The 524,566-nt window shown below is 43.1% G+C and overlaps 18 protein-coding genes and 3 long non-coding RNA genes across 76 annotated transcripts; 14 read left to right on the top strand and 7 right to left on the bottom strand.

The window, feature by feature from the left end:
* Positions 1-2,575: 2,575 nt before the first annotated feature.
* On the top strand, positions 2,576-27,863 carry si:dkeyp-72h1.1 (uncharacterized protein LOC799956 homolog). Of its 5 annotated transcripts, none has more exons than XM_010887571.5 (5): positions 2,576-3,045; positions 12,500-12,605; positions 14,191-14,353; positions 14,521-14,617; positions 27,454-27,863. In XM_010887571.5, the coding sequence occupies exons 2-4, from the start codon at positions 12,519-12,521 to the stop codon at positions 14,574-14,576; spliced, it is 306 nt and encodes a 101-aa protein (XP_010885873.1). In that variant the 5' UTR covers positions 2,576-3,045; positions 12,500-12,518; the 3' UTR covers positions 14,577-14,617; positions 27,454-27,863. The 5 variants fall into 5 exon arrangements, with proteins under 5 accessions (XP_010885873.1, XP_010885868.1, XP_010885871.1 ...); XM_010887566.5 differs by lacking the exon at positions 27,454-27,863 and adding an exon at positions 7,728-7,827 and having other exon boundaries at positions 14,521-17,940; XM_010887569.5 differs by lacking the exon at positions 27,454-27,863 and adding an exon at positions 17,382-17,940 and having other exon boundaries at positions 2,577-3,045.
* A 25,581-nt stretch (positions 27,864-53,444) lies between these two features.
* On the top strand, positions 53,445-66,297 carry tnfaip2a (tumor necrosis factor, alpha-induced protein 2a). Of its 3 annotated transcripts, XM_020042637.3 has the most exons (13): positions 53,446-53,593; positions 54,055-54,153; positions 54,256-54,435; positions 55,886-56,564; positions 57,820-57,934; positions 58,694-58,816; positions 59,466-59,560; positions 60,439-60,531; positions 60,795-60,918; positions 63,181-63,306; positions 63,404-63,559; positions 64,916-65,037; positions 65,826-66,297. In XM_020042637.3, exons 3-13 carry the CDS (start codon positions 54,300-54,302, stop codon positions 65,989-65,991), a joined length of 1,935 nt encoding a protein of 644 aa, XP_019898196.1. In that variant the 5' UTR covers positions 53,446-53,593; positions 54,055-54,153; positions 54,256-54,299; the 3' UTR covers positions 65,992-66,297. The 3 variants fall into 3 exon arrangements, with proteins under 3 accessions (XP_019898195.1, XP_019898196.1, XP_010885863.1); XM_020042636.3 differs by lacking the exon at positions 54,055-54,153 and having other exon boundaries at positions 53,445-53,593; positions 55,889-56,564; XM_010887561.4 differs by lacking the exon at positions 54,055-54,153.
* Positions 66,298-72,448: 6,151 nt separating this feature from the next.
* LOC105020471 (eukaryotic translation initiation factor 5) lies at positions 72,449-81,870 on the top strand. Of its 2 annotated transcripts, none has more exons than XM_010887557.4 (12): positions 72,449-72,549; positions 72,827-73,055; positions 73,897-74,176; positions 74,737-74,818; positions 75,276-75,448; positions 77,078-77,189; positions 77,676-77,791; positions 78,286-78,447; positions 79,046-79,207; positions 79,605-79,769; positions 79,943-80,083; positions 81,440-81,870. In XM_010887557.4, the coding sequence occupies exons 3-12, from the start codon at positions 74,105-74,107 to the stop codon at positions 81,536-81,538; spliced, it is 1,284 nt and encodes a 427-aa protein (XP_010885859.1). In that variant the 5' UTR covers positions 72,449-72,549; positions 72,827-73,055; positions 73,897-74,104; the 3' UTR covers positions 81,539-81,870. The 2 variants fall into 2 exon arrangements, with proteins under 2 accessions (XP_010885859.1, XP_010885860.1); XM_010887558.4 differs by having other exon boundaries at positions 72,827-73,018.
* A 3,007-nt stretch (positions 81,871-84,877) lies between these two features.
* On the top strand, positions 84,878-133,626 carry LOC105020469 (MAP/microtubule affinity-regulating kinase 3). 16 transcript variants are annotated; one of them, XR_004575199.1, is made up of 20 exons: positions 86,997-87,192; positions 91,984-92,175; positions 93,299-93,352; positions 107,902-107,950; positions 112,473-112,538; positions 112,641-112,711; positions 114,370-114,426; positions 115,544-115,780; positions 115,882-116,022; positions 117,198-117,297; positions 119,624-119,736; positions 120,326-120,479; positions 120,734-120,951; positions 123,372-123,475; positions 124,588-124,761; positions 125,483-125,755; positions 126,742-126,768; positions 127,448-127,525; positions 130,497-130,541; positions 131,921-131,992. XR_004575199.1 is itself a non-coding variant. In XM_034289974.1 (18 exons), exons 1-18 carry the CDS (start codon positions 85,730-85,732, stop codon positions 132,285-132,287), a joined length of 2,433 nt encoding a protein of 810 aa, XP_034145865.1. In that variant the 5' UTR covers positions 84,878-85,729; the 3' UTR covers positions 132,288-133,626. The 16 variants fall into 16 exon arrangements, 14 of the variants coding, with proteins under 14 accessions (XP_034145865.1, XP_034145862.1, XP_010885858.1 ...); XR_004575200.1 differs by lacking the exon at positions 126,742-126,768 and having other exon boundaries at positions 86,998-87,192; XM_034289974.1 differs by lacking the exons at positions 86,997-87,192; positions 126,742-126,768; positions 127,448-127,525 and adding an exon at positions 84,878-85,768 and having other exon boundaries at positions 115,882-116,001; positions 131,921-133,626.
* A 5,331-nt stretch (positions 133,627-138,957) lies between these two features.
* Positions 138,958-144,505, bottom strand: LOC105020468 (creatine kinase B-type). The gene is made up of 8 exons (XM_010887544.4): positions 144,387-144,505; positions 143,396-143,600; positions 142,037-142,191; positions 141,491-141,623; positions 140,751-140,922; positions 140,298-140,421; positions 139,860-140,049; positions 138,958-139,400 (listed from the first exon to the last, which is right to left on the bottom strand). The coding sequence occupies exons 2-8, from the start codon at positions 143,586-143,588 to the stop codon at positions 139,222-139,224; spliced, it is 1,146 nt and encodes a 381-aa protein (XP_010885846.1). The 5' UTR covers positions 143,589-143,600; positions 144,387-144,505; the 3' UTR covers positions 138,958-139,221.
* A 6,395-nt stretch (positions 144,506-150,900) lies between these two features.
* Positions 150,901-202,010, top strand: tmem179aa (transmembrane protein 179a, genome duplicate A). Of its 2 annotated transcripts, none has more exons than XM_020042975.2 (4): positions 150,901-151,030; positions 198,259-198,396; positions 199,165-199,243; positions 199,944-202,010. In XM_020042975.2, exons 1-4 carry the CDS (start codon positions 150,975-150,977, stop codon positions 200,127-200,129), a joined length of 459 nt encoding a protein of 152 aa, XP_019898534.1. In that variant the 5' UTR covers positions 150,901-150,974; the 3' UTR covers positions 200,130-202,010. The 2 variants fall into 2 exon arrangements, with proteins under 2 accessions (XP_019898534.1, XP_010885839.1); XM_010887537.3 differs by lacking the exon at positions 150,901-151,030 and adding an exon at positions 196,500-197,454 and having other exon boundaries at positions 199,944-202,005.
* Positions 172,267-178,078, top strand: LOC105020467. The gene is made up of 3 exons (XR_004575211.1): positions 172,267-173,105; positions 173,356-173,391; positions 176,122-178,078. It is a non-coding gene; the product is annotated as an uncharacterized LOC105020467 (long non-coding RNA).
* prph2lb (peripherin 2-like b) lies at positions 191,305-196,201 on the bottom strand. 5 transcript variants are annotated; one of them, XM_010887543.3, is made up of 4 exons: positions 195,855-196,201; positions 194,405-195,003; positions 192,784-193,030; positions 191,305-192,400 (listed from the first exon to the last, which is right to left on the bottom strand). In XM_010887543.3, exons 2-4 carry the CDS (start codon positions 194,980-194,982, stop codon positions 192,155-192,157), a joined length of 1,071 nt encoding a protein of 356 aa, XP_010885845.2. In that variant the 5' UTR covers positions 194,983-195,003; positions 195,855-196,201; the 3' UTR covers positions 191,305-192,154. The 5 variants fall into 5 exon arrangements, with proteins under 5 accessions (XP_010885845.2, XP_010885844.2, XP_010885843.2 ...); XM_010887542.3 differs by having other exon boundaries at positions 194,405-194,988; positions 195,839-196,201; XM_010887541.3 differs by having other exon boundaries at positions 195,839-196,201.
* Positions 202,011-203,424: 1,414 nt separating the features above from the next.
* On the bottom strand, positions 203,425-225,238 carry chd1 (chromodomain helicase DNA binding protein 1). Its single transcript, XM_013140296.4, has 37 exons — positions 224,892-225,238; positions 223,285-223,418; positions 222,100-222,283; positions 221,703-221,810; positions 220,288-220,340; positions 220,049-220,195; positions 219,141-219,427; positions 218,641-218,866; positions 218,347-218,447; positions 217,514-217,692; positions 215,984-216,108; positions 215,463-215,679; positions 215,215-215,304; positions 214,842-215,032; positions 214,472-214,660; positions 213,856-214,018; positions 213,568-213,720; positions 213,283-213,354; positions 213,000-213,149; positions 212,509-212,657; positions 212,093-212,189; positions 211,649-211,744; positions 211,259-211,435; positions 210,732-210,892; positions 210,547-210,588; positions 210,328-210,461; positions 209,955-210,093; positions 209,418-209,568; positions 209,066-209,188; positions 208,344-208,487; positions 207,705-207,983; positions 207,287-207,457; positions 206,699-206,877; positions 206,305-206,404; positions 206,116-206,167; positions 205,699-205,951; positions 203,425-205,080 (listed from the first exon to the last, which is right to left on the bottom strand). The coding sequence occupies exons 2-37, from the start codon at positions 223,335-223,337 to the stop codon at positions 204,750-204,752; spliced, it is 5,466 nt and encodes a 1,821-aa protein (XP_012995750.3). The 5' UTR covers positions 223,338-223,418; positions 224,892-225,238; the 3' UTR covers positions 203,425-204,749.
* On the top strand, positions 223,832-280,926 carry LOC105020483 (proline-rich protein 36). 4 transcript variants are annotated; one of them, XM_029116925.2, is made up of 4 exons: positions 223,832-224,009; positions 229,623-229,715; positions 278,092-280,602; positions 280,742-280,926. In XM_029116925.2, the coding sequence occupies exons 1-4, from the start codon at positions 224,007-224,009 to the stop codon at positions 280,799-280,801; spliced, it is 2,667 nt and encodes an 888-aa protein (XP_028972758.2). In that variant the 5' UTR covers positions 223,832-224,006; the 3' UTR covers positions 280,802-280,926. The 4 variants fall into 4 exon arrangements, with proteins under 4 accessions (XP_028972758.2, XP_028972761.2, XP_028972760.2 ...); XM_029116928.2 differs by lacking the exons at positions 223,832-224,009; positions 229,623-229,715 and adding exons at positions 274,424-274,657; positions 274,967-275,135 and having other exon boundaries at positions 278,059-280,602; XM_029116927.2 differs by lacking the exons at positions 223,832-224,009; positions 229,623-229,715 and adding exons at positions 274,424-274,657; positions 274,967-275,135.
* On the bottom strand, positions 230,463-234,488 carry LOC105020463 (transmembrane protein 217). 2 transcript variants are annotated; one of them, XM_020042691.2, is made up of 2 exons: positions 234,308-234,488; positions 230,463-231,466 (listed from the first exon to the last, which is right to left on the bottom strand). In XM_020042691.2, the coding sequence occupies exon 2, from the start codon at positions 231,158-231,160 to the stop codon at positions 230,606-230,608; it is 555 nt and encodes a 184-aa protein (XP_019898250.1). In that variant the 5' UTR covers positions 231,161-231,466; positions 234,308-234,488; the 3' UTR covers positions 230,463-230,605. The 2 variants fall into 2 exon arrangements, with proteins under 2 accessions (XP_019898250.1, XP_010885835.1); XM_010887533.4 differs by lacking the exon at positions 234,308-234,488 and adding an exon at positions 233,852-234,166.
* On the bottom strand, positions 234,694-248,592 carry st8sia4 (ST8 alpha-N-acetyl-neuraminide alpha-2,8-sialyltransferase 4). Its single transcript, XM_010887531.4, has 5 exons — positions 248,365-248,592; positions 245,658-245,783; positions 242,903-243,160; positions 240,627-240,920; positions 234,694-237,097 (listed from the first exon to the last, which is right to left on the bottom strand). Exons 1-5 carry the CDS (start codon positions 248,475-248,477, stop codon positions 236,818-236,820), a joined length of 1,071 nt encoding a protein of 356 aa, XP_010885833.1. The 5' UTR covers positions 248,478-248,592; the 3' UTR covers positions 234,694-236,817.
* Positions 280,927-281,727: 801 nt separating the features above from the next.
* On the top strand, positions 281,728-349,739 carry pam (peptidylglycine alpha-amidating monooxygenase). Of its 3 annotated transcripts, none has more exons than XM_010887530.4 (26): positions 281,728-281,845; positions 290,612-291,414; positions 292,591-292,714; positions 299,362-299,419; positions 304,539-304,626; positions 308,103-308,194; positions 308,537-308,620; positions 310,411-310,459; positions 314,175-314,242; positions 315,039-315,119; positions 315,363-315,439; positions 321,803-321,906; positions 323,138-323,337; positions 323,843-323,905; positions 331,305-331,610; positions 334,102-334,231; positions 336,262-336,378; positions 336,673-336,745; positions 337,535-337,745; positions 339,360-339,563; positions 340,215-340,336; positions 342,534-342,630; positions 343,814-343,867; positions 344,762-345,046; positions 345,449-345,508; positions 348,867-349,739. In XM_010887530.4, exons 2-26 carry the CDS (start codon positions 291,320-291,322, stop codon positions 349,055-349,057), a joined length of 3,033 nt encoding a protein of 1,010 aa, XP_010885832.2. In that variant the 5' UTR covers positions 281,728-281,845; positions 290,612-291,319; the 3' UTR covers positions 349,058-349,739. The 3 variants fall into 3 exon arrangements, with proteins under 3 accessions (XP_010885832.2, XP_012995715.2, XP_012995716.2); XM_013140261.3 differs by having other exon boundaries at positions 331,338-331,610; XM_013140262.3 differs by lacking the exon at positions 331,305-331,610 and having other exon boundaries at positions 281,729-281,845.
* On the top strand, positions 324,819-328,932 carry LOC117593793. The gene is made up of 2 exons (XR_004575246.1): positions 324,819-327,934; positions 327,965-328,932. It is a non-coding gene; the product is annotated as an uncharacterized LOC117593793 (long non-coding RNA).
* Positions 349,740-351,385: 1,646 nt separating the features above from the next.
* On the top strand, positions 351,386-388,990 carry ppip5k2 (diphosphoinositol pentakisphosphate kinase 2). Of its 19 annotated transcripts, XM_034290189.1 has the most exons (34): positions 351,515-351,590; positions 351,831-351,870; positions 354,049-354,690; positions 354,806-355,001; positions 356,103-356,193; positions 358,379-358,464; positions 363,290-363,444; positions 363,687-363,788; positions 364,411-364,572; positions 365,207-365,328; positions 365,647-365,748; positions 367,593-367,679; positions 367,800-367,875; positions 367,970-368,079; positions 368,175-368,260; positions 368,471-368,596; positions 369,105-369,226; positions 369,679-369,861; positions 370,254-370,395; positions 370,802-371,025; positions 371,322-371,449; positions 371,560-371,674; positions 371,769-371,876; positions 372,652-372,768; positions 373,152-373,319; positions 374,521-374,562; positions 374,727-374,900; positions 377,410-377,485; positions 380,613-380,732; positions 383,140-383,202; positions 383,884-383,904; positions 386,416-386,559; positions 386,931-387,026; positions 387,411-388,990. In XM_034290189.1, the coding sequence occupies exons 3-34, from the start codon at positions 354,514-354,516 to the stop codon at positions 387,767-387,769; spliced, it is 4,080 nt and encodes a 1,359-aa protein (XP_034146080.1). In that variant the 5' UTR covers positions 351,515-351,590; positions 351,831-351,870; positions 354,049-354,513; the 3' UTR covers positions 387,770-388,990. The 19 variants fall into 19 exon arrangements, with proteins under 19 accessions (XP_034146094.1, XP_034146095.1, XP_034146096.1 ...); XM_034290190.1 differs by lacking the exon at positions 351,831-351,870 and having other exon boundaries at positions 351,468-351,590; positions 368,175-368,248; XM_034290188.1 differs by lacking the exon at positions 351,831-351,870 and having other exon boundaries at positions 351,470-351,590.
* Positions 388,991-389,123: 133 nt separating this feature from the next.
* On the top strand, positions 389,124-396,804 carry macir (macrophage immunometabolism regulator). Of its 3 annotated transcripts, none has more exons than XM_010887504.5 (2): positions 389,124-389,383; positions 391,634-396,804. In XM_010887504.5, exon 2 carries the CDS (start codon positions 391,641-391,643, stop codon positions 392,310-392,312), a length of 672 nt encoding a protein of 223 aa, XP_010885806.1. In that variant the 5' UTR covers positions 389,124-389,383; positions 391,634-391,640; the 3' UTR covers positions 392,313-396,804. The 3 variants fall into 3 exon arrangements, with proteins under 3 accessions (XP_010885806.1, XP_010885807.1, XP_010885808.1); XM_010887505.5 differs by lacking the exon at positions 389,124-389,383 and adding an exon at positions 389,405-389,542; XM_010887506.5 differs by lacking the exon at positions 389,124-389,383 and adding an exon at positions 389,638-390,323.
* Positions 396,805-402,230: 5,426 nt separating this feature from the next.
* On the top strand, positions 402,231-404,081 carry LOC105020455 (lysozyme C II). Its single transcript, XM_010887508.5, has 4 exons — positions 402,231-402,440; positions 402,651-402,812; positions 403,625-403,703; positions 404,002-404,081. Exons 1-4 carry the CDS (start codon positions 402,314-402,316, stop codon positions 404,066-404,068), a joined length of 435 nt encoding a protein of 144 aa, XP_010885810.2. The 5' UTR covers positions 402,231-402,313; the 3' UTR covers positions 404,069-404,081.
* Positions 404,082-404,269: 188 nt separating this feature from the next.
* Positions 404,270-415,246, bottom strand: pdzph1 (PDZ and pleckstrin homology domains 1). The gene is made up of 13 exons (XM_013140260.4): positions 415,113-415,246; positions 413,585-413,683; positions 410,509-412,800; positions 410,229-410,351; positions 409,336-409,518; positions 408,820-408,921; positions 408,359-408,469; positions 407,996-408,174; positions 407,500-407,657; positions 406,397-406,439; positions 405,940-406,129; positions 405,514-405,649; positions 404,270-405,253 (listed from the first exon to the last, which is right to left on the bottom strand). The coding sequence occupies exons 2-13, from the start codon at positions 413,646-413,648 to the stop codon at positions 405,154-405,156; spliced, it is 3,681 nt and encodes a 1,226-aa protein (XP_012995714.1). The 5' UTR covers positions 413,649-413,683; positions 415,113-415,246; the 3' UTR covers positions 404,270-405,153.
* Positions 415,247-459,135: 43,889 nt separating this feature from the next.
* LOC105020453 (GTP-binding protein Di-Ras2) lies at positions 459,136-463,564 on the bottom strand. Of its 2 annotated transcripts, none has more exons than XM_010887502.4 (2): positions 463,336-463,564; positions 459,136-462,151 (listed from the first exon to the last, which is right to left on the bottom strand). In XM_010887502.4, the coding sequence occupies exon 2, from the start codon at positions 462,127-462,129 to the stop codon at positions 461,533-461,535; it is 597 nt and encodes a 198-aa protein (XP_010885804.1). In that variant the 5' UTR covers positions 462,130-462,151; positions 463,336-463,564; the 3' UTR covers positions 459,136-461,532. The 2 variants fall into 2 exon arrangements, with proteins under 2 accessions (XP_010885804.1, XP_010885803.1); XM_010887501.4 differs by having other exon boundaries at positions 463,340-463,562.
* Positions 463,565-468,828: 5,264 nt separating this feature from the next.
* Positions 468,829-500,134, top strand: syk (spleen tyrosine kinase). 2 transcript variants are annotated; one of them, XM_020042689.3, is made up of 15 exons: positions 468,829-468,924; positions 473,307-473,453; positions 482,505-482,975; positions 484,448-484,608; positions 486,147-486,285; positions 486,924-487,008; positions 487,452-487,480; positions 489,736-489,807; positions 492,003-492,084; positions 492,195-492,354; positions 494,460-494,669; positions 495,464-495,653; positions 498,059-498,199; positions 498,638-498,750; positions 499,469-500,134. In XM_020042689.3, exons 3-15 carry the CDS (start codon positions 482,574-482,576, stop codon positions 499,542-499,544), a joined length of 1,860 nt encoding a protein of 619 aa, XP_019898248.2. In that variant the 5' UTR covers positions 468,829-468,924; positions 473,307-473,453; positions 482,505-482,573; the 3' UTR covers positions 499,545-500,134. The 2 variants fall into 2 exon arrangements, with proteins under 2 accessions (XP_019898248.2, XP_010885802.2); XM_010887500.5 differs by lacking the exons at positions 468,829-468,924; positions 489,736-489,807 and having other exon boundaries at positions 473,192-473,453.
* An 11,756-nt stretch (positions 500,135-511,890) lies between these two features.
* On the top strand, positions 511,891-516,713 carry LOC109614989. The gene is made up of 3 exons (XR_002196003.2): positions 511,891-512,102; positions 512,402-512,520; positions 516,078-516,713. It is a non-coding gene; the product is annotated as an uncharacterized LOC109614989 (long non-coding RNA).
* Positions 516,714-524,566: the final 7,853 nt, after the last annotated feature.

Here is a 524,566-nt window from a genome sequence, read left to right on the forward strand (position 1 = left end):
TCTTCGTAGCAACAAGATCTTCTAATCTGATTTCAATATTCAGCATTTGTCGGGACACGAAGGTGGCTGAGTGACTTTTGGATCCATATATTCCATCCCTATGGCAAGAATCATGGTGTGATCCCCTTGTGAGCCCCATTTTTTCCCTTACTACACCCTATTTCCGTGTTTCTGCTCCAATGCCGTCATGAAAATAATTAATATGAAGTAAGTTTTACAATTCTGTTCCCCTATGAAATAAAAGCACATTTATGTTTGTCAAGAAACGTTGAGCGTTGACATTTGAGCTTGGTTAAACCTACGAAGGTTAAGGTGTGTGCTCAGAGAGAAAAAAAGAAAAAGAACCCTGCCTAGCACTAGGTTTGAACCTTTTATCCAAAGAGCTCAGGTTTCACACCGATCCACCCTCCCTGTCCACAGTGCCCGAGCACATTGTGAGTATTCTTGGTGGTGATAACACTCAGGATAACACACAGTGACAGGTACTTAGGGCATATCCTGACATAATCTGTGGTAAAATACACATATATTCAGCGGTGGAATCTGCCGAGCGGATTTAAATAGGTACACAGCGTCTATTGAAACCACGTGTGTAGATGTTTGCCATGGAACTCACATACACGAAAGTCCCAAAGCAAAACGTCCCTAGCTATCTCAAGATGACAGCATTAACGTCAAGTTGGTGGATATGAGCATCTGCTAAATTCTTAAAAGGTCAAATATTAATGAAAGTTTAACTTTATACATTTCTGTGTTGGGTTATTAGTTAAAACCAAATCAGAATCCTTAAGAATTCCAAAGTTGGGTCAAAAGGAGGCGTGAACTAATGACAAGCATTCCACGTTATTTTGGTGAGAGGGCTCTTGTGGTTCCATTCACCTGAAAACAGCTAATTTGGCTCCTGAACTGCTCTTTGTTTAGAAATGTACCCAAAGTAATCCACAGTGAAGAAAGTGCAAATCTCTAAGGGAAAGCTGGAAGTTGGTTGGAATTATTCCTGTTCCAATTATTAGATAACATAAAACTATTTTTTTTACCTGATGTTAACCTACTGGAAAAATGTGTGTGAAACACAAATGGGTGCTCTCTCCACTATTTGTTGTTTTTGCATTGCAGATATGCTATCTTTGGTGTATAAAGTTGCATCCTATCTCCAAACATTTGTTGGATTAGCTAAAACAATGAAAGAAATCATTGAGTCAAAGGAACACATACTTTCACCAACGCAATTCTGTTCCCAGCTTTCATCAAGAAAGAGCTATTGGAAAGGAGTCTTTCCGAACAGCCCATCACTAGTGTGACCTCACAAAGAGTCCCTAGGCAGCCAGCCTATTTACTACAAGTTGACATGTAAACTCAGACAAAAATATTGTATAAAATGTATGACCTTAAATGAAACCAAATTATCTGTCAGTATCACTACTGGTTCACCAATTTCCAAGAAAGATCTTTATTAATTTACTGTCTCAAATCAGCATATTGAGTCAGAGGTAAATCATAATTTGGGAAATAGCCAATCAAAAAAGGCATACAGTCATTTTACAGTCAACAAGAGATATTTAAACAGCCAGCTAGCCTAGCCCACTAGAACACAACTAACACTAGTCTTTCACCAGAAAGGAAATAAAGAGACTGCATTACAGATTTAAGAGGGTAAACCGGTTTGCCAGGCTCAATCTAATCCAGCAGCTATATGTTAATGTGTTTAAGGTGCACATGGCAAAAAATTTTCCCTAATCTCAATATGTGTATACATACATTTAAAAAGAAATCAGGGACAGGAGAGGGGCTTCAAGTAGCCTACACCGTTTACATACAATCTTATTTTAAGATCACTTTTGGCAGGGGGATAATGGTGAAAGAGTAATTCAGGAAAGGGGCTACATAATTTAGCAGTGCGGTGAGAGGTATAAACTTCTACAGATCCGAGTGGTGACATCCCCTGGTCCGATTTACAATGTTATTTTTGTTGAGTGTTTAGTCCGGTTTAGTTCCAACATCCTGGTCAGGAAGATGAACCCCACAGTTTCGGTGTTCCACCGGTCCAGATGCGTTCCTGTCGCCCTGTACTTTATGTGAATGGTGTAGACTGTCAGTACGCCAGATGTTGAAATGGGCGTTTATATCCGAATCGAAGGACTCTAGGCAACTAGTGGCTATTTTTACACTGATAAAAGTCTTTAACGATGATTAAAAAAAACATTTGCTGAAGAGGGAATGGTTTAAAAAGTGCACACTGTCTTCAGCTGGACGAACTAGCTTCTCCAGTGAGACAACAGCAAAGTAATTTTTAAAAATAAAACCCAGAATCGTTTGAAAGATGTATTAGCTATCAATATTATACATTAATGTACACATGCATTCTTTATTAAGTCGGATGACAGAAGCCGTGCACGCCTCATTTTCGTTATCAAGCCTCAAATGCTGTGCGCCTGCGACTTTCTAGTCCAGTACGATTGGTCTGATCACGATTCCGTGATTGGTGTCCAGTGACGATTAAATAGTGGCTTCGAAAATACGGATACACTCAGCTTCACAATCTTACGTAACATAAATGAAGCCAAAAGTCATGTTTAAACCAAAGGACTACACGCGTTTATTCCACTGCATAAATACAGGGAGAATAGGGATAATGCACTTCTGGTTTGTGCAATGGACAGAATTTTGTAAAAGGTTACTAAACCAATTGTATATAGTCTTATGATCCATCTCCTCTTTCTACAGTATATCCCCCTCCTCTCTCTTACCATCTCTCCCTCTTACAGAAGAGACAAGCTGTAATACCAACCCCACGCGCACACATCGTTCACGCAGACGCTCCTGTTCTCCAGTGACCTCAAGCAGAAGCTGTTGCGGCGGCTGCAAAGTAAAATCCGAACTTCGCGCTGAACACAGCAAGCAGCGAGCTCCTAGAGAAACAATCAAGCTATTGTTGTTGCGCCTGCATAAACTCGGCGAAGGGCGACGACAGCTCCAGACCTTATCGGAGTAGCATACATCTGGAATAAAACAGGACCATAACATAACATCAACGTTATTTCAAAGGTAAGAGCTGGTCGGTTTCTTCTCCTGAATGGTATGTTCAACCATGCGTATTTTCAGCAACATCCTCTAGCAGAATCACAAGTTTGAGGTGCGTGCCCTTTTAAGCACTTTAACACTGCTCGGCTGGAAGTATGAGTTCGAAAAGCCATTTACGGAAGCGAATATTTTAGGAGATACAAAAATGCGTGTAGAACACACGTTAAAAATCTTCTAGGCTAAAAAAATATGTTGAGAAAATAATGTATTTTCATTAAGATAAGATTGTTTTCATTTACATTGTTTTCTGTAATTCATAAGAAGTCAGCCATATGCAGATCCTTAAATAACCACATTCATACATTTAACGTACGACACATGTAAAGGCACATTGCACTATAGTTTGGAACACAGTTGTCCGTGGGCTTTGAATTTGTACAACCAAGCCGGCGATGAAACTGACTCGTGACCCTTCGGGCAATAGTTTTCCGTGATTATGTAATGTACCGTGCCATTACTTTAAAAGCTACGGTCTGTCGTAAGATTTATACGATTGAACGTGTTAATGACAGTTTCACAATAATTTTACGTAAAAAAAAAATAAGACAACTAATTTGCATGGATTTGAATTGCAGCCAACAATGAATTGGTCCGTCTTTGCTCGCACGCACCCTGCAGGCGAGTTGCAGTAGGCGCATACTGTACACCCAATTAGGCCTATTAACTTATCTGTCAATCAGATTCCAATGATATATTTTTAATTATACTCGTGAAAATAATTTCCGAAGTATAATTAGGACAAATGTGGAATTTGCACTTGGTTTTAGGCAATACTAAAATATCCCCCTCATGTAACCTTAATTTACAGTTTCTGCCATTCCTATTGAGACAAGAGACAAACTGTGGATAATATTATGTGCATTTGATAAGTCAGGCCCTGGGTCCTGTCCAGCATTCATTAAAGGCCACTCCGGTTTGTAATGCTGTGGACTGGGCTACATCTGTCATTTCCATACATTTGAATATGGTTTTCCCTATTCCCGGGAGCTGGTAAACTGGCCAGCCTCAATAATAATTCTGGAGAAAGTAATTTTTTTCACCTCTAGTTTACCTGCAGTTGTGTATTGTTGGAGCAAAGGAGAAATGAACTGCATCAAAAGCTTCCTCATACCAGAAATGTTTTAACTAGACGTTGCCTCTGTAAAATAATTTTAAAAAATCTATCAGGGGTAATCTGCAAAATCATGTTCACAGTGTCTGAAAGGCTGTGTCATTCACACATACACACTCTCTCACACAAAGACAAATGCACACACACACACACACACAAACAAAGCAAAAACATACATTTTACTGCAAGTAAAATGCTGGACATGTGTAACTGTATTTAGCAAATAGACAAAATTCTGATTTAAAAAAATAAGCTCACACGCACACATTGAAAATATAGAAGTTTTTTCTATTGCTCACATCTACATTATTAAACATTTAACTGTAAAAAGATTAGGTGACCCCCTAAAACCCCTGGCTATGAGTTTGCATAATACACACACACACAGGTTTTCTATACTTGCGTGGAGCAGAAACCCAGAAGTCCATGTCCCCTAATCCCTATCCTAACCCTAATGTTAACCTAACCCAAATAACATAACTATTGTCTCTAAACTTAATCTAGCCCCGACGCCTAACCCCAAACCTAACCCGTAACGCCTAAACCTAAACGTAATCCCCATTTTAACACTAGTCTCAATTGTACGTCTCAGCCGCAACCTAACCCCTAAGCAGGAAATGCAATATTTCTTAGTGAGGACCAGACAAAAAACCCCTTTGTGAACCGATGTGTCAGGTTTAACTATCTTTGTGGGGACACCGGTCACATGGTGCATATAGGCCTGAATCACACACACACACACACACAAAGGTTACTCCATCTGCCAAAACTTTGATGAAAGGGTCCCTCCGGCCTTCCTGATGATGACAGTAACACGGTGCGTTTCAAGCTAGGGTCTTTCATTTCTGTTTAAACGGCACAAAAAACACGTGTTGCGACCCTTTGATCTTCCACTCAAATTGTTTTTGTTTGTTCCACGCATGCGTCACGGACGGGGAGTGTGCGCGCTAAGGGCTCTGGTGCCAGTGAAGTGTGGTTGAATTATACTCTTATCACAACAATAAGAGCGCATAATAAGCACCATGGGCGGTCTACATTGCCAGGGCGAAAAACAAGTCTCTTTTTTGTCTTTTATTATGGAGGTGCTGTATGTATAATTAAAAGATCAGTCTGGCACAGATTTTCAAAGTGGGAGAAGCGATTGAATGAGCCAATTAGAGGCCAGGATCAGTATGGCTATGAGCCAGTTAGAAACCACAATGAGTTTAGAAATGGACCAGTTACAATCCAGGATGAGTTTGGAAATGGGCCAGTAAGAATCCAGGATGAGAATGGCCATGGGCAAATATAACACTGGGATGAGTATGACACGACAGCATATAGGGACAAGGCGGGTGTTTTGGCCCTCGTTCTAGGACTGGCTCTCCACTCACCAGTCAAGACATTTTCCCCCTCCGGATGAAAGCTTGATTGGCACGTGGTTGTCACATCTGGTCATCACAATTTTAAGTGGCACAGTTTTGATCCTTGGCAGAGATATTGGAGTTCACCGAATTGGAATGTTGGGCCAGCGTCACACTGGAATCTTGATAAAGGTGCGTCATAAGGGTAATTGAGTCATTCTGAGAGCGGTTCGTCCTGGAATAGCGAAGCTTTAGCTGCTTGAAGTGAGACTGGAGGGCCAGTAGGGGGGCTGTATACAGGCTTAACTAGCAGCTGTCCTGAGTAACGTGTGCTGTACATAAATGAGCAACCACTTGAATTGTGTTTCTCTCAGACTCCGTCGCTGTCAAGGGCTCTGCTGCGTCTCGAAACACACGTCAGAAACAGCGTCCTTAAGTTATAATACCACACACGCACACATTCATGCCCTCTTTTTAAATACACCAATAATTTCCATTAAAAAAAAGTATTGTTCTTTTTCTTACCTCCCCTGTAGATGCCTTCCTACCTCCCCAGCACTCTAGTAGAACCTCTTTGATCGCAGCTAACAATAATCTTTATTCATATATATATATATATTTATTTATTTATTTATATATATTTATTTATTTATATATTTATTTATTTATTTATTTATATATATATATATTTATTTATTTTTTGGGACCGAGCCAAACAGTAGGCACATCCTCACACTATTAACACCCACATGTATACTGGAGTGTGGCTCTTACTTTCATAAAAGGCATCTTGATTATTGACCGCCCACTATGTCTCCGTGGCAACAGCTGGGGGGGGGTATTAAAATCAGGAGATTAGTCACCCCAATGCCCCCCCAACCCCACACACACACACACCATCAGGACTAGTGATGGCTCATGGTTTGGGGAGGCTTGTTGGGAGGTCAGGCTGATGTCCAGAGTGGCTGATTAATTTCTTGTTTTCACGTTAGCCTGTTTGGGGCCAGGCTAGCTAACATGAGCACTGAGCATCGTCAGCTGTGCCAGGGCTGCCCCGCGCTCTCAAATGTTTGGCTGAGGAAATGCGCGGTCACGCCGGCGTCTCCTCAGGTTTCCTGTGTCAGGAATTGAGGCGTTCCCTGGGAGCTTTGGATGGGAGCATCTGATTATTAACAGGACTGTGGATGGATTGATTACCACTTCGGACATCAGTCTGGTCAGGGGTGGGGAAAGGTAAACGCACACTTTAGTTCCAGCCCGGCACACCTGATTGAGTTATTCGTGGGCTAAAATGGAAGATGGTAATTTCAATTTGGTGATTTTGATGTGCTTGATATGGATGTGTGTGAAGCTTTTCTATGCCACTTCTCCTGTCTACCTGGCACTCAACGTCATAGACCTACCAACCACTCATCTGATTGAAATGTCTACATTTTGTGTAATTCACCTGAAGAGCTGGATGATGCTTGTTGACACCATGTTCACAAGGATGAATATTTACAGTTGGAGACTTATTAGATGTTTGAATCTTTGAAAGGTCTAAAAAAAAGGGACTACACAATATGCTCTCTAGTTATTACATGTGCAGCTTTTTTTTAATAAGATATCTTTCCCTGCTCTCATGTGGGGTTCATCAACCAATGGTTGTTTGCCATGGCAGAGGCTGGGTCATTGACTGACAGATTGGTTTAGTGTATCATGACCTGGCTAGCTCAGGGCAGTCATTTTGGCCTGAGGGTCACACTGGGATTTCACAAAGGCAGTGTAGAGTATTTGGGACACAGGTTACTTCGTCAAAAGTTACTTGTGTTCTAGAAAATTGCCATCTGTGTGAAAACACAGAGATCCCTTCAAGCGCTTCAGAAAACGTGATGTGGCATACTAGTGATCTATCTACGGGAGGTTTGAGGAATGTAACTGTTTGTGGCCAAACCCTTCATCTCAGTATAACAGAAGTCCAGGGAATTTGCAAGAAAATATAGTAGAACCATGTTCTTACTCGAATTACTGTGTCATGCCTCTTCAGTTACTTAAACTTTAGTCTGATGATAACTCTTTTTTTTATGTGCCAACAGGTTCACTTCTTCCCTCTGCTGTGTTTCGAAATGATTATCTTTTTCTCTTGACTGGTCAGGTTCTTTAGAAAACAGGGAGTCAGTTGATCGGCTACCTGACATCTTCAATTGTCCTAGTGATTTGCAGTTCCAAGGCTCTTCTTTCTCATGACCTGGTGACCCGGAATTAATTCAACAGCAGGGGCAACACACTCCACGTACTAGACCAGCTGTCGAGGTCCGAACACATTCATGCACTAAGAATTTTTTTAAGATCGATAAATTGTTCATTAATTTTGATCACGTCGTGATGCAAATCTGACTAATAAGTAACTTTTCCCAATCACAAGTGACTTATTATCTATTACGAAACCTTAGCTAGCCTCTCCAAAATACTTCTGTTTCATATAAGCCTATGCCATCTGAATAGACATACTCAACAATCCTTGCTCAATCTCAAAGCAGGAGCCCTTTCCTAAACCGTTGAACGTTTCATCATAATCGTAATCATGTAGGCGAACATGCAGCAAAACATATTACTTTTGCGTACAGACAAGAGAAGCTCCAAAATGCGTAAAATACAAAACAAGTGAGTCAATAGAATACAGAAATACGTTTTTTTCTCATCAGTATTCATATGCATCCACCTGGAGAATCGCAAGAGGGGAAATCCAGTCTTCCGCATTTAGTGGATATAAAAAGTCTACACACCCGTTAAAATGCCAGGTTCTTGTGATGTAAAAGAATGAGACAAAGATAAATCATGTCAGAACTTTTCCCACCTATAATGTGACCTATAACGGGAACAATTCAATTAAAAAACAAACTGAAATCTTTGAGGGGAATTATAAAAAAAAAAAATTTACTCACAAAAACCTGGTTGCATAAGTGTGCACACCCTTAAACCAATACTTTGTTGAAGCACCTTTTGATTTTATTACAGCACTGTCTTTTTGGATAGGGGTCAATTAGCATGGCACATTGTGACGTGGCAATATTTGCCCACGCTTCTTTGCAAAAGCGCTCCAAATCTGTCAGATTGCGAGGACATCTCCTGTGCACAGACCTCTTCAGATCATCCCACAGATGTTCAATTGGATTCAGGTCTGGGTTCTGGTTGGGCCATTCCGAAACGTTAATCTTCTTCTGGTGAAGCCATGCTTTTGTGGATTTGGATGTGTGCTTTGGGTCATTGTCGTGCTGTAAGGTGAACTTTCTCTTCATCTTCAGCTTTCTAACACACCTGAAAGTTTTGTGCCAAAATTGCCTGGTATTTGGAACTGTTCATAATTTCCTCCACTCTGACAAAGGCCCTGGTTCCAGCTGAAAATAGCCCCAAAGCATGATGCTGCCACCACCATGGACTTGATGTTTGTTTTTGCAATCTTCTACCGGGCTTGGAAGTTTTTCTTTGTAAGAAAAGGCTTCCGTTTTGCCACCTTACCCCTTAGCCCATTCATATGAAGAATACAGGAGATTGTTGTCACATGTAGCACACAGTTAGTAATTCCTGCAGTTCTTTTAATGTTGCTGTTGGCCTCTTGGAAGCCTCTCTGACCAGTTTTCTTCTCGTATTTTCATACATTTTGGAGGGACCTCCAGTTCTTGGTAATGTCTCTGTTTTCTACGCTTGATGATGACTGTCTTCACTGTGTTCCATGGTATATCTAATGCTTTGGAAATTATTTTGTACCCTTCTCCAGCTGAACTTTATTTGTGATTAATCAGAGTCACTTTAAATGATGGCAGGTGTGTAATGACTTCAATTTAACATGAATTTGAATGTGATTGGTTAATTCTGAACACAGCCACATCCCCAGTTATGAGAAGTGTGCACACTTATGCAACCAGGTTATTGTAAGGTTTTTATTTTTCAATTTCCCCCTCGAAGATTTCAGTTTGTATTTAAATTGAATTGTATACATTTTAGGTCACATTAAAAGTGGGAAAGGTTCTGACATGATTTATCTTTGTCTCATTCTTTTACATCCCACACTGGGGTGTTTAGACATTTTTATCCACTGAACACATAAAACTGAAATGCACCATGACTAAACATTTCCTTGGCACATGATTATCTTACGCACAATAAATTGTAGGAACAATAAACAAAATAACTATATATTAATAAGAAATGCTTAATAAGCCTACTCTGCTAGATAAAGGAAAAATATCCAAACCATTTGAGGGATGATTGTGAGTAATGCCATGTTAAGTTACCCCTGAGCTAGCTGATAAGTAAGGTAGCCGAGATGTAATAAGATCTCTCAGGGATCAGCAATGTCTGAGCTGAGGAATGCATTTAAAAAAAACAAAAAAACATTTCAATCATGGATTAAATGCTTAAACACATGCATGAACAGACACATTAATACCATTGCTTCTTCTTTTTGGTTCCTGACTGAAACTGGAAGTCATAACAGAACAGTTTCCTTATTGTCATTAAAGCAAACCACTTCCTTTTTATGCTCAACTTGTCAAACCTGAATTCCTCATCTTCCCAGCAGTTGTTGCTCACTTGTTCCTGATGTCAGCCAAAGTAGGGTGAAGATCTACCGTAACAATGACCTTGGGTCAGTAATGCATTTCGTCCCTTTCCATTTTACTGAAATCATATTTGTTGTTACAAAACCAGGAGTGTGTAAAGAATGGTTAGGACGCAGAACATACAACACGACTCGATTCCAGTGAGAATGACTGATCTATAACTCACAGGTTGTCCAGAAAGCTACATATTGTGCATTTATTCTACATATTTTTAAGCTTAGGATTAGCGGAGGGGAAGCTGATCTGTACCTCGGGTAAAGTCAGACCTGGAGTGAGTCAGACATTATGCTCCAACTCACACTGTCATCTTCTCTATAAAAAGAATGCTAATTTGAATGAACATTTTTCTTGCCATAAGTAGAGCAGCGAAGACCATAGCCCAGACTCAGCTGAAAAAGATTAAGTCTAGTCTACATAATTTAAACACGAGGTTGGTTTTCAGGACACACCAAAAATAGAAATGGTGTTGTTTGGCTTGGGACTGGCTGCCCGTTAAGTATGCCTCCACCTGCTGATATAGAATGCTTCCAAAACCTCAGGTAATATTCTTGATGCTCTCTTTTATAAGAATAATTATATTTGCCTTTTAAGGTCACATTCTAGTCATTTCGCAGATGCTCTTATCCTGAGCAACTAACAGGAGCAGTTAGGGTTAAGTGCCTTGTTCAAGGATATGTCAGCTGATGTAGGATACATAATGCAGCAGACATTCTCTGAGGTAAATATGGTTTCCATAACCTTTTGCAAATGCTCTTGCCATTCGCTGACATTTCCTGTGAGAGCATTTTGCACGTGCTCAAGCTGAATCAGGCCCTGCAGCAATCATGGGCAAATCAGAGATGAAATTACAAGTGTACTTAATGTCGAAGGTACAGTATGCCCAATTTCCATTAATTGCGGGCCCTTAGGTCTTTGCTAGCATAGGCTCAGATCAACCCCCATGATGAGTTGGTAAGACAGCACAAGCTGTCTGGGAATAAAGACTGAAGTTAGGAGGGCTTGGATGCTACTAGGCCACAAACTCAGCACGGAATTCACGTTCTGCATTTAATCAATGAAACAAGCGTGAAAGTCTAATGAACAAATCCCTTGTATCGTTTAAGAGGAAATAGACATTTAATTTAGGAGGTCTTTTACATGTGTCAAGGCTCGATATCAGCACTTGTATGTGTGATATCATAAGGCATGCCTGTTAATTTTTTTGTGTAAATTGCATTAAAAATAATGTGTTGCATTATGGGTTTCCACTTCCCCCATTGATGCTGCAGCATTGCACACTTGCTGATTTTTACTCCCTCTGCTTTGGGACACATCAAAATGTCAGCGGTGCCAATCAATGTGTAAGTAGAAGGCAGAGGATTGGGAATAGGTCCATTTGGGATTTAGCAAAACTCATTACAGGTGTTCGTGTCCGCTGGTTTTTGGTAATACATTTTTTTTCTCTTCCTATTAACATGTAGACCATCAGGTGACTTAAATAAGTTCAAGGGAGGGCAAAATCCCACAAACACCTAGGAGTTCAAACACCACTGGACTAGATCTATGGATGTCTGGTTTGGAACAGGGCCAGACATACTGACTCGTTACTGTATCTATGGATGTCTGGTTTGGAACAGGGCCAGACATACTGACTCGTTACTGTATCTATGGATGTCTGGTTTGGAACAGGGCCAGACATACCGACTCGTTACTGTATCAGGGGATGTCTGGTTTGGAACAGGGCCAGACATACCGACTCGTTACTGTATCTATGGATGTCTGGTTTGGAACAGGGCCAGACATACCGACTCGTTACTGTATCTATGGATGTCTGGTTTGGAACAGGGCCAGACATACTGACTCGTTACTGTATCTATGGATGTCTGGTTTGGAACAGGGCCAGACATACTGACTCGTTACTGTATCTATGAATGTCTGGTTTGGAACAGGGCCAGACATACTGACTCGTTACTGTATCTATGGATGTCTGGTTTGGAACAGGGCCAGACATACTGACTCGTTACTGTATCTGTGGATGTCTGGTTTGGAACAGGGCCAGACATACCGACTCGTTACTGTATCTATGGATGTCTGGTTTGGAACAGGGCCAGACATACCGACTCGTTACTGTATCTATGGATGTCTGGTTTGGAACAGGGCCAGACATACCGACTCGTTACTGTATCTATGGATGTCTGGTTTGGAACAGGGCCAGACATACTGACTTGTTACTGTATCTATGGATGTCTGGTTTGGAACAGGGCCAGACATACTGACTTGTTACTGTATCTATGGATGTCTGGTTTGGAACAGGGCCAGACATACTGACTCGTTACTTTACTGAGAACATTTCATCCTTTCCCCTTCTTTTGGCTTGGCTGTAGAAGAGACCTGACTGACGAGATGACAGAAGTGTTGAACACCTGCGATTCGACGGTGGCGGACTTCGGCGTTGGAGGCGCCTCCGGAGACGAGGGTATATCCATTCAGGTGGGACTGAATCACAAAAAAACATGTAAAACAAAGGGACGCACTCCCAGATACACAAACAATATACAGTTTGAGGCAACAGCGCAACATATTTTACAAGAACATTTACACATTTAGGAACGGTTGCGGAGCACACTAGATATGCACGCACACCCACACAAATATCTCTTAGATATCTCTCTTCACTGTTCTCCTTCCCTGTAGACCTATGACAAGTGCAAATGTACCTCCATTGCTCTGAGCTGACAGCAGGGCTATTTTCTGACTGCACCTCAATCACAGCACACCCACCCCCCACCCCCTTGAGCCCATCAGATTTCTGCTCACTGTAAGAGAGTTTGGACCTACAAGGTCGTGTTTGTGCAAAGCGTAGCTCTGCAATATTGCACGTTAATCAGTATTTTGTTTTTTCATTAAGCCTTTTTTACATTTGCAGTCGTCACAAAGTGCTTATACTGATACCCTAACATCAAAGGTTTCACCAAACACCTACCTGTTTAGTTTGATGACCCTATCAAAATCCTTAGGCATTTTTTTAGGGGGCAACCATCATAAAAAATATTATTTTAAGAGGCAAGCGGACTCTCACTCTCTTGTTTGTATGGATGTTTCAAGGCTTTTATTGAGAGTGGCAATCATACAGGGACAGATGTAAAGGAGACGGAATGGTGGAGAAAGGTGGAGGCGGGTATTGAACCCTGGTCTCCGCTGAGAGCTGCAAATGTACATGTTGCCTGGAGAGTTCCCACGGCACCGCTCATCATCGCAGGTTCTGACCTAAACTTCATACAGAACCTTCTGGTCCCAGTGTCTTGTGAACCAATCAGTTCACAGCCCTCAAACACTGCTCACTGCTCTCCAAAGGACTCTGGAGTGAACAAAGTGTGCGTCACCAATTTGAGAAGGACGTGTGCATGTGGGGCCGTTTTGGACTGGGCTCCTCATCTAAAGCCAATGAAAGAACTAATGTAAAAGATGGCAGCCAATTCAAGGGGTAGGCTGTTCCTGTCTCAGCCAATCAGCTTTCACCTATGCAGATGCGGGAGTGTCCCCTTGCTGCCCCTGCCCCCCCTTCAGGGCAGTGGTGTTTTGGAAGTAACCCAGCAGAAATGACTCACGTCCCATTGTGGAGCTCTTCGGAGACCTGAGCTCCACCTTGTTACCTCAGGCTTCCATTTCAACGCAGAGCCCAATCAGGGAGTGACAAGAGTGGAAAACACGTGTGGCATTTGCATTGCTGATTGTCTAGCGACAAGTCTTGCGGTCTCGTTCTGAAATGCGCTCTGAAGGCCCTCGGGACAGACTGCTCGGGAAACCACACACTGTTGGATGCCAAGTTGTATGAAGACAAATCTGACCACAGATTCCACGATTCAGTCTGATCCTACTCAATGTCACGAACAGAATGTTCCTAACCAGTTTTGGGGGGGACCACCCCATTCAGTGTTTAATTCACATGCTCAACTCAGTATCCACTCAGTGTTTTAATTCATTGTTCAGTTTGGTTTCAATTTAATTCCATTCACCCCAAGATCACCTGGTTACCAAAGTTTGATCCCTGTGTTTTTGGTGATCTTGTTTCCAGATCTTTCCAGACTCCCACGAGCGGATCCCCAAGCTGTCCAAGCGGCTTCCGTCAATCGTGGTGGAGCCAACCGAGAGTGGCGAGGTGGAGAGTGGCGAGCTCCGCTGGCCCCCTGATGACCTCACCTCCCCTAATGACAACCCTGGACAGTCCCAGGCAGTAGGTGAGAACCAGTCAAACCCATTTAAAGAGAGAGGATTTGAGAACCAGGCGGCAATTTGTACTGCAAATTACCTTCATTGTTTCCAAGAGAAAACATAATATTAAAAAAACAGAACTTTTGAATTGTTTGAAGCCTGAAAGCTGTGTGTGTGTGTGTGTTGATGGCAGGCAAGGATCTTTCAGCAGAGGAAGAGCAAGTTGACAGAATAATGGGAGGAGTTTAAGACTGGCTCTTGCAGTGCTGGCGCCATTCCAGCCATTCACTGTGAGTGTCTCTATGAAGGACAGCAGCAAGGAGGAGGGTCTTCAGGCAGGGCCCCACCCTTAATCAACTACAGTAGAACCGCCGCCATGTCGGTAGACTTCCACACCACTTGGTGGGGTTGTGCCCTGTGCGATTGTCTTAAATACAGGGGTTGCAAAATATTGGTAACCTTCCCAAAATTGGTAAGCATTTGTGATCACAGGAAATCCGAAATCCTGAGGATTTGGGGGAAATGAGGGAATGTAAGGAAAGTTCCCGGAATTTTGCAACCCTACTTGAATAGCTCATACGTGCCAAACTCTAGTGGGTAGCTTGCTACTGTAGATTAATTTGTTGCTTGTTTTACTTTTTTAGGTTTCACAACAACATTTTTATGCACACACACCTTTCAGAGTTTGTTTATCTGTGATATCTAGATATAGTTAATAAACATTTCTGTAAATAAAATGTTAATGTATCAGGCTGCCTTAGACCAAAGTCTACAACACTGTTCTATGATCAATACAATATGTACACTGTAGATAGTGACTCTCTAATCTAGTTAACAGCCCTGTACACCTCCACCTGTTACAACAAGAAATCAAAGTAGGCTTTTTGCCACTGATCAACACAAAAAAAAGTAATTGAACAAGAAAATTTAGAAATTGTTGTAAATTATTGACAAATACAAAACAGAAAAGAATGCTTTGATTAGATAAGTATTCACCACCTGGTAATATTTGGTATAGGCACCTTTAGCAGCTATGACACCCTTGGATATATTTGGGTAAGTCTCTACCAGCTTTGCACATCTGGACACCCATTTTTCTTAGCAAAATTGTTCAAGTTGGATGGACATTTTTGGTGAAGAGCAACACTCTTTATACATATGTCCACTCTAGGACATTAATCTTTTTGTTTTTAAGCCACTACGGTGTATACATTTGAAATCATTGTCCTACCAGAAGATTAACCTTCTACCAGGTCTCTTGTAGATGTCAGCAGGTTTTCTTTCCACAGGTTCTCTTCTCTGTACTTTGCGGCATACATTTTGGCCTCTGTCATCACAAGTATTCCTGATACAGACATGCATCCCCACAGCATGATGCTGCCACCACCATTCTCCACGGAATTGTGTTCTCAGGATGGTGTGCGGTGTTAGGCTTGCGCCAAACAAAGCTCTTAGCGTAGAGGCCATAATATATTCTTCCACCTGGTCTCAGAGCCTCCCATATGCCTTCTGGCAAACTCTATCCAAGATTTGATGATGATTTGATGAGTTTTCTTTTTCAACAATGGCTTTTTTTTTTTACCATTCTCCAATGCAGGTCATTTTTGTGATGTACCCAGGCTGTTGTTGCAGTATGCACAGTGTCTCCCAGCTCAGCCGTGGAAGACAGTAACTCTTTTAGAGTTGCCATTGGCTCTTGGTGTCATCCCTGACTAGTTCCCATCTCGCCCAGATACTGTTTTTATCTTACCCCTAAATTGTGCTTTTAAAGAACTTCATTCTGGATATGCTTTGAATGTTCTTTGTCTTCACAATTTATTTTAATACCGTACTAAACAACTGTGGTACCTCCAAGAGACAGTTATTTTTAATTTGACTTCTAAAGACAACTGGTTGCACCACAGCTGATTTGTGTCACAGGAGAGGGGGTAAATATATTTCTGTTTAATATTTTGTAAGTAATTTAGAAATATTTGGCGTTTACATTTTTTACTTTGACTTTTGTGAATTTCAGTGGCAAAAACTCCCAATTAAATGCATTTAGATTTTGTGGTCACGTCCACGGGGGGTGAATACTTCTGAGAGCCACTGTATATAGATAAATCGTGAGTTTTGGAGGTGACAATAAGAATGCGGCTTACTGTATTGCTCTCAGTTATGTTTTGTGCTCAAATGCTTATTAGTATCTATACTGTATGTTAGCAGTAGTACCCTATTATAATGTAATTTTTTTCTTTCATAGAATAAGCTTTGAAGCATCATTATGGTTGATGACGCAGCACAAGCATTTTCAATGTAGGATTTTTTGAGAAGACAACTCTCCCCTCACCCGAAATGTTTTTATTTTTGCCCAATTTCATAGCGCACCTGTGGTTGTGATTCTTCATTATACTATTTTAGTTAGGAGTTTCAGATATTTTAGTTCAAGTGAAATAATTCACATCCTTCTACCCAAAAAAAACTTGTTAATGTCCTGGATGCTTTTGGAAAACTGTAACTTAACCGTTCCTCTGTAAATTAATTGCTTCATATGCATAACGTATATACTAAAGCACTTTAGAAATTCCCCAGAAGTGACCTGTTCCTTAATTGCTTTCTCATTCAAATGGAATATGTTCAAACCTTTTGAAACGGTTGTCATCAACAGTCTTGAATCACATGAGAATGTGCAGGATACTGACCAATGACAGCATGGTTGCTCAAGCACAAGTAAGTTCCGTCTGTGTAGCGGAACATCAAGCTAGGACCAAAAAGGCTCCGCTTATGCCAACTAACTACACCGTTATGAAACAAGGCAGTGGTCATTAGAAACACATCGAATGCCCAAAACCTGTAACAATACGTTTTTATTAGCTGTAGCTGGATGGTTGACATCATAAAAAAACATTTAATTTTGTGTTTTCCGTTTCATCATAAATAACAATAATAATAATAATAATACAGTTGTTCTCAAAAGTACTCACCTCCCTTGGACTTCTCCACATTTTACTATGTTACAGTGTGAAATCGCAAATTAATTTCATTAACCTTCTAATTAAATCTATTTGATTTCAGGTGGTTAAACGATGAAATGTCCACGGCTGGGTGAACACTTTCGAGAGCTACTGTGTAACTGTGGGTTTAGGAAAGTCATATTCAATGTTTGTGTGTAGCTGCTGCTGCACATAAAGTAACTGCGGTATACAGTAGATGCCTTCTTCCCCACTGCGTAGAGTAGCTATAATGCATCTTAACTGAACCGTGAAACAGTAATAACACTATTGTTACAAGTTGAAATAATAACAACATTGTAGTGTTTATATGACTCAGTGTGTACAATACAATAATCTATGTTGCCATTTCTATGTCATTGAGGTGACGATAATTGGTTTCTTATTGTAGAAAAATACGACTGTTGGTGTACAGAACGTGAACACGTCATTGGCCTCTGTACTCTATTAAAATACATGTTTGTTCATTACTTTTAATCTTGATTGAAACGTGTCATGAATCTAGTTTGGCCTATTTACGAAGTTAATCTGCTGTTGTGGACCTTAAGGCCAATGTCAATATATTCAATGTGGATATTGTACGTAGGACACCTAGCAATTTATAATAAATGCCTAAGAAAATACCTTTTGTTTCCTGCCTGTTGGTTGATTAAGTGTTTCTGCAAACGGACTTTGAGGCTACGTAATTCAAAATGGCAGAACTACACAGAGAATACGCTGGCGTGCGTCCAGCGAGGGCCAGCGTTGAGGTTCAGAAAGCACACAGTCCTCGGTGTCGTCGTGCAGAGTCTGTGACGGCTTGGGGTGTTGTTGCTGCCGGGGGCAGAGGCTGTCGTGCTCGTGTGTGATTCGGCTTGGACTCGCCGCACAGCAGCTGCCACTGTGCTCACATTATCTTCCTGCGACTGCCAGCTCTGCCCACTCGTGCGGAAAAAGCCTGGTCGTGCCCATAGCCCCCTCACGCTGGCACAGCGGCTTTCACCAGGCACTTAACAGCCCACCTTTATTGTCCACCTCCAGCTGGAGACGTAAGAGGTTGTTTTTTTCCCCCTTAGAAGTATTAGACAGCTAATATCTATTCTGCACCACAGCCTTTTCTGTGATAGCACAGGGTGCGCCGATGTGTTTCAAGATCCCGAAATCTCCCTCTAGGACCCCCCCATGCCACGCTGGGCCAACCTTTTTTACAACTGACCTCTTCATTCTGAGGGGTATTTTCGGGGCATCTGTGGGAAGAAGGCCAAGAGATATAATCCTCACTGACAGATAGGGATCCTCATATACTACAGAACAGATATTTCGGACCGCAGTGACGCCATTTTGGACCACGGTGACCCCATTTTGGACCACAGTGACACCATTTTGACCCGACATTGATTGAGTCATTCTCTTGCGAAAAATATGTCTCCCCTCCAGGTAGTGAATTCATTAGAGTCCTGGAGGAAGATGGACATGATGTTGAAGAGTCTGTATTTAAGTGGCTGTCTGGGGTAAACAGAAGTGTAGCAGTGCAGTGTGAGATTTGCTCCGGGCTAAACTCAAGCAACACCCAGCCAGTAACATCCAACTATTTGTCCAATTATAATTATTAACATACAAGAAGCATGAATCTCCTGTCCTCTGGAGCCAAAGGCATGAGACTTGCAACATCCACAAGAGATGTTGCCACAAAAGTAATATTGTTAACCCAGAGCAAAATTATTTCATAATTGGTCAGCTGCTTGATTTAGCGCTAATCCCATACAGGATTTTCCTCCCACTTTCCAAATTTCTTCATATCTAATTATCGCAACAACAAGGCGTCCGTGCGTTCTCCCCTTTCCCCACAGTGCTCTTCCAAACAGGAAGTCACGTAGGTCAACGCATGGGAAGACACGCCCACTCTCTTGATGACCTCATCTCGACAGACAGCCGAACCGACAGAGGGAGTCGATGCAGCTCAGTGAGACCACACAAACCCTGTGGACAACGACCGGGACCAAGAACCACTAGAACAAGGAGCAGAACTGAACCAAGGAGTGCCACCTGTTGACCCATAACACCAGATCCACAGCTGCTTCGTAGCCCACGCGTCCCATTCCATTGCCTCAGATTACTTGGTACCGGTTATGCTTCCTGATTGAAAGACTAACAGCCATGCACTTCTCCAAGGATCCATGATAGTTATGCCACCACACACACACACACACACCTTGTGTCCGGTCAGGTTGCCTCCAGCTTGTCACGGGCTTCAGCCGCGTCTCCTTTCCTGCCCCGTAAAGCCTCAGCATTTTACGCAAAAACACGTCTGTGATGTTAGCATTAAGCCTGATGTTTTTTTTTTTAACATTGCTGGTTGGTGGTAAAGCTCCACCATGTTGGCGTGTAGTGTAGTTATGTAAGAGTGGCTCTTGCTAGTGGCCTATTGCGGCTTGGCTGGGTGCCTTACAGCCAGAGAGAGTGGGTTTTCAGATGAGAAAAAAAAAAAACGCTTTCCTCTCCCTCCTCCTCCACCTACACTGATTCAACAAGGGCATTACGGTTCACGGTGGATTGCTGCAGGCCGGCAGTGCGTTCTGTGGGACATCAGTGCCGGCTCTAGCTTTTTGGGGGCCCTAAGCTAGATTTCAGTTGGGGCCCCCTCTCCCATATCAGTCGGGGGCTACCTAGCAGTCGGAGGCCCCCTAGCAGTCAGGGGCCCTAAGCAACCGCTTATAGTGCTTATGCCTGGAGCTGGCCCTGGACAGTATGATCTCACTCAGTCCAGTTGAGTCTAAATGGAGAATCAGCATTAAGACCTTAATAAGAGACTTAATGTGCACACTATCTTCCGTATCAGCGCACTCTTCCACCTAAAGTGAGTTATTGTTATTTATGCCCATGGCGTCACAAGGCCGACTGGGCAGGGGTCAGTTTGCACCGGCCATGTGGGACTCCCATCGTTGGCCGGCATGGCACACCCTGGGATATGAACTTGCGGGTGGAGCAGTGGGTCAGTGAACCCGAAAAGGTCACTGAATTGAATCCATGAAGCGACAAGATGAGCAGTCTGTTGTAGTTGTGACCCATTTAACCTGTCTTACAAATGACTACAATTTTAAATATTACTGTCTAAGTCTAGAGGAGAATTACCATTGCAAAAACCACAATAACAACATTGTAGAGTTTATATGTGCTTCCATATCGGGTCAGGCGATAAATGTCTGAATCATAGCATGTTTAAGCTAAACCAATGGGCTAACCGTTAGCAATACTACAGTGTTGAGACAATTCTTGGTGATTACACCTACTACTCGAAATGGGCAGCTTCGCATTTCACACTCTCAAATAAGGTTGGATATATTACAAGGGGAGGCAGCGGGTTACGAAAAACATGAATACGACAGGAAGGCAAAGCTAGTTCAATTACCTCACTGACAATACGTTACGTTTCACTTATATCTCAGTATCATTGAATTCCAGTGTCTGTTCGGCAATGAGTGAATTATAGAATAGACATTGAAATAGTACGCGGATACGAGGCCAGCCAGGTGTCATACATCACTCCATCCGTCAGAGAGCTGTTATAACAAACCGTGTGTTCCCTTCCAATCAGTTGTTCAGTAAGAATGGAGAAATCAGATCGCGGCACAAGCCAACCAAGCGGATATTGACGCAGGCGGCCCATGGCAGCCATCCCAGTGGAAACCAACTTGGTGCAACAGGGTACACAGTCACCCCGGGGTTTAATGCAAAAATAACGGAGGCCTCCTCTGGCCGACTGCTCGCCGCGAGCTTCGGCGGGAGTCGTGACATCCAGGCGATAAACACTCACCAGCGTGCAAGGTGAAGCCCAGATGGCAGCAGCGCAAATGTCTGCCACGGTCAAAACAAGGCGTCGTGTCGGCCACCTCTACACACTCCTCCTCTCTCATCTGGCCGCAGACCTGCTCGTAGTAGCAACCACACGTCTCGCGCCCACAAATACAGCTGCGTAGGTTGAGCTTGGCGGCTTTCCTCGCCTGTTGAAAGTGTGCCTCAATATTGCTATTGCATGTAGGAAATTCTAAAGCCAAAATTAAGACAAATTACTTGAATGCATTTTTAAGGACCCTCACACACATGATAGCTTTAGTTTACAAAACCTCAATTTAATTATAGGCACAGTGTTCTGTTTCACATAAAGTGATTAGTTACATAAATAATAACAGTCACACAACATATTTAATTTAATAATTACTTCACAAGTTTAATTTATTTGACTCCTTGACTTCAGAAGGTTGTAGCTCAGCTGCCACTGAATGTCATAAAGACAAGCTAAAGAAATAGTTTCAGGCTTAAATCATTTTGGGTTTACTGGTCGTTTTAAATTTAAGTTGGGAGCTCTTGCATAGGAATGTGTTCAGTCTTGTTCAGCATGGAAAATATGAATCTATCTGCATGGTCTCAGGTGTATTGGGGGAATAAGGAAGTCCCGAAGGAATAACCACCAGCTATATAAGGTAAGAAGGTACTCAGATTGTCTTATTACACCTTGGAAATTTTTCACACATACCACAATTTTGTTCAGGTCTCCATTTTAATGACACTGAGATTAACATGTGTAACTAAAGGTTAAATAGAGACATAATTAACATGTCTTCTCAGTGGCAGATCTGACTACGCTAGCTACACTGGAAATTGCACCACCAGTCTATGTGATAGTTCTCAAGCCTGATCTGGCAACCCTAATTCATCTGCTACAGTGGGGAGAACAAGTATTTGATACACTGCCGATTTTGCAGGTTTTCTTACTTACAAAGCATGTAGAGGTCTGTCATTTTTATCATAAGTACACTTCAACTGTGAGAGATGGAATCTAAAACAAAAGTCCAGAAAATCACATTGTATAATTTTAAATAATTTATTAGCATTTAATTGCATGACATAAGTATTTGATCACCTACCAACCAGTAAGAATTCCAGCTCTCACAGACCTATTTTTCTTTAAAAAGCCCTCCTGTTCTCCACTCATTACCTGTATTATCTGCACCTGTTTGAACTCCTTACCTGTATAAAAGACACCTGTCCACACACTCAATCAAACAGACTCCAACCTCTCCACAATGGCCAAGACCAGAGAGCTGTGTAAGAACATCAGGGATAAAATTGTAGACCTGCACAAGGCTGGGATGGGCTACAGGACAATAGGCAAGCAACTTGGTGAGAAGGCAACAACTGTTGGCGCAATTATTAGAAAAAGTTCAAGATGACGGTCAATCTCCCTAGGTCTGGAGCTCCATGCAAGATCTCACCTCGTGGGGCATCAATGATCATGAGGATGGTGAGGGATCAGCCCAGAACTACACGGCAGGACCTGGTCAATGACCTGAAGAGAGCTGGGACCACAGTCTCAAAGAAAACCATTAGTAACACACTTCGCCGTCATGGATTAAAATCCTGCAGCACACGCAAGGTCCCCCTGCTCAAGCCAGCGCATGTCCAGGCCCATCTGAAGTTTGCCAATGACCATCTGGATGATCCAGAGGAGGAATGGGAGAAGGTCATGTGGTCTGATGAGACAAAAATAGAGCTTTTTGGTCTAAACTCCACTCTCCGTGTTTGGAGGAAGAAGAAGAATGAGTACAACCCCAAGAACACCATCCCAACCTTGAAGCATGGAGGTGGAAACATCACTCTTTGGGGATGCTTTTCTGCAGTATGACTGCACCGTATTGAGGGGAGGATGGATGGGGCCATGTATTGTGAGATCTTGGCCAACAACCTCCTTCCCTCAGTAAGAGCATTGAAGATGGCTGGGCCATGGCTGGGTCTTCCAGCATGACAACGACCCGAAACACACAGCCAGGGCAACTAAGGAGTGGCTCCGTAAGAAGCATCTCAAGGTCCTGGAGTGGCCTAGCCAGTCTCCAGACCTGAACCCAATAGAAAATCTTTGGAGGGAGCTGAAAGTCCATATTGCCCAGCGACAGCCCAGAAACCTGAAGGATCTGGAGAAGGTCTGTATGGAGAAGTGGGCCAAAATTCCTGCTGCAGTGTGTGCAAACCTGGTCAAGAACTACAGGAAACGTATGATTTCTGTAATTGCAAACAAAGGTTTCTGTACCAAATATTAAGTTCTGCTCTTCTTATGGATCAAATACTTATGTCATGCAATAAAATGCAAATTAATTATTTAAAAATCAAACTGTGATTTTCTGGATTTTTGTTTTAGATTCTGTCACTTACAGTTGAAGAGTACCTATGATAAAAATTACAGACTTCTACATGCTTTGTAATTGGGAAAACCTGCAAAATCGGCAGTGTATCAAATACTTGTTCTCCCCACTGTAGGTGCGTGTCACAAATCCAACCCCGCCACACATACAATGCATTACTTTGGTCTGATTAAATGCAGTGAACTACAAAGGGCGGCATTTGGGAATGTCCCTACTTAACATGTGAGGTTGGGAAACGGGCTGAATACTTTACCTCAAGGCCCCTGTGATTGGTCCCTGTGATTGGTCTCGTGACTAAATCCCACCCTTCAGTCTTTGGCGGGGGACTCCCCTACGCGCCACTTTGAGACCATTTTCTTAGGCTAGTTTACAGGATTACAAATGCTGGGTGATGATGGTAAAATGGTCCTGAGAATCACACAGACTGAAGCAGTGAGGATGAGAGAGGGAGGGGGGGGGGGGGGAGAAAGGGAGAGAGACATTTGACCTGAAAAAATACCTGGGAATCTGCATGAACAGCAACCATGGGAAAATCCTTTACAGTCTTATGAACAGCAGACTCCAAGAACTCCCCAGTGGAAACAATATCATGAGCAAATATCAAATTGTCTTCTTACTAAAATCCCACATGAAAGGCTGTATACATGCTGCTCACGCTAACTGATAAACAAGAAAAACCAAAGTAAAATTCTTTTGAATAATATTTCTATAAGGGTCTGATGTCTAAATTAAAGAGATATTTCAGTTTTTAGCATGTTAGATTAATTTCCCACTTACTTTTAGGGTTGCGCTGTCATCTAGAGAGTTGACTTGAGCAACATTTCATTTCTGTGATATATTTGGCTGTCAGGTTGCAGGCATGTGCCATGTACTGATTGACTAAAAAGCAAAATATCCCTTAAATGAAAAGTGACATTAGGGAAACATATACAATGTTTTAAAATCTGGGCCAAGGATGACAACGATACAGTTTTAGCCCACTCTTTTCAACATTTACATGAATTGGCATGAATACCAGAAAAGTCTGCAGTCTGTTTGTTGCGATCTTGTGCCATCAACCTCAACTTCTTGAAACTAGTTCTACTCCATGTTTTATTGCAACCCTCTAATCTTAGACTTAATCTTGGATCTGGTACATGAAGTGGGTGCAAACATTGAAAATGCAGAAAGGAAAACCAGCAGGCTATGGACGTTGTAGGTTCCAGAGCAAACAAATAATTACACCTACCCTGGCTTATAAATACCCCCTATTCATCAAAGTCCACAGAAAAAAGAAAAAAAAAAGAATTTTGCACCCACTTAAACGAAATCCACTCTCAAACCTTCCATAACAAATCCCTCATCTACAGAGAAATAAATCGCTCTTGAGCCACTAGGTTTTAGGACAATGTTCACAAACCCAGACAAACCCAACAGAGCCCCTGGAGATAAATATATTGACACACAACCAAATAATGAGAAAAGAAAACAAATACTATGTGACACACTAGAAACAATCGACTTCAAAACAAAACAAAGTGGCAGAATACCAGACTACTGGATTATGTACAGACTCAGAGAGCATGGCCTTGCAATTGAGAGAAGGAGCCATAGGCAGTCCTGGCCTTTCAGAGAACAGGCTGCGCACACTGCCCACAAAATGGGGTGGAAACCGAGCTGCACGTGCCAACATCTTGACATATATTTCCCTCAGATCGTACAGACCCACAAAGACTTTGAAATCTAATTCTGATGACCTCCAGTATTTGTTAAAATGACCCCTTACCACGAGAAATGGGAATCCTGTGGAACACAAACAACATTGTGAACCCAACCAATATTAATCTCTTTATTTTCGCTTGTCATTCTTACCTACAACTATGTTCTCATGTTCACAACACTGCGCATATTGCTTATAACAATCTAAATAGCGTTAACCTTTGTAAACCGTTTTCGATTTTAGAATATTCTTGTATTTTCTCATGATTTTCACTTTTCCTGTTTATTATGTCTTTCTTTTTTCCACTTGCTTTGGCAATGTAAACAAATGTTTCCCAGGCTGGTAAACCCCTAAAAATAAACTGAATTTAAATTGATATAGAGAGAGAGGGGAATATGGAGACAACCAAAGGGAGGGAGAAGGGGAAATACTGTTGCATTCGCAGGCTGTTTATAAATGTTTTAAAATAGACTGCGGCTATACACTTTAAAGGTGCTGGAGTGTGAAATCACAATACGCCCTGTTTTTCTTTCCAATCCACTGCCTGTCTCTCCTGTCAGACTCTTCTAAAACTACCATAAAAGCCCAGTAGAAACAGGCCTGTCCATAACCAACCATACAGTGTCTTCTTGTGTATTGTTAGGGTTGTTGCACACAGAGGCAATTGTAGACCTTGTGATCACATGGCATTCAGATTCGATCGCGAGCACGCCTCACATGCTTTGTTTTGCTGTGCCTACCACATAACATTTAACCTAATTTATCTTCCATGAACACCGCAACAACTTCCTGGTTGGGAACTCTCTCGCCACATCAACCAATCGTAACCGTTATTGGTTTGAGAAACTGACTGAGAAATTGGTTGAGACCAGTGGTATGTACAGTCAATCTTGGATGGCTGACGATGTTGGGACATTGGGATGCCTTAATGCAATTGGTCATTGAGTGGCTTTAATGCTATTGGCCATTGAGATGCTGTAACGCAATTGGTCATTGAGATGCTTTCATTTTATATGCCATTGAGACGCTTTAATGCTATTGCTTTCTAAATCTTTTTTTTTTTACAATGGATGAGAAGCACCAAAATGGCTGCAATGTTTCTTCAATGCGGTGCACCATCTCTGTCATGTAGTGTGTTGTGTATATACATTATTAGATGAGACCCATTGTTTGGATTGAAAATAGCTATGGTAGTGTTGTTGATTAATGAATGCACTCTAACTGTAGTCAGGCCCGGTTCGAGGCAAAAGCAACAGAAGCGGTTGATTAGGGCCCCCGACTTCTAGGGACTAATAGAATTAGTTTAATTTATATAAAGTACTAGTACTTTCTAAGTGTGTCCCCCAATTTTCATGTGAATGAAAAGCTCTTTATTGATAAAGCGTGCCGTTGGTTTGAAATAACAGTATTCTTCTGCATTCACAGCATTTGGGCATTTTGAGAATGTTTGTATTTTTATTGAACAGATATTTGTTACGTAGCATTGCGTTTTGGCCTCCGCAACACTCGAAAGAAACAGCACGTTCCATTCATAATCAATGAGACCCAAAGAGCAGAACCCAACATGTGAGTTTGTCACAGGAGGTCTAAAGATAGATAATCAAAGGCAGTTTGAAGGGCAAGTCCAATGGGACTTGTATAAACATCACTGAGCAGTGGCCATTTTGGGTCAGCATGTGGGCGAGAGAAACAAAGCAGTTTCAACAGTGTTGGGTGCCACATGGCAACAAGTAAACACATACATGTACAGTCATTCATCCAAAATGTGTTGAAGATAAACCGGGAGAACCAAGAAACTCTTCTACTCGCAATTCTTACACGTGACACCAAAGATTAGCAAAAAATGAGCGCAGTCCCATAGCCAAGAAATGCCTATGCAGACACAAACAAGCGACCTTATTCTAGTTGCTTATTCACAGGTGCTTTATTCTAACCTCCCCACCCATTTACGCTATGAGCATATGTCCTTTCACACCTGTGCTGGAAGCTCCCCTCTTGCGGTGTGTGTGCAACCCGCTGGGACTAGAACACGCACACACAGAGTCAAAGTTCACCCAGGTCTCCTGCCAGGCTGCCAGCTGTCTCACAGAGGAAGTGGCTGATATTTGCAGTGGAAATGTCAGACCCGATGATTTCCAGCTGAGCACCGACCCAGAATGGCCAGAGTGTGCCGGTAGTTTATGGAGGGAGTTAGGGCCCACTGATGGCTTCACGTGTTTTTTTGGAAATTGATTAACTGATATCTTTTTGTCCCCTTTCAGACAGTAACTCGGTACAAGCTGTACCACCCAACACCAAAGCAGAAGGCCTAGAGTTGCATTGCTTGGCTGCAGATCCACTGATGTCCGGGAAGATATGTTTCCCTCTGTGATGGGAAGGGCATATTGGTTACGTAGCGGGCTAGTGTCAAATGAATAGCGATGGGGTATCACCTCGTCTGTTGATACAGCCAACCCAAGACGTATTGGCATTTTAATGAAATTGAGCGAAAGTGATTGCAGAAAATAAACAAAAAATGTGAGTCATATTTTAGGCACAAACGTAATACTGTAGAAATGTTTTGGAGAGAGAGAGAAAAAAAATTAAGAAAGAAATCGCACTACTTGTGTTTGTATCTTGTGTTTTGTTTTGTATCTGTTTGAGAAATGACAGCGTTTTAATAAAGATACGGCTCCCCCAATGGGTTCAGCCCAAAATATGACTCATCGTTTGCGTTCTGCATTTTTTCCATCCACTTTTGCTCGTTTTCATGAAAGTTGCCAACTCTTGAGTGACCGTCGGAGCCGTCACATTGTCCGTTTCTGAACTGGCACGAGCTGGACTGTCTGTCTCCAGTGGAAATGTCTGAGCACTAAAAACACTGGCAGCATCTGTAATCAATGTGCAAATGACCACATCCACCTCACTTAATTGCCCTCAAACTGCACAAGCCTCCCTGAAGTATTAATTTGGGTTATTTCGTGAACCTGGGTAACTTGATTTAGGTGACCGGAGCACTTCCAGGCTGAAGAGCTGGAATGAGCGCATGCATAGTAGCCAAAAGGTCACGAAAGCCATCTACCAGCCTCAGTGCACAGACCCAACGCAGTGATTCTACTGAAACAGACCCAACGCAGTGATTCTACTGAAACAGACCCAACGCAGTGATTCTACTGAAACAGACCCAACGCAGTGATTCTGCTGAAACCACTTTTAAACATGCCCTTAAGAAATGTCTTTACGAAACCGTGAGGCATCTGTAAAAATCAGCTGTCATTCTTAAGACCAGTTTTGTCCCAGTGTTTTAAAATAACTCTAAAAGTATTTGTGAGGTAATAACTCTAAAAGTATTCCAGCACACAGTGAATATGGGGCTAACTGTCAGCTTAAATGTGTGGATATTTCAGCCATTTTGGATCAGCCTTCCAGAAATGACACATTTGGTGCCCAGATTTAAGGAGAATGAAAGACATTTGGACAGTTGGCTTCACAGCTGTCTGTTATTAGGCAGTCTTGTTTATTCACAAATCTCACATCGACCATCTCGGGAGATTTTAACCCTGCAGGCCTCAAATAGGTTCTTCAAGCAAAAGCTTGGTTAAAGGTTCAACAATACCTGATCAAATCCTTGACCATGTTTAAAGGGGCATACCTCACAAAGCCCCCCAGAGGACTCTGAGCATGTGACACTGCATCTTATCCCTGTGTTCAGACCGAAACTTAAAATTGCAACGCAGTTATCCTGCATATCAAAAGCAGTTAACCCTAATTGCTTAGATCAGGGGAGGGCATACTTTTTGTCTCTCGGGGGCCACATCAGGCATGTGAAATTAAATGGAGGGCCACATTTGTTTGAAGGCCAGAAAAGGGCAATAATAAAAGAAAATATATAGTAGGGCCATTAGGATGTCTGAATAATTAAAATTCTGATTTAGATGTGTAAGAATTGGCTGGTGAGTTATGTTTTACTTCGCCTCAGAACAATTTTATGACCTACCGTGGGATGGAATCGGCCCGTGGGACTCAGTTGCCCACCCCTGTTCTGGATTGTTGCTGAAAATTAAAATTGGTTTTCATTCATACTTACCTAAAAAGTTAAAGGGCCAAAAAAAAAAAGATATGTCAACTTATGATCAGATGCAAATAAAACACTGAACACGAGCTGCAACAAAATTCACAGAAAATTGTCACACCAGGGCTTTGTTGAAAGCACGCTCGACCTCACACAACAAAACCCTGCATGAATTAGAAACACAATTAACGCGAATGCGTCTCCTTATTCTCGTCTCGTCTTTTGGCCCCTTTGTTTCCGCATGCCTTCGTGACAGCTCGTCCCTTAATGACACAAACCGGTGCTCCGCCTCGTCCAGCTCGGCACCGCAAATGTTTCAACACCGTCCGACCAATCTGTCTCGTTCACACAATAGTCCTCCCTTTGGATCTCCAGGTGCTAGAGAGGAGATGAGCCGGGAGGCTTTTATCACACACTAAAGGCCCATCAAAGCCCATGTGTGTCCAAGCGGCACACTATGCACTATAAAGTGGACAGCCTTTGATCGCTATGTAGACAGTAGGGTGCCATTTGGGACGCCCGCCCCCCCGTCTGTATGAGCGACATGCAATACGAAGCGTCAGCGCTCCCCCTCCTCCCACAAGCCTCAGACACCCGGGGGGGGGGCTAATTGGGGTTGGTAGCGGACGAAGACAGCGCGAATTGGGGAAGACAGCGGGGAGCGCCCTCCTAAAAATAAATGCCTCGCCCGTCCCGGTGCCAGAGAGAACGAGGGAGAAAGAGGAGGCAGGGGGTCCAGGTGTGACAGCACACACACACACACAGACTCAGACACGCATGTGTATGATGTGTCACGGCCGCTTACATGTGCAGCCAGTGATCCAGCGCGGGCACACACACACACACACACACACACACACACACACAGTGCCTATGAAAACGACCCGCTTAGCCAACCACATTGTAAGTGTGTTTAAGAGGATGTTGTCATGATCACCAAGTGACCGTCGGTTTGAGGCAGAAGAAATGTTTTACGCGTTTTGCTTCGCCTTCCAGACCGACTCAGTTCCCCAGTCTGTGTGGAAGGGAGGGCTGTTTTGCAGCACGTCAATAGATTAGCGTGGCTTTGGGATTTGGATATGTAATGTTTGTGTGTACTCGAGGTGTCTCATTTAGTGAGTGGGCAACGTATCCACACAGAGATACTGTAGTGGCTGAAAAGGAGAGGCAGTCCACTTCCATTAGCATTTCTGCATGCTCCAAAAATGCTAGCCAGGGTGCTGAATATTGAATACAAATAATACACATAAGTAAAATGCAATAGGTTGCTACAACATTACTAGCAGTGTTCTCACAGTAGCAGTAGGCTATATCAACTGCTTCAAGAGTAACTGAAAGTACTGTTAGCGCTTAGCACGTCGTACACAATTAGCTGAAATATCTCTTAACAACAGTGGATAACCATCCACTCAGCTAATCAGTGCCGTTAGCATTCCAGTGAAGTCCCAGCTACATCCTCACAAATTAATGTAGCACAGCCTGAAGAGACCTCATTATATCCACCATCGCCACGAATCGAAGCATCTCCTTGAATAACACTTGAGTATACCTAGACCATGCAGCATGACCAAACTTGTGCGGCTGAAGGAAAATGTCGACAACGTAGAGCGGCTTTATCTGCTGAGCATACGGACCAGGTTGGTCTGACACTACAGATGTCAACAATGCACTTGATGCATTTGACTCCAGCAACAATGTCTTGACCTTCCTTCTGAAGAGATGCAGATTTGGAAAAGACATGAATTGCCATCCGTATTGCCCCCCGCTGACTTACAGCTGACCTCTTCGGTGTACTATCAATCAATCAATCAATCAATCAAAATTTATTTATAAAGCGCTTTTTACAACAGCAGTTGTCACAAAGTGCTTTACAGAGACACCCGGCCTTAAACCCCAAGGAGCAAACAACAGCAGTGTTGAATTACTAAAATGTTATTGCTCAAGTAATACTAACATAGTGCATACTTATTACTATTTAAATAATACATATAATATTTACATAGTACTTAGTCTACTGCAGTATAACATAGGTGGTTCCAAAATACGACACTTTAAGTATACTGCTTTTTTTGTCTTGGGTTGTCCCAGAGATTAGGAAATTATCCAAAAAGAAGGGAAGTTGCACTGGTTTACCTTCAAGTAATAATCAGGACGTTCTTTAACAGAAAAATACAGGTTCTAAGAGAGAGTACCTTTGTTGTGGTAACATTTTACTGCGTTCATTTAAATTCTTCTCTCCTACTGTAGATTCATTTTACAATGTTAAAAAAAAAATCCTTAAAAACACCTAATTGTTATTTGCTGTGAATTTTTCCTTTACGATTTTAACAGCTTTTCTCAGGTACAAAGACTATTGTACTTAAACTCCAGTCAGGTTGATCTCGGTTGATTCTTTTTTCTTTGCAAAACACATTGCTTTCACACACCATGTCAAGGCAAATCATATTTTGTCCAACCAGTAAACATAACTCTACAAAGACATTCATGTTAAACTAAATTAAAACATCTGGTCACAACTGATGAAAACGACTCCCTTGATTGTGAAGCTCTTCTGCACAATTGATCAATCAGCAATCACTCCTTATTCATGCATACAAGTGATCACCTATGAGCGGTTAATTGCAAGAATGGACCAAGCAAGGGGAAGGGAAGAGGGTTTGAGTTGTGAGGTGGTGGAGTGGCTCAAACCCCAATTGAAAAGACATAGGTTTGTGCCACAATTTTCCCACCATGTTGCCAATGAGGAACATATCAGGACAGAGCCTGGGCAGGGGAACTTAACTCTGGTTGTTACAGAAGATGGATCTATAACCATGTTATTGAGAGAGATCATTGGATCAACAATTTTTTTTTATTCAAAGATTAACTTTACCACAAAACACGATACAACAGATATCCTAGTCTGCTGTTGTTATAGTGATGTAGTCGGTAGCTACAGTATTTAGACAGACAGCCAATTCTGCATTCCAGTCTTCCCCTTCATGATGTTACACAGCAAAGTTGCCTGAAGGTAAATGACCAAACTAGAGGGAAAACAAGCCATACTGCTAACAGGCCTATGTATCCACAAAACAAGGTACTGAGCTTTTTGATTATCATTTATAGATGCCGGTCTGCCCCACCTGTCGTTACGGAAATGACAACCTGCTGAGTCCACCTCCGGGAGGTCAGACATTAGCGACATCCGTCAGTTGATGAATATGCACAAACAGTCATACCCATTACAACCTCACCAGGGAACGAACGACGGGGGAGAGTTCCCAAACGACAGACGAGGTCGCTGATGTGAATCAGGCTCAGGTGAACTCTCACAACCAGTGTTTCCAGGCTCAGGTGAACTCTCACAACCAGTGTTTCCAGGCCCAGGTGAACTCCCTAGCCCGTTTACTACACAACAGAGGACATGAGACTGGATCGGTCAGAGCCAAAGCAGAGGGCAGAGAAAGGGTGAGAGGGGCGTGTTGGAGAAAGACGGAATGTGCGAAAATGGCAGGAAGAGCAATAATGTAGAACAGGAGGAAGTGCATGGAGCCAGATTCCGATGAATACTTTCCAAATGTCCTTCAGCCCACTGCACTCCCGCCACCAGCACACACACACACACACACACACCCACACACACAAAAGCATGCACATACACACAGGCTTGCACACTCTCACACACAAACACTGCATCCTGGTCCACACACACACATACACACACACACACACACAGAATTCTGTCACTAGCAATTGTTGAATAGGGTGGTGCAGGTTATACACACCCATTAAGCACTCACCTGTCTTGAAAAAGCACTTTGTTGTGCTGTTGAATGTCAAGAAACCTTTACACTTTTGGAGTGGACAGAAAGTCACTGATGTGGAGAGTATAAGACAAGCTCAGGGTCAAGGCACATCAGAAAAGAGAGAGAGATAGAGTAAGAGAGAGAGATAGCGAAGGTGTCTTTGTGATGATGACTGTAGTAGTGAAAGTTACATGAAAAGACTTCACATGATGTAATGAGTCACTAACGCTGAACCTGTAGGAAGGTCAGACATTAGCAGGTCTATAAAACTGTGATCTCCACCCATTTCATCTTTTAGCGGATTGGGGATATGTCACCACATGAATTTGCTGCCTGGTGCCCAAGTGCTCAGCGATTAACTTGAGTGTTGGTTATTTTTAGATAGAACAGGTACAAAGGAATAACAAACAGAACCAACATCAAATCAATTATATAGATCCACTTCTGTCTGTTTTTGAATGAGATCAACACTCTGTTCCCCTTGATAGAAAACTGGGGCAGTGTTGGACTGGATCAAAACCGCAATGTTTCATGGGTACATTTTGTTTGACTGATCCCCGAATTAGGAGTCGTTATCTATGATGGATACTCATTGATCAGTCTGCAACCACAAGCAGTGGGAACAAACAAAATGGGACGCTGATATAGCATCCAACTCTGAGATATGTTTATAAAGTAATATACATGAATCACTGTAACGGACGGAATCAACCCCGCAATTCATTTCAAGTCAATACTTTCCAGTTTCATGTATAAAAAGGAAACAACGCTCTTTCATGGTGTCCGAGGTGTGGCTAGGAGCTCCATGGGACGATGGGCTTCAGCCAGGCTTTACCCAGTGAGGAAGATGGCACGGTCAGCAGGTACTGACTGGCATTGTCAGTAGGTACTGCCTGGCACAGTCTAGTGCCTCCCTCAAGCAGGGTCGGACACCTGCATAAAGTAACGGAGGTCAACAGTCAATTGAGCATGTCGTCGCATGTTCGTCTGTGTGCGGATGCTTATGAGGTAAGGCATGACACGATCTTCAACTCCCTTCTTTTCTGAGATCCTCTGACGAGACAATGTTATTGTGAGAATGCAGGCCATCGTCTTGTTGATGTTGATTAGACCATATTACAAAACGTGCAAACACACAGTTGAAACACTTAACTGTGGTGATATTAATTTTAGTGCTTTTAATATTAAATGTTTTTATTTTTTGAGAACAGAAATCTATTGCTATGAACATTCTTCACAGTCATAAGTACTTGTGGATATCACAAAACTGAGGGAGGGGTGCGCACTGGCAAATAAAAGCAATAAATAAATGTGTTTTATAATCATACTGCAGGAAAAAAATCAGAGGCTTCAATAGCTGTTGCAAAAGTTTGACAAAACACATCCTGTTATGCAGGTATGTTTTAAATACAGATTAGGAACATAATTTGTGTTTTTGAAGCGTGTCCCATATTTTCCAAACAGCCAAATGTTTTCTCATCAGATTTTCTAGAGACTGGTAAACAAACAGTAAGGGAGAACCTGCTGTTGTCAAGTATTCCCATTGTACTTTATGTTAAACAGGGATTTCATAACCTGCTGATTGATCTTTCTGTTGGTTACCACAAAGAAAACGCATTGTGAAATCAAATCTGTTCCGCTCGAAAAGCTTATGAGGAGATAACAGGCATTATCAGAATTTATTATCACAAATTGGATTTTGATTATGCAGATTTGGGTGCCTTCTTAGACAATTTTGTAAAGACACAAAAAGAGCACAAAAAATACAGAAATACTAAGTAATGTAGCTTACATGCAAATCTTGAACATCCTGGGCTTTACCATGGCACTTCCTGCCACAGGACAATTCTAACAGAAATATCCATCATTACTCCAACCAAAGCCAGACTTGTATATGCTTATCTCTGAACATTAGACATTTGGTAACCCTCTCGTCCCTCCCCATCGAACTTAACTGTCTAAACGGTGAATTGTTTACCAGGAATGGGTTACCTGCCAAAACCCAAAATATCCCGTCCGCCAAAAAGACAGATTCATGCACGCATACAGAGGGGGAAAAAGAAGCCCGAGACACACAGCTAAAGCCTCCATAAGCTGCAGTGTCATTTTAACTAACATGGAGGAGCGGATGGGCCCTTTAGATGGGAGAAATAATAATGAGGACATTTACATTTGGACGTGGCTGGCTTTTAGATGAGGGTGCACGCACACGCACGCACGCACGCACGCACACACACACACACACACACAAACACGCAGGCTGATTGGGGGCTGCCCTCTGGTTACCAGGGTGATTATCTTCCTGTCTCCCTGCTCAGTGAGCGAGCTACGAGGGACAGGGATGGGCATATGAACAGAATTGATCCAAATTCTGTTTCAATTCCCACAGTACACTAATTCCTTACTCACATGTGGGCCTAAACCTCTAACTACACAAGGGCAGTCTACACTTAAGAAGGTTATATCAAAGACAATTAGAACTATGGATGTTGTTTAAAACAAACATATACATATATTCTCTCTTTTTTTCGGGGGGGGGGGGGGTTTATGGATAGTAATGTTATTGTAATTTTACCTCCGTTTTCCAACCATTCCAATTTCTTAATGCCAAATCCGGGATTATGGCCTAGCGTCATTGCAGCACTCCCAACAACCTCAGCACATCCCCCTTGATACCAAAGTGATAGCTCAGCCAGCATGTCGGAGGAGAGCGCATTCTTTGGCCAACAACCCGAACAACAACCCCCATCGAGCTTTCGGGGCCTAACCTGTCACAATAAAATGGTGAGGTAAGGAAACTCTATTTTATTGTTATAGAATCAGTGGGGAAATATTGAAAAGCAGTGGGCAGGGTTTGAACCCGGAACTGCAGCAGTATTTGGGCCAAGAAGGCAGCAGCTTACAACATCAGATCATCCTGGGCCCTGAAGACAGTACAGCAGTGACTGTCAATGAAAACGTGTTCCGTCTTATTCTTGCAAACATGTCAGAAATGGCTGCTGCTAAAAGAGAAAGTGCAAGCAAGAGCCTTCTTGGGATGGAACAACTCGCCACACTTTACGGCCGTGGCCGAGACGCAGAGAGAAGCTTCTGTAGAGGAAGCTACGGATCAGGGCCTACACAAAGTGAACAGGCTGTTCACATTTGAGGGTTCAAAAATTTATAGCAGTCAAAATCAAAAAACAATACCAGTCGATTATTTTCCAGTGTACAGTACTATCTAGCACTGAGTGGCTATGTGTGGCTGGGCTAGTTGCTTGTTTTGTTCTGAATAGACACAAAAAAAATTACAGGTTGTCATCTTCTGAATGTTTTGTAATCTTACCCTTCAGAGAAACTAAATCATTTTAAAAATGTGTTATTATTAGTATTTCATGTTTATAATAATTTCCATTTTGGTCAATTTTGTACCAAGCATATGCCACATTAACAATTTCTGTGATTTTCTAGACAGGATCAAAACATGTACCAATAAAGGCATACATAGATTTCAACTACCTGGAAAAAAATATTTTAACAACTTTGTTGATAGGAAGGAATAAATTCAAGCCTTGATTGGTAAATACAGTCCTTAGAGATTATACAAATGCCTTTGTTGTCAAAAACCGTGTATTTCCGGAGCACTCACGAGATTCGCTGTAATATAAAACTTTTCTGCAAGCCTATGTAATGCTCTGCAATTTAAGATTAGCTAATATCCAGATACTTTAGTTACTGTCGGAGCTAGTGTTCGTTGGTGGTAGCACCTAGAATCAATTCAAGTGTTCGGGAGGGTTTAAGTTTTGTCAGAGTGGTTAGCTCATCCCTTTGTACGATGCACAACTGCTAATCAACTGGTTTTCCTTCAGATTAGCGGTAAACGTTCCAGTCTTCATCTGCATGGAGGCTTTAGGTGGCATTGTGGTCTGTGGGTGAAATTGTCATTTTAAACCCTTTTTCTACAGGCTGGTACACATGAGCGCAGTGGTACCTGATGCCAGTGGGCTTGGAGGGTAACGTAGAGTCCTGACCAAATTAAGGGAAGTAAAAATGACCTTGGATCCACAGTGGAACTGCAAATAGTATTGCTTTGCCAAGCTGTGCTCTGGGAGCTTTGTGAACAACCTTTGTTTGATGCTAGATGTGCTGAAGGGGTCTGGATCAGGAGAAGGTGATATCTTCTCTAAATATATACTATTTTTTAGGTGGTGCCTATTCAGACTGTTCCCCACCATAGACGCATGGATGGGTCATGTAATGAACAGGCTATGTTGTGTCTTATGGTTGCTTCTGGAGGCTTTTTTCTTCGTTTTCAAACAAATAACTTTAATGGAGTGTTTCCAAAAAAACAAGATTGATTAAGGCACAAATAAGGATTCTTAAAAACTGTGTAATTTGTCTGTAGGATGCACTTCACCCATATTTTATGTCAGAATGTCCAGTAGAGGAAGATTCAAGCATTATATTTTTTCCTGATTTAATTTTGCCTGTTTCTTTTCATCAACAATGGACGTGTTGATATCTGGGACTTCATGGGAGCCAATACTCATTCTTTAGAGAATGTCGCCACCCTGTGGGTGTTCAGGAAAAAAAGACAAAACCGGCAAAAAGGTCTTGGTGATTTCATTCAAACCATCTTTGATTGCTAGTCATAGCAATATCAATAATATACATTTGATTCTTATAGGCCACATCTATGCATTTGCATGACCAGAAGACTAGCAGGTCAATAAACCCAAGTGGGCTGTGACCAGAGTCCTAAAACAGAATCCAAGTCCGCAGCATAACCAGGTGGACTAGGACTGGGACAGTCAAGTGGGGTGTGGGCTGGGACATGACTGGGACAGTCAGGTGGGGTGTGGACTGAGACAGGACTGGGACAGTCAGGTGGGGTGTGGACTGGGACATGACTGGAACAGTCAGGTGGAGTGTAGAATGGGACATGACTGGGACAGTCAGGTGGGGTTTGGACTGGGACAGGACTGGGACAATCAGGTGGGGTTTGGACTGGGACAGGACTGGGACAGTCAGGTGGGGTTTGGACTGGGACAGGACTGGGACAATCAGGTGGGGTTTGGACTGGGACAGGACTGGGACAGTCAGGTGGGGTTTGGACTGGGACAGGACTGGGACAATCAGGTGGGGTTTGGACTGGGACAGGACTGGGACAGTCAGGTGGGATTTGGACTGGGACAGGCCTGTGACAGTCAGGTGGGGTGTGGACTGGGACATGACTGGGACAGTCAGGTGGGGTGTGGACTGGGACATGACTGGGACAATCAGGTGGGGTTTGGACTGGGACAGGACTGGGACAGTCAGTTGGGGTTTGGACTGGGACAGGACTGGGACAGTCAGGTGAGTCTGTGTCTCTCAATTTTAACATTCCTCAGTAGTGAAGCATTGTGAGAAAAAAGCCCCGCCTCCAGCTGTTTGTTTAGAGATTCTAGGTACAGTAAGGAGGCCTGCATCTTGTGATCTTAGTGTACGTATGGTTTGAACAGATCCAGGGACACTGACAGGAATGACAGGGCCAGGGACAGAACTGAACGTTTAGGACCCAAACCACAGGCCAAAAAATAAATGAATAGTAATTATATTACTGTCCAAAAAACTGGTCACAAACGTTTTATAGTTAACTTTTTTAATTCATAACTAGGCCACATTCAAATGCCTTTGTTTTCAACACAGGCACTTAATTATGTCACATCTTTTCAATTCATAACCTACTCAGCCCCAATCAGCCATTACTTAACTGCTACACATATTTTGACGTTCTCTTTTAGATTTGTCCTTCCATTTCTGTGCTCCTAGTTCTGGTTGCATGATGGCAATGTTTTTGCCAGATAGCTACAGTAATGTAGTGCCAGATTTATTGGTTTTATTTGAAAAATGTTTTAAGCTGCACTATATTTTCTGTAAAAAAAATTATTAAAGCATTTGGCAATTACTCAGCCATCAGAAAGCGGTTCCACACCAATGCCCGATAGAGAATCACGAGAATAAAAATATGAAAAATTGGATTACGTGTTACACAATAAGCGCTAAGTCAGAGGTAGACGTTTTTTTCTGAGCTTGTTAACATTAGCTTAGGGTTCCTGTTAGCTAGCTACAGAGAGTTGGTCTAAGTCATCTTTCGCTTTGCCGTTTTTGTAGTGTTGTAGACAAGGGAGGAACTGACTGTCGTCCTGGTCTCTAGCTGCTATTATAGTTTCTTACAGTAAGCAAACGTCGCTCCTTATGGCATACTTAGACTATATATAATATCATTCAAGTAAAATGCGTGTTCACAAAATAAGCAAAGGAGCAAAGCCTGCCTCGCAGAACGCGATTAGCTGGAACGGGATTGGCTGGGAAGTAGCGGCGTGCTCCAAAAATGATAAAATGACATCCACCCGCACTCCTATCTAGTGCTGCTTTAACAATGTCATGTTGGCACCAAGACGGATGGGCACATGTCAACTTGAAAGGGCAGTAAGAGCAAAGGGACATCCGTCAAATGATGCAGCTTGCTTGACAAAGCCCTTGCTCGCGTTACTGTAACCTATTCATTATCAGAGATTGATCCTGTAAACTAGCTTATTACATACATCATCATCATAATGTATTCACATTATTCACGTTCATTGCATTTTACATGGATAGGAAATCATAAAGTAATCAGCCCTGCTAAATTACAGTTGTGTTCTTATTGGCTGGTAGTATTGTGAACTCAAGCTGTCAGTGTTATTCGTCTATAAGTCAGGCAGTTCTCCACGACTTGGTCAGAATCAGGTACTAAATCTTTCACTCATTTGAATTTAAACGTTTTTGTTTTATTTCCAAAACGCGTGTCAAACCTTGACGATGCTCTGACGTAAAGTCTCCTCCCTCGGGTGAAATGCTGTGTTTTTAGGGGGATCCGGAGGGGGTCGATGAACCGGCTGATAATGACCTGAAAATCAAGCTGTTGTGTTGGCTTAGTTTCTCCCCCAGATGTGCTCTCAAAAAGTAGCAAACTAGCTAGTAGGCCTACTTGTAGTAATCTACCCGTAATATATATATATATATATTTCTAGCGCAACACTATCCTGGGAAAAGTGTAAAAGAATAGTTTGTTTGCTCTGTTAATGTTATGCAATGATACGCTATTGAAATGGGAACTGCGAACGAACCACACTTTGTATAAGGTGTTTAAGACAGCTCCTATTATCCTGTTAGCTCCTATGCTAAGCATAGGAATAGGAATAACTGTATCTCCCGCTCCACTGCCGTGGGCACGTTGACGTACAAAAAAAAAACGTTTGTTCACTTGGTTTTAGTTCTACCACTGACATGCTAGGGTATTAAAACATTTATTCCAAATCAAACTACTTGCTACTTAGTTGCCAAGGCTATCTGGAGTAGTAAATATATTGTTTCCACTATTCACATTGCAGACTCTAGAGGGAGGAACTTATGAATCTGGCCACAAGGGGGCATCAGATGTCTGGCAATATTCACACGGCTTTCAGACTATATGGATTTTGAACACAATATTAGACACACAAATTATGACACACAATATCTGAATTGACCTACTGAATAATCTTGTTGTCAGAATTATATGATATTTGTATGAGTTTATTATGTGTTCATAATGGCATAATGCAATACACTACAGATATATTCATGACTAGCACATTCATCTCTTTCAAAATGCACTATTAAAGGAACATTTTGCTATGAAAGAGGAATTTAGCGATGCAAAGGGAATTATGCTATTAAAGGGGAATTACATTAAAAAAAAAATCCTGACCATAAATATTTTTTTTTTATTTCTATTTCACCATCAATTGTTTCTGTTCTTTATTTTACCATGTGAGCAACAACGTATCCCAACTTCCCATCCCATTCATATGAACTCTAAAAGTACACCAACGCAACGGGCCCGAATCCAGAAGAAGGGTTTAGAGGGGAGAAAGTGAGGGAGAAAACAAAAGCAGCAAACAAACCAGTGTGACAGGAAGGCAGCAACATTTCTTTTGCGGCCTCTTAGTGGCGGTTTGGGATGTACAGGCTCTGGAGGTCACTGTCTCATCTTTCTGTCTCCACTTGCGATGCACTGTGTGTTCTGACACCTTTCTATCAGTACCAGCGTTAACCTGTTCAGCAATTTGAGCTACAGTAGCTCATCTGTTCGATCAGACCACACGGGCCATCCTTCGCTCCCCGCATGTATCAGTGGGCCTTGGCTGCCCATGACTCAGTCGCAGGCACACCGCTTTTCCTTCCTTGGACCACTTTTGATGGGTTCTGACCAGTGCAGACCCACAAAGGCTGCAGTTTTGGAGATGCTCTGACCCAGTCGTCTTGCCATCACAATTTGGCCCTTGTCAAAGTCGCTCAGATCCTTGCACCTGCCCATTTTTCCTGCTTCTAACAGATCAACTTTGAGGACAGAATGTTCACTTGCTGCCTAATATATCCCACCCATTGACAGGTGCCAAGATGATGAGATTACCAGTGTTTTTCACTTCACCTGTCAGTGGTCATAATGTTATGGCTGATCGTGTATCAGTGTTATTCACTTCACCTGTCAGTGGTCATAATGTTATGGCTGATCGTGTATCAGTGTTATTCACTTCACCTGTCAGTGGTCATAATGTTATGGTTGATCGTGTATCAGTGTTATTCACTTCACCTGTCAGTGGTCATAATGTTATGGCTGATGGGTGTATCAGTGTTATTCACTTCACCTGTCAGTGGTCATAATGTTATGGCTGATCGTGTATCAGTGTTATTCACTTCACCTGTCAGTGGTCATAATGTTATGGCTGATCGGTGTACAGGTACTATTACACTTCTTATTTATAATATTTAATATTTCCACCCGTGTTATTCATATACCCCATTTCTACACTCTTTGGTATTGCTGCTAGTTTACATTGTTAAGGATATTTTTGCTTTATATTTTACTTAATTCTTACTGTGTAGATGCCGCATGACACATCACAAGAGTTTCACTGTTCAGAGCCACGCTATGTTATTCGATGCATTTGACAAATAAAAATACTTTGACACTGGTGTAGTCTAGAAGCTACCGTCCTTTTCTGTTGGGGAGCGTTGGTGTGACACAAATTTTGTCTTGAATCCACAGATTCAAGACAAAGCACAAAAACAACACAAGCGTTTTCAACTGCCCCAAGAGGGGCTAAGAAGGATGGATGAATCTATAGTTGGATTTATTATGGTGACCCTTTGTCCGTGTAGCAGGTCTGTAATTGTCTTGTTTTCCTTTCACGTGAGAGAAAAATTATCTTTGTACATTGTACAATGAACTTTGTTTTCAGCACATACTCTTCATTTGGGGCCCTGAATCAGCAAGCCGGAGACACTGCTGATACAGTGGAGACTAAGACAAAGAGGAATTGAAAACATTCAATCCGCTAACTAGATTGCCCAGTTCAGTTTTGAGCTTGGAATACAATCCATTTTCCTCAGATTCTTTATCAGCACTCTTTGTGGCCGAGCAGTGAACAGTTGTGCAGCACAAATCAAACAATTAATCACAATTGGATTTGAAATATACTCTAGTTAAATGCCAGAAATATTTAATTAAATGTCGTTGAAAAAAGGGTGGAGGTGCTATAACACTAACGCTAAAATATGAATGCATGAAGGCATTTGTAAGACACTTCAAATAATCTGCAGGATTATTTAACACAATTCTAGAAATAGATAACAGAGATTTGAGGTAAAATAACATGGGATACAATGCAAAACACACTAGCAACATGTTGCTGACCACCATAGTGGTTTGCTCTATTCTGGACCGAAATTTGCTCAGTCCTGAATAAATCTATATTAGTAAACAACATTGTAGAGGAGATTATTTTATGTTGTGAAAAGGCCTGGAAAGTCTTTGTACCATGTGAATTAGAAAGTAGAACAATGTATATGTATAATTGGGGAATCAGTATTATTTTTCTCATTTGTATTTTCAAAAGTATGGAAGTGCCCCTTAAAAAAATGAAACTACAGAGGTAAAAATTGTAATATATTCAAGAACAGAAACAAATTAAAAGACCATACCCCCACCGCAAACTTACCAAATTACATAATCAGGGAATCAGTCTTCTGTAATTCAAGAAATTCTTAAGTTTTCACTTCTTCCCCAGCTTGCTGTGAGCAGTTAACAACAAAAGCTACTTTGAACTTAAAAACTGATTTTGTTTGTATTTTATGACACTACTAGACTTTTTAAATCACAACTGATAGAAGACAGAAATGTACACATGAATATATGAATCATGCTTACAGAAAAAATACCTTAATTTGTTCTTGGTCAGAATACTATACGTTTGTGATAGTACGATAACCCAAATACAATGCATCCCATTGAATTGTGTGAATGTCCGTTATGACTGTATGATATTGTTTCTGCTGATCCAGATATGGGTATTCCTTCTTTAACTACTCTGTTAGTTTTTAATCAAGTAGATTCCATCAGGTTTAGTCTAGACCAAGCTATTTGTTTCTTTGCCAGTAACATTAGTAACAGTCAGGAATCTTGGTCAAGCATAAGAGGTCATTTCTGTGGATATATAACAACAGTGGTTGCTTTTCTTGTTTCTTGTTCCTGTTTCTTGGAAAATATATGCCTACTTTAATTTGATGCCTGAAAAACATTTAAAAAAAAAACTGTGACAGGGGCAACAAAAGACTGGAAAAGTTGTGTAACGCTAAAAGAAACACCCTGGTGGAACATCTCACAACTAATTAGGTTAATTGGCAACAAGTCAGTAACATGATTGGGTTTGAAAAGAGCATCCCAGAGAGGATGAGTCTTTCAGAAGTAAAGATGGAGAGAGGTTCACAACTCTGAAAGACAGGCAAATAGTGCAACAATTTAATGTAAAATTGCTAATGTAAAAGAGTCAGAGAATCCAAAGAAATCTCTGTATGCAAGGGACAAGGCAGAAAACCAATATCGGATGGCTGGGATCTTCGGGCCCTCAGACGGCACTGCATAAAAACAAACACGATTCTGTAGTGGAAATCACTGCATGGGCTCAGGAACACTTCTGAAAGCCATTGTCTGTGAATACAGTAAGTCGCTGCATCCACAAATGCAAGTCAAAACTCTATCATACAAAAAAGAAACCATATATAAGCAAGATCCAGAAAAGCTGCCGTCTTCTCTGGGCCCAAGCTAATTTAATATGGGCTGAGGCAAACTGTGCTGTGGGAATCACAGACACCTCATCCTCCGGGCTAAAGAGGCTTGTTATAAGCGCGCACTTTAAAAGCCAGCATCCGTGATGGTATGGGGCTACATTAGTGCACATGGCATGGGTGACTTGCACACGTGTGAAAGCACCATGAATGCTGGACAATATATACAGGTTTTGAAGCAACATATGTTGCCATCCAGATGACGTTTTCAGAGAAGGCTTTTTTCAGTAAGACAATGCTAAACCACATTCTGCATGTATTACATAGTAAAAACGTCCATGAGGAGATCAAGGAAATGTGGGGGAAGATCGGAACATGGAGGCAATCAAAGTAAACAAGGACTGTTCCATAGTCTAGTAGAGAGTTTTAATGAATTCTTCCCATTAGTTCCCATTCCCTCCATCAAAGTAAAATTATCATTCTGGGTTCTGGAAAACTACAGAGAATCCAGCCCAATTTTTGATCTTGGAATATGATCGAGGATCCAGACTTATTTGTAATTCTAGAAGGTGGTCAAGGATCCAGGCCAATTTATGATCTTGGAAGGTGATTGAGGATCCAGGCCGATTTGTGATCTTGGAAGGTGATCGAGGATCCAGTCCGATCTCTTACCCTAAACCAATATTGGATGTGCTCTGCCACATCTTTTCCAAATTAACTACTTGATGGGTCAAACTAGGTAATGTGGAAAAACTTTTGTTTGACTCATGGGTCAAATTAAAATCTGTTTTCTAGCCATACACACACACACCTACAGTAGATCTCAACACGAATACACATCCCATCCAACCCTCTGCAACAAAACACCCCAAATATAATTAATCTGTCAAGCCAGTCACAAAACACCAAGACCTCCCTTCAAGTACACATCCCCTCTGAGAGAAACCTTCTATCTTTAGTAGCCCGGGAAAAAGTCCCAAGTAAGTGAGTTTAATCTTCCTCTCCCCATTTCCTTATCAGTCTCCCTAAATAAACATTCACAGCTTCCGCTGGGTTTCGTTAATTTTGACTCCCCCGTTGCTTTGTAATGTGATCCATCTCCCAAGCACTTAAAAACTGAAACTTGCAACAGAAATGTCTGTGTGAAGCTAATTGTCTCAGGGTTTTCCCCCACCAAAAAGTGCATCATTATCATAGACCTTTGTGCAGAGAGATATTACGCAAGCTATTGTATGTTAGGGACATTTCCTCCATGCCGAGTCACTGCAAATCTGACTTATCTAGTTATAATTCAATACATGGGATTTATGTTACACTTTTCAAGGACCCAAAGTCCCTTCATAAAGTCACCTAGCATTACACAACACAAAAACACTGAAATCAGCTCATCAACTCAAGACAGCGAGCACGAAAAAAAAGAAACAGGCATGTTTAAGTCAGTCCAGATGTGCTGATTGACCCAGTGCCACTGGTGGTTGGAGGGATGGGAGTTCCAGAGCATGGGAGCAATAGGGAGGACAGGGTGATGGGCTGCCAGGTTGGAAGATGACGCCAAGGTTGAGCCTGTGTGTGTGGGGCGGCGTTAGTGTCAACAAGGGTGAGTGTGATGTTGAGAGCTTTAGTGAGGGTCATTTGGATGCCTATAAGAAGGCCTGGTAGTTTCAATTTCTCACTGTTGATTTCGAGGGTGTTAAGACACATCCATGTTTTTATCACAGAGGGGCAGGATTCAGTGTGTTTCACGATACGAAGCTGCAATTCTTTTCCCACACAGCCAATTAGGGGAGTCTGATTTGTTGGCAGGTATGCAGTTCTGCAAATTAGTATAGTCAACAGTCACTGATAGCCCGTCCCAATCCTCAAATCGACTTTCGAATGTAGCCTGTGTGTGCTTAGTTGTAGTTCTACTGGATGAACAAGGTTCCACCACCAGCGGCATCTTTTTACCAAAATATAAAATGCAAAACGTAGAGAGTGGAATGCTGTTATGTTCACAGTTTTGAGATGGTGCTTTTGTGCCAATTTGAATTTCGTCAATTCTAACTTTGGGCACTTTGGCTTAAAACATTTTTTAACCCTAACTCTATTCTTCAATTTAAACTCTATTCTCCCAGTATTATAATAATCTTTGATTTGTCTTGAAAGCTTTTTGAAAATGGCTGTGATCGTACTATTATTTAGAGACTGCTGTGGACAGTAATTATTTCCATCACATCACAAATTGTGACCCCATTTCCAAAACATTTGGGACGCTGCACAAAATGCTAATAAAAACAATGAAATTATGTGCAAATCATTTATCCCTATATTAAATAAAAAATATTATTAGGACAACACATCAAATCTTGAAACTGAGAAATGTTATTGTTTTTGAAAATAAAATTTAACACATTTCAAAAAGTTGGGACAGCGGCATGTTTACCACTGTATTACACCACCTCTTCTTTTAACAATACTCAGCATTTGAGAACTAAGGAGACCAATTGCTGTAGTTTTGAAAGTGGAATGTATTCCCATACTCGCCTGATATTGGATTGCAGCTGGTCAACATTTCGAGATCACCTTTGTTGTATTTTCTGTTTCATAATGTGCCAATCGGTGACAGGTCTAGACTGCAGGCAGGCCAGTTTAGCACCCGGACTCTTTGCTGTTGTAATACGTGCAGAATGTAGTTTGGAATTGTCCTGCTGAAATAAGCAAGGCCTTCCCTGAAAAATATGTACTCCGGATGGCAGCATATGTTGCTCTAAAATCTGTATATATTGTTCAGCATTAATGGTACCTTCATAGATGTGCAAGTCACCCATGCCATTTGCACTAATGCACCACCATACCATCAGGGATGCTGGCTTTTGAACTGTGGGCTGATAAGCCAGATGGTCCCTCTCCTCTTTAGCCCAGAGGACGCAGCGTCCATGATTCCCAAAAATAATTGCACATTTTGTCAGACCATTGGACAGTTTCCACTTCGCCTCAGTCCATCTTAAATGAGCTGAGGCATAGAGAGGGGAGCGGTGTTCTGGATCTTGTAGAGTTTTTACTTGCATTTGTGGATGCAGCAACGTACTGTGTTCACAGACAATGGTTTTCAGAAGTGTTCCTGAGCCCATGCAGTCATTTCTACTACAGAATCGTCTCTGTTTTTAATGCAGTTCCGCCTGAAGGCCCGAAGACCACAGTCATCCGATATTGGTTTTCGGCTTTGTCCCTTGTGTACAGAGATTTCAAGATTCTCAAAATCTTTTAATGGTATTATGTACCATATATGTTGAGATTCCCAAACCCTTTGCAATTTTACGTGGAGTAACATTATTCTTATATTGTTTCAATATTTCACAGAGTGGTAATCCCCTCCCCATCTTTACTTCTGAAAGACTCATCTCTGGGATGCTCTTTTTATACCCACTCATGTTACAGACCTGTTGCCAGAAACCTAATTATTATTGGTACTTTTTTAGCATTACAACTTTTCCAGTCTTTTGTTGCCCCTGTCCCAGCATTTTTAAACAGGTTGTTGGCATCAAACTTAAAGTTGGCATATGTTTTTCAGAAACAATAACATTTCTCAGTTTGAACATTTAATATGTTGCCTACAATAGTCTTTAACATTAACAATGTGTACCCTGTATTTCTGATTAAATTGATGTTATTTTAACGGACAACAAATGTGCTTTTCTTTCAAAACCAAGGACAAACTTTTGTATGGTAGTGTGTACAGTGGGGAGAACAAGTATTTGATACACTGCCGATTTTACAGGTTTTCCTACATACAAAGCATGTAGAGGTCTGTCATTTTTTATCATAGGTACACTTCAACTGTGAGAGACGGAATAAAAAACAAAAATCCAGAAAGTCACATTGTATGATTTTTAAATAATTAATTTGCATTTTATTGCATGACATAAGTATTTGATCACCTACCAACCAGTACGATTTCCGGCTCTCACAGACCTGTTCTCCACTCATTACCTGTATTAACTGCACCTGTTTGAACTCCGTATTGCCCAGCGACAGCCCCGAAACCTGAAGGATCTAGAGAAGGTCTGTATGGAGGAGTGGGCCAAAATCCCTGCTGCAGTGTGTCCAAACCTTGTGAAGAACTACAGGAAACTGTAATTGCAAACCAATTATTATGTTCTGCTTTTCTGATGTATCAAATACTTATGTCATGCAATAAAATGCAAATTAATTACTTAAAAATCTTACAATGTGATTTTCTGGACTTTTGTTTTTGATTTTCGTCACTCACAGTTGAAGAGTACCTATGATAGAAATGACAGACTTATCATTGCACCTGTCAGTAGGTGGGATTTATTAGGCAGCAAGTGAACATTCTGTCCTCAAAGTTGATGTGTTAGATGCAGGAAAAATGGGCAAGCGCCCAAATTTTTATGGCAAGACGACTGGTTCAGACCATCCCCAAAACTGCTAGGTACTGACCACTGCCCCCGGTCTGCAGTGGTCAGTACCTATCAAAAGTGGTCCAAGGAAGGAAAAGCAGTGAACCTGCTACTGGGTCATGGGTGGCCAAGGCTCATTGATTCACGTGGGGAGTGAAGGCTGGCCCGTGTGGTCCGATCCAACAGATGAGCTACTGTAGCTCAAACTGCTGAAAATGTTAATGCTGGTACTGATAGAAAAGTGTCAGAACACACAGCGCATCCAAATTCCCTAGATCTCAATCCAATCAAGGACATGTGGGATGTGCTGGACAAACAGGTCCGATCCATGGAGGCCCCACCTCGCAACTTGCAGGACATGAAGGATCTGCTGTTAACGTCTTGGTGCCAGATAACACAGCACACCTTGAGAGGTCTAGTGGAGTCCATGCCTCAACGGTTCAGGGCTGTTTTGGTGGCAAAAGGGGGATCTACGCAATATTAGGCAGGTGGTCATAATGTTATGGCTGATCCGTGTATAAGTGGGTGTGTATATAAAGCTCTGGAAAAAATTAAGAGATGTGATGGTAATTTTATCGATCAGAACTCTTTAAGAAAGAAGTACAGAGACGAAATTCTCTGGGCACAATTAACAGTTTTATTAATATTTGCAAATATGAGAGACGCGTCAAACGCTTACATTCATAATCATCCGAGGAGTCTCTGATTCAAAACATGCACAATCCGTATTTATTACATAGAAAAAGGGGTGTGGTAAGATGCTGCCATGTGTCCTGTCAATAAAACACATTCCCTTTGTTTTATCACACAAGTCAAATGCTGTCCTCCCCCACCTTATCCTTCCTACCATAATGTTTATTGTTGTGTTTACCTAAAGATCCCCCCAAGGACCACATTCCTGAGGATCAAAACACTGACACCCTTCTTTGTCTAGGCAGGAGGACATGGCCCAAATAACTAATAATTCTCTGATATTATACAGACGTGTGTCACAATCAAAGTAAAGATCTAAATACCAGCCAATGGAAAGACAGACATTTCTCAAATGCACCTTAGTCAAAAAGTTCCATAACAGAGACCACTGCAAAATTATCAGTTGCTCTGGTTTTACTATTCTTAGGTATGTGTTTGAGTAAAATGAACAGTTTTGTTTTATTCTATACACTACTGACAATATTACTCCCAACTTCCAAATAAAAATATTGTCATTTAGAGTATTTATTTGTAGAAATTAATATTAATATTAAGAGTCCAATAGGAATAATTAATAAATGCATGTGGGCTAAATCCAGAGTCTATTTAAATTTAGACTCGGTCAGAATTATGACCAGATGGATAAGGACAGGGAGAGCAATGGGCCCCCCAAACCAGGTACTCTGCAGGTGTGGACCAGGACCTCATGTCCTCCGAAAGTTTAAAAAGGGAGGAGACTGGGAAAATTCAGAAAATGCATTCCTCATATCAACAACAATTTATAGTGGAGAAGGAGAACTTAGTGAGGAAGGAGAACTGACCCAATCCCTCAGCACAGGAGCATAGCAGCAGAAGACCTAGGAACTGAGACAGGGGGGTCCGGCGACACTGTGGCTCTACCCGGGGGAGGCCCCGGAAAGGGCACAATAGGCAGGAAATCAATCCACCCACATTGCCAGGCATCAACCAAAGGGACACCCACCAACCGCAACCCTCCTGAATGAGGGCAGAGTATTGCCAGCAGAGTACAGCCCAATTGCACAAGTGCACAACCAAGAGACAACAAGCCAGTGACTTTTCCCCCGAAAGGCATTGGAGGGAGGGCATCCCAGTGGCGATGAGAGCCCACCTGGCAAGACAGCAAGGGTGGACAGTATCAAGCCTACTGGTCACCTTCATGCCCCCGGGCCAGGCTACACCTAATTGTAAACCGTGCTGTAGAGATTAGTTTTTAGTAGACACTTGAAAGTTTGCATTTCTAACCTTAATTGGCAGATCATTCCACAGTAGTGGAGCTCTATGAGAAAAGGCCCTGCCTCCGGCTGTTTGTTTAGAAATTCTAGGTACAATTAAAAGGCCTGCATCTTGCGATCGTAGGTTACGTGTAGGTATGTATGGCTGGATCATTTCAGCAAGGTAAGGAGGAGCAAGTCCATGTATTGATTTATAGGTTAAGAGTAAAACCTTAAAATCAGCCCTAACCCTAACAGGCAGCCAGTGTAAGGACGCTAGTACTGGAGTAATGTGTTCAACTTTTTTTGTTCTAGTTAGGATTCTAGCAGCCGTGTGCAGCACTAATTTAAGTTTATTTATTGATTTGTCAGGGTAACCGGAAAGAAGAGCATTGCAGTAATCTAGTCTAGAAATAACAAAAGCATGGATTAGTTTTTCTGCATCAGTTTTTGATAGAAAGTTTCAGATTTTTGCAATGTTTCAAAGATGAAAATAAGCAACACTTGAGACATATTTTATATGTTCTTCAAAGGAGAGGTCAGGGTCAAGGGTAACGCGAAGGTTTCTTAAAGTTTTTTGGGATTTATGTGTCCTTAACAAAGACAAATCTGCCCAATTCCAGCACTGCTAAAGCATCTCCAGATCATCACCAATCCTCCACCAAATTTCACAGTGGGTGCGAGACACTTTGGCTTGTAGGCCTCTCCAGGTCTCCATCTAACCATTAGATGATCAGGTGTTGGGAAATGCAGAAAATGTGACTTGTCAAAGAAGATTACCTTACTCCATTCCTCTATAGTCCAATCCTTATGGTCTTTTGCAAACTTCAGCCTGGCTCTTCTTTGCTTCTCATTGATGAAGGTCTTTTTTCTAGCTTTGCATGACTTCAGCCCCGCCACTAGGAACCTGTTTCAATTCACTCTAGCCGTGCACTTCACCCCAGCTGCTGTTTGCCATTATTTTTGTAGGTCACATGATGTCATCCTACGGTTGTTGAGTGACATTCGAATGAGTTGACGGTCGTTGTTTTCACCCTCTGCCAGTCTGTATATTCGTTGTCCTCAATGTCTGTTGCTTGACCTTGTTCTCATGAACCGCCATCTTTGAAATTTTCAGGATGGAAGCAACCTAACCCTCACTGTATCCCTCTGCCAGTTAAACCAAGATTTAAATCCTTATTTTCCTCACTCAAAGCTTTTCTTTTTAACTCTTTTGTCATGCTGAATAGTTATTTTTTAATTCAAATTACATTTGAGGTATAACTTTCACTGTTTTTGTCATCTAGCTAATCCTACTGCAAGAGGATAGTGATGACTACAGCAGTGGTTTTATTAGATGCTGATTTAAGAAAAATTAGGAGTGGTCTCTTAATTTTTTCCAGAGCTGTATATATACAGTGGATATAAAAAGTCTACACACTCCTGTTAAAATGCCAGGATTTTGTGATGAAAAGAATGAGACAAAGATGAATCATGAGATAAAGATAAATCATAAAAACTAATACTTTGCTGAACCACCTTTTGATTTTATTACAGCACTCAGTCTTTTTGGGTAGCAGTCTATTAACATGGCACATCTCGACGTGGCAATATTTTCCCAATCTTCTTTGCAAAATCGCTCCAAATATGACAGATTGGGAAGACATCTCCTGTGCAGAGCCCTCTTCAGATCACCCCACGGATGTTCAGTTGGATTCAAGTCCTGGCTCTGGCTGGGCCATTCCAAAACCTTAATCTTCTTCTGGTGAAGCCATGCTTTTGTGGATTTGGATGTGTGCTTTGGGTCGTTGTCATACCTTTTGGAATTATGGCCAAAAATGTCAACCTTGGTTTCATCAGACTATAACACATTTTCCCATGTGCTTTTGGGAGACTTGGTGTTTTGTCTTTGCAAACTTCTGCCGGGCTTGGATGTTTTTCTTTGTAAGAAAAGGCTTCCGTCTTGCCACCCTACCCCATATTCCATTCATATGAAGAATACGGGAGATTGTTGTCACATGTAACACACAGCCAGTACTCCTGCAGTTCCTTTAATGTTGCTGTAGGCCTCTTGGAATCTTCCCTGAGCATTTGTCTCCTGGTCTTTTCATCAATTTTGGAGGGACTTTCAGTTCTTGGTAATGTCTCTGTTGTGCCATATTTTCTCCACTTGATGAGGACTGTCTTCACTGTGTTCCATGGTATATCTACATTGTATATCCATGGTATATCTACAAATTATTTTGTACCCTTCTCCTGACTGATATCTTTCAACAATGAGATCCCTCTGATGCTTTGGAAGTACTCTGCAGACCATGGCTTTTGCAGAGATGCAACTAAAAAAATATCAGGAAAATCCTACGAGAACACCTGAATTTTATTTGTGATTAATCAGAGTCCCTTTAAATGATGGCAGAGTCCCTTTAACATGAGTTTGAAAGTGATTGATGAATTCTGAACACAGCCACATCCCCAGTTATAAGAGGGTGTGCACACCTATGCAACCAGGCTATTGTAAGGTTTTTATTTTTCATTTTTTTCCCCTCGAAGATTTCAGTTTGTTTTTAAATTTAATTGTTCATATTATAGGTCACATTAAAAGTGGAAAAGGTTCTGACATGATTTATCTTTGTCTCATTCTTTTACATCCCAAAAACCTGGCATCCCAAAAACTTGGGGTGTGTATACTTTATATCCACTGCAGTTCAAGACTATTTTCCCATTGAATGGTCTGCGGAGGAAAGGGCGAAATTAGGGGAAACGGAAACCGAAGGTGGTAGTAACGTTTCCGTGTAATACCCATGCAGGACCGGTTTTAGGCATAAGCGACATAAGCGATCCCTTAAGACCCCCGACAGCTAGGGGGGCCCCATATTGTTTGAGGCAACCAGGGGAGGGGGGCCAAAATCACATTGTGGTTATTGCCCCGAAAAGGATAGAGCCGGAACTGGATGGATGGGATCCCCCTGCCATGCGCATAAAAAGGGAGGGGATGATGCAGAGTGGGCAAGAGTGTAGTCTAGGTCTACAGTCGTGGGTAGGCGGTAGGCGGTGATATTGTGAAGTTGCTGCTTAACTGAAAAGTATTGCTCTTTTTTTTATCGTCTCTGTTTTCCACGTACTTCCCAAAAGATCAATGAATACTGCAGGTAAGATAGATGCGCATCCATAACACACATTTTTCGAAAATATGTCTATGCGCAGGTTACTGTACTAGTCTAATAAACATGATTTGCCTTGTTTTGATCATATCACGTTTGTATCACGTTTTCTGTCATTTTGCGAGAGCATTCGGAATTACTTTCAGATACGTCTTCTAAGTGAGAAAAACAGCAGGGAATATGAACATTTGTTGTCTTGTATATGTAAGGCGAACCTTTAGCCAAATGTGAGTGGGAGTGACATGGCATTCATCTATCTAGCCTTGTCCAAAATGTCGTGTCGTGATTATCTAACAATTTATTTTGTCGTAATAATACATAGCAACATCTTTTTTTTGTAGTAGCTGTCTATAGCCTCAGTAGGAACCGACAGTTGGTACATTTGGCACTATACGTAAACTTAATGTTTCGGCACATCTTTACTAATGATGTTCCTTAACGGTCCACAGGCTCCGGGCTTCGTTGCACAGGCTATTAGAACGCCTTTTCAGTGTGGCGGATTGTGACCCACTACTGACAGTAAAGGGATTGTCTCGTTTGACGCTTTGGTACATTTCAGTGACGTGACAAATTGAATATTGGCCTTAAAAAAAATCCTGACGCGATTGGTTTTGAGACGATAAAATACTGACCAACTGTTTTTTTCGCAGATGAAACGCAAGGTGCGCTTGGACAGGATCGACCTGAGGCAGAGATGCCCAAAGCGTCAGGAGGCCGGTCGAAAAATATTTTGCGTAAACTGGATAAATTCTGGAAAAAGTCGGTCTTTTTGGAACATTCAAAGAGCGCCCAAACCACCAATATACTGGAGAGCAATCCTCCTCCAACAGGTAAATGCAGATATTGGTCAGAAGTTGTAGGGGAGACCAGGGATGAAAGTAACACTTTTTGTTTGAGCATGTCAATATATACTTTATTTATAAAGCACATTTAAAACAACTGTCGTTGACCAAAGTGCTGTACTGGACAAAATAACAAAGTATACAAAATATATGAAATTTACAGGTACAAAATTAAATAGATTCAGATAAGACACAGACAAAATAGCAGCACAAACATTTAATGACAAATCAGCTAAGATTAAAAGCCAGAGTAAAAAGGTGCATCTTTAGCAATGACTTAAGTGTGCTGGGGATTGATGTAACAGTGAGAGGTAATTTGAGATAGGATCCACACTATCCAAATTATGCAAGAATGTCATTGAAGAATAAAGAATAAACAGTTTTGAATGAAGTGAATAATTTAATCTGACACATATTTCTTCTAAATCTTTAAATGTAGCACAAAAACAACTGATTTGTGGGTTTGTCTGAGTGTCTTTGTGTGTGTGTGGAATGTATTCCTGAATGTGTGTGTGTGTGGAATGTATTCCTGAATGTGTGTGTGTCACAAAAGGGTTTAATCACTGTCACAGTTCTGGCAAATGTAGATGGCTGCCATGAGGAGAAAATGTTGTTACAACTATCCCCACCCCAAACATCCATTACATAGCTGACTGTTTTAGCATGTGGGTTAGCATGAATGCCATGCATCAAATTAAACTACACTGCATGCACAGTTATTAGGCAAATCGTATTACTCAAGATTTACTTGATTGTTGAACAAACACAATGCTCTCAGTCAGTCCAAAATATAATTTAACCTCAAACCTGAATGTTTAACAAAGGATACATGAGTTTTGATCTTTCTCAGGGGAATACATAAGTGTGTAGAATTATTAGGCAACAATTAGTGTGCAGAATTATTAGACAACTAAATTACAAAAATAATTTCTCCAACTCACTTGTTTATTTTAGAGTAAGTGCAACCAATAAGTAACAAAATGAAAATTAAATAAAATGTCTGGCTTTTCAAAAATATTCATTGACCGATATAGCCACCCTTTTCAATAACTGCCATGAGCCTTCCATCCATGCAGTCTGTCAGTATCTTGATCTGTTCACGTTCAACTTTCGCTAAAGCAGCAAGCCTCCCAAATGTTGTTCAAAGGGGCATATTGTCTTTCCCGACTGTAAATCTCACGTTTGAGAAGGGTCCACCAGCAATAATGTAGTGTATGAAAAACTAGACTAGTACAAATGTACTTGTATTTTGTCAGATTAAACTTTCTAAACATTTAGCATTAGATCTTTTTCTCAGCTAGATATATTGTTTGGCACAATACTGTGTAATTACAGGATGTCACATACATACTGCATTACAATAATCTGAGTTTAGTTAAGAAACCAGCATCATTACTCGATAGCCTATGATTGTAATAAAACTTCACCTTCCTTTCAGAAGTGGTTTTCGACTTCCAGGAGTACCTGAAGCAAAATCTCTTGGTCGAGGCTTGCCAACAGTTGCTTTTACGAGAGGAAGAGCTCTTTGGCCGAGAAACTGTGGCGGAGGATGAGAGCGGAGGTGCTAGCAAAGAGGAAGCTAATGACTCGCTACAAATTGACAACGAAGCACTGTTGCTCCAGTTACGGATGGCAGTTGATGCAACCTTCAGTTCCACACTTGATGGAAAACACCTGAAAACGCTGAAGAGTGCGGTGGACGCCATAGTGCTGCAGGAGCAGCAGGACCGGTACTGGGAAAGTCTGCCCAAAGATCACAGAATGCTAGCCCCTGTGTGGCGGCCGAATGAGTGCTGGGTCAACCACACTGTCATACTCAAAGGACTGGTGGCATCCAGGATGAGGGAGGCAGCAGAGGACACCGTTAGCAGTGTCAACGACCTGTCAACACCCGTTAAAAGAGAGGTGTTTAGGATGGGCAAGTGTGTCAAGGAAGACATTCTCAAGGTTGCTGTGGACGTGAAGGGCTGCTACCCTGCAGAGTATAATGTGTGCAACTTGTACATGAGACTTTACCACCAGGAGTTTTCGGCAAGGTTAACGAAACTGGCCCACTCCGAGCTGGATCTGAAAGACTGTTCCTACATTATTTTCTGGGTTAATCATTTATATCCGAGGTAAGTGGGAAATGGGAGGGCCTTGGATTAAAGAAGAGCTTGTTTACAATTAATGGCACCGATTGTGTCATTAGTGGCTTTGCATTTAAGAAGTGTCTTTTTCGGCCTTGCCTTGTTGTCTGTAGCAGGTCGTCACACGCTCGTGGTGATTTGGCACCTGTGAGCTCAATTGAGGTAAAAAGCAGGAGATTGTGTTCCTTCCGCCTTGTAAGGATTCCAGTTTAGACTTCCAGGTTGAGCAAGCGGCGTGATTGACCCACATGTAAACATCTACTGAGTCTGCTGGGAGTTGCCTTGTTGAAGCAGGGCTTTAATGACATAATTGTATGCAATGAACCTTGGGCGGGAAAAACATTTGTTGATTGGCTCTATGACTTCCATTGGTTGTTGTTAAGTAGACGTGACTACAGTGTTGCCATCTTAGCAACTTTTCAGACCCCCTGAGCAACTTTTTTTCAAAAAAGCGACTAGCGACAAATCTAGCGACTTGTTGTGGTGTTATTGGAGACTTGTTCTTACTCTTCTCAACAAGCAGCACAGCTGTTCCTCCGAGCTGCAGTCAGAGCAGGAGATGTTAACTCCTCCGCGTCCAGACTGAAAATGAATCGCGCATGCGGGAAGCCCCCCGCTGGCTTAATCCATGACCATGATGATATCTCCCCTAGTGTGTCGCTCTAAATGTTTATTTTTTTTCTAGCCTTTTGATTTTGACTTAAATAGCGCTCCCTTTTTTATTTTTTATTAGTTTTTTTAGCTCAGGTGATTATTTCTTGTACATGGACAACATTTGTAAATACGCATGTATATTCTTTTCCCCAACGAGAGTTTTGTATGTTAAAAAAAAACAAAAAAAAATTCATGATGCTCATGGGATATTATGCTATTTTGGCGATGACGTCATTTACCGACTTTTAGGACAGCCAATAGCGACTTTCCTTACTGAGGAGCTGGCAACACTGCGTGACTAAAGTCAGCTAATTGCCTTTAAAAAATAAAAATTATAGAGTACAGTATATTCTGGTCCATTCACTTCTTATTTAGGTAAAAAAATGAATAAGAGGCTTATTGCTACAAAAAGAACTTTCCTTCACAAAGGGTTAAAATATCGTGTTGTATGCTTGAAAGCTGCATATTTGAACTCACAGAGTTCAAGTTAGTTTACATGATCCTCCTGTCTAATAGAGTTCTCCTGAGTCGTCTCGTATGTTTTCTGTCAAGACCTGACAAAATGTTATAGCAGTTTTGTTTCTTTCAGTGAAATCTTACAACACAGTGGCTTTGAGGGGCATGTCAACTGCACATCTTTGGGAACTCTTTTATCGGAGGAGGATCTCACCCGTTTGGAGGAGCAGTATTTACAGGCTGTTGAGGTAAATAGGATGCTAGAGACATGGAAATCGAATGAACTGACTGAATCCATTTGTATACTTGTATATGCAGACAATCCTTTAGCCTGGTACTGGTTTTATTACTGCTTAAAGGGTTTAACAATGACTAAACTCTTTGGCAAAAGACTGCAAAGAGATCTGGGACCAGACTTTTGTAGTGTTTAAAAAATGTGTGTGTGTGTGTGTATGAATGTGTATGTATGGATATACAGTATCTTAGTGGAAGAGTGGAAGAGTCCAGTGGCAACCTGTGAAGCTCTGGTGAACTCCATGCCCAAGAGGGTTAAGGCAGTGCTGGAAAATAATGTTGGACACACAAAATATTGACACGTTGGGCCCAATTTGGACATTTTCACTTAGGGGTGTACTCACTGTTGTTGCCAGCGGTTTAGACATTGATGGCTGTGTGTTGTGTTATTTTGAGGGGACAGCATATTTACACTGTTATACAAGCTGTACACTCACTACTTTACATTGTAGCAAAGTGTCATTTCTTCAGTGTTGTCACATGAAAAGATATAAACAAATATTTCCAGAAATCTGGGGGTGTACTCACTTTTGTGAGATGCATACATACTGTATACATATATGTGTGTGTGTGCATACATATGTGTGTGTGTGTGTGTGTGTCTGTCTGTATTTATGTGTATGTATAATTGTATAATGTTGTATACACTGTCTTTCAGAACCACACTGTCAGGTGTACTGGTTCATGTGTTGACCTTTGCTGTAAATTCTCAGGATAAAGTCAGGACGTGGGTGGCCAAGGCTCTGAGTAAGGAGGAAAATGGTTGGCTCAGTGGAAAGAGGCCAGAACTCATAGACGGTTACTATTGCTGTCCTTTGGCAATTGACGTCATACAGGTTGAGACCTATTTTATTGTTACTATTGCTACCACCACTAGACATACCACTGTTACTGACACTACAACTATCACTACTACTGTACTAATATTACTACTGTACTAATACTACTACTGTAATACTATTAATATTACTACTGTACTACTATTACTGCTACAACTGTATTACTACTATTTTACTACTAATGCTAGTGTATCACTATTACTACTGTACTACAATTACTACTACTATTAGATCTACTACTACTTTATTACTATTAATACTACAACTGTAATACTATTAATAGTAGTACAGTACTACTATTAGTACTAATACTGCTACTACTACTGTACTACTACTACTACTACTGCAACTATTAACACTACTACTAGTTCTACTACTAACTGCTACATTTCAACCATGTCAAATATTCACAGTGCAATGCATTTAAACGGATGTTGCACTGTAATAATTGTTTTCAGGCAGCAAAAAAAGTCTTATTTTCTTCCAGTCAGTTTAGGTAGTCCAGCCAAATGTATCCAACCCACACTAATGGTATCAATGGCCGCCGCAGATCCGGAAATATTGTATTGATTCGGGTCAATTTCTACACTGAACTAAGTACAGGCTAAGGTTTCATGATCGTATTGTATGCAATTCTGTTTACCAGGCTGTTTATGACGCAACAAGGGAGGCCAGGACCATTCTAAGTAGTGAGAGCAAAGCCCAAAGAATCCTAAGTCAGCTGGACGGCTTCTTGATAAGGTACTGGGCACATGTCTTAGTTCTGACCACATGGTTGTGTTCATTGTGCACCAAACGGAATAAAACCTTCAGAAACCAAGAGTCTAATAAGTAACAGTATTTTTACTTTATTTTAAACTTTTTTCTTTGCAAACAACATTCCTCTAATGTATTTTACTGAACACAACCTGCGGTAGACATTAAATGCATTTCTATTGTTCTTCATCGATATTATGTTGACGACAAAATTACGATTTGCATTAAACTGAATGGTGTAAAAAAAAAAAAGAATCATGAGAAAAAAAGTTTTTGATGAACATTCACTTTAATATTCAACATCATGCATAAAGTCACTGGATGGTTTCATTAGGTTCTGTTTTTAACACTGTGGTTTCAAATCCATTTCCCAGTTTTCGGAATTACACAATTCTGTGTGACCTTTTTTCCTGGGAAATGTTTCTAATAAAAAAAAATATATATTTACCTTATATACAGTAGAATAATTTTTTTAATGCATTTTATTTATAGATTTTTAAAAATGGGGGGGAAAATAAGTAGATATTATTTGCTTAAAGAGCAGTGGGCTAAATTCAAACCCACACCGCTGCTGTTCACATGCAGCTATTTATACTGCTGGTCAGCTATTTATACTGCTGGACCACCCTAGTCCAAAGATAAACTGTTTCTTAATGCAGACTGTCTCTGACCTTGACTTAAAGGCATGCACAGCAGTGTTATTCCAGCAAGCAGGGGCTGTCCAGGGAATGTCCAAGGAACAAGGGCACACATCCTGACATTCTGGGGACGTCCTTTGTTTTCTGGGATTATTTGACCTTGTAATTACATGAAGAATATTCCTTAAGATACACTGATGTTTTATTCTAAATTTAAATTTGCAGCTTCAAGAAATCTCTGAAAGAATATGTGAAAGCGAGACGGGAGAACACCCAGGATGCGATGAAGGCTAACCTTTTTAGCATCGAACAATTCGGGTAGGTTAATGACTGTTGGTGCCAAATCAACATTGTTTTGTGTTAATTTGCTTGAATTTTGAAGGGTAGTTTGAAATGAATTGACATATGCAACCCTTGGATAAGGCATTCATAAGCAGTACATAGGCATGATGCGTGTTTCTTATCTTTTTATTTTTAGACAATTTGGAAAATTACATATGAACTGCCAAAATTACTCTGACCCATTGCTTGAGTTCATAAATGCTGTATTGGTGGGATGATATTGGACTCTCCCTTTGCAGAGACTTCTTTATGAATGACCAGACAATCCCAGAAGAGGTGAAGGCAAGCTGCACATCCACCCTGGCCGACCTGAGGGACTGTGGTTACAGATACTTCACCGGTCCCATTCACGAGGAGCTCAGGGTAGGCTGCTGAGACACACAACATATAAACACAAGCATGGTTGTGGGGTAACGGATTAATGAGCGAATACACTGAAAAAAATTATAAATGCAACATAATAATATCTAAAACTTTCTCTATGTACACAAAAGGCCTATATGAAACGTCTTTGGAGATGGCTTATGGTAGAGAAATTAACATTCAATTCATGGGCAACAGCTCTGGTGGACATTCCTGCAGTCAGCATGCCAATTGCATGCTCCCTCAATACTTGGTACATCTGTGGCATTGTGCTGTGTGATGGAACTGCACATTTTAGAGTGGCCTTTTATTGTGGCCAGCCTAAGGCACACCTGTGCAATAATCATGCTGTCTAATCAGCATCTTTTTATGCCACACCTGTGAGGTGGATGGATTATCTCGGTAAAGGAGAAGTGATCACTAACACAGATTTGTGAACAATACTTGAGAGAAATAGACCTTTTCTGTAAATAGAGAGTCTTAGATCTTTGAGTTCAGCTCATGATAAATGGGGGCAAAAACAAAAGTGTTGCGTTTATAATTTTGCTCAGTGTATATTGTCATCAGATCAGAGTTGTACGAAACTGAGGTGATCCCTATGGGGTCGATTTCATGTCATAAATATTGAATAGAAAATAAAATGTATTGTGCAAATTGTTTTTTATAGTAATTTTAATAATGAGAAACTCATTTAAAAATGTAATCAAAGCTGATACTTAAAAGCAAGGACAGGAGACCAGGTAACAATTTGTTAAAAAGTACCTAAAAGAATAGTTCCACAGGAACTGTCTCACTTCATATTACAATTATTTCTCTGCTAACAATGTGTTCTGAATTATACCAGAACTATAAACACACTACTCGACACCCACCATATATTTTAAAACCCTGCCCTGACTTTTCCCACAAGAGAAACCATATATACTCAAAACCATATTAGCATTCATATAAAATCAACTTAGTCCTCAGATGGCACATCCAATAGTGACACCACTGATTACCCATCGCACTCTGCTCAGAGGAATTTAAGACACTTAAACATTATAGAAAGGTATAAATGAATCAATAACCATAAGTTTCTTAATAAAATGTGCATTAAGAATGCCTAAACTGTGACAATTTCAGTTTGGCATGTGTGAATGGCAATGTTTTCTACATACCAACTTGGTGACAATTATAAAGACAATAGTGTCATGTTCCTGCTTTTATTGTGTGTTGTTTTGTTCATCTGCACTTCCTGTTTTATTTTGACATCATTAGTCGCTCTTATCCCAGGTCACTCGTCTTCCTCCCATCGTTTGCTTTCCCGCCTGTTTGATTACTGTCCCCGCCCCTAATGTGTTTCACCTGTTTGTATTCAGCTTCCCCATTCATAAATACTCACCAGTCCCACTTCCCAGTGCCAGATTGTAGTTGTACTTATGTCACTCTCTCCAGTGTTTTCCTCCAGTGTTTTTGTCCCGTGTTACTAGACCTCTTGCTTCGGTTCTCGACTACGACTTTTTGCCTGCCGTTTTTGTAACTCTGCCTGCATTTTGTTCTTGGAACAATAAAGACTGTTACTTGTGACACCCCTCTGAGTCGTGCATTTGAGGCCGCCGTTGTACCCTGTCAAATAGTGGATAGGGTTTTTGTGTAAAAAATATTTAATGAAAAAGAAACGTGTGTGAAAACGGGTGAATATTGCTTATGGGTTAAGGAATTTAGCAAACAGTAGGACCAGTAATTGATTATGTAACTGCTGACAGTAGAAGCAGAATTCATTGAGGTGTGAGGAAATATCTTGTCCGCCAAAGAACGCTTCATCACACAAGACAATGACGCCAAACATACTGCTAAAGCAACTAGGGAATTATTCAGCTAGGGAATTTGGCCTGTAAATATCCAGGTTTAAAGATGCAGGAGAGTTTTTGGTGAAGGAGTCGTATTAAATCCCACCATGCAACAGTAAATGTAGACTGGCAGCTGGACCAGCCCAGTTTTCTCCCCAAAATTCACACCACGAATGTCTTTGTGTGTGTCTCTGTGTTCATGGTGATATATGTAAAATAGGGGGGGTGTAATACTACACTGATAAAAGCCATAGTGTTAAAAATAGCATATTGGGGGGTAATTGTACACTGTGATGAAAGCCATAGCACAAAAAATATCATATTAGGGGAGGGGTGACTCTGCACGAGCCACAAATGATATTCAGTCACCACTGGTATCAACTGTACCCAGGACAGATCTTGACCTCTGCACCACCTTCTGTCTCGTCAGGTTCATTACCGTCAGCTGTGGACACCGGGCTGGTTTACGGGGGGTCAGAGGTCATTGGATGACCTCATGGAGACCCTGGACAGATGCATTCAGCAACTGACGGGCCTCAATCCGATATGTAAGAAGGTAAGATTACAATCACACAGCAATATCACAGACAGTAATGTTACACACACACACACACACACAGTGACAGGTGCGCGACCGTCTACTTGTTTTGTAGAAACTGCTCGACTGGCTCCACACGGAGGTGACAGTGGAGTATGTGAGGAGGATGATGAAGAGGAAGATGAGGCTCAAGGACAAGGAGCAGCAGGAGGCAGCGGCTGACGTGTTGCAGGCTGACAGCAGGACGCTGGCAAACTACTTCAATGGAGAAGTGAGCACATGCGCAGACAAATGCGCACATGCATCATGTTGCATAGTGTATGGGGGGGATATCAACACGTTGATAAATTATGGATTAATGTAAATATCAGCATATTTTGTTGGGGAAACTGACTGTGCTAAAATTCGTAGCACTATAAAAATCTGCGTACTTGGGTGCTGGTAATTTAAGTCTGTGCTAAGATCTGTAGCACCACTAATATCAACACATCCGGGGTAACTCAATACTGTGCTTGAATGCACAGTACTAGCAACTGTTTACACCAGGGCTGCTCATCCCTCTCGTCCTGGAGACCTACCATTCGGTGGGTTTTCTCTCCAACACCAGTTGTAGCTAACCTGACTGAGCTTTTCAGCCAGCTCATTACTAGGATCAGGTGTGCAAAATTAGGGCTGGAGAGAAAATGTACAGGGTGGTAGCTCTCTAGGAACTGGACTGAGCGGCCCTTATCAATGGTATCTGCCGTTTTTGCAAGTAGGCTGTCTTGCAGTTATGGTGAATCAGTGCCTCTGCAGTGTTGGAAAGTGGTGTCATGGAAAGTGTTTTGAAATCAGCACCATCTGTGGAATGTTGATGGCAGAATCCAGAGTCCTTAAATCACCCGTTAAGTTGAAGCAGTGTACAGTGGCTTCTATTGTCTCCAGCACAAAGTGAACCTGTGTAATGATTATGATGTTTAAACAGCCTCTTGAAAAGCCTCACCTATCAGGTGTGTAGAAAAATGAGATAAATAATATTGCATACGTATTCCATATGGATTTCCTTTTTATCTTTCATATCGGCTCACGAAATGCGGTCCTAACACTTTCCATGTTTTGTTCATATTTTCGGTCAATGTACATCATTTGTTTGGATTCTGCTTTATTTTTAAACATTGATTGTCTGACATTATCCACGTTTCAGGAACATACTGAAACGTGGATACGTAAATTGTAGTACCTAAAATGCTTAGAAAAAACTCCAGGTCTTCACAAATGTTCTGCTGTTAATTAGGCTGCTATAGTATACACTTAGTTTTTTCCTGTAAATGTCCTAAAGCACAGGTGTCAAACCGGTTCCACGGAGGGCCGAGTGTCTGCAGGTTTTCGCTCTCACCTTGTACCTGATTGATTAATTAGTTCACTAATTGGTTAATTTCTACCCCCACCTGGTTGTTCAGGTCTGACCTGGGAACCAATTTAAAGGAAAACCCAAAGACCTGCAGACACATGGCCCTCCGTGGAACCGGTTTGACACCCCTGTCCTAAAGTATCTAACCAAAACAAAGCTCAGTATATTAAATGAAATGCATGAAGTTCATAAAGTTCACAATATGTTAAATGAAATGCATGACTTCCCTGTTCACAGGGGTCCAAAACAAGCTGGCTGAAGGATGTTCTTCCTAGATTGGCGGAGGTGGTCAGACTTCAGGACCCAGGAATTATCCATCTGGAGATCGTCACCCTGGCTAGAGACTACCCAGATATTAGGTAAAACCGACGGATATACAGGCTATCAGACAGGCAGGCAGGCTAACAAACAGGCTGGCAGGCAGGCTAACAAACAGGCTGGCAGGCAGGCATGAGATAACCATACAGTGCAGTGAAATAATGCTTCTTTGGCAGTAAAGTGAGAAAACATCTGGCTTACAGTGCGGTGAGATTAGATTTGCCCTGCAGTGAAGTGAGAGAACAACTGGCTTGCTGTACAGTGAGAACTGCTGCTTGCATTGCGATGCCTGACAAATGCGATTGCCGGAGTATTAAAAGATGGACTGGCCATCACTCACGCAGCACTGTGCAGCTTCTATTGCAGCTACTACAACTATGACTCTCACTGTTACTACTATCACAATTACTACTACTACTCCTCTTACTCCCACTTCTATTATCACTACTAAAACGACTACTCCTACTACTTCTACTACTATTACTACAACTGTGACTCTCACTACTACTAGTACTTCAACTGATGCTGGTATTATTACTACTATGACCTAAAATGTTATGAGTTGTAATTCCACTACTACCACTGTAGCACTGTACTAATGCCACTTCATCTAGTGGGCTTGTCCTGTAGTCGTGCTACAGTTACTACCATTATTAGTGCTCCTTTCCCAGGCAGTGTTGATGTAAATGTACTGTACTGTGTGTCCTATCTCCTGACTCAATCTTAGCACAGGACTGAGTCACCTGTAACTGCAGTATGTTCATTAACTGTGACAGACTATAGCCGGACTATTTGTTGATAAGACCTTCTGCCTTTCACCCTTTTTCAGTTGGAAACATATCACAGATCTGCTCTATCTGAAAGTCAACCTTTCCCGGGATGACATCCGCAGTATCAAAAAGGGTTTCCGGGAGAATCTGCCTGCCATCACCTCTTCCAACGCCAACCCAGCATTCTTCTCCAGGGTCCAAGCTGGCAAAACATGGCAAAATTAGTCTTAATTATGTTATTGTCAGGCTGTAAACTGTTTAAACCGATTACAACTAGCAGGTCTCTTTTACACTATATATCCAGGGGGAAAACACCCAGAATCGGTACATTGCTGTTACATTATAAAGATGTGCTTTGATGTTCATATAATGTTATGTTTGTTTTTTTCCATTCCCACATTAAAGGGAATGGAAAATGAAATCCAGTATAGGTCAAATATATATATACTCTGCTGTAGGTGAAATAATTTTTTGATGTGTCATACCGTGTTTGTGATTCACTCATGGATTTCAATAAAAAGAAAAATCTTTTGATAAGAAAAATATATTGATATTTCATATTGATACAAATCCTTCTGGATTCGGTGTATTCTGTGGTCCATAGACATGGTTGCATAATTTGAAAATCCCGTTTTGGATGGCTTACTGAATGCCTTTTATTTTAGTGAGACTGAGTATTAATTTCTTGGGCAATATGTTATTCAATTGTATTCCATGAAGTATGAAAGCAAATGTTCAATGTCAATATACATATGAGTCACTTTCAAAAGGATTGGCCCCCTATAAAGATAAACAAAGATGAGGCTGGTGACAACGGTCTCGTGGCCGTGCATCTTATTTGGGAAGCCGAGGAAAATCCGAGGGCTGGTCTAAATCCCCACTAAAACGCCTCCTGCATGCCAATAGGGCTTTTATTTTTTACTTACTGCTGTTTTTTTATCATACCAATTTCAAGATATCCAATTTGTGATTCAGGCCCCACTTTATCGCAGCAACTAAATGCTGATGCTGTTGTGGTTGTTATCACGCTGTTGTGGTTATCAAGCTGTTTGCTCATTCAGGAATTCCAAACAGGAATCTTTACGCGCCAGTACCTTGACTGAGCTCACAGGCGCTCAAAACATCACAAGGAGTCGGTAGTGCGCGATAAAGCAAGGCATCCACATCGTCATTTGTGCCTAGAACTGGCCCTGCCTGTGTGGCATACTCATGTTGGCCAAATCCTATTAGCCTGGGATGAAGCTCTGCACAAAATTACAAACTCGAGTCCATATGGATTTGAGGCTGGACCCTAATGGCTTCATCTAATACAAAGGCCCTCTTGTTAATGGTGTTTGCACACTGCCTCCACTATCTCTTCTGCCAGTCTATATTGCGGGTGGGGGGGGGCAACGATGACTGTTTCCTGTAAGTGACGTGTGTATAGTCGCAGGGGAATGAAATCCCGTCCGAGTCATAAAGTTATGTAAGACTTTTGCATGAAAAGTCTAATTGTATGAAACGATTACAGAATGTAGTGTTCCGTTGTAGCTGGGATAGCTTGTGTTAGCGTTGGCTCCAGCCTGACCACTATGAAACTACAGTCATTTTCTATATTCTTAGGATAGATTTGAATCCATGTGAATAGCCACTTTTTCTATTGAGATCAAACTTGGTTTAATGGCAATTATATATAACAAAACTGAACAAGTAAGCGAGCCAAATATCTTGCCCTGTTGCAATAAAGCAAACATATTCTTTTGGCAGGGCAGAGAGCTGAATCCACATGTTTTCAGTTTATTGCCAAGCTTTGTGAGTGCGCAACACTTTCTCATAGGAAGTGTAAAACCAATTCCATATTCAATTGAATTGTTGTCACGACAACTGAGGATAGTAAAACAGCAATGTAATGGAATTCAAACATTTAAACAGAGGGAGTGGAAAGCAAATTCACTTTTGAATTCCCTCAATCTGGTATAGGTATTTATGGCAGTGAGTAGGTGGTTTGCCTAAAATGTTCCTCTACAGAAACGACTGGCAGGAAAGTGACTTGCTGGATCAGCCTTTTGCAGATGTTTGTAATTTATCCCAGGTGTGTGGGTGTATGAGAAACTGTTTTTTTCTTCGGTTATACAACAGAAAAAGGACAAGTAAGAATCAGAACGGCATCGGACCCGCTTCAGATGACATCTCTCCTCCATTCTCTGCCGGGAATTGTCGAGATGAGGCACAAACTTAATCATAAACTAGAGATCAAGCAATTGTAGAGAATACGTGGCAAAAGTCAGAAAGGAGATCTAACACAAGCCCTGTACACAGTCAGTCACGAATGTGTTGCTGATTTAAAGTTGCTATCCTTCCAAGTGGTGGAGGGCTTTCTGCCATTGCCTCACAGTGAGGTTGCGCCATTGGTTCTGCTTTTTCGCGTCATAACTACGGTGGCTGGGAATTCCATGAAATAGGCCTGTTGGCTCAGCACTGTTCAGGTCGGGAGGAATGTTTGGATAGGGAGGCTTTGCCACGTTGCAATCCGTTTTTCTGGGTTTCTTTTTTCATGTATGGATATTTGTCTACATATGTTTGGTTTGTAGCATTCCCCGTCAGAGCTGCATCAGGTTCAATTTAAATCTCACGCTATTAAAAGTACTACTTCCTCTTGTCTGATAATTCAGGTATTATGGATCATTACTCCGTAAACTATGAGCTAGAAGAGGCACTAACCTTCCATCATGGTTGTCTGTCTGAATCTGAATTTACATTGTGTTCCTTACGTGTTTTCCTAGTTAGAAGATCATTCCTAGAAACATTACTCATGTTCGTTTCATATTTTACAGTTTGCTTCCCCCTAGTGAGGTAATTTAAAACATTACGGTTTTAAATTACCTCACATTACACAAAATAAAACATCATACTCAAAACCATATTATCTGTCATATAAACTAAACTTTGCCCTCAGATGCCACACAAAAAAGAGTCAAATACAATGACACTGGTGAATACCCATTGTATACTGCTGAGAGGAATTTAAATCACTATTATAAAAATATATTTATACTATAGATTTTCCAGAATTTCCTCTATGAATTTTACACTATTATATATTATAGACTGAAAATTCTCTAAAGAGTGTTCATGCCGTCATCCTCATTACTTGTTGGCTAATTATACCTGTTAGTATTAACACCTTGACAACTGTTTGTTGAAAGAGTTAGAATTGCAATGATTTGAGTTTGGCATAATGAAAAGGCAGTGGCTTCAACATGACAACATGGTGAAAATTGGGCTTTATAAAGAGAGTTGGCAAATGTGTGGGAAAACAGGTTAATAGTCCTTATGTTTGAGGTGGATTGTCTTCCTTCAGGATCTTTGAGAAATTATTTTGGGTATATTGTTTATATAACTAGTTCAATGTGTTAACGACTGTGAAAAACTGTTACATATTTATCTATTGTTGGTCTTTGTTCCATTCAACTCTACGGCTCAACTAGAGACTACTATCTCTAGTTCAGTCGCAGAATACTAGTTTGTCTACGTTGTCAGGTTCGCTACATTTTTAAAGATCTACTAAATAGCTCAAATATGTCTCATGCTGATGGTGCAACAGAGCTGGGCTCTAAGATTTGTGTGTGTCTCACCCCAGTTATGGCTCTGTTTCACATGCAACACTTCATGGGTCAGGACAGCACTTCCTTTGATTATCTCCCTTCATTTTACACTATCACATTGTCATTCTTGGATTTCAAGTAAAGAACTTTCACTGAGGTTAGAATGTAGATTCTGAGCTTTCATTTGTGGATATCTGTGTACATTTTGCTTTTACCAAGTAATAACACTTGTTTCCCTTTTCCCCTTATTTGGGAGAAAGCACAAATTGAGTGGTTAAAGTATACATTGGGGAGAACAAGTATTTGATACCCTGCCGAATTTGCAGGTTTTCCCACTTACAAAGCATGTAGAAGTCTGTAATTTCTATCATAGGTACTCTTCAACTGTGAGGGACGGAATCTAAAACAAAAATCCAGAAAATCACATTGTATGACTTTTAAGTAATTAATTAGCATTTTATAGCATGACATAAGTATTTGATACATCAGAAAAGCAGAACTTAATATTTGGTACAGAAACATTTGTTTGCAATTACAGAGATCATACAGTTTCCTGTAGTTCTTGACCAGGTTTGCGAAACCTTCAGGTTTCGGGGCTGTCGCTGGGCAATATGGACTTTCAGCTCCCTCCCAAGTTTTTCTATCGGGTTTGTTAGAAATCGGCAATTTAGTATAGTGGTCAAATAATGTAGAACCCGTATCAAATCGAGGGAGAAGTTTGCTCACGTTTATTGGAAAATTGCAGCACGGATGTCATTCGGTGAACGTTCCATTATCTTCTCACTATAATGTTGGTTACCAGCTAGCCTATACATTAAGGGCGTTTCTACATAGCAAAGATCAGGTTTCCAAGACAGTAACCCCCATGCCAAATGGTCAATGTGAACATTCCTGTGGTCATTAGGGCACAACCTACAGAGAGAATCAAAACAGAGATGTTTTTGTTGTTCTCATTATCTAGGCACATTCACTTCCAATGAAACATACATTCATATTATAATTGTTAATGCTCAGATTCCACAGGTTCAGGTCTCGAGGCTAGCTAGGCCACTCCAGGACCTTGAGATGCTTCTTACGGAGCCACTCCTTAGTTGTCCCTGGCTGTGTATTTGGGGTCGTTGTCATGCTGGAAAACCCAGCCACGACCCATCTTCAATGCTCTTACTGAGGGAAGGAGGTTGTTGGCCAAGATCTCGCGATACATGGCCTCATCCATCCTCCCATCAATACGGTGCAGTCATCCTGTCCCCTATGCAGAAAAGCATCCCCAAAGAATGATGTTTCCACCTCCATGCTTCACGGTTGGGATGGTGTTCTTGGGGTTGTACTCATCCTTCTTCCTCCAAACACGGCGAGTGGAGTTTAGACCAAAAAGCTCTTTTTGTCTCATTAGACCACATGACCTTCTCCCATTCCTCCTCTGGATCATCCAGATGGTCATTGGCAAACTTCAGACGGGCCTGGACATGCGCTGGCTTGAGCAGGGGGACCTTGTGTGCGCTGCAGGATTTTAATCCATGATGGCAAAGTGTGTTACTAATGGTTTTCTTTGAGACTGTGGTCCCAGCTCTCTTCAGGTCATTGACCAGGTCCTGCCATGTAGTTCTGGGCTGACCCCTCACCTTCCTCAAGATAATTGATGCCCCACGAGGTGAGATCTTGCATGGAGCCCTAGACCGAGGGAGATTGACCGTCACCTTGAACTTCTTCCATTTTCTAATAATTGCACCAACAGTTGTTGCCTTCTCACCAAGTTGCTTGCCTATTATCCTGTAGCCCATCCCAGCCTTGTGTAGGTCTCCAATTTTATCCCTGATGTCCTTACACAGCTCTCTGGTCTCTTGTTTTAGTTGAAGTGTACCTATGAAAAAAATTGCAGACCTCTACATGCTTTGTAAGTAAGAAAACCTGCAAAATGGGCAGTGTATCAAACACTTGTTCTCCCCACTGTATTTTGCATTTTGTCATGTCCTTTGCTAGCAATAACTGGATGAAGTCTGATTTATTTTATTGTTATTCATTCAGGGAGACACATTCAGAACAACATATTTCTAACAAGTGTGTCCTGAAGATACATTTTGATAAAGGAAAACAATATTCAAATAAAACACAAAAAATTTACATAGAACAGTATACTGGGGGGGGTGAAGTTCAGGCTAATGACTTCACCCAAGGCCCCCGGATCAGTGGAGCAAAACAGCCGTACAATATCAAATATCCGCCACCATATTTCACAGTAGGACTGGGGTTATTCTCTACACATCTTTCGACCCCAAACCCACCACAGAAGAGTTTCTGACCAGTACTACTATTCTGACTATGTGGTTACTGTACGGTTGTTGTAAACTTTAACATCATTCAAGTCAGTCAGTGAAGTTTGTGAAATTAAACCCCTGCCTACACATTAAGAGGCTTATAATATTTACAATGTTAGTTATCTTTTTATAGCTTTTTTTTAGGCATTTATTTCTCCTTTATTGGACAGAAAAGTGTTGAAAGGTAGAGAGGTTTTGCTGAAAGAGCGGTCAGGTGGGATTCAAACCCACTCTGCAGCAGTAAGGTGCTGTAGGCAGCAAACCCAGGTCAACTGCCTCCATTCTCTACCCCAAACAATAATTGAAGGTATTCCAGGGAGGCTGCCCTACTCTATTCAGATCAGCATTCCACATGCTTTAGTTAGCTGTGCCCAGTCCTCATGCCCTGCCAGCACTGTATTTGTTTTCACCACAGAGGTTGAAAACACATCTAGAGCTTTCCGACCCTATGCAGGCCTCTGTGTCCATGACAACTGGCCATTATACAAGCCACCACAAAGAGAAGAATTGCAGTTCGAAAGAAGTTCCTAATAAAGACATCACACCCGTGTTAGCTATAGTATAAATATTCAGGGCACATTATTAGCATTTTCTTAACATGTCTTCTCGAAATGAATTCATTTAGACAATTGTCATTGCCAGTGATGTAGCGATCCGGATGCAGTTTCCGTCACGCAGCTATTTTTCATTAATATTATCAATCATGGGTTCGCTGTCAACAATAATGATTGGCTGCTTCAGAAACAAATTAGAAGTTTTCGTTGGAGCAACGTCACCAAAATGGGCGGGAATAGTGGCGGAGCTCGCGTAGATTGACAAGGGATACTAGCTACATTGTATAGCTAGTGTGTGGCTTTACAAGCACCAGTGAGAACGTTCTGGAGGTGAGTCCAAGCAAGTTTGAAGATCAAGTTGGCAAAGGAGATGACCTATTTTATTAATTTATGTTATTATTCATGTTAATTTATCAGCGAACATTCTACTATTTGTTTTTAAACGTAACGCAGCAGATACATTTGTATTCATTTTAGCCATCGAAAATAACGTTAGCTTTTCTCTGGCTTCCATATGTCAGCTAGCACCGTCATTGGTAAAGCTAGCTAGCTTACTGCAAGCCGACACCTGTCACTTTGTACTGATTTGATTGTTTCTTTGTTTCAGATACCCCATTTTTGGGCGTCTCGAGTTTTCTCTGCGGGCTCTACCCCCCCACCGTAAGGTCGGACTACTCTTTCGGCACCGTTGCAGTGCCGCTCGGTCTCCACTTTATTGCAACCCTACTGCTCATCCACACCACTTTATTGCTTCTCTGGGCGACCAGCGGTGTGTTTATGTCTTTGTTTTGCGAAAACGGTGAGTACCCGGACGACAGCAGCGACGGATGGGAAAGGTATTTAAACCTGAATTATACTTAAATCCTTACTGTTTTGTGTCAGTCAGTATGTCGTTAACTGGAAACGTTTCTGTATGGGGAATCCGTCTCCTATGTTGGACCAAGATGGCGTCTTCCTCCCCTCGCACACTGCTCCAATGTATGACGCACTCTGCAGCACATTGCTCAATCGAGGCCTGGTGCGCGCTTCCCTTAACCCAATCTCACCTGTGTTACATGTGCGATGATTAAATGTAATGCTTTCGTTGAACTGTATTGGGCATGTTTAGTATTAATAGTGCAGTTAGCATGTTTAGTTTCCGTTAAAGCCTAATGCGCTGTGTGCTGTTTAATGCGTTGTTAGGATGCCGTGTTTGTAAAAGTTGGTTTATGCATTTCCCGCTGTATGTTGCGCATGTAGCAAACGGCATAGCTAACTATACCCCTCCGTCTGTTTGTATTTATATGTATTTATAACGCTCTTGTGATATTGTGATTTGTCAACCTATGCCAGATTCCTGTTTTGGCAGGGAAGGGTGGACAATTGTCCAATTGGAATATAAGGCCTTTTTTGGTTTTCTTAAAAACATTTTACGTTTTTAAAATGAACTGAAAATTCGTCCCAATATATGAAATATAAATGGCTATAACGAAATTGAAATACACGGGATGTCTTTGGGAGGCCTCATCCACAGATAAGAGTTGTGCTAGGGTGGGAAGCCCACAGGGGCCCAGGTGACTTGACCGGCGCCTGTCTCTCACGAGATAGCGGTGTCCATTTAAACGTCATACTAACTCATCCATTCTTTGCTGTAATGTCTTCCTTCGATCCAACAACCGTCTTCCCCTCTCTTTTCAGAGCTGTTGCGCAGCTGTTGGAACCTGTGTGGGGGGAGCTTAGCCTACAAGCGCGGAGCTTGCAGCCTCAGTGGCGAGACCTTTTTCATGTCCGAGCCCGAACCCTCTTCCAGTCGTTTATGTCCCCCCCTCTTTGCCAGACAGAGGATACCAAAAATTTGCAGTCCAAGATCTTCCTGTCCTACTGATAAAGCCAGAGGCCAGCCGCCATGTCAGTCAACGTCAACCGCAGTGTGTTGGACCAGTTCTACCGCTACAAGATGCCCCGTATAATCGCCAAGGTGGGTACGGGGCTTGTTGGGCTCAGGTCTGTCTGTTGGTTTCAGGTCTGGATGTGATTCTAGACTTCTGGTTAGGGAATGCTTGCATTGTATGGGATGTAGCTCTGGTTTGTTTGCCTGAAAGTTATTAGTTTGAGTCTATGATATACTGTTGACGCAGTTAACCGTAATTGCTCAGTGTTACTGAGAATGTGCTCTCAGTCAACTAACAGTTTATTTTTACACATTTTACTAATTGCTCCAGGATAATTAGTAATGACCACTCTTTCCCAATTCCTTGGGGCAAGTGGCATATGCAGAAGTATAACTTTCAATTGCCATATGGTAATTAGTGCAAGCTGAAATGCGCTACAGTTTCACTTGTTCTTTACAAGACACTGAAATCCATGTTTCTTACACTGACATTTGTTTACCCAAAATACACTTGTTCATACTGGCAGTCCGTCTTGATTTTTGGCGTTGTGGGTTTGGGTTTAGTGTTTATTCAGTGTCAGAATGTTACCAGTGTGACAGCGAGAATGATGGTCAATCTGTGTCGTTGTTGTTGTTTTCCCCTACAGGTGGAAGGCAAGGGGAATGGGATTAAGACTGTCATAGTCAACATGACTGACGTTGCGAAGTCTCTGAATAGGCCTCCCACGTGTGAGTACACCCGTACCTCTGCCACTTCAGTGCTAGCTTCATAAACACTGGTCTAATGCACTGGTTTGGCGCGCCTCACAAGGTTGTGCCATGGGCGATTTGGAGTAGTTGCCGTGTATTCGGGCCTGAATTTCTGGGTTCTCAGTCTTGTTCTGTCAGCCGATGTCATCGATTGTCTACATTTGGCTGCTTAACTCAAAATGGAGTGGAAAGAGTAAATCGAGGAGTTTCATGCCGCTTATCGCTTCTGTACATTTTCCATTGCAGCATAAAGCTAGGTCTGTTATAAATTTTGGGAGATGTACTGCATGCATTTAGGTAAAGTGTTTGGAAAATGAGAAGCCGTTCGCACTTAAGAGGGTAAACTCTCCCAAAACCTATGAGGTTATAAGACTTCTAGCTGACAATATTTGGAAAATGTGAGCTAATGTAAACTTTTTTATTTCCTTGGTTCCAGATCCCACCAAATTCTTTGGTTGTGAGTTGGGTGCCCAGACCCAGTTTGATGCCAAGAACGACCGCTTCATTGTCAATGGGTCCCATGAGGCAAACAAGTTGCAGGACATGCTGGATGGATTCATCCGGAAGTTTGTGCTGTGCCCCGAATGCGACAATCCCGAAACTGACCTGGTTAGTGGTCCGAAACTCTCACCCTTTCATTTTGTTTGATTCTGGAAAAAGTGAAACTGAAATTTCAACCCACTCCCTATGCTGTAGGCGGTCTTCACCATCACTCCAATTTTTTTGTTGCTTGTCGTTCGAGTCCTTGTTTATTTTTTTTATTTTTTACCAACTCCGGCCTCACTCCCTTTCGATAATAAATCCAGTGTTTTGCAGAAGTAGAATCACATGATGGCTTCCCTTTTGGCATTCAGCTTTGTTTTTCCTCTAACTGCCTGGTTGGCCGGGCTTGGCATCCCCAGGCCTGTACAGTCGGCGAGGCTTGAACCCAGTGGCCCGCCCCGACGTTTGCTCCGTGTTTTCGCTGACCGATGCAGAGTACTGTTCTCATGAGGTCAGCGTTGTTGCCGGTCCACGAACCCAGGGGTGGATTGTGTTTTGTGGCGCTACATATCCAGGCATTGCCTGAATCGCCTAGGGTCTTGGCTGCTTGAGAACAGCAGTGACTATTACAGTACCATATTGGCTGATATTGGTACAATGCACAGTGACACTGCGATATATTACTTTTTGGGGGCTGGGGGGGGATAACTGTATCCAGACTGATTTTTAGTTGGTAGCCGTTCTAATTTAATCATTGAATCTGTTTTCAGTGCTCGATTCGTCCCAGCGGCACTGTCACGACTAGAACGTCAGGATTTCTGAATAGAAAAGGGGTGGATTTGTTTGACCCCCCCCCCCCCCCACTTTCCCTGCACTGCAGAGTTTCAGGCAGCGCTCCTCAGATTGTCATGTGACCCCTCTCTGGGGCTGAGAATGCTGCAGTCAGGGAGTTCTTGTTTTTCCTCCTGCATCTCTTACACCTACGCTTAGGGTGCCTCAGGGGAAAGGTGTGCGTTCCCTTTGGCCCTGTCCAGGAGAGCACTGTAACACGTTAGTATATGAAAGAGCTCGAGTTTAGCGCGCACATCTATCTTCAGATGCTATTCTGAGGGGAACTAGAAAAGCCTCTGTCCATTTTCTTTCCTGGCTGGGTTTATTTATTGCTGTCTCAATTGCGTATGACATTGTACTATGGTGATAGTGAGGAACGGGGTCTATTCTAAGAACCGAAATGAACAGCTTGCATTATTTAGAGGATTTCTACACTAGGCCAAGGCCCCAAGCCCTAGGCCAGAGGATGTCGCCAACCGACGTATCATTGTGTGTGACGCAAAAGTGCAAGTCATTGTTTTCGGTTAACTGTTCGTCTTACCCAAACAGAAACACGTTTTCACTTGGTGTGATTTTGGTTGTTTTGAATCTCAATGTAAAATGTACTTGACATCCCTGGAAATGTTTTAATCTATTTGTGCGGGCGGCCTGTACAGAATCTGTTTCAACGGAGTTGCCATGCAACTATGTAGGAAATGTTTTTCATAGCTAACTGTAGATCAGGGGTATTTGATGTTTACCCTCCAAGGCCCATCATTAATTGCACCCAGCTGGTGTCCCAAGTCTGAATGAGTCCCTGATTAGAGGGTTGCAATGAAAAAAAATGGGACTGGCCTTGAAGTCTCGGGTTGAATACCCCTAGAGGCTTAAGCACAAAGGCTGTACTGGACATCATATTGTTTTGTTGTTTTTATTTGCTCTCAGCATATCAACGCCAAGAAACAAACCATTGGGAACTCCTGCAAGGCCTGCGGCTACAGAGGCATGCTGGACACACGTCACAAACTCTGCACATTCATCCTCAGGAACCCGCCAGGTGAGGGGCTAATGGGTAGCGCAGGTGGCTAAAATAGGTCCTTTTTTAATATACTGCAGAGTAGTTTTTGGCCCAAACGCATGGTATGGAGGCTAGAACATTATATCCATATCTCTCTGTCTTGCCGTCTAAAAAAAATAAAGACAATGTTTTTGAAACATTTAGACGTGATTAAAAGGTCGAATTGTATTCTAGGGAGAACTCGTAAAGAGATTTCTTACATTTTGTATGTGTTTGTGTGTATATATCTACAACCCCAGAGACACCTTTGCTTGGTTTTAATGTTATTAGAAACATTTACCTGTCCTGGTGGGTCACAAGATTAGCGGCGGTACGCGTCACAATACCTTCTCAAGGGTGGCATTTGCTCTCCTAGCCCTTCTCAAATGCATACTCTGGAGGGGGGGGGGGGGGTTAGTGAAATCAAGAGATTAGGAACGAACAACGTCAGGTATTAAATGTCCCCGTCTCGATGTGTGCAAACAGAGGACACCGGGTCTGCCAAGAAGAAAGAGAAGAAGAGTAAGAAGAAGGACAAGGAGAACGGCTCCAGTGACGGTGAAGCCGGCAACCACAATGACATCGACGCCCCCGACGCTGTGGTGAGTGCCGGGACGCCAGGACCGGAAGGACCGACTGTCATGCCAAGTGGTCGGACTAGAGGTGCCCTTGGCTTGACGCGCGTTGTCTTGTATTATAGATGACGTGGCGTGGGACTGTAGCACTGCTGGTCATACCTGCCCGGTCGTGTGGTCTATAAAAGGGGTGGGGGGAAGCGAGGGTTGGAACGCATTGGGAGGGAATTCAAACCCCACGTTCAGCTCTGACCCCACGAGGCCCCGAGCGTCCCGGTTGTCTGTTCTGTGTTATAATTAATGTCACCCACCTGGTTGTACCGAGTCTAAATCGGTCCCTGGCTCAAGGGAAAGTGTGGAGTCAGTGGACCTGACTTGGAGGAGTAGAGTGGAAAAAGAGAGGCGCTCTGCAGCCTTGTAGCGATAGCTCTGTGAAATGTTGTCTGTGTTATTGTTGTCATTGTTATGGGTCTGGCATTTGATATATAATATTTTTTTTAAAAAATCTTCCTCCTGTCAAGGATGGTGACGATGATGATGAGGACTGGGCGGAGGAAACTACTGAGGAGGCTCAGCAGCGCCGGATGGAGGAGATCAGCGCACACGCAAAGAATCTGACCCTCAGTGAGGAGCTGGAGAAGCCCCTGGAGGAGAGGGTCAATCTCTTCTATAATTTTGTCAAGGTCAGACTCGGGAACCTGCACCAAACTACTCTCTTACTGTTCTTTAGTACAGCGATTCAGACTCAGTCCTGGCAAACTACAGATTCCATTGTACTGATTCCTTCTCATCACAGTAAAGCCCTTTGAGGTGTTGTTACGGAGGAGGGGTTGGGGATTATGGGGGGTTGGGGATTAATGTGTAGCTAACTAATTTCCTTCAGTTAGTATGTTGAGAACTGTAATGGCGAACGTCCATGAGGTGTTGGTTGGTTCAGTGTCCAAACCGTTCTGGGTGTATCGTAACAGTTCTCTTACTCGTTTAATTGTCGACGCCTCTAAATCAGGCATGTCGTCCTCGTCAAGACTAAGTCCAGGTGTTTTGAATCAGTTGTGCCCGTTGAGGGTTAAAACAGAAGTCTGGAGGGGCCCAATAATAAACTGCCTAGCTTATCATTCGCTTAAATGGGCGGGGACTAAACAGAGCTACGAAGCACTGCTGCTGCCTATGGGGTGGTCTCTATTTTTCATTATGTCCTTTTTTTTATAGGCATGTCTGTTTGACAGATCTTTTTGACTGTCTCTGATCCCTTACTCGCCCCCCCCCCCCCCCCACACACAGCAAAAAAAGGAGGACGGTGCCATCGACTCCTCAGACAAGGAGATCCTGGCGGAAGCGGAGCGTCTGGACGTGAAGGACACGGCCCCGCTGATCCTGACCGAGCTGCTGATGGATGAGAACATCCGCGACCAGATCAAGAAGTACAAACGCCACTTCCTCAGAGTGAGTGTCCCTGGGCAACAACTGGGGTTTTGGTGTGTTCTGGCTCGTTGCTTCAGCTCGCTGGCTTTTGCTCTGTGTCAGTGACGTCACATTAGTCAACTCCAAAAAGCTCCATCGGTAATATTAGCTTGGTGTCGGTGCCTGATGCCTTTCGATGAACAATCGGCGTCCATTTCCGTATTGCTAACTTCTCCTGGAGCCAATGAACTTGGGGTGAAATCAATCACACACAGGGCAAGAAATCACACGGCACCAGATGATGGTGACATCCTTAGCCGCCATAACGCCTGTCATATTAACCGTTGATTAAAAAAGACAAATACGGCTCTGGTACCTGCTGCTAATTGGCCTAATCTCCGTCTGCACTGTCCTTTCAATGTGTGTCTCCCGCCTCCAGTTCACCCACAACAACAAAAAGGCTCAGAAGTACCTCCTGGGGGGCTTTGAGTGCCTGGTCAAGCTGCACCAGGCCCAGCTTCTCCCCCGTGTGCCCATCATCCTGAAAGACCTGTACGATGCAGACCTGCTGGAGGAGGACGTCATCCTGGCCTGGGCCGAGAAGGTATCTAGTTCCGCTCCTGCGGGTCGACTCTGAAGTCGTTTAGCGAGGATGCGCCTCATCCAGTGTGTTTGATGTAGTGTGGTCGGCAACCGACGCTAGAGATTTGTGCAGCGACCTGCGCCGCTTTTTACACGGCGTGCTGCTGAACATGGCCGCCCTGTGCCTCTACTCAGGTGTCCAAGAAGTATGTGTCCAAGGAGCTGGCCAAGGAGATCCACGCCAAGGCGGCCCCTTTCGTCAAGTGGCTGAAGGAGGCGGAGGAGGAGAGCGAGGGCAGCGGGGGGGAAGAGGAAGAAGATGAAGACAACGTGGAGGTAATAACACATTTTCTGCCTCTGATTTTACCTGAAGACATTCACTGTAGTGTATAGCAGAGTCTACTTGAGTCCTTTTTGACGGCCGATATGGCCGTTTAAAGTTTGAGAATTTCGGGCCATATAGAACTGCTACTGGACATGTTTTAAATGGTCCTATAGTAGCCCACATATAAACAGCAATAATACACACTCTATGATCCAACACGATTCTTTTATTTAAATTAGTCAGCAGAATGAACTCTTCACAATCTTTGCAAACTGAGCATATAGGCTGCAACTAGGGCTGTCGCAATTATTATATAAATGCCTGATCGAAATAATTTGAGCCAGATTGCAATTATTTTTAGACAGCGAAACTTTTGGGACAATATTTTGGTTCCAGAATCATGTTTCCAGTCTGAATAAGGGTTTTTGAGGCCAGTGTTAGAAACGTTTAACAGATACTGTGCGTGTATGTGCGTGTCAGAGAGTCTGACAGCTCTGCACCATAATGTAGCCTAATTTCGCAAAACATTATTTAATAGACAAATTTGAGTTGCCTATTTGGTGCATCAACTCAGATCAACGTGTAACATATATTCTGACTAATATTGTGAGTCAGATTTCGTCATTTCCAACCGTGTTTCCTAATTGGATAATGCGTATGAAAATGTATGCATAGAAATGTTGTCCCATTGCGTATTAAACATTGAAACACTTTCTGGGTATAGAAGGTTACTTCAAATCTCTAGGTTATTTCAAATGACTACGCTTTTCTGAGATCTTGCTGGTATCTATCGCACCATTGCTGTTTTGTTTTTTTTAAACCAACCCTGGGACGTCTGCTTCGTCTTCAACATTGTATGCTGGATTGGCTGCCGGAGTGTGCTGCTTTTGAATCTGGCGTCACGTTTAATCACATGACCAAACACTCAGTAATGTCTTACTGTAAGAGCGAGCGGAGGCTCGCTGTTTTCTTGGCAACAGGTCATGTAGGTCACATTATTAGGCTATTTAATATGCTATTAATATATTTATTCATTTGGCATATTTCCCGCCAGACATTTTGGCCGTTGATATTTTAATGTGGTGGACAGCTACACCTGATACCGGCAAACACCGGCATTTGCTGGCTAACGTAAACCCTAGTGTATTGATATTTGGTGTTAACGGCAATAGCAACTTGCAAGCTTTCAGCTCACTGTGACTCTATTCTGATATTTCTATCGCAGAAGTTGCATGGTGAGCTGAAATGTGCGCTGTCTGTTCTGTATGGTATATTTCTGTATCAGTGTTAATTTGCGAGAAATGGCTGGCACAAAATGTGTGCATTTCACCCAATTAACATTCCCTTTGCCATCCTCTTCTCTTCAGGTGGTCTACTCACCCTCTGCCCGCGAGCTGAAGGTGGAGACGGTGAAACCAGAGAAGCTTGCCGAAGACGAGGACGATCTTGACATTGACGCCATTTAGGACCTAAACAAGACGAGCCTCCACCGATCTGTTTTTGGAGTACACATTCTGTTGCGGTCGCTCTGATGTTCCTGACAAATACAGGCATGCCTTCATCCCTGCTTGATCCTACCTGACCCTCCGCCCCGCTGCTTCGGCTGGCTTCTGGCTTTGAGATGCATCTATTTACTTTGTTCCGGTTTTATCTTGCTGTAGATGGAGTGATGAGATGTGGCTGTTTGTATATGGGTGGAGTATTTTAAAACAACATTTTGATTATACTTGAGCTCTGAATGCACATGCTGCGTTTTTCTCCGTGTATTTTTTCCTCTCATTAAAGAATGTTTGCCACATGTTGATTGTATGATTTCTAATGGTAGTTGGGCCCAGTTGTTCTGGCACCGTTGCCCTTCAAATAATACAAGTGAAATAAAGAGTTGTGGAGACAGAACTCCAGTCAATTTCACCATGGAAGTTATTTGAGTGCACGGGTGGTGGAAATTGGTCAACAATTTGACAAAACCCAAGGAAATGTGAATGATTTCTACATGTGGACGGAAGTATATGTTGTCACAACCAAGGGATTAGGGTGAATGTCCCAATTAGGCAAGCTGAGAATGACATTTTAAAGGCCAGAGTGTAGGTTAAAAATATATCCACAAGATGGTGCTATTGACCTTGTGGATTGTTTCATTTCACTTATTCAGCCAGGTAAGTCAGGTGGGAACTAATTCTCGTTTTAAATTACAGCCTGCCTATAGGCATACAATTGACAACATGGAACCACAAATATTGCAAGAGAATATAGATACAAAGAATTTTTACAGGGAAATATTAAACTACGTTACATACATTCAGCAAGACACATAACTCAACCGGTGGTGCTGATCAGATGGCCACCATTAATCTTAATTTAAATGAACAGTCATTGTCACTTAGAATATTTTATATTTTCCTGTCAGTTGAAATTACTGCCAGTGGAAGTTTGGGTGGAAGTGTATTGGATGGTAATATACCAAAGTAGAACATCTCCCAGACTGCAGGTCACAACTGAAATCTCAAAGGTTGAGTGAGCTGAGGTAGATGGGGATTTACCTAATAGGGACTTGTAAATACGTTGGTACCCACTGAGTGGGGCATTTTGCATGTAAAGTCCAGTTAACCAGACATTAAAGGTAGCAGTGATGACTGTTGAAGGGGTCAGAGTGTAAAGGTCACAGTGATGTGTTGAAGGGGTTCTGGTGGCCATGCTGGTGGCCATGCATGGTTGTGTGGTAAATTACATTTGTTGAGGATATATTTTTTATTGGCCGGCCCGTACACTACGTTGCCACAGTCACTGATCGGCTTTTTACAAAGGTAGACTTCGGGTGGACGAAGGATGACAGTTATCGATTTAACTTGCCTGAGGTTTGACGATACTGAGTATGTATTGAGAGTGAGCATTCCATATCTCCTGTATACCAAGGTATTTTTAGATATTGGTGTTCTCTGATCTATTCATGGTGACAATGTTTTGGGGAGCAAGCAGGTTGAGGGGAATGTAACCGCGATCCCTGCTGCGGGGAGAGCATATGGTCGGGGTGGATTTACGAGGCGAGGTCGAAGTAAAGATAAAGGGCATACCAATAGTAATGTTCCCGCATCAAACTCTAGGGGGAGCTATTAGCCGTTTCTACTTGAATCCAGCAAACATCACAACACACGGCAATGTTGCATTAAGATGGTCGTTAAGCACAGATGTACCCACGTGTGACTAATCATCGTATGGACGGACATTCCAAAACCAATAACACTGATGTTACTTGTCAGGCTTAGTGAAATAAACCTTTAGCTGTCACGTGAAAAGATTTTACATACCTTGTGCTATAGACATATTTAATGGGTTAGGCTTACCCACACTAGAAATGTGTTTAGTAGCAGTATTGATTGGTAGACGTAGACTGTGGACACGAACAAGCTTTCTGAGATTGTCCATTATTAAGAACTTACTTTGAAAGGAGACACTTGAAGTGAAGTAATACATTATTTGTATTATCTTTTTTTTTATGTCAGGATAGGAGCAGGGAGATGTAGTAGGGGTGAGCAGAAATGCATCTGTCTCATGCAGGGGATGTATTGCGATTCCCACTGAGGAGGAAGCTTATGGTTCCAGAGGTGAGAGTTTCCAGTCACTTCCTGGATGGTGTGATGTGGAGCACCTCTGGCAGAGGCCGTTTTTGTTATGTTTTCTAAGCTGTGTAGTGTAACCAGTTGATTAATCAACAGCACCTCATCACAATATAAAAGGCTTTTTCGATATGCGACTGTGATTCATCCAGTTACGTTTTTACTACAGAGCAGGGTTGAATTGTTTTGCATTGGCAGATATGAAATATGTTGTACACAACATATGTGTGTAGATTTACATCGATTTATATTATAAGTACCTTTAAGCACACACATTTTAAAAGAAAATGTTTTGTCCTATAAAGGTAGACAGGACCTGAATGTTCTAGGCACCTAATCTGTTAAGACTAGTCATTGTGATTGATTTACAATGACGCAACATAAGTGTGTATTACTGTGAAAATGTTCCGGAAACTATGGGGTGTGTGTGTTTGTATGTGTGAATAACGACAGTATGGTTGTGTGTCTGATCACTCTGGGACCATACAAAGACACCTTTGTGCTTATGAGGTGAGATCAGAGTGACATGTGAGTGAACTCCCACGATTCTCTTTGCTGTTGCACCCTCCCTGCAACAATCAATGCAAAAATTCACGTTGTTGCCCCGGAGACCATCCCACAGCTGTTATCCTCACGTGAAAAGAAATAAAAACTTGGACTTCAAGGCAGTATCCAACTGGTTGAACAACAAATCAGTCTTGCTGTAGAATATTTTTTCTATTCTAGATCCTAGATCTTTTCCTAGCTCATATTCACTGTGCTTGTCCCACTGTTACACAGGCTGTTCCCCTTGACCTCTCTCTCCCCCGTCTCTGTTTATTTTTTCTCTGTCTGTCCATTTTCTCTCTGTTTCTCTGTGAATAGACCCTTTGACTGTGTCTGTGTGCTGTGGGCCACACAGGAAGTGCACTGCAAGAGGTGCGGCTCATCCTCCCTCGTGAGAAACACAAGACAGGATGCTGTAAATGTGTGCGTGCGTGTGTGTGTGAGAGAAACAGAGTGAGCAAGGGGCCTAGGTTCCCATAATGAAATAAAAATCTGAAACAAGCGTTCCATCTATATTGTAACGAAAGTCGTCACTCTCTTGCTTAAACACACTGAAACCCGAACGCAGAGTAATAGAGGCAGGGTTCCAGAATGAGTCAGTCTGTGCTTTCAGTCGTTATACTGACAGCGCGTATACGGGGCAGACTAAACTGGAGCAGCCTATGCCTGAAAACAATAAACAAGGTATACAATTCCTTGTGCAGCAGGTAGAATTCTTCTCTCCAGTAATCACCCTAGCAACACCAAACAGCGCTTTCCCAGCCGAAGCGCCAATAAGCTTTAAAGCCGTCTGTTTCCTCACTTCCTCTCAGCGCACAGGATTCTACAGTGCTGGGCACTCTCCAGCTAGTAAGCGGCCATCTTGGATATAGCAATCAACCAAGCCATCCTTACTTGCTTACTTTTGGGATGGGAGGACTTTAACCGAACTTAGGTCTTTCGGGGCGCCAGCGCCATTGGTAAGCGGGGCAGTGCAAGTTAGAAGCCGAAAATCAACAGGGACCAAAGCCGCAAAAACGGACTGCAAATTCTGAGACCGGTTTTAAGTGAACTCCCTCTCCCCTCCCCTTTTTCCTTGTCTGATCGTTCTGTGTATTTGTTGAGGGCCTGTGAACTATTGGAACACAGTTTATTGAGCTTTACAATCGATTATTTCCCTAACGGCGTATTGGAAAATTTTGCATCTCGGTGGCATGGTTTTTGTTGGACAACCGTTTGTGGGGTATTGTTTTTCGCCATTTGTCGCACCGGTCAATTGTGCGTTCAGTTGAGTAATGCGGTTTGACAATTTACTAGGCTACTTAATTCGTCTGTAGACGTCTTCCGGCGTATGTTTGCTGGAACTTGGCTTCGACGTTGCGTTAATGTGGTTGAACAGATCTGTTCATCAATAGCTCTTCTAGACCGGCTTTCCTGTTGGATTTAAGGTGTAGCAAAAGCAGAAAAGAGACTCAGAAAGAACAACTTCGGGGATCAAGCCATAAAACATCAACCAGAATGCCACTACCTACCGTGAATGAGCGTGACACTGAAAATGTAAGTAACCTTTGTTAAAAAGTTGACTTGTTACACTCAGCTGTCATTGTGCTGTCTTGCCCAACTTTTAAGAATTATGTTTGCTAATTCGGTGACATCAAAAGGCTACTGGTTTACAATGGCGTTATACCAAAAGGGATACGAAGTAACCATCCTTGAGCTGCAACATGCCTTCACAATTTATCCGACTGTCAAAGTGTGACGCAGAACGCGTAGACTATGTAGACCAAACTTCAGATTCACAGCCGGCTACATGATCGATTTCAGACTCTGATACATTTTCACCCGCGTTCTTCTCGTGACAGCCGGCGCTGATCAGTCGGGCCAGACAGCTCTGCATTACACTATATGCAGACTAGACCACCTCGACACGCGCAGTTCATGCAAGAAACACAGGTTGCGCAGCCAGTAACTTGTGCATTTTACGCGCCAAAACACTTGAGACTAGTACTTTGATCGTTTTGTTGCACTTCGTAATAAAGTTATTTTCATTCTTAATGTCAGCAGTTCAGTTATATCCGTTAATATTTAAACCTATGATCAGTATACTGGGCCTATAGGCCTAATGGAAATCTCGGGTGGCAGCACCATGACAGCTCTGTATTTGTAAGCATTGGAATTTAGGAGGCCTATTTATTTACGATGTTGCCTCATCTATGTGACATTTCTATGATTTTACGTTCAAAATCTGTAACGGAAGTATGATAAACTCGGAGGTTACCCCTGGAACAAAATGGAATCATTACAAAGATGCCTGAGTTGTCATTGGTTTTCAAGGCTGTGGGTGGTTTGAATTCTGATTGGCTGATTGCCTTGGTATATGAGACCATATACCACGGGTATGACAACTGTTTTTTACTGCTCTTATTGAGGTGATTAGTAGTTGATGCGCAATAAGGCATCTTGGGTTTTTCTATATTGGCCATATACTACACCACCTTGTGCCCTATTGCCTGCTTATAAACCGGGTGGTTTCAATCCTAAAAACGAATTGGCTGATAGGTGTGGTGTATGAGACTGTACACAGGTATGACACCACCGCACCTTTTAATGCTCTAATTGCATTGGTAACCGGTTTATAAAAACAATAAGACATCACAGGGGTTTGTGATGTATTGCCAATATACCATGGCTAAAGCGCTGCCTAAGACCAGCTCTAACTCCTTGTATAGTAGCCATATATGACACTCCTTGGTGCGTAGTCGCTTACATATACCGCACACTGTAATTAGGTTGAGCTCGTGCGCACGGGGTTGGAGTCGGTTGGCCGCGACGTTCTCACACGCCTCTGAGCATCACTGAGCAAAATTTGGATCAATTCGCTGCCACCAGCACAAAACTGAGCACCATGTTCCAGTTCCATTCAAATCACCAGTGCTAGGATGAAGGGCTCACACTCGGTGAAAAGGCACCAAACCACCGTTGTAAGTATCCGTTTTTGCAAGTGACCCGCTTTCCTTACCCCTCCGCTTACGAGAGACGTTATCTAGTTTAGCTGAGGCGAAAGCTACTTTGAGGTTGTAGAATTTGACCGAATGGCTGTTTCAGTAGAGCTAATTAAATATCTTTGGACTGACTTATTTTTATCACTAAGTATATGGTTCAGTGGTTGTTTGGGGAAGTTTGGATTTAGTGTGCAGTCCCGACAAAGCAACTTTTTTTGTGTTTTCAAGGAAAAACAGCCGTCTCATGCCTGTTAATTTTACTAGGGGTCATGACACTTGGGAACGTCGTCTTCTTGCTGGTGACTGTATGGTGGCCTTGACGACACCCCATAGGGTCAGTGTTCCTTTTCTCTAACTCTAGAGAGCAATGCTGGCTATTTTGAATTAAAAAAAAACTATTCTGTCACTTCTGACTATTTGAAATTCACTCACTCTCACTGCCTAATTAGGCCACGCACAGCCTGTTCCACTGTGTCTGGGGGAGCCTTTCATGATGGGGAGCCGTTGCTTGATGCCAGCAGCTTCATCCCTGACCGTCGACCGAGCCTTTAACGCTGGTTCTTACCATGGCCTGTTAGGCTGGCGTACTGTTTTGCTTCAGCGGCAGACATGAAATGAGTGTCATTGTCTGTGGTTTATTGTGAAAGGCACTCAATCGCCAGAGCTCTAACAGGACCGTGATGGGCTTTTTCGACACTATCAAAAAGCACCTGCATATTTATTGAGTTTCCTGCTGTGCTTAGCGTTTTATTTCGGGATTTGTTTAAGATGGGACAGAAATGCTATTGAGAAAGGGCAGTGGTTTTGATTCGAACCCACAGCCTGCTGCTGTTGCCGCGGGTGTAATGGTTGCAGAAGTCAGCTGCGCTTATTGCTGGACCACACCGGCCTCCTGTTGAACATGCTGGGCTCACATCGTTGTCTTGCTGATCCTCGACGAGAGATGTTTACATCACGAGAGAGAATAATTTCCATAGAGTTTGAATTTACGCCGACATGTTCGAGATATAACGCACAGGATTGTGGCCGCCAATCCCGGAAAAACTGAGCAATGTGCGCGTGCATTGCACACTTGCAAAACTCTGAGGGGGCAATGTGTTGCAGCTTGAAAGATGGCGTCTCAAGCTATTGATACCTGCAATTTTACACAACAGAATAATGTGGTGTCTCGAGTGCTCTTCGAAATTTTCTGAAAAAGTCCTTAGACATTACAGTATGTTACCCGGGCCTCAGACACAGAGCTCAGATGTAATGGTTGCTTAAAGCCAGCTCGCACTGGTTGTCCTGGATATTATTCACAGACACCGTTTGACCATCCCTGTTCACTGTTGACCAAGTTGAGATTGACTGATAGATCGATAAAGGTGCTTTGAACAACTGTACCTGTGTCAGTCAGTGATTTCATACAAACCCTGGATTGGCAATGCTGTGTGTCGGGCGTAGAGAGTTCGATGCCTACCAGTCTGCTATATGGCCACTCTAAGTGCAGTCTCTGCATGTATATTTGTGTGAGTATGTTTAAAGAGCTGCATGAGAAATTGGAGCCCTTCTCGTGCACAATAGTGACACTATCGGATCCAGGTCGGATCAAGTGACCGTGATATCTGATGTTCAGGGTCGTAGAGCATTGGAATGGACACAGCGTGTTTCTGGTGAAGTTGCAGGGGGAAGTCAAATCTCAATGTCATTACCAAAGTGACATTGTGTTGTTGGTAGGTATTTAAATAAAAAATACATCTCCAGTGAGTTGGCTACCCACATCAATCCCTGTAATACATTTTATAATGATACAAAGTATTATAATTAAGAGGTTTGATAGTAATTAATATTATATTTCAGTAATTATTATTTTTGTATTAATAATTAAACTGCTTTAAAAAAGCCATTGATTAATCCATGGTCTTGGCTGCTGTTGATTAATTCACCTCAGTCAATTAAAATAAATCTAACATTGGTGTTTCCCCTCATATATTTTTTTCTTTTTTGCCACGGAGCAAATTACAAATGTCATGTTGTGGAATCTGCCATTAAATGCTGTTGTTCAGTTCCTTATGAAGCCCAACAGCAGCTTCCTCGTGCTCTGCCTTCCACGTCTGAACTAGAATGCTTTGTTCAATACTCTGAAGGCAGCAGACTGTCAGGGAGCCTCAGGGTCTGGTTGAATAAGCCACAGTTCCTGACCACCCAAAGTAACCGGTTTTAAAGGTAGAGCCCGTAAACCCCGGCTAACAAAATGGATGACGTGCATTCGAGATTCTCCATGAATGCCTCCCAGTAAGTCTGTCAATGTACATTAGCCTTTTCTTTCTTCTCTTTACCTGGCAATGCAAATGAGATGATGTCATCAATCTGCTGTCTGAAAAAGGGGCGAAACTGCGGCTTTTAAATCTGTTTTCAAAGGCGGTCATGAGGCAGCGTGTTGCAAATGAACCTTTATCTTTTTATATTTACTCCTTTTTCTAAATGATGCACCTATTTAACAGGTTTGTAGTGGTTACACTTTATGACTGACAGTAGAGTGTTTGTGGGAGATGTGATTTTCTGTTGAATTGGAGTGTCCACTATAGTGTATGCTTTGCTTTCAACTTGTTTTTTTTATTTTAGCACACTGTATACCCTTGTATGTTGCAAATAAATATTTAAGTTTTGTTATGAAGTAACATAAATTAACAACACTTTCGTCTTTCAAATTCCGTCTCAGATCTCAGACAGTTGCACTGAATGACAAACTCAATCTGGCATTATTATACATTTTTGTATTGGCAAATCAAGGAGAATGTGTAATAACTGTGCTAGAAAAACAGTGTTTTGTTGATCAGATTATCGTTGGACACAACAAGCCATGTATTCAATTGCCAATGATGGGTACTTTGCCAGGCTCAGACATTGATGCTGAATGGATCCTTCGGCACTATCAACCCTATATAACCACTTTTGCAATTCGTGTCATCAGCTTTCTCTTCCCATTTGTCACGTGTCTCTAAGACAACACACACACACACGCGCACACACACCCCCACGCACACTTCATTTTCTGTAAAAGGCATATCATCAAGTCAATACCTTTTTTGCGGGGACAGACTTGTTTATTTGTAATGTTACACTTTGTCATTCTGTAGGGAGTTAGTGTGCAGTAGTTTATGATTCAGCTGTAAGTAGAGTTTTCAGTGACAATAGAAGCACCATAGTGAATCTCATTTGTCATTTGTTGCTTATCTTTGGATGGGGACCTTATCAGTTGATAGCAGTGGAAAGTCACACATTGCTGTCGGGTCAATAAATTGATTTATATCAACCTTATGTGAAGATAAGACTCATTGCAAGACACTAGCTTGATTAATTGCTTTAAAAATAGAATTGATTCCAAGACTCGTAAGGTGAGGTAGAGTATGTGGACATAAACATCTCTTATTCTTGCCACATGCTTTTTCTTTGTTCATCCTTACCAAGACATTCAGTCAGTTTAAACTTCAAACAATCCTTGTATGAGTCATTTTCGGAAGCTATTTTAAGTCTGTTCAAGGTCTGCGTTCCAAAATAAGTGTGTTTTGTTCTAGAGGACTTCTCACTGTCAAGTTGTCTCAAGTTCTTTGCGCAATCTTTAATGCTAATGACTTAAGTGTTGTTCAAACATGTAGCAATCTCAGCTCCAGGCAGAGCTTTATTGAAATTCATCTGCCATGGCTCGCAGTCATGTGGCTTGCTGAGAATTTGAAATAATTTGCTTGTCATTTAGTAAATTCGTACGCCCCTAAGTTCCTAACCTTCTCATACTGTAACTAGACTCTATGGGCCAGCAGCTGGAGTGTGCATTTTCCCCAAAACATCAGCTTGATGAACAATCCATTTGTTTAAACAAAATAAAAAATAACCTTATTGAGAGAGAAGTCAGATAAGTGTGAGAAAAGTAGTAAGGTGATATTGAACATTTGTCCTGATGTGGGAGTGGGGTCTGTTAGCCATAGTGTTCACACAAGCCCATGGGTGTGCATGTAGTGATTGTTTGAGTGTCTACTGACGTGTGTAGCTCTGATCAGTGCCCTCTAGTCCGGGGACATTGGTTCCCCCAGCCGGAGGGACATTGGTTCCCCCAGCCGGAGGGACATTGGTTCCCCCAGCCGGAGGGACATTGGTTCCCCCAGCCGGAGGGACATTGGTTCCCCCAGCCGGAGGGACATTGGTTCCCCCAGCCGGAGGGACATTGGTTCCCCCAGCCGGAGGGACATTGGTTCCCCCAGCCGGAGGGACATTGGTTCCCCCAGCCGGAGGGACATTGGTTCCCCCAGCCGGAGGGACATTGGTTCCCCCAGCCGGAGGGACATTGGTTCCCCCAGCCGGAGGGACATTGGTTCCCCCAGCCGGAGGGACATTGGTTCCCCCAGCCGGAGGGACGGTTTTGTACTTCATTTTGTGGGAAGTGTTTAAGAAGCGCTGCTCTTCCGTTGACCCATATGACACTGTCATTTTGGACAGTTGGTTCCCTTTTAATGTTGTCATGTTTGGTTCCCTTTTAATGTTGTCAATTATTGCTTTATTTTACTTGCCTAGTGTTTGCTTGTTTTGTTATGATACTGCTCGTAGCTGCACATGGTTGATGACGGAAGCAAGCTCTTACGTACGTATTCCTCAGGAACTGTACCTTTTTTCTAGCTTTTAATTTTCTCGCTCTGCGGTACCATACTGTGTGTACAATGCCGGCGTCCTCTCCAGTCTGTCCTCCGACGCACAACTTGAACAACTTCTGATGTTCTTCTCATGTCCTCCCCACAGCATACCTCTCACAATGACGGCCGCAACGAGGTCTCCTCGAGGCCTGGCCGCGCAGGCGCTCGCTGCCGGATCTCCATCGCCTCGTGCGCCGACGAGCAGCCGCACATCGGCAACTACCGGCTGCTCAAAACCATCGGCAAGGGCAACTTCGCGAAGGTCAAGCTGGCACGTCACATCCTCACAGGCAGAGAGGTGAGATGCCACCTTCGCTATGTCGTTGGTCAGGGAATATAGTGAGGTGAAGTGGCTTGAACTCTGCAGAGCAAGTTCACCAAGTTGTTGAGGAGTAAAGGACCAACGCACCTGTTCTAACGTTTGTCTGGGGGAAATGGTTGAATGATATACTTCATAAAATAAAGGAGAAAACAACTGAAATATCTGAATTATGGTGTGTTGCAACTCCAAGGCGTAGTCATTGCTTACATCACACAGCCTCTCGAATGCCTGATTGTGCGTTCAACATCTGATCTAACAAAGCCGATACTGGAAAAATCTGTAGTGATTTGTAGTGACGTTCCTTAGTTTTGTTTGTGTACCACTGACCTCTACCATATCTATGCTCTGCACTCCAGAAGTTCATAGAACCCTGGTTAGGGCAGTAATCCCTATTAGCGACAGGGACAGACGGTGTCAAAAGCAGCTTCTAAAGCTTCTGGCGTGTCTTAAGATGTATTTATTTCTATGAATTTGGCTGTGGATTTTGAGCGGTTGTACCTAGTACACACTATGACCCATTTGCTGAAAGGGATTAAGCTCAGAGATGCGTACAGGTTTTCTCTTTCCACCTACGACAAAAGCTGCGCACGATTCATTAGCAGAGAGTAATGAATTTGCCCAAAACAACTTAGGGAAATGATTTGGATCAAACCATTGTAGCCTTTACAAGGCTTCGTCATTTGAGCATGTTTTCCCTGATGGAGTTCAATGACCTTTTTGATTATTTTAAAATCACCCCAAAGCATTCCGCCTTCAGACTGAAATTTGCCATTACCTGATTAGATAAACCTTTTTGATTAATGCAACAATGTCAGATTCTCATGAGTTATCCAAAAATTTATTTTTTCTGATGGTGTCCTAGAATATAAATGTAGATTAATGAAATTGCTTGATGGTCTATGTTAAAAGTATCTATTCATTTCGAATATGACTCCACCCACACCCAACTATGTTTTTTCCATCATAGATATTAGTGACCACCTCTGCTTTATACAATCTAAAACCAAACCAATCCGAGCAACATGTTTTCTTGAGTGTTCGGGTCAGAGTGGTTTCAGCCAGAACTGAATGTTTTCCTTAATTTTTTTTTTCCTGAAAGGTTGCCATCAAAATCATCGACAAGACACAGCTGAATCCTACCAGTCTTCAAAAGGTAAAGGGGGAGACTTGTCTCCACTCACTGTTCAACAGCATGTCGATCTCCAGCGTTGTTTTCACATTAGTGAGTTCTCTGGCTGTGTAGGACTGACATAGAGTTAGAAGTTGGAAGTTTACATAGACTTAGGTTGAAGTCATTAAAACTCATTTTTCAACGACTCCACAGATTTCATGTTAACAGAGTATAGTTTTGGCAAGTTGGTTAGGACATCTACTTTGTGCTTGACACTAGTAACTTTTCCAACAATCGTTTACAGACAGATTATTTCACTTATAATTCACTATATCTCAATTCCAGCGTGTCATAAATGTACATGGACTATGTTGACTGTGTTGTTAAAACAGCTTGGAAAGTTCCAGAAAATAATGTCATTGCTTTAGAAGCTTCTGATAGGCTAATTGACATCATTTGAGTCAGTTGGATGTGTACTTGTAGATGTATTTCAAGGCCTACCTTCAAACTGAGTCCCTCTTTCTGAAATCCAACACTACTGTTATTTGCTCCTTGGGGTTTAAGGCCGGGTGTCTCTGTAAAGCACTGTGACCACTGCTGTTGTAAAAAGGGCTTTATAAATACATTTGATTTCCTTGACATCATGGGAAAATCAAAAGAAATCATCCAAGATCCTATCAAAAAATGGTAGACCTCCAAGTCTGGTTGGTCTATTGGCACAATTTTCAAACACCTGATGGTACCACGTTCATCTGTACAAACAATTGTATGCAAGTATTAACACAATGGGACCACACAGCCGTTGTACCGCTTAGGAAGGAGGCTCATTCTGCCCCCAGAGATGAATGTATTATGGTGCGAAAACGGCAAATCCTGGAAAAGAGCAAAATACCGTGTGAAGATGCTGGAGGAAGCAGTTACAAAATTATCTATATCCACAGTAAAACGAGTTCTATAGTGACATAACTTGAGTGGCCGCTCAGCAAGAAATAAGCCACTGCTCCAAAACGGCCATAAAAAAGCCAGAATGCAATTTGCAACTGAACATGGGGACAAAGATTGTACTTTTTGGCGAAATGTTCTTTGGTCTGATGAAACAAAAATGTAACCGTTTGGCCGTAATGACCATCGTTATATTTGGATGAAAAGGGGGGAGTCTTGTGAGCCGAAGAGCACCATCCCAACTGTTAAGCACAGGGGTGGCAGCATCATGATGTGGGGGTGCTTTGAAGCAGGAGGGACTAGTGCACTTCACAAAAAAGATGGCGTTGTTAGGGAGGAAAAGTATGTGGATGTATTGAAGCAACATCTCAAGACATCAGTCAGGAAGTTAAAGCTTGGTGGCAAATAGGTCTTTGAAATGGACAATGACCCCAAGCATACTTTCGAAGTTGTGGCAAAATGGCTTCAGGACAACAAAGTCAAGATATTGGAGTGGCCATCACAAAGCCCTGACCTCAATCCTATAGAAAAGTTGTGAAAAAGCATGTGCTTTTTTAATGAGAGTTAAGAGTATATTAACAAAAATACTAATATAAAGATATAATAAACCAACAATATACATGACACTAAACTAGCAGCAGCTTAAAAAAAAGAGTACTGTAAAATGGCAGCAATCAGGTTAGTTTTATTGATGTAGTAGCAATCTGGGTAGTATTTGAAAATTTAGATATGGAAAGTAAGGCAGTAATATACAGTACAGGCCAAAAGTTTGGACACACCTTCTCATTCAATGCGTTTCCTTTATTCTCATGACTATTTACATTGTAGATTCTCCCTGAAGGCATCAAAACTATGAATGAACATGTGGAATTATGTACTTAAAAGTACAGAAAAGTGTGAAATAACTGAAAACATTTCTTATAGTCTAGTTTCTTCAAAGTAGCCACCCTTTGCTCTGATTACTGTTTTGCACACTCTTGACATTCTCTTGATGAGCTTCAAGAAGTAGTCACCTGAAATGGTTTTCCAACAGTCTTGAAGGAGTTCCCAGAGATGCTTAGCACTTGTTGGCCCTTTTGCCTTCACTTTACGGTCTAGCTCACCCCAAACCATCTCGATTGGGTTCAGGTCCGGTGACTGTGGAGGCCAGGTCATCTGGCGTAGCACTCCATCACTCCTTCACCTTTTCTGTGTTGCACAAAGACACGGTGGTTGGAACCATAGATCTCAAATTTGGACTCATCAGACCAAAGCACAGATTTCCACTGGTCTAATGTCCATTCCTTGTGTTTCTTGGCCCAAACAAATCTCTTCTGCTTGTTGCCTCTCCTTAGCAGTGGTTTCCTAGCAGCTACTTGACCATGAAGGCCTGATTCGCACAGTCTCGTCTTAACAGTTGTTCTAGAGATGTCTGCTGCTAGAACTCTGTGTGGCCTTCAGCTGGTCTCTAATCTGAGCTGCTGTTAACCTGTGATTTCTGAGGCTAGTGACTCGGATGAACTTATCCTCAGCAGCAGAGGTGACTCGTGGTCTTCCTTTCCTGGGGCAGTCCTCATGTGAGCCAGTTTTATTGTAGCACTTGATGGTTTTTGCAACTGTACTTGGGGACACATTCAAAGTTTTCCCAATTTTCTGGACTGACTGACCTTTATTTGTTAAAGTAATGATGGCCACTCGTTTCTTTGTACTTAGCTGATTTGGTCCTTGCCATAATATGAATTCTAACAGTTGTCCGATAGGGCTGTCGGCTATGTATCAACCTGACTTGTGCACAACACAACTGAAGGTCCCAACCCCATTAATAAGGGAAAAAATTCCACTAATTAACCCTGACAAGGCACATCTGTGAAGTGTGAACCATTTCAGGTGACTACCTCATGAAGCTCATTGAGAGAACACCAAGGGTTTGCAGCGCTATCAAAAAAGCAAATGGTGGCTACTTTGAGGAATCTAAAATATTAGACATGTTTTCAGTTATTTCACACTTTTTTGTTAAGTACATAATTCCATATGTGTTCATTCATAGTTTTGATGCCTTCAGTGAGAATCTACAATGTAAATAGTCATGAAAATAAAGAAAACACATTGAATGAGAAGGTGTGTCCAAACTTTTGGCTTATACATATACTATACATAAGTGTAAACCAGCAGCAATTTGTAGTGTTTGAATATTATAGATACATGTTAGTGCAATAAGCTTATGAATGGTGGCAGAGCGCACTACAAGAATGTAGTGAATTTCAGAAGAAAATGTTACACGCAGTAAAAATGGAGCAAGATGATAAAACAATGATATACATAACTGTACATAGCAGCAATGAAAAGAGTACTGTAACTAGCCGCAATATTGGTAGTAGCATTGAATAGTATACAGTCGTGAAAAAATGTGAAACCACGATTAGACATTGACATATGAACATTTCTTAATGAATAACTGAATATTTAACGGTGTCCTTATTTTTATACATGACTGTAGGCATGGCAGTAATAAACCTATTTTTATTTTTTTTATTTTTAAGTAGCATCAATTTTGAAAAAGTAGGATGGTAGAAGCATTGAGTATTATAGATGCATATGAGTGTAATATACTTCTGAAACTGTTTTTGAGTCTGGAAGGTCGTGCCACGACGCTCCGGTAGCATCTGTCAGACTGCAGCAGTGTGAACAGACCATAGCCGGGGTGGCTGTGATTTTCCGTGCTTTCTTCAGGCATCGTGTATGGTAGATGCCTTGCACGGAGCGGAGATGGCAGCCAATGATGCTCTCTGCAGACTTCACCACCCTCTGGAGGGACTTGCAGTCCGTAGTGGAGCAGCTGCCTTACCAGGCACTAATGCAGCCAGTAATCTGTATTTTCAGGCTTATTATGCATTATTTGGACAGGAAACCTGTGAAAGGTAGAGGGGAGAAGTTTTGCTGAAAGACCAGTAGGACAGAACCTACAACTGCGGCAGTATACTTGCACTGGAGGAAGCAGCTTGGGACCCCCCCCCCCCTCCTTGGCCAACGCTGGCAAGCTTATCTATTGCTTGTTTTCTAAACAGTGCACAAGCCTCCCTCCCCAAGGCCCATTTTAGGTCTCTCTCTAAAAAAAGCTGTAATGATCCAATGGCATGACAATTGTCCAAAATGGTGTTACAGTTAGCTTGGACATTGACCTTTTCCCATTTAATGTGTTGCGGCAGAGTTACTCTCCAGTAATATCAGGTACGTCAAATATATTGTCCCAACCCAACTTGCTATAGTTGCCCCCCCCTAGGCGGTTCTTCATCTGGCTAACGGCCCTGTCCGCCCCCTTTCCTTGCAGCTATATGGATCAGACGGTCACGTTGGGGCCGTTGTGTGAGGCTGATGTTCAGCCCCCCCTCCCCCCACCCCTCTACACACCACCCCAACAGCCCCTATAATTAGCCAGCACTTGTTTTTCCAGGCCATCGATTCAGTTTGCTTTCCATTCGCTGGCCAATCGACAGGCCGTGGCTCTGACTGCAAATATGAGATGGGTGGAAGTGGTTCGGGAGGAAAGGGAGTGGGGAGGAGGGAGGGGGGGGCGAGGATGATGAGCGAGCAAGAGGGGAGGACCGGGGAGTGTCATGCTGCTCTCTGTTCTTTCAGTCCAACCCTACGGCGCTCTCTGGTTTCTCTCTCCACTCGGGTGCTAAGCACTTCTCCAGTCACCCCCTGTTTCTGGGTCGTCAGCCAAAACGAACAGGCCTCTGAGTGATGAAGTGGTCTTTAATACTTCCAACACAAAAGACCCCCCCCCCCCCACCGCCACCCCGAAACAGTAGCCAACAGTAACCAGAGAGCTTCTGTGTCCCACACACTGACCCACTCATTCGGATTGGACCGACTTCGACGTACAAAGGTAGCTCAGAGGGCGCCATGTTGTTCCCGTGGCGACGGGAGCCGCGGTAACGCAGGCTCTGTCCATTATGCACGAGTGCCTCCGGGAAACCATGCCGACTAGACAACTGCCCGGGGCAGGGGTAACCGTGGCGGACCACGGTCGATATCACATCCTGCTCTTCACCTTGGCTCTGAAGAGAGAAGGGGCGGGGGGGAATCAGGCATTTCCACCCAAGGTAACTCGAGCTAGCAACAGATTTAAGAAACCAAGTTGAAATAAGACCTTCAAGCACAATGGGGAATGGGGCAATCCTTTGTGGTTTTGATGTGACTATGATTTCACGGTGTTCATCTCACCAGGCTGACTGGCTTCTATCGCTGTCCCACACCTCCACTACCAACTGCAAGAACTCTCTCCCTCACAATATCATTCTGCTTCACACGCCTTGGGGGCACTTTGCCCGTTGTGTTATCACGTATCCATCCGTCCTGCTTGCTCCGAGGCTTTCAGTCCAGTACTCTGCCTGTCCTGAAGGCTGTTGTCTCCAGGAGGTTTCCCGGAACAGAGGTGTATTCCCCCCCCCCCCGAGGCTGAATGATGTCCAGGATCAATCATCTTTATACACTAAGTGCATTGACACACTCTGTGTTTTGGTGTTGACAGTGGTAGACTGCCTATCAAGACAAAATACACAATCTTGCCCACACATTGACTTGCAATACCAGACATGGGTGGTGAGCATGTAAGACAATGAGAGGATATGAGCTGTGAATATATAATAGACACAATAGGCATGTTGGGAAGTTTGACTCGGGGTTAGAACATGTTTTTGGTTTGTTTCATCTGTCAGAGGTAGGTTGGTTGGCAGGGTGTTTGCAGTTGTATCTGTGTGGCCCAATGACAAGGCTTCTTTTCCTCCAAAGGTTTCTTATTTCTTTTTTATTATTCTTCTTATTTTTTGCTTAGTCATAGCAACCATCAACTGACCTTTGAATTACTGGTCACTGCGACATTTTTACCTGTTAGAGTTCTTGTTGGAAGTTCTGCTCCGTCTGCTTGGCTTGATGTAGCATGGCTGATGAAGTGAAAATGAGAATTGGTTCCCAAATGACTTACCTGGTTGAGTAGCAGTAAAATAAAACGCAACAAAGATATTTATAAAACTTTACCAAACTGTGATTAAGTTAGACCTCAACTTGATTTGATGGATGTCTGTATCTAATGAATACACAATACAGTCTGCAGGAAATCCTGTCTCTGGTAAATTGCTTTGAACGTTAATCGGAAAAACCTCTAACGGGAACCATGAACAGACCTTTCTTCCCTGCGGTTAATTAATCTCATGCACACACACAGTTTTTGAACAGTTCCTCATTAAACTGAAAGGTTTTTTAACTTTAGAAATGTGGGTTGATTGGCCACAATGAACAACTCAGCCTGTCTGGATTCAGTGTGTCAGTAAAGCATCAAATGCCTCCCAAGAAAACCCCCCTTTAAAAGCAGCCCATCGTGGGATTCTACTCTAAAATACACCGGTGCATCTCCGCTCCAATCCCCCCCCCTCTGTTTTCCGTTACTCATGCTTGTCAGTGTTTCACAGACTCATACGTTGTGGCTGTGTTTCATTGGCACGAGTCTGACCCCCCCTGTCAGGAAGTTGGGCCTTGATAAAAGTTCTGGAGGATGAGTTAGTAGTACCCGTGGAAACCCCTCATGCTCTGGGCGAGATGCGGAGAGACGCCCCCTTTTACATGTCAGGTTGGAAGGAGAGGGGCGAATGTTGCTCAAAATCATGTTTTACCAGCTCTGGCCTATAACACCCGTTCATTCGTTGTCTGGTCTGATTTGATCTGCGCGTTCGTGCCATGCGCAGTTTGTAATTAGTATCATGGTGCTGAGCCAACTGACTATAATCTGGGGGGAGAATTGTAACCTTTCAGTGTTTACATCAGCATAGCACTTTCACATTTCAAGTGTTCTTACACCGCTGTTGACTGGACTGAAAAGCTTTTTTCCACAGTAAATCTGTTTCACCCCCTGCCAGTGGCGTGGCCCCAGTCTTCTAGCTTTTCATTGCGCCGCCGTCCAGCTAATTATTAGAGTCAAGTGTGGTAGACTGGGGGTCGGGGGACACACACCGTGTGAGTCGGTAGCTGTCTAGGAACAGGGTTAGCGACCGCCGTCCTGTTCGATTGGCGCTGGCGTCAGTACATTCTTGGCTAGAGAACGAGTCCGCTGTGGTCTGCCCAGGCTTTAGTGTGCTCATGTTAGGATGAGGTCATCGGTACGCGGTGGACACCGGCTGGTTAAATCAACTTTGCTGCGCGCCACTTCAGCGGTGGGGGGGGGGGGGGGGGGGGGGACGAAGATGCGCGCTGATGTTAAATCGTTGTTGAAAGCTGATTGGATTTGCTAAACCAATAATGAACATTATTCCTACGACGTGGGCAAAAAGACAAAGATGTTTGGTCCGACCGGGAGACTCCACCAGGCTGTGACTGCTGTTGACGTCAGCTAGAAGCGGCGCGGTAGCTCTTACTGTAAGTGCTGCATTTGGGTACTCTTCTGAGGGAGCGATTTGTGTCTGGGCTCGTCCAGCGTTCTTAAACCGTCCGAGGGAGCTCTTTGGCTTCACCCGTCAAACGTTCGGGAGGTGGTCGGTCACGGGGTTTGAACAATGAGCAGGCCAAAACAAAATGATACACCTTGGGTGCCATTATAGAAAAAGGAAAAACGCCCATACAGTCTCCCCGGCTTTGAATGCCTCCCATAATGTCCAAAAGGCTCTGGGAAGATTGAACATGTGTTTCTTGGTGCCCCCCCCCCACTGTTCCTCCGTGTCCTGATGAGGTGTTCTGGAGTCTGAGTCACCTGGCGTAGCGTGCCGGCGTGTGGGCCGAGGCTGCAGAATGCTCCCTCAGGCTGGAAAGGAAGATTTAGTCTGGGGGAGAAGCGATGGACAGGAAACGGGTTTTGAGGCACTCAAAATGTCACCAATTCTGTGGTGTTGTTTATTTTTTTTTTTTTCAGCTTTGAGAGACTGTAAAGGAAGTGACTCAGCGCAGAGGCATCGATTATGTTTGGCAAGGTTTTGTAAATATTTTTGTGTTTTATTTTACCGCTACTTAACCAGGTAAGTCATTTGGGAACCAATTCTCAATGACAACCTGGCTCAGTTGCAGGACGACGCAGGATGTAATAGAATAGAAATCTGACTAACACAATAAAGAAGGGCGTATATGTTATTAAACAGTCTCTAATTCTACATGTTCAGTAATTATTCCCTGTGCATTGTTAATAGCGATCCAACATGGCTGCCGTAGACTGTTGACTTGGCACGTGAATGCACACCAGTGCAGAAGCCACACGGTCCCAACTCTCTGAATGCCTCTCTCTGGATAGGCCTATCTGGGTCAGCTGATGTAGCGGCTTCAAGCAGATCAGTGTTGTGAGGAGTCGAGACTCTGCCCGTCCAGATGCTAACGTCCCCTCTGGGCATTGGTCCGCCGTTGGCCAGCTGAAGCTTGCGCTCTCCCCAACACCCACGTTGTCTGAGTAGAGCTGCACTCAGGCCGGACACTCCTGTCATCTCTCCAGCACTTTCGAGGCACGCTGCCACGATGTTACTGGAACATTTCCTTTCCTGTTTTCCTGTCTCCAGGACGGTGGGATTTGTTGGGGGTTTTTTTTTGGGGGGGGGGGATTTCTCTTTCCCCCAGTTGTTCTCCATAGGGCAACGTTGTGAACCGAACCCCTTCCCTCTGAGACGCCTCGCTCCGACACCTACACCCCCCCCGGTAATAACACAGTCTCATCGTCACGGCAGCTGTAAAGGTTGTGTCGCTACTCTGCACTGTAAATGGAAGTGTTTTTGTTTTGTTTTTGGCTTGGCTTGAGGCGCTGCCCGTGTGTTCTCTCCCTGTCGGGTGACGTTGAGAGGTTGGGCAGGGTTGCCAGTGGCTGTGTTGACCTAACCTTTGTCCCTCCGTGACCCCCCCACCCGACCGGCAACGCTCACACCCCCACCACCGAGCCACAACATCACCATCATACCCCCCTTCCTCTCCAGGCCCTGTTTGTGTCACCGAGGGCTGCAGGCATTCATCATCCGTAACCCAGGGCGACCTCGGAACAACTGGCTGGGCTTCCCATGAGCTGTCGGGAGTGAGGCCGTACCAGTGTCACTCGAGGGATAAATTTCTTCCCGGTTATTGCGCTTTTTCCCATTCAAGGGCCAAAGACCTTCTCTTTGGGGCCACCTCCCTGGCATGCAGAGAGGCATGCAACGTGCCGTACTGTTCAGAGGGTGTTCGGGTCGTGTGTGTGTCTGTTTTTAGGTCTAACTATACTCACAGGGACCAAAACCTTTTGCCGGTCCCCATGAGGCAAAAGTACATTTCCGGCTCAGGGTTTAGGTTTAGGGTCAAATTTACAATTCATTTTAGAGTTAGAAATATTTTTTTAATTTTTTTTTAAGGTCCAGGTGTTGTAGGTTAGGTTTAGGGTTATGGTTAGGCATTACATCTAGGTAAAGTTTAGGCAAAACATTTACTTTATTGAGGTTAAGGTTGGGTTAGGTTTAGGGCATGCAATTTCTATTTTCTGGTCCCCATGAGGATAGCCATACGTGTGTGTGTGTGTGTGTGTGTGTGTGTGTGTGTGTACACAAAACCGTCACTGCTGTGCACTTTGTTGTGTGTCTTGCTGGGTACTGTTTATTTCCTGCAGTGTCTCATGAGTGCAGGATATTGGGTCATGTGTGGGAGCAGACCTTGCTTTGGCTCCTCCTTCCAGAGGTTCTGCATGGTCCTACACACATGGTCTGCTTTGGACTGGTTTTTAAAGGCCCAGTGCAGTATGTCACCATTACTTTGTAAGCATTTGTTGTTTACAAAGTAAGTAAAACAAAAAACCAAAATAAATCTGGTTACAGATTGTGCCCCTGAAATAATTAACTTGTCAAGTTCGCTAAAAGTTCTCAGGTTCTTAATGTCTTGGTAAAAAAGCTTTTCTTTTATTATGTGAGAATGTGTACTGTAAAATCAACACCGGCGCACAGATGCAAACCGATATGAAGAACATCACCTGCCCTGCTCTACTGGGAGAGTGCGTGTGTGTGCGCGTGCGGTCAGTCTGCTGACCAAAAGCCTTATTGCCTCAGGGCCATAGGAGGCTGTTTTGATCTGCCTTAGGGGCTGCCAGGATGGAAATGAAGGCCCTGACTACTGTGAAGCTGCTCCCTTCCTGCCCGACACACCTCGACCAACTCTGAGAACAACTACATGCTGTCCCTGGAAGGGCGGAGTCCGGCTTACTTCCAAAACTGTCTAGCTTTCCTCTCCATCCGCGCCATCAAAGACACATCGGACTGGCTGTTAATTAGCCCCTCGTGGGGTTTAGACGGTGACTGTTGGACGTTAAGCGGGGCGCTGGAGCCAGTTGTGCAGTTGGTGGTTTGTCTTTACTCGTGTACTAGGCAGTCTAAACAGGAGTTAACGTTTTAACGCCACCACTCTGAGCGAGAAAGGGGGGAGGACGGAATTGTGTGTGTGTGTGGACCGCCGAGAATGTCAATGTTTTCCTGTGCCAAAAAAGCGGAGAGCCAGAACCATTAATTTGGCCAGCAGGGTATTGACTGCTGTGCGTGTGAATTTTTTTTTTATAAAACGTGCCTTGTTTTTCCGTGCATTTGCATCAGAGTCCGTCACTATGCATCTCCTGTTGTACGTACGTAGGTCCCTTTGTTCAGCGCTGGATTTTTACTCATCATCCATTAGCCTGTAGTTGAGAGGTCAGGGCCCCCCCCAGCCAAAGTCAGGCCCACTCCCAAACCAGGTCCTCAGCTGCTGAACATATTTGTTTTCCCCAGGAGATGAATGCGCCCCATTAAACAACTGGTAGCCTTCATAGGGACGGGACGTGATGACTGTGGTGTAGGGCAACACGATAAACGCAGTTATCATCACGATCGCGGTACAGACATGAGGTCTTTTTAGAAGTGTAATAAAAACACGAGAACGTAAGTGGGACGCGCATTGATCAGCGTCGTTGCGGCAGCGTGTGTCTCAAAACCTCACATTCTGTGACGACAGGCATTTGAAGTGTGTGTGTGTGTGTGTGTGTGTGTGTGTGTGTGTGTGTGTGTGTGTGTGCCCATCCATGGAATAGTGAATGATTCAGTCGTCACGTCGCTTACAGGAAGCTACTGCCACCACCCCCCAGGTGCACGTGTGCGAGCGCACACACCCACACTTGTTTGTTTTTCTATCCTTCAGGGACCAGAAAAACCCCTAGCCCCATCTCAACCCTGCTGTTAACCCCAGTGAACCCACGCCTAAACCTGAAACTAAGTCGTAAATAGCCTTTTAGTGGAGACCAGCCAGACGCACCTTGTTGGGGCCCAAATTGTCCGGGTCTTCTGTGTAAAACCAGGATTTCATACACACATAGACAGGCCCGCGAGCACAAACACACCTTTGTCTCTGTCTCTCTGTCTCTCTCTCAATTCAATTCAACTTTATTAGCATGACAGTTATTACAACCATATTGCCAAAGTTAGAAGTACAGTAAGAAGGAGTCTACACGGTAGCAGCCCCATTTAAAGTCACATCAAGAACAACAATAACCAGCAGTGTCAGAAATATTCAGCAATAACAAAATGCTCAGAGTGAACAGGTACAAATAAACGAATAACAGTCATATAAACACTAAGAGCAGAAATCACCGTCATCGTCCGAAAGACCTAGCAACAGCTAAAACGCTGAGGTGACCAGTAACAAAGTGAGAATACATAAACAATGAATAAAATGTAACAGTGCACATTTTCACATTTTCTCTGTCTCTCTCTGTCTCTCCCTCTGTCACGTGCATACTGACCATTCTTAGACCGAAGTTAGGTTAAGGGTTAGGATAACGGTTCTTTTGGAGTTTGAGAGGGGAACGTTTCCTCTCCCTGGATCCACGCCTCTGTCCCCAGGAGCCATCGAGCCATAAACACTTATCCCTCGGTCTGTTCTGGGAAAAGAGTCCTGACACTCCTCATTTAACCCCGCTCACACAGATGAGCCATATGTGAATACGACGAAAAGTACAACCTTGGAGGTGTGTGTGTGTGTGTGTGTGTGTGTGTGTGTGTGTGTGTGTGTACTTCACGGCTGGACTCACAGGTGAACACAGGACTTATCACAACTCATGTCAGTCTCTGCTGTGAATCTAACATCAAACTGAGTCTGTGTTGCTTCTCTCAGAGTGCAGTCTGAAATCCCAACGCTTGTGTTATCATGTTTGAAACCCAAAGACAGAAGCAGAGCGAGAGCGTGATTTTGGTTCTTAACTATATAACAGGGACAAAAATAGCCCAAAACTGTAGTTAAATCAGAAAAAGGTGAGCAATGGGGACTTTTATCCTGTGGACATTTTGATGTTTTAGGGCAAACCGTGGACTTTGGGTTGGAAATATCTGAAGGCATTACCAGTTTAACATAACTTTAACATAAATGTTAGGTTGTTGAGGTTAAGGTTAGGGTTCTGGGGTTAAGGTTAGGTTAGGGTTCTGGGGTTAAGGTTAGGTTAGGGTTCTGGGGTTAAGGTTAGGTTAGGGTTCTGGGGATAAGGTTAGGTTGTTGAGGTTAAGGTTAGGGCTCTGGGGTTAAGGTTAGGTTGTTGAGGTTAAGGTTAGGGTTCTGGGGTTAAGGTTAGGTTGTTGAGGTTAAGGTTAGGGTTCTGGGGTTAAGGTTAGGTTGTTGAGGTTAAGGTTAGGGTTCTGGGGATAAGGTTAGGTTGTTGAGGTTAAGGTTAGGGTTCTGGGGATAAGGTTAGGTTGTTGAGGTTAAGGTTAGGGTTCTGGGGTTAAGGTTAGGTTGTTGAGGTTAAGGTTAGGGAAGTTGGAGTTAAGTCAGCTAGATGGCCAGGTCAGAGGGTGTGTGTTTGTGCACCGTGTTTGGCTGCTTTCCACTCATCTGTGAGGGAGGGGGTGTGTGTGTGTGTGTGTGTGGGTGTGAGTAATTAAAGCTCCATGATTACTGTTGACAGTGGGCAGCCTGCCTTGAGCAGCCCTCTCCCTGCAGCATGCTGTCGCTCTCTGATTCCTGCTGACTCATCCCTCTCATCTCACCAGCCGCAACTGGCTTCCTGTCCCCATGTCATCTGAACGCAGTGCCATGCCGTTGCCTAACCAGCCCGTTGCTGCCCGTTGCCTAACCAGCCCGTTGCTGCCCGTTGCCTAACCAGCCCGTTGCTGCCCGTTGCCTAACCAGCCCGTTGCTGCCCGTTGCCTAACCAGCCCGTTGCTGTCCGTTGCCTAACCAGCCCGTTACTGTCCGTTGCCTAACCAGCCCGTTGCTGTCCGTTGCCTAACCAGCCCGTTGCTGCCCGTTGCATAACCAGCCCGTTGCTGCCCGTTGCCTAACCAGCCCGTTGCTGCCCGTTGCCTAACCAGCGCGTTACTGTCCGTTGCCTAACCAGCCCGTTACTGTCCGTTGCCTAACCAGCCCGTTACTGCCCGTTGCCAAACCTGCCCGTTACTGCCCGTTGCCAAACCTGCCCGTTGCCAAACCAGCCCGTTACTGCCCGTTGCCTAACCAGCCCGTTACTGCCCGTTGCCTAACCAGCCCCTCCTGTAGGGTTTAACTCCAACCCTGTTCCTGGAGATCTTCCCTCCTGTAGGTTCTCCAACACTGTACCAAAGCTTTATTTGAATGCCGAAGGGGACATGTTTTCACACCATTCACCAGTATGGACCAGCAACATGAAGCTAGAAAGACATTGGGTCCCAAGAAGTCAAAGGCCGGGCCACCGTCCTACATCGACCAGTTTTACAGCCTGTATTAGCGGAGCCGGCTGTGTGCTTATCATTGTGTGAATGCCTTTGTGTCTCCGGGAGTCAGTTTGTGTCAACACACACACACACACACACACACACACACACACACACACACACACACACAGGTATCACAATCAGAAATTCCCTAAGCAGAGTATCACCTGTGTGTGAATAAAGTGCTTAGTAATTTGAGACATTTACCTTCTGTGGGTCCTGCAGAAGTCTTAATGTTTCCATACAAAGACATTAAATGGCAATGGCAGTTAAGTGATTAGAATTGAAAGTTTGGTTCAAAGGTCATTGGGTTTACTCTACTGAACCCAAGCAGGCTGACTGGAGGGGGTGTGATGTGGAGGAATGGCTGGTCGGACAGATCGGGAGAAGGGGGAATTCCAAGGGTAGCCCCTGCATCTTGGCATAGTGGACCACTGCTGACAAGTGACCAATGGAATTGTCCACATCCCAGGGCACCGACGAGAGATTGGGTCAGAAGGTTGTCTGAGGGCCACAGGGGCCGAGACCGTCACAGTGGGCTAGAGGAGGAACAGGGATGTAAAAAGGAAGGGTGGGAGTGCAGGAAAAGTGGAAGAGGGAAAGAAAGGCAGAGGAAGTGTTTACCGAACTCCCCAGGAAGTCATAGTCTGGGAGAGTTGGGTGGATTTTTCTCTGTTGTTCTGGACTTTCATGTGGAAGTAACTTGTGGGAAGTGTGTGTGTGTGATTTTGTTTTTGTGGCATTGCTGAAGGGGTGGGAGACAGGACATTACCAGTAACAACGAGAAAAACAGTGTGTTTGTGTGTGTCGTGAGAATATGTAGAAGTCTGCATTAAATGTGCATATTTTTTGTTTTAATCTCCAAAATTGTCCAGTATATGATCACAACCATAGAATATATGTAGTTTTTTTTTTTAAATCTTAATGTCTTTAGTGGAGAGCTTTTTCTCACTTCTGCTAATTTCTGTTTCTCTTTATCTTCAGCTCTTCAGGGAAGTCAGAATAATGAAGATTCTGAACCATCCAAACATTGGTAAGTGTGGTTTTGACAGACTGACTCGTCTGTAAATCTTGATACATTTTCTCTACGTGTTGCCGAAAGGTCATTTCAGGTTATATGGTTTGAGGTATACTTTTTAATAAACATTGATAAGCAGAAATGAAGTATTAGCTAATCCGCCACCAAGAAGTGCTTGGGCTTTTTTAAGTTTCTCACTGAGACCAATGATGACCTGTAGCAAGCCAGCGAGCAACTCACTGTACAGTTCGACAAAACAATAATTTTATAGAAATGGCTACTGCCACCACTACTTAAATATATTCCCATGATTTTAAACCAGTTTTTGGATCCCACGAAAGGCAAATCAGTAGGCAGGATTGCAAATGCTGGTAATCAACTGCCTGCATGAAAGCACAATGGTTTCATTCACCCAGATATTCACAAGGTGTTCCAGTTTGTTAAACTATGCTAGGAGTGTCAACAAAGTGGAAATGCTCTATTCACTTTCAATGAGGAATTTCTTTTATGTATTGTCTCAATGGGCTCATTCCCAGTATAAAGAAAATGTCAGCTGCTGTCTTTTCCTCCTCTCTCGTCCCCTCATCCCGTGTCCCATGTTTTGGAATTCCTCTCTGGAGTGGAGACACTGTGACATTCCCATCCCCCAACTGTGTAATTAAACCCCCCCCCCCCCCTCCCTATTTTCCCAGACTGTTTTCAAAAATTCTCACACAAACAAACACAGCGACCTTTCTTCTGGGGGTGTGAAAGGGGGGAGTTGGGATGCCCGTCATCTAACAGGCCCCCACTTAGCTCTGCTCCCCGTCTTTGTTGAACTGATGTCATCTGCCACCACTAACATGTGCCCCCCCCCACCACTACATACATACATACATACATACATACAGTGGGGAGAACAAGTATTTGATACACTGCCGATTTTGCAGGTCTTACCACTTACAAAGCATGTAGAAGTCTGTAATTTTTATCATAGGTACTCCTCAACTGTGAGAGACGGAATCTAAAACAAAAATCCAGAAAATCACATTATAAGTAAGTCATTAATTAGCATTTTATTGCATGACATAAGTATTTGATACATCAGAAAAGCAGAACTTAATATTTTGTACAGAAACCTTTGTTTGCAATTATAGAGAATACGTTTCTTGTAGTTCTTGACCAGGTTTGCACACACTGCAGCAGGGATTTTGGCCCACTCCTCCATACAGACCTTCTCCAGATCCTTCAGGTTTCGGGGCTGTCGCTGGGCAATATGGACTTTCAGCTCCCTCCAAAGATTTTCTATTGGGTTCAGGTGTGGAGACTGGCTAGGCCACTCCAGGACCTTGAGATGCTTCTTACAGAGCCACTCCTTACGGAGCCAGTTGCCCTGGCTGTGTGTTTCAGGTCGTTGTCATGCTGGAAGACCCAGCCACGACCCATCTTCAATGCTCTTACTGAGGGAAGGAGGTTGTTGGCCAAGATCTTGTGATACATGACCCCATCCATCCTCCCCTCAATATGGTGCAGTCGTCCTGTCCCCTTTGTAGAAAAGCATCCCTAAAGAGTGATGTTTCCACCTCCTTGCTTCACGGTTGGGATGGTGTTCTTGGGGTTGTACTCATCCTTCTTCTTCCTCCAAACACGGCGAGTGGAGTTTAGACCAAAAAGCTCTATTTTTGTCTCATCAGACGACATGACCTTCTCCCATTCCTCCTTTGGATCATCCAGATGGTCATTGGCAAACTTTAGACGGGCCTGGACATGCGCTGGCTTGAGCAGAGGGACCTTGCGTGCGCTGCAGGATTTTAATCCATGACGGCGTAGTGTGTTACTAATGGTTTTCTTTGAGACTGTGGTCCCAGCTCTCTTCAGGTCATTGACCAGGTCCTGCCGTGTAGTTCTGGGCTGATCCTTCACCTTCCTCATGATCATTGATGCCCCACAAGGTGAGATCTTGCATGGAGCCCCAGACCGAGGGAGATTGACCGTCATCTTGAACTTCTTCCATTTTCTAATAATTGAGCCAACAGTTGTTGCCTTCTCACCAAGCTGCTTGCCTATTGTCCTGTAGCCCATCCCAGCCTTGTGCAGGTCTACAATTTTATCCCTGATGTCCTTACACAGCTCTCTGGTCTTGGCCGTTGTGGAGAGGTTGTAGTCTGTTTGATTGAGTGTGTGGACAGGTGTCTTTTATACAGCTAACGAGTTCAAACAGGTGCAGTTAATACAGGTAATGAGTGGAGAACAGGAGGGCTTCTTAAAGAAGTGAGAGCTGGAATTCTTACTGGTTGGTAGGTGATCAAATACTTATGTCATGCAATAAAATGCAAATTAATTACAATATACAATACAATGTGATTTTCTGGATTTTTGTTTTAGATTCCGTCTCTCACAGTTGAAGAGTACCTATGATAAAAATGACAGACTTCTAAATGCTTTGTAAGTAGGGAAACCTGCAAAATTGGCAGTATATAAAATATTTGTTTCCCCCACTGTACATACACTGTGTGATAGGCCTAGGACTATCTTAGTATTTTTTTTTTTTTATATATATTTCTCTGGGCAGTTAGTGTAAATAAAGACATTTGAAGGAACTGGGAAAGTTGAGACCAAAAACACAGAGGAACACCCAAACAGCTGTCTGCTCTTGATGATTGATGAGATTCATATCTTCTCGGAGCAGAAGGCAGAAGAAACTCTCACTGTGTTGGATCGGCCACCTCCGAGCTTTAAGCTCGTCGTTGTCAAAGACTCTCTGGGATCACTTGGACAGGGAAAAGAAGAGTTATGGGAAATCCTGCAAAAAGCTTGGAAGATTTTTCCAAGTGACCACTTACAAAATTAAACGAGTCCATCAAAGCAGATCGCTTGGGTTCTGCGCTCAAATGGAGGACACAATACTTACTGGTTGTAAAAACAATGTTCTTGTTACCACTTATTGTATTCATGTTTCATTGTGTTTTACTGCAAAGCTAATGTTTAAAAAAGTATATATAAACACTTACTGCTCAGAATAATGTTGAAAGTCTTAAAACCTTTCCACAATGCTGTAGATGCATTGAGACAACATGCATTTTTAAGCACGTGTGAAAGGATGTAAACTGATGAGTCTGTATTGGATTTTATCTTCCATGGAGCTCAGGTGTGTGTGTGTGTGTGTGTGTGTGTGTGTGTGTGTGTGTGTGTGTGTGTGTGTGTGTGTGTGTGTGTGTGTGTGTGTGTGTGTGTGTGTGTGTGTGTGTGTGTGTGTGTGTGTGTGTGTGTGTGTGTGTGTGTGTGTGTGTGTGTGTGTGTGTGTGTGTGTGTGTGTGTGTGTGTGTGTGTGTGTGTGTGTGTGTGTGTGTGTGTGTGTGTGTGTGTGTGTGTGTGTGTGTGTGTGTGTGTGTGTGTGTGTGTGTGTGTGTGTGTGTGTGTGTGTGTGTGTGTGTGTGTGTGTGTGTGTGTGTGTGTGTGTGTGTGTGTGTGTGTGTGTGTGTGTGTGTGTGTGAGAGTGTGTGTGTGTGAGAGTGTGTGTGTGTGAGAGTGTGTGTGTGTGAGAGTGTGTGTGAGAGTGTGTGTGAGAGTGTGTGTGAGAGTGTGTGTGAGAGAGTGTGTGAGTGTGTGAGTGAGTCAGGTCTAGGTGTATATTTGTCCCCACTAGGGAAGAATGTGATTTAAAGGGTTAGGTTTTGGTAAAATCTTAACGGTTAGTTTTAGGGAAAAACCAGGCATTACTCTTTAGGGTCAGACATTAGGGCTAGGTTAAGTTTGGGCTATTTGGGTTATGGAACATGTTTTCTTTTCTATTTGAATACTTTGAATATGCACTACTTTTAGTTGAAATACAGTTTTGTATGTGTGTCCACGTATCTTGATAAGACAATAGAACGGGGTCCCAGTCATCATGGCTTTGGGCCAGACGGACGGGCTTTGGGCCAGACGGACGGGCTTTGGGCCAGACGGACGGGCTTTGGGCCAGACGGACGGGCTTTGGGCCAGACGGACGGGCTTTGGGCCAGACGGACGGGCTTTGGGCCAGACGGACGGGCTTTGGGCCAGACGGACGGGCTTTGGGCCAGACGGACGGGCTTTGGGCCAGACGGACGGGCTTTGGGCCAGACGGACGGGCTTTGGGCCAGACGGACGGGCTGTGGTGGAGTAAACAGCGTCTGTCTGCTGGCACCAGCATTTGTTTGACAATCTGCAGTATTACTCATCTAGACGGTGTATTTGGTTTGCTGCAGAGTAGCGCCACAGACAGACAGTGAAATGGTGATTGAGAATTCAAGAAAGAGCTACTTATGTTTCTGTCCATGGTGCTTGTTCTCTGTGTTCTGAAATCAACACAAAGATAATAGTCACTTTTCACCAGGGTTGGATTTCTGCCCATGCACTCTTATGTGCTTCGAGTCTAAAAGTGTCCATCAGTGGACAGTCTACACAGGAATTCATTTCTAGTCTTAAACTAGGCCTTGTCCGTGTCTGGGAAACTGGACCTCACTGTAACAAATACATATTTTCCTCGTTCGTCCTCTCTTTTACTTCCTTTCTCTCTGTTTCTTTCTCTCCATAGTGAAACTGTTTGAGGTGATAGAGACCGAGAAGACACTCTACCTGATCATGGAGTATGCCAGTGGAGGTGAGTTAATTTGGTGATGACATACTACTGTAAATAGTTTATTGCAGAGTTCACGATCGTACTTCTAATATACGGAGCGTTGACCTCTCTGTCTCCTTCCAGGGGAGGTGTTCGACTACCTCGTAGCACACGGCAGGATGAAGGAGAAGGAGGCCAGGGCTAAATTTAGACAGGTACTGCAGTGGTCTGTATTCAGACCTGAAAACACACACACATACACACAAACACACACATATACACACACACACACACACACACACACACTTGTTTTTCAATCCATTTGCCTAAACTTAACCTAGACATGAACTATGAACTGGTAATGCCTAAATCTGAAAGTAACAACCATTTAAAACTATGCCCGGTTGTAGGTTTTTTTTCCTAAACCTCCTGATCCAGAAATCAAATCTTTCCTAGTGGGGACCTGTTTTCGTGTTGTTGTTTTTTTTGCTTTGTGGGGACGTCTGGATCACATAAACCATAACATGCCATATTCAAAGACCTTCCTTGCTGGGAGTCATACTGACGCTGTCACTCCTTCAGGCAAAGCACAGACCTTCAGGCAAGCCAACCTGGCAGGACTGAGTCCTAAACCCCAAGAACCTGGGAGATGTTATGCCTAGCCCTGACCTTCACACTAATAAATAAGCCAACGTAAATATCTAGCAAAAAGCCCCGACCTTTTAAAGTGATGTCAGGACGTTTTGGGAAATGTTGGTCCTTGACAATGCAGGGGGAAACACATGCGAATGACTATATATTCTGGGAAATGGAAAACACTGTTGCTCAGTAAGAGGGACTCTCCTGCACTGTATCACCAAACTGGCAAGATGATTCATCAGAACAGATTCTGGTGAAAGAAATATGTGATATTGTAGAAATGATATAGAATGCTGTTGAAGGTGACTGGCTACTTCTGTTAAAACCAGCCCCTGCTGACCTGAATTACATAAACCACCAGATATAACACACACACACACACAGCTGATAGCACAGTACACACTAAACACACACACACAGACAGACAGAGTGCGTGATTGTGTTCTAGCCCCAGGCACGTCCCTGTTGTACAATCAATGGTGTTCTGAGAAGAGGCTGATGCAGGTCAATGTTGCTAATTGTCCACACACATACATCCACGTGTGCGCACACACAGGCACTTACGCACACAGACACTTACACACACACACACACACACACACACACACACACACACACACATATACATGCATGCATACACATACACACACGTTTGTGTCTCTTAATATCATCAGTACTTATAGTGGAAAAAGGGGTGTGGTAAGATGCTGCCCATCTGTCTTGTTGTCACCAGAGGTTTTACCCAAAGGGTATCCTTCCTGCTATAATGTTTACTGTTGTGTTTACCTAAAGGGGCCAACTGACCTTACCCCCCCCCCACCCCCCAAGGACCACATTCCTAAGAAACAAAGGACTGGCACCCTCCTTGGTCCAGGCAGGAGAACCGATGGTCAAAGTACCTAGTGATGCGCTGATATTATACAGACGTGTGTCACAATCAAAGTAAAGATGTACATACCAGGCAATAGAAAGACAGACATTTCTCAAATGTACCTTAAATCAAAATATCCACAACAAGGTCCAAATATAGATGTATTTTTCATGTTTACTTTTCTTGTGAGGACTTCGGTCCATATTCTACCTGTGAAACAAGACACACAGCAGACATTTTTCTCGAGTGCAGCAGGTGCTGCGTGATGTCCCTTTCAGAGGAACTTGTCGACATCATATTATACCCTCCTACAGCGACGCGGCGACTCGTAATGGTGAGCCTCTCGTGTTTTTTCTTTTGCAGATTGTGTCTGCTGTGCAGTACTGTCATCAAAAACACATCGTACACAGAGACCTCAAGGTACTCAAAGCTGTGTGTGTACGTACATATGCGTGTGTGTGCGTGTGTGTGGGTGTGTGTGTGTCATTACACGCTCTATTTCCACATTCTGTTTCCACTATGAGTCTTCCTAATTTATGCATGAGCACGTGGGTGAGTGGGGGCTGGAGAGAAAGAAACACAGACTGTTATACGGGGGGTAGGGGGGGGGGGTGGAGAGGGAGAGGGAAGGCGTGCAGGAAGAGAGAGAGATGGGAGGGAGATGTTTAATAATTTTTTTTAAATAAAGGAGACATGTTATCAGACACATTGTGTCTGCGATGTCGGCTCTGAATCGTCCTGGATGAAGACGGACAGACAGAGGGTGGTGTCGGATGCCTCTATGCTTTATTTCTTTCTCCTCTTCCTTCTCCTTTTCTGTTCCCCTATCGCTCCTCCACCCTCTGTTTCTTTGCCCTATATAGTGGCACAAACCTGCTGTGTGTCTCTCCCCCCCCCCCCAATCTGAAATCTAACTATCAAGACTGGTTTGACACGGGCACTTCAACTCAGACACAGAAAAACAGACTGTAAAAAACAGCTTTTATCTCTCCTACACACTCTGCCTGCAGTTTGGGTATTACATGGTTGTCTCCCTTTTATAATTTCCCCTGAAAATTTCACGTCTTCCTCCATTTCATGTTTTCATTTGTTTGCCCTATTCTTATATTTTCTGAATAGCTGGTGACTATGCCAGCTTCAGTGTGAAAGTTGGCAGCCCTCTGCATGTGGTATTGAATATTGGGGCAGGGAGACTATAGCTGAACAGTGACATGTTCAGGGGGATGGATGTTGGCCTCCAGGGGGGATGGATGTTGGCCTCCAGGGGGGATGGATGTTGGCGCCCAGGGGGGATGGATGTTGGCGCCCAGGGGTAATGGATGTTGGCGTCCAGGGGGGATGTATGGACAGTGTTTGCTTCGTTATCCATCTGCAACGTTCAGGACTGTGGGTGAATGGTGTCCCTCAAGCACCAGTCTTTGGGGGGAAAAACGTGCCCACTCTTTCTCACAGCACTGAACACACACACACACACACACACGCGCACGCGCGCGCACACTCTCACTCACTCTCATCCCTGCGCCTCCATCCCAATCAGGCAGAGAACTTACTCCTGGACGCCGACATGAACATCAAGATCGCGGACTTCGGCTTCAGCAACGAGTTCACCATGGGCAACAAGCTGGACACGTTCTGCGGCTCCCCGCCCTACGCCGCCCCGGAGCTGTTCCAAGGGAAGAAGTACGACGGACCCGAGGTGGACGTCTGGAGCCTGGGGGTCATCCTGTACACGCTGGTCTCAGGGTCACTGCCCTTTGACGGCCAGAACCTCAAGGTGAGCGTGCGTGCGTGTGAACCAGTGTTAGTCATCCAGGTGTGCTGGTGGCAAGTTTGCAATCTGACCTCTGACCCTGTGCCCTTTGTGTCCCCCTGTAGGAGCTGAGGGAACGTGTTCTCAGGGGGAAATACAGGATCCCATTTTACATGTCCACCGACTGCGAGAACCTCCTCAAGCGCTTCCTGGTTCTGAACCCAGCCAAGCGTGGTACTCTAGAGGTGAGGGAGGAAGGCCCAAATGTAAATATGTCTTTTGTTTATTACATTTCTTAATGTCGCCGTCCACCGCTCTTCCTTCTGCACCTCCCCCCCCCCTCCCCCCGCGTCTGGATTCTGTCTGGGCCGATGCATGATGGGAATCATGGTTGAAGAGATTGAACAGCGCCGGCGTATGGTCACTTGCATGGGAACACACACACACACACACACTGCAGAGTAGATTTTCCAAAGCTGGACACGCATGCACTTATGCACCTCTACATGCCCTTTCCCCGTGTATTCCTCAGTCCTGTCACACGCTCCTCCTGCCTTGCCGAAGACGTCTTCATTTATTGAACAGCCAGCGGCGGCTTTCCCTTCGCGCCAGGCGTGTCTTTCACTCCCGACCACTTCCACCAAAAGCAGACGACAAGCTGTCAAAATGTAACTGCCTGTTTTTAGATAGGGCTAGCTGGAGTGGCTAAGTGTGTGCACTGACGTGCGTGCACGCACACACACACACACACACACACACCAACCCTTGTCTGACTGTAATATAACCTGCTGGGTAGCCTGCTAACCCGTGTCCCAGTCCAGCCTCTTTACATCCCCCTGCTCTACTTGTTTCTGTTTCGTGTCAGTGGACACGGGAAAAGCACGCGGGTGCAATCCATTAGCTTAATTCCAATGTACAGTATTCCCCCCATAAATTTACAATTCCATTTAAGTTCAGTTATAGGACTGATTGAAATGTAAATCGAAATGCTATTTTACCCCAGCAAACCCTAAACCCAGCCCCTGTTCATGAGCCTGTGACTGAATGGTCCGTTCTAACACTACGCAACCCCAGAACGCATTCAACTAACCCACTTCCTGGTCATGTCAAACGAGGCCAAGTGAAACGAGTTGGAGGAAGCAGAAAGAGACCGGTTGGCTGTTCTGCCTGATGCACCCCAGGGCTCCGCCTTCTGCCTCTGTCAGTCACCCCTCTGAACCCCTGGGTAGATCTGATTAGTTAGACGAGTAACACCTCCTGCTCCTGAGGGGTAAAATGTTCACATAGAGCTCCTGTGGGAGCCGACCTCTGCAGTCGTCTTGAGGGTGGAAGTGCACAGGATTTGGGTGTAGTCTGGTCTGGGACTGGGTCATGTTGGCTCGGACGGGCGAACCGGGCCCTGTGAAGCGGGGGGACTATGACGTGTCTTTGTCTCTTGCAGCAAATCATGAAGGACCGGTGGATAAACGCAGGCTGTGAGGAGGACGAACTGAAGCCCTTCGTGGAGCCAGAAACAGACATCACGGACCAGAAGAGAATAGGTACCCTGCCGGGCCCAGTTCCCTAACTGACCCATCAGTGTTTGCAGACCTGAACAGCCTGGATAGGGGGAAACGTTCTGGTGATGTTGCTCCTTATAGATGGATGCCTAGGGGGAAACGTTCTGGTGACGTTGCTCCTTATAGATGGATGCCTAGGGGGAAACGTTCTGGTGACGTTGCTCCTTATAGATGGATGCCTAGGGGGAAACGTTCTGGTGACGTTGCTCCTTATAGATGGATGCCTAGGGGGAAACGTTCTGGTGACGTTGCTCCTTATAGATGGATGCCTAGGGGGAAACGTTCTGGTGACGTTGCTCCTTATAGATGGATGCCTAGCGTGTCCCTCAAGGACATAGTCAGTGACTTTGCTCATGTAGGTTATTGTCAGGTCGTCTTGACAAGCACGACAGAAAAGCCTGGCGCCGCAGTCCGGTTGCACAAGTTTACATTGAACACTAAATGGAAATGTTGTATCGTGTAGTGAAAGCTTGTGGGACCAGGCTTCTGCGCCAGGCTACGAATAGGACACCTGAGATGGAAAATCCTTGTAAAACACACAGACACACGTCCTCTGTTCTCACACACTAATGCCAACCTATAAACTGCTGTGAGGGTTGACTGTGTAGTTCCCTCAAGGAGGAGCTCCTTGAGTCAGACGGCTTTCTTCCTGAGAGCTTCCCATGTCTGAAACACTACCTTCTTACATTCGTATCTGTGCCATCTATCGGTCTTTCACGCATTACCTCAGGCTGTGGCTCGTCTTAGTCAAGAGTGGGATCTGTGTCTGGGAATGATCACACTGCCGTACCCTCATTATATTAAGGAGGCTATGAGGTTCTCACAATCCGATATCTTTTGTCCTCCTAAAATATTGCTCACAGTGTCCGCTGCAGACGGACAAGAAATTGCATTTCTGTAAATAAATTGGCTCCTGGTTTCAAAGGCTGGGGCCCATTATGAAGAAGGTTTTGGTGCGGGGAAGGCCAACTAGCACAAACGTTATTGTCCCTGGCTGTGCATACATGCTTTAGTTGTTGTCTGAAGCGCATGAGGCGTGTGCTTGTAATGTCTCTGTACATTCGTTCAATCGTTTTTTTTGTTTCCATTGCTTTGTGTGCGTGTTAAGTCCTTCTTGTCTTCGTGTGTTGCGTTGCATGTGCCCATTGTGTTGTTGTTTAACAACTTGGACAAGGGACGGCAGTTGGCACATTCACACAGATATGTTTTTGTGCACTGTCCTTTTGGAAAAACTAAAAAACCTGTTAGACATTGACAGATTGTCATTCCGTTTATTCCTTTCAGGCTGGACATGCATACAGTACCACTTAAAAGTATACACGCGCTTACCTGCATGTGTTTGTCCAAACTAGTGACTGGTACGGTATATTTTGGTAGTTTTGTCGAGGGCGAACCCAGCCTCTTTGATCTGACGATATAATATTAATGGCGATATATTTATTTGTATATCTACATTAAATCTTGAATCCATCGTGATGTAAGTTTCATCCAACCCTAAAATGAACACACACACAATAACAGTCACACAAATGTCATGGCGTCATTGAATTGCATGTGTTTGCGTGTGCGCACACACATTTATATATATATACATGCACGCGCACACACACACACACACACACACACACACACACACACACACACACACAGAGAGACAGACAGACAGATCCAGGAGTCAATACTGTCAGGCCTAATTCTCCCCCGGCCCCGCCCTGCTGCCAGGCCCTGTGGTTGTCCGTCGATGCCAGCATTGATCTCCCTCAACGGGGTGTAACTGGGCCTGGCTGAAAGCCTAGGGATTAGCCCACTGAGCTGCTCGAATCCCCAAGTCCACAAGGTGAGAAATACCTTGAGCAGGGCACTTAACCCTAATTCCTCAACAAAAGAAATGGCGTTAAAATATATCTGATGACAGATGTCTCGCAATCTCTCGTGTACAGGGAGGTGGATGAGAAACATCAGTGTCAGAAAGGATGTTATGAAACCACAACAAGCCAACGCCTCTTTGTCCAGAAATGTCCTACTTAACCTGCAGTTTTCACTTTCAGAAATATACATTTTCTAATAATTATTGTTTTAGGTTTTGTTGTCTTCTCACCAAATACAAAATGGCTGCAGGTTGTGCCCCATCCTTTTTCTCCCAGTGTTCTTTTTTTGTCTCTGCTGGTAAAGTAGATAACGATGCATTTAGAATGAAGGCATCAGCCCTAATAATGACTATACCGTCACAGACTGCAGATTTATTGGCTGTTTCAGGCTGATACAGCTTGTCTTGCTTGTCTCACTTGTGTCTCACTCCCTTTCCCAGACATCATGGTGGGGATGGGCTACAGTCGGGAGGAGGTCACGGAGTCTTTAACAAGGATGAAGTATGATGAGATCACGGCCACGTACCTGCTACTAGGCAGGAAGTCCACAGAGGTGAAGACATTTGTCGCTAGCTTCTAGAGACACTCCAACCCTGCCTCGTTCTATACTCTTTCTTTTTATTAAAATGTGATTTTAAGCCTAACTTGAACCCCTAACATTTATCTCACTTTTAACCTTAAATACAATATTTATTTTAAGATATTTTGGCTAAACAATCCCTTTTAAGTTGGTAATAACAGTCGTGCTAGTGTGAGATTATTGCCGCTACAAAGCGCTGGCTATGTCATGTATAGATTTTCTTCCTAGCAATGCCCAACTTTCATCATGGTTAAGGTTTGGGATGTGTGTGACCGTTTGAACGAAACAGGTTTGAAACCAAATGACGTGCAACACCTGATAGTCTGTCAGGATGATACAGCACTCTCATTGTTGCTGTGAAGAATGTCACCATTTGTAATGTTACGTCAAAAACTGTGTGACCTGCAGTAAAACTAATTCTAATCTGCAGTAAAGCTAATTCTAATCTGCGGTTAAAAGCGTTCTATTTGCACTTAGTCTTCAACTACAAATCTTTTATCTGCAATAGAGCTCTCACCTTCACTAAAAGTAGTAGTAATCTGTGATTTAATTTCTCTCCCAGTTGGATGCCAGTGACTCTGTCTCAAGCAGTAATCTGTCTCTGGCCAAGGCGCGGCCCTCCAGCGAGCACAACAACAACGGCCACTCTCCAGCCCACCCCAAGGCCCAGCGGTCCGTCTCCGGCACCCAGAAACAGAGACGCTACAGCGACCAGGGTGAGAACAGTGGCGGGGGGCCGTGAAGGAAGGACAGGAAAGGAGACATGGGTTGCAACTCATTTCTAAAGGCTCAAACCTGGCACATTATTTGAATCCTAAACAGGCACATGACTTGAAAAGGAAGTATTGCCTTTGTGGGTACAGAATATCAGTTTGCGGCTAAAGAAGCCAGTCATACCCAGGGGTTTATGAGGACAAATGATATGTGACCCTCCCAAAGCTTCATGTTCACCATGCCTCCCTCCGTCCAGCCGGTCCATCCATTCCCTCGGTGGTCTACCCCAAGAGGAGCCAGACCACTTCGGCCGACAACGGTGACCACAAAGAGGACGCGGGTGCCCAGCCCCGGAGGTCTGGCTCGTCGGGGGGTCGCAGCGGCGGAGCGCCTGCCAGTCCCCTGTTGGGTAATGCCAATAACCCGAACAAGGCTGACATCCCCGATCGAAAGAAGGGCTCCACCACACCCACTGTGAGTGCCGTCAGACAGCAAACACTGTACACGCAGTGTACACTGTATATATGGATGCTGTACACGCAGTGTACACTGTATATATGGATGCTGTACACGCAGTGCACACTGTATATATGGATGCTGTACACGCAGTGCACACTGTATATATGGATGCTGTACACGCAGTGCACACTGTATATATGGATGCTGTACACGCAGTGTACACTGTATATATGGATGCTGTACACGCAGTGTACACTGTATATATGGATGCTGTACACGCAGTGCACACTGTATATATGGATGCTATACACGCAGTGTACACTGTATATATGGATGCTGTACACGCAGTGTACACTGATGTGCCAGAAAAACTGGTACACCGGTCTAATACTTGGTAGGCCTCCCACGGGAGAGCAGGACTACAGAAATATGGGGCATGTGGAAATATTCTGTAGGCAATGAACACCATACGTCCTGCAGAGCGGTCCATGATTCCGTTGTATTCCAGGGTGTAGGATTTGGCATCCCAGATGTGTTCGATAAGGTTGAGTTCTGGTGACTTAGGTGGGAATGGCAAGACCCCAAACTCAGATGAGTGTCCATCCAACCATATTTGGCATGTCTAGACTTTGAAAATCGCTTAAATCGTGAGAACTTGCCATTCTCATGGTGGAAACCGTTCTAGATGCTTCTACAGATCTATCGCTTTATATGTGCACTGGCAGACGTGACCAATGACATGTATAGGTGGCGCTGCTATGTATTTTGTATGTACCAGTTTTTCTGGCATTTCAGTGTACACTGTATACATCTACATACCCACAACTCAAGTTCAATACACTTTGTCTCGCTGTCTTCTTCACTCACAATGTTGGAAAAAAGAGCTTGAGATTGAAGATAGATTAAAGGCCATGTTTGAAATATCTCCTTATCCACACAGAGAGGGCAATTGCTGTCGTTCCCCACCATTCGTATAATTTTCATTTTATTAGCGGAAATCCAAGGATCGAAAAAGTGTGCTTCAACACACTTTTTCGGAAAAACGTGAGTTAAAAAAGAGTGCTAAATCAAAACAATTGTTATACCATCTAGTAAGTCAAAGAGAAAAATAAGCAAGTGCCGTAAATAAGACAAGAATGATGGATAACTTCTTAGCATTTCACATAACTTGTTTGACCTACACAAGAAAATCATCTGGCATGTTCATCAGAGTGTATATCTAACAGATGCAGCAAGTTCTACTTTATAAAAGGCTGACATTCGTACAAAATCCTGGCATTCGAAAGTGCAAATTGCTAATACATATTTGAAGCGTTTTGAAGGGGACATTGGTGGTGCCCATGTTGAGGTGAGCAATAACAAGAAAGTTACTTGTTGAGAAATGTCTCTCGGCTGTTGAGAAGATGTGTTTCTGTTATATAAGTGGTCAAATCCATTTGTTCTCAAGCACCAGGGGAACTAGGTTCTAACAGGCAATCATGTGAGACTATGCACTTTGAGATTATTCCTCTGTAATGAAATGCGCTTTACAAGTCACATCAAATACTGCCATGCGGGGCTGGTGGGTGGTAACATTAGAATTAAACTTAGTCTGTCATCTCAATGAAAAAATATGCTGGATTTTCATGGAAACATCCTAGCAATAATTGAGTAGGCAATCAAATTGTACATTTCACATTCAATTATGGAAATTCAATTATTATGATGTTAAAGGAATTTTCCGGCACAGTAAGGCCTGCAGATAGTTTCTTTAAAAGTTTGTCATTTGTAAATTTCAGGTTGAATAATTTGTTTACCCCTCCAAAACATTTCAAATATAGAAAATCATACAGAAATATAATTTCTTGTTGCCTCAGGATTGTTTTCCGGTCGTCTGAAATTGGTTCAAATTTAATATATGGCATCTATACCACAAAACTACTTTTTCTCAAACCAAATTTAGCCTACTTTCCCTGAAAGCATTCAGACAACCACTTTTTGGAACAAGAGAGATTGAGGGTTTACAGCATGTGACCTGGGCCTTACAATCAACAGATTGGTTGGGGAGGTGGCCATCTTGTTTTGCCTTTTTTCGGTGTCTGCTTTCCGCTCCATTAGTCTTCCACTGCTATGAGCTGGTCTGTTGTAGTGTGCAACCCCTCTTTGTTTCTTCATTTTTTTTTCTTTCCCTTGTCTCTCAATTTTCTTTTGTCCTCAAACAGAGTAAACTTTATTGGCCATAAACTTATTAGAGTGCACATTGCTAAAGCATGATGGGTTGACAACAAACTGGTGCTCTTAAATAAAACAAACTGGTTACAGCTCTCACTCTCTCTGACTCTCTCTCACTCTCTCGCTCTCTCTCACTCTCACTCACTCTCACTCACTCTCACTCACTCTCTCTCACTCTCTCTCACTCTCCCTCTCTCCTTCTTTACCTTCGTTTTGTACTCCAGTCCAGCGTCGCGTCATCGGGCATGACGAGGAGGAACACGTATGTTTGTAGTGAGAGGAACACCTCGGAACGCCACTCTGTAATCCAGAATGGAAAAGAAAACAGGTGAGGGCGCACACACACACACACACACACACACACACACACCAGCATGAAAATACATGAACACACTTAAAATAATTGATGTTTTTATCTGCAAATCCTGTTACACACTCAACGATTCAAACATTTCAAGGTTATCAACTGACCCTGATGGATTCAGAAAGCGCAGTGCACCTTCTCTCTCACACAGCCAGGCTGTCGAACCTTTAAAACGGAGTAGTTTCTCACACAGACACACTATTTGCGGAAACACTCTAGCCTGTGGCAGCTCCATAAACCCATATACAAAATGCATGCTAACTGTGTTCTAGTTAAAATCTTGGTCTGAAGTGGTGGTTGTTGTTCTGATGGAGGACTTCAAAGGCATAAGGCCCCATTCATCAATATACACTCAAACGCACAAACACACACAGAGACATTCTCAGAGACGCGCGCGCACACACACACTCAGACAGACATAGTTTATTCTGTAACAGTGAAATAGCCATGTCCCAAAACCGTCCAGTCTGGCATCATGAAGAGGGTACACTGGGATGTATAAATGTCTAGCTTAATAAAATCTAAATTGTACGTTTGCACAAAGCATTTTCCTATTCAAAAAGGATTCCTGTGTCCCCATTTAATTCTAAATCGGTAGTCTGTGCATAGCAGACCAAACAATTTGATATGTCACAAATCTTTTTATTGTTGTATGAAAATACATTGTTTAAAGATAGATATGCTCATTGACATCTGATAAGAACCTTGAGGACCTAGTCAAGTTTAAAATGCCCTGCAAAAGAAAATTAGGTCAAAATGTCTTTGGAAGGTTGGGGGTCCACTGTGTCTGACTTTCTACATGTGATTCCAGAGGTTTTAAGATCGACATGCATGTGTCCTGTGAACTCTGTCTTCTATTCGTTCCATTCTTTGAGGTTGGTCAGTGAATCGATGGGCTTCCACTACATTCCTGCTACTTTAAATTCATTCGAAAGAGCCTAGACAGAAATGGATATATTGTTTTTCTGTCATCTACCTTCTTGTAAAGTTTGACCCTTTATGCACTCAAAGCTTTATTAATACCCACTTATTTGGCCTTTCTCACCGCACTTCACCTTCTGTCCTCCGGGGGGCAGCATGGGTGAAATGTCGGCAGCGTGTGCAACTAGCCCCTCTGCTGACACCAAGGCCCTGACAGCCTCATCAGCTTCGGTCCGCCTGCGCCACCAGAAGGCAGCATTCCTGTCGGCTTCGGGCCACACCTGCCGCCAAACGTTGTCACCTAACGATGGCGACTTCTTCGGGCCTAAGTAAGGGGCTTCCCACCCTGGCTTCCAAGGGTTCAAGAAAAGGGGCCCTTCTCCTCCCATAGCCCTGTTTAGTCAATCTGCTTGTCTTTCTGACCTGGTTTGCCATCCCTCCCCATTTACCCGCACCTTATCTAATGCTTTGATAAATTAGTTTCTGACCTGACCCTTTGGCCCTCCAACTCTTCTCATCTGCATTTGCCCATTTCCAATTCCGTTAACTCCCCCCAACCCATTTCCACCAATGGCTGAGGACCTTTAGTAATGGTCAATTTGTGTCTTGACACAGATTGCCTACTTCTCTGGTTTCTTTTGCCACTAACTTACCACCGTGTCTGGTCTGAAGTAGCACTGACAAACAAACCAACCCTGATTTAGGAAAGATGGCTGCATTGAATGTCCTAAAGGTTTATGTTCAAGTTCCCTTTAACTTTTTAGTCAATTTTACAATCAAAACATTATTATTATGAACTACCTCATAAAGTCGTAACTAACAAAAACCATCCGCGTTGACAACTGCTTCTCCATCAGGTGAGACATTTGAAAAGGTATTGGTTCTCGTTCACACAACAGGGTGATTGGCATCCCATTAAGTGAAAGAGAATAACCTGCCACCCATTCTGCTCCGGCCTACTGTTTGACTAAGACACAAACAGACCGTGACCCAGGTTAGACCGCGTAGTCTCCGCCTTTAACTCCACCCACCCCCCCGTCTCCTTCATAGTACTACGTCATCGTCTGGCCAGCGGAACCCTGGTGGCGCCTCCACCCACAGCATCAGCAGCGGCGCCACGCCCCCGGACCGGGGGCGTTTCCCGCGAGGCACTGCCAGCCGGAGCACTTTCCACGGCAGCCAGCTGCGGGAGCGCCGCACCGCCACCTACAACGGCCCGCCGGCCTCGCCCACGCTCTCGCACGACGCCACGCCCCTCTCGCAGGCCCGCAGTCGCGGGTCCACAAACCTCTTCTCTAAGATCACCTCCAAGCTCACGCGCAGGTAAGCCAAAGCCCCAACCCTGTCCCCCAGATGATGAAGGGTAAGTCCAGGTCCCTTCGCGGTGTCTCTGAAATACACCGTCCGATTGGTCTCTTCGCGGTGTCTCTGAAATACACCGTCTGATTGGTTGTTTGGTCTGTCTGTTTTATTTTATTTTATTATTTTTTTTTTTTTTGATGGAATGTGTATACTCCGATCATTCCATAATTTATGTGTATGTGATATCACCTTTCACATGTTCATTGTGATAGTTTTGTCTCGATAAATGGGACATTTTTTTACCGTAAGTCACATGGTTTATGACTCACATGGCGGACTGAGTTGTTTTTCGTCCAGCCTCAGAGTGCCTTCCAGTGCCTCCGTCCATTGCTGTGTTTACACAGGCAACCCGATTCTGACCTTTTTCTGAACAATCAGATCTTCTGGAAACAAACCAGGATTGGGATGCCTGTGTAAAGCAAACGGGACCTGTGCTGCTTTGAAACAGTTTTTGTATTTGTGATCTCTCATTTCTCAATGTAATCCTACATGTACATTCATGCTGACCTCTTTTTACTTGCATGTAACCCTCAAGTATGCAAAGATGTAGCATCTATAAGATGAAGCATCTATATTCTGTGGTAATGTCCATGATCCTTTACCATATACATTTAGTTTTATTACAGAAGTAACCTAACATCCAAGAATTCTTGTTTGCATTATCCTTTTCACGTGATCTTTTCCCAGCTCCTGTTCAGGTTTTTGCTGGACCAGATCTGAACATTTTAACTAATAAATGACATTCTGTCCAAAGGAAGCCACCGCTCCCCATTGGTCTGCAATCTGCCAGTAACGGGCACTAACAGCCAGACACTGACGAGATCTCTAACCCCAAACATTGACTCCTGAATCTTCTGTGTGATATTATTTGGTTCTTTGAAGTCTATGGTATTCTCATTTCAGCTTTTGACTGGTTCTTATTGCATTTTTTTTTTCTTTCTTTATAGAAACATGTCTTTCAGGTTTAACAAAAGGTAGGAGGACCCCAACAGTTGTTGGTGTGCAATTAACAAAAAAAAAACACAAGACTAATTGGTCAACTGTGTAATTAACCTTTTAACAGTGTTAAAAAGAACTCAATATAACCGTCTGAAACAGACTGATTTCTTTGAATTCGGACTTCAACTAGCTCTACGATAGACTGTACTAATCACCCGTGCATGGCTGTCCACAAAGCAGGTCTGCTCACTAGTACTAATGTGCAATGCTGACCAACTTTCCTCAATGTTTTCAGGGGTTGGATTTGCTTAAGCATAGGATTGCATCATTTCTGTTGGTAAATGGTTTCGGTGGTAGACATTTGTGAGTTTCTCTGCAGCTACCGTGATGGTGTTTCTGCAAGAACTTGCGTATTTCCTTACAATGCAGTTTCAATTGTGTGAAGTTAGAACCAAACTTTGTGGATGGTTGATTAAGGGGTTCCCCAAGGTTCTGTTCTGAGCAAAATAAAATTTCATTTGAAAATAAAATGAGGTACTTAAATGCACTGAATCGTTTATTTACCTGATAATGGCAAACAAAACACTTTAGAAGTGTTTTATGGGTTTGATTGTACTTTTGTCCTTTGTTTTTGAAGGGAAGGGACTCACTGTATCTTTCATTTCAGAAATATTTTTCTTGGATAAGGTAACACTTCTTGGTTGTGTAATTTAGGGTACCCTACTGGGCTCTAAATGTGGCTGCCAATCGAGGTGATGATTGAAAGAGGGCTCGTTGCAGGACGGAGTACAGGTACCAAATACCCCCCACCCAGGTTTAGAGAATTCCTCCCCAGCATCCTCTCTGTCTTTGCATTAGTTCCCTAAAAGCTATCCTTGTCCAGCTTTGGAACCTGTCCCACAGTATTTTCTAAAAATGTTTTCCCTTTATTGGCTAGATAGCTGAACCTAGAACTGGTGAGACGTTGTTGGGTGTGTGATTTGCTGACTCACTGGTCTTGTTAAACTACAAACAGGTGGACCCGTACAGATGCTGTTTTTACCGGGTTCAGGTTTGGGTCCAGCACAAACCCACGTGTAGTAGTTTCAAAGGGAATTTTTTATTCCTTGGTGCAACAGAGGTTTTCTCTCAATGACCATTGATGTCCTTCAGATGTGGCATGACTGTTCAGACTTCTGGTTTAGCTGTTAAGCGTAGCCACTTGCAATGCTTTGTGGACTGTTAAGCGTAGCCACTTGCAATGCTTTGTGGACTGTTAAGCGTAGCCACTTGCAATGCTTTGCGGACTGTTAAGCGTAGCCACTTGCAATGCTTTGTGGACTGTTAAGCGTAGCCACTTGCAATGCTTTGTGGACTGTTAAGCGTAGCCACTTGCAATGCTTTGTGGACTGTTAAGCGTAGCCACTTGCAATGCTTTGTGGACTGTTAAGCGTAGCCACTTGCAATGCTATGTGGACTGTTAAGCGTAGCCATCTTAAAAGCTCTGTAGTTCACTGCTCTCTACTGTCTAAGTGTAGTACAATAATCTCTGCTTCACCAGTTCTAGTGTCTTCCTGGGAACTCCAGTCCATAAAGCCTCTCTAAGAATCCAACAACCCTGCCTCTGTCCCTAATTCTGTCTCTATCCTCATCTTGTTTCTCACAGACAACCAGGTCCAGTCTTTATCAGCATGACTCTGACTGAATCCACACAGATGGTTGTTTCTTGTGTGATTGAGTGTCTCCATGAGGATGTTAAAGGGACACTGTAGAATCCTGCCTCAAAACAATAACACAACTTGCCTTGTCTTCCCTTACCGAACGAGACCGGTATAGTGCCAGCTAGTCCAGGGTGGTTTAGGGTGGGAAGGACAGTACTGCGAGTGTCTAAAGTGATATATGGGCGATTACAAATCTTTGCAAACTGACAGATGGAGTGGTGAAGGTTTAAATGGGGAATATGTCAGTCAGTCGGATTTAATTAAAGAAGAAAAATAGTTGAAACATTAGCCTAAAACATTAACTGCAAAATAAATAGTAATGTTTGCTTATTTTTGTGGAAGCAGACAAATTAAAATAGTAGTAAATATGACCCCTAAGTGTGTGTGTGGGTCTATATACAGTGGTTTAAAATAGGATTTCTTAGCATTTTTGCATACGTTTTACACCAAATGTTGCCAGTTCAGTTTATCAGCATAAATGCTTCCTATTATTACTGATTAGTGTTTTAAAGCCCCATGGAGAAACAATATCACTTTGCCTAGGTGACGTTTTTGAACATGAACTTTGTTTCAGATCCTGCTTTTACCTTGAATGGACTTTGACTAGGCCTTTGTATATTGCTTGTTCCTCGCCGGGTAGACTTCTTGTGTTTTGGATGATTGTCATGTTACGTGTCCCAGCTGCACTTCAGCACACGGGTGACCTGACTTTCTACTGTAGAATTCTCTGATACGTATGGTCTCTTTAAAAATGGCCTGAAATTTCGGTCTGATGCAGCAGGACTCCGAACAACCCAAACCATAACACTGCCACCGCCATGCTTAACAGTTTGGCTCCTAATGAGGAAGGACGTGTTGTTTTTCCACAAGACATAACCGTGCCTCTGTATGCCAAAACATTTCACTTCTGACCCATTTCCATCGCATTGTTCCGAACCTCATGAGGATCACCCGTGTGTTTTTGGCAGCCGCATTATTCTTAGTAGTACCTTGCTACTCCGCCACAAATCAGAGTCTTTCACATGGAGTCATGCACATTGAGAGGTCTGCAGATTCCTGGACATTGTTCTTGAGTTCTTTGTGACTTCCAGGATGTTTTGACTGATTCAGTAGAACTCTAAAACCTTAGGTATGACTGTCAACACTTTTGAATCTGATGGGCACAAACAGAGTTTATTAAAGTCTTCAAGAATTTGTTGTAACGTTTTGTAACCTGTGGCGCGGACAACCTCGCTCAGATGGTCATGGCAGTATTACTCTAATTTATATTGGCCTGGACCGGCCCAAGTCAAGCCTGGTAGTTAACCAAAGAACTTATCATCTCTGGTCATTGTGATGGCATTTTCAAGAATTTACACAAATTACGCTTTAATGTCCTCTGACTCCTATATTCTACTGAATCCAGAAATGGATCAGACCAAGCTCAATGTGAAAACTGTGTAAAAATGCATAAAATTAGACTGGGATCAAATATTTGTGTATGGCCCTTTTCATTTATTTCTTTATATATCTCAATCAACTTGATTGAATGAATATTCTGTATAACTTAGTCATTTGTATGTATGGTGATCTGCATGTTATGTCTGCACACTCTCCAAAAGGACCCAAACCTTTCCATGTCCTCCCGGGTTACCAAAGAAAATGGATAATGAAACTGACTGAAACGGCATGCTAGCACTGAGGACAGGAAGTCCAACATTGACCCACGGGGTCCGATTGGTGCCTTTCTATGTCATCACACCTCACAGGGCGTCTCGGCTGTTCGCGTGTCTTACACTTCTACTGGTGGTGTAAAACGTGCGGCCGCCCGACCTGTCTTCATGGAATCGATGCGTTTTAACACCTCCTTCCTTGCAATACTGTCTTTTCCCCCACTATTCCACTCTCAAGTTTTCCTTCCTTAATGTCTCACAGTAGAGCAATTTTTCCCCCATCCCGTGACAGTATTTGTCTTCTGCAACATTCTTAACAGGAAGGTTAGATCTGATTTTTCTCTCATTCTCTCTCCCTCTCTTCCTCTCTCTGTGCTCTCTAATGCCCCCCCCCCCACCCCGGTATGCCAGAGGCCCGGCAGAGTTTGAGAGAATTGGGAGGTTGGAGGGCTCAAGGTGAGGGGGGATATTCAAACATCAGTGTCTTCTTCCGCCTCTACCTCTCACCCCTCAAACCTTTGTAGAGTCACCCCAGCCATCTGCTCAGCAACTCCGGATCTACTCCACCTGAGCCTGGGGATTTGGGCCTTTCTGGAGCTATTTCATCAGGAATGGACATTGGGGGTTTAGCCGTGCTAGTAGATTCAAATGTATACCAAACCGGGGTCAGAATTCTGTGCCATGTGGTATTTAGAAAGGAAACATTTCACTAGCCAGCAGACTAGATGGACACACTTTGTGTTGGCGTGGCTCGCCAGTTATAGGACCATAGACACTTAAACAGTACATTCAGACTTGCTCACAACCAGTACATATAAGAGTCTCTGTTTTTTGTCCTTCCTGTGCACAAGTGTCCCAAAGCTGTGGGCGAGAAAATGACAGAGGGTGTAGGGGATAATTAGACCTTCGAGCGGCCGTTTCCAAGCAAGTCTCCAGCAATGCTGTTTTCACGAGCTAAAGGAAATCCCATAAGGCATTGTGTTATTTTGGAATTTTCACACCAACCAACGGAGAGGCCAGCCCATTTACGTTTAAGTAATTTAGCAGATGCTCAAATCCAAAGCGACTTGCTGTAGCGACTGCATGCGCTTTGGGCTAGAACACGAATTGAATCGTCATGAGTCTGTGACTCTCAAAACCGATATTTGCCCCTGACAACTTGCTTTGAGGGCCCTTCATTATCACTCATTACTAATGCAGCTCAGGGGGCTAGCATGTCGGAGGCCTGCAGTGGGATCACTTAGGATCTGGCCACTATTGTCCCGAAGTTGGTTTTATTGTTCACCTCACCACTTCCTGGAATTCACCCTCTGTCTGTCTTTCCAAGTCGGCACTTGCGATTGGTTTTGGGGTTAAGTGACTTTTTTGACTCATGTTTTTTAGTGACATCTAGTGGACAAACTTGGTAACGGCATTATAACAATTGGAGTCGGTAGCCCTACCACGCACTGGTTTTGGTTGACAATAGTTGCAGCTTTAGTTATCTTCCGCTTGACCTGCATGCCGAACTGAAGTCTGCCGTATGTTACGTCCTTGACTAGATGTGACGTTGTTTTACGTCGGAGTCTGTTGCATGACTGCTTGTTGTAATAACGCGCGCTCCTGCATGAAAGTGTAAATGCGCCAACAGTGTTACAATGACTGTCACTCTTCTGTCAGTGTAGTTCCCCACTATAAAAGTGAGTTAACATGATGACAACTTACAGTTTAAAAGACGGTGATGTAGGTAAATGCAGTGTTGACAGGAATACTTTTGCTCACCCCCTTACTGCATTCTCCCACACTCACCCCCATCTCTGTAACTAACAGCTCTTTTTCTTTTCTTGCACCCCCAGTCGCAACGTTTCAGCTGATCAGAAGGACGAGCAGCAGCAGCCCCTGCAACACGCCAAAGACACCAAGCCGCGATCCCTCCGCTTTACCTGGAGCATGAAGACCACCTCGTCCATGGAGCCCCAAGACATGATGCGCGAGATCCGCAAGGTGCTGGATGCCAACAACTGCGACTATGAGCAGCGCGAGCGCTTCCTGCTTCTGTGCGTGCACGGCGACGGCCACGCGGAGAGCCTGGTCCAGTGGGAGATGGAGGTGTGCAAGCTGCCACGCCTCTCGCTGAACGGCGTGCGCTTCAAGCGGATCTCGGGCACCTCCATTGCCTTCAAGAACATTGCGTCCAAAATCGCCAACGAGCTTAAGTTGTAGGGCCTCCTAAAACGTATTGAGGAGCTGGTAAAATATTGTGAAAGCAAATGTAACGCGGGGGGGAAATGGCGTTTCCCAGTGGACTTGACGCAAGTCAAATCTGAACACGCTGTGTACAGTCGTCATGAAAACGAAGTAGCAGACTCAAACTGTTTTCCTCCAAGACACGTACGAAGTATGTATTGAAAACAGTGTATAACTTTAGGCAATAATTCCCTGTGTCTTTTTCGAGCGTTAGCATTATTGTTATTATGATTTAATATTATTATTGACGATGTGACAGGTGGTCTAGAGCTGTCAGGGACGTAAGTCCGACATTTTGTTTTTGTTTTGTCGCTGAATGCACTACTGCATGATTGCCTTTGTGGCTCTGGAAGAGGTCTCCGTAATGGGAGTTTAAACTCGGAGAGGGAGATAAGCAGATGATATACATTGACTGAACCCCTCCTTCCCCTGTTACAATGTAGTGAGAATTCCTCTTGCCAGGTGAATACGGCTGCCAGACGGGTTGGATAGCCATGCTAATTGCACAACAAGTGACGGTTTATCGTTATCATTGTCAAATACTGTTGACTTTGGCATTCGATTGCACTCTCCTCCCATCACTTAACCAGCCTCTACGGACACGCCCATTCATTTCATAATCTGAACCCATTGTTAATGAATGGCCTGCTGTGCGACCACCGTATAAATGCAATGTATGGACCCAGCTGTTCAGGTTTGCTGTATGGGGTCACTCACCCCAACCGAGGGCTGGAGGATGTCAGTGTGACGACGCACTTCGGCGGTCTCCCGCTTAAAAATAGGGGGTTGTTGCAATGTATCATGGGACTTTAAAAAGTCGTAAAAAATAAAAATAAAAAAGATTTAAGAGGAGTTGGGAAGATTTTCCTTCCTGGCCTGTATGAACAATTAGTTGTTATTCCTTTTTTGTTGTTGTTACATTTTGTTTTCTATGGATCTCTTGGATGGTATTGAAATGCCCCACTGCTATCTGGTCGCTCCCACCTGGGCCCAAAGGTCGAGTCCGATGCGGTTGGCCATTCCTGGGACGCAGAAGTTCGAATTTCAGCCGTGGCCTTCTACAGGCCGTCAGTATTCACTCCCCAAAACCATGGCACTGTATTGTTTTCTCTTTTTTCCCTTAAATGTAAATAATGTAGGCTACCTTGGTTTTTTGTTTTGCAACAGCTGTATATTGGTATACATCCCTTTTCTGTTGAACAGGCTAAAAGCCAGGAGCTGTGGAATTAATGTAAACTCACTGTCACCAGTTCATCGCTGGGGAAGGTTAACCAGGATGTTAACCAGTGTCTCCATTAAAACACCTTAAAAATGACCAGCCTGTGTGTCTGACTGAGTTTTTAGCAACTTCAAGAGTAATGGGATTGATTCAACAGGTAAGCTGTGACTTAATGACCCTTCTCAAAACATCTGAAGTTATTGGTGTTTCTTGACCAGAAGTGACCATACAAAGATTCTAAAACTCATTCCCCATATGTATAGATGTTTCTGTATTTGTGTTTAGGGTCAAATGTACGATTGGTTTTAGCATTAGAATTGACTTAAGGATAGGGAAAACATTTTCTTATCCCCACCAGAAAAACATTTCTGCACCCTTCACATTTCTGTAAATATTTGGTTATATCTTTTCATGTGACGACATGGAAGAAATGACACTTTGCTACAATGTAAAGTAGTGAGTGTACAGCTTGTATAACGATGTAAATTTGCTGTCCCCTCAAAATAACAACACACAGCCATTAATGTCTAAACCGCTGGCAACAAAAGTGAGTAAACCCCCTAAATGAAAATGTCCAAATTGGGCCCAAAGTGTCACTATTTTGTGTGGCCACCATTATTTTCCAGCACTGCCTTAACCCTCTTGGCCAGAGCTTCACAGGTTGCCACTAGAATGACGACATCACGGAGCTGTTGGATGTTAGAGACCTTGTGCTCCTCCACCTTCCATTTGAGGATGCCCCACAGATGCTCAATAGGATTTAGGTCTGGAGACATGCATGGCCAGTCCATCACCTTTACTCTCAGCTTTTTTAGCAAGGCAGTGTCGTCTTGGTGTGTTTGGGGTCGTTATCATGTTGGAATACTGCCCTGCAACCCAGTCTCCGAAGGGAGGGGATCATGCTCTGCTTCAGTATGTCACAGTACATGTTGGCATTCATGGTTCCCTCAATGAACTGTAGCTCCCCAGTGCCGGCAGCACTCATGCAGCCCCAGACCATGACACTCCCACCACCATGCTTGACTGTAGGCAAGACACACTTGTCTTTGTACTCCTCACCTGGTTGCCACCACAAACGCTTGACTCCATCTGAACCAAATAGGTTTATCTTTGTCTCATCAGACCACAGGACATGGTTCCAGTAATCCATGTCCTTAGTCTGCTTGTCTTAAGCAAACTGTTTGCAGGCTTTCTTGTGCATCATGTTTAGAAGAGGCTTCCTTCTGGGACGACAGCCATGCAGACCAATTTGATGCAGTGAGCAGCGTATGGTCTGAGCACTGACAGGCTGACCCCCCACCCCTTCAACATCTGCAGCAATGCTGGCAGCACTCATATGTCTATTTCCCAAAGACAACCTCTGGATATGACACTGAGCACGGGCACTCAATTTATTTGGTAGACAATGGCGAGGCCTGTTCTGAGTGGAACCTGTCCTGTTAAACTGCTGTATGGTCTTGGCCACCGTGCTGCAGCTCAGTTTCAGATCCTCAGAGTTCTTTGCCATGAGGTGCTGGTTCTTTGCCATGAGGTGCTCTTCTCTCTGGTTATCCAGACAAATTAATAAATAAACTTAAATTAGTGCTGCACACGGCTGCTAGAATCCTAACTAGAAAAAAAAAAAAAAAAAAACATTTGAACCCTAGCATCCTTACACTGGCTGCCTGTTAGGGTTAGGACTGATTTTAAGGTTTTACTGTTAACATATAAATCAATACATGGACTTGCACCTACTTACCTTGCTGAAATGATCCAGCCATACATACCTACATGTAACCTACGATCGCAAGATTGATTTCCTGCCTATTGGGCCCTGTCCGGGGCCTTCCCCGGGTAGGGCCACAGTGTCGCCGGACCCCCCCCCCCGTCTCAGTTCCAAGGTGTTACGTTGCTATATTATTGTGCTGGGGGATATGAGGAATGCACTTTCTAACTTTTCTCAGTCTCCTCCAGTTTTACATTTTAAGAGGAGATGAGGTCCTGGTCCACACCTGCGGAGTACCTGGTTTGGGGGGCCCGTTGCTGTCCCTTTCCTTGTCCACCTGGTCATACTTTTGACCTAGTCTAGAATCAAATAGACTCTGGATTTAGCCCCGAGAAATGTATATATTATTCCAATTGGACTCTTAATATCTCACCCGGCACAGCCAGAAGAGGACTGGTCACCCCTCTGAACCTTGGTCTTCTTTAGGTTTCTTCCTAAAATTCGGCCTTTTTAGGGAGTTTTTCCTAGCCACTGAAATCCAACACTACTGTTGTTTGCTCCTTGGGGTTTAAGGCCGGGTGTCTCTGGAAAGCACTTTGTGACAACTGCTGTTGTAAAAAGGGCTTTATAAACATTTAGACATTAATGGCTGTGTGTTGAGTTATTTTGAGGGGACAGCAAATTGTTATACTGTTATACAAGCTGTACACTCATTACTTTACACAAATTTGTTTACATTGCCATAAAGGTGGTATGAATTGCTTCATTTTTATTCTTATGAGACATGACTAACCCTGAAAAGGCCTTAAAGATACATGCCCTACTGCAAAGTGCTTGTATATACACTCACCTAAAGGATTATTAGGAACACCATATTAATACTGTGTTTGACCCCCTTTCGCCTTCAGAACTGCCTTAATTCTACGTGGCATTGATTCAACAAGGTGGTGAAAGCATTCTTTAGAAATGTTGGCCCATTTTGATAGGATAGCATCTTGCAGTTGATGGAGATTTGTGGGATGCACATCCAGGGCACGAAGCTCCCGTTCCACCACATCCCAAAGATGCTCTATTGGGTTGAGATCTGATGACTGTGGGGGCCATTTCAGTACAGTGAACTCATTGTCATGTTCAAGAAACCAATTTGAAATGATTCGAGCTTTGTGAAATGGTGCATTATCCTGCCATCAGAGGATGGGTACATGGTGGTCATAAAGGGATGGACATGGTCGGAAACAATGCTCAGGTAGGCCGTGGCATTTAAACGATGCCCAATTGGCACTAAGGGGCCTAAAGTGTGCCAAGAAAACATCCCCCACACCATTACACCACCACCAGCAGCCTGCACAGTGGTAACAAGGCATGATGGATCCATGTTCTCATTCTGTTCACGCCAAATTCTGACTCTACCATCTGAATGTCTCAACAGAAATCGAGACTCATCAGACCAGGCAACATTCTTCCAGTCTTCAACTGCTCAATTTTGGTGAGCTCGTGCAAATTGTAGCATCTTTTCCTATTTGTAGTGGAGATGAGTGGTACCCGGTGGGGTCTTCTGCTGTTGTAGCCCATCCGCCTCAAGGTTGTGCGTGTTGTGGCTTCACAAATGCTTTGCTGCATACCTCGGTTGTAACGAGTGGTTATTTCAGTCAAAGTTGCTCTTCTATCAGCTTGAATCAGTCGGCCCATTCTCCTCTGACCTCTAGCATCAACAAGGCATTTTCGCCCACAGGACTGCCGCATACAGGATGTTTTTCCCTTTTCACACCATTCTTTGTAAACCGTAGAAATGGTTGTGTGTGAAAATCCCAGTAATTGAGCAGATTGTGAAATCCTCAGAACGGCCCGTCTGGCACCAACAACCATGCCACGCTCAAAATTGTTTAAATCACCTTTCTTTCCCATTCTGACATTCAGTTTGGAGTTCAGGAGATTGTCTTGACCAGGACCACACCCCTAAATGCATTGAAGCAACTGCCATGTGATTGTTTGATTAGATAATTGCATTAATGAGAAATTGAACAGGTGTTCCTAATAATCCTTTAGCTGAGTGTAGGTGCGCTGTGGATCTACTTCACTCTACAGTCAGTGGCTTCAGGAAGTATTTGGAGCCTTTCACAATCTCCACATTTCCCATCGTTTTGCCAGGTTATTGAAAATGGAAAAATTTAAATATCTCACGTGCATATGTATTCAAACTCCTGCTTCAGTAATTTGTAGAAGTTCCTTTGGCAGTGATCACAGCGTCTTGGGTATACTTCTACCTTTACATTATTCATCCTTTCCTCAATCCTGACTAGTCTCCTACTGAGTAGCATCGTAGCACCACAGCATGATCCTCCCACCACAGCATGATCCTCCCACCACCATGCTTCACCATAGGGGTGGTGTTGGCCAGGTGATAAGCAGTACCTGGTTTTCACCCGACAATTTTTTATCAACTATAAACTGTCTTTAACAAAAAAAATCTGGAGAAAGTGATAGGGTCTGAATACTTTCTAAGCCGCCCTATTGATGTAGATCAATGCATTCCAGGAAAGCTCAGATAACTCAGGATGGTGCACATTTCAATGACTGGCCCGGTCGGATTGTTTACACAGTCGGCACTATTTAGCAATTTGGTAAAATATCTGATTTCATTGATCAGAAGACCAATTAGTGGCAAAGTATTGGATTTGAGACAGCTAGCACATTTGTTCTGAACAGGGATATTAGTGTTATGAATTCCTCTGAGCCAGTGTCACCTTTTCATGTGTCCACCAGATGGCGCAATGACAGGAGTGAATTTCCAGTCTTCCTAAAGACACTGGTGCAAAATACGGAATGGACGCCTCAGCTTTACCCTCCAGTTGCACGTTCAGGTTCGCCTCCACCATTTGCATGTGTCCTAAAGGTGGGGGAGGGGAAATAATCACAGGTGAAGGGGCTTATTGGACCCTCCATTGGCCCCTTTGAAATAAGTGCAATGGGACAGCTGGTGGAATCCCATCAGGCCCCGTGTCATTTTTGAGCTTGCAGTTTCACTTAAGAATGGACAGGTTGTCAAACATGTGCATTTGTTTACATCTGATTCCAGACAAATACTGTGTAAAAATTATTAAAATGTTTATTTCTTGAAGTTCTAAATCAGTTATGTTTTTTTTTTATTGAAAGTAGACCATAAATGTAATCATTCAAGTCCCACATTTGATGAAATTATTAAACCCTGTGCCACTCCGTGTATGGTCAGGCATTCATGTCAAATTTATTGAAGCTGAATATGTTGATATACACACCATTTGATTCCTGAGGTTTAGAAATGGTTAGGCTGGGCATTTGTGGTACAGAGCCAAAAATACCACATTGAAGTACCATGTCCTAGCGTGTGGCCAATCAACCACAGCTAAGAGTTGTACTAATCCATTATGCAGCAGTACAACTCTTAGCTGTGGTAGATTGGCCACTCAACACACCTGTGCCTTATTGCCTCAATAGTGTAGTTCACGTGGCAAAATCAGATTCTCCCCATTAGAGTCAGTCATGTAAAAAAATTATTCAAACAGTATGCTGCCACAAAACCCTACTCAATCAAGACATGGTTTGGAATTCCTGGGAGTGTTTACTTTAGCCTGGCTCAAGTGTCAAATATTTGTCATGACCATTCTATTGGCCAGGCAAGCTAAAATAAAAAATAAAAAAAGTGTACTTACATTTTCTCAAAACAAATCTCTTGAACAACAATCCATGGGCCAATGAGATTTTTATTTCAGGTGTTAAGATCCATCCTCAAACATTTTGCAACCCGACAGCATTTCAGATATAAAATCCGGCATCACACAGATGGAAGACTAACTTTAGTGCCACTAAATGTGTCGGCAGAGTGTATTTCCTTGATGAGGTTAAGATTATTGTTTTTGAGAAGAAAAAAAAAAAGGAGATATTGGTGAAGGGGTGGGAGAGAGAGCGAGAGATGGAGAGAGAAGAGGTCAAAGGGTTTTAGAGTGCGTTCACTTCTGGTCGGGCATAAGGTCGTCAAAGGACTGGCCCCCCTCCAGGCGCTTCTCCATGTCCACCAGAGTCTTGACGCCGTCGACAACCATCTGCACCAGCTCCACCTCGGAGAAGCCCAGACGATCCGCGTTGGAGATGTCGAAGACGCCACCCACAGCCGCGGTGTCCACGCCCCCTGGGTGGGTCACAAAACCAGACGTTCACTAACAAAGAAAACCAAGCACCGCGGTAGAGAACGAGTTGACCGGCTGGACTCCGACCCCATAGATCGGCAGGGTATGGATGACTTGGAACATCCAGACCGCCCTACAATGAAGTGCATTTCTACTGTTATCAGGTCCTGAGGGTCGGCTACTTCGCCAAAACCTGTTAAGCCGGAAGGAAATCCGACGGGAAGCGATCCCCTGGTTAGGGTCGGTAACACTGGTCCTAAATAGTAGAAACAGTTCGCTTCCCCTTCGTAGAAACTGCATCAGTCACAGCAGTCTTGAGAGTTGTACAGGGGCACGGTGGATGAACACGGTCAACTTGGGTGATGTAGGTGCTATCGACAGGGTTCACCGCGAGTCACCCGTCTGGTTTTGTGGAAACAAGTTTGTTGACCGATCTAGATGGGAATCGACGTTTGACGTACCTGTGCCTCGCTTCTGAAGCCTCAACCTCTTGAGGACCTCGCCAAACTTCTCGTTCTTGCTGAGGTTGGGTAGCTTGACGTGAACTCCGGCTCGCAGCCCGGTGCCCAGGTTGGAGGGGCAGGTGAGGACGTAGCCCAGGTGCTCGTTCCACATGAACTCGTGGCCCTTATCCTTGAACAGGCTCTCGATCTGCGGAGGACGGAGAGAGCAGAGTTCACGCGGCGGCGGCGGCGACGCGGCACCACTCAGGAAAGCAACCGTGATGTCGGACAAGCAAGTTGAAGGAATGCCGAGAAATTACCAACAAAGTTAAAGAACAGATAAATAAAATAGTGCTGCACAAAACAAAGTTGATTTCAGAGAGTGTTAGGAGTATCACTAAAAACATCCTTTCCTGAAGGGATGTGGGGCCTTTCACATCCTTCAGTCACACCCACCTTTGTGAGGCCTGTACAGAAGCGGTTGAAGACCTCCTTCATGTTGCCGCCCTTCTGCATGGAGATGACCCGCAGGTGATCCTCCTCATTCACCCAGACCAGGAAGGTCTTGCCATCGTTGTGCCTTTAGAAAACATGAGTTCATCACGGGTCAGAATGAGAAATCAGGCTTTACAATCTCCATCTGGTTTGCCAGTGTAGTGTGAAACGGTTCTTCGACCCTGGGTGAATTTAGCACCCGCCCACTAATGATTAGGGATGGAAGCTCATCCTAGATCTGTATCTAGAGGACATTTTACCCAGTGGGAAGAAGACCATTGTGTTGGTCAGTAAATACACACAACCCTGGAAGATGCTTTATCCTGCAGTCATGAATATACAAGGTAGTCACTCTGGACCAATGAAGACTACAGCTCCTGCAAGGCGACCTCGGGCCGGGTTCTGTAGACTCACCAGATGCCTCGGCCGTCGGGCCAGTCACGGCCCATGCCAGATGCCAGCAGCAGGGGAGACACGGGCTTGTCGAACAGGAAGTGGTCGTCAATAAGCTGTTGCTGCTCTTCATCGGTCATGTTTTTTAGGGCATAATACTGGCCATTGAGGTCCCCATCTAGTGAGGCGAGACCTGTGGAGAAACAGACACGGGTCAAATTGGATTGGACTTCATGAATGTTGTCTTTCAAAGCCCACTGCATAGTAGGTAGATGACGTCAGGTATACTTTTCCTCCACGGTTGTCATTCAGACAGACCTTGGAGAGTTTAGTATAATCCGTCGGAATTCCAGATGCATCACTGAGTCCGTTGCTAGGGTGACAGGCTAACATGGCATTTAAATGTCATACACACCATGAGCCGGTTGGTTTTTATAATGGTTGGGACACACTGGGGTTAGCAACTTTGACAGCCAGGAAGTTACCAGACCTTATGGTAAATGAATATTCCTGCATTAGACCAACACAGTTAGGTTTTCAAAAAACTATTTTAATATTCAAGTCTTAACTGATGCCAGTAACACACAATATGAAATTGTGGCATTATTTCAGAGCGAATTAAGCAACTTCTGCTCAGAACCATCAGGGGGCAGCATTATCCCACCACAGCAAGGTCAGGCAAGCAGAGACAATATACATGTGACAGCAGCGTCAGCCAGATTAGGGCCTCAGCACATTGAGGGGAGAGCTCAATTACGCACTTTCAATGGCCATGTTCTCGATGGCGCGTCGCTCCCCGCGGCTGCAGTGTGGGGGAAGACAGAAGCCGCGGATGCTCCTTCCAGTTCGCACTCTGGAGCTCAAGACGTAGTTCGGGTCAAGGTCATCCCCACCCTTCCAAAATAACAAGAGCAGCGTTAGCAATTAGCATGAAAGGCGACAGGCACACACATTTGGTATTGACTGTTCACGTCATGCGTGAGGTACAAGGAGGTTTGAAAATTATAGTCTTTGTGGCAGTTATAACCTAAAGGATACAATTAACTTAAACAAATAAACAAAAGGTCCATTTTGGACACACAAGGGTTAAATATTGTGGATAATGACAGAATTACATAAGTTCTCATCTTCAGATTTGATCTACAAACCACTGGTCATTGGTCAAAAGCTTAAAAACACTATGCTGCTGGATTTTTTGATTATCTGCCTGAATAGTCTAATGACCACTTTGACTCATGTCTGCCTACTTTTGGGAGTTTGCACACACACAAGCAGAGAAGTCGGTGTGTACACAAGTGTGTCTTTACCACAAGGTTGTCTGGGTTCAGGTCGGTCTTGTGTTTGTCTGTTGGCTTGTACCCTCCGTGGCGGTCTTCGATGACGGGGTCCAGCAGCTCCTTGAACACCTCGTACGTCTCCTCGTCGCCAGCCACGCAGCCCACTGTCATGATGAAGGGGTGGCCTGGAATACAACAGGGAAACGTGAAACCGGACGCTCAGACACGAAACGTCGTTGGCTGGCGCACACAGGTGCATCGATCCAGGTGAAGCGGACCAACGCATCGACATCGGTTTCGGAGTCGCGTACAAAATGGTGGTCAGTCGCGCCTCCTTGTCAGCGGTCACACGGCTTTCGGCTCAGTGGGTTTAGTCGACACGGCTGCAGTGGCTTCGGCCGCCCTCCAGAGAAAACGCATCAGAATAACACTGAAGCCATTAGGATTTATTACACTTCGCATTGACGGTCACGCTGTGGTAGGCTACATGTCAAAGGGTGCGGACGACTACAGCTGTGGATACTAGAGCAGAGCAGTTACGGCAAACTAGTTACTAGTTCTGGCAGAAGTCAATTTATTTTAGATAGGACGCAATCTGCAGAGCCTCATGAGTTAGACTTTTCAACAAGCGTATCATTGCCATAGTGGAGTTACATCAGCCTAGTGTGTGAGTGTGAGAGAGAGAGAGATAATCTAGTCTACACTGATGACAACAAATGTGAAATTCCGCAGCAGTGTTTGAGCCTGCGGCTTAACGTTTGCATTCCCATACTCATCTTGAGCCGGTTAGAGCTTAGTTACCGTACATTGCAATCACATTTGCTCAGTCATGGTAGGAAATGGACCTGACCTTGCTCAGCGGTCGTTGGGGATGCTGCGGTGATAACTCTATTGGTCAGGCGTCCCATGTACGTGTTACTTCCATTTGAGATAAATTACTAACAGTAGCTAATCCATTGATTCTTGAATATAGCCTACATTAATTTCCAATGAGTTCAGTTCAACGGCCGTATCCCACCGTAACAGAATTTGCGTGTTTTACTCCAGCGACAATTATGATAAACGTTAAAGCAAACTTAAAAGCAGGTGAAAACTGTATTTGAGATCACGGGTGGTCATCCATAGCTTTAGGAATTTCAGCAGTTAAGAGGGGCGAGGAAAGGCTGAAATCGATTTGATTGCCCCTTTTCCATGATTTTTTTTATTATTGTTTATGTAACATCGCCCTTGGCAACAATGTCACCCTAGGTTTTTATTTTTTCACATTAAATTAACATTGTTAACATCCAAGCTCCGGACAGGGCCATGAAAACCACTTGCCCTCCCCTTTTCGATACACTTCGCTCGGAAATATGGGGAGGCCAAAGTCGACAAGCAACTGCTATTTACCTGGGTTATCCACCCCAGTTTGAATAACATCATCCAAGGTAAATCCACTCGGAGTTTCCTTGTCCCGCAGGTTGGCGTACATCTCTGGAGTGAGCACCTTCGCCATGTGATTGTTGTGTTTGCTGAGGTCGGGGTATTCCTGCTCAGAAGTGTAGTTCATCTTCAGCTTGTTGTGGGTGTTACCGAAAGGCATGATTGCTTTTACCTGTGTATGAAACAAAATGTCAGTGGGCGAAATAGTCCCTATTGCCTACTGGTAAATAACATTTACGGTTTAATAAAATAAATAAAAAAGGCTCGTCCAACATCTTTACTGGACAACTGAGCATGACGTGACGCAGTGTTACGCTATTTAGGAACCGAATTAAAAACCCTGCCGTTTGTACACGCGCGTGTCCGTGCGCAACCCCTTCGTGAAAGGATGCACGCAACCTACACTCGGTTTCCTCATCTAGCATAACGGTGGGTTTCAATAAAATCCTTTCTTACAACAGCTGAAATGTGTGCATTCATACATGTAGTCTAAGCGTCTAGGCTACTGGTGCGAGTGTTAATAAAGTGCACCTTTGTTTGAAGAACCAGACCGAATGCATAATGCGCAGTTCAAGATTAGACCTTGCAGATTGGAGTAGCTACAAGGTCGTTGTCGATGTAAACTGCTAGCGGCAGTACGGAAAATAAATCCCTTAACTGTACTAGTTTTGTAATATTATACAGGATAGCATTTACCTGTCAGTTCGGATTAATCATTAAACGTTGGTGCAATATCAACTCAATGACGTCCCTGATTCCTAATGTAGACGAGTTTTCCGAGATGCTCTCGAAAAATAGCAAGGTCTTTGTTCGAGCTAAATTCCAAATGTTTTGCCATTGTCATAGTTAAAAGTAGTATTCCTTTCAAAGCATATTTTACAAAGAATTATATCAATGCCACATATGAACTAGTTATGCATTTTTGTATTTTTACAAGTAACAAAAAAATCTAACCTACCGTTGGATCTTTTTCTTTGGAAAATACGCAAAAATCCTTTCTTTTGAACAGGAACGAACACACCAACGCTAATACTGGTGTCCAGAAATAAGCGGCTTTGCTAGATTTTTATATGCTCAAGGAGCTCTCTTCTGATTGGATACTATTTGGAGTCCATTCATTCTATTGGAGAGGGAATAACGCATCTAGCGACAGCCCTGCAATTTAACAGCTGAGAAATCTCAGGTCCGGTGTTACTTTCTTTGACAGTGTTATTGATTGACAGCAGTTCTAGGACAGAATTTAACAGTACCAGTGGCCACATTCAAATTATCCGCTCATTGAGAGGATGTTGATATGACCTTGGTAAGCTTGAATGTCTTAACACTCAGAACAATCAGCTCTGCCTTGCTCAGGTAGCATGCTCAATATGATGAGTTTATCAAGCTCCTTTTGAGAAAATGTTCACAGGAATAAATAATATTCTGTTTACTCTTAAATACAAATTTCTCCTTTCAAAGGATTTGCCTTGGATGTGTCATATTGATATGAATCAGTATGACTTCGGTGTTGGGTCAAGGAGCTCAGATCATTTTATGTGTCTGGTGCTCCTGGTCTAGTGAACTGTGGCTGCTCATAGTGATTTGCAGTATCAGATCCTCAGTAGAGGGCACAAATAGATTTCTCATGCTAAACATGTATACCTATCCCTCTGTGTACCTCTTTGATAATTCACACTCTATATGACAGTGTTTCTATCTTTGATCATTCATACTCTGTAGTACAGTGTTTCTATCTTTGATAATTCATACTCTGTAGTACAGTGTTTCTATCTTTGATCATTCATACTCTGTAGTACAGTGTTTCTATCTTTGATCATTCATACTCTGTAGTACAGTGTTTCTATCTTTGATAATTCATACTCTATATGACAGTGTTTCTATCTTTGATCATTCATACTCTGTAGTACACTGTTTCTATCTTTGATCATTCATACTCTGTAGTACACTGTTTCTATCTTTGCAGTGAACCTTGTGAAACCCTATTGTGTTTCTTGACATTGATTATTATTAATACAACATTAGACATATTCTCTCCACATTTGGTAAATTGGTAGAGGCTTAGTGTCCCCATATGGTGACTGTGCATTTTTTCACTGCAGGCCTCTGAATTATTCATTCGAGGTGGAAGTGTGTGTGTGAAGCCTCATTTCTACTTCCAATTGATGGCGTCTACATGATCAACCCATCGTATTCGTTTGGTAAATTGCGGCCATTTTGGGAGGGTTTATGCCGCGACCGGGGATTTCGGCAGGTCAAGTACTTCATTTAGTCTCGTTGATTTCACAGACAGTTTGTGTACTGTGATTGGTCATAACACACACACACACACTCGACACCCGCCCTGTGTCCTTGACAAGACCCCCCCCCCCCATGTCCACAGTCTACAGACTGCTACCGCTGAATGGCTGTAGGTGTGCTGCAGCAGTTCCTAACCTGACTGCCCTCCCATGCAACATGCACACCTCCAACCAGCCCTTAGTACCGCCGTCCCAAACCAAACACGCCGTTGCACCACCAGACCAGGAAGTGCAGGCGGAGGATATCACCAGATCACTCTTCTGCAGTGTGCCGGCAGAGCATGACACATAACCGGGTCCACTGACCTAAGTGAGATTCTGTTAACCCGGTCCAGGGGTGGCCAGCAATGTTTCTGTAGTACCGAAGGATTTAAAAAGTTTATCCTAGCCGATCGCTGAATCGTTTCAGAGTTTGACTAAATTCAACACCCCTGAATCTCTAGTTAAAAAGCCTGTCAGTCCTGTTGCTCTGCTTCTGCACCAGTAGAACCATGGATCAATCCCTGGGTGCTTTGTTACATACACTTAGTGCTAGAATCGGGGGTAAGGTATGTCTCATAGTGGAGATGTAAGGTGAGACAATGTTTTCTGAGTGTTGGTATAATGAACGTGGTGTTGGCAGGTTTAATTAAAGACATGTTCCTCACGACATGAAGTCAGTCTTCCAAAGTTTCTGCAAACTGCTGTCTCGAACCAACCAAGGAATATTTTCAGAACACAAGCCTGGTTGTTCCTGGTGTATTTCGTACACCCCTTATCACCTCAGATCAATCATGACCATTTCCTGATCCAGCTTTCTCATCAGACGTATAAGAAAAACTAGGAAAACTAAGTAAGCACAATTTTATTATTTTTTCAGAGGTCACATGGGATGATCTTGGCGACGCACTCTGTGACTCTGCAGGCCCAGAGTTGCCTTTGGCTCCCTGTCTCTGACAGACACACTCATGGTCCTGAATATTCATGAGGAGGAAGGAGAACTGCACAGCAGGAGAGTGCAGCGAGGCATGGAGAACGGAGACAGGAGCCCAGCTGACATGCTGTGATATATAGGAAGACCAAAATGACTAGTGTCGCTGAAACGGGCAAAACGAAGCCCCCGTTCGAATGCTGAAGACGAGGAAGCATTCATGTTTCCCTGAGATTGATGGAGAGGATTTAGCACACCCCAAAATCACTTCAATCGTGTGTGTTGCACTGGCAGTTTAAATGGGGGCTGAAGAAATGGTGCAGAAAATGAGGATGCAATTCTGAAAACCAAAAACCTGCTGAAGCCTCCTTGTGAGGCTCTGTGGAGTATGGCGATTCATTTCTTTGCTAGACTAAGTAACCCTTTGCTGCAGTACCTCACTGAGTTGTCTGTCACTCCCATCAGCTCGTCAATGAAACACTGGCTTTGCGTTCCATCCTACATACAGAACAAGCCTGTAGCCATGTTTGTCGACTCAGCAACTTGCTAGAGTAACCTTGGCAGAATGGATGTTGCTGAGTGCATTTGGGATACACATTCTGGGTGGCAGTAAAATGGCAAGTTGCATTAGTGTCTCAAAACAGTTGGGAATTAAAAAAAGATCTGCTTTTTTCTTCTGGTTTGACACGTCTCTTTGGCCCAAGTAATGGACACGGTCAAAGGGAAAAGGTACCCGTTCCGACGTGATTTAATCCAGAGTTGCACAAACTTGGTCCCTGGGCCTGGGTGCATTTTTATAGTTTTGGCAAAATCATCAAGCCTGATTCATTATATTAGCTGTGTAATGCCTGGGAGAAATGTATAGCTAGTGCACAACTAGAAGGCCCCCGGAAACAAGCCTGTAATCTTACTGGCCCAGTACTCACCTGACACAGTGGGTGGTGTCCGACAAGGTCAGGTCTGAAGAAAGCTGTCATCACCTGTCACAACTGCCACAGTGCCTCAGACTCAGTGGAGAAAAAAAAGCTACACACTGCAGAAACTATTCAACGTCTTTGTGGCGCAGCGGCAACTTGGATTTTTACCATTAACCTTGGAACTGGCTCATGATTTAAAACTTTGCGTTGCACTAGCGTGAACTTCGTCAACAGGGATTCCAACTAGTTTCTTTCCCAAATGACGGTGTGTGGACTGATTGACTGGCACAGTTGTAATATATCTGACACAATTGCTTTGTCTGTGGATGAGGAACATCCTTTCTGTTTTATGTCTTACCTTCCTTTCTGAATGTAACATCCTGTCCTGTCCTCCTGAAGACATTTCAGTCTCCAGTGTTTGAAGAGATATTCACCATTATATTCACTATAATAGGAATTCTACAAGATTCTGAGGTGGGGAGGTCGAGACACTGTTCCATTTGTTTAGCTCTGTTACCTTTGCTTAGCTCTGTTACCTTTGCTTAGCTCTGTTACCTTTGCTTAGCTCTGTTACCTTTGCTTAGCTCTGTTACCTTTGCTTAGCTCTGTTACCTTTTCTTAGCTCTGTTACCTTTGCTTAGCTCTGTTACCTTTGCTTAGCTCTGTTACCTTAGCTTAGCTCTGTTACCTTTGCTTAGCTCTGTTACCTTTGCTTAGCTTGTCATGATTCTGAAGGTCATAAACCTTCGTTAAGGACACACCTACGTAGGTGGAAAAATGAGCTGGCCATCAGTTGATTTAAGGTCTTGATAGTCTCTACCCTCCTCTGTCAACACAGTAAAAACATTAGGGAAAAAATCACAACAAGCAGTCCACAGTCCTGTTCTCCAGCTCAATCCCATTGGCTCAGACAGTGATTTCAGCCAATGGTAATTATCTGTGCTAGTGGAGCTGCCCTTGTATAGGTTACACGCTCGGAAGAGGCAAGCTTAGGGGTTGGCAGCTGGCCAACACTGCTTTATTATTGATTCCGATCTCTCCCTTGCAGTGCTGCCTGACAGGGTTTTTAATTAGACATAGACTTACAAAGTCTTGCATGGGCAGGAGCCAGGGGCAAAAAGAAAGGCACTGGACAATAACACAACATTTCTGGCAAAGGATACCTGTCTAAGTTTGGTGAAGTCTTAGAAACGAATGGTCCGGTGTCTAGGACATAGGCCAAGTTTTCTTATGAACCTTTCATACTGAGCCCAGGACACCCCAGTCCTATGTTCCCTCAGTCCTTTTACCTTTAGTTTTATGTTCCGTATGTTTACCAAAATCTTTGGATTTGTAGGTGTTTCTTTGTTGGTGTTGCTATCAGAGTGGCAAGTCCGTTAGTTTGGCCTAAATGCCTTAGCTGGCTGAATGCCTTGGAAACGAGCACAGTTTTGATCCAAATTAAGGTAAAGGAGTTTGTAAATGGCAGGCCTGTTAATGACACCAACACTTTCTCTAGTGATGAGCTTGAAGGTAGAGTTCTCAGGACATATTGTGAGTGTGCATTTCTGTCAGTTTCAAGGCTCTCCCACCTGGGCACAACTCATTATGGGGCACGGCCTGTCACGGTCGTCCAGAAACGCTTGGTTTTTGCAATGATAATGCTTAATAAGGCAGAATTTATTATTATCATAATCATTATTAAACGACGCCCAGACTTTGATGAGAGGCACTTTCCGTTTCCCTTCCATCACGCTCGCCTGCATGCCTGTCAAAACCGCCGTCTATTGCATTTTTAACCAGCCACATGAATTTAGGTCACCAGGTTTTTTTTTTACAAAGGTGCAACAATCATGTCCTCTGCTAGGTAGAGGAACTGGTAGGACCCTCTTATATCTACTGTCAACGCTGGGGCACTTGTGTTTCAGTGTCGGGATGGTCCCATTTAGAAGGTTACACAATGCCCACTGTCTCTGCATTTACTTTAGCCCTTGGGTGTGAGTGTGCCTGCGTCCCATCTGGGGACAGGTGTTGTAAATGATCATGACCTGACCACGCTGCGGTTCAAGGACTGATTGTTAATTCATTGCATCGCTCTCAGTGGGTTTGCGTCCATCCCTGTCCCAAAGGTGCCCGGCGATGGATTTGTGTGGGCTAGCGGCTAGCTTTCTGCAGCAGTTGCTGTTGTTTGCGTGTGGCCTCGCCGGAGTGACCTTGGGCAACGTTTTCTGTGTCTCCGAGCCGAGAGACGTTGTGAGTCAGCGTTGCCGAGGAGCACGGCCATTCGAAAGGGGAAGCGGATTCTTACCCTACATCTCTGCTTTTCAACACCCACCACCCACCCCCACCACCCACGCTAACCACCACCCACGCCCACCACCCATCCCCCTCGGAATCTGCGGCGGCGGTGGTGCCGGTGATTTTAGGGTGTTAAATATGTCACCCCTGCCCCCTGCCCCCCCCCCCCCCGCCCCCGCATCCAATTAACATAAGGCAGAATAGTGGCTGAACTGAAACCTCTATGGCTCTGTTGAAGCTGCCTCTGTAGGCTTCAGTAGATCTGAGAGACTGTATTATGTATGCGATTACGTAATGCCTCCCTCACCACACGCTGTGATTAAGACAGACTTCTTTGCCTTGTGTTACACGAGTGCTGCTGCTAATACGCTAAATGGCGGACTCTCAGGTCTTGGCCCTTGGTCATTATGGACTACTTAGGTGTAGCTTTGCACTGGAACATCCTTCCTTTCTCACACAATGCCAAGATGGTTGCGGACAGTGGGGCCCTCCGAGGCAGAAGCGATAGTGCTGTCAAAACGCACAGATTTCCTATTGCGTAATTCCCCATTCTCACAAAAGCACACGCACTGGCCCGCTGCAGGGCTCTGTGGGGGCGGGGCGTGTAATGTAGGGGGTATTTGATTGGGGCACTATAATAGGGACGCGACCTGAGGTCCTTCCAATCAGGAGTTTCATCCAGATCGCGCACTGTGAAGTCAAGGCCAGTATCGGAATCGTGTCAGTCCGTCTGTGTGTTTGTGCACATTACGACCTTTGATATATAAATACTATGGAAATGTAAATAAAGCATTTATAGTGTTTAAGTCTGCGAGTAGTTACGCAATCTACTTGCATAATAACCCCTCTTGGTTTTTTGTTATTATGGAAGTATGCGGTGGTAAAATCTTTGCAAAGCTCGATTATGCAATATTTTATTTTCTATTTTCTTCCGACTGGGCCTTATTATCATGATGTTGGCAGAACGACCTTTTAATTTAAATGTGCGCCATAGCCAATCAGAGATCAGGGCAATATGCAAATTTGCCACCGGTCATGTCAATCATTAAACTGCCTTTTTACGGACAGCGGCATAAGCGCAAATACAGATAATTCACAAAAAACATTTTGTTTAACAATATTCACCTGAATGGTTAACTGCAAATATGTACCTGCGGGAGTCCAACATTTGGGAACAGATCCTGACCAAACACCTATTCAGGTAGGTTATCCCTCAGTAGCGCACATCAGCCTACGTACATAAGACCAACAACTAGCATGAGTGGTTAGCTAACATCGAGGAGAAAAGTAAATAAACCCTAGGCTTATTTCACTTTATCATCTGGCTGTCAGATTTCCCAAGCATAATAGCTACGCAATGCACATTATCTACAACAAACGGAACTTGCCACTGACCGCAGCGACCATTTCATCGTTTCCAATTTATTAGAGATTAATTAACATTACCGGAGAGAAATGCTAGCTGTGATGACATTAAATAGGTGTAGTATAAAGTAGCTAGAGAGTAAAGTGATCACCTTGAACTTTATAGATGTCTAGCTTACCAGTTCAAACAGAAATCGTACATAATATAACAGCTGGAGAAGGCAAAAAATGTATTTTATGCACAAACCCAAAACCTATTTATATAACAACCAAGCAAGTTATATTAACAATGTCTTGAACTGAATCAATCTATTCTGTCTACAATGCCTTACTCTGTAATAAAATGTTTAGTCAAATATAGCCTATCTTAATAAACTTGCTATTATAATAAATATAATATATATTGCAACTTTTGTGGTGTTTACCTACAGTACCATTCAAAAGTTTGGACATGCTAACCCATTCACTTTAATGGGGTGTGTCCAAACTTTTGTCTGGTACTGTATTTTATTGTCTTTTCCTTGTATCTGTAAAGGACTTAAAATGCAGTTCCAGTTTAGAGGCAGTGGTTTATTTAAAAGACAGACTTGATTATATACTCTAATTGAGTCAATATGCCGAGGATTATCAAACATTATAATGTAATTTTCCTGCTCCATTACAATGACAAGAAATGGCCTTGCCCTGAGTCTGATATCAGAGCCTCTATCTCTACAGTCACTTAATCCTCCTCTCTGTTGTTCAACAGTGAGTGAAGGCTATGCCGTCATTGTCTCGAAATCCGGCCTATTCTTTCCCATTTTATTTGTTGCAGATAGTGTAGATTTCAGGGCTTTTATCCGATCCTCAATGAGGTAAATGGGAGTGCAGACACCAAGACTTGAATGAACCTTTCAGCAGGACAGTAACCAACAACACGAGGCAAACTGCAATGGCGTTGCTAGCATGGATACACGGAAGGTCCCTGAGTGACCCAGTTACAGTGTAGGACTTAAATGCAAATCCGTGGGTAGACTTTAAAATGTACCCAAGATGTAATAGTTTATAATCAGAATATTGCAGATGTGCACTTTTTATTTCCGATTTGACAATAAAAAGTATTTTGTTGTGGCTGTTGAGAGAAAAGACAACAACACAGTGAAATGAATTTGAACTGGCTGAATACAACACTTTGTGGTAGAAAGTGGATGGTGGTTTGAACGGTTGACGGGCCTTTACCGTTTTTTCGTGTGTGCTTTTGTGACAAGCCTCAGCAGTTCCATGTTATGTCAGAGCGCTATGCAACTCCATACGGGCAGCGGGGCTGAAGAGACACGTTCTTTCTCCTCCGTCTCTGCCCCGCCCCCTCACTCCACCCCCTCACTCCTCACTGGGCATCATTAACATCAGTCCTTCTGTCACCTTTATCCGTCTGCTGCCCAGGTCCTGCAGGCCTCTAATGGCAGAGAAATAGATTTTTTTGCTCCCCCTGTCTTAATTTATTTTTGGCTCATGGTGAATTAAGCTCTTGCCCAATGTATGTGGCAGCATAGCCTGTTGGACTATGCTTGTCTGACTGGCTGGCTAGTTGCCTGACTGTGTGTGTGTTTGCTACACACTGCTATCAGGGCAGTTTAAGTTACAACTGTTCTTCCCTGCTTCATCATTATCCCCAGCCCCCCCCCCCAGCCCCCACACACACACCCACGATCAACACCCCCCCCACCCCCATTCATCGCTCCTGCATTTGCATATGAACTCCTAGCCACTGTATTAAATGAAACAGTGGCTTCATTGTCGCCATTTGAACCAAAAAAAAACACATCAGTGACGTAATGTCTTCCCTCTCCGCACCCCTCAGTGCCTCTCTGCCAGCCCACGTTGGGCAAGCTCTGCCAAGAGGGTTTGTCACAATCAGGTGCTGGCGAGAAAGAGAATATAGCTCTGAAATGACAAGTGCTGAATGGACGAGCGAAGAAATGTCTGTAATCGTAGGGTTTACTGGACAATCGAATAACAGTCTGCAGTAGGCAAGCCTCAGATAACCTCACTATCTCCCAGTCCTCGTAGAGTTGTGTGGCCTTGAATGTGGACATTTACCTAGAGACATTTACCTAGAGACATTTACCTAGAGAGTGCTCAAGTTAGAACCATGTCATTTTACCACCAGCTATGCACATTCACGGCGACACCTTACCTTACCCAGAATGACTTGGCACTTTTGGCTATAGGAATGTAGTCCATAACAGAATGCCCTTGGTTATTAAAATATGACCTTTTCTGTGGTTGAATGCCCACGCACGTCCTTGAATGCCCCACGCACGTCCTTGAATGCCCACGCACGTCCCACACACGCCCCTCATTAACCAGGCCTGACAGGTAGGCAGCAACAGCTTTGAACACATCAGCGAATATATATAACAGTATTTGACCTCATTGGAAAGGTTTATTTTCTGCTGCTGTTACAGTATGACCAGGATTTGGTATCAAACTCGGTCGTCCCCAGTGGCGTTCCGATCGTTAGACTCGCCATTGGCATCTGGGCGATTGAAAGAGAAATCTGAAAAAGGAATCAAATTTCGCTGGGAGCGAATTGGCAAAATTTCGAAGGCTTAGTGGAATGGTGATTTGAGGGAGATTGCGGCCCGAAACGGTCGTCTGCCGGATCGGCACTCTGAAGAACATGTGACCACCTGGTGCGTCTAGAAGGTCAGCCTGCCAAAGTGCATTCTGGGTAAAAGCAGTGCTGCTTAGTGGAATCATTTGTGCTTTCCCTTTCCCGGCCTTTCTGCCCACCATTCCCTGTGAATGTGAAATGGCAACGATTACGTGATTCAATTGGATTGTTTTAGGATTGTCTTTGATTAATGCCGCGGGATGATGAAATTGTGGCTTTACTTGTCTGTCAGCAAATTGGAGGGTATTATTCTAATTCAACTGTTTTGACCTGTGGCACTCATTTTTACTGATTCTTAGAGACATGTTGGGTCCAAGATCTTAGAGGTGGGGGCATGGTAGGTCTAAGTACCAGTCCAACACACACTTTAAAACCCCCTCCATATAATGAAAATCCCGTCTAACCCTGCGTATACCTCTAACCCAGCCTGCACTGTGGATAGGGACATGAAGACCTCGTCCATGAACTCCACCCTCATACTAGGAGGACCGAGCAGAGCAAACTTGATATTCTGCTACCAGAAGAGGGACTTTCCTGGGCTGTAATCGTTTTACACTCTGCTCTTTTCCCCCATTTTCTTGGTAACACACAATTTGTCTTGACAGTGAGCTGGTTGCACTAGGAAATAGCATTAGCTTCGTCACCAGAATGGGACATTCCAACATGATGAGCATGATCAGTAGCATGGGAGAAAACGGCTGACCCTCAACGTAGGGGGAAACTTCCTCACAAAGCGCATTTTCCCAGGCTCTGTCGTCCCCTCGCACTGCAAAAAATGTCTTTAGAAACTATATTTGAGGAGACATTTGCTTGAAATAAGTGAACTAATCAGCCTTTTGCCAGGTCGCCGTTGCAAATGAGAATCTGTTCTCAGTCGGCCTACTTAGTTAAATAAAGGTGAAATAAAATTAAAAAAGAATCTGCCAATGGAACAAGACAAATTACTTGATATTCAAGGAATTTTTTTATAAAACCAAGCGGTATTGACTAATACAACTTTAACTTGTTAAGAACAATTTACATTATTTTAAGGATGGTAAGATTTTTAACCTGAGAACAAGATAAACGAGACATTCTTTGCAGTGCCAGTGTCTTCATTGCTTTCTTGTCTGTAAGGAGGGTTTCTTGGCCATTTTTAGTGAAAGATAATTCTTTTGAGGAGCAGCAAAAAATATACACAAATGATCGGAATATGTGGGCGTTTGAAGCAAAACATTGGTTTTATATTACACATTGGCCATAGTCCAGCCCTCATTGTGCCCTCACATCAGACATGCGTGCGGCACATGTTGACCTGTGCCGACGTGGAGGTCAGAGCGGTTTCCATTTTGTAATCTTTTAAAGAGGTGGACGTTTCACAAGTGGAACCCAACGTTCCGTGTGTACCTTCCATCCAGCTGGTAACAGCATTTAGATGGTGTTTTTTAATTGCCTGATGCTGTTCCTGCCCAACATGAAGCCTTTGAGTTATAACTGCAATGTCCAAGCTCTTTATTAACGAACACACGTTGATCCTCCTTTGTCACAAGTCTATTTGGAAGACACCATCTGTCTGGTGTGATGAGAGGCTGGCTGATGCCCTGGCTGATGTGAGATGTGCTGTCTGGGGCTGGCTGATGCCCTGGCTGATGTGAGATGTGCTGTCAGGGGCTGGCTGATGCCCTGGCTGATGCCCTGGCTGATGCCCTGGCTGATGCCCTGGCTGATGTGAGATGTGCTGTCAGGGGCTGGCTGATGCCCTGGCTGATGCCCTGGCTGATGTGAGATGTGCTGTCAGGGGCTGGCTGATGTGAGATGTGCTGTCAGGGGCTGGCTGATGTGAGATGTGCTGTCAGGGGCTGGCGTGTGTTTAAAGGTGTGACTTCCCGCCCTCTTCTGTGGATGCTGTCAGGATCTCTCAGCATCTCTTCTGCAGCCCTGAGGTAATCCGTGTGTTGCACTCACTGGTGTGTGATGTTAAGGAATATCATTTTTTATACGTATCGGAATTATGTCGTCCAAGTGCAGGGTAAAAAAAGAAAACGATGTATGCACGTCAAACAAATCTGAAGGATCGATTAATTTGAAAGGGGCTGTTCATTGTTCTCTTCTAAATAACCTCAGCTGAAACACCTCTAGAGCCTCCCACCAGCCCCCTGGTTGTCCCTGCTGCATGTCAATGAGCTGTTCCAAACCCAGCATCCACTCTCCTCTTTGTCGAGGCCTTTTGTGTTTTTGCTTAGTCACTGCTCCTCTGTTCCTTAGGAACGCACTGTTCTTCACCACGGAAACAGTTACAGTCAGCTAAAACAAAAGCTAAACATTGTTGGAACGCCGTCGAAAAGCGGGGTTGATATGTTTTGCTGTTAATTACCAGAACAGCACGCCCGTACCCTCCGGATGTTTTGTTCGAAGGCGGTTATTGACCTGTCGCCATGGTGACCGATGCGCGCTGCCCCCCCCCACCACCACCCCCCCCCACCATCGCTTGAGGCCGGTTTAGACCAGTCTCCACCCAGTGGGGGGAGGGGGACGGTGGCCGTCAGATCAGTTCAGACCAGCTTTACCCGCCGGGGGCTGTGCTGCCGGGGCCTTTGCTACATGCTGCCCCCCCCGATCTCTAGTTTCAAGGTTACGGAGCACCGGACCAACTGCTGTGCAGTCATGAACGATGTCTCGCACCTCTGTGATGGGGGCACGGCTGTATTTCTGCCCTGTGTTATCGACGGGCTCCATGGAGGCTGAGGTATCTATGAGTGTCCTTCACCCTTCCTTGTTTCGTTTCTTCTGTCTCTCACATGTTCTGCGACGTACACATAAAAAAATGCTCTGAAATAATGAAATGCATGAAAAAGGCTTATCGTGCGTTGCACCCCTAGCATCTCTGTACCTTCTCTGTCCTGTCTGTCCTCCATGGCCTCTGATTTGCAGACTCGGAACACCAGGAACATCGGACGGGCCGTCAAAACGCCTGAACGCAGAGTCTGGGCATCCGTTCGTCATGGCAACGGGAAAACATCCATCAATGCCATTTTGTTCGGTTTTCAAAGCAAACGGAGAGCACAGAATAACCCTTCCTCCCCTGCCAGTCTGTCGCCCTTCCTCTCTGTGGCAACATGCACAGAATTATTTCAAAGCTACATTAAAAGAGTACTGCACTATTTTATGAAGTTATGTTTTAGCCATGAAAATATATTTTACAGTGCCTGGGCATTTGGTAACGGTGAGGAACTGCAACATTTTAGAGGGCATGCAACAGGATTACATGTTAGACGGCTGGAATTAAAGGAGAAATTCAGTGTTTTATTGCTTGATGTTAGGTGGTTGCTAACGCTTCAAGTATCATATTTCCCTAGAGAATCTGTAATCTATTTTTACATGTATTACCATGGACTTCGTCCATGTGGCAAGGCAGCGTGTGCAGCTAATTGTTTAAACGTTTATATCACATAGCTGGAGGTTTTTTGAGCTGGAGGTTTTAAAAATAATGAATGAAAATACTCACAATTATTTCCGTTCACTTCTTAGCCTGCTCTATCTTGTAGTAATGACTGTTGAAAGATAACTAAAGCACATGGATCAGTTTCTCGTGGCCCATAGGCTACTTTCCGGGTGAGGAACTACCCATCGTGAAGTTGTAAAATCGTGAAATTCCCCTTTAATGCCACTGAAGTAATGCCATAAATAGCTAGTTGCCTAACGTGTTATCTCAGTGCATGGACCCTAAAATGTTGCGGTGCCGGGCTATTACCGAAAGGGCCCGGTGTTGTAAAATTCATGACCTCGGCTCTTGGCGTTGGTCTGTCTTCATTATTAGTGAATGACGTGAGTACTGTGCCAGCGTGGGATGCCGGCAACGCAACACCGTGTGAGGCTGGAGGACTCTACCACAGAATGGTGATGAGATGGAATGGGTGGGGCCTGGGGGCTGTTGCACACTATTGGTCACAGTTGTTTGCTGTGAGGCAGCGTTAGGGAGGAGTGTTGTGTGGGCGAGGGGGTGGGGTGGGGGCGGGGTTGGTGAATATTTTCTTCCTTTCCATTTCTGTCTCATTCCCCCAGTTCTACCTATGGTATCTTTTCCTATCTCTATTTTTGTCTCTTCAATTCCCTTCATCTCTCTCTTTCAGTCTGTCTTTTTCCAAGCCTTCCCTCGCTCTAGGGTACTTCTCCCTGCCTGTCCTTCAAACAGTACATTGCCTCTTAATAGGCAGTACATTACCTCTTAATGTTCTCAGATCATTTGTCTCTCCCTCTCCTCTGTACTCCCCCATTACCCGTATCCTTGGTCGAGTCGTCATTCTGTCCACCTTTCTCTTCCTCTTCATCACCCCGGTCTCCAGCATTACTTGTTGTTTCTCTTCCCCTTTTCTCTGTTTATCCCTTTTACAACAGCCTCTACTTATTAGTTTCCCTGTTTCTCAATCTCTCTATCTATCTTGCTTCCTCTCACTTTTTCATTCTCTTCCTCTCTCGTTCTTTCACTTTCCCTCTTTCTCTCTCTTCCCCTCTCTCTCACTCTCTCTTTCTGTTTCTTTATTTCTCCATCTGTCTTTCTTTGGCCTTTAACGTAATTCTTATTGTAGCGCTTCAGGACACAGATGGCTTTTATTGTATCAGAGCAGATTAGGCAGCCCCGCGACAGACATTATGTGCTCTCAGGCCTGCTGTACTGTATGAATGATTTAGAGAGCTCAGATAAGGCTGTGGGAACGCTGTATTCACCCCCACCCCCCCGCTGTAGCCCAGCACCTTGCACTCTCTGACCCTGGCCACATCAGTGGAGCAGGCTAGTGGACTACAACGGGGGGGCGGGAGGGGGATTTTAAGAGGAGAGATGAGAAGGGTTATCGGATGGATGGAGTGTTAAAGGAGGGGCCAAACTCTGCAGTCGCTGCTGCAGTGCTGCAATCTCCCAGAGTGCACCTGGTCAGGTCGGCGCGTAGTCTTTGGGACTGTGCCTGGCTCTTTCCCCATCCTGTCCACCAGCCACTGACCGCCCTGTAGCGGTCAGCCCTTCAGCAGAGACATGTCTACCTACTCCCCATCTTTCTTGACGTATCTGAATCACTGAATCGGTCGGACGTCGCTGTAGCTTCTCAGCCCCTTTATCAACAGACAAGTGTGTCGAGCACCGCCTGCGCTGAGTCTTAGAAGGAGCATAGAGGACCACATCAGTAGATACTCCGCAAACACATCATTCTACGGTGACCCATCATTCAGGAGGGGCACGTGGCTGCTTCCGAGCATGGAAATTCTTCCCTGGAATCTCTCCCTGCGCCTGTGAAATGTGTGTGGAAATGTGTGGCCAGCCCAGAACCCAGACCTGCGGGGCGTTTCTATATCAGACAGGCTGTGATACGACCGGACCTGGCCCGGCCCTGTGTGTTCGTGTTAGACAGAACACGGTACGACCGGACAGTTCGTATGGAGGAAGTATAAGGGGAGCCGGCGGGGTCATCTTCCGTTCCGCTGTGACACTGCTTTGCCCTCTTGTGCTTGTCAGCCGACCACCTCGTGATTCTGATTGCACTGCACTGCTGTGTTCCCCTCTGACACGCAGGGAAAAGTGCTGCAGTTACTAACATCTTACAGCCCCTCTCTGTCAGCGTTCCCTACTGCGTTTTGTCCTGCTTAACCCATTCTACTCTCCTCCGTCCACCTCCTCAGCCTCCTCATCACTCTCTTTACCCTCCTCATCCCTCTCCCCAGATTTCTCATCCCTCTCTCCTGCTGTTCCCCGTCCAGCCTCTCTGCTTGCTCTGGCTGTCTCTCAGCTCTGTCACGTCGCGCACATTCCTCCCTGGTTCCTCTCCGTCTCCTTCCCAGTTTGCAGCTCTGTAACCCCGGAGACCAGTTTCACCACAGTGGATCGCACAGTTCTACATTCCTGTCTCCCTAATTGCTGTGACACACGTCTCACTGGGTGTCACCACATAAACCGTTTCAAGTATCCCAAAGAGCATGAGCTTTTAACGCCACTTCAAATGTTTGTAAAAAATGGTTTAGTCTACTACGTTTGTCCGCTGATGTGTGAGTTCATCTGGAGCTGCTTCGTAGGTGCCTCCGGTAACCATGGACGACGGGTCCTGTGACAGGGTCCAAGTTGAACTTGTTAAATGTGTCTGACACTGGCAGTCACAGTCTGTAGATATCTCACCGGAAGATAAATTGCGTATTGTTCTGAAATGCAACGCTTTGAATCAGCGTGTTGCAATGCAGTTGTCTACAGACTGATCGATTGACTAGCCCGGATGGTCATCACAGCACTGGAGTTCTCACTGCCTCCCCGGGCAACACTGCACGGCACAGGAGATATCATTTACCCATGAAGCATAGCAGCAAACGGGAGGGAGCGGAGTGAGATGCATATCTGTACGCTATCTCTCCCTGCCAACCGTGTAATCAGACGAATCTCAGCCTCCATCTCTCCTGTCTTCCGATAGGCTGCCTATCGATGGTCTTTGTCATTCTCACTCCGGTCACATATGCGTCGTCATAGAGATCTGACTAATCTGCATGCGGAATATGCTCAGATATTTCCGTACAACAACTCCATTTTGACATCTGCAGTATGTGTGTGTTCAAGTAATGTATGTGCTCATGTAAGGATTAAGAATGTGCGTGTATATAGGTATGGTCTACAGCAGGGGTATTCAAATCTTACCCTACGAGGGCTGGAGCCTGCTGGTTTTCTGTTCTACCTCATCATTAATTGCACTCAATTAGTCCCTGTTTAGCAGGTTGCAATTAAGAAAATGAAGTGGAACTGGCGTTGTTTAGCAGGTCTGGCTTTGAGTTTAGCAGGTCTGGCATTGAGTTTAGCGGGTCTACTGTATATACTGATCTGTTTTGGGGAGAGTGCAGGCTGATCCTAGACCTGTAAACTTAACTTGAAGCTTCAACATCTACAACGCTACCTAGGTAAGAAACATGAGTCATTACTTCTGACATTTGGGGTCAAATAAGATTAGGTGTTAGGACAAGCGACCCAGGCCACCAGGAGATGGATTAACTGTACTGTAATTGTTCTGTTTCCTCTTGGCTGTCGGCCGCGGACCTTGAAGAAGCGTGTCAGCCGCCCTTTTCTTTTCCCGCCACCCCCCGGTGTCTAAGTCGGGCTGGCAAATGGTCAGGCTGTGGTGGTCTGACCCTGCCATCCTAGAAGTCAACAACTAGGTAGCAGGCAAAGAAAAGACAACGTTCTGGTTAAAAATACACAGAAAAGGGCCTTTGGTTCTGTGGGTTGTCTGGGACCTTTGGGTCGGTGTGACGGTCTCTGTGTCCCAGCTGCTAAGTGGGGTCCAGTGGAGAACCGCTGGGTTCATAATGACTGAGTATATTCATAGGACTGATTGTTGAGCCACTGACAGGAGATGTTAACTCCTCCCCCATTCTGCATTATTGAAAAACCTTAGTACAATTGTTTCCCTTTAATTTCAGTAACAGTTTTTATTTAATTACATTCCTGCGTTGGAGCTACGGACCAAGCCTGCCGTTGTCTTTTGTGTAATCCTGGTCCAGTCTTCCAATTATGCCTCATTCAACAAAGCGTGAATACTCCTGCATCCACAGACATTACTCTTCTCGCGATGTGAACACACGTCGTCACAACAAAAACACCCCCTACCCCCGTCGCATGTAAACATCCAGAGCATCTACTTAGACATTATCCCAAATCAGGTCTCTTGAGGCTCTCCATTATCATCTCTGGTGCATTATCCCTCCACGAAGATAATCCTCTATTCATTGAGTGTGTGGTTGTCGGGCCTGGTGGACACCACTATGCATCAGCGTTCTGTGCGCCACGACCAGATTTCGTTTGTTTTGATTGGATTTCTGCTCATTAGTCTGAAGATTAAAAGCTAGTAGATTATAGCGGAGAGGTGTTGCTCACATAGAGGAGGGAAAGTGAAATGGTGGCCTAGTAATCATGAATCATGAGGCTTTTTTTTTTTAATACTTAGCTAATTACCTCTTCTCTGAACAGACTGGTGGGCTTTTGGTTTTAGTCCCAGCTTTTACTGTGATTTGGTCACAGTATTTATTGTTAAAAGGAGATAAACATTTGAGTCTGTGTGCAACATGAAACATGTTATATATACGGCAATCAGTTCGTTTACATGAATTTTGTAAATCGGTCTCTTAAACATCAGCAGATGTCATAACATGCTTACACGAATACCCAGCCTAAAACCCTAAAGAACAAGATAAGATGTCAACAAGACAATAACTACAAAGAGTGATGTCAGTGTTGAATTTCCTTTAGTGGGTGGAGCTTAGGATATGTTTGCTGTGGAGCTGCCAGTATTTACGATCGCGATGACAACATGCTGGTTGGATCTCCAGAACACGGTTCTAGTTTCATAGATCTACAATACAGAATGACACATGCAGACTTCAACAGTAAACAGGTGAATGGGAATATAATACTGTGTGAAAAGGCTTATTCATTCACGTCACACTTTTGTTTGTATGTTCATTAATATTCCCATAGCTTTCCGATGCAACATATTGCCGCAATACGAAGAAGATTGCATTCTTGCTGGATTGATGAATGTAGTCATGATGAAACAGAAACGGGGAAAAAGTGTCAGCTTCAGATATTCTATTGTCAGCTTCAGATAATCAATGTTTGGATGACCAGTGAGTCAGTAGAACACGAGATCCAACAGTATGCCAGGTAAGACGGTAAGGACAGACTGGCCCTATGCCTCTGGGCACATTGTGGCAGAGATACTGGGGGTCCGAAACAGGAGTTTGGTGACTCAGCCCACTCATGACCCACTGTCTCAGGGACAGGCCAATGGAGAAGCCAGTGACTCAGCCACTTCAGTAGTTATGGATTGAAATTTATCAATCCATCGCCTTGCTCTTTCACTCTTGGACCCAACTACGGTCTGGTAGTTAAACTGTATTATTTTTGGTCCATGCGTCCTGTCTAAGAACAGCTCTTAGACATGGTATATTCGCCATATACCACAATACTTGTGCCTTAAAGCTTATGTAAGCCCATCTACATTCAGCCTGCGGAAACCCGAGGCAAATATAAACAATCAAGGTGGTTAAACAACAGGGAGGAGACAGTAGCGATGGTGCTTTCCTTCTTCCATTGTTCTTCATGTTGTATTGGTAATATTGACATGCTTCTGACTGTAATGGTCATCCACTTCATGGCTTTGCCTCCATTAATTCTTGCCAGATAGTGTCTCTTTCCCTCAGGGCAGTTTTGGCAAGGTCACAGTGACACGGGCCCTTGGAATGCTGACTTGAGTGTGAGTTGTGATTTGCTGCCTCTAAATTAGCTAGTGGGTGTCTAACTGCTGAGGGGTGTGTGTGTTTGTGTGTGTGTGTGTTTGTGTGTGTGTGTGTGTGTGTGAGTGTGATGTGTGGTTGATTGGGCATGTGCATGTTTGTGTGTGTGCAATATCAACTTAACAGCCTTTTCGAACAAAGTGGTCCGACTAGAAATAATATGAGGAAAGACTGTATAACCAGTCTACAGTATTTGCGCCCCGCCATGTAGACTATAAGTGCTTTCCCGGGCATCTAGGTTGTCCTCACCTCAGTGGTGATGGCAGCCAAAGCGTTCCCAGGGCCACAAGGTAATTGATCTGTCAGTGGTGTAATGAGACTGTGTCCTGGGAGTGAGTGTGTTATACAGTACCTCTGCGACTGTTCCTCCCATTGTGTCACATTCTAACGAGTCCCCTTCCCTGTCCCATTTCCTAAAATTAGTGTCTGGCTGTGAGAATTAGACAATTGGTAATTGTTCTTTCCTGATGGCATCGGCGTACAGTAGAAAACTCACAACTTCTGTTCTTGTTCTTGGTGAGGTTGGTGTGAATAATCAGGGAGTAATTTACATAAAGTTATACAATATAGGTCAAATATAGATATAGGATTTTTAAGTGCATTGTGATTCTTTTAGTAATGGACAACACTATAGTAGCTGAATAAATTATTAAATTAAAGCTATTATGAGCTTGTTGGACGTTGGGGGGGGTGTGAGGCCCTGTTCACTAGATAGTTATGTAATCCTGGAACGCAGAGACCGACAGAGGGGGGAGGAGAGGGAGGGAGGAGTGGGGAGAGGACGGGGGATAGGGAGGAAAAATGAAAGGAGACTGATGGGTTCAGTTGTTTTCTCATTAAGGTGACCCTCTGAGTGGTTGCCATGGAGGCATGACAGCCCCTAATGTTGTCTCCCTGGCAACCTGGAGTCCTGGTCATTGTAACACACACACACACACACACACGTGTTCATTAGTGACTGTAGCAGGACAACGGAGGGTCTGACCAGCTACTCGGGGTCATTCCTCTAGTGAGTGTGTGTGTGTGTGACAGCAGGGATAAGCACTCACACACACTTCCTCACTTCATGGGCTCGTGGGCGGTCCCCTTGATCTGTAGCACGTCAAAACGGAGGTGAGGGATTGTGGGTCTGCCTTGTTATACACACAGCTCACAACCTCTGTTATCTCTCCTTATCTGCTTATCCAAATCCAGGCCCTGATGGGACCCCTGGACGGCGTGCCGATTCCCTGACCGTGTTGTTTCCCCGGTAACTAACACGGCGCTGTCCATCAAAACAAGTGTTGCCATTGCTGGTGACAGTAGAACTGTTTTGGTGACGCTTTGAGATGTTTTCAGTGGCTTTTTCAATAACACTGACACTCGTTCCCGGCAGTCGTTTTCTTTACCTCAGTAGCCACAGGGAGTACCGGGCAGAAACCCGCTTTACCCCCGACGGGGACTTGGGACGATTACCGTTTCAAGGGCAAATGTTGCGCCAAATATTGTTAGTCTTAATATAACTATTAACATAAGTTCTCTTCCGATGTGTTCTCCAAATCTTCCAGAAAATTACACTAAAAGACATAATCATCCTTTTTTTCGGGCAAGAGTAGCCTGTTATCTTTGAAATGTTTCTGTTGGTGTACACTAGAAAGGTCAGCCCCCTCCACCAGGAAGTCCTCATGTGTGCTTTGGACTGATGAACGTTCAGTACATCGACATTGTTTACGACCGCCTGCTAAAGGAATACAATGTGACGTACAGATGGATTTGTCATAATATAGCCCGGTTCACAACCGGATACCTTAGTAACTCAAACTGTATTACTGTATTGTATGGACATATGCCACCGGCTTAGCAATCTGGGTGCAGGGGGGTGTGGCAGCATCAGGGCCGGCGTTGGGTGGGTGGCCCGTGATTGGCCTCTATGATCATTTTTTTTGCATATTAATTTTATGTTGTGCTATTCTTTGTGAGCATCTCAGTCAGACGTGGGCCGTGAGGTTCTTCAATGCCAGGTTCAGCTTCACGTACGTGTATATACCGCATCGTAATATAATGTACAAAATACTTCTGACTTCTGTTTATTGGTTGTATTTGTGGTTGTACAGCAATGTCATAACTATGTTTGCGTCGTTGTCAAATACACATGGGACGTTTATCCGTCTTCGCCGACTTTGTTGCTCTTTATTGAGGACAAGTGTCCTGACTGCTTGTGGATTGTAAGGATTTCCCACCTATAGTAGCTATCATAAGATGAACGCTGACACATTTCGGTTCGCTCTATAGTCCAGCTTCCTTGGTTGTGTTTGTGTGTGTTCATTGTTTGACTCTCTCTTCTGTGCAGGCCAGACTATAATCCCTAAGCCTCTTTAGCACTTTGCTTGTGTGTGTGTGTGTGTGTGTGTGTGTGTGTGTGTGTGTGTGTGTGTTGGAAGAGATCCAGTATGTTCAGTGGGCACCTTGTTTTAGTACAAGGTGACATTGTAGTGTAGAGGCCTGCTGGGATGGTTATTGGGAACTCTTTGGGAAGTACTGTGCTAATAGACTACAGGGGAATATAATTGTTTCATGTCTTTATAAGCAGGATTTTGTAGGAAACATCCTATCTGGACTTTAAACATATACATAGAGTGGATATAAAAAGTCTACACACACCTGTTAAAATGGCAGTTTCTTGTGATGTAAAAGAATGAGACAAAGATAAATCATGTAAGAATGTTTTCCACCTTTAATGTGACCTATAACGTGAACAATTCAAATACAAACTGAAATCTTTGAGGGGGAAAATAACCTGGTTGCATAAGTGTGCACACCCTTAAAGTAATACTTTGTTGAAGCACCATTAGATTTTATTACAGCACTCAGTCTTTTTGGGTAAGAGTCTATTAGCATGGCAAATCTTGACTTGGCAATATTTGCCCATTCTTCTTTGCAAAAGCACTCCAAATCTGTCAGATCGCTAGGACATCTCCTGTGCACAGCCCTCTTCAGATCACCCCACAGATGTTCAATTGGATTCAGGTCTGGGCTCTGGCTGGCCCATTCCAAAACGTTAATCTTCTTCTGGTGAAGCCATGCTTTTGTGGATTTGGATGTGTGCTTTGGGTTGTTGTCGTGCTGAAAGGTGAACTTCATCTTTCTAACGGACGCCTGAAGGTTTTGTGGCAAAATTGGCTGGTATTTGGAACTGTTCATAATTCCATCCACCCTGTTCCAGTTTAAGAAAAACAGCCCCAAAGCATGATACAGCCACCACCATGCTCCATTGTGGGTATGGTGTTCTTTGGGCCAAACTTACCTTTTGGAATTCTGGCCAAAAAGTTCGACCTTGGTTTCATCAGACCATAACAAATATTCCCACTTGATGTTTGTTTTTGCAAACTTCAGCCGGGCTTAGATGGTTTTTTTTGTAAGAAAAGGCTTCTGTCTTGCCACCCTACCCCATAGCCCATTCATATGAAGAATATGGGAGATTGTTGTCACATGTAGCACACAGCCAGTACTTGCCAGAAATTCCTGCAGTTCCTTTAATGTTGCTGTAGGCCTCTTGGAAGCCTCCCTGATTATTTTTCTTCTCGTCTTTTCATCAATTTTGGAGGGACGTCTCTGCTGTTTCTCTGTTGTTCCATATTTTCTCTACTTGATGATGACTGTCTTCACTGTATTCCATGGTATATCTAATGCTTTGGAAATTATTTTGTACCCTTCTCCTGACTGATATCTTTCAACAATGAGATCCCTCTGATGCTTTGGAAGCTCTCTGCGGACCATGGCTCTGAGATGCAACTAAGAAAATGTCAGGAAAATCCCACTAGATCAGCTGAACTTTATTTGTGATTAATCAGAGTCACTTCTATTTAACATGATTTTGAATGTGATTGGTTAATTCTGGACACATCCAAATCCCCAGTTATAAGAGGGTGTGCACACTTATGCAACCAGTTTATTGTAAGGTTTTTATTTTTCATTTTTCCCCCTCGAAGATTTCAGTTTGTTTTTCAATTGGATTGTTCACATTATAGGTCACATTAAAAGACAGTATATAGTATGGTGTATATAACAATGTTTGACACTGTTTCAGTTTGCAGGTTGGATGTTTTAATGACCCTGGTAGCGACCTGATATTCATGGCCTGTACATTTGTATGATGTGTAATTTAATGCTGTGATATTCTTTTTCTTCTCCATTTCACTCTCACTCCCATCTGTATGTGTATGTATCTGTCAATCTGTCTCTCTCTTTGTATGTATGTATGTATCTGTCAATCTGTCTCTCTCTTTGTATGTATGTATGTATCTGTCAATCTGTCTATCTCGTTATATGTAGGTGTCTGTCAATCTGTCTATATCTCTGTTTGTCTCTTTCTCTCTATGATTGTCTTGTTCCTCTGCAGCTCTTACACTTCTGTTAACTGTCCGCAGAAACACAGAACTTTTTCACTTTTAAGATCTCCCTTTTAGAAGTGTTGGACCCACTCAGTTCCTCCACTAAGCGTGCTTGGACATGAGTTCAGACTCATGTTTAAATGGGTGTGGGGTCAAATGAAAGCGAAAATCTGGGCTATTTTTGTGGTGAACACAAAAAGCCAGTGGTGTCAAGGAGGTGTGAAGTGCTGTGTACAACATAAAGGTGAAGGCCAGTATATGGAGGTAAAGTTACTAGCCAAATGGAAATCTATGTTTGTTCCTGGGTCTTACCAGGTCGTATTAGGATAAATGTGTACCTGGACCTGTTAACCCTCAACGGGCGATTGTTTGGCTTTTTTTATACAGAAGGCATGACCTCTGTTCAGCTTCGGACCAATCTTACTCCTTCCAATTCCAGGTTGACTTGCTGGTAATGGCTTGGCAACACCACTCGTTAGGGAGAATTTAATGACGACACCCTTTCAAGGAATTCCTGAAATAGCCGGTCCCCTGTGGCTGTCGGTGGTTTGAGGTGGGATGAAGTGGGGGCGGGTGGAAAGATTAAAAGTGTGCCCGCCATGGGCGACTGCTTTGACAGCAGACCCGTCGTTGCGGCAACAATCCAAAACCTTACGCAATCGGTTTCCTCTACTCTCCACTTGTCTGCCTATGTGAGTTTGTATCAAGCTGTCTTTTCTGTCTCTCTGTCCATCTGTCTGTCTGACTGTCTCTCCCTTTCTTTGTCGGCATGCATTTCATAGCGAGTCTGCAAAATAAAGCAGAACCACTTCTGTATTTTTTGCTTGAGGTGTAACACTCATTCTGGTCGTGTTTTCATTGTACAAGTGAATGTCCATTAATATAAAAGTAAATATAAATAAATTGAGGTGATCTGTACATATAGAGGCAACACTTTGTAATGATAAACCCTTTAGAATCCTTTACAAGGTTGTCGTAGGTTGTCATAGAATTCCCTTGACATGGCCTGACATAGCACAGACTGCAGGCTCACAACTCTACAGTCTTTTGAGCTGTGAGGAAATGTCCCAAAGGGGAGACGACGGTGACCTTTACTGAACTTTGGGCGGTTTCATAGTTGTGACTCACAGTCGTCTGTAGTTGTAGGGGAAGTGAAACCGCAAGCCTTTACAACGGGTTGTGGATAAGACTGCTGAACCTAACATATCAGACGAGAGAGTGAGAGTGTGCTTGTGTATATTCGTGAATTTTGTTTTGAACATAATCACTTCCTGAAAGTCACGAATGTATTATAACCAATAGTCAATGTGTTCCCATTGATTCAATTAGTCGGCACACATGATTAACGTGCTTTCACTGCACTCCACACCTGAAAATCTAATTCGATCACTGCAAGGTCACCTCCAGGTCACGTCAAACCTTTAATGGCTTTGAGAGGCGCGGAGGTGCGGATTGCGGATTCATGCGGTGTGCGCGGTAAAAGCGCATTCTCCAAATGCGTCACACCTCGATTGTCGTGCCACTGCCAAAATCATATAACGTTTCCAGCTATACTCGTTCACTCTCCTACCCTGGTTGTATTTCTGTATTCATCAGAATATTCAGCGTCTCTCTCTTGTAATAGTCTCAATAACGGAAGATATATCATGCAGCAGATGCTTCTGTCTTAAGCAGCTTATAGTAATGTGTACATATAATGTCACTGAGCAGACGCTCTTCTAAAGAACCACTTCCAGTTGGTACTGAGGGCAGGACTTTAAAAAAATATGTTTTGGTCAAGGGACTGGATCATATGGCATTGGCATTGCAAGTGCCACATCATACCAACTGCGTCAAGCAGAACCTAGCATGGATAGTCTTCATTTATTGTCTTGCTTTTACTTTCTCTCTTTCACTCTTTCATATATTCGTAGTCTTATGTCTCTCTCTCTCTCTCTGTTTGAGAGCTGCACTTCACTCTACCCCCCATCATTGCTAAGCTGGATCCAGCTGGTTCATCTCTTGCAGTGAGGTTAAGCCACAAACACACACACACACACACACCCAGATACCCATACATACACTCTCCCCAGATCTTTTTCTGTCATCACCTTAATGTCTATCTTTTTCTGTGCACGTGTGCATGCGTGTGTGTGCGTGCGTGTGTGTATGTGTGTGTGTGTGTGATAGCAAAATGTTAGTTTTTTTCACACAGTTAGTGGGTGTAATTCAGTGCATCTTGCTTACTCACTCTCCTTGCGATCTCCCTACTTTCTCTCCTTCTCTTTCTCCTCTTACTCTCCTCTCTCCTCCTTTCTCTCTTCCTCTGCCTCCCAACACTCTCAAGTATGTAGGAGGGCCGGATGTTTCTGTTCTCTGCTGTTGAGACCTCTTCTGCCTGAGTGACTAACCGGCTTTGTCTCCATCTGTAACAGAATGCTCAAGCACAGATCTCGGATCAGTCGCAGCCACAACACGCAACACATTTTATTAGGGCTCAAGCTAAGGTTGACAGATTGTGTGTCAGTGCTGAAAACTGGTCTGCATCTTACTGACAAAAAGAGGACATCTGCTTCACGAGTTCTGCACATACACTCAGTCAGGAATCAGAGATGTATGACTCAAATGAGAGGATTGCATAATTATGGGCATTCAGGGTGGACAAGGTTTTCTTGTGACCGGATATAAAACAGCTTTTAATCTGTTATGTTGGATTAATCTTTTTTGGTTGGTACCCCTTCCATACTGTGAAATTAAAATTAATGTTAACTAGCTAGTTACTATCCCAGCAACAGCGGCTAGCTAGTTACTATCCCAGCAACAGTGGCTAGCTAGTTACTGTCCCAGCAACAGCGGCTAGCTAGTTACTATCCCAGCAACAGCGGCTAGCTAGTTACTATCCCAGCAACAGCGGCTAGCTAGTTACTATCCCAGCAACAGCGGCTAGCTAGTTACTATCCCAGCAACAGTGGCTAGCTAGTTACTGTCCCAGCAACAGCGGCTAGCTAGTTACTATCCCAGCAACAGCGGCTAGCTAGTTACTATCCCAGCAACAGCGGCTAGCTAGTTACTATCCCAGCAACAGCGGCTAGCTAGTTACTATCCCAGCAACAGCGGCTAGCTAGTTACTATCCCAGCAACAGCGGCTAGCTAGTTACTATCCCAGCAACAGCGGCTGGCTTGATACTATCCCAGCAGCAGCGGCTGGCTTGATACTATCCCAGCAGCAGCGGCTGGCTAGATACTATTCCAGCAACAGTGGCTAGCTATCTAGCTTTTGGTGGCACACTTTCTGTGCTGCACTAATTTGCAGAATCCCAATTAGTTTCCTATGAAGTTTGACTGGTTAGCTAGCTCTAATGACATTTGCCAGCTAGCTGATTCTGAAAAAATCCCACCCATTTTTGTGACTGTTAAAATTCAGAAATTCTTCTCATTGCCCCTTAGCTAAAAGTGTCATGGCTTCCTCATCAGACCACTACGGTTATCTCAATTTTGGCAAGGTCAAAGTGCTACTGTATCTGTGCAGGTGTTGCTCCTATTGCCACGTTCTGTTGGCGAAATACATTACCGTCAGAAATGTGAATAGAATAGTTGAGGTGCACATTATATACATTTAGTTTTATATATTCACCACTTCGTCCCAAGGTTTGGGATGCCCTGCCTTAGGATATGACACAGGTTGTAGGTCAGATGGAACTTAGCCAGAGTGTAAGTGGCTTGTCTTTATATGGGTCTGAAGGCACCTTAAGATGCACACAAAAAGACCCTTGATACTATCTGGACAGTGTCACCCATAAAGACACACACATTCACTTCCAATAGCTTTCTCTCACACACACACACACACACACACACACACACACACACACACACACACACACACACACACTTCTCTCTCTCAACTTCTCTACTACTTCTGCTCAGTATTCGTGTGTTAGTGACTCTTAATCTCTGGAAAACATGTCCCGGTGGAAAATAAACCGTTGATCAGATTAAAGTCGAAAAGCAATTGAGGAAAAGCTGTGTATCCCTGTTAGTACTGCGGCCTATCAACCCCTCATTACACAACCGTCTCTGGCCCCTGGTTTGGGATAGATATGCATCCACTAGCCCCTCACATAATACTCTCACTGGATAGGAATAGTCAAAAGCATTGATTTTACTAACAAAGTGGGGACCTGCATTAAAAAAAATAACATATGAACTTAACCCTAACCTTTATCCTTACGCTAACCCTTAAACCCGCCAATTTAACCCTGACCCCTAATTCAGAGACTAATTCTAACACTTAACTTGACCCCAAGTCGGATAAAGCTTAAGTTAAAACCGGCCAAAATGTCCTAACTTGCATGATTTCTCTTGAGGAACACAAACACTGGCAAACAAACTAATGATATGTCACACAGGGGCACTGAACAGTTAATCCTACAGTATGACGGCAGTGATGTGAAATCACAATTTCCATCTTCTTGGCACATTGTCAATGTAACCCCAATGCCCGGCCGCGAGGTCACCAACTGCCGCTAATCTCCTGACCTCTGGATGTGATGCACAGTGCCCTCCATAACCAGCATTCTTCTTTTGGCTCTAATAGTGGGACCAGGAATAAAAAGGTGTGGTTGTTTTCTAAACGCTGGAGCACACTCAAATAATGGCTGGGAATGTATACCGAAACCTCATGGAATTTGTCGGATCAAAAATACAAACTTTTGCATTGTAGAGCTAAATGAAGACTTGGATTACTGTTCCAATAGCCACGGAGTGCTCAGATTATACACAGTGCGGTTCTAGCTTGCATGTGTCTGTGATGCATGGTGCCAGGCATTGTGTTTTCATTCAGTAAATTAGTTTAATTCTTTTTTTTTTTTTTTTTTAGCCCAAGCGTCTGCTGTGTTTTTGTTCAATATTGCAACTTTTCATTACAGCGAGCGTTGCCGTGGAGAGGAATTACACTGTATTTTATCAGAGAGAGCAGTGTGTCATTGCCACCTCCCCATGGTTTATATTCCAGACACAAAGAACAGCTGTCTCTCTCTCTGTGCCCAAGGGACTCTGCTGACTGTCTGTATCAGTGCAGGACATGTCTGAGTGGGAATGGTGTGTGTGTGCGAGAAAGTTTGTGTGTGTGTGTGTGTGTGTGTGTGTGGACAGATGCTTGTGCAAAGGACAGTCACAAGATCCCTTTGAAGCTCTTGCTTAATATATATCAACAAAGAAACACTTATTTCTGAATTGGTCGTTAGTGCAGTTTCATTTAGCCGATCTCAGGTTTGTGGCTTTTATAAAAAGGTCCCCCGATTTGAGTTGGAATTCCTCTGTTTAGGCACGACAAAAGATAACTGTCTGGTTATTGGTTTTTCATCTTTCGCCCAAACAGATTTGGTTATCGGTTGTCCTCTGCCCCTCAACGCCCCCTTGAACCCCACCGCGCGAGGACTCCACGTTGGCCCGGCCGGAGGGGTTTGTGTGCTGGTGGCCTGTCAGCTCAGTCGTCCCCTGATTAACATCGATCAGCCCTGTAATGGCCGACCAGTCCCCAACTGTCCTGCTGAACTGATAGAACTATTGTTTCCGCAGTCTGAGGGAGGGGAAACTGACTCATTATCCCGGTGAGGGACCACGTCGGGGGGGGGTTTATCATCCTTCCCGGCCCATTACCTAACACACCCAATTCAACTAATTAAGTTGCCCTTTCCCTGTTCAAGGGTGGCTTAATGTGTGTGTGTGTCCACAACCTTGGTTAAGGACAGTCACAAGGTTGCTTTTAAGCTCTCACTTAATTTGCGGCAACTTGAAAACCCTTATTTCTAAAGTTGTTTGTGGTGTTATTTAATTTTCGAATGATTTGCCACTTTTCAGAAGAGTGATTTGATGTGGGTCCACAAGCATGACAAGGTAACGCAGTCTTTTTTATGTTTTTCCATCATTTTCACAACAGATGTGTCTAGAAGTATACTGCAGAAGTGAGTTTTCTGCTTTCCCTCTTTGGTCATTGTACTGTGCTCTCACGCTGTTGGAGATATACATGCACAGTCTCACTACTCTGTCAAATGTTTACCCGGCACAGCCAGAAGAGGACTGGTCACCCCTCCAAGCCTGGTTCCTCTCTAGGTTTCTTCCTAAATTTCGGCCCCTTTTTCCTAGCCACTGTGCTTCAACACTGTTGTTGCTTGCTCCTTGGGGTTTCAGGCTGGGTGTTTTGCAAAAGCACTGATGTAAAAAGGGCTTAAAATATAAATTTGATTGATTGATTGAACAGACAATCAGTCGATCATTGCCAGTGGTCAACAGCCAGTAAGCCAGTAATTCCCATCACTGTCATCAAAGGTCTGTCTGTTGTTTCCACCACTGTCATCAGCAGTCATTCCCATCACTGTCATCAAGAGACAGTCATTCCTACCCTATGTTATTTGGTCATATGGTCAGAAGGACAGTTTTGTGTCTAGCACATCCTGGTTGGTGTAAACAGACATTCTTACGTCCCTGAGGATAATTTTAACCTTTCGAGCAATGAATTGGCAGCGATTGGTTAAACTAGAAATAATTTGCAACAGTCCGATTATAGATTGAGGATCAACCGATACAATCTGCCAGAGACGAAGAAAACATGCTGTTTAAAGGGAGCGACGGAATTCATGGCGACGCGCACACAGATACACCCAGATACCACAGCGAGGCTGTGACATAATGTCTATCCAAGTTTGTGGGCGCGTCTCCTGTCAACCCTCTATAATCCCTGAGACAGTGGAGGTCTTGCCAGGGTTTTAGAGATCTGTGGTGACTACATGCCAATAGTAAGGCATTCCAAACAGGGATGAAGAGGAGACTGCAGGACACGGCTCAATCTTCTCAGTAGACTCTGATATCAGGTCGTTTTTCTTCATTAATGGTCATGGTTAGGTTTGCCGGAAGGGAATTTGCCTCATGGTGATTATAATTAGAGACGTGACCTGATGTGAGTCTGCATGACCAGTCGAATGCAGACGTGGGCGGTGTGCTCCGCAGTTCGCTGTTCAGGCACAAACAGCATTATTTCACAACATCCCCGATGGCAACAGCAACACGACGCATACTTTGTCGATCCGTGAAGGATACGGGATTGGTCAAAGACCGGGGAGGTGGATGTCAGAGTGGGAAATGCGTGGCCGCCGGCACGGTTTGATCCAGGATTGATGAGGGTCTGGAAAGGCTGATGCAGCACTCCGATGATTCAGGAAGACCGTAACATGGAATGATCTGCGAAGGCATTGAGAGGCCAACTGGGTTGAAGTGACATGATTGGTTATCGCATCAAGCGGCCAAATTCGTTCGTGGGTGGGTCCTGTGTGTGAAGTGGAGCTCAAGGACGAGGTTATCGCTCAACGGCCGTGTTAGAACCGACACATCGGGTTACTCTGTTGAAACATTTGTGGAAGAACTCTGAGGGTTTATTCTAAATCGAGCTGTGATAGGGTTTGAAAGATTTTAGTGTTAAAACACAATTCACTCCTGAGTGTCTGGGAGGGAGTGGAGCTCTGTTGGGAGCCAGGGTTGTGGGATCGAATCCCACATGGGGGTCAGAACGAATGCACACACACTACTGCAAGTCTGCTGAATTACATCTCTGTCTCATCTCATCTTCATCCGCTGATCCGGTATCGGGTCGCGGGGAGTGCTGAGTTACAGAAATGTAAAATGTAATTCAGTATGGTTAAAGAAGTAGGTAAGAGATATACTGACTGTGTGATTTTACATAGTCAGTACATAGAAGAACTTGGCTTTTGCACTGCGGTTTAACATCTATGTGACATTTTAGTCAGTCAGCAGATGCTCTAATTATGATCGGCACATCCAGACCTGGTTCTTACATCCATCTGGATAGTAACATCCAGACCTGGTTCTTACATCCACCTGCATAGTAACATCCAGACCCTGGTTCTTACATCCACCTGGATAGTAACATCCAGACCTGGTTCTTACATCCACCTGGATAGTAACATCCAGACCTGGTTCTTACATCCACCTGCATAGTAACATCCAGACCTGGTTCTTACATCGATTAATATTGGCGAATTGATGTAGTTTATGTATGATGCAACAATAATATGCTTGTGGACCACTACAAAAGATGATTAACACGGAAACCAAATAGAAGATGGAAGATTTAGCTGCATTTTGTCAAGAGTGCATTTTTAGAGACAGTTATGACTTTTTTTGCAGAAAGTAGTGAGTGGCTCCATAGCAGATATCGTTTCCCTAAACTCTTTTTAGTGGAATTATGCCAGGATCAAAGACAAACAAGGAGAACGAATTCATTCAGGTGGTATCTTGGCGACAGGCACTTTTCAGCGTGAGCTTGCTGATTGGTCTGACATCTCACAACCCTCCATCAGACAAACAATGCCTGCTGTTTTACACGCAATCATCAGTAAATCATGTCAGTACATCAATTTCCCTGTACACAGTCGCACAACAGGTAGAAGTCAAACGAGGCTTCTTTGCGGTCGATTGGCTTCCCAAATACAATTTGCAGTGGTGGACTGCACCCACGTTGCAATACAAGCGTCATCCCTGAATGAGTTCAATTACGTTAACAGAAAAGGCTTCCACTCAATTAACGTGCAAATCATATCGGATGCCCAAAAGATGCTGTTGAATGTGGTGGCGAGATGGCCGGGGGGGAACGCACAACTCATTCATTCTGCAGAACAGCAACGTTGGCCTTGGCTTACAGGAGGGAGCTGTTCAGGATGGCTGGCTCATTGGTATGTATTGCCCAGGCATCAAGTATTTGCCATTAGTGGATTCTATTTACCTATATGACTCTCCCCGTAGGAGACAGAGGTTATCCATTGAAACTGTGGCTGATGACTCCTTTGACCAATCCTGCGACGGCACAGGAGAGCGCCTATAATGCTGCACACCGTCGCATAAGGTCGATCGTGGAGCCCACAATTGGAACTCTGTTTCGTCATCTGCTGGGGGTGCTTTGCAGTATAAACCGGAAGAGGCTTGCAACATAGTCATGGCCTGTTGGGTTCGTACATCCATCTGGATAGTCACATCCTGACCTGGTCCCTACATCCATCTGGATAGTCACATCCTGACCTGGTCCGTACATCCATCTGGATAGTCATATCCAGACCTGGTTCGTACATCCATCTGGATGGTCACATCCAGACCTGGTTCATACATTCATCTGGATAGTCACCTCCAGACCTGGTTCGTACATCCATCTGGATAGTCACATCCTGACCTGGTTTGTACATCCATCTGGATAGTCATATCCTGACCTGGTTCGTACATCCATCTGGGTAGTCACATCCTGACCTGGTTCGTACATCCACCTGGGTAGTCACATCCAGACCTAGTATGTACATCCATCTGGATAGTCACATCCAAACCTGGTTCATACACCAATCTGGGTAGTCATGTCCAGACCTAGTTTGTACATCCATTTCAAAGTCAAAGTCTTTATTGGTATCATTCTAAACCTGTGTTGGATAATATGTTATTTTATTTCAAATAGGACTGTTATTTAGATGGCTTATTATGCTTTGCATGTGTATATTGGAGCCCTATGTATTTTTATTGTTTATGAACCTGTGATTTATTCATCACAATGCAGTCTATTGCAATGTTAATTCCCATTGATAGTGAGTCCTGTGTGGCCTTTGCCATAGCCAGGTTGTCATTTTGCCGACCAGTGGTACCCAGACTCTGGCCTCATGACATCCGAGTCATAATAAATTCTTGAGAGGCCAATGTGAGAACACCCAGCTTCACAAACACACACACACACACACACACACACACACACATGCACATACTTCCTCGTGATGACAGCAAGCCGATGAATGGGTGGGTCTTGAAGCACTTAAAACACCAGTGCTCAATAAATTAGAGATTCCATTCTCCAATGTATTGATAGCGGGGCAGTGGCTGTACTTTTTTCAATCAATCTTTTGTTGGAATTTATGAAGGACAATAAAAAAACAATTAAAGAAACAAAGAGACAGACAGACATTTGGACATAAAAAATCTATAGAATACAAAAGACGACTCCCAGCCTCACTTTTCAGAATTAGCATTGTGAGCACGACTCCTGGGCACTCAATTAATATTATAAACAAAGGCAATGAAGCATTGCTTACTGCCTCTGCTTTACACGTCCATCTACTCACACACACACACACACACGACACTCGCTGTCAGAATGACGCTGTGGAAATGGCCCCCATGTGTATGAGTTCTCGGCCCTTCGGTCGGCCAAGAGTAAATAATTTATTAATGTTGTGATTCTTACCAAACTTCATCATTTATTTTATTACGGGTATGTGGTTTGTTTTTCTAAACTTTATTTATACAGTCAACTTGTTTAACTTGACAACCTTATTTTTGCATTAAGAAAATGTTGAGGTTTCTGCAATAAATCCTCCGCCGACCTGAGGAATCTCAGTCAACTGAAGTGTATAAAAGACAATATGTCCGGTAGTTCATGCCGGTAATAAAACACAAAGCATGTTAGACTGCATCTAGAGGTCTTAGTACTGAGGCTTTGACATGCATATACACTCACCTAAAGGATTATTAGGAACACCTGTTCAATTTCTCATTAATGCAATTATCTAATCAACCAATCACATGGCAGCTGCTTCAATGCATTTAGGGGTGTGGTCCTGGTCAAGACAATCTCCTGAACTCCAACACGCACAACCTTGAGGCAGATGGACTACAACAGCAGAAGACCCCACCGGGTACCACTCATCTCCACTACAAATAGGAAAAAGAGGCTACAATTTGCACGAGCTCACCAAAATTGGACAGTTGAAGACTGGAAGAATGTTGCCTGGTCTGATGAGTCTCGATTTCTGTTGAGACATTCAGATGGTAGTCAGAATTTGGTGTAAACAGAATGAGAACATGGATCCATCATGCCTTGTTACCACTGTGCAGGCTTGTGGTGGTGGTGGTGTAATGGTGTGGGGGATGTTTTCTTGGCACACTTTAGGCCCCTTAGTGCCAATTGGGCATCGTTTAAATGCCACGGCCTACCTGAGCATTGTTTCCGACCATGTCCATCCCTTTATGACCACCATGTGGTCCTCTGATGGCTACTTCCAGCAGGATAATGCACCATGTCACAAAGCTTGAATCATTTCAAATTGGTTTCTTGAACATGAAAATGAGTTCACTGTACTGAAATGGCCCCCACAGTCACCAGATCTCAACCCAATAGAGCATCTTTGGGATGTGGTGGAACGGGAGCTTCGTGCCCTGGATGTGCATCCCACAAATCTCCATCAACTGCAAGATGCTATCCTTATCAATATGGGCCAACATTTCTAAAGAATGCTTTCAGCACCTTGTTGAATCAATGCCACGTAGAATTAAGGCAGTTCTGAAGGCGAAAGGGGGTCAAACACAGTATTAGTATGGTGTTCCTAATAATCCTTTAGGTGAGTGTATAACACATCACCATAATCTAGTACTGACAACCGCAAGCCTTTACAACATAAATATTAAAATGGTTGTTTCTCACAGGGTTGCCGATATCATTTATATAGAGAGTGAACAACAAGGGACACAAAATTGAATGCCGGGGGAACTACTTTATAAACTATTACACATTGTATTCAACCCTAACCATTACAATGCACTAGGCTCTATCAGTAAGGTTATTCTGAAACCATAAGCAGGTATCCTCCTCCAAGCCCACTGAGTTCAATTTCTTTATTGAAATGGAATGATCACTTAAATAAAAAGCCTTTGATAGGCCAAAAAACTGAGCCAGATTTTTCGTCCAGTGCTTATATGATTTACAACTAGGGCAGTAGCAGTACTAGTACAGTTCTCAGGTCTAATACCACACTGATATTTATACAGAAAGCAATTGTCAAAACCCAATTGGGTACGCACTTCAGCGAAGACTCCAGAAATCTGCAAGACAAGAGAATGTAGAGAGAGTAGGATAATTACCATGGTCACTAGTATCGCCACACTTATGCAGTGGTGTCACATGGGCAGTTTTCCACACTTTTTGAATAACTACAGAAATTAATGTTGGAGAAAAAATATGTGTTAGGGCTTCAGAGAAATCAGCTCAAGGCTGCTTTCTTGGCGGTGATGGATTGCAAAATATTTAGGACATCTTGTACAATGAATGGAGTCAGTAAGAAATATTGTTTATTAATCAATCAATCAAATTCATTTTTACAACAGCAGTTGTCACAAAGTGCTTTACAGAGACACCCGGCCTTAAACCCCAAAGAGCAAACAACAGTAGTGTTGAATTTCAGTGGCTAGGAAAAACTCCCTAAGAAGGTTGAATTTTAGGAAGAAACCTAGAGAGGACCCAGGCTCAGAGGGGTGACCAGTCCTCTTCTGGCTGTGCCGGGTGAGATATTAAGAGTCCAATTGGAATAATAAATTTCTCTGGGCTAAATCCAGAGTCTATTTGATTTTAGACTAGGTCAGAAGTATGACCAGGTGGACAAGGACAGGGACAGCAACGGGCCCCCCAAACCAGGTAATCCGCAGGTGTGGACCAGGACCTCATCTCCTCCTAAAATTTAAAACTGGAGGAGACTGAGAAAAGTTAGTAGTACATCCCTCATATCCCCCAGCACAATAATAATAATAATAATGTTAATGTTGGAGATGCCCTTCTCAAATGTTCAATAATAATTTACTCCTTTTTCTTTTGGGCCCTGGGTCCATAACAACCTTTAGGCAACAAGGACGAGGTACTGTTCTTCAGGGTTTTTTGCGTTTTCCCAAATTCCCCTTGCAATCGTATAGGGTGTTTACATTATATTTTGCCTTTGGAAATTGCTTTATATGTAATGAGCCAAGCCTTTTTTCCTGTACAGTCTTTAGGGTTAATTGAGTTGCCCACTGAATTTTGACATCTCTAACACGATAGGGCAGTTGTCACTAATACCTGGTGTTAAAATTTAATCTGGGACAAATGTTCAATGTATAGACACTCAATGTTGACTTTGCAGGCTGCTTTAAGTTATGTGGTGATTAGCTGTGGGAGATTTAGCACAACACTGAATACTATCTGAATCCTGTGTTTCACAGTCCAAGTTAAAATCTCCCGGGATAATTACTTTTTGTTTGACAGAAGGGGACAGAAGACAGAAGGTGAATTGGGTTTCACATGAAGCTCCACAACACAAAGCAAAACCAATCTTATCCGTCTCATTTTCTATACCAATATAAACACAAGCCTGGTTCCCAGAAAATAAAATTAATGTTTCCACTGAGCCATGACCTGCTCGATCACTCTTTTGTCAAGACAGATTTTAATACCAGTTCTTGACCTGTGCCTTTAGGGTCGTGAAGTGGCTTCAGCGTTGCCTCTGTTGCTGGTAAGTCCAGAGAGTTGGTGTGCCATTGATCCAATTTACAGCGTGTCTGGGATGAGAAACCTGAATGGTGCCCATTCAGCAGCTTATGCAACTCCTTTTGGAGGCTGAACACTCAGTCTGCTTACGGCAGCAAAGCCCCAAGCCGTGCCAAAGGGAATAGGTCCACTTCTAAGGAATTCGAAACGCCCGCACGCACAACACCGTGCTCGACCTTTTGAAGGTGATGCACCTCTGAGCCGATGTCCGCAGTCGTTACTGAACTTCAAATGTCCGTCAGGGTTAGGGCCTTCGTGACTGCAGTGTGATGTCATCCTGCCGATGTGGGCCCGACCCGACTACGCCCGACCGGCGTGCACGGCCATTTCACCGTGTCACTCCAAAGCGGTCGTCGATTGGTTTCACACCGCAGTGGCCAACGCTTCAGACTGCAGATCCAGGTGGAACCGGAGACATTCATAGGGTAGATTAGGGTCTTGTGTGGTTTATCCAACATAGGTCTCTGGGCTGTGTAATAAGACCTTGGACCCCATTTGCTCTCTTTTGAGAACTAACGTGCGTCTCGTGAGATGAGAAAAAAGCCAAGCAGTTTTTTGTTCCACGGCGGTTAAATTCATTTGCACAGCGTTATCTATTAACACATCAAACTTCTGTAGCTCTGCAGTGAGCTTGCCCAAAGTCCTGCACTGGCAACACTGGGCTAGCCCAAAGTCCTGCACTGGCAACACTGGGCTAGCCCAAAGACCTGCACTGGCATTACTGGGCTAGCCCAAAGACCCCTGAGCAACATTACTGCGTCAACTAAATACTTTGACCGTTCAGAACACCTCACGTCAAGACGCTAGTTTCACTGCAGAGTCATTACAAACACTTTATCTTTAAGTCCGGGTTGGGGAGGTCATCTATATGTCTTGTATTCTGTGGATCATGGCCAACCACCAGGGGTTAATCGTATTAGTGTAGAAAGGGCTCAACCGATTACTTTGCACGAAACCTGCATAGGTTCTCCTCTCACACGGCGATAATCTGAAACCCTGTGCAAACACTCATATGCTATCCTGCACACAGGCATGGTTGTTGTTGTGCCAAGCTGTCCAGTAGCACCGCTCGTCTCCATGGGGACGATGCCAATGCTTCTGGCTCATTAAGGATTCTTCCCAAAACATTTGGAGAGCAGAGTTGCGGGTGACATGCCCAGTAGGGGGGGGGCATGTGTGTGTGTGTGTTTTTTACATGTGTGTGTTTGTCTGTGTGTGGTATGTTTGAGGGAGGTTTTTGTTTTGATCTGGCCATGTGGACCTTTCCTTAGTAATAGTGAACCATTCTGGCAGAGTTCATGTCCACATCATCTTCATCATCATCTTCCAAAAACCCTCTGACTCTCGGGGAAGCCGTTTCCCTGGCAAACAGCCATTATGTTTACATGCATTTATATAAAGAATTAATGTGTGGGAACTGGGGGTGGGGGGTTTAGGCCAGGGATGAACCCATAGTCTAAGTGTCCTACTTCTTCCCATTAGCTTATTCACTCACGCACACGCACACACACACACACACACACACACACACACTAACCCCCCCCCATTCTCCCACCCGGTCGACGTGGCAACAAAGGAGCGAACCGGCTGTGAAGACTGAGTCCTTCTGTCAGTGGAGCCCCCACTAAATTTGTAGGGGAGCTGAATGAGGCCACTGTGTGTGAATGTTCAATCACTACAGTCAGATCCCACCCTCCTCTCCCCACCCAACCCATCCAAAAGGTCCACTAGCCACCAGGAACGGGACCAGAGGTGGCCAGCGGTCCTGTCTGTCTCTCTGTCTGTCTGTGTGATGTGTTTGTGTTGAGGTGTCTGAAATAGGGTGGGTTCTGGAGGGTGGGTGTTGTCTGTGAAGCCTTGTTAGGACACAGGAAGGAGGGAAGACTCCTTTCAACCAAAAACACAAAGCAATGTGTTCTATGTTTCACACACTTTTACTGAGACGCTCTCTGTTTGTGTGTGTGTGTGTGTGTGTGTGTGTTTGTGTGAGAGAGAGAGCGAGAGAGAGAGGACTGTAACCTATCTGCAATGTAGAGAGCAGACTGCACTTCTGTTGAGAACGGGGATCCTGTGACGGGGTGAGACAGGGTGGGCCCCCCCGTCCCGTCCCCCAAAAGCAGAAAAGCTAGACTAGCTTGACAGCTTAGCCGTCTGGTTCTGAAGGAGGAGTAGGCGACCAGACAGCGCACTCAAACCTCCCTGCGCACTCACTGCTCCCCCGGTGGCAACGTCTTGCTACTACGGCGCATCAATTCAGATTACGTCATACTCCACCCACCCCCCCGACCTCCGTCCCGCCACACTGATGCTGAAGTGTAGTTTTACATGGATACACACACACAGCACGTGAGCTTTCATTCGCAGGCGAGGTTATGCAAGAGGATTGTCTGTGTCCTTGAGCCTCTCGTGGAGGCCCGTTTCCCGATTGCATTGTGGGACGTTTTCCATCCGGGGCCGCTGGCGGTAACGGCTAGAAGTGGCGGAACGCCACCCGGTCTACCTGCCAAAGAACGGTGGGAGCGAGGGAGTTAATCACCCCGGAGACGGAACCGGCAGCGCAACCAAAGGCCAATTGGGGCAGGACTAATCCTCGTCGTCACGGCAACCGACCGGCTGCAGCCAGTCTACAGCTTCTAAAATCGACCTGCATTGAGAGCTTTTTGAGATTGCCCTTAGATTTCTTCTTGCTACTGTAGTATGAAAGGACACATCCATTTAGTACAGATTTGGGGATAATTTAGGATCAGTCTGTGGAATTGACAATACAGAGATATTGTCATAGAAATAGAATGAACAGGGAGGGAATGTGGCAGTACGGTTCTTTATGTTCTGTTTTGGTTTCTGTAATTTGCTCACCCTTAAAAATGTTTAAATGTCTGTATTATATGTGTAACTTCTTGTTTTTTAATTGTATAAAATTGCCACAGTTAGAGATTCTAAGTCCTTTCTATTCCTTCTATATCTATGGATATTGTTAGCTGATCCCAGGCTAGTCTTTAAGCTTCCTGTGGGGACCTAAGTTCAAGAGCAACAAGGTGACATGATGGAGTTAGGGTTTTTGTATAAGCCTTCCTTAGCCTACATTGAAGCGTTAGGCAATTCTGGAACTCCCGTTTTCAACAGAGTGACAAAGATAGAAAGAACTAAGTTAAGTTTGGTCTGCACAAGGTTTTTTGGCGGGTCACCTAAAGAAAAAAAGCTCTACTTCTAGGTTCCGGGATTATGGGGTTAACTTTAGGGTTAAGCATTAGGGCTGGTTTGAGTTTAGACATAAAGGTTAGGTTATTGAGATTAAAGTTAGGTTTAGGGATTATGCATTATTTGTTTTCTTCTCCCTGTAATGTGAATGTTGTCCTTTGCTGTCCAAACACAGGCCTCCATCCCCTGCAGCAAGACCCATCTTCCAGCTGTGTGCATCTGTGTCCAACACACACACACTCTAAATCCATTTAGAGTGCAGTATTTGGGATAAAGGTGATCTGTAGATGGTGATTCTGCAAAGCTGCAACTACATGATAAAACTGCCATGTTTGCAGAGTGTATTTACTCACAGTGGCACTGCATCCAATAAAACAGTACATTATCTTTATAGAGGTGTTCATGCAGGACCCAGTAGAACAGTACATTATCCTAATAGAGGTGTTTATACTGTACCCAATAGACTGTACATTATCCTAATAGAGGTGTTTATACTGTACCCAATAGACAGTACATTATCCTAATAGAGGTGTTTATACTGTACCCAATAGACAGTACATTATCCTAATAGAGGTGTTTATACAGGACCCAGTAGAACAGTTTCATTTTCCTCAAAAGGTTGTTTACACAGGACACTACAGAAAAACACATTATCCTAATATAGGTGTTTGTACAGAACCCAATAGAACTGTTGTGATTGGACTGATGATAGGATGTTAGACCTTCTTGAAATACCAAGCTTGGTTACTGTGTTTGGTTCATACATGTCTACAAACATGCAGTTCAGCAGAATTACACAAAGTTTTTACATAATGCACAATATCTGTGTGCATATTTTTTGTTTGTGTGTGTGTGTGTTGAATTTTTTTTAATGTTGTCATTCCTTGGTACAATAATACAATGCATTTGAGTCTCATCTCAACATTCCCCATCTCATACACCGCACCTTAACACGCCAACTCTCTCTGTAGTCACTGAGCACGCCATTTCAACCGCCTTCGATGCTGGCCCCAGAGGTGACGCATTTTTTCTTTATTTCTCAACTAGCTGGAGGCGAGAGGGCTCCACTGGAGTGAGTGGACGAGGAGAGCATATGAACAGCCTATTCAGCCGGTACTCACTAGGTAGTTGCAACGCTCAGGATGAGGAAGGCAGACGAACGGATAGGCCTATACATTTTGTTGTTGTTGTCAGCTCTCAAAGCGCCTGTCTTGTGGACATTTTCAAGGAAGCAAGGCGAGGTTACATGGGGGAAGTGCAGCAACAGAGGTTGGGATGTTACGTAAGGCCGAAGATTTATCTAATGCAATGCCATGAACAGCTGAGCTGTAAATATGAAGGGAGGGATTGAGCAGTGCAGATATGTGGATGGAGATGTTCTATCTCTCTCTCTCCTTATCTCTAAATTCTCCGTCTCTCCTTGTGCTAGCCACAGAGACGGAGGAGGCGCGGAGGGAGGTTCAATTATCTGGGACAGCCGTGTCCATGTGACCGTTGCCATGGCGTCGGCGGCGAGTGAGAATAGAGACCGACTAGGAGAGGGTGTGCGCGCTTTGCTGCGCTGTGATGTGTGCGCTCTCCTTACATTCTCTCTCCGGCTCGGACCCTTTCAACAGATTCTGGCCGCTGACAGTGATGGAGTTGGAATGATTTTACGCTAGTGTTCCTGGGAAGTCTAGCAGGGCACATGCAGCTGGGTTATTGGAATTAACATCACCGCCGGCAGTGCGACATGATTCCGTTAGCGGGACATCATTTAGATATTGGCCGGAAATTAAAGGACATGCGGCTGTTACGTAATAGTACAGTCGTATTTTATTTGCTCTTCTGTGCTATAATGACTTTCAAAAACAGCAGGTGAAATATAGCGTTACCTGTGTGATGGTAGTGATCGCGAGCTTTCAATCAATGAGGGATGTAGGCTAATTCAATTAGATATATTTGATATGAAATGACCGAGAAAGTAATCCTTTCAGCCACATACAGCGTCTATTATATATCAGTTATGATGCACAAACATACAAAGGACCAATGGCGTTTTTATATGTAAAAAATTGGTGGGGAAAAAACCATTTCAAAATATAGGATACATACCAGTGAAGCTACAAACCTCCCACTTGCTACTGATCAACAAACAGCATGGCTCCACAAAACACGTTTAAAGACAGAGCTGCTTGCTTCTACCAGGTGTTGTAGTACACATACTGGAGAGAGAGACCTTGTGTAAAATTACAGAAGTCACATTTACAAACCTAAATTAGGAATGCAACCAAGCTCAGAACCAATGTGCCTACAGGGCCATACGCAAACAGCAATGAGCTCAACACCACTGAAGGCCACAACGAAGTGGACAGACAACTTTTTAGGGATACAGATCCATTCTATGACAACAACCTTAATAGAAAAGCATGGACACACTGACACTCGTCACCATCGATATCAATTGATCCAACACAAAAATATGACCAATGCACGGACCAGCACCACAAATGCAGGATGATAAAATATGCTTTCACTCACCAAGGCTGAGGGCTCACTTGAAGAGAAAGGTGGCACGGCGGTTCTTCTTCTGGGCAAACTTTTCGATTACTTTGGGAATTAAGTCATGTAGCTGCTGAATCAGTTGGCTTTCAATGGACAACATGGCCAATGTGTTGAGTCGTGGCTGTCCCATGGTATTGCGAGTGAAGGTTTTTACCCTCTTCAAGGTGAAAAAGTAACTCTCTGACTTGGATGTCGTCATAGGTGTTATGATCATTTTCAGCAGAGTGATGGCCTCAGCAAAAGCCTCCTCTAGGTTGTTCTCATGGATGGATCTTAACAGAGACAGGGCCATCTTACCAGTGTGAAGCTCAGTGTGGCTGTACAGAGTGGTCAGCTCAGACTTCAACTTTTCCTTGTTTCCTAGAGGCCATACTTTCACCGCACAGTAGAGCTCAGATGTAGGGAATGACAGGACAAATTGTGGGAAGAGCGAGCTGTCAACCAGCTTGGCAGCGATCAGGTGGTCACTTTGTGAAAACCTCTGCTCCACCTGGGAGATGACTGTGTCTCATGCCTCCTTCATCACCGGCGCTGTGTTGGTTACTCGTCGGCCTGGCTCCTCTGTTCCATCCTGAATGGTGACAGCTCATTCATCAGTTTGCTTCAGCATATTCTGGACATTCTCCTTGAAACGGGTGAGCGCACTGCTAATCCCAGATGCATCGATGCTCCATTTTTTAAGAGTGTTGTATAAAACATAAACTTCTGGCATAAGGAAGAAAATAAATTCCACCAGCTGCAGAAAGGCTCTGTCCTGGAGTTTTTTTGACAGGCCATAAGCCTCACTTATGGAGGCCTCATCCCATCCTGGTTGTGTGCGTATGTCCTCCATACACAGGAGCAGCGCAGCGTGTTTTTCCCAAACTGCAGTGACAGTTCTACTTTTAAAGTTCCATCGTACAGCGGGTGGCCTTGGAATGAGTCTCTGTGCCTCAACACGTTTTGGAGCGCCAGAGAAAAAGGTGGCAAAAGCAGTTAAATCTGCAAAAAACACCTTCAGGATGCTCATCCTTGCTGAACAAAGTTACTGCAAGGTCAGGTTCAGCTGGTGAGCATAGCAGTGAACAAACTGGGCATGTGGGTATGTCTCTTTCATTAGCGTCTGTACCCCTCGGACGTTTCCACTCATTACAGCCGCTCCATCATAAGTCTGAGCGATCAGCTTTTCTCCCAGCTTCAGTGGTTCTAGCACACCCTTGATGCTATTAGAGAGGCAGAGTCCAGTTTTATGTTTGACTTCAACAAACTCCAAAAACCTCTCTGTCACTGTATTGTCAGGCAACATGTATCGCAACACAACCACCATTTGTGATTTACAGGAGACATCAGTTGTCTCATCTGCCTGTATGGAAACAAATGATGTCTCGTCCACTTGCTTGGCTATCTCCTCCCTGTACACTTCATACATACAGTCTAACAGTTCATTTTGTACAGTGCTAGATGTCCTTTTGAAGATGGAATGAGTGTCATTGTACCTCTGAAGTCTCGAATCGCCCTCATACACAGTCTCGAAAATGCATCTGAATATTCCAGGATTCAGGGAGTCCACCAACTCGTTGTGCCCCTGCAGTGCGGTTTCACATTTTCCACACAGCTGAATACATGTTATGATCCGACTGAGAACGTACCTGTTTTCCTCCACCAGTTTGTTATGCTGCTCAATGGAGCGCCTGTATGCACTGTCAACTTGGGCTGCGACATTCACCCTTCCAAGTAAGCCCAATTTCACAGCATTGTCCAGATGACTCCCGCTGCTCTCATGTTTTGCAATCCTCTCAGAAAGATGTTTAAAATCTTTGTAACCCGTCCTCGACCAAGTACCATCTCCACCAAATAGCAGACATGGAAAACAGAAGAGGGCCTTCTTTTGTATGCTAACCATTAGCCACTTTTTCTTCAAAAACCACTCCACGTTAAACCCACGGTTACTTTTACCAGCAGTTTGAGTGATGTCAATATCCCGTGGCTGATGGGCACCAAGTCGCTTTACTTCAAGCTTCTCCTCCAAATGAAGCTTTTTAAACCAGTGCTCGAGTATGAAATCCACTTTATTCATTTTCTCAAGTTATCTGGCATTTGTGAAGCTAATCTACATTGATCACACTAAAATTCTGAGCATGCATTTTAATATATTCACACGTATAATTTACATTGCATTGTGAGAGAGGGGCTATCCCCACGTTCACGCTCAGCCTCTGGCTACTGCAAACTCGAATCGGCAGAACGCAGTCTGAGGCAGCTAGGCAGGGACCAATGAACATGAAATAAAATCCTAAAACTAATGATATTAAATTATAGGAAGTAATCTTCGAGAAATAAAAATTATATTTTGTTGCAGTTCTTTCTGTTGACAACAGGTGGGGCTGTGCCACCTGCCCCTAATGACCTCCGCTCAGTCTGTCTCTCCCTCTCTGCTGTTCCTCCCTGTCTCACTCTAGGACTCAGCATTTTTGCACCTCCGCCTAATCTGTTTTGGGCCGCACAGCGCGGGGCTAATGTGACTTGACTTCCAGATCGACGTTTCAGCCCTGGTGTGACTTCCAGATCGATGATTCTCCCATTGCTGCCGTCAGGCCAACTGCCCCTGAGCGCAGCCAAGTTAACACGAGCGACTACCTCGTGGACCCAGCGAGACGAGCTGGAGCTTTTGCCGCAGCTAATTGGGTTCCTAATAAAATCCCAATACGACATCATCACTGAATGTGGACAGCCGGTCCCCATTGGTCGGAGGATAGATAAGAACTGTGTATATGTAAAACCTCAGTCATAGGGTTGGGGTTAGACAGCATGAAATATGTAATGTGAGAGGGCATTTATAACCTAATCGTAACTTTATCGATTACATTTATACCTAAACCTAACCTAGAACGTATGTCTTAACCTTATTGCCTAAAAGTAAGTCCAATTCTAACATTTACCCCAAAGGTTTGACCTTAAACCTAACCCAAGAGATAGAAATTTACTTTTTGTCCCAAGGGGTATTCACGTTTTACCGTCCCTGTGTGGTCCTAAAAAGATCTGTGAAACTACAAGAACACCTTTTTAAAAATGTTAGGCATATTTTTGTGAAGTTTTACATTAATCTTTTTACACATCATTAATCTGTCTGCAAATCACAGTTGTGGAAAGTTAAAATATTTGGCGCCATCTTCTGGCTGAAAAATAAAAAACCTGCCACATTGAGCTCCTGTTGGGATCAATGGATGTCACGCATGCTCAGGAGTTCCCTGTCAGAACCACTTTCATTTGTGGCCTTGGGCGGTGCAACGGCCTTAAGTTGCAGCCTCCGGGTGCACATGCACTGTCACAGCATGGGTTTGAATCCGCCGTAAAGCTCTTTCGACAACAAAATTCTCCCGTCTTTCCCCGTGATCCTGCAGCACGCAGGCCCAGCGACAGAGGCAAACCAGACAGTGATGGAAGGTCTCTACGACTGATGCGTAAATCTGCCTCCGGTATGACGTGCCAGCTGTAGCAAGTAGGTACATCACGTGGTGTGCCTTCTGGGAGAACTCGGTGGGGTCAGCGTTGCCAGATGGGGAGGTTTCCCGCACTATTGGGCTATTTTTGGCCATTGAGACCGACCGGAGTGGTGACACACACTTAATTAGCCTCAAAGATGCGTTGTTTGAAGTACAGCCGTTGGCGTAGACCGTAGAGTCGAGTGCAGAAAACATCTTGGCAGCGCTCCAGGGCTGAGGGGAATGAAGTCTGGAAGAGGCTGACCTTTCTTCGTGTTCTTTTGTGTTGGGTCTGGTTGATCAATTTAGTCGTATTTAAAGGATAAATCATATGCATTTAATCCGGAGAATCGTGTATGTTCGATTTCCAATGCAGAACGAATTTTACAGAATAGTTACAATGCAGTACATTAACATGTATTAAAGATAAACAATTCCTCCCCACATAAAATAGTCATTTCTGTAACTGCAATAGGCGGTCCACAGTGAAATATTTTCATTTGGCTGAACGCTGGCTATGTTGTAGTTACACAGCAATAACTGCATCCAAAATAACTACCCATAGCTTCGCGACTGCAATCGCTTTTTAAAGGTGTCATGACCGCATCACAACTTCATCTTTGTACCGATCAAAACAGCGGCCTCTGGTGGTGGGTCTGGTTTCCTGCTTCCATCGGGCCCATTGTGTATCAGGGCCATTTGTCAGGTCCGTAATCCGATGTTAGGTGAGACCTGATGATGGATTGCAGGTGACGTGCGGTGCAATCTCATTAATGAAGGGATTACAGCCTGTTTTTACTAAACAGAAATCAGGTATGGCCTCTACAGCAGCAGCACTCATACTTCTCCTAGGGACCCACTGCCTAAGGCACTAACTACTGTGGGCTTTTAAAGACCATGACTGTAAACCGCAGAGAAACTGGGTCCTTTGAGGTGATCAGGACAGGTGGTCCAGATTAGAAAACCACACTGTCCTGACCTACGAATAAATTGTCCCGAAGAATGACATCGGGAAGAAAGACTATCGTCAGTTAAAGAATGTAATAAATTCATCTAAAATCAAAGTAGAAATTGTATTTTAGTAATTTTCAGATCATGAAAATTAAAACAATATTTTTTGCAAGTCGACAAACCTGTTATCACATTTCTTACATGGTTTTCTATCAAGCTATGACAAGACTTGAAAAATAAAAATAGGACCAAATACTCTCAAGCTCTGTAAAAAAAACCTTGTGTTTTTATTAAGGCTGCCGATGTTATCGGCACAAGAGACAGTTGCATATGGTCACAGTCAGCCAACGAAAAAATTGCAACACTGTCATCAATGACCGACCAAATAAAGTCCAAGAGTTAAGGAAGTGAGGCTCAAGGAACACATTTGAAATACAAAATATTCTGGTAAATATAATTGCAAACGGTCTAACGTGTCCATCTTGCCTTCTTCAGAAGTGGACTCTATGCATAACTGTCTTTCAGCTACTTAAACCCTGGTCTTTCAGAACTATAGGAACCCTGGACTTTGAGATCTATAGGAACCCAGTTCTTTCATCTGTCTAAACCCTGGACTTTCAGAGTCCTGATCTTTCAGGTCTATATGGACTCTGGTCTTTCCTCTTCATCCCGTGCCTCTACAATAACCAACATTTGAATTAAAAAGTTACACACAGGAGATTGAGTTGAAGGCAGTTTCCATGAGTCTCTATTACCTTAATGCCAGTCACATTACTTTATGTCTATGAAGTTGCATTACTAGGTTGATACACTTGACTGACCCCAGTTCACTCCATTCAGCTCTCCTTCAGCTTAATAAGCATATAGTTTGGCACAATGACAAAGTTGCAGGCAGTGTGCATTCTTAAACTGACACCTCAAGTTCTTTTGTTTTCAGGTTTATATTACGCGGTGTCATGTGATCGAACAGGCCATTTTCAGGGCATGTTCTGCGTTTTTGGACTTTGCGGCGTCTTACTGCGCTCACGTCACAGTTCCTCTCAGTGGCTTTGATCCCTCAGTTCACAGGGATCATTAATCTTGAAACAGACTGGCTCCACGGTTCTGCGCCACGCTATCGAGCCACAGCGACCTGCCGGGAGGACACCTCTTGCAGAGCAGTGCTGGGCACGTCGATGTTCGGATCATCGTCCACCTGGTAGCACTTGCCAAGGTTCTTGATGATCTGGAAGTTGGAGCGGGCCGTCTCGGCAATGCTGTTCTCCAGTAGCCAACCGTCTGACTCCGAGTCTGGGTCGCCCTGCTGTAGAAGGTTCTCCATAGCGGTCTGAAGATAGCGCACGCCTGTCAGCACCCACAACTGTTGGCAGAGAGAAAAAAATTGTGAAATGGTGAAAACGGTGAGAAGGAAAAACGCTGCCCTAGTTCTGCCGACCATCTTGGACAGTTTCAAGTTGAAGGTCAGATTTCATTCCTATATAGAATGTAGGATCAATCTGATAAACAAGAAGGATTTATTTATAGACTTTTTTTTGTTCGTCTTTACCAAGCACCAAAGCAACCCCCCCCCCCCCCCCCCCCCCCCACACACACACACACACACTCTCACACACATAATAATTACTGTGGTAAACCATAAGCTAGTCCTACTGTCACAGCAGCAGCGAAACACGGGTCAAGTCCGGCGGCAGTCCTATTGTAACTACGGGTGTAAGATCGGCGTGTCGGTTAGCCGAAGCCAACCTCGAACAACCAGATGACGAGCACGGTGCAACCGATGGAGCGCATGATTTCGGTGTAGTGGTCCAGCAGGACCTGGCGGCAGCCTCGCATCCAAAGGTTCCGCTCCTCCGTCTTCCAGTCGTAGTTGTAGTGCGCCGAGTTGTTGGTGAGCTGGGTCTGGATGCAGGGCCGCGGGGAGTAGGTGTTGCAGCAGCTGAAAGGCACTCCGTCCATCAGGTACCTCCCCTCCACGTTACTCCTCAGGCGACTGCAGGGGTGAGGAGGGGTGGGGAGATGTTTAAGCCACTGACTGTCGTGTTGGGTTTCAGTCCGTCTTCCCACGGAATCAAATCCGGGAACGAATTCCCAAAATGAATGGGGTTGTTACCGAATGAGGGAAACTTGAGGTTCTGGCAACGTGTGGGTCAGACCGTGAAATTAGTCCCACCCGTTTGATGTTATGAAAGCATGTTTATTAAAAGGATGTTTTTGTTTTTGTGTAAATGTTTTTTTTTTTTTGGTATTTACTTTCTGTAATTAACTTTCTGTATTGTTTTTTTTTATAAATGTATTGGTATGGATTTGCAAGGCAAAAGTTATGTTTTCTTTTTTTTTGTTTATTTACAGGTTTAGTCGGCTTGATTAAATCTTACCACAAAAATGAAGTAAGCATTTGCTTATCAACCTATATCCTTCACCCACTGGCAACCTCTGAAAGACTGGAATACACAGTCACACAAACCGATACCAAGCAGAGTTGCTGCTGAGTACTTCAGACTATAAGTCCCAGCAGCCTCTGCAGGTGTGGAGCAGTTTTTCAGCATTAGAGGATGTACCTTCAGATCAGATTGCTGCTCAGTGACAATATTTTTCCTACCTTGTGGTCTTCTGCGAGAGACCAATGTTGTTGATATTCAGTGAAAAGTAAAATAAAACCCATACGTACAATTAGATATAATTGCTAATCTAAAAATACATACCAAATAATTGAAAGCGTTATTTATAAATCTTTCAAATACTTCCAACAAAAATAATTTAAAGTAATTATAAAATAGTTCAGAGGAAAGATTATTCTTAATCTATAAATAAATAGTTTTGTTGAAAAAACAAGTGTGTCACGGTTATTGGCACCCCTAGAAATTCTTATGAACATAATTTAATAAAAGTATCTTCCCACTGATTTTGCTCTGGTTGTGTGTGGAGGGCAGTCTGTTTGTATATTTACAATTATAGTGTCTTTAACACATCTCAATGTTAACATGATTCTTTTCAGTATCATTAATGAGTTAATCCCTCCTGATGATCGGTTTAAAGTTATGATCACATGACCTTAATCGGCCAGTCACCAACTGGGTCATCAGGAGGGATCGAGGGTGATCAGACAGGGAAGTAGGAAGCCCATCTAGTTGACTACAATGAGATGGTGAATTCCAGGAAAAACGTCGATGTCCACAATTAAGCATATTTTCTCACAGTTAAGTCCTCCCTCATGATTATAGGGTCTTTGGTTAAAATGGATGTGTTTGTACAGTCTGGAGGACCTCAGGGAGTTGAGAAACACAGGGCTGACTGTCACCTTAATGGCTAGCAGACTCTGGCCCTGTTAAGCGGCACACTCTGCACTGCATGCCTTCGAACTTACTCTTTCACTTTACTGTCGGTCATGTCCAGCCAGCGGTTGTTGATCCACTGCACGTGGAACCAATCACGGAAGCCGGCATTTCCGCAACACTGGAACTGGATCTGCAGCAGGTCCACGGTGCGTTTGAGGTAGCATCGTCCTGGCGTGCCTGTGTCCTTGTAATGGAGCATGGCGTTGCGGAGTCCCAGAAACAGGGACTCCTCCAGCTCGTTGCGCATGCCGTAGCACATGAGCGCGCCCACCAGGATGCAGAAGGTGAAGAAGAAGGTGCACACGATGTAGGGCAGCATCAGCAGCTTCCAGCGCAGGAACTTGGTGGTGTCAACACAGTCGTAGCAGATCTTCCCGCCCAGGAAGTTGATGGCGCAGGCCACGAGGCCCGTGGCGATGAGCATGTCGGGCACTGAGTGGACGTCCTCGAACATCAGCTCCTTCCGTTTGCGGATCTCCACCTTCAGGAAGAGGCCCAGGCTGAAGAGGATGATGCCGGTCAACACGGAGATCCAGTTGAGGACCCACAGCATCTGGGCTAGCTTTCCCCGCGCGGTCTTGGTGAACGTCACCTTTAAGACTGCCATTTCTTCCTGTTAAAGTCTTCCCTTAGCATCCAAAAAGGGTGTGTGTGTGTGTGTGTTCGTGGTTGTGGGGGGGTGGGTAATTGATGGGGGAAGAGGAATAGGGAAGAGAAATGGATGAGAAAAGCAGAAGGATGCAGAACTATTTCATGGAGGACATCTTAAGCAGCTTAGCCGAGGTATTTCTCTAGGTCCTGAAAGCAAGAACAGCAACACAAAAACAATCAGGGTTGTGATGATAGACCTGCTGTTGGTCAATAAACTACAATGTAACGCAACTGTTTTATTTTGACAGTAATAATTCACCTTTTGACCCCACACTCTTTGACCCCGTTGTTATCCAATAGGGGGTTGCCTTTACATACAATATATACCGTTTATATATATTAGAATACTACAGAAACGTGTGAGAGCTTTTAAATTGCTGCTAGTGTGCAGTGTCATGTATATTGTTGCTTTATTTTACTTTTATTTTATTATTTATTTTATTATTCTTTGCATATATACTCTTCTTCTTAATTCCCACTACGTGTCGGGTGCCATTTCATAAGAATGTCATTGTGCAGGACGACGCTGTGTTTTGGTGCATTACATAAACTAAGCTGAGCCAGGATCAGTGAGAAACCGTTATGCATTTCTGTCATGATCGTGGTCTTATACGAGGCTGAAATGTGTTCTGTTGTGGTGAGGCGGTGCTACCGCTGGTGTAGGATGGTCATGTTCCGCAGGTCAGTCCCCCACAAACGGAGATTAATGACAAATCCAAAGTGGAAAATTGCTAAACCATATAACGTCAGCCTCAGTATCTAGGCACGTCTACAGCTTTAAATATTTAAACTCGCGTTGACTTGGCTTTTACCTTAATGTTACCTTACTTGTGTTGCATCCACAATGTCCACCAGTGGCTTCGGAAACATCTTGCTGTATTTCCCTGCCTTTGATGTTCCCTGTTGCCAAATATCATCCACAGGGGGAAAGTACTGGGAGAGTAAAAGAGGACAAGATGGATCCCGTGGTTGAAGAGACGAGTTGCACCCGTTTCCGGACCCTGTCCTGCGCGACAGTTAATCACATTAGTAAGGCATTAGTAAGGCATTAGTAAGCCCTCTAATCTTAAAACTCCCAGTTTCCAACAACCTGGCCCAATCAGAATATATGCAGAATTTATCCACAGATAACTTTTTAATTTTCGCCTGTGTTTTTGCACTTTTTAGGGGCTTGAGTTCATGTGGATACTTCTAAAGTGCACATCAATATCTTAGGGATCCCCAATAGATCAGGCCAAACAATAGTTTGCAGTGGACTTTAGGTTTTGGGGGTTTAAACTTTTTGACTTCTGTCACCTGCAAATTTTAACCTGAGAGATTTGTGCCAACCGGGTGTAACCGTCTATGCCATGGTACGTTATTACAAAGGCCAATTATCTTAACCAGGATCTCATCTTTAAACTTAAAATGGGGAACATTTGGGAAGGGGGGCGGGGGGGGGGGTCTGTTTACCCACCCAACAATGACAAAGTAATCTCTGTGGGGTTTTTTTACAACACTGAGTATGCCTCTGGTAGAACAGAACTACTGAAAGTGTGTACAGTACACCCTCCCCTGTTCACAGATTAACAACGACTAGCAGGGTATTAGATGTAGGGTTCAATAAGGTCATGACCTCTACAACCAGCACCATGATTACATTTATTTATATGTTCAGACTCTGTGAGCGTTAGTAGGAGTCAGGTATAAAGTTTGGATTAAGATTTTGAATTGGAGTACATGTTTTTATCCCGACAACAATAGATTCCTAAAATGTGTGTGTGTGCGCGCGGGTGAGAATAAGAGAGATAAGGCTAAAGATTAGAAAATATCCAACTACTTTAGTTGCGGTCGGAGTTAGTTGAAACTTGGATGTATGATAATGAAAATCTTAAATAGTGCCTTTGCCCTGTTGTCTTTCTGTGACTCATTTTGATATTGCAGTAAATAAAGTACAAGGATTTTATGTCGGGAATATAATTTAATGTTTGGAGCTGAACCAAACGCAGCGAAAACCCATGTCCACGCATAATGAGCTGAATGTATGGTTCCTCTCGGTAGGACTGCAGCGCTCAAACCTGCGCTGCCGTGTGTGCCCTGCGCACGCGCAAAGTCTCAGCAATCCAGTGGAAGCGTAGGAAAAAACGATGGCTCTTGACAATTTTATTTTCGGTCAGTGTATACTTTATTTTTTAGCGTTCCTTTTCAGTTTCATCTCTGTCGTTCCGCTCTCCGAAAACGGAGATGACTTCCAGGGGAAATGCCTGTTGTTCGCGGAGGGTATGTGGCGGAATGAAAACCTGACAGTAGGCAAACAACGCTTCATGGTCGAAGAATGGGGACCAGAATCTTCCTGCCGCTTCATCACTTTCGTCGGCATCGTCTCCCTCATCATCTCTGCTGTTCAAGCGTGGCGCACTTTCTTCTACCTTTGCAAGGGGCACGACGAGTGAGTGGGCTAAATTCAAGGCAGCATTTAGGAAAATTGTCAGTAGTAGGCTTAACATGTCTACATCGTTCACCCAAGCCAAGTTGAGTGAAAATCGTGCCAGTATTAGGTGTGGCGTGGGTTAGACAAATTGAATTAATGTTTTTTCATATGTTGAGTACTAAATTGCGTGACGTGGAAAGGGATTACTCATTCCAGTGATTGGCAGCAGCAAGGTGTGTGGACCAAAGCATATGAGCTTCCTACCGGAAGGTTATATTGCCAATATAATCTACTTCATGATGTGTCGTCCCTAAGAACAGTTCTTAGCCGTGGTGTATCCGCTATAACCAGGCCCGGCGCGATAGCAAACGTGTTGGACGGGCATTTGATTTCCATGGGCGGTCACGTTTATTCTACTTAACAATGTAGAATGGAAACTTAAGCACGAGGGACGGAAAGCAAATGATGTCAGCATGCAAGGCTTACTCAGGCTGTAATAGCAAAATACAAATAGGAAAGCTTTTAGTAACTACAGTAGTTACGCATTCTTTGTAGCTTAGTGATCACATCACTTAATAAAGCTCATCTTCGATCGCATTTGCGGATGAAGGTAGGAGAGCTACATTCCCAAAAGTACCATTTTGGGAAGCATCTTACCCAAACTATTTAGGGGGGGGGGCAAAACATTCTCCGTGTCTGGCCATAACCTCCAGTGTCTTATTTCTTGATGAGTCAAAATGGTTATTAACAGTTGCGAGTTAGAGGTTCATTCTGCATTCACATATGTATGTTCAACTCAGAAAACTCAGCTCTACTCCGCAGCTCTTTCTTCCATGCCTTCCTGAACCTGCTGGTTAGTTTGGTGGCAGTGAGTCTGGTGTTTGTGGCCAGCACCATCACCAGTGTGGGCTTCAGCTCGTGGTGCGATGCCGTCACGGGGAACGGGGCCATGCCGAGCAGGTGAGGCCGTATTCCTTCTGTGACAGTGTGTAAAGTGCCTGTTGTTGTAAGCATTATGAATGGTCTAACTCAGTGTTTATCAACCCTGCTCCTGGATGCCCCCCTGCCCTGCATGTTTTAGATCTCTCCCTGCCCTAACACACCTAATGTAGCTCATCAAGGACTTGATAATGAGCTGATCATTTGAATCAGGTGTGACGGAGCAGGGAGAGATCTAAAACATGCAGGGCTGGGGGGCGTCCAGGAGCAGGGTTGAGAAACACTGGTCTAACTCATCAATATTTTAATGTGAGTGACGTTCAAATAACATTTGAGCAGTTATAGAAACACACAATGCGAAAGGTGACTGTTTAGGTTTATGAGTGTTTAAAAAATGTGCTTATGTTGTAATGCCCTTATTTAGTTACCATTTGAACTTACACCCTCAAACTAAGCATCGTCTTGCTCATTGATAGGATTGTGCTATTTTCACATATCCTTTCAAATATGCAAAAAACATGTATTAGAGTTAGCAGCTGGTTTGAACAATTGCTGATTACCTAGCAGATTCTCTACACTTTGTGTTTCCACTGAGCAGTTCTGTGTAATGTCTAGCCCAACTGTCAGACCACTTCTACTGAAGCCTGACTCTTTTTCAGGGTTTTACTGCTCTCATGACATTGATTAATATGTGGGTGATTACTTAGCCAAACACTCTAGATGCTAATATGCCAGTTTATATGATCGACAGCTCTCAGATCAGTTTTCTGATATTTTCTTTGTCTTCAGCTGTGAGGACCTGCAAGACACAGATCTAGAGCTGGGCGTGGACAACTCTTCTTTCTATGACCAGTTGGCAATTGCGCAGGTAAGCACCTGTGTAAAACCACCCTGTGATAAGTCTGCTATATTCCATACCTGTGGTTGGAATTTTTGTCAAGTTTTTCCACACAGTCAAGCAAAAACATGAACATGTGATTCTTTACATAGGTATCTGTACAGTATACAGGCATCGAAGTCAAACACTTAATACAGTCTCTTTTGCACTCTAAAAAAACAAATGTTGCAAGCTAGTCTTCTGTTGCTTCTAGTTTGGAAAATTGTTATTCCTGCAAGTATTCCCTAAATCTTTACTGTTCTAAAGAATAACAAACAGCATTTTCCATTTATCCTTGAAGGGATATTTTTTTGTTGGTATTTCTGAGTTTTGGTGAAAAAATAAGAACCCAAATTAAAAATCAAAAATAAATATACATGTAATACTGTTTTTCAGTGTAATGCCCCTTTAATGTGTTCATCTGGCAAACAAGGAATTTCCCAGCCTTGGGAACATTTGTAGCCTACTGCTATTTCAAAAAATAGAGTCAAATGACATGAGTACAGACAGCTATCAGAACCTGTGATGAACCTATCAGAAGTCTGCTATACACACATCTTGCTTCTCCTTTTCTGTCACCCTCTTTTATATCTCAATTGGTTCTGTCTTTCCCTCCCTCCCATCTCTTTTTCTCCCTCTTGTCCTTTCTCTTGCTTCCACTCTCATTCTCCCCCCCCCCCACCGCCTCCAGTTTGGTCTGTGGTCCACCTGGTTGACCTGGTTGTCCATCACAGTCATGGCCTTCCTCAAGGTCTATCGTAACCATCGGCAGAAGGAGCTTCTCGACAGCCTGGTCCATGAGAAGGAGCTGCTCCTGGGCCGAGGCTCTCCAGTCCGTCGGGGCTCCGAGGCCACGGAGCACAGCGGGATGATTTAGCCAGGCGCTAGCTAAATGCTCTGGGAGACCTGTGACATTACACTCCCGCCTACTGCCGTCTCCGTGGGCTGAATGTTAACTGGAGGTGTATCGCATTGTAGTCGTGTGTTACCTTGGTGCACATCTCCCACAGACGTCAACAGATACACTAAGACATGTTGTTATTATAAGTCTTCCTATTACCTAAGTGAAGTAGACCGCATTTAAAGAAAGGTACCACATCTTCCTCTGAAAAACAAACACCCTCTTAACCTTGTCCAGATAGCCCAACTCACATTACCCCCTCAGCACTCCAGAATTGACTCCCAATAACAGCCCTGTGACCCCAGAACAGTGGTCAGAATAACACCAAGTGAGATACCAGGCAGGCAGGGGATTAATTCTGCCAAATACATTTTTTGATTTGAGAAACATTTTGTTTGAACAGAGCAAAACAGGGAGGGACTTTCTGTTACATATATATTATAGGAGGTATATGTATGTTTGACCAAACCTTCGAAGCTCAAACATTTGGTTAGGTGGGATAAATACAACACTGCACTGAATTCCCTGTGTACTCTATTGTCTCACCATTGTCAGCTGAAACAGTCAAGTGGAATTCAAAAATATGTACGCTGTGTAATGAATAATTATGAATTATATTAGTGGTTCCCAACCAAGGGTTTGACGACCTCTGGGTGTAGATGGCCTGTAGAGGGGTAGTTATGAGATTCATTGGACTCTAGGCTGACTGGTGAAATGCATACGAGGGGGCATGGCTGATCTAAGTTGATGGTACAGTAACTAAAAAAAGATCAGGAGCCAATCCATTATTTTGTATCAGTGGTTGATAGATCTATGTATTCCATTTTTTGTTTTGTTTTACAAGGTGTGCACTTTAGAAAGTTCCTCGCTTTAGCACTGAGACGAAAGTTGTTACTGTAAACCGCTTCTCAGTAGTCTTTTATCCGTGTGCAACACATTCTGGGAATAGCTGGCTCACTTTTTGAGGTGTGTTGTCAGAAAGATCCTTTCAATATGGTTTGACTGCTGCAAGAGTCCAGTGGACGTTGTAAATAAAATCTCATTCAGGGAGTTCTAGGTCTTCCCCTGGCCACTGGATTGTACAGCAGGTTAGGTTAATTAGCCTGGCAGGTTAGGATAAATAACGTGGCAGTTTAGGATAATTAACGTGTTAGGATAATAAATGTTAGGTTAGGATAATTAACATGGAAGGTTAGATGAACACCCCAGTCACTCAAATAGGAGATATGCCAGAACACACACGCACTTGAAGAGAGCCCATCTCTCAAACTCAAGATTACATTTCAGCATCCAACCTGCGTCAAGGAGTTGCTGGACTGCAACGCTTCCAGGCCACCCTGTCTGATGTCACTCCCACTAACTTTGCCAATTTGTTTTTCCCTTCTGCTGGACTCCTGGGTCTGTAGGTGCACCACAGCTGGGGTACCTAGGTCAAAATGGGTGGACTGCTGTGCCACTTGGAGGCCCCCAGTGAGCATTAACCAGTGATATCTTTACATTTTTATATACTTCTTTCCCTTCATCCTTTGATAGTGTTGTTCCAGTTTCAATGTGCCATTTGGCAGTGCCATTTGGCAGTGCCATAGCTTTACACTCGTCTCTCAACCAAAAAATTTTAACGCTATAACATAGTTTTTTTTGTTGTTTGTTATATTCTGAAAAATAAATCCTAATATAATGATCTGAAAAGCAATCGACCACTTGGAGAAACTGTTTTGAATTTCTTTGTTTTACATTGGAATGTAGACAGTAGCTGTACTGTAGTGAAAGGTAAATCATATCTGCATGAATTGCTTGTATGACATCATTTATTGTCCTTATTTAAAATAAAACAGTTATATTAGAACAAGAATTACAGTAAGGGTCCTCTTTTATTAGTGAATCAACCCTCCAAACTATTTATGTAGCACATTAAAAAAAGGTAAACGTCAAAATAAAAACAGTAAATAAATAATGCTTTTATAAAATTAATATTAAGGCAGATTTTAAGAAAATCTTTAACCCTATTTAACTGCAGAAGTTACACTGTTACTGCAGCCCACAGACCAAAGTTCTCTGCTAGTGATGACAAAAATGCCTTGCTAGTGCTCTCCTCTGGCAGTTAACAGTCAATCAAATAATTTGCTGTATACAGTAAATGCGTGGATATCCGCCCCCTCGAGAAGATGTGAAGAAACCTCTTACCTGCTTAGCTTGTAAATAGCTCTACACGTTTAGAGGGAGTAATTACTTAAGGGCTATTAATAGGCTCAGGAGTTCCATTGTCTTTGGGTGAAAACCCCAAGCTCCTGCTTCTGTCAAAAAGTGAGGTCCAGGGCAGGCGGGAAAGATTTGCGTACATGAGAATCCAGTACCAGTGCAAGTGATGACTAAAATACATTTTATGACCGTGTGTGGACACCACAAATCTCAGACCACTGTTGGGTCATCTTGTCTGCATGGTGTCATGAACACAGCTTGGAACCTACCTCAAGTTACAACCTGTTAAAACTGTGGAAGTTAATCAGTGCTTAAAGTAGTAAAGTCAAATCAGAAAGCTAGTTAAGATTTGGCTATATGCAGAACAGGTCATACTGGTACCTGTTTCAGTGATTCTGGTCATACTGAAGTCGTACCCGTCTCAGTGGTTCTGGTTATTGTGCAGTCGTACCCTTCTCAGTGGTTCCGAGGCGTTCCCAGGCCAGTGTCGAAATATAATCTCTCCACCTAGTCCTGGGCCTACCCTGAGGTCTCCTCCCATAGACGTGCCTGGAACACCTCCCTAGGGAGACGTCCTGGGGGCATCCTTACCAGATGCCCGAACCACCTCAACTGTCTCCTTTCGATGCAAAGGAGCAGCGGCTCTACTCAGAGTTTCTTACCTTAAGGGAGAAGCCAGCCACCCTTCTGAGAAAACCCATTTCAGCCGCTTGTACTCGCGATCTTGTTCTTTCGGTCATGACCATAGGTGAGGTTAGGAACGAAAATTGACCGGTATATCAAGAGCTTTGCCTTCCGGCTCAGCTATCTTTTCGTCACAACAATGCGGAGAAATGAATGCAATACCGCCCCCACCGCTCCGATTCTCTGGCCAAAGTTAGTGTAGTGGGTGAATTATAAGCCTGACTCAAACAAACCATATATATATATCCGGGGGGAATATATACCCCCCCCCCCCCCCCCCAGTCGAGTCATGTTCTCATTAAAGCTAGCACCCCCTCATTCCCTGCTGTTGTCTTTAAACCAAAAGGAACTTCAGAGCTGCGACAGGAAGACCATGTAGACTCGAGTGGATTACAAGTGAGTACAGTGATTGAGTTTAATGACTTTATAAACAACTATATAAAACAATTATCTTAAAAATCCATGCATTTTTCAGTGTAAATTCATTTGAAATATAGAGGAAATCTATGTACAACAGTGTTGACGGTAACCGCATCGAACACTTGGGCTATTCACCGGAAATACACCTTGGCTGCATAGATGATTTTACATTATTGCCTACGTAAAAAAAAAAAAAAAAAAAACAATCTGTAAAAAGACTAGTTGATTTGAGATCTAACAGGTGCTTCTATTTCATAGAGCCCTCTCCTGATTTTCCACGGCGTGTAGTAAAACGCGAGATCTCTCCCTCATTGATTCTGACACGTTCACAACGTGGAATTATGTAAGAGGAACAAGTCCCCCCCCCCTCTACAGGAGTAATAGACAAATGGAATAATTCCCCCAGTTTACCAAAGTTACATTCTGAATAGCATTTATCGTTCAAAGTTAACTGCCGTATGAAAACTGACAAAAAAAGCCTGAGTTGATGGGGACAGGTAAGTCATAAGAAACCCCAAAAAGCCTGAGGGAAAAGTCCATTGATTTACTATTTTACAATAATTTACAGTAGTATTTCATCAGAAAGGGTCATTCTTAGTTTTCCACAAAAAAAAAAGTCCAGGTTATTTTACAGCAGAGACAGAAATTAAATAATTCAAGCATGACGAAAAGAGACAAGAACAGACGGGCGAGGTGGTCACAAGGAACACTGAAAATGAGGTACTTTGGAAGGTGAGCCCAAGTCCTTCAGACCGCTGTTTGACAAGACCCAAACATCCACGATTAGCACGATGACGAGACAGACACACGTTACTTCTTGATTTAACACTTCTTTTAAATAAGCATGAGAACCACAAGCGTGAGGAAAAGACAGACGGACACAGTCAATAGCATGATCCAGTGTTGTGGGTTGAGACGCTGGGCAGACCTCCACAGTGTCCGTCCGTTTCGGAGTAAGAAGAAAAAAAAAAAAAAAAGTGTCAGTTTTATAAAAATAATAAAAGAAACTATGGCACAGTGCACCTTTCGACTCTTAAATACAAAAATATGCAATTTGTCCGCCGCCCCAAAACCGCACGGCCACGCCCCCGTTGTCCCTGGGAGGTGTGGCCCACTGTTGTAGAATGGACGCCACGGGTCTGCTGAGCCCACAGATACACTGTGCGTAGTACAGCTTAGTTCTCTTCCACAGTCCCCCATAAGGCATTTCCTGTGTTTCAATGTGTCTATGGCTGATACCCTCACCGCCAGGCTAGGCTAGGCTAGCTCCCCGGCCCGGGCCCACGCCGGCTGTTATGTCTTGCGGCTGCTCCAGTTCTGCTCCGGCGTGCTCTTGTGGTCCGACGAGTACTCGAAGGGCGACCGGTGGCCCAGTGGCGAGCGGCCGTCGTAGGGCGAGCGCTGGTCGCGTGGCGAACGCGGCCCACTGGCCGACGCCCGGTGGTCCATCTGCCAGTCCGTGTGGTACCGGTAGGAGTCGCCTCGGGACGACGACCTCTGGTGGCTGGACGGGTAGTCGGCGCCGGAGCGGTGGTCCGAGTGGGAGCGCTCCTTGCTGTCTGCGCGTCCATCCCAGCTGGACCGGTGATCGTCCACCTTCCTGTGCTTGCTGTCACTGTAGTACCTGAGACACGGGGGGACGACGACCATGAGCACAACTGACCAGCACAGGAAACCAACACAAAGGTTCCAACCATTTTACATCCTTGTCTGATCCACAGCGGGACAAAAGCATTGTGCTCGAGTCCAGAACGACAAACGCCACAAAACGACTATAAAAAAAATACTGTGTTAAATAATTACATGGAACAGGCCCTTAACTGGTCTGTCTAATGGGAAGGACTGTGACTGGACATTAAAGGGGAAGTACTGAGTGTGTGGAAACTTTGTTGCCTCAATCTTTACCCATTTCCATGTTCACATTTTAAAAGCAATTCACCTCCCTCTCAGTGTAGTCACAAAACTAAAAATACACTTCGAGTTTCATTATTATATTTTTGTTGATACCAACAGAAAAGTATGTTTTTGGGGATGTTTCATCACACAGAAAAATACCAGCATGGTCACCTAATCATCCCCTGCTTCTAATGGTCTCATTTAGCACCTCCCCCCAAATCCCTTTAACATCTGAGGTACTGCTGAATGGGTCTACATCAATATCATTATTGTATTTCAGTAACTCCGGATAAGAGCGTAAACTTATATTATGTATAAACGATAATAAAGAAGCTGAAAGTGCAACCTGCTGTCCTGGTGGTCGGAGCGGTAGTAATCTCGATGGTCTTTGCCGTTGCTGAAGGCGGAGTACGGTCTTTTCCGGGAGTCCCCCCCGCCTTTCCTGCTGTAGGGGTCGGAGGTCGTGTGTCTGTCCCTGCTGTCCCGGTCTTTGCTGCTGCTGTGGTCGTGGAAGCGTGACGACGAGTGGAGCCTCTCGGAGCTGTAGCTGTCCCTGCTGCTGTCATCCAGGTGAGAGTTGTCCTTCGACCTCTCGACATCTGGGGCATCAGGGAGAATCAGTGGGGTTTAATTAATGGCACACCCAGGGGAAAAACCCAGCCGTTGTTTATGATGCTGAATATTAATTGGAATTAAACTTCACTTGAGACCGAGTCTACGATGGAGTAAATATCAAAGTAAATCACATGAGACGAGGGTTTACCTGCATGTTTAAAGCTGGGGGCATTTTGAGTGCTAGTGTTCTGCTCTGCTGCCTGTAAAAGAACGCATCATAAAACTATACCACTCAAACTGCATTTGAAAATAATCTATTTGTCTAGTGTTATTATTCAAGTATTTCCTATCCGCTGAGGAAGTAAAACAGTCAGTTTTTACCATTGGTCACACATACCTGGGCGTTCTCCTGCCTTTTCTTGATTGCGTGCTTATACAACTTATGCAATTTTCTTGCATCAAATTCGGTGAACTTTGAAACAAATATCCACAGGTTTCTAAAAAGGGAAAGGAAAAAAAACAGAGCCATTAAATCCTTTACACAGCAAGTCACACAAGGTGACGGTTTGTATTTGATAAAATGTTCCCTGCTCATAATCAGTCCCGTTTGGCCTGTCCACATCCCTCTGACATCAATGTCCAGCTTGTCCTGAACTACCTCACTGAACACTCGGTCTCTCCCCGAGGTTTTAAAAACCACGGCACAACAGCCCACGCCTACTCGGGGATCACCCCTCAGGCGGCGTGACGGCCATCACCGGGAGGGATTTCGGGTGTAACCGGGAACTTACTTCCTCCACTGCTTGATATGCTCCGGGTTGGAGTACTCCTTGAGACACTCCGTGATGTGGTCTCCGATCTTGATCAGGCACTGGCGCGTGTGCTCCAGCTGTTCCCGCTCCGACAGGCCCTTCTCCGGGCGGTCCAGCTGTTTCAGAGCTGCCTTCACCGGCCGCATCCTCTCCTTGCACTGGGGGGGGGGGGGGGAGGGGGGGGGGGGGGGGGGGTGAGTGAGTAAGTACAGGCCACTCTACAATCACTGTAAATATGCTTCATTTAGAGGGTATTTCTTGGCTTGTTCTGCTCTATCGCTGACGAGAGACTGGGGTAGGAGGGTGTGTGCGCGTGGAAAACAGCTGTGTGATGGTTGGTTGGATGGTTTCTAAACCCCACTACTGTTGTGTGTTCACCGGGGACGGCTCCATCCTACTGATTTGTGACAAAATGACAGGAAACAGGGCCGCGAGAAATAACAGCAAAATTGGACCTCAATTTGAATAAACAATTGTCTGACAGTTTGGATGTCACAGAACTGGGGCCCCACTGATTGGCTGGATGTAACGGGTCACTGGGTCAAGGACACGGACTGCGTAACTCACCACACTGAAGGTTTTCTGGTCGAGTTCCTCGGACTCCTCGGAGATGGGCACGTTATCTCCAGCGGCCGTGATGTGGACCGGCATGTCGGAGGCCTTCTTTGGCTTCTCCCGTAGCTCCGCCTTGTCTCGTACCTCCGCCTTCTCCCGTATCTCCGCCTTCAGTTCACTCGGCTGCAAGAAAACAAAAAAATAAGTTACAATGAATGAACGACGACTGTCAAGCTAAAAGGTGTGCTGCAAATAGACTCCTAAAAGCTCCCACATGCCTACCACAGTCTGACCTCCAATGCACAAAGTTGAAATATCACAGAACCAACTTTGACTCAAGGTTGTGAGGGGATGTGCAGTGGGAAACTGTAAAGGGCACCAGTGTGCATAGTGAGAAATAACAGTGTGCAGTATCGTAAAGGCAGCTGACCTTCTCCCCAGAGACATCCTCTACTTTGTGTACTGGCTCCAAAGGTTTCGTATCCTTCTTCTCCTTCACATCTCGGCTCTCCTCTTTCTTCTCCTTTTTAATATCCTTCTTGATCTCCCTTTCTTTGAGTTCCTCGTCCTCCTCGGTGGGCGAGGGCACCTCTGGCTCATGCGGCTCCTCCTCCTCCTCCTCTTCGTCTTCCTCCTCTTCTTCCTCCTCCTTCACCACGACACGCTCCCCTCTGCTCCTTCTGGGTGGCGGCTTCACCGGGACCACCTCCTTGGGAGGGATGAGAGGTTAGCACAGCCCCAGACCACCACCTTTAAAAATGTTTAAAATCTTTCTGAAGAAACCTTGTGGGTTTAATGTGCCATCCTTAGTACAACCATAGGCCTGGTTTATGTCCTAGACCAGTGGGTACCAAACTGGGGAGTGTGGGTTGGAGTAAAAAACACATTTGGGCAGCACTAAAGACTGATGCCGTGGGGGCATTTTCAGACTGGGCACACGCTGTGACTAGAACTGTGACCACGTTTCATTTAGCAAGATCACAGTTTCATTGTCAGTCAAGGTGAAACATGATGGTGCGACATGAAACGTAACGTGAATCGGTACCCAGGGGATCGGCGTTCCACAAACCTTCTCGTCCTCGATGTCGTCCCCCTCTTCTGAGGACTTATCCGAGGGGGGCTCAGAGGACGGACTCTTCACCACTTCATCCACCTTGGCCGGCTTCACCGCTTTGTTCTTCTTACTCCTCGGTTTCCTCTTGCGTGAATTGGCCTACAATAACAAACAAGAGCCATAATCAAATACAAATCTGTGGGCTCGGAAGTAGAACACAGTTTCGGTGTTCTTGATGCCCCAACTGATTTTTTTTTGTATTTGTATACAACAATCATCATTGAAGTAATTACATTTGGCAAAATGTGGATATCAGTTCAATCACCAGTCCATACAAGAATACAGGATGTCTCTTAAAGAAGAGTGGCTGCACCTCTATGGCCTACACTTCCCATGATTAACCGCGGCCTTCTAAGACACCCAAAAGACACACTGTTGTCATCAGAGGAGTTTGAAACCACACAGCCAACATGTCGTTCTTGTCGCCCACTAAAAGCCTGTCACTCATCACAGGCTCATATGAGGAACCAGTTCTCTACAGATACTAGTCAGATCACAGGAAAAAGACAAAACCTGTTGTCAAGGGCAATGTCACGATATGTAACTTGTCTGTATTGCAATGAAACTGTAGGCTATGAAATAAAACCTAACGCATGACTGAACCATCTGTTGAGACAGTCAGAGGTGAGAAGAACCAACAGGACGAGGGACCATGCAGGTCCGTCCCGGCTACTCACCGTCCCGGCCTGCCTCTGGGCCTCCTTCTTCGCCAGGTCTTTGCTCAGCAACTTGATGAGGTAGTCCGCCCTGGTCTGCAACTGCTTTGCCTGGGGCTTCTTGTCGGGGTCGTCTGGTAAGAGCTGGCTCAAACAACAACAGATGGGGGCTGTTAGCACAGCCGTCACAGCTGCCAGCGTCTGGTGCGCCGGGAGTTCATTTGTTACACTAGCCTGACAGCACTGAACTGAAACCACAAAACCAACGCGCCACAATTTCTGCCACACCAAATCGTCACGGTCTTATTTCGATACATTTGTTTCGGTACATTTGTTTCGGTACATTTGTGGGCCAGCCTTTCTTCAGACCCACCTTGTGTGTCAGATTGAGGTCGGGGTCCATCTTAATCATCTCCCAGCTGCCGTAACCGTATTCATAGATTCCTATGAGCAGACTGGAGTCATCCTCCTTCCCCCAGTCGATGTCGAAGTGCGCCGCTTTGGAGTGGCACGGAATCGTGTACCTACGGAACGCAACGTTGGGATTGAGTGGTGCGCGAAGTTGACCGGTCTCGTCTGACATTAAGTGGTCCTAAAACCAGGTGTGCCTCAAATCAAGGTAACAAAGGCAAGTAAAACAGGTTAAGATTGGATATGTACCGCTTGCAACATACTCAAATCAGAGATTTAAATGCTTATGATGTTTGTCTTTTACTGTCTGCACAAATGAGGTTCAAACCTGTTTTTGATTTTAGCAGAGTAAAAGTCTGATGGGAAAAGTATGAAAAACATAATGGTTTGGTTTTGTTCCAAATTAACAGTATGTCTCCCAATAATGATGCCACTAAAACAGGGTGACATTCATGACACAACGCAGTCAGGACTCAATAGAGCAGGCAGTGAGACAGACCTTTTCCTCTCCTCTGGGTCAGCAGGAATGGCTTTGTGCAGGGGGGCCAGCTCCTCCTCGTGGGAGATGACCAGCTTGGCGTTCACCTGGACGCCAGAGATCCTGAAGGTAGGACCTTTTACTTTCCCTCTTCTGCCCCCTGGTGGCGAGGCAGACAGGGTTAATACGGGTGACAAGGAGAACTACAACACAACCACCAATGGAACAGGAGAGAAGCTACCGGAAGCGCAGGCTTTTGATCCAGCACTGCGAGACCTCGTTCAGGTAATCAAGAATGTTTAACTGTTTGACTGTTTGTAGTTAAGCATTTTTCTGTGCACCAGGTAGCTTATCAGGACAGCGGATTACACATTGAATTAACTGGCAGGCATACCAGATGTCTTCTCCGGCCCACAGGGGTTCTCCCTGAGAGTCTTCAGGCAACCATTGTGAACTGTCTCTGCGAGGCGTTTCAGGTCAAACTCAGATTTATCCACCAGCTCAGCGTCGCGGGCGATAGCATCCAGCCTGAGAGACAAATCAGAATAGCGGTCAAAGTCAAATATCCAAAAAATCTATTTAAAAAAGGACATAAAACATCTCCTGTATTTACCTCTCTAGTGGTCCACCAAACTTTTTGTAGCTCTTGATGAATCTGGAGAAAAAAAAGAGGGACAATAATGGTGAAGTGCTTTCAAAGCGAAGGCTGTATGTTTGTCTGAGGGGGGTCTCTTCCACAGGATTGAAGAAATATAAAATACAACTGGAATAAGGGATGTTGCCACAAATAATGGATACCTTCGAATCTCAGCATCGCTGAAGCCCTTGATGTTCTCTCTTGGAATGGTCCGGGGCCGACCTCGTTTCTTGGGCCTCTTGCGACCCGAGGTGGAATCGCTGTCAGAGCCAGAGTACCTCCGGTTTCTACTTCGCCGGCTCTCGTTGCCGTTAAAGCTGATCTAGAAATGGAAAGGTGTGCAGAATTAGAGCCGAGGGTTTGAATGAGGTCACCGTTAAACCATCACATCAACCCCCCACATCTGACAGGAAGTGGACAAGACAATCCCAAGATAAATATGCTACCAGTCCACTGCCAAAGCCAAAACCGAAAGAATCTAATTCCTGTTTTAATACATTGAAAAACCTTATGATTGGATGGCACACACCTGTGTGAACAGGTCTGACTGGCATCTTGTTGTTACATGATGGTGTTTCTGTATAGGGCAACAGCACTGCTGGGCATAGGAATACACCCGCACGTTTCCCTGACCTCTCAAAACGGAAGGCGTGTGCGAGACGGTGAGTGAGGGCAACCTTTAGCTTACCTGTTTGGCACAGTTCCTCATGCGTGGCAGCAGGTAGATCTCCTCCAGCTCCTTTTGCCTCTCCTCCTCCTCCATCTGACGTCGCTGCGCCTCCGGGATGATTTCATCCCAGCCCCGGTGGTGGCGGCCTGAGTCCATAACGATCTCCTCCTCCTCCATCATGGAGAAGTTGGCCACCTGGCAGGGAGGGGTCAAAGGTTATCGTATTTGTATGATTGACGTTAATGAGGGGGCGTCCCCCCCCCCCCTCAGACCCAGATTAAGTCTAGTCCCAGGCTAAACATAGCACAGTAAATATCCATGGAAATGTATTTAGTAGAGGACTGTTCTTTTTATTTTCACTAGGGCCATTCTTCGGCTACTGTCAGGGCTCTATATCTGTGTACATACCTTGAATTGCGAGAGCAGCTCCTCCCCCACGGTGGAAGGTCCAGGGTCATTCTCCCTGGTCTCTGCCCTCTTCAGGATGTCATCAATGTCCATATCCTGCCAGAGGTGAAACAAACAGTGACTTATCATCCATCACCAGACGGAAAACCTGAACTTGACGCCAGCATCAGACACACAAAGACCATAAAGGGCCATATTGGAACTCCGGAGACAACTGCAAACTACAAAGAACCAACAATGGGTCAGGGAAGGTGAAGAGACCAGCATCACAACATTCAAAAGCAGAATGGCAAGCAGACCTCAGTTCTAGACATTGTAACCAAAGAAACAGACAGATGTCAACTTCATTACATACTTCTAGATTTTGTTCCATGTGATTATTGGTATGTTTCCAGGTCCTCCTTGGCCACAGAACAGAGTATGGCCGTATGGTGAGACAGTTACCTGGGGCTCTTGTTCCTCTCCCTCTGGCTCCTTGAACAGCTCCTCAGCACCAAACTTCAAAATGGCAGACAGCTCCTCCTTGTTGAATGGGGTGGCACTGCAAGGGATCAAAGTTCAGATTAAATACTCAGAATACCTTGCAGGTGTGTATGCCTGTCATCCAATAACTTAAAACAGACCATGTGTCTATTCATAAGAATTATAGTGTGTAGTTGAGGTTCTTAAAGCTAGTATTGCGGGGTATTTTTCCTCCTCTCCTCAAGACTTGGGAGCAGGACACAAGGTGAATGCGATTGACTAACACACACAATAGAGGACTGGCAATAATTTAGAGTATTTTGTTATTGGCTGTATACATTTAGGCAGACGTGTGTGTGTGTGTGTGTGTGTGTGTGTGTGTGTGTGTGTGTGTGTACCTGGAAGGAGCAGTGCCAGTGTGAAGGACCGTCTTGCCAGTGGTGTCCATCCTCTGAATGACCAGATGATCCAGGACCATCTTCTTCTTGGCCCTCTCAATGATCTCCTCCTCCACAGAGCTCTTAGTCACCAGGCGGTAGATATTCACCTAGGAGACACATTGAAATACGTGTGATTGTTACGTTCCCATCTCGGCTTTGTGGTGAAAGACTTAATTTCGTTATTCCTGACTGAAACATGAAGTGTGCCAGACAGCTCTTTTTAAATCACATACTGTACATACTTTCAGGCTGGGGCTTTTATAAAAGCACTTTGAGACAACCGCTGATGTAAAAAGGGCTTTATAAATACATTTGATTGATTGATACTGTAGCAATAGATATTTTTAAATCAATGAAATGTGTATTCCATATATAATGCTTTGTTAAAACCTCTTTCACATTGGCTAAAAATAACACCTGACATTGAACTTAACCGATTGGTTGCTTACCTGTCTCTTCTGGCCAATCCTGTGGGCTCTGGCCTGGGCCTGCAGGTCGTTCTGGGGGTTCCAGTCCGAGTCGAAGATAACCACTGTGTCGGCCGATGCCAGGTTGATGCCCAAACCGCCCGCCCGCGTAGACAACAGGAAACAGAAGTCCTGGGTGAGGAAGTGGGATGTAAAAACGATTTTCAATTGGCAGGAGAGAACTTCACCGGGTCAAATTGGGTGTCGGCGTTCAATTCAAGAAGTGAGAACAGATTAGTCCCCACCCTGCTGTAGGCATCATTACCTCAGAGCCCTCAGCATTGAAATGGTCCAAAGCCTGTTTCCTCATCTCCCCCTTAATGGAGCCGTCCAATCTCTAGAAACACAAGACACAGTAAGAGGCCTCGTCCCGGGGTAAAACGGAGCGAACCGGGACCGGGAATGTGTTGGGGGGGGGGGGGGGTATTGTAAAACTGACCCGGGATCAGAATCTAGGGCCATTTCAGCCGTCGATAGCTGAGGTCAAGATTGTGTTTAATGGGAGAATCTGACCCTAGACCTGCTCCGAGTGAGTCGGCAGGCTGCTGACCTGGAAGAGGAACTGGCGGCTCTTCAGATACTCGGCCAGGATGTCCAGCATCCGGACCATCTGGGAGAAGATGAGCACGCGGTGGCCTCGCTCCCTCAGGCGCAACAGCAACTTGTCCAGCAGCACCAGCTTTCCGCTGCTCCGGATGAGGTGCTGAGGGGGAAGACGGGGGGGGGGTTTGTAGTCGCATGTATGACTCAGGGATATCTGCCAGAACTCAATCACTCGTCTCGGTTCCACTCGCTATCAGGGAGCAACGTTGGGTCCCAGGTTTGCCCCCTCCCTTACCTGTAAGGCCTCCTGTTTGTTGTAGTACTCGGTGTCCTCGGGGGGCTTGATGAGGTAACAGTGGTTGCAGCACTTCTTCAGCTCCATCATGACATTCAGAAAGCCTGACGTACTTCCCTTGGTGCCTTTACTGAGAGCCTTGTAGTTCCTCGTCAGGATCCACCTGTTCACACACAGAGACACACCCACGCAGTTAGTAGATGGAGGAAATACGCTTACATGCCCACCATGATCTTCATCCACCTGTTCATGAGAAGAGAGAACGGGTTGTTCATGCGAGCGGTTCTCAGATGTAGTCCACGATGGAAAGTGTGTTACAGAGACACATCGCTCACTTCACGTGTCTTGAGGCGAGCAGACTGACTGGTTTACATAGGAAAAACATTGCTTCAACATCTAGCTACACCGCTAGGCCATCTTCCTCTGGAGCGTCAGCTCTGAGAGACAACAGCAGCACCCCACAGGGGCGCATCTAAGGAGTGCGTTGAGATCGAGCAAAAAAACTAATTCATGTTTACATTCAAAGTCATCTAGCTGACGCTCTTATCCAGAGGGATGTCAAGTAGCTAGTGTACCCCCCCCCCCGGAACAGGTAGAAGTACTTATTTGCTCTTACTTGTAGTACTGTTTCTGGATGGCACTCATCTCCACTCGGAGTATCTGCTCCACTTTAGCGGGTAGAGACTTCTCCACGTCCTTCTTGACTCGCCGCAGGAGAAACGGTTCCAGCTCCTTGTGCAGACTGGTGTAGCCGGAGTCCCTGCCCTTGCCATGTTCCTCCTCAAACAACTCCCACGAGTGGAACCTGAACACACGCACAGGAAGAGGACGGGTGAGCGTTGCCCACCGAGGAACCAACGCCCCAGAACAACCCGATGGGTCGGTCCACATTTCAAATGGGTCAGTGCCTCGATTGCGAGCCAGTCTCCTCACGAAAACATTTAGGACAGCTACCCTTCACAGGCTACCAGGCCCGGGTGACCTACTTGTCAGGCATGATGAAATGCAACAGGGACCAGAGCTCTTTCAGGGAGTTCTGGAGCGGCGTTCCTGTGATCAGCAGCCGGTGGTTGGACTTGAACTCCATCATGGTCTTGTAGAGCAGCGAATCGTCGTTCTTCAGTCGATGGGCCTCGTCCACGCCGATAAAAGCCCACGGCACATGACCCAGGAATGCCTGGGCAGCGGACACAAACAGTTAGTCTGCACCGTGTGGTGAAATTACGTTTGTCCTGAATAAAAGATGTCTGCATCACCAATCGGAAACAGCTCAGGCATTATCGCTTAGAAGATCTGCCAGCTGACCCAAGTCTTTCCACACGCCCAGCCGCTGTGGCACATCGCCCCCCCGCGACTCACCTTATCTTTCAGGAGAATTTCATACGTCGTTAGCAGGATGTTTAACTTGAGCCTTTTGGTCTGAACGTGCATCCACTCATGCGTACGGATCTACAAGCAAAAAAAAAAATAGAATCAAATGCAATGTCAAGAAAAGGCGTTTGCCAGTGATACACCAAACAGTGCAGTGACTTTCACCCACTTCCTGTCCAGTCAAGCATAAATGAAATGCATCCTTATGGCGACCATTGTCTACACCCACAGCCTACCATGCCCCGACTGCTGATATCGCCCAGGTAGACCACCACGTTCATGAGTGGGGCCCAAAGCTGGATCTCCCTCTGCCAGGAGACGAGCGTGGACAGGGGCACCACCAGCAGGAAGGGGCCGTAGAGCTGGTGTTCGTGGAACAGGTAGTTGAGGAAGGAGATGGTCTGGATGGTCTTCCCCAGGCCCATCTCGTCAGCCAGTATGCAGCTGTTGCCCCTGGGGAAAGACATGGAGTTCAGGGAGGCGATACAGACATATGTGACAGTGACTTGGCAGTTGTTATTGATGGTTAAAAACCTCCTTCCCGTTAAATCAAAGCATAGCGTGCCCGCAGCTCAACACATTGCGTTGCGAACAAAAGAACTTTGAAAAAAATTCACTCTTCGGGGCTTTAGTTTAGCCAATTCAGAAATGACACTGGTGATTAATTAGCTACAGCGTTTCACGCCGCTAATCGCAATCAATTATTTGACAGGCCCCACTCATGGAGAACCACAGAGGCTCCAGATTTTTTACATACTTGCACCAGGAGTGAGCCATCCAGTTCAAGCTGTCCAACTGGTAATCTCGGAGCTCCAGACCGTCTCCTCCTATGTAAGGCGGCTGTTTCTTCATGGGTATAAACCGCGGCCTCTGTTTCAGTACCTGGCCACAAGAGAGAGATAGAAAGTGAGAGAAAGCACAATTGAAAGTAGAGGTCTATTCTAAATGCACTGTGGTGTGACTGGTCTAACTTTACCCAGACTACAACCCAAATACAGAGGAGCCAGCAAACCAGCCAGCAAACCATGCCTCCCCTGGGATCAGATTTTTTTGTTTCTATAACAGGGGAGGGAAAAATGAAGTTCCACTAGTATGTAAATTAGGGAGCCAAAGGAACGTCAGTGACATAATTCAGGAGGCTACATTGATGAATCACCTCAGCGTCACGCTCTGTGGCAAGTGCAGACATGGGTTAAAATTCCTAGGAAAGAAATGAAACCTACACTCTACTTGTTGTGATTTTATACTGTGGACTTTGGTTCCCCTGCTCGGTCTCCCCCATTCTACCAGGATCCCATTGGGATTTACTGCAACAGTGTGGGAGAAATCTGGTTCAACGGTCTTGCTTAAGGACAGAACGGCAGATTTTTCACCCAGCCAGACTTTATATAAGCTACCTGCCTCCCCCATCATTCATTCATGGCAAAGGGATATAGAAGGTAATATCTATTCAGGAAATTTGAATAACTAGCCCACGCTGGCTGTTCAGGTGTTAAGCCCAGTGAATATCCAGTGTAGTCTGACTCTGTTGGTTGAGTGACATGCAAAATATACAACCCTAACACAATTACAAGCCTCTTAACCAAGGTCCCAGCCAGGCTTTCAGTTTTGAATAAGCAACCGGAATTAGACAACATTGCTGAGTCCTCCCTGAACAATTCAGATCTGCCAGAGAAAGACAGACCAAGATTGACCAAAGAGGAGTGACTAGGAGATTCAGTAGTGTTACTGTGCCCCTTTTCACCCCCCCCCCCAACACAAATCTTGCATCTCACAAATTCCATTTAAAGAGAAAGCCAGATGTCACTCATTTCAAATTGTGTCCTTAAAATTGTTTTAGGAAGACAAGGATGTGAGGAGTATGAAATTCACAAACAGCCTTAGGGTACATTGGAACAGGTCCTTCAATCGTTTTCCAATTAACATGACCTCTGACCTACGCCAGCCAAAACCCAGTTTTCCCCTAGTTACAAATCTAGGATCAATTTCCGCTTCTCTAACCCAAACTTTGAAGTGACAGCACTATCCCTCCCTTTCACCTAATTTGGTTAAGATGGCTTGGTGGTCTGGCTCTTTAATGGGAGCAGTGGTGCTCTGGGCTTGGGAAAGGGTGGTGAGTTGTGTTCGAGAGGGTCTATTCGTCAGGCATGTCTCTTCCCTTTTCTTTTTACTTGGGATATCGCATTGCAACGTGAACTAACTTGCTGGAGTACATCGTTAACCATAATTTAGCAAACTCAACTGACCCAAGATCCTGAAGCTGGGACAAATTCATCCAACTCCTTACCTTGCAGTCTCTGGAGGGAATTGTCTTGGACTGGTTTCTGCGCATGTAGTCGTCTATGCTCTTCTGGTACTTCCTGGCGATGAGGGCTCCGTCCTCCCAGCTGCACTCGGAGTACGGGAGTCCCTGCCACTTACAGAGGTAGTCCGGGTAACCGGCCGCCGACTTCTGATTTGAATGTCCTGGGTGACATGAGAACACGGGTTAAAATGGTGCAATGTTGGGTAGTGCTGTGGTCTGGTGGGAACTGCCCCTCCACCCACCATGGTAACCGCTACGTCTCCGTGCACCCATCTGGCTCCCCCGTTACTAGTGTTCAGTACCAGCATGTCTGTATCCCAGGGTTTCCCCATTGTCAATAAAAGCCTTAACATAACAAATGAGTAGAGCAATTGGGTGAGAACTGAAGAATGTTTTTTTGCAAACCCCCAGACTTTTAAAGGGATCCCTGAAGAACCTCTCTTCCGTACCCACAGAAGAAAAATATTCAAAATTGCTTTTCATTGTTCAGTAGTTAGTAGGTTCCTCTCAGGGACGGAATTTAAAAGTCCAACTATGCCAAAGCCGGGTGGCTGGTCACTTAAGATCAATGTGTTCATGTCACTGATAATAATAGAAATTGTTGCACTTCACTGAGATGCCTATAATGGGAAAGATAAAACCATCCTTTCTCTAGGCACAAATGGGGAAAGATTCAGGAAGTGCCATAGAGTCTTGTTTTTAATAATGACCAGTTACAATAGCCAATGAAGGAACACTGCATAGCTTTACAGGACTATGAACAAGCCACCAAACTTTAAACAAGAGAGAACGTGGTGAACAGCCGGACAACTAACCAATGATCCTTTCCACCAGCTGATACTGTGAATGCAGATCATCCATGAGCTCCTGTTGACAGTTGAAATATTCCACATCCTCGGGTGAAGATGATTTTATCCTGGAGAAGAAATCAAAAGAACACATGGTGAGAAACCACCCAGTCAAAACACAACCAGAACAAAACACCTCTTCCCTCTATTAGCCAAGACTGCCTCCTCATTGGAATGCCGTTTTGCCACTTGTTTACTGCACTTAAAAAATATATATTTATTAAGTTTCGCACATGCCGACAATTCTCAAACCAATCTCACCATTTCCGCTTGTCCGACTCCTTCTTCTTGAAGTTATCCAGTTTCTTCATGCCCTTGACGTTCTGCATCTTCAGCGTCTCCTCCGTCTCCCAGGTGTTGTGGATGTGGGACCAGCCTTTCCACTTGATCAGGTACTGCTGCTCGCCCGCCTCCTTGGCGGGGTTGAAGTTGACGTTGGGGTCCCCGTCTGCCTCAACCGCGTACACTGTGGTGGTTCCCCCCGTCGCTACAGGGGAGGTGAAAGAACCGCCGGGCCGGGGTTAGAGAAAACGGACACACGCACGCAGTACCGAGTTCACCGACAAAGTCCTTGTCCCTTCACCATTCCGTACAGCGTGTCAAGGTGCGCCCTTCCCGTTAATGTATTTCATGGACAGCAATCAACAAACAGTAATGCCTAGCAACACCAGACAACGCCTAGCAACAGCCTCGATTCATCACCCCAGCTAAACCGGCAACGGAACATTTGCAGTGATCGGATGATGACATTGGTCCCGTACCTCCTCTCCTCCCGATCCGCGTCTCCATCACCCTCTCCAGTGTCTCAAACTCGTCCTCCTCCGGCGGGGGAACGTCCTCCCCGCACACCTCCACGAGGTCGTCCGAGTCGGTCTTCTGCTCCTCGTCCTCCTTGTAGCTGACGTTCTGCGTAGCCTGCCGCCTGGGCCCCTGGTTCGACGAAGACGATTTCTTCTTCTTCTTGCCGTCGTAGTTGTCCTCTGAGGACGAGCCCGCTGAGGGTTTTTTCCGCTGCACGCTGCTCTTCTTCCCGTTTCTGGCGGTGGCCCTGACGGGAGACAGGTGGTTACGGGGGTTTTGGACCAACGCTTTTAGGCCGACATGTTTCATTGCTTTAACAAGGTTGCGCAGTTATATTTCCACTGTGTGAAGTTAGTTCTGACTTTATTCATCTGTAACCTAATAGAGGGCACTTTTCCAACCGAGTCGCGGGACCACAAATCAGTGAAACACTCCACACGTGCACTTCGATAACTATTCTGTCAACCTATGCACACAGGTTTTTAAAATCGCCGTGCTTTCATGCACAATGTCAACACCTAGAAAATATCCACCTACACCTAAAAGGTGTTTATAAATGTTGTGTAATTTATCCAAGTGGATTAGTGGTTGGATTGGGAAAGAGGTTTGCGATGGTCCTACATTGACCCCTCCATTTCAACAGTACACTGGCTGGAAGGTGCTTTCGCCAGTAATTGGACAAGCAGTTTGACATAGTATCTGTGTACCGTGCCTCAGGGGTCTATTGATGAATAGCCATATCCTTTTATGTGTAGGCAGATTCCATTCCCTCTAGACCACTGCCACAGAAAACGGATAAAAATAAGAAGTCTTAATGAAATGCTCATTACTGGCTTGCAACAGCATTTGGGGTGGGGGGGGGTCTTACTTGGTGGGAGGCTTTCTACTCTTGACTTTGTGACTGGGCTCATAGTCATCAGACTCTTCGCTGCGTTCCTGTTCCTGTGCCGACGAGTCCGACCCGGAACCACTCCCGGACCCCGACCCAGACCCTGAAGACGACCCGGAACCCGATCTAGGGGTGAATGCTGGGTAAGAAGATGCCGAGACACAGCACACCTATGACCTGCTTGACACTACTGAATGACGTCACCAAGGACAACTCACTTTCTTCTCTTTCCACTTGATGAGTCATCATCCGAATCGCTGCTGGAGGAATCCTAGAAATAAACCGAAAACTCATTATGAAACAGGTACCCAACATGCTGGTATACCTGGATCGGTTTCATGACCTGCATAAGTTCCCACAATGAAGGTGAACAGTGAAATTCACGAATGCTTAAGAATTGTATCTAGCACCAAGGCAAAGTCAGACATTAAGCCAAAGACGTACAAGTACATCAAGCAAGTACAGGTAATGTTTACTTGCAGAGGGTTATCAACTCAAACGAATTAAAAAACAAGTTTGTCATACGCACAACTTTTTCAGATTTAGTATGAATGCCTTGGTACAACTAGAACAAGATGCTAAACCTGAAATAAGTCTATAAAAACAAGAACTACTAATTTCAGAGCTTTCCTCGAAAGATTGTGTTTTATGGATTTGGGACAATTATGTTCTCAAAATCATGTGTTTGAAAAGCTATGCAATTATATTTAAGTACAAAACTACGCTTAAACCATTCCAAACTTGAGGAGTAGGAAACATCCAAAAACTTTTAATGAAAAAAAGGTTTACTGCATTATGTTTTCATGATGAACTGTATTATGGGAATGCTAACTTAAATGTGCTTCCTGAATTGACCTCAGCATCCATGTTCTTGGGGGAAATCGGACGAAAATAATTAGATTTTTTTTTTGATAACTCAAAGGGCTATGGGGAAACACTTAAGAACCCCCCCCCCCCCCCGTTTTTTTTATTATTTTTTTAAACTTCAAAATGCTTTATATTGTATTTGAAACATTTTGAATTGTCGTTCAATGACTGGATCAACCTGTTCCTAGAAATGTTGACACTGCCCAACAGCTAACTTTCCAGTCAGTCTGCTACTTGTGCACATGATAAACCACATAGAAAATCTACAGCTTCCGAATTTCAACTGGTTTTACAGAAATTATATACATTTCATAAAATATGGGACCCATCAACCAAACAGCATTAATTGTTTTAGGGGGCTAATATGAAAACCAATTGTAAATTGCACAATAGCAGTTCAAGTAAGCTGTAGCCTAAGTGGAAAGTGTTTTTGCAGATGCTCTTATCCAGGGCAAATTACAGTTAGCACATTCATCTTAACATAGCTAGGTGGGACAATCGCACAACCCATGACATGACCATTAATGCACACATACAAACAAAACCCATCAACGTTGGCAAGACAATTTTTCTGGCACAACACTTTGCTCTTCCCTTCGGGCAGCCACAAAGTACCTCGCACCTGCCCCAGGGTTCCCTATATTCGTCACGGACGAATCGTCAGTATCAGTCCCTATGGAGCGTAACAGCGTGCACAGGAAAGACGCTGTCTTTTGGGTTTTACGCGGTTGTTTTTAAAATCAGAACGACTGAGAACACCACCCACCGAACCACTGTTAGAAGAGCTCTGCTGCTGCTGCTGTTGCTGGAGTTGCTGTTTCCTGAGCATGGCTGACCTTTGCACTGCTAGGATACTGGGGTTGGACTTCCAAAACTAGAATATAGACAAAGGTAGAGTTAGCTGCAAGTCAAGGACAGTGGACGATGCAGTTATTGTTGGTCAGGACAAAATACAGAAGCCACCGTTGACCTGTACTGCACGCGTCAATGGCCGAGAGTACGGACTTGGGATCCATTGAGGCGTTGGGCTGGCAAAATGATATCCCAAAAAAACATAACGTGACCGAGAATGACCACACCGGATCAGCACTTTCAAAGGGGATGAAACCCGTAATGGCGTCTTGTCTACACGCCGGGGTGTTTCTGAATATCGGCAGTCCTACCTCGGCCCCATCAATATTGGCTTTGTTTTCCGGTTCGTTCTTCTTGGATTTCTCAGAGTCAGAATCGGACTGGCTGCCGGAGTCTGACCCGCTTCCCGAGCTGCTGCCGGAATTGCTGCTGCTGCTGCTGCTGCTCGAGCTGGAGCCCGACCCAGAACCAGACGCGGACTCATCGTCTGAGTTACTGCAGGCGATAAAAACACATTCTTAGACCTACATTCAGGTGACCAAACTGTGATTGAAGTGACTACACACATTTGCGGGGACGCACGTACCATTTACGTTTAGGTCCCAGAACCCAGTGTTTTTTTTTTCTGGACTCCCGAGTCCAGAAATGCACCCCACAACACAGGGCTCAAAGCAAATCCTAGAGCCATGTCTAAAGAGGTTTCATTTCAAATGACTTCATTTCAAATGACGTTCTCTCCTGGATGAGAGTGGCTCGCACTGTGTCGTAAAACAACAACCAAAAGCACATGTGGTGCCCCAGCCCATCAACAATCTAAGAAGGCCTAGGAACGCTAAATTGTATGTTTACAATGGAAAAGCAACAACATGAATATACAATTTCAATATGACATAATTGGGTGAAGGAGATTTGTAAATCAATGTATTTTACAAGCCTGCATGTTGACCAGATTCCAACATCCAAAACAGCACCAAGCTACAGTGGTATAGATACTACAACCGATTTCTCTTCATTATTCTGGCTTTAGTGACAATGTCAATAGTGCAACTTAACATCAGTGTGAGATATCACAGAAAACAACAAACAGACCCTTGTGTTGTTGTGAACCAACTGACATTTTTATTGTCTCTTCATTACAAAACAGTAGCCTGTACACTGAATGGATTGACTGAATCGGACAAACGTTATAGTATTGCTCTCAAAAAGCAACCACGACAACAAACAAATTACAGATAACTAATATTTTTGGATAACTTCCAGGAAAGACCTAAAAGTTCAAAATGCTCTGATTTTATACTCATATTAATGGCGCCTCACAACAGTGCATTTGCTTACAATATCCAGTAGGAAAATTGCTCAAAACTTGCAATCAACAATCATTGTTCAAAGTCCACACAGCCTCGGACATAATTTTGCTACATGTTTTGCTAAACGTATTGTGTGTACCAAAGAATACAATCTTAACCAATCAGGCAATCACAAAACCACCACATTACCTTGATTCTCCACTGCTGTTACTAACACTCTCTTCTTCACTTCGTCCAGCCATGTCGGTGTTCCGAAGTGTATGAGCGTCAAAAAATTGTAAAGATCCAAGACGGCCTGGTTTTAGGTGCTGGATGGAGTTCACCTGGGAAAAAACATGTACACTATCTCAAGTATTCTGTTTCAGTGAAGAGTTCTAAAACATACATTTATTTTGGTTTTATCCTAAAAAGTTGTATGAATGTCTTCAAAATAATGGATGGACTGGCTACACAGCTGCTTTCCATGTAAACTGCTACAAAAAAACGTTTTATTAACCTGGTAGCTTCGTGTTACAACGTTAGCTCTTGCTACACATCTTATTGATAAGAAATGCGTTTTATAGCTACATTTACTAGTTCAGTGAAGTTGCTTACAATGAACTATTGGGGAACATAGCCAACAGACAGATACATCCGCGTTTACATATACAACCCTGTCACGTTAGTTAGCGTGCTAGCTTTGAATGCCAAAAGGCAGCGGCAAGTTAGCAAGCCTGTGCTTTTCCGACTACACAGGCCTGTTGTGAGGCCTGCACAGCATGTGAGAGTTTGACGCGCACTGTCCTGGACAATGCTCCGCACTTCAGAGCTCTTTGGCAGGAGGCTGCGGGTAGATCGAACCAGAACCTAAATGTATTGTTTTCCGCCATACACCAACTAGCAGAGGGGTAAGGCAAGCCAGTCAACTAGTAATGGTAAGTCACATTGTTTGTGTACAGAAGACAAGTAGATTTATTTCTGAGATGTTTAGCATTTAATTAAGCCGTTACACAGTTTGTTGTTCGCGGCACATTACTGGAAGCTCACCGATGCTAGCTACATAGCATAACCGAATAATAAAGTAGCAGGCGGTCTGAGTGTCAGCTAGCTTGTTATATATACATACATCCATATTTTTGTAGTCCTCAAAAGTTGTTTGCTAGCCTTGCTAAATGCATAGAAAACCAACTGAAGACTAGCTACGTATATTGAATACCATGGCCCGAAAAACCAACTGTTGTAACATTAAGCCACGTGAAACAACATGTTTAGCTAGAAGTTACGGCAAAAAATGTTGTCAGTTATCCTCTGTTTTCATGTGTGACCCCCAGATTGAGAGCTTTCTGCTACAAGCTACAGTAACACATTTTAGCAAACACGGTTGCTAGATGACAAGTTAGCCTAGTTAGGTGTATTCTGTACCATACAGCAAGTCACGGGGACAGTGTCTGGTAGTTTTTTTTTTTTTTTACACAAAAACTTGTAGGCAACTGGGATTTTAATATAGTTTCCAACAGTGCCCTGGTCCATTCATATACTCCTATAACCTCATACACATTCACATACCCATCACGTTTTATAATTACTCTTTTCCCGCACTCCAAGCTAGCTACCTCGTTGCTAATAGCTAACGTTGGTAGCAAGAACGTTGTTTTCATCATCAGCCGCTTACTTCCCAAAATTTAGTTAGCTAGGGGACATGTTCCCTACTTTCTGTGAAGGTATAACTAAACCAAGCAACCACATACTCAGATGTATGAAATAAAACAAATACACAAAATTGGACTTTCTTCAGTTAGCTCCTTTTCAATTTTTACCTTGATAGCTACGGCGAACAGCCAGTCTGTTTATACCGTCCGACTTCAGTGGTCCTTTTCTTATTTTCTTTAGCTAGCTAGCTGGCTAGCTAGCTAGCAGCTAATGATAGCTAGCTAGCTCCCAGGGAGAGCAGCCCCAAACGATCTTACTGGAAATTGTGCCAAGTTTCTTGATTTTTTTCCTCCAGAAGCGAGCAATAACTTTCCCTTTTAATTTTCCGTTATGAATTCGAAGTAAAGTATTCTTTAATCGACTGCGATTGTAAATAGCCTTTCAGCCGAAGGTCCTACTACAGCCGGCCTCCGCCATGACGCCGTCGAGTTCACACTGTAGCGATGTCGAGTCGAGTGGTCGTCACTAGTTAACACAGCCACAAAGTAACAATCCCCGCCCATATACACAATTAATCTTCTAAAATCTGATTTTAAACCAATGAATAAACATAATAAACACATTAATATGTGTATACCCAAACCTAATATTAAAGTAAGATCAAAAAGTACATTTTGGTTTTATTTATTCATAAGCTATAGCCACATTTAACTTTGTGTCTATCTAGTGTAAACCGTCGGTAGGTCTGTGGAAACCCCGGGTAGTGACGTAACAACGATGTTTTGCGGTCTCCGTCTTAAAACTACTACAGACAAAAGGTGACAGTGGTATGCATGTAAAATGATTCAAGTTATACAACAAGTGGCTAAAAGTACATTTGAGAATGGTTGGGATTTGATCGAGCTTATGCACGTTTTTGATTTAATAAACCTGTTTGAATATTTTTCTATATTTCATAAATCAGCCATTTTCAGGATGCTGTAACAATTTCTGGAACTCCCAGGAAACTCATGCCTCCTGAATCTTAAACAAAGTGATGAACAAATATACTACCTTTCAGAAGTTTGGGGTCACTTAGGCATGTCCTTGTTTTCCCTGAAAACATACATGAAATTAGTTTGAGTGGGACATTTAGCAAAATTTAATAAGTAATATGATAATTGACAAAGTTAGAAATTCTTTTTAATTGAAATGACTGTCCTTCAAACTTTGCTTTTGACAAAGAATCCTCCATTCGCAGCAATTACAGCCGTATAGACCTTGGGGCATTCTAGTTGTCAATTTGTTGAGGTAATCTAAAGAGATTTCACCCCATGCTTCCTGAAGCACCTCCCACAAGTTGTATTGGCTTGATGGGCACTTCAAAGGTACCATACAGTAAAAAAATTAACAGACCATCACATTACCTCCACCATGCTTGACAGATGGCGTCAAGCATTCCTCCAGCATCTTTTCATTTGGTCTGCGTCTCACAAATGTTCTTCTTTCTGATCCGAACACCTCATTTAGATTTGTCTCACTTTTTTTTAATCTTCATCTGTCCAGTGTCTGTACTCTTTTGGCAATTTTAATATTTTATTTTTATTGGCCAGTCTGATATGTCTTTTTCTTTGCAAGTCTGCCTATAGAAGGCCAGCATCGTGGAGTTGTCTTTCCCTGCTGACATTGTGACTGGTGTTTTGCGGGTACTATTTAATGAAGCTGCCAGTTGAGGACTTGTGAGGCTCCTGTTTCCCAAACTAGACACTCTATTGTATTTGTCCTTTTGCTCAGTTGTGCACCAGGGCCTCCCACTCCTCTTTCTTTTCTGGTTCGAGCCAGTTTGCACTGTTCTGTGAAGGGAGTAGTACAAAACATTGAATGAGATCTTCAGTTTATTTTTTCTTGTATGGAATAGCCTTTATTTCTCAGAACAAGAATAGATTGACAAGTTTCAGAAGAAAGTTATTTGTTTCAGGATATTTTGAGCCTGTAATCAAACCCACAATTGCTGATGCTCCAGATACTCAACTAGTCTAAAGAAGGTCAGTATTATTGCTTCTTTAATCAGCACAACAATTTTCTAATGATCACATAGCCTTTTAAAATTATAACCTTGGATTAGCAAACACAACATGCCATTGCAACACAGGAGTGATGGTTGCTCATAATGGGCCTCTGTATGCCTACAGTAAGTAGATATTCCATTAAAAAAACTGCTACTAAAGTTTTCCAGCTACAATAGTTATTTCCAACATTAACAATGTCTACACTGTATTTCTGAACAATTTGCTGTTACTCTACTTCAAAAACAAGGACATTTCTAGTTACCCCAAACTTTTGAACGGTAGTGTTCAAAACATTGCATAATGCAAACACCAACATCATTGGAATTGTTGAGTATACATTTCTAAAAAAAAATTCGAATAGAAATTAGTTCAAATTTCTACCGGTTATGGTCTGGGACATCGAGCAGAATCACATGAGACAGGTGGTCAAAATGAAACTATGGTGGCAGTACAGCTACGGCTGGTGTGCTTTTACACAGAAAAGGCTCAGCCCAATGGTTGTCAAACATCATTTGGGTCTGGCGGTAATGAAAACGATAAAGGAAAACGAAAAGACGAACAAAGATGATCAGTTCAACTGTGGGCATATTATCTTGGGGCCTCCATCCGCTATTGTTATTCAGACGGCAGGTCACATGACATGACCTAGATTTCTTAGGCTTCCTCCGCTCCTCTTTGGTTTGGCTGTGGCGGCTTTTGTGCACTGCCATGTTGGGAGAATCTTACTTTAGGAAGTCAGTTTTGTTTAAATACATTTCATGTTCTAGTCATCAACATGGAGTCACAAAAAGCTCTGGTAGATTGGGGGATTAATAATACATTAATAACTTTAGAAATGACGGAACTGAAGCAGCAATCAACAGTAAAAATGGTAACAAAGCATTATCTTTGCAGCAATTTTGTAGAGGAATAAAACAATCTTAAGACACAGCTATGGATGCAAGAACTGACTATCCATGATATCACCAATATAGTGTTAACCATGTTTCAAGGTAATGACATGTCTGTGTACATTTTCTTTCTTTATAAACATTTGAGTAAAAAACCTAAACTGATCTCATTAGTCATTTATATGATGTATTATTCAAGGGTCAATGGGTATATGTCATACATGTTATAATAAAGAAGAAAAAAAGTTTTACAACTGCTAATTGCAGCTTAAAGTATCCAAATGTAAAGTCTACAAATTCACAAGATGTACTTTCATTGAACCATGGAGTTAATCCCGGGCCCACACAAGACAGCTTCATATTAAATTTCCCCAAGACATTAAGCTCTGTTTCAATGCTGCATGTTTGTAATGCAAATACAGTGGGGAGAACAAGTATTTGAAACACTGCCGATTTTGCAGATGTTCCAACTTACAAAGCATGTAGAGGTCTGTAATTTTTATCATAGGTACACTTCAACTGTGAGAGACGGAATCTAAAACTAAAATCCAGAAAATCACTTTGTATGTTTTTCTTTAAGAAGCCCTCCTGGCCTCCTGCTTAGACTGCTGCCCCCGCGACCCGGCCCCAGATAAGCGGAAGAAGATGGTATGGTAAGCCCTCCTGGTCTCCACTTATTACCTGTATTAATTGCACCTGTTTGAACTCGTTACCTGTATAGAAGACACCTGTCCACACACTCAATCAAACTGACTCCAACCTCTCCACAATGGCCAAGACCAGAGAGTTGTGTAAGGGCATCAGGGATAAAATTGTAGACCTGCACAAGGCTGGGATGGGCTACAGGACAATAGGCAAGCAGCTTGGTGAGAAGGCAACAACTGTTGGCGCAATTATTAGAAAATGGAAGAAGTTCAAGATGATGGTCAATCTCCCTCGGTCTGGGGCTCCATGCAAGATCTCACCTTGTGGGGCTTCAATGATCAGGGGGAAGGTGAGAGATCAGCCCAGAACTACACGGCAGGACCTGGTCAATGACCTGAACAAAACCATTACTAACACAATATGCCGTCATGGATTAAAATCCTGCAGCACACGCAAGGTCCCTCTGCTCAAGCCAGCGCATGTCCAGGCCCGTCTGAAGTTTGCCAATGACCATCTGGATGATCCAGAGTAAGAATGGGAGAAGGTCATGTGGTCTGATGAGACTTAACTCCACTCACCGTGTTTGGAGGAAGAAGAAGGATGAGTACAACCCCAAGAACACCATCCCAATCGTGAAGCATGGAGGTGGAAACATCATTTTTTGGGGATGCTTTTCTGCAAAGGGGACAGGACGACTGCACCGTATTGAGGGGAGGATGAATGGGGCCATGTATCGGGAGATCTTGACCAACAACCTCCTTCCCTCAGTAAGAGCATTGAAGATGGTTCGTGGCTGGGTCTTCCAGCATGACAACGACCCAAAACACACAGCCAGGGCAACTAAGGAGTGGCTCCGTAAGAAGCATCTCAAGGTTAAGATTAATTTCTGCTTTTCTGTTGTATCAAATACTTATGTCATGCAATAAAGTGCAAATTAATTACTTAAAAACCATACAGTGTGATTTTCTGGATTTTTGTTTTAGATTCCGTCACTCACAGTTGAAGAGTACCTATGATAAAAATAACAGACTTCTAAATGCTTTGTAAGTGGGAAAACCTGCAAAATCGGCAGGTTATCAAATACTTGTTCTCCCCACTGTAAATACACTGAAGCTAATTCTTTAATTAACAAATCAGTAGTCATTTCAAAGGGAAGTATGCAGATATTTTCTTTAATGTCTGAAACTGTCAGCTTTAGGCTACAGTACATCTATAGTGGCACTCTAATTGGTTTTCCATCTAAATTAGATTTACCTAACAAAAGGTATGTTTCAAAAAGTGTTGTAATATTACTGCATCCTCCACCCTCCAACAGCCACTGGACGCTGGGACCACAGGTCCTCTGAACACATTGAGAACAGTCAACCAACAGCCACCTGCCCAAACCATGGACCTTCAAAGACTCAGAGTGAGTGACATCAACAACTTGCTACCAACATGCATTCACAGCCAACTGGCTCGACATTTCACTTTAACATCCTAATATAGCTGTTTGGGTGTTTGGCAAATTTTGATTTATAAAGAAATAATCCTTTTTTTTTTTTTTTTTTACAATACTTCCAATTTAAAAAACAGTATAAAAATAGTAGGTCATTCTGTGGAAACCCTGGGTGGTGAAGTAAACAACAATGTTTTCACAAGTGACCATGGCCAGCACCTTCTGGGCTTAGCGGGGTTGGTAATACCAGCCCCGCTAAGCCCTTACCTTATTGCGCTCTAGCAACTCCTTGTGGTGGTGTGGATGCCTGTGAGCTCAATTGAGGTAGAAGGCCATCAAGTGAATTCCTTTCTGCACATAAGGATTTTGGTATAGACTTCTTAGTTGACCAAGCAGCAGGATTAAAACCAGTATTGCATTGGATTTGCTTCGGAAGACTCATATCTCAATGTATTGTCCCAAGTCTGCTGCAAGTGTCTGTGATGAAATAGGGCCTTAATCACCAGTTGGATAGCATTTACTTGGGGAGAAAAACGGGCTAAAGACTCTTCCAATTATTTTGACTGTTGGATCCTGGTGTAATTGAGTGAACAGTAAATATTATTATTGACATTAAATATGCATTTTGGCAATTAAAGATGACATTTGAGATATCTATCAAAGAAAGAAACACTTAAAAAAATGAATAATACAAGTATGTGTGTGAACTGTCCAAAACCTCTTTATTTTATCATCTGAAAAAAAAACCTGCGAGAAACCGAAGCAATCATATCCATCAGACTGCGGCATAAACCAGCATCTGGAAGCACTGAAAGTCATTTGGTCATGTTCACATACCAATGTCTGTTAGGTTCTCCATTTCAAACGCTGCTGTCAAAGGCTTTAAATTTTAGCTTCAGCCGTGCCGCCTCCTTTGGACTCCCACCTTTGCATCCTCCGGGCCTGTGCCTCTCCATCTGCAGCTCCAGTCCGTGTGTGATTACAAGGGCCAGCCAGAAGGGGTCTCCCACGATTCTGCACACGACTCCGTACCACTCCAGGGCGCTCAGCTCCAAGCCCGAAGCCTGCATCCGTGCATGGTGTAGGCAAGTGATTGCCAGCAGGGCCACGTCATACAGCGTCAGCCAGACCGCAAAGCCCAGGACGCCCACGTGCTGCTGTGCCCAAACCGCCCCGAGCATGCACAGAGCCAGCAGCAGGGTGATGCCACCCAGAGCGAGCAGGGAGCAGTAGTAATTGAAGCACACCTGGGGCTGAAGGGGCACTGTGCTGTGGGCGCTCTCCCTGGTCGTGCGCAGATGGCCGAACTCAAAGACCATTTGCATGACGCCCACAATCAAGAAATAAAAGCCTCCCACTATGGACCCCTGACGTGGGGTCATGCCACACAGGCCCGAGGACAGGTGCAGCTTCATGGGGACAGTCGCAGTCCACCGATCAATTAGGATAGGGTAGTGACGGCAGAAGAGAGCCGGGAGGCTTATGGGGGAACGCAACACCGGGGAGAGCAAAGGAGTTCTGGGGGGGGGGGTGACGGGAGAGACTGGCTTAAAAGCACAATGACACAGAAGAAACGAGTCAGTCGGAGGTTGTTATTCCCTCACAATGTCTCGTTGAAAGAGCTCATACATTTTCCAGCATTGATATTGAAAGCAAAGACGTCAGAGAGCGTTTGCAACACAATCTTCTGTACGCTCCTGGATGGGCTCCCACAACGGCTCCTGAAGGAAAGATTCAGAAGATTTAATTATTGTCAAAAAATGTATATTGGAGACTGGTATGACTGATCATTTACAGTGACACCTTTAGCAGTCAGCTAGGTAACTGATGTTGGGGTCCTCATTTGGTAGGGGAGGTCACTTACAACATCAGTGTTGTGGGTTCAATTCCCACTGATGCCAGTGTAGAAAAACTGAATAGAAATGTGTACACTCACTTCTTTAGGTCACATAAGAGCGTTTGTAATATGATGTAAATGAAGAAATAGTTTTAGGGAAATCTCATTACCCATATTTGCCTCAATTAAATTACCTGGTGAATTTATACGATTGTAGTAAAACACTTTGATGCTGTAGTTTGTCCATAGTCCTAACACATACAAATTATATCCCAGTTAATAGAAGTGTAAATTAAACTATAGGCCTAATATTTAGTACATAGAAACACAGTATATGTGGTCCATCACACAGGGATGTCAAAATAATTCCACACAGGGCCTTGTCTTCTATTTTAGTTTTTACCTTTTCACTGTGTCCAGTTAAGACCTACACAACCAGGTGTGGGGAGTTCCTAACTGATCATTGACCAATTAATGAATTACAAGGAGTGAAAATCTGTATACACTCTGTATACGCAAAGGTGCAGTGGTTTCTTAATTTCTTCCCGGAGCTGTATATTAAAGATAAAAGTCTTTACTGTACTTTGTGTAATTCGTTGAGAACAAAATGATGCAACAACGAAAACATAATCACCAACCAGTTGAGGGCTGGATTCAAACTCACACCGGAAATCAAAAGAAACAGTTGAAATCACAGGCTGTTCCAGCTTGTGTGAATGTCATCAGGGCAAGTCATAATGGGACTCAGTAGTGTGTCTGGCCCCCAACGGCTGGACATGCTCCTGATGAGACGGCAGATGATGTCCTGGGGGATCTCCTCCCAGACATAGTATGGGGTATCAGACCTGCACCAGGAGGAACCCAGGGCCCACTGCACCAGCGTTAGGTCTGACGATGGGTCTGAGGATTTAATCCCGGTACCTAACAGCAGTCAGGGTACCATTGGCTTGCACATGGAGGTCTTTGCGACCCTCCAGGGATATGCCTCCCCAGACCATAATGTTCAACACAGTGTCTCCAGACTCTTTCACGTCTGTCACGTGCTCAGTGTGTACCTTCTCTCATCTGTGAAGAGAATGGGGCGCCAATGGAGGACATGCCGATTTTGGTGTTCCCTGGCGAATACCAAGCGAGATGCATGGTGTTGCGCTGTGAGCACAAGTCCCACTAGAGGATGTCGGGCCCTCAGGCCACCCTCATGGAGTCTGTTTGTGACAGTTTGGTCAGAAACATGTACACCAGTAGCCTGCTGGAGGTCATTTTATAGGGCTCTGGCAATGCTCCTGTTCCTCCTTGCACAAAACAGCAGATACCTGTCCTGCTGCTGGGTTAATGCCCTTCTACGACCTTGTCCAGCTCTCCTTGTGTAACGGCCTGTCTCCTGGTATCTCCTCCATGCTCTTGAGACTGTACTGGGAGACACAGCAAACCTTCTTGCAACGGCTCCATCCTGGGGAAGCTGGACAACCTGTGCTACCTGAATGAGCTGCAGGTACTGCCTCATGCTATCAGTAGTGACAAGGACACTAGAAAAATGCAAAACTAAAGAATAATCACTCTGGAAGGAAGTTAATAAACTTGGTGTTTAATAAACTTGGTGTTATACTGTGATGACTACGTGTTTCCTTAACTTTTTTGAGCAAGGTACTTAACATTAGTACAAGGTAACAGGTAACGTTACCAACATTGGCTAATGTGTTAGTGTTGAGCAACACTAGATTGTTTGCAAATGCCAGATTCTAATCTAAAAAACCAAATATTTAAATGAATGAAGAATTAATCAATTAAAATGACCTGCAGATTCAATAAGGTACGAATAGATCTGGATATGATACCACTAGCCACTGCACTTTTAGGGTGTTTTTTCCAGAAATTCTCCAGCATGGTGAAGTGGGGGGCAGCAGTGAAGCCCCCAATTGTCCAATATATTTAAAAATCTAGATATCTAAGCAGTAGGAAGACTAGGCAAGTCATTCATGGACATCTTTTGATCAATACAATGTATAAGTAATTCATTTCGGGGAATAAAGTTTTTGAATCCTTTTCCCTGTTTTTCAGTGTAGACAAATGGTTAACCATGGGTTACCAAATGTGCGTCCCACATGGCCCTAGGAGTTTGTAAATGGGGTCAACCGTGGTCAGTCGCATCTACGTAACTAGCAAGGAACGACCTACTTTAGCTAGCTAGCTATACCGAAATGTACTGTAGTGACTATGCGGCAGTTAACGTTGACTTTATTTTATTTTTAATGGGTCTAGCTCCACTCACCTGCCGATGAGACTTGTTGAAAGTGTGTGCTCTTTGTCTTGGCGATTCCTAGCTATTTTCCACCAACGAAATGGGCTAGATCTAGTTACAACCAACCGTTTCACACATTGTGGTCAAAATCGGGATGTAAAACCAATTTGCAACGGTTGACCAGTTAAATTGGTTGGTGTCGCCGCGCGCTTAATGATTCCACCGCGAGGAATTCACACAGACCCAAGCAGACTGCAGCCAGCCAGGTTAACCAGACAACTGCGATTACTAATAAGTACTTGTGTTTGGGCAAGATGGTCCCGCGCCGGGTCAAAGGCAAAACAATCACTACAGACTGCTTTTTACCGTTGAGATATGCATGTTCTCCTTGGTATGTGAAACAGTATTTTCACTATTCTTCGATATATACATTTAAAAAAAAATCTGTTTTTTGATATGGTAATACAGGATACAATGGGTTAATACCTTAAAAGACAGTAAACATTCAAGTTATTTTTTCTTCAATTAGCTGAGTAAACTTCAAGTTGTAGTGAAGTGGCGAATGTAAAAGCTGGCCTTAAACTTGGCCTCTGGGGACACGCTGAAAACCGCTGTGTAACACTTCAGCTTCTCTCGTGCAGCTGGCCTCTGCATGCCAAGCGCCAGTGTACAAAGCATGTTTACTCCGCACCACCATAGCCCGCTTGGGCATTCACAGCACTGCCAGTGTAACTGAAGAAAGGGAGCTAAAAACGTACTCATGGCAAGGCAATGATCACAAAGACCTTTTTTCACTGGTATTCTAACATACTGTGGCTTAAGCCTTTGTGTGTTTCAACCCTATGAATAATTTACAGATCAAATTATTTACTCTATTTACCAAGTTTATTCACTTATTCTTAAATGCATTTTCACAAACATAGAAATCTGACATGTAAAAAAAGTTAAAACAATTAAAGCAAACGTTATCAAATGTTACCAAAAATGATAAATCTACCATGGCATTCAGCACCTGATTGTATTGACTCAAACTAGGTATCACATATGTATAAAACGTCACAATGTTAGAAATTACAGACTTATGCACAATTAAAAACAGACAAAGGTATAACAATGCCAAGGAGGCTACTCTTCCTATACCAAAAATAATAAATAAGGCATAATAATTGCAGTCATATCAAAGGATGACTTCATTCAATAAATTAAAGGCTATTGGCAGTATTGAAGAAGAATGTAAATGAACCATGTCTCCTTATGTTTAGCTTCTGATAAATGCATTAACATGAACTGTTCCCAATTCAATACCATGTATGTACATTGTTTTACATTCTAAGTAATTGTCATTGACAATAGAACATTTTTAAATGATCAGCCACATACCTAGTATAACACACCAAAGAGTAGGAGGGCTGATCTGGGATCCCTTTTGACTTTTAAAATCAGATCATTACATGGATTGACAGGGAGGACACAATCATTGATCAGCGGTCAGACTATGGGAGTATGAATACGGGCCCAGCCCGCAACTTCAATATACACTTCAACAGGCCACTAGATGTATACAATGTTTCAGTTGTTGGCAACTGGATTTTCCTAATATTGATAGTTGGGAAAATTTGTTTTGTACATTTTACTTGCCAGGAAAATAAAACAAAAACACAACGGCATACAGCGGTTTTTCAAGGCAAATCTTTTTCCTTTTTTTTTTTTTTTTACATTCTTTATCATTTTGCATGACATCAGTGTTGTGAGATACAGTGAATCCATTACATTCAAGCCTATTCAACAGCCTCATGTTGTCTAGAAAACATATACAGAACACAAGTTGAAGTTAGAAAAGGACAGCATGAACACACTAGTTCAAATAGATCACTTTTCTAAGAGACTGACTGCTGAGAAATTATGTGCCTACATCATACATTTCTGCCCATCAACTTGACTTGCAAAAGCTACGTAGGACAATGTATTCAAATGGATTTGGCTGTGTACACATTAAATGGGATGGCAAAGTTTCACTAAGAGAGGGTCGAGTCGGGCTCTGAAACAGCTATCGGAGCTCATGACGCATTGCAAAGAGGGCTCCCCACAGAAATGTAGGGACACGCCAGAATCTATCGTGTTACCCAAGACAAATGGTGGCAGACATTGCAGTCAAGTCATCAGTACTAATGAATAAACATTTGAAAAGCTGCAACTTAAGATAAGTCTCCATTCCCTTTCAACACAGGCTACGCATTTATAAAATGTGTGTTCTGGTAAGACTACATATTTCAAATGACATCTAGGCAAATATAAAAATAATTCTAAATCCTAAAAAATTCAACGGTGAAAAACAACATAATCTTTTCAAGAGATTAAATAAATTAGCATGGGATCTTTGGAATAGGCCCACATTATTCTGGACACAATTTGTTTTCTTCAAATATCCTAAATATAGTAGGCCGAGCATAACCAGTGTCCCCTGCTCTCACACGGAGACAAAACATGTGACGACAATCTGTCAGAACCAGCAGGTGGCAATCCCATCCTCTGACTCGCACACATCAGCTGTCATTTCCTGTCAATTTCTTGATTACTCCACATTTAAAATCAACACCCTACAGATTGAATGTTAACAGGCAACTCCCTGCTACAACCCTCCCATCTACGTTATTACTCCCAGTGTAGAAATCCATGGTGTTGTAATCAGCGTGGTCATTTCTGATGCGCCATACAAAAAAAAGTCAGTTTCCAGATATCCCAGCCGTGATCCTTACAACGCCAAAACCCGGCATTTACATGCTAGACGGAGTCATGTTTATCATTGCATTTCAATCACGTGTTTTGTACCTTTTTATATTTTGTACATAAAAAGGCTCCCTGTTACCTTCTTCTTTGGCAATTACTCCAAAGAGCTCATTGTCAACTGTCCTCCGTAATCCCTTCAGCTGTCAGTTCTGCGAACCCAAAAAGTGTGAGTTCATGCCAAGGAAATGGCCCCTCCATTGAGGAGCACTTCAAGGTGCGCACTTGGAAGTTGTCAACTTCAGAGCTCCTTTGCTGTGCAGCATTTTCAGAGTTTTGAACTCGAGTGGCATCCTATGAGGGCCGGCATTGGAGAAGTAGCTATACTTGAGCATGTCGTAGTAATGGTACTTCACCACATTCCCATTTGCGTCCCTGGGAAAAGGCCAGAATCCGTACAAGTGAATCTCATCACAGAAGCGTGTGGCTAAAGTGTACATCAAAAGTCCGGTGCTCGGCCGTTTGATATTGATCTTGTTCGTCAACCAGTACCTGGGAGGGAAAAAAAAGAACAAATTAATTACTAGACCCTGCTTGGATTTGACCAGATTCCATCACTAATACAAATGGCTACAAACACTTCACTACAAACACCTCACAGCTGTTGCCTCTGGTAATCCACAAAACAACAGCAGTGTGTCGGGTATTCCCTAATACACTCAAAACAGCCAAGTTCTCCATAATAGCCTAAATAATGCTGGCGGTAATGTTGTTTTGTGCTAGAATAACAGATCAGACCACTAATTTAAAACTATATTTATGCCAAAGGCTTATTATGTCTGCATCCACCGAGGCTTCCACACATCAATGGAAGGGAAATGTTGTAGAGACCCTCAGCAGCTGATGAATTAAAGAACAGCCAACAGTTTTCAATTCCCAAGACAGACATGTCGAGGAGAATGAGAATTTGGATTGAATGGGAAAATAGCACATTTTCTAGATGTCATGCTGTGGAAACCAATCCAAGTATTTTTTTTTTTTGTTGCTACGGACCAAAAAACCCAGACGTGCGCATGTCATTATTTTGCCTCAGCATTTGGTATTTCGGCAATTACACACTGCAATGTCCAGCAAATTCAGTATTAAGCCTAAAACCCAGTAAACACAGTCACTTTTGGTTGACATACATATTACAAATGCATATTATAGTTCTAAGCTAGAATAAGGATTTACGCCGCATAAGAAAATACATTTTCGAATAGCATATCTGCTATTCCATCCAGGAGTCTTCTTTGAGACATCTCTAAAAGCTTTGCACGTACGGATTGTGTTGTTTTCCATCATTCTTTCAAAAGAAATCTGTCTCTGTCCAGGTGTTCGAAATCATGGCTAGACAGCAATTATCAAGACTTGACACAGACTGTAAAATCGATTTAAGTCAAAACTTTAACTTCGTTACTCAAAAAACTTTTAATGTATTCTTTATAGGCACCTCCTGTTTCGATTGGGCATTGTGTTGTTTGTTAAAGCCTTTCTGAAATATGAATTATTCTCAGACTGTCTGGTATAACTGGCAAACTGTTGAAGGTTTTCCTCAAGGATTTTTGCCTGTGCTTATCGACATCCCGTTGCTTTTCATCTGCAATTCTCCCGTCTTTGCTGTTGTTAAACATACTGACACCATGATGCAGCCACCACCATGCTTGAAATAGGGAGACGTATCACCAGTGTGTTACTTTGGATGGGTCCAAAACGAAGATTTGCATTGAGACCAAAAAGTGTGCATTCCTTTGACATGTTAGCGGCATGTTAGCGGCTCATTGCATGTATGACGCAGGTTTGGGATTATTTCTATTCTGTATTTGTATGTACCTTTTTTCCGCCTTTTGGTTTGGATTCATTATGGTGGTAACTACACACGTCGTAGAGCCGTCCTCAGTCATTTCAAGCAACGATATTTGAACTGTTTGCCGTTTTAAAACAACCAATGACCATTACTGAGCAGGGTGTCTTTGTATCTTTATTGTGTGTGGATGATTCAAAACACCTTCCACAGCATTCTAATTATTAACTTGAAGGTGCCTAAAGACATACTGAATGTGTTTAGATTTTTTGTGTCACCCATCTACCAATCACTGCCCGTCTTTGTGAGAGTTTCAAATGAGCTCTCTGGACTTTATTGTTGAAGCTGTACCATACAACATCTGTAAAATCCCTCAGTCGAGTATGTATGGACGACAGAGGAAATGGTGGTGAATGCCTGTTATTTCACAAATAGTGAGGTTGTGAGACTTACAATGTGATTTGTTTAGCTAAATCTGTAATGCAACAGAATGTATACAGGTCACTGATTACGTGCTATCCATTGTAAATATATAGGGGAAGCACTTGATCCATCCAGATTAACCAAGGTCACTAATGTCTTATTAACGGTAACTATGAGGGCCAGTTCCGACCCAAACATTGTTTATCTTTGAACTACCGCCACCCTCTTTATTTGTCCATCAACTGCAGTGCCTCTACACGGACAATTGAGAAAAACATCACTTTGGGTCACAACAGGGAAAGGTGAGCTATCAAAGTCCTAGAGGCATCATTACTGATACACTTCTAAAATTAAAATGGACGTCTGCACACATCACAGACGGGGCCTTTAGATGAAAGCTTTTGTCATCATTCTGTTTTCCACAGACCTGTGAGTCATGTCACTACTTTAACCAGGCTACTGTATGTAGCAGAGAGGCGGGAGCGTAGAAATATGTATCAGAAAGAACATGGTGCTCGGCTGCTATGGCAACTCACACAAGGACATTGAATGTGACCAAAGAATTAGACCGAATAAACCGGTGCCCCGGGGTAACTCAACGTGCATAACGATCAACCCGCAAAAACAATTAGCCGGTCAACAGTTCATTGGGGCGATTTATACGCTGCTGTATTTTTTTGTGCCCGGGAAAAGGACAGCCTTCACAATGCCCCTCTCTTTAACTCCTACGGTGACGCTCAAGCTTGTTCGCGATGACACTCTTTCGAAATAAGATCTCAACCACTTTCTAGTTTCAAATCTCATTACTCTTCTCATTGCCCCCATCCTCCACCCGACCCCCCCCCCCCCCACACACACACACACACACGCACACACCTCCACCCCCCCACAGCTCGCAGAGTTCTAAATTGGAAAGTAATTGAATCCAATCACACTGGAGCTACCAATCTATCGACGTATGAAGACATAAGGGCACGGGTGGAATCGTCGCCTGCTCGGAAGGCATTTGGAGAGAGCTGCGTACTGCGGGAGATGTGATCGGTGGGCAGCCCAGGCTAATTTCCCCGGCTACGTGGAGCGGTGCCAACTAACATGATGCATCCCAGTTCTCCAGTCTCTAGCTTCACACCACATTTGACGCTGGATGATGCCAGTGGTTGGCTAGAAGTGCGCTCCAAACTGCACCCTCTTTTTCTTAAAGAACACAGAAAGTAGACACAGTAAGATACAGTAGGGTTTTTGCTGAGTGTCTGCTTACACCATTGGACCACTGGCTTTAAGGACACTCCTAGACCACAGAAACCAGTGACTAGGTGCATCCTATCACTTTCCTAGACCACAGAAATCAGTGACTGGGTGCATCCTATCACTTTCCTAGACCACAGAAACCAGTGACTGGGTGCATCACTTCAACTAGTGAACATTAAGCTGCCATAATGACAACCACATCTGTATCCGTATATTTTATTGACTTCATGACTGACTTGTAGAAATTGATTTTGTGTCCCATAGCAGAAAAAAAGCACATCATGCTAATGAACTTTCAATTTGGTGTGTGTGTGTGGCCTAATTCATAGACTGAGCTGTACGATGCCGCCCATTAGGCAATCATTTAATGGTCCAAAACAGACTCTACACAAGTGTGTGTGTGTGTGCGCATCCTGTATTACAGTGGTTTCCTCCTGCTGTCCTGGAGTACTGTACAGTGGAACAGAGCTTACAACGGAAGGGCGTGCTCTCAGAGAACCGCCACTGAGATTCGTCCAAAAAACATCTGCGTCCGTGGTATAGGACATGCCACGCGTCAAAACTCACCCTCTCACCGCGTGGATGAGTCTCAGCGACGGGTAAGCCGTCCTCACCCTCAGCTTCCTCTTGACAATGAGTTCGTTGACACTCTCCACGTGCCTCTCCCCTCCCTTCACCATGAAGGCCGGGATCCACAGCACGCTGTCGTTCAGCATGCGCAGCCGCTGGACAAACCTCTCCATGTCCGAGGCGTTCCTCAACCCGCCGTAGGCCCTCTGGATGACCGAGGGGTTCATGGTGGTGAAGTCGGACCGCAGCCCAACGTCCTCGGCGAACTGCGCCAGCGGCGCCAGGTTACAGCTGTGCCAACAGCAGGTAGAAAGAGAGAGAGCCATTAGAGAAAGGGTACGATCTCGAGCAGAGTTGCCCTTTCGCAATACCAATATGCCACTGCGAAGGAGGGGGAAGAGCAGACACTGTTTTAAGTCGAGCTGCTGCCCTTCAGAGTCTTTACTAGAGTGGAGACGATGCCTGTGTGTGCGCTCCATGGTTTTATTCCAGTCCTGTACCAACACACTAATCTCGATAATAGCGCACAGCAGTAAATGAAATGTTCCCTTAAATTCTACCGCAGTGATAATTCCATCACAGTGGACGGGTTTCAATTCCATCACAATGGACGGGTTTCGGTTAAGCAAGAACCACCTTATTGTCCCACGAGTTAGTGCAGTGTCCACTGTCGCAGCTCAGCAGTCCTGCAACGCTACAGTGCAGTGTCCACTGACGCAGCGTGCAGTGATTGGCGCTTGCGTGTACAAGACCCATGGGTGTAGACGTTGCGGGCGATGACTGGCTGGTACACCAATCCGATTACAGAATTGCCTATAGCAGCAGGTATATGTCACTGGTTAATGGAGGCCAAGTTTGAAGGATTGTCCCAACGGACGATCCGCGGATACGGACCGAAGTATCCGGGAATAGGATTACGTCAACTGTAAGAGCGAGGGGGAAACGTGAAAAATATTGTAGCGCCACATCGCCATCTGAGCCCTGCCAACAGTCTGGATGATGATGTGTTACACAGCCTGCGTCCCAAATGGCAACCTACTCATTACATCGAGTGGACTACTTGTGACCAGAGCACTACAGAGAACAGGGTGCCCTTTGGGACAAAGCCGTTCCATCTGAACTGGGCAGATGGCACCAAGGAAACATTGCTAGTGTGCGTTTTAATCCCATTTACTCCGACAACAGGTTTATTGATATTGTTGCGTGCGAGGCAGACTATTCAGAAGGGACGTCCTGTCTATCGCAACGGCAACAAGCTGAGACGCAGCTGACAGCTATGTGACAACAAGGATCTGCCAAAGTATTCTGTCAGCACAACGGCCGCGCCGCTTACAAATGCAACACCATGAAACATACCCTTATTTCACTTGGCCTGAAGTCATAGACTCTTTTAGTATGTCACCCCCTTTTTTTTTTTATCCTTTGCCCCCTCAATTCTCTATTCAATCCTCTGTGGAGAGTTACAGCGTGCTACTTCAGTAGAGTGTAAAGAGCAAAGTCAGTCAGTCTTTGACTGTGAGTAACATCACTAAGTCCTCTGTGAATCTGACAGCGGGTTCTCTCATTAGACCAAGGTAAACCATAGCATCTTTGCACACTGACGGCAGGCAATTCCTTAATAATCACATGGAAAAAGACATTAACGAATTGTGACACGCAAAAAAAATATTAACCTAACTGGTATAAATGTCCAGGTAATTTCCAGCCTTATCCATCTAGTATTTGTTTTTTTAAATAATGCATCTCTGCGCTAGAGGCAAACGCAGTGACTGATGAACTAAGCTCTAATGGTCTCATATTTTAAGAGAACACTTGACAGGAGAGTGATGCCATTTTTTCCCCCCAGATTCAATTTAACGTGGCCCTCGTGGGCACATAAAACCAAGAACTGCTCATTAAATGCTTACAGGAAATAATTTCACTGAGCTTCTGGCAAAGAGCCAGTCTCCTTGAGTGTTGACCGAATATCTGGCTTCTATCCATTAGATAATGACAGCTAATATTGCCATTACCTTGAGTGGTTCTATGAACATATACGTTTTGGGGGTGTTAACTAAGGACTAATGATAGCAGAAAGAAACTCCATTAAAACTATAACTATAAGTCTCCCAACATTCTCTCATAGAATTTCGGGGAATGATGATTCCTTTACTGCATTAAGTCCTAACCTTGGGGAAATAACACCATATAATTCATTATCATACATTTTTTTTTTGGGCACTGCTGCAAAAGCGGACTAATTAACAAGATGATTCAAGAAGCAACAGGAATACCGTATCACAAAGTCGTGGCTGTCAATTTCCCTGCCACATCCGCTGTTGAGAAGCACGCCGGAGTTGCCGACCACTGCGCACGTCCTGAAGCGCTTGTTTTTGAGCGGCGACACGTCCGGTAGCAGACTGTGCAGCGTGCGGGAGACATTCAGCGTTCGGCGTCGGTCGAGGACATAGTGGATGGTGTCTCCTGGTTTGAAGCTGCTCTTCACCACTGAAACATCTCTTTCAGCATCCAGGAAACGTAGGACGTCCTTCCTGTGTGAGTCAGAGGAGAGGAGCATTGTACTGTAGGTGTACTCAAGTTGAAACTCTTTATTTTGCTGTCTTATTTGCCAGGCATAGATTAGGCGAAGCTACTGACTGAATAATATTCATAACGGAGCATCTCTACGGAATGCCCTTTTCAGACCGAAACTAGGTTCATCCTGTGTCTCAGAAATTGACCCATTTTTCCCACTGAAAGGGAGTTTATTTATTTTCTGCCTCTTCCCAAGGCTTCTGGTATGTGTTGTCGTCAACTCTTTCACATGGCAATATCAATTGGCTTTGCTAGACTTAATTCTGTGGTGGTTGATGAGAAAATCATGAGGACCCTCTGTTTTGATTCACTACAGATCTCCTGTTGTGAGAGATTTACAGTACTGTGCAAAAGCCTTAAACACCTGAAAGTCAAGGCCTTTTATTTGGGTAGTAAGTGTTTTAATTTAACAAATATATAGATTTAATATATTTGTTTTTTTACTAATAAAGACATAGTATCCAAAAAGAAAATTGACTTTCAGGTGTCCCAGACTTTTGCACAGTACTGTAAACCAGTACAAAACATGACAGAGAAAAGTACAAGGATGGGAGGTAACTAGATTATATAAAGCAGCTAAAAATTTGAGTAATTTGTTCAAGTCAAACTGGCCAATATTTTCCACAGTGGGATTAAACAGCAATATCTTGATTAGATTTCTTACTACAACATACTGCGTGAAGGGACTAAGACTCGTGTAAATTAACCAACAAAAACCACTCCGCTAGATTAGCTTAAGTCATACAGTAAAAGACAGTTTTGCCGTTTGAGCAACTTTCCCGTCCCTTCGCCGTCTCAGAGGTCTCAACGCGCTTTTCAGCGTGCAGCCCTACTTAAGATGATTCCCTAGACACTGGGACAGAAGGGCTGGCTGCTATTCTTAGCCAAGGAAGGCGCATACTCCCCAACAAAAAAAAGAAGTGGTCTCACCACAGATTGAGGCACACACCGTACTGTATATGAGCTGCATGTCAAAAATCCTGTTGTGCAGCGCGGTCAGACAGACAACTGACTGCACCAGAGACAGACACTTGGTCTTTGTAATTGAACAGAGGGAACCCTGAGGGAAGTATCTCAGCTAGAAAGGGCTGCAACCTCCGCAACAACAACCTCCCCAAGTTTACTGTATAATACAAGTGTTGTAACAGTATACCAACCCGACGACCTTGGCTCACCTGCATGATGTTCTTGGAGAAATAGAAAATGCACTTCTACTCCTGTGGCGCAGACCTCCAGACAGGACTATTTGTGAGGAAGGAAAAATTGTCTCCTGTGTAGATTCTACGCCATTGAAGGCATTGAAGTTATAAGGTCGTCTTACTTCGGTGTCACTGACTAACTGTTGGTAGGGCTCACAGCGCTGTGCCGACAAACCCAACCCACTGATCCGGAATGCTGCGGTCCGCCCACGGTTCAGCCTTCCCGGTTTCTCCTATGTCACCCCCACAGCTCCTCCTCTCTCTCCACTGACTTCCCGTGGAAGTTCACAACCACCACAAGGCCATGGCGCTCGCTGGTACGCAAGGCTATGACCAGGGCTCTACATTCTGCCATCTCTGGGCCTCTGGCAATCACACCTCTGTGGGAAGGCAGCTTGCGATCTGCCCAATCAAAATTCTTCTTTGCCAACACCTCAGTGGTGGAACCATGGAACCCCCCCTGGGGGGTTAGGGTTAGAGTCGCCACCCATTTTCCGAAAACTTCAGAAACTCAACTTTTTCAAAGGACACCCCAAAGTTCCTAGTACAGTCTTCCTTCTGGCTCTGACTTTTGCCAGTAAGTAATTTACTGAGAAGCATGAACTTACTACTACAGAGTTGTGTGGTTGTTCCACCTAGCTTCTTACAACGGACCCACAAACTGTAAGTCGCTCTGACAAGCTACGTTCCCCAAGCGTTCTCCTGACATTCTGGTTGAGCGGGCAGCGTAATAAATCAGTTTGGGTCACGTCGCAATTGACAAAAATCCCACATTTGATTCCCCCCGAGTCCCCAGCGACCACGTACGAATCAGAAACTGGGGCTAAAGGGGTGAAATTGAGGGACTTTGGACAGAGGCCTGGCATTGGGGCTAAACTGTGGATTTACTGGAGGTGTAAAGCAAACCAGTGGTCAAGCGAAGCAATGAGCCCGATTTAATGTTGACCCAATGAGACATGCTCCTCAATGTCTGCAGAGGCTTCCTTCCTACGGTGTCCATGCATGACAAATGGCATCCTCTACATTACTACACCACTAGGTGCCAAAGGGGTCTGATCAGAGGTGTTGTACACTAGGGTACGATTTGGGAAAACTCCCATATCGCTTGCTGGATGCTGTTGTATAGTTGTGAGGTGAGTAATTCTCAGCACAACGTCAGTTGATCTGGGCCCCGGAGGCCTGGAGGAGGACTACTGTTGTGTAGGCTCAATCCTTTTCTAATCCAATTACAATAAATGGAAAAGCTGTGACTCACCTTATCATGAGAACCAGTGACGAATTGACCCGCCATCCTGCGACCGAGTGCTGGAGAAACAACGGCATACCCCTCCTGCTGATTTTCTCTGAACCATTGACCATGAGTCTCGAGGTGATGAGTTCACTGTCATTGAAATAAAGAGACGTGGAGAAAGAAAAACATATTGTCCAGGATCTGCATAACGGAGACAGTAACAATGGCATCCTTGCACTAGTATTTGAGACTTGAAGGCATACGAAACACACACACACACACATTCTTGCTTTTTGTTAATGCACAAATACTGGATACAAAAATAGCACCGTTTCATTCACACAGCAAGGATGTCCATGACCTTTGACAGAACTTCGCTAGCCTGTCTTTGTTTGATGTAGGCTTGCAATCTAAAGGCCACACACAGACAATGCACGCGACCAAATATTAGCATGGCAAGCCAGCACTGGAAGCTGACGCTGTTCTTACCATGACACAAAGGGCTGGCGACACACACACACAGACAACCAGTCAAGGTTCAGTTGCTTTAATGTGATATGATGACGAATGTCCTTTCTCATTGAGGGGATTGAACAGACAATAAAGAAGTAATTACACCGCTACGAGTGCCAAAAAAGGGAAGCGGGTGGTTCACTAGAAAAGAAGACTGGATGTGTTCTGAGCAATCAGCGTTCCAGCCTGAGATCCATACGGCTTTAATCTGTAATCTCTCTTGTTTGCTCTGAAAAAGACACCTTGAACACAAGTGTCAATTTGCCATTCTACTTCATCCATCAAACTTGACTGTACAGTCTATTGTCCCCCACTCTGGCTAAACCTACTCTTGGCAATCACAGGTGGGTTTTTTCACTGGTCTGTTAGTTAACATTACATCCTTTATATTTAGACATGTCTTCTACAGAGGAACTGACATCGGCTTTCAAAAGCCTTCGAAAAACAACTGTATTAATATATTTAACAAGTGCGTGTGTGTGAATAGGGTGAAGCACAATTTACAAGATTGCTATTGCTTTCCTGACAGCTACTCATTTCCACTTTCCCGGTCTACGCATGGTTCCCCAGTCAACAAAGCCCTGAGCCACAGACCTTCTCAGATTTAATCACAAAAAAGTCCCAATTGACAACGTGGCTCACTGCTTCTGCCTGGGTTGCCCTAGTCTACAACAAAAAAAAGCGAATTACCCTTCTGTCTTAAGTACTCGTTTGCATGCAATATAACCCACTGGAGTTACCACCTATATGTTTTAACTAAATGATTAAAATATTGTCTGCCTTCAAGGCCCAGTGCAGCCATTTCTATATCAATATAAAATTAAGTTAAAATGGCCAATTTCTTTTAAGCAAAAAATATATATAATTCTCTCATGTAGATTTTAGATAGGAACTAAACATGTACAGTTCATCCAAGACCAGGCTTGTTGTCAAAAAGTCAGTTGACACAAATGTGTTGTGTATTCCGTTTGGCACTTCCTTTTTTAAAGTACTGAGAAAAGAGACGAGAGAAACCACAGGTCTCATGCCTCAGTCTCTCTCACACACACACACACACACACACACACACACACACACACTCACACACTCACACACTCACACACACACACACCTTTCCTGTCAACAGCCCAGTACTGAGAACACAAAACATTCAATTACTTTTACATGGTCATCTATTCACTGTTGTTTGCAACCTAATTGTTAAAATGATTGCAACCTCAATACTCTTTAAATAAATCTTTGTCTTTAACTTTAACGAGTGAGAACAAATCCAAACATTTGCAATTTAGGCTTGTTCAAACAAGAAATCACATATTTCATGGAAAATGAAGCCTTCAGCTTTAACTGAGTGAAAATAAATGGGAAGGTCTTCAAGGTTGTTCATACCAGAAATCTTGAATTCTTGTTGTTCCTGGTAACTGGTTTTACTCATCAGTAGGATATTTAGGGACTCTGATTATATGTATTAGGTACAACAACCTACACAGCATGTCATCCATGACAAATGTATGATTTCACACCCACATGGTATTGAAACTCAAATGTCTAAGTCACCTTCACCTGTACTCAGGAGTGCAAAGTATGCCATCGCTTAACTAGCGATTAAGCACACACACTCATTATACATGTATAGATGGTAGATATAGGCAAACACTGTTTGATATAGTTTGGAGTCCACTATTCTCAACTAAGTGAATTCCTATAAGAACTATCTTTTTTGTATCCTGAGGTTTTGTCCCATTTTGTATGTCTGAAGGATCAGACGTAGACACCATGCCCCAAGCCTCACTGACTCTAGCTTTCCGAGAGAAATATGCAACATTTCTGAAGAATTTACTCACATGTCAAACCGTACATGATATTATGCAATTAAACAACTAAAAAATAATGAATTGCAGTGGCAATTACGACTAATTGTCGTTTTGACATTGTGTTCACCGGTTCAGTCCAAACAAAGGAGAATTAAGCGTCCGTCTCAATACTGTTGAAATGGGCTAGACCAAAAGCAGAGGGGTCCAACTGCAGACAGTGTGGAACAGACATACCTATCTATATACATTTAAACTAAGTCCAAAACACGAAATTTTATCTCGAGGATGATCTCAACGACTATTTCTACAAGAACACCTCTGTTACGCGCCTCGTGCTAATACCTGTTCCCGGTGGTGTTCAAGCTATTCTATTGGCCATATCAATGGCAAAAGAAAGGATATCGTACCCAGTGACTTGAGCTTCCTGATGTTCTTCACTTCTAGTTATTTCTTTCGTTTTGTAGAAGATCAGCAGGATGCTTATTGTGCAAATAGTCCAGCGTTTCCGTGAAGGGCGCATTTCGCAAAGAATGAGAAACGGAACCCTTTGCGATAGCTTCCCCGTTAAAATATTTTATTGGCCAGATTTGTCCCTCTTCCGAAGCCCGCTAGTCTCCTTCTGTTACGCGCATTACCATGACAAACTCAGCAGCTGCACGCCATGCCCATCCAATGAAGCTTCGCTATGTGATGGAAAGACAAGGGGACCAATCATTTCACTCTATTTTGCATATGAAACGATGTCGCGGTTGGTTAAATCAATTGTTATCGTGAAGGGCGTCAACTTTCGTTTTGAAGTTATGTTTAAAGATGAATAGCGCACTGAGAGCGGGCCAGGCGGAAAATGTAACAGATAGCCGAGACCAGTGTGCTAAACCAGTGGAAATAGAACACGCAGTCCTTGTTGCCTTTTCCAAAGACCAGGCCGGCCGGGCATGTGTGATCAGTCTCCAACTGACAGTTAAAAATCTTGTTTACAGTTTACCTTTAACCTGCACTGCACGTAATATAAAAACAAAAATAATTATATTTATTTATGCAACCGTTATTTTAATTAGATTCTAATTTTCAGTAAAGAACTGGCTAAAGGCATTTACTTACAAGACAGTGCATCAATTTAAGGGTCTTGTGCACAGACAGGATACACGAGGCTTACATCTTGCTGTTTCCTGTCAGATAGTACAAAAACACATAAAAAGTAGACAAAACAGATTAAAGAAAATCGATCGCTTATAATATCAGTACACACTCATGTTATTTATGATATTTCTGCCTATATAAGGTGCGAAAATGTCCCCAAACTGTGGTTAAATCAGAAAAGGATTAGAAATAGGGAAGTTTTTTTTCTCACCCATTTTGAAAAAGTATGTTTTTCTGTGTTAGGTTTAGGGCAAAAATGTCAATGCATAAATGTATTTCAGGGCAATCCTCTTTAGTGATAACTAAGTAAGTAAAAAGGGTGTGTGTGTGTGTACATGTCCAGATTTTCTCAACAGTAATAGTAAACCAGGGCAAATCATGACTAGAGAGGACATTTTCCAGGTCCTCACTTATATTCATTCCTTTCTTGTCTTGGGGTTAAGGTTAGGGTCTTAAACTGTGTTTAGTGGTAAAGTTAGGATTAGGTTAGGTTGGGAGTTGTGATCCCAAAACGTTTTCTCAAGTATAGTAAAACGAGCAAGTGTGTGTGTGTGTGTGTGTGTGTGCGCTCGAGTGTGAACGTGTGCTTACATGTGAAAGGCCTTAATGGAAGATATGTGCTTGAGAAATGAAACAAGGGTGATGTAAGAGTCAAGATAAAAAAGGAATAACAACCAAAACTGGATTTGAACTTTACGGGTTGGTTTTGCAGACATGGATTAGGCCAAGTCTGGGGCTAAAACAACAAGCTCAATAGAGTTGTCTAATGAAGTTCATTTTTTTGTTCTAGACTAGGCTTAATCCATGTCCCTAGAAGTTGCGTTTCTGGGGCTCGCTTTAACTCTGATAAATGATTATGCAAGGGAAGATAGTTAAGGTAGTTATGAAATGTAAGTTGGGGTTGTGAAACATTGTTTGTTTGCTCTTTTTACCTTCAAACATTCAAGAGATACTGTTGTAGGGTTAACTACAACTAATTATGCAAATTTTTCTCATCATATTTGATACTTTTTGATACTAAAGTTATACTGTTAGTATCCCATTAAAGTCAACTTAAGAAACCCCTTTGAAGAAATCCTATTCAGGTCAGTGGAAGTTTTAAAAGTGTAAGTTAAAATGTTATGAAGTATAAAAGTTATCAAAAAGTTCAGTTCAGCACACTATTCCAGACCATTCTGTACATTTTGAAGTTTGAAAGGCATGTCTAGATTAAAAGCTTTTTGCTTCCATATGGAGAAATCCCTGCCTCTCTGTGTGTTTTAAAGATGAAACATTTAAATCCTATCATGACAAAGGAATTAGGGAAATCTATCACTTATTCCAGAAGGATATTTTCTTTGTCTTCTAACCATGTCAGAGAGAAATTCCATATTCTGGTTACTTTAGCTTTTTTCAAATACGAAATACAGTTGAATTGAAAGAGGGCTCTCTTGTGGAAACCAAAACATAAAAAACAATGATTTAAACGATCATGGAAATACATCTAAATGTATCTCTACATTTAACAGGCTGTTGTTAGGTCATATGCCAGTAGACACATTTTGGGAGACTTAAATGGGAGATTGAGACCAATAGGTTGAAATAAGGAAAATTGGTTGTATACCACTTTTTTATTGTCAATACCGATTCCAAGAGCTGAACTTTGAGTATCTTCCAATACAGATCCGATACAGCCATTTTAATTTTGATTGAGTGCCATCATTATTTTACATTACTAAATTGTATGTCTTGCTGTTTTTTATTAAAAACGTTTCAAATATTTAATATTGTGTAATTAACACCGTTGTAACAACACAAAAAAAAATTCACACGTGACATACTGACAATTTTCCTTAAAGTTTAAACAGCCATTTTCCTATCAGTATTTGGTTAAACATTTCAAAATTCATTGTTAAGCTTGCCCACCAATCACAACTTGATCGAAGTGACACTAGATTAACTTTAGGACTAGATAGCCTATCTGGCTAATAAATTGAAGATGGCGCTAAAAGGAAAACATGTAGGCTTGGTCCTGTCCAAATCTAAATGGATTTCGAGATTAGAAATCACACAGTTAAAAGGTATTATCAATTAGCCTGCAGTTAGCTCACATCAGCTGGCGTTAACTAACTTAACTAGCTACATTGCTATACCTGGTGTTAACTACAATCTTAAGCTTCTCTACCATCAACCCCTTGAAATACTTGCTTGGCAAAGTCTGCAACTACCAGTTTTACTACTGTCTGTTTCAAGTGTAAAGTAATTCCAGACTGCATGCATCATTGTGGTTGTTGCGGGTTGTTGTTGAGTTCAATAGCCATAGGCAGCCGGTTTCCAGTCAGCTTATCTTCAAAAACAAATTAGTGGTGTTTACAGCACTTTGTCCAACAATCAGTTTTGTGTCATCGGCGCATTATATAGAGACGCTGTCGCCAATACACGATTCTGTGTTTTAGGCCAATATTGGATCCATGCGTCCCAGATTTACAAACGTTTTCATAATGCCAGTCACACACTGTCTGTGTTTACTCACTAGGAACACTTCATAAAAATAAAGCTGAAATGTATTTTGTCCGTTGGTGCACAAGGCAAAATGTACATTTTATCATGTTTTGGACGTGCGATTGTATTTTAAAATTATGTGAATCAGTGATCCACACTGTGGATCATGTATACAATTGCCTGTCCTTTTATCTCGCTGGCTTTGTCAGCTTGGTACAAATGAACTGGACCAGTAGAACAAGTATCAACAAAGATATATAGGAAATGTGTAACATCATTCTGGAAATCTGATAGCTCTCCTACTTTACCACATTTGCTAAATAAAATATATAGCTACATTCCTCTGAACAGGATCTATTACGACATCAGAGAGAGACTACACAACTTTCAAAACATCTGCCGTTCTAATATCCAATAAATGACCCAAAGAACTATTTAAGAATAAGGAGAGACAAGTTTTAAACAAGTGTTTAATTTTTTTTTTTATGTGTATGTGTCTTCTAAGAACAGAGCATGCTGACCTAGGTCGTCTTCTATCCATGGCAACCATGAACAGTCTAAAGCAAATTCAGGCCTAGTCTAAAAGAGTCCATTTATTATAGTTGATTTGCAGAATAATGGATAAATGAGGATATGGTAAAAAATTAAGAGACCACTGCATATTTTTCTTTCCTTTCCAAAAAGGAAAGAAAAGGAAGGTTTTGAGTGAGGAACAGAAGGGTTAAAATTAAGAACGATTCTGTTCTTCACTCAAAACCTTTCTTTTAAAAATGTTTTCGGATCTGCATGTATATGCAAACAATAAGGTTTGTGTGGTATATGGTCAATATACCACAGCTAAGATCTCTTCTAAGGCACAACGCTTTGTGCTAACTTCCAAAGGCCCTATGAACGTTGTCAAGATACATAGCAACATCAACTCCAATAATCAGGAGGTTTTAGGACAAAACCTTTCTGCCTCTTCCAGGACTCTAAAACTGGGGTGTCGTTGGATCTTCCAGCAGGACAATGATCCAAATCATGGCTCCATTCCACATTAAAATTGTTCACTGACCATGTAGTCAAGCTTTGGCAATAGCCATCACAGTCCTCTGACCTAAATCCCATTGAAATCCTGTGGGGCGAACTGACAAGGGGAGTCCACCAGTGAGGACCAAGGACTCTGAGGGATCTGGGGAGTCTCTGTATGGAGGAATGGTCTCAAATCCCTTCCTATGTGATATCCCATGTCATCCACCATTTCAGGAGAAGTCTAAGAGCTGGCAAAGAGAGACTGCATAGTGCCAATAATTGTGACACTAATAATATCATGTCACAATTGGTGCACAGTGCCAGTAATTATTTAAAAACATTCTCCCCTCAGTTAAAGCTTAGATTCATATGATTTTGCCCACATGGTTGCCGACCCTGCTAACGGCCGTGTTATGTGGCAACCGGTGAGTAGAACCCTTGTACAGTTCGACAGTGAGGTCCGTGAGGCTGTGGCGGAATTTCTCGCTATCCTGCCAAAGTGATGGCAATCGATTGTTGGATTGCACCGTTGTGGATTGAAGTGACTTCACTTCGGATCCAAAGTGATCGATTGCCGCGACTTTGGATTGAAATGATGGCAATCGATTGTCCTGCCAACCAGGGGTCGAAGCTCGTGGCTGACTGGCCTGGAAAGAACGTAGAGGAGATGGGTCTGATTTCTGTGTGGATTCATTTTGGAGCAAGGCACTGTGTCAGTGTCTTTTCACCCCATTGGGAGCACACCTTGGAGTAGGGAGGCATTTAGGATGTCAGCTGTGGGTCCGTTTAGCTCGTAAGATGGCTTTCTTAACCCGCCTGTCAGGTGTGACCCCTGAGCTAGTGTGGCTTTCTGTGTGTTTACTTGAACTAACCTCTCACACGCGTCCCACAGCTGGACAGTCGCAGCTGGTCTTGTTACAGGAAAGCTGCATTGGTTTGATCGGTTGGAGTTTGGAGAGGACCACAGAGGGTCGTGAGTTTGTATTTATTTGGTCATTCCTTCGGCATCAGTTGGGCTAGCCAGGGCATTGATCTCCATAGTTGTCCATGGATTGTTGGGGTCATGCAGTCTGTGTTTTCTTTACTAAGTATTTTGTTTACAATGTATTTTGTGTTTTATTGTTTTGTTGCTAAGTAAGTTTCTCAAAAGACAAGGAATTGTTTTCTGGCCGTTTGTGCGGCCAGTTTAATACAAAAGGAATAAGGGAAATAAAAACTAATGAGAACAGTGGACTGAGCATAATAATAGTAGACTGTGCATTAATAACTAAAAAGTATATGTAAGGTGCAAGATTTTGTCCAGTTGAGGGTTGTGAATGTGGGGAGGGGTTATAGATTTGTGCAGTTGAGTGTTGTGTGTTCAGTTGTGCTCATAAATTTTACCCTGGCAGAAATTGTGACATTTTTCATTGATTTGGAAAATATGACTGATCGTGACTGATCACTATCCTTATTTAAGGATAGTGATCATATGAAGCCATTTATTATCACATAGTTGTTTGGCTCCTTTTTAAATCATAATGAAAACAGAAATCACCCAAATGGCCCTGATGGAAGTTTGTTTGGATGTTTGGCCTTGTTACAGACACACAAGGTGACACACACAGGTGAAAATGGCAATTAAATGTCAATTTCCCACACCTGTGGCTTTTAAAATTGCAATCAGTGTCTGTGTATAAATAGTCAATGAGTTTGTTAGCTCTTACGTGGATACACTGAGCAGGCTAGATACTGAGCCATGGGGAGCAGAAAAGAACTGTCAAAAGACCTGCATAACAAGGTAATGGAACTTTATTAAGATGGAAAATGATACAAAAATATATCCAAAGCCTAAGAAGTGTCAAATTTGGGGATCTCTTGATACCAAGCCAAGGTCAGGTAGACCAAGAAAGATTTCAGCCAAAACTGCCAGAAGAAATGTTCGGGATACAAAGAAAAACCCACAGGTAACCTCAGGAGAAATACAGGCTGCTCTGGAAAAAGACAGTGTGGTAGTCAAGGGGCACAAAACAAAAATACTTGACACAAAAATGAGCTGCATGGTCGAGTTGCCAGAAAGAAGCCTTTACAGCATCAATGCCACAAAAAAGCCCTGTTACAATATGCCCAACAACACCTTGACATGCCTCTCAGCTTCTGGCACACTATTTTGGAGTGATGAGACCAAAAATAGAGCTTTATGGTTACAACAATAAACGCTATGCCTTGGGGTCAACAAGGCCTATAGTGAACAGAATACCCTCCCCACTGTGAAGCATGGTGGTGGCTCACTGATATTTTGGGGGGGGGGTGTGAGCTCTAAAGGCACAGTTGTGAAAATTGATGGCAAGATTAATGCAGCATGTTATCAGAAAATCCTGGCAGACAATTTGCCCGAAAGATGTGCATTGGACGCTCGTGGCATTTTGCCAACATGAATGGGCAGCTATACCACCTGCAAGAATTCAGGGGCCTCATAGACAGCTATTACAAAAGACTGCACGCTGTCATTGATGCTAAAGAGGACAATACACAGTTCATTTTTGACTGGGTTCAGTTAATCTTTTTCTTTGTTGACATATTTTGTTTTATGACCTTGCCATGTTTTGTTTTATGACCTCAATTCTGTAATGACCTACATTTGAATGTGAATCCCATAAGAAATAAAATACATGTGTTTCACCTGCTCACTCATGTTTTCTTTTCAAATGGTACATATATTATCAATTCTCCAAGGGTATGCAAACCTTTGAGCACAACTGTATGTAGGGAGTGGACTATAGTCAATTTGGTTCCAGGGGCATGTTCATGAGGCCTACTGCTGTAGGAAAGAAACTGTTCTTGTGGTTAGAGGTTTTGGTCCTGATAGACCTCAACCTTTTGCTAGAGGGGAGAGCTCTGAATAGACTTAACAAAATAGGAACATATAAATAATACAGATGTAAAATGAAAACAAAATTAAAATACCACCAACTGAAGACACATACAAGGTGAGGAAATTTAAAGAGAGCCAAGAGCAACAGCAGTGACAATCTATTAGTTATCTCCTCCTGCAGAAATACTTTTTGGATAGTAATAAAGAAACCATATAATATGCAAATCCTTCCCAACACACGTCCAATCTGTAAAGAGCCTCAGAGTAGGAGTGATGATCCGAAATCAGTTTAGCTTCTCATAATAAGATTAGACGTACACAGAGGGTCTGTTCCTGGATCAGAACTCCCACGTTGAGACGTTTTATGAATACAGTCTCAGGTGTAGCCTGGTAGCATGGAATGGAAACAATATAAAAATTATTTGGAAAAAATAATTGGCAAGGCATGGGGAGAACAAATAAACACCTGATGGTCTTGGGAAACAAGGAAGGACACAAGTGAAAACAGTTTTCACCAGAGCTTGATAGCTTCTAAAGTAAGTATTTTAATTGCTTCCGTGGACCTAATGTGTTGGCTGATTTTCTCTCTAACTAAGCTCTTTACTAATTAGAGGTGCAGAGAACAAATCTCATCTAAGTAATTAAAAAATGATTGGGTAAGATAGAAAATGGCCATTGTCTCTTCACGATGGGTTGGTCAACATCAGCTTTGGAATTAATTACAAGGAATCTAAATCAGCCACATTAATGAATTTCATGTATACAAAAATGAGTGGCATATGTTAAGTAAGTGCATGAGAAGACCGTGGCTTGTTATTTGCAGTCACATTTCTACAAAATATTCATTTGAAAGACATCATGTCAGGCAATATTTGAGATTCAAATTAATATTTACCAGACACATTTGTCAAGTTGATAAGCCCAGCAGTATATATAAAAAGAAAAACTCCAACACTGCTTTCTGATAGTAGTAAAGTGTTAGGAAAACAAAATTCCGGACTCCAGACCTGGGTGTAAATGCTATTGGAAATCATTACAAATTCATTAGTTGCGGTAAATTGAGATTGCCTGTAGCAATGTAACCAACAAAAAAAGTCCCACAAGAGCAAATTAAACTACGCTCCCTCTAATAGGATCTTCAGACAGTCCACCGCTATGCAAATGACACATAGGTGTACTTTAAAGCCTACCCCGACGCACAATTTCAACTTTGTAAATGTAAATCTCCGGTCTCAGGACAACTTCCTTCAACTCAACTGGCGCATGACACAAGCGATGCTGATACACTGCACAGTGCAGTGCAGATCTCTGACTCCGTGCACATCTGCACTGTCATAGCTGGCCACTTCATTCATTACCCTCTCCACAGCCGTCAACCAGTCTTTTTACTCCTGTCTAGTTCTCTTTAAATACCACAAGTGATGTATGCACAGTTGACTTGTGAGAACCACACATTAAATTGTAGAAATTAATATTGTGATCTAATATGTGTGGATACACTGTATTTTAACGTCTGTACACCATTAAATACAATTATTGATTTATCAAGGTGAAAGTAAATTGACATTTTAAAAGTTCAGTTAAAAAGTATTTATTACAAAAGGCAAATGATGTGGATCGCATCCAATATTTCCTAGACAATATGTCTATTTTTATTTATTTTTTAAATGTTGCATAGGATTTGAAGCGCAATTAGGACATTCCTCCCAAATCGTCTTAGAGTATATGGAAGTATATGGAAGTATATGGAAGTATATGGAAGTAGGGCTAACATACTCAGGTGGTAACATGAATTTGAAGGAAATCCTAACATGAGAGGTGTCCAAATTATGTATTTTTTTATGATAGAATGATTCTATCCTACATCTTTTTGTATTTCTAAATTGCCATTTGTAACCTTTCGAAACAACTTAAGGTATTATAAGAGAAATAGTCGGCATCACAATATCCAGCACCTCCTACCTCTGACCCTTAAGGCGGCCCTGCTGAAACCGGATGTGTCTAGGCCATTCAATCCAGGAGTGCTTGACCTTCACATTGAACCAACACGGATAGTACACTCCAATGATGAATTCGACAATTAATAGCAGATTCTTTAAGTTCTTCTTTGACACCCAGTCTGTCTGCTGTGGTGAACCGGCAGCTGTGGTTCACTGGTCCAATCTCCAGCAGAGCCAACTTGGCGGGAAGCACTCCATCCCTGACTGCACAGACGATCTTATAGCCAAAGCGTTGATCAGTTGAGAGATCTTGAATGACCATGTCTGGCAACTTGAAGGCCTTTCGGTGGAAGGCCAACAGAAATCTGGGTGAAGTTTGGATTAACATCCAAGTCTGTAGCAGAATCAATGAGCGTTCCTATTGGAACATATGTTGTTTGACAGAGTAGGGCCATCGAGGTCAATAACGACATGGCGCAGGGGTACCCCAAGTGCAGCTCCAGCTTCCTCTTCACTCCGGCATTCATACCAGTGTTGACATTTGTTGAGTCTCCTCCAATGGCCCCCAAGATCTTATTAAAACCCCTCTCTTTTATCCAGGCAAACAGGACCCTAGCAATCTGCTCTGCGTGTGACTACCTTACACTAGCAAGAGCAATGTTTGGTATCTCATAATCGTTTCTTTTGTACCTTCGCAACAGGCTCAGGTTCAGTTTCAGGGAAGAGCTCAACTTCAAGGACAAACTCATCTTTCGGCATTACTCTTCAATTCCATATCCTGGTCACCATCTGCCAAATATAACTCAACATCTTTCCTGGCTGCCTTCTCTGCTGCTGCAGCATTTTCCTCCTTGCCTCTTCTCCTTTTCTCTGCCTTCTTTTCAATCTGCTGCCTTTCCAATGTCCTCACCTGTCTCTTATGCTCTGGCAGATCAGGGCCCCCCATTTGGTGGGGTCCTTTACTTCCAACCTCTTTCTGTCCCTTGATGTAAGCAATATCTTTTAACAGGTATCTTTTTCTCTCTGCTGCAGAAACAATTAATGTGGGCTTGGATCCCACAGCCCCCCCCCCCTCACAACTGGTAATCTGACACTTGCATGTCAAAATATCAAATAAAATGTCTAACTTGACCATGAACATCTCTTTGGAATCGAGTTTCCTCTTCCAAAGAGAGAACTTCACTGCCTGATTCCAGACAACCTTGAGCTTGGACATGAGTAGCTTAAAAAGAGCATTAGCTTTGCTCCACTGACAAATCAGACCAGGGTAGATGTCCCTCACCAGCTGGTCCACAGGGAAGTTCCTGCTGTCATCTTCACTTTGCTCCCTCAAGTAGATACCATACCTCAGGATGGAACAGTTATTGCAGTTGCTATTTTCTGGCTGAATTGGGGCTTAACTTCTGGTGACTTTGAAGATGATCACATTGTAGTGTCTCGACAAAATGACTAGAAACAACATTGTGTGACTTATGTGAAATATCAACACATTTCCTGGATCCCCGTTTCCCATGAGACAATTTTACCATCTTTAAACCATTGGTCAGATTTTCAAAATGTAAAGGGCTGAATCAAGGCTGATGTAGGTTAGGGTAATCAGAATTATAAAAATGATTCAGATTTGTGGTCTACACACCAAAATACATAATTTGAACACCCCTCTCAATTGATTTACAAGAAATACAGATTATGGCCCACCCTAACATAGTAGAACAAGATCCGAGCATGTTGGCCAAGCAACAAAATCCCCCTTGACTAAAAACGGCAGTGATTGAAAAACACTTTCGAATGAACACTTTCAGATTGTGTGTCATCCTTCCCCTGCCATCGCCCTTTCTGATTGTCTAAACTGCCCTATAAGGCTTCCTTTCCTAGTTCTAATTCTGCAGGTTGCAGCTTGTTTCGGGAGTTTCACTTGTATTGCTCAGGTTATGTTCTCTCGTCTGTTGTTGAATCCACTTTCCTGTAAGCAGCTCAAAGGGATCTTTACGACTTGTAAATGGAATTGGTTTGAGTTGGATTCCCTAATTCCTGAAGTGGGATTATGCGTGCCTTGAATATCGGGCATATTTTAATGTCCTGTCAGGTTGGCCTTCCTTCAATGCTAGCACACCCTGTGTGAGCCTTTTGCTTCCCGGGATGAGTAGACGGATGATACACAGCCCTTGCGCCTGACTTTCTAGTGTCCTCACCCATCCGTCCAACCACAAACTCAGTGAGCCCACTGCTGTCGAGATGAACAAGAAGCCGATATGCTCGACTAACACACACCCTTCTCAAGGAGCCACAGCAGACACTCTGGGATGTTGACTGAAACTGAGTGTCTTTGCGAACTGTTTTTCTTAGAAATGTGAATGGTGTATTCAGTTGTAACAGCTGCTAGAAAAGTACCAGCTGTAAGTACCTCGAAAACAGCAGCTCTCAAAGGTGGTGTTAATTACCTATATGTGTGTGTGTGTGTTTGTGTGTGTGTTATTCAAACCCCTAACCTCGCATATTAATGATTTACAAATGGTTATGTTCTGTGTGATATTGTATTTTCAAATATTGAAATGCACACTTCATTTTTGCAAGGTAACATTTAGTATGGTAGCATTTTTATACTAGAAAGCATTCCCAAGAAATAAAATACAATATTTTGTTTGCATTGATAACCACCACACATGAATATTTGGTAGATCCACCTTTGGCTGAAATAGCAGCTTCAAGTCTTTTGGGGTAAGTATGCACTGATGGGATTCTGGCGCCAGATTTGCCCCAGCCTCATTTGAGCACCACTTGTGGACTATAATTTCCAAACAGTGCCACAGATTCTCAAAGGGATTGACATCAGGACTCTGACATGGCCATTGTTCTTGAGCTACTCCAGGGTTGCTTTGACCTTGTGTTTGGGATCGTTGTCCCACTGAATGGTATATTTCCTTTTGCGGACTGACCTACGATCATTCAAAGGTGGGGTTTCTGCCTAGGAAATAGGCCAACAACTTTAGTGGTTCTCAGCTGGAGGTCAATGAAAAGGTGACTGTCCTTGTTAGGGCACTCTCACCTAAATATAAAGAGATTACTGAAACAATGAACGGACAGAGAAGGAAGGAAAAAATCACTTAAAGAAAATAGCTTACAAACTTGGGTGGGGGGGGGCTGTTGAATGAAATGGAGGAGATAACAGAGACAACACGTTAAGGTGAGGGGACCAAGGACCGAGAAAATTTTGAAATGCATTCTTAGCAATAGTAGTAAGGCATGTCGACTCTCAGAGTAGGGAAGTGGATTGAAACGGGGGTGTTAGGTGCACAGACACAGACAGTTGCGTAATTCCCCAAAATGACCTTTGAGTCACTGGAATTAAAGAGATATAGTCTGCGAATAGATGGGCTCTGTTGAGAAATGTTCTCCAGCCAGTTCCACTTATTTAATGTCTTACTGAGATGACACGCCCAAATCAGCCATGATCAAGAGAACAATGATCGGCTAACCAATGGAATTACGTGAGCTTGTACAGGACTACATTGACTATCACTGCCTGGGGGGTTCTCAGAGCCTGGGATTGATAACAACCCACATCATGGAGACTGTTCTACAGTACAGCGGCACTTTCAACCGGGGGGAAAATACGCCATGAGAGACGGGAGACAGTTGTGGAGCACACTGTGTAGTCCATTTATAAAAGCAATAACAGACCCTTGTGTGGGGAATGGGAAAAGTGCTTTAGCGAAAGTGTTCACATTACAGTAAACCCAGCACCATTAGGGGAGCCTTTTAAAATAATCGACATCTCACCCGTGCCTCCGATGTGAAACCTGAGACGTGAGCGGGGCTGTTTTGATCTTCACGCACCACAGGACACGGTCAAGGGAAATCAGTCGCTGCGTCGGATTGGAAACGTCCACGGGGTGACCAACACACACGTCTGTTCTGTGACGCGAGTTCACCAAATTGTTTCTGGCAACTGTTGTGTTGTTAAAGTGACGCTGAGCCCTGATTTTGTTTGACGTTTTCCCAGCTGTTGGATCGCAGGGTGAAGTTTGATTATATCCCAAGCCAGCTGACATGGAAGATGAATATGAGCTGAGCGGATCAGTTGGTGAAAATCTAAACGTTTGTAGGACAGGATGTCATTCCTGACAAATGGAGAGGAGCAATAATGGCCTTAGGGAGATTTTCCTAGTCACTGAAATTCAACACTATTGTTGTTTGCTCCTTGGGGTTTAAGGCCAGGTATTTTGTAAAAGCACTTTGTGACAACTGCTGTTGTAAAAAGGGCTTTATAAATGAATTTGATTGATTGATAATGGCCCCACACATACAGTGGGGCAAAAAAGTATTTAGTCAGCCACCAATTGTGCAAGTTCTCCCACTTAAAAAGATGAGAGTATTACTGGCAGTGTGCGGTGTAATCCGAGCATTACTGGCAGTGTGCGGTGTAATCCGGTCATTACTGGCAGTGTGCGGTGTTATCCATCTGCCGTGGTGGCCTATTCTTCAACTCCAGCACTGGCAAAAAATCCCCTGGAAGTCCTTCTGCTACTGAGGGATATCCTACCAAAGACTGACACCCAGAAGTAAGAATGTCTGGAATGCCGATCAGCAGATTAGCGCATCTAAACGACAAGGTCTTTTCATTTTCAAGGATAACCACTGTGGTTCCATCTGTTCCCTGACGCGACCTCTAACTTAGGCAAAACCTTTTGGCAGTGTCTGGCACAACCAACGCCGGGATGTTAGAGCGCAAGCCTTTGTTCATCCGCTCATCAGATTAAAAAGCAACTTCCCCTGTAATGGACACCTAGCGGTGAGACATTGCTACGCAGTGCGGGCTTCTGCCTCAACTTTGTGGATTAGTGTCATTTCTAAGAATAGGAACCAGAAGACCAACATCAACGTTAACCATTCAAGAAGATCCTGTAACGTTATTCACCAGTGGTGGTCTGTTCCACCCCACATCTGGACTCCCCTGGTACCTACACCAGAATCCTGTTTGTGGACTTCAGTAATTCAGTTCCGCATTCAACACCATAATTCCAGCTTTGCTCCAATCAATCAATCAAGTTTACTTATGAAGCCCTTTTTACAACAGCAGTTGTCACGAAGTGCTTTACAGAGACACCCGGCCTTAAACCCCAAGGAGCAAACAACAGTAGTGTTGGATTTGAAGACAAGCTCTCCCAACTAGGAGTACCCGAGTCCACATGCAGGTGGATCACAACCTTCCAGTCCAACAGGGGGCAGCACGTGAGGCTGGGGAAGCACTTGTCTGACCCTCTGACCATCAGCACCGGCTCCCCTCAAGGCTGTGTCCTGTCCCCTCTACTCTTCTCCCTGTAAACCAACAGGTGCACCTCCAGTCACCACTCGGACAAGCTCCTGAAGTTTGCGGATGACACCACCCTCATTTGACTTATTTCTGATGGAGACTAATCCACCTACAGGTGGGAGATTGACCATCTGGTGTCCAGGTGCAGACAGAACAACTTGGAACTCAATGCCCTAAAGACAGTGGAGATGATAATGGACTACTGAAGAAGCCCAGTTGCCCTCCACCCCATTGCCCTGGGTGGCTCCCTAGTCAACTCTGTGGAGTCCTTTTGCTTTCTGGGCACCACCATCACCCAGGACGTCAAGTGGGAGCTGAACATCACCTCTCTTACAAGGAGAGCATAGCAGAGAATGCACTTCCTGCGGTAGCTGAAAAAGTTCAACCTGCCAAGGACTATGATGGTGCATTTCTACTCTGCCATCAGAGTCCATCCTGACCTCCTCCATCACAGTCTGGTGTGCTGCAGCCAGGGCCAAAGACAGGGGCAGGCTGCAGCACATCATTCGCTCTGCAGGGAGGGTGACTGGCTGCATTCTGACGTCTCTACGCAACCTTAATACCTTCAGGACGCTGAGGCAAGCAGCAATGATTGGGGCTCATCCCTCTCACCCTGGAAATGGACTATTCAGAGCTCTACCCTCTGGCAGAAGGTTGAGATCTATCAGAACCAAAACCTCTCTCCGCTCCCAACATACACACACAACCCTCAACTGGACAAAATCTGTATATACATTATATATTTCTTTGTCATTTATTAATGCTCAGTCTACTATTTTTATGCTTTTATGCTTATTTGTTTTTATTGCCCCTATATCTTTTGTATAAATTGTTGCACCAATGGCCAGAACTAATTCCTTGTTTGTTGTGAAACTTGTTTGGCAATAAAACTCTTTCTTTCTTCTCTTTCTTACTTCTCTATTGCATGCAGGCCAAACTGAGTCCATAGCAGTGCATTCCATTATGTGAACACATGACAATTTTGTACTCACATTCTTGCCTCAATCTGGACCCATCATCACTTCTCACAACAAGTCCTTTGCGAGATCTCATCTAAAATATGGTCCGTACTGCCATATGCTCCCACCCCCACAGTCTTCTGTTTGACTGCACCGTCCCTTTTTTTCAACTAAACTGGAACTTATTCACTAGAGGACTGAGCATTTCCTTTCCGGAACCATCTCAGCCATGGGTGGCCTGCATAACAGTTCATTATTAACATTGTTTTCCATTTACATCTTTCTTTGGCTTTGTCCGTTGTTGGTGGTGTTTTAGTGAGTACTGGCAACATTCATATTTAAATGTTGGTTGTACTCATAATTTTACATTGCTGTCACCTGTATAATGTTGTGGACTATAACATTTTCTACATCTTGGAAATGGATGTCCTGCGATAGGCTTCTTAACAAACTTTTTTTTAATTATCAATTTTGAGCTGTATGCATAACATGTTGCTGATATGGGCAGAATCTGTAAGTGAAACAACTAGCATAGCTCAGTTAGCAATGACAGTCAAAGTTTGAATGTGCGTGGTGTTGATTAAAGGTGGCACATATTGGTGCATACTTTACATCACAGTGTAGTATAGGCCTACAATTTTACAATTGTTTTGGGGGACCCCGTTTTGGCTTGACCTTTACCCCCAGTGGCCAAAAATCCTAGAAAACATCTTTAAGCTGTCTTGGCGGGGAACTGCCATACCTGAAGAGCCAGCAGAGTTGACTCTCTGGCTCAGAAGCGGAACAATAGACTATCAGTTACTGCTTACTTAGTCCACAAATGCTGCCCTATATTGGAATAAATCAGGCAAGCTCTGCAGGGAAAGGCAACCGGTTACTAGACTCAGTTCACTTACTAGCACAAGACTATTCATGTTACCCAGGGGAAAGGTAGCCAACGTCTGTTTTTTCATTCTCTCCTAATCAGACTAGTTGAGACTTGCGATACCAGATGAGGCCAAAAAACTGAAAGGTAGAAACAAAAAATGTTTTGACCCTCCAGGACTGAAGTTGACTTAGGGCTTTGTTCAGGACAAGGTAAAAAAAAAAAGAAGCTTCTGAGTCCTGCCTTGATTAGTTATCGATGAATTCTCACTTCATTTTGAGCCATATTTGCCCAAGGGCACACCTGAATGTTAGCAATGAATGTAAGCGAAGAAATAAATGGCTTAAAAATGTGTATTCTTCTCTTGACCTTTTATCTACCGTATTTTATTCTTTTCTCAAAAATCACTGGTCTTAAATTCAACCTTGAACAATTCAAACATACTAAGTTAGGCTCTCGCCAACCTATTCCAAGACCAGAGAAGCGTATATGAGAACCCTTGCTGGTACAAAGTAAAAACACACTCCCAGGAACCAGACCAGTCCAATTTTAAATTCACCATGCAGGCTTGAACAACACTGAAGCCACCCTGGCTGCATAGATAAACAAACAACAACATCAACAAAAACAACGACCGTAGGCAGTGAGAGGTCAAACCTTTCCAGATGTCTCTACCAGCCATGTAGGATTGTGTGTCTTGCATATCTCGCAAGAGGAGTTTACATAACCGAAGTGATTACCATGCAATGCCCCCCCCCACCCTCACTATAGACACACAGAAATGCTTCATTGTCTGGACTCTGGCTGATATCACATTATGGAAGTCAGTTGCTCTGGGCAATGGGTTTTCTGACACCCTGTTTATCTAATGTGATTTATTCTCCTCATTTGGTTCCATATGGGCAGTGTTGCAGCCGTTTCTTGCCCTTGTCTGGTAATGTCTTTTTTGACGGGTCTTGCAATATTAGTATGAATACGTATCGTCAATCTCGGGTGTCACAGGGTGGGACGTCACTATGTTGTGGTATTTTTTCTTTCAATTAAATGGTAATAGGTAAGAATATTATTCTTTCCACAATCACAATCACTTATCATTAGGTTTAGGGATGACATGACAGCAGAAAAACACATTTAAAATGCATTTATAATACTGTCCATTGAATCCTTTAGACTGTGGAAACTATTTGTTATTTCACCTCCATGTACCCTCAGATTTCTAAATGGTTATTTTTATTAATGTTTAATATGTTATTTCTACGTAGCTAAGAGGATGTGTTGTGGTCACACAAATAGAGCCAGCTCTTAGGTCCACTTGTGTAACAGGAAACCGTGCTGAACTGCATCACAAAAGAGACGACTTTCTGAACAGGAACAAAGTACATTGTTCTGTTCTAATCATGTACGACACAATAAAGGGGAAGCGCGCACATCCAGACCAACCAAAGACTCGATGAGTCGCCGCTAAGTCAGGTGCCCTGAAACGGAAAACCACTGCCTTCTGGAATGCTCGCTCTACATAGCTCCATCTAAACATTGTTCCTTCTTCGAGTCTCACTCTACGCTGACATATAGCCTTAACGCTTAGATCTTATTCCCCCTGTAATCAATCAAGGCCTCAGTCACTCCGAGTGCAACGCGAAAGCAGTGTATCCTGGGGTTTAGAGCATCAGTAATCAAAAGGTTGCCAGAATGAATGCCTGAGCCAGCCAGGCAAAAAAAGAAGAAAAAAAAGTTGGTTCTACCCCTGGGCAAGGTGTGTCCCAAATGGCAAACTATATACTACATAGCGCACTGCTTTTGGCCGGAACCAGATGCATGAAGTACAGGGTGATTTGGGACATGGTGAAAGGCACGTCAATGAGGCTTTTCACAATCCAAGCCATAGTCTATGTCCCACGGCTAGTTTATTTTCTCTCAAAATGCTAATGAGTGTTTACTGTATGTTTCCTCAAGATTAATAGCTGTATCGTTCCTGACAGAACTGAGAAGATGGTAGTCTCTTTGTCAGTGTGATTGTATATGTGTGGTACGACACGATCCACCATCTGGATAGTGTCTGTATTTCAGGGCTCTTTGGATTGGGCAGCTTTGTCTTTCTTAGTTTGCACATTAATAATATCATAGCTACATTTCAACATTTGCGGCCGTGTTTCGAAAACAAACTTTACACTTTTCAGAAGGTTTATAGTTAAGTAACTTTTTACTCATTTTATTCTAAAGTACCGAAGGGAATGTATGCATTATTTGTTAGGTTCTCTCTTGGCTATTTAAGGAGCTGTTGGTTGAATTCAGAGCCATGCTGTAGCAGCACATGCAGCTTTGATTCGTGCAATTTGCAATATATACTTGACCTATAACAACTCATAAATTTGCTATGATTTACGGCTACAATCAAGATTTTAAATGCCACTGGTAGACACAGGTCTCAATTGCATCTCTTTGTATATTATATTAAAATATGGCGATAAGAAAACTGAGCTGTGACTTTTGTCTGCCCAGGGGAAGGATAGCGATAAAGGGGTTAGTTAGTTAACATTGTACTCTTAGTCCAAACCTATTGTTTGGACTAAACCTATAAGCATATAACACATTGGTTTCGTATTCTTGACCAGATCGACTTAAGAATTCCCTCTTTGAATTTCGAAGGAAGTAACAGTGGATGCGTTTGGTTAGAAAAAAAAACAGGTAAAAGCTGCTCCGTGGCCTGTAAGATTTTAAACATGAACACAAGCTGCTGACTTCTGTATCTCTGGAAAAGAGCCTGATCAGCTCTTTAAGGAACTGTCAGTAGTGAAACTATAAATATTCTGTTAACGCATACCTAAATAATTTTGTTGACTCATCCTGTATTCCTATTCGTAGCAAAAGCATGAAGTATGGGGGGATGCACTTAAAAAAACCTTACTTCAAACTTGTATGTCAAATTGGCTGTTTCAAAAACACACGCTATTTTCTGATTGAGGATGTGGTCATCTTCTAGTGAAGGTGCTGAGCAATAAGTGGTCGGCATGTGATAATGTTTAAGAATAACAGCTCATTTTAACACAGAAAATCTGTGCTTCACCATAATTCATCACACGTTTCTGAAACAGAAACTATTTAACTCACAATGATAGTAATAATGGAAATCATAGAATCGTAGACATCTACCATTTGATTTGAAGGACAAACCATAGTACAAAACTGTATTACAAAAGATTATTTTCTATTTGTATTTTTTCTTTATTGTGTGTACAACTTTTAATGAAGTGCCAAAATGATTTGGCTAAAGAGGAACAAAACATTCATGCTACATTGACACTTTTCTCCTGGGGTAAGTTGCCATGTAACTCACAAAAAACTAAATGTCACCATTCTTTTTTTCCCAACACCTCCTCTGGCTGCCACTAGTCATAATCAACCACAAATGTCCTCAGTATCATCACACCTTCTCAGCCAATTATTAAAAATGTTTTCTTCTGAATCTAATTTTAAGGACAGCTGGGATTTAAAACATTGCCTTATTTAAATGATGATAGGTTTAGTTTTAACTGTATGAAATGGCGTATAAAGAAAATGTGAGTGGAGGAAAAAAAACAGGGCCAATTCTTAAAAACCCTAAGGCATTATATAGGGATAAGATTCCTTGGGGGGCAACTAACCCCATGGGGGGCATCTTACCCCAGTATCTGGAACAAATACATTACCCTAAGCATAGCCATCATCAACATACAAAAGAATCACTAACTTTCTATTTTTTGTTTCAGTAAATAGACATTGATCTGGGGGGGGGCATCTTACCCGATGTTACCCTAAAGGTTATAAAGCATTTATAAAGCTTTGCATGACAAAGTCAATAACAGAGACCGAGGCATGTGTGACAGAAAATCCTGGCCTGCCAATTAACAGGCTATGTGCATACACATTTAATATTCATTCAGTCTAATTTCACTTTTCAATTGTTTGTCATCTGGACCATGCCGGCTAGTAATAAATGTTTAAAGTGGAACGTCTTTCCACTGCTGAGTATCCATAATGCATTGATTCATGATTGATTCATGATAACAGCCAAATATCTCCAAACCTTTAATCAACCTAATCCAGACCCTGAGATTGCCAATTATTTCCCAGGTTGATTGAAATACTCATGTCAAATGTCTCTCACGCGCCTTGGAATCGGATTGGCTGATGTCCCTGCTCTGCGGATTATATTTTTATAAAGAGAAGAAGATGACAGCTCCAAAGCTTCTGAATGTCGTCCGCCCCTTTGAAGCTTCTCAGCCTCTCTGCTCACACTGTTACATTTAGCCCTTCTCTACCACAACAGGGAGGCCATGTTCATTCCAAGATCACGTGGAAGAGCACTCTCACAACTTAATTACTAAGACATTCTATTCACCGTAGGTTCTGTACGCTTCACCTGGTCTGTTGGTGGCTTTTTACAAAAGTTAGCTTTTTTTTAACATTGAATCAAGTTTGGAGGTGGCTTGTATTATGTTTCTGCATGGTTTAGTTTCAACGCTTTTTTGTCACAAACACACTGCGGCAGATGCTATTGTGGGTGGTGTCAGGTGGCTTGTATTTAGGCTTATAATCGATGCGTCTTGTAAAACGATACAATGTTGGTGACAAAATTAGTAAACCAAAACTAGGAATGTCGTGTCATCGGCTTGATGACGGTTGGAACAGTATCCGTATCTCAGCGGTTACGGAACGGTTCCTAGACCAGCCGCTCTGAGCAGTCTGGGAAGTCTGAAGTGAGTGCTACTGAGTGTCATTTAGCTAGGTCACCTTGGCGCGTTAGGGCGCCGGAAAAACGGTAGACATCTCGAAGCAGGCGTGGACAACCGACTGGGCAAGGCACGACAGACCCACACTCGCTGACCCTCTGAGGATTCCGTGAGGGTTGTTGTCCCTAGCTTGGGCCTAACGCCTGTGTCTGCTGAAGGCTTGGTAGAGAGAGCAGACGGCACAGCATGCATGCAGGCCATCCAGTAATGAACCCTCGGAGGTCCACAATCGATCACCACCGTGGCCTGTGAGTTATTCACCCTCGCTCCCTGGATCACGTGAGTGGTAGAAGGTAATGAAAACAGAAAGCCCTCTTTGGCTCCGGAAGACACACAGAGATGTATGATTGGGGCGAAGCGCGCCGGGATGTGAGACAGAAGGGGTAATGGAAAGGATGGTGAGGGTGGGGGGGGGGGGGAGTTGGGAGAGAGGAATATACTTGGTCCTTAAAGCAGGAACCTGCCTCTGTTTGTAGGGAGCTGAGGGATGCGGCTGTAGAGGCGGGACCACTTGGAAATGCATAAGGTAGATCCATGGATGCAAGGACTTGACAGTTTGTGATATCAAAGTTATACATAGTTTGATTATTGTGTTTGTTAAGAAACAATCAAGTGAAACAAGGTAATAATATCAGTCCTGATGGGTTACAACGGATAAAATAAACTCATTAGGCATTTATTCTTTATATAATTCTATGATTTGAAGATCCCACTGAACCTGTCAGAACAAGAGGAATCATTTTTATTTTGGTAAAATGTATTTTATAGCAGAAGAAAAAAATATTTAATTGCCAATGCGCTTTTTGAGGAAATCCTGTGTCTTAATTATTTAGAATAAATTATGTATATTAAGTGTTGGAGATGCAATTACCTAGTTAATCATTAACAGTCTGTTTTTCTCAGTCTGGCTGTAACCCAGCTGTCAAATGCAGAATTGGCTGCTGCTGACAACAAGTTGTTTTTCTCTAGCCTACTTCATTACAATTAAGTGTGCATAGCATTTTGACAGAATTTTTGGTGGATTAGCTGTTTCTTTCTGAAGATTATGCTACTTGTGTATTTGTTCCTTTTTTCTTCACAGAAACCAGCCAGGAAACGATCCATACTGAATTGGTCCATAAAGCCAGAGTTGGTGCTAAGATCATTCAATGCCTTCCTAGCCACCAGTACATATTTCTACAAGTACATACGATTCCATATAATTACAATCTCTGTTCAGGTATTATTCTGTCCAACATTTTATTGCTTACTATTTTATTAGTTAGGGCCCTTGCTTCAACATTATTGCATTTGGAGAAGTAATTTGTGTTTGACTGCAAGAGAAATGACACATTTTCTCTCTATTGTTCTAAGGATAACACATGGCTGAAGGCGACACTGCTGCTGTTAACTGATACCGTGGGATTAGAACTGTCCACATGATGAGTGGGATTAGAACTGTCCACATGATGACTGGGATTAGAACTGTCCACATGATGAGTGGGATTAGAACTGTCCACATGATGAGTGGGATTAGAACTGTCCACATGATGAGTGGGGTTAAGACTGTACACATGATGAGTGGGGTTAGAACTGTGCACGTGATGAGTGGGGTTAAGACTGTACAAGTGATGAGTGGGGTTAAGACTGTACAAGTGATGAGTGGGGTTAGAACTGTGCACGTGATGAGTGGGATTAGAACTGTGCACGTGATGAGTGGGATTAGAACTGTCCACATGATGACTGGGATTAGAACTGTCCACATGATGACTGGGATTAGAACTGTCCACATGATGACTGGGATTAGAACTGTCCACATGATGAGTGGGATTAGAACTGTCCACATGATGACTGGGATTAGAACTGTCCACATGATGAGTGGGATTCGAACTGTCCACATGATGAGTGGGATTCGAACTGTCCACATGATGACTGGGATTAGAACTGTCCACATGATGACTGGGATTAGAACTGTCCACATGATGAGTGGGATTAGAACTGTCCACATGATGAGTGGGATTAGAACTGTCCACATGATGAGTGGGATTAGAACTGTCCACATGATGACTGGGATTAGAACTGTCCACACGATGAGTGGGATTAGAACTGTCCACATGATGAGTGGGGTTAGAACTGTCCACATGATGAGTGGGATTAGAACTGTCCACATGATGAGTGGGGTTAGAACTGTCCACATGATGACTGGGATTTGAACTGTCCACATGATGAGTGGGGTTAAGACTGTACACATGATGAGTGGGGTTAGAACTGTGCACGTGATGAGTGGGGTTAGAACTGTCCACATGATGAGTGGGATTCGAACTGTCCACATGATGAGTGGGATTCGAACTGTCCACATGATGAGTGGGATTAGAACTGTCCACATGATGACTGGGATTAGAACTGTCCACATGATGAGTGGGATTAGAACTGTCCACATGATGAGTGGGATTAGAACTGTCCACATGATGAGTGGGATTAGAACTGTCCACATGATGAGTGGGATTAGAACTGTCCACACGATGAGTGGGATTAGAACTGTCCACATGATGAGTGGGGTTAGAACTGTCCACATGATGAGTGGGATTAGAACTGTCCACATGATGAGTGGGGTTAGAACTGTCCACATGATGACTGGGATTCGAACTGTCCACATGATGAGTGGGGTTAAGACTGTACACATGATGAGTGGGGTTAAGACTGTACACGTGATGAGTGGGGTTAGAACTGTGCACGTGATGAGTGGGGTTAGAACTGTCCACATGATGAGTGGGATTCGAACTGTCCACATGATGAGTGGGATTCGAACTGTCCACATGATGAGTGGGATTCGAACTGTCCACATGATGACTGGGATTCGAACTGTCCACATGATGAGTGGGATTAGAACTGTCCACATGATGAGTGGGGTTAGAACTGTGCATGTGATGAGTGCGGTTAGAACTGTGCACGTGATGAGTGGGGTTAAGACTGTACACGTGATGAGTGGGGTTAGAACTGTGCACGTGATGAGTGATGTGATGTCAGTGTACAACAAGGTGTGACAGAAGAGTGAGAAGATGAGAGTAGGGGGGAGACCCAAGTAGCAACTTGTAGTGACCTATTCCTTGCCTGAGCTGTGCTGTTAGCAGTGTACCAAACAAGATAATAAGGTGCTGTTTTGGACACGGGCTGTTAAACTGTCCTCAACAGGAAACTGTTCATTTGAAACAGAACCAGCAGTGAAACGTAAGTCAGAGCAGCTTTCACGTCCCTCTATCTTACATGTATCAAAATCTTATAGTGTGCCCTCTATAATTATTGGTACAGTGAAACGTTTGTCTTCTTTTCTCTGTTCTCCAAAGGTTTTGATTTGAAATCAGATGATTGCCTTGAGGTTAAAGTATAGGTTCTCCGCTTTTGAGGATATCTGGGTATTTTTTCTGGTGGAAATCCATGCAGAAATGAGAGTCTACACACCAATGTGTGAACCTTTATTCGTACGTGCATATATAAAGAAGTGGTTATTTACCATTGTAGATGGCTGCCTTGAGGGCAGACAAGTCACCTCAGCCTAATAAAGAGAGGAGGAATGCATCTGGGAGAATACATAACCCATTGTCCCCAGGCTGGTAGATGTCTCCTACAGCAACAGCATTCATTAACCTTACTCATCAGAGATAGGCTCCAGATAAGACAAAACAGGATTCACGCTTCTCTACATTTCCTGGGTAAAAAAACAGGTTAACACAGGAAACATAGCTTGTCAGGGCACCAATCAAATTGGGACAGATTAATATATTGTCCATATTAAACACTTACGTTTAGTAATTGCCCTTATATCCTTTGAATAACTGCACGAAGACTGACCCATTAAACCCACCAGTCTACGGCCAGTGTCATATCAGGTGATGCTCTTCTGTGCTTGCACTGCAGCTATCATCAGTGGTTGTTTTGTGTCTTCAGTCTCATCTTCAGCAAACGAAAAAAATTTTTTTGAGGTCATTGTCTTGTTGTGTGATGAGGTGCCATCCAACGGGTTTTAGAGGTATTTCGTTGCATAGGACACGGGACAGTTGTTTCTGTGCACTCCACAATTAATTCTGCTTGCTTTCGTCAGCGTAATTAAGTGGATGCCAATACATGGCCAAGGAGTAAGACCCCTAGCACCACATTGCACAGGTCACATGGCATTCTGAGACACTTTTTCTCCACATTTTTGTCTCGCTGTTACTGTGGTTACTGTGGAACCTGGTTAACCTGTGTCCCATCTTTTTACAATCGTTTTTTTTAACCACATAATGGCTTCATGTTCATCAATGGTAGACAAATGGAAACCCTGTAATCAAGGGTGGACATTGACAGCTCTTTTGCCTGTACAAATGCTGTCACAGAACACTTGTCAAGCCAAATGTCCCAGTTTCCAAGCCTGTTTAACTGGCATGGTACATTTGGCCAAGGGACTTAAGAAATCTCCAAATGATAGTAGGACCATTGCATAACAACTACAGCGTTGTCATTTCTAATTGGGTGAAACTAACATGTATACAAAAAATATTTTAAAACAATAGTTGCGAAAATAGAACCAAAAAAAGAAAAACAATTCTTCGTGTCCCAATACTTTCGGGGGCCGCTGTGTGTTACAGTTCTGCTGTATTACAGGTTAGGTTGGTTTGTGGACAGTGTGGTTGAGGTTAGTCATATTGTTCTGTACAGGTATGCTCGATGAATACCCAAAGCTCAGGCTTGAGCAAGTAAGCAGGGTTTAATGGTCGGACGTCAAAATTGTCGTTCACGGAGTACTCGTTGCATACTAATCCATGCACTCGACCTCCATCTTCTTACCTTGCTAAATTTGTCTCCACCTTAGCTCCATATTATATATTATGTAAACCATAAACACTGGTCAGAACGAGCCCGGACCTCAAGGCTGAGCGCTAGCTGACGGAAAGTGAAGTGGAATGGATAGTAGCCACTCATATACGTTTTAAACTGCTCTGCATTAGAACTAAATTATGCTTGGCTGCGCCGCTCTTTCCGCCACTTCAGATCCACTATGCTCACATAATCTAGCTCAGGCCTGTTTGACTAATTTATTATATCATCAACAAACATTGATTCTCTTTTATTAAAACTTGATGTGACGTCTGGTGCATAAAGCAAACGATTGTTGGCTGTGATTCTGTTATTAGTCTTGATTATGTAGATGACTGACTCGCTCGGTTAGGTCATTCTCTAGAACATTTGTGGCTCGTAGGGTGCGAACGTACATCAGGAAGCAGTGCGTTCACAGTTTTCATGCAAACCTCAAACCCTACATTTCTATTCCTGACCATATTCAAGAAACCTTCTGAAAGCTTATCTTTTTACCCGGGGAAATCTCCTGTTTGAAACCTATCACTTTAGATGGTAAAATCTCTCCAACCTTAACGTCTGTTGATTTCGGTGGGCATATTATGTTGATGACATTTTCGTAGCATTCAGAATTTCCCATGCATGCTAGGTTAGGAGTTTTTTTTTAAAGAGTAGATGCTTATTGCTTACCTAATATCTCAACCTGTAACACACTTGAAAACAGAAGTTAATCACTCAAACCAAATTACGCAATGTCTCAGAGTTTCAGAGATAAGACTTTTTTTTTTTAAATTATAGATTAGAAACACACTTGTTTTATCCCTATAGGCCACACTTGAATTACTCAATGTTTTTTATTCTCAGATGCGCCAACACAGACATATCTATCAGAGCGTGACATTGACATTGGGGACTCTGCCCAAGCAAACAACATGCCTGTCAGGTGAATCTTGATTGGAGAAACCATAGTGAGGTGGACCGCGTGTTGGCACAGCGTGGCCCGACGCTGAATTAGTCTGTTGAGTTCACCCTGGTGAGTTTTTGTTCAGATATTCTCAAAGTGGACCAACTGCCTTCTCAAGTAGATTAGTCAGTGAGATTTTTTTCCCAGTTTAACCGTAACCCAAATGTAGCCGTGACCACAACCCAAATTTGGGATTTAATGATAAAAAATAAATAAAACTCGAAATCGAAAATGTGCTTCCGTAAATATTCAGTTATGTGAAGATGAATACCTTATAAAACATCTTTAAGTTGAATGCATTAAGCTACTTTGTTTCTACAAAGACGAAATAGGGGAAATAAACAAATAATACAACACTCGTGTATTGTGGGACATTTGTGCAAAAGCTACTGCCATTGTGCACTGCTTTGATATACGTCAATAAATAATGGGTATACAGGGTGTGATCCACTTAGGCTTGTTTGGCCCAGATGTACACTAAGATAAAAAACATGAAAATCGGTCCCCATTAGGCAAAATGCGATGTCCTCAGGGAATTAAGGAAAACATACATAGAGCTACAGTTGGGCTTACTCTCAAGGATTAGGTATTAGGCATACCTGTTTAAGGTTAGCAGTTTTATGCGTTATATATAGGTTAATTTTAGGCATAAAAGTTAGGTTATTAATGTGTGTGTGCGTGTGTGCCTGCGTGTGTGCCCGCCACAAGATGGCGCTCTTGTTCCAAAGTCACACGCACTATGTCACAGGGTTTGCAAGATCACTTCGGTTGATAATGCAAAAATAGTATATTCGTATTTTCTTACGTTACCTTTTTCTGTCTGCTTGTATCATTCATCACCATGATGCAGTTAATCAACCACACCATTCTGAAGAATGGATTCAATTTGGCAGCAATGTCTGCAGGGCTTGCAACAGGGAAATGTATTTGCTTCTACCAAGGCTTGGGTTCACTAGGCTGTGATTGTAATTTATTTAGATAAAAGCAGAGTGAGAAGAAAATATTGCCAGAGCTTGTTATTCCACTGCTTTTGTCCAAACATGACTTCTCTCCTTTCATACTGTATTTAATTATAAATCTACGATAGCAACTTGAGTTGAATAAGTCAAATGTTCAGCCGTCTCTTAGATTTACCATGTATGTTGCTTCAGTGTTGGCTATGCAGTATAACCTTGACAGCTAGTCTTCTCATTGGAGGATATGTTTTCTGTAGCCTACTCCTCTGGTATTCACTTCATCCCTTGTGATTGGTTTATCTTCAAATTAAAATGTGCTCCTGTATAATAATTCATCAGCTTTCTGGAGTATAACGTACTTGTGATTTTTCAAAATCTCCCTGCCTCAGTCTCTCTGACTCTTTCGTCTGTGTACGTGCATGCGTGTTCAAACACTGTAGAGTTTCACACTTGGCAACGTCTCGGTTCTCACTCACCTGATCCGCATGTGGCAGGTGAAGCCTTATTGCTCAGTGGTTTGGGGGCGTCCAGCCCAATTGAGTTTCATTAACATTTGATTGCCTTGTCTTCTCTGTTTTGATAAAGTGATATCCAGTAGGACCGACTGTGTCTTCTTAGGACCAGAATAAGTAGGCTGCATTAAATATGATACATACAGCACAGAACTAGGAGGTTGTATTGTTTGGGCAAAGTTTATTGGTCATGTGCTCAGGATGTAGGGGGTCAATGGCACAGTACTATACTTAAAACCTCTTATTTATAAGTAAATATAAAAAAGCATACAAAAGAGACGGCAAGAACTAGCCGTGTATATTAATTCATATATTAAAGCAATTTTATGGAGTATTTTTGTTTAAGGTGGATTGGATCAAGGTTTGACTGACTAAAAGTTACTTAGGCTGTGAAATCAGTGGCTTTTTCTACATTGTATGTCATTTGTGTTGCTTTAATGTTCTTTGGGATTCATTATATGACATATAGAAACTACGAGTGCAGTAATAATAATACATCATTTAGTAAAGAATTGTAATGCAAGCCAATTTGATAACTCAATGCCGATATCTACTGTAATGGCTTATGGTCCATTTTTACTATGGATCAATATTTAGCGTACACAGATCCACCACAGTGCTGCTTGTATCAAGTTCCTGAGAGTATCCAGGATTGTCATTTTGCTTTTACTTCTTTTTGCCTGAAGCGTGAGTGGAATATAAGATAAGGCATTACAGAAATGCTGAGAAAGGGGCTTATAGTTTGAACATCTGGCTACGATATTTTGTAGCCAGTCTCAGTTGTAACAGAGATGGTATTTATCAGTTGACCTCCTGATATACTGCTGTTTATTTTTTTTTATACTTTAAGCTCTCTGAGATTCTATGATAATTGCTATACAATCTCCTTCTATTGTTACTACTAGACATACCAGTAAGATTACACACATGGGGGGAATCTGATTTGACCTCAGATGCTTTATGAATGCAGACCCAAAATGACTTATTGTAGATTGGGGTAGAGTTCTTTATAAATGGACAACTGCGTGTTAATATGCCACCTGCATACATGTTGCACACAGTATAATAAAGTGTTATACAAATGTAACAGCACAGCACAGCACAACGTTTAATTGGTTTTATGGAAAGGACTATCACTGGTTTATTTCTTGCAGACTGTGCCCTTTGGGGTGTTAACAAGGCTTCAAATTCTGTGACAAAATGGTATGCAAGATGGTGTGCAAATGAAATGTACCAGCTAAAGTTGTTTGCATTAATTTGGATCCATGACTTGATGACGTCACATACAATTTGGAATTAGAATTCTAACTCTCACCATTTAAGATCACGGGATGATGGGCCATTTGTGATGTCATAGACAAACATTCTATTACACATGACAAAAAAGAAAAATAGTCTCACAACTGAACTATCTTCCGAGCGTGTATTTACCTCTTACTTTCTCTATACGATTTTGCTGTTTCTTTAATTATGAAAATATTTTTTAAGGCGTTTTGGTTCTTTACCATGTTGTTGGTTATCAAGTTGGAGAATCCACTCATTTTCAATGTGTATCAGATCCCATACCATCCGGATTTCCTGGACGTCTTGATGCCACCCATGGTACCAAAACAATGGGCCAGCACACCACCCCTGCAGGGTAGGCCGCTTGCCAACCTGGGCAAGGCTGTTTCCTGGGTCGTGCTCCCAGAGACCACCAAAAAGACCCCTGCTAGACCATTGAGCTGCCAGAGGACCAGAGAGGCCCAGGAAATGTATCAGACTGGTGCCCCGGAACCTCTGCTGACCCCGGTTGATGCCCAGCAGAAACCTCGCTCACCGCCCAGTGTGTTCCAGGAACCTCTCGTACAACGCTTCCTTACCATGTTGACAGACATCAAGTATAAGATCCCATACCTTCTGGATTTCCTGGACTTCTTGATGCCGCCCATGGTACCGAAACAATGGGCCAGCACACCACCCCTGCAAGGTAGGCCCCTTACTAACCTGGGCAAGGCTGTTTCCTGGGTCGTGCTCCCAGAGACCACAGCCAAGACCCCTGCTAGACCACTGAACTGCCAGATGACCAGAGAGGCCCAGGAAATGTATCAGACTGGTGACCCGGGACCTCTGCTGACCCTGGTTGATGCCAAGCAGAAACCTCACTCCCCGCCCAGTGTGTTCCAGGAACCTCTCATACAACGCTTCCTTACAATGTTGACCGACATCAAGTATCAGATCCCATACCTTCCGGATTTCCTGGACTTCTTGATGCCGCCCATGGTACCGAAACAATGGGCCAGCACCCCACCCCTGCAGGGTAGGCCGCTTGCTAACCTGGGCAAGGCTGTTTGCTGGGTTGAGTTCCCAAAGACCACAGCCAAGACCCCTGCTAGACCACTGAACTGCCAGAAGACCAGAGAGGCCCAGGAAATGTATCAGACTGGTGACCCGGGACCTCTGCTAACCCTGGTTGATGCCAAGCAGAAACCTCACTCCCCGCCCAGTGTGTTCCAGGAACCTCTCATACAACGCTTCCTTACAATGTTGACCGACATCAAGTATCAGATCCCATACCTTCCGGATTTCCTGGACTTCTTGATGCCGCCCATGGTACCGAAACAATGGGCCAGCACCCCACCCCTGCAGGGTAGGCCGCTTGCTAACCTGGGCAAGGCTGTTTGCTGGGTTGAGTTCCCAAAGACCACAGCCAAGACCCCTGCTAGACCACTGAACTGCCAGAGGACCAGAGAGGCCCAGGAAACGTATGAAACCCCAGTTGTTGTCCATCAGGAACCTCTTCCACCCCCCACTGAGGTCAAGGACTCTCTTCCAACACCCAGTGTGGTCCATCAGGAACCTCTTCCACCCCCCACTGAGGTCAAGGACTCTCTTCCAACACCCAGTGTGGTCAATCAGGAACCTCTCCCACCCCCCACTGTGGTCAAGGACTCTCTCCCAATACTCAGTGTGGTCCATCAGGAATCTCTCCCACCCCCCACAGTGGTCATGGACTCTCTCCCAATACTCAGTGTGGTCCATCAGGAACCTCTCCCACCCCCCACTGTGGTCCAGGACTCTCTTTCAACACTCCAGCAGGAACCTGTCCCAACACCCAGTGTGGTCCATCCACAGACCAGACCACACTGGATGTGTCGAATGAATAACACCAGACAGGTGAGAACCAGGGTGGCGCTAATTTATCCCCAAGCTGGTACGCTGTCTCAGGCCCCACCAAGGAACTGGTACAACATTTGGTTCCAGGACCTCGGCATCCAGGAGGACATTATCTCCATGCTGAAAAGGTTTTCTAAAAGACTGATAGCCCTTACTACTGGAATAAAGCTCCACCACGGGAGGAACAGGGAGCCGTTGGTAGGAAATGAATCAATGATTCAAGATTGGTTTCCCACAGACATACTTACCAAAAAAGATTCAGAATTAGGATCCCTATTTGCTGACACCTTGGAAGCAGTTAATCTACCACAGCCAACCCAGGAACATCTGGCCCAGGAACCCCTGATCCAAGTGATCCAGGAATCCCTGATCCAGGAACCCCAGATCCAAGTGATCCAGGAACCCCTGATCCAACTGATCCAGGAACCCCTGATCCAACTGATCCAGGAACCCCTGATCCAACTGATCCAAGAACCCCTGATCCAACTGATCCATGAACCCCTGATCCAACTGATCCATGAACCCCTGATCCAGGAACCCTTAACCCAGGTGACCCAGGAACCCCTGACACAGGTGACTCATATACCTCTGGCCCAGGAACCAATGGACTGGGAACCATTGGCCCAAGAACCTCAAAAAATTGAACCTTTGACCCCGGATCCTCTGGCCCTGGAGCCTGCAGAAAAAGAACCACTGCCCCAGAATCCTCTGGACATGGAAACACTGACCCAGGAGCCTCTGACAATGGAACCACTGACCCAAGAAGCTCTGGACATGGGTCGACTGCCCCAGGAACCATGGGCATGGATGGAAGGCAGTGGATGGAAGGTTTCCTGGAGTTTCTTAGTCGGCACCTACCTGCTTTGGACCTTCTGTCGTCGTCGTAAGATCATCCTCAGAAGGCCTGTAAAGGTACGCTGCGGCAGTATGAATGAGCACAGACAGTCAAGGGAATTTTCTGAACTAGTAATAGGCTAGTAAATACACAATCATTACTATATTGGTAACATGGTCTAACTTCTCATTCAAATGTCTTGTTTCCTGTCCTTAGGCATCCATGAAAGCCCTCCAGCGTCGTAAGGCAAAGAGGAAATGCTGCAAAGCCTGTTAAAATATTGTTTTACTGTTGACATGATTAGAATGTCACTGGTTAGTATTAGACACATCAGTGACGGCAGCTGGCAGTCAGAGGTTTAGTAAATTACAAAATATTTACACTTGAATTATAATGTTTTCTTTATGATTATACAGTTTATTGTTGTTTTGAGAAATAAGTAAATATAAATAATTAAATTTTTTCATTTGTATTGTCCTCTTGTGCTGTATTTGTTGGTTTTCATCTTAAGCAGAGAATCAATGGCATAAAAGTGTTATACAATGTAATATGACGTTTTATACAATAACCAGTGAGATTTAAAATATACAGTACTTGAAACTATAAAGCACACACGGGGGGAATTCCAACTGAAAGCCTGTCACCCTGAAGACCTTCCTGACACAGTGTCCTTCCTCCGTGTATATGCCCTCTACTGTCACTCACGTTGCTTCTATTGCTAAGACGGGTCAACTCTCCCAGACAATCCAGACAACAGTGTTTTTTTTTTTTTACAAAACCTATTGGGATATGATTTACAATACATATTCTGTATCTGAAAGAAGGATATCTGAGAGACTATATAGTCAATCAGAATGGGATTTCCCACACGTTACTGAAAAATATAAATTAGAAAATCTGAATAAAGTCATTTTAATAGCTTACTGTGAATAGAAATTAGTGAACTAATTATATTCTTTTTTTTGCGTTTCATAGGCTAGACTTACTAATACATTTGGAGAGCGCAAAACAATGAGTAGGAAAAATGTATTTGATAAAAAGGGACGAGTAACAAATAAGGAACATAAATTACAGAAGCTTACTGAAAGATAAATAAATTACTGTGTCATTGGTATCCTGTTGTCATTTTGCCAGCCTGCAACTAATTGCTATACTTTCTCTAAAATCCCCTTTACAACAACGTTCAATTACTTCATATCGATCTATTTGTAACGATTGCCTTGGTCTACACAGTGCTGCTAGTGTTTTCCCGAGAAGTAGCTACGTGACAGATTAAAGACTGACCGATGTTTAGCAGAGGACTAAAATGTGCGTTTATAGGTAAGATATCCGTATAACCTTCATTTAAACAATGTAATGAGAGATTACACTTTCTATGTGTAATAGATGTGAAAAATGAATTAATTTTGATAGGATAAAAAATATATGTCGTCAGTTTCAGTGTCAGAAAAGTTTACGTTTACATTTTGTGGTTAGCTAAAGTTCGCAATGTAGCTAGCAAACTGTCTATAAACTGGACACTTTTAAACGTAAAGCATTTAGCTAAATAGCTAGCTAATCTTGATTGCTGTCTATCTAACATCTTGGAGGAGCTTAAAGAGATATTTATGTTCTATTCTAGTCGTGCGTTACTTACATTTGCCTGTTGAGTTTAAGTTACTATACTTGCTTATGACTGTACTGTACTGTACTGTAGCTAACAAAAACCCACACGTTTTCTGACTAATAATTCATATATAGTCCCCGTAATATATTAGCTTTTGTCTGGCTAGCCAACATTATTTTGGGTTAACCACCAAATGTGATCTAGGATCAACAATCAAGTTCGCTAGCTAGTTAGGGCTAGCTATACGGTCTTGATTGACTAAGTTTATTTGGCAATTACCTACTAATTTACGGAATTTACGGCATACAGGAAGCGCACACACGGATGTAAAATATCCATATAAACTTTAAATGAATGCATATTTCTGTAAATGACTCCCACCAAGTCCCCAGTTAACAATAAACGGTATCTATTTATCTGATTGAATATCGTAAATGCTAAAGCCTTGTTGACAATGATGATCTGGAAAGTCCAAGTTCTAAAGGAGTCTTCTCGGAGCTCCTGCTTGGGATCTTTGGGAAAATGTCCTAAAAAATATAAATATATTTAATATATATATTATTATATTTAATGTAACATTTTGATCCTAATTTTGTTATTATTAACATTGTGTTCATTTTATTTTTTATCTTAACCTTGAAAACTGAAGAACAAAATGATTACGTATATATTTAGGGAGATTTGTTATAAAATAACTTCCTAAAACATTATACTGCTTTAAAATTGTTGGATCACATGATTGGGGTTTACCAAACTGTAAAGTAATTTAGCTGCCACTTTTGTCAAGAGCAACTCAAAGTAGTGAGTATATATTTTCATGCTATACATCCTCTGTGGTACTCCAAACAACCAAGTGAGTTGTACAGGGCAACATATAATGTGGCTCCTTGGATTGCCTCTTGGTTTGGGTGGGGATCCCTGGACATGAAAAGGTAAAGTGTAGAGTATATGGACTGAACATTAATCTCTGTTTAGGCACTTTACAGCATTGTAACATTTAGGAGCACTTTGTGCTTATGCCTATGTAATACCAAAACAACGTGTAAAGATACGTAATAAACATATAACACAACACCATAATACATTAAGAAACATAATAAACATACAACACAAAACATACAACTTAAAGATACATAATAAACATACACTCACCTAAAGGATTGTTAGGAACACCATACTAATACTGTGTTGGACCCTCTTTCGCCTTCAGAACTGCCTTAATTCTATGTGGCATTGATCCAACAAGGTGCTGAAAGCATTCTTTAGAAATGTTGGCCCATACTGATAGGATAGCATCTTGCAGTTGATGGAGATTTGTGGGATGCACATCCAGGGCACGAAGCTTCCTTTCCACCACATCCCAAAGATGCTCTATTGGGATGAGATCTGGTGACTGTGGGGGCTATTTCAGTACAGTGAACTCATTGTTCATGTTCAAGAAACCAATTTGAAATGATTCGAGCTTTGAGATGAGTGGTACCCGGTGGGGTCTTCTGCTGTAGTAGCCCATCCGCCTCAAGGTTGTGCATGTTGTGGCTTCACAAATGCTTTGCTGCATACCTCGGTTGTAACGAGTGGCTATTTCAGTCAAAGTTACTCTTCTATCAGCTTGAATCAGTTGGCCCATTCTCCTCTGACCTCTAGCATCAACAAGGCATTTTCGCCCACAGGACTGCCGCATACTGGATGTTTTTCCCTTTTCACACCATTCTTTGTAAATCCTAGAAATGGTTGTGTGTGAAAATCCCAGTAACTGAGCAGATTGTGAAATACCGGCCCGCCTGGCACCAACAACCATGCCACGCTCAAAATTGCTTAAATCACCTTTCTTTCCCTTTCTGACATTCAGTTTGGAGTTCAGGAGATTGTCTTGACCAGGACCACACCCCTAAATGCATTGAAGCAACTGCCATGTGATTGGTTGATTAGATAATTGCATTAATGAGAAATTGAACAGGTGTTCCTAATAATCCTTTAGGTGAGTGTATAATACAACATTATAATATATTATTTTATTAAATGCTTTTTATTATTATTACTTTTGAACTCCAGAGGAACAGGGAACAGTCTCTTCATCTTGTACAAAACACTCAGTGACATTAGCAATGGGACATTAAGATTTGTTAGGGTCCTCAAAATCATTGACATTAACAGTGAACGTTGTTGCTACTGATATATAAACACCTGGGTAGCAAAGTCCCTGCCATTGACTGAAAAAGTCTTACCCTTAAAATGCTGAAATTTCACAAAGAAATCTAATAAATATTCTTAAATAAAAATATTTACAGCTCCTGAAAAAATTAAGAGGCCACTGCATCTTTTTCTTTCCTTTCCAAAAAAGTCGAAAAGGGAGATTTTGAGTGAGGAACTTGAGAGGAAATGGGCATCAGAAACGTATCTAGCAAACAGAAGGGTTAAAATTAAGAGACCCCTGCAAATTGAACACTTCTGTTCCTCACTCAAAACTTTGCTTTTCAACTTTTTTGGAAAGGAAAGTAAAAGATGCAGTGGTCTCTTTATTTTTTTCCGGAGCTGTGTGTATATATATATATATGTGTAAAAAAGAAAAATGCTCCAACATTTTATTGGTCACATTCATTTTGTATCAGATGTTGTGGGGGAGGGGTCACGCTGCCTGTTCTGCATCTTTTGGCTATGTAGGTTTTCTTTTTGAGGGACAGGCACCGGGGACCAATCACATCGTGTCCTACGTAGGAGATTTTTTTTTAACCCATTGTACTCAAACATGTCATAGGCTTTAGTTTGCCCACCCTTGGTTGGGAATAATAGGCTGTTGTGTTGTCTAATCAATAAATGATTCAATTGGTGTCTCAGAAAGATAAAGCTCAGTAGATGGGACCCACTGAGGTTTTGATTGAATATCTTTGCAGAATAATACACAGTCTCTTAGGCTGTCTGAATGCATGTATTTGGTTACACTGTTTATCTTTTGATCAATCCGATCAGCTCTTTTTTGCCAATAATTGGAGATAATTTTTTTTTGCTACCTCTGTGTAAATGCAGCCATTTTTGCCAGACACGGCCTGATTCTTTTGTACATTCAGTTAACATAGCACTTGTTCTGGTTTATTTTGATGGAGTACCTGGCTTATGTGTGGGCCTTATCAACCACATTGAAGTGGCATGCGTTTGTACATTAAATCTGTAACCCTGCGTCTTCATTTGGCTTCGTGCGTTCCTGTATTATCCCGTGGGTCAAGGTGTGCACGTGCATTCTTCTCTGCAAATGCCAGACAATTCCTCAGCACCCCCCACCTCTGTCGCTGTGATGAAAGGCATTCAATAGCTCTCCAGAAGAGATGTGTCACAACGGATGCCTCCATTTCAAATTTGACCAAGCTTTAGTGAGCATTCATTATTATGTTAATTGCACTGTTGCTTCTCTCTGTCTCTGTCTCTCTCTCTGTCATGGATATGCCATCATATTGGAATGTGACTATTTAATTAACAGAGAATGTTGACGCTGACACACACTAAATAGCCACTCTGAATGTAATGTAACAAAAAAAAGACTAGGCAGTGCAATTGTCCACCTCTCACAAAACCACCTAGCCTGTCTTACTGCCTAGTTTGTGTACGGCGCAACTCATGTCGTAGGCAGGTCCGAAAGTCGAGCGTCGGTTTTGGCGTCTAAAGGGTCGTGGTAGCTCTGACACTTTAAACACCTTTGGCTGTGACCGCGTGGAACTGGTCACCACTCTGTTGCCTGCGGTTGAGCGGTGATTTCAGCGGGCATGCCGAGCTCATTCTAAACCTCCCCCTCCCCTCTTAAAGACTCTGTCTCTCTCTCTCTCTCTCCTTCTGCCTCCCCCATCTAAGCTCCATCTCTCCGGGGCCCCCGCTCTCCCACTGGTAAATTGCACTGGGCAGTTGAAGATCAGAACTCCGTTTTGTTTCTCAGGCCTTTGTCACCGTCCTGCCAGGGGCCCCGCAAGCCAAACTGACAACCAGGTAAGGAGCTTAGCGCCACAACTGGAGCTAGGCGACGCCGCTGAGTGTCAGCAGCGCACCGGGAGAAATCCAAATGCTTTGAGAGCTCTTCTTCTTTTTGTCACAGTCCCATTACTCTTTGTTGTGGTTTCGAGCTGCTTGTATGGGACATTGAACCAGGGGGGAATACTTGGTCCGACCAGACAGGCAGGCGTGGGCAGTTCTGTGTTGTTTGCCTAACCTAGATGAAGCCCAGATAGGACAGGCGCCGGGGAGTTTCAGTCACTTACTGTCGTCGGTGAGTTGATTGTGCTCTCGCCAGGATTGCCGCGCGTTTGTTCTTCAAACAAAGTTCGGAGCAGAGCTCGTCAACGCGGTACGGCCGACCCAGCCGGACTCCGTGGTGGCTGATGGAGGTCAGCCGTTGCCAGGGTTCTGTGAATGACAGATGAAGAGGGAGCAGATCAATAGAACATAATCTTGTGATTCTGTCTCTGAATGGCTCTGTGGGTTTTTCCACCGGGCTGACGCTGAAGCCCAGTTGTTATGGGGAAATTCATAGGTCAAAGGTGGTACAAAAAGAAGCATGCTTTTGGAAGTAGCCAATATAGTGACCAGCTCTAAATGTTTTCATTAATATTTTTCAGTAGTTTACCGAAGTAAGCACTTTTCATGTTAGTACAATAAAACGGCTACAAAGAATATACTGCTTTCACTGATTTATTTTAGACTGTCTCCCAGAATGTAAAGCGGCTGTCTTATATTTTAGAATCCAGTGTTATTTTAGTCGATGTGAATTAAAGATATTGCATCTTTAGCACATTGCCCAGTGGCCCACTGACGTCCTCTGTAAGTGACAGGCTGCGTATGTACCCGATGTTATGACTGACCATGAGTCACGGGTGCCCAGCTCTCCATATTATGACAGATTGCTCGGCTCTTATCTTGTTTACATAATAGCCCTGCTGTAGTGAGATGGGAACGAATATTGCATGAATATTGTTGCTGTTGGCCAATGTTGCCTGTTCCAAATGGATGATACCATTGTTGGCTTGCCAGTGTATTCAGGTTAATCCCCGGATGGAATGGTGCATCTGAAAGCCAAACAGATTCTGTTTGAAAATGTGGGCTACTTTTGGCTGAATGCACAAGTTATTAATACGTTTAGCCATGCCAATTAATGAGATTTCATCTAAAATGGCAAATGAGAGTCTGATTGAGTGTTCACATTTAACCTGCTTGAATAACTCTTTAAACTGCATCGACTTTGACGACCACCTCACATCAATTGTGGAAGTGTCATTAGCCATATTATAATCTATATCCCTATTTTATGGGATAAAACTACATATTCTGCAGTCCTATACTGAAAAAAGCCTCTAGCGTCTCTGGTGTGTTCTGATCTTTTCCTCAGTCATTCTTTCAAATCATTCTCCAGAGCCAATCTTTCATTGCTGTATATTTCAGTCTGCTGGCCCAGATTGCTTAGGGAGAAGAGCAAAGCCATTGTGGATTCCTTTTATCTCAACACCTTGACAAATGTGAGATATGAACTAGTAATCCCTACTTCATATTCATTGGGCCTGAGGTCTCCGTTTGAGGTCTGGTCGCTGTCAGCTTTTTCTGTGGGTCTCAGATGCTCTCTGAAGTGTGAGGAGGGCAGTGGAGGCTGGTGTAGGGAGGAACAAGGAGGACGAGCTCATTTGACACTGTTGTTTTGCAGGTAAATCGTGTTTATTAAAACACAGCAATAAAAACATTTACTAGGAAGAAATAAAAAGAAAAAACATCAAGAACAATTGCATCTCTTAATCCAGACAGATCGCTGGATAGCTTACTGGACCATGAAATGAATGGTCACAGAATCGAATCCCTGGCCCACGCTGTGCCCTAGAGCAAGCCACTAAACAGCATTTTCTCCTGTGAGCCGCATTGCATAAGAGCATCTTCTGAAATCACTGAACTGTGGTTTATGTACATAATAGAATTAATCTCTCCAATTACTGTCTGTAATTGAACTGGTTGGCCTTCTTTCTCAGAGTCGATCCCATTCTGCATAGATCCACACAGCTCTGCGTTGTGGTCCGCGGTCTCTCAGGTCAAGGTGGGAGGGTAGGGAGGCATTTGGGGCAGACTTGTAGGGCTGTTTATGCTCTCCGGCTGACTTCAGAGTCCCAGAGTCCCCGGTAACATGGCCGCTATGTGACTTGGCAAAGCTTGCTGTCGTCTTGTGCCTGGCTGCTTTTCCCGAGTCGGCTGGCAGTGTGGTGCGGCTGTGGAATTTGGTCGGAATAATATCCTCTGGACGAAGCTCTCTACCGGGGCCAATGTATCATCTATGTTTGACATTATGGTCTGTGTTTGGCATTATGGTCATGTAGCTCATTGTCTGATCCTGAGCTACTTACATAAATTATTGATCGAATACATTGTACAATACTTGAAATATGTTTATTTTATTATTTTTCCAGGGAGGACAGGGGATGAATTGGCCAATTGGATGCAGGGATGAATGGGTTTCCGTAATGATATAGGCCACAGGAAAAGGTGGGGAACGTTTTGGGGAAATGGGGAGGGACTTTATGGGGAAGCTGGTGCTACCAATGCAGTGTATGTATAGGTGACAGTACTCACTGGGTTGATGAGAACTGCCCTTCCAAACAGATGGGACACCCTGGCGTGGTTGACTGTGTTGGAGAAATCCTGGAACAGACTGTTAGGACACGTTTTTAACGGCCCATCGGGGAGACATAGCCACTACTTCCCACTGCTCACCCACACCATTCCTAGCAGCATCTGGTCTCCCATCCAGGGACCGACCAGGATTTAACCTGCTTAGCTTCAAAGGCAAACCAGCAATGGGATGTGGGGTGCTAAGATCCTGTATGAGCTTAGAGAACTTAGTCCTCTAGGCTGTTGTGGTAAAAGACGATCTTGATAATTTACATGGTTTAATAAAGGCAAAATGAAATAATGTATTTTCCAGTCTAGAAGCCCAATTCATTAGACATTTGCATGGTCTTTATCTCATATATATTATGAATGTTGTCAATGCTTTAATAAGTTCAAATAAAGTATTGGATGATTATAATAAGTAGTAGACAGAAAGTTTAATAAAGATCGTATTGACCTCATCTTCCGAAGGCTAAGACGGTGGGTGTATCTCTCTCCCATTGATCTCAAACGAGGAAGATCAGTTAGATGGTTGTCAGTGTCACACAGCCATGGTGATCCAACTAGACACGTTACTTATAACAAATTCTGAATTACAAAAAATACTGTAGTATTGTATTCTATCGTATATCTTAGTACAGTTATATATGGAATAGACTGTATTAGTATAGTATTGTGTGTATTGGTATTGTATGGAATTATATATATATATATTAGTATACTATTATATAGTATTCCATTATGTATTGTATAGTATTGTGTATATTGGTATTGTTTGGTATTATGTATATATATTAGTATAGTATTCCATTATGTATTGTATAGTATTGTGTGTATAGGTATTGTATGGTATTATATATATATATATATTAGTATAGTATTCCATTATGTATTGAGGCGGCAGGTAGCCTAGCAGTTAGGACAGAGCAGTCACTGAAACATTGCTACCTTGCATCCCTGAGCTGACAAGAAGAAAAAATAGCTTTTCCTTAGGGGTCCTTGAGCAAGGCCGTTAACTCTGATTGGTCCCCTGGCACCCATTGTGGCAGCTTACTGCAGCTCTGTAATTCTGAGGGGATGGCTTGAAGTGTGGGAGCCAAATCTCCATTGGATCTTTTCTGCAAACCGAATCCATGTCCCTTTGTATTATAGTATTGTGTAGTTCATAGTATTGTGTAGTTTGTAGTGTTGTGTTCCTAAGTGTGATTAATAATAATATAGTAAATTGTGTTAGGCTAAAAGGGATGTGTTATACGGTTCTAGTATTGTTGTATACCGTATATTTTCTTTAATATATATATATTTTTATATATATGGATGTCTGTTCTGGCAAGTAACCAACACTGGATCTCCTTAAAAAGGGTGTGAATCCTCTTTGCTAGGGAAATCTCTGATTGGATTACTGCAGCTTTTCCCATCTCTCCCCCATACTCAACCCCTCCCCACCCTTTCATCTTTTTTCGAACGGGCCCCTGGACTAGAGTAAACAGTAGCTGCTCCGGTCCATGGAGTTCAGCCCGGTAACAGCACCGCGGAGTGTGTACACAGTCATCTATATTTAATGACATAGAGAGGCAAGGAGAGATGGGATTCATCCCCACCCTTTCAGTTCCTCCTCAACCCCCCCCCCCCCCCCCCCCCCGCGATCGCCATTAGTGTGAGGAGGCTCTAACACTAATGGCCATCAGGTCCCTGCTGCCACTTCTGAAAACGTGAGTGTAAAGATCTTGTTAGGGTTAGGAATTTCTGCTGGCAGGCAGGGCTCGGTCTGTGCCCGGTTACTCCTGTAGTCACCACCCCCAACACACACACACACTCCCTCCTCTTCCTGAGCACGCCCGCTTCTATTTTTACAGGTTGTGAATGGAGACAGACGCCGTGCCCTCCTCAGCCTGAGAGATGTGCTGTCCGGCACGTTGAAGGAGTGAGAGCCCAGCTGACACCCTCCTCCTCCCCTCTCGCCCTCCATCTACTCTGATTTACTCTTCCTTTCATCTCATCTCTCAATCCCCTTTGAAGCTCGGCAGAGCGACAGAGAGGGAAGCTCTGGACATCGGGCTCTCCTCGCATCCCCCTCGCATCCTGTAACTTTAGGCGCTGAGGAGAGCGGCAGAGGTGCCGCGTTACAACCACTTGTGCCGGACGGCGATAGCGGAGCAGAGCGGGGGGAGGGAACGTAAACAGAGCGGTCCCGACTCTGTGCGTTTCAGATCGCTGGGGAAAGGCAGGAGAAGAAAAACAAAGGAACACCTAGAGCCGGCGTGAGGCTCGTCGCATGGAGCCAGGAGAACAGGAGCTGTGCTGACCGCCTCCTCCCACGCATCCTTCAGTTCCACAGCGTGTGAACTGCCCACAGAAAGGAGCCATCCCATCGGGCTCAACCCTGGTCCAGGACCTGCTGCTGATTGTTTGGCCACTTCCTCGTTCTCGCTCTCTCTGTCGCGCGCGCTTGCGCTCAGCGTTATCGAGGCTCCGCCGACGCGGCTGTGACGCTTTGCTCGGTTCCCAGTCTTCTCCGGTGAACCGGGCTAGAAGCGGCAGTAGAGAGAGCTTGACAGTCAGAGATGGGAGTCCTTGTCTGCGGCGTGATGGTTCTGGCTCTCGTCTGGCAATGCCGTGGCCTGGACGGAGCCACAGAACCCTTGAACAGGTTTAAAAGGTAAGGGGGTCGGGACCGGGGGGCGCCTGGGGTTGTTGTTTTGAGTTGCAATTGAAACAGCACATTTGGTGTTCCGTGAGTTGTGCAATCAGATGTACAGATGCTGACCTCCAGACCTCTTCGCTCGCGATCCGGTAGTTTCAGTCACGTTGAAGTTGCTGTGCTTATTTAGGACACGACAAGTAGATTGGATAGGTTTCATGTAATTCCCTCTTAAAAAAATTTTTTATAAAATATTTTTGTAGCTTATCGTTTTTCATTATATGCACCTTGAAATCAAGCACGCTTATTTAATTTGCCGTTGTTGTCTATTTGTAGGTTTTGTCTTTTGTGTTTAAAAAAAATATTCTATGATATAGCATTTAAAACATGTTTGCGCTTGCATTGGGTAATTAGCCTTAAGTAGATAGAAGCTACAGATGCCATATCTTAATTTGATCTAGTTCAACACAGAAGGAAAGATTTTCCTGCAGACACGGGAAATCCGTTTTTTTTTCTATTGTAACTAATGGGAATATTCAGTGTATGGTAATGTAGTCTGCATTAGGTCTACATGGAAAGTACACACATCATATTGAAAAACGCCACAAGTTGTTTTCCTGCTACAGCAGGACGATCATTTTTTGATGCAGTATCTGTGCAAGGTGCTGGAATCCTGTTCTTTTTGAATGGCTGCATGACGACTTTGCTAATGTAAGAGGTGTTGACCAAGCAGAGGTGTTGACCCACAAGAAACTGCCTGTAGAGTTGATTATCATTCAATTCTGTGAATTGTAGAGTGGCATATATGCAATTCCATGTCACACGTTTGGTTGTATTCTTAATTAAACTTTCAGGATATTCTCAGAAATTCACCCTACTTGTCTGGAGCTTGTTTGTCCACTTCCCCCTTGGTTCTGATATATTTATTTGATTTTGAATGCGAGGAACTTAACCCACCATCCTGATGAGGACACAGTTATTGTCAGTAGCCTCCTCCGAGGTCATCTGGTCAGTTTTCACCAACGTATCTCTTCCTGTCGAAATATGAATTCAGTTCACTCTGAGCAGCGGAGGGAATTACATTTTAGTCATGTAGCGGACGCTCAGATCCAGAGCGACTTGAGTGCGCACACTGACCACCGACTCTTCTTCCCACTAACAGCCTCATTACTCCCTGTTGTCCTCATGCGGTAGGTTTCAGGAAAGTGCCTACTCAGCCCCAAACGACTGCAGCGCCCGGACGAGACAACCCATGGTCCAGTCCAAGTCGGGGAACTTCTCCCTGGACATCCGCATGCCAGGGGTGACCCCTTTAACGGTGAGTCTCTTCATCTCTGGTAGTCAAAACAAGCCCGGGGGGGTCGGGGGGGCAGTTCCATAACTGTTCCAGATCCCGCCCCACACACGGTCCCTCCCAAGTGTTTGCTCAATGGTTGGATGATTTTAAAACGAAGTACTTCCGTTTTCGAGGAGAAAAAAAAGCGCTTCTAGAGTATTGATTTTCATGAAAGTCAGGGCGTCGTTCTCCATTAGTCTGACAAGCATTACAGTCTCTCCTGTCAGACATAGATTTTATTGAGGACCAACAAATGAAGGGTAGACAATGAGCAAGGCATTAATATTCATAGACTTGACAGGCATCTACTCCTACGTGCAGAATGGCTCGTTGGCCATGGCCTTGCCTGTGTCTTATCAGGGAGGCATGTTGATGATTGGCGTCAGTGTGTTATTCCTCCCTTTAACACGGGAGTGTGCAGCATTTCCTCATGCTAGGGGTTGAGCTGAATCCGTCCTGCGGTGTTTGTGTGGCCATTATTGATCCTACAGTAATGTGGTCGTTAAAGTTGACTCACGGTTCGCGGACGAGAGCTAATTAGATCCTCAGCCACCACTGCATTGGGCGGAGAGGGGGAAAAGACACGGCTGAATCCTCTCTGTCTGTCTCTTTGATTACTCTTTTTTTCCCCCTCTCTCATTCATTGTTTCCTCATTCATTCTTCTTTTAATACTATCAAACAGGATTTGTGTTTTTCTCTGAAAACCAACGGGCCATGATGTAATGATCCCCGTTTCCAACCAACCTATTTTTACATTTTTGTCTTGGATTACCGTTTTTACGTAGCCATTGTTATATCCGGAAAGCGGTAAAATATACTGAACCCTGAGTCTGTTGTTGCAGTTGTTGTCATGGTAACCAGACATTGTATATTACTTGGTTGTATTTGACGTAAAGCAGCCTCTAGCTACGTTCCTTGACAGCTTTCATGTATTCCACTTCACAACATCTGGGTATGCTTGTAAGTCATTCCAAAATCCAATGGTTACAATTCTTACTGTTGTGGTAAACAGAAATATTTCCTCGCAACTCAGTGTTGTCCTTCTCAGACTGTGTTGTGCTACTAGCAGAATGAGCTAGCTATCCAGCTAGAAAACTGATATCAGCAACGTTTAAGCTAGCAACAAACCCGATCATTTACAGAAACTTGCTTTTAAATGCCCAGCTTGTTTAGATTGACATATCCAGGCTTCTACATAAAATGGTGTTTGTATTTTCTCACAATGACAAGGACAAGTTTAAAGTTTGGAAACAGGAGTACAGAATGTTCTTGACTTCATGCTAAAACCAGATTGTGCTTATCATCGCACAAAGTGCATGACAAAGCCTCTAGCTACAGAATTTCAGCTAGATTTCATAGTAAGCTGCAGGCAGGACTTTTTACTATTTTTAACCCTTTCTTTCACTCTGTTTATCTCTTGCTTTTTTTTTTTTTTATTAATTGGCATGGGAAACCTTTGTTGATATCACCAAAGCAAGGAGAACATTAAAAAAAAGTTATTTCTCTCCCCCTTCACACCCCAAAGACAAATCTGTGTTCAGCTAAGGAGAAACTCTTAGGGCGGGTTTCGCAGACACAGATTAACCCTAGATTTGGACTAAAAAAACAAGTGCAACGGAGAGCTCAGTTTGGGGTTGGGTTTTCAGTACAGGACTAGGCTCAAACTGTGTCTGCAAAACCAGCCGTGGGGGCGCAGTTTGAGGAGAATGTCACGGGGCTCCAGGCTTTGCGGGCTTTGCAGGCTTTTTAGGACTGTTTCAGCTGTTTTGGTTTTGTATGTGAGAGTTGATGGAGAAGTGGAGACGGGAGGAGGGAACGGGAGGGAGAGCTATTATTATTCTCAACGCAGGTCTGTATGAGTCATCCGCCAATGATTCATCCATGGCAAGTGCTGGCTGACAACTGTGAACGCTGAAGGGAGTTGACTGGTTTGTGGAGTGCAGGGCGGGTGAGTCTTCCACCTTAGTGGTCAGCTCGCGCTGTTGTGCCACTGATCGCCAGTGAGGTGCGCGTTTGAATGGCGCATCAGATGGCATTGGTTCTTCGCTCTCTTCGGAGCTTGCTTTGTCGGCCTCGTTATGACACAGGCCTTCTCACACTGGATGGGATTTGTACAAGAGAATTATTTTGGGATGTTTTTTTGCCCAAGTCTTTACGACAGATGCCTCGATAGCGCCTGTCAAGTCTTGCAGTTTTTTTTACAGATGTCATAATACTAGTGTGCCTTGGATAAATCCCTAGAGTTCTCCACAAGATGATCTGTAAACAAACAGAACGGAGCAGATGAATGAACACAGGCTTTTACTGATAAGCTTTTGGGACGATGAGTATCCTAGTCTGTAATTTGTTGTGGAGACCATATATACAGTGTTTATATTTGATACACTGCCGATTTTGCAGGTTTTCCTACTTACAAAGCATGTAGAGGTCTGTAATTTTTATCATAGGTACACTTCAACTGTGAGAGATGGAATCTATCACATTGTATGATTTTTAAATAATTAATTAGCATTTTATTGCAAGACATAAGTATTTGATCACCTACCAACCAGTAAGAATTCCGGCTCTCACAGACCTGTTAGTTTTTCTTTAAGAAGCCGTCCTGTTCTCCACTCATTACCTGTATTAACTGCACCTGTTTGAACTTGTTTCCTGTATAAAAGTCACCTGTCCACACTCTCAATCAAACAGACACCAACCTCTCCACAATGGCCAAGACCAGAGAGCTGTGTAAGGACATCAGGGATAAAATTGTAGACCTGCACAAGGCTGGGATGGGCTACAGGAAAATAGGCAAGCAGCTTGGTGAGAAGGCAACAACTGTTGGCGCAATTATTAGAAAATGGAAGAAGTTCACGATGATGGTCAATCTCCCTCGGTCTGGGGCTCCATGCAAGATCTCACCTTGTGGGGCATCAATGATCATGAGGAAGGTGAGGGATCAGCCCAGGACCTGGTCAATGACCTGAAGAGAGCTGGGACCACAATCTTAAAGAAAACCATTAGTAACACACTACGCCGTCATGGATTAAAATCCTGCAGCGCACAGAAGGTCCCCCTGCTCAAGCCAGCGCATGTCCAGGCCCATCTGAAGTTTGCCAATGACCATCTGGATGATCCAGAGGAGGAATGGGAGAAGGTCATGTGGTCTGATGAGACAAAAATAGAGCTTTTTGGTCTAAACTCCACTCGCCGTGTTTGGAGGAAGAAGAAGGATGACAACGACCCGAAACACACAGCCAGGGCAACTAAGGAGTGGCTCGTAAGAAGCATCTCAAGTTCCTGGAGTGGCCTAGCCAGTCTCCAGACCTGAACCCAATAGAAAATCTTTGGAGGGAGCTGAAAGTCCGTATTGCCCAACGACAGCCCCGAAACCTGAAGGATCTGGAGAAGGTCTGTATGGAGGAGTGGGCCAAAATCCCTGCTGCAGTGTGTGCAAACCTGGTCAAGAACTACAGGAAACATATAAGCTCTGTAATTGCAAACCAATTATTAAGTTCTGCTTTTCTGATGTATCAAATACTTATGTCATGCAATAAAATGCAAATTAATTACTTAAAAATCATACAATGTGATTTTCTGGATTTTTGCTTTAGATTCCGTCACTCACAGTTGAAGAGTACCTATGATAAAAATGACAGACTTCTACATGCTTTGTAAGTAGGAAAACCTGCAAAATTGGCAGTGTATCAAATACTTGTTCTCCCCAATGTATATACACATGAACTGTAAAAAGGAACAGTCTTATGCAAAGTTGAGCTTATTTGACCGAGAGTTGTGTCCCTGTGGCATCCCTACTGTTCTGGCGAAAGGCATATTTCAACAGTGTATTCAGTAACAAAATATTGCTCATTACATTGGTTGTCACTCAACTAATCAAGCCTAATATTGAAAAAACACTTTTAAAGTTCAGATAGCAACAATGTGTCTTCCTCGCGTTGGTCGTTGAGCACAGTCTGCAGGTAGACCGATGTCACTAGTGGGAGTGCGATGTCATTAGTGTTCAGTCGATTTCACTAGTGTTCAATCGATGTCACTGGTGGTAAACGGATGTCTCTTGTGGGAGACCGATGTCACTAGTGGTAAACGAGTTTTACGAGTTTAAGACATTCATTTCAGTTACGTGCTTAGTTCTATTCATTTGTCACTAAAGATCACGTGTTTAAGACAAAGTAGGAACAAAGTAATTTGAGCAAAAGGAGTTAGTGAACCGGTGATTGATAATGTTGAATTGATTCTCTGAATATTAGGTGCGACATTTGGTTTGGAGATCCTGTTTGAGGGATCTGTAGACTTGTGTCTTCTTTGATTGATTTGAGTAAGGGGCTAATGTGTGTCATTGAATTGGCCACATCCCTACCATCTAATACAGTTTAGTATGGCCTGTTAGTGTGACAAAGGTGCTTGTGTTGAACCGTGGTGAGCCATATCCCTTTCCCAGTTTCGTCACATCCAGTTGTATCTTCGGCACTGTCTGATTTCAACCCCCAACGGATTCAGAAGTTGAATAGTTGAAGATCGTGGCATACTCTTGTTATGAGCGTCCTTGCAGAGCCATAATGTTTTTCCTCCAACTGTGCTTTCCCAACCAGGAAGCCATGTGAGTCAATGCGCGTGAAAACATGCTCATTCACCCGGTGACCTCAGTTAGTTTTGCAGATCACCCCAGCCCCCTGAAGGAGTCGCTAGAGCACAGACATAAGGAAATCCCTGCCGACAAGTGACGATGCCTCCCGCTCCTGGGTATGGCTGGATCCAATCCACTCATCAGCTAGCAGCACAGTCAAGGCTAAACCTAAGCTGTGGTCGGCTTGGTGCTACAAAAGAGAGCTATGGCTATCCTATGCAGCTGGTTATCAAACATAGGCCTCGGCTCTGTTTGGTTCAGATAGGTCCACATCCAGTTGTCGTTCTGCCAATGTGTGTCTGGAGAATTATCAACTGATGGGACACCGTTTTGAAATAAGCCAGCTGGGCAAAGGACGAACTGCACGCTGACCTTTTACAATATCTCTTTAGTAAAATATGACCATTAGGGAGAGACATAAAATATGTCAGAGAGAGAGAGAGAGATAAGAGAAGAGTCAGAGAGGAAAATGGAGACAGAGGGAAATGGAGAGAGAAAGAGAGGGGGGAATAGAGGAATTCATTCCCCTGGAATTGATTTAATAAGATGACTATGTTGCTGCAGCAGGAGAGAAGCCTAAAGAAGGATAAATGACAGCCAAAAGCCATCAGCCATAACTAAGCAATTACTGCATTTCCCCTGGAAATGACTTCCTGTCACGTTTATTACAAATGTGTCACTTAAACTGCCTTTCCCAGGGACCGCTTCTGCCCTTTCATTCCTCCTCTCTCTACTCGACAAAGTCGTTGTTATTGAAGTTACGCCAACAAACGTCATGTGTAGGCTAGGCCGCTGGAGACCTAACGACCGAAGAGAAAAGGAAGGAGAAATGGGGGGGAGAGATGCTGTTTTCAGTCACCGCTGACATGCTTTCAGCTCAGCTGCAGATGAACCGGTCACTTCAGGGGATGGACACACAGTGTCTAGATGGAGAGCTATTGTCTACGCTCTCCGACGGAAATATAATTCCCTGTGTTACGCAAGGTCAGCGCCAGGGTGATTTAAGAGTTGTGTCCACTCGTATTAAACTGCTCGAGTGCAAGCGAGCGAGGAACCTCCTTTTTTTTCAGTTTCGGATATCTGCTCTGTAGTCCGCCCAATATCTGCTGGCTCCGAGGAGTCGGAGGACTCTAAGATTAGGGATTCATAACTAAACAATGTGTTGGATTAGATAAAAAAACAACTTGGTTCAGACGTTATTGGTTGCTTTTTATTTACAACAGCAGAATATGCTAAATATTCTTTCCATTCACACTTACAGTCCAGTGTGAAAATATATATTATAATAAAATATAATTACTGCATTAAAGTTATTTATTTTTTGTTAACACTTTTTGAAAGCACAATTAATTGAAAAGGTAATACTATTTTTCTTCTGTAATTAAACAAACCAGTGGTTCTCACACTGTTTCTTCTGTAATTAAACAGCAGTGGTTCTCACACTGTATCTTCTGTAATTAAACAAAGCAGTGGTTCTCACACTGTATCTTCTGTAATTAAACAAACCAGTGGTTCTCACACTGTGTCTTCTGTAATTAAACAAAGCAGTGGTTCTCACACTGTATCTTCTGTAATTAAACAAACCAGTGGTTCTCACACTGTGTCTTCTGTAATTAAACAAAGCAGTGGTTCTCACACTGTTTCTTCTGTAATTAAACAAAGCAGTGGTTCTCACACTGTTTCTTCTGTAATTAAACAAAGCAGTGGTTCTCACACTGTTTCTTCTGTAATTAAACAGCAGTGGTTCTCACACTGTATCTTCTGTAATTAAACAAAGCAGTGGTTCTCACACTGTTTCTTCTGTAATTAAACAAAGCAGTGGTTCTCACACTGTATCTTCTGTAATTAAACAAAGCAGTGGTTCTCACACTGTTTCTTCTGTAATTAAACAGCAGTGGTTCTCACACTGTTTCTTCTGTAATTAAACAGCAGTGGTTCTCACACTGTATCTTCTGTAATTAAACAGCAGTGGTTCTCACACTGTTTCTTCTGTGGTTTTAGTCGGACTCCTACTTGTGCATTGCAGTTCCTGTCCCGACCACCAGAGAGGCCTATATTGGTGAGTATTCTTGAAATATGTTTTACTAGGAGTGATAAAGTTGTCGACAAACCTGATCTACCTTTTTAGCCAAAACAGTATGAGCAATAGCAAAGTGAATAAGCCAAACAAGTATACCAGGAGATAGTGTTTGACCTGGAAACGAAAGGTTTGTGGATCAGATCCCGAAGCCGACATGGGAAATAAAATGTCTGCGCCAGGCACTTAACCCCTGTTGGTCCTCTGAGTCGCTCTGGATAAGTGTCTGCTAAATGACTGGAATGTCAATGAAACAGAGAAAAGACAATTGTGACCCCCCCCCCCACCCTCCCCCTTTCCTCCCTGACCTGACCTAGCTAAGCTACGCTTGCAAGTCCAATACGACTCTTATTCGGTCAAGATCTCGGCGGTCACAACGACTACACCATTGACAGAGCTCACCGAAAGTCCGTTCTCTAACCCTGTCCAGTATTTCGCAGGAGTTCTGTTTTCCCTCACCCATTGTTTGACACACACTCACGGGGACCACATTTCTATGATAGATTTCCACCCCCCGTTGCTACGGGCAACCGGCCTCTCATAAGCACCGATGTGTTTTCTCTTTACACAGAAGGCAGGGTGACGGAAATCCCATAACACCAGTGTGACCTTTAACCCCTATCGCTGTGTGTCGCGTATGTGAGCCTGAGCTCATGGGAATGCTGGCGGTTGGCCTCCATAGACACTATTTGTCCTTCTTAGTTCCCGATGAGATTACCTCCTTGCCGGGAAAACCACATTCCACCCCCTCATTCCCGTCACTGGTGTGGAACAATAAGGAGAGCTGCCTGCATACAGTCCTGTTAAATTATCTTGTGCAGAGCTTGCACAGATGTGTGCACAGGCATGCAGACACACACACATACACACACACACACACACTCACACAATTGGACATTGTTTTATTGCAGAGCCTGGGGAAACAATAATGGAGTCATTGTTGAGATTTTAACAGGGCAATGACAGTCTTGAGAGTTTTTTTTATGTGTTGTAGTGTCGTTTTGTAAGAGGGCTTTCCACAGGTGAGGGTGTGTATAATATCAGCATTACATCACAGTCCTCTAGACCAGGCGTGATTTATTGCAGCATTGTGGTTATGTGTGGGCAGGTGCCTGGACTAGACTGCCCGGGCTGATAGTGCTGCAGTATCGGCTCCATCTCTGTGGGCATTTCAGGGTGTCTGTCTGTCTGCTTAGTGTCTGTGTGGGTGTTTTTCACGAGGTCACTGTTAAAGGGAACAAAAATGTCCCCATAGTGTGTTTGAATCTGAAATTGAGTAATGGGGACATTTTCCTGTCCCCATTTTGAAAAAGTGTTTAGGGCAAATTTCAGGCAAAAGTTACACTTGGGGTTAGGGTTAGAATTAGGCTTAGGCATTATCAGTTAGTATAAGGCATTAATGCTAGGTTAAGTTTAGGAGTAAATGTTGAGGTTAAGGTTAGGGTGCTGTGGTTGACTCAGCACTACACCAAACACTCCACAGTCTTTGGTTGACTCAACACTGTACTGAAAACTCTACAGTCTTTGGTTGACTCAACTCTACACCGAACACTCCACAGTCCTCTGGTTGACTCAACATCACCTCCAAAATTCCACAGTCCTCTGGTTGACTCAACACTACCTCCAACATTCCACTGTCCTCTGGTTGACTCAACATCACCTCCGAAATTCCACAGTCCTCTGGTTGACTCAACACTACCTCCAACACTCCACAGTCCTCTGGTTGACTCAACACTACCTCCAACACTTCACTGTCCTCTGGTTGACTCAACACTACCTCCAACACTTCACTGTCCTCTGGTTGACTCAACACTACCTCCAACACTTCACTGTCCTCTGGTTGACTCAAAACTATCCCCAACAGTCCTCAGAGACCCGGGCCACATATATGTTACATTACTGGGCCTATGCTCACCTCTCCGCCAACAAAATGTCTGGCCTTGTCTTGTTGTATCTTTGTGAAATTGCGTCATTTTTTATAGTCTGATGAAACTCTTAACAAACAACAAACTAAAATAGGAAAGTGGTCAGACTGGGCCATGTTCTTAAAGGTACACTGTAGCAAAAGCATTTACCCACAGAAAATTGTAGTTTCTATTAGACTCGTTTAAGTTAGGTCCAGATACCATCTTGCTGTTTCTGAGTGTTTTCACACCTGCTGAATACAACCCTGAAATGTCTGAATATTTAAAGTCATGTTCGTATTTAAACATGGAAACTCATGCTAGTGTTTTAATTAGAAAAGTCATACTACTATTAAAATAACTGAAGTCATGCTACTGTTTGAATAAAATATGTTATGCAACAATATGAATAATGAAAGTAATGCTAGAATGGGCATTTATACTAAACCAAGGAGAGGTTTATAAGTAATAGTTTGCATGATCAGATGATCAGATATTATCCAAAAAAAGTATAACAAAAAAGTTTGTCCGATTGACTTGCACGTATCCATCAGTTCTCAGTGTGGAAAGATGATAATGAGTGCGTTGAAGGATACTGGAAGTCCCTGGCATAATGTCTCTAAACGACTTACAGGGGATTATTGTGGATAATACAGATGGTGGTTCTCTATTTATTTTCAGCGCCGATGATTCACTTCTTGCACAGTCCCCAACCGGCGCTATCGGAAACGTCTGTTTCTTCATGTCCATAAGCCTCTGTCGTGCGGACATGGTGTTTAGAGGATGCCTCATGCAAGTATTATTACATGTTTTGAAGTTGCCCGACGCAATCCCGAATTACCGAAAACATGAATTACTGAAAACACGAATTACGTATCGTGGAAACGGACGCACTGCCATTATGAGAACACTTGGTCTAGCCACATGGTCAGTGACAACATGAAGAGTTGTAAAGTTGCTCAGCGCAAACCCGGATTACTGAATGTGGACACAGTGAAAAGACTCGACTGAGCCGCAGTTTCTACGATGACATGCGATATTTTAAACCGTCTCGACACAAACATGAAGTACAGAATGTCGACACCGACACAGCCTTTGTGAGGGCACCGTGACATTCATGAAACGACGTGGCTTCGCTGGGGTGAGATCCCCGAGCCCTGTGGTCACCGAAATGTGCCCATCTAATTCCTATCCCCTCCGTTCAAAACACCGCAGCCTACAGATGACAATCTTGCTTCCCTCCAAAAAAGAACAGAGTTTGAGTAAATGCCAGCGCATCCGGAAGAGATTAACCCTGTGCTAAGTTGGCCCGCTGAGGCGAATAAAGCCAGTATTGATATTTTTTGCCTGTCTGTCTTTCTGTCTGCCTGTTACAACGTCAGTGCTGCAGATAACACAGATGTCTCCATTATGAAGAAATGGGACAGCCGGTATCCTAGAGGTTTAGAGTGTCGGACCAGTAACCGAAAGTTTGCCAAATCGAATCCTCGAGCCAGCGAGTTGAAAAGTATTTCCTTCTCCTCCCTGAGCAAGGCGGTCGACCCTAATTGCTCCCCGGGTCATTGCAGTAGATCGGAAACGTGTTCTCGTTCGACGTACCTGGGAAAATAAAGGTCCACTGTACTTATGCGGTGTGTATAACCTCTATCGTTTCTCGCAGTAGCCACTGGTCCTACTATAATGCCCTTTCGGTTTAGCAGTGATTAATTCCAGGGCATTAGTTCCTGATTATGTGTTGTAGTCTCCGTGGGTACAGGGACACGAGAGCAGCGGTAGAAGTTGTCAGAGAGTTTGCCTACTCAGGTGAGTAGGCCTAAATCAATTTCAGACTGAACGAGCAGTATCAATCAATCAGCTTCAGTCAAACGTATTTTGTAAAGCCCTTACATCAGCAGCTATCACAAAATGCTTGTACAGGTATAGCTAGAAGGTAAAAAGACGTTTCATGACGTTACCGACACGTTTTCAGAAGGAAAAAAAAAACACACCTTATTAAGACGTTGTCCTTTGTACCCATCCCAGTAGCATGGCTGGTATGGACAAACAAAAGCTGAAACCGTCAAACTGTTGCTGCGGCTCTCCTTGTAAACAGTACTCTCAATCTGACACATGGTGCTGATATGAAAATTCATAAAGGAGGGGGGGGGACCAAGAACACCCCCCCCCCCCACACACACACACACACACACACACAAACTACTCTCAGAAATCCCCATTCATTATTCAGGCCTGGGATTACACTGTGCCAAGCCAAGTTGCCAGTCTAATGGTTGTCCATCACTTTCATGCCAGGGGAGCATTGACTTCCTGTCAGACCTGAAGCGTTTGTCATGCGTCCACCGTTGCCAAGTCTGCAGAATCTGTCCTGCCTAATGAAGGAGACTGAAAGGTGTCACCTTTTAACATTTCAATGTCTGCTCAGGGCAAATACTGCGGCGTTCGTCCTCCAGTTTATACAAAACGAGATACGCCATGAGCTCTTTTGGTGTTCAGCCTTTCGGTCACACTGTTTGAGCTTGTTTACATATGTTTGCACTGCCATATGTGAAATTACTATGTACACACTTGCCAATGCGCTTGTTTCTCCTACAGGACTTTGTGTCAGTAGCTGGGGGGCATTGATTGTCCTGGATGGGGTGTGGGGGCAATCGTTGTTGTGTGGAACAGGTGTCAGACGATCGCTTTTGGTGACTTTCTTTGACAAAGCGAGACAGTTTAGTTTTGTCTCCTGTAACTGTGACCACAAATGAAGATGGTAAAAAATTTTACCAAGTCAAAATATCACAGATGAGATGAACATTTTTACCTTCAACTTCAAGGGCAGGAGGTTACCGTGGTAACGGAGCCAACTGCGCTTGTGGAGAATTTCTTGTGAGGCAGCTCACTAGCATAAATCTGACTACTGTGGTAATCTGACACGTTTGCTAGCAGATGCAATTTGAATTTAAACTAACAATGAAAACCCAGCGAGCATGATTGAAAGTATTATGTGCAAGAACCTTTTAATCAGTCATTATTATTAGGTGACTGGAGCAATATTCTGTCTCTCGAAACCATGGGGACAGCTTCTAAAATGTTCAGTCCAAGACAGCACCATTGGCCATGCCCAGTGCCTCCCTTTATGCTTTCTTTGCCACCACTGCTGAATAAAATCCTTGGGAAAACACTGACACATTTGTGTTATTCTTCCCCCTCAGTGGACTTTGAGCCTCATGCCAGTATGGAAACGGCCCACCACATGCTGCTGTACGGCTGCCGAACGCCAGTCTCCACCACTACCTATTGGTAAGTCAGCCAACACCGCAACGCAATTCATCTTAAATGTGAAATATTTTATTTATCTGTTGTTTTAGCAGGGGAGGTCATCTACGTGTCCCTGCAGTCCACAGATGTGGTTGCTACACATTGAAAAGTGTTTCCACTTCAACTCAATAAGAGATGGATAATTAGTTGACAAGTTGAATCAGCTGTGCTTGGCTGGGGGCTTCAGGAAAAATGTGCGCTTTTGGGGGTATTCGAGGACCGGAGTTGGGAACCACCAATTCTGATTACACAGTCGCTCTGGGTGTTAGTTAAATGACTCGGATCCATCCATTGTAGCTTAACTAAGGCCAAATGTATAGAGACATCTCACTTTTTACTTTGTCAGCCTGATGAGCTCAAACGCATTGGAAAAAGTATTTATTTTCTCAGTGAAGACTCCAGTGTTGGGTATTACAGGGCTAATCTGGCTGGACTAATTGCACTGTATTACTCCGGCACGACTATTGTCTTTTCTCAACACAGACAGAAAGAGAGAGAAGGGAGGAAGGAGAGGGGGGAGAAGAGAGGCAGGAGAACAGAGTTAGGAGAGAGAGGGGAGAAGAGAGGCAGAGAGCAAGCAACCGCCTCAGACGCTCGCTAATAAACTTGCCTGTTACCATAGCAACTGCTGCCACCTTGACAACAGGGATCCTGGGAAGCCCCTACGGCAAGGTGGAGGGGGGGCTCGGGTGGGTGCTGGGGGGGGGTCGCTCGTCGGGAGGTGCTGTTTATCTTCCCTACCTTTCAGAATGGACCCTTCAGACCATGTGATGAGGAATGCCGAGACAACACTTTGGCAACGTTAGGCGCAACGTCGAGGCTCAGCGTCGCATCTGCGGGGTTACGGCGCCTGACAGGGTCGGATAAGCAGTGACACAGCCTGTCAGAGTCGCAGTGCGAAAACACACAAAGGCATTTGCTGAGTACATTCGGGAGGCAAACCTGTTTTTCTTGTAAGAGTGAACTATGGCTATCATATTCCAACACATCTGTCGTTTGCACAGGCACTTTTTAAAATCTCCCGTATCGGAGGTTCGGGGCTTTATTTCGTTTAATCTATTTATTCATCCATTTTTTCCATAAAAAATTCATCTCTTCTTTCTTCCCCTATCCTGCGGGGGTGACTTTAAAATTCCACCCCCCCCCCCCGTTCCGAAAGCACATTTGGGATTCCGAGAGTGAAAAGCTGTTGAGATGTATTCTGTTCTGAAAGTGCCTGTGAAGCTGCTTCTGAAATCAAAAGGATGGAGGATCAGTGGGGGGCACGAAAATAGGCCAGACCGTGCCGGTGTCCTAAATCGCCCCCTTTTTCCCTTCATGGTGAACTACTTTTGATCGAATGTGGTCAGAGGTGTCCTATGTAGGGAATAGGGGGGATGTTTTAACACCATGTTCCTACGCAATGGGAACCATGTCAGCGCATCCACACAGTACCATGCTGAGCAGAAGAAATAAAATAAAACATCTACTGAAATGGAAAACTGCATTTCTTGCACCCGTCGTTGCTTCTCAGATGTAACCAGAATTCAGTAACGTGATCTGATCACTTTCATTAGATGACGCGAGGCAGGGGACAAATCTGCCACGCACTCTTTTGTGTGATACACGTTTTGACAGCATTGCTGCTTATTTTACTTACAAAAAGTAAATACAAAAAGTCTTTGAGTGAAATATTAATTCAAAAGTTAGGAAATTCCTTAAAAAAAAAGGTTTTAATGAGGAAAAAAATACAATACTCAACCGACATAAATTACTAACGTTTTAATTTGGTTTTATTGTTGTTTCTAGACCACAAGAAATGCAAACCTGTCATATATTCAAGGTTCAAAAAGGCTTCTGAATGTCCAGTTACCACTGTGACTTGTCATGTATGTGTTTTGTCCATGGTCAGAGTCCTGTCGTGTGAAACTGACTCACATCTGTCCTCTGCAGCACAAAAGCCACACTGGGCCAAAATTTCAATTAGCTAACAGCTAGACTTTTCAAGCTGTGAGCGTCTCCTTCTAAAGGAAGTTGTGTTTCCTTTACTAGGAAGGGCAGTGGTTGTTCTATCGTGAATGGCCACAACATGCTCAGTGTCATGAAATAGATTCAGGAAGTTAGTCTTTGTGTGCAGTTTATCCATTTGAAATGAATGAACGTGTCTTTCCAGCACTAGTCTCGTTATTAGGAGCAACAATGCACAGCAGCAGTACTGACCTGAAAGCTACAAGTCTTGGGTATAATATTATGGTCCTTTATCTGTGTGAAGGATCGAGGGGATTGGTTGTGTACGTGGATTGATGTGAATCCGTCTTCCTCTTAAATTAATGTTATTGAGCATGACAGCACCCCCCCCCTTCTTTGCAATGGTAAAAAAAAAAACTAAGTCAAACAATTCACTACACAAACCTTGTAATTATTTAATCCCTCTCTGAACAACACAGACATTGCAAAACTCTGCACCTGCCTGCGCAGAAAATAGCAAACATTCAATGTGTTTGTCCCTGTTAACATGCATTCAGTGGCTCTCAAATGTATTCATCCCCTTGGACTTTTGCATATTGGATTTAATTGGGAGTTATTGCCACTGATTAACAGAAAAAAAGTGTATTATGTCAAAATGAAAAATAAAATGTACATGTTCTACATTAATGACAAATACCAAGCAAGAAATAATTGACTGCATAACCATTCACACCCTTTAATCTATATTTGGCAGAGGCACCCTTGGCAGCAATTACAGCCATGAGTGTATTTGGAAGAGTCTTTACCAGCTTTTCAGAGACAGACGATTTTTTGCTAGTACTTCTTTGCAAAGTTGCTCAAGCTCCACTGGGTTGCTCTTTATCTTCCCAAGCTTTCCAGGGCCTGACGCAGAGAAGCATCCCCATAGCATGATGCTGCCACCACCATGCTTCAGAGTATGGATGGTGTTCTCAGGATGGGCGGTCTTAGGGTTGTGCCAAACATCAAACTTAATGTTGAGGCCAAAAAACTCTATTTTGGTGTTATCAGACAATATAATCTTCTTTTGCTTGGTCTTACTCTCCCACTCAGCTTCTGGTAAACTTTAGCCAACATTTGATGTGAGATTGTGTTTTTTATACAATAGGTTTATTTTTGCCTGTCTCCCATTAAGGCCACTTTAGTGAAGCCCCCAGGCTATTGTTGCAGTATGCACAGTGTCTCCAAGCTCAGCCGTGGAAGACTGTAACTCCTTTAGAGCCATAGGCCTTTTAGTCACCTCCCTGAATTTTATTGCCCTCCTTGCCCGGATAATCAGCTTCTGAGTTTTGCCTGTTCTAGACACATTCACAGTTGTTCCATATTTACTCAATTGTTTTCACAATGGACTGTACTGTGTTTTGGAAATGTTTTTATATCCTACCCCTGATTGGTGCTTTTGGAGAACATTATTTTGAATTTGGTTTGAATGTTCCTTTGTCTTCATGATTTGTTTTGATATGTTTTCTCAGGGACTGTGGGAGCGTCAAAGGGACGTGTGAGGACGAAGCCTCTATCATGTATGCCTGGGCCCGAAACGCCCCTCCCACAAAGTTACCTCCAGGTACACAGCGCCCCTCTTCCTGCTTTCATCTGTCTCCTCTTCATCCCCCCCCCCCCCCTTCCTCGCTTTCTTTCGCCTTCAGTCTTTCTTTCTTCTTCTCCCTCCTCTCCGTCACCACACCCACCATCTCCTCACATCTACATCTCTCAGTTTATTCTCCGGAGGGAACAGCTCCGTTGATTGGTAATGATTGGTAATCCTGCAGCTTTAGTCTGAGTTATTGTTATTAGTCTCCAGTGAGTTCTCTCCTTATCAGTTCATCTTCAACCCATCACAGACGATTTAATTGGCGGTGCCTTGCTGACTTTTTCGTTTTTTTTGTTGATTATCTTCTCTCCGCAGATGTTGGTTTTAAAGTCGGAGGGAAATCCAGGATCACTTACTTTGTACTGCAGATCCACTACGGGGATGTCCGTGCTTTCAGAGGTGAGGGATGATTGGTGATGAAACTTTTGTTAGGGTAACTTTCCCAAGATTCACAGTTGGTCTAGAAATCCCGGTAGGAATATTCATGAGGGGAAAAGGCAGCATTGACAACCGCTACCAACGCTAATTCTGGACGTTCATACTTTTGTGCAGGGTTTTGGTCCAGCCAGGCACTAACACATTTAATTAATTGATCTGTTTTGTGGCTCGGTTTTCACAAATGGCCTTAAGGCAATCCCCCAGTTGTCCACGGCCCAGTAAGGTTGACCGAGTGTTGAATGACAATAGGTATCCAGAATGTCCCCAGTGATTTTTCCACGGTGCAATATCTCATTATTCATAATGCAGACAAGTCATACAAGTTGGCGCCAGGTTGTTTGAATCAGCCGAGAGAGAAAGTATTTTGAACAAGTTTCAGTTGATTGTACATTAAAAGAATGTAGTCCCAAATGACATCCTGGCTGGAGCTCTACTTCTGACCGGGGTACATGGCATTATTTATGGTTCAAAAAACATAGTTAATCAAAGCTAATTGAAGAAAATAATTGACACAGTACACCTTTTAAACGCTGAGTGTAGAAAAGGCTTATATATAGGCGTTGTCTAGTAGTGGGTATATTTGGTACTTTGGCACCATACACAGGTTTGCAGGGCCTGAGAAAGCTAAAGCAGTTATCTAGGATCTGCTTTGTTTCACTGGTTGTTGGTAGCCTGGCTGTTCAGAGGAGGAGTTGCCGTCTCTGTGTAATTCGGTTCCTTCTTAAAGGTCGACCTTGGGCAGAAATATACACACGTACGTACGTCACACCATGTAAATGAATGCTTATTAACTGAAAAGATCATCTAAAAGATATGTGGTTAAGCAATTGGGGTTTCTAACGGCTTCTGTCCATAAATAATCCAGTGAAAGGGATGTGAACTGATACAGAAGCGGACTGGGCAGCAGGGTCAGTCTGCCCTTATTTTGGATGCTAGCAATGGGGAGTCATTCATCAATGTCATCCATAAACAGACAATGGCACGTCCTTGGTGAAGAAAGACGATGAGTTTGACCACTTTTCGTGCCCCAAGTTGGGGACGTTCAAACGTTAATTATAGTTGCGAATCGAAATGAAGTACTGTGTGTGAGTGCTGTGTGTTGCTGTGTGTGTATTTGTGTGTGTGTGTGTATGTCGGCTTGTTTGTCTTAATGCGTGCATGTACAAGATTACATCTGTTAGACTGCAGCACAGCATCTCGTTATTGCTGCGTGTTGATAGGCCTGTCCCTAGGGAGCCGGCACAATGCGTTGCATTGGAGCCAGGGCGTTTGCCAACGTCCGTAGATTGAACCGTTGCTGGCTCAAACATCCCCCTGGGTGGACATTGCTGGCACGTCTTGTGCGATTGAGAGTCGGTGAAGGGGAGCGGCGTCAGGCCGATGCCAAATGAGGCGTGCACGCAACATGACTCGCGAGGAGGAGCGGAGAACTAGACTCACGAGAAGTCCGGCGCTGCGCAAACGTTCACTACATTGCACGTACAGAATGGACATGATAGCTGCACTATTGTATGGCCCCTAGAAACGGAAGCCTTGTGCTTTCAAACTGGAACACCTGTGCGACCAAGTACTGTGTCTATTTGACGGCTAAATTAAGCTACTGAAACCACACCAATTAGTAATTTGTTAAGATTTTCGACTTGTCCTGGAGAAAAACACAGTCAGGTTTGATTGGGGTTTATTGAAGATGCATTTTGTACGATGCATTCCTTTATTCAGCGTTGTTGGTTAATTGCGCATTCTGTTTACAGATCACCATAGAGACTGCTCAGGACTTACTTTACATATGACTTCCAAACCGTAAGTATTTTGCTTGTTGTACGTTACCTGTGTTAAATTTGTATATATCCAGGATATACTGTGCAGTTATTTAAATTAATTACTGCAATTTGGAACCATCGTATGCCTGCAACACTTCAAACGTTTCCACATTGATGGTTGTGAATTTGAATAAGCCAGTTTGATTAGGTTCAGACATTCACATTAAATGTTACTCGAATGAATGAGCCAAATGGAAGCTGGGGTAATTAGGCGGTCATGATGACATAAGATCCAGGACTCCGAGGTTTAACATCCTTGCCCTTCGACCAGCGAGGCGTACACTTGTTTAATGTCTTGTCCGAAGAATGGCAGCCTACACAGGGCAATGTCCCCTTCACTTCCCCGAGGCCCTGCGAGTTGAACTGTCATTCCAGGGATCTAACAGGACCAACCCTGCTTAGAATCAGAGGCGAGCCAGCCATGGGAGGCATGCTTCTGGGCTGTTCTGAGGGGTGCTGGGCCCAAATGGCCTCTCTGTTCCTTGCATTGGTATTGGCCCGCCTCCCAAATGGCCCCCCTGTTCCTTGCATTGGTATTGGCGCGCCTCCCAAATGGCCCCCCTGTTCCTTGCATTGGTACTGGCCCTCCTCCCATATCGCCCCCCTGTTCCTTGCATTGGTACTGGCCCGCCTCCCAAATGGCCCCCCTGTTCCTTGCATTGGTACTGGCCCGCCTCCCAAATGGGCCCCCCTGTTCCTTGCATTGGTACTGGCCCGCCTCCCAAATGGCCCGCCTCCCAAATGGCTCCCTGTTCCTTGCATTGGTACTGGCCCGCCTCCCAAATGGCCCCCCTGTTCCTTGCATTGGTATTGGCGCGCCTCCCAAATGGCCCCCCTGTTCCTTGCATTGGTACTGGCCCTCCTCCCATATCGCCCCCCTGTTCCTTGCATTGGTACTGGCCCGCCTCCCAAATGGCCCCCCTGTTCCTTGCATTGGTACTGGCCCGCCTCCCAAATGGGCCCCCCTGTTCCTTGCATTGGTACTGGCCCGCCTCCCAAATGGCTCCCTGTTCCTTGCATTGGTACTGGCCCGCCTCCCAAATGGCCCCCCTGTTCCTTGCATTGGTACTGGCCCGCCTCCCAAATGGCCCCCCTGTTCCTTGCATTGGTACTGGCCCGCCTCCCAAATGGCCCCCCTGTTCCTTGCATTGGTACTGGCCCGCCTCCCAAATGGCCCCCCTGTTCCTTGCATTGGTACTGGCCCGCCTCCCAAATGGCCCCCCTGTTCCTTGCATTGGTACTGGCCCGCCTCCCAAATGGCCCCCCTGTTCCTTGCATTGGTACTGGCCCGCCTCCCAAATGGCCCCCCTGTTCCTTGCATTGGTACTGGCCCGCCTCCCAAATGGCCCCCCTGTTCCTTGCATTGGTACTGGCCCGCCTCCCAAATGGGCCCCCCTGTTCCTTGCATTGGTACTGGCCCGCCTCCCAAATGGCTCCCTGTTCCTTGCATTGGTACTGGCCCGCCTCCCAAATGGCCCCCCTGTTCCTTGCATTGGTACTGGCCCGCCTCCCAAATGGCCCCCCTGTTCCTTGCATTGGTACTGGCCCGCCTCCCAAATGGCCCCCCTGTTCCTTGCATTGGTACTGGCCCGCCTCCCAAATGGCCCCCCTGTTCCTTGCATTGGTACTGGCCCGCCTCCCAAATGGGCCCCCCTGTTCCTTGCATTGGTACTGGCCCGCCTCCCAAATGGCTCCCTGTTCCTTGCATTGGTACTGGCCCGCCTCCCAAATGGCCCCCCTGTTCCTTGCATTGGTACTGGCCCGCCTCCCAAATGGCCCCCCTGTTCCTTGCATTGGTACTGGCCCGCCTCCCAAATGGCCCCCCTGTTCCTTGCATTGGTACTGGCCCGCCTCCCAAATGGCCCCCCTGTTCCTTTGATGCTGCACACGGTTCTAACCACAAGGCTTTGGTACAAATATTATGCTCTGTACTGTGTCCTACACCAATATTGTCCCACTTGGTGAAGATGAACAAAAATGCTATATTGTCTATTAGTTTGACTCAAAATGTAAGAGAAGTCTAACCTTTAGTACAGGGAAAATCGTTTCTTGATCAAGAAATAAATATTGTTCTAAATAACATGCCACGATTTTTTCTATGTATTATTAACCAAATCTAATTGAAGTATCTTCAGATATACACTGCTCAACAAAATTAAGGGAAATTTTTTGAGCAGTGTATATTCAAGTTTGTCATTAAGAAGTGTTAAGTGGTCAAACATGACTTCCTGTTTCCCTGAGGTATAAATGTAAAGTGGTCAACCATGACTTCCTGTTTCACTAAGGTGTAATTATATGGTGACACACAAGCCCAACACCCTTATTCATCTATCCACATGGGGAAGGTCAGAGAACACGTAAATGAAATAACGCGATGAGTTGTTGTCCTTCATAAATTAGCAAGGCCTGCAAAATAATTAAATAAAATAGCTACCTCCCTGAAAATACCCATCTCCACTATCAGGGCATAAATTAAGACTTTAAATCAGCTGGAGCAGTGATGAATTTGTCTGGAAGGGGACCCAAATGTATTTTAGCCCTACCCACATTGAGGGGGGATGGTTTGAGAGAAAAAACATTGTCCAAGGATCACAGTTGGAGATTTGCAGAAGTTGGCTGCATCTTGAGTGTCCAAGTCTTCAGAACTGCAATTGGATACAACTCCATGCCAACAAGCTGTTTAGTCGTCTTGCCGGAATAAAGATTCAGATCTCATTGACGCATAAAAGTTAGTGGATGAACCTTGCTAAATGTCAAGGTAATTGATTTGATCCATTTTGAGACAAAAACATTTTGGCCACAAATACCAGAGATGGGTTTATAAAAAGAAGGATGTTCATGCAGAAAAAAAACCTACTCCCACTGCGCATTATGGTGGTGGATTTAAGTATTTGCGGGGCTGTTTTGCATAAACATATAAACACAAGTCCTATATTTAACCCAGGCTTGTGTTACACTCTTCATCTAAACTAAAACAACAAATAAAACAATAAAAAAAGATAAAGAAGAATGTGGCATTTGGAAAACCGTCTGTCAAATGACAATCCCTGACCGGAAATGAATGGCTGAAGCATTTCCAGGTATCACATAGAAGAGGAACATTTGTGAAAATAACGCTCCATTGATGTATAGTGTTTATGTGCTCTGTGCCTTTAAAGAGGAACTACACTGTTCTAATGGGTCATTGATTCAGGTTAAATGTATCGTAGCGTTCCACTGTTGTCCGAAGTGATGGAAGAAGATGTGTTTAATGGTGTCCACTCAAGTGCCCTTCCTGCTTTATCTCCATACTCCAGTTTCTCCCAATCGGCATACTGCTGGATGGGCACATTCTGTAACTGCTACATTTTTTCTCCATTCTGGCTCAAAGTAGGCTGAAACCTCTCTCATACACGTACATAGAGATCCTCAGTTGGTCTATATTATAAATACTGTTATGATTTTATAGTTTATTATATATTTTTTAAATTATTTTGGTTATTTAGCAGGTGCTCATATCACCACCTATAGTTTTTGCATTGGTTATCTGCTAACTAGGTGAGAAAATCCCCCCAGACCAGTAGTTATCAGTACACCTTACTCAATGAAGTAGCTATCAGGTAAGTATTTGATCAAAGCCAGTTCATTTTGCTGCTCTGTGTTTTCTTGTTATCAAAATGTGTTACGGTGCCATCATGAGTGACTTCTCTCCTCAGACAACCCTTCTTAGCTGGCATGTATCTGATGATGTCAATGACCACTGTCATTCCCCCAGGAAAGAAAGGTACTGTGTCTGTCTGTGTCTTTTCTCTCTACCTGCCTTCCTGCTTCCCTGTCTGCCTGCTTGCCTTTCTGCCTACCTATCTGTCTGCATGTATCTCCCTGTCTCTCTCTGTCTGCATGTCTCTCCCTGCCTCCCTGTCTCTCCCTGTCTCCCTGTCTCTCCCTGTCTCCCTGTCTCTGTCTGTCCATCTCCGCCTGTCTATCTGTCTGTGTGTATTTGTCATCACCATGTTCAGCCCGGTGCTTTTCCATTCCTCTCCCCATTACAGTTGTCAGATCGTACAGCAGCAACACTGCCTCCACAACATCTCTCATGTTGACTTGTTCTACTGGGCGACATGTATATTGTAGTAATTACAAGCCAGTAGGAAACAGCACAGTCATTTGCACAAATGTGTTTGTGTTTGTGTTGACATCAGTCCAGTAGGTGGTAACTGTGGGATGTCTGATATTTATAAATGTATTTTATCAGTGGTAATAGCATGTAATGTGTGAGAGCATCTTTTTTAGGATAACCTTTCTGGGGCAGATTTAGTAGCCATTTAGGAAAAACATTATCTAGTTGTTTGGGCTACATTTTGTAGGCTAAGTGCCCTGTTATGGTCCTGCTTGTTTCTAGTTGGATGTTCAATGGATGTTAAATTGACATTTAATGGACTTGAAATTGATGTTTTGCCATTTTTTTTCTTTTAGCTTCCCAAAAAATATGTGTACTTTGAGCAAGCTGATGCAGTTGTAGATTAGAGCATGCAGATTAACCATCTTAATTAGTGTTCATTTTAAAATGTCTTCCACAGTCACAAATGCAGATATTGCGTGTACATATGACTCCTATCCAATATACCCGTTTGCCTTCAGGACCCACACACACAAGCTTGGTAAGCAGCCCAGATTATATATTTATTGTACAAACATCACAAATTGTCATTAAAATGTCAGCACTGCTTCAGCAAAATCATATCTGCCCCCACCCCCAAAAAAACAGATGTAAAAAGATCAGATGTTGTTGTTGTCAAATGGACCAGAATTGTTCTGTATATGTATAAATATAGCCTTTGTTACCAGCAGACCTCATCTGAATTGATTACTATTATTTATTTAATTTGTCCCTCCTATCCCAGGTCTAGTTGTCAGCGGTTACAGGATTCGAGACGGGAAGTGGACCCTGATTGGACGGCAGACTCCTCAATTGCCACAGGTACTCACCTGGCGAGGCCAAATGCCTCTTTCACTGGTTGGAAGGGAAATTACTGGCAGATCCATGTTGTCTTAGACCTTTTACTGAAAACTACTGTGTCTCTGGAATTAGGAATCTGGAAGCTTCTATGCCTGTGTAGATCACATTGTGTGCATTTGTTTGTTGTCTATACTGTCTTCACGTGGTTACGTTGTTTATACCGTCTTCACATGGCTACGTTGTTGTCTATATAGTCTTCACGTGGTTACGTTGTTGTCTATACAGTCTTCACGTGGTTACGTTGTTGTCTATACAGTCTTCACGTGGTTACGTTGTTGTCTATACAGTCTTCACATGGCTACGTTGTTGTCTACGCAGTCTTCACATGGTTACGTTGTTGTCTATGCAGTCTTCACATGGTTACGTTGTTGTCTATACAGTCTTCACATGGTTACGTTGTTGTCTATACAGTCTTCACATGGCTACGTTGTTGTCTATACAGTCTTCACATGGTTACGTTGTTGTCTATGCAGTCTTCACATGGTTACGTTGTTGTCTATACAGTCTTCACATTGTACCTTGTTGTCTATACAGTCTTCACATGGTTACGTTGTTGTCTATGCAGTCTTCACATTGTACCTTGTTGTCTATACAGTCTTCACGTGGCTACGTTGTTGTCTATGCAGTCTTCAAGTGGCTACGTTGTTGTCTATGCAGTCTTCACGTGGTCATAGTGTGTACTAGGTTCGACTGCTCGAGACGGTTCTGTGAACACCCTGATATGCTGCGTGCTCTGCTGACTGGGGAAAACTGAAAACATTATTTCACGTGAATGCCTCAAACCGCCAATCTAGTCACAGAGACGCGCAGTCTGTTGAGAACAGGTTTAGTCACTTGAAATTTTGAGCGCAGCGTTAGTCATACCTGAATACATTGCCACAGCCGGGCTCCAGAAGTGCCAGCCGGCAGTGTGGAAGCTTGGGGCATGGCAACGGATCTGTGCCTCCTGTGATAGGGCTGTCACTGCTGCAGCTGTCTCCTCGCCAGATCCTCTGAGTGCAACCATTTCAAATGGGACTGCAGGACTCCCTGGAAAACTGTGACGAGATCGGTGACGAAGGGTGGCTTGTGTGTCTGTGTGGCTCTGTGTCTGTGTGTGTGTGTGTGGGTGTCTCTGTGTCTGTGTGTCTGTGTGTCTGTGTGTCTGTGTGTCTGTGTGTGTGTGTGTGTGTGTGTGTGTGTGTGTGTGGGTGGCTCTGTGTCTGTGTCTGTGTGTGTGTGTGTGTGTGGGTGTCTCTGTGTCTGTGTGTCTGTGTGTGGGTGTCTCTGTGTCTGTGTGTGTGTGTGGGATGGACTATCCTGACAGGATTAAATCTTTACTCTGTCTGTGATAGATCTAAGTCTAGGTCTGTGATAGATCTAAGTCTAGGATTGTGTTAGATTTAGGTCTAGGTCTGTGTTAGGTCTAGGTCTGTGATAGATCTAGGTTTGTGTTAGATCTAGGTCTAGGTCTGTGATAGATCTAGGTTTGTGTTAGATCTAGGTCTAGGTCTGTGATAGATCTAGGTTTGTGCTAGATCTAAGTCTAGGTCTGTGATAGATCTAGGTTTGTGTTAGATCAAAGTCTAGGTCTGTGATAGATCTAGGTCTGTGTTAGATCTAAGTCTAGGATTATGATAGATCTAGGATTGTGTTAGATCTAAGTCTAGGTCTGTGATAGATCTAAGTCTAGGTCTGTGATAGATCTAGGTTTGTGTTAGATCTAGGTCTAGGTCTGTGTTAGATCTAGGTCTAGGTCTGTGATAGATCTAAGTCTAGGTCTGTGATAGATCTAAGTCTAGGTCTGTGATAGATCTAGGTTTGTGTTAGATCTAGGTCTAGGTCTGTGTTAGATCTAGGTCTAGGTCTGTGATAGATCTAGGTTTGTGTTAGATCTAGGTCTGTGATAGATCTAGGTTTGTGTTAGATCTAGGTCTAGGTCTGATAGATCTAGGTTTGTGTTAGATCTAAGTCTAGGTCTGTGATAGATCTAGGTTTGTGTTAGATCTAGGTCTGTGATAGATCTAGGTTTGTGTTAGATCTAAGTCTAGGTCTGTGTTAGATCTAGGTCTGTGTTAGATCTAGGTCTGTGTTAGATCTAGGTTTGTGTTAGATCTAAGTCTAGGTCTGTGATAGATCTAAGTCTAGGTTTGATAGCTTGGTCTCTCTTCTCTTCATGCAGCCTTAGTCTGTGCTAATTAACGTTGGTTACCTCAGTCCTCACTCCTACGCAGTCGATGTGTTTGCGTTTGTGTGTGTCTGTGTGGTGTGTGTGTGTGGTGCGTGTGGTGTGTGTGTGTGTGTGTGTGTGTGGTGTGCGTGTGTGGTGTGTGTGTGGTGTGTGTGTGTGTTCACTCGAGGTCGTGATTGCATGAAGCAAGGGGTGTGTCTGAAGACAGTGAGAGCTGCGCATCCTCCTTTTCTGCATTTCTCCTTTCCTCTCCACCTATCTCCTTCCCTTTCTCTTGCTTCCTCCTTCCTTTTTTATGTCTAATTCCTTTTGTCGCTCTTTCTTCTTCTCTCTTTTCCTCTCCCTCTCTCCCTCGCTTTTTCTCCATCCTTTTCTCTCTCTCCCTCTTTTCTTCTTGACGTGTCTTCTAGCCACCTCAGAATATTTAAAAGACCTTTCGGACAACATCAGACTTTTTACATGTAACTTGTTATTCCATTAATGTTTATTTGTATGTATTTTCATTACATTTGTATGTATTCTCTTTGAATAAACACTTGCTCCCCAGATAAATAGCTTTAAAGAATTTTCAGAGATGGGCTAAGACGTTTGCAGAATACCGTAGTAATTCAATCATTTCGTTACACCTGCCACAACATCTGCTTATCAGTGTTTGCGGCCAATGAAGTTATGTGTGTTTGTGTAAGCTCAGCGCATACCACGCTGTCTCGAAGGCGCTTGTGACAGCTCACTGTTGCTTTAAGCGTAGGTTAAGAACATTAGACCGATTAGGAGCACAAAAAGGGCCTTTGTCCTGCACATTTGGCGCCGTCACTCCAACGGCAGCTTAACGAGCCCAAAGACGCTCCAGCCCGCTCCACAATGCTGAGGATCCCCCGTGGATTTGAAGGGCTCAGGTGTGACGGCAGCGTATCGATATCACTCCTCGAATAACGGAGCGCGGCTCTTTGTTGTCATTGGGTTGCTGTTGGGATGTTGTCGCGATGTTGGTCGTGGGTCTTCCAGCCGGGCTGGTAATGCCGGTACGGATGGACGAGCCCATCTGGTCCTAGGCTTTGGTTAGGACTCCCCTATGGACTTTGGTTTCAATTTGTGCCTACCCGCACTCTGGTTCTCGCTTGGCAGAGCAGGGCTTTGGCTCTTTCAGCGCCAGCTGTCCTCAGCCTCAAAACGGTGTGAGTGCGTGTGTGTGTGTGTGTGTGTGTGTGTGTGGGTGGTTGTGTTAGGGTGCGTTTATGTTTAAAAATAGAGTAAGTACAATGTAATAAAATTAAGCATCTCCAGTGACCTGAATGTCGAGAGGTTCCCTGTTTTGCCCCGGGCCTTTTTGATGATATGTATTGTGAACCTACGCCCAGACAGAGTGCCACCACAGAGCTCTGTCTCAGCCTCCGACAGTTTGACCCTCACACAGTGTGACACCGTCTCCATTTCCCCGTCTATTTTCGTGTCCATCCGGGCCCAGTCCCACTGCAACGCATTATCGCCGCGCGACTTGTGCAAACGGAGACGCGGAAGTGGAGATAAACACGGAGATTGAGTGCACCCTATTCCCTTTGGGCCCTACTAAAAGTAGTGGACTGTGTTAGGAATAGGGCACCATTTGGGACTCCGTTTAAAAATGGCTGTTTTTCCCATCCGTGGCCTGGAGCTGGACGTCCTCACTCCGACTGTGACGGTGTCCCCGATTCGGCCCCTTCCACCACATCACTCACACGTCCTAACGACCGTGTTCTCCCCGCGGCATGTACCCCCCCCCCCCGACCTCACCTGGCCACGGCGCTGTCACGGAGGCCTCGCAGGGAGGGCCAGGGAGACACGGGGGCAAAAACACGCGCGGTTGAAAGACGTGCCGGACCGGCGGTAACTCTGTGCCGGTGTGTGGTCCAATAGCCCTGGGTTTCTTCACTCGGCAGGGCCTGTTTGCCTGTATTGGCCCAGCGCAGAGACACCTGGAGGTTTGTCATTGTTTTGCCAAACTGCTGTCGGGCACCCTGACTATTTCTACAATTTATCTTAAAATACAAATGTTGACCTTGAACCCAAGCACAAATTCGGATTTAAAATGAAGATAAAATAAAATGGTTGAATAATTGTTCACAATATATGAAACCACTTAGAGTTTTTACATGATTCCACAATATTTTTTCTCTCCAAATTCAGTTGTCTCTTAGGTTACCATTCTTCCACGTTTTCTTCTGTTTTTGCTCTCAAAATCACACTTTAATATAGAAAAAAAAATACAATTAATATTTTGCTGGAGTGGGGTGAGGGTGTAGCAACCTGTTAATTCAGTGGCAGACCCACCAAGAGGCTGCTTTACTGCATAGTTTAGCAGTGTGCCTCTAGAGCACACGTGATATTAGTGTTTGCAAGGCACACTTCGGCTGGATTCATGAAAATAACAGTTATATCATTCTGCCAGGTAAGCATAGCCTGCCTGTTAGTTAACATTTATTCAAGGCGTTTTTAGGGAGAGCCTTTATCAACCACAAGAAATTTGCATAATTGCTAGCGGCTAAGCAAAGTAGTACACGCACAAACCGTGCACATGCGCGCGCACACACACACACACACACCTAGCACACACACAGACAAGCATTTTAGTTACCTTATCAGAGAATTCCGTGAAATATGAGTCACAGATCCATTCTGTTTGAGTCTTATGATAAATTCAGGCAAATAAATGTGCCTCTAAGTAGGACCCTCCAGTAAAGATACTAGCTCTTAGTCATTCAGTACATAAAACATGTGAGAACCACTGGAGACCTGATACCCTGCAGCCCATGGTTTAGAATATATCTAATGCTGTGTATTGATTAAAATACTGTATATATGGATTGTTGCATGTGGATTAGTAAATATTGATTGTCTTATATTTAATTTTAAAATTGTTTTACTGAGTAAGTATGTTAAGAACACATTATTATACACAGCAAGCAACTGGGAGCAATTGCTGTTAACCGCTCCTCTTGCTGGAGTCTAGAACGACACTGGACTCCCCACTTGTGTCCATTTTATTAGATTAGAGCCAGCAACCAGTTGCATATGGATTTGAAGATAGGATTTTTCATGCATGAATTAGGGCATATTGAGTGTTGCCTAATGGCTTATAATATATTTATTGTTGTTTATGGATTAGGATATATTTCTGTTTATGGATTGTTTTTATTTAGTTTAATTGTTTTTCATTATTTATTTATTTCCCTGACAAATGTTTTTCTATTCCATTGTTAAAAAATAAATCCATTATAATTTTAGCTTGATATTCCTGCACTGCTGATCTTTTGATGAGTACATTTTACGTCATCTACTACGCAGCGAAGACGTTTTTTTAGTGAGTAAATATTCAGTGGAATACAGGATGTAGATAAACCAAGAGCACAATTAGATGGCCGTGGCTGAACGTCGCTCTCGTGTAATGGAGTCGGTGTAATTGACTACTGTATCCCTGAAGCTGTTAATATTTCAGTTTCTGAAATATGCTGGGGTTTCTAGCTTGTGTTAAAATTACTTTCAACGCTTGGCTTCGGTTTTATACTGTGCAAAGCTTTGAACAGGCTTGTCTTCATCTTGTTTTGTGAACAGCTCTAGGGCTGTGTGGGTTCAAGTAGTATTCCCTCCGCTGTTCCCTCCCATTGTTTAGCCCCATGGGGGTATTTATAGCTCTGGGGCCGTGTCAGTGTACATGAGCCCTTTGCGGCTCCCAGCTCAATCCCTACTAGAAAATGACCAGAAATGTACCAAAAGATAATTAAAGTACAACCCCAAAAAAGTTGGGACGCTGTGGAAAATGTAAAGAAAAACAGAATGCAATGATGTTCAAATCATTTATAGACAACGGATCAAATGTTGAAACTGAGAAATGTTATTGTTTCTTGAAAGAGATGTGCCCGCTTTGAATTTGATGTCAGCAACACGTTTCAAAAAGACGGGTTGTGAAATAGTGCTTGACTTGCGAATACAAATAACTTTTAAAACATGTTCACGTGTCTATGGCCACATGAATTCCAACAAAACCAGAGCTTTTCTGTCATTTATCTCAACTGACTGGCCGCCCCGGTGTTTTAACGCATGCCAGTATACTCCACAGTGTTCTGTTGAATAAATTCTTTGGATTTTGTCTAATTATGCCCATCACTTCTGCCCCGTAGGCATTCTACCCCGCCACCAAGGGGATCGATGTGAAGTATGGAGACGCCCTCGCAGCTCGCTGTGTGTTTACCGGAGAGGGGATGACCTCAAAGACCTACATCGGGTGAGTTTCCTACCGCTCCCCTCGATTTAACAGCACCTTTTTTTTTTAATCAGCATTGTTCCTCCGTGTTACAAATGGACCTCCTGCCGCCGACAGAGGAGCTCTTAAGTAATTTAACGAGCGCCATTTTTCTTCTCCCCCCCCTGTAGAGGGAATGGGTTGTTGTTAGAGACCTATCACAGTACTGTATGGGCTGTTTGCATGGGAGATAGCCGCCTCTGTGTTTGCCCGTCTCCCAAGTCGTCTCCCGGAGTCTGCCAGCGTTGTTTGCACGGGGTCGGATTTCAAGCCATATATCACCGACCAGCCTGACAGGCGGCTGGGGCTTTCGCTTGTACTTCCCTCTGAGCCAGTTCTCTATCCTCTGTCTCCATTGCTCCTCTTCTGTCGTGTCTCCTCTGCCTTGGTCGCTGGCTGCCTGATCTAGCGTGTACGTCTGTCAGGAGTAGAGGGAGTGGGGAGACTGCGTGCGCTCCGAGGAGGGCGGAGGCATTGTCAAGCACAGAGAGACGGCCTGTTCCCACATTTCTCCTGGGAACCTGCATTTTTCATTATTTCTTGTTGGAGTGGCCCTTATTTTGTGTGTCTGACTTTGAGCGTGCGTGCGTGTGTGTGTGTGTGTGTTCTTGTGTGTGTGCGTGTGTGTGTGTGTGTGTGTGTGTGTGTGTGTGTGTGCGTGCGCACACGTGTCGACTTTCTTTGGTGGCTTGTCTGCCGCGTCATTCCTGTTGCCATGGCGAGGGATGGATGAGGGAGGGAGGGAGATAATGGACGTCTCTCCAGGAGCGTCTTGTTGCCCCTCCCTCTCCCACTGAGAAAGAAGGTGCGCACACCCTGAGTTACCTAATACAATATTAACAAATTGAACACTTGTGGAGGCTCCCTGCAGAGAGGATGTAGCAGGTGTGTTTTTGTTTCTCTTTGTGAACTCCTCTCCATGTTGACCTGTGTCATGTGATCCTCTGAGCCTTGGCAATTGGTGGATACCGCATTTTGTTCTGTTGAGCATGCGATAGCGGAGTGACAAAGACGTCCCGGACGTTTGATCTGTGTGTTTGTGTGTCTGTGTGTGTTTGTGTGTCTGTGTGTGTTTGTGTGTTGGTGTGTGTTTGTGTTTGTGTGTGTGTGTGTGTGTGTGTGTGTGTGTGCGTGTCTGTTTTCTTAATGCTTTTCTCGGCAAAGCTACCAGTGTTCCTCGTTGACGTGTCGCTGCCTTCCCGTCCTCCCGCAGGGGCACATCCGACGATGAGATGTGCAACTTCTACATCATGTATTACATGGAGAGCCGGCATGCCGCGCCCTTCCAGGAGTGCATGCAGGACGGCTCCAAGGAGCTGTTCCGGAACATCCCGCCAGAGGCCAACGTGCCCATCACGGTTCCCCCAGACCTGATGATGAACCATGTGATGCACTCCGCGGGAGACACGCCAGGTAGTCTGTCCATTCGGTCTTACGTTCTGGTCTTCCTGGTACTAACACCCCTCTATTCACCAGGTTTTGTCATGTCTTGAGAGTTCATCCCTAAAGTTTGTTTTCAGTCCCATGAATTAGTTTTTGTCTTCAGTTCCTTCTGCGTGGCGCAGCGTGCTAAGGCACTGCACGGCATTGCAGTTCCGTTGCGTCACTGTAGCCTTGGGTTTAAGTCCTGGCACCGCCACACTGAGGATGGGTTTGAACCCAAGCCAACGTAGTGTGTGTGAGTGGCGCCCGAACACTTGGTAATCCTGGGCCAATTAGTCTTCAAAGCTTCCAGAGTCAAAGCTGCCATTGTTCTTTTCAGCTGAAACATCGGCAAGGGCCACTTCTTTTAGATAGTTTATATCTCAAAAATATAAAACCAACTGACAGATTTCAGAGCCACCAGATGGTTTTAGGCGGCATGCTGAGGCGAGTGTTCATGACTAAACTGGGCCCCTCCTCTCTTCCCCTCTCAAAGAGCGTCAAGATGACACAGTGCTGGTGCAGCCCAAGCGGGAGGACGAAGAAGTGCTCGATCAGGGTGAGTTAGCACGGAGAATAAGAAATTCAAACTGCCTAATCACATTGTGCCTGTGTCACAAACTGAATCCTACCCCATTAGTAGCACACTACTTTGATCCGGGCTGATAAGGCTCCGATGGAAACGAGGCACTCTGAAGGGATTAGTGTGCCGTAAAAGACCGTTATCTTTCCCAGAGTGGCCGTAACACAGCAGATTCTGCGATGATGATTTCTACATCAACACCTCTGCGTTATTACAAAGCAAAAGTTGCGATTTCTGATACGCGTCTTCTTTTTCTCCTTTTCTTTCTGTTTGCCCCTAACGACAGTCTAACGCCTCCCTTTGAATGTCTGTCTTTGTGGACGTCCTAATATGCCTTTGAACAACTCACGATAATGATGATGATGACGACGATAGCACGGGTACTGATCCAGATACAGCACTGAGTCCCGTGTGACGAAATTAGTGGCGGCTGTGCAAAATAATGAGTTTGGGGGCAAAGGGAAGATGGCTAAGCCCTCATAAACCGTGCTGTATAATGTAGAACTGATGAAGTCCCTGGTCATTATCGTGCTCAAAGTGGCAACCGCCCAGACTCAGAGTCAGGACATAAGTCACGGATGTGTCGTTCTCTCTCTCTCTCTCTCTCTCTCTCTCTCTCTCTCTCTCTCTCTCTCTCTCTGACAGCGGCGTCTTTGTCTAGCGGTAGATGGAGAAGTTAAAGGCAGCCATGAGCGCACTCTGACTGGCAGCAGTGATTGGCTCGTTCAGGCCCCCTCGTTGCCATGGAAATGCTAACCTCATCTCACACCTGGCTGGTGGCTATTTCGGGCCACGGTCCGCCTGGCGGTCTTTGATTCCATTGTTCTGTCTGTTCCCCCTGGGGCTGCCGGGGGGGGTGGGGGTGGGGGGGTGGGGGCGACGCCTCGGGGAAGCACCTTGTAAACACGGCACATTTACGTAACGTGTCCGCCCGCTGACGTTCTCCCATCGTGACGTTTGGACCGCGGGTCACGGTTAACCTTCACAGAGAGAGCTGTGAAACGGTGGGCCCGGCGAGGACAATGTGTGCCGTATCTTAGGATTAGGTGAATGTCAGGGCGAGGAAATCTCCGAGGGTTTTCGTTTGATCTCCTCGCGCCTGGCCCTCTGTTTTTGTGCCTCCGAAGGGGCTCTCTGCTCACTAGGTAGTGTCCTTAATAGGGAATAAGGGGTCTGTTTAGGAAGCAGGGTGTGTGCGTGTGTTGATCGGGCGCCAAGACCGTCTCTGGTTGCTAGGCCTTTTTGCCGTGGCACCTCCTGCTGTGATTTCATTTCACCAAGGGTATGCTGGGACAGAACACCAGACACAATGCGTATTCAGTATTCACGAATCAGCATAACCAGACAAGCAAAGCGAGGCGGTGTAATATTGTACGCTCACACAGAGGGGCTTGTCTTTCATCTACCCAGGCAAGGACCAATAAAGTAGTTCCCCTGGGGTACCAAGATCCCAGCAGAAATTACGCCTAACCATCACTTGTTATGAACACACCTGTCAGACCCTGAATTCAAATGGGCTTGCTTTTTTTTGTTCAGCTTTTTTACTATAATTTTTTTTTTAATGTATTTTCAAGCGACCTGATCAAATAGCAGCAGGAATGGCTATACAGGACGAGACACGATACAGTCCGTGTGAGTGTACGCAAAGACGCGAGTGTGTGCAAAGCTGTTTCCAGATGTAAATACAGGTTTATGGGCGGTTTAAATCCTGAAAGCTGATTGGCTGAAAACCGTGTCATGTGAGAGAGTACACGAAGGATGTGACATCACCTAACGCTTTACGTCTGTTTGCGTTGGTGAGTCCAACTGTAATAGCAGTTGAGCATCCCGGGGGCTTGAGGTATATTGACAACATAACATGGACAAGTGCTTCATCTAGGCAGTCTGTTTAAGAACAGCTATTAGCCACGCTATATTAGCCATAAACCACACTGCCTCATTCTTTATTGCGTGAATATTATTGAGGGTGAGGATCGAATGGGGCGACCTTTTGCAAGCAACACGCGTGATAACCCTGTGCCTGTTTTCATCGTGCTGCTTTAGCCACATTTAGGTTGGGGGTTTTGGTATCGTGTTACAGTATTGTGAGAACTGTCGCGTCTGCCAGTTGGTTCATCCACATCTCGGGCTAACGCGCTAACGATCTATCATGGGACCAAACGAGCAAAGCAGACAATCTAACCGCCGAGCGGCGTGTTGTCAATTGGCGCCGGCTGACTGGCAGACAGTCCCATTATCATTAAGGGGCTCATGTGTCGGCTTTACCAGTTCCTTGGGAGCTAAGGATAGCAGGCTGCCTTGTCTGGGCTTGCCTCGATACTCTTATTAAATGAGTTGTGACTGAACGAAAGCCTTGCGCGGTGGTGGCCAATCGCCAGCTTGTCGGGTGTTTAAGACGCCAGATTGCCTCGCCGCCATCCTCCGAGACCCCGGCCTCCATTAGCGACAACGTGGCTTCTCTCATTCTTCCTCTCCGGCAGAACGCATCGTTTCCTGCCCACCAGCGAACCCCCCAGAGGGTGCTGTGCGCCTTCTGCTAGCCCATAATGACATAATGTCGTACACAGGGTTGCGCCACGAGTCCCGGCTGCAGGAAGTGAGACCTGGCAGGCTGTTATCAAGCCAGCTCTAAAACAGTGCCTTTTACATGGCCGCAGAGGCAACGTTTTGCACTTTTTGTCGTGATTAGCTGAGGAACAAAAGTATAAGCTAAATTAAAGCATATCTCTTGTGGTTTTACATACTAAGGCGTGGCCTTTCTTGTGCCCTGTCCTCGATTTCGCTGGGCTACGTAAATGTGTCCAGAAATAATTTTTGACACATTTTTGCTTTATACTTCGTTGATTAAGAAGAAACACAGGGAAAGATAGAGGATTGTGCTGAAATAGAAGTGGGAGTTTAACCCATGGAGAAATAGTAGTGGATGGGAGTTTAACCCATGGATAAATAGTTGTGGATGGGAGTTTAACCCATGGAGAAATAGTAGTGGATGGGAGTTTAACCCATGGATAAATAGTTGTGGATGGGAGTTTAACCCATGGAGAAATAGTTGTGGATGGGAGTTTAACCCATGGAGAAATAGTAGTGGATGGGAGTTTAACCCATGGAGAAATAGTAGTGGATGGGAGTTTAACCCATGGAGAAATCGTAGTGAATGGGAGTTTAACCCATGGAGAAATAGTAGTGGATGGGAGTTTAACCCATGGATAAATAGTTGTGGATGGGAGTTTAACCCATGGATAAATAGTTGTGGATGGGAGTTTAACCCATGGAGAAATCGTAGTGAATGGGAGTTTAACCCATGGAGAAATAGTAGTGGATGGGAGTTTAACCCATGGAGAAATAGTAGTGGATGGGAGTTTAACCCATGGAGCAGCTATACTGTGAGATGCCCCTCGGCCACCAGCAAATCATTTGTTTTAATAGGCATTCTCTCTTGTTATATCAGTCAAACTTCAACCCCAAATTACTTTCAGCCTTTTCATAACTGTGCACTCATTAATTACAGTTTCAACAGTATAGCTCATTTGCTTTGTCTTTGTATGCCTTGTTCTGATTTTCTAGAATAATTACTCTTCTCAACCTTAAATTATTGCCACCTCCAAAGAGCAAAATAAAAAAGCTCCAAAATAAAATAAACAACAGTTAATGAGCTACAATGTAATTTTCCAACAGATATTGCACTTCACTAATGATTTAAGGCTATCAGCCCAAATTTTACATTTCTCTGCTTGAACACGTATTTCCCAGAAAACATATGTGTCGGTTATTTGCCCCCTATTGTGTACTTATCGCCCCCCATTGCCCCCTACGGCCCCCTATCAACCCCATTACCTCTTACTGCCTCCCATCGCCCCCCATTGCCTCCTACTGCCTCCTATTGCCCCCCATTGCCTCTTACTGCCTCGTATCGCCCCCCCATTGCCTCCATCTTCCTCCTATTGCCCCCCAATTGCCTCTTACTGCCTCCTATCGCCCCCCATTGCCTGCCTATTGGCTGCCTAGGTCTGCCTAGGTCTGCCTAGGTCTGCCTAGGTCTGCCTAGGTCTGCCTAGGTCTGCCTAGGTCTGCGTGGCCGATGAGCTCTTTTCACTTCATCTGACCATATAACCTGTGCCCAAGCCAATTCGCAAACTCAAGGCATTTGCTTTTTTGGGTTGCTCTCAATAAAGGCTTGATTCCGGCAGCCCTTTCAAGTAGGCGTGTGGAGGGGCTTCTCATTGTAGATTTGGATCCTTGGTGACCCCAACATGCGACCAAGTTCTGAACATCTCCAGCTGTGGGCTTCGGGTTCTGCTTTGCCTCCCGCGTCATTGTGTGGAGAGAAGATGCACTTCCATGCTCCGCCAGGCTGGTTTAACACCACCACTGGTATTGGAACTTCTTCATTATTAATAAGTACCAATACCAGCCTCATTTGCCCTTTCGTCAAGGGTGCCAATCATTTTGAATTTAAGTATATGAAATCCACCGCCCTCTCGCAGATTTCAAAGGAGAAACTAAAAAGGAAATTGTAGCCAAGCTGTTCTTGTCAGCAGCTAGCCATGCCCCCCCTCAAATCTCACTGTATACTGTTAATTATTTACACGTTTAGACAAAATCCCAGGGAGGAATGAATGAATACTGTCTCAGCCAGTAGCTCAGACGTGACCTTGCCCGTACAAAGAAGAGGCACTCTTTTCATAAATAAACTGTATAGAGATTGACTCAGAGAAGAATATGAATGTAGCTAAAGTACACGAATAATGGCTGAGCTCGGATTTGCTCCGTATGTGAGAGGAAAAGCTGTTTTGAAAGTACTGGGTAGTGTTTGAACAGGCTGTGTGTAAACAGACTAAGCTATTCAGCTCTGCAGAAAATCCATGAATCAATGTGATACCCTAATCTACTTTGTTTCTTTTTGGTATGAGGGGGATCAAGTTTAGGGAATCTGTTTCAAATAGTGTATAGTACTTTTATCAGGATGGTAATAATATCCGAAAGCAGTACCGCGGCTTGAATAATAATTGTGAAAAAATATCGCCTTTTTTGGTGTATTAATCTGTTGTATTAAATGAGTTAGTCAGTGTCAGTGCTGTTATGCTGTGACATTCATTCTGTTACACATTGATGACATCAATGTCATTGTGAAAGCGCTGGGAAGAGGTGTCATGATGTCTTTCAACCAAGCACATAGTATCTAATGTTTATAAAAGAAATTATACTATTGTCTGTCTGTCTTTAGCACAAGATGCTTAAAATATCAACATTTGAGCAGGCTTTTCTATAGATACTTAATTTCGGGACCAGTTAATGGCAGCTGACCAGACAAACCCCACAAGGATATTGGGCCAGTTGTCTTATGGTCCAACTGGCCGTTTGCCCATTTCCGCCATGACAAATGGGTTAACCCTGTTGCCATGGCTACAGAGCGATGGATACCACGACAACCAGCGAGTGTGACAGCTTTATCCACAGATAGAGGGTGTCGGTCAACTGGTGACCCCGCCCCCTCTCCTCTGCTGAGGTTTTGGGCGATGCGCTCTGCCACAACGCTCACTGCCCTCACTCTGTCTGGTAAAACACAGGGGACCTGCAGTGCTCTGGAAATAGTTTTTGGATGGCAGATTAGTGTTATGGTAAGACCCAAGGGGGGGGGGGACGACGACAACACGTGCACGTTGAGCACATAGTCGTTCAACGACCCCCAACTCAGCCTGTGTTCCGGTACCATGGTTACAACGCTTGACACGGAACCCTGAGCATGCGCCGATGCCATGGGTGTGACTGTGTGTGACTGTGTGTGTGTGTCTGTGTGTGTGTGTGTGTGGTGGGGGGGCTTGTAGAGTTTACATAAACATAGACATAGTTATTTACCTCTCTCTCTCTGCCTGTCTTTCTACCTCTCTCTCTCTGCCTGTCTTTTTACCTCTCTCTCTCTCTCTGCTCTTCTCTCTATTGCTGCCTCTCTCGCTCCAATTCTGCCTTATCCCTATCAGTGTCTCTAAATCTCTCCCTCACGAATCATCTCCTACAACAACCACACCCACATACTCATACACTCAGTCATTATATTCCTTCCCTCTCTCTTCTCCCCCCCCCACCACCCTCCATCTCTCCCCATCTCTCTCTCTCTCTCTCCCCCGTCTCCCTCTCGTAGAATCTAAGTGTCTTGATATCGGGGCCTCTCCAGCTCTAGAGCGGGACAGTTTGATAAATGGTTGGCTATATTTGCCTTTGCCGTTATTAGGACACAAATCCTGTGGCTGTCATTCAGTGCTGCTGGTGTGTCTGTGTCTGCCTTCCTCTGATGGATGGGCTCAGTAACTAAGCGCTGCTACAGTTCATATATCACAATGGGTGGAGTTCAGCTGCTGTATGTGTGTGTGTGTGTGTGTGTGTATGTATGTGTGTGTTAGAGGCCTCCCTCAACCAATAAAAACAGAAACGGGCTTTCTGGGAGAATATCATTTGAGCTAGGCTTTTTCTGAAAGTCACTCTCTTAAACACCCATAGGATGAGTGATAACGAGAAAATAACTGCAGTGATTTCGTCTCTGAATCTTCTTCACGGTTGATCTTTTTCTTATCATCACCGGCCCAGTTGAATACGAAGCTTCCTTTTGAAATGCGGCGTCTGTGTTTTTGTGCCGCTATGCAGTGTTTGTGTGTGATAGAGAGTGTGGAGCCATTGTCTGCATGGGATTTGATTGGAGAGTGCTGTTCCTGCTTTCAGATGTGACCTTATCCCACTGTGAGATTGATTACGCCGCCATAGACACAGCTAGCTATCCCAGAATGCACCGTGCTCGGCATTAACAGGTTTCCCTGACACTGTCACTTTCCACCGCAGCGGCTAATGCTGCGACACTGCTCTCTGACACCGATTGGCTGGCTCGGGCTAGCGTGAATTTCCGTTCAACACGAAGAAGAGGATATCACAGAGTTGTTTTTTTAATTGTGTACCGCCCATGAGCTTGAATGTTTGTCATTTTTTTGTGACGCGCTGGTGCGAAAGCAAACCTTTTACACTAGCGAGAAGGGCTTGTAGCGATTTCTGTCCTGTACAGCTCGTTTGCAGAAAAGGACACCGCGTGCAAAGCCGCAGCATCCTGCTAGGCAACATGCTCCAAATGAACGTTGTGAATTTAGCATTTTGGACGTGGCCGGATATGCGCTCGGCCCACTGATCGACCGCATGCTGTATCACAACTCCCTTCTCCCTCCCTGCTAACACCTTTCCCAGCTGCGTGTAATGTCACACCCTCCGAACAAACGCCCCCACGGCTCCTCCCCTCCTGCCGCTATGCACCCGTATTCACTCTGCCCGTCTTTGCCCCTTTTCTTCTCCCCCCCCCCCACCCTCCTGTCTGTTTGTCTCCCGTCTGTCTGTGCAGGTGACTTCTTTTCCCTTCTGTCCAAACTCTTAGGCGAGAACGAGGGCGTAGTCCGTGTGCATAAGTACACGCCCGATGAGGTCCAGCGGGCGCAGGCCGAGCTGGTGGCTCAGATTGATAGCATAATGAGAAAGAAGGACCTGGGCTGGCCCAGTCTCAGGCTAGGCCTCCTGGACAAAGAGGACGTACTGGTGAGGGACAGAGTGCACAAGTTTCACCAGTTAGAGGCTACCCCCCGGCCCCCTGGGAGCAAGCTAAAGCCAGCTAGTGCCCCTGTGGAAGCTGACGATGATGATGAAGAAGAAGGTGGGTTTTCCCTGTGTGGGGGGGTGGGGGATGTCAAACGTGTATGGAACACGTCTTTTTTTGTTTTGGCATGTTCCAATTCTAAGGCATGCCCCCTTTGGTTCTTGACACGCACGCCCCCCCCCCACCCCATGCTATTGTTTATTTTGTTTGAAAATCTCCACGCCCTTCCATTTCATCGTGCTCATTAATAACCGGCTCGGGGGGCCAGCATGTAGTCCACACGCTGACGAAGCCAGGGGTGTCTCTGATCCGGGCGTGCCGTTTGCAGGCTCCTGAACGAGCCGGCTCTGATTGACAGACACCCGGCTCCTTCCAGACCGGTGTCCCGAGCACCGCTGATGTGCCCAATGCCCCGACTTGGGCTCCGTCCCCAAGGGTCCTTTGGACGAGTTGAATTGTTCAGGACTCCCGGTGGGCTGCTGTTCCCCCGTCCGGCACATCCGACGTCTCGCGTAGCGGCGCAGCAGCAGTCTTCGGGCTCCACGGCTGCACACCGTTGAGACCCTCCAGTCCAGTCCAATGCCAATTGAGTTAATTTGTACTCTGCACCCAGCAGCTGCTGACGGGTTAGAGCCCCTTGTTGTAGCGAGTTCAGTTCCATTTTCTGTGTCAAATATCAAATGACGGTTGCGGATTTGCCCCGGTTCTATTGATCCGCCGTGGAAACCCAATTAGCAATACGAACAGATGGAGGCGAAATGGATTTCATGCATCTGTTCTTGTTTTTTGGGTGCGGGGTGGGGGGCGTTTGGAGCGCCCTGTATTCATCCCGGCCAGGCTCTGTCCAACTTATGCTGTTCCTCTCCACATCATACCGTGAATTATTCATAGCGCGGACAGGCCTTGAGCATAGTATTTTCTGAGGGCTGGTACCCCAGTCTGGCCGCTGAATACAGAACCCGCCCAGGGGAAGCCAGCCAGTCAGCTCACAGCAGAGTTGAAGTCTGTGAATGTTGACTTAGTGTGCATCAGGTCGTTTGATATCTGAGGACGCAGCTGTTTGTTTCAGTGAAAGAACGCTGCACATGGCAGTTACATTTTAAAAAAACTGCTTGTGCTCTGCATCGGTCTCTGTTGGTTGACCATGATGCATCGCTGGTTGTTGTTGTTTTCTTTGCATCTGTTCAAAGCTCTGTAGGAGCTGAAGTCTTTCAAAACATTACCTAACCCTGCATGAGCACTCGACATAATAATTGTTTTGTAGTCATGAATTTTAAGTTAAGTAAAACAACAACTTGTTTATGTCGAACCTGTTTAAGCCTTTGGCTTATTGTCAGAAACTTTCAATTTACATTTTTGGCACATACTGTATTCACTCAACGCCCGGCCAACACTTCTCAATCATCCAACTGTTTTAATAAGCCAAAGAAAAGACTTGTGTTGGTTGATACAGACAGTTATTTGCTCCGTGGTGGTTTGTTTATTTTCAACTTTGACAGTTTGACTAAATTTACAGTACAGTTATGCCTTCTAGCTAAATTTTGTTCCAACTTCCAGGAGGTTCCATTCAGTCTCTCTCGCGATCATTGATGTTGTGTTGATGCCACATTGATGTTGCGTTGATGTTGTCTCGTTCCTGTCAGACGTTTACCCAGTGTGTCTGTGGATGTGTGCTACATGCTTACACTTCATTGTTCTGTAAATGAACAGGAATACATGCATTGTGACAGGCTATTGCACGTCGGTCCTATTAGCCCCGTAATGAAAAGTTAAACACGGTTTCATTTCATTAGCTGAACTGTTGCGGTAAAGAAATGAATCCAATGCCACCAGTGTTTTTGGTCGAGGCCCATTAGACATGCTTAGCGTAACGCTTTGCCTCATTATATATTTACATTGCTGTTTCCTGTTTTTGTTAACGTCAGCAGCCTAAAGACTACATGAGTAGCAACTCAATGTCTCAGTCTATTTCAGGGGGTTATGAGAGGGCCATAACATCTGCCTCTGGGCTGTCTGTCTGTGCCTCTGCCTCTGCCTTTAGTAAAGAGAGAAAGGAAAAGCGCGAGCAGCTGAACGTCAATAGATTTCAGGATAATAGCTCAATAGTAGCCAGTGAATGTGTTTGCTTGCATTTCCATTAGTCTCACGGCAACCTATTATTTGAGCTCAGTGGCGTAACGTCCTCCCCTGCCCTCTCAGGCATGAGCGTTTGCCATCTCTGACATTTGTGGTGAAAACCCAGAGGCGCAAAATGGTGGCTGACTCTATCTGCAGAAGTGTGTTTTGTTTTGTCATTTTTTTTTTTTAGAAGATCCAAGCTAGGACGACATCTGGTATTTCTCAAGGAAGATTTGGCAAACTGTGAAAGACCATGTTCAAATTGTTGCACTTTGAAGTGACCCCATGGCATTATAATACCCCTGACCACTTGTTATCAGCACCTCTGGGTGTTTACGAATGTTTGTCTCAATCAGCAGTCTTACGATGAATGCACTAACCATGATTTGTGTGTGCGTACGTGTGTTTGTGTGTGTATGTGTGTGTGTAGGGTACAATCTGGAGGAGGTGACGGATTGGCCGGAGACCCCACTCCAGCTGGGCCAGGTGTCCGGCCTGGCACTCGACTCCAGCGACAACCTGGTCATCTTCCACAGAGGAGACCACCGATGGGGGGTCAAGTATGTAGCTGTGATGATGCCTCTTGTACCGGTTTACCGGTTCAATGCCGTAACGTTTGTCCGAGAGAGCCCCGCCGGCTCTTTCAATTAGCCAAGAGGTCTCTTAAAGGCTGGGAACCTCTGTGACGAGAGCAAGAATGCCAGCAAAGAGATTAAACCTAGAGAAGAGCCAGGCTCTGACGGTGGCCAATCCTGTTTTGGTTGTGCTGGGTGGAGGGATCGGGGTGGAAGAGTTCTGACCTTTTGGGGGATCGCCGGGTCAAGCACACAGACCCCTGAGGCGTGAATGTAGATGCCAGTTGGCCTTTCATAGACAACGGTTCAGAAATCTCTTACCAGGTTATAGAGGAGGTATATCGCTCTGTGGAAAGTGTATAGTAAACGTCAGCAGGCTTTTCATAGCTGAATGCTCAGAATTTTAAGACAAGAAAAAGGTAACCCACTCATGTCCTAGTTAAACAGTACTTTATTTTTTTACACAAGAAGGGGATGCTTCTCTTTAAGGCTGTTCACCCACGACCCAATCCAGTGCATTGTTCAGTGGACGCTGTCGGGGGCGTGGTCAGCGGACCGGAGTGCGTAATTGGGGCGCCGCACTCCTCCTCTGCTCAGGGGTTCCAGCCTGTCGTTAGGCCGGGATTATATTCATGTCACCACCACGCTTCCAGGTCTCTGGTTCAGCTCAAACTGGCCCCCTATCTGGGCCAAGTGATGCCCTTTTTTTGTTTTTGTACTCGTCTCAGGCTGAGTTTGCAATTATGTCTTCTGCTAACACTGTAGAATGGGGACCACATAGCAGAGGCACTCATTCATGTGTGTGTAAGTAGTGAAATCTGCCTTTATTCTGTATTAGGCTTTTAGCGAGTTAATAATGTTGTGATGAATGCTGAGAGTTTTTATGAATATTTTAAGTGTTGACCTAAATTCATGATGGAAAAGAATCACACATAGGCACACACCCCCACACACACACACACACACACACACACACACACCCCCACACAAAGTTATCGAGTTTACAACAAGTGAATATAAATTAAAACTATCAACCCATGACTTAGACTGCTAAATACACATGTAAAAGGACTCAGTTAGCTTAATTATAGCCTTTCGTCTGAGCTTCCCTCATCCCTCGCCCAGCAGACATTGTGCTGACTACGCCCAAATCAGAGCCTAATTCAGCACCCCGGTACCAAGTCTCCAGCATCAACCGTTCGGCACTTATTCGTTTAAAGAAGGAAATGTTTTCATTTAAAGTACAAATCAAAATGTCTGACGGCACACTAAAATGTATTTTATGAGTAAAATATCCCTGTCACAGGCCGCTACTTTCCCAGTGCCATAAAATCGGTTTCATGAGCTGAATTCTGCAAGCTGGCGTAAACCACCAGGCGCTAACGGGCCAGAGCTAATTCTGCTCCTGTCCTTGCGTCAGTGCTCTCCATTGCCAGGCGCTGTGCACCACGAGGTGGGGGGGGGGGGGGATTAATGAGCTAGGTCATTAGATGTGAACGTATAGTCTCCCTCTGTATCAATCATTAGTCTGCACGACAGTATATTATCTACACTATATTATCTATTGCTCCCCCTGCCAGAGACTCGTTAGGCTCTTGTAGATGAAATTACGGTGTGTATATCTTTGTCAAAAGGTCAGAGTTCAGGGACAGGAACGAAGAGAGGGAAGAGATTCCCTGTGTTGTTCACTGTCAGACGCGGTCGGTTCTTTAGACACTTGAGACGTGATTTATTATATTTTCTGTTCTTTGGTCGACTGTGGATGAGGTTGTTATGAATAAGTAAAATAGTTTGTCAATATAAACTTAGTCCAGGTGTTCACAGGGAGGTCAATGCTTAAAGTTGGATACCTGAAATCAAGTACAAAAACGCTGGCGTTAGGACAGGACCGACACATTTGGGGCGCAGGGGGCCATTTACGTCCAGGATACGTCCAACATCTTTGTTGCCTCATACTTTCCTGTAGGTTTTTGTCAATAATTTGAACCAAGTCCCATTTCCCTTCCCCACTACAGCTCTTTTGACAACAACGCCAAGTACCAGCAGCAGTTGCTGGGTCCCATCCAGCAGTCCACCATCCTGGTTGTGGGTCCCACCAAAGGCAACGTGCTCAAGGCCTCAGGGCGAAACATGTAAGGAGTGCTAATGGCTGCTTTGTTACCACCTAGACTACAGTAATCGCTGTGTGAGCAGCGGCAATTAGATGTTTTTAGTCTTAACAGATGCCTTACGTAAGGAGCACAAAGACTGAGCCCCAAATGACTCCCTGTAACTATGCTGTGCACTTCTTTTGATCAAGTAGTGCGCTGCAAAGGGAACCGGAGGCTATTTGGGACTGGCGCTTATTCCGACTCCACTGAGGTGAAGTTGTTGTTGTCTTAATTCAGAGCAGTTAAGAAGTGTTTTCCCCCCTGTGCTTTTTTTAGGTTTTACTTGCCTCATGGAATCACCACAGATGAAGAGAATAATTACTGGGTTACAGATGTGGCGCTTCATCAGGTAAGAACCATTTAGTGTTCACATCCTGCCCAGCGAGTACCCCAGAGCCCTCCTTAAGGTGCATTTCACCCTGGACAAATTGAGATTTGTTTCACACATCGTTGGTCAGAAGGAGTGTGGGAATGAGATTTGTGTGCAGAGCTCTCTAGAGTATTAACACACTCCAATATGTCAGGACGAATATTGAAGTGTGAGCGACCTGCTAAATATATTAGTAGTAATATTTAGTATTGCCATCCTATTTCCTGATGGGCTGTTTGTTAGGGAGGCGGTATCTATGAAAGCTGGAACCTTCTGGTATTTTATGAACTGACGAAAACAGAGGAAGTCGGTTCTATGAGCAACATCCAAATAAGCTCATCTAGGTTGTTCTTGCCCAGCTGTTGTATATTTATCACACCAATGTATCATCCCTAATGCTAGTAATTAGCACATGAATCAGGCGAGATATGGTGAAACTCCCCTTTAATCAGATCGCCCGGTACTGGGGAGGCTTGGATAGATTCTGGAACGCTTGCCGATGTTTTGACAGTCAAGCGCTACGCCCAGTTCTGAAGCGGGGAGGAACAGTTGAAACTCCATCCTGCGAATTCGCCGCCCGTGCGTCATTGTGTTGAAACTCCCTTTCAATACCGTATGTGGCGTGTGAGAACTACGTACGTCTGTGTTGTACCGTTGGTTCTGTGTGGCTCCTCCACGTCCGTAGTCTGACAAATTAAAAGATATAGGGTGCCTTTTGGCCCCTTCGACCTTTCTAGCGTGTAACACAGGCTGGCCTCTTCCGTTTAGGTGTTCAAACTGAGCAGCGACGGCCGAAGCCAACCCCTGGTGGTGCTGGGAGAGGCTTTTGAACCGGGGAGTGACAAAGAGCACTTCTGCCAGCCCACCGACGTGGCTGTGGACTCTGTGACAGGGAACATCTACGTGTCGGATGGATACTGCAACGCCAGGATCCTCAAGTTCTCGCCCGAGGGGAAATACCTGTCTCACTGGGGAGCAGGTGTGTAGTGGATGCGTCAAACATGCACGCTCACACCTGTGTTTGTGTGTGTGTGTGTGTCTATATATATATGTATATATATATACACAGTCATGTGAAAAAGTAGATGAAGGTAACCCAATTTAACAAATGACACTGAAAGGTTATGAAGAATATATAGTTTATTCATGAAAAATCTACAGATATGCAATTTCATGGTGCAGAAAAAAGTATGTACACCCATAGCTTCAATAGCTGGTGTTGCCACCTCGGCTGAAATAACTCTGTGTAGCCGTTTCTTGTAACTGTCTATCAGTCTGTTACATCTACTAGAAGGAATTTTTGCCCACTCATTTATTTTTTACAGTACTGGTTAAGCTGTGTCGTGTTCGAGGGCATTCTTGCATGCACGGCCAGCTAGCGCACGCGCACACACACACACACACACACACACTCATACAGAAATTGAAAAGCATTCATTCACATGCATGCATGAACACACAGAGGAAGATTTACGGGCAGTTTGTTTGAAGCGAAGGACATCTCAGGCTCAGCTTGACAAAATGCGCTTGAATCCATATTGATTTACCTGTTATCTTATGCCAGTGTTTCCTGCTGATGTGGCTGCTTCGGACTCTCCCATGTCACCCTGGTACATTACATCATAACAGCAGCTTTACTCTAAATCATTTTATAGACCTCTACTCACTTCTGTCTAGTGGACGCAGGGGATATTCAGTATCAGGAATACCAAGAGAAATATCAAATGGACTTACTGTCAGTGCATTCCCATCTTGTCCTCATAATTCTCCTTCCCAGTACTGAATTGAAACTGTGTGCTTGTACTTTGGACGAAACACAATTTGTTCCTTGGACATGATGGTTGGGGGGGGGGTGGGGCTTCTGCTGAGTTTTTGCACACCCCACAAAAATGTATTCTAACACTAAGTAAATCTAATAGGTTGTCTCCTTGCAGCCCTGCTAAAAATCAGTTTCGATCCGCAGTTGTCTTTGAGTGGTTGTGGGTCATGTTTGCTGGACCTGAACAAGTGTTTAGTCTTTATTTTCCTAAGTCCTATGCAGGTTGCTGTCAATCTAGCCATGAAAACCTTTAACCTCCTAAGATCTGAGCTTTGATAATGTATGCATTTTTCATTTCTCTTGGCTATTTGGGATTAGTAGGACCTGATAACTATAATATCTACGCATTGGCGCAGACCACTGTCCTCTAATAAAGACAATAGGTTTAAGTTAAGCAGAATGAAGTGCATGGTGCAGGAAGACTAAAACAGTGTCCTCATATGTGGATACAGGCTCTCCGGAGGTTAACGGAGACTTCCTTTCCATCTCACAAGGTTGACTGAGGAAATGCAGTTGAATTGTCTGTCATATTTTTCTGACCGTGGCGTAATATTTCAAAAGCAAAGCTACATGCCTGCCTTTGACTGTGTGGCCACACTAAACCAAACACCCATAAATATCCAGAGTAAGATGGACTGATGACAGGAAACTGTAACTCACAAACAAGAAGATACTAACAGAATTTGTCAAATCTGAAGGAATCGATTTGCGCTTTCCATTGTACACCTTTTCTTAAACAATTTGCTGAAGTCTCCCCTGATAACCCCCCCTTAGGGTCGTCAGACAGAAGGAGACGTATTCCGTTCCGGATCCCACACAGCCTGGTATTTCTACCGGACAAGCGGGAGTTGTGCGTGGCCGACCGGGAGAATGGACGCATCCAGTGCTTCGTCGGCGAATCTGGCGAATACGTCAAAGAGATCAAGAAGCCGGAGTTTGGAGGGGAAGTGTTTGCCATCTCCTATTCTCCTGTACAAGGTGCGTCTGTTGTGGGCATTGAAATCGAGCAGGAAACATTCTGTAATCCCCGGTAGTTATCGGTATCTCTACAGTTATGGGTGGAGAATAGAAAGAAGAACATCGTGGTTATATCTGTGGTTTAATATCAATAGAACAAAGGGCGACATCTATGTTTATCATCCAAGGCCTGTGTCATATTCACATTTCCCTCAAAGACAAATCTCTATGCTGGAGAGCCGGACAGTGCAGAGCCTGTGGTGGTGACAGTCCCCATGGGAGACCAGGGTTCAAACTCCTTGTCCAACCTCCCTACTCTACTTCCCCTTGTTTTTCCTGCCATCGGAATAACGCGTCAATTGTAACATACGTATACATTTTAATCACAATCCACTCTTTGTTGGTGGCAGAGTGTAAAGGAAAATGAACAGGCAACATCTTCGGGACATTATCTAGTCACATCCCCCTATTAAAACCCACTTCATGTCCTCTGCAACGCGGTGAGGTTGTCCTCGAGCTAGCTAATTACACCAGTGCTCTTTGAAGTAAATGCCTTGGTGAGGCCGACTTTCATGTTGTATTGTGGTGCCTCATGTGCTTTACATGCAAGTCTTTTGTACACAAATCAATATTTATCTGCCTGCTCCTTAAACCTTGTGTGTGTGTCTCCAGGTGGTGTGATTTATGCCGTGAACGGTGAATCTGCATTCGGGCACTCAGCCCCTGTCAAAGGCTTTGTAATCAATTATTCAACCAAGGAGATCCTGGATGCCTTCGGCCCTGAAAACAAACAGGTTGGTTACAGGTGGAGGGTTGGGCTTTGTTTTATGATCTGCTCCGCTGCAAATACAGCTAACCAAACCAAAGTGTCTAGCCTACTGAAACCCAAACGACCTGACGCACAGCTGAATCAAACACGCTAACCAAACCAAAGTGTCTAGCCTACTGAAACCCAAACGATCTGACGCACAGCTGAATCAAACACGCCAACTAAACCAAAGTGTCTAGCCTACTGAAACCCAAACGATCTGACGCACAGCTGAATCAAACACGCTAACTAAACCAAAGTGTCTAGCCTACTGAAACCCAAACGACCTGACGCACAGCTGAATCAAACACAGCTAACCAAAGCGCCAAGCCACAGCGGATCAGACAGTATTAAAGGGAAGCTATGTGATCATCTTCCTGAAATCCATTTTCATCTGAAAAGTCCAAAAGAATGCTGTGTGTGTCTAGAAGAGTGAAATCGGTGTCAGCCCCACTGAAACCCAAACGACCTGATGAATCTCGTTTTGATTGGTATTGTGATAGCTGGGGAAAGGTCTAAGAGGGTGTGAGAACACTTAGATTACAACAACCGCTACTGGAGATTGGCAGTTTGACTTGGGTATATCTTGTGACTAGGCCTGTGAACGTGCTCATTCAGTTACTGTGCAACCATATGGGGATTCTGATTGGCTTTTTTATACAGTGCTATCATATATTCAAGGTCCTGTTTTACCATCTGATCTGTGGGGATTTGGCCTGGATTAAATGGGCAGAAATAGAATGAATAGAACAGACAAATCCCTGACTTGAATGGAGACTTCCTTCCTATGTCTTTTATTTCTAAGCATTAAATCCTATCCAAAATGGACTTTCTGACTTTCTGTCTAAAGTAGTTTTGTACAGTTATGTGCAATTAGAACATGTTTAAATCAGCCTTACAGCAGCCTGTATTTCTGTTCATGTTTTCTTAAGTTTTTTTCCTGGTATTTAGCTTTTAACAAACACATCCACTTCATAGCTAGTGTCTGTCAGTCGTACTGTAGACTTTGCTGTGGTCCCTAGCCTAGTGTCTCGTTAACTAGTATCGGGATAACAACCCCTGAGAAATACAATAAAGCCTTCAGTAACTAGGTTAACAAGGTCAGTCATTAACTTGTCTGCTACGTTGTTCTGTGTTAATGGAGTACGATAACCTGGCCAACTGAAGGAGCCCTCGGGACACAAGACGTGGAGAGATTTCTGTACCCGCCATTGCCAACTTGTTGTTGTTGTGTCATGTGATGTCGGGTAACATCACACATCAGTCATGGATTGGAAATATCCTAATCATGGCTAGTAAGCTCAGGGGCAAGCCAAGAAAATGGCCTAAGTATTGATCTCAGTTGATGGATGGTACATTACGTGTGTAGAACAGTCAATGAATCCCCCCCCCCCCCGCTGTACCTCAAATTAGATTTCACTGATGAGCTGATAAAGAAGGTCTTGCTGAATGTAGTGTAATTGTATGATTCATTTATTTGCATTGTGTGTAATGTTAGTTTATTTCATTGATATTTCTTTAGATTATTTATGTGGTTTTGCGGTCTGTTGTCTTGTCCCTTGCGATTGTAGGCCTTTTGGCCAGGTCGTCATTGAAAATGAGAATTGCTTCTCAACCAATTTACCTGGTTAAAATTAAGGTAAAATAAATACACGCAATGTAACTTTGTCTTTACAAAGCTGTGGTCTTAATTTGTATCAACTGATTGTTGGATCTTTAGTTCGCTGTACTTTCTTCTGTGACTGCTGGAGTCACTTAATGCAATTGGCTTGTCTCTTCTTTCCGGAGAGTTTGCTGTTTTTCCTCTCCTGTCAGCCAGCCTGGTCCACGTCTTCCTGATTCAGTGCAAATAAGATGTCGGCTGGGTATTTAACTAAGACGGTATTAGAACAGAGATCGGCTTTTCTGATCGGTTGGGCTTGTTTTCTTTGTGCCAAGGTGATCGGGGCTTTGCCGACTACCATCAGTCCATCTACAAGAATGACTTCAGTGAAAAACTTCAAAATAAGTTCTTACCTCTGGATCACATTACGTTTACCCGGGTAGAACTGAGTTTAAACTCCTAGACTCAAGACTTGAGCGTCCAGTGTTGCATAATCTAGACGATATTACATCAATCAATTCAGGGTAATTGTTTTTCAAGGGCTTTCGCTGACTACAGTATTTCTGCCCTTTGTTTCCAGAGGTTTGGAATGCCTCACGACATCGTGGTCACAGAGGATGGGCATGTCTTTGTTGGCGATGCAGCCTCCGACTCTGTACTGAAGTTCTCCTCTGACAGTAAGTTTACTTAAACAACTTTCTTTACAGATTATTCGGGAGGTCTCATTAAGAAAATTTAATTAGATTAACCTTTCAGCTATGAAATTAGTTGTGGTTGTTAAGGGACTTAAGGTATGAGTGAGTAAACCAATTTGTTTTGGGAAAAGCAATGGCCGCTATTGGAGTGCTATTGGAAAATAGTTATGCAACGTTAGCTAACACTTCATTAGGGTTCATTTAGGGTTGACGTATACAGTATAATATATCAGGATCCACATTCATACATATTCATGAACCTCAAGACAGTGTTAATGGATAATTGTGAATAATTGTGGTATCCTTGTATTGTGTCATTTGCATTTCATCCTCATTCCCAAACACGTTCACATTTGTCCATACTACTATAGAAGCATTTTTTCTGAAAACTTCACTAATCTTGTCATGTTTGCTGTAACCTCACAGAGACATGTCTTTTATGGTTGTAAAAGAATATTCTGCAGCTTGTGGCAAATCAGTGAGTGATCTCTGGGGAAAAAGATAAAAATTATCTGCTAACGCTCAAGTCGTTGTGCCGCAATCTTATGTAATGTTTCTGATATAATGGGACTATAAATTCCCTGATGTACTTAACACAAATGGGTTTTTCGACTCCTTGGAACATTACTGTTCAAAACGACTGAACATACTGAGAATCTTGGGTCTGCCATTCATGTGTTGGGCCAAATCACCTTGTTCAGTTCTGTCTCCAACAAAATTCACCATGCATAGAAAAAAGAAATGCATTTACATAAAAATGCAAATGAACTGAACCCAAGTGAAAACCAATTACAACCACATTCAAAGCAATGTACGTCGCACATTTACAGTACAATGTAAAACGCTCGCTTTTGTTTTGGCAAAAAATTGGGTTTCGGTGAAAGACTGTGTTTTGGTGAAAGAACTCGGCACCGTTCACAATCTGACAGTCTTACATAATAACACCCATGACAATGCAGCTCAGCATCACACTGTGAGCCTTTATAATCCTTCCAATTGGATTGAAATTGCTAGATTCCTTATAACGTACGTAAGATTGCCTGATCGTACGTCTTCACTGTCTTTAAATATGATTGAAATGGTCCAAATGCTTTATTTCATACTTTTTTTTAAAGCCTGTTGACTGATTTGCTCTGACACCACTGACTCACATTATTCTTTCCAGAAGCTGAACACCGCTCTGTTAAAAAAGATGGAATTGAAGTACAAGAAATTCAGGGTAAGTGCTTTTTCTAGATGTTTGTTGGATGTCCGAATTGGCTTTTACCAAAGATTTATGTACAGTATATTTAATTGTTTTTACACTGTGAGTGGATTTTTTTTTAATTACCTAAACAGCAGAAATGCAGGTACAAAACAAAAACAATATGAAATGCTTGATTACACATGTTTGCAGTACTTAAAGCTCTTCCATTGGCGAGTGGATATTTGTTTCACTTTAGTCACTGGCTTAGCTTTAAGTCAATTTGGCTTTGCTATACGTTGTTTAAACGCCGGCTCCAGCCTATATAAGATCCTATTACGAGTTGATTACAGAGCTAAGGGCTTATGTTCTCCTGAGACTTGGGGTTTTTCCTACTCAAGGTTTGCATTGCTTAATTTCATTTTGAGGAAATGGAGCAGTGTGTGGATTCTGCATGTTTGAAACTAGCAAGTGTAATTCCTCCCTTTGCAATACACTCTTCTGAAATCTCAAGCCTATTGAGGATGTATATGTTCCTTAATTAGAAGTACTTATTTGGAGTTAGGAGTATATACAAAAAGTGTATTATATTGACGTTGCAGACCAAAGAGATTGACATCTAAATTCAGAAAGCCATAATTTCACCATAAGTTAACAGTATTTCTCAGTCCCTCAGTCTTTAGTAAAACCAGTAAATCTAATAAATGAAGGAGTGCCTGACATCACATACATGTTAAACAACAGAGCAATTAGCCTGTCAAGATCACAGATCAGAATACATTTATTATGCTTCGCTAGCAATTCGCCCTGCGTTAAGTTAACGAAATGATCAAAAACAATGAAATATTGTGACTCTTCCGTTCTACCCCACGAACACCCGTGAGTAGACACGCCCATTCACGTTCGAACCCCGCCCCCTTCCTGTCTCAGAAACGGAGACGATTGTCCAGACGCGCATGAAACCCGTGCACAAGATCGAGGTTGCGGTGGCGCAGGCGCACATCCCTGTGGCGACCCTGCCGAAAGACGTCAAGCCCGTCCAGGACCAGCCCCGGCGCCCGCCGGAGGACGGCACGGAGAAGGCTAAGACCCAGGCCGAGCCCGGCGCTCAGGGCGTGTCACCGGCAGTGATAACCATCCTGCTGCTCATCCCCTTGGTGGTGGTCATCTCCATAGGGGTCTTCATCCGCTACAGGAAGAGCAGGATTTACGGAGGTATGGGATTGGTCGAGGCAGGGCCGCATCCATAGAAGTAGAACCCACAGAAAGGGCTTGGGCACCATCCAACCCCAACCCCCGGGCTTGTTGGTTTGAATGGAGGGGCCTGTCTAGTTGACTGTATTTCTATGGCCGGTAGGCTTGATATTAGGGAGAGATTCTGGATGCTTCTGCCTGGACCTGGAGTGTATAGAGTGAGATGGTACAGTACAGAATAAAAACCTTCCTTAGTGATGAACGTTTTTATTGATTCATCACGCACAAAAATGAACTGTGACAAAGTAACGAAGGGAATGTCAAAATGTGTGAAATGCTTCATCGGAAACAAAACAGGAGAAAAAAACGTTCAAATCAAAGAATTCTTGTTGATATTCAGCTCTTTTTTCATGTTTGTTTCAGATGGATGCGAGGTAAAACTGCAACCAAACTCGTCTGGAGGAATCTTGGGGAAACTTAGAGGTATGTGAGAATTCAGTCTTATTGATTCATCCTGTAGTGGGATATAAACTCAAGGTCTTCCACAATACAGAAAGAGCTACTGGCTTGAGATTGTGTAATTATTTAATCTCTTATAGGATTAACAAACATGTGTGCTTGTTTGTTGTGACATTGACTATGTAAGATGAACAAGGGTCAACCAGTGACTAAATTATATAGCGCCAGCTTTATGCTTGTGAATTTTTTTTTTACTATATAAATACCGGTTGGTTATAAAATTCACAGCCTTTTGGACAGTTCGTCCTACGCAGGTATGAGCTAGTTGTGTGACAACACACTACGGTAGAGGTTTGCCTGTTGTCGTGCAGATTTGGTCACTAAGACTTCAAAGTAAGGTCTCCAAATTTCTGGTAAATGTTACAGCATTAAATCGTTTTCAATTCAGCAATGTTTTCTTACAGTCTAGGTCTCCATTAAGTTTTCTGTATGGCTTGCAGGGACATTTGGCTTATCTGGGAGAGGATGAGAAGGCCTACAGCTGCCTAGTGTGAATTATTAACAGTCTGAACCTGTGGCCACATGAGGCTGTCCTTGTGCCTGCATGTCTGTTTGTTTTGGAAACTTGTTTCAGACTTTTATTGTGTCACAACCAGAAAGGAACATACAGCTCTGGAAAAAATTAAGCGACCACTGCACCTTTTTCTTTCCTTTCCAAAAAAGGTTGAATAGGAAAGTTTTGAGTGAGGAAGAGAAGCGTTCAATTTGCAGTGGTCTCTTAATTTTAACCCTTCTGTTCCTCACTCAAAACCTTCATTTTCAACTTTTTTGGAAAGGAAAGAAAAAGGTGCAGTGGTCTCTTAATTTTTTCCGGAGCTGAATACATAGTACCAGTATATGTATAAAAGAAAATCTATTTTATTGGTTGGTTGCCTTAATGAAAACTCCCGGTCAGACACCAACCATGATTAGTCAGTTACCTCACCCTATAAAACCCCCGTTTCACATCTGCTGTTAGACTATTAGTATGGTCCCGAGGGATAGGTCGTTTTAATGTTCGAGTTGTGGTCTCTTGGACGTCCCCGCGGCGGAGCTCACACAGACAGACAGAAACCGGCATTACTCACTGGCTGCATTCGTGGCTGTGGTCGTTCTCTCCTACTGTCGGAAACGGCAGAGTTACTGTATGTTGTCAAGTGGAGTAACCTAACGTGCCTTTCCAGTTTCTCCTTTCAACAAGTTTAATGTGCGTCGTAACTGACGGCAGATTCATTCCCATTAAAATCGGTGCGCGGACATGGTTGTTGGTGTAATTCATTACAGTAACCTACAGGACCCTGCTAGATAAATGAGAAGTTAGAAATAGGTTTGCCAATATAGGCGATTGTCGATCGGACAGTTAATAACAATGTACTAATTTAAAGAATGTATAGGTAGGAATTTTAAATATAAACCATTGCCTGCATTGCACATTCCCGTTTTAAAATAACAGTTTAATTCATCTTTATCGTGACGATTTAGTCAGTTGTGATGGATTATATTCTGAATTGCCCGGCTGTACCTCTGACCTTTATACTTGGCCCACCCCCCTAGTCACATCGTTTTACCAAGCTTTTTATCCGCACAAATGTGTCTTCCTCTTGTCTGCTTTTGTGTGAATGAACTAAAGTAAAAATATGCAAGGCCTTTCAGAGACTCCGTTTCCATTCGTACATTGGAATGGCACACACCCGGCAGATGAAAAATTGCCCACGCACAGTATGACTCAAGGTTAAGCTATCTTTGGCTAAGTGCAAACGGGCAGCCATCCAAGATTTGGAAAATGCAGAGCAGAGAGACACGATCCGGACCAGGGAATATCCAGAGGGCAGGACGAGACAGTGCAGATACGACCAATAAATGTAATTTATAGTGCTTCATGGCCTGCAGCTCCCCCCGTCAACGTCAATGGACTCCGGGTGCATCTCTGTCACCCTGCTCACTCCCTAGTGCACTTCTTTAGACTTGAGCTTCGCGGGCTGGTTGGAAATAGGGCAACATTTCAGTGTGCAATTTGGGGCACAGCCGGTGATAAGCAGATGGGTCACTGACTGCATGACTGTAGCGGGTCGTGAGCAGTGATGATGTAGCCGTCGGAGTGGTGTCTAGACTCTAGAGAGGCTATCTAGACGCTGCGGTGGATCCATTGCTCTCACACACAGGCAGGTGGCGTCCTAACCATTGCCGTTGAGGTGCGGATATCTGTCTCGCCGTGAAACACGGTTAGCGCCGACACGGCACGGCACGGGGAAGCGCGCGGTCTTATTTAACCCCACGACTGGTCCGTCGGCGTGACGGTGATGAATGAAATACAAACTGCCTTATTATGAAGCGGCGATAACGCTGATCCCGTTTCAACGTCGGTTCTTGAATGCTGATGAGCCTTTGTGGCGGTATCTGATTGGAATCCTCCTAGCGAAGTGGTGCGGTGCCCTGTGCGAGAGAATAGATGGAACATGAGAGACATCCACGATAGCTCTCAGAGGCAGCTACACACACCTAGATAAAGCCTATTACTGGATTAAAAGCTCTTTGAGTGCAACGTTTGACTGTTGAACATGCTTTTGTAAAGAGGCAATTTGCAATTGAAACAAGAATAACTGGGCCATTCCAGGACATTGAACTTCATTTTTGAAAGTCATTGCTTAGTTGCGTTGACTCTGTGCTTGAGATTGTTGCTGTGTTAAAAGTGGAAATTCTTCTTTAACTTTAGCTTTCTAGCAGAGGTCATCAGTTCTTTTTTGTGCAAACTGGTTTCCGCCTTGTTTTTTAAGGGCAAATCAGCATAATCTCTGTTGGTGTCAGTGGACGGCAGATTACTTTTGCACATGTTCTGGATTGCGAACACCGATACAACCCCTAATACAAACCCCTGATACAAACCCCTGATACAAACCCCTGATTAAGGGTTTGCAGATTTATGCAACCAAGTTATTGACAGTTTTTTTTTTCTGAGAAATCATTAATCAGTTTTTCACTTCAGTGTCTTACTAACAAGATCTGATTAAAGGTGGGGAAACACTGCTGACCTGATTTCTCCTGATTTCAGCCAAACAAAGCAGCATTATTAATAAGGATGTGCATAGACCTTTTAAGTAAGCCCATGAAGAATGTATACTTTGCATTGTTTAAAACGGAATCGGTTAATACCGTATGTATAATTCTGAAATGTGTCAGAAACAGATGCAGGGTAGCAATCAGAATCATGTCCAGTGGGTTAAATATATTTTGGTGTTAATGTACATTTCTTTCAATGAACAAGCCTTTTGGTCCCGAAGCAGTTTCAAAAGTTCCCCCGAAACGGGAAAAGTCAGACACGTTTTCTTTTCGTTTTCCTTGACAGGCAAAGCAGCTGGCGGTCTGAACCTGGGCAACTTCTTTGCCACCCACAAAGGCTACACCCGGCAAGGTTTTGACCGCCTCAGCACCGAGGGCAGCGACCAGGAGAAAGATGACGAGAACGACACCGACTCGGAGAACGAGGAATATTCGGCTCCGCCTCCCCCCGTCTGCCCCTCTTCCTCCTCCTCCTAGGGCCACCAGTCCCCGGAGCCGTCCCGCCAAACGCCCTTGACACCCCCACAGTCAGGATGTACTTAAATTGTATGTGTAACTATGTTTGTGTTGGCTGCCGTTTGTTCTTATTTATTTGTGCGACAAACCTTCTCGAGACAGCGTGCGCGGCTGACACTCCCTTTATTTATGAGTTAACAGGTCCAGAGATTTTAGGCCAGGGGAGCACTGACAGGTTGAAGAGCGAAGCTTTTTAGAGTATACTTTTAATGGGAGAATGCAAAGGCTAGTTTTATTTTTATAATCACTTATGGACATTAATATCTTCCATTTACAGTACTCATTCAACCAGATTGCATTGTTTTAATATTATGTTTTCAGGTGTTTTTGGTCCAGAAACTTTTCTGTACATTTGTGCCTTTTTAATTATGTGTTTTGCCTTTCTGCAGCACCTAGATAATTTACACACGTGCCACATAATGGAAAGAGCTGCTGCTACTGTCACCTGTACTTTGATTTTAATTGTATCGCATTAAAGTGAAATGATAAAAAAATATTATCATGTATCTAAAAGCTGTATTTCCTAAATTTTAAAATCAGATGTGAGCTGTGTCTGATATTTATTGTGACATACTGAGGTTTTATTGCAAGAATACTATTTTCAGTAACAATGTTATTTGTGTAATAAAGTGTTTGCAAAGCATAACATTTTCATGTCATTTATTCAGGCAGCCTTTTTTGCAAACAGTTTTCCTCGACTGCACACACAGGTATTTCGGAACTGTTGGTAACTATGGCATAAATACAATGGAAAATGCCTAAATAATGGTTTAGAATGTGTGATACATCAACATGTTGATTTCATGAGAACTGGAGTAGTTTTAAATACCAGTTTATCATATTACTGCACACAATTGTACATTTCTTTATCGATATTGAATCAGGTACAATACACTGGAAGATATAGGCAACTTTACAATTCTCTTTTTCCCACAACATTTTGGACATACAGAGATGATCATATTCTCTGGTTATTCCTTCCTAATTTTACAGGCCCCTGCATACTCTGTAAAAGTGACCAGATTCTAACATTATGCTCATATCACAGGTATTTGATAATCCTGTTAAAATGTACAAATAATATTGTATAGTTCTACATTTCATTTCTTTACATTTTGTCGGATAAATGTGAGCAATGTACTTGTCGTCTCTGCGCTCACACATTGCAGTTAGGGAGTCAAAGCTTTGGTGGGGTGACCAAAATCTTCTGCTTAAAAATCGGATGCTGTTTTCACATGAAACAAAATTGCTTGCTATTGTAAAACCTTTTAGAGAAGATTTATTTGCTTAAATTGTGAGAACCACTAGCTTAGAGTGCCTAGCGACTGATTCATCCTTTTGGGAAACATTTCCAAATGAAATTTGAATAATGGAATTTAATTTACCTTAATTTTGAATTATACTTTCTGGTAGGGCTTTAGAGGTTATGATAAATGGTTGGAGGGACGCCTAGTGGTGAGTAATAGAATACATCACAGGGTCGTTGGTTGCCTCGATCTAAAGCTTCTTTCTCCTAATTCCTATGCTCTGTCTGCCTTGATATTACAGAACAGAACCGGTGGAAAGTTGAGGGTTAGGGAATTCCACCTGACCTGATACAGGACGCTGTGATGAGAATTAAACGTCTGTGATGGGTATGGAGGTAAACGTCCGACAAGAGTTTTAGACTAGTACCTGCTGTATTCTGAATTCCAGTCTTCACAACTATTGTCGCTTTTCCACTGCATGGTACCAGCTCGACTCGTCTCGCCTTTTCTGCTTTTCCACTGGCCAAACGTTGGGATAGTACCTGGTACCAGATAATTTTTTAAGTACCTGCTTCGTTGAGGTTCCAACCATCATGGTATCGTATTCACGCCTTGTCCCTCAGCAATTCGCAATAGGTTCTGGAGAGTTGGAAATTACAGGCAGCCCTCTTCCTAGGTAATTGGTAATCTCCGGGAAGATTTTGCCATCGGATCGACAAAATGCTAAATAAACCTTCAATATTTTTCATATTTCAAAGGTTTTATTAATGTAGCGTACAGGAATTTAAACCAAAAATATACTTTTTATTTTATTAAATTTAGTAAAAAAATGTTTTACATGTGAGCCCCCCGCAACCCTTAAACTCCATAAACTGTTAAGGTTCAGAGCACGACTACCTTTGTTTTAAGACAAATACAAGACAAAATGTAAAGCCAGCATCCACCCAGAGGTCTTTGCATTGAGAGCAGTTAGGGCTTAAGTTCCTGGTTCCAGGGCACAACGTCAACAGTCCTCCGACTGTAGACTGTTAGTAGGAACGTTTACGCTTTCAGTTACTAGCAGACAGACCGGGACTGACAGGTTCCTAGTTTTTTCAAGTTTTCCATGAGGTTTTGAATGGGAGGAAGAGTCTTAAACCGCCCCTTAATGACGACATACGAATGACGCTTTCTGGTTGCTAGTGTTTTGAGATATTCCGTTAGCTTTAGCTAGCGCGAGATGAAAACTGCAAGACAATTGGAATAAGGTAAATAAGCACTTGGTTGTTATCATGTTAGACAATGTTAGCTAGTCACGAACTTGTAACCTTCTCCTTTGCACACACAAACAGCAAGGTGGGGTGTATTGAAGAAGGTGGCAAGCTAGCTATGTTAGCTGGCATTAGCTACATAAGCTGTGCTGTAGGAGCTTCGTGTTGTCAGAACAGAATCCCAAGCAGAGGCATTACGAATAAGCAAGACTAACGTTAGTTAATATTACTTTGAAGACACACGGAGTCGACATACGGGTGTTTCACGTTGTATCAGGTAAGAGGCATCCCAAATAAAGTCATAATCAAGCTTGCTTTGCCTAGTTTAATGAGGAAGCACGTGTACGTTGATTTACTAAAATCGAAATTGGGCATTTTGGGAGGAAGTACTAGCTAGCCTTGTTAGGCATGAAACTAGCTAGCTTTGGAGGTGATGTTGTTGCGTCTGCCGGTAGTGGCAGTAGAACGATGAGTCATTCAATCACTTTTTTATGATAAAGCTTTTTTTAATGGTACTGTAATTGACCTATCAACGCAAAATTGACTGCTACTAGTTTAACCATCATCGTAGCTGGATGTTTACGACTAAATGTTAAGAGGTCTGTCAAACAACTTCGGTGTGATGATGTTGAACTTTCCAAGGTCCTTTTTTTTAAGTAAATGTTGATTGTATTTCCATGTCAACATGAAGATACAAATACAGACTTGTTTTTGTCACGTTACATTTTTTCGGAGCTGGCCAAGGTGTATGAAAACACATCAACAAAAAACACTCCCAAGATACTAAGTGCTGGTCATCTGCTGAACTGTTAATACATCTTCCCAGAACCCCCTTGCATACCGTCCAGGCTCTAGGAAGAAAAATCTACCAGTAACTACAATCCAAACCTTCTGCCCAAGTCCCTCCAACAATGGGACCATGTCCTTGAATTTTAAGGTTGCCCTTGTTTTTGTTTTGGCACAATCAGCTGTCAGTAGTGAGCTCAGGGTAGCAACCTGGCCCTGCTGTATTGCTGGTGCTGTTGACAGATGTCTCCACGGCAGATGCTCCGTCTCCGAGGGCGACGGAAGGTTCTAGAGCAAATTTCACCTTATTCACCACTTCTGGGCAGAGCCCTATCAGACCGCAGTAGACCAGCGTGCCAAATGGGACGCCAGTGTCGTCGTGACCAGTTTATTTGTCCCGTTGATTATCGACAAACTGGCTGCAGGCGTCAGTAGGTGTCTGGAAAGTTTTACCGGGTGATCTTTACCAAGCAGCAGCCGTCGGTGAATACACATTGCCAGCTCAATATGGAGCATGTTTAAATTCCAACTGGATGTAGGCCATCTGAAATCAGGTTTACGTCTCAAGCCAGAAATGATCTTAAACTCAAAGAAACAGGCTCGCCTTCACATTTGTTGCGTCGCAGTGTGAGCTTGCGAGGTCGGCAGGGTTATAAAAGGCCAAGGGACTCTTATTCTATATCTCAGCTTTTTATCCTTTTCGGATAAGCTTAATCCAGGTGGCAAAAAGGGGCCCCAGGTGACTGGCTCGCCTTAGCGGTTAGGCATTAATGTGTCTAAGCATTGGCATTGGCTGCGTTCTGAGGTAAATCTGTCACTCCCGGTTGCACACATTCATAGGGATGTAGCTCTTTAGTTCTTAAAAAAAGCATTTATAGAAAGTGTGTGGTTTTCCCTGAACTGAAATCTTCTTGATGGCAGAATTTACTTTTGGGTCATTTGTACAGCTACAACAACTAGTTTTTCACTCCATAAATATTTTTTTTGAGGTGTGTGTGTGTGTGTGTATGTATGTCTATATGTATATGTGTGCGTGCATGTAAAAATAAAAGAATTGGGCTTTGGCTGACACAAACAGTATGATCCAGTATTATTTTGGCAGTGTTGCTGTTGACTGGTTCTGTTAAATAAAAGCTTTTAGTTTCCTCTCCCCCATCATTATGTCCCCCTCATTGTCCCCTCACTGATTTAGGTCTATTCAATTGTGGCTATTTGGCAGGCAATGACCTCCATTTTATTTTTACTTCAGTTGCATTCCGCCCTAGCTTTCCATTTCTCCCCGCTCTGACATGAGGATTACCCGGCTATATCCGATAAGTACCCAGTGAAAACATCCCAAGTCGCTCATCCTACAATGTTTAAAGGAGACTCTTAGAGCCTCACGCGTCACAGTCTGACCTTCGGCGTAATCCGCCGTCTTTGCGGCCCCCGTCAGGTCGTTTGCTTACGTGCGTGCGTCTGTGCGTTTGGGTGTACTCTATTAGTGTGCACAGTTTATTGAAGTGTCCCAATTGGCATCCATGGGACCCTTTGTGCCTGTTTCTTGGTGATCGTGGCCAGCCTCGTTTTGAGGAGACGATGTATCTCTAGATGTCCTACCACACAAAGACCTTTGGCCGTTAGATTTTGTTTACCGAAGTGTGTGTGTGTTTTTGTTTTTCATGGCCAGAAAGGTGACCACAACATGGTGGGCTGTGAGGACCAGGGCAGAGGGCAGCGTGGCCCCAGCTTGCCGGCGTTAGTCCTCTGATAGTGGACGGTCACCTGGGACCCGCCTACAGCGAATGAACATGCACCAGTGACAAACCCATTTCCTCCCATTAATCTTAAACCACCCCCAACCCGTCTCGGGGGGGAGGGGGGGACTAGTGGACCGGACAGGGAGGCCTTGGGGTAGAGGCGAGGCCGAGGTAACGGCGGGGGAGTGTTGTTGTTTAGAGGGCTGGGGGGTCGGTTGGGCTGAGAGGGGTGTGGCATCGGGGGGGCGGAGAACTCAGAGGGACTGGCAGGGTCGGTGGCGGGAGGCCCAGGGCCAGTCACGACCCGGACCGCGGCGGAGACAGACGGGCTGCTGCCTCACCGACCGTCCCTGAGCCAGAACCCCTGGGGTCGGCAGCCGCGGCACTGCCCGGCCATGTCTGTCGGAGGCCAGGGTCCGGACGGTGGCGAACACCCGCGCTTCTTCGTGGGCTGCGATGACAACGAAGGCGAGGAGCTGCTGGACCCGGGCCGGGTCATGGGCTACGACTGCCTCTATGAGAACGTGGAGGAAGAGGAGGAGGAGGATGATGACGACGAGATTTACGATTCAGTAAGTCCCCCCCCCTGTAGAAGTCCCTGGGGCGATTGAGACCCAAATCAGGACGTGGCGTCGCTATTGAAGGCTGAGTTCTAACACTAATTTCCTTTCCTTAACCCACCTCCAGCCTCCAGAGAGGCAGATTGTGGTGGGCATCTGTGCCATGTCTAAGAAGTCCAAGTCGAAGCCGATGAAGGAGATCCTGGAGCGCCTGTGTCTCTTCAAGTACATCACAGTGGTGACAATCGAGGAGGAGGTGATCCTGAACGAATCTGTGGACCTCTGGCCTCTGTGTGACTGTCTTATATCGTTCCACTCCAAAGGTCAGCGCCGGTTTACGCGCGCGCACACACACACACACACACACACACTCATACGGACCGTGCACACATGCTCAAAAGCACAAACTCTATTATGCACAAGCATATCATGCTCACGCCTCTGAGCGTATATAGGCATACAGATGCGTGTGAACGCGAAAACATGTGCACACACACTTTAATAAACACACATAATATACACACACATGGACAAACTCAAATACACTCTTAACGTCCCCACGCCCTTTTAAACACAGCCCTCTTTGTTTAGGTTGACACTGCTTTTCATTCATCGCGACGTTTCACCATATTTCCTCAGTTGCGGCATGGCTCCACCATTATTTGTAGAGGCAAGGGGTTCATGGTGTATTACATAATCTTAAAGGGGCCATATGTACATTTGTTACTGCACTACTAGCATAAATACTCGCAAAGACGTCCTGTAGACTTCTGCACTAGAAGTTCATGTTTTGGCACCTTATCAGTACATGGTGCTTCACCATAGGTTCACCATAGCCCTGGTAGTGCACAAGGGAATGACATGCTGTTCCGGATTCACATTACTCATTTTTCATAGGAGTTAAGCAGTCAAGCAGGTGTGTTTCTTCTCTTTCACCGAAGAGGGAGAAGGCAACGTATGCCTCTTGAGTTTACTCAGTCCCTGCTAGCCCAGATGTAAATGTGAGGAGTTCACAGGGAGATGCCTGTTTGTGAAGTGAAAAATAAGCAACGGTTTAGGGAATAAGCAAAGGCTTCCTACTCGCTCAGGAGGAACAATTTCCTATTGGGGTTCTTTTACGACCGTTGCAGAATACATTCTTAGTGGAACCACCAATGCTCTCAGGCCTGCATTTCAACATACTGATTGGTAATGGTATGGTATGGGTTTTGTAGATTGTCCTGAAGTACCGTATTTAAGTTGTCATTTCTGTCTTTCTATCTTGGCCTGTCCATCTCTTTATTATTTTGTTTGGGAATGTTTACCAGTTTGTCATATCCAAACGAGTAAACATCCAACCTCTGCCTCCTCAGTGAACCCCTTCAAAGCATTTTGGACACACCGACGCACTGCATTCATGGGTTTTTAATTTGTCACTATTCCAGGTTTTCCATTGGACAAAGCGGTGGCCTATGAGAAACTCCGGAACCCATTTGTCATCAACGATCTGAATCTCCAGTACTACATCCAGGACAGGTGATCAACCGTTGCTATGGTTATCATGACTGTGTGGTCAAAGGCATGTTTCGGACATTCGTGGGCTTCACCGCAATTAGGGACAGCACATCAGATCTATCACCTTGCCGCCTTGGGAATCGGATCTGGCAACCTTTTGGTTAGTGGTCAGATGCTCTGGGCTAACTAACGTCCCATGGTCCTTTCACACAGGTCCAGTCTGCAGCAACAATTTCTTTATTTATTAATTATAAATAAATAATACATTAGCTTCCTGGGTGTATATGCCTGAAAATAGGCTAATGCGTAGTTATTCTGAACTGGTCGAATTAGTTTTATTTAAATTACACTGACGTTGCTTGGAAATGAGATGGTTTTACTAAAGCATTACAGATGGGCGCACTAAAGGCCTCTGGACTGTATAACACAGTGGCTGAAGCTGGGTTAGTGGGGGCAGCCGCCTGGTTCCCATCCTTCCCCCCCACCGATACCTTGGTGAGGACTAAGCTGATCTAGATCCAGACCTCTGCTAGTATATATGAGTGAAATGTAGGACGTAATGTAACTGGTGCCCCGCCAGGGCTGGGGGTCCTGCTTCTGCTCCCATCTGCAGTGATTATACTCACTCAAACCCACACTCACTCTCTTTCTCGCTCACACTATTTCTCTCTTACACAAGAAATAGCTAGCCATGTTAACGTTAGCAGACTTTAAATTCGGCCCTGTTCCTTCCATTTCAGCGATGTGGTTGTTCTTCATCCGATGTCAGTCTGCCACAATCACAGTCATGATAAGGTTTTACAGATGTGCCAATAGAAAAATAAATGTTTAGGCACCAGTCCAAAAACAAACATTGAGAACTATTTTGAGGAGGAATGTCACCTAGGAATGTCACCTAGGAATGCTACACATGCGCACAAGGTTTATTTTGCAGCAATGGAAATACTGAAGGTTGCTGTCATTCTTTACATTGCTAATAAAGGCACGGTTGGAATATTGAGCAATGCTAAAATTCTTTTAACAAATGCTGAAGGTCATTTTCCTCTTGTGGGTGTCATACTGCATAATGTTTTATTACCATACATTGCTCATGATTTAATCACTGTATAATCAATTACCAAGTATAATTTGAGGACGCAAAAAGACAAACGTACATTGCAGTTTAAACAATTGTTGAATGACCTTTTTACTGTATTTTCTGTATGGTTTATTGTTGTAATACAGGGAGCCACTGTAAATGAGATCTCAGTCTCTCTTGCTTTTCTCTGTATAAATAATTTCTAAGTCAAAAATATTTTCTTGGCCTAAATTATTGAAAGGGATTTGATTGGAACTAAGCTAACTTGCTTAATCTTATAAAATAAAATGGCTGGGGAGGCTACTGGGGAAAAATGTCCTTAAACCAGTTTTGACTTCCCATCAGATCTGCTCCTGCATCTGATCTCTCTAGCACTGTCTCACACCCAGAGAAGCTTAGTTGAATCAGACCTCATTATGTCCCTTGGTTTGATGCAGGATTATCTTGGCCGAGATCCAACTGGAATCATATTCCCTTTTGCTCTACTTTTGATGCGGGGCCTGGTTAAAAATATTTTAGTGTGCAGAGAATTGGTGGTTTCAGCACCACTCTCTCTCTCTAAGCTACCGTTTCACTCTTTCTACACCGCATTGTTGCCAGAAAAACTGCCCGTTTGGCACTCTTAACATCCATTATGCAGCTGGTTTTATGGCAGTGTTTGTAATGCAGGGGGTCAAATTTTGCAGGGGGTTGCTGGGTTGCTTAGCTACCAGATTCTGTGAATACGGCGAAGGGGAAAAGGGTTACATTTTGGTTGCACTGCTCTGAACCCACCAGCTGATACAGTGTGACGCTAAATCAACTGAGATCATTCTTTAGGCTAATTACAGAGCCTGTACAGTTAAGAACTTGGGTGAATGGCGTCCAGAACGTTTTGTTGACTAGTCTATGGTTCGCTTTGACTTTCCATTGAATTGCATGTTTGGTTAATATAAAAAGCAGATACTGTGGTTGCCTTAGTACATTGCTCAATTATACATGGTTCAGAACATTCGTGGAGACTCAGCCCCATATCTGTTAAAAGGGGAAGATTAGCCGCAAGCTAATTGACTTGACACGGCTAATGAAATGAGTTGTTGGCTCCTTGTGTTATTTGTGTGCTTGGCTGATTGAGCTTTTCTCCTCCAGGAGGGAGGTGTACCGCATCCTTAAGAACGAGGGGATCTTGCTCCCACGCTACGCCGTTCTCAACAGAGACCCTGCAAGACCTGAGGGTGAGTAGGTCTGCCCAGGACATTTTGCGCTGTGGCCCGATTGCACTGTGGAAAAACGGAAGTCCAAATTGACCAATAGTCAAAGTCTGTGTAAATGATTGACTCATTCCCACTGTTGACTGGTTAGTCATCGGCCAATCACCCCTGATACTTTCGACCACCAAAGATGAAATCCCACCCCTTTGACTGCAGTTGAATGGTGGATGGCTTTAATGGTATTGTCTGTTGTGGGTGTGATGTCCTCTATCTGTCTCTGTGGTTGAAATCCTTTGTTAGCAGAAACAACCCGGGCCATTTGTTTGTAGTTCCATCTCAAATGAACCCGCCCACACCACCCTGTTCCCATCCAATAGGGAAGTTGCTGTTGCTGGACTGACTTATTCATGTCTCATCTGTTGCTGTTTGCAAATAAAGGTCATTCAGCCACTTTGTAGTTTCCTCCTCTGTAGATGATGAACCTTTAGCTCGATTGTAAGAGGTTAATCTTTTTGGCCTGGTGCCATATCACGTTGCACGGAAGCTATTATCTTGTCTCTGTTGAGTCTACGTCATTAACTCTCTCCCCTGAGCTGAATTTGGATCGGAGCATTTATCATTCAGCTGTCCAGTCAGTTTGCCTAATGGCAGCAATCTTTCCAGATATACTGGACGCCACATTGTTCTGTGAATGGCGGCTGCACAACGTTTGAATGGGCGCCAGGTCTTTTCATGTGTTGTTGGTGCAAAGGGTTGTGTATCGATTTAAAATCAAAATGTTCAGATGGGCGCACTGAGAGGCCTCTGGACTGTATGACACAGTGGCTGAAGCTGGGTTAGTGGGGGCAGCCGCCTGGTTCCCATCCTCCTCCCCCCCCCACCGATACCTTGGTGAGGACTAAGCTGTTCTAGATCCAAACCTCTGCTAGTATATATGAGTGAAATGTAGGACGTAATGTAACTGGTGCCCCGCCAGGGCTGGGAGTCCTGCTTCTGCTCTCTACTACAGTGATTAGTGATTTTTCTTAAATTATTATTATTATTCTCCAGGGCTATTTTCGGAGGTCCATAGCTCGGTCCCCTCTGGTTCAAAACGCTCCAAACTTTGCCTGATTGTAGTCACAGTACCCATACTCCTCATGGTGGGGCTGTAGCACTCATTCGAAAATGGAAAAAGTGAAGCTCAGATCTCATGAACTGAATGTCGTCGAGACACGCAACCAAGTTCCAGATATACCCCTTCTCATGCTGACCAAAAAAGTCAAAATAGGTCTTTCAAATTCACCCCTTGGATTTTCCTCCATTTTGAATTCTGTGAAAAACTTGCTAACGACATCTCCTCCGAGACCGCTGAACGGATTTGCATGCCGTTTGGTGTGACGTACCTTTGGACCATTATCTTTAAAAGTTGTATAAGGAAAGTTGATATCTCAAATAGTATGGCCGAAATCAGCGAATGAAATTGAGCTGGGCGGGTCTATGACTTTAGAACTCCATTAATCCCAAATGGAACATCAGACAGCTACCAAACAAAACATACTCGTAAATGTGTCTACCAGGAATTGAAAAAGTCCCACACAGAAATACCTCTTGGGGGCGCTATAAACATCACAGATGTTTCTCACGATTTTGCTGTTGATAAAAACACACTTAAATGACATTTCCTCTGAAACAGCTGAATGGATTTGGATGACAATTGGTGTAAAGGACGACTGGACCATTGTCTTTAAAAGTTGTATTGTTGTAAATGTTTCTGTTGGATTTTCAAAATATGCATCCGTGTGTGCTATTTCGGGTATTATAGATCACAAGCCGATGAGACTCTTCAGTTTGCCAGCTGGCCCTGTGGTGTAGTGGGAACATCCTGGTCCTTCAATATTGTGACCCCAGTTCGATTCCCTTCTCATCTCTCATCTCATCTTCATCCGCTTATCCGTATCGGGTCGCGGGGGCAGCAGCTCCAGCAGGGGACCCCAAACTTCCCTTTCCCGAGCCACATTTCCCTTCTCAGACATTCCAAATTCTGGATCTCATAAATGCTTTTCCACTTGGTGCCTTTCAGCCTTCACACAACAATACATTTCTGAAATACCATGATTTTAATTTATTTGCGAGAATTTGTATTACGTGACCTGTTTTATACTGTTATTGTTTTCCAAAGAAAGGAACCAGCCATGGAGTGATAGGAGTCATTGATTTCGTTATAAGTAGGATGTATAGCTATTAGCTAGCCATCTATAATAATCTTTGTACAACAGTACACTTTAGTTTCCGTTACAAACGTTTTGTTGCCCACTTTATCTCAGCAAAATTGTAATGGCTGGTGTAAAATATACATTTGGAGAGGATAGAGAGCTGCCAGTACCACCAGTAGCCCCTGTGGTGTAGTGGGGACATCCCTGTTCTTCAATATTCTGACCCTGGTTGGATTCCCCTTTGAGATGTTCCAAGTATTGTATTTCAGAAATGTATAGCCACTCTGTACTTTTCAGCCTTCACACAACAATATATATCCCTTCTGTAATACCATGATTCTCATATGTTTAGGAGAATTTCTGGTTTCAATGTCTTTTTGTTTTGTTTTGATTTCCTCTCCTTCGATTGGACATCCTGACTACTAGCGGCATTGGGCATTTTTAAATAGCAAAACATTTCTCTAGTGAGAGCATGCAGTAATATGCTTCCTGTGCCCGGCTTGGCCCCCTGAAACGCTGCTCGCAGCTTTAATCCCTCTTGGTTCTGTTCACACACACACACACACACACACACACACACACACACACTCTCTGCCCCACTCTCTCTCTCTCTCTGCCCCACTCTCTCTCTCTCTCTGCCCCACTCTCTCTCTCTCTCTGCCCCACTCTCTCTCTCTCTCTGCCCCACTCTCTCTCTCTCTCTGCCCCACTCTCTCTCTCTCTCTGCCCCACTCTCTCTCTCTCTCTGCCCCACTCTCTCTCTCTCTCTGCCCCACTCTCTCTCTCTCTCTCTGCCCCACTCTCTCTCTCTCTCTCTGCCCCACTCTCTCTCTCTCTCTCTGCCCCACTCTCTCTCTCTCTCTCTGCCCCACTCTCTCTCTCTCTCTCTGCCCCACTCTCTCTCTCTCTCTCTCTCTCTCTCTCTGCCCCACTCTCTCTCTCTCTCTCTCTCTCTCTCTCTGCCCCACTCTCTCTCTCTCTCTCTCTCTGCCCCACTCTCTCTCTCTCTCTCTCTCTCTGCCCCACTCTCTCTCTCTCTCTCTGCCCCACTCTCTCTCTCTCTCTCTCTCTCTCTGCCCCACTCTCTCTCTCTCTCTCTCTCTCTCTGCCCCACTCTCTCTCTCTCTCTCTCTCTCTGCCCCACTCTCTCTCTCTCTCTCTCTCTCTGCCCCACTCTCTCTCTCTCTCTCTCTCTCTGCCCCACTCTCTCTCTCTCTCTCTCTCTCTGCCCCACTCTCTCTCTCTCTCTCTCTCTCTGCCCCACTCTCTCTCTCTCTCTCTCTCTCTCTCTCTCTCTCTGCCCCACTCTCTCTCTCTCTCTCTCTCTCTCTCTCTCTCTCTGCCCCACTCTCTCTCTCTCTCTCTCTCTCTCTCTCTCTCTCTCTCTCTCTCTCTCTGCCCCACTCTCTCTCTCTCTCTCTGCCCCATTCTCTCTCTCACTCAACCCCCCCCCCCCCTCCACCCCCCACGAAAGTTTCTTGTCTGTATGGATTTCTTTTTTCTTCTCCTCTGTGTGTTTCTCATACGAGGGCTGCTTCTCTTGTATCCACTGTCATGGCAGCTCTCATCTGTTGCCATAACAGCAGTCTGCTGTGACCTCACTCTGACCCCAGGCTAGGATGCCCAGGGTGATAAATGGAATAGAACATTCCTTTTCTGCAAATGGAATATGCTAGAACTGCACTTGTGTATTTGTGTGAATAAACTTTGTGTTGAATAGATAGGCCAATTTGAAGGTGAAGGTTTTAGTTGGGACTTTGGCTGTTACTGATGAATGTGTTGACATGTTGGTCCCTCGTTATGCAGTGGTGTCTGCCCGCCGTGTTTGTCTGGGCTCCAGCACACATACGTGCGTAGCAGTTAGGATGATGACTTGTCATTCCTTAAGATGAATACAGACACTTTGTTTATAAATGACCCCCAAATGGGACATATGTTAGGGTTTTTGCTTTACTAATGTTTCAAATATTTGTGTATATATTTTAGTTTTTTCACAAAGGAGGCGATGGGTCTGGTGATTCTGTCTGATAAACGTTATCGGCATGATTCTACCCATTTCCCCTTTTAAATGTTGTTTGTCATATGATTGAATGTGTTGTATTTCCATCATTGTGTGTTAATTCAGAAAGCCCCCTTTGTGTTTCTTCTGTCTTCGGCGGCTACGTGGGATTTCAATTTCCTCTGGGCTGAATGTCACACAACATTTTATTATACTGGAAAGGCAATCCAGGATGGATCTGTTGTCCCTTGCGTGAGGAGATTAGATTTGCCCAGTCTGGTGGATATTGCCGATGAAACGATTAAAAAAGCACAAAGGTTTATTCTGTTGCACCAGTTTTTTTGCGGATTACTTGAAATCTGTTACTGATTAGATGCATGAAAAATGACCAGTGTGTTTTTTTGTTGTTGTTGTAGTCCCCCCGGCCCCCCCCCCCTTTGGATGAGTGACATGAGTTGTACTGTATCCATTTCCTGGGTATGCAGAATCAACAGGTTTAATTGGACTAATAAAAGACAGCGCCTGCCCCAGCCCTCTGCTGCGTTCAGTGACACGCGCTGGAAAAGGCAGTGGCTAAAAAAAACATAACTAAAGGGTCTGAATGGAGGCGGCGGTTTGCGGCCTAGGTGACCGATACGTGCCCCCCTCTGCCCAGAGTGCAGCCTTGTGGAGGGAGAGGACCACGTGGAGGTCAACGGGGAGGTCTTCCAGAAGCCCTTCGTGGAGAAGCCCGTGAGCGCCGAAGACCACAACGTCTACATCTACTACCCCACGTCAGCCGGGGGGGGCAGCCAGAGGCTCTTCCGGAAGGTTGGATGGCGCTGACCTGTGGGCCTCGGGCGCACGCACGCACGCAGAATCACAATCACACGATATACATGTACTGTCACAAGCGCACGCGAACATGGGCACACTCAGACACACACACTTTCCGTGTGTGTGTGTGTGTCCCCAGACCTCACAATGTATGTGTCTATGCATTCCTGAGCCTGTACAAAGACCCTGTACAGTCATGGCTGTCGATTGCATTTCTCTCCTTGTCCTCCGTCCAGATTGGAAGCAGAAGTAGTGTGTATTCGCCTGAGAGCAACGTGCGAAAGACTGGATCCTACATTTATGAGGAGTTCATGCCGACGGACGGGACAGACGTCAAGGTAGAACCCACTGTGGTCTCCCCGCTTTACAGTCCAGACTTCATTTAATGTCACCTTTTAGGGCTGAATTTAGACTTCATGTTTGCTTCTGAGGAAAACGTGATAGGATTTTAATTATTTTTACCTTGGTCAGATGGTCTGGGTCGCTCAAATGATGAGGGAGATGTGCCGGCATATTCACACCATGGAGTCAGCTGAAATGGCACAGCTCATTATTTCCGTCTCATATTTACCTCATGGGCTCTGTGGAAAGGGGATCTAAAACTTCTCATTGCAATTTGCTCTTTATTTACTCTCTGGAAACATCTGAAAGTTGGGGGCAGCAAGAAATGTCAGTTTCTGTTTACTTTGCAGAACCAGTCACTGGGTTTTATAGTCGCTCAGCCTATAGACAGTGTGGCCAGTAGATTCAATGTTTTACAGTGTCCATTGGCTTGGCTTTGACCACCACAGCCAGGCTGAGTGCCCCCCGACGGTGTCTGTGCCATTATAGTCATCAGTATACCAGTCATCAATACTCTCCGAAAACAATGGAAGTGGAACAGGAACTGATATCTTAGACCGGCCCTTTTTGTATGCCTCGGTAACCACGTGGTTTTCGGTACACCTGTGCGGACCATAGGTGTACACGGTGGGGCCAGACTACGCCCACGCCGAGGCTCGGAAATCCCCGGCGCTGGACGGCAAGGTGGAGCGGGACAGCGAGGGCAAAGAGGTGCGCTACCCTGTCATCCTCAACGCCCGCGAGAAGCTCATCGCCTGGAAAGTTTGTCTGGCTTTCAAGGTAACCGGGGGCGACGCCCTTCCTACCTTATGCTCTGATGAGTTTCCATGTACATTCAGTGTACATTAGCATATTCATAGGCATATTACACTCATACCTATGTTTGTAATATGTAATACTTCTGTCCATATTTTCCTTACATCCCATTCTATACTCTTTGGAATTGCTGCTAGTTAACATTATGTATATTTTTATATTTCTTAATGTTTAGATGTCATGTGCCATGTCACAAGAGTTTTCATTGGTCAGAGAATGGTGCTGTTATTCGGTGGGTTTGATCAATACAAGACTGACTTTGGACCCTCTGGTGAAATGTTTTTCAGATACGCGGCTAGGATTTAATTATTACAAAATAAAATAAATCTCTTATTTATGTTACTGTCTACTTAACGAGTGTGTGGGGCATATCAGTGTGTTGTTTTTGTCTCTGTATTTTATGTATTAATATTATAATCCAGGGCTCAACGGTTAAAGATCTGGGACTCCGCTTGATTCCACTGTTTAAATAAAAAACATAATACTGTTGTTAATCCCGATAGGTCTCAGTGCCTTGCCAGTAAACCACAAAACCACACTTTCAACATTAAATTGCTGTGCTGAGAACCTCCCCATTTTCACTCATTTCTCCTGACAGCAAACAGTTTGCGGTTTCGACTTGCTTCGTGCCAACGGCCAGTCTTACGTGTGTGACGTTAACGGCTTCAGCTTCGTGAAGAACTCCATGAAGTATTATGACGACTGTGCCAAAATACTTGGGTCAGAATCCACTTTTCTGTTTCATATTTTTGTGTCATTTGCGAAGGTGCTTTTAGATATTGCATTTTCCGAATGTTTGAATTGTCCAACCCCCCTGCTTTCAAGTTGAAAAAGTATTTGACACACGTTTTGACGTCTAATGGTTGATGATGACTTAAGTTGAAGTGGCTTCATCTGGAAACCCTGAGGAATGTTAATCAACTGAAACATGTTATTAACATTTATAATGCCAATATAACGTAATGTAACACTTAATAAGATGCCCTGTTAAGTAATTAACTAATTTGTTTTACCCTGAACCTCTGCTTCTGCCTGTAGGAACATCATCATGAGAGAGCTGGCTCCTCAGTTCTCCATCCCCTGGTCCATACCGCTGGAGGCAGAGGACATTCCCATCGTTCCCACCACCTCTGGGACCATGTGAGGACCTAACATTGTTTTTAATAATGCACTCTTTTTGCCGGACCGCGTAAGCGAAGCCGACCTAGAAGAGTGAATGTCTCTTACTGACTGACTACTCCTTGTAAAATAGCGTAGTGGTTTGAGCCACGAACTACGGAACGACAGGTCCCGCGTTCGACTCCCGTCTCAGTCAAAACACACCTGAGGATTTGTTCGGGACAGACAATAACTTCACTGGCTACAACCTTCAGTAGCTACGTAACAGCAAGCCTAAAATCAAACCTTTCTGGTGGATATTAGGATTTGTTCAGGATAGACACACACTTCGCTGCCTACATGATTCTCTCGTCTCCTCATTTGACGAAAAAGTTAGTTATCGTCACCTACAGTGGGGAGAACAAGTATTTGATACACTGCCGATTTTGCAGGTTTTCCTACTTACAAAGCATGTAGAAGTCTGTAATTGTTATCATAGGTACTCTTCAACTGTGAGAGACGGAATCTAAAACAAAAATCTAGAAAATCACATTGTATGGTTTTTAAATAATTAATTTGCATTTTATTGCATGACATAAGTATTTGATCACCTACCAACCAATAAGAATTCCAGCTCTCACAGACCTGTTAGTTTTTCTTTAAAAAGCCCTCCTGTTCTCCACTCATTACCTGTATTAACTACACCTGTTTGAACTCGTTTCCTGTATAAAAGACATCAGGGATAAAATTGTAGACCTGTACAAGGCTGGGATGGGCTACAGGAAAATAGGCAAGCAGCCTGGTGAGAAGGCAACAACTGTTGGCTCAATTATTAGAAAATGTAAGAAGTTCAAGATGACGGTCAATCTCCCTCGGTCTGGGGCTCCATGCAAGATCTCATCTTGTGGGGAATCAGTGATCATGAGGAAGATGAGGGATCAGCCCAGAACTAACTGATCAATGTCATTCACAAATGGGTAATTGGCTGTTTCAACGGCCAGTGGCAAAAGAGGATTTGTTCAGGATAGACACAACCTTTGCTGGGTACAACCTTCAGTAGCTGTGTTATAGGAAGCCTAAAATAAAAAAATTTACTCTTATATTGCGACTTTTTCTGGTGGATTATCAAATTCTGTTATTAGGATCTGTTCAGGATAGACAAAACCTACATGATTCTCTTGTCTTTTCAGTTATCGTCACCTATTTTGATAGTTATTGTATCGGTGTCATTCACGAACGGCTAATTAGCTGTTGAAACGGCCCGTGGCAAAAGCCCGCTTGTCTGCTTTATTCTGGTAATGTTCGTTCAGTGTCACATGGTTTTTATATGGTCTGTTTGTTAATAGGAAGCAGAAACATGGTTTACCTGCTTACCTTGAGGGAGGGGGGCGAGCTGCGTGTAGCGAATAGATGCATGCCGAGTGTGATTCGCCCATGCACGGATGCTTCTGGAAAGACAAGAGTTCTTATTGAAGGATGTGTGGGCTGCGTTCAAACCCGTGCTGTAGCAGTACATATGTTCACAGGAGCTGGAGACCTAGACTGTTGGACCACCGTTAGATTACTGTATTAGAGAAGTCTAAAGAGACACATTCTACAAAGGTCAGAGTAATTATGTATCCACAGCTACTCAGAATTGATAAAATATTAGCTGTAATTGCCTCGACAAATATAGCCATAATGAACCGTAAACTGGGGCTCTTTTTGGCCCCCAACTTCAGACATCCAGATGTTCCCTGCAAATCCATCACTGACATAAAAGCATACGTAGAAGGTCAAGCACCTCTCATGTTAGGACTAATGGATAGAAAATGGCTCAAGTCAATTCATTTGGTAAGTTGATCCAACCCACTTCACTTTACTGCATGATGATATTCTTCTCTCAGGATGGAGCTTCGGTGTGTCATCGCTGTGATTCGTCATGGCGACAGAACTCCCAAACAGAAAATGAAAATGGAGGTTCGACATCAGAGGTATGCGACATCACTTCACTCTGTCATTCTCTAGGGGTTACTGTTGTACTGCAAACAGTACTGTGTAAATGCTGCTTTAGTGTCGATAAATGGTATGTTTTCCCCACTATGTTCCCTCAGGTTTTTTGATCTGTTTGAGAAATGTGGAGGGTACAAAAACAAAAAACTCAAGTTGAAAAAGCCAAAGCAATTACAGGTGAATATTCTGTACTTACATCCTATGCACGTTTTAGCGTCATAACATATTGTACGGTACCAATATGCACGCGTCTCGTTAATTCCAATTCCAGGAAGTGCTAGATATCGCCAGACAGCTCCTGGTCGAAATCGGGCAGAACAACGACTCCGAAATCGAAGAATCCAAAGCGAAATTGGAGCAACTGAAAACTGTGCTCGAAATGTATGTTTTATTTTACATTCCATCCATGACACGCGTGTTAGAATGTGGTATTCAATTTAACAAACTGCTCTCGCAACAATGTTGTTCCACTTCAGGTACGGCCATTTCTCTGGAATCAACCGCAAAGTTCAGATGACGTATCTTCCCCATGGCTGTCCCAAAACATCCAGTGAGGAAGAAGGTGGCATTCTGTGCTCTTTAGCCTTTATATCAAATGCTCTGTTTTGTGTCTGCTGCCTGCCCGTCTCTCATTCCCTGTTGCCTGTCACTCTGCCTTGGTGCGTACTTGCGTGTGTGTGACAGACGCCCTGTCTACCGGTTTGTCTCGGTCTGTTGCTCGGCGATGTCTCCTGACTCGTTCTGCATGTGTCTGTCCATGTTGTGTCTGTAGACGTGCGGAGGGATGACCCGTCTCTGCTGCTGGTTTTGAAGTGGGGCGGGGAGCTGACTCCGGCAGGCCGGGTTCAGGCCGAGGAGTTGGGCAGGGCTTTCCGCTGCATGTACCCTGGAGGACAGGGTAAGAACCAATATCCAACACCACTCAGTCCTTGATATCCCAGCTATCCAGCACCACTCAGTCTTTAATATCCCTGCCATCCAGCACCACTCAGTCTTTAATATCCCAACTATCCAGCACCACACAGTCTTTAATATCCCAACTATCCAGCACCACACAGTCTTTAATATCCCAACTATCCAGCACCACTCAGTCTTTAATATCCTGGCTATCCAAAGCCTTTCAATTTTTAATATCCCAGCAATCAAACACCACTCAAACACTAACATTTTCAGTTTACAGCAGGAAACAAATCATTATGGAAACCAATCCTTGAGTGAACAGTTAAGCTGCTTTCGGGTTTTACAGACAAACTCTTGAACATTTGGTGGTTAATTTCTGGAATTAAATCTTGTAGAGCTCAGTAACAACTTGGGCTCGGTGTGGCCAAACATCTTACCCATGTTCATTGACTGTAAATGTGCGCTTGATCTGATTGGTTCACTGATGCTAATGTTGTGTTGCCCAGGCGACTACGCAGGGTTTCCCGGGTGCGGCTTGCTTCGTCTGCACAGCACGTACAGACACGACCTGAAGATCTACGCCTCAGATGAGGGACGTGTCCAGATGACTGCTGCTGCCTTTGCCAAGGTCTGACTGACTGTTCTGTGGCGTTTGCAGGCCTCACAAGAAGCCTAACGCCAAGATGAGTGAATGTGCACTGCCGCTGTTGGGAACCGGCTGTTTAGATCGAATGACTGGGAAAGAGCCGAATAGGATTATATTAGGAAGTGAAAGTCCTGCGTTGTCCGCCAAACGTATGTACGTTATCTCAGCATATATATCGGTACTGTACTTCTGACACTTTTAGGTTTTTGCATTTAAATATGCTTTATTTTTATGTTGTGATTTTAGTCAGCTTGTCAGTCAGTACTTTGCAAAATGCCACAAAAACCTTCCTTGTCATACATATAAAGAACCTGGCAATACTCCAAGACAGGATTTTTGCAAAACCCATGGGGTTCTGGGTAAGCGAGGAGGGTTTTGCAGCTCCATCCTGTCAACCCGTCAAATTTGAAATGGCTCTGGTGGCGTCCACGCAGGGTCTGCTGGCCCTGGAGGGGGAGCTGACGCCCATCCTGGTGCAGATGGTGAAGAGTGCCAACATGAACGGCCTGCTGGACAGCGACAGTGATTCGCTCAGCAGCTGTCAGCAGCGTGTCAAGGCCCGCCTCCACGAGATCCTGCAGAGGGACCGAGACTTCACCGCCGAAGACTACGAGAAGGTTGGGGCGTGGCCCCAGAGATAACCTCTTGTGTGTCTCTGTGGCTGCATTACATAAAATGTCAAATATAAAAATATGTATATATTTAATTTTTTTATTAATATAGAATAGCTAAGCTGTAAAACATGCGAACCATCAACTTGGTGAATAGTATAGGTGTTTGACATGAGGGGTTTCAGTGTGAGGGGAACTGTTTCTCTTGAATCATATGGTCTATGTACTGAAGGTATTAGGCCGATATGGATGAAGATGAACAAAAAATAAGTGAATACTATGAATATATGTATATTAGTACTGTGTACATTTATCTGTCAATGGGATTTCATTCAGCTCTGTACCCGAACGGCCTAATAATTCCACCCTTCATAACGTTTGTCCTCTGGCATCTGCAGCTGGCTCCCACCAGCAGCTCCTCCTTGATCAAGTCCATGCAGATGATCAAGAACCCGGTGAAGACCTGCGACAAGGTCTACGCCCTCATCCAGAGCCTCACTCTGCAGATCAGACAGAGGATGGAGGACCCCAAGTCAGCAGGTGAACACTCCCTTATAGGGCTGTCGCATTAACGACCCGTAAAACACTCCCTTATAGGGCTGTCACTTTAATGACCCGTAAAACACTCCCTTATAGGGCTGTCACTTTAATGACCCGTAAAACACTCCCTTATAGGGCTGTCGCATTAACGACCCGTAAAACACTCCCTTATAGGGCTGTCACTTTAATGACCCGTAAAACACTCCCTTATAGGGCTGTCGCTTTAACGACCCGTAAAACACTCCCTTATAGGGCTGTCGCTTTAACGACCCGTAAAACACTCCCTTATAGGGCTGTCACATTAATAGAATGATTTTCGGATATCGGAAGGAAAGATATATGACATTATGTCCAGGAATGCATTGTATATAAGTGTTAAGTGCATTTTGAAAACGTTACGCCCTAGACATTCAGCTGTACCACAGCGAGACCCTAGACCTGATGCTTCGCCGCTGGGCCAAGCTGGAGAAGGACTTCAGGATGAAGAATGGCCGCTACAACATCAGCAAGATCCCCGACATCTACGACTGCATAAAGTACGACGTGCAGCACAACAGCTCCCTCAACCTGTCCAACACCATGGAGATCTACCGTCTCTCCAAGGCTTTGGCCGACATCGTCATTCCGCAGGTCGGTTGGGCTTTGGGTCAATGGTTTATTGACGGTAGACAGCTGGGGCTTTTCACAAAGACCGGACAATGAAATACAGCAGCTGAGTGGCACCAGTGTCCTCACCATTACACAGGGAAGTGTAGGGATTGGGGCGTTTTGGCTGGCAGCTTTTTACTTGCACTAATTAGTTATGTCCTTAAGTCACTAGCCAACAGTAGATTATTCAGTTGAAGATCTATTCTTGTGTCCAGTGTTTTGTTGATATGGCCGTGTTATGAAGAAACATGGCGTCTTTTCCCACCCCGTCCCATCAGGAGTATGGAATATCCCAGCTGGAGAAGCTGGATATTGCCAAGGGCTACTGCACGCCACTCATTCGCAAGATACGCTCCGATCTGCAGAGGACACAAGACGACGACACGGTCAACAAACTGCATCCTGTGTAAGACACACACACAGTCTCTGTTTGACTGTCTTCATTTCACTACCACATGGAGTCACAGGGCTCGAGGGCTCAGAAGTCGGGTTAGAATTTTTCTTTTTGTTGTCCAGGTACTCCCGTGGAGTGATGTCTCCGGAGCGCCATGTACGGACCAGGCTTTATTTCACCAGTGAAAGCCACGTGCACTCCCTGCTGTCCATCCTGCGCTACGGGGCGTTCTGCGACGTAAGTGCTCCGTTACATTGGTACCGGTCTCCGGCGCCGTTCCCCTTCGAACCGCAGCTTTAATGTGCCTGGATCCCCTGTGTTCATCTCCAAGGAGACCAAAGACGACCAGTGGAAGAGAGCCATGGAGTACCTGAAGGTGGTCAGCGAGCTGAACTACATGACGCAGATCGTGATCATGCTCTACGAGGACCCTAACAAGGTATGTCTCAGCCCGCGTTGGCCTGGTGAATAACAAGGCAATAAATTTGCACGCCGCTTTAAAAGGTGAGGGGGGGGTCATTGAGTGGGGACCCGCTGTAAATCAGGGATGCCATTTAAAGCGGGAGATGAAATGTGTAAATGTGCGCCGAATGTGTATATCAATTCCATTTCACGATTTTGGCCTTTCCCCATCACAATAACTCATCAGCAGGTTTGGGAGTCTCAAGGTCGAGACGCCTCTTCCAAAAGCACATCTTGTCGATCTTTTCTTCTTCCTGTCACTCTGCTCACTGAACCAGGAAGGACTTATCATTTCCTATGTGCGTGGAGGAGAGCTTTCTCTGGCTCACAAATCCTAATTTCCGATTCATCACACAGCCACAATACGTGTGATCATGGGAGTGGAACCAGAGCCAGCACCGGGCCGGTTACAACTTTTCCTGTTTTGTCTTGGGAATACCCAACACTTCGTTCATCATTATTGACCCCATATCAACTGTCACGCATGGCGCGGTGCTTGTGGTGTGGGGCTATACGATAAACAAATGATGATTGAAATATTATATTGACATACAGTGGGGAGAACAAGTATTTGATGCACTGCCGATTTTGCAGGTTTTCCATCAAATACTTGTTCTCCCCATTGTATATCGGCAATATTCAAACTGCCACCTTCTCGGTACTGTTTGTACAGGTCACAGGTTGCTTGAACCTGACATTTTGTCTGAAGTGTTTCACCAGGCTGACACTAACCCCTGCTGTCTCGCCTCCAGGACCCTTCGTCTGAGGAGCGTTTCCACGTGGAGCTGCACTTCAGCCCGGGAGCCAAGGGCTGCGAGGACGACAAAAACCTGCCCTCGGGTTTCGGCTACAGACCTGCCTCCCGAGAGGTTAGGGGTTATGGTCTCTGAACAAACCGTTGTGTGTTGTGGGATACTCCTTTGTAGGAGTGCGTAGCCCTTTGTAGGGTGGCCGACTGTTGAGCTAGCTGTTTGACTGCTTATCCTGTCACCACACATCTGCTGGTTGAAGTGGGACCATAAACTGTACAGTTGATGTATTTCCTTTGGGGGGGGGGGGGTAAATTCATCTTGAATTGGCTAATTTCCTGTTATTTAACTTGTGTGTCTGTGTGCATGTTCCTGATTTAATCTGCACTTCCTGTTGTTCTCCAGGCATCGGACGTTGTTGTTTATTGGGGTGCAGAGGGGGCTGTAGCCCCTTCTTTGCCCAATTCTTTCCGTGACTGATTTTGCACCCATGTCATCTGCAGAACGAGGGGTCAAAGATCAAGTCCAAGGAAGACAGTGATGAGGAGGGCGCCAAGCGGGACGAGCCGGACCGAGCGGCCATGATGCTGTTCCGGCCCCTGGTGTCCGACCCCATCTACATAAACAGGAAATGCCCGCTGCCCCGCTCCAAGAAGATCGGCTCAGTGGAAGTAAGTGGCGCTTTCTGGTTTAGTTTGGAGCACACACGAGACATGGATGATAGTTTGTGTGCCTTAGAATGTAGATGCTAACTAGCTACAGTACGTACGTAGCGGCACTGTTGTAAAATGCCTGGGTGGTGGCACAGATTGTGTATGACTTTGCCTTCAGTGTCTGGGTAAGTACTGTGTTGTGTGTTCAGAGCAGAGCTATTCAAGAATGTTTATTGAAAAGGCCCCCATGATTTGTCACCGGGGCTGGTAATTACACTGGAAATGACTGTTCTTACTTGTTACTGTAATATAGCATTGCAGCTAGTGATTGAAGTCCTGCAGAAAGGGCCCTGGTGTGAATTTCCCCAAAGCTTCCTAACTTACATTGAACGTTAGGTCTCAATTGCCCAGCTGCGATTAAGTAGCGTAAAAAGAAATCTAAATTGAATGCAGAACATCCGTCAAAGGAGGCTCTTTCCTCTTTCACAAGCTGCTTGGGTGCATGTCATTGAGAGACATAAAGTACCGTGACGTTTACTGTGGCGCTTTCAGCAAATTTACCACAAATGCTGCCGGTTATTTGCAACTCGATGTCTGCATTTACAACTTCTTTGTATATAACACATTTTTCCTTTCAGCTAAGACTAGGATGTCTATGTTTAGTTTTAGTATTTGATTAGTTAAAAAAAATGTGTGATATTGAAATACAATTGCTGTATTCTTATGTATATGCAATATTGCCGTCTTCTGAGGGTAGCTTCTACTTTTTATGTTACATTTTTTTTTTTTTTTACTTACTTCACTTCAACACTACACCACTGAATGCTAAACTCTTAATGGATAGCTTTTGAGTAATAGAGTTGGCTACGTTTTGACCCCAAAGCACACTGCTTATAACGAACACTGGTTTGTTGCTTTTGCCTTGAATTTTCCTGCCCTACATACAAGTAGTTCAGTTTTTGCAACAGTAAATGGTGCTGGCGGATTAAGTTGATACATTTCTGCTGGTCACCAACAGTGGTCTCATATAGAACATTGTCTACACGTCGGAAAATACCCTGGGCAACATTTCAAAAAGCATTTAATAATTGCTGACAAGCTTCTCAACCAGTTGTCCCACGAACACAGGGTTGACCTGAATGTCGTTATGGGCAGTTCAACAATTGCGAGGGTATTGATTTTGTTTCCTTTGTTTCTTTTTGTTTTGCTTTCCTTTTAGTCCCCATTGCAGACAGACTATATCAAGAGCGCCGCCGGCAAAGTATGGACGATCCTCTTTAATACCAGAAAAAAAAAACAAAGGCGACTGTTGATTGGACATGTACATACATGCGCACACACACATGAGCTGGGACTGTTTCTTTTTTTTTGTAATGTTGCATGACTGTGCTGTTCTTTGCCCCCCCCCCCCTCTCTCACTTCCAGGAAGAGAGCCCCCTGAGTGTGTCTAGCCCCGAATCTATTGGTACCTGGCTACAATACACCTGTGGTGTTGGTACTGGGCGTCGAAGACGCAGATCAGGGGACCAAATAACTTCCTCCCCTGTCTCCCCCAAATCACTGGCTTTCACATCCAGTATTTTTGGCTCATGGCAACAGGTTTTTATACAAGTTTTAATTCATTATTCACCAACGGATGACCACCCCTCCTGTTCATGTACACTTGAAACGTTGTGGCAATCAGCAAGGACACCTAATCAGCAGATTAATGTAAAGATGCCGTTTCTACCACCGTTGAAATGATAGCTTTTGGGTGGGCTTGGTTCAGTGGAGATGTTAACTCCACACAAGCACTGTAGCTTGTGTTGTCTTCCGTTTGCAGTTGTATTAATGACTGGCTATGGGACACACCTTTGACAAAGTATTTTTGTTGTTATTTAATCTAGATTTTGTGTTTATATTGTTGCTCTGCTGCCTTGGTGGAATTCACAGTGGCCACAATGTCTCCACAGAGAGTGTACCGTTACAATTTCAAATGTTCTAAAGGTTTTAACGCTCGTAGCACCAATCGGCTGCAGAGATGCTGTCCCAGGTTTAAATTATGTTGGTGGTTTCCACTTTTTTGATATTATTTTTGTGTGCTGTTAGTTTATCATTTGTTATTTTGTACTTGCTCATTGACTTTCAGTTATGGCTATGTGACAAAAATCCCACTACGGAAGCTGTTATGCCAAATTTTACATAATTTCACTCCATTACTTGAATATATAGTTGGTGGGGAATATTTTACACAAAGTAATATGTAAATATGGTTTCAATATTTTTCTTGTTTGACAACAGGAAAGCCATAATTGAACCAGTCTATTGGCAGTTTTTGACTGTTTTCATCCGTCCGATAGAGGTGGTAAAAACTAAGCTTTATATTCATCTGCTGAAACAGATCTTAGCTGTCCTTTGCGATTTGCACGGTTTTACTGTTGAGTGAGAATTTGAACAGTTATCTGGATCACTGACGGTGGCAGGTGTAACTTACATTAAGTTTTTAGAAATCTGTCTGGGACGGGATGTCCGTCCTGACGTCGTCTGCTGCTTCTGTCTCCAAACACCTTGGCCCAGCACGGCTGCGATGCGACTTAACCACGTTTCTAATGGGTGTAACTGCTTCGCTGAAATGAAATGTAGAGCAGGCTATTTCAACTACATTTCTCGCCCTATTATTCAAATGGAAACGTCGGTGGCTTTGAATGTGAAATTGGCTGTTTTGTTTTTTATTTTGACACATTTTACCAATTCCTTTTAACACTCCATAATAAATATCGTGCCGTGGAAGTCATCCTACACTGGTGCTGTGTACCAGCAGAACAGGTCAAAGGTTGTGATTCCACTAAATCTCACAGGTATATGCCAAAATAAAATAAAACACTAGATCCGTAATAAAATGTGTTCGAGGCAGGTGTTTATGGGAATTCTCCTTGAATAATGACATCCCTCCAGTAGTTTCGAACCGGTGTGGCCCAGCGCTCTTAACGAGCCCCTAGGTGTTTTCTTTATTTCGGCACTTACCTGTAACAGTTATTTGCCGTTAGATGACCTGGCCGAGTTAAAGGTGCTCGTGGCTGTATGTATGACGGCACTTCACATGTCTTCATCCTCCTGCCGCCCAACATTTACCTCAGGCCGGTGAGATTTGGTGGAACAATAGCGTATAGCTTGTCTCCACTGTACATGTTTACCACTCGTCATTGTGGCCAGAAAAAAAGCAATGAACGGGGCGTGTACTTTTTTAACTCTGGACAAGAGCTTTGGGAGACTTTCCCGGGACGGCCCTTTCTCGGCGGTGTGGCGCTCGCACCTTTAACGAGGCACGGGGGCGCCTCGGCCACCCCGATGGGGCCGGACGGCTCATGTCGCCGAGAGAAGACAAGTACTGACACCTTGACAGCAGCAGTGGGTTTTTCTGTTTGGACCCTGGTTGGTTCTGATCACTGAGGGGCGACAAGGTCAGGGGACGGCCTGCCGGCCTTCCAGACCGGGGTGATCGAGGTCGCCCCTCCAGGTAAGCGCCCCCGGTGAGAGTGCCCCCTGGTGTCGTGACGGTGTTTGTGCGTCCGATATAGGACATCCACCTCATGACCTTTCAACTCCACCCAGGCTCGCATGCTGCTGTGGGGTTCGCCCCACGTGCAGCTCCTATGCAGAGAGGGGCGGAGGACCTGCTCATTTCAAGATTATCAGTTTTTTCCGTTCATGCACGGGGATCCCATCATGGGACGGGAGAATGAATCTCTTCCGTTTTTTTGTTTGTCTTTGTTTTGTCTTCCCTTTTGTTTTAAATGTGGGTGTCATGTTTGCCTGGGTCAAAGCCGTCTTGATCGTGGTAAAGCTGACTTCTCTGCCGACTGTTGCCATATCCGCCTTCAACCCCGCGCGTCTCCCCTACCTACTGTGACCTTTGGTGACGGCTGACCTCTCGCGTGGAATGGACTCCGTTGCCGTGGGGATGTTGCATGTTGCATCATCAGTGTCTTTGGTGTCTGCACTAACATTTTCCCACTGCTGCTTATTGACCATTGGCCCCAAACAGGCCTCACTTTTGGGGTGAGGTTGTGGATGATTTTTTTATTTTTTTTGTGAAATGTGGTGATGTACTATTTCTTGTCTCCGTCAGGTTCTGTCAGAGAATAACGCTCATTCGCAGAGACCAGGCAGGATGTACTCTGAACACAAACTGACCCCGGGAATAGGTGAGCCTCATGATCACTTTGATGAGAAGGATCCTGTTTATCATATCATATTATTAAGGAAAATGAAAACGAGGCCTTTGAATAATTAGATTTTTTTTTTTATCGTATTCCTTAAATTGGAACACTTACATTACATTGGAATGTCAGTGTAACAGCAAATGTATTGTTACTTTGCTAGGATTGCAGATTTGTTATGTCCTGTTCTTTCTGCTGCATTTTAAATCTTTGCTGTGTGTTGACTAAGCCACAGGCCTGCACAGGCTGCTCTTTTGACACTGAATGATCAGTTACTAAATTGTGATGTGAAGCTTGTTTGAACGAGTAACACTAAAACAAGCCCGTAAGCAAACTTCAGACAGATTTTTTGCCACACAACTAATACAGTGCTGTCTCAATTTCTCATACATGCTGGTAATGTCCTTTGTGACCTAAAATGTTGTAGCCACGGCAAATTCCATGCTAACTGTCGGGATTTGTTGATGACTACCATTTTAGAAATGGCTATCCTACACCTTCATTCATTTACTTCACTCATCTTCAGTCTTCATCTTTTTGTATCACTCTGTAGCACTTTCACATCGGAGTTATTTTTTCAGCAAGCACAAGGATTCCTGTTTTAATCATGTTTGGAATTATTTTGTATTCCTCTTAATTTGATCATTTTATTTGGTATTTTGGGGTTAGGAGTTTAACAAGAGGCAACAGGATAGCCTAGTGATTGGAACATATGAGTAGTAACCAGATGGTTAACTGACCCTGGCAGTTCTCTCTGATTTCTCCCAGGTCGTTTCTGAAAATAAGTCTTTAGCCGATAAAAACAAATGAATGTCTGGTTTTGTCCCAGGTTTTTTTGCTCACAATTAGATATACAATGACAGTTTTTAAGAAACTAAGTTACTTTATAGTAGCATAAAGGTTCGACACCTGTACGTAGTATTAAATTGTAATTACCTGGGCTGGATTTCCCGTAGAATTGGAACTCCGATTGTTGCTGTAATAAAACACAATCTAGCCACAACGCCTTTCCCAAAACACTAGGGATGCAACGGTACACGGTATGTTATCGAACTGCTCGGCACGCCCTCTATGGTTCAGTCTGCGCACGTCAACCGCAGAGTTAACGATATGCCATTTTCCAGAACTTGTTTATTGCGCTGCAGACTACACTCACTTTGTAGATTCAGATCCACAGAACCAGATGTCTAGCTTGTGAACAGGCAACTGCTTGGAGCCCCAGGCCATTAGGGGGCTCCTGATGGCTGACAAACTTTACAGCAATGTCTCAAAAGTGGTAATCACAGTAATCGCTTCTCCCCGCCCCCTTGAACAGCCAATGGACGATTTGCAATGAAATCTCATAGGAAACTTCCCTAAAGGGGCCCAATGAAGAGAGGGGAAATTAAAAACAAATATTCTCCAACGTGCCAATGGAGAGCGCTAGCAAGACAGAGGGAAGCAAATTTGAAGAGGCACCGCCGTGGAACAAAATTTGTGAGAAATATTTGTTAAATACCTGTTTTTCAGTGGCAGTTGACGAGACGATAACTGACTAAATAGAAACGAAAAATACTTTTCATTTTGGTTGACAAAATCAAGACTAAACCAAATTATCTTTGTGACTATAGTCAAATATAACTACCAGAGTTGGATAGGAGGATATTGGAAAGAGAGGTTCTCATTTGTATTTTCCATGATGTGCTTTAAAATTTAATCAAAAGACTTGTGAAAGTGCATCATCCCAGTATATACGCACAGGCAAAGAGCATGTGGTGCCTGGAGATGTGGGTGTACCTTAATTTGACTATCCAAACATTTTTGAATTTTCTGTTCTCCCCTCTTTCTTACATTTCAAACTGATATTTCCGTCCATGTCAATTAAACTGCTCGAACAATAACGCGTTTGCAATACGTGTTTTCCATTTTGGAAACGTCATGCTTCCATACTGTGCACAACTCTGCTTACGTTTTTTATAAATTGGCCTAATTATAGGCAATATCAACATTGTAAGAGAAAATTTGCCAATTATATTTTTCATTGGCCTTGATATGTTTAGATTCTTATATGTTAATGAGACAGAAATTGTGATTGGACAAAAATGTGACTAAAACATAAGGGCATTTTGTTGACTGAAATGTCTCACTGTTTTCATCACTTTGATAATAACTGGACATAATCATTATTCAAATGACACAGATGTGTCTGAAACTGAAAGATATTTTAGTCAAAATGGCTAAAAGTAGACTAAATCAAAGAAGGTTGCCAAAGTTAAGATAGGTTCAATACGATGACGAGGGTACCAAGACCGTAAACTGAGTAGTCTGCAAGCAATGCTTTGCCACTGTCGGCTATTGGAGTGGAAATTTTTTTTACGTGATGTAATTCATACCAAAACCATAACTAACCGCGATACAAACAGTGGGCCCACTGTCCCATTGCGTCCTTACAAAACAGTCTGCCCACAACGCCTTACCCAAAACACAACCTAGATATGTGTAAATGCTGCCTTTGAGGGAGTATTCTCTTTGACAGTTTTTACCGTCTCATTCAGATAAATGGGCATGGTGACAACTGACGACCTCTGGGGGAAACAATAATAAATGTCTGTTAAGTGTAAAATCGCGTTTTTCACATTGTTGAGCACTTTCACACACCAAAAGAAATGCATTTTCGTTTTTTTAGAGGAAGGAAAAATAATTGAGCGACACCCACAGCTGTCCTTCAAGTGGTCCTACAGTCGCTAAGTAATGACGGTTTTGGAAACAGCCCAGCGACGTAATGATGCTGCTCTTATGGTTTTTACGACCTAGCTGCTCCTTTGAAATCCGGCCCAGGTCTCTAATGCCAGCGCCAAAAGGTTTAGTTTTGACCCATTTTTTTTCAAGAAATAAAGGGACGTAGGAATCCCCCACCTCAAACCTCCCCCCCCCCCCCCTCCCCCCCCCCCCCCCCCCACCCACCCACCCACCACCATTCTTCATCCGGCGACATTACTGTCATTATGTGAACGCTGTTACGAGGCTGCACAAAGTCTATTTTGTGGCAAGAATTTTGTTGAACGCACGCTGCATGCATTCCAGTGGTGTGGAGCGAACAGTTGCTGTATGTATCTTCTCTAACTCCCATCAGGGTCCCATTGCGCTGGCCTGTTTAGCGCCATGGTGCTCGGGGGCTCCTCCAGTGCACCTAACCTACAGGATTATGCTCGTGCGCATCGTAAAAAGCTGACGTCGTCTGGCTTCTTAGATGGTATGTGCAAACACGCACACACACATCTTTAAGAAAAAGATGAACCTCAAGCTAATTTTCTGAAGGATTTTTAGACTTGTCCTACATATTTCAGTAGGAAATATATGAATGTGTCCTGGCTAGTCTTGTGTCCATACCCACAGTTGACCATCTTATGTTTCTGGACTGAAGCATTAATCACAATTCATCTGCTAGGAGAAATTGAAATAATGCACCAGATTTTTGTTGGATAATCTATTTATTTTTTTATTTAGACGTTCACAAAATAAAGAAATATGACAGGAAGTTGTGCACAATGCTGCAATCGATGCTTTGTCAACTTTTATAGGATCTTAATTAGTAATCTATGTTAATTTCAAAATAATTATTTGTCAACTTTGCTTGTCTCAGATATCAGATTCTTTACTAACAGATTCACTAGACATTGACATGGGATTTTGTGCTTTATATGGCGGTGTGAACAGTAACCATGATTTAACAATACAAAAATGACTAATGCAGAAAAATATTTATTCTGGACCGAATCCTAACGTGAGATCTGTGCACGTAATACATTTTTTACCAGGGTTTCAAAAAGAGCCCATATTAGCGGAAACTCTTGAAAACCTTCAAGGAAATTGTTATCAAGATTATTTCCCTTCGGTGGGCGTCAGATTATGACAGGTGTCCATCTTCGGCTGTATGTAACATATCAATGGGTAATAGAAGGGGTTCAGCATAGAACATTTTTCTAACCAAGCCTGTTTGCAAATGCAATCTGGAATTAGAGGATGGAATGATGTAAGGACTTTTATTTGTTTGTGTATCTGTAGCTAGTCTTACAATCTGTAGTGATAAAGTTGATCATGTCAGTCCGCTAATTTTTTGTCACACCTGGCGGGAACTCATCATTTTTGGGGACATATATGGACACAAGTACTGTATAGAATAGGTTGGTACTTGTTGTTATTATTGTAGGCTAACTGGCTAATAGCTTAGCCCTCTGGCTAAATGTGGGGCAAAGCAATAAAGTAATTTGCAGTTTGTAAGTTGCTGCCTCGTACTCTGCTAGCAATCATAATGCTATATTTGGAACGGGAAAGGTGTCATGTCTTCACTAATGTCAACATTTTGAAGTCTCCATTTAGCAATTCCTTGTAATCTGTCATATATTTTCGTATATTTTATAGTTGGACTTTAGTTCACTTCCTGAATTGACTTAATTGAATTTCAGTTTTCCAAAACCTTGATTTTCCCTTACACCTAACCCTGTACATTGTCATGTGGTTATCAGTATTGTAGTTTTTGTGTCACTAGTCTTGGTAGCAGATAATCCCTTTTGGATTTTTTTTTTTATTGTGCTTTTATTAAAACAGAACTGTAAGTTCAAAATACTCTTCCTGTTAAGTGCCTGTATTATTACTTAATGTTGGCACACCTGTGGAATCATATGTAGATAATATTCCTATTTGATTGCTCAACCCAGTTTCAAGGACGTTACTGAGAAATACATTGTTAAAGCACTTTGAAATGTTCTCTTCATTTACATGGCCATTTGACATCAAGACTCTTGTTCTGGCGCTGGTAGTGTTAACCATCTGAGTCATGAATAAATATCTAAATGTGAAATAATGGCTTCGAATAAAAGGCATTTTCTTAAAGACGCAGCCTGCGATTCTCGCCCACTGATTGTGAAAGTGGTGCTGTCGCGTCAAAAGGGTCTCTGAAAGCTCTGTACTCTGTGATGAATGTGCAGATTTAGGCCCTATATTATCAAAACCACATGCTTTTAAACTTGGAATTTCATGGCTAATTGAGGGGTGATTGTTATTGTACGTATAGGTTCTGCACATATAAACAACAAATTACACTTCAGGCTCGAAATGGTAGGTTGAGTTTTTTTTTTTTTTGTTTGTTTACTGCATCAAGTCCCAGAGTGCATATTTAATACAAAGAAAATGTTATTTAGAATTGATTAAACCAAAAAGACATCCTCACTCTGTCTCAGAATGTGTCCCTCTTATAATGTTATTTTTGTAAAGGAACTGACAGGAAAAATAATTGGTGGAAGGCAGCTGTTGAATGTATAGCGGCTAGTCTAGATTGGATTCTGATATATGCAATAAAGCCCGGGACCAGCACTGCTCTCCATTGGTCTTTTTAGAAATGTTTCCATTCTATACCGCAAATTCAAACCGAAGCACCAAATTTATTTTCATCAACAGTTAACCATAACAGTATTTATTCTCCAAACTTGCTCTGGCTGAGAGGATTCCAACAGTTAACTCACTACTAAAACAAGCACTTGTTTCACCACGTTTTTCGTTTCTGCATGCCTTTTTAATTCTTGACTTATTTGACCTTTACCTAACCGCTATTTCTGCTAGCTGTTGTACATTTCAGGTACCTGTTTTTCTCTTTTTCTCAGAGGCCATGCGTGGGTCTGCTGTAAAAAGATTTTCTATCTCATTTGCGCGACACCCAACCAATGGTATGTTTGCTTTTGTTAACTAGAAACATCCTTGACTCATCATTTTTTTATTTTGATCTGGATAGATTAGCATTTTCCCTACCCATGATATATACCCCTCAATTGAAAGCATATGGAATGTGATCATAAACATTGTCTACTCTACTGAATGCTCTTGTACCCCTCCAAAAGCCAGTTCTCCTGCTGAATAAATGTTCCATTGTATTATGCTGTAGTTTAGGTCCGCATGGAGCTAATTGTGACATACTCGTTTAGCTAGTCCTACCCTTTGCCTATATGTTCCTTTTTAAAGCGTGTGGTGCTGTTTAGATACTTGGTTTGGTTTGATAATGGCCTTAATTAGTATTATTTTTAATTATGGATTTTGTGTTGAGTAGGTGAGTGACTGTATCAAAAGAACGTTGGCAATATGAAATGTCCTTGGTATCTATTGCGTATACATTTGTGTTTTTAAAAAAAAATTTTTTTTTTTAGAGATTTTCTTTTTAAATCAAGGATTAAGTTTTTGTCTTACAGTTGGGAAACAAACCTATCAGCTTTCATTAATTAGTCATGAAACAAAACCATGATTTTGTAGTTGAAGTACATTTTTGCTCATAGACAACCTTCAGTGATTTGATAATTTTTTGGGTTATCATGTTTTTGTTTTGTGTTTTTAATCTGCTTTTCTAAATGGGTCAGTCTTTTCCAGTATGTTCTGTGGTAAGTTTTATTATTATGTTTAATTTACTCATTTATACATTTGTATGAAAATTGTTTCTTGTTTTAGATTTAGTTGTTACTTGTTTTCTTGTCCCATAGATTTCCTCTCTGTTGTATGTAGTTCAGCATCCTTTATCTTAGTCTTCTTAGTTTATACCCCCACAGTTCCTTTAAACAGTATTGTCCTTGTGTTCTCCTATCCTCAGACCCTTGGCTAGAGAACCCTTGGCTTGAGAGGTACTTTATGTAGCTGTGTGCTTCAGTCCTGTCCCCAGATAAACACTGTTGCTGTTGAAAATGTTACTTTCCTGTGGGAGGTGGTTCCTTTAATACAGCCTCTGAGACTGAGGCATATGAGACTGTAAAAAAAGGATGACATGTACAGTATTCCACTATAAATAAAAAGGTTTTAACAATAATTGAATTACTATTTGATGATTTATATACTGTGCCCTCCAGAACTATTGACACCCTAAATTAATATGAACAAAAAAGGCTGTGGATATGTTATTTATATGCTTGATCTTGCCCCCAAAAAACCATGTGAATCTAAACCTTTAAAAATCACAATTATGCCACAATTATCATCAACCCTAGAAAATCTCATGAACAAAATCTAATTGATGCATATTTTGTGATTAAGATTGAACTCTTTACCTGAGTCTTCAGGAACTCTTAAGTGGTGATCCATGACATCCTATTTCACTGGGGCATTAATATGTGGTGACACAGGCTAAACTTTCTTAGTCATCCATCAACATGGGAAAGGCCAGAGAACACTAGAGTTTCTGTATGAAAGGATAGTCTCAGATCACTTCCTGTGTTCTCCCTCCTCATCAAACATTACAGGAGACTTCGCTGTTATCTTGGCCCAAGGAGTACGGCACAAAGTACTAAACGTTGGGATGCCAATAATGGTTTAAAAATGACTTTTTATTTCTTTTAACAATTTTCACCCAAATAAAGGTTAGGTTCATTAGATATTTTTGCGTGTAAATTCAAGCTAATAATCAACACTTGACCTTGTTTCAGTCTTTTTTTTTTGCTCATCATTAACAAGGGTTCAAATAACTCTGCGGGGGGCACTCATTTAACTGTGTAGTGACTGTACAGGTTTTCCATTCATGGTGGTACTGCACTAACTGGGAGGTAGTCATTCAAATACTGTATATGGTTATTGTTCAAGTGAAGCCTTATTTTCTTTAAATATTTACAAATGTACAACTCTGGAAAGAATTAAGAGACCATTGCACCTTTTTCTTTCCTAAAAAGTTGAAAAAGAAGGTTTTGAGTGAGGACCAGAAGGGTTAAAATGAAGAGACTACTGCAAATTGAACGCCTCTGGTCCTCACACAAATCTATCCTTTTCAAATTTTTTGGAAAGGAAAGAAAAAGGCGCTGTGGTCTCTTCATTTTTTCCAGAGCTGTATTTTGTTCAGTGGATTTCCCCAACGACATGACATTTAGAACATTTGCTTGCCGTTACTGGTGATGATAAACATTTTGTCCTCATGTTATGTGAGTCAGAAAAACACTGTGCAAGGTTAATGAATCATTACCATATTTGGTGACACTGTTTCCTATGCAAGGGACTATACACTTGCTCATTGGTCTTACTTTCTAAATAAAATGTTATTTCAGTTACCTTTTTAGCTGTGAAGTATGGTTTGCTTTTATACTAAACCTATGTCAGCTGTTTGTCTTGAAAAGTACACACTATATAGTTAAGTACTTACATCATTATCTTACGTTATGTAATTAATTTCAAATTAAGTATCTAATCACTGACAGCTTGATTTTTTAATTACTCACCGTCTCAAAGCAATTTCCACTGGAGAATTTTAAAAAAAGCACTCAGAAGCCAAAACAAATTTAGGAGTTACTTGGTACAATAGATACACAATGGAAGCTGGTCCTATGTACTTAGTTGTATTGTAACTCTTATAATGTCGGAATTTGTTGGCATGTACTGCCTAACAGATGGTGGTACCTTATTCAGTTAAAATATCAGATTAAAAAACCACTGGATTTTCCCCTTCAACAGTATTGCGATTTTTGTTAGGCAAACCTCTAATCTAACCCCGGAGTTTCAAATTACCTTTGATTGAATCTAAAATGACCTAAGGCCATTTGAGCCCAAAGAAAAAAGGCTGTATGAGCCAAAAAAAAGGCCTTATGAACTCAGCCAGGGTAAGTAAACATGTGCTCTTTTATGTTTATTTCCATCCGGGCTGAGACGGTTGTGATTGAAATCGCTTTCGGTAAGGTGTGCGTTGTCATCCACCTGCGTTCATTCAGCCTTGATCGGGTCCGTTTCCGTGTTTTCTTTGATTTACTGTCACTTAGAGAGATAATGGAAGCATTGTGATTCTTGTCTGCCGATTTACTTATTGTTTACACCGCCCCAGCCTGCCGTGTTCAGTCTTGAGTCCCCCCATCGGAGGACATGCATTTCAATGGCTTGTGTTCTCTGTGTGTCGTCTGCTCATCAGGTTTTTTTTCTCCGTCTAGGTTTTGAGTTGTACTCCATGGTTCCTTCCATATGCCCGCTGGAGACACTGCATAACTCACTCTCACTGAAGCAGATCGACGACTTCCTGGCTTCTATTGCTGCATCTCACGAGTCGTTCTCTGATTTGTCGTCCTCTTCCCCAGGTACAAATCGATGATGATCAGTGGTCAAAGGTAGATTGTATTTGATAACACTTTATTTTGGGAGTCACAAATGTGTATCTGTGGATGCTCTACAGATTATCTACTGACCGTCAGTAACATTGGAACAGTCCACTAACCCATACCCTAACCTTTACCCTAAGCCTGTATCCCAGCCCTAAACCCTCTAAACCCAACCGAATACCTAACCGTAGCAAGCAGTTGGTTGTCAACAGACTGTTCAACGATTGTTGATAGTAATACTGTCTGTAGAACATCTACAGATGGAGATCGGGAATCTCAAAATGAAGTGAAACCCATTTTGGTGTTACTCAAATTTCTATGTATGTATTTGTATTTTGTATTTCTGACAGCTGCGAAGAAAACTCCTTTAAACACTTATACACCTGCAAAGATCTTGCCCTGCCCTTTCACTCAAGGCAAGAAGAATGTGGACAAGCCAACAACTGGTAAACAGTTTAGTGTTGGTAACCCATCACAAGTGGTTAATAATAGGTTTAACCCATTTGGGACTCTTTTTGTTTATTAACCTGAAGTATTTGCTCTTCCTGACCTTTATTTGAACTTTTTTTGTTTTAAATGTGTCATTTGGCTCACCAAATTAGAACTGAAATGTTGCATATATAATAATATCTTTAAGTATATCACTTGAAATTAAAACAATAGTTTTTTTTTTTTTTCCGCCACATTGAAATACTAGACAAATTATGCAAGTCCAGTAACTGCTGGGGATTGTACAGCTTAAGAGGAGTTGAACTCCATTCAGCCAGAGGCTGAACGATACTTGGCAATTAGCTGAAAATGCTCATTACTCTTCCTATTCTTCCTCACAGGGACCAGCTCACCGCCCACAAAAGACCGTCGGCTCGGCGCTGTCAACTCCTCCCCGGACACTGAAGCCGAGGATAAAAAGCCCTTCCGTCATCTGTCTTCGGGTTGCCAAGCAAGCCTGCAGCCTGCCTCTGAGGACGAAAAACCTGCCGCTGGACTCTCATCCATGCAGGAACGGGCAACTGGACACGACTCCGCCAACGAACCGGAATCCTCGGACATGGCACAATGCAAAATGGCCGGGCAGACGCTGCAGCACAACGCCCACGGTGGTGACACGTCACTGAAATTCCCCGCCACGGACTTGCCAAATAAGCCAAGAGTCACCAAAGAAGCCCATCCAAGAAACCCGGACTTGTAAAACGTACCCACACTAGCCTTCCAAAGAAATCCCTGAGCAGTAAAGTATCAACCCCACATTTTTACCCAGAATCCACCAAGTGGGGTGCCCAGACACCCGACGACGTGGACCTGCGACTGACTTCTGGAGGTGCTCTTAAAGAAATTGCCAAGTCATTGACCAACCACAAGGAAAAGGAACCAGAGTAAGACCTCATAAGAAATAAAAAAATAAAAAATAAAAAAACATTTCAGTTGTTACACAGTTAGGATTACTCTAGGTCAAGGCTGCAACCGAAAACACTTGTAAACCCAGTCAAGACTGGGGTGTTTGTGACGGATGTCATTAGTTACTGTTTTAGCTGAGCTTGCTCCGTGGTTATTCAGTGAAGCTACGTTGTCGGGGTGGGGCGGGTTCGGCACACTTCACTGAAAAACGGAATGTTTCTATCGTTCCACCTGTAGTTGTATGTCAGCTTCCCATTTTAATCGCCCATGCTAGTGTCTTGTGTGTATTCAAATTCAAGGCAGATTGATGTACGGTAGAGAATTTAAATGGTGAATGTTGCTTCCTGCATCTCTTTGAATTCCAGAATCGATATTCTGGCTCATCTTGAGCCTAAACAGCAGGGTCCATAATACAGTATGCTTTTAAAAGGGTTGGTTAAAATGAGCTTGTCTCCTGTATGGGATTTACAATGTTTTTCACTTATATTTTTAATGCTACTCTGAATGTTTGCAGATTTTTTTTAATTCCCCCCCCCCTTCATGATACTGGAATGGGACATGTCTGCCTTATGAATGCTGTAATGACTGGTTTCATCACGCCTTGTAATGAAACGTCATTGTTGTATACATTCTGGATAAATTCCCGGGTAAATTCTCTTCGGTTGTTTTAACTGCCACGAGTTCTTTATGATAAGCTATATTCTGTGTTGTTCAATGATTTTACTCTAATGAGGCAAGGTCGTCCGTGCTAACCATTGTTCTGTTTCTTTTTGTTTTGTAATGTGGGAATTATTGAGGTACTCCCTGTTAAGTTGTGATTATCGGATTTTCGGAAAATATTTGATAATACATATCACAGAAAATGTTGATGTTTTTGACAGCCATAATTATTTTGAATGGTATGTAAGTAAAAGAGACTGATAAACAGCCTTTTACTTGTGTTCCTGTAATCCATGATGGTAAAACCCCTCCCTCTAGGGAATATTAGAAACAATAAAAGACAATGATGTATGCACCCTTGTGAAGATATGTGAGGTTTGGATGAAAATGGCATGTAAACTTTATTCAATGTTTGGTTGGGCTTTTTGGATTGTTACATAAACCGATATTATAGGATTTCCACTAGATTTCTTTTACAGGGTTTTATTTTTAAGCACAGTCCAATAGAAAACGAATGAGAGTCCTATAGGATGAATGGCTGCAAGTCAACTGACTTGGAACCATTCATGCTTTCTTTGTACACCAGGTTCCCTTTACCGAACGTCGGTGCACTCTTCACGGGGGTCATGCACGGATTACTGTGTCACGTGATAACTGTCGGAAGCGTAGCAGCGATTTTCCGCAGGCTCAAACCATCCGCTTGATTTGGCTTAGAGGCGTGAACGTCGGGTGGCTAGCTGTTGAACAGGTTTGTTTCCATATTTCTCTTTTATCGATTGTGTTTGCAAAGATAGATGTGTAATGCGCCACATTTTAACGTTATGCTTTTAATGGAAAAACAAAGTAATATATAATGTTACTGTGGTGAACAGCTGACTCCTTATTTTCTGCCGAGAACAACACCAAGGTAATCTACATCTAGTTTACGATTACTTTTTCTATGTCATGCATACGGCTTTAAACGAACTCGATATTGATCGTGTTGATTTTATTAAATTGTGGGATTCGCTAATCGTTTCCATATTATTTTCCTCCCTGCCAGCAGGTGAAAACAGGATGAAACCAGCCTGTGTCGAATGGTTTTGTTGTTTGAAACCGGTTTTAATAAAGGCCTTGTCATTAGGCTATATGAAAGCTTTAATCATTTTATAATACTGCGTCAAATGATCTTAGACCAAGAAAGCCCCTCTAATCCGAATCTATTTCGTGTATTATATGTTAACAGCCTGTGCGATGTCAGGTGTTCGAGACGATTTTAAACGTTTACGTTTAAACAATTTGTTTAATCTCGGACTCATACATGAGCTATCCGCAGCCCTTTTCGACCTTGAATTTAGAAAAGCCGTAATTCATAAAAGAATGGTTATAACACTGGTAAGAAAAATGAAGATGCAGAGCGTGACGCATTATTGCATTATTGGGCTCGAGGTTTATTTTTAAGGCTGGGCCTGGTTTCGACTGATTGAATGAGGCGCATATCATTGTAGACGACCACGTGAAATTACAACTCTACTTGTCACCGTGCACCTGATTCAACTGTGTGTAAACAACAGACATATTGAAGCCTATCAGATGAAGCCTGGCGCGAATTGATTTGACTCAAAAACAGCTGTTAGTTAACTAGGAGTCTATTTAACAGTTATTTAATATTTGTTTAGCACAGGCCTTGAGTGTTAACACCCACCGTCGTAAGTAAACTGCTTTCATAACCGTTTTAAACTAGTTGTCCCTAGAAGAATAGAATAGCGCATGTATTGGTAGATGGCAATAATGGGGTACAGTGTGCATTTGATATTGAAAAGCAGGCAATTTATGAGTGTAGCTAGCAAACGTTCAGAGATCAGTGAAACGCCAGTTATGCACGTCATTTTAGTGTGCAAACGTGCACATGATACGAATAATTGTTAGTAGCTTAGTATTATGAGCCTTTTGACCCATCCGAACCTCACCCCGCACAAATAAACTGTAATGGGGTGTCACACCAGTGCATTGTAAATATAGGTGTTTGGTAATTGTTGGCCTTTTTTCCGTCTCCAAATAATAAATATCGAGCGCATAATCTGTTTATATTTAATATTCACAGGGGAAATTGCCCACACGACATCTAACATGTTTGCTTATTACTTGCGAGCATGCGTTTTGTCACTTTGATTCATGTACATTTTATATTACACGGCTACATGATTATGTAAGGGTCAGATTATCCTTTGGTGAAGCTTTAGAGAAGATACTACAGATTGTAACTGCAAGTTTTGTTAATGTTTGTTTTTGGACGTTAGGTGCTATAAAATAATTCCACATGGTAGTTTATGATCCAGAAATTAAGATGGGTTTCTTTCCCCCCCTCATATTACTATAAAATCCAGATCACCAGATATTGAGCTCTAAAGATTTCCAAGCATTTGCTATCTGTTTCTATTTTTAATCTCTGGCTGCTGTTGTTCCTCTACCACATATTTTGCAAACTCTGAGACACATTCACATCCAAGAATCTTTTGGTTTTGTCATGTGAATGTCATGGACTGAATGTGCAAAAACCGATATCACATTACCGCATGTTCATTTTAATCTAGTAGAAAGCACCGGATCAGCTTTAGGGTCACCGAAGACTTAAATCATCACCTGAAAGGTCTGAGTGTTAATGAAGGCAAGTGGTTGTGATATCCGCCCGAGGAATATGTAAGCAATGAATTGAAAGATCTCTGCGATGTGACTAATTCAGATTTGGGAGACTTTTACATGAGGTGAGAGGCTTGTTGTTTAGGTCAAACTGAGGTCCAGTTATTGTTGTGTTTACTCTAATAGCCAATAACCAGTAAGAATAACAAACACCTAAAAATTATCTGTTAAACTGCTGTTTGTCTGGGGACAGAGCTGCCGAGAAAGGTTTGAAATACTTTATATGAAAGATTAGTTACAGATTTGACAATTTCTCTCCATCCCTCTCTTTCTCCGTCTCTTGGTTTCCCTACCCCTTTGTTTGCGTCTCTCGTTCTAGTCGGGTCATGTCGGTGAAGATGGAAATGGATGTCAGTGGCGTGTCCAGGGCACCCATCTCTGTTCTACCTGCTGCCGCAGAAGTCAAAGCCACGCTGAAGCCCGAGACGGTGGACCGGCCCCGTTGTGCCAGCACGCCATGCTCCCCCATCCGAAACACCGTGTCGGGGTACCAGATCCTCCACATGGACTCCAACTACCTGGTCAGCTTCACCACCGGGGAGGAGCTGCTGAAACTAGCCCACAGGTGGTCCCCCAACGCAGAGAAGGGCCTGGTCACGACGCCAGCCCCGTCTGAGGGCACGCCCAGTTCCATCCCGAAGCCCGTGGACCTGGGCGTCCACCGGGCCTCGCGCTTCTACAAAGCCAGAAGCCGCTACTACCAGCCCTACGACATCCCGGCCGCCAACGGGCGCCGACGGAGGCGCATGCCCAGCTCTAGCGACCCCTACCTCAGGTCCCTGTCGCAGGGGGAGGGCGGGCCGGAGAGGGCCGTCTATCACGGCCCGCTGCCCCACTGCCTGCTCAAGGGGAAGCGGGTCCAGTCCAGGTCTCTGGACTACCTCAATCTGGACAAGATGAGTGCCAGGGAGCCGCCGGCCGACACTGAGGTGCTTCAGTACCAGCTGCAGCACCTGACGCTGCGGGGCGAGCGCGTGTTCACCAGGAACAAGACATGAAGTCGGCCGACCGAGCCGCCGCCGCCCGCCCGCCCGGTCCGTTCGTCGCGCTCCCGTGGGGTTCGGGTGGGTCCATCCAACCGCCGGTCTTCACCCCCTTACCCAGTTCTTAGGCGAGTTCTATAGGCGGACACTCGGTGGATGTTACTAATTTTGTCATTGTCGAGCGGGCGTGGCAAAATGAGGCACGCTCTAAATGTAAACCTTAAAAAAAACAAAAAAATATACCTACAAAATGTAAGTACACTGAAAACGGGGGTCGTTCTGATTTGACACTTTTGACGGTGGTAAGGGTTAGCAATAACTGGTATGTTTATTTATGGACAATGTTGTGTGTGCGCGTGTGTGTGTGTGTGTGTGTGTGTGCGTGTGTGTGCGTGCGTGCACCTTTCTACAAAAAAAAAAAAAAAAACGGTAAGGGATGTGTAACCAATGCCTCTTTTTCCTGCGTTTGACTGCACTGTTAGTCTTCTGGTGTCGTCACAGGTCCAGCATCCTCGAACCTCTACAGCACACCTTTTACTTTTCAGCCAACGCATCTGTGGTCATTTGCATTTGCAAAAGCAGTACTATATGTATGACACCGTATGGCTTTCAGTACTGTATGTTAGGGTACTGAATGCCTGTCATTACTATATTATAATACTGTGTGGCTGTCATAACTATATTGTGGTACTGTATGGCTTTCATCACTCTATTTAGGGTTTTGTATGGCTGTCATTACTATATTATGATACTGTATGGCTGTCATTACTAGATATATGATACTGTGTGGCTTTCATTACTATATGTAGGGTTTTGTATGGCTGTCCTTACTATATTATGATACTGTATGGCTTGCCGTACCATATGTAAGGTACTGTTTGGCTTTCAGTACTATATGTAGAGTGCTGAATGGCTTTTAGTGTAAGAACTGACTCCACTGTCCACATTTATTTGCTCCTGCCAAGCACCAGCCAAACGTGAGTTTTATGTAAAGCACTGACTGTTACACAATCAAAAGGTTATTTAAAACCGAGCCCTTTGAGAGGATTTGTGGGGGAGAGGCTTACCGTCAGAGTGCCTAAAGTGAGATTAGCTCCTTATATGCTGAATTAATCCCCTCCCTCCGTTTCTCCTGGTCAGACAGAATCCTCAGTGGGATGAGGGGCTGAATTATTCCAGGTTGTCTGCATCTAAAAGTTGTGTCCATCATTCAAAATCCAAAACATTCATTTTCACAAACGGTAGTGTTTTTGGCTCGGTTTCCTGGATACAGGTCAAGTTTATTCTATAGTCTAAATCTTTCACCGGGAATCTCCATTAAGTTGGCTTTGTATTTCGGCGTGTAGCTTAATCTGTGTCTGGGAACCTTACCCCGAAATCCTAGGTTAAAGGTCACCATTTTGTTTTCGCCACAACCTTATACAGCTGTGTAAAGAAACAAACATGAAACTCATTACTATAGCTATGGAAACCAAAGTAGGACTATTATGGGTGCCCTGGGAAAACTTGACCAAGTCATTTTTGTAATAAAATCTATTAGGGGGTTTCTTAGGACACTTGACAATCATTTTGAGGAGTAATCTTAGTGGAACACCTTACTTGAAGTAGCCCTGATCTAATGCCATCATAACAACATTGTTAGCATGATATACATGACAATACACAACAATAATCACATGACATTCATTGGGAACTATGTGTAGATATTCCATTTCATGCTTCGTAATACGGTTATGTCAGCCGTCACAAGCACCTCTACTCCGAAACCTTAAGGCTCAATGCCCTGGTAAAATGGGTTCACGCTAGTTTTCATCGTTCTCCTTCTGTTCCAGTTTAACCTCTGTGCATCCGAGGAAGAAAATAACCTCCCGAAAACACACAAGGAAGGTCTTGTAAAAACCAGGAACTGCGTCTGCAACGGTGTCTTGTTTGTGTTCTCTAACATACTCTGTCTAGCTTGGGTAAAAAGTAGCTTGCCAACAACGTTCTGTTGTAGATGGTTAATGGGAGTATCAGTCACCTTCAGTCACAATTACATTTTTCTTCTTTTTTTTTTGCCTGCAATTTATTTTATTTTTTTATTGCAGTTTTGCATTTTTGTTGTAAGTGATCTGAAGTCATGGGAAGACAATTACATTCCTTTTAAGTAACTATCCAGGTTTTCCAGATTTCTGTGAAAAATGAAAACTGTTTACTATATATGTGAATTTGTTTTCCTTCCGAAATGGGATTTTGTTACTTTGAAAAGCAGCATTTCTGTGTGGGAATTATGTGGATGTATCACAATAACAAAACGATCTGGGCATATACTGGTGTAAGTAGAGCGCTTATTGGCAGGCACATCTTTTCCTAGACTGCCGCTTGATCAGCACATCATTCTCTAGACTACTAATCCTGCTTCTGAGCATTTAAGAAACACTTTTGGAAGTGTCTTTTCCTATGTATGCTTTGGCCACAAATACTAGGATAGGATTTGGGTATGAATCCGTAATAATCATTTTGAAATTGGAGCAGCTGCTTAGAAAGAATTGCACATATTGAAGTTAAAATGATACATTTGAAATGAGATTTTTACTAGGCAATTACTGTAATATGAAAAAGATTTTTGTTGTTAATACAAAATTTTTACATTAAGAGGACACTAAAAAGCAACTGAACTCCACGTCATAATGTTATCGAACTACATATTTCAAATCACCTCTAAGGACGAAACCTGCATTTAGAAAAAGTGTCTGTAACTAAGCAATGATGATTCAGAACATAATCTTAAACCAGGTGAAAAATTGTTTAAAGATCTTCATCTTAAAAGAAATGTTAATACAACAAATGGAAACAAGCTTCTACTTTCTGAAACAAGTCAGTATTTTGTGTGGCCTGCCTTAGAATTGAAAACTATTTTAATTTGACAGACTGTTGTGTAATTTCTATTTTTGCATAGCACTCATCTTGTAATGCTTTTTGTTGCTGAGGTGGCGTCTTTTGCACATACTGTTAGTTCGATATTATTAATACCATTTGCGATTTGCCCATGCTGTGACTGATTTGTGGCTTTGGTGGCTTTATATTCTTGAATGTTAAAAATTTGGTTGATGTCAAATTTCTTTAGTGTCTTCATTCAACAGGATGAATTTAGTTCAGAAAAAACACCAAACTGACTCTTTCTCAATATTAAACTGACATTGGGTGTGACTTTAATGATGTAGCAATTGGGTTGGCTCCACAAAAACTGTATCATTGACACTGGTGGTTGTCTATCGTAGCTAGTTTATTTGCTAAGTTAGCCACAGTAGCTAGCCAGAGCACATTATTTTTAACAAACTAGTTTTAGTATACCTACAGAATATGGGCTTGGTACATTTTTGATCAATCATTCCTATCTACACAAAAAGGATATTCAAAACAAATTTAATCAGAATGCAAATAGCCTTTATACTTTCCTGTCTCACTTCGTACACCAGTAACCAAATCAACGAGGCAACCAAGCCAACATTCTTGTCAGTCCAAAAGGCCCTGATCAGAGAGAATATGAACATGGTGTTGCTGAGATATAATATGTATCACAACTGTATCACTATACATGTAACCACCTAACCCTTACTGAACTTCTGTGAGATTCAAAAAGCCCTCATGTTTCAAAATATCCATGTATTTTAATGTGACTAAATAATACACCCAGTGTCTCATGAAGAAAACCTGCCAGTTGGTGGTCTTACTGTAAATGGATAAATGTGTTAAATTAGGACTCGGCTTCATCTTCAGCCTAGGTTTAGCATATTTCCCTACTATTATCTGCCCTGAGAGGGAGAATATGAGTTTTCTTTTTTGCTTTGTTGCCCAAAGTCAACCTTTAACATAGCCAGTGTTTGTTTCACATCAAAGTAAAAATTCAGTTTTACTTCAACTTCACTTCAACACATTTCAGTAGGCCCTACCGTTCAAGACTAAACATGATACAATATGACTGGATGTGCATTCCTATTAAGAGCTATTACATTGTGTGCAAATGATTAAAAGACAGGCGCCACTTTAAGTTATGCTATCGTTTCAACGTTATTGAAACTCTCCTTGACACTAATTAACTTTATTCCTGGACTAAGATGCACTGATATACTGGAGTATCTTCACTGAACCTGATTTTTAGTTCAGAAATATTCCCTAATCTGTGACTGGGAATTTAGCGTCTAAATTAAAGCATTGTCAATGTGGGTTAAAATGTTACATTTCCCTGCAGAACTTGCACCACAAGTCATAATGCATTTAGAGACTCATTGTGAGTTCTACACATAGGCTTATATGTGGAACATTGTATTTTTATTTGTAGAGTAGGTTTATTGGTACTTATTTAGACTTTCTGATCAATATTTTTTTCACTAAATGTACATACTGTAGTTTTGCTGCTTTGAAGCATTTTAGTTTTTCTAATGTGTGTCTGTTTCTGCCCTGACTGACTGTCTTAAGTTTTATCTTTTCACTTGACATTGTTATTAAAACACTACTATGCTATGAAGTTAGTTTCTTTGTATTTTTTTTTTAGAATCAGTTCTCAGGGGTATTTAGGTCTGTATTACTGTTAGAAAGAATAGTATGTGTTGTGTCTTTTATGTCCTACACTTATTTCATGTGACAGAGTAAAAGATTGAGTTTATGTTTTTGAGCAGGCCTAATAGAAAATGTAATTACATTTAATTAATTTAGCAGACATTCTAATCCAGAGCCACCTATTGTTATTACATTCATCTTAAGATGGCTAGATGGGCTAATGACCAGTCATAGGAAGTACATTGAACTACATTTTATTATTATTTGCAAAGTCACTTGTATTATTTGATACAAGCCTATTACTTTAAGCCTGAAAACATTTGGTCTGATATGACTACTGAGAAGCGCTTTGCTGAATTAAATTATTCATTGCCCCTGTATTTTTAGAGATTCTCCTCAGGCGTAATAGTGTAGATTAATCTGTTATTAGTTAAATATTAATTTAATTCAGCTGTGATGAAACAGTACTTATAGTGTATGTGTTGAAAGACTTCATGATTGTGTCAAACCAAGCAGTATATTTGGGTTAATACTGATGGTATCACGTTTTCTCTCTAGATAGGGCTACGGTTGATTGACAAGAGTGCAGTCAAATGCTATGTTACCGTGGTTTCTCCATGTTTCCACAAGAGGGAGCCATTTGCTTGATTGAGCTTTTATTATGGCCCAATAGGCTAGTTCCACAGCTGTAAATCTGGCTCATCCAGCAAATGAGAAATTATTTGAATGATTTCAAGTGCAACTTGAACCCAGGTGTAGGGTTACCACACAGCCACATCTGAAACAACGGCCAGCTGATTTCTGTCCTGTGATGAAGTACACTTCCCCCTAGAAAATCCACTTATTGGCTATGATTAGACGTAGTTGTGCAAGGCCTCATGAGTTCAGAATAACACATGGTGTTCCTTTTGATTTGGCAACACAAACGTTTAGGTTTTTAGGGCCATATTCTCAAATTATTGTGCGCTTTTGTCCACATAGACCTTTGGTCAAGAGCGGTACCAGTTAGGGAAAGGATGTGATCTGTGATGCAGTCAGTACAACCCTAATCCAATAGGTAAATGAGGGTTGGGTTGTCTCTCCTTTAATAAACACTGTACTGTATTCTGTTTCATAAAATAAGATAGGTGGCCACTGTGATTGAAACAATGTCTTATTATTTTTGTTTTATTATTGCACAGTATATTTTACAAATCCCCAGTATGTGTAAATATCCCAGCTCAGTGGTTTGCGCCTTAATATCTAACAGATTTGCAACAAACAAAAAAAGTTTTTCATTTATCTAGTGCTCTATTTAACTAAATACTTCATCTTAAATTATATTGATGTTGCTTTCTCAAAGGTGAACCTGTAAGTAAGCATTTAGTTACACTGCATTACTACAGGGCATGTGACTTGATCACATTACTAGTTAACTAATTAAAAAAATGTTAAAACAAAGGATATGCGTTCCAACGACCGGCGTAAACTTTCAACTGAAATGCCATTTGAGAGCAGCTCACAAATACACAGGTCTGTTTTTCTAGCCTTGTGTGGGACTACTTGCCATTCTGATTAGGATCATACACACACACACATCTTACATTTTTGGTGGTTTTTAAAAGGAACCCTGCTCTACTGTCTGCAGACTGATCATTCAAGTACATTTTCATGTTTAAAGGAACAAATCAAGGACCAAAACCGTCACCTGATGAGATTGATTGGAAGGATTAACTCACTGTAGCCCCTTTATAATTACATAATTTTACAGTTGGTCAAGTGATCATTAAAATGCCAGAGTTGTGAGGAGTTAACAAGATTGACCTGATGGTGAAGTCTTCGCCCTAATAAATAAGATAATCAGTAATTAGAATGTGTTCAAAAAAACTAAGCCATAAATGAATGTGGCACACTTTGGATTCCGACTGTTGACCAACGCTGTTCTAAATCCAGGCATCAGTCATTCATTAATATTTTGACATAAATGTAAATGTTTGAATTAGCCCGACCAAGGAAATTCAGGTTGCTTTGAATAGCCGAAATGACAGATGCATTTTATTTGTTAACCTTCATCTTTGACCTATAAAACCATTTGCATAACGGTGCATTTATAAAACATTTCTGCCAGGTTTCTGTTCCAGTATTCTGCCGGTACGTGCTTGTTCTTTCTTGATCTCTTCCATTAAAACTGTAATCTTATACAGCAATATAAAAAAACAAAAGGTTATGCTTATCGACACCATAGAAAGCCAAGTCCTTAATGTTTACTTTGCTTCAGCTGACGCCCCTCTGCTATGTGCACGATAAGAATGAATCACATCAGCCATGCTGGTTTTCCTTACATAATGTACTTACTGTACATAAGAAAAACAAAAAAATTTGCCTTAGGTTATGTACAGTGGATATAAAAAGTCTACACACCCCTGTTAAAATGCCAGGTTCTTGTGATGTAAAAGAATGAGACAAAGATAAATCATGTCAGAAATGTTTCCACCTTTAATGTGACCTATAATGTGAGCAATTCAATTGAAAAACAAACTGAAATCTTTGAGGGGTGAAAAATACAAAATAAAAACTCACAATAACCTGGTTGCATAAGTGTGCACAACCTTAAACTAATACTTTGTTGAAGCACCTTTTGATTTTATTACAGCACTCAGTCTTTTTGGGTAGGAGTCTATTAGCATGGCAAATCTTGACGTGGCAATATTTGCCCACTCTTCTTTGCAAAAGCTCTCCAAATCTGTCAGATTGCAAGGACATCTCCTGGGCACAGCCCTCTTCAGATCACCCCACAGATGTTCAATTGGATTCAGGTCTGGGCTCTGGTTGGGCCATTCCAAAACATTAATCTTCTTCTTGTGAAGCCATGCTTTTGTGGATTTGGATGTGTGCTCTGGGTCATTGTCATGCTGAAAGGTGAACTTCCTCTTCATCTTTTTAACGGACACCTGAAAGTTTTGTGGCAAAAATGCCTGGTATTTGGAACTGGTCATAATTCCCTCCCCCCTTCAAAGGCCCTGGTTCCAGCTGAAGAAAAACAGCCCCAAAGCTTGATGCTACCACCCCCATGCTTCATTGTGGGTATGGTGTTCTTTCGGTGATGTGCAGTGTTGTTTTAGCGCCAAACATACCTTTTGGAATTATGGCCAAAAAGTTCAACCTTGGTTTCATCAGATCATAACACATTTTCCTATGTTTGTTTTTGAAAACTTCAGCTGGGCTTGGATGTTTTTCCTTGTAAGAAAAGGCTTCCGTCTTGCCACCCTACCCCATAGCCCATTCATATGAAGAATACGGGAGATTGTTGTCACATGTAGCACACAGCCTGTACTTGCCAGAAATTCCTGCAGTTCCTTTAATGTTGCTGTAGGCCTCTCGGAAGCCTCCCTGACCAGTTTTCTTCTCGTCTTTTCATCAATTTTGGAGGGACGTCTCTGTTGTGTCTCTTGTGCCATATTTTCTCCACTTGATAATGACTGTCTTCACTGTGTTCCATGGTATATCTAATGCTTTGGAAATCCTTTTGTACCATTCTCCTGATATCTTTCAACAATGAGATCCTTCTGATGCTTTGGAACCTCTCTGCGGACGATGGCTTTTGCTCTGAGATACAACTAAAAAAATGTCAGGAAAATCCTACTAGAACAGCTGAACTTTATTTGTGATTAATCATAGTCACTTTAAATGATGGCACGTGTGTAATGACCTCGATTTAACATGAGTCTGAATGTGATTGGTTAATTCTGAACACAGCCACATCCCCAGTTATAAGAGGGTGTGCACACTTATGCAACCAGGTTATTGTAAGGTTTTTATTTTTCATTTTTTCCCCCTAGAAAGATTTCAGTTTGTTTATCAATTGAATTGTTCACATTATAGGTCACATTAAAAGTGGAAAATGTTCTGACATGATTTATCTTTTGTCTCATTCTTATACATCACAAAAACCTCTAACAGGGGTGTGTAGACTTCTTATATCCACCGTATGAGCATTTCCAACCCTGGTGTAGTGGGCACAGTAAATTGTACTGCTCTCCATTCAATGTCACACATTAGCTAGCCATTATTGCGGAACGTGAAAGGGATCAGTCACATTGCTGAATATGGTACAGGCAGGTGTATGTGTGTGTGGTCAAGAAGAAGACCTCCAAGCCAACTCATATCTGCTGTCTCCTATCCTAACCTAGGTGGCCTTAGAATTTGATAGACACATTCCTAACTGCCTATCTGAATTATGTTTGCTGTGAATTGGGTTTAGATGTTACTACCAAATGTTGAATTTTCTATTATCCCGATCTGAAAGGTGACATACTAAAGAATAAGATAGCAATTCTTCTCCGGGAACATGGTCCTTTAAAACTTGAGGCATCCTTGGCATTGTGTTGTGTGACCAAACTGCACATTTTAAAGTGGCCTTTTATTATCCCCAGTCTATCCCAGCAACAAAGGAACCTGTGTAATGATCATACTGTATAATCTGCTTCTTGAAATGCCACACCTTTCAGGTAAACGGACTGTCTTGGCAAATGAGAAATGCTCAATAACAAGGAGGACAGCAAATTTGCAGAGAAAATTTTTATTATTAATGCATACGGGGCATTTGTGCTCATGAATCATGGGACCAAGACTTCACGTGTTGCGTGAATTTTGTTTATTGAATTTTAAATATATAGGTCACTCAAATGAATTACACAAATGTACCTGTAGGTTTCCTATGGACTTGGAAACCTTTTTGTTTTTTATGGAAAGACAGCAATCCATTCTCTTGTTAGACATTCCTATCAATATACAGCTCTGGAAAAAATTAAGAGACCACCGCACCTTTTTCTTTCCTTTCCAAAAAAGTGGAAAAGGAAAGTTTTGACTGAGGAACAGAAGTGTTCAATTTGCAGTGGTCTCTTAATTTTAACCCTTCTGCTCCTCACTCAAAAACCTTCCTTTTGGACTTTTTTGGAAAGGAAAGAAAAAGATGCAGTGGTGTTAATTTTTTTTCCAGAGCTGTATATGTGACAATTGTAGGTGTATTTAGCATGAAATTAATGTATGTATTCATTTGCTAATTTACTGTAGTTTTCAAAGATAAATGCTCCCGTTAATAATGTCATAAATAGATAGAGATGTTTTAGTTGGAATAATTCAGTGGGGCCAGACTGGAAATCTAGACAGGACGTGCCCCAGGATCTTTAGTAACCAGTCAGGACACCCATTTAACATTCTATAAAATAAAAAACAGTGATAAGCATTTACATAACCAAATTCTGTTACGCAAAATAAACTTTCCTAACAAATGATCGAAACTCCTACATTTCACAACCTCTGCTATTTGCAGAAGTTGTTTAACTTCTATTTGTCGGGTAAGTTCTGCCATCCAGCTCCACCTCATTCTGAGCCATTATAAGGAACGTTAAGGAGGACATGATCACACTTCTCACAAACGCGTTCAGTCAGAGACGTACTATTCTTCCAAATCATAACACTCTAGCGGTCGGTCCAGGATGAGAGCTGTTCTTGTTCTCCTGCTCGTGGCTGTGGCTAGTGCAAAGGTGTACGACAGATGTGACCTGGCTAGAAGGCTGAAGGCGGCAGGAATGGATGGCTACTATGGAAACAGTTTGCCTAATTGTGGGTGATATTCTACATTTTAGTCATTTAGCAGACGCTCTTATTCAGCGCAACTTACGTATTAGACCCAATTATGGTATTTGTATCGGTGTCGTTCTGTGTGTGTGTTTATAGGTTTCTGTGCTCCAACGTTTTGTTACCATTTAGCTATCTAACAGCACTTTTTTTGGAATGTTGACGTCAATCCCATGTTACCCTCCTTCCTCCAAGGGGTCTGTCTTGCCAAATGGGAGTCGAGCTATAACACCCAGGCCACAAACCGAAACACTGACGGCTCCACCGATTATGGCATCTTCCAGATCAACAGCCGCTGGTGGTGTGATGACGGGCGCACTCCAAGAGCAAAGAACGGCTGTGGTATCCGCTGCAGTCGTAAGTTGATAACGGCAGCCTGGCAGCATTTGCACAGACAGCAGAACTTATTGGTTATTCCATCCGAAGGTTTTCAGAATTGACCTGATTGACCAAAAGACTGATTAAAAAAAAAACCTGACTTGGCAAACCACTGCATTTACACAAGAACCCCAAATATTTGACCAATCAGAAAAGAGCTAACCTGAAAGCTCTGGTGTGATTGGTCTAAAGACATATTAGTGGAAAAATATGTATTATTGATAGGCATTCAGAGTGTTTTTGGTGGCTTCGTTCACTTGAAAGAGACAGATTTTTTGCTCCCTAACGGCTCTTCGTTTAAAATTCATCAAAATAACAACAAAATGATGAAGAAAGTGCACATCTGAAATACGATTGTGGTGATACAATCGTCACTAAATTGTTTGTTACATTATCTGAACATTATCGCTCTCTGAGTTTAGAAACGAAGGAGCCAAATGAACAGCTCCTTTCGCCAATGCGATTCGGTTTCCAACATTTACCAAAAAGAGCTGTTCGTTCGTGAACGAGACCTTACTAAAAAAGCGTGAGTCTTGACTTGATCACGTGGCAACTTTTTGTACATTGTTTTTGATTTCAATACATAGTTTGTGAGTTGTCAAGTAAGTGAAATAATGCTGATCGCGAAATCACGTAACTAAAATTTCAATAACAAACACTGGGGGCTTTTAGTAAATAAGGGCTGAATGGTTTCATGCTTGTCTGTTTAATTCAATTTTTTAAACTTTCAATTTCTCCTGTTTCCTGGACAGGACTGACTAAATATGTTACTTCCTCTTTAATTTTGACAGAGCTGCTAACCGATGATCTGACAGTGGCGATCAATTGTGCCAAGCGTGTAGTGCGAGACCCAAATGGAATCGGAGCATGGTAAAAAATTTGAGCAGTGCTTCATTTTATTTCACATTCATCCAAATATTACAGTATAAAACTATGTTAATGTGGTATAACCAACTGACTTGCCTTTTGGAAGTTAAATTGTTGTCCATTGCAGTGATATAAAGCATTACGACCCGGACTTAAGGCCTTGCAGTTAACCCTTTTTAGAGTTGATAGTAGTTTTGATAATAAAAATTTACATTTTGTCAATTCTACATTGTTCTGTTGTTGTAAGTCCCTCTTCTGATTTGTAATTCGTACACTACAGCAAGTTTTGTGTACATTTCAGGGTGGCTTGGAGGAATCGCTGCAAGAACCGTGACCTGCAGTCCTATGTGGCCGGCTGTGGGGTCTAAGCCCGGGCTGAAACAGCGGCACACTCCCCCAACCACTTTGAGGCTGACCAAACTATTTGGACGGAGGCATTCTGTCTCACCTGTCAACATCTGCAGCTAACACCATTGCACTTTACACGCATTGATACATTTAAATAGGTTAGTTCACTAATAATACACACTTGTGTAAAATGTTTCATCTTAGCATATCATTTATTCCACTTCAAATCATAACAGCTTAGCCTGCTTGACCATCATATAACATTTAAATGTTTTGTTTCTTGCTATTGTATCGCAGTATCAGATAATAAAAGTGTTCTGAGGTGAAAGTTTGTCATATCATTTATTTGCTTATTGTTCAGCCAATCTCATCATACCTGAAATAGCTGAGTGCGGAAAGACTAGGAAAGCTACCAGTATCTAGATACTGGAGCCCGTATCAACAATTAAAACCCTACAGACAACTATTATTACATTTATTTTTACAAAGAGTAAAAAATGCTTAATGCCAGATACATTAAATGACCAAATACAAATTATTTAAAGCATAAAAATAGCAGCAGTTTTACAAAAAAAGTTACTTAATGTCAATTGATCTGTGCAAATATTTCTAATTGTTCCAGTGTAAACTGCACTACTCCAGTCTACTCAGAATATTATTTCAGACAAAACTATGTAAGTACAAACATGACAGTTCAGTTTGTGTGCCCAAAGGGCAATCACTTACAAACCCAGTAAACGCTACTGAAGCGAACATGCTGTAATTGCTTTGAACATCCAGTCCTCAAGACTGAGACTGGTCCCAGATCTGTCTGTATTCTTGCACACAGATTATGTAATCTGGCTAGCATAAACCTGTGCTTAAGTACAGTACACACATTTTGCATAAAATTTGCTTCAACGGAATGTCAAACGGACAGTATTGAGGCAGTTCACAATAATTCAGTGCATTTCTCCATGAAAATATGCCTTTCCATGTCAGCATCATTTTCCATCATAACATGATGTGAGGGAAGTCATCCATTAACATGCTTGTGGTTAAACCAAACCATAAACTATTGCAGTACAATTGCATTAAGTTTTGTTGTGATGTGTCTCCCTCAAGCTCACATTCTGGTCTCCTCTGGTGGTCGATTCATATAGTCCTGAATGGCCTGATGGTATGGAAGCCATTTGTTCGAGGACGTTTTTAAAGCCGAGATCCACCTGTGAACGGGAGCAACACAATTAAGGTAATTACAGCGGGTATTTCGAAGCATATGGTTATGCCTTGTGTGACGTTCAAAACCTGCGCCCGGTAGGCTATTCTTTGATAAACAAGTACAATGACTGTATAGCATACAACCCGGGGTAAAATTTATCAACTCAAAGTCTTCCAAGTGCACAGGATACAACCTGTTTAAACAGCGCAGTGAAATGCTTAAAATGTTGACATGTTAAATGAGTAAAATGTATCAAAGTCGGACCTTTTGTTTTCGGCTGGGTTTTCAGCACAAAGGTAGAAGGTTTTGAATTCATTAGACGGAGGTTTCAGTTCAATGGTGGATTTCTTGGATCCCAAGGGCTGGTCTCTTATCGTGTATCCATGCAAGTAAATCCCACCTGTAGGGAGTCATAAATGCATTACTGTATCTAGCAGAGTGGTGCAAAAATAATGCAGTAAAAGTATGCATGTTTGATTAGGCTAATTTTGATACTGCCAAAATGACAGGACATACAGACATAAAAACAACTCACTGGACAATTACCATTCATTGTACAACATACTTCATGGTTTAAAAAGCAGTAGGCCTATATTTGCAATCCATGCGCCTGCTTAGAGCATTGGACCACGGAAGTCGGCGCGCGGGTAAAATGTAACATTCCAAGTGAGCCATGCCTTCACAACCTACCGAGGGCGTGAGTTGAGCGGATGCCGGCGTAAAAGTACAGACAGCCATCCTTCAGAATGCAATAATGCTGCACCCATGCATCCTTATTGTTCCTGTCAATCTGGTGAAGCAGACCCAGACACTCCGGGTTCTTCACAGCCAGCGGGGGAAGGCTGGCGTTGTGCCGAGTCACATCCACCCACACGTGATTCTGCCACAGAGAGGTCAGGCATGGGATTAGACCGGGTATAGTCAATGGCCTAAAATAAAGCGGGTAAATCTAGGAAGTTGAAAATATCTAATTCATTTAAATTTGCTGATGAAAACGCCACCTTGATAGTTAGCTTACATAGGTGCATGATGACGTAAGCACTGTAGTGACAATATATTTTTTATGTATATTTAAATGTACTGATCTTGTAAGCATTACTGGATGTACTGCTAATTCTGTGTTGTTTGGTTTGACAATAATCGTTACCTGTGTAATTGGATGAACAGCTCTTTCCATTGCGTCCAACCATCTTAAACATAGAGAAGAGGTACACAAATCACAAGTAAGGTCAAAAAGACCTTTTACATGACCAAAAAAAATCACATTATTTTTAAGTATAGAGTGGAACTATTATGTTGTGAGAAGGTTTTGGGGGGTGGTTGAGTGGAGAGAGTGAGTGAGTCCTGGTGAGGTGCGACGGATCGGATGTCTTAGTTTTTGCTGTTTATTAGTGTTTTTGCTGTTGAGATTGATAAATAATATAAAGAACGGCTTACAACCCTGTGGATATTGGACTGAGCTAATAAAGTGTTTCATCCATTTTCCAGAGACTGAAAAGGTGGCTAACGTGGAGCCAGCTTGCTAACGAGCGTGATGCCAATTTTCGTCAGAAAGATTTGGCGTTACATCCGCCAGGTTAAAAATGTTTTTTTAGTCTTACTGTCATATTTTTGTTTTCGACATTTGGTTATGTTGGATTTTTTTGCTATAGATTCTCTTTCCAAAACAACTGTAAGAGGGGTGGGGTAGAATTCAGTTAGTTTCCCATGCTTCACGCAAGTTCGGCGTGATCATATTTTGCGCATGTAAGAGACACAATTTATTTCGGTATTGTAACTCATGAAGCGCTCCTACGTGCATTTAGTTTGTATTGTTTACAAGGTGTTTATAGAATATTGGGTACACACTGATGGTTTGTTGTTTAATGTTCACTTAAAACGAAGGCTATTTCAGGTTGCCTGTGTACAATGTGGTACTACAATATTTCCTGCTATCTAACATATGCTATTTTATATTCAATGTGACATAACAAGGAATGTGAAGTGTGATTGGACCATACACAGCTGATATTGACCATATCAGCTGTGTATGGTCAATAACCAGCATTGTAACTTCTGCTGCTTGTACAGAACCGAAAGGGAAAAGAAGCATATAGACAAATGGCACATAGTTTGGATCTAGTACCTACAGATTCCCTTTTATTGACAGTAGAAGTTCTAGTATACCCTCTATCTGAAATCAGTGGTGGAATGCACAAAACAACAAACAATTCCAAACACTGTAAACAAGGAGGACTGTCTCATGGATACCTTTTCATCTCCAGGTTAGATGTAGCAGAGAAGTGGTACGCTCGGTTTGCCAACAGAGGGCAGCACTTGAACACGAATGGTTTCCCCAGGGAAGGGTCCCCTTTTACCTCCGCCCCCTCTAGTTTAAAAGATGACAGAGCTCGCTTTCTCCCCTCGTCCTGGAACATAAACATACTCAGTGTCAAAATGGAGGATGCCCGTTGAATGATGTTCACCTGGACCCTCCTGCCCAGTTATCACCTGGTGCTAACATGTGCCTTTTATTCTGATACTGTCCAGATTCTGTTTGTTCTTCGGTTTGCAGATGATTAAAGAAGAAATTTGGATTTTTAGGTCATCTGAGATTTTCCAAGTGTGAAGAGCACAGATCCAGACAAAATCAGGACAATAGATAGTATAAATTGGATATCTGTTATCCACTTAAAGAGCAGACCACCATAGTTGCTGTTGGACCTACAGAAAAAATTGTTTTCTATAACTTCCTGCTTGTGCTCACTTTTTTATGTCTGTAGTAGTACAGATAACTGTCATGTCTGAGCACGAACCACCTTCTTCTCCAGCCCTTGATCAGGCCCTTCTGGGTGCGTTTATGGAGGTAGCCCCGGCAGGTCAGTCTAGGGGTGTTGGGGCTCCGGGCAATGTCTGATCCAATGGTCAAGGTCAGGAGGTCTGGGCCTGTCAAACATGAAATAATAACAGATTCATTCTTAGTCATGTGCAAACGAAATCCCCTGAAAAACATGAAGGCAAAGTGTTGTTAGAACATGCTGTCCTTTGAGTAATTTTTTAATAGGCTGCTGATGACAATTTACTGCAAATCTTAATTGCATTAAAGATGTACAACTATAGTCTTATGAACCTTGTCTAGCCAAGTCAGCTGCCTCCGAGTGGGGGATACTGGTGACATCGATCCCATTGACAGCTATGACAAAATCTCCCACCAACAGCCCCGCCTCCTCGGCTGCTCCATCTGAAACCAGAGTGGAGAGCCACGGGCAAAGGTCAAAGTTCAGTTGAAATGAACAGTCTAAAACAAAATCTGATGGATAACTGTGAACCTTCTACTGATACACGTTTTAAGGGTTTATGTGAGTAACAGCTTGTTGCATGCTGATGTTGCTAGTCGTATGGTTCGATTTCAATAGGAAAAAGTGTTTGCGAGGGAGGGGGAAAGTAAGAGTTGACAGGAGAAAGCTACCACACATTTTCCAACCCTCAGGCCAAAGATCACATTCGGCGGCCTAGATTATGGACTGAATTCCAATATTGTAAGCATGATATGTTACACGTAGGACAAACACAATACAGAAATGGACTTACTTGTGTCGACCTCTGTTACCACAATAGGTTTGGAGAACTGTATTCTGAACCCCCAGGGATAGTCTCCCATTCCTTTCCATATCTTGACCGTCCTCTCGCGAACTGCAGAGAAGAGAACCGATTCAGTGACAATAGTTCAGCAGGTGCTGTGTGTTCTTAGGTTTGATAATGACGTGAAGAACATTAGCTTTAGATACGTGGCAGTAACCGTGGTAGGACAGGTAGTGGTAATAGTATCTGTAATAGCAACAGTAGCCATTCTAATACTAGTAGAAATAGTACTTTAAGATGCCCTGGTTTATGACCTGATCACAATCCAAACCCAATGCATCTGTTAAGATCAGGAAGAACATGTGGGCACTATCAGGACAAAGAATGCATTTAAATGGCAGACGGTAGCTGTGACTGTCTCAAACCAACATTTTCTGGGTCAACATGTGGCCCAGAGTCAATACTTTACAGAGCATAAGATAAATCTGTCACTGTGATTGTAAGAAAGGCAGAAAGGTGTCTTACTTGTGACAGTTCGTGTTTGACTTCCAGTTCTGGGTTGGAGGCCGGGTGGGACTGGCGCAGCAGTTGGGCTGATGTCGTCTCCACTGTAAATCCACGACGCCGAGTGGAACGTTTCTGTGTAGAAACCCTTATCCCCAAGGTCCTTTGCTGCCATATCCATGGAACGACTGTCTTCTGATATTCCTACAAAGTGATGTAGAATAACATAAAATTACATTACCAGTTTTCAAGGACCAGTTTTGTATTGATTATATTTAATGGGTAATCCAAAAGGGGAAAGGTGATAGCATCTCCCATAAATAACCACAACAACAACGTTTTTGTTCATGGTGTTCTTTTTTATTTTATTTTTTTTAAACTGGACACATTTCAAATGTCATCTTTGTCAAAACTTGTTTTTTTTTGAGGGGGGGGGGGTGTGTTTGGCACCTTCTTCTGTGAGCCTCCCGTCAGCAGGTGCAATCTGAAAAACACAACAATAGTAAAGGATCTGGATTTGTTGTGTTTTTTCATACCACATTGCACCTGTTGACGAAAGTAAAAACTCAGACAATGTTTAAATATCTGAAAAGGAGATTCATGAACTGAAAACCTTCTTGGTTCTTTTTGGTTTTTATTGGGAGCTACTATCACCTGCAATATATCGAACTACAATTGCTATACCTAGGTTGGTACACTATTGCTAAAATGGCTCATCACGCTGCTCTATCCAACCTTTTATTATATTAAATTTCTCGCTTTTTACATCTAGTTGTGTCGTGCCTGGTATTGGACCAACAAAAAAGCTACATCCCTGCCAACCAAAATGTGTCATCTGTTGTGTCCCTTAAATGTCTTCAGGACGTCCCTGTTTGCTGGTATATGTGTGTTTCGTTCTAGATTAGGGTCCATACCTGACTCCTCATTGATGCTGCTGTTTATGGAGCTTCCTCCTGCAGAGCTCCACTGTTTGCTGTCCTTGAAAAGATTACGTCTTCTGGCCCAGGGCTCTGGGCCGCTGTCTACCTCCAATGAGGCTGCCAAAGACAACAACAGAGACCGGAGAATCACGTGAGAACACCTCCTGACACCTACGTCCTCCAAACCAAATGGTGGAAAATGTCGGTCCCTCTGAAAATGGGTATTTGGAATCGATCTATGACAAGTGAGAATGTTTTGATTTGAGCTACTCACATTTGGACACGCTTTTTTTTTCTGTAGAATCTATCTGATACAACTTCGGCTTCTGTTTGTTTACTGTCTCCTGATCGGGGGATTCTTGAGATAGGCTGGGTGCCTCTGAAGTTGCCATGCCTGAATCTTCAGCCTTATTTTCTTCTAAGTTAGGTTCTTTATCCTCTTCGATCTGTGAAAGAGCAGGGCTAGAGATACTACCTCTTACAGTGAATGACCTGTGACTGGTGAGTATGACTTCCTCTGTAGACTCATTTGGGATCTCCGGATCCATCTCCTCCATTTCCTGTGTGGAGGAAACAGACGGAGCCTCGGAGATGACATTGAAGGCTTCCCACTGAGCACTATTCAGAGCTGAGCTCTCTGCTGTTTTGGAATCGTTCTGCAGGAACCTTTGCTCAGTATCTCCAATTTGTAAGGTCATGACAGAGCCCCTTCTTTGTCTGGGTTGAAGGTGATCATTAACGGCACTCTGTTGCCATGACGTTTTGGTTACCACACCCATGTTCCCCCCGTTTGAAAATGTTCTGGAGGGACTGCTTTCAGGTATGTGCTCCTCGGAGCATGTTCGCGATGGGGGGATGACTTGAATGAGCAGGTCTCTCTGATTGAACTCTTTCATGGTGGGATGTGTGCTGTGGTCCTCAGCCTCCCCCATTTCTTCATCAAAGCCACTCTCTGCCACCTCGATCTGTTTATCTCCAAAATGTATATCTGCAAATGGATTATCTCCAAAGCTCATATCAGGTTCTCTTGGGTATTCATATAGTGGATGCTTTAGCTCTGGAAATAATGTATATTTCTTGGAGGTCTCCTCGGCTGTGGGTAAATAGACTGTATTGATCATTTGTCGTTGAGGCTCAACATGTCTGTTTGCATTGCTGGAGCTGGGTCTGCAGTTGCTACTGGATAATTTACAATTCTCCACATTAATGGAATAAAGTCTCTCGACTTCTTGGGAGTCTGCTGGACATTTACTCAGTTTCTGTGCTTGCAGTGAAAGGGATTCCTTTATGTAAGAGGAGATGGTGTCCGATGAAAACGACTCCCTTCCAACCCAAGACGGCATGCCTTCCTGAATCCGACTTGGTTCTTCTTCTACCCCAGGGAAAGTCCGGCGTCTCTTGGTTGGCTTCTGTAGATAACTGGACGATGAGCAAGGTTTACGCTCTACAGTGGATATGCTGTTGTTACGCATCTGGGTCTTCATCTCGTGGTTTTGGATGAATTCTTTGGTGTAGCTGGACCAGCTCACGGATGAGGATGGTCTCATGAACATGGGTTCGTAGTTGTCCGATTCCGACATTTGATCAAAAAAAGACTCCAGGTGGCCACCGTCATCACCGTCGGTCGAGTAGGGGCAGCCTGAGTCTTTATGGTGTCTCATGGAGGGGGGCGGACTGATCAGCCCCTGCTGTCTGTCCGTATTTCCAGAGACGTCGATCTGACAGGATGCTATGTCTTTTGCAAGGTCCTCCAGGTTGTCATACCTACAGTCTGAAAACTCTTGAGGTGGCGGAATGTCCCAGAGTGCATCAGTGCTTCGCCAGAATTCGGACAAATGGTTTAGGCTTGAGGACTCGCCTGCTGTCGTCAGGTCGGTGTCGTTGAGTGGTGAGCCGTATAATGTGTATTGTTCGTCGCAGCAGCTTTTGCGGCAGGCAGATTTCCCCCAACACCTTGAGGCAGTGCTATGTCTTGCGGGAACCGATGTGTCCCGGCTGCTTTTTGGAACACTAAGTTCATAGCTGTGCAGCTGGTTTTGACTGTGCACTGTTAAGTTCACATTTGGTTTTAGAGTCCACGACTGTAGAAACGAGTCGTTATCTGGACTGAGTCCCTTGTCACACTGACTCTGGGCGCAGGACTCTGCCGTTGCCCCCTCTTGACTTTGGAATACGTACACTGTCTCAGTACCCGAGTGGTCAGATGGTAGAATTTCTTGAATTTCAAATTTCACATTCGAGCCAATGTGACAGTGGCGAAAAATTATTTTCGAAGAAGATTGTTGCAAATCGTCAATTATCACCGAAGTTGTGAATTTCACCTGTCTGTCTTTGTCCTCTTGTTTTGTAATGCTAGATGTCCTGTTGTTTTGGGAGGACCTCCGCTGACTGTCTCGCTTGAGCTTTTTCTCTTTGCTTGGAATCTCACTGGATTGTTCCTCTTCCTCATCGGATGCTGACAAAATATTTTCTTTGTGTAATGACTCAATTTCTCCTTTCTCAGTTATGTCATCCACCACACTGTTACTTTTGTTTTGTTTTCGAAAAACGTATGGAGATACACCCTCTGTAAGGAAAACAAAATGAATACACCTTAACAAAGACAACGTGTTGATTTAGGCCACTGTATTGGCACAGGAACAAATCTCCAGAAAGATATCTCACTTTTACTTATCATGAGACTGAATTTAAACACCCAGTGTAGTGAAGATTGTGGTGTTCTTTTCCCCTGTATTTTTAATCTAGCTTATAGGCTTTGTTGTAGGTAATCCATCCTCATGTATACTTCAGAAATGTTTCTGTGACGCAGTCCTCTCAAGCTAAACACGGCTAATTGTTACCTTACCACAAAACTGTGGTACAGTTGGTACCTTTTGGGTATTAGCTCTGAACGTAAAAGACAACCGTGGTCACCTAATGATTCGCCCTGTTTATTTCTGGCACTGGCATTTGTCCGTTGCCCTGACCTTGTCCACGTCACTATTTTGCTTACCTTTTTTGAATGCTCTGTATGATTAAAAGGCACATTGTGATCTGATGTGATCAGATCTTATCAGTCAAAATGGACGGACTTAGGAAAATATCAGAGGATACCATGTTATTAACAGGCATGATGGGGGCTCTTGTGGCCACAATAGGTTCCAAGTGTGACTTTGTTTGGGTACTGATTAGGGCAAAAAACTGATATTTACACCGGGTATAAACTAGGCTTCAGTAAAGGTGTGGGTGCATGGGTCGGGAATGACACAGGCAGCCATGAGGGGATTAGACCCAGCCAGGCGTGACTCAGGCAGCCATGACAGGATTAACCCTATTTCTCTAAAGGATCCGCCCCAATAACAGCCACCTACGTTTACTGCTGGTGGAGCTCTTCCTTCGCCTACTGTTCCTCCTCCTGCTCCCGCGACGACTCATTCTTCCTTAGGCCTCAGCAACCAACCCCCAAATCACTGGAACAGACCAAAAAACTTAATTGGATGTTTTAAAAACATATAATAAGTCAGTCGGTTTGATTCCTTAATGCTGATTGGCAGCTGTGGTATATATGTATATGCCTTATTGCTACAATAAAGTAGGATATCACATCACTTTTTACTGGTTTATTTGTGTTGGTTACTGGTTTATTAGAAATAAGGCATCTTGGGGGTTTGTGGTATATTGCTAATGTACCATGGCTAAGCACTGTGTCCAGGCGAGAATAGCTTTCAGCCATGGTATGTTGACCATATACCACACCTAATTGGGCCTTATTCAGTAGAAAACAGAGATGAGGACATTGTACAGGATACTTATTGTAAGGAATTTAAGGATGGCCCAGCGTATAGTACGTTCAAAGAATGTTAACCCACATCTCATCCATCATTACGCCAGAATATATAAACAGATCGTCACATCGTGTTGGTTGAATTAGTGTTTCAATGAGTGCTCTCAGAAAACCCTGGAGCATCTACGTCATTGGTGAAGCTGATTCAGCAGAACCACTTCCATCCCAAAACATTATTCATTTGTCATGGCGAACAGGCAAGTGTGGCAGCGTTTCTTTCGTTTTTTTACAGTGGTTGCGCCAAGCTTACCACCACAGGCAAGATTTGAACACCATAGCCAGAACAGGTGGCAGTGAGGCACCGCCGGCAGGTTTTTACTGGTCTCATCGACCTCTAGAAGGGTCCTGGCGCTGCCTGGGTCCCTGTAGTGCTGACTTTGGTCATTGGGTGAATGAGCGTGCCCTCACGAACCTTGACCCGCAATACGTTCTGGTTGGAAAAGCAGCGTGGGGAAAAAAGCTTCATGGATCGGCACACACCAGGAAGATGTGGCGCAGTTTTCAGTGCTCTCAAATCCTTAGGGAGCATTTGCTATGAGTCGGGGCCATATGGATGCAATTAGATAAGCTAATTGAGAACGTAAAATATATTTGTAATGATAAAAAAAAATAATAATTGACTGTAGATATATTACAGTAGGTGTGAAATCCTACTTTCCTATGAAGGCTTAATGTCCACTCTCTCAAAGTACCTCCTTTATCCCTGATTATGCTTAGGTCCACAAGAACAGATTTATTTAACCACTGAATGAGCCCAGAATAGTCAAATAATTCCAGTTGATGCAGAGAGTTGAGGTGCCATAAATTAGTTAATATGAAAGTTGTATACAATTTTCAGACAAAGCCAGAATTGTAATTAATTCTGTCTTATTTAATAGGTAATTCAACACCACGAATTATCTGGATGGATACAAACGACTGTACGCATGTTGTACTTACCAGGCGACGGCTTCACATTAGCCATAATGTTTTCCGAAACGCCTTGCATAATTCATCATCAAATGGTAAGAAACAAATTCCCTGTAGAGTACAAGCAATTAAATGTGATAACTTACCCATGAATTAATACATCCAGAGAGGGGTGTGTGGGTTCCTTATTGAATTGTCGGTCAAGTTGAGGAGTGGCAGTCGCAGACGCTTTTCACAAAGAGCACACCTGGCCCGTGCCCCTGTGACTGCTCCAATTCTTATTGTTTCTATTCTAGCAGACTAAAGCAGCTTACTATGCGTAATCTCATGAACCACTTGTGTGAAGCTAGTCTGTTCGGTGGCCTATCTTTACCCATCGCGTCTTCGGTTAAAAGGGGATCACACGTAGAGGTGCAAACCTTTTCGTTTAATCTAAACAGGGCCGGACTTGTCACTCCGATGGTAGTGATGCATGTGAGAACCACCCAGTCTCTGGGTCCAGGGTCTCTTTCGGGGAAATGCTGTTGAACTGTAGGTTGGCTGAAGGTCAATCTAGACTAGGCAAAACTAAAAGGGTCCAAAATTTGAATTTTGTCAATACATTATTTTGAAAGTATCCAACAAGTTGGGCTTGAAGAAGCGGTTTTGGTAGAAATGCAATAGTTGAGCAAGTGGTGTGAAAATAAGCAGAATAGATGGCAGGATTTGCTTAGGTCACTTGATACACTCTTTTGATTGACATTTAAGAGCTATAAAACCCCTTTCTGTAAGCCATTCATAGAGAATGTAAGAAAGCCATTCACAGAGGATGTTTGAGAGTGGAACCCTACACACTGAATTCCAAATGTAATTGGACAGAGACAGTTATTTTTTGGGAGGATCTGTATTCCAGTTCTGCATCTGAATCCAATGTAAAGAAAACGTCACTTTTGGAGAATACTGATTTTCAGTTAGGTATCTGGCTGTTGATCATACTGAAGGCCTCAAACCTTTTCTATAAAGCCATTGTTATCCAAGACTGTTGTTATTACTTCCATCCACCAGATGGCGACATGCCAGTGGCTTAGCCAACTGGCAAAACTACACACACACACACAAATACACCCACACACGGTTACTTAGCTATCTGAATGGAGACACCAAAGTAGATTTTCTGTATAAAACCTATTTTTACAAATACTAACCCTAAACCAATCCTAAAATGTACCCTAACAATAACTATGGTTTCGGGTAAGGAGTTAGGGTAAGGTTAAACTTAACCTTAACCTTACCCTAACTCCTTACCCGAAACCAAACCTGTAGTGTCTAACTTTAAACCTAAACCCTAATTCTAACCTTAATGCCAAAAATTACAGACCTCTACATGCTTTGTAAGTAGGAAAACCTCCAAAATCGGCAGTGTATCAAATACTTGTTCTCCCCACTGTATTATTATTTTTTTTTTTTAATGAGTGAAGGATGCTTGTTAAGTCATGTTTACACCCAGCATTACCATGTGATTATCCAATAAAGAGGATGCGATCAACAACTGTCTGAATGTAACTGTAGCCTCAATACCTGGTAACAAAACAAGTCTCTGATCTGCCTATTGTGCCTGCATTATGCCCACATCCCCTGGTCTCTTATTCCAACCTGCACTCTATACCACCACACAGTTAAACATTCTGAGATAATCTTCCACCCTAAATAAAAGTAGTAAACATATTACCAGAGTGGCTGGATGCATTTTTACACAATGCATTGGATACTGAGTATACATTGATATAATACAACCTCCTATGGTTGGCCTTTCGTAGCCATTGTATTTTAGTTTTTAGAAAGGAAAGCTTCAAAAGCAATATATGCCTGTGAAAATAAAATGTTCAGCTTGAACTGAAAAAAGTCAACCAATGTTTTAAGACATCTGGAGACTGAGGCGTACTGGTATACTGCAAAAGACGCTTTGTCAGAAATAACAATGAAAACACAATGACAAATTTGAACATGCTTGATATTCTGAAAACAAGAATATTTGTCGTTGTGTCTGAATAAGACTATTTACCTTGTTTTGAGTATATATTTTTTGCAGTATTTAAATCCAATACTTAACTTGCAAATTCCCCAAGGCAATGTTTATTGTACTTCATCATTCCTGCACTGTATGAAATTATTTGACCCCTAAGTTTGACCTTCATTGATTCCCATTTTTGACCCATTTGATTGGCCTTCATTGATTCCAATACTGTCATACTTGACATAATCCAAAAAAGATATGAGATTTATTGAAAGCAACAAAAGCTTATTTTGAGAGCAATAGTAAGTTAAGCCGGCAAGGGCAAAAAATAATCAGAGTTTGGGTAAATGTTTGATAACTTTCTTCCAACATTGTGATTACATTATTTTAGTCTGTGCAGATGGGACCTGAGTCAGAGTGCATGCATACAAAGAAATACTGTTACCAAACGCTTTGTTGTGGTAACAGACAACGCTCCTGGATGCTTGTGCTTGTGTGTGTGTGTGTGTGTGTGTGTGTTTGTGTAGGTACTTGGGTTACTTTAAATATGTTTTCAGTTCCAAAAGAATGCACAACATTTAAATTGGTTATCTTTTTAAAGGGGAAAAATATGGCCTTTGAACTCAAGCTTGGATCCCTTTTTGAATTGGCTGGTATTGAAATACAACTGCCACCAACCGCATGGTGTGTACTTGAGCGCAAATGGGCATTTGTGGCAATGGCAGCAGCAGTAGTGGGAGAACCTTAATTATCCCCAGTGGGCCGTACATTTCCAGCACGTAGATATGAAAACAGGAAACACGTGACATATGCACAAAATAAACAAAACAAACAGCACAGTGCTTACGGCCATTGAGTTCCTGGGACATAACACTGGAACGTCGGCAATGCGCGCGTGTGCGCGCGTTTGCCACGTGCGCACACGCTTAAATCCATCAACATGCACGTGCGCGCAGCGTAAGTAGAAAAGGACCCGGTTTGCTCCCGCGTGCGGATGATTCCTCGTCCAGTGTAGCCCTGTGTGTTTGTCTCAACCAGACCCACGGTGAATGGGCTTCCAGGACCTAATGGCTGACCTACATAAATAAGGAAGCTGCCAACCAACCAGTCTGAGCGGGGGGGAGGGGGTGGAGACTGCATCACCTGGGACTTTCAGCAGAAGAAGAGGGTCGAGGGGGGGTGGGGCGGGGGTTGGTCTGCGTCAGACGGGAACGGCCCTTAGGAACAGGCTGGGTCTTTCAGAGGCAGAGAGAGAAACATTGGAGGAGTGAGACGCATGGCTGCTTCTGAAATCGCATCCAGTGGTGTCCGTGAACGCGGAGCATCTGGTCGCATGCCGCTAACACAAAAAAGAAAGTGTACGTTTTAAATACTTTATTTGGTTCCACAAATCACGCTGTGGTCGACTAGGATATAAACGGTGGTCCTTAAAAGTTCATGAATATCTAAGCACTTCTGGATTCCGGAAGCCCATATTCTCCGTACGATGGCGATGTGCAATATTGTGACTGCAAATCAAGAACTAGGGCCTGAAATTAAAGTTGTGGAAAATTAGATTACAGTTGTATTTTTGGGGAATGTTAGTGCTTCGTTAAACAGAGACCGTGGGGTACAATAGAGGCCAGTATTTTTTCCTGAAAGAACAGTGGGCTGGATTTTCACCCCAGTGCGGCAGTATGTGTGAAACAGAGCTAACACCTCTGAACCATGCTAGGCCACTCAATTCTGTTTGATATTTAGAATATAATGCATTCTGTAAAGGTTACACTCAAAATGTGTGATAAAATCCAAACTGTACTTGAGGTGGAATAGAACATTCTTAATCAAGGAATAGGCTACCGTTTTGGCACCCCTAAGAGTATTTATGAACCAAAGTTATTAGAAGTATCTTCCCGATGATAAGTTCATCTGAGCCATTATTAGCTCATTAGGGATCATCCCTTACTTTTTGATTCATAAATATGATTTCCTAATGCAGCTAATGACTCACCTGTGGAATGTCAGAGAACACACATTAAATGAAAGAAAAGACTGGTGATAATAAATTACACAATGACTGTGAAAGAAAAGCTACATGTCAATAAATAATTAAATACCCATCCCTAGTATAAGGGCAATATTTAAGAAGTTTTAATCAACTGAGAATGTGATAAACCTTCCTGGAAAGGAACCAAAATGTACTTTGCCCCACACGCAGTGAGGAGGAAGGTTTTAAAAAGGAGTAGAATGTTGATGAGAAACTTTTCAGCAGTGAGACTTGCACCAGTTGGAATTGGTAGGTGTGTACAAACATTTGACTGGTACTGTACATATATATAGCAAGACATGTTGTCGCTAGTCTTGAGAAGGGCAGGGGAAGGGCAGTTGGGCTGTGTCACATGGTTGATGCGTCAGTTGTTGGCTCAGACCTAACTAGCTATGATGTGTTACTGACAACCCCAGCCGAGAGCTAATTACAACAAGTCATGTGAATTTATGTTTACTTGGATGGATGGGCGAGAAGTAACTTGGATTACCGATCGGCATCTCGATGTCACAGTCACGACATTTAGATGAATTTGCTAGAGTTAGCATTCTAAATGACAAAGTGCCAGTGCTGAAGCGAGAACTGGGATACTGCATACACATCCTGAAAATCCAGTTGATGCTAGGCAGTAAATGGAACATTTGAATAGTGGCCAGGACACCGGTACACCGTTCGATCTTTGCTGTGGTTTACCATGAAGAAAACAACCATAACCTAGAGGACACTAACCCAAGCAGGTTTCACAAGGCACACCACAAATTGGTCACATATACAAACTCTGCCGGGTCCCACATGGTGAAAAGGAAAACGGAAAAGTGTGAAGGCCAACGACACAGACGCGACCTTGGGCGGGAGGATTTCTAGGAGAGAATTCTAATGTCCACTGACTAATGGTTCACGCGGAGCCAATCCCAGCCAAGACCTGGCCTGCTGTACCACGTAGCCACGTAGCCACCACAGATCGACACAGCCAAAAGGAGGACTATAAACCAGAAGGTACAGGCCGGAAGCACACCTTTCCTGTTCCCCCACCCCCATGCGGACACGGTAAAAGGCTGTCGCCCGCCATGTGTAAAATCTACCACTGCCTGTCTGTGGGGGAAGAAGGAAGTAGTGTGATAATGCTCCCGACACGCGCTGGCTGAGTGGACGTTTTACCTGGGAAATCGGCGACACGCAGTGGTTGGATTGTGCGTTCGGGGTGTGCGCGTGTCGTGAGAGTGCACGGAACCCGTGTGTGTTGTACGGATGTGCTCGACTGAAAGGGGGATGCCCCCCCGGGCACCGAGTCCCGCCTGCTGAGTAACGCTGTCCCCCTGCAGAACAGCCAAGGAAGAAGCTAACATAAAGGAGAGTAGGCGGCATGGCGGAGACGGTTTTAAAGCATTTCTGCTGAATATGTGGACACCCCCGCCAGGGAGACCCATGCGTGTGTCATGTCTCTATATACATTTGTATTTTTTCACACTCAAGTAATTCTGACAGTAAAAATGTTTCTGGCTGTGTTCCCAGAAAAGACTGTGCTACATCAGTGCTTTAACATAGTTTTCGGGGTGGGGGGGGGAAACTAACAATTGCTTCTGGACACTGTCCCGTGTCTTTCTAGACAAGTTGCTATTTAAAGTCCACTTGAAATTAGCTACATCACTTCTCGACGCGACCATCTCAAAGTGACCAGTCCCACGGGTGACACCAATTGGCATGACAACTGTTATATTGCGCTGTCTGATCCTAAGGGGCCACCTGACTATCTGTTGATGAACAATACAAGTTCAATACAGCACAATGCAACAGTAAAGCTCATCCCTTACTAAAGGTGCTGGGTTCCCCATGGGCCAATATAGATATGTCTCTCAGTTGATTACTATAGAGCCTACCGCTAATATTTTTGTTAAAGCAGGATTTCTACCACAGTTTCAAAAAATGTGAGCCAGTATTTTCTGAGATGTATGTACGTATGTAACAGGTTATAAATGTATGATTTTCACAGCCAGAAGAGTACTGGCGGCCCCTCAGTCTGGTTCCTCTCTAGGTTTCTTCCTAAGTTTCGTGGTTGCTTGTTCTTTGAGGTATCCTGCTGGTATCTGTAAAAGGACTTTGTGACAATTGCAGATGTTAGAAGGGTTGATTGGATGAAAAGATATATAGCCCCCACTCTGATGTAACTGTGGGAGACAACAGACACGGAATGCCCCACCCACTCAACCCGGTCAGAACTATACCACCTGCTGAAACGTGCCTTTTGTTAAGGACTAAGTCCTTTATCTTTCCATGGAGAAATATTTCCGTGCCTGTCATTCATAGGCTGATAAATCGCTTTTGGGGACTCAATTATGTTCACCTGCAGTGAACCACTGCACCATATTTCTTCCGCGATGGAGAGGGCAAAGGGACAGTTTGCCGGCACCAGCTTTGCATCATTTCTCTACGGGGGTCCCTAGATGTCAGAGCAGGGGTGGCTGGATGAAGGTAGAGAGGCATCAGACGACAGACGTCACACTTCCTGCACACAGGTCATGTGATCTCTTATCACTGCGGGATTTGCAGTAAATTCCCATCTGTCTTCATCAAGAGGCCTCTGCAAACACACTGAAGAGAGATGTGAGAGGAGGTAAGGAGAGGAAAGCAAGGGAGAGGTGAGACAGAGGAGAAAAAAGAGGCTTGATGAAAGGATGGAGAGGAAAGAGAGAGGGGAAAGACAGAAAAGGAGAAAGGGGAGAGAGGGAGAGAGAGAGGATAATGGAAAGGAGGGGGGGCAGCCAAGTGGACAGAGTGAAGAGATAGAAGAGGGGAAATGAGAGAGGACAGGGGAGCAGCTGCTTAGCTTTTGCTTAGATTGGGAAAGAGTTGGAAATGGGAGGTAATTGGGAAACTGTTATGAGGAGATGCAGATCATGACTGCACAATGAATTGCATTTACATTTAGATATGTATTGTAAGTATTTACTTACCGTATTCTTTAGTTGAGTATAGTGAATTTACAAAATGGATATTGGGCATTTTATTTAACTATAGGTGTGTACATCAGATTAAGCAGCGCTGTGTATTGTTAATATTCCAATATAGAAAAAACATATAATTATGTGACAAATGCTTCCAAAAAATATATTTAAACACTATTCTTTATTCCACATTGGTGTGGTAATATAGATGTCAGTGAATGCCAAGTGTATCCTTAAAGAGCAATCTGCAGTTCACACAACATCACATCTACCCTGCTACTATTTCTGTAAACAGGAATTGGGCAGATGATATACGCTGAGTTGCAAGGACTGACTTCAATCTTTTTGTCAGGTCGTTATTGTAAAATGTAATGTTTTCTTTACTTACCCTACCTAGTTAATGAGACATAGAAACCCAATTTACTACGAAATGTTACATTAGAATTCCCAGAATGTATCGTATGTTAATAGTTTGCAAAAACCTATGATATGTTGCCTCCATTATTGCTCGGATGGCTTCAGGAGATTATTGCATTTGTTAGAGACAAGGATGGAACGATGTTACAAATTTTGTGTGGTAAATTACTGTTTGTTGAAAACAAGCTTTTCAGTCGACTGCTACTCTGTAAGCAGCAACTCTGGTACTATCGTTATTTAATAGGCAAGTTGACAACAGTCAACAGTCTGGGGGGAGTAGGAGCCATAGAGGTTAACTGTCTTGCTCAGTGAAAGAAAAACATAGCTTTTACGGTAGTGGGATTAGAACCGGGGTTCATGACTTTACAGCACAGTGTTGATGGACCACATTGGGGCGTTGCATTGAGAGACAGGGTCTCTGTATTCTTGAAGGTAGTTCTCTAAATCAGATGTTGCCTAGATAGTGCCAAAGAGCCAGCAATATTTGTCACTGTCATCATGGTGGTACCACAGGGCTAGAAAAAGAGATGGTACAAGATAAACAGTACATCCGCACTTAACAAGCTGCAGCATCAAATTACAGAAGACAGAGAAAAGCAAAATGCTCATAGTTTGGAAGGAAGCATGGCTGTGTGGCTGCACAACTTGGGAATACTTTGCAAAGCTATGCTAATTGTTAGCAAAGCTGTTAGCCAAAACTAGAATAGGATACAGCTAGACCGGTTTAAAAAAATATTTAAAGCAAATTGACTGTCGTTTTTAACTTTTGAGCTTGCTGCTAGGGGACAAAACAAGAAAGAATATTATGTATTTAGGACTCCTGGAATTTGGACGGTATGATTGATGAAAGACCACTTGAAGTGCAAGCAAGTTGGACTGTCCATTGTAATGCAAGGTAATTGCTGACTCTATTATTAATGCTAAATCTATTTTAAAGTCAATTGTTTAGAGCAGGGGTGTCCAAACTATTCCACGGAGGGCCGTGTGTCTGCAGGTTTTCGCTCTCTCCTTGTACTTGATTGACTAATTAGGTTACTAATTGGTTAGTTTCTACCCTCACCTGGTTGTTTAGGTGTGAACTGGGAACCAATTTATAAGAAAAACCAAAAACCTGCAGACACACGGCCCTCCGTGGAATGGTTTGGACACCCCTGGTTTAGAGTCACGTGTGTTTGCTGTACTGGAGTCAAAATGCAAGAACTGTAGTTACTCCCCTGTTTCTCATTTGACCACATGTTTTAGCTATAGTATATTACCTGATTCAGTGGTCAGTGGAAGTATTTTAGCTATATCCATGATGTGAACATAAAGATATTCATGAGTTAACAGGCTATGTAAAATTAATGATGAAAATCTAGACAAATAGTGTAATAATTACTCATCTATAATATTTAATCTAAATTATAATTTGTTTGTGACATGATGGATTATTTTTAAATGTCTAGGCAACCAATGCTTAGTTTTGTCATTTGGTCTTGGAAATCAATTGCACTGCAGTCCTTTGATTGGATAGCGGTCCTTGAAATGGATAACAGTCCTTGGATTGTATAACAGTCCTTGGATTGGATAGCAGAGCAGTCCTTTATATCATCCAGAGATGATAAAAAAACGGCTTACCAAGGTTGAATAGCTTGCATTTAACAGGCACTATCTTGCATAGGATGTGAATTACTTCTTCAGCGGCAAACGTCAGTCCACCACTGGCAATAGGTACCTCTGGCGTTGGGAGTGGAGAAGGGGGGAAATGACAAGTGTGTCGGCTATCTGGTTTTGTCATCTAGTGTCGTCATGTTTAGTTATACCCGGTTGCGCAAAAAGTGGGTATGCACTATATGCGGCGCATAGGGGCGCCGCACAATGGGGAGCGCCAAAGTGGTGGTTAAACAAATTTGAAATAATAAATGTTATATACATGTATATAAAAGTTATATAAGTTATTATATATATATATATATATAAAAAGTTATATATATTTTAGAGGACTAACAGGCTATGCACCGGTGCCCTCATAAGATTCCATCATAGAATTTATTTAGACATAGAAGGGTAATATCGCGAGTGGGCGGGGGCGCCGTGAGCATTGAGTGAGCAGCAGTAACGTTAGTGAGTTGTCGTTGAAATTTGAATTTTAAAAATATGGATGAACCAAAAAAGCTGTCGGGGGCTAAAAATAGAAAAAGAAAGAGGGAAAATGAGATGGCCTGTCAAGGGATGCGACAGCAGCTAAATAAGTGGATGGTGAAAGGCAACAGGTAGGATTTAAAATGTGACGTCTATGCTTGCAAATACAATATTCATGTTAACAGACTAGCTAGCGTTTGCCAACCCTGGGAATGTAGCAGCCAGAATATGTAGCTAGCTTAGAATATACAAAACCGAGGTTGCTGAGCTGAAAACTGAAAAATATAAGGTAGCATGTACAATAAATGACAATAATCTGGAAAACGACTATAATATCTCATGCATGGAATCATGCATAGATTTGCTACCAAACTTGGAGGCTTGCAAATATAAATGTTGACTGGCAAGTGTTTGCCAACTTAATGCAAAATAATGTTGCTGCTGATATCTACATTTAGATTTTGGTTAAACCCTATTGTATCAATGCCATGCATGACATATCTCAATTGTATTCAAGTAAATGACTAGTAGCTGGAAAACATTTCTTATGCAATAAGGCTGGTTTATCATGGAAACAAATACATATTTATTTTACAATTAGCTTCATGTTAGCTCAGCTGTGCTGTCAGATATAGGCTACTTTACAGGCTTTAACCTTATCTGTTGGGTGACATGGAAGCTGTAATTAGGGTCACATCTCTCTCTCTTTAAAGATCTTTTCAATTGAAAACAGTGTGGCACGAACCATTTCATTCGATGCAATACTAGATAAATGGGCAAGTGAAAAGGCACGCCATGTTACAATTTAGTAGAAACTAAAGAGCGCTTATGCGCTTTTGAATGTTTGGTAGCAACATTGTTACTATATTGGGCATCGAGAACCGGTGACTGGAAGTTCTAACTGTTTATTCTGTATGTAACTTTATTCTGTTTGTACGTTTTTATTATTTGTTAACATTGTTAATAATATGTATATATTTGTGTGCATATACCACACTTTTTTATTTGGGGTGGTGGGGGGGGGGGGGGGGGGGGGCGCCAAAATTGTTTCTGCATACCCCCCAACTCTGGGTAGTTGCGCCCCTGGTTAGACCAACCCGCTAGCTTATATTTAACATTTAAAGGTGCCCTATGCAGCATTTTCCATTTAAAATATCCAATGATAACCCTGACTTATCATTAGTTAATGTAAATAAACAGTCTCTGGCAGTGTCAGGAATGAAACTACCCCCACCGCCATGGTTGCAAGTAAAACATAGGTCGTTCGTAGGCGTGTGAGGTGAAGGCCAATGACAAGCTTTGTTTGGGTTCATGTCGGCCTACACCGATCGCTCCAGAAACGAAAATATACGGAAGCAACGCGAGGATCAGACAAAGCACGGAGTAAAACGAGGGTGAATTTTACATTTATTAGAGATGAGATGTGAAGTTTGTATGAACAGTGATGCTGAGTTGGCTACTTTTCTATTTGACATGGAAGGTTACATTAGATAACTAATTTAGCTAGTTGGCTAGGTAGTCAAGGAAAGCTAAGTGACAGTAACTAGATTGACGATGACAGAGAAACAATGATTCAACATAGAAATTAATTTTTTTGTTTATTTTATTTGTATGAGTGCATATACGTTTTAGGAAGGTTTCTCCAAATTGGTCAAGATGATAAGCTAACGTTCGTTAGCTAATTTGTGTCCGAACAGACACTCTTTGATTCCATTTGCTGCTGGAAAATAGTGTTACAACCTGGTGTTCTTTGCAAAAGATGAAGAAAAACGTGCATGTATTGTGGGATGTTTGACAAAACCTAATACATAAGCAACTATTGCTCGGAAGGACCAATGACATGGCCTTATAGCTAGATTTTGCCTTGAGAAAACTCTTTAAAACGCGCATATGATTGTTCCAGCTAGCACGATTAGTTTTTTTTCCCGCTAGATAGCCATCAACTAGTCTCTGAATTATGGCGATGCATCTAACGCAATAGAAAGCCCAGATGACGTTTTGATTGGTTTAGCTGTTTACTATGTTTATTCTGTGTTCCGTGGTTATGGTCCCATCAACTACGACCTCATCTAAAACGAATCTGTGTGCATCGACTGTTGCAGATTACACTGCTTCAGACTGGTCAGTATGCGCTTAGTAATGCCATGTAATAGTTAGTAATGGTTCTATGACTCCTATTGGAGTTCGTTCCCAATCGGTGGCGTAACTTGGATAGGACACTTACCCGACGAACAACGCTAAATCCCTACGGTGAGGGGAAAAAAGTATTTGATCTCCTGCTGTTTTTGTCCGTTTGCCCACTGACAAAGAAATTATCAGTCTATAAATAAATAAATGGTAGGTTCATTTGAACAGTGAAAGACAGAATAACCAAAAAAAAAAAACTAGAAAAATCCATGTCAGAAATGTTATAAATTGATTTGCATTTTAATGAAATCCTAAGTGCCAGCGGTTTAGACGTTAATGGCTGTGTTTTGTGTTATTTTGAGGAAATGTACTCTGTTATACAAGCTGAACATTCATTACTTTACATTGTAGTAAAGTGTAATTTCTTTAGTGTTATATACACACGCACGCACAAACACACGTTTTGGAAAGGATTCTTTATTTTTTTCCAGAGCTGTATATGTCTGCTTTAAGTAAAATATAATATAGTTCTACTATATTTTCTGGGTTGTAGGAAACAGACAACCCGTTTCTATTTATTGGGTTTAATGTCAGTTGTCGGGCAGGAAAGTCAGTAGCCTGGGTGTGACTGAGACAAACCGCAAACTATCTGCCACTCCATCTATCACAGACAAGAAGTGACAGCATGTTACCTAGACAATTAGTGATCTGTGTCACAATACTCTTGTTCAAAACAACCTGTGTTGTGAAAGGCTGATAATTAGTCACATGCCATTTTGAAACCATCTGGAGATGTTTTCCCTTACCAAGGACATTTTGTCTGTCATTGATTTTATCGATAAATCTGCCAACCATTAGATTATACATTTTGAAGCAAATGCAGTTGAGACATCCAGCACATTGAAATGGGAGGACTATGAAGAAAGTCTGCACTAATCTCTTAATAGTTAATTCACCATGGTACAGAATACAGAAATTAAAGCTGGTTGTCTGTGCTTTAAAACAGAACCAGAAATCAAAAGTGCCGCTGTCTAAATACAAGGTGCTGAGAGAGCATCTGTTCATTGATCTACAAATCAGGTGTTTCATGTGGCACCATATTTCCTTCATATAATTCACTACTTGTGACCAGAGACCTCTGTGGTAAATTACATAAGAATAATTACACAGTCATGTTATGTCATTTTCTGTAGGGTGGTATCACGTCTTCTATGCGCAGTATTATGGTGTATAGTGCCTACTGTACACTTTCTAGGCTAACATGTTTATAGGAGGGACCTCAGTCAATAAAAGTGACACACTCTTGTAAAGGCAACAGATTTCTTTCTACATTATAGTCTCAACTCTACAACTTTTGTCTCGTGAAGTTCTCAGAAGATGGAAAAAAATAATAATAACCCCCTCAAAAAAATTGCTTCATTTACAGTTTTTTTTAATGATGATTTTTTTTAATAGGTCTGAATTACCAACATATTGCAAATTAATTTGGCGGTAATTAAAAAAATGTCACTTATATGCAAATATAATTAAAAAAGTAATAGCTCATGGAGTGAAACATTCCACAATTCACACATGGAAGATTGACAGTGTAAAACCAGTGAGTTCAAAATCTGTATAAAATCTGTATTAAACAAAATTATTATTAGAACTGGTTATCAGATATCCCCATACTGTGTAAATATTCCTATTCCACCAAACTCGTCCCCGAGTGATCGGCTAATCTGACGAAGGACCGAGTGAGTGCTGCTTTCTGCTTCGCTTCTCTGATAAACTGAGGCAGACGGCACACAATGTTCTCTGCTGGGTGGGCTGTGTGGGCTGTGTAAAGAAAGCAGCTTATCTATGTTGTGGTGAGTGCACTCCATTGACTGACAGAGGGCCCTACGTGTCTTACAGCACTCGTAGGTGCCAATTAGGACACTGGTGTGACTTTAAGGGACCTTCAGTGTGTGGATGGGAGAGGTGTGGGAAGGTTAGTTAATGTCCTGGGCTGAAGGACCAACGGTGCGGTCCAAATTTCCATTCATTGCGTCTCGTTGTTGTGGTACAGTAGGGAGCGATTATGCTCCCTACTATGTTTTGGTAGCATGTGTTTGTGATGAACAAGAAACTTTTGCAATGCGTTTTGTCATAGTTGAGGTTGTGGCTGTAGAATGATAGCATGTTACATTCTGCAATTTATGTGCAGTGCCACGTACATTCAAGGAGGCTCGAATGCATCCATCACACACCCCACCCATACACACAAACAATCACACACCCCGCCAACACACACAAACAATCACACACCCCCGCAGACACACTCTTTAAATGCTTCGCTTGAGCCCACAAATCAAATTCACGTTTGAAAAAGGACTTGAGGCATTGTCGCAGCCTCAGCATGTTGGGACACCCAGGTGTACCGATGACACCTTCTTCGCCACGTCGCAAGGAAACCCACGGACACATAGCAGTTCCTCACTGGCTGTTTGGCCCTTGACTTAGGTGTTGGTGCCATTTCAAGGCCACGTACTGTGAAGCCTGTGATCATGGCCCGGACCCCCAAAATACCAGGGCTTTACATACGTGGCGATAGCCAAGGCTGTTCACATGAGGGGCTTGTATTTAAGCAGCTTGAACCATGTAAAGGTTGAATACGTTTCTATAATGAAAACCTCCCGTGTCTCTCCCCACAAAAACGGCATTCAGAAGATTGGAGAACACATCATCATCGGCATCGAAACAGCTTCCCCTTTCACAACGATATCTGCGGATGTGTGTGGCTGGTGAGAGTTTCTCACCTCTCCACTAATCATATTGAGAAACCGGTCATGTCTGGAAATGAAAAGGTTGTTGTATTGTGAGAGCGGCAAATGTTTCCAACTAGGGGCAATAAACTTAATTACATGTTGCTTTGTGTAGGAGACAGAGAGGTGTCTGTTGGAGACATCCAAGTTCCCCCAACACACACACACTTACAATAACACACACACATTCACAATTACTCAAACACACACAATGTCACACACATTATCAGATAATGGATGTCACCAATGGATGTCTAATTAAGTACTGTCTCTCTAATCTCAGGTAAAGTGGGAGCACACTTCGTCGTCATGACCATTAAGTATGGAACAGCTATGTTTGCACATGATAGACACAATGATTGATGGCCCTATTAATGCCTTATTTTTAACAAGCAGGAAGGAGGGAGACCGGTGGCCATGACAACAAGGCGTGAGAGAGGGAGGGGGGGGGGGGGGGGGCACAAAAATCTAGAGCAAAAAAATAATTTCTTTATCATACTGTTGATAAGCAATGTTTGTTGGGCTCAGATAATTGTGTCCATATTTGTTTCTTTTGTGTATCTATAATTACATATATTTCCCCGTGAAATATATATCACCCGTGGCAGTGATATACTGTAGCCTATATCACTGCCAATATTATACTTACGTAGTGATACAGGAAAACCACAATGAACATGCACTTCTTGGCGAAGTGCTAAAGCCCCTGGAGCAGTAGAGCAGCATCACCAGCGTCACGGTGTGTTGATAATCGGCTGAGTACCTTCCTGGCTTGGGGTAATGCAGGGGCTGCCTTGCCTCGTTGCCCTCTAGTGACTCCCTGTGGTAAAAAAAGAAAAGAAAACGAATGCAGGATCGCAGGAATCAGTGGGCGGACGTCGGTGGGCTAACGTCATGCTAACGCCAGACGTTAGCATGTCACCCGTGACAAGGTTCCATCGCCCCAGGCTTCATCATTTCCTGTGGGCGGAGTAGTACAGAAAATCGAGGTGTTTTAATACCCTGCCTCTAAGTCACGTGATTTGTCAGTTGACCAATGAAATGTCTGCGTGTTTGTTGGACTGGTTTACTCGTCTGCGGTTTCCATTCCGGCCTTTTATTCAGGCGCAGGGTGTTGTGCTTTTCATTTATAGTCTACTTTCTCAAATGTGTGAAAAGTGTAGTAACAGTGTGGACTATGGTGTGTCTGTGGGGTGAAACAATCTGGGTGTAGATTGTCTATGTACTGTATATATGGTTTATTTTGGCACTGAGTATATTGTCTTGTCACAGGCTTGAATAAATCACGGTTGTACTTATCAGAACACCCTATTTGTCAATATAACCCACACAAACTTTATAAAACCCCTTCACTGGAAATAACCAAAAATGGGGACGCAGTTTTTCTCTGTTCACCTGCTTCCTAGAGGTCAAAGTGTCAACTGTAGGAACCCCTCTCTGGTTGTGGAGGACCTACAAACACCTTTGAACCTCCGGTCAGCTCCGGAGGTTCACCGGACTCAGGCCACTGGTAGAAATCTCAGAGAGAGGAAGTGTAGTGGGATCACTGACAACCTCTCCAACGGTGGGCTGGCTGTGGCACATGTAGCCGCGCCGGCTCTGAAAGCACCGGGGACTCCACTGTCTCAGTGTGGAGCAGCATCTTCAGTCTTCCTCACAGCTGCCACCTCTCCAGGGGAAACGCCGACACGTCCTCACCGGATCAAAACCCCTCCCTTAGGAGGTGGCCAGTCCCAAGCGGACACCTGAAAAGGCTGAAGTGCCCTAACCAGGGAGACACAGCTTTTTCTCTGGATCGTCTGGTTTTCTGTTTCACCTTTTGGATGATGAGAGACGTTTACAACAAAGTCATTTGGTAGCTGCTCTTATCCAGAGCGACTGATGGTACTGAGTTACATATGTTCAGTTTTTCCTTCAGTCTTGTTTTGCCCCCCCCCCCCCCCCCCCCCCACATGGGAAATTAATCCACAACGATGGCATTGCATGCAACACGCTCTGTCCACTGAGCTACACACTGTTATGGGCCTTGGACTGACCAGGATTACAGAACGTTTGGCAGGTAGTCTTGTGTCAGAGTGTGTTCCTGCCCAGCTGCTCTTCTCATCTCAGTGTATTATTGGAAAATGTGCAACAAACAAATAACAACCCTATCTGACTTGGGTCTCCAAAAACAGCTGGACTAAAATCCATAATTGTCTTGTGTGGGGGCCATTTTGGCAGGGCAAGCAATTACATTTTAGTATCGGCAGCCCCACAAATTTAAATCAACCCCCCCCCCCTCGGTTCTCTTGAATAACTGTTTTGTTGGTGTATAGACATTTGGCTTATTTCCCATTTGCCCATGGCAGCGTACAGAGGTGTGGCTGAACCCAGATCCATAGCCGAATGCTCCTTGTGTCCGATCAATAACGGTAATGACATGTAATTGGATGAAAGACAGAGAGCTCGCGGCTTCGTGTTCCCCTCCGTCTCTCGCACACGCTTGCGCACGTGCGAACAACCGTGCAGCGACACGTGTCGGCTGTAGGGGGCACATTTTGATCTCCTCCGAAGCGTCTGCATCAAGCCATTCTGTTTTTCCCCCTGAGGTCATCGCCAGTGGACGATGATGCAAAGGAATCCGTGTTGACAACATTGGCCCCCACACTGTTAGTGATGCTTGATGCTTCAAAGCCTACAGTATATTTAACTTGACCTACACTTGCAGTTACACACACCTACAGTATGGCTGAAATTATTTTCTATCCAAACATTTCTAATAAAGTAAACTGTAAAAGCAGCGTGTCTGAGTATGAATTGTGTGGGTGTATACTGGCCTTAAAAGTGATTTGTGTGAGAACACCACTGACTCATGCAAGTTAACAACATAATATCTTTGCATTAAAATTAGATTTTCACAGAGCATGTACACTTTCCAAATGCCCTTATCACTTCCAGGAATGTTTAGGTAGCAGTGGCTAAAGTCGGCTGAGTTATTTTTAATGGCTTTGTAAAGTGTTAATGCTAATCGAATTAAGTGAAACTGGCCTTTAATTCTTTCAATCTTTCGTAATGTTGCAAGCAACTCCCAAATATGCCATCTGTTTTGTCCTTGTTCTGTGAATACTTGGCATCATTATAGCTTGACTCACACATCGGCACTCAGCCCTTGTAAACAAACCCACTGGATGAACTCATCCAGTAGAGAGGAAATGGCTGCGTACATCCATTCCAACCTCACACAAAATGGATATCAGGCGTACGGAATGGCCTGGGAACATCACCTGTTAAAGAAAATGTCTTGAAAATCAGTGTTCCAACAGACGGACCGTGCCCTGTATCAAATTATAGCCCCCCCCCCCCCCCCCCCAAACGCTAGCATAGTTCCACAACAGTGACAACGAGGTGGCTTCTCGGGTGTGTGCATCGGATCAGATCTAGGCCAAGGGAGCGCAGGCGGCTGTGTCGGGAGACGCGACGGTAAGACCACATGCACGTTTGCCGTTGTCATTACCGTTAGGGTCAGCTGGGCGATGGAGCGGACGTGTCCGGAGTTACGGTGATGAGGTACTGTGACTGAAGGTGAGGTAGAATTGAAATTATAGCCTTTTCGGTCTTTGTAAACATCGTGCGTGCATGCGTGCGTGCGTGGGTGTATGCGTGCGGTGGCGGTTATAATCGCTGTACAAGTTGTGCTTTGATACAGACACTGCAACGCCCCTCGCGTTTGCTAATTCTCCGCTAGGGAGCGAGAGGTCTGACTCAGAAAGTGCGTGGCACATCCGCGGGTGGGCAAGAGGAGTCAGTCAAGCTTCCTGTGGGGCTGTGCATGTGCATGCGTGTCTGTTGGAGTTGGCTTTGAGACGCTTCACTGAGCTCTCCACATCGACTGCTGTGCCGGTCTCTCTCTCTCTCTCCCTCCCTCCCTCCCTCCCTCTCTCCTTCCCTTCAATTTCTCTTCGCACAGCAACTAATATAGAAAGCCGCTCGCACAAGGGGCTTTTGCTTCCTGTTTTTAAATCAGGCCACAATACAAGCTAAATTATGTATGGTGTTTTAAAGGAAAGGTCCATACGCTTTTCTGTTTGAGGCATGTGTCGGTTGAGAATTGCAGATAGCTTTATAAGCAGACCCAGCTTATTTTTTTTTAATGTTTTTTTTAACTTATGTGTTGGAACCACTCATGTTTATGCAGATAATGTTGTTGTTTTGGCACTGAAGGTTCGGCCTGAGATCTTTCAAACGTTGTCTATGTTTCATCTCATTCAGACACACTTTTTCCAATTTATTTTGGTGAATTTGAAGTGTAACAATAAATATAATTATCATAATTATGTTCAGGCCCTCCCAAAAAATTGTCGTGCTTCTGAATGTAGTTGTGTGCCCCTGCCATGCATCTTACATTCGGCTCTTATGTGTCAGAAACTATTCAAATGTATCAGAAATTATTTAAAGTATCGTTGCAAGTAAGGTATTAAAGGAAAAAGGATTAGGTGACTTCCAAATCGCTAAAGAATGAAAAAGAGGAAAATGACAGCAGGTCATCTCTGTGAAGAATTTGGGGGTGTTCAGAAGTTAAAGCAAATGGTCTCTGAAATTGAAAAAAAATAACTGCCATATACATAATGGTGCACAAGGATTATTAACTTGCTAATAACAGGAAGCGGGAAACAGATCGCTGTTACGTTTATTGCCTGGAAGTTGTTTTATGACGCTGTGCGAGTAAACTACTAACATCCGACTGCTCTTTGTTATGGATGAAACGGCCAACTGAGACGTGGAGGTTAAGCCAAGAGTCCGAGAGCTGTCAATTAGTGAGCAAGGCAAGCCAGTTAAAAGGGGAGTGCAGAAACATGGCTGGGTGGTGAAATAACAGCGTTTTGACAGGTGCAAGAGGGATCAAGCAGAAGCAGACTCAAAGAAAAAGTCAGCAATATTGTTGCTTGACATTTACGTTTTAAGTCGTTTGTGGCAGACTGGCCACACTGCTAGATGAATGCTTACCTCCGTACACTTCAGTAAGAATGAAGTTGGAGTGGTGCCTTGGTTGATTGCTATGGGGGGGGGGGGGCTAGTTCCGAAACAAAGACAATGGGGATTGAACCGTTTATGTCTCTATCAGCAATGATCTGGGACTGTTAGAGGACTTTAAACCATTAACATTTCTAGGCTTATCTGACCGGCGCTCTGCGGGAGTGCTGTCGGAGCATGAGAATACCTTGGTGCATGTCATCAATTTTGTATTACAATTGTAATGAGTTTTGAGTGAAGAGTTATCGCATTCTTTTATGGTTGCCAGACTGAAATAGCTTGGGTGGTTTTGGTGTAATGATGTAGTATATTGGTTTTAGTGGTGAATGCAGTTACCATCGACTCTGGAGGTTACGGTAACTACAGTAGCTATGGTATGTTATTGTTAAACATCAGCTTTTTTTTTGGGGGGGGGGGGGCACCAGCAACAGTGATACAAGGATTTACAAGACAGCATGTTAGAACATTTTGAAATGTCTGTTCTTCCAACGCAAATTGATGTTCTGAGTGCGTGGGATTTTTATCCTTCCAAACCATTTGAGAACTAAATTGCCTACAAAGTACACTACTCAAATGCTGCTATTGTTAACCCAAGAAAGGTCATTGTGAGAAAACAATGAAGAAAATAGGAACAATTTGACTCTTCTTTCCTCTTGACACTTAATGAACCAGCTGATACATACTGAAGAGGGGAAAGCAGCAGCAGAGTATATTGATATAATTAATAGAAATTAAAAGCCAGAAGATGCACCAACTCCCAGGTTGCGATCTGAATCAATCCCCTTTCCCTTTGTTAAAAGTGGACGTGCATGGGAACAGCCATGGCACTTCTTTCTCCCCCCTCCACGGCTCCTTATTTGTGCTTCTCCACTCTCCTCCCATGCCCCCCCCCCCCCAGGGCCCTCTTTCGCCAAGTTAACATAGCCTCTCCCAAGTATTTCATTCATCTTTTGTGAAATATTACACGAGAGCCTTTCATGTCACCGACAACACCATCTCCAGAGCCCCATCGAGCCGCTGCTGGATTTATGAATCCACCGCCTGTGGTTTCTCTGTCCGCCTGTGACACCCAACTTGCCACAAAATTAAATCAAAGGTAATAGCCGGTCGCAAACGAGTTGGGAGCAGACCTGAAGTAGTGCTTCAGTTTCTGGTTGGCGGGCAGTTTTCTCTCGCTCCGCTGGCTGACTATAGAAACTAGAGGGCACAAATCGAGAACAGGCGTGTATCTCCTCTTGACCGTGGATATTTGACGTTTCAATTATATATTCTTCTGTTGTGTATTTGAAGAAGGTGGCGGAAGGATTGCCTTCTCGCCATGTAGATTAAGACTTTGTGAAACAGGCATTGTGTCAAAGAAATATTTGAGTTTATTTCTTATTTCGGGTTGTGTCTGAAGGCCCATGGTCTTATAATTCACAATAAGAAATTGTTTACATCTGCGACAGCCTGGAGTTTGCCTAAATAGCCATGTCAAAATGTATTAATTGAAACAGCGTGACCACTGTAGTAAAAACTGCAGTGCAGGCGGAAACTGACTGACTTACTAACTTTTCATAATGAAGCATTCGGAGTAATCAAAGTGGTCGTACACAGTACAAAAAAGGCAGAGCCACCTGAGACGCTATAAATGGTGAGTGTTAAGCGGTCTCCACAAAAATGGCAACACAACTAGATAGATTGTAGGCTGTGACAGCAGGAGACTTCAGACAGCATCTAGATCAACAAATCTACCAGCTGGACTTTGGTCGGGGTCAGCTAGGAGTTGTCAGGCCAGGTAGTCCTGAGGCTTGGTCCTAGGGCTCACTTCCTCTTGACGTGAGTGGCATCGCCTGTTGTGGCATAAATACTCATAACTGAGGCAGCGGTGTTGTGGGAGACTATGGAATATATTGCCCGGACAGCCCCACCAACTCTGCCAAGCATAGCATCAGATTACCAAAGGGACATCAACAGCCCACTAACTACCCTGAGACAGGGCACGCCTGTTTGTCTCTCACCTCACAAGCCTGGTGATGGAGCTAAACTGGGTTGAAAGAGGCTGTCGATGACTCGACCCACTCACATTTAAGTAGGGCAAGAAGCTTGGCGTGACATGATGCTCTCTCAGCGTGGAAGAGTTGGAGTGAACCAGTGACTCAGCTCAGTTTATTAGGAAAGGGGCAGAGTTTCCTAGTGGAGGGGGGGCCTGCCAAGTAAAGACAGCAAGGGGGGTTTGTCAGTCCCTCCCCTTGTCATTCATTTGCAGTCATACTTAACAGTTAAGATATGAAGGTTGAGACTGAGGAGTTTGTAGTCTACAAAAACATTAAATAGCTACTTGGTTTCATTTGTTTGCATTTTGAAAGCATTGCAGTCAAGTGTATCCTGTACTCCGGGCATGGCTCATGCAAGTGACTAAACCAGACACATAAACCTGGGAACGGACCATACAACAACCTCTAAAGTAAGTGGAAAATTGGGTCTATCGCTCAAACCACATCTGCCGAGATAAAACATGTTGAACAATTATAAGGACCTACCAGGTCAGGGTGTGACCGATGCCTCGGTAGAAGTCTACAACTCGAATCCTACGACTTCAATCCCAATTTCAAAATTGCAGTTTAACACTGTGTCATGTGTAATTTTACAAACTAGCTGACCCCACTATTAGTTGTACATTTGTTTTTGTTTTTTTGCTCGGGTCCACATTTTGTCTCTTGTGCCATCTGTTGTGTTCACATTAGTCTCCATATCGTCAACATTCAACTCTTATGCAGGGTGCCATCAAATTCTTCCTCACCTCCCGGAACACTGTTGATCAATGATTGTAATTGATTTGCCAGAGGGTACACCCTCCTTATCCGCACAGTTTCCCCAAGGTGAAAGAGGCCTCTGGTTAGAAAGGCAGCCGTCTGACACGGGCCCTGCCCTTCAGGATGGTAGCTGAGGCAGCGTTCCAATGTCCACGCCGGTGTCCCGTTCTTGGAATGCGCACTCCATTCTATCTATCCTGTATGTTGATGTGGATATTGGGACAAAGCCAATTCAGTGGTCATCATCCCTGGTCTTGGACAGCTGCCGAGTATGTGCAGGCTTTCGTTCTTGCCTAGCACCGAAGCCCTGGCTGGCTTCCACAAAACTGCTACTCATCTGCTTTGATTACTGCTGGCCTAAAGAAAACCTGGCACAGCCCGTTTTCTGGTATGTGCCTGTGAAATTAGATTTAATGTCTTGGTACTTTTAGGTTCCTGTCCATGATGTGTACTTGTACATTATGATGACTCATACTATAAAATGGTCTGATGTAGCCTTATTGCTCATTCCAAGCCTTATCTAAGCTTTACTTAGTTCCAAGGCAATTCTTTTTCATGTGCTTTGTTGGAAAGGTTACTTGTTTTAATTGCACGTATATTCAAATATACTATCCTCAGAAAAAATCCCAAGTGCATTTAATAATGTGTCCTGATTTTGAAGACTTTAAATACCAACAACCCAATTACTAAGTGTGTGCGTGTGAATGTATTTGTGTGCACAAGGTCAGTTTACTTTGTGTGTATTAGCCAGCCTGAGAGATGATTGGACCAATGGCCCATTATAAACATAATAAAAGGCTAACATTTACTCGGCATCTACAGTGCAAATAACCAAAAGAGGAAAATAATAAAAACAGCCCCTCCCCTTGGATTGTAATTGCCGTGCGTGCTCACATTACATAAGGCATTTGCTCAATGGAGTGACGTCAGAGCACAGGTCATTGCCGAGCTGCTCTGTGCTTTGTTCCCAGCTCGTTCTTTCCACCTGCCTACATGGGGCTGAGCAGTTGAAACCAGTTTCCCATTTTCTGTATATGTTCAGGACAGCCCTGGATTGTGTTTATTGGGCACCAAACCAATTTAAATGGACCCTAAATGGGAAGGAACCCCCTTTTTCTTTTTCCTTTGCAAAGCCTTTTATTTATAAATGTATAAAATATTGCAGTTAGCTAAATTGGAACAATTTAAAATGCATTTCATGTATTACAATCCAACTTTACGTGGTGTTCAATTAGCATTTCAGTTCGATTATGTTCACTGAGACACTTTTGTGTACTTGTTTTGCACTAGATATGTTCCCTCTCTCACTCCACTGACTGGCAGCTTGGGAAAGGCAGGCATTTGTGAAAGCTCCTACTCAGACAGTCCTACAATAGTTTTAGTTTTTTTAAATGCCCTGAATGGTGGCGAGACACACGTTGTGTCCCAAATGGCGTCCACATCACGTAGTGCACTTCATTTGCCAATGACCCTGTTTGGGAAATACGGTGCCGTTCGTAACTCGGCCACTTCGCAGATCAACGTACGTAAGCCGCGATACGTTGCCACACTGCGTCAAGGAAGGCTGCTCGTCCCATGAGTCTTCACCGCGGCTGTGTACGCGCGGTCCGGTCTCGCCGGTGTTTCCGCACGAGGGCGTCTTGCGTCCGCTTGTTTACAGAGACGGGTCGGTCGTTGCGGTCTGTTGTTACTGTGTGTTAGCTGGAGCTCTGAGCCTGCAGTTTAACGTGACAGTTGGCCTTTGTTTGTCTGAGTCCTGGGGCTTTGGGTTATTGACAGGACAGTTGTGATCTCACACGGTGGACCAGGTGTACTGTATCCCGTTCTATTGGACGGATAATAGAACTGGCTGTTTATTGTCCATTGGTTAGGGTGGAAACATGGCTTGTGCCTTTCCCAACACCCACCAGGTGCCCACACACCCACTGTACTGTAGAGGAACAAGCTATTGAGACCCTTGTCCACCGTAATTCTATTCCTTGACCAAAATGTCTCTGTGTTCCGAAGACAGACACCGGTTGCTGATATATGATCGCGGGTGGGGATGTTTGGATGCCCATGTAGCTGGGATTAATAATATCTACAAGCAACCCGTTGAGAGATGCAATTCCATTTCCTCTTTCACCAATTAATCGAAACAGCATCTGAAACCAGATGTGGCTCTTGTTTAGGAATATGTAAATCACCTTAGTTTTGAGATATCGCCGAAGACCCGTCCATTTCTCCTCACAGACCTTTCTTTGTCCCTATTTGGAGTCCTGTTGCCGAAGAGTGATGGTTGAACGGGTGTCTCAAATGAATCCTAGCAGCACCTCAGTCCAATTGATCAGGTCACTGTCAACTCCACTTAGCCTGACAGAGCAGGCGTCAAATAAACCGCCTGGAACTAGATCTCCCCTAATACTGGATGTGACAACAAACATTTTTACCATCAGAGTAGTTTCCCTTCTGCACTTTTCCACCAGTCTTCATCCACAGGGCAACTTTCATATGATCTGATTAACCCGGAGTGGAGTTCTGAAAGATCTCATCAGAACCGCCACCTATCAATTCCATTTTCCCTCAAGGAGATGAAGTTCATGTTCTCATGGAGCCGTTTAGTGACCAGGATTTTTTTTGATGGCTTTCTTGTGAGGGGAGAGTTGCGTTCACGGGCATTGTGGTGTTTTCTAGGGCCAGAATCGGAGAACGACATCACATTGTGAGGTCCATGGATAAAAAACAGTTTGGATCTAGGTTAAGACCAGATGAAAACTGCGTAATAACTCGCCATAGATTCTACATATCACATTACCTAAAAATATGTTTTTTAAAAACTTAGTTTGTGTCTAGTGACGAGCCAGAAGCGCCAAACCAAAAACAACGTGTGTATGAGCGGTCTGTGAACTTTTTATTGATGAACTTCATCGGAGTGCTAACTTTATCAGTGTACATTTCACACTCTGCCCGACTGAGTACAGTCATAGCATCCACGCTGATTACATTGTGCTCACACTTCCTGTGTGAAAAGCTCCGGAGGACGAGTCTTTAAATGGATCCACAGCTGTAGGCATGGGCTGGCAGGAATGACGACATTGTCCATATAATCTGATCTATTGTGATTTATAAAGCAAAATCCACTATCCACTATCCTACTGCGAGGATTACAAATCTATCCAATAGCCTGCCTGCATTACCAGATGGGTGGGATTTGCCCTTCTGTGACTATTCTATTGGCTTCAGTATTTCAAGCTCAATCAATCACAGTTGATGTATTCCCGGCCTTCACGGCTGGTAAGTGTATTTGGTTCTGCTGGTATACTCTGAGATGAATTATTTTCTCAGAAGTGCAATCGCAGAAATCAGAGTGCAGTCTCTGACTGGATCACGGACCCCAGCTTGATTGCATTTGGATCACACCAGAGTTGTAGATGCATACCTCAGAGCTGAATTCCTTCAGCTGCTGCAGTGTGTCTTGGGTTGTTTTCATGGGTTTAGTTCATCTGCCTTATTAACCCGACTTAAAACACCAAATATTTCCTTGGTCTAAATCATAGACAAGTACTTTTTAAATAGCTTCAAGTAATCAAGTAGTCAAAATCCAAAACCGTTTGTCTTTCAAATGGCATTCTTCCCAGTTATGTTCTGCAGGTCTAACGGTTGGCAACAGACCAGGTGTTTGTTAGAAATGATCCCATGCATAATGTTCTTATACAAATAATATATCTTATTTGGCATCATTTGGAATGTGTGAAAGCCGAGTCAGTAAAAGCATTTTGGCTATTAGGGGTGATACTGTGGAGACTGGCCGCAAGCTGCTCAAAAGAGATTGTGTTCAATTTCCGCTGCCAAATTGCTCAGCGGGATTAAAGATATGAAATTAACTGGAAATTTGAACTAATGCTATACCTCAACTCATAGCGAACAGCATTACATAGATTTCCATTGTAGCCATGATGTACTCTGATGCTCTCATAGGATCTGCCTTCCAAATGGGACCCTAATCTGCCTATAGTGCACTACTTTTGATGAGAGCCTTAAGACCCCTGATTAAAAGCAGTACACTAGGTAGGGAATATGGGGCTACTGGGACCGTCTAGGATCTGTGAGTGTTAGTCACGAAATGTATGAAGGTTTTAGAGAAAATAATTTTTCTCTTCACTGTGGGGTGTCTGTCTGCTCCACTTCAGTGTTTGGTTCAAACCCAGAAGTCTAATGTTTCCACAGGACTCTGCAATTTGGAAGTCATGATTTATGATTTAGGACGACGTTGGCAGTGTGAGTGGACCAGAAAATGTATCCAATTGAAATTCCCTTTAGGTGGGAGGACGTTTCTCTGTAATCGCTTCTCTATGACTATGGATTTTGTTGAAATGGTCAAGGGTCGTGTCGCTTAAGCGGATGAAAGCTTTCTCCTGGTGTGTACAGGTGACTGCAATTTAATGTCTGAACCCTGTGACACATATATAATGAGTACAAAACAGTGTTATTAGCCTTCGGAAATACTTGTAAGCAATGTGTGAGAAAGAAAAAAAATCACTCTCTAACTTGTCTGTCATAATTGCAGTATGTTCATTGTCCAAAGTCGTATCTTTGAGAGGATGGTCAAAATATTAAATAATCCAGTCAAGCATTTGCATGGATACTGACCAGACTGGTCTACAACAAGTAGACCAATAAACATGTAAACACAAGGCGTATCCTACTGAAATATACATTACATCCGGGTCTAATGAGATTTTTTTTTTTTAAAACCATTGGATTAGGAACCCCCACCCTTAGCTTTAAGTGAGGTGAAATTGTTTACAAAAAATAAAGATTTAGAGCATTCTCAAAAACTCTATCATGACAGTTGGCACCCCCGCATATGCATACTTTGTGTACCTTAACTGTTCCTATTGATTTATATTAATTAAAAAATATACAATATACATGATAGGATATATTCGATTCACTTCAAACAGAACGTGTGTTTCTGCTAATACATCGCCCTGATACTTCCTTTGTTTACCCATCAGTTTTGTTCACAAGCACTGTCTACTCTCGAATGTAACGCTGCAATTCTAACAATGGAAAGGGATCACATTACGCACTAATTGCAATAAGCTAACTAGCTAACTAATGAGGCAGTATCCCTCGCCAAGGGGAATATAGGGTTTACCTCCGGTGGCGTATAGAGTAAGAGCTTATCCGTCGCCAAGGCAATCATAGTAAGCAATCTCCCTTTAGGGGAAGTGAGAACGTAATCCCCTAGGTGATATAACCTGTGTGGTGTCCGGTGTCAACCGCAGTGTGTATTACCTTCAGTTGAATTAATGCATTTCCCGTTTCAGAATTGCATAGTGTTCAAATTTGCACGTCTTCTTCACAGGAGACACCATCAGCGAGAGAATGTTTTGCCAACTGTTCTTGAACTCTATGGGATCGGAGCAAATTATTGATTAGTTCACATTACTCTCTGATATGGAAATAATGCTAATGCTATGTTTGTAGATATTTCTAAGTCCCAAAAAATCCAAAGTATTATGTAGCCGATAACAACTTACAAGTAACCGTAGTCAGTAACGGATTCCCTTTTTCAGAAAACCCTGTTTTAGCGTGCACACAAACACACACACACACACACACACACACACACACACACACACACACACACACACACACACACACCTGACAGAGGCCACATGGCAGACGTTCGCTGCCATCTGTGCATCCGTTTCTACCCTGTGAGCGTCTGTGGGAACAGGCTATTATATTATGAGCTGTGGTGTGACGAAGCTGGTCGGTTTTCCATTTGTTTTGAGAGAATAATGTGATTTTCAGACAGTTTATTGAGCTTGCTGTTATTGCGGAGGCTTTTTGATTAATAGACAACAGACAAAACATTTGCGGCCTTTTAGGAGGCACAGCGTGTATCTGCTAGTAAACTAGTGTTTTTGTGGCATGCATTACAGTACATTGTGCCGTTTAATCTGATATACCAGATCAGATGAATGATGAAACTCACTGTGATATTAATGTATGTTACCAAGACACAGGTCATCCGTAACATGAATAAATTATGAAAAGATGAAGAACAGTCAATAGCTTTCGTTTGAAAATGTAAACGGTCACTCCCTTCTTTTTCTTATCCGTCTTTCTTGCTGAGGTAATCCCATCGGTTCATTTTCCTTGGAAATTAGGTTTGACTCTTGTTCTTTTAAAGTAATATTTCCTTATGTTTCATTGATTTTGCCACATTCTCCAAGGAGAAAAATGTTTATATTGCTTTCCAGGTAACCCCCTCACTCCCCAACACACACACACACATACACACGCCCTCAAAACACCTCTCTCCCGATCCCTCTGCAACTTTAACAGATTTGGAGGACATTTCAACATAGATTCTGTTTTGTTTTTCTACCATCTGATTGGTCTATAATGTAGTTTTGCTTTTCAATCCCCTGCAACGTTCTTAATTTCCTCTCATAACTCATTACAAGGACTCGTTAATGTATCACTTCCACAATAGGACAACTCAAGGGCTTACAAAGCAGGTAATTTGTGTTATGTGGCAAATATTGCAAAATATTAGCAATAACAATTCCATTCACCTTCATTATTTTATATCCATAAGATAAAGAAAACATTTAATCAGGGTGAACTCATTCAGAACATATTTTGTTTTGCATGTGTTCCCTGTTTACATAATACATGTTTTGCACATAAAACGTAATTTGAAGTATAATAATGAAATAGTGAAACAATGGTTGAGTAATAATTTGTAATGACATAAGGGATACGAATATACTGAATTAGTAAAATAGAGAAGTACAGTGTTGCTACGATACGACAGCTAAAAATCATCAAAGGAATTGGGACCAATCATTTTCAAATCCTGCGGGTTTCGTCGTCTATTTTTTGCATGTAATTACTGGCTAAACCCACTGACACCACCAGAAGCTAGGTGACTCTACCTGGCCTCTACTACAGCCATCTCCCGTTGTTGTTTTTGAGCCGCTTTGCCTTGAGGTACATATTTGGCAAGTTAAATAAATGTTCAAAAGGATTTAAATGTGGAGATCGACTTGGCCGGTCAAGAACGTTCTTCTTTTTTTGGCTCCAAAAACACAAATCCAATGGGTTTTACCGGCTTTGGCTTGTTATTTAGCGTACAAGATGTAGTCTTCTGAATCCATTCGTGTGCTGCTGCCAGCATTTAAATCACCGGTGGGGACTGGTAAACCATTTCCAGCAGCAACTATGCATGCCCAAGCCATAACACCTACTTAACCATAGTTTACAGATTTCTCTCCGTCTCCTACTTCTACCCATTGGCCATTCGTGATCACCAGCTTTAAGGTCAGGCGTCACTGTAAATAGGAATGACTGATGTTAAAGCTTCAGGTTTTTTACTGCATTGGTCTCAAAGTAAATGTCCATGTTTTTATGGTACACTGTTCCATTCAGGGCCACATAATTACAGGAGGGCTGGCAGATGGGAATGTTACTTAAGGCTTCAGAGATGGTTCTTATGCGCTACTTTCGTTGCCATGAAAGGTTGTCTCCTGTATGCACACTGTGTGTTTTCGTTTTTTATGAAAAAAATGGGGGAGAACAAGTATTTGATACACTGACCGATTTTGCAGGTTTTCCTACTTACAAAGCATGTAGAGGTCTGTAATTTTTATCATAGGTACACTCTAAGCGACGGAATCTAAAACAAAAATCCAGAAAATCACATTGTATGATTTTTAAATAATTAATTAGCATTTTATTGCCTGACAATTATTTGATCACCTACCAACCAGTAACAATTCCGGCTTTCACAGACCTGTTAGTTTTTCTTTAAGAAGCCCTCCTGTTCTCCACTCATTACCTGTATTAACTGCACCTGTTTGAACTGGTTACCTGTATAAAAGACACACACTCAATCAAACAGACTCCAACCTCTCCACAATGGCTAAGACCAGAGAGCTGCACGTTGCTGTCTAGCTTCTGTAGTTCTGCTGGTGAGGTCTTCTGCGGATGGTGGTGAATTACACACACCTCATGTAGAGTGTTCCTGATCTGTCCGATTCTTTGGTCATCCAGTGCCATCAGGTTCTTCTTTTATCTACCACTCAGTTTGCGATTGCTGATCTCACCAATGCTTTCTCGCCTATTTCATTATTTTCCCAAAATGTTTTTGATTAATCCTAAGGCTCTGTTTCTTATCATGTCCTTTGGATCTTTCAGATTTATCTTCCTTGATTTATATAGACACTTGTTTAGTTCTTATGTTGACAGACACTAATAGCAGACTGAACACGGAGCCTATAATCAAGCGAATGCACAGGTGACTGAACATAGCTGTCAAGCCAATTGTCCCAATACATTTGGTGCCCTAAAATACAGGGACATTTTGCATACTGTCTTATTATTTCTAAATGGTGAAAACAATATGTACACAAACCCACCCTGAAATTGGAGAATGTTTTGGGGTATAAACCCAAAAGAAAAATAAATGCTTTGCAGTCACCCTTTTGACCCTTTTGACTAAGTGAGGTTTAGCTCTATAGCTACGAATATATTCCAGCGGTATATTCATCCAGTGTATTATTCAAAATAACACCAGCCAGAGATGCCTCTGTTGGGTCTTTTAGAATTGGCCAGGTGGGCTTTGTTATCAGCTGTGTCAAAGGGGTTTTATTTCCATGGTCCTAAAGATCTTGGGCCGTCTCCAGAAAGTCCCAATGATCCACCAACGGAATGATAACAGAGCTACCGTTTACTTTTACCTAGATGTAACAGCAGGCTTGGAAAGCTGCTCATCCAATCCTCATTCAGGGTACAAACAACCTGTTTTTATATAACAAAACAGAAACAGAACAGAAATAGAATCAGTGTAATAGAACACTGTCTCATTTAATTATGTATTATGGGATGGTGATTTCAATTGGCGGGGCTAATCACACTGTTTGTGGCTATGACTCATTTAGAAGGCTGTTTTCCAGTTTGGTTGAACCGATTTTCCTCAAAGACTTTGACCTTCACAATGCAAACGGTAGCCTTATTTGTCACAGCATGTGGAAGTAATTCCTGTTTCGCATGTGGATAACAATAGTATATTTGAAAGTTTTTTGCTATGCCTGAAAAAGTACTCAGACATGCATGAAATCCATCTGCCCAATGGGTAAAGACTGTATACTTGTCCACAGTTCAGTGGTTAACAGTTTGTTTGTTGCCAGAGCCCGTTCTAGTCCTTCAGGAACCGTGGGCAAGGTTTGGGAGGAGCCCACGTCACAGCAAAACGTTTAATTCCTCCTCATCTTGATGATGGAGATTTCTGTTTTGCCACTGAACACATGCATTGTGGCATAGAAACTTATTTTAAGCATGTTTCTGCAATTATCAAAATCATGTTTGCCGAGCTGAAGAAAGCATTTAGGCAACTCTGTTCATTTTGCCATAGAGCTCATGAAAACATTCATCGTCTTAAAACAGTCCTGCCACATTTGGCCATGAAGTGGAGAGGGACTTTGATGTTTTCGAGCAACTTTCCTGCAATTCTACAATGTATACCATGTAATAAACGTGTGTGGGTGAGATGAAGGTAAGCTGGGTTAAATAAAGGGGACACAGGTTGCCTAGGGTGGCCCAGCGTTAAGCTGCAGTTACCAGAGCACAGACACTGTTGCAGCATGGTTTTCAGTCCAGTCCATCCTCTAGTTGTATGATTATTTTGGGTTTCCAAGTTATTAATGCGAGAAATTGCGGTGGAAATCCCCTTATGTGTGAATTAACGACAGGAAGAATTTGGTTGCAGTCTTTGCCTGTTGATGAGTGTTTCACAGTGTTTGCCTATTGATACAGTGTTTCACCTGATTTTTTTCTGGCAATAATTACTCTGATGGGAATTATGAATATATCTGCAAATTGTGGTTTATAGCACAAGAAAAATCTACCATCAGTGGTTTTGAAGTATTTCCGATGTTTGGCCTAATACCTCTACTGTTTTAACCAAGCGCAGCAATGGCAGTAGCAATATACGCACAGCAAAGTAGGGAGTGGAGCATTGGCAGATTAATTTACCGCATAGATAGAAAAAAATATTCTCAGCTAAATCGGTTTGAGGAATTCCAGTTTTCTTCACGTTTGGTAGTTTACAATGGTAACCTCTTTTCAGGTATGAAAGCTGAAGGATGGGGCAGTAACGTCAGGGGAAAAACAATTTTTTTTTAATCTACCTGACACAGTTTCTGGTGAACCAAAAAGTTAGTTTTAAGGCCCTGGACCTAATGATTGATGCTTTGCTGCAGTTTGACTAGAAATGTATCTCCCTCTGATCTATAAGAATCTGTTTATGTAGTACCAAAACTAAAGTGGGCAAGTTTTCTTTGGGGCCCCATAGTGGCTTTGGGCCCAAAGCTGGCTGCTTCTTTGGCTTACAGCGTGTAAAAACCAATTTATTTGAACTGAACCAAGAAAAGTGGGAAGCGGCCTGCACTGCTCTGTCTGTTGGGCTGTCACTGGACTGTCTGAGCGCTCTTTAAGTCATGCCTATGACAGAGAACATTATGACCTGACATAGAATATTATGACCTGACATAAAATATTATGACCTGACATACAGTTCCGTAAAAGTCGTGGCATTTACGCAGTGAAAGCAGTAGTACCATATTTTAAAACACACCGCCATTACACTTTAATGATGTTAAATACGTTGTCATGGCGTCTGTGGAATAACATGGTGAGCCACTCCCCAGCAGTCGTTTTGTCATCGAACCGCATTGGCAGCTAAACATGATGTTGAGCCCACCCACCAATCACAACATCAATGTGAACAGCGAGAGTAGCTGCGGGGTCCAGGGGACGTCCTCAGCTAAGCCTCCAGCAGGTGACCTGACATTTCCGTGGTTTTGTTTCTGCGTCCCACACAGCTCCCTGTGACCTACAGAGTCAACTACTTGGGACCTTGTCAAAGGTAGGGCACTATATAGGGTTAGGGTGCCATTAGACACGCACCCTTGGGCTTTACACGTACAAATGACGTGTTGTCCTGATTGCAACCCTGAGTTGGCAAATACTCTGCGCCGGGAGACCCGTGATAACCAAATCTGTGGGGCACTCTGACAGGGACCTCTCGGTTTGGTTGCGTTGATTGACAACTCCGTATGAGGAGCAGGGTCTCTCGATCACCTCTTATACAAATGTTTGTGAACAAACACCAATCTAAAATCCCATGCCATTAAGCCTGCTGCCATGGCCAAAAATAGCACCACACTTCTCATGAACACTGTCTTTTAACAGTCTGTCACTTTTCTCTTTGGATGGCTATAAATAAACCTTAAAGAGGCAGTCGGTAATTCAATGTGTCTTACCAGAGCATTTATAAACAGTAGATGCTTGCTTGAAAACTACATAGCTGAAAAAACACTATAGATGTTTTAAAATGCGGTTATAACTGTCATTTCTTTTCTTAGGGTTTAGTTCTATCAATTTGAGTGTGGTTACATTTCTCCATCCCAGTTGTTTACCAAGAAACTAGCAGTGTGGTCGTTTGGTTGTTGTTTGAAACCCAGATACCCCCCTGTAAAGATGAACCTAGGAAGAGACAGTGGTAAATATGCATGGTGCATTGTCCTTCTTCCTTATACAGCACTGGAGCTGAAAAAGGAAAGCGACTGTAATTACTTGCAAGTTCACAATGGATATTCTTTAATGAGGAAAGAATAAAGTGGTCATAATTAGATTCCTATCCCCTTCGCCTCTGCAGGCATGAGGCTTTTATTATGTCAGAGCTAACTTGGCCAGGGCTCACTCTGTAAACGAGATGAAAATCTCAACGTGAGTCCTCGGGATAAATAAAGGATGAATGGAGAAAAAAAATTAAACACATACATTACCTTTCCTTTCCTTTAGCAGCTAGCTGAAAAGTCATGGTGTGGCAGAATAGTTACAGCCTTGGGCCCGTAACAGAAAGTTTGCCAGGTCGAGTCTCTTAGCTGCCAAGATGAAACGAATCGGTTCATGTGCCCTTGGGCAAGGCACTTAACCCTATTGCTCGTGGCAATGAGCGTCTAATAAATTAAATGTATTCGTGGTTTGACCTAAGAGTCGGAAATGCCGCTGAGATTTCCAGGTCATTCGACCAGTACAGATCTTCTTACTGTAGTGGTGTGGATCTGATTTGATATTACAGATATAGCATATCAAAGCATAATACCAAGATGTCTAACCACCCTTTATCCATTCGTTTCTATGAAAACTCCACCGTCAGTATTTGTATTATTTATTTCTTACTCCCTTCCCCGTACCTCCCCTTCTGACTGGGGAAACTGAAATTGGTCTGCCACTGATGCTTCCAGTTACCTACTGTTTAACAGTGTTGTACCTGTAGTTGAAGAACTTGTCCTCCTTGCACATGTGTTGCTGTTGTTTGTTTTTTTTACAATCACCCTGAATCTGTTCCAACCATCTGAAGTCCACAGATCAAAACATCTCCCAGTAGACCAACCTTGTGTCACTTCCATGTGTAATACATCTCTCCATTCTGCCACAGTGTCTCGCAGGGGATTTCGATCTTTGCAACACTTCGGCCGTAATTGCTCCGAAAATAAACACCTCACCCGAGAGTACAATGATATTTACAGTTGACGGACTGTGGTCCCACAAATCCACCAACAATGCATTTTGCAGATCTAACAGCACCCTGTTATTATAATTTAGGATGGATGTGTCAGTCGTGGTATTTTTAGTTTCTTTATATACCTGAAGACAAGTTCCTGTCCTGTACTGAATTTTAATGCTGCATTTCCATCAAACCTTTTCACCTTAAGTGAAACATATGTTTCATGATTATTTTCCCAGGCCTTTCGCACCACTCCTGGTCTTTCATTAATGGCAGGCCAACAAAATTCCTTTCAGTCTAACGCCAGGAATCCACTTGTCTTTAAAAAATAAATCCTACATAATAACTCCTCTTACATTGGCACAGCTATTACAAGCACAGTGCTAACACTGACTCTCCCAGGATAGCTTTTGATTGCCCAATCCACTTTATTACTGCCCGCCATTGTAGAATCCACTTTATTTTTTTTTATTGTGCTCTCAAAACCAAACCAAGGCATATAGACACCTCAAATAGGCATTTGTGACAAATGCTAAAGGAGGCAGTTGACATTGTTTGACAGGGCACCCATGAGAGGAAAACATAAAAGAGGGCCCAGATTCTGCTCTATTCAAGTGATGCAGCTTAGCCCAGGTGGATGAAATAGGATTCTTCTGTAGCAGTGTTGTCACTGTTCACTAATCCCAATATTAAACACCTGGTTGATTATACATCAATATATCCAGTGACAGGATATGCTAACTAGCCCAGAGTAGCTAGCTAATGGTGTAACAGGGTTGCTTTGAAAAGTAGGTATGATCGTTTTGTACAGCATTTTGATTTCACTAAGTACTTAGGTGTATCTAATGCTACTGAGTTAGGGTTTGTCACACATAGCTATCGTAAATTGTATGCACTGTAAGTCATTCTGGATAATAACATCTGCTAAATGACATTGTGAATGTAATTTGGCTACGCAAAATAACAAATTGAACACTGAGAAACAAAGGGGTTACAAAGATTATGTAGACTGTCACACCTTTTGGTTACTGTAGATCCTTACATCAAAAACAGATTTTCCTCTTGTCACCAACATTTTGCTGTGCAACCTGAAAATGTAATTTTGGTTCAATTCTACACCTAGACAAATATAGGAGTTGAGATTTATCCTAATGTTTTTCATTGTGCATCTACGATATGCGTGTAGAGCCCTGCTGTGTCAAAAAAGTAAGAAAGAATATTTTGTCATAAAAATGTGATAATCAGTTTGAAACAAAATATGCCCTGTATGACTATGTATTTCCATTACAGTATTAATACACATGATAGCCTACATTAGAAGAAGAAATATGTGTACTCGCAGTCATGGATGTTATTGCTAATTATTACTTTAATTATTTTGAAACAGAACAAGCCATACTCACCGGAGTACGGAGTGTGTAGTGAAACCAAACAGACCATTTTAGACGAGAAACCCAAGTCTGCCATTACAGCCAAACTTTGAATTAATTCAGCTTCACACTGAGAGCTAGGCGTCGTTCGCCCTCTGAACAGGCGTCTAATGAAAATGGTCATGTTATGAAAGACAATCCGGCACCAGATGTGTGGCACTTCCTCTTTGTTCGCCAGGGCCCGAGTGCAGTCGAGGCTAGCAGCATGGGTCACGGTGTAGCTGGTCGTCTCCGTCCTGCAGCCCCCGCCAACGACACTCGGCACCTACCCCAGCTAATCCTGTGCTGCACTTCCATCCCTATGGCAACCCCCCCCCCCCTCCTCCCATCTCTCACATGCTCTCACAGGAGCGCCAGGAGTTCTTGGATGCACCATCATCATTTCATCCACTCAGGGGGATGGAAAGAGAGGGAGAGACGGACAGAGAGAGCGAGAGAGTAGGGGGAGAGAGAGGGGGAAGGAAGCATAATGGGTAGGAGCGGAGAGCATGGTGAAGTGCCGGGTAATAAACATCATGAAGGTATCATGTTTTATGGGCACGGCGTTGGAGTGTAGAGGTGAGTCATGGGTGTAATGTGTGGAGAGTTCATTTCAAAAGGAGAAATGTATGCACAGGACATGTAACCAGCAGTATATCTGTCCCATTTACTGCCGCTGTTTGAACGGGCCGTTCATGTTTTTGCTTTCAGAAAGGTAGGCCTATAGTAGGCCTGTAGTAACCTACATGTAGGGCTAAATCACTGATCAGAGCCGTATGATTCACAGGGCCCATGGCTTAATTATATTAATTACATACTGTTTGTCTGTATGTGAGGTGGCCCGGGATTCCTAGCAACAACCCTGTCACTGAGTGACATAATCTGATGCTTTCACTTTTATTTTCGATCCTGGTGAGAAGAAAGTGTGAAACTGTTTGATCTCAATATCTATTATACAGGATGTCACTCTTGACATGTCACCCTGGTCTGCTGAATAACTCAAAATGACAGTGGCACTCCGTTATCAGATGCTGGCCTAAGCTGCACGGTAGAACATCCGTCCAACAATCGTAAAAAGAAAACAAAACACCCGGCAATATAGCTTTCATACTTGCTTTAGAATAATTAAAAGGAAAATACCACCTAGTCGTCAGAGTTGCCGTGGTGATGACAGAGTGATGCATGCTAACAGGCGGCGAGGAGCTTTGTTCTGATCAGAGCGAGAGATAAAACTGTCGTTCTGACGCCGACCAGTGCCACGCATGCAGGCCAGCGATGAGTTTATTTGCGGAGGAGGAACTGTGCATGTGTGCTGTTCCAGCCTCAAGGCCAAAGCCCAGAACCCGTCGTACTGTAGCTGGCCAATCTATAAATATCCCACTGTAGCAGAGGACTTTCTTTTTGTATTTTCTTAATATCCCGTGCAGTTCATACAGAGAGTTCTCCTGCGTTAAATATATAAAAGGGCAAAACATACTAAGCAAAGAAAGAAATACATTGATAAAAGAAATTAAGAAAGAGAAAATCCAAGCCCCACAGCAGATCCTTGGCTCAGGTTTTGTCAAATTGTATGAATCTTATTAATCTTAATCTTATGACAGTCAAGCACCCTTGCAGTTGGACAGTTTAATAACTTTAAACATACCTATTTTTGTTCTCATAAAGAAAAACGTGCTTCTTGTTATACGGCCTGTAACAGTCCCATTTCTGGAATTGAGAGTGGGTTATTTATCATATTAATACATTGGTCAATGTTTGTCTGCTCATTTGGATCTGCAGTCCGAGCTTTTCGTGTTATTGTCGACATTCAAAGCACTGGACTTGCAGTAATAGGCTTTACACATGCCGTGGCAACACTTTGGAATTAGGTGCCATTTGTAAAAGGGTCTATAAAGGGACGCTACTAATGTCTCCTAAAGCATTTGAAAATATATTATAAATCATTTCTAAAATGCTATGGCACATCCGTCAAAATGCTTTCATATAGCTGGGCAATGTTTGCTGAATAGTAAGTCGTTGTTTCTCCACCTTTTATAATTGCATTTGCAAATGCTTACAAGATGAAAACTTGCAGTAAGTACCTCATTTTCAACGGTTGCAAAGTTAAACAATGTTTTTCTTTGTACTTTTCCCCTTTAAGGGGAGGATGTGTTCACGCTGTCCCAAATGTGGAAGTAAATGGTTTTCCAACCAATGGCCAACACTTGTGATGTTTTGCCGAAATGTACAACCCTGACATTTGATTGTATAATTTCGTACATATCACAGTTTAACAGATATTTCATAACTTCACACACAACTTACAGAAGTGTTGTATACATTTTTAACTGTTGAAAGGTTCCATGGAAGACCAATATAGTTATTAATGAGTTATAAATATTTATAACAGCCAAAAGTATACCATATTTTGATATCTAATATTGATCTGGATAATGTATGGCATCCATACAATATCTGCCCTTATGGAACGGCAGAATCTCAAGCTGACTCCTCCCGTCAAACCTAACCTTTGGTGTCAGCTTTAGAAATAGAGACCATTAAAATCTGAGATAATGGAGCCTCTATTCCAGTCTAGCAGGACATATTGATCATTCAGGAACTGGCCACGTTGTATGAGAGAGGCTAAAAAATATTTTGGATATGCTGAGGGAGTCCTTGGGGGAACTTGAGCAGCATGTATGCTTGTGCAGTATCACATGTATAATGTCAGTTGGGAGATTAATCAGGGGAATTTATTTACTAGCCATATTTTTATTAGCACATTGCCTGAACTGCGTGAGGCATACACACCAGTGACTTCATGTTTACGTAGTCCGTCCCTGAGAGATTAGCATGTACGCACAGATTGCTTCGTGTTAAGGTAGGATCTGACAGACGTCAGCCAGCCTACTGTTTTGTGTGACTCAATTAAGCCTCTCACGCAGAATCATGACACATCCACAGAAAGAATATGATTTTCTCCTTAAACTCAAAAAGCCAATCAATATGCCACCCACGGAACGCCTCCCATTTAAATGCAAATTCAGATGGTTGAAAGGTGAAAGGCAACGTCAGACAGTTGAAGGGTTACAGCGTGTTTATGTTTCTTCCGTATTAACGTGAATTAATTGTTTAGTGTATTCAAACTGTATTCAAATGCAACGTTTACCAAGTAAATAAAACAAAATGTTTAGTTTTTCAGTTCGTCAGCAGCTGACGAGGGGCGTCCCTCGCCGGCTCTATTTCTCTGTTTTAGAGTCAGTCCTAAAACCAGAATGGGATGGGATCTGTTAGAAAAATACCTCTTTGCTTCGCGGATGGAATTACAGAGGTCCACTTGGCCGCAGTAACACGGCTCTCTGCTACTCTGTATGCTTAGTGTAACTTCAAGCTGCCTCACATCGCAGAAATGACTGTGAGAGCGTCTGACTGTCTGACAGGGCCAACCCGCCAATCCCACAAGCGAGAGGTTCCCTTGAAGTTATTGCTCCGCTTTTCGGCTGAGAGAATATAGAACGAGAGACCGGGAAAGAATATAAATTCCGGGACCATCTGCCGACTAGATGCATGGCTAGCTTTTATCTATTAACTTTTCAGTCTACCTCTCTAGGGCTCGAAGAAGAGCAATAACATATTAAATATTGAGTCTGTCTAGCCGCCGGTGAAGCTGTTAGCTTTTTTTGCGTGGGACCAGTGACCACCATCGCCGGCTGACCCCCTTAATGCCACCGAAATTATCCAATGTTTTCCTCCTACTTTGACACACTGGCGTCCATGGTAATTCCTAATCTCCATCTGGTTTTGGCCTTGTACTTGGGCTCACTGTCTGCCTTGAAAGCCTCTAATCTGGCCAGCTAGCGCACAGCGTGGGCAGGATTCAGAAATGATATTTAGGCATGTCGGCCTCTGACGGGGATGTCAGAGCTTGCAGCTGATCCTCTGTGGACAACATATGGCTGTTTGGCCATCTGATCCGATTCCAGTCGTGTCACAGGGCAATTGATGACGTGCTCTCTGTGAGCTCAGGGATATTTATTGTGGTCAATATGTAATTATTGTTCTTTATTTCATGTTTGCATTGTACACTGGGTAATATGTGGCTGACGTTATTGTTCATAATGTTGATGGTAGCCATGTTTAACAACATTGCTATGGTCCTTTGTGTGCAGATGTGTTTTCAGAAAATGTGGCATCATTGAGCTTTTCATGTGACATGAGTAAAAGACCTCAACCTCAGAAAGGAAATGGCTCTTGCTTGTTAGACCCAACATCAAAGGTAATGATAATATTGTCATAGCAAAAGTCCTTCACTGAGTAAAGCCTGTGGGGGGGGGTACATTTTGACCGAAGAATATCTGTGTTTTGGTGTCCCCCTAAGAGAACAAGAAAACAAAGCTCCCCTTCACACACAATCACTGGAGGTCGATACATCCATTCTTATGATACATCCACACCAACACCGTCATCTAGTTACGCAACCGGCGAAACAGTCTCTGCCGCCTTGCCCTTGCAATTATTCAAATCAGATAATACAGTGTGAATAAAGGCAGAAAAAAGAATGTTCATAAAATGCTCCCTCATTGCTTTGACGTACCTGAGTGGTCAAACAAGCATCTGGAGATGGACACAGGATGCCCACGTTTGACTGACCCTAACGCGCAGTTCTTCAGGTGTGGATGATTCAAAGACGGAATGTGAACTGTTTGCAATCCGGTCCGGCTGGTGTGAACAGACAATATCAGCTCATCTGAAGAAGAAAAAGCACATGAGAGGCGTGCATGAATGTGTCTGCTGGCTGAGCGATTCGTTTGAACGTTCACATATGTCCGACGACACTAGCTTCTCTAGCCCTGCACACATACACCTGTCTATTCCTACCAATCCTATCTTATGTTGTTTTAGACTTAACCCCTACCATCATCTTTATATAAACAACTTTGTTATCCTTATGGCTAACATTAAGCCTAAATTTGGACCAAAAAACACATTTTGGTGGTGGAGTCTGATTTATTGAATATCAGATAGTGGCTATGGAAGCTACTATGGCTAGGCTAGGGATTAGTATAAAAAAAAAAAAAAGTGGATGCAGTAAATGATCATGTATGACAGTGAGACAGCAGTGAGTCCCTGTGCTCCTGAATTGATCTGAAAAACTGGGATGTTAAAGCGGTGCGTTCTGTTTCATTAGAGCACGTTCAGATAGTATAACATCTTATGCAGAATATCCTGCATTTTGCAACATCCTATTCGAAAGGTAACTTTTTCATATCAGGTATTTTTTTATTAGATAGGAACGTTTTGACCGAAAGAGTGGTGGGCTGGATTCAGATCGATGTTTGGTATGATTGGGAGTAAATGGTATTAGCACAAAAATGTGGCCGTCATAGTGAATAATGAACTCAATCGTAAAACACAGCTGCTCTGTCTACAGGCATTAATAACGCATCCTGACTACTGACCATGTTTTCTAGTTATGCAGCCGTCCCACGAGTTTGTTTTCAAACGTTTGCATTGTTAAACTTGGTATGTGAGCATTTGGACGTGTGAAAACGAGAGAAATCACCCAAATGGACATGATGAAAAGTTTACATACCCTTGAATGTTTGGCCTTCTTACAGACGCACCAGGTGACACACGACAATGACCCTAAACACAAGGCCACATTGACCCTCTAGTGGTTACAGCAGTAAAAGGTGAAGGTTCTGGAGTGGCCATCACAGTCTCCTGACCTTAATACCACCTGCAAGAATTCAGGGCCTTATGGAAAACTATTACAAAAGACAGCACGCTGTCATTGATACTAAAGGGGGCAATACACACTATGAAGAACAAAGGGTATGCAGACTTTTGAACAGGGTTCAGTTAATTTTCTTTGTTGTTGTCATGTTTTGTTTTATGATTGTGCCATTCTGTTACAGACTGACCTACAGTTGAATGTGAATCCCATAAGAAATAAAAGATGTGTTTTGCCTGCTCCCTCATGTTTTCTTTACAAATGGTACATATATTACCAATTCTCCAAGGGTATGCAAACTTTTGAGCACAACTGTAGTTAACCTATTTCAAATATTAATGCAATCCCACCTTGCATTTTCATTTTCCACTTTTACCTGCATTACTTCAGTCAATATTAACATTTAATTAGCCAACACTAACTGGTCAATATCATTATTAGTGATTGCAAAGAATTCAGCTACATTTTCAGTTATCATTTCTATTTTGTCATGAGCATCTGACCAGGAAATCTAATTGCTTTCAATACAATCTGCAAAATCCTACTTGCACTAGCCCTGCAGTTGCCATTGTACACAATACATCTATGATTACAGCCTACATATTAAACGTTAAACAGAGCCCCACCTTCAGAAAACGACTGACAGGGCCATAGAACATGAAAATGCAATTGCATTGCAATGACAATGTCATTAATTTAGGAGAACAGCCTTTGAGCATGGAAATTCAATTGCAAAGGGGGGCGCTGTTTCTCATTTTTCACATTTGAATTAACATTTGAATTTTCCGCAACGCGGGCCATTACTTAAATGAAAATGAAATGCCAAATGGCTTTTCATTAACATTTTAATATTGACAGCGAATGGGCATACCAGTACGTGATTGATTTATAATTTTCTTTGTGCCTGAAATAATTTGAAATAAGTTTACTACATTTATTCTATTGGTCGATGGAATTACTAGGAATTCAACATTTTAGACTTTTAGCAGATGCATTTATCCAGAGTGACTCACAGTAGTGAGAGGACTGCATATTCTACTAAAAGAAATCCCCTTGCTTACCATGAGAATCGAACCAACAAACCTGGTATTTCAAGTACTATGCTCTATCTAATGAGCTACAGGACCAACCATTTCCCAAACATGACGAGGGGGCTGAACTAGAGTATTACCAGGCTAGAATAGCATTAGTAACGCATGGCATTAGCATTTACTAGTCATGAAGTGGTCATTAAGTAATACATATCCAAGACTTGCCATAACCCACTGAAAGGGTTAGCATAGTGTTAGCATAGTATTACCATTTCCTCATCACAAAGTGGCCCATTCTGCTCGCCAAGTGGCCACCACAATACAGGCGTAAGCTCTTGGTGCTGGCAGGTGCTCCATTATGTCCTCAAAGGCACTTCACTGACATAATGAGTCTCAATCTTTGCTTCGCACACACATGCATGCATGCACACACACACACACACAAGCAACCCAAACCAGAAACCATGCTGATTACAGTAGCCATTATTGCTGCCTGCTCACTGTAGTATTTCTTTCTTCTCCTCCTTTTTCCAGGGCTAAATACAGTACAGTAATTAACTGCTTCTTTCAATTGGGCACTTGTATGAAAATGGTTATTGGTCACATAACCACTGGTAACATGGTTTGTGAGGACAGTTGGGGGCTTGTGTGTGGAAACCTACGTAGCTCTGGGGCCATATTTATAAACCATTGTTGTTAAATGCATTTGAGCTTCTGTCATGACAAATAAACATTTTTGGACAGGGAACCTGCTCTTTTACACAGCTACACCTACTCTATTTTTTTTGTTCTCTTTTTAATTCTCATCACGTTGTACGGACTGTGTCAGACAAGGAGCTGAAGAATGTTTGCACTAACAGTAGAAAACTGCGTCCATGGGATTTAGTGCAGTGGTTAAACATTCTAATAGCGTAGCGTTCAAAATGACACTAAACCTCTAATACATTTCTAAGAAAAAACAGAGGGCTTAATAAAACGACACCGTATTAAATGCATAATTACCTTTATTCTTGTGAATTTATATATATATACAATTAAATATAAACACGTAGGCACACATGAGGTCTATACAGCCATTGGATTAAAACAATGTATTCAATACTTCTGGCTTTGAAATCGACTAAAAATATGCTTTAATTCTTGTAGCACTGACTTTTAAGCACTTTCCTAGTCCAGGTTACACTTGATCACTGATGATGTATACTTTGATGAACCACTTAATTTACTTAAGGAAGGGCTTAGAACCGTGATCCTATAGTCACACTGGATTAGCCTATTTGCATAAACGTATCTAGCTTGATTTAACAGTATCAACTTGTCAACATTACATGCCTGTGATGTAATTGTATACAATCAATATCTTACAGTTTCTCTACTCGCTCTGTATACAAAGATTGCCAATGTAGCAATACAAGCTAACTATGAAGCAGGAACACATTGCTTATACAGTAGTAACAAGAAATGCCATACTGAAAATATATACACCCGTGCTATTTCCTTCATTTCAATTGTCTGCAAAGGTTTTAACAATTAATGTAAGATACATATTTTTGTGATTCTCCAAAATAACATGAATATAACGGATGTACTGAATGCTCAGTGTGTATTGCTAAAAATACATTTGGGATTTGGTTTTAGATCTTTTTTATTGTACTTTTTGCCTATTTTACATGACATGCCGTAAAAAAAAAAGGCAGTCAGATTGCTGATAAACTGCAGTAGGAATTGATTGCGTGTGCAGTTCAACTGACGTTTTTCTGCAATCACTGCGTCCAAAGTGGCATAGGTGACCAGAGTGGCATTCTCTGTGGGGGGAACAATTAGGGTACGTGGAAAAGTTTTTTTTCCCAACGGGTTTACTCAAATTCTGTCTTCATCATGAGCCACTGATAGTACAACAACTCAACATCATTGTGTGTTTGGTCTGTTTGCCATGTTTTGACATTATCCACAACTTTAATCTTACAAAGGTAACAAATCTTGTTGACACAAAGACATTTGCACTTCATGCTCACTAGGAGAAATCAAATTAGAGGATCCATGTTTATTTTGAAATATTAAATTGATGTTTGGCTTCCTAGAAGGTATGGTAATAAATATTGAATATGACATAATTCAGATCCTCCATAAAACCCATTTTGAATACAGGCATACATTTTTGTATATAATGTATGATAGTTTATAAAGTAATATATTGTAGTACTATATAGATATATATAGTTATAAATATGGTGGAGACAATAAAATAAATGAATGACAATCTAATATTTCCAGAGGAAGTGACCTCACAAATCATTCTGTTTATCTTTGTGATACTCCTTTGAAGCTCATCTCCAGATGCCATTGGCCCTGACAAAGGTCTGAGAAAACATCTTAAAAGATAACAAACAATGTGCATGAACTCGACTGCAACTAAATCTAAAACCTATGAAAACCAGTAATCATTACAAAGGTCTTGTATTTATTATACAATCTTAAAGGGTTGTATTGCAACTTTTCATTGTAGTGTTTTGTTGCTCGCTTGGTCAGATAGGCAATAACACCAAATATTGGTAAAATAAATCTAAATTGGTTGACATAAATGTATTACTTACATAATTAAACCATATACTTTCATCAACCAATTTATAGAGACCCATATCATGTCACAATTATGAGTCTGTGTATCGTATCTCTCCAGGATCCTGGGAATACATTGGCCCTAATTTTTTAGTAGAGGATCAAACTCCAAGGACACCTATAATATAAATAGAAAATAGAAGCTTCACAAAAAATCACTAAACTATAAAAATATAAATAAAAAAACAACTGAGTGCGACATTTGTATTTTATGTTTAAGTACCATTCAGACAGCCTGCCAATTTAACCGACGTGTCACGTCCACTCCTGAGAGTATTGCTCCTGTGTACCACCCATGCCGCGATGGAACATGACTGTTAGCATTCCAAAATGTCCCTTTCCAGATCTGAGTGAATCTAAACAATTTTGCGATTCTTGGTAATATCCATTAAATCTGTACGTAAGTTTTACAGACGCAGAAATGTTTACGTTTCTATAATGGCATATATGAGAAACATGCATCCCTCCCGCTGCCTCTCTTTAGCTCGACTCTGTACACCTCTGGGGGGTTTTGTGTAGGTTAGGGGAACGTAGCCAAGCAAGCAATGCTTCTAATTTGTGTTGAGATCTTGAACGGCTGCAATTCTGTAATTGGTTCAATGACAGAATCCCATCAATTGCAGGCTAAGAATTAGTATGATTTCAAGTGTCTCATTGTGTATGTGGCTGAAAAGGAGAAATCTTCCACTAACTGTAAGTCTCTCCAGATAAGAGCACCTGCTTAATGACTATAACGTGAAATGCAAATCGTCCTCAGGGGATCCTTCTCTGCACTCTTTGTTTGTCTGTTTAATGTGACGATGAGTCAGGCTGAATAAATCCCGGTTTAGGTGTTCCCGTGTTCCAGTCATTCAGTTGGGAGTAAACTCCCAGGGATGCTAGCTAGTCCGGAGGAGTGAGACATGGTCGGATCACCGGGAAGTGTTCCAAAACACTCCAAAACGTGTTCATCCCTCGCTCCTTGCCAGTCGCCCCCACCCCCACCCCAGTACTTCTTACATACACCTCACATGACCACGCACTTTCCCTTGAGCTTCTCTGCGCGTTTCTGCTGCTTTGATTTGCCGTCGATCTGAAGGCTGACAGTCCTGCGTTTCTCCAGGTTGAGCAGCTCCTGGAAGAGCTCCTTGACGTTGTGGTTGGTCTTGGCCGACGTCTCCATGAAGGCGCACTTCCACTTCTTGGACGTGGCCTCGCCGTCCGGCGTCTCCACCTCGCGCGCGGACGTCTCGTCGCACTTGTTGCCCACCAGCATGACGGGGCACGTCTCCACGTCGCCCTTGATCTGGCACACCTGCTCGTAGATGGGCTTGAGCTCCTCCAGGGACTGGCGGCTGGTGATGGAGTAGACCAGGACGAAGGCGTGGCCCTTGGAGATGGACAGGCGCTGCATGGCGGGGAACTGGTGGCTGCCCGTGGTGTCGGTGATCTGCAGGGTGCAGATGCTCTTGTCGCAGCTGATCACCTGGCGGTAGGTGTCTTCCACGGTGGGGATGTAGCTCTCACGGAAGGTCCCCTTGACGAAGCGGAGCACCAGCGAGCTCTTCCCCACACCACCTGCACCAAACACCACCACGCGATAGTCGTTGCTTTGCTCTGGCATGATGGTGGTTTGTCCGGGGGATCTGTGTGGGAGTAGTAGGGGAAGTGACAGGCAGCCCTTTTGTTAAAAGTAATTAAATAGAAAATGTTACAGGAACTCTCTTGATTGATGAAAACCAATGTGCATTAAATACAGTGGTTGGTAATACCCATGGATCACTAATTCCTTTTTCTTGATTAAAAAAGTGATTCATGAGGATGCCCCTGAATTGGATTACGTTATGCACCAGAGGTAGACAAGCCACCAAGCAAGCTAAAAATAAAGGCACAACAACATCGCAGCAAAAGATACAAATCGATAGTGTTTTGATTTTTTTTTTTTGCATATATATTTTTAGACACTCTACTCATCCCACTGAAGACATTCGATCCAGGAAGGCTTTAGAGTGTCATTAAGGACCTCTGATAATAGATGCAGTCAGACACGTGCAGACATGCGGTTGTATACATTTTTTCCCAGTATGCGCAAAGCAGGTGTTCGTTATGAGCCCATCTCTTCCACCCATACCACAACGGTTTTAAAACCCCAGCAAAAACGATCGCGCGTCATATGCTAACTCAGCATTCTTATTGGATCAACGAGAGGGAAGTCAATGACTATGCAAGACCGCCACGGAATGAAAAACTAAAAACATTACCCCCGTAATAGTCTTAAAAGCTTTTTGTTGAATGTGTTTCGATGCAGTACATTAGACTAAGGTGTTTGTCGCGTCAATAATTGTACTATCAGCGAATCCAGTTATTAGGCCACAAGATGAGAAGGTCAAGAATTGTCAGTGACATAGCATCTTGAATTATTGACCATACTAGTGCATAAGGTAAGTATTATTGCGTTGCTTTTTATATCTTAAGTAACTAAAGACAATGCGTCAGCTTTTACCTGATCATTTTATTCTACATGGCTTTTTTTTTTTTAAACTACTTGGTTGGAGTATGCTTTTTCTAATTTAATACTTCACGCTTTCAATTGAGAAGCCTATCAGGAGTCGCCGACGTGCGAAATATGCAGGCTGGATGCAGGAGATGCGGTCAACTAACCCAACGCGTTGTTGAAACAATCAGCTCTCACTTTCCATATTGCAGATTTTTAACTGTTTTTATTTATTAAAATATTATTAGATAAAGAGAAGGAGAACTATATATAGCTTAATTACATGCGGGTGTCAATGCGGGTATAGAGATTCCATAATAAATATGTACAACATACTCACGTATCGACACAAAAGATGAAAAGGTGGAACTTTAGACTGTTGGTCTCATGTTGTATCGAAGGGATTGAATTATCAGATTGTGCACATGTCTTCCCGTCCGCATTGAGGTCTGCAATGCCTCTAAAAATCCATCTGTGTGTTGACGCGGGTATTTAAAGGCGCAGCTTGCAGGAGAGGTGAAATGCGTCGCTGTAGCTTCTCAGCTCGTGACGTACGGTGGAACCTCGCGGCTTGCTACTCCCCCTGCTGCCACTGACAAACAACTTTCAAGAAACCCTCGCGACGTGGGCGGCCTTGTGACTCATGGCATGAATTCATAGCGCATCCACCTCAATCCATACGGAATATAGGCCTACATTTGAAAAAGCATTGTGGGCCCCAGAAAACTGAACTGCGATCTATCGGGATCAATTAATTTTGGAGATGGTTTATTTATATGATAATTATGCGATTGATGAAAGCATCCACACGTTTAGCTGCTGTTCAACCCCGACTAGTTGGTCTATGTAAATACCTGGATTGTATATAAACAGTCTGTGTATATCTACTCAGGCCCGGCGCCACGAGGGGGCAAAAGGAGGCTTAGTCCCCTCAGTTGAATTTTCTGCCCACCCAGTTTGTTTTAAATACTCCCTAGAAAAATATCCAAAAAATGATTAGCCCCCTCGCCATTATTTTCTATCCCCTTAGTAACTTCATCCTGGCGCTGGGTCTGTATGTACTACTGTTCAAAGGTTTGGGGTCGCTAAGAAATTTCCTTGTTTTTGAAAGAAAAGCAATTTTTTGTCCATTAAAATAACATCAGATTGATCAGAAATACATGGCAGACATTATCAATGTTTTTAATGACTGTTGTAGCTGGAAGTATTGATTTACTGGATTTTCTGCATACAGAGACCTATTATCGGCAACTATCAGTCCTGTGTTCCAATACCACGTTGTGCTTGCTAATCCATGTTTATCATTTTTAAAGGAAAATCGATAATTAGAAAACCCTTTTGCAATTATGTTATCACAGTTGTCATCACAGCTGTGTGTAATCAACTGTGCTGATTTAAAGAAGCAATAAAACCGGCCTCCTTTAGACTAGTTGGGTATCTGGAGCATCAGCAATTGTGGGTTCGATTACAGACTCAAATGGCCGGAAACAAAGAACTTTCTACTGAACCATGTCATTCTATTATTGCTGTGAGAAATTTAATTGGAGAAATTGCCAAAATACTGAAGATATCATACCATGCTGTGTACTACTCCCTTCACAGAACAGCCCAAACTGTCTCTAACCGGAATAGAACGAGTAGCCCTGGTGCACAACTGAGAAAGAGGACGAATACATTAGAGAATTTAGTTTGAAAAACGGGCGCCTCACAGATCCTCAACTGGCAGCTTCATTAAATATTACTCACAATACACCAGTCACAATGTCAGCAGTGAAAGACAACTCAGTGATGCTGGCCTTCTATAGGCAGAGATGCAAAGAAATTTTTTTATCTCAGACTGGTCCATAAAAAGAAAAGGTTAAGGTGGGCAATAAGAATACAGACACTGGACAGAGGATGATTGGAAAATGTGTTATGGACAGACAAATCTAAGTTTCAGGTGTTCAGACCAAAAAGAAAAAAATTTGTGTGACACAGACCAAATGAAAAGATGCTGGAGGAGTGCTTGATGCCATCAGCGTGATGGTCTGGGGGTGGTTTGGTTGTGGTTAAGTGGGAGATTTGTACAGGGTAAAAGGGATATTGAAGAAGGAAACATTTTGCAACGCCATGCCATACCCTGTGGACGGTGCTTGATTGGAGCCATTCTCCTCCCACAACAGGACAATGACCCAAAACACATCTCCAAACTATGCAAGAACAATTTAGGGGAAGAGGCAGTCAGCTGGTATTCTGTCTATAAAGGAGTGGGCAGCACAGCCACTGGATCTCAACTCAATTGAGTTGTCGTGGGAGCAGCTTGACCGAATGGTACCTAAGAAGTGCCAGTCTAGCCAATCCATCTTGTGGGAGGTGCTTCAGGAGGCATCGGTGAAATCTCTTCAGATTGGCTAGATAACAAACTGACAACTAGAATGCCAAATGTCTGCAAGGCTGTACTTGCTGCGAGTAGAGGATTCTTTGATGAAACTAAAGTTTGAAGGACACAATTATTATTTCAATTAAAAACCATTATTTCTTACCTTGTCAATTATAATTTTTTTCATTCATTTTTCTATACTACATACACAAACCCCAATCTCATTTATTAACCAGGATAAATACCTTTTGTGTTTTAGGAAGGTTATGTAAGCATGTAAACATCACTAGAGTGGTGTTAGTAGTTTTTTACTGCCATTTATTTGGCCTGGAATAAAAGAACAACCTTGCCATTAAGGACCACTTCAATTCAGATTTTATCGATTAATTCATGCTTGGATTCCTTTTCTAACGGCCATTTCACAAATACAATATAAGCTCTATTGTAAAAGTGCATTCTCAAAAAAATTGGCAAATAGACTGTATGGGTAGAATATGAATATAGAATATACACTCACCTAAAGGATTATTAGGAACACCTGTTCAATTTCTCATTAATGCAATTATATAATCAACCAATCACATGGCAGTTGCTTCAATGCATTTAGGGGTGTGGTCCTGGTAAAGACAATCTCCTGAAGTCCAAACTGAATGTCAGAATGGGAAAGAAAGGTGATTTAAGCAATTTTGAGCATGGCATGGTTGTTGGTGCCAGACGGGCCGGTCTGAGTATTTCACAATCTGCTCAGTTACTGGGATTTTCACGCACAACCATTTCTAGGGTTTACAAAGAATGGTGTGAAAAGGGAAAAACATCCAGTATGCGGCAGTCCTGTGTTGGCGAAAATGCCTTGTTGATGCTAGAGGTCAGAGGAGAATGGGCCGACTGATTTAAGCTGATAGAAGAGCATCTTTGACTGAAATAACCACTCGTTACAACCGAGGTATGCAGCAAAGCATTTGTGAAGCCACAACACGCACAACCTTGAGGCAGATGGGCTACAACAGCAGAAGACCCCACCAGGTACCACTCATCTCCACTACAAATAGGAAAAAGTGGCTACAATTTGCACAAGCTCACCAAAATTGGACAGTTGAAGACTGGAAGAATGTTGCCTGGTCTGATGAGTCTCGATTTCTGTTGAGACATTCAGATGGTAGAGTCAGAATTTGGCGTAAACAGAATGAGAACATCAATCATGCCTTGTTACCACTGTGCAGGCTGGTGGTGGTGGTGTAATGGTGTGGGGGATGTTTTCTTGGTACACTTTAGGCCCCTTCGTTTAAATGCCATGGCCTACCTGAGCATTATTTCTGACCATGTCCATCCATTTATGACCACCATGTACCCATCCTCTGATGGCTACTTCCAGCAGGATAATGCACCATGTCACAAAGCTCGAATAATTTCAAATTGGTTTCTTGAACATGATAATGAGTTCACTGTACTGAAATGGCCCCCACAGTCACCAGATCTCAACCCAATAGAGCATCTTTGGGATGTGGTGGAACGGGAGCTTCGTGCCCTGGATGTGCATCCCACAAATCTCCATCAACTGCAAGATGCTATCCTATCAATATGGGCCAACATTTCTAAAGAATGCTTTCAGCACCTTGTTGAATCAATGTCACGTAAAATTAAGGCAGTTCTGAAAGCGAAAGGGGGTCAAACACAGTATTAGTGTGGTGTTCCTAATAATCCTTTAGGTGAGTGTATATTGACAGTATTACAAATACAAAACTATTGTGTAATAATTATCTGGTTGTATTCACAAAGAACAAAATATAATAATATTACATTCCATATTAAAAGTGATAGACCATTTTTAATTTAGCATTATGTTTATGGCTGCAAAACGTAAGAAACCTTTTTTTGTTCTGTGCCCTAATGAATATGGAAAGTGACCCAGCCTATGCTGGATTATTTCTTGTGTGAGTCTGTCCCCTGTTGGTTAAACGGGGAACAACCTCACTTGTGACTGGGGCTTTATGTATATAAACAAAACTTTTAAAACGGAAATAATATTCCAGTAAACACAGCATTTCGCTGAGATGTGCATACTGCCCCTCTTATATGAGTAAAAGCTGATACTGAATGAAGTTGTGACCTTAAAAGATAATATTTTATAATATGTCAAATGGATTAACATGATATTAACACCCTATTCTGCATGAATGAACCAATCTGTAAATAAACCTCTGTAGTGTCTCTATATCGTTAACTATTGATAGATGGTCAGATTTATTTTCTGTCCTGCTGGTGGTGAAGATTACATTTTAGGAGCAGTAATCTTACCCTAGATGTGGATTGGTGCAGAATTGTGCTTTGTGCACCTGCCAAGTGACATCACTTCCTGAAATAAAATGTAAAAAAAGAACTTGGCCAGTACTCTCCTAAAATAACTTTCAATAGGTTTTGGGTGTGATGAAAGTGCATGAAATGATCCTGTCAATGCAATCTCAGACAACATGAAACAATGATTTCCACTCTATACCTTAAAAAGAAAAACATCTGTGGTAAATCTCACCATGCCAGGTTGAAATGTCAAAAGGTTATGTAACACTTTGACAAGTTCCTGTGCTCTGTATGTTCAGATGTTTCTGTTATGCTTTACACCTACCATGTAGCTCGCTACACAAATTTGCTTTTAGATTCAGTGGGGAGAACAAGTATTTGATACACTGCCAATTTTGCAGGTTTTCCCACTTAGAAAGCATGTAGAGGTCTGTAATTTATATCATAGGTAAACTTCTACTGTGAGAGACTGAATCTAAAACAAAAATCCTGAAAATCACATTGTATGATTTTTAAATAATTAATTGGAATTTTATTGCATGACATAAGTATTTGATACATCAGAAGAGCAGAACTTAATATTTGGTACAGAAACCTTTGTTTGCAATTACAGAAATCATACGTTTCCTGTAGTTCTTGACCAGGTTTGCACACACTGCAGCAGGGATTTTGTTTTAAAAATCAAACAATGTGATTTTCTGGATTTTTTTTTAAGATTCCGTCACTCAAAGCTGAAGAGTACCTATGATAAAAAGTACAGAGTTCTACATGCTTTGTAAGTGGGAAAACCTGCAAAATCAGCAGTGTATCAAATACTTGTTCTCCCCACTGTACCTGGAGTAAAGTATTTTCTCCGTATTTTCACAAACCTGAAGAAGACACGTTGATGCCGAAACATTAGCATTTGTGTTTATAAATCGCTTGAAGCTGAAACAGTCTGGAACTTTCTTTGTTTCCTACATTTCATTTTCCGATCTTCAGCACCTCAGCCAACTTCAAGGGGGTGCGCCAGTTATCTAATACTGTATTCCCCATATAAAACAGCAGTGAAACTGCATTCTAACTACAGTCATACTATAATGTAGTTTAACTGCTGCATATTGAAGTCATAGTACAGTCCTTCTTTGTGCGGGGCTCCACAAACATGGGTCTAATTGTGTTCCTTTTCTCCATAGACGTGGCCAGAAACCTCCTATAAGCACCTGCCAAGTCAATTAAGCCAATGCCTGGGCAACGTGTGTTTCTCCTGGTCTTTCTATTTGCCATCAAGGGTGAGTTGTTTTTGTAGGTCCAACAAACAATTCATACATTTGGTTGGAAGGGTTACCAATTAACATATCACTGGTCCGAAACTTGATCACAAGCTTTTTTTTAAGATTTATATTTAGCGTTATGGGTCGATTTTTACATCTTGTTTCTCTTGTCAAATTTCAGATAAAATATTTAAACTAAATAGGTAGAAGTGGGTATATACACTCACCTAAAGGATTATTAGGAACACCATACTAATACTGTGTTTGACCCCTTTTCGCCTTCAGAACTGCCTTAATTCTACGTGGCATTGATTCAACAAGGTGCTGAAAGCATTCTTTAGAAATGTTGGCCCATTTTGATAGGATAGCATCTTGCAGTTGATGGAGATTTGTGGGATGCACATCCAGGGCACGAAGCTCCCGTTCCACCACATCCCAAAGATGCTCTATTGGGTTGAGATCTGGTGACTGTGGGGGCCATTTCAGTACAGTGAACTCATTGTCATGTTCAAGAAACCAATTTGAAATTATTCGAGCTTTGTGACATGGTGCATTATCCTGCTGGAAGTAGCCATCAGAGGATGGGTACATGGTGGTCATAAATGGATGGACATGGTCAGAAATAATGCTCAGGTAGGCCGTGGCATTTAAATGATGCCCAATTGGCACTAAGGGGCCTAAAGTGTGCCAAGAAAACATCCCCCACACCATTACACCACCACCACCAGCCTGCACAGTGGTAACAAGGCATGATTGATGTTCTCATTCTGTTTATGCCAAATTCTGACTCTACCATCTGAATGTCTCAACAGAAATCGAGACTCATCAGACCAGGCAACATTCTTCCAGTCTTCAACTGTCCAATTTTGGTGAGCTCGTGCAAATTGTAGCCTCTTTTTCCTATTTGTAGTGGAGATGAGTGGTACCCGGTGGGGTCTTCTGCTGTTGTAGCCCATCTGCCTCAAGGTTGTGCGTGTTGTGGCTTCACAAATGCTTTGCTGAATACCTCGGTTGTAACAAGTGGTTATTTCAGTCAAAGTTGCTCTTTTATCAGCTTGAATCAGTCGGCCCATTCTCCTCTGACCTCTAGCATCAACAAGGCATTTTCGCCAACACAGGACTGCCGCATACTGGATGTTTTTCCCTTTTCACACCATTCTTTGTAAACCCTAGAAATGGTTGTGCGTGAAAATTCCAGTAACTGAGCAGATTGTGAAATGCTCATACCGGCCCGTCTGGCACCAACAACCATGCCACGCTCATAATTGCTTAAATCACCTTTCTTTCCCATTCTGACATTCAGTTTGGAGTTCAGGAGATTGTCTAGACCAGGACCACACCCCTAAATGCATTGAAGCAACTGCCATGTGATTGGTTGATTAGATAATTGCATTAATGAGAAATTGAACAGGTGTTCCTAATAATCCTTTAGGTGAGTGTACAGTACAGGCCAAAAGTTTAGACACACCTTCTCATTGAATGTTTCCTTTTTTTCCCATGACTGTTTACATTGTAGATTCTCACTGAAGGCATCAAAACTATGAATGAACACATGTGGAATTACGTACTTAACAAAAAAGTGTGAAATAAATGAAAACGTCATATAATCTAGTTTCTTCAAAGTAGCCACCCTTTGCTCTGATTACTGCTTTGCACACTCTTGGCATTCTCTTGATGAGCTTCAAGAGATAGTCACCTGAAATGGTTTTCCAACAGTCTTGAAGGAGTTCCCAGAGATGCTTAGCACTTGTTGGCCCTTTTGCCTTCACTCTGCGGTCCAGCTCACCCCAAACCATCTCGATTGGGTTCAGGTCCGGTGACTGTGGAGGCCAGGTCATCTGGCGCAGCACTCCATCACTCTCCTTCTTGGTCAAATAGCCCTTACACAGCCTGGAGGTGTGTTTGGGGTCTTTATCCTGTTGAAAAATAAATGATGGTCCAACTAAACGCAAACCGGATGGGATGGCATGTCAGGAGGCTCCAGGATGCTGTGGTAGCCATGCTGGTTCAGTATGCCTTCAATTTTGAATAAATCCCCAACAGTGTCACCAGCAAAGCCCCCCCCCACACCATCACACCTCCTCCTCCATGCTTCACGGTGGGAACCAGGCATGTAGAATCCCTCTATTCACCTTTTCTGCGTCGCACAAAGACACGGCGGTTGGAACCAAAGATCTCAAATTTGGACTCATCAGACCAAAGCACATATTTCCACTTGTCTAATGTCCATTCCTTGTGTTTCTTGGCCCAAACAAATCTCTTCTGCTTGTTGCCTCTCCTTAGCAGTGGTTTCCTAGAAGCTACTTGACCACGAAGGCCTGATTTGCGCAGTCTCCTCTTAACAGTTGTTCTAGAGATGTCTGCTGCTAGAACTCTGTGTGGCATTCAGCTGGTCTCTAATCTGAGCTGCTGTTAACCTGCTGGTGACTCGGATGAACTTATCCTCAGCAGCAGAGGTGACTCTTGGTCTTCCTTTCCTGGGGCAGTCCTCATGTGAGCCAGTTTTGTTGTAGCGCTTGATGGTTTTTGCGACTGCACTTGGGGACACATTCAAAGTTTTCGCAATTTTCCGGACTGACTGACCTTCATTTGTTAAAGTAATAATGGCCTCTCGTTTCTCTTTACTTAGCTGATTGGTTCTTGCCATAATATGAATTATAACAGTTGTCCAATAGGGCTGTTGGCTGTGTATCAACATGACTTCTGCACAACCCAACTGATGGTCCCAACCCCATTAATAAAGGAAAAAATTCCACTAATTAACCCTGACAAGGCACACCTGTGAAGTGAAAACCATTTCAGGTGACTACCTCATGAAGCTCATTGAGAGAACACCAAGGGTTTGCAGCGCTATCAAAAAAGCAAATGGTGGCTACTTTGAGGAATCTAAAATATTAGACATGTTTTCAGTTATTTCACACTTTTTTGTTAAGTACATAATTCCAAGTGTTCATTCATAGTTTTGATGCCTTCAGTGAGAATCTACAATGTAAATAGTCAGGAAAATAAAGAAAACGCATTGAATGAGAAGGTGTGTCCAAACTTTTGCCCTTTACTATATATAATTTAGAATCAGAAATGAAGTCATAGATTTGATGGCCAACCATTTATTGACCATTAGATATAAACATTTCCCCTATAAGTTGGTGATCAGAATGACTGTACTTACTGGTGTTTACTTTTTCTTGAGGGGTTGAGTGGATCTTAACCATGCCGGGAAAATGTAAGCCATAATCATTTTTACTTAGATTTTTACATTTATGCAAATGTTTCTTTTGGGGAACTATATGTGTTGTAATTTTACTTTATTTTCATAAAAATAACTCATCACTATGTTAGCATCCTGTTGCCATCATGAGCTGTAGCCACCTGTTACGAATGACAATTTATTTTACTGTAAAACTCTAATATGTAAATCCCTCATATGCTTTACAAAGAGGTGGTTGTGTTTAGTTGTTGTTGAAGTGTCTTTTGTAATCTGCTCAACTTTAGTCTGCCGAAATGTTTTGAGGGTATTCATTGGGCATTGCATCGAAGACAAAAGTCCCAGCTGTAACTTCCTGAGCTTTGCATTCAGTGTGACCTGATTGTCCTACTTGATTGGTTACACACATGCACACACACACCCACACACACACACAGTTACACACACCCACTGGCACTAGAGCATACAGGCACAACAGCTGAAGCTATATTCTGACTATTATAATTTTTACTTGGGACTATTAAAGAGGCATAATTTACCTTTTATAAATGATGTTTACATGAAAAAAATAACATTTAATTACATTTTAATAAATGTACTGAATTCCACTGCAAAATATTTTGAATGAGTTGTAAATCATAACAAGTGTAGAGCATACATTTCAGCATACATGTTCAATGTTTTAGTTTACATACAGGGTATTCTCAATAAGCAGACCTTGTTTTATCTGATTTGTCTTTTAAAAAACTTTGTACATCAACCTGTAAAAATGCTATGTCACAATATATAAACCACATATCTCCTGTAATGGTGGAAGCTACAGAACTCCATTTAGACCTCATACTGTGGTGTGTATTCTGAAGAGAAAGGGTGCATTTAATTTAACACTTTCACCTCACTTTACTCAGGATTTGCACATGTTATTAAACAAAGTCAAGGGAGATCAGTCAGTCATGACAGTGTTTCGGAAAAAGAAAAAAGTAACAACATCAATACAGTCAAGGAAGTTGAGCAAGCCAAAAATAAAGAGGAACCTTAAAAAACACTCCCACTTCCTAATATACAGTTGGCCTAAAAAAACAAAAAAATATATTTCAATGTAAAAGGCTGTCATACAAATGTAGAATAGTAGCAAACTGACTTTTAACTATACAATTGACTACAACTGTGCATTGTGGTATTTTGACGTTTGCAGGCCCTCAGAAGAAACTTTTCCTGGTGTTGCAACATTTGAAGTGACCTGCTCAACATCCTGCTCAGCCCCGCTGCCAGTTGAACATGGTTGCCTCAGCGAAGGGCCACAGACTGCAGTAGAGGCAGTGGTGCAGAAGTTTCTTCCAAGGTAAATCCGCATTCGCTACAGCTAATATTGTACATATGGAATGGAACTTTGGGGTTGTTCAGATCGATATGGTTCTTGGGGTCAGAGGTTGTAGATGTTGTGAGGATGGTCAGTTTCTTGGGCTAAAGTAGAACAGGCTGGAGAGAGGGTGAAATTTAAGGGCTTGCCTTGGAGTAGTCTAACCTTATGTATTAGCACAGTAGCCACATTTCTCAAGGTTTATTTAACTCAGTCATTTTAATTTTGAGTTTAATTTGAGTTCCTCCAGTGCAAAGTTAATTGGGTGTGTTTGCTGCTCTATTTTGACAGACTGACAACCAACACAATTCCACAATTTTCTAGTCTTGATTAGAATTTTGAAAAATATTTATGGAAGGAATTATAACAATGACGGCAGATAATAATAATAATAATTATTATTATTATAATAATAATAGGATTGTTTACAAAGGTATTGATGCTGGTAATTTATTTTATCAAAAATATTTGGGGGAACTTATAAACAATTTGCCTGGGCGGTTTAGTGAGTTTTTCTGACCTACGGCAAATGTTTGAAATGGAAGTGGCAAATCTAACATACAGAAAGGATGTCAAAACCCCAGACAACTTTGAAGGCATAGTTTGGCCTAAAATGTATACATTTCCTTATCTTGAAGACACCGTTTGACCAAAGAAAGACTGCAGTCTTGTTTTTAGTTTTTTTGTACTTACCACTCCCACCAACTGCTACTGTTAACAACTTCTTACTAAATGACATTGTAAGTCAATTTCTCTTGGTTTGCAGGGTTTAAATGTCACGCCCAATACTTACTAGACTGCTTCCAGTAATGGAAACAAAAATCTGCATTTTAAATGTTGGTTATGTGTCCCTCTTTAATCTCTAGACACCAGTTGTGAACCGAAGTGGCTTTTCACCATGACCATTGGGGCACTAATGTAATTAATACTGTCTTATGTGGGTACCTCCATATATATGTTTATCTGGATTTACCAAGCCTTGTAGGTGGTTTGATTTGATGTTTCGCCGATGAAAGGAATTTGATAACATATTTTGTTTCACAGACTCTTTGCTAGTATTTGTTGTATTACATAAGATATTCTTTTCAAACAATTCTGACTTTTGATGTATATTGGCAGACGATTGAGCTTTTGAAGAACAAAACCCTTGACTCATGATGTCGCTGATAGAATCTTTTATATTTTTATTAAACGACTTGCTTATTTCCTTTTGGTTACTTTTTCTTTTTACTTATTTGGAGGTCTACGAATGTACTAATGCAACCTGTTTGAAAATTATTTTTTATTTATTTTGCAATACAAGTTTCACGGTATGATTTTATTTTCTGCTAGATGGTAAAATTCTGAAATCCACTAAAATACCATCCTTAATAGTTCACAAATTCACAGTTAGCCTTAATATCCTTTAGATTTTAATGACGGCTATCCTATTTGAATTGCTTTAAATACAAAACATTGTTTATTGTGCAACACAGTGAGTCCTTCAGCAAAATAAGTAGTTTCTCCTGAGGTAATTAAATGAGATACATATTCCTTCTGCTTAAAATGTGTTTACCCTCTAAACAATGCACTTTGACGGGCTCCTCCTGAACAAAGACATGCAAAAAATCTATTCACGTAATTTCTATTTTCATTTACATCATAATTGATTCAATATGGTTCAAACTTAATTCCAGTGTTTGCACAGTACCTCCTTTTGCAATGTTTAAATTAACTCACAGATTGGTCTCTGGTAACGTATGACAACCTACAACTACTACCATGTCAACCAACCATACAGGTTTGGTTTCACTAAAGTTGAAGTGTGCAGGGATGGCAGGAGTAATTGCCGGTGGCGGCTTTGACAGACTTTCAGAAGTAATTGTTATGCAGTGTTATGGTATCACGTCATTACACTCTGAAATGGCCGCAAGTCAGCAATTATGGCGTGTTGCTTCACCTTCACAGCTGATTGAAAAGAACAGGGTGCTTGTATTGATTCTATTCCACTCACGCAGTGTGTGTACTGTATGTGAGGGCAGGGCTGGATTATGGACCGGGCAAATGGGGACTGGACCCAGGGGCCTCTCACCATTAGGGGCTTACAAGGCACCCCGATTGCCAATAGTGGTCAGAGGCCCCTGGGACAATCTACTGTGATTGCAAAATGTAGATAAACCAATAGCACTTGAATATGTGGGCCCTTCAGCTCATCAAGTGCCCCCTGACTACCAGGGCTCCACCTGAATCCATACCAGGGCCTTTCCACAACCCATACCAGGGCCCCCCGGCTCCACCTGAATCCATACCAGGGCCTTTCCACAACCTATACCAGGGCCCCCCAGCTCCACCTCAACCCATACCAGGACCACATGGCTCCAGCTCAACCCATACCAAGACCCCCTGGCTCCACCTCAACCCATACCAGGGCCTTTCCACAACCCATACCAGGGCCCCCTGGCTCCACCTCAACCCATACCAGGATCCCCTGGCTCCACCTCAACCCATACCAGGATCCCCTGGCTCCACCTCAACCCATACCAGGACCTCCTGGCTCCACCTCAACCCATACCAGTGCCCCCGGCTGCACCTCAACCCATACCAGGGCCCTTCCACAACCCATACCAGGGACCCCCAGCTCCACCTCAACTCTTACCAAGGCGTCTAACTAACAGTGTGTTAAATATTTGATCTACTTAATATTATGTATTTAATATAATATATAGTATATTTATATTAGATACTGTATGTGAGACAATAATAATAAAATATAATATATATTGATTATTATAAGTAGTGTTTAGAGCTGTGTTGTAGTTGTAATAGTTATGTTATAATTATTCTCAGCCTCACATCGGATAAAACAAAATCTTCACTAAATGACTTAATGTAAATGTAGTTATTAATATTTTACTTGATATTAATTTGATATAAAAGCATTTTATATAATTTTCACAACATTTAGGTTATACCAATGCTTCAGATTAGTAAGATTTTTTTATTTCAAGAAATAATTATGTATTTCTGTTAAACCAATGAAAGCAATCTGATATGTATGTAGCATAGCTTCACTAAGTGATACAGTATTCAGTAAGTAAACAGTATCTCTTTCATGGATTATAGATGAAAAACCCTGTAACAGCAGTGCTTTGAAAAAAAAGCCAGAAAAGGAAGCAAGAGAGGTGATTTTACGGGGAAAAGTTGTTTTCCGTATCCAACGTGAAGAACTACGAGGATTAAGCGTGTTCACACTGTGGGAGGGGCGGGTTCCAAAGACACTCAGGGCCCTCATAGATAGTATGCTGTATACAGCTCGGGAAAAAATGAAAGAGACCACTGCACCTTTTTCTTTCCTTTCCAAAAAGGAACAGAAGCGTTCAATTTTTGCAGTGGTCTCTTAATTTTAACCCTTGTGTTCCTCACTCAGATCCTTCCTTTTCAACTTTTTTGGAAAGGAAAGAAAAAGGTGTAATCGTCTCTTAATTTTGTGTGTGTGTGTGTATATATATATATATATATATGACTTTCTATAAAAAGAGTCAAAAGGTGTATATATGACTGCACCCTAATCCCCCTTCCCCCCAATTTTTATTTTTGATATTACAAATATTTCAGGGGTTGAACACTGCCCTGTAGGTACCTTGAAGGGGAGGACTTAATGAACATTTTTATTGAACAAATCTACAGCACAATCCTTGATTCATAGTACCTGTAGGTGCTCATTGTAAGAAAATAATTTGTAATCCAATATTTCTGTATTATTGGGTGATGGTCATCTAAAACCGTTTACTGGGAAAATGCAAGGAAAATAAGTGGAAAATATTGTGCCACATCTGAGTACCACACCAATGGCTTTTTTGTATGCAAACTATTGCCCTGCTTTCTGCTGGGATCTTTTGTAGTACTGACTTTTTGATCTATTTCTGACACAGCCCATTCGTATTCATCTACCTTTCTCTTCTTTTTTTTACACATTGAGGTTTTTCTCAGTAAAAGGCTAGTTTTACCTTCGTGTCCCCCTGTCTGCTACAGGCGGGCTGCTAGTTTGAGGCTACAACAGGATGTCTTTCTTCCATTGTCTTAGTTCATGCTGTTTGTAGAAGCCGGGCAATACGTAGTCTACACTAGTTTAAGAATTGACAATAAAAAATTCTGTCAATTATTATTTTGTTACTGTTGTTATTTCCGTGCTTTGTTTCAATCTGTTTATTCTTCTTATTTATTCATCCAAATTATCTTCCAATGAATGACACACATCAGCTTGCGGATGCCTGAACCGCCTGTGGGAGTTGCTGCGACTTGATGAAACAAGGACTGCTCTGCCTCCTCCCGTAGGCCAACGTGCCCATGAGATTCCCGGTCACACTCTGCTATTGAGCCCAGTGTCTAGTGGCACCTCAGCATTAAGATGTAGTGCCTTTGACTGCTAAGCTGGTGGTATCCTACTTCTGTGGTTTAGTTGGTGTAGGGATGATTTGTCAGCATTTTACAAGGTGACTTCCACAAAATGATTTTGTTTGTGTCTGCATTACGGGATCAGAGTGAAAGTGAACTTACTGGAGGCATCATGGCTGACCATCAGTTCCAATGAAATACCGTAGTGTACTATAAATGTAGTTGGCCCTGTCTCCAAGCAACGACTCACAATGGATTTGTTAGATTTGAGAAGAAGCGCCGAGCCTCTTAGCTGTCCACACCAACCTGTTCTGCTTTCTTTAGAACTGCCTGTCAAACTATATACTGGCATTAAGTAGAAAACACAAGTTGCCCTTTAAACATGTTGTAGGACAATCTTCCAGTATTCATGTCATTTACTAAATTACCCGTTGTCAGCGCAGTGTGTATTTTGTTATTGCTAACGTAGCGGGTATGAAATGGCTAGTCAGTTAGCGCAGTGGCCATTGCTGGTGGCATTTCTACTGGATCCAAACCTTTCAGTAGGCTAAATCATTATACCACAATAATTTACTGAATGTAGATTTACACTGATTGTTTTATGAGGGTAATCAGATCGAAAATAATATGTTAACTCGCCGTCTTTGAATGTATTATGTGCTTCAATGTGTTTAGTTAATTTGTAGTTCAGGCTATTAATTGTGGTGTTGTTTATATTCTGGTGGAATATTCTCTCAGGACAAATTTGGCGCAAAACGAAACCTAGTTCCAGAACCCTGATATTCAGTTTGCTTTTGCTTAGATGGGTGATCATTGTCCTTCCGGAAGAGGCAACCATATTTTGCTTTTGGTGCCAGGTAGGCTGTATAGCAGCAAGGATGTTTAAAGGGAAAACACTTGCAAAGAGATTGGACCTTTCTGGGGCCACACCCTAAGATTTACAACCCTACACTCGCCAAGAGTTGGACCTGTCAGTGCAAAGATCAGCAGCCAGGTTGCCATACCTCAAGTAATAAGACAGGAGCCAGTCTGGTATATGGCCAGTGTGGTACAGTCTCTTATAAACCAGGTGATTTGAATTCTGAATGCAGATTGGCCCTTTAGCCATGGTGCTTGAGACTAACTTTTTACTGCTCTAATTGTGTTGTTAACCGGTTTATACGAGGGATACGGCTCTCTGCGGGTTTGATATATTACCAATAAAAACGGTGTCTAGGCACTCCGCTACGTGTCGTGCACAAGAAAAGCTCTTGGGCTTGGCGTATTGGCCATATACCACGCGCCCTTGTGCCTCATTGCTAACGTACGCCACTACATTCATTTGAATGTTTGAACTAACAAGTCTATAATGGGAGATGAGCGGAGGTGCGTATTGCTCCGCAGCAGCGAGCCACCGACAACAGCAAGGGGGAAATGGTGCTTCCCTGACGATGGTTGCTCCTCACCCAGAACATGCTGATTCGTCAGTGGTGGTTTTCTAGAAACTGTAGCTGTGTTTGTGATAAGTGTGAGGTGGTCTGCGTGTGTGCCGTACATGTATGGGTGTTTATATAACACATCGACGAGCATGCGCGTGCGTGTGTGCACGTATAACTTTGTATCCTTATTTTATTTTAGAACCATTTACTTCACTTATTGTTTATTTGTTGTTGCAATGCCGTAACAGAATGCTAAGGAAGTGTTCCATTTAACGGTCCATTATCCTGTATGCTGTTCACATGACAAATTAAACTACTAAATTGACACATTTCATTGACAGTGTAATTTCCAATGAACACTAATTGACAACTCAACCTGTTCACTTTAACAGACAACTCAACTAAAATGAACAAAACTAAACTTTGAACTACTGGAGTACACAAATAAAGGAGGCATGCCTTATTTCATAGGGTGAATACAAAATTAATTAAAGGGCCAATATGTAAGATGTTTACTGTACTACTAGCATGAAAACAAATTTCAAGTTAATGTTTCAAATAATGTTTTTCTACTAAATGTATCCTAATCCCTAAACCACCATGGACTAGCTAGCAATATACCAGTCAGTACTCTCCTTCCCACATTAAAACACCTTGGACAAACTAATACAACACAAATATACAGACTAGACGACTCTCATCTAGGCCCCAATCAGCTAAAGCTTCTCTCATCCCTGTTGGGATGTTCTCACTTGTATGATTCTCTGGGAAAAATCCAGTTTGCAAACAGCGACTTTTCAGGTGGAAGTCCTCATTAATAAAGTGTACGGTCAGACTTGTCCAGCTGGACCACAAGTCTGTTGTTGCTGTATAATATTCCACTTGTGACAGCTCTGTTTCAACTTGTGTCTTGGATTTCACGTACAGCTCTGGGATGGCAACTTGAGAAAAATAGTTGCGTGATGTCATTACATACCGCTTGTCAAGCAAACGGATAATGTTTTTAAAACCCTCTTTGGTAACCGTGTTAATTGGTACCATGTCTTTGGCGACGTCAAATGTTTTTGAATCTGATTGTTCTCTGCCGTTTGGAATATTTCTTGTATGGTGTTTTTGCTTAGGACGGCATTGAGATGCTTTGCACTTGTCATAGGAAGATTTGTGGTGCCGCCTTAAATGATCAAACAAATTGGTCGTGTTGCCTCGTGTTGTGGCTACAATTGCATTTTTTGCCTGTTCCTCGCTCATCATTTCGTCACGCGCAAGCAGAGCCTGCATGTCAACCATTATTATTATAATTAACTGTGTATCCAATAATCCAATAAATGACGATATATCAGACAGATATAATGCTAGTTATCCATTTGAATTTTTTTTTTATTGTAGACTGATATATGTTTACCTTACTAAATCGCACGTTCTGCGATGTGACTATTGCAGATGCGTATATCGCAATGTCAATGATGAAATGATATATTGTGCAGCTCTACCGGTCGGTACTATCCTTCCAAACCAAAACTAACTAGTACTAAACCAGTCAGTACTATCCCCCCACCGTAAACCACCCTGGGCTAACTAATACTATACCAGTCAGTACTATCCTTCTCACCTTAAACTACCCTGGACTAACTAGTACTATACCAGTCAGTACTATCCTTCTAACCTTAAACCACCCTGGAGCTAGTACTACACCGGTCACGTTCGGTACAGGAAGAAAACGAGGAGACAAGTCGTGTTTTGGTTTAGAGGCACACCGTGCCCCTTTAATCTGATATACCTTTAGTATTGGCATCCATAATAGGCATTTACTGTATATCTATATTTGCAATATTCCCAACCAGTCTCTCTCATGCCGTTTTTCTAAACAAAGCAAGAGACATTTAAAGGCTCATCCTAGATTGTCCCATCAAGTTGGAATGTATGGAAATCAGCTGCAGTTCCCACCATATATAAATTACATCTACACATGACAAAATACTTAAAAAATGTGTAGCTGATTTGCAGTTGTGTTTACATCAAGTTCTCCAATCCCACTTTATCGGCATTAACAGCTTAATCTTGTGGTGTGCATTGCATGTAAATGAATTATTATGCATGCATGTCAAATCAATTATTCGATTTTGATAAGGGCAGCTCTAGCTTCCGTGGAGAGGGGATGTGCTATCTGGATTTCCTACCGCGTGAACGATGCTCGCTGAACTCTACTCAGAAACACAGTGAAGTGTTACAGGCGAGTTCAACACTGCATATCTGATGCATTTGCCTTCGGTGTGTTGTGTCTTTTGGTCTGAGAACTACTGTCAATCATTAATTTCACAGTATCACTGCAGAAAAATTCATGTGGAGTTGGAAATGTATAGAATAAATTATACAACATTTAACATGTATGGAATTGTTTGCCCGTTGTTGGTTAAAAACAAGGAACTAAATCAGGCGAGCCTAGTTCTGCTGGCCCATGATAAGAAGGGATGAATGTTGTTGCCTTGACTGGATTCCTTGTCAACTAATTAAACAGCGGGTGTTGTTGCATGTTATACATGTGTAGAGATGTGGTGTCTGTTTACTTCTTGCATGGTCAAACCAATTAGTAAAAACTCCACGGTTCTCGAAACTAGTTCCCTACATTACCTATTAACATCTAAACCAAAAACATGTACAACAGGATCGCAACACCACATTCAACACATTTAATTAGACAATACCTATAATGAAAACAATGACTCCAGTCACTCCATGGCTGGTTCGTTTCTTTAGAAAACCACTATGCTATGTAAATCAAATATGTTCCTTGTCAGTGCAGTTCATCCATCACAATATAACAGTAAACAATTTTAATTGGGCTTACTATAATGTAGCTACTGAAGATTGTATCCAGTGAAGTTTCAGTCCATCCTGAACACATCCTAATGCCTACTTTGTTTGGTCCGTGGCGAGGATTGAACCCCGGTCGATCACGTGGCAGTCCACATCTGTAATCTCTACAGTATTTGGGTGGTCACTCACCCACTCAGTAAGAGACATTCGGTCTTCTTGGCCGGCTGTGCTAACGCGGTCCGGCAAAAAGAGGTGTTTTTTATTTCTTAAAAACAAAATACAATTACAGTTTTTACCTAATACCAACTATTGTACTGCATCTGTCATCCATTTAAAGCAAGCCTTACTAAATGAGGTTGCATAGAAGAAGTAGCTGATGTTCAGTGTATCTATATCTTGATATTTTTGAATCCATGTCTTCTCATAGGTCTCCATTGAGAGTCATAGCTGAGCTTCGGTCCAGGATCTACGGTGCAGCCGAGAACCGGGTTCCAAAATGTCTGACAGAGTAAACTCCTTGCCCTTCTTCTACGGCAACATCACCCGAGAGGACGCGGAGGACTACCTCCGTCAGGGGGGCATGAGCGACGGCCTGTACCTGCTACGGCAGAGCCGCAGCTACTTGGGGGGCTACGCCCTGTCGGTGTCCTTCCGGCGGGAGTGCTACCATTACACCATTGAGAGGGAGCTCAATGAAATGTACGCCATTGCCGGCGGGAAAAGCCACCGGACCCCGGTGGACGTGATCGACTACCACTCGCAGGAGTCCGATGGCCTGGTGTGTCTGCTGAAGAAGCCCTGCAACAGACCCAAAGGCATGCAACCGAAGGTGGGGCCTTTCGAGGACCTCAAGGAGAAGATGATCAAAGAGTACGTGCAACAGACCTGGAACCTGCAGGTGAGTGGACCCTGGGGGTTTATGCGGTGTGATGGCAATTTCTAAAGTCCAAACTATTTACCAAAATGGTAGGTAAGACAGAGGAAAACTCAAATGCACAATAAACAGTTTTATTCTTGCAAGGAGAGAATACACAGGTTACAAAGTAACAGTGAATAATCTCTAAATCAGTATAGGAAATGCATCACATGTCCTGGGCTTGACATAAGGGACATGGTGTCTTCCCTCATGTGGTTAACTTTCTCAACCCTGATAGGTAGATGATTAACCCTAAAATTACTGTGACCAATCAAGAATGCCCCCTAGGACCAAACCCAGATCCCCTCTCCCACACTCCTCTATGCATTTAAACATTGGGACTCAGTCCTTTACTCAGAATATAATTCATCAAGTTACAGAAATTTCCCTAACAGCGGACAGGCGGGTCGGTTTGCCTGATTGGCTGTTTCGCTAACTGAAGGGATTGTGGGTGCCAGTGGTGGTACTCTACAACGACTTCAGTGACCTTTCTTGGGGCTTATTTACATTACGAGCCATTTTCCGAAAAACATGACAAAGAAGACTCAAGACAGCAGTTTATTTGGTAATGTTAACTTGCTGATATCGATTGCTTGAGATGCCACCTTCCGAGGTAGCGGTCGCCACATATTTGATCGAGCCCCGCTGGAGGTTTACAAGTGTGAAGGCAATTGTGTTGGAACTGCATCAGGATCCTGGGCAGTGCGCACGCATAATGTTTGATTTTCCCCTGATTAAAGGCCACAGTCCTGTGTAGTATTTCAGATATACCAGTACAAATTCAAACGCTATGGAAATTACTAAGCAAACTGAGATAAATATGTCTAGCATTTAATTCTTTCTCTTGTTATGTAAATCAGCCCTTAAGTGAAATTAGCTCATTTCTAATAGCACTTTCAGGTGTTTTACTGGGGTAGAAATGTACATTTAATAACTCCAACCAAGACCATTATTTATTTATTTTACAAATAACTAATTATACAACTGTACATTTTAGTGCAACATTTTTGTCAGACATCCCCTGAGGGACTGTGTATTACACTGCATATGGAGTAGGTTACTCATGTGGTGAGACCATGTTCTGTCAGAGCTAAGCTATGTAGTTTCAGTATCAACACCTAGTCTGAACAACTGTCTTCAGTCATTGACCAATGTTAGAACTATGCAAACCTCATACGGTTTAATGGGTTTGCTTGAATAATTCACAGCACTGTCTAATTCCCCACTTTGAAACTGACTTAATCGGTCAAGTTAGAAGAACAACTAGCTCACATTGCTCATTGTGACTCATGGCCCTGTTTAGCTTGTCAAAAACTAAGCTAAGAACAGCATACAAATTCAAAATGTTTTACACCAACACTCAGTCACTTTGCTGTAACTACAATATCCCCATTCCTTGCAGCAGCTGTTAAGTGGTCAGAGAGAGTTCAGAGGTCATTGTGTCTTGTTCACAGGGGGCGGCTCTGGAGCAAGCAATCATTAGCCAGAGACCTCAGCTGGAGAAGCTGATAGCCACCACAGCCCATGAAAAGATGCCCTGGTTCCATCACACCATCACGCGCGAGGACTCCGAAACACGCCTCCAGATGGGATCGCGTATAAATGGCAAATTTCTGTAAGCAAGTCAAAAGAAATATGTAAAGGAAATCTCTAAATGAGTGGGTGTTGGCGCTGCATCGTTAATGCAAGTCTCCACAAACACAGGAAGATCGTCTTTACATTTCTGTCATTCATCTCTAGAAAAAAGGTCTGTGCCATGGATTTGTGGACTCTAAGTTCACTTCTTTGTATGGTGCTTATTGTTAAAAAGCAGACCAGATATTTTCTTCCTATAACTTTGTCTCATTCTCTTATAACAGAAACGTGTGAGGACCGCACAAAAATATACAGTGTTAGAAATCGGCGGTTACGTATAGTGGTAAAATAATGTAGAATCTGTATCAAATCGAGGGAGAAGTTCGCTCAAGTTTATTGGAGAATTGCAGCACAGATGTCATTCGGTGAACGTTCCATTATCTTCTCACTGTAATGTTGGTTACAAGCTGATATATACACTGAAGGCGTTTCTAACTAGCAAAGACCATGTTTTTAGAAGTCAACCCCCAATGCCATATGGCCATCGTAAACATTCCTCTGGTCACAACCTACAGAGAGATAATCTAAACAAAGATGTTTCTGTTATTGTGACACATGCACTTCCAATGTAACGTACATTCATGTTGTAATTGTTAATGCCCAGATTACACAACAGCATACAGGTTTTTTTGTCAACGGGTTGAGTTTCAGCACATTTTATAATATGCAAATATTTTCCAAGCTAATTCTGACATGTGCATGCCACATGTTTTCTTGTAACAAACATAGTAACATAACACACTAGAGGAGTGTATTTACTTCATTGAAGATGCCAGAGGAAGTATCAAGTCTTTAGTCTAGACTATGCATTGTAAAATACTGTATGCTTGAGGTGCAGTGTGCTGGCAATGGACTAAGCTGTTCAGTGAGAAGCAGGCTGTGGTTTCCATCGTGACAGTTTACAGAGGACTTCCTGGACTGACCAAGGAACTGGAGGAGTGAGAGAAAGAGGGAGGGGTGTAAGAAGAGAAGCACGGGTGTAAAAAGAGGAGGGGCATATGAGGGGGGGGAAGGGGTTTAAAAAGGGGCGGGCTTTGACTGCTGCGCTTTCTCTCATAAGAACATTCTAGATGAGCCTTTTTGCTGTATGATCTCAAATGCACTTCTCAGTAGTACAGCGGTGTTACCCCAGGATGAAGTAATTGTATAATCTATCAGAGTTCCTTAATTCAGCATATAGATTTTTTTTCACATTTATTTTGGGGCCTTTTAATTGAGTCATATTCAATTCCTTAACTCCTTCCTGTATTATGTGGTTCCTTTTCATGAAAGTAACCACCACACCATAGCAGTGGTGTGAAGTAACGAAATAAAAAGTACTTAGTTACCTAGTAGAAATACGGAACTACAGTTGATGAGTATCTGTACTACCCTTTCCTCCCAAATGAAACCCATGTACATCTCTCTCTATGCATATTTCTGGACATCCAAAAAAGGAGTTCCTCTTCCCCTTTGGCCCTGTGTCCCAGGCTGAGTATGTTACCTCCTTCAGTCTTTCTTCCACGTGTCTCTTCCCAGGATACGACAGCGGGACCTCCATGGCTCCTACGCGCTGTGTCTCCTCCATGGGGGCCAGGTCATGCACTATCGCATCGACAAGGACAAGGCCGGCAAACTCTCCATTCCTGACGGGAAGAAGTTTGACACCCTGTGGCAGGTAACGTCGCGGTCTGTATTTTTTTGCGAAACGGAGAGCATCAGGTTTCTGTTGATTAATTAATTAATTGTACAGTCTGTAGGTTACCCATTGATTCTTAAGGTGTGTAATGTAGAAACGGATCATGAGCTTAGTTTAACGGTTGTACACTGTCAGAAAGCAAAATATATGCTTGTTTTATTATGCTTCTAGACAAAGTAAATGTGTGTATGTGGGGGGGGGGGGGGAGCCTTTATAAAGTTCTTTAGAAATTGGGCTGTAGTTGTCATGGTTACTGGAGCCTTTGCCCTTTTTGGGTGGTACAACATGAGCAGCTTTCCATACCTCAGGAGAAAATCCAGAGATTAGAGTTAGGTTACATTATCAAACGCTAAGCCAGCAATAAACCGAGCCCCAGTTTGTCAGCGCTAGTGGACTTCCTTGTGTCTGTAGCTAGCAAGACCTGTCGGAGGTCACTCTCGGTTTACTTGGAAAAACAGAAACCTAGAACATACTTAACGATTCATTCATGTAATGTACAATGTTTTTTGGGGGACCCCAAAGTATTAATTGAACACCGTTTTGTGTTAACCTGGTCATACACCTGATTTCCATGACCCACGAGAGGGACGTCCACTGACATCTGCTTTCCCCTCCAGCTGGTGGAGCACTACTCCTACAAACCAGATGGGCTTCTACGTGTGCTGACTGAATCATGCCCTCGACCTGAGGGTGAAAACCGCGGTACACATCCCTCCTCAATTAATGGGCAGACAGACAGATAAATAGACAGACAGACAGATAAATAGACAGACAGACCTGAGGTCAGGCCGACCAGGCCCACAGAAAGAGAGCGAGACAGCGGGGGTCAAGCAGATAGATTGGCTGACAGTTAATAAGTGAAAATAGGTATGGACATAGTGGATAGTTAAATAAATAGATGAATATGTGGATGTAATAACAGAAGAGCAACAGCTATAGCGGCTGTAGCCTAATTTGAGGCAATATATCACAGGAAGTAAAATCCAGCGTCAAAATCAAATATTTATTATGTGGGTTGTAATCAATTATCATTTTGTAGGATTGGATTAATTTCAGACCTAACGAGATTGAGTTGGGCGTACTGTATTTACCTGTGGACTGTGTATGTGTTGTGAAAGTAAGCATTTCTTCTTTTTATTGTTTAGGCGGAATTGGACTACATGTTCCGAACAATGTGAGTGCTCTTTCACTTAAGTTATGTGTGCTATTCTTTTCTTCTGTGTGTGTGTGTGTGTGTGTGCGCGCACGCGTGCACGTGTGACTGTAACAAATCATGATCAACCCATTTGGTATCAGTAGACCCATTAGATGTTGTCATGTAGTTTACAGAAACAAACAACATCCTCCAAGAAGCATTGTCTTTTAGAATGTGTTTCCAAAACACAAACACTGTGTTATTTGGCGTAGCAAAGGATGGCACCACCATTTTGAAAGAAATAACCTGATATATGGTCTCCTATGCCATGGCTATCAGCCAATGAGCATAAATAAATAGATGCACTGGGTTTAAATCTGATCTGAATGCTCATTTGCTCATCTCTCCCTGTTGTATGCTGACCAGCCATTTAAAACCACCCGGTTTATAACAGACTATATGCCGTGGGTGTGCCATGCTGTTGTGTTGGCACAGGTTTATTATAGCAGTAGGGCAGGTGCGGGTTTGTGGTGTTTCTGTTATACTTGTGCTTCTAGGCAAGTTGTGCCTAAGAAAAGCCCTTAGCTCTGGCACATTGACCAGACATGACACTAGATTTTTTACATTTCTCACCATCATTACTTCCTCTATCTGTGAGCGTTTTATTTATCTGTTTGGAGTTTTTCGGGGTCTACAGGTGACGTGTTTTAACTGAAACCAGTTTTACATAGCAGGAAAATAACCCTGCAGCAGGATGAGATGTGAATTGTCAATGCTGAACGACAGAAACCGTTTCAAAAGTACCAAATTGCCAGCAAATTGTTGGATTGGAAAATTAGATTGACACCCATTCTATTGTAAGACGAAGGTCACTTTCAAACGTTCTTTTTTTAAGGGCCGCGTGTTCTTGGAGGAGCAGGGTCTTTTCAATGGATTGATCATCTGTCTGCGGTCACTCTTTAGTCAGTAGTTTATAATGAATGTACTTTTCTTTGTAATTGTTATTACATTTTGCAGTAGTTCAAATTAAATCATTTAAATGGGGGAATGTGTTTTTTAAGTGTCTTTAAACCTTGAATACAGTACAAGTCATCGACTGCAGGGTGATCCAATTAAGATACGGTATCTGTATGGATGAATTATACCACAGGGGATTTCCACTTCACTTCTCAAACATAATAGCAAGTTCAGTTCCCATTTAATCATTTGCACAAATGCACACCATTACATGTTAGTAAAGTACACCTTAAAGGGAATGTTCCCAGATGAACAACTTGACCTTAGATGATTTGCCCATGTTATCCCAACTGTTTTAATTTTATTGAAAAATAAATTAGCAGTAATGCTGGCATCCATCCATCAAGTAATGCTTCAATAGTGATGCTTGCCATCTAACATCAAGTTAGAAAACAATGAACTTCCCCTTTAAACTATCTTCTGATATTTATATTTGTTTCACTGCAAACTGTAGATCTTGTTTGATGGTAGAAATTTGTTCAACTGCCCTTCTTTAAATTCTACTCCCAAAAATAGCATTTTGTTTCCCAGCTGATAATATATTGTTGCTATCTTTGCAGTCTAAGCCATGGAAATTCCCCAGTAGGAAATATATCTTGGTAAATAGTCATTCAGGACTTTGCTTTGCATGACAACTCCTGCATTTTCATAAAAAAATGCAGGACGGGTTTGCTTTCACATGTTGAACACTGTATAAATAGTTTCAGTAGTAGGTTAGTTTAGTTCATTTTAAAAAACTAAAAAGCTGTTTCTCTGTGTAAGGACGTTGTCGGTGTGATTATTGGTAAAAAAAAATCATTGAAAATTGTCATGTGACTCCTTATTGGCCAGGTCATCGTTGTTTAGAGAGAGATTTTTCAGATGAGGTGAGGCGACACGACTAGTATTTCATTCAATAATTAAATGTTTGCCATCATTGCATGTGTAGGACCAGTTAACAACACAATTTCATGTTAAAAGTGAGATTTTTACTTAGCAGTTACTTTAGATACAGTTTCTATGGCTTTTCCCCACAATCCAGCTTCCCCATAGTGTTGATTGAATTATATTGCTGTCTTGAATGATGAAGTATTACAATGAATGCATGGACAATGAAAACTAATAAAATAATAATATTGATTTTGTAGAGCTTCTGATGAGAAAAAGTATTTCAGCTTAACACCTTCAGTTCAGCTTGGGAACTTCAAAACCCCCCCCCCCCCCCCCACACACACACACAGATTTTTAACAACCATTTCCACTAATAACATGACACTCTCTGAAACTGTGGTTTCTAGCTATTGGAGGCGGCAGGTGGAATGTTCTCCAGACTCAAATCCTACACCCTGCCAATACCTGGTCGAAAAAAGGTGCACTAACACACCTCCTCCCTCTTCTAACCCTCACAGTGGTACAGTTGGACCTGTGCATCCCCCATCCATTAACCCTCCAAAGTGTGATTTTGCTAGTGTGATTTTGCTAGTGTGGAATTGCTACCTACTAACAAAACTCTTGAACTTACCTGCACCCTTTCATCCTTTCCTCCACACATATCCCCACCAGGCATGTGAAGTTGTGGGTAGACAACCTCAGAAATGTAATTTTATGCTGGCGTACTGAATTAAACAGACAGAACACATGTCCCCATAGAAGGCAAGTCGAAACTACTTACACATCACAGTGTTGCCCACACGCAAAACGGCATGAGGAAAAGAGCACATTTCAGAGTTTTAATAATCCGCAGCTGTCAGATGTAAATAGTGTTTGTGCGTAAGTGCAAAGTCACCTCGGTGTGATTTGTGTCAATTTGGAGAGTATTTCTGTGTTAGGTGATTTTGAAAAACGTCAATAATAGCACATCAACAAAAAATAATACCATATTTGAAAACATCATTATGTATTTAAGGCAAAATTAATAACATTTAAAAGTGAGTAAAACATGCAAATTGATTCGTAGAATTACATTTGGTGGATGTAAGAACTACAAAATCTTCCGATGTCCTAAGCTTTACTTTCTTCAAGTTCAGTTTTAACATTGAATCATTACAGACTGGACTCTTAACTGAGTTTAAATGCTCACATCCATAAAAGACAAGGTAGGATAAATGCTATTTGTGTATCAGTTTGGCATTGCACAAGTTAATTTGTTTTGACTTCACAGCATTTTGGAGAAAAAACTAAAAGATATGTTAGAACTTTAACACCACCTATAGGCCACTCTGGGTAATTACAAGAAGACCGTGATTTTGCAATCCACAGACAATTGTTATACATAAACAATATTATGTATTGCAGAACATTACTGTTGTTGTCAACAGAGAGAGTAGGATTGGGTTTTATTTAAACCCCAGACCACTAAGTATGTAAGCAAGTTAATTTGACCATTAGAAGAAGAGCTACTCCACAAATACTGCAGTGATGGGATGCTACAATTCAGCCCTGAGATGTGAGGAAGTTACCCGGGTTCAATTTAACACGTTGACTGCACTGATAAGGTATTACATTTACAGATGTAGGTCTCCTGCTTTATAACTATGATTACATGTCTGTACATACGTGAGTTAGGCCAATGAATGCTTCCTAAGCTAGGCATGCCGTGCCTTAAAGCAGGGGTAAGAGGCAAATGGTGAGTGATTCATGTTTGAATGCAGCTCACATCTATTGCAGGTTAACTGATGATTTGTATGGGCTGCAATACTGGCTTCTGGTTACATTTGTTTCCTACCCCTCCTTTAAATGTATTTTTGAGTTCCTGACATCTGCCGTTGGTTTTCCTTTTAACCTTCTGTGTGAGTCATTCATTCCATTTATTTGTTTGTTTTTGATGCAGAATTTATTCTCCTTCATGTCTACCCTGGTATTGCAGTGATGTGAGACACAAATCAATACAAAAAATATATAATTTAAGGCTATTCAGTTCAGGTGTCGATACGAAGACGTTTTGGATGCTTTTGTAAATACTGTAATATGATATGCTGCACCTTAAGAATACTTAAGAATACTAAAAAAGTCTTAGACTTTTCTCCAAGTTCACAGCATATTACAAAAAAAGAATGTTGCTAATCCAAAACATACCTTATTTAGTGTAAATTTTACTCTATTTTGGGCCACTAAAAATAAAACAAGGGATGTTTCTGTTTTGACCAGCAGTCTCCAATGACATGCTTAGGATAATTGAAACAAAGACATCTACAGTAGCATCTGTACATTTGGAGAAAACTATGTACTTCCTGCACGACCAAACAAGGTATTCAGAGTATTCCGAAGGTGATGAACTAAATTCTAATATCCACGTGAGGCTCCCTTTTGGAAGGGCCACGCCAAAAATAAAACGCCGGCTTATTTGAATCACCAAACTAAGGGTACAATGAAGGAGACAACGATTGGTGTTCTGCTTGATGTTCCAGGGGCAGTCGTGCTTGTGTGTCTCATCAATCAATGAACCGATCAATTCAACTATTTGAGGTTACATTCCGACAGTGCTGTGCTTGTAATCGCAAGAGCGGTTTTGTGTACCATCAGTATCATTCTAACTTTAAACCATCTCTCCCCGATCCGGCGGTAGATCCGAAGTGTCTCCGTCAACAAAACCACAGAAATCCAAAACCCTTATGAAACCAGAGGACCAAATAGCCTGGTCAGCAGAGGTCAGTGACATTTTGAACGGTCTTCCGTGCGCCACTGTAGCCCACAACTACACGGTACTGGATGTCATCACGCTGTCTGTCTGTCTGTCTGTCTGTGCCGTCTAACGCAGAGTCCATGCCGATGGACACGGAGGTGTATGAGAGTCCGTACGCTGATCCAGACGAGTTGAGGACCTCCACTGTAGACCGTTCACAGCTCTTCCTGGAAGACGGAGAGTTGGGCTCTGGGAATTTCGGAACTGTCATGAAGGGCATCTACAAAATGAGGAAGTATGTCATTCACTCTTCACAATGCAAAAAAATTTATAAAAAGATGTTCTTGGATGTTTTTGGAAAAACAATGAGTGGATCAGTTAACGGTTCCGGTCACTGATTGGTTGATTAGTTGATCATCATGAGTTCTACCTCTGCTGGGTCTCTTGTTTGTCAGGATGTTTTTCACCTTTTCCGGTTTCATTGTTAGGCAGGATGCCTTTCACGGTTCCTTGCTCAGAAGATATTTAAGATTTTAAAGTGAAATGCTTCAGTGGGAATGACACTAGCTGACAGAGCTAACTTGCTTTGCTAACAATGTCAGTGACATGTATTAGCCATTACCTCAAAGAGTTTGAGCACAGTGAAAGGAAAAGAGGAACAGGATCAAGAAAAGGAATGTGGGGAGAGATTACTTAAACAGAAAATTGGAACAGCAGTGATTACAGTTGGAACACAGGGAGAGAGAACAATTTGCTGCTGTCTGGGATTAAACTGCCTGCAAATGGCTTTGATGGTTTCATAGTATGGCTTTGATAGCTTGGGCGTGCTTGTGAGACACAGTAGGTGGCAAGATGATGTGTAGAAAATCTTCTACATTACATTGCTATAAGTATGTTGTTCATTGGTCTTTCTGTCTGGCAGTTTGTGCCAATGTAATATTTCCTGTCACCATTCTTCCTGCACCAGACCAGTGACATTATACAAAAGTAGGTGGAAAACAGAAAAGTGGTTCAGACATTTGATTTAGAGAGAACTGGAAGCACTTTGGATCAAGGTGGGCCATCCTACACTCTCAATAAAGTTTGACATCAGTCAGAACATCTGGCTTGTACTGCTTTTCAAAGAAAAGGAGGTGGACATATATTCCACTCAGTTTGACCGTCTTGCCACATCCCTAAAACGTCTTCCTGCTTCTCTGAAGTGTTCTCATGGGAAAAACTCAGTATACAGCATTTTTTCTTGTGATCAGTTCAGATTATACAACTGTTAAGGGTGCTATCTGTCAGTTTTATGAGTTGGTCCCAGAGGCATAAATAGTTCTGTAAACTGTAAATAAAACGTCAAATTTGGAAGGGGGCAAAAATGTTTTTGTTTGGTGGTTCAAAAGCTCAAGGAACTTAATAGGTTAAAGACTGAAATCCCACTTAAAACATAAAAATATTATTGATACAGTGCCCAAAACTAAAGACAGACAAAAACAGGTTCATATTAGTTTTTTCGTTACGTTTGAGAGAAAAGCCACATGGTATGTTAAATGAAAACAGAAACACATACCCTAAAATTAAAACTGGAGATGGGTGGAAGAGCTCAGGAACAAATGTATCTGATTCAGAATTAAGATGTTTATGTAAACTGCTTTTCCAATAAAAAATTATCTAATTAAAAAAATACAGGAGATGAAGGAATTCATCCAATTGAAGGAAAACTCTAGACCCCAAAACACATAAAAATGGCTATGCAGATCAGGTTTTCAACAGCTTCACAATGCTTTCTTCTGTTCAAAAGCTAGTTACAGCCTGTGTCTACATTTTACACTGAGTGTCATATTTTGGGGTTATCACGTTTAAAAAAAAAAAAACACAGACAATGCTTCTTGAACACAGACAATGCTTATTTTGCTACAATGACTGCTAGACTGCAAGCATTACGTCATGTATGGAAATATCCAACCATATAGGTTGTTTGAGACACAGTACAGCAATAAAAAAATAAGGCAACGACAGGAGCAATGTCGTGGAAACTCTGAGTGGTGTATCTCAACCTTTTCCTTCAGGTTACACCTTGACAAGATCTTGAGATTGGCTCATAATGGTGGTATGGTGTCTGTTTTCATTTTGGTTGCCAGCGACTCCGGTTCTTTTTTCCTTGAGCACCAATATTTCTGGCTGTTCGTTTTAGTCTCCACCTTTTTGATCAAGCACCAATGTTTGATTGTTGTTAGGGAACCTAAAGTCCACTCAAAATACAACCCCATAGGATTGAAGGTGTTTTTCGAAGAACATCAACATCATCGCGCATAACACACTCATAACACACTCATAACACACTCATAACACACTCATAACACACTCATGAGTACACACCGAGCAGTGAGGTCTCCCTCGTCTCTCACCCCGCAGGACGGAGAAGCCGGTGGCGGTGAAGATCCTGAAGAACGACGACAACAACCCAGCGGTGAAGGAGGAGATGATGCGTGAGGCCAACGTCATGCAACAGCTGGACAACCCCTACATCGTCCGCATGATCGGCATCTGCGAGGCTGAGAGCCTCATGCTGGTCATGGAACTGGCCGAACTCGGGCCGCTCCACAAGTACCTCCAGAAGCACAGGTACGTTCCAGATCCTGCTCAGTCGGTCAGTCTCTCTGACAGAGGCTTCTGTCAGTTCTATTGTGAGGCCAAATCCCAAATGCACATCAGAGGTTGTAAACCGTTTATTGATAGCTGAATCCATCCATTCAACACGCACACAATGGCCATAGAGCTGGTGTAGATATGTCACAGTGGGACACAGGACAGTTCAGCATTTGTGTCTGTATACTTAGAATTTTGCTTTAGCCTCCTAGTCTAGCAGCCGGGAATACCAATATGGATACTTAAGCATCCTGTAATTTTCACATCACAGCTTCCTATCATCTTTGTCTTTCCTAAAAGGACTGTTAGCGTTATTGATGAGAAGACTAAGTGGAGCATGTGATATATTTAGGTCCTAATTAGTTAATTCCTTCTCTGGCCCTTACAACACAGAAGCATAATTTAGGCAGTTCAACTCTGAAAAAAAGATCTAATGTTACAACATCCAATTTGATTTGTCAGAAAATCTAGTAGTAGAAACAAGATCAGAATTGGACCTGTGTAAACAAAGCCTTAGAGGATGTAAAGTACATGTAAAGGTGACAACCTTTAGTGCTGAGGATCTCCTGGGTTTTGTGATTTCCTTTCAATTTGTGTCCAAATAAGACTTACACACCCAGGTTAGAGTTTGTACAGCTAAGTGACCTAAATCGGAAGGAGCAAAAACCTGCAAGGACAAAAGTCCTGAAAAAATGGACTTTGGACAAAGTAAGCTACAAGATAAAGCACTGTTTAGTGTTTAACCCAGAGCCGTCGTTCCCCCACCATAGGCAGATCTCTATGAAGAACGTCACAGAGCTGGTGCATCAGGTTGCCATGGGGATGAAGTACCTGGAAGAGCATAATTTTGTTCACAGGGACCTGGCGGCCAGAAACGTCCTGCTGGTCACTCAGCACTATGCCAAGATTAGTGACTTCGGCCTGTCCAAGGCTCTCACAGAGGAGGAAAATTATTATAAGGTACGTGATTTCAGCTGTTATCATCGTTGTGCACAGCCACCCCACCGACCCACCGTTTGAATCTGAGTTCGGCCAACTGTCAGTTCCTCATATTATGATGTCCGTCCATGATTCACTTCTGTATTTCCTGTTGGAAAAAAATTATTCAATATGAAAGGAGTTTCAAACTACTTGTCACAAACATAAGAATCATTCAAATTAGGCAATTCACAAGTAAATACAGTGGATATAGAAAGGAATCACCCCCCTTTAAAATAATCACATTTTGTTGCTTTGCAGCCTGAAATGAAAACGGACAAAAAATATTTTTGTTTCATTCAGCTGTATTTACAACTTATAACATCCAAGTGAAAGATACAATACCAACTTGTCAGAAAAAAAAAATTACAAATTAAAAAACAGAATCACTGAGTTGGAAAAAGAATCACCCCCCTCCTAAAGATGACTTGTAAACCCAACCAGGTGTAGTTAATCACCTTCTCAATAGCATACAAAGCCAATTGACTTTCAACTGTGATCAGCTGTGGTCATTTTGATTAGCTCAGCATGAAACAAGCTTTTCCTGAAGCATTTCAGTCCTTGGTAGTGCAACTGACGAAAACAATCTACTATGGGTGGCAAGGCATTGTCAAAAGATCTCCGGGATAAAGTTGTGGACAGGCACAAGTCAGGAGATGGAAAAAAAATTCTAAGGCTTTATCAGTGCCTAGAAGCACAGTGAAGTCTATTATTAAGAAGTGGAAGGTATTTGGTACAACACAGACCCTCCCTGGGTCAGGACGTCGCTCCAAACTGGATGAAAGAGCCAGGAGGAAACTGGTCAGAGAGGCTACCAAGAGGCCTACAGCAACTCTGAAGCAGTTGCAGGAATTCATGACAAAGAGTGGTCATTGTGTGCATGTGACAACAATATCACAAATTCTTCACAAATGTGGCTTGTATGGGAGGGTTGCAAGAAAAAAGCCAATCCTCAAGAAAGGCCACATGCAGTCACGACTGAGCTTTGCCAAAACGCACCTTGAAAATTCTAAGGCCACGTGGAAAAAGGTGTTATGGTCAGATGAGACTAAAATTGAGTTATTTGGCCTCAACGCCAAATGATATGTCTGGCGAAAATCCAATACAGCTCACCATCCAAATAACACCATTCCTACAGTAAAGCATGGAGGTGGTAATATCATGTTATGGGGTTGTTTCTCTGCAGCAGGGACTGGAGCACTTGTCAGGATAGAAGGAAAAATGGATGGGGCAAAATACTGTCAAATTCTTGAGGAAAATCTGCTGTTCTCTGCCAGAAAGTTGTCAATGGGAGGAAGATTTACCTTCCAACATGGCAATGACCCAAAGCACACAGCGGTTGAAGGAGAAAAAGGTGAATGTCCTTGCATGGCCTAGTCAGAGCCCGGACATAAACCCCATTGAAAATCTGTGGAATGACTTGAAGACAGCAGTCCACAAACGGTCACCATCAAATTTAACTGAACTTGAGCAGTTCTGCAAAGAAGAGTGGTCAAATATTGCAACGTATAGATGTGCAAAGTTAGTAGAGACATATCCCAACAGACTAAAGGCTGTAATTAAAGCAAAAGGTGGTTCAACAAAATACTGACACAAGGGGGTGATCCTTTTTCCAACTCAGTGATTGTTTTTAAATAAAAAATAAAGAAATCTGACATGTTGTTGTTATATCTTTCACTTGGATATTATAAGTTGCACTGAGTAAATACACCCGAATGAAACAAAACTGTGTCTCTCTTCATTTCAGGCTGCAAAGGAACAAAATGTGATTATTTTAAAGGGGGGTGATTCTTTTCTGTACCCACTGTATTTAAGAAGAAAACATATGTACATTCTATGAAAAGACATGCCAGAATAGCTGTCAGAGAGCTGTTCCCAATCGGGAGTCTTGATTCACAAGACACAATGTTAGAATATTGCTATCCATCAGTGAATCCAAACCAAATAGACCCCACATCATCAATTCCTTTTGTATTTTCTAGCAAATATATGCTTTACTGGACAGAGACAGTATCGAGTAAGTAGAAAAAGCAGTGGGCCGGACCCAAACCCATGGTGGTGCATTCCGTTTGTACCATAGGACCCGGCATAGACTGCTGGACCAACCTGGGCTACAAATGTGACCAAAACCAACGATATACTGTATATTGTGCAGAGTCTGTTCAAAATCATTCAAAACTGTCAGCAGAATGCTTCGCCTACCCGGTATCACCTCCAGGGTGTGAAAACACACATAATGAAAACATCTTTGTTGTAATTCTTTCAATAAATTTTTTTACACTTTGAAAAATGTTTAGTGGGTAGATGATGTTTGGAAAAAAATATGTCGGCGAAAATGCGACAACTGTGTGAGGTGATGGCATGTTTGTACTCACCCTGTTATCCAGGCGAAAGGTCATGGAAAGTGGCCAGTGAAATGGTACGCCCCCGAGTGCATGAACTATTTCAAGTTCTCCTGTAAGAGTGACGTGTGGAGCTTCGGGGTCCTGATGTGGGAGGCGTATTCACTAGGAATGAAGCCATACAAGGTACAGTACCTCTGTCAAACAGCAACGAAATGCTCCTTGGCCGTTTGTTTGGCGCTGCATTTAAATCCTTTTACGAAAAGACTATTCTGAGAATTATGTTTCGACAATCGTCAAGCCTCAGATTATCTGAATGGGACAGGTGCAGTCTGCGAGACTAGGATGGGAAGATACAGGTGTTTAGGTGAATTAGGATCTATCCTCAGTGACAAATGCATGAATTCTGGTCTATCTGATTAAAGTCGGACTTTGCAACCTCCCTTCCATTGTGCAAAATTGCTGCTTGTGTCCCTATTGGTGCCCTGTTCCATACATTAGTGCGCTGCTTTAAACTAAAACTCTGGTCAGAAGTAGTTCACTACATGGGGAATAAAGTGCCATTTGGGATTCAGCTTTTTGTCACCAGGCGGTGTGTTGTCACGTCAACCCCTCTGTCCACAGGGCATGAAAGGAAACGAGGTCATCCAAATGATTGAGAGCGGCGAACGTATGAACAGCCCTGTCAACTGTCCCCCTGAGATGTATGACCTCATGAAGAAATGCTGGACCTACAAGTGAGTGGGTCATTCTTGGTGCTGCAACTCTTAGCAGGTTTTCAGGAAATAGGGTTCAAAGGATATCGTGTTCTAGGTCAGCTTGTCCACAGTGGGGAAAAGCAACACAAGCCTGTCGGAACCCTCGTTACCAATTCAATGCAGTAGGACAGTAGAGAAAGGGAGCTACTGATTTGATTGTGAGGGAGAAATTAAAATGAAAGTAAAAAGGACTGGGTACTAAATACTGACTGTAATGCTGACTGTATGCATTGTATAACTGATTACAATACTTATCTGTCATAGGTAGTCAAACTGTATATAGTGACCATATTTAAAATATGCAAATTATTTTACCACTCACAGACATTTTGGCCTACTAAAAGACATTGTATGATTTTATATCCAAATTGCTGGAATACAGATCTACAAGAAAACTAGAAAAATTTCACTATCCAAATACTTTTGGAGATCACCGTAATAACTATTGGAACATTGATATTGTCTGTATTAATATATTTACATTTGTTTAAAGATAAATGGCATTATAGTTTGGTAGTGGGACATTCCTGCACAGTCTGGGACATTTGGTCACCCTTATGCCTCATTTCCACAGTTGACTCCAGTAATTGAATTTTGTTGATGACTGTCCATTTACAGTAATACTGTATCCAAAGATGTCTGTATCCATGTGACTCTGATGTAGTGTATTTACCGTTTTCTTTTTAATCTCCTATAGGCCGGATGAAAGGCCTGGGTTTTTAGTCGTTGAGTCGAGGCTTAGAGACTTCTACTATGACATATCATCGCAGTGAAATCATCCCAGTCAGCTGCCTTTGGAGAGAAGTGGAGGAAGGAGTTTCACTTGGGACCTCAGGGCTGGTGTTTTTCCTCTGCAAAAGTTACTTTACCGGATAGGATTTAAATGCATTTGGTTCAGTCCACGTTTTTGTTTTAATCGTATCTGAAAGGTGAGATCCAAGAACTGTTTATCACTTCTGTAAAGCCGGCTCATGGAGATTCCTATCAGGTGCTAGTGTTGCGTTCTTGGCACCAGTGGCTTTTTGGAAGTAACTCTCATTTTAAAAGTGTTATACAGATACAGTATACCTTGATTATAAACAGTATTTGAAGAGAGAACACATGGTACATTGAACACAAATGAGTATTAAACCTAACTAAACAAATTGTTGTAAATTGGGCTTAATTTAATTGATTTATTTTTAATTGACTGGAATTTGTCACAACTTTTGTTAACTTCACTTAATTGACATTTTGTGATGCTTTTATTCCATGATTCTGCTCAAATTATGTATCAAAATGCTTTTTCCTCATCGTGTTATAGTAAATGCTGTATCTGATGTAAATTATTGTGTTCTGGTATACATTAAATGATGACTTAATTTCTACACAAAGTTAATCAGTTAAATTATTTTGAACAATCACACTGTTTGTATTCATGGACAAAGCCTAAAACATTGAACTGACTGAACCAAAAATATAAATTACTCTGATCTGTAAATCAATGCATGTACCTATGCTTGGCGATTGAATAGTCAATCAGAACTTACAATGCCCTCATTAAAGGGGAGCAACGAAAAACATCTCTCGAAGTTAATAAATCGCATTGTAAGAAATAATTGTTGGACGGTCTCTCAAACAGGTAGCTCTCACTCGAACTACAGCGTGAGAGGTTCTATCACAGCGAAAACACAAAATTGGGAAACCGCTATCACTACAAAACATAAACATATTGGGTCGGTTACGCATTGACGATTAGGCCTAGTCCAGCACTAAAAAAATCTGGTTCAATAAAAAACGACATTTAGGTTGTTGTTTTAGTCTTAGACTACGTTTAATATGTCTGTGAAACCGGCCTATTATGTTAGAAATGTAAGTCGCAGGTCTTACAATTTAGCTTTTGACATTTCCGCCAAAGTGGAACACTGCCGCGTGTGCTTACTGCGCATGCGTGATTTAGTTCACGGTCATGCACCTAGGACCAGATGTGTTCAATATGTGGTCAGTTCACTAGCATAGTTGGACCGCCCTACCCGATCTAGCAACAAGTCTGAGTAAACACACTTCTTTGAACACCCTAAAATAATCATGGAATGTCACGTGACTTGTGGCGTTAGGTTGTTGCCACAACGTCATCAAACCGATAGTTTCACGCAGTAATCTCCGTGTGGCAAAAGGAATATATAATTTAAAATGCCTCAATTATAAAATCCGAAGGATATGCTACAGCGCCAAACAGGTAGGCTTGGACTTATTTTGCTAATATTGAGTTGGACAGGTATAAAACGCTAATTTAACTTACCTTTACCTATGTTATTCTCAATTAGCCAAAGTTACTTATCTTATAGCTTCTTGTAGCTTTCTGTATTGACCACTAAGTATGTAAGAAGGCGATAAATAACAAAAACGTTCACATAGTTCAACACGTGTGCAACATATATTTTGCAGCTTTAGTTAATTATGGTAAGATTCAGATTATAATACAGCATTCATTGTTGTGGAAGCTATTTATGATATGAATGAACGAAAAAAAATGTTTTCTGCTGTGTGGAAGTGCCACCTGTGTTTAGTTGACCTATAAAGACCTAATGACACCCGCTCCAATTAGATCTGTCATGAACGGGACTGCTGTACGCATGCGTAGTTCACGTATAATGATTTAATGACAAACCTTCCAATTAGATCTATTGTGAACGGGACTACTGTACGCATGCGTAATAAACACAGGACCTGTCACTTTGGCACTGTAAGTAAAGTCAAGGTAGCAAATGAGCCACCTGTATTGGGATTTCCTGTATCAGAGCATTCCCTTTAAGCAGGTAATCGTTACTTATGAGAGCAGGGGCCGCTTGCGCCAGCTGGATGTGCATAGCCTACTACGTCCGATGCAGCATGCGCTCTTCGCAGGACTTCAGGAGTATAATTGTTATCGAACTAGCAGGGTGTAAGCCTTTACTGAGTTACTGTAGATTTTACGCCTAGTAGTTTGCGGGCGTAGCGCACCCTAGGGTGCCGACCAGTACAAATTAGCACAACCAGTGGAGTTATAGGGGCTTGGAACAACCATCCAGATATGTACAGTACGGAGTACTTTCATGGTAGCCGGCGTGATCTGTATGCAGTATCCCGAGCAAGACTGATTGCAGTAAGAATATGTACAAACTGCATTTATGAACACGGCGCCATTTGGAAGCCAAATGAGCTAGCAATTTCCGGTAAATGGAGCCGGATCACCAGAATGACTAGGAATGCCCATCACTACTGAAACGTTAATTTTTCTTTTCATTTCTGTCTTAACTGCGCCTGATACGTTCTGATTTTCTCTCGTCTTGGCGCATTGCAGTCTATTTGGTGTAACGTGTACATTTGGTGTAACGTGTACATTTAATTAGAATTATTGGACGTAGCTACTTCCAACTTAGCAGTTAAGACAAACTTTTTACGTTCAGGTTTTGCAGTCGGTGATTCCTCGCCGAGCACAGTGTTACGTCTCACCTAGAGCAATGTGCATGATCCATGTTTCATGCGCGTTCTCAGTACTGTATTAGTATCTAGGTACTTTATATATTGATGGCACCAACAGGAAAACTACTGTTTTGCATGAACATTTTACAAGTAGTAAAAGGCGTAGATTTACTATTGAAATTATACAATAATTAATAATTAAAAATTAATTCAAATGGTTTAAAGTGTGATCCTTACAACATAGTTGAACGATTTCTTATGCTAGCACATGCTTTAGCTGAGTAACTCAACTGCAGTTAACTTGAATAATGTGACCAATATCAATCAGAATGATTATGAACAGATTCAACTTCTGATCTTATTAAAGAAGTGTGAGCAAGGACCTATAACGTTGTCCCTGTGTGTATGTACATATGACATTGTAAAACTGCCACACTTGACCCGTCTGTGAGAGAGAAAATATGTATTTATTCGACCTAAGTCAGGGTTGTGAGCATTTAGATAGCATTGGATCACATGCTTTGAAAAATCTCATAAATCCACCCAGATTTTAGTCAAATTTGTTTGAGTAACAGTAACACATTTATTTTAACTTGCTGCATAGTTTAGCCATTTTATCATAGATGAGGAAAAAATATGTCTTTAGTTGTGTATTTAGAAATATCTTTGGTGGTAAAAACCTGCACATTACCTTGCATCAAGCAATGATGGCCCCTGAGCCCGACGAAATGCTGTATTTTTATGAAGACCCTACCTCAATGTGTATTCTTGGGAGTGTGATGTTCAGTGCGCGTCCTCGGCAGCAGCAGTACAGTTTCAATGTGAAATAAGAAAAAAAAACAAACATTGAAATTAGTGACATTTGTTTCGCCTCAAACTTTCAGAGCGTGGCAAAAGCACGCAGTCGAATCAATCTCCTCAAATGCCACCACATGCATTTAGGATCTTTAGTGGCCACAGAGTCAGTACAAGCTCCCCTGCTTACCGTCTGGTCCGAACAATGGCACGTTATGCAGGGCAATGTCCCCTACATAATGTTTACCTCCCACACCACTTCAAACAGCATCTGATCTCCCATCCTGGGACCGACCCTGCTTAGCTTCAGAGGCCAGCCGTCTGTGGGATTCATAGTGCTACGCTTCAAAGGTGGTGCAATGAGATTGTCTTAGTGTGGGCTTGGATTCATGCAGCACATTGCTATGTGTAATATATACAAGGGGGAAAATCCGATTATTTTGTGAGAGCGGCTCCTCTAAGACTTTGAATTCGGGCTATTTGAGAAAGTTTAAATCCTAAGCAACCTGCCTACACATTGTTTGAAGTAGAATAGACCAACATAGCCACTGTAGTAGGTCAGAGATGTTTATGTAAAACCTTGTCAGATTATGGGTGGATTCTCCGCTGTGGTGCTCATGTTCATTGCCGTTGTTTGTTGCTTACAGACCAATCCATGTACCCTCATTTAAAATAATGAAATATAGTACTATATTAAAAAACATTTAGATAAACGCTTTGGCTGATTTGAGAGGGTTCATTTGGATTGTTTTGCATCAGTAAGCTTAGAGAACCAGTGTACAAAAGGAAATAATAAATGCCCCTTATGGATATGACAAACTAATAAGAATTTTATTTTAGCCTTATTGAATTATAGAATAGCAAAACAGGTACTCCTCCGACGTAACCTAAATACGAAGCACTAATATGCTATGTGATTGGCTTGGACCAGATACAGCTACGTTTGGTGTTACAAAATGATCTTTTACACTAGATGGCAGTATTGATTCATTGTAATGTAGACTAGACTGGCCCACGCTTAATCTGCCACTTCTCGTCAAAGATGATGCAGTTCTTAAAATGTTCACAGCTAAGCTCAACAATTTCCGTTATTTATTTTTGGACGAAACAGTTTAGGCAACGTTTGACATGCTTTCCGCTGAATGGCACATTAAAAAACAGAGATTACATCAAAGTTCTTATCTGATTTTTTTTTTTTTTTTTATGAATTTATTAAGTTAAATTTACAACAATTAATTCAGTGATATTCATAGACAAAACCTGTCCAAAAAGTATTATCTGGGTTAGGGTCTCACCAATTTTATTTGTTGTCTTTAGGGTCAATATGTCCAGTCATGCAACACGAGAAACACAATAGAACAAAAAAAATCTCTCACAAGATGTAATGTTCAATGTTTTATTTTAATAACGTGCCATTAAATCGTCCTATCCAAGTATTATCAGCCTGGCAGTTGTCTTTCCCTGAGAGTGAGAGACCGCTGAACAGGCAGGCAGACAGACAAACACAAAGACACACAAACACAGTAGTCAGCCAACCCAGAGAGAGAGAGAGAAGTGGGGGTGGTGGCCAGACAGATCAACGCAGAGTAGATTGAAGGAGTTGAGCCTACAGCTAGGACAGAACCCACAACAAGCTCCAACAGGCATCCGGCCGCTGATCTTTTCTCTCGAACTCTGTAAGTCCCTGGTTCCCCTGCAACCTCCCTGTCACCTCAACCCTCATCTTGAGTCTGCCCTGATCCCCTCCGCCGTGCTCTGACAAGTGATGGTGCCTCTCACTCTCGCCTCACATCTTTCAGGTTTGGTTTTTGACGACCGGTCCAAGTATCAGATATGAAACCAAAAGACACGATTTCTGGTGAGGACAGGGTTTCCTTGTGACGGGCCAAGACGGGGAGATATGTTGTGATTATGCGAGTCCAGGGTTGTCCGGAACAAGATTGCGGTGGTTTGGTTGGCATCGGAGACAATCCACTAGATGAAAGCTAGGCCAGACAGATTACGCAACCCACATTATAAATGATTAGCGAAAAGGCCAAAATGGTTGCATAACTAAGTTATGGGGTGTATCTCCATATTGTAACATGGCTTCCTCTTTTGACTCCTTGAAGGAGAATTTTAAACCAACTGGATGGCGAGGAATAAGATGGAAGATTTGTTGTGTGTGTGTATTTATGTACAATGCCTCCTGTATGTATTGGGACAGTGATGTCAAAGTTGCTATTTTTCCTTTACACTCAAGGTATATGAAAATATGATTAAAAGACGATCATGAGTAAAAGTACAGACTTTATCCTTTCATTTCTGGTTGTTTCAACATGTAAATGTTTTAAAAACAGCACTTTCAGAGTTCCTCAAGTGAGCCTAAGTATTGGGACAGACCAGCATGTCTGCGGCCCACTTGTCTGCAATCTGTGGCCAAATTACCTCACTAAACTCTTGGTGTCAACTTTTGGTATGGTGCTTTGCCTTTACTGCTGCCATTTTGAGCTGTTGGTTGTTTTGGGGAGTTTCTGACTTCAGTTTCCTCTTCTGCAAGCAAAAAGTGCTTCCTTTACATTTTGATCGTATTCTTGAGTATAAACATTTTAATTTTGACTTCACTGTCCCAACACTTGAGGGCACTGTAAGTATGGATGGATGGTTCTGGTGGCAGGACTTAAATGGCGGGGTCAATGAATTGAGCGGGATACTAGGTTATTCTTAAGTTTGTGGGCTATTCATACAGCTCATAACATATTTCAGTGTATTCATGTTTCTTTACTCAGCTGTTTGTTCTGCAAGATACGTTAAGAACTTCAAACTGCAGTGTGGGTCTTGCAGTAACTTCCTTGAATGTGATTGAATCAGCCAATCAAAAGTACAATCCACGGTCAGGATCTGTTACTGGTAATGTGCTATCGTCTCAAAAACACATTCATCAGTCAACAACCACAACTGAGCTCACATTTGCCCAACCAACCAGAAAGAGTTGCTGGAGAGTAAAAAGGCAAGGCAGCCATGTCCAGCATCCACCCGTCCATCCCAGGAAGTGTTGTGCCAAATTTTGGCTAGCCAGGATTTTAACATCTGGCTTCAGAAAATGTTCGTACTGGCAATTGATGAGGGAGCAGAGGGAGAAATAGTGCTGCTGATTTGTTTCCCCTGTGCAGATAACAGCTAGTTAATTTGGATCAGACTGGCTTCATCCCTGGCAGGATGTTTTTTTTTAACCTTTACAGTGGGGAGAACAAGTATTTGATACACTGCCGATTTTGCCGGTTTTCCTATTTACAAAGCATGTACAGCATGTCATTTCTATCGTAGGTACACTTCAACTGTGAGAGACGCAATCTAAAACAAAAATCCTGAAAATCACATTGTATTTATGATGTATGATTTTTTTATAATTCATTTGCATTTTATTGCATTACATAAGTATTTGATCACCTACCAACCAGTAAGAATTCTGTCTCTCACAGACCTGTTTCTTTAGACCTCTTTTCTTTTCTTTAAGAAGACCTCCTGTTCTCCACTCATTACCTGTATTAACTGCACCTGTTTGAACCTGTTACCTGTATAAAAGACACCTGTCCACACACTCAATCAAACAGATTCCAACATTTCCACAATGGCCGAGACCAGAGAGCTGTGTAAGGACATCAGGGATAAAATTGAACTGCACAAGGCTGGGATGGGCTACAGGACAATAGGCAAGCAGCTTGGTGAGAAGGCAACAACTGCTGGCGCAATTATTAGAAAATGGAAGAAGTTCAAGATGACGTTCAATCTCCCTCGGTCTGGGGCTCCATGCAAGATCTCACCTCATGGGGCATCAATGATCATGAGGAAGGTGAGGGATCAGCCCAGAACTACACGGCAGGACCTGGTCAATGACCTGAAGAGAGCTGGGACCACAGTTTCAAAGAAAACCATTAGTAACACACTACGCCGTCATGGATTAAAATCCTGCAGCTACTCAAGGTCCCCCTGCTCAAGCCAGCGCATGTCCAGGCCCATCTGAAGTTTGCCAATGACCATCTGGATGATCCAGAGGAGGAATGGGAGAAAATCATGTGGTCTGATGAGACAAAAACAGAGCTTTTTGGTCTAAACTCCACTTGCCATGTTTGGAGGAAGAAGAAGGATGAGTACAACCCCAAGAACACCATCCCAACCTTGAAGCATGGAGGTGGAAACATCATTCTTTGGGGATGCTTTTCTGCAATGGGGACAGGACGACTGCACCGTATTGAGAGGAGGATGAATGGGGCCATGTATCGGGAGATCTTGGTCAACAACCTCCTTCCCTCAGTAAGAGCATTGAAGATGGGTCGTGGCTGTGTCTTCCAGCATGACAACGACCCGAAACACACAGCCAGGGCATTTAAGGAGTGGCTCCGTAAGAAGCATCTCGAGGTCCTGTAGTGGCCTAGCCAGTCTCCAGACCTGAACCCAATAGAAAATCTTTGGAGGGAGCTGAAAGTCCCTGCTGCAGTGTGTGCAAACCTGGTCAAGAACTACAGGAACCGTATGATCTCTGTAATTGCAAACAAAGGTTTCTGTACCAAATATTAAGTTCTGCTTTTCTGATGTATCAAATACTTATGTCATGCAATAAAATGCAAATTAATTACTTAAAATACATACAATGTGATTTTCTGGATTTTTGTTTTAGATTACATCACTCACAGTTGAAGAGTACCTATGATAAAAATGACAGACTTCTACATGCTTTGTAAGTGGGAAAACCTGCAAAATTGGCAGTGTATCAAATACTTGTTCTCCCCACTGTACATACAGAGGTTTATCAATGTGGAGAAGACCCCTGACCAAATCCTATGTTTTTATCTTTTCGGTGCCTCTGTCAATATTCTAACAACTTAATCAAATTCATCTTCTATTTAACAAGTTAGCAATTAATAGGTGTAAAAGTCATTTTAATAACATAGCTTAGCTGGCATTTCACTTAATATCTGGCAGTAAACGAGGGGCAAAAATAAAGGTATGTCCTCTCGAATCTGTTAATCAGACAAAATATTAGCAACGTGTATCAGGGATGAGTTTATAGTCGCTCTGCCAACCTGCTACAGACGGGCTAGCAGAACACTACGTTTCTTCATTATATATTATTACAGTTTGAATGTCTGAGCCCCAGGACCCACTCTAGAGAGGGATGACATTGGATGTTCTTTCTACACAACCTATGTCATTTTTTTAAACCTGGGTTAGAATCATATTTTTGCCTGGGACATGAAAAAGACACACCAAGTGTTTGTAGGGACGCACCGTTAACCAAATTCTTGTCCGATACCGATATTCATATAAGACATTCGGTCGACGTCAATACCAATTTTCTTTTTTGTAATTTCTGTCCCTGTGTAATGTAGCATCAAGATCGTAAGGAGACATAATATGGAAAAAGAGATCTTAATATTTTCTGAATGCCCTGTACAATGTAAATGTACATTTAAAATGCCTGGATATAAATGTAGTAAATAAGGTATTAGACTACATCAACAACACTAACAGAGAAACAAATAATAATGATTTGGGGGGAAAAAATCTAACAATTTATTTGGAAAATATATTGGATGCCTATTCAGAACAAAGCACAATCGGCCAGTAAAGAAATTGTTGGGCAAAATATGTGTATCCCTGCTTGTTAGTGTTTTCCTAAATCATCCAGTCTCGTTTTCTGACTTAATGTTTGAAGGTTGCTATCCAAAAATTATATAAAACCAAATCTACTGTACTATACTTCCACAAAATATTAACTCTAGGGTGTGACAAACCCAAATAAATAAATTTAGTTTTGTATATCCGAAAAATATATATAATTATCATCATTATTGTTGATTATGTTGTGTAGATCTGTTGAGTAGGCTGCTAGATCTGTTGAGTAGGCTGCTAGATCTGTTGAGTAGGCTTCATAGATCTGTAGAATATGTTGCATAGATCTGTAGAGTATGTTGTTCAGATCTGTAGAATATGTTGCGTAGATCTATAGAATATGTTGTGCAGATCTGCGGGGGGGAACATTTATTTAGTTGAATTTCTATGCAGCAGTATTTGAAGACGTGAAAGACATCTCGACCCTGACAGATGTTTACGCTACAAATAAACAACCCGAAACACTTTACCATGTAAAGCATTTGCTAAAGCCACAATGTCTTAAGAAATGGTATGATGCCGAAGACGTTTGGACGTACTGCAACGGCTGCTCGACGTGGCCCAGGAGGAAGAAATCCGTTACACCGGCTGGCCTGTGGTGACAGCAGCTCGAAAAAAAGAAGACAAGGTTGACATCTGCTCGGAGACGGACTACATGTCGACCACAGCGCGCCTCGGGGGTCTCCCATGAGCCCCGGCCAGCGGAAAGAGTTGGTCCTCAGGTCGAGGGAGGGAGCCTCTCTTCTCACCGTTTCATCCTTTTTTTGTTTTTTACGCAACCCTCATTTTGTGGTAGGATCCCACCCGGCTCAGTGCTGGGGCATCTGCCGGAAACTGGGCAGCCACAGTGGGGATGTGCAGCCGTGTCTCAGGCTCCGCAGAGCAGCAGGCTGCAGCCACACTGGAAGACCCCTCTGATCGGGCCCCTAACAGTCTGTCTGGGCGGTGGTGAAGGATCTGCTCAGGCCCTGTTGAAACTTTTAGATTTAATTACACACACATTCACATGCATTGTTTGTACATGCACATTCCGCAGTCCCTCACACACACACACACACACACACACACAATATAATTTTTGCCTAACATAAGATTCACGAGTGAAAGGACTGTGTCTGTCTGTGGTAAACCAGGTTCGGCTGGAAAGTGGCACCTGTTAATATTGGTTCTGAAGTATTTCTGTCTTTTGGAGTGGTTTAAACTGTCAACTGTCACATTGACCAGTACTCCAATGTGTGTGTTTTCCCAGTCTACACTATTTCTGTAATAGTAAATTAATTACACTCACAGAGCAAAGATGGAACCAAATGTGTTTCTACAAGAGAGGCAATTATGTGTTAATGTCAACAGAAAATAGCCTTATGTGATTATCGCTGGATGTTTCTCTCCTGGCATATCAAGTAAATATATTAGGAAGACCATCCTCAGACTAATACCATAGTAGAACAATACTCTGTACTGTATATTATATTTATAATAACTGGCATATTGTCAATAGATCACATCCATTCCTTCACAGCATGTTTTGCATCAGAGACAGCATTTTTACCACAGCTCTTTTTTCATCTACGGTGCTTATTACATATCTAGACGGCGCAAGTGACACCTTTCCCACTGTGTAGACCCAACCAAGCGTTGTGCTAAACAAATAGAAATAATTTAGCCCGTACAAGCTCCGATACATTATCCAGTAACTGACATCCTTGATATGAAGTGTAATTACCAAGTGTCAAACCACAGTATTGAACAACAACCAGGGCTGAGAAGATGATAATGCAGGCACTGTGTGGTCCATTTTTTAAACTTTACTATGCGTTGTGCAGTGGAAGCAGCTGCCAGTTTTAAACCACCATCCATTGAAAGTACATACAGTCAGACTGAGTCTTCCTTGGGCCCTGTGAAGTTGGTCTGCAGTGGACCCCCTACCAGTCACTGAGCCTCAAAGCCGCTAGCTAGGAACTAATGCTAAAATAATGCCCAGAAGCTGTAGAGCACTGCTGTTCCGCGCTGGTTCTGCGGGGGCCACTCCTGGTTTTCATCCTCTCCTGTCGGCCAGGGACGGATTCGGACCTAGGTCACCGAGTGAGCGCAATTGTGGAAAACCCAAAAAGAAACCTAACTGTTTCAGCTTTTCCAAGACTGGAGTTGAAAAGCCCTGCGTTAAGAATTAAAGGCTAGTGCACGCCTACCCGACAACAACAAACTTGCAAAGCGTTCCGTTAGTAACTGGTTATAGACATATTGTACTGTGGCTCTCTGGGATGGATTGTGGATTGATTCCTACTGGGTCCACCCATAAGAACATCTGGTCATGGGACCGGTTCACCGGATAGGTGTTTAGAAGGCCTGATGGGGATCCGTTTAGGTGGCCACCACCTGCAAAGACATTCCCTTTTTGGGGGTTGTCTTGCTATTGCCTTTCCAGTACACCTTTTGTCACTTTCATTTGAACCAAAACAGGTGACATTGATTCCCAAACTCTAATGCTTCCTAACTGGACAGATTGATGTCCCTGAAGGTTAATTGACTTGGTGTTATACCGCGATGATTCTGTGTTCCTGTAATTCTTTCCGGGTGACTGTTTTATTGTCCTTTGACACTGGCTCATGCGTATGATAAATCATGGGTTGTGTTAAAGTACCATGATCTGAATTCAGGGAAATCTATGTAGGTTATACCTGACCAACGTTCCCTCTAATCTACTTTTTGGGCTACTGAGCAAATGTCTGGACTCCTTAGTGGAAACAGAAGTTTTGAAAAACCTGTGCAACTTTTGGCACAAAACTAGTTAGAGTTCCAGACAGTGGCCAGTAAGTTGCTGTTGCTATTTTGGCATAATTTAAGCCTATATGAGAGCAAATCCTGCAGGTTTTCCATATGAAGTTGCTTTTGATTTGAATGATGTAGCCTAAAGGATCCTTTATCTGATGTTCAGTACAGGCTAACATTCAAGTAAGTGTTTTTACATTAGAGACTGACATTCATGGTTGGTAGCAGTGGCCACCACAAAATAAACCAGGACATTATAATGACCATACAGAGAAATACATTATAATTAAAGTGTTGCAACACTTTAATACAGGGGCATTAAAGTGTTGCGTTTATAATTTTGTTCAGTGTACACATCACGCAAAGTTAGATTTGTTATTATGGTTTGTTGCATTGAAAAGGGTTTTGATACCACGATTCAGTCCGTGATGTTTATACTTTGTATTGCACAAACGGGGCCAGATCAATTAAGTTTAATTTGTGGGTCTCTGTTGGTTGGCGTTTCAAACAGCGTGACAGACCTGATATACCTGACGGCCGCACATGTTCGCAACTTAGAGGTAGCATTCTATCTGACCGGAAAAGGATTATAAAGCCTCAAAATGAAGCTTTTCTAACACCTTAATCAAGGAAACCTATGGGGGGAGCGTTGAGGTTTGGGTAAACGTATGGTAAGTAAATAGTCAACACGTTACTGATTACTCCGTAGATCAACCACTAGAGGGGAGGTGTGTATAGAAGATTACGTTTTACATGCGTCAGCGCTGTGCTTTGCTGCTACAATGGGCTGCTCTTCTAATGCATCCTTGACTCTGTGTATGTATTATCATTGGAAGAGCAACGGAACAGCTACAAAAACATCTGCATTGTTGTATCATCCTACACTTGTACACATGCTTAACACATGTTCTTTCATGTTTTACATACTTTATGTTCTTTCGTAACATACTTCACCTTCACCGCCGGACAGGAAGTGGGTATTGACACAGTCCAGCCCAGGCTGGTGATTCAGAGCGATGACATGCAGATGAAACGGGGCTGTTCGTGGCTAGGTCTGACTTCAAGAAAGAGCTACTAGCTGACATTGACGTAAGATATTGTGACTTCAGGTTGCTGCATTTGGAAGTCAGAATGTATAATATTGCCTTGTTTTCTTACTGTGCCATGATGGTCAAGTGACAAAAAGGTGCATAATGTGGATTAAGCTTGTCATATTTGTTTTTAAAAAATGTACAATAGTGACTTAAATCTAAAATTGTATTTGTATCGAATGGATTCAGCTGATAGTGTTTACTATGCCTTATAGTCATGTCAAAAAACTTTTACAATACTAATCAGTTTAAACAAATAAAGTGGACATCCTCTAGACCACTGTTTCTATTGGCTCGGGGTGACATAATGTTTGGTAGAGCCACACCCAGTTTTGAATGCCCCACAGCTGAGTATGCTGTTGTTCCCCACTGACATACTAGTGGATAGACTGACTAAATGGAAAAAAGTTTTGAATCCCAGTCGCAAACGCAAAGGCAACATATCCTTACCATTCACTCAACATACTCACACTCGTTGTTAATGTGATTCGATGAGATTGTCTTGAGTATATCATTTGTCATCCATCATTATATACAGTTTGGTCCCAATATAAAGTATTACGTGTTAGCCATTTTGGCTTAAGTGTTTGCCTTCTCTCTTTTTTTTTTAAGTTGAGAAATAGAAAGAAGAAGTAGTATTTCATATGTAGATTTCAGTGTTTTGTGAGGTCAATTGACTCCAGTAGTCCAGAAGTCAAATCCAGTATGCACTTTCATAATTCAGTGCTGAAATTAAGAGAGATTGTGGTATAGCAAAAATGTTTTACAAAAGCACCCTTCCTTGAGACTCAAGGGAAGGTTTCCAATAGCAGAAAGCGAAAATCTTTTTGCATTATATAGTTGCTCTTTGCCAACAGGGGCAGTAATGGGAAGTAAAATGACTATCTAGAGCTGTCCAGACGTGTGCCGTTTTGCCTGTTTTACATTTGTCTCTCTAACACAGCACAGCAGTCAAGGTCCTGTTGCAAATTACCTGGAAAAGGGCACATTCCCTGTTGGTCGATTTATCCCGTATCTCACGCAGGATTAAAGATGTGTTCATGATCACAAAACTAACTTTTGTCTATTTGTCTATAACCCATGTTCCCTAAGGGAGGGGAACCAGGTATGACACTAATCGAATGATTGAGCACCATGATCATAGCCCTGCCTTGGACAAGGCCACCCTGACCTCAGGCTAGCCGGATTTGGCAACATAACATTGCTGTCTACGTTCAAGAGTTGAGGGCACGTGCAGCCTGTTCATTAGCAAGGTACACCTTCTCCAGTCGCATTGCTGAGAACTGCTATTGTCAATAAAGACCCGGTCTGCCTTCCAGGGATTGACCAGCGCTGACCCTGCTCAGCTTCAGAGGTGAACCAGCAGTGGGATGCAACCACCTCGAGCCTATTTAGATAAAACGTGTTTGATTCACACTAGCAACTCTTTTCTGTTGTTAGGTGCTAGTTATGTTCATGCAGCACTTTGGCCAGACTACTGAGTTGGAAGGCATGTTTACTCACTGACAATTGGTTACTAACATGGCTCTGTCCATCAAAGAGGTTCTGTTGCTTATTTCAGTGCCAGTGTGAGGTTTTTCGGTGCTTCCTGAACGACAATGTTTTTCCTTCTGAGTTTATTGACGGCGCTAGGACCTACAGAACCAGACATTAAGCAAGACATTGCCTTTTGATTCAGCCGTGGGGAGCATCTGTCAGAAGTATTATTTTGGAAAGTGACGTGTGATGTTTTTTCTCGTTTACCCTATAAGATGCCTTTTTATCTCTGAGGCAGATCTGGCAAGTGTTGTTCATGTAAATGAAACAATTGCAGTGTAAACACGCCTCTAGACTGGACTAGTTAGCCTGGCTAGGCAGACCAAAGGATAGCCTTTGCCAGTGCTGGCAGGACTGCCACTGTGTAGTCAGATCTGGTGGGTCATGTTTTCTGTGATTTATTGTGTTTGAGTGTCCAAGCGTGTTGTACTGAGTCAACAACCAAAAGGGAATCATTGGTTTTTGTTCTCTTGGTTTTATTATTTGGACAACAAATGGAATTTAGCGTGATTACTTTATCTGCACTGGAGAACTTCTATGGTCTACAGATTACAAGCAATGTTGAATCTTAATTTGGGTGATTTCCAGTTGACTATAATTTGTAAGTTTCTTTTAAAAAGGAAGCTGGATTTTTACAAAGGGACAGTTGGTTACGTTTAGTATAGCTTATTTCCACAAATTTTAACAAAAAAACAACAACGGTCTTCTACTTTCAGGATTTAACTTACAGGAAAAGTTCCTTTTTAAGTTTATTTTGTGGAACTATGTTAACTTCCTTTGAAGTGGCAGCAGGCGTGAAATATATCACATTCACATGTACATGGTAAACAAACATAAAACACATTTCTAAAACAGAACAAATACACTCTGAAAGTAAAATCCGGTTACATCGAGGGGTGTGTTGAGGACAGCATGTAAGGCAGTGGGCTATGTGCTGAATGTGGGACAGCTGCAGCTTGGAAACACACACAAAGACACACAAACAAAAGACTCACAGACCCTAAACACACACACTCACTTGTCAGTACATCCAACGCCTGTGGCCCCATTCGTGGAACTCCCTGATCAAACCTGCTGACCCCTGGCAGCATGGGAGGCCAAACATGCCAGTCTGATGTGGCCACGTGAGCCGACAATCCCCTGAATGCTCGCTAGCTAACTTTTGGAGCAAGTCCAGAGGACACAGCTCCCTGTTCAAAATCCTGGCTACCTTAACACAGAGCTGGTTAATAACCGTTGATCAACGAGGATTCAAAATGAACCCATACGTAGTGTAGTCACTGACATGACAGAATTGGGGTTAGTTGGTGGCCTACACAAACGGCTGTGCCTGGGCTAAAACAAACCGGACTTTGGACTTCAAAGTGTGTTTGTGTTGAGATGGTCTTCAGTAGCTATCTACAAACGTTGATAGGTCTCAGGTATTGCACTTATACCTGGATACAGTATGGCCTAACAAGTAGTCCTCGAGGAATGGAAAAGGGAGAGAGGATTGTATTCGAGAGCTGCAGTAAACTGAGTTGTTTCTGGCCGGTTGGTGGCGTAGCAGATACAAGCCTTGCTGGTTCTAACCCTCAAAGAATGCCATTGTTTACCTTGGTTGCCCTTGGCAGAGGGGATGACTATAATATAAATGTGTAGGATGCTCCCATAAAAGATGCCCTATTGGCCATATAGTATTTAAATGTGTAGATATCATTACCAGTGACAGCTGTGACGGCAGGCTCAAAGTTCTTGTTGTCCATTCATATCATTTTGGGCCAGGTATGTTTTGTGCCCCCCCCCCCCCCCCCCGTTGGCATTTTAGTCAGAGGCTGCGGTCCAACATTCTGCAGCCTACAATGAATCGAATCTTATCTCGGCGTGGGCGATACGATTAAAATAAGGTACCGTAAATCGCTGCCCGTGTCCACAGCAGGAATGGCCGTTGGTGTTCACAGTACGGGTTTGTGTGTATGAAGGGGAAAGGGTGCTATTCGCTCTGAAAACCATTGTGTTGTTTGTTTTCTGTGAGTCCAGACAGTGGTCAGACGGGTTACGTAAGCGTGTGCACGAGAGGCCCGCGGCAGCGTGTGTGGGTGTCCCGGAGGAAACCGCAGCTGTGCTAACGCCGCGTCAGGCCCATGTCACATTCCACACGTCCACCGCCATGCTGATCTGCAGTCGGCCCTGGGTGACAGACGGGAGCTTAGAGGATGACGTGCCCTTTAGAGGTGGCCCGTCTCATCCGTCGGATAACCCTTTCGGTCGGACGCATTGAAGAATGCACCGGTATTGCGTCAGCATCTGAACACTGCCTGCAGTCAGGCTTTTTTATGGACAATGGGGCAGAGGCAGTTAGAAGCTCCGCCTTACCAGGGGATACAACCGGGGCCTCGGCTAGCGTTCACCGATTGTATCTTTTTCGCTGTTCGTCCTACTGGCCACTGAACGGAAAGTCTCTGTTTTGTAGCTAATGTTCGGCATGTATTACCGAATGCTTTGGTTTCCACTTAACACGTCTACTATTGGGAAGTTTACAAATCAGAGCAGTCATAGTTGCCCCAGTCAGAAAAGAGGTAGTCTGACCAGCCACATAAGATGACAAAGTAATATTATGAGCAGGGTCTAGCAGCCTTTATTTATTTACTTTTATTTTGTTGTGCTTTCTCTGTTCCCTGATTGCCCAATCAAAAGAAGTCCAGATTCTGCCAAAATGTTCTGCCACTGGTTATATAAATATGTAAATATTTGACAGCTGTATTTGTGAGATTTGTCACGTTATGATAAATGATGTCAGTGTTACATCTAATTTTTGCAAATCTAAGCAGACTAGGCAGAGTTGGGAAAAAAGACCAGTTGTTTGAGATGTTCAGAAGGTGCAAATTGGAGAGCACTATCAGCAACATTTGAATATAGCTGGGTAGTGAGCGTAATGTAAAATCTATACTCCCTTGTACATAACCCTTCTGTACATGCTACAACATCTACCCCAGCTGTTGAGCTCAGCCTGCTTATCCGGGTCACGGCACCAATAAAATTACTCCTCCAATGCACACAAACTGGGCTGGAACAAATGGTCCTCTCCTTCACAACACACACCTCTCCTTGATTGATCTGTTGCCACTCAAACGGCAATATTTCAATCAAAATGCAATTAGCATAACGAAACCAGCGTTTTTTCTGAAACCGAACGTGACCTCACAGCAACAATGTTTTTTGTTTTGTAATGTGGCTACATGGATATATCAGGCTGATTTAGACATTTCATGTGTGTAGCCTCAAGTCTCTGCTCACAGATCACTGTCATTAATTCATGGTTTTCAGCAAGGTAATAGTTTCCATGGCAACATTTAAACCCACTCAATCATGTTTTTTCAGAATTATTAGTGTTATTCATTGCCACTTAACTACCACTCGATACCCCTAGAAAATAACTAGGGATCACGTTCACTGACATGCATTTTCAGTGCTTAAGGTTAAGAGGGTCTACAGATTCTTAGTGCATTGGGAAATCCAAAGGGTTGCTGGTTTGAATTCCAGAGCGTATAGGGTGACAGATATACTGTAATTCGACTTGTAAATAATTTTTCTTTTATTTCTTTAAAGTTTGCCTTGTTCATTATACTCATTATGCCTGCCCACCAGTTTTCTATACTTCCCAGTGCATGGTTACCAAGCAACGTTTGGTGTATCTCTGATGTTCGCAACATGACCTTAAGGTAACATAATTAACACAGAGTATGCAGAAGGAGGTTTAGCGGGGATGGGAGGCAGAAGGTGAAGGGTGATTGAAGTTCCTCGGGTTTCTCAGAGTCTGCTTTTGAGAGAAACAGCTCCAGTCCAAGATGGCTGCCATCTATTAATGGGTGTTATACAAGGGCAAGGCCACTGCTAGTTTAAAAGCCTTCTTCTTTTTCATTTCTTAACACAAAGAATATTTGCTTAGACTGGGCTGGTGGAAATTATTTTAAATGAACTTTGGTAATTGAAAGTGCTCTTTGGTTGTGTTCATGGGTTGTTTGTTTCATTTGAATTATTGTTTGGAATGTTCACTTTAGGCCAGAACTGCATTCTCAATGAGTACTGAAAGAGATTTTGTTTGAAGTGGAAATACCTTTCATGGGCAGGCAAATAATCAGTAGGAAATCCTTGTGTCATTGTTGTGTTGTTGCCAAATTGATTATGTATGCACAATGACTTTAGCTGGCATGGTAAGATTGAAGCGATAGCATTGAATGTTAGATAACTGATGTTAGAATTGCTAGCTATATGTTTTGCCATTACTCTAAAATTAATTAGAAGTTGTTTTCTGTTGATTTGCTATTTTAGCATTTCCACCACATTTCCAGCCCACTAAAGTGTAATTTTGAGGAAATAGAAATTGCCCCTGTGTTTTTCCAAACATTAATGTGGTAATTGTACATTTTATGGGACAGAAATAACGTACAGAGCCATCATCTGCTAATTGGCATTTCACTATGACATTAGCTGGATTTATTCTAGCTATGACCAGTTACTTCACCAACATTGTGTAGGCGTTTTAAGAACATTTACCACAATGGAATTATGTAATTGGTTACAACCCATGAATCGAGCATTGCAATGAAACTCACCAGAAACTCTTAAATAGGGAAGTTTTGGTATGGCTTCTTATGTAGAATTTTAAGAGATTTACGATATAATGAACCTATGTAAGTATATTAGGACAGTGACACTTTGTTTATTCAAAGATTAGAGGAATGATGAGGGAATGATGAGGGAAGCGTGCTGAAGAAAATCTTCTCAGCATAACACCTCATCTGTAAATTATGGCAAAAGGGATGTTATGGCATGTATTGCTGAAAGTGGCTCTCTTGTCTTCATCATTGATGTAACTACTGACAGTACCAGCAGAATGAACTCTGAAGTGTAGGGAAACATTTTGTCTGCAGAAGTACAACAAATGCCACCCAACTAATTGAACTGCACTTCATCGTCATACAACAACCTCAAACATAGCAAAAATGCAAAGCAAAATTCCCAGTTAAAGGCAAAATTGCCTAAAACAACAAAAGAACTGAAGATGACTCAAGTACAGGCCAGGTAGAGAATCACCAGGGAAGATTCCAAGCGTCTGTTGCATTCAAAGGTTTGCAGATTTCAGGCAATTGCGTGCCAAAAATAAGAATAAATTCTGAAAATGTGTGCTAAATTTTTATAATTTGTCCCAATACTGTTGCTGCCCTAAAATAACATGTATAAAAAGTGTTGTAATATCTAAATGGTTAAAACAATGTGTACACAAATACCTGAATATTCAGGTAAATGCAGAGTATCTGTTTATTTTACTTCAGTAATGTTTTTCCAAATCTAATCTTCTGCAGCATAGAGCCAAAAGAAGAAACAAGTCTTCACTGTCCAAAGACTTGCAGAGAGCACTATATTTGTAACAATGCAACATGTTGTCTTTAATGGGGTTACCAATGTGCTCTAATTGCCCCGTTTAAGAACATTTGACTTCCATATATACTTGTGCTGTTTGAGAAACCATTTTGCAGCCTGAAATTCAAGAGTAGATGATTTATTTGTTACATTTCCTCAATTTAAGGTAAAGAAGAAAAAAAACTTTCAAAAATTGTGAAAATCACGATGATAACGGGCGTTTGTGTAAATGCAGATTGTGTAGCCTCCCAGGTCATTTGACCACGCCATGTAACATGCCTTGTAAACCATTGAACCGGAACTGCATTTGTCAACAATTCACATGACAAGCTGTTCTTGAAAACCATACAGGAGGTCAGTTACTCAACAGGAGAACAGGCTAAGCAAGAAAAATACTAAGACGGAGAGAGAAACTAAGAGAGCAGGTGGGGCGGTGGGGGGGGTGGCGTGTGAGAGATGGAAACAAAGAGAAGAAGAAGCTAAGCCATGGAGATGAGGAGTGGGAGAGGATAAGAAAGTGACTTGCCATGGCTCGAAATGAAGAGCTGACTGCACATGTTGGGGGGGGTGGGGTTGCTGTGAGACATGGTCTATTTATAGCTCTCCCAAAAGCCCCGGAATAGAACACATGTTGTGAAAGAGAAAGAGATCAGTGTCGGCAGGTAGCTTAGAAGTCAGTGTGTCTGACCCAAGCAAGCGAGTTGCTGAAAAAAAATCTGCCGCTCTGTTAATGCTTAAGGCAATATATCCTATTTGCTCCCAGGTCGTTGCAGTAAATAAGAATGCTGTATCAGTAAACTTACCGTGTAAAATGGGGAGGTTGAAAATAAAAGATAACGTTGTAATGGACAGATCAGAGAGAGTGCAGAAACCAGCTGGATTGTCTCCACAAATGACTCCCAGGTTTTTGCCCAGGTCCCAGAGCTAATAGGAGTCCATTTTGAATGCCTGATTTGATGCCAGGACAAAGGGATCAGGGATGACAAGATGAGAGGTTGGTTATGTTATTCCTCGATGCTGGCCTTTCATGGCGACCACCTGGCGGCCTAAAAAACAGCTGGAGGAGAAAAGGCTACTGGTTTGAAAACTGCTGACACCCAGTGCACATAATTATTATTCAGCTTGAGCTGACACACACACACAAACTCAAAGACACATCCATTCACACATAAAAGCTACCATAGGCATTTAATGTAGCTAATGTAAAAAAGAAAAAAGAATGCAGTCACATGTTGGGAGATGACATCATTGGTTAGTTATGTGAGCTGTAATAGTACTATAAGTAGGGCTTCTGGAAAACCAAATCACTTTCTATCAGATCTAAAGTGAAAAAGCACTCTGCATATTTTGTTGATAAAAAGCACTTTAAAAAGCCACACACACACTACACACACTCTAAGGAAGCCAATTATGTTTAGTTCTGCCACCCACATTACCAGTTAACTCATTGCAAAGTAATCGTGATCTAAATCTTAATTTCCCACAATAAACCTCTTTACAAGGGCAATTCAGCCATTCTGTAAAGCCAAATTAATCATCTTCAACACTGACTGAACATAAAGATATCTGAAAAACATGTTTCCCCTAACACCGACACACACACACCGACAGACACACCGTCACACACACACACACACAGTAACAAGCAGAGACACGGTATATAACTGCTCCAGAATCCCAATGTAACGCTTCTGGAACGCAGCCATTACGTATGGCGATGAGATCCTGTCTTTGTTGACGACTGTTCAACTGTGTTGTCCGCCAGGCGAAGCCCTCCGTGGCCCCTCTCTATTCCGGGCAGGAATGCGAGGCATTTCGTCAGTGCACAGCTGAAGTGGGGCGGCGCGAACGGGTGAAGGGTGGTGAGACGCGTAGGCCCAGGCTGGCGGCCGTGAGATGGCAGCTGGCTCTCTTTGTCTGGGGGTCAACGGTGCTTCCTGTTCCTCTGGTGTTCGCGTGTGTGTGCATGTTTGTGTGTGTTTCTCACTATGTACGGTTTTTGCTTCAGAGAACAAAGAGGGATTTGGGGAGCTGGCAGTGTTACGCACCGAATGGCGGGGTGGGGTTGAGAAGTAATTGTTTGCCGCGGTCTGCTGTGCTGTGGTACACCTCGCGGTAGGCCGACAAAAGCCTGGAAAAATGCACCGCTCTCTGAGGGCAGCGGCTCTGTTATGGGTTTATAATGTTATGGGTTTATTTGAGCATTGTATAATCACACACACGCACGCACGCGCGTACACACTTTGCCCTGGTCATGTTTTTTTGTGCACCGGTGAACGTCTGTTGAGTCTGTAACGCGTGCGAGTGGTTGACCTCAATTCAGGGCATTCCCCCGCTAGGATCGTTTTCCCCCCATTAAGTGTGACGACATCACAATGTTACATGTACCTATAATATTGGCTTTCATTGAGCGTAGAACTTGGACAGACAAGATGGGCCTCATCGTGTGGACCGCGGATCCCTGTTAACATCTGTTGCCATATAAGTAGACATCATAGCACCAGGTTTGGTTACAGGTGGACAAAGAACTCTACAACTTGCTGAGTTTTTTTTTTTTAAGGCATACAAGTCATGCAATTCTAGAGGAGTGTGCTCCTGGCATATCAAAGTGATGTGTTGTTTTGGCCTTGGAACTTAAATGCCTGTTTCATCTAGTCAGTCCCAAATATATTTGGCACTTCGCTGTTACCACTCAGTACTTGGCCACAGAATAAATGACAGAAGATTATGGGGGAAACTCCACTGGCTTAATCTATCGATCACAACCAAACCTTCCCCCAGCAATACGTGTTTTGTGCTCTTCAGTTTTGCCTCGCAGCCATGAGATAGAACTGACTGCTGGTCAGTTCCATATACTATGGGCCTCATTAAACCATTCTTAAGACGAAATTCCTTCTTAAAACTTGCTTACACTGTTTCCATGAAGATTCTGACATTCACCAATGTTTTATTATTGAGATTTGTTCTTAGTTAAGAAGAGAACCTACACACACTCAAGAGCACACTTACACACATCTGAGTGCTGACATGTTTGTGCCAAATAATTCGTTATTGTGTTATCTTCAATTCTATTTTAATACTGCTTCTTTATAAAATTGTGTCTCAACATCAGATCGTATTTCTGCAAATTAACATCACGCCAAGTTTGAATATTTTGCTAGACACAAGTAAGCATTGTGTTAAACTGACTAACATTTCTTATGAAGTTCACTTCCACCACAAATTGCATCTATGAATTGTATAGCTTTTGCCATTGGCCGTTTTAATAGCTTTACAAGCCAGTAATACTTGTATGTTACTACTTGGAATTGTCTTAAGAATTGAGCCCATGCTACCATAGCAAGACTGAAGACGATCTTAACACTGCCAAAGCTATTTCACTTCATGGTGCAACAAAGTTCGGTTTTTTTCTATCATATGTGAATGAAATTGATGCAATAGCTATCAATATAGGTGACGATAACTATCAATACAGGGCTGAATCTCAAATCACTTACTTGGATACTATACAGTATGCCAGATTAATATGCAAGAAGATAAGTCTATCTCAAACCATAGTATGCTGAAAATAGTATGCCAAACGTTCCCGGATGGTCTGTTATTTCTTGCGGATTTCAAAAAGCTTTTTGGGGTAAAGTAGACCCCAGTCCCTTGCACAGTAAAGAGGGGTTTCCACAATTCTATGTTCACTAGACCAAAAAGAAATGGGGGCCTGAAAGGACAGCTTGCACCCCGGCCCGGTGTCACCAGACCTCACCAGGAACAGTTCTGCGGTTTAAGAACACATCATGAATCTGACCAAGACTTTTCTTTGGACCTTTCTTAAGATGAAAAAACAAAAAAAAAAAACGTAGGAAGTTACTGGTGAATGAGGCACTATGATCGCTCACTCTGCCAGTATAAGAGCTGTGCTCCATAACATAATGTTGCCAGATTGTACTGACAGTATACAGTACAATCACCCGCGGACTCCACAAAAAACCCGCACAAATGCTGTTTTCACTATACATCCCTATCTGTAAATCGACCCGCCCCAGTCTATTTTTGCCTGCATGCTGTCAGTAGAGAGAGCCCAATTGCATGATGTGCAATGACAATCTATATTTAGTCACATTCATATTATAATTTCTATTTCTTTGTCCCCTGAGGATTCCTGTTATTTATTTCCAATCTGTTAGTCTAATAAAAGGATACATAACGTGTGGCAACATGACTTAACCCACTCTGCAATGGTATTCCAAAGGTGTGGGGATTAGGAAATGCATGGTTGGATAAAAGGCATGCAAATAGTTGTTTGAATACATCTTATTGTTTCATGTCAGGTAATCATGCTTTAACCTGTTTCATGTACAGACACCTACACAGTTCTGCCTTGGGTGCAATCGCATTGAGATTTGATTTTGCAACGGGCCAATCATAAAGTTATCACTTCAGATCGTTAAGTCCAGCCTGGCTGGTCCTCTGTGTATGCACACAAAATATAGGGACAAGGTGTAACAAAATCATAGACCACGTACAATTCCACTCAAAATGCCTTTGTTTCTCCTTCCAATTTCCTTGATAAGCAGTTTGTTTTACAGCCAGGATAAAGGTTTTAGGCGCTGAATGTGGATTGTGGGAAAAACAATGCAGTTCCTTCCTGTTCTCTCTCTGTGTTTATGAGGCATTACATCATGTTGGATAATCATTCCCAGAATGCTGCATTAAAGGTGACCATCCCCCATGACCCTTTTGGGCAGAGTTGCAACATAGGTAAATTGCAACTACTTAAGTAATACATCTTTCAGCCGTGAGAAAAACTGGCTGTCCTCAAGCAAACAAGTGGCTAAACTTTTGCCTGAATGCAAATAGATAGCAAAGATTTTCATGCTTGACTGGTTGAAGAGCTTAACAAGTGTTTAATAACCACTTAGCCACTTCCTTCGAAATGTGTTCAGTGTAGTGGCCAGGGCTTTGTTGACATACGTGCATAGTTCTGTATGAAGCAAAGCATTTGAACATTCACAATCACATTAAGCAATGAAAATCAAGCTTGACGCCGTGCACGCACACAATTGACCTGTTGTTAAACTGTCACGCACAGCTCATGACTAACGAGAAAAGAA

The sequence above is a fragment of the Esox lucius genome, chromosome 23, assembly GCF_011004845.1.
Source record: "Esox lucius isolate fEsoLuc1 chromosome 23, fEsoLuc1.pri, whole genome shotgun sequence".
NCBI lineage: Eukaryota > Metazoa > Chordata > Actinopteri > Esociformes > Esocidae > Esox > Esox lucius.

Bases quoted from the DNA above. Each gene is read 5' to 3' on its own strand.
- LOC105020453 (XM_010887502.4), bottom strand. From the start codon at position 462,129: ATGCCAGAGCAAAGCAACGACTATCGCGTGGTGGTGTTTGGTGCAGGT.
- macir (XM_010887504.5), top strand. From the start codon at position 391,641: ATGTCGGTGAAGATGGAAATGGATGTCAGTGGCGTGTCCAGGGCACCC.
- pam (XM_010887530.4), top strand. From the start codon at position 291,320: ATGGGAGTCCTTGTCTGCGGCGTGATGGTTCTGGCTCTCGTCTGGCAA. The intron at 323,338-323,842 runs GTAGTCTGTCCA...CCCCTCTCAAAG, and splicing joins CTCCGCGGGAGACACGCCAG to AGCGTCAAGATGACACAGTG. The intron at 336,379-336,672 runs GTAAGGAGTGCT...TGCTTTTTTTAG, and splicing joins AAGGCCTCAGGGCGAAACAT to GTTTTACTTGCCTCATGGAA.
- LOC105020463 (XM_020042691.2), bottom strand. From the start codon at position 231,160: ATGAAGCTGCACCTGTCCTCGGGCCTGTGTGGCATGACCCCACGTCAG.
- LOC105020468 (XM_010887544.4), bottom strand. From the start codon at position 143,588: ATGCCTTTCGGTAACACCCACAACAAGCTGAAGATGAACTACACTTCT. The intron at 142,192-143,395 runs GTAAATAGCAGT...GTTGTATTCCAG, and splicing joins AACTGGGGTGGATAACCCAG to GCCACCCCTTCATCATGACA. The intron at 140,050-140,297 runs GTGGGTGTGACT...CGTCCTCCGCAG, and splicing joins TCTGTACAGGCCTCACAAAG to ATCGAGAGCCTGTTCAAGGA.
- LOC105020483 (XM_029116925.2), top strand. The intron at 229,716-278,091 runs GTGAGTGACATC...AATGTGTATCAG, and splicing joins TGGACCTTCAAAGACTCAGA to ATCCCATACCATCCGGATTT. The intron at 280,603-280,741 runs GTACGCTGCGGC...TCCTGTCCTTAG, and splicing joins TCCTCAGAAGGCCTGTAAAG to GCATCCATGAAAGCCCTCCA.
- LOC105020455 (XM_010887508.5), top strand. From the start codon at position 402,314: ATGAGAGCTGTTCTTGTTCTCCTGCTCGTGGCTGTGGCTAGTGCAAAG. The intron at 402,813-403,624 runs GTAAGTTGATAA...TAATTTTGACAG, and splicing joins CTGTGGTATCCGCTGCAGTC to AGCTGCTAACCGATGATCTG. The intron at 403,704-404,001 runs GTAAAAAATTTG...TGTACATTTCAG, and splicing joins CCAAATGGAATCGGAGCATG to GGTGGCTTGGAGGAATCGCT.
- prph2lb (XM_010887543.3), bottom strand. From the start codon at position 194,982: ATGGCAGTCTTAAAGGTGACGTTCACCAAGACCGCGCGGGGAAAGCTA. The intron at 193,031-194,404 runs GTAAGTTCGAAG...TCACCCCTGCAG, and splicing joins ACCGACAGTAAAGTGAAAGA to TCGCCTGAGGAGTAACGTGG. The intron at 192,401-192,783 runs GTTGGCTTCGGC...CTCTGCCAACAG, and splicing joins TCGTCATCTGGTTGTTCGAG to TTGTGGGTGCTGACAGGCGT.
- chd1 (XM_013140296.4), bottom strand. From the start codon at position 223,337: ATGGCTGGACGAAGTGAAGAAGAGAGTGTTAGTAACAGCAGTGGAGAA. The intron at 218,448-218,640 runs GTGAGATTGGTT...TTTCTTCTCCAG, and splicing joins GAGTCGGACAAGCGGAAATG to GATAAAATCATCTTCACCCG. The intron at 207,984-208,343 runs GTTTGTGGAACG...ATCCCTCCCAAG, and splicing joins ACGACATCGAGGACGAGAAG to GAGGTGGTCCCGGTGAAGCC.
- LOC105020469 (XM_034289970.1), top strand. From the start codon at position 87,151: ATGAAGGGCTCACACTCGGTGAAAAGGCACCAAACCACCGTT. The intron at 87,193-91,983 runs GTAAGTATCCGT...TCCTCCCCACAG, and splicing joins AAAGGCACCAAACCACCGTT to CATACCTCTCACAATGACGG. The intron at 124,762-125,482 runs GTAAGGGGCTTC...TCTCCTTCATAG, and splicing joins GGCGACTTCTTCGGGCCTAA to TACTACGTCATCGTCTGGCC.
- syk (XM_020042689.3), top strand. From the start codon at position 482,574: ATGTCTGACAGAGTAAACTCCTTGCCCTTCTTCTACGGCAACATCACC. The intron at 487,009-487,451 runs GTACACATCCCT...TTTATTGTTTAG, and splicing joins ACCTGAGGGTGAAAACCGCG to GCGGAATTGGACTACATGTT. The intron at 487,481-489,735 runs GTGAGTGCTCTT...TGTGGTTTCTAG, and splicing joins GACTACATGTTCCGAACAAT to CTATTGGAGGCGGCAGGTGG.
- pdzph1 (XM_013140260.4), bottom strand. From the start codon at position 413,648: ATGAGTCGTCGCGGGAGCAGGAGGAGGAACAGTAGGCGAAGGAAGAGC. The intron at 408,175-408,358 runs GTTCATAAGACT...CATGTTTGACAG, and splicing joins AGCTGACTTGGCTAGACAAG to GCCCAGACCTCCTGACCTTG. The intron at 406,130-406,396 runs GTAACGATTATT...TCTCTGTGGCAG, and splicing joins CTGTTCATCCAATTACACAG to AATCACGTGTGGGTGGATGT.
- si:dkeyp-72h1.1 (XM_010887571.5), top strand. From the start codon at position 12,519: ATGACAGAAGTGTTGAACACCTGCGATTCGACGGTGGCGGACTTCGGC. The intron at 12,606-14,190 runs GTGGGACTGAAT...TCTTGTTTCCAG, and splicing joins ACGAGGGTATATCCATTCAG to ATCTTTCCAGACTCCCACGA. The intron at 14,354-14,520 runs GTGAGAACCAGT...TGTTGATGGCAG, and splicing joins TGGACAGTCCCAGGCAGTAG to GCAAGGATCTTTCAGCAGAG.
- tmem179aa (XM_010887537.3), top strand. From the start codon at position 197,153: ATGGCTCTTGACAATTTTATTTTCGGTCAGTGTATACTTTATTTTTTA. The intron at 197,455-198,258 runs GTGAGTGGGCTA...TCTACTCCGCAG, and splicing joins CTTTGCAAGGGGCACGACGA to CTCTTTCTTCCATGCCTTCC. The intron at 198,397-199,164 runs GTGAGGCCGTAT...CTTTGTCTTCAG, and splicing joins AACGGGGCCATGCCGAGCAG to CTGTGAGGACCTGCAAGACA.
- ppip5k2 (XM_034290188.1), top strand. From the start codon at position 354,514: ATGTCTGTCGGAGGCCAGGGTCCGGACGGTGGCGAACACCCGCGCTTC. The intron at 373,320-374,520 runs GTAAGTGGCGCT...CTTTCCTTTTAG, and splicing joins AGAAGATCGGCTCAGTGGAA to TCCCCATTGCAGACAGACTA. The intron at 374,563-374,726 runs GTATGGACGATC...TCTCACTTCCAG, and splicing joins TCAAGAGCGCCGCCGGCAAA to GAAGAGAGCCCCCTGAGTGT.
- tnfaip2a (XM_010887561.4), top strand. The intron at 54,436-55,885 runs GTAAATGCAGAT...CCTTCCTTTCAG, and splicing joins GAGCAATCCTCCTCCAACAG to AAGTGGTTTTCGACTTCCAG. The intron at 58,817-59,465 runs GTTGAGACCTAT...TCTGTTTACCAG, and splicing joins TGGCAATTGACGTCATACAG to GCTGTTTATGACGCAACAAG.
- LOC105020471 (XM_010887557.4), top strand. From the start codon at position 74,105: ATGTCAGTCAACGTCAACCGCAGTGTGTTGGACCAGTTCTACCGCTAC. The intron at 74,177-74,736 runs GTGGGTACGGGG...TTTCCCCTACAG, and splicing joins TGCCCCGTATAATCGCCAAG to GTGGAAGGCAAGGGGAATGG. The intron at 77,190-77,675 runs GTGAGGGGCTAA...GTGTGCAAACAG, and splicing joins CATCCTCAGGAACCCGCCAG to AGGACACCGGGTCTGCCAAG.
- st8sia4 (XM_010887531.4), bottom strand. From the start codon at position 248,477: ATGCGCCCTTCACGGAAACGCTGGACTATTTGCACAATAAGCATCCTG. The intron at 240,921-242,902 runs GTATTCCTGTTG...CTGTTGGCACAG, and splicing joins AGCCACGACTTTGTGATACG to CTGTAACCTGGCGCCGCTGG. The intron at 237,098-240,626 runs GTGAGTTTTGAC...TTTCCCTCCCAG, and splicing joins CTCATCCACGCGGTGAGAGG to GTACTGGTTGACGAACAAGA.